The following is a 553,353-nucleotide window of genomic DNA, read 5'->3' as shown; positions in this document are numbered from 1 at the left end:
AAACAATTTAAGACTAAGTTAAAAGAGGCTGACCTGCCATTACACATGGAGTGTGTTTTTAATACAACATTTTCTTGGTGGATCTTTAAATACAAAAGCACACCTGAAAGAATTTCTTTATGATTTCACTTTCTGCTCCTTGATAAAAGTGTTTGAGACCAGCAGGTTCCAGGCTATGCTTATTGCCTACTTGGAAGAAAGACACAAAATGTTCCAATCAGTTTCTTTGGGATCAGCAGATACTAGATTGGGATTAGTGGTATGTGACCAAGTGTCCAGTGATCTAGGTTACAAACCAAATGTTTAAAACATTAAAACACATTTGAAGCATATGATTTCCCCCATAAAATCCTGGGAAGTGTAGTTTCTTAAGGGTGCTGGGGATTGTTGCTCTGTGTGGGGTAGGAATGGGGGGGGAGAATATTCGCTAAATCGAGTTTACTACCAGATTTTGACATAATCTGACAATCCACATTGTTTTTGACCAGCATTGATTTCTTGCAGTGGATTGCAAATGTCATCAGCACTTTTTTTAAAAAAATCTGCTCCAGATTTTACCTTATTCTCTTTGTAATCAGCTTTCCTCTAAGCTGATGCATTCATAAATTAACTCAGGGGAACAAGTGCCTACAGCATAAGCATTTTCATTAGTAATTACATTATTATTATTTTTGCTGGAAAAATAACCCGTGAATAGGCAATTGCACACACACACAGAAAAGGTGGATCAGTACTGAAAGCTGGACTGTCGGAATTCAAATGGATAGGAACCAGCTACTGGTTCCCATCCCTAGAGGGTGGGAAATCAAAATGGCAAGTCAACCCTGCCTAGTGCTGCTTCAAGCACTGGGCCAAAACTTTTTTTTTTAAAAGGGGGGCAGGTTAGGAATTAGCAGAGGGACCTGTCACAGTGCTGGAGCCCTGACATCTGCCCAAAGATGCCATGAATTAATGATGGCCTTGCAGAATTTGGTGGAATTTCTACAATTAGGGCTAGGTTCTTCAGTTTGCCTTGGTGGTATGGGAACCACAGTGGAAACAGATCTTCCCATGCTTTCAGGTAAGATGAGAAGTCCAAGCCTACTTGGGAAGAGACCATTCTGTAATTCCTCCACACATCTGCATGAATCCACTTTGTCAAGTATTAGTGCTGGAATGGTAGAAGCCACATCATGGGCTCATCCTGTATGGTCCTGGGTTCCTCACATTACCCTGATGGTGCAGGAAGGAATAGTACTCTCATGGTTCCCATGCTATAATATGAGTACTCAAATGACTCAAGGTGTTCAATGGGTTCTTGGGAGTGATGGCGTTTAGGGACAATGGCAACACATGGGTTCAGTATATAAATAAAAAAGATAAATCCCGTGATCTCTCCTACTTGAAGCATAGTGTACTGCAGTCAGAGATATGAAGCAAGTGGGGAAATGAAAGCAAACTATTTTCTTGTATAATGCTTTGCAACAATAAAAATACATTTACCCTCAAAATCTGCAATCCTTTCCTTTTAGTCATGTCTTGCTCATAAGTAAATGACAGCTTTCCATAATCTGCAGCTCTTTGTTGGTTAAATGTGCTTTGAATCAAAGAATCATGTTTTCTTCCAGTCCAAATCACTCTTGGGTTCCCAGCTGGAGAGCTTCCTTCCCCATTTCTCACATTTTAAAAATCTATTTCTCCTCCTTTGCATTTGTTTTATTTCCTGGAATTATTATTTCTCCCCTCCACACCCTTCAGCCTTGATTACAGACTGCTGCAGTTTGCTTCCTTCGAGTGCCCCGCACAGACGAAATAATTTAGTTTTGCTGCTTGCTCTGAGAAGCATAGTACATTAAATGTGAGACATGACCAGGCCGGTGCCAAATACAATCTCTTGCAGAGAGGAAACGCAGAAGCCTTTATGTGAAGAGTTATTTATTTATTGAATTGATTTAAATAGAGCATCCACTGTGGCAAACACAGTGTCCTGAAACAGCTTTATGAATGCATTCAGGTCTCTGAGAAGTAAGTAGGATTTCTCATCCCTTGTCAATTCTCATGTTTTTCAGTCAGAAACTTATTCTTATGAGTGACAGCCCAGCGAGATGGCTTAACTGCTTCTCCAGCTGGGAGATCTCAGTGATTTATAGCTAAGTAGCAAACTGCCTATCAATATGATGGATGGCATGTGGAAATATGGAAGACATATACATTGGGATAACTGTTGTGTAGAGTGCATTTGTGTCCACTGTGCATGTGTGCACACATGCAGCACCAGAAATGGAGCCCATAGCCCTTCAAATGTTGTTGGATTCCAGCTCTTTTCAGCTGCAGCCAGCATGACCAATGGTCTTGGGTGATGGGTGCTGTGGTCCAACAACATCTGGAGGGCCACAGGTTCCCCATCCTTGCAGGATCTTTGTTGGTGAGATCTGTTGGGTTTAAGCAAGCTTGCATGCCACCCCTTTGATAGGGAGATGTTTCCTCTAACTAATATTTGGGAAATATCTCTATCTACCTGTTTACCATGATGTAACTTCCTTAAAGGGTGGGGTTATTTACCTTCTTCTTTTTCCTCCTCCTTTGTCTGGTGATAATGTAGATTCCTGCATATCCACCATTAGGAGGTGAGGGCCTCCTGCAGGTACCATCTTATCAGGAGGTTCGTTTTGCACAATATAGGAAACGGACCTTTAGTGTGGCGGCACCAACCCTGTGGAATTCCCTCCCTTTGAATATTAGGCAGGCACCATCTCTGCTATCTTTTTGGCGCCTTTTGAAGACTTTCTTCTTTCAACAAGCCTTTTAGGTTGAGACCTATCCCAGTCTGCGTCTGTGTTAGAATTGCTTAATATGTTTTTTAATAATGTTTTTAACGTTGTTTTGTTTTAATGTATTTTAAGATCTGTCTTTATGATGTTTTAAAGTGTTTTTAGCACTTTGTTTGCCGTCCTGGGCTCCTGCTGGGAGGAAGGGCAGGATACAAATTAAATAATAAATAAATAAATAAATAAATAAATAAATAAATAAATAAATAAATAATTGAGCTTAACCTCTAGCAGAGGCAGCATGGCAGATGCTTTTCCAGGAGCATCATCACCAAATACTAAAATGGACTAAGACTCCGACTTTTCCATCTAAGTTAGAGCCTATGTTTTCCTGAACATATGAAAGGTCACGAGTAAATATTCTTTATACTTTTTATCTAAGAAGATTGTCTCCGTTATTTGTGTCTGAGGGAAAGGTGGGCTGGTTGATTCTCAAAATCTGCTGTTGTTACTAAATACTTCTGCTAAGAAATAGGACTACATAGTGTTCCTATTTCATTTTTAAACCAAACAAGATCTTCAGAAAAGGGAAACCAAAATGACCTAGGACATGGAGAAACTCCGCTATGAGGAAAGGTTGCAACATTTGGAGATCTTTAGTTTCAAGAAGAGGTTAGTGAGAGGGTACATGATAGAAGTGTATAAAATTATGCATGGAATGTTTATATGAACTGTGGTCCATAATAAATATGTTCGTCTTCAGGGTGCCACAAGGCTCTTTGTTGTCGTCGTTTTGCTGCAAATAACTAACAAGGCTACTCCTCTATGAAAATTGGAGGGAGAAATATCAATAATTTAAGATATGCACAAACACAGGACTACAGCTGAACATCAAGAAGACTAAAGCAATGACAACAGAAGATTTATGTAACTTTAAAGTTGACAACCAGGACATTGAACTTGTCAAGGATTATCAATACCTTGAGACAGTCATTAACCAAAATGGAGACAATAGTCAAGAAATCAAAAGAAGGCTAGGACTGGGGAGGGCAGCTATGAGAGAACTGGAAAAGGTCCTCAAATACAAAGATGTATCACTGAACACTAAAGTCAGGATCATTCGGACCATGGTATTCCCAATCTCTATGGATGGATGTGAAAGTTGGACAGTGAAAAAAGTGGATAAGAGAAAAATCAACTCATTTGAAATGTGGTGTTGGAGGAGAGCTTTGTACATACCATGGACTGTGAAAAAGATAAATAATTGGGTGTTAGAACAAATTAAACCAGAACTGTCACTAGAAGCTAAAATGATGAAACTAAGGTTATCATACTTTGGCCACATCATGAGAAGACCTGATTCACTAGAAAAGACAATAATGCTGGGAAAAACAGAAGGGAGTAGAAAAAGAGGGAGGCCAAGCAAGAGATGGATTGATTCCATAAAGGAAGCCACAGACCTGAACATACAAGATCTGAACAGGATCGTTTATAACAGATGTTACTGGAGATTACTGATTCATAGGGTTGCCATAAGTCGAAATTGACTTGAAGGCATATCACAACAAAGACAGATTTAGAACAGGTCAAAAACACAAACATTCAAGCAAACAAATTCCACTGAAATAGCCTTAACTTGGGAAATCTCCCTGATTGTTACTCAGTCTGAAGCCACACACACCTGACACTCTTGACAAAAATGAATAATATAAGGGGATCATGGCACAACATCTAATTGCACCCTTTGTAGCTATCCTGGACAATAGAGGTATGGGATAAGAACAACTCATATATAGGCCTTGTAATATATGTTGCACCGATCCATAGAGTACCATTTAAACAGAATGATATTCAGTGTGGAGAGTTAAGTTTCAACCAGGAGCCAATAGTAACGAGTTGAATTTTCAGAGGCCTCCCTTTTCAGAGGGTTATCTCATTCTATGAGAAATAAATGCGGAAGCAAAGGAAATATATTTCAATACAAATACATCTAGTTGGACTAGTCTATGATGCAGTCAGATCGGCTCATCTGTGTGCTGCTTCTCTAAGAGATGATATTAAGCCAACTGCAGAGGCTGATTACAGTAATACCTCAGTTAACAGTAGATGCATTCCTGGACATTACTTCTTTAAGAGAAACTTTGGTACTAGAGGTAGGAATAACATGGAAAGAACAGGGATAGGTTCCTACACCACAAAAAAGAAGAGCGGTTTGACATATTTCACCAAACTTATTATTCAAAACTAATAATATGCATGTCTGAAATGTCAGGTAAGCCTTCCGTACAGACCACTTCTTCTAAAATGCATCCAAGGATGCCTGCTTTGCCTTTTCTCTTTTCTCATGTAGCATCTTGCTATAGCAATCTAAAGCTTTGAGCACAGTTCTCCTCTCCGTACACATGAGCAGGCAGGCAAGGGGCAGCCACCACCACAACTCTGTGTATAGTCTCTCTCTCTCTGCCTTCTTCCCCTGCGCTTGAGCAGATGCATCTGAATAAACAGTGCTTCCAGGGCATCCAAATCACTGTTTTCTGTGGAGGTGCCTGCACCACATGGCAAGGAGCGCCATTCTTGCCATGCGTGAGAGAGCTGCCTGCAGCAGCCACCATCCCGTAGACAAGGAGCCACATTCTGACTATGTCAGGGTACACCCAAAAAAAACTTCGTTAAAAGGAGCTTTTTTTCCTGGAGGATATGTTAACTGAGGTATTACTGTACCTATTTGATAAGTAAAGTTGAGATTAATTAACTCATCAGGATAAAATAGGGACAGCTAAAGCACTTCTACCAGGTATGCTTCCAGTGGGCTTTGTGTTGTATTTGGGAGGAGCAGTTGAGGGAGGAGCTATAGGAAGCCATCATTTCCTAGGCCTCATTTTCAAATGGCAAGGCCCCATTTGAAATGAAATTGGAGACGGACCATAGCTCAGTGGTAGAGTAGATGGTTAGCAAGCAGAAGATCAAATGCCTGGTATCGCCAGTTTGAAAAAGTTGGATCTGGTAGCATGGTGGTGGGGAACTTGTGTTTCAGCCAGAGGGCTGCATTCCCTTCTGGGCAGCATTCTGAGGGCCACATACCAATGGTGGGCAGGGCCAGAGGCAAAAGTGGGTAGAGCAATGAATGTGAATGTCACCTTTGTACAGTAGGCTAGTTTCCACGCACACTCGCACACCGCTCTCCATCCAAGCAAGCAGAAAGCATGATCCGAGTGCAAGGATGCATTCCAGCCAAGCAAAATGCATTCCAGTCAAGGAAGGTGCATAGCAGGACCAGTAAGGGGTGTGGCTTGGGGAGAGGAGGAGTGGTTGGGAAGGGTGTATAGTCTGGGGAGAGCCACACGGACCAGACAGAGAGGTCTGGAGGGCCACCATTGGACCCTGAGCCTAACGTTCTCAATACATGAGAAAGCACATAATGGCAAAAACCTCTGTCTAAGAGCCTCTGCTGTCATCCAGAGTAGACAGTGCTGGGCTAGATGGGCTGTTAGTCTGAACAGGTATAAGGAAGCTTCCTGTGCTCTGCTTTGAAATATACTTCTGTGAGGGACCGGAAGTGGGAAGCTGTAGCAACAGCATGGGTGGCACATTATCACCTATCCTGCAGCCTCATAAAAGAGGACTGGTGGGAGAGGCAGAGTGTAATAGCAGCAGCACAAAACACAGAGGGGACAGGGTTGCTGGCAAATGCCATGACTGCAAAACAAAGGATAGGTATGGATCAAAGAGGAGAACCTCTGCCCCATGCGAACTGCTGGAGCAGAATACTGAATGTGAAGGGGAAAGAGAGAGAAAGGTTGCAGTTACAGACAAAACAGGGAGGGCGAGTGAGACAGGTAGGTGAGAGAAATAGGGAGGTGGGGGAGGAAGTCTGAGGTGACAGCCTCAGCAAATAGCAGGAGATACCAAAGGGAATTTAAAAGGGCTACAGATTGCAAAAGGGCCATTCCTCTCTGGGCAGTTGAGGACCCACCAGGACGAATCTGGAGTAAGAAACCATTCTGGGGCTCCAAGGACTCCCTAGGGAGCAGAGCTTGGAAAAGTTACTTTTTTGAACTACAACTCCCATCAGGCCAATCCAGTGGCCATGCTGGCTAGGGCTGATTGGAGCTGTAGTTTAAAAAAGTAACTTTTCCAAGCTCTGCTACGGAGTGTTACTGGGAACAACTTATTTCGTTATTAGGGCAGCTTACACTATTTTTAAAATTACCGTTTTGTGTAAACAACAATATCAACCAATCATCCAAAGAGACAGCATTGGCAGTTCAGTCCAAACCATTAAAATGTTACCTGTCGTATATAGCAAAAGGCTGCCAGGATAAAATGATCTCCAATAACTGGTGACAAACAGTGAAGAAGAGGGACATCAGCACTTTAAAGGGCAAGATGTTCTATAATGTTGGTGCAGCTACTGAGACGCTCCTGTCTCTTACACCACACAAACATGCTTCTATCATATATGAGAAACAGAAACGGGTAGTTTCTTCAGGTATTTGGTACGATGAACATGCAAGAGCTCAAAGTGTATAGAGGGCATGCACTACCCCTGCCTCAATGTTCTTGTGCATACGAGTTGTGCCCACTCTGTCCCTGACATTCCTTGATTAAGTAGGAAGGTCTAAAGGGGGTTCTAAGCAATTTTATGATAAGATCATTTAGCCAAACACACTTGGAAACCTTCTTCAGATATTTCTGCCCAACATGGAAAGCTTGGTAGTGCACCTGGCACGTTCAGGTTGAACACTAGAGTAGGGCTCTTCTGATTTTAGGAGGCAAGTGCGCCATTATGGAAAGAGTGGACCCTTAGATATCCTGGACCTGAGCCATTAACGATAAGGCTTTAAAGGTAATCACCAGCACTTTGAATTGTGCCTGGGAGCAAATGGTGCAGCTGTTGCAGGAGTGGTGTAACGCGATCTGATAGGCAAACGCCCACCAACATCCTTGCAGCTGCATTCTGTATGTGAGAGACATAAACAACAATTGTTAGCGGAAAGGTCCTTAATATGTATCTTTCAATAGCATGCAGTTAGTATAATGTGAATTTTTTATTCATGAACCTCTTAACTGCCAATCTACCATAGGTAGTCATGTTACCCACAGTCATATTAACTATACTCTGCCGTATTCTTATTTCACCATTTGCATTCTCATATGCAGCCCTTTTCAAGATGTGCTTGAAAAATCTTGGTAAGCGGGTCTAGGAACAAGAGGCTTTCTTATCTGTTCGACTCTGATTTTTTTAACATTTCTACAATCCCATCTCCAGACTGTCAATTAAAGATAGAAAGTTGAATTTTTTTAGGATTCAGTGGAGGGTCATATTGCTCATTCATGGTATATCCCAAGAGACTGTAATATATATACCTCATATACTCCTGTGCACTTTATAGACTCTTTCGAGAATTCATGTAAGCAAGTCTCTAGTCCTCAGAAAAATAGATTAGAAAAAAAGAGAGAAATAAAAGGATGGTCAGACAGAGGGCTTTTGATGTTCCATCATTTCAGTCATTTTTGCCTAATTTAGATGTGAATATATCAGTTTCACTATGACAACTATAAACGTATGCTAACAGGTCTGCCAGCTTGGTCAGGTAGATGTCAGTCTCAGAGACACTTCAACTGTCCCAGTTTACCAAGATCAGTCCTTATTTTCTGCCAGGCACCTACTCTTGGTAAATAATTTTGTTCTTATTTTGCCTTTGGGGAAGTTTTGTCACGGAAGGCTGTTGATGCAAAAAGGAGTAGAAATTGCATAACATTTTGGTAAGTCTGCATTTGATATTTTTTCACCCAGATGTCCAACTTGCCTTTCTTCCAAGGGGTGGGGGTGGAGGGACAGTAGTAAACTTAGGCAATTTTAGACTTGACTTAATAGTCCTATGTGGGTCCCTCTGAATGTAATGGTCTATGAGTAGGCTCTCTAGATTATGTGTATTACATAAAATGGACTTACTGGGGAGGGGGATTTTAGATGGTTCTTGTGTATTACTGCACTCACTTCAAAATGTGGTAAGCCAGCCCTACTGCATTTGGGGACCCTTCTTCTCATTCTGCTTAGTGAAGCCCTGAACTTCTACCCCAAAGTTCTACTCTGATGGCACCATTGGGGGAAACTGTATGTTGCTTCTGTTGATTGTCCTTTGTTTCGCCTCTGCCCTTAAAACATGCTATGCCGTTATTTCAGTTTTACAGGCAAGTTGCTGTAAGTGTGCAGCCTTGCTTAACAGCCTTGTGTTAAATGTCTTCAATTCGGCATCAGCAAATAGTCCAAAACATTCAGATACCGACTCTCAAATATCTCTCCCCAAAATGATCATTTTAAATTTGCAGATTCATATGTGGTTCGTCAATATACTGAAAGCTAATACTTATGATTAGTGCCAAACACCACATAGCCATCTACATGTTAAGTATCTTGACAGGGATTGTTAGCTGTGGCACTAAGCAACACATTGTCATTTCTGATGTAATAACGACAAGAGGGTCTTCATTTCTTACAAGCCCACAATCCCCTGGATCCAAACCACAAAGGCTTGGTAAATATTTTCAGTGGAATAATGGAGAGAAAGAATGTGAATGTTGAAGCAGAGGAGATAGGAAAGACCATACAGAACCACCTAACAGGCAGGTTTTGTTTTTTTCAATAATGTGACAATGAGGAAATTGCAGCAAACTGTTACAATGAAAGTGTTGCTGATTGCGAACAAACTCACTACCTTGTTCATGCAGAGAACGCTGATGGCTTTTTCAACAGACACAGAGTTCCAGGGATCAAATAATGAATCAGTATGAGTTATGCTTGTTGCCACCAGCTGTGTTTGATTCAAAAACACAGCTAATGAGAGACAGTGGCAAATCCACTCTAGTGAAAACTCTGGGAGTCTTGGCTGCCAATAGACTATACCACAGCAAGTAAACATAACTGCACCTTAGCAAACAAAACATCATTAAAAACATATTTTTAAAAAAATCTTTAAAAACATCTTAAAAAGCAATTCCAAAACAGATGCAGACTGGGATAAGGTCTCTACTTAAAAGGCTTGTTGAAAGAGGAAGGTCTTCAGTAGGCACCGAAAAGATAACAAAAGATGGTGCCTGTCTAATATTTAAGGGGAGGGAATTCCAAAGGGTAGGTGCCACTACTCTAAAGGTCAGGGTCCTATGTTGTGCAGAATAGACCTCCTGATAAGATGGTATCTGCAGGAGAACCTCACCTGCAGAGTGTAGCGATCAACTGGGTATATAAGGTATATAATACTTAATGGATCCTACTTCTCTTTAGCTCAGTCGGTTGTGGCAGCTGGAAATTCATTGGAATATTTTAGGGTGGAGCTAACCTTCATGGTCACCATCCTTTTTGGGCCACTGGCCAAACATGGAACTTTGAGAATGTGCCATAGGTGCCAGTCACAAAATGGCTGTGGTGGGATACATGGCTGCCATGAAGCATGGCATAATTAAAAATGGCAGCCACATTGAAAACAGCAGGAAAAGAGGCAGGGCCACAAAACAGTGCACAAAATGTTCTACCTCCACTGACAGAGGCACTGTGGCTCTGAATGCCAGTTGCTGGGAGTCACAAATGGGGCACATGCTGATGCATTCAGGTCCTGCTTGCAGGCTTCCATAGGCATCTGATTGGCCACTGTGAGAACAGGATGCTGGATTAGATGCACCTTTGGCCTGATCCAGCAGGGATCATCTTCCATTCTTATAAGTGGGTGTGTCTTCTGTTTCAATGCGGGTGGGGAAAGGTACCTACATCAGCCACTGCAGTGCTCACTCAGAGACAGAAGCTATTTATACTTTTCCCTTTTGAGAATGGAAGGGGGACAGTGACTGTACCAGCACAGCAGAGATCTTACATTCTTCTGCAGCAGCAAAACTATTCCTCTGCCCAATAAGGTATGGTCTGAAGGCATACAAGTTGAGTAGGTCAGGGTCTGGTCAGTGCCCAATCTATTTCCCCCCTCCAAATTTCTACTTCCCCAGATTTATTTCTGGACATGTCTCCTTCCCAAAACTTCTGCTCATATTCCCTCCAATTAATTTCCTCTCTCCTGCCTCCCTAAATATTTCCTTGACAAACAGAAAAAAATATACTCCTTGCTTGCCTCGCTTCTGTCCCCTCACCCAAGCACCTTTTGTATATCAGTACATATTGGCCCTCATCCATTTTCCCTTAAGATGTCGATTCCGCATGTTGTGCTTTCTATACACAGCCCTATTTCTTTGTACCAGATCTGTGCCTAATGCCTGTGTTGCATCATCCATCATCGTTTCTTCCAAGGCTACCAAGTCTGATGGGACAAGTACTGTATTGGAAAGGTACAGCCACTCAGGCTTAAGACAGAGCTAATGTGCATTTCAGTGGTCTGGGAAGAAGTCTATTATGCTACATAATATCTTAATGGAATTGATAGGAAGATTTTTTTAGATGAGCCATAAAAGCAGTACAGCTGTCTCCTTCAAAGAACTGGGTTTGATGGAGTTTAAGAAGTGAAGGAGGGATATCATATGAGAAAAAAACAAAACAAAAATCATCTTGAATAATTCAGGAAACTCAGCTCCTTGTAATGCATTTGCCCATTAAGGTTGCATACAAGCAAGACTTTCTTTTATGAGTTCCCTATCATGTCCTTATAAGCCCCACATTGATAGAGGAACTGTGTATCAATTTTGGATGGTTCGCAGGCAGGTGGTGCCTTTTCCCCATTCCATGTACAGAAACTGATCAGACTGGTAATGGAATCATACTTCAGCACTATCAAAGAAACAGAGTCTTCTGCCAAATCTGAGGGCAGCAGGCTAGTTTAGGTAGCACAGGGCAGGTTGCCTAGACAACTTCTCCCAATACATCACACACAGCACCATTAGGCAACACGGTACTGTTTTCTAACACCTCACTGTCACTTGCTCACTAGTCCATCAGGTGTCTGATCAAACAAATAGGACAATACAGCTGCAATGGCACCAGTGTGTATGGCATGTGAGCAGAGCAACTCGTGCCCATGTGCAAGGCTATTATCATAGAATCATAGAATAGTAGAGTTGGAAGGAGCCTATAAGGCTCAATGCAGGAATCCAAATACTAGACTGTATGGACTGAGAGGGCTGCCTCTCTGCATTGCCTAATGGCACTGAGGGTGATTCATTGGAAGACGCTGACTAGTTGGCACAGCCAGCCAGCAACAAGCGAGCACTGCAGCCACTAGGGCAGGGTGGATGGGAATGGCCAAGATGAGGGGCTCATGGGAGATGGCCAGGAGACTGCTGCTATCCCCCCACTTCCTATCCCCCCACTTCCTAGCATCCTTGGCTTGAGTGGCGACTTTGCTCTGCCTTATGGCAGGACTGGCCCTTCCCCACTCTGCTTCACAAACTTTAACAATCCTTGGGTTAGATGAGGAAAATTTCCAGCAGCACCCAGGACTATGTTTAGGCTTGCAAAATGCAAGATGTATTTATTATAAGATTTGTCAGTCTTCCGCAACCTGGTGCCATCCGGGGTGTTTTGGACTACAACTCCCATCAGCCCTAGCCAGCATCTGGAGGGCATCAAACTGAGGAAGACTGAGATACAGAAAAGTGTCACATGACTCACACTGTAACAGATTATTGTAGCAGTATTTTTGGAATTGCTATACTAATTCTGGAACTTCTGGAATTATCTGATCTGTTTTGTAACATTCCAACTGCTATTTGTTTCATTTTTAATATGTTGAAAAATCCATCTTATCTTACCTTTCGGATAAAAGGATGTCTCTTTCTCTTTCTTCCCCCCATTTTTTTTTACTAACATTGTTTATCACCCGAGTGGAAAATATGAACTATAAAAACAGTCCCAGACAAATTTCCCCTTATTTTGCATACTTTTCTGGAAATGGTACAGAAAAAGCTTTGATCTGAAATGACACTCAAATGGAATATTATAAAAGTTTGTTTAAACTGACAGTGTGAGCACTTTGTCACCGAGGCAAAACATAGGAAAAACATGATTACATTTTAAATAAAGACAGAGAAAAACATGACAAAGTTTAGCACAAAAACAGTTCTATTGTCCTGCGAGGTGGACCTCACATTGTTGATGAGTAAGGATGGGCAGATCTGTCCATTCCCATTTTTTCCAGTCTTAAATTGAGTTCTCCACTTTGGTTTGTGATTTATTTATTTTTTAGAAAGTCCTCATGAAAATTATCAGTGCACATTTTCCTTAATATACACATGTTTGTATGTGATTTTACCTAGTATACACATCTTTGCAAAGGTTTCGTAATATGCCTTTTTTGTATGTTGTTTTCACTAATAAATGCAATTTTTTCACTACACCCTAGTATAAGCATTTTTGTACACATTACTTGACTGGAGAAGTGCATTGCAAAATTTGGAGAAGTGCAAATGTCAAAGGTTGGCTGTGTTTCCGTCCACATATTGTTTAGGAAAGTGTAAATTAAGTAGATTAGTGTTTAAATGAAAACTAAACCAAATTTCTCCCCATTCCTACGATGAGATCGTAAAATAACATTGCATGAAATGAGCTTGGAAGGGGGAAGGACTTTGAGTACCGGGTTGTAATTCCTTTTAAAGTGATTTCATTTTTGCTGCCTGTGTGTGTATGCGTGCATTTTAAAGTGTGGTTGCCAACTGACCAGAAAAAAGACACAAATCTTCAGAGCAGTTCAGAATGGGCAAACAAACTTTTATATATCTTAGACGACGTTTCCCAGCACTCATTGCACCATGCCGCTGAGCCAAACATCAGATGGTGGGGGGGGGAATAAAGAGACATCTCTCTCTTCTTCTACCACTGCCAGAACAGCAACAGAGGGAAGGGAGAGGGAGGCTGGAGGAAATGGCTTGCTCCTCTTGCCTTGGATTAAAATCTAATCCAGAGAAGAAATTTTGGGGTCATAAAGCTTGCCTTTTATTTATGAGCACACCCAGATTTCTGAGCCAAGAAACATGGCAAGATCACAAGCGGCATCTAGTAAGAAGAATGCTCCATCAAACATAATGTGGCCTAATTCAGCTAGCAGTGAGTTTACAGCACTTCAGGCAGAGATCTTTCTCTTCCACATCCTATGATCAGAGTCTGCAGAATGGAAAAGACAGAGGCTGATTCTGGGAACTACACCCTGCAAAGCAGACTACTGTAACTGACCTGTGTGCATTCCTTGCTTGATACATTACTTATGTCTTATGTAAGAGGAAATAAAATGATAGTTGAATACACTGCAGAAAGTTCACCATCATCATGTAATGATGAGTTTGATCCTGTAAACTGAGACATGAAACAAAGTTCTTGCCAATTTGATTTTTACCCCTTTGTTACAAGAGCCTTTTCAGCTGCTTAATTATTTATAAATGTTCTTAGATTTTTAGATAAGTACCAGCAAAAAAAAAATGTTCATATGCTCTACTGTGAACACCACAATGACAAAAATGTAATTACATAAGCAAAGTAATCTCTAATGCAATTTTTGGTGATTTTTATTTTGTTTTGTTACACCAAGGATAAATTTTCTCAGCTGAACTTGTAATAATAATAATAATAATAATAATAATAATAATAATAATAATAATAATAATAATACAGTTGCTATGCAGATTTGTTCACTGTTTCATCTGATGCTGAAAAGATTCATTTTCCTGTGATATAGGAAGAGTAATAGGAAATATTATTAAATCATAGGATGAATACATCTTACGGTCTGTTAGACTTCGGGCAGAGCATCCCAGTGAGGGCAGGGAACAGAGAATCTTTGGCAAGAGAACTGTCACATCCAAATCGTTGCCAGTGTTGTGCTGGCAAGAGCAGAAAGAGAGGACCAGCTGGAGCGAAAAGAATCTCAAGGGTTGGTGTACATCTCCCTCCATCTCAGGAGTGTGTCTGGGAAATGAAAGGGCCTTATATCCAGCAGAAGCAAAGCCTCTCCCAATCCATCCTTGGCATGTCCTTTGAAAACTCCCATTTTGCCCACTCTGCAATCAGAGCACCAAGGGCAGAGAGGTGATGCCAAAAAAGAGGATTTGCTTTGTCAAGAAAAGGGGTGCCAATTTGCATAAAATATGCATATGGTAATTTATATGTATAGATACAATTGAGAAATAATTATAATGGGTAGTATTCAGTGCCACTCCTACTCAGAGTACACCCTCTGAAGTTAATAGACATAGCTAACTTAGGTTCATTAATTCCAGTGGGTCTACTCTGAGTACGAGAGCCAGTGCGGTGTAATGGTTAGACCTCGGAGACCGGGTTTTAATCCCCACACAGCCACGAAGCTCACTGGGTGACCTTGGGCCAGTCACTGCCTCTCAGCCTCAGAGGAAGGCAATGGTAAACCCCCTCTGAATACTGCTTACCATGAAAACCCTATTTGTAGGGTCACCATGAGTTGGGATCGACTTGAAGGCAGTCCATTTCCATTTTTTTCACTCTGAGTAGACCTTAGTTGAATACAACCCAGGAATTTAAACAGAAATACAATCTATCTTGCCATAGGGGGGAAGACACCAGGTGACTTATTTGTCTGCTCACTCTGCTGACCAGGTGCAGCTAAGTCTGGGTGGGCCATTTCAAGGCCCCTCCCCTCTCCCTTTTCATGTTTTTTTTAAACTCTTTAAACCAGACTTGGACTGAACAGTCTCAAAGAGAGGGCATCTTCCACCAGAGGGCTGTCCTCTGTAAAGTAGGATACCTCTTCACCCTAACATTAAGTGGAAATTGAATCATAGACTGAATCTGCTGTAATCAGAAAGGTTTAATCATCTCACTAGCAGCCCCTCAATTTGTGGAATTCCATTCCTGGGCTGTCTCTTTATCTGTCCTTAAGGAGGCTGTTAAAACAAATTTATTTAGACAGGCAATGCTGCTTTGAAATTTGCCTTGCCCTGTTGTTCTGTTGCTGGCTGTTTTGTCTTAGTTTTATGGGCTGGCTTCTGTTTCCACTGATTTCTTTGACAGATTTTAATAGTACACCACTTTGACTGCACGTGTGCAGAAAAACCATCTGTAAACCAGTGGCATCTGGGCTTGAAATAAACATTGCACTTAGAGAAAAGTCTGCCAACTCCCTTGTGATCTGTTCCAATACTGAGTCACAACTGCTGTTAAAAATATTATGTCGTGTTTGCAATACAGATTTCTCAGCTTAGTTTACCAATTTCTTGCATACACTAATGAACAGAATAAAAATGGCCATCTTTTAGTTTCCGGTGCTCTGTTGTTTAGAATAAGGGAACAACCTGAGATTTGAGGATGGAAACTGCAGAGCTCCATTGGTCACTAACAACTTATTTCACTTGGAGGTTCAAGGTTGTGTGTGCAATCCTACAAGAGATTAAGGCTGCAATTCAATGGTCCCTTGGAGGGCATCCCAGAGACCATAAATGTGATCTCTTCTTCCAGAGGCAAATAGGGAGATCTGTGGGTGGAATAGGAGATATGCCTAAGGAGTCATTCTTCTTGCCTCTGTGGAAACCAATATAGTTCTCCATCCATCCAGGTACTCTTGGAGGGGACAGATTTTCTAGATCCATTTCAATCAGGATTCAGGCCTGGGTTTGGTATAGAAACTGCTTTGGTCACCCTGTACGATGACCTGTGTCAGGAGGAAAGAGGCAAGGGGAGTGTGACTCTGTGGATCCCCCTTGATCTTTCAGTGGCTTTCGATACCATCAGCCATGGTATCCTTCTGGGGCGACTGTCTGAGTTGGATGTTGGGGGCACTACATTGCTGTGGTTCCATTCTTACTTGGATGGCTGCCTCCAGAAGATGGTTCTTGAGGAGTATTGCTCAGCTCTGTGGACTTTCCTGTATGGGGTCCCGCAGGGTTTGGTTCTGTCCCCCATGTTGTTTAACATCTACATGACACTGCTGGCTGGAGTCATATGGTTTTGGACTGTGGTCATCAGTATGCTGATAACACACAACTCTGTTTCTGCTTTTCATCTTTTGCAGGTGAGGCAGTGGATGTGTTGAATCAGTTCGTGGTCATGATATTGGACTGGATGAGGGCCAATAAACTAAAGCTTAATCCAGACAAGACTGAGATGTTGTTAGTGGGTGGTTCCTCTGACTGGTTGAATGATGTGTGACCTGTTCTAGATGGTGTCATACTCCTTCTGAAGGAGTGGGTTTGTAGTTTGAGAGTTCTTCTGGATCCAATGGTGTTGCTTGAGGCACAGGTGGCCTCAGTGGCATGGAGTGCCTTCCATCAGCTTAGGCTGGTGATCCAACTGCGATTCTGTCAGGGCAGAGATAGCCTCTTTACAGTAATCTGTGTTCTGGTAACCTCAAGGTTGGATTATTGCAATGTGATTTATGTGAGGCTGCCTTTGAAAATGATTCAGATGCTTCAATTAGTGCAGAATGCAGCTGCATAATTGTTGATGGGTTCAAGGCGAACAGAACATATAACACCAATCCTGTTCCAATCACACTGGCTGCCTGTATGCTTCTGAGCCAAATTGAAAGTACTGGATTTGACCTATAAAACTCTTTCTGGCTCTGGACCCCAATATAGTCTACCCAGACCCTTAGATCTTCTTCTGAGGCCCTTTTCCATGTCCTCCCTCTGAGGGAGGCTTGGAGGGTGGTGACAAGGGAGAGGGCTTTTTCAGTCTGTGGAATAGTGAGCTCCTCAATGAGGTCCACCTGGCACCTTCATTGACAACTTTTTGGTGTCAGGTAAAAGCATACATTTTTCCCTCAGGCATTTGATAGACTGGGATGATGTTGTCTGTAATTGGTATGCTGCTAAAGCTTCCTGTGGCTGCATGGAGCTGTTGTTTTATGGTTTTGTTTTTATAGTATATTTATCTTTGTTTTAATGTTGTTGTAAGTCACTATCAAGTATCAAGTGATATCAGGTATCAAGTGACTATAATAATAATAATAATAATAATAATAATAATAATAATAATACCTCTTCAGCTGTTATTTCTCCAAAGGGCAAAAAGAAGGCATTCTATGGGTGTGTTGAGGTAGATCAAGGGAGGTTCTGGATACACTAGAAGCAAAACCAGTTGTGGTTGGTGCCCATTGGGACTGGTAGGGTGGAAGGGAGAGAGGCCAGAAGGAGATGGAGCCAGCGCCAGTCCCAGGGAGAGCCAACTAATTCCCATCATCCCCAGCCAGCTTAGCCACTGATCAAGGGATTATGGGAGTTGTAGTCCTGGCATTTATTAAAAACATTCTTGTTTCTACTACTGGTTTTTTCACTGGCTTGGCACTTTGAGGGTCCCCCCTCTTTTTGCTACTGTTGTTTTTGGGTGCCTCCCCCCTCACTTCCTTGTGTCCCAAAGTTGAAGAACGCTGCTCTAAATTATACACCAAAAAACCCATGAAGATGGATTAAGGTTCTCACCTCAACTTCTACCCAGGATGAGCAGCCTCGGGCCCAGAAGCCGAATGAGGGCCCCCAGGCCTCTCTGTCTGGCTCTTCAGACTCCCTCCAGGTTACATCCCTGCTTTGTCCCTTAGTGCTTTTGCCTGGCTAGAATACACACTTGAACTCTGATAATGTTTCTTGCTTTCCTGGATGTAGGCTAAAGAGGGGGTATGTGAATATGTGTAGAAACAAGCTGACTGTGCAAAGGTAAAATTCGCATTTTCTGCTCTGCCCACTTTTGCCTCTGGCCACACCCACCACTGCCATGTGGCCCTGGAAAGAATAGGAAATGTGGTCCTTGAGCTGAAAAAGGTTCCCTGGCCCTGGTCTATCTACCAGTGGAGATTGGCAGCTCCGATGTTAGTGGGGCAGTAAATCCATTATTTTGGGAATAGGTTTCAGCACCTTGGACAATTCCTTGAAAGTTTGGACTAAAACCTGAAGCAGATTCACCACCTCAATGACATCAGAGCCACCAGTCTCCACTGCTATCCAGGCAAGTAATAAAGAGGACTATTCCTTATTGGGCCTGCTTACATATATATAATTTCCCATCCTAAGAATTAGTACTCTGAAAGTAAGTCCAGTTTGCTTCTTTAGAATCCTTAGTATATGACACTGCTCTGTGACATTTTCTTGACACCCAGTAATGCACTCATAATCAATACTATATTCAGTATTGCAAAGTGAAAGACATTAAACAGTGTGTTACAAAGAACTAATCAATACGTTACTTTGCTGTATGGCAGCCTTTGCCAACCTGGTGCCCTCCAGATGTTTGGGCTACTCTTCCCATCAGCATGTAAAGGCTTCCAGTTTCAGGAAAAGTCAACGATAAACTGCTGTATAGAAGCACCCACAGTTATCAGGTAATATGAACAGTAGTGTTCCAACCAAAAACATAACCCTTGATGGGTAACACAGCTGTGTTTCCCTTGTATCAAATTTTAGACTGTAATCTTCTTGGGGCAGGGATCTGGCATCTTCTGCTCTACAAAGCACTGGGCAGTCTGATGGCACTATAAAAATAATAGCACACACCAAGTAGGAAAATAGATACTGTACCTAATGAAGAGGATATAGCTTGAGGGGACTGAAGCTGTTACACAGTTGAAATTCTGCATCAGGTTTTGTTTTCTTTCTGCTTTTCAAAGATAGGCCAAATATGAATTTGAACTTAGGAGTTGTACTTGGTAAAAGCTCTTCTGAAGAAAGAGTATTTAATTTTCATATACAAATAGCTGTAATGTAAAGTGCACATCATATTTTTCCCTCAGAGGTGGGGAGCCAATGGAAGTCAAATTGGCTGTATGCAAATACTTATGAGCAAAACAGGTGGTGAACTACTATGCCCGTGAACTGAGACATTGCTGTGAGTTTGATGTGATTGATAGTGATGTGCTGAGCTTCTGCCACATATTTACTCATTATTTACAGTCCACCATGTTTGCAACAAGTCATAGGGAAATTACAGCATGTGCATTCTTTGTATTGCCTTGCTGATCTCTTCTCTATTCCCATATGTACTTGGCTTCGTCTTGATTACAAACATTTGCTGAAGTGTGTTTAGAACTTTCCATGGATAGATGGATGTAGTGCATTCCCGTAGTGCAGTGGCAGCCAAACTTTTTTGGCATTGGTGTCATAAGTCATAAAAAATTGATCAGGCCAAGAGCCCATCTGCTCCAGCTTCCTGTTCTGAGGTTGTGTTCAGACATGGGGTTTATTGCGTTAGCTCTACCGATTATAATGGTAGTTCTGTCCTGATTTCTAACATTCCTTTCACACTGCACTACCTCTTGCCTTATGGAACTGTGGCTTTTTGACCACTATATGACCATGTTGCGCTAAATATCATTCATACCAGTGGGCATGGTGTGACACAGAAATGAACTTTATTGGACATCCCCCACTTTTTCCACATATGCACACTTCCATCTCCCGTGATTTCCCCATGAAAATTTTGTCACTTTACTCCTACGATTTTTTGGATTAATGGGGTTGCAAACAGATTTAACAATGATATGTAGGAGCTCTTACGTTATGACATTTTGAGGTCTTAGTGAAGAGAGAGGTGACATCAATTTATTTTCCTTTTTTCCAGAAACCAGATCTCCTGGTCTGACTCTCTAACCACTATATCATACTCCTTGTCTTGGCACAGTTTCTTCAGTAGTCTAGCAAATGTGCAGGCAGAATTCAGTAACAGTACAGCACGGGAGAAGCAGGCAGGAGTATGGGCCTGTATGATGTTCTGTAGCCAGGACTGGTCCATAGCTGGGACCTTCTTTTCTTGCCCCATCTTCCTTCTGGAGTGGAAAGTGGCTGTATTCTTATTGGGGATCATGGGCAGATGTTTAAGAAGATATGTGCTCTTGTAATTGGTCATATGCGAACTTAGACATGAGGTTTACACTAGTACGACATCTTTCCAATCCTTGGATATTTCCACTCTGCTATAGCAGAAGGATGATGAAATTTCTGGTACAGACCCTCCTTTTATTTCTTTCCATGGAACACAAAAGAGAGAGTCTGAATTTCCATGAGTATTAAGAAGGTCATTGATCATTCCGTTTAACACTGAAAGCAGCAGACAGGAAGTAGAGAGTTCAGTTCAGACATAAAAACAGCTACGAAATGTGGCCTTTTTTTGCTCAGGTTTTAATCAGGGAGCTTATTAAAGATATTTCAGGTGGCCTGTGTAGAACCTTCAGGATTTGGAGTTTATTATTATTATTATTACAGAGATACTGGAAATCCAAGACTGAACAACATCAAAAAGCCTTTAAAAAAAAAAGCAACTAAAAGAAATGCACTGAGTCTTGACTGTTAAATCACAGATCATATGTCAAAAGAGAGCAAAGAGTTCCTTTCTTGTGATACTTTAGAACTTTGTGCAGGAAATTGATTGAGCAGCAGGGAATACAGAGTATAGAATGCCATAAAGTGTGATCAGAAGCACACCACATAACCAAAGTCATAGATAAAAAATTAGGTGTTTGGAGACTGAAGCCAGTTTTCAAAACCATCTGGGAGAATTTAATATTTGTGACTATGCCCAAAAAACAAGAACCTGATTTTTGGTTGTATGATATTCACCCTGGACAATTAAAGATTTTAACACCTGTCTAGCTTGCCTTAGCTGGAAAGAATGGCTGAAATTACTATATTTGAAAAAAAATCAAACAGTTGAGTTTAAAGAGTGTTGCTACTGATATGGCACTGTACAGCACTTAGAAAACTATAGGTGCTATATGGATGCATTATCTTCCTACAGCTGGTATAGCACAGTGGTTAGGTGCAGGGGCTGGCATGCGAAGCGATGGCAATGTGGTATTTTATATTTTGTTGACATTGGGATTAGTCCTGCATCATCACGTGGGGTTAATGTAGTGTCATCAGACTGATTTGTTAGCAGATCTATGCATTGTCAAATGATAAAACTGGCTCAGAATTTAATGGGTCAATTGCTGGAAAACCAGAGCCATGTAATATGACACTTTCGCAAGCTGCATCTACATAAGATAATTAGTCAACCAGTGGAAAAGTGCAGACTGTTTCAAAAAGTGAAACAGCTAGGGTGCCCAATGAAAGCTGCTATATTTCATGAATTTTCTGTTGCTGATTCAGTGAGACCAACTAGGCTGTACAAGCATCCTGGACTGGTGTGTCAAAAATAAAAATTCCTAAATTACAAAAGCCTTGTTCTGGTGCTTTACCAGAAGCACAATAAAGTACTTGAGAAAATGCATACATCATGATTACAAATGTATTTTTTTCTGTGTATTCTGATGTAGGTCAGACTCTCTTCTGCATATGCAAGAGCAGGAGTACTTTGCTCAAGATGCCAAGCTAGGCATGCAGTCATAATGACAAAACAGCAGAAAAGGGACACAGCGCCCAGGGTACATACTGCAGGCTAGGAGATATGAAGACTCTGCAGCTCCAAGAGGGATGCCATAGCAGTGTGAAACCCATCAGTTTCAGAAATAGGTAACCCCCAAAATGTCACCAACTACCCCAAGGTTAGAGAAACTGTGGTCCTCCTGATGACTAATGATCCAGCATGATGAAGTTGTAGTCCAGCAAGATCTGCAGGGACCACAGTTTCCCTACCCCTGAACTATACATGAAGAAGGCAGGAAGTCTAATCGGCTGGTTGTCCCACTGAGATGCACAATACATTTCTCTGGGGAACACTAAGGAAATCATTTTGCTATTACATTATTTCAGATGTGAAGAGGTCTCACTGAAATTGCTATTTTAGAATCCTTCTGTGTGATAGCATGCAAGAGAGAGATATGTCAAGTCTTTGCCAAGTTCCAGGCGCTCTATTTGATGCCACTGTGTAGTGGAGCCAACATCACAGAAAGAAGCTGCAAACACTTGTGTATTTAGCCAGGAGCGACAGAAAAGCCAGCCATTTAGCAAAATTGTAGATTTGTTTCCACCACACGATGCATCTTGCCAGCTTCCTTAGTGATGAATCCTGCAATTGGCCTCCAATTCACACCCCAAAACAATATGTTTTCATGAGATAATTGTGCTTCAGGATGAGTGAGTGTTGCACTCCTGAATTCCCATTTAACTAGAGTCTTCTTCAGGCACTGTGTATGTGGGTTAAGTAAACATGCAAGGGGCACGACCCCACCCCATCACATTTCCAATCGCTCCCCCCCATGAATTGGAGGGCAAACACATGATTAGGGAAGCTCTTACACTCATGGAATATCAGAGTTCTAAAATACAGAGAGAGTGCAGGAGGTTCCCCACTTCACAGTTTCACCATCCAGCTCATGGAGGGTGGCTGGAATGATAACAGGGAGCAGATTGGTGCACCTGTTCTCACTGTCCCCCTTAGGTGTTTATTTATTTACTCATTATTTATTCAATTTATATTCCGCCATTCCTCCCAGCTGCAGCCCAGGGTTTACTTAACTCTATTAAAGAGGGGTTAGGAGAATGATTATGGACAGTTTGCTTCCCTTTTCAGGTCTTTCAGTTCCTTTTGCATCTCCCCTCCCCTATCCATTAATGATGCGAAGGGGTGCAGCAATAAAATATTTCAACAAAGCCATATTGACTGATGTGATCATCACACTGTTATGTGATCCCTATGAGAAGTTTGAGGGCAGTTTGCAGGCCTGGTGCCAAAGGGGGGTCAAATTGGGCATTGGCTGAGGGCCCCTGGTGTCCAGAGGGGTCCCTGCTGCTGGGGCTGGGTGGATGAAGCTCTTGCTCCATGACCCACACTAGCATTGGGATGTGGAGTGTGTGCCCCATTACCCAATAATACATGGATGACAGAGTAGCAGCCAATCTTCCAGGCACCCCCCACCAGAGCAGGCTGGCCCCTCAACTTCCTGGAGTACCATGTCAGTGCAATAATCCATAATATGGCCGGGCCTATTTAAGCCCACAATGGTGGTGGTAGTGCCATCATTGCTGAGGGCCCTTGCAGTCTAGTGCCCAAGGGTCCACTACAGGCTGGTACCAGCCCTGGCAGTTTGCAGGAAGGGCTATAGCTCAGTGGTAGACCATCTGCTTTGCCAGCCGAAAGTCCCTGCCAACTCAAGGTAGGACTGGGGATACCCTCTGTCTGAAACCTTAGAGAGCCACTGCTGGTCACTGTAGACAATACTGAGCTAGACAGACCAATGATCTCACCCAGTATAAGATATCTTCTTATGTCCCTTGAGTCTGGCTCCCTTTGGAGAATTACAGTGTTTGGCAATATTTGGGTATTTGCGCACAGACTCATTCAATATAAAGAAATGTATTCAGTGTAAGACAGCCAGTGTGGTGTAGTGGTTAAGGTGTTGGACTATGACCTGGGAGACCAGAGTTTGAATCCCCACACAGCCATGAAGCTCACTGGGTGACCTTGGGCCAGTCACTGCCTCTCAGCCTCAGAGGAAGGCAGTGGTAAACCCCCTCTGAATACGGTTTACCACAAAAACCCTATTCATAGGGTTGCCGTAAGTCAGAATCAACTTAAAGGTAGTCCATTTCCATTTCCATTCAATGTAAACAAATGTAAAGTGATGCATGCCAGGACAAAACATTTTAATTTCACATATATGCTCATGGGGTCTGAAATGCTGGTGACTGACCAACAGGGCCGGCTCCAGGCATGCGGGGGCCCTTGGGCATCAGCTTGCCCTGGCCCCCTGGTGTGTGTGTGCGCGCATATGCACGTGTGCCCCCCCAATTCACCCCCACAGCCCCCTTACCTGTCTAGTCTTTACCATTGCCCTTAATGAAGATGGCGGCTGCGGTTTCCCTAAGGGGAATGAAGCCTCCACCGCCATCTTTGTTGATGGCACACATGTGTGCTATGCACGCACATCTCTGCCATCAACTAAGATGGCGGCAGCAGCTTCAGTACCTTAGGGAAGCTGCGACCGCCATCTTCATTAAGGGCAATGCTAAAAAGCTGGCTGACAGGTAAGTGGGGGGCGTGGGGGGGTGCGGACCACGGAAGGGGAGCGGAGGGCCTCTCAGGGGCTCCTGTAGCTCCGGGGCCCTTGGGCCAGTGCCCAACCTGGCAGCCCTTTAGAACTGGCCCTGCTGACCAGGAATGAAACCTTCGGGTCATAGTAGATCGCTCTAGTTGTTCACCCAGTGTGTGGCTGCTGTGAAAAAGGCAATTGCATGCTAGCGATCATTAGGAAAAGTATTGAAAAGCAAACTATGGATATAATGCCATTATGTAAATTTATGGTGTGGTTGCATTTGGAATACTGTGTATAGTTCTCATTGCCTCACCTCCAAAAGGATATTGTAGAGTCGGCCAAGGTTCAGAAAGGGGCAACCAAATTATCAAGGGGATGGAGCAACTCCACCATGAGAAGCATCTGGGGCTTTTTAGTTTGGAGAAAAGGCGAGTAAGAGGTGACATAATAGAAGTGTACAAAATTATGCATGGCAGGGAGAAAGTGGATAGAGAAGGTTTTCTCCCTCTCTCATAATAACACTAGAACTTGTGGACACCCAATGAAGCTGAATGTTGAAAGATTCGGGACAGACAAAAGAGAGTACTTCTTCACGATGGAATTCACTCCCATAGGAGGCAGTGATGGCCACCAACTTGGACAGCTTTAAAAGAGGATTAGGCAAATATATGGATGAAAATGCTACAAATGGCTGCTAGCCATGATGGCTATGCTTTTCCTCCGTGGTCGAAGGTAGTGTGCTCTGAATACCAGTTGCTGGAAACCAGGAGGAGAGAGTGCTCTTGTGCTCAGGTCCTGATTACAGGCTTCCCATGGGCTTCTGGTTGGCCACCGTGAGAATAGATGCTACACTAGAAGGGCCATTGGCCTGATCCAGCAGGCAGCTCTTATGTTCTTATGAGTCGAGACGGAGACAAACATTCATACAAGGAACAAATCCACTGCCCCATATCAGACACCTGCATTCGATCATCTCTATTTTGTCGTCTGTCTTCAGAAGCTTCTATAGCTCTCTTATCATACAGATTTAAAGGGCCACCATTAGCTGTGGCAGGAGACTGGGGGAGAGGTTTTGGCTGTGGCAATGTGGTCATCAACAGAAGAAAATATTGCCCTTCCCATGTTAATGGAATGGCCTCTCCAACCGGATTTGTAAGGTCAATATTCTCATTTAAGCACCGAGTTAGGGATGTGTTATTCACCAACCTTGAGCTGTTTTTTGTTTTCATTTTCTACAGCTGATTTGATTTTGTGCTTTGGCCCTTGCATTTCCCTGTGCGCGTGCTCTCTATCTCTCACTCTCTCTGTGTGTATTTCATTGGATTTTTATTGTCATGTTTTGTTTATGTACTCAGCTGCTTTCAAGACTCAGCAGTGGAAATGCAGAATTTAAATATTTCACACAAATAAATAAAGGTTCACTGTATATTTTTATTACAGATCTGTGTTTTTAAAAGGGAAGGCATGGCCAGAGATGGGAATTGATGGTGTCAATGGTTTTGGCAGAGCTTGGAAAAGTTATTTTTTTGAACTACAACTCCCATCAACCCAATCCAGTGGCCATGCTGGCTGGGGCTGATGGGAGCTGTAGTTTAAAAAAGTAATTTTTCCAAGCTCTGGTTATGGTAAAAAGAGGAGGGGCAGAGCAACAAGACCAATGGAGGGTGTTGCCCATTGAGGATGGTGGGGCAGAAATCAGGGAGGCCGACAGTAGGTGGAGCCAGAGCCAATGATACACGGAGCCAACTAATTCTAGCTTTGTCCCCATCCTCCTCTGCTGAGTTCTACAAAGGCAGCACTGAGACTAAGGAGGAGGAGGCCAGGGTCACCCCATGGACTAGTATGTAAGGAGGCTGGTAGGTGGGGCTGGCTGAGAACAGATTGAGCTTGGTGGGGTAGTGACCCAATTGCCCTAATAGACCAGCCTTCTCTGAAGACCCAAACCATCCATGCTGGGAAGAGGTTTTCTTCGTGCTACACCATGGGGTGTTGGACTGAAAATATGACGTTACCTCATTCGAACCCCCCTTCCCCCAAGAAGTAGGATACAAACTCAGGCTGATGAGCTCCAGGATCAAAGTGTACTACTACACAGACTACTCTATTATTTCATTCAAAAATAGAGGTGCAGTAATCAGCATGCTGCAGTGCTGCTTGGAATGGCAATGTGGTAAATGAACAGAAATAGAAGCAAAGTATTCAACGCACTCGTTAGATCAAGGGAGCACATGAATGCCAATTGCCACCAAATTGCCAGACATCTGAATCTGGTATACTTCACTGGAAAAAATGGATGTGAGTGGTCCTGTCAGAGACAAATGAACAATCTTCCCTATCTTCATCATTGGGAAATCACTAATGTGAGAAAGATTTTACAGGAACAAGCTGTCTTGAGCTCCTACAACATAAGCTCTATTGAAATGGACAAAACTTGCATGTGCTCCAACTGTCCCTGTTTACCAGGGGACAATTTCATTTTTTCTGGTATCTGTTCATGATAAATCACTACAAACAGGGCCGGCGCCAGAGGCTGGCCAGGTCGGGCCCTGGCTGAGGGCCCCTGCGTCCCAAGGGCCCCCCTGAAGGGCACCTCCTTAGGGTAGTGCTCCCTTCTGCAATCTGCAGCTGCATTGGCTCCCAACCCTGCGGTGGATCATGAGAGAGAGCTCCCAGGCACACCCCTACTACCGCGCAGCCCCACAATGCCCGCCTGCGTGCCCCACCTACCTCTCCCTCGACCTGAATGCTGGTTGCTCTGCAGGCGCAAGCTTGCCATCAACCAAGATGGTGGCTGAGGTTCCTCTAATGGGTTGATGCCTCTGCCTCCATCTTGGTTGATGGCAGGGATGTGCGCATGTAGCACGCATGCATGCCATCAAGCAAGATGTCAGCAGAGACATCAACTCCTTAGTTGCCTGCCATCTTAGTTCACGGCAGGCTTGAACCTGTGGTGCAACCAGCATTCACCAAAGGAAAGGTAGGTAGTTGGGGCATGCATGTGTGTACGTGTGTGTGCTGGGGCCTGGGGCAGGCTGGTGCCCAAGGGCCCCGGCATGCCTGGCACCGGCCCTGGCTACAAACTGCATATAACACTAATGTGTAGCTTGCAACTATATATGTGTTTCCCCTTGTTTTAATTACAGACACAGGGGGTAATTTTCATTGGGACTGCAACATACAGGGAGAAGATTTAACCCTTCCCTCTCATGCTATGCTTCTGATGGAAATTGTCCTTCCCTCCTTGCTGACATTAGCATTAGAATAGAAGCCTCCATTGGTGCCAATGGGAGCTTCTTTTTAAGCCACATGGTGGATTTATGTTGTGAAGGTGGCTGTGGAGGGGTTAAACCTCCCCTCCCCAGGCACTGCCATCCTGATGAAGATCATCCCCATGTCTGTAATTAAATAGAGGGAGAGAAACAGGTGTAGGTGATGTGGCACTGGAGTTCAGTAGTCAGCTCTCCCAGCTCTTTAAATCTTGTAAAAATAAATAAATTGTGTGTGTGTGTGTGTGTAAGTAATTTGGATCGGGACCATAGTCCTTAGGGGAGGAGTATAGCCTTCTTCCTATGCTTTCCCTCCCATACAAAATACTGCCCAAATTATTTACTGTGTTTAGATTTTGCTTTTCAGGGGAACCTCCTAAAATGGTTTATGACATTTAAGAACACTTACGGGTCCATGGAGTAATAGCAGTTGGAGGGGTGATGGACAATTTTCATAAGGAAAATGGCATAAGGGGACTTCCCTATGACAGCACTATGGTCTGAATCCAAATCTATCCCTTGGTTTTCATAACATCTCATCACGGCTGTCCAATGTGTTTTTTAATTTGGCCATGCATCAGTCAGCAGGGCTAGCACCAGACTGCAGCGGGCCCTCAAAGACAGTGACAGCGGCATGGCAGGACTACTGCCACTGTTGGGGGCTTTAATAGGCCTGCCTGGGTCAGTGCATTAGCACACTGTGCATGCACGCCTGCCATCATCCAAGATGGTGGTGGGCATGTGTTGATGCTCCCACCATCATGTTGGGTGATAGCAAGTATGCATGCGCAGCGCACTGACTTGGCAATGTGGCAACATGGGAAGTGGTGTGGTCAGCCTGTGCTGGCACTTGGGGGAATGCCTGGGACAGTGGCTCCCGCTCTGCAATCTGGACCAGCAGGGCGTGCACTTCATGACCCGACGCTAGCACAGATCGCAGAGAGGGAGCTACACCCACCCAGGCCCAGCCGCAAGAGCCCTCAGCCAGTGCCCAACCTGGCTGCCTGCTGGCGCTGGGCCCATCAGTCGGGGCTGGTATCAGTTAGGCATTGTTGGGCATTTCCCAAAGGTCTTACCCCTGCAGGAGGGGCATTGCTGATGCCCAAAGCCTCCTTGCTGTCATTCTCTGTTCAACCAGTGACATGAAGGAGGAGATAAAGCAATGTCTTGCATTCTCCCTCTGGGTAGTTCTATGGATTGGGCCTGAGGAAGAAGCTAATGAATGGGCAGTGGGGACATCAGTGAGGGGGAGGGGGTCCCACTGAGGCATCTTATCCTGCACCTGGAGCCAGCACAGGAATTGGTGATCCTTACGCTGTAATCTTATACTCACTTTGGCTTAGGTCCAATTGAACATAGGCTTAATTCTGAGTAGGCATGTTGTACAGGATTTCCACCGTTAGTGTGATAAGAGGATTGGTGCAAGTACATTATAATCCCTATTAGTATTTATGTATATGAAATGCTACAGGGTACACCAAATGATCCTTGTTCATATTCCTTTCATTCCAGCCAGGATTGTGTAGTAGAAATTCCAGCTGGATTGTGTCCATGGTCTTCAGGAGACCGCAAAGTAGATTATTTAAAAGTTCAGAATGTAAAGGGGGGAGAAATGCATACTCTCTCTCTCCATCTGTGTATTAGCCACATTTCAGTGTCTACAAGCACTCATTCATCAGCGAGCAAAATCTTTATTTAAAGTGACTATCCACATGGGAGAAATGAATTATTTATTTCCTTAGATAGCTTGACAACAAATTCTTCTTGACAAAATTGTTGAGATTTTTTTAGATAATGGAACCTATATTTCATAAGAATGAATAGCATCCTGGATTTATTCATTTCCTTTGAAAAAGCATATTATTATTGGATTTGAGAGACATTGTTTAAAAATATATTTTAAATACCAAGCAGGATAAGCATCCATGAAAAATGATAAGACCGTCTCTCATTTGTAACTCCACAACACCTCCAATTCAGCTCCCAGAGTCCTGGGGGAAGTGATGCAAAGGCTTAAATGGGTGGGAAACTTGTTGCCCTCCACATGCTGGACTACAACTACCATCAGTTGTTGTTTGTGTTGTATTTCATTTTTGTTGTGCTTTCTGTTGTTTGTTTGTACATGTTTTTGTGATTTTTTACTATGATATATTGTATTTTATCTTGTTCGTTCACCGCCCTGAGAGCTATTCTGCTAAGGGCGGTATATAAATTGAAATAATAATAAATAAATAAATAAATAAATAAATCAGCGTCAGCAAGCATGTTCAATTATCAGGAATGATGGTAGTTGTAGTCCAACAATATTTGGAGGGCCATGGGATACCCAGGTCTGGCTTAATATAGGATCAGTGCATCAAATCAACGCCCCATGCTACTGGCTATTACTTTTACAGGTAATAATAAACTATCCTTAACAAAATTAAGGACTAGCACACCTTCTTTCTTACAGCAACATTCCTAAACAGTAAACCCAAGAACATTATTTATTACTGAAATTTTATCACATCCTTCTCCCCAAGTGTATACAGTGCCTGCCTTTTATCCTCACAAGAACAGCAATTTCATGTTGGCAGTCCTGAAAACTTCCAGCCTTCCAGCCAACTCTCTATTGTCTCTGCGTGATGCCCCCATCAAAACCTGATCTTCGTTCCTGTGAGGAAACTGTGGGATGGACTGTTGCTGAACCAGGGAGAAAGGAGAAACTAGATGCTATAAACCAAATTAAAATACATAGCTGCTGCATACTTCTTTCTTTACATATGTTTTCTTCGGGATAGGCTTTAGTATGGAAAACAGTGACTCCTTCACCTCTAAGTGCTTCTCCAGAAGATCTTTTTATTGAACATTCATCCCGATTTGCTTGCACAAAGCTTAACTGGAGGTTAGTTTATAACTGGTCTTTATTGAGCATTTGTTCCGATTTGTTTGCAGGATGCTTCTACAATGATCATTCATCCTACATTCATCCTGATTTGCTTGTGGAGTGTTTATATGCTTTCCCATTAGCCATTCATTCATCCCACACTTTTCAATGCATTTCCCCATCACTTTCCAACCTGCAAAAAGTCTGATTCTTTCTAAAGTTGATTTGCCGCACCAAGGTGGCAGAGTGCTTTAATTCACTTTAATTGTGCAAACCTAAATTTTCAGTATACATTTGAAATAGCAGTTTGCAGGTATCCTTTTATGAGGGATGGGTGAATATGTCAATTTGAATTTCTCTGTTTCTGATTTTTATATTAAGTTCAATTCTTCACATTTTCACATCATTTTTGGAAAAAAGTTCTCATAAAAATTTATCAGCATTTCTGGCATTTCTCCTAACAGGCTTGTTTTTATGCCATTTTGCCTGATACACACATTTTTACAAAGCAGTTTTCCCCAATATAATGCATTTTTGTAAGTTATTTTTACTAATATATACATTCATAAAGCCATTGCACCCTAGCATATGCACCTTTGTACACATACCTGGCTGGAGAACTACATTGCAAAATTTGGAGAAATGCAAACGTTGAGGGATGATCGCATTTTGTTTTGCATACTGTTTTGGAAACAGCAAAATAGGCAAGTTCATCTTTAAATGCAAACTGAATTAAATTTCTCCCCCTTACCTTCCTTCACTCAGCCTAACCTACCTCAAGAGACCAATTACCTCAACTAAGTACCATAAGAGCATAACCCTGTGGGATCAGACCAAAGGCCTAATATCCAGTTTCCAATATCCAGTTTTTCACAATGGAGCATCAGATGGCTACGGGAAGCACACAAGCAGGGCATGAGGATGATAGCCATCCCCCAATGTTGTTCCCCAGTGACTAGGATTCGGAGTCATGCTCCTCTTGATCCTGGAGACAGTCTACGGTCACCATGACTAGTAGCAATTGGTAGTTTTATCCACCATAAATGTGCCTAATCTCCCTTTAAAACAATTAGTGGCCATCAACAGGATAGAACAGAATTCTAGTGCTGTGCCAAAATCTGTCCTTCAGTTTCTTCCATTTTTCTGCCTTATTTTCAGGGCACTTGAGAATTACTTTAGAATTTGTTTGGGGGAGGGAAGTCGATCTTACTTCTCATTGTGAGGTGGCCAGGATTAGTGTATGTGTTTTTCTTTCCAATAAATGTTTCTCCAGTGCTCTGTTCCCTCTCTGGCTGCTCAACCTTCCTCATCCCCCCCCCCAAAAAAAACAACAACCCACAAGAGGAATAATCCTTATGATGTCTTCCTTTGGGCATAATTGAAGCATGGGCACTCAGGGAGGCTGCAGACCACTGGTGAGATGATTTGTAGGATGAAAGAAAAGGTATTCACAAAACCCCTTGGCCACCTCAAAAATAAGGTGAGTATAATAAAAACCCTGCACCCCACCCATGAGAATTGCCCTGAAATTTTCTTTCCCCTTTTGATAATTTTCAAATGCAATTTCCTTTTCATTAACTGACGAATAGTAAACAAATACAGGAGATATGTTTGGCACACCACTAGCCACCACTACAGCATGTGGTAGCAAATTCCACAGTTTAACTATGTGCTGTTTGAAAAGCAGCATGCCTCTGGATCTCTTTGTATGGTTCCCGATCTCTAGGTATGGATGTGAAAGCTGGACAGTGAAAAAAGCGGATAAGAGAAAAATCAACTCTTTTGAAATGTGGTGTTGGAGGAGAGCTTTGCACATATCATGGACGGCGAAAAAGACCAATAATTGGGTGTTGGAACAAATTAAACCAGAACTATCACTAGAAGCTAAAATGATGAAACTGAGGTTATCATACTTTGGAGACATAATGAGAAGACATGATTCGACAATAATGCTGGGAAAAACAGAAGGGAGTAGAAAAAGAGGAAGGCCAAACAAGAGATGGATTGATTCCATAAAGGAAGCCCAGACCTTGGAAGTAATTTGTTACAAGTAATGAATGCTTGTAATTCATTACTTTTTTGAGGAATGAGTGGGTAAGTCCTTTACATTTTGATTGTAATAGAATTAGGAGTAATTTTATTACTTTTGTGGAGTAATTTTAATGTTTCCAGCATTACTTTTGGGCATTACTCGGGGGGGGTAAGCAGGGCAAGTCTTCTGCTCCTCTGATTTGTGGATGAAAATCATGTGCCTCAAACCGGGCTTCTGTGCAGAGTCGCTCTTCCCTTGTGCTCTGTGGGTGTTTAGGAGGAGACAAGGGAGGAGGTGGAAAGTGAGACAGGGTGGAGCGGAGAAAACAATTGTTTAAAAATGGATGGTGGTGGTAAAGAATGGAGTGGAGGGAAAAAGGAGCCAGAGGGCAAGAACATGGATAAAGGAGGAGAAGGAGGCAGCAGCAGAATGGAGATAAAGAACTGTGGAAGGGAAAGATGACAACGTGTGTGTGTGTATATGTGTGTGAATACTGTGTTTGCACTTGGCACACTTGTGTCTATTTTTAATGTTGTTTTAGGCTACTTAGATGTGCAGCAGCCAAGGCCAGCACCTTGTAGGCATTTTTTTGGATTACTGCAATGCGCTCTACGTAGGGCTACCTCTGAAGACAGTTTGGAAGCTACAGCTAGTGCAAAATGTGGCAGCCAGACTGCTAACAAGAACTAAGCGGTCTGAGCATATAACACCTGTTCTAGCCCGCTTGCACTGGCTGCCAATATGCTTCCGGGCTAGATTCAAAGTGTTGGTATTAACCTATAAAGCCTTATACGGTGCGGGACCACGATACCTGTTGGAACGCCTCTCCCGATATGAACCAGCCCGTACACTACGTTCTACTACAAAGGCCCTCCTCCGGGTTCCAACTCATAGAGAGGCCTGGAGGGTGGTGACAAGATCTAGGGCCTTCTCAGTGGTGGCCCCCGAACTATGGAACAGTCTCCCCGAGGAAGTGCGCTTGGCGCCGACACTGCTTTCTTTTCGGCGTCAAGTTAAAACCTTCCTTTTCTCTGAAGCATTTTAATTTAATGTTAATTTAATTTTAAAATTTTGCTGTAATTGATTTTAGACTGTCTTTATGTTTTATTGTATCATATTGTGATTTATTGTATTTTCTATGTTCACCGCCCAGAGAGCTATTGCTAGTCGGGCGGTATATAAGTTTAACAAATAATAATAAATAATAAAAATAAATAATAATAATTTTTGAAAAAGTAACTGAAATGTAATTGTAGTGATTACTTTTGAGAAAAGGCAATCAGTTACTTTCACAGCACTTGTAATTGTAATGGTAATTATTACTTTTTTGGGCCATGTATTTGTAACTGTAATTTATTACTTTTTAAAAGTAATCTTCCAAGCTTTGAGGAAGCCACAGACCTGAACTTACAAGATCTGAACAGGGTGGTTCATGACAGATGCTATTGGAGGTCGCTGATTCATAGAGTCACCATAAGTCGTAATTGACTTGAAGGCACATAACAACATGCCTCTGAATATCAGTTGCTGGGAATCACAAGTGGGGAGAGTGCTATTGCACTCGGGTCCTTCTTGCGAGTTCCCATAGGCATCTGGGTGACCGTTGTGAGAGCAAGATGCTGGACTAGATGTGTCATTAGCCTAAGCCAGCAAGCTCTTCTTATGTTCTCAAGATTTACTTTATCTTGTCTCTTCTGTATATTCTGCCATTTAGCTGCCCTCAGCTCCTTGGAGGAAGGCTGGTATAAAAATATGATTAAACTATATTTATTTAATTTATTCTAAAAGCATTTATATACCATCTTCTCATAAAATATCAGGGCTACTGTTTGTTTTTGAAACCAAAGCCCTGGTTCCATGTTTATTTACAGGTCACCTCTAAGTGGGAGAAGCAGCCTTGATTATCTAGCATTGGATTCTGCAGTTAAAGAGTAATACAGAATTGGTACTTTCTGATCATTTTTTAGGACTGTGAAAAACAATCCTTGCATGATTTATACCTCTGGAAATCTCACATATGGATATTGTAATGACAGCATTTTCCTGAGATGCTCTGCCCTTGGAAATGTATCTCCAGGTAGAATTTGATACATCCCTGATCAGGTGTATGCTATAGTCTATATCTATATCAATATTCAGTTATATTGCTTAAATATAATTTTAAACATGTGTTCACTCAATTGTTCAAAGACAATGAGAAAATCTGATTTGAAATGCTTCCAATAATATCAATAGCAAATAACTTCTCAACATTGGCCAGTCTGGTTCCACATTCTTTTTATTAAAATTGCTGTGTTTTTCAGTTCTGTAGATATGATGGAGGCACAGGCTGAGATATTAGATATTTTGTGATGCAAAAACTAGTTTTAAACATGCACAACGTATAAGAGATGATTGGGATGTGGCAGGAACATTTGGTAGCATGATACCCTAATAAAGACATGGGTGGAAATAGAATTAAGGCTAAGCTAAAATGGGGGGTGCCCACATTTTGCCCACTCTTTCAGACAGTGCACACTTTTTTGGTGATTTTGGAGCAGGCTCAAAAGGGGACAAAATGTTCATGACTGCAGTACTATCATTCTGCAAGTGCAAGATTTAAGATGTGGAGGCAAGAGGACAGGAAGAGGTGACGCCACAGAGCAGCGGGCAGGAAAGCATCTGAATCTGGTAATGGTTCAGGTGTCCCTGGCAGTGGCAATGGCATTCCATTTCCTTCCACCCATAACACTTCTTCAGACCTCTGCTGCACTTGCCCATGCCCATTCAGAGTGAGGGTAATGTGATGGAGGAAGCATTGCTCTCACTCCACTTTGACTTAATTTGCTTTCAGTGATGTTTTGCAACACCAAAACTGACTGGCTACATGTGTCATGACACCATTGTATTAACTTCATGTAGTAGCTAGAGTGTCAAACTAAAAGTAGGGAGACCCTGGAAGATAAAGGTAAAGGTGTCCCCGCACTTACAGTGCGAGTCGTTTCCGACTCTTAGGGTGACGTCTTACGATGTTTACTAGGCAGACCGTATATATGGGGTGGGTTTGCCAGTTTCTTCCCAGGCCTTTCTTTACCCCCCAGCATATGCCGGGTACTCATTTTACCGACCACGGATGGATGGAAGGCTGAGTGGACCTCGACCCCTTTTACCAGAGATTCGACTTCCTCCTTCCGTTGGAATCGAACTCCGGCCGTGAGCAGAGCTTCGGCTGCGTTACCGCCGCTTACCACAGGGAACCCCACAAGTACAGGAGGCTCTCTGCTTCAGAGGTTTGTACTCCAACTCATGGATGGCAGCATGTGTTTTTAAATTGCTTTTAAAAAATGTGTTTTTAAATTTGTATATTTGTTTTTAATGTTTTTAATTGTTGTAAACCGCCTAGAGAGCTTTGGCTATGGGGCGGTATACAAATGCAATAAATAAATAAACAAAGAAACAGGGGGCATCCATGTTCTTCCCACTTGTATATTGTTTTCACATGCAGGATAATTTCTGAAGAGAGCTACAGTAGCTGTGAACAACTATAGATCAAGCAAAAAAGATGTGCTAACATGGTGATGGAGGGCATGCCCATATTCATGCCATACATTTATTCCACTATTATTCCACTTTAAAGAGTCATGGCTGCCCCCAAAGAATCCTAGGAGGTGTAGTTTGTGAAGGGTGCTGAGAGGAGAGCCCTATTCTCTGCCCAGAGCGACAATTGTCACCGTGGTTTAACAATCAGTCCCTCTTCCCAAGGAATTCTGGGAATTATAGCTCTATGAGGGGTATAGATGTCCCTTAACAGTTCTCAGCATCCTTCACAAACTACACTTCCCAGGATTCTTTGGGGGAAGATCATGCTTAAAATGCTTGCCCTCTACCATTCAGTGCACCCCTAGCTAGAATAGCTTGGCGTGTCTGGATATGAAACAGAATATAAAATTTGGTAATAGTCAATGCATCCAAAACCCATTCAAAGTGAAAATGCAGAATGTTAAATTTCTATCCTGCCTTTCTTTCAAATGGTGTTTGTGGCAGCTAACATCAGTAATAATGCAAGTGCAATAAAATAACAAAATACAATAACACTGCAACAAAAAAAGACCCATAAGAATAAAGCAGGTAAAACTTCAACAAAATCAATAAAATAGCCAAGTACAACCAGTTACAGCATATTAAACACAACGCAGTGTGAAAATGCCAATGAAATAAAAAAGTTTCCCCTGATTAAATGCAGCCAATGACAAATTCTACCATAAAATAACATTCCTGGATGTGTTCCCTCCTATCCACAAGTGAAGGAAGAATGTATATTCTAAGAAACTGCTCCTCTTCTAATGCTCCCTGCTACACATTCTGTCAACATAGAGAAGAATCAACCCCACTGGCTCCTCACCCCTGCGCCACCTCTGCAATAAAAAAGTCCTCCAGATGACCTTCTTATTGAGCATTCATCCTGAGGTGCTTGCACAATGGTTACGCAGAGGTTGTATTATATCTGGTCTTTCCTGAGCATTCATTCTGATTTATTTGTGGGGTCGTTATATAATAAAGCGCATTCATCCTGATTCGCTTGGTGGTGGTGGGGTTATAAGTCTTCCTGTTAGTCACCCCACACTTTCGATGCATTTCCCTATCACTTTCCAAACTGAAATAAACCCATTCTTTTTTTAAAAGTGGCTTTGTTGCACTAGGGCAATTAATCACTTTAAGCCGCTTTAATTGCGCACACCAAACATTTCAGTATGCCCTGGAATCCCCTCATGCGAAATAATGACAGTCTGGAGGCACCCAAGAAAGCTCCTTCTATGTGCATACAACAGTACCTATGAATGGTCTGTACCAGCAATCAGGAACACACACACATGCTGTAGTCATGTATAGCGTCTTCAGAAGATAGGTCAGAGGACAGGCCCAGGTCAGGGGTGGAGAAAGGAGCCACGCTCCTGTAAGGATGAGAGATTGTTTGTTTCTCTCAGTTTCCCATTTTTTCTAGTCTTAATTTCAGCTCTCCGCATTTCCACATTAGCTTGCATTTCTTTTCTAAAAGTTCTCATCAGCACGTCAGTGAGAATTTCTCCTAATATACACATTCTTGCAAAGCAGTTTTCCCTTATAATGCCTTTTTGTACACTATTTTCAGATGCATGCATTTTATGCCCATTTTGCCTAGTATATGCCATTTTTGAATTTGTATTTCATGACATTTATATACTACACAATTGTAATAAAACCCCTATGCATTTGTATGTGTGAGCGTGTTTGTGTTTGTACACATGACATGGCTAGAAAACTGTATGGCAAAATTCAAAGAAGGGCGCATTTTGAAGGACGGTTGCGTTTCAGTTTGTATGTTGTTTCGGAAGTGCAATTCAGGTAGGTTTAACTTTAAAAGTGAACTGAATCCAGTTTCTCTTCCATCACTACAATTCCTACTCACCTCCAGGTGCGATTGGAAAAAAAAAATTAGAAGAAGACAAACTTTTCCTGCAGCCTTTATGTGCACCATCTGAGTATTTCATATGCAAATTTGAGATTAAGTCTAAAATGCATAGCATTATTATTCTTTTTTTAAGGCAGGTAACAGCCCTGGTGTGGAGCGAATAACAACTCTATCCATCATCCTGAGCAGAGTACATTCAACCTATTTATTTAGGATTATTGGGACAGTTAAAGGGCTTTGTGTGGGTCTTTATGACACCCTCCTTGTGCTGTGGTGAGGGCAGGCAGAGGAAGGAGTGAGGACTGTGGGAAAGAGAGAAGGCAACAAGAAAGCAGCAGAAGAGGAGGAGCCAAGGAGGAGGTAGTGGCACAAGGAGTTGGTGGCTGGTTTCCAGTGGCACATTGCAGCCCTGGCTGCAATCCTAGGCAGTGGTGCGCTCCCTTTTCTTGGGAGTAAGCACCACTAGACACAGAGGGACGTACTTCTGAATAAATATGCATAGACTTGTTCAGTTAGTTACTAGGACAACATTTATATGCTTGCATCTTTGGAATCAGTTCCATTTCGTGGCAGTTTCCCGAAGCATTCAGCCTTGAAAGCTAGCAGAAATATGTGAAGCTCGGCACAGCTGTAAAAGGGGGGAGGGGAAAGAGACTCTACAGAGAAAAGTGCCTATGTGTTTTTGTCATGTGTACATTTTTTAAATGAAAGTGGGCATTCTTATTAAGTTTATTTTAAGCTTTGTTGTTATTTGTTTTTCCATGGAGTGGAGGACAAAAAAAAATACAGTTCCTATATGTTAAAATTCTTGGTTTGTGGGAATATATCATGACTTGTATCAATGCAAGACTGGTCCAAAGGTGTCCTTCTCAACGACAACAACAATCCCACACAGTTTCTCCCAGTCAAGTAATCCCTTATACCCAGAACTTGGAAAAGTTACTTTTGAACTACAACTCCCATCAGCCCCAGCCAGCATGGCCACTGGATTGGGCTGATGTGAGTTGTAGTTCAAAAAAGTAACTTTTCCAGGCTCTGCTTATACCTGACACAGTCCACAGTCACCTAATGCACATTCTGCTTCAAACTACCGCCCCCGGAGATGCACAGGCCCAGTGCTTCCCATGGCACTCAGATTCTGGATGGTGATTGGGCAAGCTGGCTCAGAAATAACAAGCCATTGCCTTTCCCACATGTGCCTTGCATTCTGCCACCCCCCGTCTCCCACATTGTCCCAGTGAAGCATTTCTGGCAAGAATTATTATCAGTCATCTCATGTCTTAGCAAATTGGAGCAGGAAAGAAAATATGGCTAATCAAAGAGTTTGTCACATGAGCAGCTTGTGGGCTACTACTTGAATGCTAAATGGAGATGCACAGATGGCTGAGGAAGCCTAACAATGAAATGGACAAAGTAATTCAAGGCTGCGGAGAGACCTGGGAGCATTAGGAAAAGGCAGACAGCAGTGATCCAACTACAACAGAGCTGGACAACCTATTAGTAAATTATACCGGAAATGACAGTAATATTTTATGTATACTAAGGGCCTAATTCTGCAAGCTTCCACGCGGGGTGGAAGGAATCCTTTCTACTGCGGGTATATTAGAGAACATCAGCACTGCCATGTGAAAACATATCTGCTGGAATGTAGGGTTTAAACTTCTCACCTCCAAACGTAAGAGCTAGTTTACATGCATTTTATTTATTTATTTATTTATTTAAGCTATTTATTACTGATGTTTCTAAGCAGTGTACATAAAAATTAAAAGCATTTTTAATTTATTTTTTTAAATTTTATCAATAGATAAGACCAATTAATTCATAGTAATCATAAAAACAGAAAGTTTCCTTAAAATGCCCCTGAAATAGAAAGGTCTTTGTCAAGCACCTGAAGTTCAGCAGGGTGGGGGCCTGCGTAAATTCAGCTAGGAGGGAGTTGCACAGAATTGGGCCCACAGTGGCTCCTGTCCTGATGGATACAAGTTGTGCATTTCAGCCATAAAAGGCCACTAACAGAGACTCCCCTGAAGATCTCAGTGATCAGGCAAGGATATAAGAGATCAGGTAGTTCTTAGGGTATCCAAGACCCAAGTTGTTAAATGCCTTATAAATTAATACAAGAACCTTGAACTTGGCCCAATAACATATGCTCATCCAGTGCAAGCTTTTAAGCACCAGAGATATGTTGACCATTGAACCGCACTGTCACTGAGTTTGTTTTCCATCAAGTCTGAAAAACTGTAACTAGGGGCAGTTATGTCTTTGCCCAGTCTGGGAACGGACTGCCAAGGCCGTTGCTATGGTAGCCATCGTGATAAACTGGGAAAAGTTCTAGCAGCTATCTGTGTTAAGCTGTGTCTTCTGTGTATTGCCTCTGAACTGAGAGGTTCTCTTCTGTATTTACCTTTGAAGAGAGATGTACCAGAAGGGGGGTGACTGAAGAAACTCTACATGTATTTACTCTTAAGCCTTTGGCCATAATGTCTTAATAAAGACTCTTAACATGATCTAATGCTCTGAAGAAGTTTCTTGCTCAACTTAACTCCAACGTAATGTATGCTGTTTCATGCAACAACGCACACAAATCAACAGGGGTTATGGGCCCAGATCCACAGCGCATTACACGGGAGTAAGTTGCTGGTCTGAACGGCAGACGGAGTTCCAGAGGGCAGCTCGATTGATTGTACCAGACAGAGGTGAGCAACATGGCTGTAAACCTGTCTGGGGGAGGCTTGCCAATGAAAAGATTGATGGAAAGAATTATGGCAGCTGGAAGCCGAGGATGCGGGCTTTGCTGATAAAAGAGGATTTATGGGACACAATAGATGGACCCACTCCGGCGGTACTGACTGCGGCCTGGACGCGTAGAGATCAGAAGGCGCAGGCTTTTATACTTCTGGCTCTATCTGACTCTCAACTGCTACACGTGAGAGATGTTACAAATGCCAAACAGATGTGGGACGTGTTGGAGGCTCTTCATGTGCAACAGACTGCGGGATCTAGATTGTGTTTGGCACGGAAGCTTTATCAAATGCGCTTCATGGGTGAGTGCGAAATGTGTGAGCATCTCACGGAATTCAGACGCCTGTTTGCTGAGCTGACGGATCGAGGCATCGAACATTCTGAACTTCAGAAGACCTATCTGATCCTGGCTTCGCTCGATGGGACTTGGAATAATATGGTCATGGCTTTCGAAGCCATGCCTGACGGAGGTCTGAACGTTGCGTTTATTGAGGAAAAGCTGACCCAGGAATGGCAGCGGAGACAAGAGGCGAAAAGTGCTGAGGAAAAGCAAAGAGCCAAGCTGAAAGAAGAAAGCAGCAGCAGACAGGAAAACAAGCAAGAGCATCAAAGGCTGAAGGCTTGTTATGCCTGTGGGGCTCGTGGGCATCTCCAGAAAGACTGTGCAGTCAAGCAAAACTCCAGGGACGGAGGCTTGAAGCAGGGAAGTGTGAACTTTGTTTGTAAACAGAAGCCACAAACTTTAGCACCTGTTAACTGGATTGTCGACAGCGGGGCAAGCCATATATTAATTAAAGACAGAAGTTTGTTTTATGCTTCAGAAGAAGTGCAAGATTTTGTGCGACTTGCAGATGGATCACAGAAACGGATGGAAGCCCGAGGACTGGTGAGATTTAATAAACTTGGGATAATGTCAGAATGTTTGTTTGTTCCGGAATTGGCTCATAATATTTTATCAGTTCAAAAACTGGTGACTTCTGGGTATTGTGTAACATTTGATAGAGGAAAATGTTTTGTGCAGAGAAGAGGCAAAGTTGTCTGTCAGGGTTTTATGACACAAGGGCTGTTTAGAATGTCCATGGGTGTGAAGTGTGCTGATGCCTTGAGTTTAATGGGGCGGAAAGAGAATGATGGTCAGAGCTGTAAGAAGACAGCTGTTAAAAGCACACAGCCACAGTATTCATGTAATGCAGTCAGGCTGATGCCTGAAAGAGTGCATCGCAGCCGACTTTACAAGCCACAGGGTAAGAGACGTGGCAAACGTGCACCTAGAGCACAAGAGAATGCATATTTCAGAGCTTGGTGTCCAGAAACACAAGCGCAAACATTTAAACCAGATCTTGACGTAAATCTGAAAGGCACGAAGACAAAGAGTCTGGTTTTATCAGGAGCAAAGACAGGAGGTCTTGAATGTTTTGTGGATGCGGATCATGCAGGGGAGCTGAGCAGTTGTAAGTCAACCTCTGGCATAGTTGTGATGTGGCACGGGTCATGCATTGATTGGAGCAGCAAGAAACAAAATGTGGTGGCAACCTCAAGTGCAGAAGCAGAGTATGTGGCTCTATCACAGGCCTGTAATGAGCTACAATGGTTCGCAATGCTCATGCAGGAGATAGGCATTGATATGCAATTTCCGATTACTGTATATGAAGACAATCAGACCTGCATCAAGATAGCCACATCAGAAGCTCATACCAAAAGAACAAAACATATTAGTGTCAGATACTTTCACGTAAGGGATTGTGTGCAGCAGGGGTTCGTTAACCTGACATTTTGTGACACTAACAACATGGTGGCTGACATAATGACCAAGCCTTTGTGTGAGGAGAAATTTGGCAAACTGGTGACAAGGCTTGGAATGAGCCAAAGTTTGATTGAATAAAGTTCTAGCTAAATGTACAGTGATGTTCTGAAATGTACTGTAATGTACTGAGATGTAATTTGGAACTGTATTGCAAGATGTATTGGAGAAATGTATTGTTGTTATTGTTATAATGAGTTACAGACATGATGGGAAAAAAGGGGGGATCGTTGACCATTGAACCGCACTGTCACTGAGTTTGTTTTCCATCAAGTCTGAAAAACTGTAACTAGGGGGAGTTATGTCTTTGCCCAGTCTGGGAACGGACTGCCAAGGCCGTTGCTATGGTAGCCATCGCGATAAACTGGGAAAAGTTCTAGCAACTATCTGTGTTAAGCTGTGTCTTCTGTATATTGCCTCTGAACTGAGAGGTTCTCTTCTGTATTCACCTTTGAAGAGAGATGTACCAGAAGGGGGGTGACTGAAGAAACTCTACATGTATTTACTCTTAAGCCTTTGGCCATAATGTCTTAATAAAGACTCTTAACATGATCTAATGGTCTGAAGAAGTTTCTTGCTCAACTTAACTCCAACGTAATGTATGCTGTTTCACGCAACAACGCACACAAATCAACAAGATATGTGCTGGCAAAGAGCTGTCTCCATCTTGGTTCCCTTTGGGAGGAAGGGTGGGATATTATTAAAAACAACAGCAATGCCAACATGTCTAACCACAGAATTTTGCACCAGATGGAGCTTCCAGACCAGGCCCAAGGTACTCCCACATAGAGTGCATTGCAATAATCAAATGTTGAAGTTGGATAAATTACTGTGACCAGTTCTTTCTGATGTTCAGGCTTCGAGTTGTTTATGTAACCAAAACAGCACCATCCACACAGAATAACTAAGGAGATGTCTGTAGGTTTAGAAGGTAGGAGTTCTTAGTGACTGAAAGTGAGTAGCTTGCTCTGCTATTTTGTGAGTTTAATGTTGCATCCCTGCTGCTCTTATTGGTAACTGATGTATAAGTTTGTCCCTTCCAATTTTAAAGCTGATTTTTATGTGACTTGTCATTTATGTATTGTATCCTGCCATGAGATCTACTATTGTGAAAGGTTGGCTATAAATATCCCTAATAAATAAAATGCCAAGGTGAAAAAACTCATTAGGGATGAGAACCCCCCCCACACACACACACACAAATAGCCCACTGAGGACTTAGCATGCTCAGGGGCCACATAATGCTGAGTGATTGTTGTGGGGAAAAACAGAAAATTGGTGGGGAGGGAGAGAGGGGGAATGGAATGGAAACCAATGGAATGCTATGCAGGCAGAGAGCTCTTCATGCTGCAACATTCTCTTTAAGGCTCCACTCATATCGTTCAATTTCTTATCAGTTAATTAGTGAACAGCAGTTCATATCTGTATTGGATTCATTATATGTATGTCTTATTGTTATTTTATTTATTTATTTACTTATTATTTTATTTATATCCCATCCTTCCTCCTGGCAGGAGCCCAGGGTGGCAAACAAAAGCAATAAAACAGTTAAAACATCCTAAAAACAGGCTTTAAAATATATTAAAACAAAACATCTTTTAAAACATTTTTAAAAAGCTTTAAAATATTTTTTATAGAAGGTTTAAAACCATATGAAAAAGCAATTCCAATACAGACACACACTTGGAGAAGGTCTCAACTTAAAAGTCTTGTTGAAAGAGGAAGGTCTTCATTAGGCACTGAAAAGATAACAGAGATGGCATCTGTCTAATATTTAAAGGGAGGGAATTCCATAGGGTAGGTGCCACAACGCTAAAGGTCCGTTTCCTATGTTGTGCAGAATGGACCTCCTGATAAGATGGTATCCGCAGGAGGCCCTCACCTGCAGAGCAGTTATCAACTGGGTATATACGGGGTAAGACGGTCTTTCACGTATCGTGGTCCCAAGCTGTCTAGGGATTTGTACACCAAAACTAGAATTTTGAACTTGGCCCGGTAACAAATGGGCTGCCAGTGCAGTTCTTTCAGCAGCGGGGTGACATGTTGGCAATACCCTGCCCCAGTGAGCAGTCTCGCTGCCGCATTTTGCACCAGCTGCAGCTTCTAGACCAACCTCAAGGGCAGCCCCACATAGAGCACATTACAGTTATCCAGCTTGGAGGTTACCAGTGCGTGGACAACAGTGGTCAGGCTAGCTCAGTCCAGAAAACAGCCACAGCTGTCTTACCAGCTGAAGCTGGTAAAAGGCACTCCTACCCACGGAGGTCACCTGGGCCTCTAGCGACAAAGATGGATCCAGGAGTACCCCCAGACTACGGACCTGCTCTTTCAGAGGGAGTACAACCCCATCCAAAGCAGGCAACTGACCAATTATCTGAACTTGGGAACCACCAACCCACAGTGCTTCCGTCTTGCTAGGATTCAGGCTCAGTTTATCGGCCCTCATCCAGCCCACCACCGAATCCAGGCAGCGGTCCAGGGCTTGCATGGCCTCTCCATATTCAGATGATATAGAGAAATAGAGCTGGGTATCGTCAGTGTACTGCTGATTCCTCACCCCAAACATCCTGATGACCGCTCCCAAGGGCTTCATGTAGATTTTAAAGATGGTACCCTGCAGCCCCCCCACAGCACAACTGCCAGGGGGCTGAAAGACAATCACCCAATGCTATTCTCTGAAAACAACCTTGGAGATAGGATTGGAACCACTGTAAAATAATGCCTCCAATACCCATCTCACCAAGCTGGCCCAGAAGGATACCACAGTCAATGTTATCAAAAGCTGCTGAGAGATCAAGTAAGCGTAACAGGGTCGCACTCCCCTTGTCCTTCTGCCGATAAAGGTAATCCATCAGGGCAATGAAGACCGATTCAGTCCCATACCCAGGCCTGAACCCAGACTGGAATGGGTCAAGATAATCTGTTTTATCCAAGAGTACTTGCAATTGCTGTGCCACAATCCCCTCAATCACCATCCCTAAGAAGGGGGTATTTGTGACTGGTCGGTAGTTGTCACAAACAAATGGGACCAAGGTGGGCTTTTTCAGGAGTGGTCAGATCACCGTCTCTTTCGGGGTGGCTGAAACCACTCCCTCCCACAATTAGGCTGCATCATCACTCACCTTGTCTATGTCGTCAGGCCACATCAACTGAAACCGTTCCCAAGGAGTTGCAGCAGACATTGCACTGGACACCTCACCGAGGACTACAGTAAATGTGGATGGGACATTAAGGCTGCTATGGAGGCGAGCAACTTTACCCTCAAAATGCCTTGCAAACAATTCACAGTGAGCCTCCAAAGGGTCTAAAACTCGATTTCCTGGAGTTGATGTCAACAGACCCCTAACAATATGGAAAAGCTCCACTGCACGGCTACTTGAGGATGATGGTGGCAGAGAAGTGGGCTTTCTTTGCTGCCCTCACCACCACACAGTAGGCATGGTCACATCACTCGAAAATGCTTGGAAGTTGTTTAAAAACACTATATTAGAAGCTCAACTGGAGTGCATACCGCAGATCAGAAAAGGTACCGCCAGGGCCAAGAAGATGCCAGCATGGTTAACGAGCAAAGTCAAGGAAGCTCTTAGAGGCAAAAAGTCTTCCTTCAAAAAATGGAAGTCTTGTCCAAATGAAGAAAATAAAAAAGAACACAAACTCTGGCAAAAGAAATGCAAGAAGACAATAAGGGATGCTAAAAAAGAATTTGAGGAGCACATCGCTAAGAACATAAAAACCAACAACAAAAAATTCTATAAATACATTCAAAGCAGGAGACCATCTAGGGAGACAATTGGACCCTTGGATGATAAGGAAGTCAAAGGTGTACTAAAGAACGATAAGGAGATTGCAGAGAAGCTAAATGAATTCTTTGCATCTGTCTTCACAGTGGAAGATATAGGGCAGATCCCTGAACCTGAACTAACATTTGCAGGAAGGGATTCTGAGGAACTGAGACAAATAGTGGTAATGAGAGAGGAAGTTCTAAGCTTAATGGACAATATAAAAACTGACAAATCACCGGGCCCGGATGGCATCCACCCGAGAGTTCTCAAAGAACTCAAATGTGAAATTGCTGATCTGCTAACTAAAATATGTAACTTGTCCCTCGGGTCCTCCTCCGTGCCTGAGGACTGGAAAGAGGCAAATGTAACGCCAATCTTCAAAAAGGGATCCAGAGGGGATCCCGGAAATTACAGGCCAGTTAGCTTAACTTCTGTCCCTGGAAAACTGGTAGAAAGTATTATTAAAGCTAGATTAACTAAGCACATAGAAGAACAAGCCTTGCTGAAGCAGAGCCAGCATGGCTTCTGCAAGGGAAAGTCCTGTCTCAGTAACCTATTAGAATTCTTTGAGAGTGTCAACAAGCATATAGATAGAGGTGATCCAGTGGACATAGTGTACTTAGACTTTCAAAAAGTGTTTGACAAGGTACCTCACCAAAGGCTTCTGAGGAAGCTTAGCAGTCATGGAATAAGAGGAGAGGTCCTCTTGTGGATAAGAAATTGGTTAAGAAGCAGAAAGCAGAGAGTAGGAATAAACGGACAGTTCTCCCAATGGAGGGCTGTAGAAAATGGAGTCCCTCAAGGATCGGTATTGGGACCTGTACTTTTCAACTTGTTCATTAATGACCTAGAATTAGGAGTGAGCAGTGAAGTGGCCAAGTTTGCTGACGACACTAAATTGTTCAGGGTTGTTAAAACAAAAAGGGATTGCGAAGAGCTCCAAAAAGACCTCTCCAAACTGAGTGAATGGGCAGAAAAATGGCAAATGCAATTCAATATAAACAAGTGTAAAATTATGCATATTGGAGCAAAAAATCTTAATTTCACATATACACTCATGGGGTCTGAACTGGTGGTGACCGACCAGGAGAGAGACCTCGGGGTTGTAGTGGACAGCACGATGAAAATGTCGACCCAGTGTGCGGCAGCTGTGAAAAAGGCAAATTCCATGCTAGTGATAATTAGGAAAGGTATTGAAAATAAAACAGCCGATATCATAATGCCGTTGTATAAATCTATGGTGCGGCCGCATTTGGAATACTGTGTACAGTTCTGGTCGCCTCATCTCAAAAAGGATATTATAGAGTTGGAAAAGGTTCAGAAGAGGGCAACCAGAATGATCAAGGGGATGGAGCGACTCCCTTACGAGGAAAGGTTGCAGCATTTGGGGCTTTTTAGTTTAGAGAAAAGGCGGGTCAGAGGAGACATGATAGAAGTGTATAAAATTATGCATGGCATTGAGAAGGTGGATAGAGAAAAGTTCTTCTCCCTCTCTCATAATACTAGAACTCGTGGACATTCAAAGAAGCTGAATGTTGGAAGATTCAGGACAGACAAAAGGAAGTACTTCTTTACTCAGCGCATAGTTAAACTATGGAATTTGCTCCCACAAGATGCAGTAATGGCCACCAGCTTGGACGGCTTTAAAAGAAGATTAGACAAATTCATGGAGGACAGGGCTATCAATGGCTACTAGCCATGATGGCTGTGCTCTGCCACCCTAGTCAGGGGCAGCATGCTTCTGAAAACCAGTTGCCGGAAGCCTCAGGAGGGGAGAGTGTTCTTGCACTCGGGTCCTGCTTGCGGGCTTCCCCCAGGCACCTGGTTGGCCACTGTGAGAACAGGATGCTGGACTAGATGGGCCACTGGCCTGATCCAGCAGGCTCTTCTTATGTTCTTATGTTCTTATGTTCTTATGGTTTTGATGTTTTACTCATGCCCGATCAGCCTCACAGCACGTCTTTTGCCATTTCTACTCTAGCTGCCATCCAGCCTGTTCCATTGCCCTTAGCTCACTGGTGTACCAAGGTGCAAAGCTCGGGGGCAACTGTGTCAAGAGCCTGACGCGCCTTGTTGTTCCACAGCGTGACAAGGGCTTCAACAGGGTCACCTGCTCTATCTACTGGGAACTCCCCCAGGGCATTCAGGAATCCAGAGGATTCCATTAGTCTTCCAGGGCAGACCACTTTAATCTGCCAACCTCCCCTGCAGGAAAGGATCAGAGCCATAAGTCTAAACTTCACCAGGAAGTGGTCTGACCATGACAATGGGGTGACATGATCATCCCCCCCATCTCCTGACCACCCCTTCCTCATCTGGGGAAAAAAACAAGTCAAGGGTGTGCCCTGCCCTATGCATTAGGCCTGTGACAACTTGAGACAGCCCCATGGTTGTCATGGAGGCCATGAAGTCCCGAGCCAGAACACCAGAGGCAGCCTCAGCATGGACATTGAAATCACCCAGGACTATCGTTCTGGGCTCTTCCAATACCACAGCCAAGATGGCCTCCGCCAACTCAGTCAGAGAAGCTGCCAGGCAGCAAGGTGGACAGTACACCAGCAGCAACCCTAGTTTACTGTCTCCTTGACCTGACACCAGCTGCAGGCCCTCACAGCCAGCTCCAAGACAGAGTGGTTTCCTGCTGACAGAGATGGAAGTTCTCTAGACCACAGCAACTCCTCTCCCCTGTCCCTGCAGCCTGTGCTGGTGATGCACTGAATATCCAGGTGGGCAAAACTGGGTCAGATCAATCATGTCACCCCGCTGCTGAAAGAATTGCACTGGCTGCCCATTTGCTACTGGGCCAAGTTCAAGGTTCTAGTTTTGGTGTACAAAGCCCTAGACAGCTTGGGACCAGGATACCTGAAAGACCGTCTTATCCCTTATATACCCAGTTGATCACTGTGCTCTGCAGATGAGGGCCTCCTGCAGATACCATCTTATCAGGAGGTCCATTCTGCACAACATAGGAAACAGACCTTTAGTGTGGCGGCACCTACCCTCGCGTTTTCCCTCCCCTTAAATATTAGACAGGCACTATCTCTGTTATGTTTTCGCTGCCTAGTGAAGACCTTCCTCTTTCAATAAGCCTTTTAAGTTGAGACCTATCCCAGTCTGCATCTGTGTTGGAATTGCTTTTTAATATGTTCTTAAACTTACTTTTAAAAATGTTTTTAATCTTAGAAGATGTTTTGATAGCTTTTTTAAAGTAACGTTTTAGAAAATGTTTTGTTTTAATGTGTTTTAAAGTTTGTTTTTATGATGGTTTAATGTTTTTGGTGCTTTTGTTTGCCAACCTGGGCTCCTGCTGGGAGGAAGTGTGGGATTTAAATCAAATAATAGATAAATACATAAATAAATAATGCACACCCAATCGGCACTTTCATCCATGATCAAATCATAGATGAGTGTGGTCTTATTGTGTATTGATCTGGTATTAAACAGTGAGGAACCCATCCATGAGAGGAGTGGCAGCAAGGAACAAGGGGTAGATAGGCTTGTCATCGTCTTCTATGGTAATTCATCACCTCCCCATGGCTCCCTCTACCTGTGATCACTGAAATTGGGGTGCATCACCCATGTTCCTCCTTACTAAGACTCCTCCTGGACCCAACGAGAGCCCACCAACAAAACGTACCTGAACTAGTTATCCCAGTAGGCCTCTGAGAGAATTGGAAACAGTCAGACCCACTCAATATCTTTCACACAGGGCACATCTACTCCCCCCCCTCGTCTCACACCCGGGGAGGGCCAGCCTTCTGCCAGTTGCAGACTCTCACTCTAAAGGCATCTGGTGATTTTATCCTATCATTCAGTTCACTGCACAGGCTCTCACCCTGTGCAGGAACTACACATGAGCCATATGCCCTCCACACTACCAATCTCCTCTAGATTGGTTAAATTAAAAAAAAACCCTCTTTAAACTCTCTCTCTCTCTCTCTCTCTCTCTCTCTCTCTCTCTCTCTGTGTGTGTGTGTGTGTGTTCTAATTATATTTTAAATCTCCTCAGGATGCCTCATAGGAGGTGATGATTTCTCCCATCAAACACTTTACAATGTACAGTATGATACAAATGTCAGAATACATTACAGTACTCACTGAAACACAGCTTAAACAGGATTTCCTCATGGGCTGTCACATAGACGATGATGCAAAATTTATTTTCTGTTGTCCAGAGTTTAGGACCTGAAACAATGGGTTCAAGTGACAAGAAAGGGGATTTAGACTAAACATGAGAAGAACTTCCGTATGGTGCCAGCCATTTGATAGTGGAACAGAATGCCTTTGAGAGGGGATGAATATCCTTTCTTGTTTTGTTTAAAGCAGAATCTGGAAGGCTGCCTTTCGGGGATGTTGTAGCAGTGGATGTCTGGCATAGGGGAAGGGTTGGACTAGGTGGCCTTTGTGATACTTTTCAGGGATGCAGAGGAAAGCAGAGGTCCCTGCCACTACAGCTGAAATAACGTCCTATGCTAGGAAAATGAAGCAAGATCAATGCATTTTTTTAATCTCTTGCCCTTTGATTCTGCCACAACAGTTAAAGCTGGCACCATAGGATTGGGCTGCAATGAAAAGATGGATATTTCATTTTTAATGTGCTGCTCTATTGCAGCTTATTGCTTCTATTGTGTATCTGTAAGCAGTTTTCCAGAAGCATTCTATAAAATAGATTTAAAAATAATAAAAATTATGCTTCTACCAAACAGTTGGACTGGGACTTCTGAACAGCTGGTGAGTTTTACAAAAACTAAAAGAGACAGGGCCAAGGCTCCTTGATGATTTATTAGCCTAGCTGCTGTAGATTGGATGGGTGGTAGGCACCATGCTGGGTGTTTATTACACAGAAAGCATTTTTAGGAGTCACTGGGGAGTATGTTGGTTCTGTCTGTTAAAAATGAAAAAGCACATAAACCAAAATATAAAATATCAGAATAGTAGCAAACATTATGAAAATCATGGATTACCAAAAGTATAATAGTGTGTCCATTTAAAGTATTGTTTATTATGCAGTACCTTGGGGCAAAATCTTACGTTCCCTGGGAGGGTGGCCAAAGCTGGTTTGGATTTATGGGAGTTGTAGTCCAAAACAACTGGAGGCCACCATGTTGGGAAAGGCTTTGGTAGACCATTCAGATTGTTCCATATACATTAAGGAGTCGGTTACTGAATAATTACGATCTTTTGCCATGATTGCATATGTTTTGGCCTCCCCTGTATTGTAAAAATTAGCAAAAGTAACAATTTCTTTCAAATATCATTTTTCAATATTCAAAAACAGAAAAATAATGCAAAAGAAGGGAGATTTTTTTAAAAAAAACAGCAAGAAAAGTTAAACTATTAATGCTCTACCACAAGAACAAAATCATTTTGAAGTACAATACCTCAACATTATTACAGAAAATTACTGATCTTTATCACTAGATAATTTACAAATTTCCACTTGTATGCCTTTCTTAAGAAACAAACACCATAAACCAGGGACAGGGAACCTGTGACCCTCCAGAAATTGTTGGACTCCAGCTTCCATCAGCCCTGACTATTGGCCAGGCTGCCTGAGGCTGATGGGAGATGGAGTCCAACAACTTCTGAAGGAACAAAGGTTTTCCAACCCAGTCATTCACTTTTCCGATTGCCTTTTTTAGAAGAACAAAACTTAAACATTTCTGGCTTGAACATTCCAATTATTGGCATCAAAAGATCATAATGTAACATATTTGTCTGCCTCATTCATTGGGTGAAACAACTTTAATTTCTCTCAATATTCAGCATTTGAGCATTTGAGTGAAGTTGTTACATGCACAGCATACCTTTAAAGCACACAGCTTCCCCCAAACAATCCTGGGAACTGTAGTTTGTCAAGAGTGCTGGGAATTGTAGCACTGTGACGACAGCAGCAGCAGCAGCAGCAGCAGCAGCAGCAGCAGCAGCAGTAGTAGTAGTAGTAGTAGTAGTAGTAGTATTTAAATTTCTATCCCCCCCTTCCCCCCCTGAAGAAGTTCCCAAGATTCTTTGGGGAAAGCCATGACTGTTAAAGTGCTATAAATGTGTTTTGAATGTATAGTGTCGGTGTGGTCTAAGTGAGGAAATTCTTTGCACAGTGTGAGATGTGGATTTTTTTTAAAAAAAGATGCTGCTTTTAAAATTTAACAGAACACTCTTATACAAGTCTCCTCAAAACCAAGCATCACTGAATTCAAAGGATCTTGCTCCCAGCTGAGTGGGTACAGGGCTGCAGCCTAAATTGTACATGTTTGATTTACACCACTTCGGGCTCCCCCTCAGCACCACAGCTGGACCCTACTTGCCCAACTGGCTGTTTTCAGTCCTAGGCCCAGCAGCGGCTAGTGCAGTTGGCCAGAGTCGCCCTCCTGACACTGGTGTCACTGAAGCTTTCCCTGGGCAGGGCAGAAGCAGGACAGGGTGGCAGTGAAATCAGGGCTGTGCAGACACATTGGCCAGAGCTCTGGATTGGCTCTTTTGGTGTGTCCACATAGCCCTGATCTTGCTGCCACCCTGCCCTGTTCAGGTAAGCTGCAGAGATGCCATTGTCAGGAAGGTGGATCCACAGCTCTGCCCCACCATGTTGACTGCTACGCTAGGGCAGAAGAGACCTGATATCACAAATGGCCGATGACCAACAATAGGGGCTCTCCTTGTAGAGAGAGAGGAGCAGAAAGGAGATGGATGAAGAAGAAGTGAAGAGCCTTTTGCTGCTCTGCAGGACTGAAAAGGAAGAGACCTGTAGAGAATGAGGAGATGCTCCTCTCTCCCTCTGCCTATTAGGGGAAGGAAGCTGGAGGGGACTGAACAGGCACCAGTAAGGCTTCAGAGCTCCATGTATGATTATGACTATTTATTCATGTATATGCCATTACACAGACATTAAATTGTCCATAAAATTCTTAATAAAACAACACAACAATTAAAGCATCTTCAACAGGGGCATTTTCAAAAGCCAGCAGAATGCCAATACATGTGGAGCCTCTCACATTTTAACAGGAAGTGTGTTCCAGAACACCAGTGCCACAAATGAAAAAGCTACCTCCCCCCAATAACCTTCAGACCAAGGCAAGATCATTTGCTGATGTTAATGCCCTCACCGGGCAGTGATCTGAGCTTCCTCCTTCTGGAACATCACAGTGGGAACCAAACCAACATCTGAACTGTGTCCTCTGAGGCTCTCTGCATCCCAATGCAATGATGCCATAGCATTTTAAGAAAAGTACACCAACCGATTGGTAGCTGGTGTCCCACAGTGATGACCCCATAGCACCCCACAGTTCTGCCAAGAAAGCAGATTGAGCCAGAACTGCCCACACATGGGGAAGAATGATAAAAATGATTGGGGTGCCATTACATTATAGCTTACAGGAAATGCAGCACGATAATATTAAGCTATTAAATCTTCAGCAAAATTAATGTTTTGCCATCCTGGCAAATGCATTCTTGGCTTGCTCCTCTGCTAGCTGTCTTGCTTTACTGCTATGAATCACCTTGAAGAATACATTTCAGTACGCAATATGCCAAAGGACAATGAAAAACTGCAACTGGAAGTCGCAGGATGGAATGTTCAATCAGGCGCTAGTGGCCAGGAGTGGAAAGATGAATAAGTTACAGTTGGATAAATCTGGAAAGACCCATAAAAATATAATCTCCATAGAGAGCTTTTTGGAATAGTCTGGGCTGGAGGTGACAGTCCCTTGGATTCACATAATTTTTTCCTTTTTCATTTTCTTCACTTGCCTCTAAACCTTTGGCTTTTAAAACTGCTGTTTTAGCGTTACTTTGGTCAATGTCAGTGGTGGCTGGTGGATCCATGTCATTTGACAGTGGAATTGCTCCGGGTTTTAGTCTGAACTTTCAAGGAGATGTCCAAGCGGATTCCACTGCCATGAAGCTTCCGGTCCTACCTACATAACATACCTTTTCTTCTTTTAGGGGCTAATCTGGAATGCCAGGAAGTGAGACAGAGAAACTTAAGTGACTAGATGTACTTCTCTGCTGGCTGGGAGAGCTGCCATCTAAAAAAAAAGACTAACATTTCATCATTGTTTGATTAAAAAAAAAATCATTTGGCAGACCAGGTCTATGGGAGAATTTTCAGCAAAAGGACCACCAAATCCAAAGCCCTGCCAGACTCACACAGAATATGGAGGTGTGGCTTTTTACCACCCTCCCCCCATTTCATCCTTTTCTTTGCATTTTCCCTCCCAATGGCTCCAATAGGAGAAATTGGTATGTCAGTTCTCTGTCTAAGAAAGGAGGGAGCCTTGGATCTGACAGATCCAAAGCTTCCCCTGACATAGCCTGGAATGCTACTTTTTTTGTCCTCTACACCAGCCTTTCCCAATCAGTGTGCCTCCAGATGTTGTTGGACCACAACTCCCATCAGCCTCAGCCATTGGCAACGCTGGCTGAGGCTGATGGGAGTTGTGGTCCAACAACATCTGGAGGCACACTGGTTGGGAAAGGCTGCTCTACACCACTGGAGCACCAACATCAGTAGTAGGTATTTCCATCACCACTATAGGGAGGCATCAAAGGGTGTGACTGTCCCTCTGAGGACAGACCATAGGATTGCACCCCTGGTGATGATGATGATGGTGATGGTGATGATGATGGTGATGATGATGGTGATGATGAAGATGATGGTGATGATGATATATGCTGCTATACTCCCGCAGTATGTAATACTGATGATAAATAAATACATTACTGACTTTTTTCCTTTCACGAAAGCCGAGTCCTTTAATTTTTAATTAGCCTTATGTCCTGCTGGGGTGTTTGTGCAATTTCTTTAGAAAGGCAATTAAATGTAAAAATAATTAAAGTAAGCAACTGTCCTTGTTTTTTCTTTAAAGACCCACCTTCCCATGCAAAAAATATTCATTATATGGGTTATTAATTTTCCGAAGGAACACACCAGTGCCCTAACATGCGGTAAAGAAACAAATAAACAAATAATTCAAGACCTTGTTTCCCCTTTGCAAAGGTAACAGTTACATGATGCACTTCCTGCCTTTTTTGCCAAAGTAGAACATAGTATCACATAATATTTCTTGGTTTACGTTGTGAAGAGAAGGCATTTTTCAAGAGAGCTCCTCTCAAAATATATTTGCATATTATGAGCTAGGTAAATTTCATTTGTGAGCCAGACATGATTAAACATTGATGCAATTCCTGTTTTGAAGCAAGATCTGAAATCATACAGCCTCTGACAGATTTGGAGTTTAAGATGGCAAATCTTCTTGGAAGGTGATTTTTTTATAGCAACTTCTATTTCTTGCAGACGTCGTTTCGTGGCAGGTGACCCATGTGGCTGCATTCTTTTCATGCACATTCTCTACCAGTGAACCATTCTGGTCTATGGGGCGGGGGGGGATTGTACTAGGAAGAGATTTTCTATGGTCTGGTAGTCAAAGGGCTGACCCGATCTGTTTGGATGCCTGTCATGGCACATTATGTGATTCTGCAGTCTAATGCTTCCACCCTGCCCAACTCCGTATCATAAAAAAACAAGCAACCAACATTGTTGTGCAGATCAAGCTCTGAGAGGGAGAAAAGACATCTCTTTTTGAAGAGAAAGTTGGCATTTTGATGCATGGTTAGCCATTCTTTGCTTCTGTGAGATTTTAAGACTGAAATTGTATGTACTCTTAATTGGGAATTGAATTCCACTGAACACTTGGGACTTATTTCCAGGTAAATGTGCATGAGGCTGAGCAATTAGATTGAAAGCCTAAGGATCTATATATTGTACTGGTACCATTGAAGTGAAGCCTCTGTTGCTAACACCTTGACCAAGTGTGAGCATACCAAGGCATGAACAGTCCAGCTGCCCAGGGAGCACTGCTGTCAGAATGTTAGAACAGCATTGGTAGACAGCCATGGGACACAAGGAGCAACCTGCTTTTGTTTCTTTAAGACTTACATGAAATAAGAATTTTGACAGGCTATTTAATTTATTAAATTTATGGAACACTCCTCTTAAAGCACCTTGAGGTGATTTAACAAGAACATAAATAATAAAAACATATATTGAAAACAATTTCAAGTCCAATACAGATACAGACTGGGATAAACAGATATTTATGTATTAATTAAAACATTTGTATACTGCTATTCATTAAAAAAAATCAAAGTGTTTTACAACAATCACATATATAGAATAAAAACCATGTAAAAATTAAACATCTCCACTCACAAATCTTGTTGGAAAAGAAAGTCTGTCTGTCTTGGATACCAGTTGCTGGAAACTGAAGAAGCTAGATCAGGGTGGGGGAACCTGTGATGTTGCTGAAATAAAATTCCCATCATCTCTCACCATTGGTCATGTTGCCTGAGGCTGATGGGAGTTGCAGCCCACAGGTTTATCACCATCACCATCACTGGGCTTTTCGACCTTCCTGCCACTTGCACCTGGAAACGCCTCCCAGAATGCCTCTGTGACACCCATTCACTGATCACTGCAGAGAAAGCACACTTCCTCTATGGAGCCTTTGAAGTGCAAGCTCGGTAAAGCAGCAGGTGGATGTGTATGTTTCAAAGCCAGGTCTTCAGCAGCCAGTCTCTGGCACCTTCCCTCCTGTTCCACCTAGAGATCTGAAAGCCTGGAACAAAGCTGGAAAAATTCACATCTCTGGTTCCACCGGTCCTCTGGCGCTTCAGCAAATGAGGCAAGGTAAACCATGTAGGTCAAGTGTACCCTCTAGACTACAGTTCCAGCCTGGATACTGTCAGCTGATTGCACATGCCTGTTAGGACCCACCAGGCCGTATAAAACCCAAACATCTGAGCTCCTCAGCTTGAGCAATCCCTTATTGGGTGAAGTTGCCAAACATACTTCCCTCGTCCCCCCTCCGTTTGCCTGGAACTTGACTATCGGCCTCTATTAGACCATGTTTGCTGTCTCTTGCCCTTCGGGTCCTTGTCTGCCTGCTCTTGTAGCTGATCACCAGCCTGCCTTCACCCCATATCATCTACGTCCACCCCTTCCTGTGCCAGAACTGGATGCCAGCTGTGGGCTGTCTCTGAATTTGACTAACATTCACTTTCTCACTCCCAAGCCAAGGTCTGACAGCAGCAGCGGTTTCCCCAGTGAGGCGGAGCTGCAGTTCTAGCTTCTCGGCAGTGGCATTGCTGTTGCTCCTCGAGAGGGATGAGGTGATAGCAAGGTTGGGTTTCATGTTTTCCAGGGTACATCCATAGAACAGTTAACTGTGGATTCAGTGCTGGTCATGCATGCAGGTTTTAGTGGAGCATGTGTATAAAGAGTTAAAACGAATGAATGAACCCAGCGTCTGTGTCAAATTCAAGGCTTCAAATAACCATTTTGATGAATTATTTATGCATTTTAAAAATGTCTGCATCACCTTTCATTCTGACAGATTACAGGATGCACAATGATTTTTAAAATGCAATATATTAAAATATTGCATCACACATTCATCATAACACCACAGTAAAACTGAAAAGCAACAAAACCATGGATGATAACCAATGTTAGTCATACTCAAGAGTAGTAACTTAAGTCCACTGATTTCAATCAGTGTCCTCTGACTATGAATATCACCCCATAAAACTGTTACACAAGCAGAGGCAACAAAACTAATTTAAATGCTTGGACAAAGGAAAACATCTTGATCTGGTGCTGGAAAGATTTTAATACCAGCACCAGTCAAACTGCCTTAGGGAGGGTATTCCAAAGCTGGGACTCCAGTAGTGAAAAAGCCAATTCATAATCTTTGCTGTATTATGCTAGAATAAAACAAAGATTCTCCATATTGAATGATATTGCTGCCACTTTAGTCCAGACTGTGTTGGTCTGGCGGGTGGGTTGTGCTGATCTTCCTTATTTTACCTTTCCTCTGAATCAAAGAACAATCACTGGCAAGATAAACAGCTATCTTTCTCCAGCTGCCCTTGCTCATGACGCAAAGAAGTGATTAGCAACATTCAGTGGCACAAATTCAGACTAGTGTGTCCAAGCGAGGATCTTGATAGGAAGCTTTGTGTGAACCTGAAAGGCTGCCAGATAATAGGAAGATCAAACACTATGAAGCAAAGATGCCGTAAAGAGGAGTCTATAGTCACACTGACTGTGCACTGTTCTTCCTAGACACACAGAATGAATAGGTCAACCCCTCTAAATCCTGCGGTGAGACAGGTTTTTTTTTTTATATCCAGATATCTAAAACATAGACTTCCGTGATTGTTTGCCTACAGTAGAGCCTCAATGCAAGCCAAGACTGGATGGCTTTCGATTAATACTGTAGAGTTAAAAACTCCTAGGGCAGCCGTTCCTAACCTTTGGGGCCCTAGATGTTCCTGAACTACAACTTCCATCAGGCCCAGCCAGCATGGCCAATAGCTGGAATGATGGGAATTGTAGTCTATGGGAACCCAAAGGCTGGGAAAGGCTGTCCTTGCGCATATATATATGGACAGGCTTGGATGAATAATTGGTCTGATGAAGTATACCTCTTTCTTTCTTTTATTCTTATGCCAGAAGTATAAGGAATTGGGTTAGTAAGAAAAGCCCAGATGTTTCAAGCAAGCAAAACATGGCACAATACACAGGATCTCCTAGTCCAATAGGTATTGCAGCTGGGTAGGATTCACACTCGCCACCTGTTTTGGCTGCCTGACTTGCATTGCAAAAACAGAGAGTGGGGTGTTGCCAAGCATCTGGCAGGTGACAAAATATGGCTAGTTGGCTATGATTGCCGTGCTGGGTCGCAAGTTTTGCAGAGTCACATCCTTTGGCAATGTTAACTTCCGAAGCCTGTTGTGGTCTCATGTTCTCTTATGATCTTCTGTGTGCCCTCATGATCAGGACAAAAGTAGCCCTGCCAGAGGAACTGTATGTTTGCATTTTAAGAACATAAGAACATAAGAAGAGCCTGTTGGATCAGGCCAGTGGCCCATCTAGTCCAGCATCCTGTTCTCACAGTGGCCAACCAGGTGCCTGGGGGAAGCCCGCAAGCAGGACCCGAGTGCAAGAACACTCTCCCCTCCTGAGGCTTCCGGCAACTGGTTTTCAGAAGCATGCTGCCTCTGACTAGGGTGGCAGAGCACAGCCATCATGGCTAGTAGCCATTGATAGCCCTGTCCTCCATGAATTTGTCTAATCTTCTTTTAAAGCCATCCAAGCTGGTGGCCATTACTGCATCTTGTGGCCATTACTGCATCTTGTGGGAGCAAATTCCATAGTTTAACTATGTGCTGAGTAAAGAAGTACTTCTTTTTGTCTGTCCTGAATCTTCCAACAGATTATCTTTACCAGCCAATCAGCTGCCGCAAGGAGACCACTTCATAAGAACATAACAACACAAGAAGAGCCTGCTGGATCATGTCACTGGTCCATCTAGTCCAGCATCCTATTCTCACAGTGGCCAACCAGATGCTTATGGAAAGCCCATGCACAGGACCTGAGCACAACAGTACTCTCTCCTCCTGCAGCTTCTGGCAAGTGGTTTTCAGAAGCACCCTGCCTCTGACCATGGTGGCAGAGCACAGCCATCATAGCTAGTAGCCATTAAAGACATCCAAATTGGTGGCCATCACTGTATCTTGTGGGAGCGACTTTCACAGTTTAACTATGGCTGTGTGAAGAAGTACTTTCTTTTGTCTGTCCCAGATCTTCCAACATTCCGTTCCACTAGATGTCCACAAGTTCATCAGATGGCTTCCTGTAACTACATGGGAAGCCATTTCTTTGGAGCAACTCAGGGATCCACCAATTTTCTCCAATGCGTATGGAGATTTCCCCGCTTAAAGATCTGGTTCTTAGAGGTGGTGCCCATGTGTGTGTGTGTGCTTGTGTGCATGTACCCTTCCTGTTGTCCCGTCTCCCTGGCCAAGGAACAGCTGGGGTCTCCTCATCATGGCCCTGTGCTGTCTCTGAAAGGGAAGAGATAGGGCACTTGCACCAATTTTCAGGTTCAATATGAGGAATTCAATCCCATACTGGCAAATTCAGATTGCACACTTAAAACCGATTTGGCTCTCTTTTGCAACAAACCTGCCCCCTGCCCCCATCAGACTTTTTGCAACACAGAAAGTGGCAGGAAACACAGCAGAAAGTGAGGGGTAACAGTTGCTTGACATGAATGTCCTTCCCCACAAACAGATCAGAAAGAATGCTCAGTAAATGTCTGACATTGCCTAACCTCTCCACAAACTTTGTGCAAACAAATCAGGATGAGTATTCAGTAAACAGATCTGGACGCAGAGAGAGAGAAAGAGAGGGAGGGAGGAAGAGAGGGGGAATTAGGTCGTAGCTGCTGGGTGGCTTCTGCTATTTGTTTCCTTAGATGGGCATTCCTTGTGGCCCGGCTGAAGTTCTGTTCTTGGGGCTGTAAACCAGGAGCAGATGCTGAACTGCTAATTCAAGGGTCCTCCTGATGAAGGTAAATCATTTTCGCAGGTAAATTTATCTGGTGAGCAGGTAAATCAGCTTCCTCTTGCTTCTCCCAGCCTCTTATTATTTCAGTATATATCCTGCCTTTTCACTCACTGTTCTCAAGATGGCCATTAATCAGAATTAAAGCACAATAAGCAATAAAAACAAACAAACCATAAATTAATGGAAGAGCATAGAAAAGAAAAACAAATATAGAAATACAATTTAAAAAGCATTATGATATAGAATCATAGAATCATAGAATCATAGAGTTGGAAGGGGCCTTGTAGGCCATCGAGTCCAGCCCCCTGCTCACAGCAGGAAATCCACAGCTAGAGCATCTCCCGCAGATAGCTGTCCAGCCTCTGCTTGAAGACATCCAGTGAAGGGGATCCCACCACCTCCCTAGGCAGTCGATTCCATTGCCGAACTGCCCTTACTGTCAAGAAGTTCCTTCTCATGTCCAATCTGAATCTATGCTCCTGCAACTTAAAACTATTAGACCTAGTCCTACCCTCTGGGGCAGCAGTGAACAAATCTGTACCCTCCTCTATGTGACAGCCCTTCAGGTACTTAAAGAGTGTAATCATGTCGCCTCTCAGCCTTCTCTTCACCAGACTGAACATGCCAAGTTCCTTCAACCTTTCCTCATAAGACTTGTTCTCCATACCGGCTATCATCCTTGTCGCCCTCTTCTGAACCCGCTCTAACTTGTCTATATCTTTCTTAAAATGAGGCACCCAGAACTGAACGCAGTATTCCAGATGAGGCCTGACTAATGCAGAATATAGTGGGACTATTACTTCCCTCGACCTGGAAACTATAGCTCTGTTTATGCATCCCAAAACCGTGTTTGCCTTTTTTGCCGCAGCATCACACTGCTGGGTCATGTTCAACTTGCGATCCACTACAATTCCAAGGTCCTTCTCACACGCACTACTGCTAAGCTGGGTATTTCCCATCCTGTACCCGTGCATTTTGTTTTTGTGGCCTAAATGCAGAATGCTGCATTTGTCTTTGTTGAATGTCATTTTATTAATTTCAGCCCAATTTTCTAGTCTATCCAGGTCCCTTTGGATTTTATTCCTGTCTTCCATTGTGTTAGCTATCCCTCCCAGTTTCATATCATCCGCAAACTTCATAAGGCTTCCCTCCACCCCATCATCTAAGTCATTGATAAAAATGTTGAAGAGTATCAGCCCCAGGACAGAACCCTGTGGCACTCCACTCGAAACCTCCTTCCATTCCGAAGCAGAGCCACCGACGACCACTCTTTGAGTACGGTTTTCCAACCAGTTGTGAATCCACCTGACAGTATTTCCATGTAGTCCGCATTTGACGAGTTTGCTAATCAAAAGGTCGTGGGGGACTTTGTCAAACGCTTTGCTGAAATCTAGACAGATGACATCTACAGCATTTCCACCATCTACTAGGCTAGTGAACCGATCAAAAAAAGAGATGAAATTAGTTTGACAGGATTTTTTCTTGACAAACCCATGCTGGCTCCTACTAATCACAGCATTGTCATCTAGATAGTTGCCAATGGACTCTTTTATTATCCGTTCTAATATCTTTCCTGGTATTGAAGTCAGACTGACCGGTCTGTAATTCCCCAGATCTTCTTTTTTACCCTTTTTAAAGAGCGGGATGACGTTTGCCCGTCTCCAATCCTCCGGCACCTCTCCCGTTCTCCAGGATTTCTCAAAGATGATGGCAAGAGGTTCCGAGAGTACATCCGCAAGTTCCTTCAATACTTTGGGATGCAGTTCGTCAGGCCCTGGAGATTTGTACTTATTTACGTTAACTAGGTATTTCCTGACTATCTCCTTATCAATCTTGAACTGCAATCCCAACCCCTTACTGAGATTGCTACCGATGCAAGGTTGCACACTGTTCCCTTTTTGGGAGAAAACGGAGGCAAAATAGGTGTTGAGCAGTTCTGCCTTTTCCTTGTTATCTGTCAACATTTTGCCATCCTCATTGAGCAGCAGTCCCACCATTTCCTTGGTCTTTCTCTTACTTCGAACATATCTGAAAAACCCCTTTTTGTTGTTCCTCGCTCCCCTCGCCAGCCTCAGCTCATTCTGGGTTTTAGCTTTCCTTACGCTATTCTTGCAAGCCCGAGCCGCTCGTCGGTACTCTTCCTTGGTGATGCGTCCTTCCTTCCATTCTTTATACATGCTCTTTTTTACTTTTACCTCCTCCACCAGTCTTCCGTGTAGCCACATTGGCTTTTTCCGATGTCTTCCATTTTTCTTCCTCTTTGGAATTGTTTGCGATTGCGCTTTTTGTAATACGTTCTTCATGAACTCCCATGCTAAAAGTGATGTAGGCAGGGCTCATAGAATCATTGACTTGTAGAGCTGGAAATGACCTTGGAGGTCATCTAGACTAGTGCAACCCCCTGCTCAATGTAGGATCTGCAGTACATGATGAACCAATAGCTTCCCTCACAGCCGATGATCCAGACTGAGCTTAAATACTTCCAGTGAAGGAGAGCCCACCACCTCCTATGGCAAGACTGTTCCACTGTCCAACAGATCTTAAAAAATGTACTGCCTTCAAGTTGATCCCAACTTATGGCGACCCTATGAATAGGGTTTTCATGGTAAGTGGTATTCAGAGGTGGTTTAACATTGCCTCCCTCTGAGGCTGAGAGGCAGTGACTGGCCCAAGTCACCCAGTGAGCTTCATGGCTGTGTGGGGATTCAAACCCGGGTCTCCCAGGTCGTACTCCAACACCTTAACCACTGCACCACACTGGTTCTCTCCAACAGATCTTACTATTAGGAATTTTCTCCCAATGTTTAACTGAAATCTGCTTCCTTGCAGTCTCCACCCTTCTGCCTTTTGGAGCAACAGAGAACAAGCCTTCTCCATCTTTTGAGTGACAGCTAGTGGGGGAGACACTAGATCCAGCTTGCATTTAGTGGTGAATCTACTTAATCTGCTCTTTCTGAAACAATATACAAACTGAAGTACAGCCATCCTTCATGATTCATACTTCTCTAAATGTTGCAGTGCAGTTCTCCAGTCAAGTAATGTGCACCAAAATGCATATACTAGAGTAGTGGTTCTCAAACATTTTTCCCCCCATGGACTGCTTGAAAATTGCTGTGGGTCTGGGTGGACCACTTAACATATTTTCTGTAGCAATTGTGATGTGCAGTACTAGATGATGCATGTTTTTTAATTGTATTTTTATTGCTTCTATTTATTTATTTATTTATTTATTTATTATTTGATTTATATCCAGTCCTTCCTCCCAGCAGGAACCCAGGGCGGCAAACAAAAGCACTAAAAACATTTTAAAACATCATAAAAATAGACCTTAAACTACATTAAAACAAAACATCTTTAAAAACATTTTTAAAAAAGCTTTCAAGACATCTTATAAAAAAGGTTTAAAAATATCATTTTTATCTTCTATGATTGCTGTTATTATTTTATTATTTTGATTATTTCTGGCTACTAATTCTCTTCACTTTCTTCAAGTCGCTTCCTCCACCCATCACTTCCAGTATGTCCTACTCACCTTCCAGGTGGACTGCTGAGTTTGTAGAATGACAGAACAGCTGTTGCATCCACCATTCATATCTGCTGCTGCCGCCATTATTCACAGACATGCCCTGGACCACCAGAGTGAAGCTCATAGATCACTGGTGATCCACGGACCACAGTTTGGAAGCCTCTGTACTAGGATAAAGTGCAAAGAAGTGCATTTATTAGTGAAAATAACATACAAAATACATTGTATTAGGGAACATTGCTTTGCAACAATGTATCTGTTAAGCAAAATTGCAGACAAACATATATATTAGGAGAAAACTGCACTATAATGCTAATTAATTTTTCACTTTAAAAAATCACAAGACTGGAAAAATTAGAAATTGAGAGAAACCAAACCTGACAGATTTGCCCATCCCTAGTGACAGCCCTTCAGATATCTGTGATGGCTTATTCATACAAGAAGCCACCATAAGATGCTGTAGTGATGAGTGGTGTGAATCTGCCTCATGTGCTGGGAAGTTGTGGCCAACTGCAGGTTCTCTCTGCATGTGTATGAAACAGCAGAAGAGATATGACACTTGGGATGTGGGGATGATGTGCAAAGATGGTGAGGGTACTAGAGAAACCAAGCCCTGTGAGAAAAGGACTTCAATGTGTTGAGCTTGTAGAAAAGATGATTAAGAGGTGATATTATAGCCATCTTCATCACATAGATGATGAAGCAAATTCCGTTTCTGTTGAAAGTAGGACCCAAACCAATGCATTCAAATTATAAGATTTTGATTAAACATTAGGAAGAACTTTTTGATGGTATGCAATGTTCCACAGTGGAACAGATTGCCTCACAAGATGCTGAAGTCTCACTCTTTAGAGGTATTTAAAGAGAAGTTGGAATGTTGTAGCAAAAGATATCCTGCATCAGCAGGAGGTTGGACTAGATGACCTTTGAGATCCCTTCCAACTCTTCTGATTCTATGGGTGCTTCCAGATGGGTGTTTATTGTGGGAGCAGTGCTCCTCATGTATGCATTGTTGACACTGTCTCATTGGTATCAAAATGCCAGCCCGTATCCTGCCTCCCATTTCATCTGGATTTATCCTTCTGTGGAAAACCCAGTACGTTTTTAAAAAAACAAAAAACAAAAAAAAGTCCTTGGCACTTCCAGACTATTGCTATTTTGGGTGGGATTCAATCATATACCAGCAAATTCAGATTGCACAATTTATAGTTCATTGGGTCGACTTGCACCTCTTTATGCTGGCCTTTGACACCCAATATGTATATTTTTAGGACCCACCTTATTTTGTGATTTTTAGGTTGCTTCTAATTGTTTTTATTGCTGGATTTTTAACATTGTTGTAACCTGTCCTGTAACCTTTGGGTGAAGGGTGGTAATAAATGTCAGAAGCAACAACATTAGAGATTTTTTTTACATATTTGTTTAACTGTTATATTTGGTTGGTTTTGTTTGTGCTGTTATTATGTTATGTACATTGTTGAGATTTATTGTTTATTATTTAGTTATGTGTATTTAAAATGTGATGTATTGCTTTTCCTCTTAATTGTAATAAATATGAACTGTATTTTGTATACTGATTTTTATGTTGTAAACCGCCCAGACAGCTTCGGCTATGGGGCAGTATAAAAACTTAATTAAACAAAGAAACAACAACAACAATTGCACAACAAACCCACTTCCCAAAAGATCTGACTTTTTAGGCTATAAGGAAAGTGGCAGGAAGGCTCAGGCAATGGAAGACTTGCTTCCTTCCATGCAACGTCCTTTAATTCTCTGCAACCCCATCAGAGTGAAGGCGCATTAAACAGACAAGGACTTCCCTGCAAACAAATCAGGGCGATGCTCCATAAACTGGTCTCCGGGAAGCGCCCTTTGTTGCAATAACTCGATTGGCAATCTAAGGCTGTGAGCGCACTAGTCGCCTACAGCAAAACATTTCCATTGGCCACACCTGGGAGGGGAACGGGATTATTTGAACCCCCCGTCGGGAAAGCACTTGAGGCACGCATAATCCACAACCTCCGAAGCCGTCCTTCACAGCAAGCACGCAGGGACTCAGGAGTTCTTCACAAAGACGAGAAGGGGCAAGCAAGGCCAGCTTTTGAGCCCCAGGACCTTTCCTTGGGAGGCGGGGGAAGAAAACGCTGGCTCAGGGCAAGCTGTCTAGCAGCGCGCTCCTCCCCCTCCCCCCGTCCCCTCTCCCTCAAGGGCTCGGTCGGGTCGCTCAATGTCAAGCCAAGGGAAGCGGGCACAAAGCGCGGAGCGGCGCGCTGCGACGCGGCCGCCAGTAGAGGGCGCGCGAAGGGAGCCTCCCGCTTGTCTCTCCCTCCACCCCTCTCCCGTCGGTCACCGTGTCTGGCTTGCAATGTCTTGGCTGGGCTTGCAATGCCAGGAGCGGCAGAAGGGGATGAGGAGCCGCTGAAGGGCGGGCAGCAGCAGCAGTAGCCGCCTCCGCTGGACAGAGGGAGCCGGCTCGCCTGGCTGGCTGGCTCTCTCTCTCTCCCTCCCTCCCTCCTCCTCCTCCTCCTCCCCCCCGCTGGAGCGCTCTCCCGGACGCAGGGCAGCGGCATGGAGGGCAGCAAGCCCGGCTCCTCGCCCGGTAGCCGGGACGACGGCAGTCCCAGCGCCAACGCCTGCGTCCAGGCGAAGCCGGCGGCGGACAAGGCGCTGGGCAGCCCGGGCGCCGGCGGGAGCCTCAAGGACCATGGCAACTCGGTGTGTTTCAAAGTGGACGGCGGCGGCGAGGAGCCCATGGTGGGCTTTCACGACGCCGACGACTCCCGGCGGCAATACGGCTTCATGCAGCGGCAGCTCACCTCCATGCTGCAGCCCGGGGTCAACAAATTCTCCCTCCGCATGTTCGGTAGCCAGAAGGCGGTGGAGAAGGAGCAGGAAAGGGTTAAAACTGCAGGATTCTGGATCATCCATCCCTACAGCGACTTCAGGTGAGGGTCGTCCGATGGGCTGTGTTTTGGGAGAGGGCGGGGAGGAATGAAATGTTCCGGGGGTTATGGGTGCCTGTGTGTCTGCGTGGGCCAAAAAGACATGTGTCAGCTCTGCCCAAGCAAAGCCCTTGTTCTGCCGCTTGGGTGTTTGCCCACCAGCTATAAGGCGCTGGACACAGTCGTGATATCAACCCTAGAAGTGGGCAGCCTAAGTTGACCCTCCTGGGAAAATAAATGTTGCCTTTCCTCCTCTGTCTGGCTCTCCATCCAACTTGCATCAACAATGTGCTTAGGCTCAGAGTTGTGGACTCTGGCAAAATGCATTTCCCTGAGCTTTGTCTCACACCATATATTTCCTCCCCCCCCACACACACAAAGTCCTTATCTGCACTCAGGTAAAGAACATACAAAGTACTAGGATGGAGAGCACAGAAAAGGATGTTGTTGGTCACTGCCCAAAGTGCTCAACTTTAGCCTTCCTTTTCTACTCATTTCCACCTGTCTTTCCCTCCTGCGTACACAGAAGCCCAGATTATTTTATTTTATTGAAAATCTTGCCCTTTGCAGCATTATTCAATGTTCAGCGGGGTTTATTCCCAGGTATGCTGTGCATAGGACTGGAGTGTTAGACGGGTCCCTAGGTCTTTGGAGCTCAGGGTCCCACGGCCCTCTTCCTTGGCAGACAAGGAACTACCAGTAGCCTTACAGACATTGGGCTACAGCCGTCATCACCTCTGACTATTGGCTGCTCTGTCTGGGGCTGATGGGATCTGGAGTCCAACAACATCTGGAGGGCTGGAGGTTCCTCATCCCTGGACTATGTAGTGGAACATGAACGTGCTTCTCTTTCAGGCCCCACCTGCTGATATGGGTCTTTACCAATCTGCATTGCTTCAGTTCCCCATGAAACTCTTCATCTCTGAGGCACGGATCTCCCTCTTGAACACCATCATCAAGCCCCACAAAGGGCTAGGCTTTCTTACCACTGGCTGCACAGAACACAATGTGCCCACTCTCAAGTTTGTTTTCACTGAACCCAGATGGCAGATGCTACTTACTGCTCACCTCTCAGTCTTGCCCTTTGGAGGTGGAGGCTAGATTATTTCATGTTTAAAGAGAACTCTCACATCCTTTTTTCATGTGTAGGATATAAGGGAACCTTGCCCTCCAAGGATGCTAGAAATTTTATCGGGTGCTTGTTGGCATTCCAGTAAAATGAAGCATTGCACAGAAAAAGTAACAATGGCAGGCCGAGGATAAAGTCTGAAATATGATTCGATCCCTTCCCCCTCACCCCCAATTTAGGGAGTATTTCTTGGTTTATAATCTCTGCATCTGTGAAGAATAAGCTAGTGACTGTTCACTATCATGGAAGAACTGTATGGAAACTGGGATGTGGAGATGTTCAAACTCAGAAACTGCAAACATCTAAAAATATGTATCCCACTCTTATGCACATTCAAAGTCATGGCAAGTAATTGTTCCCCATCCAGCTGTTCTAGGAGGATAGTTTTAGTTTGCTTAAATAAAGCTTAGCTTTATTTTGAATTTTCTTTGTATGATGCTGAGTATGGAAACAATGCAACTGACCTTGACCAAAGCCCTGTGCATATGTTCTTTTCTAGGCATTGTTGGGGGTGGGAGAGAAGATTGTAATCTTCACAGTTGGCTCCGCCCCCTTGGCACACCTGGCATGTTGGGTGTGTTGTCTTCAAAGTGGTGTAATTGTGATTTTCCAAATAGGGCCTACATTTTTGGTTGCTACATGGATGTTCTGTCCTTGTGGGGGACTGTTTACTGTGCAGGGTCATCTGGCACAATCTTGATCTACCCCCCCTCTGCCTCTGCACATAGAGAATACCGTCTTCATGAGGCTTTAGGTTCTTTGATTAAAACTTTAGTTCCTTCATGCCTCCGTGCCTTAATGCTGCATGTCAGAAACAAGACAAAAGAAATTCAAAAAGGAAAACAGAAATGGGACTCTTGCCTTTGTTGTGCGTGTTGCTCTGAAACAGAAAGCCTTTATGTCTTGAGTCATGGTATATCATGGTATATCATGGGAAGTTTAAAAACATGTATATGCAAGACTGAGCCCCTTGGTTAAAGTGTGCACTGCTTGTTATCTTGGCTCAATCCGATATGCGTGTGAAAGCTTTTTTTTTGTCTGACAGTAAACTCACATTTTTAGCTCTTTCCAGATACTTTTGGAATGGCAATGCTATTAGCTTGATTAGAAAAAAATGAAACAGACACACAAAAAGGATTACATGCATTGAGGGCAACTGGGATTTTGCTTAATGATTTTTGGCAAACATAGGATTTGTCATTAATTTACTTGGTGCTTGAAAGTCATCTAGAGAGCAATGTCTCCTTGAGCTATACTGTTATGTGCCGGAGGGATGAAGGAGTGGAGAAATAGCATATGAGTGGAGAAATAGCATAACTGGTAGAATTTCTTCACTGTCCCTAACTGGGAGCTATCCAGGGTATTGAATAATAATGCGTCTGGAAATCCCAGCTTTAACCTTGGAATCTGTGACCTTGTCATTTCCATAGTGTACATCATGTCTGCTCCCATCTATACCATAGCAAATGTAGTTTTTCCTCTCATATGTGTGAAAGAGGACAGAGGATGTCAAAAGCGAAAAGCAGAATTAAGTATCAGTGACCTTTGGAGACATGCCATGAATAGTTGGCTTGGAACAGTTCATATTCATGAGATCTGTCAGGTAGACTAAAAAAAAAACTGTTGTGCCTTGCTTGAGGGTTGGGTAGATTGAAGAGAGGTGGGGGGAAAGTGCTGCCTAAATTTGGAAAAGACTAGTTTGATTAAAAGCTATACAGAATCAACATACTTTTAATTTAATAGAAAAATGCATCTCCAGAGACTGTTGGATCACTTTGTCCAAATGTGTATAACCATAGAGAAGATGCTAAGACATTTAACTTTTACATATCATTTACTAATTACAAGGTTTCAGATGTTTAGGTAATGGATTTCTATACAAATGTTGTACATTCTTAGAGCATCATGGCATTTCATATACTAAGGGTATTGTCTGTTTTGAAATCCATCCATTTAAAAGTCTTTGTAATAAATCTTGGGCTGATTATATATGACATCTCAATAAGACCAGGCATTTGATTGAAGAAATCCCTATGTATTTGAGGATATGTGATAGGGAAAGGTGGTTTCTAATAAACATCTTTACTGGGTGGTAGTAACTCAGTGGCTATCTCTGACTTTCACTGAGCAGTGCTGTCATAAATTATACTAGTCTATCTTCATCTGTAATAATCAGCAAATTTGAAAGGAAAGCTTGTTGAAGGGCTGTACATTGCAGAAATGGTATATAAACAGTGTATTTGCCTGTTTAAGAAATTAAGGGACTCCAGGCACCCTGGAGATGATGGACCATAGACAAATGGATGCAGAGTATGATTATTTCAGTGAGCTGCCCTATTACTGAGAGCCTACTGAAAATATGGAACAACTCTGTGAAGTGAGTGGCAGATTCCTGAGGCTGGTCTACAGTTTTCTTTTTAAACTTGGGTGCACTATTTTAAAAAAATCAAAATATATATACGTTGCTGTCAGTGGTGAATGGTGTGTGTGTGCACTCACACACCCAAAATTGCCATTTTTTACTGCAGTGTACATGCAGTCAATACCTGATCACTGCTGTCTTGTTTGCACATGTGTGTGATGGTTGCCGTTGTAATTAATGCTGAAATCTCTTGCTCGCCCTTCACCATAAGGTCCCAGGCAAGATTCTAACAATATAAAAATACAAGATTAGTATCAGTTTAAACAATTTGCAATCAGAAGAATAGGATGGGTTCTAATACACATTTATTTTAGCTGTCAAAGGCCGCATGGCACTACACGTGTATCTTATATCTGTGTCTTAAAATCTGGTACAAAGAGGAACTTGAGTATGAATCAGTTCTTCTCTTACGTATCTGCTCTGGGTCAGCAATAATGAACTATTCAGGAAAATGAATGAGAAGAGACACTTTCTCACTACCCACATTCTAACAAGCAAAATGATGGGCTTTACCTTTGTCCTGCTTATGCCTATTTTTTTTTAAATGAATCTGCAATTCTATCCGCACAGTGAAACAAGCTTGACATCATGCTTATCAATGAACCTTACATTGTCAGTTCAGAGCCTACCACTGGCAGGAACCTGAGTCCATCTTGCAGGGTCATCACTATAGAGCTTTTTCGAGAGCCACTTTTATATTTGTGATTGGTCTACAAATAGAACCTTTTGCTATGTAGTTCCATTGGCATTTCCTGTGTGCATGTGGTTCACGTATGCATGAAGCAATTCTGTTTTGATGGATAGTCTTATTCTTCATATTAGCAAAGTTACCTTCATGCTTAATTGACAGATTAAATTTTACACTTGCTGTATAATGTGAGTCAAGCTAAATACTATGCTTATGAACTAAATGGATTTTGATAGTAATGAAATGAGTTCTGCTCCTGATATATACTATGCTGAATAAAATCAGCCCCAGATCCATCTACTTTCCCTATCTGGCTTCTTCCTCTTTTTCCACCTGCCTGGTTTTGGTCTATCTGAAGTTCCATCTCTCTAACAAGTAACTGACAAGGCTAGAAGGCTTAAGGGATCTGGGTATAGGTTTAATAGGGAAATGCACAGTGTTGGGTCTGAGAGTTGAATGGTGAGAGAGCAAGGTTGTAGCTGGATATAAGAAACAATATACCTGTCTGTGAAGGATGGAAATGATCATGTGTTCCTTGAAGTGGCCTGCCAGTGCATTACAACTGGTCATGCGACTCCCTAACAACAAGGTTCCTACTCCTAATGGGCACTGGCATTAATCACACTCATGAGAAAGATCTGTTGCAAAGGTTAGAATATGACCTTCAGAAATCTTTGGACATTAACTGGGATTGCTGAAAGGGGGATGTGTGACTAATTCATGCATCCTTTGCCCGTGTTTCCAGGTAATGGTCTGAAGTTGTGCAGGTCTTCCATAAGCTAGATGTATATCTGCACTTGCACATTTTTTTATGGGAGAGATGCATGACTTGTGACTTCAGATGTTACCTGGAAGAAGTGGATATATCGCAGATTCTAACTTTTTCTTTCCTTCTGTGGCCACAGACTTCTCTGTTGCATTCAGTTTCATACAATGTTTGAAATAACTGTCTGTAATTTTTGAAAATTGATTAATACAATTTAATAAAACATTACAACTAATTTTGGTGTTAATACATAATTGTTCTACAAGGTATTTACCTTGAAAGCTCCATTAGTAGCTTTAAGTGAAACAATTAATTCCATTTTATTATGATCCTCTTAAATTGCAAATGCAATCCAACAAATTATGCCTGCAGAAATCTAAGCACATCTATGTGCCACAGATATCAGTGGAACATAACTATATAAGAAACACTGAGCCCCACTGAAACCAAAACAATGTAAGAAATCCCCAGTTTTCCTCTTTGAATTGCGCTTATAGGCATCTTGTGTTTCTACAAGCTGAGCAAACCTGGTGCCATCCAGATGTTGTTCGACTCAAATTCCTCATCATCCTGACCCTTCATGGCCAATGGTCAGGGATGATGGGAGTTGTGGTCCAAAATATCTAGAAAGCACCAGTTTGGGGGAAAGCTGCTCTAGGTTATCATCAAGGGTCAGTGAAACTTTGACTTTAGATAAATTAGAAGACAATCCATACAGGGAAACACTCTGTTCTCAAGGTGGCCAACTAGATGCTTATGGGAAGCTCATAGAATCATAGAATAGTAGAGTTGGAAGGGGCCTATAAGACCATCAAGTCCAACTCCTTGCTCAATGCAAGAATCCAGCTTAAAGCATACCCAGCAGGTGGCTGTCCAGGTGCCTCTTGAATGCCTCCAGTGTTGGAGAGCCCACCACCTCCCTAAGTAATTGGTTCCATTGTTGTGCTGCTCTAACAGTTAAGAAATGTTTTCTGAAGTTCAGCCAAAATCTGGCTTCCTTTAAGTTCAGCCCGTTATTCTGTGTCCTGCACTCTGGCCCTCCTCTGTGTGACAACCTTTCAAGTACTTGAAGAGTGTTACCATATCTCCCCTCAGTCTTCTCTTCTCAAGGCTAAACATGCCCTGTTCTTTCATGAAAGAACATGAAGAAGGAGATACATAATGTTCCTTTTGGAGGAAATTGTGATGGTGATCATTTTCTGGTAATTCAGTTCTTGTGTTATTTTACATTTACTTTGTAACTGAACAGGCTTCAGTGATAAGCATATTCTTCCTATATGTTTTCCATACTTGGAGATCCCCCTTGCACTCTCTGCTACCAAAACGATTGTGGGGGAAATTAAGAGGAATGGGACTCAGACAAAGTATTCCTTTGACACACTATGTCCAAGTTTGACTTCTTCTCCCCTCCCCAAACAAGTGCATGATGTGAGATGGAATGGAACACTCGTCTGATGATATTCACCCAATCTCTTTACCATGGTTAAGGGATCAGGGTGAGCCATGCACTCCTTCTCTCTCAGATGCAAATCTTGCAGTGCTTCATTCGTCAGCCTTAACTATGCTTAGTGTTTAACATGCGCTTCAGAGTGAATCCATGGTCAATGCTCTCCGGAGCTGGCCTCGTAATTAGGTTGAGGAAAGTCCACAAGCTCAGTGGTAGAGCATCTGCTTTGCTCAGTGGTAGAACATTTGCTAGGCTCCATTTGAGAGGAAGGGTGGAATATAAATTTAGTAAATAAATAAATAAAGTGCAGAAGGTTCCAGGTTCAACCCTATCTCCAGGCAGGGCCGGGAATGTCCCCTTTTTAAACCCTGGAGAGCTGTTGCCCGTCAGTGTCAACAATATTGAGCTTGATGGACCAGTGGTCTGACTCAGTATAAGGTAGCTTCCATTACTCTCCCAAGAGCCTGAATCAGCTCCCTGGATCTGGGCCCTAAGCAGCATACAGGATGCTGAGCTGGTGATCAGGCACTCAGGCCTACTACATTTCTTTCCATCAGCTCATCTCTTGCTGTACATGTTGCAGGCGATCCTACTCCTGAAACGGGGCGAGTGAAGGGGTTGGTGGAGTGGACATGCTACTTCTACCAGCCCAGTCCAAGAACCTGCTCAACTTAGGGCTGAGCTTCCCAACCCCAAAGCAAGCAGCTTGGTATTTGATTCATCTGCTGCAGGCTGTTTCTCTCAATGGAGTTGGCAAGTGAGGAAGAAGAGGGAGCCGCAAGCAGGATGAAGCAGTGGGAGAGAAGCGGAAAACTGTACCTGTCTGTGAGGTTGTTTGTGTGGGAGGCAGCAGGGTGCGTGTCTCTGCGTTATGTGTGGAAACTCAAGTGAGCGGGGGAGTGTAGGTAGGAGAGAGAGGCAGCGTTGTGAGAACGGAGTAGAGCAGAGACACAAATCTTCCTTCTGCTGCTCCTTCTTCCTGTTTCTTGCAGGGCTCATTTCTAACAGAGCAATCCAACTCAGGGGAAGCCAGCGTAAAGTTCTGGCACACTCATTTGCCTTTCAGGAGCCTCTGGGTTGGCTGAACGCCGGCTCAGCCAGGATATGCATGCAGGGAACAGAAAGTAAAAGCCTGCTCTCCCAAATATCCCTACTGGGGATGGTAAGTGGTGGTAACGCAGCCGAAGCTCTGCTCATGGCTGGAGTTCGATTCCAACGGAAGGAGGAAGTCGAATCCTCCGGTAAAAGGGGTCGAGGTCCACTCAGCCTTCCGTCCATGCATGGTTGGTAAAATGAGTACCCGGCATATACTGGGGGGTAAAGAAAGGCCGGGGAAGGAACTGGCAATCCCACCCCATATATACGGTCTGCCTAGTAAGCATCGCAAGACGTCACCCTAAGAGTCAGAAACGACTTGCACTATAAGTGCGGTGACACCTTTACCTTTTTTTTTATTGACTTCTATTGCAATTATTTTCTTAGACCAACCTTTTTCCCAGTGCAGAAGCGCTCCAAACACGAGTTGGATGCGGCCCTCAACTCAGCCTCTCCACAGACCCCCCCTGAGACACCCCTTTTTGGGGCCCTGTGCCAGCTTACATCAGCTGCACTTGTGCCAGTCTCAACCAAGCCGGCTGGGTCTTGGCTCAGCTGGGCTGGCCCGGCTGAGCCAGGCTGAGGGACTTACACTGGAGTAGCCTGGCTCAGCCGGGATCTGTCTGGCTCAGCTGTTGATCCACTTTATCCAACTCCCCAGAGCACAGTGTATATGCAAGCTGGATTGTGCCCTAAATTATTAATAGTTAATAGAAGACCCCCTCCTCAATATTAGGAGAAACAATAATTTACATAGCACAAGTTGACCATATGTTTAAGAGTGCATTTTACAGAAATGTTTTGGACTGTTTGACTACAGTAGTGCTTTTCTTTTCTAAGTGTCGACACAATAGAGGTATATTTTATAGGCGCTTTTAGTATAGAAATGAAATAATAATAGTAATATGTTGCCTAGTCCAAAATAACTAGAAAATGGTCACTTAAAATGATAAACATTTTGATGATATAAAGATTGTCTTCGTGTATTTCCTGTGTGTGTGTGTGTACACAATGCAACAGTATTGTAAATGATCATTGAATAATGTAATGGTCATTGCTGGATTTCTTTTTAAAAATATTTATTTTATTTAGACAGATTTATAACCCGCTTCATTGAAACCCCCCCCCCCGCAAAACCTCTAAGCAAATATATTTCGTATTTTTTCCTAATGGTATTGTAGTTCTCATGTTTTTATTTGCAGCAGCTTGGGTTTGCCTATGTCGTTGCACGGTTTCTCTGCTCCATCACTGTGTTCTGATGGAACAAAATTTTCCAGGTGCTATATAAGCTTGTACCATCAGAGACCAGTTTGTTTTCTTCTCCCTGGTGGTCTCTTCAAAGGAAATATCAAGGGTACCTTTAAAGCTTAACAGATAGGTCTGTGGCATATGTTTAGGTAGGTTTCAGATGCATAAAACAGATAGGTGTGTGCTTATGTGTATACATATACAATGGATACATCCTAAAGCAGAGAGAAGAAATTGATCTTTTAATTTATTTTCAAAGGAAGACCAAGAAGAATGTCTACATCTCCTGGGAATTAAGGTCTAATTAGCAAACCATTATGTAAGTAGCATGATAAAACTTTGGCTGAATGCATCCACTTCTTTCTTCACACTCCAGCTGTGACACTGATGCTGTGTGCAGCAGTTTTCTCTTGCACAAAGGTGCTCTTGTCCTTTGATCCTATGCAAGCCTTTTGGTTTCAGCTGAGTGACTAAACTGGTTTTCATTCTGTTGCCTTCAAAAAGTTGCAGAAATGTCCCTGGAAATGAACTGTTGTTGGGTTCCACTCACGTGTGTATTCATTTAGACAACTAGACCTTTATACTCTCAATGAAAGAGGTTGTTATAGCACAGTGGGGAGGAGAGCCTGGCTGAGAGTCCAGAGTCTGTGAGTTCAAATCCCTGCTCGTGTCTCCTGGGTGTCAAGGGCCAACTAAATATCACCCCCACAGTGAGTGGCTCAGGCGTTACATGTCCTGCCACCTGTGCAGCCGTTGGCAAGCTGCATAGTCCCAAGGACCCCAGTTGCCCCCCAGCTGGCAGTTGCGGACAAGGAAGGGGCTGGCTTGTGCAGCTGTGGCAAGCTGAGCAGGCCCTAGCCAGCTGGGGAGGACTAGCCTCAGAGGAAGGCAATGGTAAATCCCCTCTGAATACCGCTTACCATGAACACCCTATTCATAGGGTTGCCTTAAGTCAGGATTGACTTGAAGGCAGTCCACTCTCAATGAAATACTCAGCACAGACGTTTATATGCCTTAAACCAGGTGTGTGCCACATTCTCTTTTGGGTAGCCTCCTGGGAGACACATGCTAGTAGTGGGTGAGGCCAGAGGCAATGAATGTGTATTTTATCTTTGTACATAGGTAAGTTTCTATGGATATTTGCATGCACTGTCAACCCTCCATTCCAGCCAGGCATGTGCTCTTCCACTGAGCTGTGGTGCCTGTCTTATAATAATCAACCTTATAAGAATGAATAGATTTATGGCTTAATAAGAATTATGTTCAGGTTTAAACTCATGCATATTGATAAGTATTTTATCCTGGCATTATCACTTTATCATAATTTACCTAGGTTTGTTTTAACAATTTTAACAATGTGTTTAAATTGTTTTGTGGATTTTAGCTGTGTTTTAGCTACCATTTTATTTGTTCACTGCTTAGAGAGCTGTGTGTTTAAGTGGTTTGTACATCTTCTAAATAAATAAAATTTAGTAATTCCCTGTATCAAGATATTTTGTGAGGATGATTTGCCTCCCTCCTCCCATGATTCTCATTATTAATTGCTAAATCTTGCAGTCCTTGTGTACCACTGGTTGGGTGGTAGTTCCATGGCATCACTCTTCTTTAATCAAGGTCCAAAGAACCACTTTGCTAGTGCTCTGCCTACAAGAATATGTTAAGAGTTATGTTTTCAAACAATACCTTTGGACGTGTGTATGCTCTTGTGTGAACGTAAACTGGACTTTGGGTCTTGAAGTTTTAAAAGAGACTTTTTCATTCATGGCGGCAGGTTTCTAATAGGATAATAATGCTGGAAGGGTCTCGGAGGTCATGTAATCCACCCCCTGCTGATGCAGAAAAACTACTGCTACAGCATCCCTACCCAGACTCTGCTTAAAAACTTTAATGAAGGAAGGTCCACTGCCTTCCAAGGAAGCCTGTTCCACTGTCAACATACATGTTCATAGAGGCTCCACAGTTGCTTACTCAGAATGTTTGGGAAGCAATGTCTGTGTTGGTATACCTGCATTACTGTTACTTGCTGAAATAATCTTACATTCATAGTCTCCTACAGTAACTAGTGAGCATACAGAGCAATAATTGGAAAGAAAAACAAACAAACAAAAGCACTGTTACTCAGTTTAGAAGTGATGGGGATTATCTTCTGCTTCACAACAGCATGTACTGCAAAACTAATTTTAATTTAGAAAATCCCTCTTTGCTCATGTCCTTCTCTCTTTTTTTCTCAAGGAGAGAAGTGAGGTCTGACTTCAATTAACATTTCCAGATTATATTGATTGATGCTGCATTACTAAAAATGGCCATGGCGCAATGAATTAGTCTGAGACCTTCAGACAATTTACACCTGCAGAAGTCCCATTAATTTCCATGGGATATAGCAAGGATAATGATCTAAAGGGTTGCAACTTAAGTAGTGAATGTAGTAGTCAGTAATAAAGGTAGCTGTTCAGATCACAAAAGGAAGGGGATCTATACTGATGGATCTCCATCTGTCCCTGACTCTGTAAAATACATCACCATGAATGGCACTTATATTTTTGTGTACTTTAATCTAGACAACACAGGAGCAGCAGAAAGAAACTGCGTGCATGCTTTGCACCCGCTTCCAGACAGAAATGTGAACTGATGGATTTGGTCCTCCTATAACATGGCAGGTTTACTTGGCAAAGCAAGTATTGCAGATTTGGCTGCAGACCTGTCTTTCTGCGAGCAGATTGTGTTTGCTGGAATTGGGGGCACTGATCTGTATGTAGATCTAAGGAAGGACTGGGAATATTTGTGGTTCTCCACATGTGCATCTGGAATTGAATTATGCATGCTTTAGGGGACATTCATTTGCATGTTCCCCAAACCTCTTGCTCATTTTTTTTTCAGAATACTGGGCTTTCTACACTCAAATAAATCTACACAGTATAAATGACCTTGCCAGGAAAATACAGACAGTAGTGTTGTGGCAAATTCAGAAGTGCAGGGTCCCTTCATGGTAGTTATGCCACACCCTGCCATAGCCAAGCCCCCTTTTCCACTTTCCCTCATCTTCCTTTCTCTCTCTGTCATCTTGTGAGTCCACGCTCCATTACAGCAGACGTCCCTAGGAGCTAATCATCATGAAAGGGAAGGCTGCATGTTAGCCATTGAGAAGAGTCCTTGTCCTGTTGTGCTGAATGGAGCCAGCCACAGAGAAGACTCCCTTCCATAGCTAACACACTCCCTTTTCATGCTAATTGGTTCATACCTAGGGACCTGGCTAGGACTCTGCTCCCAAAAAAGTAAAGGGTCTACACCCTCCCATGACCCCAGATGACTACACCCCTGCATACGGATAGCAGTCAGTGTTCTTGCTGAGATTCACAGCAGGTTGTTTGAGGTTTCCAGCAAACTTCTTATCATGGAAGTTTGAAGAAAAATAACCCTAGATCAAAAACATGTCATCTCTACCACACCCTTCATCACCCACCCCCAAAATTACCCATGTCTAACATCAGACATGGATCTTTTGTTGTACGGAGTCTGCATTTGCTTCACACAAGTCTAATTTCCTAACCCCATGGACAGCCAAACCCAGGAAGACAGGGAGCATAAGTGTTAACAAGGATGGGGCTAGTCTCCTTAACGTGGAGGGGAGGGCTTCCTGGGAACTGGAGCAATTTCCCAGAGAGCAGCTCAGACTGGTGCATATCAGAGCTAGCTAAATAGTGCTCATGGGGGTATTTGTGAGAAATGACAGAGTTGTGTATATGTGGGGTAGGACAGAGAATGAAAACAGAAAGGACTGTAGTGTCTGTGTGTGCGTGCAAGACATGTCTGTTTCAGAGAGAGAGAGAGAGATTTTGAGGATAGCAGTATATAATGATGTGACATGAAACTCTCATTTGTGCAGTGGCGGATGGTAGCTCCATGTTGGGGCAGTGGAATCCGCTCCAAGTTTTAGTCCGAACTTTCAAGGAGCTGTCCAAGGAGCACCAAGGACAGCTCTTTGGTAGTTCACACTAAAAACCAGAGCAGATTTCACTGCCATACTGACATGGAGCCACTAGTTGCCACTGCTTTTGCAAAACCTCTTCATGTTGTGAAATTAGTAAGCCAGTCAATATGGCTTTTATATTCACTGGGCAGGCAAAAGTTGCATTTGAAAAGAAGCTGCTGGTTGCTTTAGTGTTGACATGTAGCAATGTAGGAAATTGTCTTATTCTTAGCCAGTTTATTTGTCCATCCTTGTGTGACAAGTTGCTGCCAAGGGAAGGGTTAGCAGCCACCATCATACATGCCCTCCTTGTATTTTTAAAAATCACTCTCCTGGTTTTCCCCGCTTTTCCAGCGATGCAGTCCCATATGCTATGCCCATTTCAGGGATGTATGCACAGCATCTCCAGTTAAAGGATCTCAGAAAGCAGGTGCTGGGGGAAACCTCTGCCTTAATCTATGGAAAGCTAGTCCTGGTGAAAGCAGACATTCCTGGGCAAGATGGGCCACTGGTCTGAGTCAATGTAAGGCAGCAGACAATATCTACTGGGATACAAGATTATTTGGGGTTTTTAAGAATCAGCACATAGTAAAACTATGGAATTTGTTCCCACAAGATATAGTGATAGCCCCCAACTTGGATGGCTTTAAAACAGGATTAAACATATTCCTGGCCTAATTAAATCACCAGTGGCTACTGGCCGCGATGGTTATATTCTCCCTCAGCTGTTGGAGACAGTGTGCTTCTGGATACCAGTTGCTGGAATCAAAAGTGGGAAACTGTTGTTGCATTCAGGCCCTGCTTGTGGGCTTCCTGTAGATATCTGCTCAAACAATTTAAGAACAGGATGCTGGACTAGATGGGCCTCTGGTCTGATCCAGCAGGGTTTTTCTTATGTTCTTTTGTTAATTGAATAGGCTATTGCTAGGAAATGTTCAGGACTGGAGGAGAGGAGCCATTTGAGGCTCCTTCAAAGTCATTTTATCATTTCTGCTTGTTTGCCTGAAGAGGGTGTGTGTGTGGCTTTATTTACTTATTTACCATAAATAATGGTATTTATATTGGCTGCCCAATGACAAAGTTCTCTGGATGGCTCACAGTGATAAAATACAATATTAGGAATATAATTAAAAGCAACCACAGCATATTTGTTTTTCTTTAAACATATTACAAAGAGATTTAGTACAGAATAAGAGGGGAAAGTATGTATCATTATGTGTGCTTTTATTATTGTTCTTTCTTTACTTCATCTTTTTCTTTTCTCTTTTGTTTGCATATTGTATGTTATATATTTGTATATTATATGAAAGAATAAAACTGAAGAAAAATAATCCACCATCTAATAATTGAAGAAGAAAAAATTGTAGCATAAAACTTTCCAGGAGAGAGAGAGAGAGACAGAGAGAGAAATTCACATCATAGCTAAAGCATTGGTTTAGATCAGGTATGAGGAACCTTTGGCCCTCCAGATGTTGCTGAATTACAACTCCCATCATCCCTGGTCATTGGCTATGCTTGCTGGGGTTGATGGGAATTGTAGTTCAGCAATGTCTGGAGGCCCAAATGTTCCCCACACCTAGTTTTGACTAAGGCATCTAAAAACAATCAACAGTAGGACAGGTTAAACAATTAAGACTCTTAAAATGCCCGGGCAACCAAATTTGTCTTGACCTGTGCCAAAATGATGATAATGTCGGTACCAGTCACACCCTCCTGAGTAGGAGGGCAAGTACAACAGAGAAAGCTTCCTGCTGTATCAGGACACAATCAATTGCCCTAGAACATGGTGAGGACATTTTTCCAACCTGAGGGCCAGATTCCCTTCTGGCCAACCTTCTGAAGGCCATATGTCATTGGGGGATAGTGCTAGAGGTAAAAGTGGGTGGAGCAATGGCTGTAAATTTTACCTTTGTAGAGTTATTTCTTTACACACTCGCACATCCCTCTCTATCCCCAATCCGGATAAGCAAGAGGTGCTATCAGAGTTTAAGGACACATTTTATTTATTTATTTAGTCACTCTCCTTCACAAAAGTGAATCCAAAGCAATTTATAATCCGGAAAAAGTTAAAATCAGTATAAACACTTAAACAAAATAAAAAGTTAAAAAACATATAAATGTAACAGCAGTTATATAAGAGGCTACAACATCAAGAGCCCTCCCAGAGCCCTCCAAAATTAGGAACCAAATGCCTGGGAGAAGATAAATGTTTTTGCCTGGTGCCTAAAAATAGATAATGATGGCACCAGGCATGCCTTCCTGAGGAGAGCGCTCCATAAGCTGGGGGCCACCAATGAGAAAGCCTGCTGTTGTGTCACCACCCTCCACATCTTGCTTGGAGGAGCACACAAAGAAAGGCCTCAGATGCCAAACACAGAGTCTGGGTTGGTACATTTGAGGAGAGGCAGTCCTTGAGGACTTGGGGTACAGAGCCATAAAAGGCTTTATATGTCAAAACCAGCAATTTGAATTGAGCCCGTAAATTAATTGGTAGCCAGTGTAGTTGTTCCAGAATTGGTGTTATGTGCTCAGACTGTCCTGTCCCAATCACAGTCTGGCTACTGAAGTCTGTAGCAGCTACAGTTTTTGAACTGTCTTCAAAAGCAGCCCCACTTAGAATGCATTACAGTAATTTGCTTTTCCAGCCAGGAGAAAAATACTCAGGGTATGAAACAGGGCGAGTAAGGGGTGTGGCCTGAGATTTCAAAGGACCAGAAAGAGAGGCCTGGAAGGCTACATTTGACCCTTGGGCCTGTGGTTCCCCCCCCCCGACTGTGGAATCTGGAGAAGAGCTGCTTTCAGTGGTATTAAGACACAGGCAGGTTGGCACAGAGACAGGTGCTCCTTCAGGTATTTTTGTCCTTCTGTTTAGGGCTTTAAATATAAACACCAGCACTTTGCAGTTATCTCAGGATCCAAGCCAAAGTTTTAGCAACAGTCACTTTTGATATTTCCCATGCTTTCACTTGTAATAAACTCTATGGATTGTTCTTCTCTAACCATCTTGTTTAAAGTTTTTGAGAGAAATGCTTAACCTACATTTTTGGGTGGCAGTGGAATTAAATATACAACAGACAACTTGTTAATTCTCTAAAAACTTTCAGCCACCTTTTTCTCTGGTTCTACTTTCCCCAGAGGCTGGATCTCAATTATGAAATGCAGAGTCTCTTCAGTGCTAATTCCTAGAGGGCTTGTTCTAGACATAGCAAAGTAAGTTAATGACAAAAAAAAGTCTTGATTGTCATTTGTGCCATCTGGGGTCACAGGGCAGGGGAGTTGTAGAGCACTTACTTTTACTTTTTTGAGAGCAGGGTTCCAGCCACGCCCCTATGCATGAGCCAATCAGTATGAAAGGGGAGAGTGTTAGCTACTAAGAAGAGTCTTTGTCCCTTCATGCTGATTGGAGCCAATCAGAGTAAAAGGAGGTGAGTCAGGCACTGAAAAGACTCTTCTCAGTAGCTAACACACAGACTCTCTTTTCATGCTGATTGGCTCCCAGGGATGTCTGTTACAGTGGAGTGTGGACTCTGGGAGAACATGGAGAGCAAGGAAGATGAGGGAAAGTGGAAAAGGGGGTGTGGCTGTGAGGGACATGGCAGGACTATCATGAAGGGACCCTGTACTTCTGAATTTGCCACTACACTACTGCCTCAGACACCCCTCCAACACATGCCACGTCGCCTGCCCATCCATCTTTTTTAATGTGTTGGGGGGGTTGCGTGTTCTGCAGGATTTTACTGGGTTTTTTGTCTGTTTCCCCCCCTTGTTTTGTAGGGTGTTGATATTTCTTTCTGTTTTTTGGGGGGGGGGTTACTTCTGTGAAATAGGCATTTTGTGATGCCCATACCAGTGTTTTTAGATTTCCAAATAAGCATCTTCCCCCCTCAAAAAAAAAAGTTCAAGCGACTCTGAACGAGAGATTACAATCAATAGTATTTTGTCCATGGAGTAGAGTAGGTCCGGACAAAACTGGATATGTGTGGCTGAAACATGTTTCAAAGTATGAATGTACATCATGATTCCATAGATACATTTTGCTCAAATGGTATGTGGAATAGACAGTGGCAACTGGTGGCTCTGATGTCAATGGGACAGTGAATCCACTCCAGGTTTTAGTCCAAACTTTCAAGGAGCTGAAGCACCTTGGACAACTCCTTGAAAGTTTGGGGTAAAACCCAGAGTGGATTCTCTGTCCCACTGACATTGGAGCCATCAGTCTCCACTAGGAATAGATTGTGCTGTTGTAGGTAACACTGGAGTTCCCTACTTGGCAAGTGGGACAAATAAATTTTGGCATGTTCTGACTTTAAACTGCAATCACATTCTGACAAGTCACCAGATTATTGTGCAGGGCTCCTTCAACATGTTTTGATTGAAACCCCCCTCCAAAAAAACCTTTCTGATGCTGCACAGGTTAAGTGATTCCAACCAGACCCCTGTCATGATCTACTGACTCCATCCTTCTCCCATGTAATTATTCAGTATCTGATTACTATATAGTTTTGCATTTCAGGTTCAATATTTCTGCAGGCATAAAAGCTTCACAGATAATATCTTAATTTTGGAGGTCTTCCCTTAATAAAAATGCTGTTATGACTAGGTATTTGAAACTCAATGCACACACTGTAGATTTAAGTACTCCTACTGAAGTGAAGCATAAGAATAGTGAGTTTCAGAGCAAGGGTAAAATTGTGTACTATCATCTACAAACACTGATGTTCTACAAACTTCCTTCTTATGGTGATGAAATGTGTCCTGTTTGTCATGCCACTGACATACTTGCTAGCTGCCAATCAGGGAATTTAAATTAGTTGGTTAGAATTCTAGAGACTGTTCTGTCTTAATAACCAAACTTGGAAAATTCCAGTTATGCATATCTCTCCATAATGCTGCATAATGTTTAGCACTTTGGCTGCTGTGATGTGATCATCTGAGTTGACATTTTTAATTTCCATCCCCTTATTTTAGTTGGGCTGTAATTTTAAAAGAACGTAATATACCTGAACAACTAGGACAGAGCAAATACACATGACCTGGTGAATGCTAGTGCAGTTCTTCCTTTGTTTATGGGTTACGAGGCTGCAAGAAGAAGAAGAAGAAGAGATCTGGTAAACAGGGATGGGCAAGAAATTCAATTTGGTTCACATTTGAAGCCAAATCTATCAAATTTGTACTTTCCAAAACAGTATGAGAACCAAAACACAGCCATCCTTTGAATTTCGCACTTATTGAAATTTTGCAGTGCAGTTCGCCACCCAATCAATTTTTACAAAAATGCATATGTTAGGGGAAAGTGGGCATAAAAATGGATATATGAGGGGAAATAACATACAAAAATGCATTATATTATGAGAAATTGCTTGCAAAAATGTGTACATTTGTCAACACTGCATACAAAAATGTGTCTATTATGAGAAATTTGCACTAAAATGATAATTTTCATGAGGATTTTTTTTTAAAAAAATCACAAATTGCTTCAAAAATGTGGAGAACTGAGTTTAAGATTGGAAAAATGAGAAACTGACAGATCTTTCCATCCCTACTAGTAAATCAAGGGAACAATTCTAATCCTCTAATGTTCTTGTCTGGGAGGATTGGTTAGGTTGAAACACACTGAGCCCACACCACCAACCTCCACAGGCAGTGATGCTTAGGGGGGAGGAGAGAGGCTCCCCTGTGGTGGAGGTCTGCCCTCTGCCCAAGTAGGTAGGAGGCAACTGCTGGTGATCCTGCTTGTGCCAGTAGCTGCTGGTGATCCTGCTTGTGCCAGTAGTTCCCAAAAAGGGAACAGGGGCAGCGCTGGCCAGGCCTAGGATATGCTGGATCTTATGATGGCCCATTGTCAGCTTAGGGACCTCATTTATTTATTTATTTATTAAATTTATATCCCACCCTTCCTCCCAGCAGGAGCCCAGGGCGGCAAGCATAAGCACTAACAACACTCTAAAACATCACAAAAACAGACTTTAAAATATATTACAACAAAACATCCTTAAAAACATATTAGAATAGAACAACTTTAAAAACATTCTACTTTGCCAGCCTGTTGCTGACACAGCAACCCAATCCCAAAACAACACCCCCAAGAAGCCTCGCTCCCACCATCCGCCCTGACCTCCTGCCCTCAGCTGGCAGGGCTTTGTATATAGGGTGGCTCCGTCACACCAGTTGTCTCTTGGGCAGGGTTAGGATTGTTCTGCCCATGGCTTTTACTCATGAGTTGGAGCTCCCAAGTTGAGAGTTCTTCACAAAGGGGAAAAATGGGATGGGGTACAGGTGAAAAGCCAATGGAGGGACCCTCTGCTAAAACCTTATTTAGCTTATTTAATGCAGTGTTTAATAATACAGCGTTGTTAAAGACTGCTGAGTTTGTTTCAGGCCTAATGGTCTGAAGGGGAAAAAAATTCTGTTGAAGTTCAGACCTTCCATGTCTGCTTTGCTTCAAAGCAACAATCCATTCTTCCATTTTGTTCTGGAGTTCTGCAAACCTGGCACTTGAGTGTGTTTGATATTTCTGGTTTAAAATCTGCCAAAGCCACTTTCAGGAGTGGAGATGCCCATCTTTTAATGAAACCTTTAAAGTGCTGGCCTCATTTTGATACAGAAGACAGGGAGCACAGGGGCAAAACATAAATAATCTATGTCTGTTAGACCATTCTGAGGTTCTAACGTGGCACGGCTACTGAAATAAATGTGATGTGTTTATATTCCTTTTTTTGTGATATTTAGATGTGTCAAATGCACGAACCCTGTCTAACATACAGTGGGAGCCATCTTTGGCCATGGTCCTGATTTTAAATTTTGTTTGTATAGTGCCAAGTGCCAAGCATACTGTTTGTGCTTTAAGTCAATGTAGATAACTTGCATTACTCAGAAAACCAGAAAGAGAAAAGAGGACACAAGAATATTGTACGTGGGGAAAGCCACTAAATATTGAGCACTTAACTTAAGTCAGAGATCAACAGGTACGGAAAATCTATGGATGTTACAAAGTAACTGAAACGTTTTTGAAAAATAGAGAATAAAGATTTGAAGCAACATCTTGATTTAGAAGCAATATTCCTTGCAAGTATAGTGTGAGCCTGCCGCTGTAACTACGCCCTCTGATAATGATTATCAGAAGTAAAGGGAGTGGAGAGAAGATAGATGGACAAGAATTTCAGGTTCTGTATGTGGAAAGCACTTAAATAATATCATTAAACCAGGGGTACCCAACATGGTGCCTTCCAGTTATTGTTGGACTTCAGTTCTCATCAACCCCAGCCAGCACAGCTGGTGGTAGTGGATGATGGGACTTGCAGTCCAACAACAGTTGGAGGGTACCAGAATGGTTACACTGTTTTAAGCTGTTAAGAGGGCAGAACAACTGCATTTTTTTGAAAGCCCAAGGCAGGGGTGGCGAATCTGTGGCCCTCCAGATGTTGTTGGACTACAACTCACATAATTCTTGATGTTGCCTGGGGAGCTGATGGGAGTTGGAGTCCAACAACATGTGGAGTGCTAGAGTTTCCTCTTGGCTTGATGGATTGCCATTTGCAAAAGCTGGAATGCAAGCTACCATTTCCCTTTAAACTTTCATTTTAATGTTAGTGTTATTAATAGGTTTATGTGTTGTTATCTGCAAAAAGGTCCTTATTAGAATATTAGTTCTCATTGTTTTTTCTTTGTGTGCCTTGACATAGTGTTTTGATTGGAACATTAATTTTTTTAAAAAATAATGTACTCTCTGCAAAAATAAACCATTTGAAATATAAATTTGATAAAAAGTACAGCAACTTTAAACTCCAAGATGTAAAGGGCAAAGTTTTAATTCTCAGGGATAAAGTTATTTATCAACAAATAAAGAGGAAGAGTAGTGTTGGATCCCCAGTGACCATGACCTAAGTTTCCTCGAGTGCTTATTTTAAGAGCAGCTTATCAGAAGCTGCTGCTACGGGCAACTTACTTGAAGGGAAACACTTTCCATTGCCACCTTTAACCTGTTCTTTGTGTGTTTGAAGCAAAGAAACAGCTGTGGCAGTGCTGGGCAAAGTCATTAAGGAACTGGGTATACTTTGAATTCTTCAGGGATCAGAGAGAATTTTTGTTCAACGAGTTTCAAAGAGCGCAGCTTGCAGAACAAAATGTATTTTCAAAATATAAGTTGTACTGGTGGGACAGGATAGTGCATTCCTAAGCCTGTTTTGGCTGAAGAGTGGTGATTTATTCATTTATTTATTTGCTATGAAATTTGATTGCATTGTTCGTTGCTGTGCCTTGCAGAGGCATACAAATTTCAAAATTAATATGATATTAAGTAGTTCACCTTGCATATTTAGAACAGATCACTGCTTTGGGATGCCTCATGGGAAGCAATTCATAAATGAAATAAGTAATAATAAATAAAAGCCTGTGTTAGCTCTACATGACAGATGCCATAATTCCGAAATTGATTCCTAACTGAGAGGCTGCACAGAAGGGCCAGACCAATCATAGCTCTGGTAATTATTTATTTATTATCTTTATTTATACCCCGCCCTTTTTCCAAGTGGAACTCAGGGCGGCTTACAACAAACACAAATACATATGATTAAAACATTCAAAATTCTACATTAAAATAAGATTAAACCATTAGCACGATTAAAACATTTAACATCCACTTAAAATAAATAAAAACACATTAAAAATAGTGCAATTAAGCAATAAACAATGCAGCAATCTGCATTGGGCGACTAATAAATTGAAGAAATAATAATAATAATAATAATAATAATAATAATAATAATAATAATAATAATAATAATAATAATAATAATAATAATAATAATGAACTGTCCTAACCAACTTTTATTCTAAAAGCTTGTTGGAATAAAAAAAGTCTTTGCCTGCTAACGGAAGGACAGAAAGAGGAGGCCATCCTTGCCTCCTTAGGAAGGGAATTTTAAAGCCTGGGGCAGCCACCGAAAAGTAATAGACTGATTTGAGGCAAGAAGAGTAGTTAAGTTCTGCCATGGCTGTATACCAAGGATGAGGAATCTTTTTCATCCGAAGGGCCACATTCCTTTCTAGGCAACCTTCTGGGGGCCACGTATCAGTGGCCAGAATCAAAAGTGGGTAGAGCAATGAGTGATAATTTGTACAGTAGGCTTGTTTCTATACACACTCGCATATCCCTCTCTGTCTTCTATCCATGACACGTTCTAGCAAGGCAAAGAAATTCAAGGAAGGTGCAAAGCAGATCTGGGGAGGAGTTTGGCCTGGGGAGAGTCCTCTGGGCCTGATAAAGAAATCAAGAGGGCAGCATTCAGCCCCTTGACCTTAGCTACCAAATATCAGCTGCCCTAGATTTGCATTGACCCTGCTGGCTCTAGGATGCATAGAAAGCCCCTCCATGTCCCTTTCCTGTGTTCACTGTTGGTCCTGTTCCCGTATTAATCTGCACTTTTTAAAGTAAAAAATCTGTCCAAATATTCACATTTAAATACATATTTAAATAAGTATGTTTAAAGTATATTTTCTATCAAAATTATGCATTTTAAATATACTTTGAGAGAGAATGCATTTTTAAATGCATCTTGTACATGAGCCGGGAACTGCTTCTTAATAAAAGGTAGTGTAACTACAGCTACAGTCCTAGTCCCACTTATTTGGGAATAAGCCCCAATGAATTAAACAGGACTCACTTCTGAGTAGACATTTTTAGGATTGCACTGTGAGTTCTGATTTGCACATTAGACTGGGAGGTACTGAGTAAGTCACCTCATATAAGAATTCGCCAGCACTGAGTTCCTCAGCCCTTAATGCCAACACAGTGATCATTTTGACAATTTATTTGTTGGAAGCGGGGAGTGGTCAGGAGTGCCTAAATGCTGTGGGAGTAGTTCTGCCTGTCTAGTGACAGAACATACTTGCAGACCGGAAAACTGCTGACATAATGGATGGGATCAGGTCGTGTTTCTTATTCTCAGCAAAATAGCTGTAACCCAGTTACACACACACATGCTTCTGAAAATCAGTTAACTGAGCTGAATTGTGACCAGCATGCTCAGTAAATGACAAATAGGTTGATTTGCTTTTATAGGTGAAATCATACCATCAGTTATAACTAACCCTAAATTATTTCTCACTGAAAAGGTTTAGGCTCATTTTTTAAAAGGTATATGTCTTTTTTAACAAACCAGATTGCAGAGAGTTATTTTATTTTGCTTCTGCTTTTTTGGTTTCTTGGCCTTAGTTTGGTTCAGCTTTCCTTGAGAGACAGTCATCAGTAAGAAACTTTGGACTTTAGCCTTCACTCTGATGTGGTCAAGTTCCTACTGGTACTGCATCCCTATGACTAAAATACCCCAGAAGGTAATGCATACTTGCCTAATGGAAGAGGCATCATCAGTGAACTACTAGGAGGGCACATTTGTGTCAAATTAGCACAATGAACCTGCCAAATCAAGCTGTGGTGCTCCTGACAGGGGAGGGGAAGGTAGCTGTGTTATCTGTTAGAGGTTTTTGGTAGATATATGTTGCAGCAGAGTGCAGAAATAACTGGTCTGTTAAGACTGGTAGCTGAAAGAATAAAGGAACGTAAGGTTCATTACGATGAAGAGGTAAAGTCATACATGCTGAAGCAGCCATGTGGCTGCACTCAGGAACCCATAATTAACTAACTGAGAACAAAGACAGGAAGAGAAGGGAAGAAGGGGAGGAGCAAAGCCTGCAAAAACAACAAACTCTTTAGAGGAAGAATCAGCAAAGGGAAGAATATATTGCCTTTCTATCATCCCCCCCCCCGTTCAGGTCACTTGTAACATGCTTGGGTACTTTAGTCCCAACATTCTCCTGGTGCTGGCAGTGGTGCTATGCTTGCCAGGACAGAGGTGGGGAGAGTTGTGAGCAGTGAGGCTATTGAGGCTTTGGGTTCGGAGTGACCAGTGCTACCAACCTGGAGGTTGTCTGAACTTGTTGCTGCTGCCCTGCTTTATCCTCATTCTGATTAAGTGCAGCGCTGTTGGGAAGACACCCCCCCTAGAAGCCTCTGTTGAATTCAAGAGAATTCTCTCCCATTTTTCTGCCAAAAAATGAACACTTAATTAAAAGGTCATGCTTAAAATGCACAGGGGAATATATTTTTCTGACATACCTCTTACATGTTAAAATTCCAGACGAATGCTTTCCCACTTTGCAATGAGATGGTAGAGAGCCCAGCTGGAAAATGGTTGTGCAGAAAGTGAACACGAGGTCCTCAGTGCAAAATTAGAAGGAAATTATATTTAATGCAGTCCTGTAAACCTTTGAGAGTGTGTGTTTGGGAGTGAGGTCAGTAGAGCATTCAGTTGATTGGTCAAATATTGACCACATATAATTTAGAATTGGTCAACCTGACATTGACAGCCATTATGATCTGCTGTAGTCCTTTAAAATGTTTAGCCAGTGTCCAATCCCCACTCAGCCACTACACTCAGCTGATCACAGGCACGATCTCTCAGCCTAATCTGACAGGGCTGCTTGGAGGAAAGGTGGGATATAAATGAAATGCACGAACAAGCCAACTGTAGGCTGGCTTTGGGGTTTCAGGATAAAAACCCAGTGAGAAGAACTTTTATAGAAACCTTCCCTAACATTGTTATGCATTACAAAAAAATGTTTTGCAATACAGTAAGACCTCAGTTAACAATCTTCCTGGAAAGAAGCTCCTTTTAACAAAGTCTTTTTTTGGGTGCAGGGGATGTAGGCTTTGATACAGTCAGAATGTGGCTACTTGTCTGTGGGATTGCGGCTGCTGCAGGCAGTTCTCTCACATGTGGCTGAAATGGTGTTCCTTGCCAGGTGGCGCAGGCACCTCTGCAGTAAGCAGTGCTTCAGGTGCACTGTACTAGAGGATGGCAGAGAGAGAGAGAGAGAGAGAGAGCAAGGACAGGGTGTTGGTGGCGGCTGCCCCTTGCCTGCCTGCTCATATGTACGGAGAAGAGAACTGTGCTCAAAGCTTTAGATTGCTGTAGCAAGATGCTACATGAGAAAAGAAAAAAGGCAAGGCAGGCATTCCTGGATGCATTTTGGAAGAAGCCTTCAAGTGGTCTGTATGCAAGACTTACCTGACCTGGATGTTTCATTGCAGACTAGGGTTGCCAGGCTCAGGGCCTGAGACTGATCCTGTATCTTTAGGGGAAGAGAAAGTCAGCCAAGTGCAGGTGTTCTTGCAACACTGTAATGGGAAAAAACACAAGGTGGAATTCTCCCTTCCCCCTGCATAACTTTTAAAGATACAGACGTTGCCAGGCCCGGCCTGGCCACCAAGAGGTCTTCTGTATCTTTAAAAGTTGTGCAGAGGGAAGGGAGAATTCCACCTTGTGGTTTTTCCCATTACAGCATTGCAAGAACACCTGCACTTGGCTGACTTTCTCTTCTCCTAAAGATACAGGATCAGTCTCAGGCCAGGAACCTGGCAATCCTATTGCAGATATGTGTATTGTTAGTTTTGAATAAAACATTTGCTGAAACATGTTGAACTGCTCTTCTTTTTTGTGGTGTAAGAACCTATCTCTGTTCTTTCCATGTTATTCCTACCTCTGGTACCAAAGTTTTCTGTTAAAGAAGCAATGTCCAGGAGCGCATGCACTTGATTATTACTGTATGTTAACAGTGGCAGCCAGGGCTCAATGTAAGAGACAGCAGACCATGCTGCTTCTGCTACTGCTTTTGTCCTCCACTGCTGCCTCTCTCCTCCTCTCCCTCCCCCCCCGCCACTGCTGCCACCCATCCACTTGCTGCCATCAGCAGCATGGGCTTTTCATGCCTCATTACAAAGGGTCCTTTGTCAGTGTGAGGCATCGTAGCCAGGGTAACCTGCAATGCAGTGCCTGCACCACTGTTTTGCTGCAATAGTGACAAGGAACTATTTAAAGTTACTTTTGTATCTTTAAAGTATTTAGTTGACTTTAAATAGTAATTTGCCACGATTGTGGCAAAGTGGCAGCAGGGCAGGCGCTCTCTGAGTGTCAAGTCAGCCCTTCGGCCACCTACCTTGTTAAAAAAATCTAATTTTGTGCAGTTGGGGGTGGAGCAAAATATCTATATGTTTAAAGAAGAAACTGGATGAAATGGACTTGTACATGAACACTAGCGAAAGGGAAACAAACTGGCCAAAGACTGATCCCTCTCTCCTTCGGTTTCCTGAGCGTTGGATCTGTTTGCAGGTTCTCTCCCTCAAATGCTTGAAAACATGGATCTTAAATATTTAGCTCTGAGCTGTAAAAATTATCAAGTTACAAACTGTGACTCTAATAAGATGTAACAATGGAGCATGTCGTACTTTTCACTTCTTAATAGTGTTTTATAAATTAGCAAATCAAATTCTAGTATCACTTTCCTTTTGCAAACACCCATATTTGCACGTGCACATATTGAGAAATGTTCATGCTTGATGAGATTTAACTTTGTTGGATTGTCTTCACTGTCTTCTCACAGAACTGAAGCACTGTGTTGTGCCCTTTTTCCTAAGCAAGTTATATAATTCACCAACAGGCAAAAAACCTTGTGTTTTAAGAACATACCTATAGCCAACAGATATTTCTATCAATCTTTAAAAAGCAGGGAAATTGGGCAGCTATGGTGAATGCACAAGAAGAACAGGAGACCTGACCTCCTCTCTGAGATACTTTGTTGTTATGTGCCTTCAAGTCAACTACGACTTACGGCAACCCTATGAATCAGCAACCTCCAACAGCATCTGTCATGAACCACCCCGTTCAGATCTTGTATATTCATGTCTGTGCCTTCCTTTATGGAATCAATCTTCTTTTGTTTGGCCTTCCTCTTTTTCGACTCCCTTCTGTTTTCCCCAGCATTATGGTCTTTTCTAGTGAATCATGTCTTCTCATGATGTGTCCAAAGTAGGATAATCTCAGTTTCATCATTTTTGCTTCTAGTGATAGTTCTGGTTTAATTTGTTCTACATCCAATTATTTGTCTTTTTCGCAGTCCATGCTATCCTCAAAGCTCTCCTCCAACACCACATTTCAAATGAATTGATTTTTCTCTTATCCGCTTTTTTCACTGTCCAACTTTCCCATCCGTACATAGAAATTGGGAAAACCATGCTCTGAATGATCATGACTATGGTGTTCAGTGATACGTCTTTGCATTTGGGGACCTTTTCTAGTTCTCTCATAGCTGCCCTCCCCAGTCCTAGCCTTCTTCTGATTTCTTGCCTATTGTCTCCATTTTGGTTAATGACTGTGCCAAGGTATTGACAAGTTCAATGTCCTCATTGTCAACTTTAAAGTTACATAAGTCTTCTGTTGTCATTTAGTCTTCTTGATGTTTAGCTGTAGTCCTGCTTTTGTGCTTTCCTCTTTAACTTTCATCAGCATTCATTTCAAATCATTACTGGTTTCTGATAAGAGTATGGTATCGTCCGCATATCTTAAATTATTGATATTTCTCCCTCCAGTTTTCACACCTCCTTTAACTTGGTCCCATCCAGCTTTCTGTATGATATGTTCAGCGCATAGATGAAACAGGTAGGGTGATAAAATACACCCCTGTCTCACACCCTTTCCAATGGGAACCAGTCAGTTTCTCCATATTGATATTCTCCAATGACATATTGTACTGCCCTACAAATTTATAAAAATGCAAACACAATTTGGGTTGGTTTTTCGCAGTCCAATCCACTTCCTGGGTAGCTTGGTGAATTTAGTAACATGTGCCTCTGAGCATATGGTGAGTAGTGGCAACACCTGCCATCTCCAAAGATGTTGGTGTTCTTACTTTGCTTTTTTCCTGTGTTACTACTGTTTCTGCAGAGAATCTAACCTAAACAATTATATTTCTCTCATTATTCATCCTAGAAATCTGTGTCACATTTATCTTCATTAATTTCAAAGCCTTTGTATAGGTCAATGTCATATGATGGTGAAGACAGCCTTTTGTGTTTCAAAGTGGAGGTTATGGACTATTTCTATTTTGGGTGCATGAGCAGTTGGATCTGAAACTGCAGTTTGATGTAAAATCAGACTGATTACAATATGTTGCTACTTAAGCAATGAATCTAGCTTTTTGAAAAAACAAACTTGGTCTGCCCAAGATGCATATTTTCAGCCTGCTATACTTAAACCACTCCACTTAAGGAAAGGTGGGCATGGTCAATTAAAAACATAGAACACACCTAGAAATTTGCTAGAATGTATTTTATCTTGTTCAAATTTATAGGGCAGTAAATATCTCAGAGAGGAGGTCAGGTCTCATAAGAACATAAGAAGAGCCTGCTGGATCAGGCCAGTGGCCCATCTAGTCCAGCATCCTGTTCTCACAGTGGCCAACCAGGTGCCTGGGGGAAGCCCGCAAGCAGGACCCGAGTGCAAGAACACTCTCCCCTCCTGAGGCTTCCGGCAACTGGTTTTCAGAAGCATGCTGCCTCTGACTAGGGTGGCAGAGCACAGCCATCATGGCTAGTAGCCATTGATAGCCCTGTCCTCCATGAATTTGTCTAATCTTCTTTTAAAGCCATCCAAGCTGGTGGCCATTACTGCATCTTGTGGGAGCAAATTCCATAGTTTAACTATGCGCTGAGTAAAGAAGTACTTCCTTTTGTCTGTCCTGAATCTTCCAACATTCAGCTTCTTTGAATGTCCACGAGTTCTAGTATTATGAGAGAGGGAGAAGAACTTTTCTGTATCCACTTTCTCAATGCCATGCATAATTTTATACACTTTTATCATGTCTCCTCTGACCCGCCTTTTCTCTAAACTAAAAAGCCCCAAATGCTGCAACCTTTCCTTGTAAGGGAGTCGCTCCATCCCCTTGATCATTCTGGTTGCCCTCTTCTGAACCTTTTCCAACTCTATAATATCCTTTTTGAGATGAGGCGACCAGAACTGTACACAGTATTCCAAATGCGGCCGCACCATAGATTTATACAACGGCATTATGATATCGGCTGTTTTATTTTCAATACCTTTCCTAATTATCGCTAGCATGGAATTTGCCTTTTTCACAGCTGCCGCACACTGGGTCGACATTTTCATCGTGCTGTCCACTACAACCCCGAGGTCTCTCTCCTGGTCGGTCACCGCCAGTTCAGACCCCATGAGCGTATATGTGAAATTAAGATTTTTTGCTCCAATATGCATAATTTTACACTTGTTTATATTGAATTGCATTTGCCATTTTTCCGCCCATTCACTCAGTTTGGAGAGGTCTTTTTGGAGCTCTTCGCAATCCCTTTTTGTTGTAACAACCCTGAACAATTTAGTGTCATCAGCAAACTTGGCCACTTCACTGCTCACTCCTAATTCTAGGTCATTAATGAACAAGTTGAAAAGTACAGGTCCCAATACCGATCCTTGAGGGACTCCACTTTCTACAGCTTACATAAGAACTTATGTTCTTATGTTCTTATGAATCACCCTGTTCAGATCCTGTAAGTTCAGGTCTGTGGCTTCCTTTATGGAATCAATCCATCTCTTGTTTGGCCTTCCTCTTTTTCTTTCCTTCTGTTTTTCCAAGCATTATTATCTTTCTGTTTTTCCAAGCATTAATAATTATGACCTGTTTCCCCTGTTCTGATTCCATTAAATTACTGTGATTTTTAGAAAGAAGAAAATTAACAGAAGCATTTGCATATCTGAGCTCTTAGTGTTTAGCTTTAGGGATAAATATTCTTAAATGGAAGCTTAAACACTTTGGCAATAATGGTATTTGTAAAACTAAAGCTTGCAAGGTTAAATTGATTAAACACTGAGTGCCATGGGAAGCAGATGGGAGGGGGGCCGGTGGACGAGGGGCCGGTGGAGGAGGGGCCGGCAGTAAGATCTGCAGCATCCACTTGCCTTTTGGGAGCCACTGGGCTGGCTGAATGCCGTCTCAGTCAGAAGGTGTGCACGGGGACTGGGAAGTTAAAGCCAGCTCCTACAGGGGAGTAATTGCTCCTCATTGACCACTGTTGTAATTATTTTCCTACGCCAGATTTTTGCCAGTGGGAATTTTGACTCAATCGGGACCTGCGGGAGCTCTCTGAAGGGGAGTTGGATATAGCAAAAGCTGTCTTCTCTCGGATTCACCTCTATCATGCCCCTGGAATGCTCCTTTTTTTGGCCCTTTCACTGGCTCTCCATCTGCCGGGCTGGGCTTCTCTGGTGGACCTTCAGCCGCACCAGGTGTGCCAGGTCTCCGCCGCATCCAACTCCCCCCAGCCCAGTGCAAATGCAAGTTGGATTGTGCCCTTAATCTGAACTTCAGTGAGTGCATTCAAGGAAAGAGTGGCAAAATCCAGGTGATATTGATTTGTCTTTATCTGTAGATAACCTTTAAATAGAAATATTTTCTGGTTTCAGTGTAACGATCCTAGTCTGATCAGTGATGATTTATTGACCTGGGAATGCATTGAGTACCCTTTTGCTCATCCCTTCTAGTGACATGCTTCTAGATAGCTATCATGACGTCTTAAACCACAGATGTCCAGACCAGGAAACAGTGGTTTTAAGGCTCTGTAGAAGCGAGAACAAAACCCCATAATCATATCTGGGTTTCATATTCTTGTTTGAGTGGAGCTTTTACACTTCCTGCTCTGGATGTCATGGGAAATGAGGACTGAAGAAACAAAGATAGTGTCCCTGAAGCGGAGTGTGAGAGGGGAAGAAAGGTAGATAAAAGGTGTGAATACTCATTCCTGGGCCAACAAGCCATGGTTCATCAGGCCGAGGGCACTGCTTCTGAACTGTGCTGGAGAGAACAACTGCAGTGGGTGTTTAACAGTTAAAAGAAGATTTACAGTGTAAAACAGCACCATATATTATGTTTTCATCAGACCTTAAGTTCATGACAGAGAGCCTGTCAGTCAACCTGTGAATTGGGTGTACTGTAATTTAATTTGTAGATAACATTGTATTTGTCACAAGTGATCTTGGGATGAGTCACAACAATTTAAAAATACAATACCAATAAAAATAAAAAGTAAAATTCAATTAAACCATACTCACTGGTTCATCTGTTTAAATATTAGGAATAACATAGCCATATACTCAGTAGGCTTTTTTGTGTATGTGTGTGACAGTGTTCACCTGTATGGAGTACTGGCATCCCATTTTTTTTTACAAAAAAAAGCACTGCTTATACTAACCAAATCAGAAGGCCTGGTGGAAGAGGAAGGTCCGTTGTTGTTGAAAGATAGACAAAGCAGGCGCAGCCAAAGCTCAGAGAGGAGAGTATTCCACAGAGTACTTGTGGATCCTCTCCCAAAGTAGCAACGTTCCATCCTTCGTGTATTTTTGTGTTCAGGACATGCATACCTGAAAGCTGGGGCAAATTGTACCAACTTCCACCTTGGAGACCAACACTTCTTGAATTCTCAACTTGTATTTTCCATTATGTTATTGGTACATGGTAGAGGAGCTTATCAATAGACTTCAGATCTGTTTAGCTGCTGGATGCCCTTGCCACTCACCACTTTTGTTGTTGTAACTTACGCCATCTACTATTTCCTTGTAAACTGAAAGTGATGAACATTGATCTGTGTACATGTGCATGCTGAAAACTTGTCTACTACCTAAAGGGAGGGTGGGGAAACCTTTCTGGCTCTGGGGGGCACAGCTACCCCACAGGTCAACTTTGACAGGTGGGTGGGGCAGTTGTACCTGTCAATTGCATGACATCACTATGACATCAGATGATTGACAGGTGGGTTGCCTTGTCCCCCTGCTAAAATCCCTTGCCTGCCTCATGACCTTCCTTTCAAGCTCTGCAATGAGAACCTGAAAGGGGTGGCATGGGGCAGGCTTGGAAAGCCTGCCCTGCCTGATCCGTTCAACCACCAAAAAGGATCAGCATGGGGCAGACTTTCCATAGCAAGCAGACCTGGGTTTTTTCTTCCTTGGAGCATGATGGAGTCCCTGCCAGGGCCAATGCCTGCATCCAGACATAGATTCTGTAGGGACTCAGGGCCGGTCAGGCATGAGGCGGTCCTTGGGCACCAACACCCCATGCACTCAGCATGGGCTTCAATAGTTCTGGCTGCCCTGCCTCCTGCATCATTACTTCAGCATACTAGCATGTTGCATGTGCACCCCTTTGTATATGCTGACTGGGCAATGTGGGAGGTGGGGCAGCTGAGCCTATTTAAGGCCAAACATTGGGGGGATGTTTTCTAGGAGGGTGGAAGTCCATGATCTACACTGGCATTGGGTGCACCGTGTGATTTGCCGCTGGGGTAATGGGTTACTGTATGCACACCCAGCACCCTGACATTGGCACATAGCAGGAGTTGCACCCTTCAAGGGGCCCTTCTGAGCCCCTGAGGCCCTCGAGCATGTGCCCTACCTGACCGCTCATTGGTGCTGAGACTGTAGGGACTGCATTGTCACACGGGGATGAAGAAACAGGCGCTAGGTTTGCAGCACCACTTGAAGCAGTCTCTCTTGCCCTTTAAAGAACACTCCAGCAATCCTTGAAGAGAGGTGAGATTGCTTCAAACAGCATTTGCTTGGATCACTTGCTTAGTTACCACACCTAGATCAAGCAGGACAGCTCCCTTCGCATCAGCCGATGTGGGTGGTGGGTGGGGAGGATCCTGCTTAGTGCTGAGTTTGGATGTGCAAAACAGCTCTCTGCAGGGCTTTAATTCCCACTCAGCTGGGGAGCAGGAGCAGGTGGGCTTCTGCTGGAGGAAGGGTGGGATATAAATCAAATAGTAAATAAATAAATAAATAAATAAATAAATCCTGCTTCCTTAGCTCATGAACAGGGATTAAATCCTGCTTTCTTAGCTGTGTGATCTTGTGCAGCCAAGGCAGGATTAAACCCTGGCCTCTTGCCCATCAGTTGTCATCATTAGTGATGTCAGCTGGTGGACAGGTGGTGTGGTTTGGAAAAATAGCCTTAGGGGCCAAATTGGACCCCTTGGGGTGCCATGATTGGCCTGGAGGGCAGAGGTTCCCCACCCCTGACCTAAAGGCAGTTCTCAGACTACAATTTGTACTTGAGTAGTGGTGTAGAGTACAAAGCACACATGTATTGTGTCATGCCTGGCTTTATTTTCTATGCATCAGAGCTTTTGTAAGAGGCATGGGAATGGGCCAGAAAATAAAAAAGTGACAGCTGAATTGTATGCCAAAGTCATTCAGGCTTTTAATGTGTTTTTGCCTGGCGCCTGTTGAGTATTTTCCCCCTAGATCAAATAGAAGGTAGATAGAAATTTGGTGACCTTTTCCTCAAGATGGTGTGTGTGTGTGTGTGTGTGAGAGAGAGAATGCTTTGCAGGGCAAAATGCGCCCAAAAAAATCTGCTCCCCCCCCCCATGTGGCTCCATTACAGGTAACAGGGCTGTATCTCCATACATTTGGACATAGACTGCATTTTGCTGCAGGGACTACAGGTAAGCTGCTGAAGTCAGAACCTAAAGAACATGCAACACACAAGGTTTGAGAGTGAAAAGTACTCCGTTTCAGAATGCTAAGTAAAACCATACACATTCAAATGTGAAATAATTTGATCAATACAGGACAGCATAATAACCACAAACCCCCAGAAATAACTTGAACATCAGTGCAGATGAACAATGTTGACATTTTACGAGTTCTTTCACATTATGTATGGTATTGCAATAATAGGTCTACATCCCTCTAAAATGTTCATTTTCAAAAGCAGAAAATTGCTTGGTGATGAGGCATCTCCTTTCCTATTATATATCCAATAGCAGTAGTCATGAAGTAGCAAGATTTGGCTTAGAGCTTGACAAAGCTTCTTCGCATGCAGATGCATGACCACCACAAGATGTGTGCAATCTTTCCATGTCTATTGGAGAGGGATTGTTGAATGCAGCTAAGGGGGAATACCCCCTCCCGCATTAACTTCAAAATGACAGCAGTGGATTGCATCCACTGTTTCTCAGCTAATGGCAAAGTTTTAATGTGGAGTGAGGGAGGTAGTTATTAGTTATTCTTCCTTTCCCTGCAGGTCCTTGCTCCCCCTGAATCTGCTCTGGAGGATCTTTTAATCCTCTGGAGAAGATTTAGGGAGTGGGGGGGGGCTGCAGGAATGAACGGTTTACTGAAAATGACATCCCTGTTCTACTGACTGGAGCCTTCCTGTCAGCTGAGCAACACAGCTGCATTTTTCTTCAAGAAAGCAAGGACACAAATTTTGTGAAACACTAACAGAGGAAAAAGTAGTATTAGCTAATGTTCTGATTAAATCACCTTGATTTTACAATAGGATGAAGTGGCTTGGACTTCTGAACATTTGTGAGATTGGTTTAGATCTAACTGATTGCTTTTGCAGCTGAGGGGCGAAATAAGACACAGACACAGCAGTTTGGGTTGAACAAAGGGCCACTTTATTAAACATAACCAAATTCAGATAAATGCATCTTCTGTCTCAGAGTTAACAAGTAACGTGAAATTGACACTTGGAATGCAAAGGGATCGCTGTTTCTTAAGATACAGTGATTTAGACATTTTCTAGCAAACTATTATCTCTGCACACCATTATTATCCAAATATGAAAGGCCCAAAAAGGCTCACCAGGCCCCACCAATAGACCACAATGTAATATAATAATCATATAATTAATTACCTCAAACCTCATATATGCCTGGGCCTAGCAAGACGTTGTACCTAATACATGCCTGGGCCTAGCAAGAAGTCATAAGCCTAAGCCAAGGGCTCTGCAATCCCACAATGCAGCCTCCCTGTAATAAATAAAATAGAATAAAGTACCTCAAATCCAATATAAGCCAGGATTAGGAACCAACCTGTGTATATACGATGGGGGAGGTAAGGTTGGACCACCCGCAGGGGTAGTCAATCCCCCCCATATCCCCACCCCTTAACAAGAACCCTGTTGGGGGGAGTGTTTAGAGGGAACTTAAACTAGAAGGGGGGGGTGCCAGGCCTGCATGCATGCCATCAGCCAAGATGGCGGCAGAGGCTTCAGCCCCTTAGGGAAACTCAGCCACCATCCTGGTTAAGGGCAGCGCTGTGCGTGCAACCACACAACAGCCGAGAAAGGTAGGGTGAAGCAAGGGAATGGCAGGAGCTCCGGAGCTCTCGCCGTGCGATCCGTGGCAGCGATTCTGCTGCAAATCCCGGAAGGGGAGTGGATTGGCCCCTCAGGGGCCCTCGGCCAGGGGCCCGCCTGGCCACCCTTTGGAGCCGGTCCTGTACTTAGAATTTCAAGTGCAAAGTTTCAGCTTTAATGAGGATGCAAATTATGGAATACTGATCTGAAAAACCTCCTGCTTGTTTTTTTTAAAAACTCTTCACTAATGTGAAGTGTTCTGTATTAATATAATGCCACGGGGTTATGCAACACTTCACACTGTAGTGAACTTAACAGCATTCATTACTGGATGTTTGTTAAGTTCTTGAGTGGTATTTAGATAGGCACTGACTTCACGTTACCTGTGACTGGTGTTGGCTGCTAATGATACACATCAATACAAGCGAGCTGCTGTTCCTGTGTTTGTGCATATATCTGTGTCTACAATTGTGACATGGTGCATTTTGCCTTCATGGGAGATCATCCTTTGAGTGAAAATGGGACTACAATTCATGAAAAGCAGGAATCTTGTCTCATTAGACTGAAGAGGTTTAAACAGGCTAAGGTTTTACTTCAGCCTCTAAACATTTTCACACATGTATTAAAATAATGTATGGGAAGTGTTTACATTATTTGAAAAGTGTCATGAGCAAGCTAAAATGATTGTACTCCAATATCATGAGAACAGTTTTTGGTGTAATAGAACAGATTGTGATTGACTGCTGACACAGTGGGTCTTGTCTGTGGATGGGGTAGTTTGTTATCAAAATCTTTAAAAAGCTAAACATTATCCTGGTTCCCTTAGAAATGCCTTCCATAACTTGCACAAACATTGTCTGCAGTTAAGAAGTACTTGTTGTCCATCCAAGTTGGTTTTTTTTAGTGAATGAACATTTGGATACCCTCACTGACTTTTTATCCTCCGTGGCGCAGAGTGGTAAGAGGCGGTAACGCAGTTGAAGCTCTGCTCACGGACGGAGTTCGATTCCAACGGAAGGAGGAAGTCGAATCTCTGGTAAAAGGGGTCGAGGTCCACTCAGCCTTGCATCCATCCGTGGTCAGTAAAATGAGTACCCGGCATATGCTGGGGGGTAAAGAAAGGCCAGGGAAGGAACTGGCAATCCCACCCCATATATATGGTCTGCCTTGTAAATGTTGCAAGACGTCACCCTAACAGTCGGAAACGACTCGCACTATAAGTGTGGGGACACCTCTACCTTTACTGACATTTTAATAGTTTTTGTATCAATGCAGTGGTTGTATGTATTCATTTTACTTTATTTTTACATTAATATATCACCTTTTCCTTCAAGGAGCTCAAAGTGGTGTACATGGTTCTCCCCCTCTATATCTTATCATTGTATTATTTACATCCAGTTAATGATTATTCCAGAGAGAATTCTCCTAATTTGATCTCTCTGATGCTTTCATTGCGCATTTTACTCTTTTAACTGATGATTTGTATTTATGACTTCTGTGCTTTATAGATTACAGCGAAGCCTTTGACTGTGTAGATCATGAAAAACTATGGAATGCTTTAAAAGAAATGGGGGCACCACAGCATCTGATTGTCCTCATGCGCAACCTATACTCTGGACAAGAGGCTACTGTAAGGACAGAATATGGAGAAACCAACTGGTTCCCCATCAGAAAGGGTGTGAGATAGGGTTGTATTTTATCACCCTATTTGTTTAATCTGTACGCAGAACATATCATATGGAAAGCGGGATTGGACCAAGATGAAGGAGGTGTGAAAACTGGAGGGAGAAACATCAATAATTTAAGATATGCAGACGATACCATACTCTTAGCAGAAACCAGTAATGATTTGAAACAAATGCTGATGAAAGTTGAAGAGGAAAGCACAGAAGCAGGACTACAGCTGAATGTCAAAAAGACTCAAGTAATGACAACAGAAGATTTATGTAACTTTACAGTTGACAATGAGGACATTGAACTTGTCTAGGATTATCAATACCGTGGCACAGTCATTAACCAAAATGGAGACAATAGGCAAGAAATCAGAAGAAGGCTAGGACTGGGTAGGGTACTGTGAGAGAACTAGAAAAGGTCCTCAAATGCAATGATGTATCACTGAACACCAAAGTCAGGATCATTCAGAGCATGGTTTTCCCAATTTCTATGTATGGATGGGAAAGTTGGACAGTGAAAAAAGCAGCTAAGAGAAAAATCACCTCATTTGAAATGTGGTGTTGGAGGAGAGCTTTGTGCATACCATGGGCTGCAAAAAAGACAAATAATTGGGTGTTAGAACAAATTAAACCAGAACTGTCACTAGAAGCTAAAATGATGAAACTGAGGTTATCCTACTTTGGACACATAATGAGAAGACATGATTCACTAGAAAAGACCATAATGCTGGGAAAAACAGAAGGGAGTCGAAAAAGAGGAAGGCCAAACAAGAGAGGATTGATTCCATAAAAGAAGCCACAGACCTGAACTTACAAGATCTGAACAGGGTGGTCCATGACAGATGCTCTTGGAGGTCACTGATTCATAGGGTTGCCATAAGTCTTAATTGACTTGAAGGCACATAACAACAACAACAACAATTGGTGCATGGAAGGGCACTTAGTCTGTCTACTAGGATGCTTCCCTGGACTGGATGAACCTCAACTGCTGTGGCAGTAGGGCTATTGGCTCCTTTATGCTTGGAGATGATAGTGTATTTGCAAATATAGTACAGGAATACCCTGCATTAACGTACCCAATGGGTCAAGAGCAAGTACATAAACCGAAAATGTACGAAAAAGTGAAGCACTACCTTTTTTCACTTATTGATGCATATACTGCACTGCAATTGTCACATACGGGCATAACTGATGTAAATAACGCATTTATACCTAAAATAAACACAGTAGGCCTTATTTTAAGAAAAAGTTTGTAGTTGGAAACTGATTGGGCAGTGGCGTCATGCCATTAAGTGTCCTTGCGAAGCGAGCGTACGTAAACGGGAATAGTGCTACTGTAAATATGTCCGTACTCGCGAGTGTCCGTAAAGTGAAGGTCTGTATAGCGGGGTATTCCTGTAAGTCAACATTGTGTACTCCAGGAAGTGTGGTAGATATGCTGTACTTCACCTGCATTCTACAGTATTCATGTTGACCACATCCCATTCTGAGGAAGGGCAGTAGCTCAGTGGTAGAGTTTATGCTTTGCTTGCAGAAGGGCCCCAAGTTCAATTCCTGCCCCAACATCTCTGGTAGAGTTGAAAAATACCCCTGCATGAAACTGGAGAGCAGATGCTGGTTATAGTAGACAATACTTAGCTGCATGGACCATTGGTCTGACTTGTATAAGGCAGCTTCCTATGTACTATGTAGACTTCCAGTGAGCATAAGTGCTCTATTTTCCAGGAGGACAAGATATATATTTCCTATGTGCTATGTGCTGGAAATCAAGAAACCATCTTTTCATTGAAGATACATAAAAATTGTGTTGGCCATATTTTATTTATTTATTAGATTTGTATCCCGCCCTTCCTCTCAGTAGGAGCCCAGGGCAGCAAACGAATGCACTAAAAGCACTCAAACATAATAAAAACAGACTTTAAAATGTATTACAACATGTATTGTCCATTTGTCATTAAGCGTATTCTGGTACATTTTGGCTTTGCATTTGGAAGGAATCTAGGAGTGAATTTCACTGGGCTGCCAAAGTGTTCATGATTAACAGCAGGCACCAGTTCATTTTTATGTAAACACGTTTATACGTTTTGACAGGAAGTCTGGGAAAAATCTACCAAATGCAACACATCCTTCCAAATATGCCATGGAATGATAAGCTAATACTTCAGTACAATGCTGAATTTATTCCATATGCTAATCAGTAATAGGAAAGATTGGCAGAATTTGAACATGTTTATATAACTCTGGATATACTTTATAGAAGGAATCCTCAGCCTTTCTCCTAAGAAGTCATCCTCATCAGACAGATCTTTCCTAATCATATAACCAAGAAGGTGTGTGCTTTGCAGCTGCGCTATACAAGGATAGAGTTTTACAATGGGCACAGAATTCAGCATTCTAATATTCTCAGACATGGATGTCAGGGATCCTTATTTGCTTTTTAATAACTTGGGTGTTCTTTTAAAGTTTCATTTCATTGATTTACACCCTACCTTTCAGTCTATACACCAGGTCAGAAAGGTCACTGCCGCCCAACATGCAACACATGTGTTGAAAACAATTATACAGAGCAACGTTAAAACATATTTAAACAATTAAAAGTCACTAAAAAGAACAGCGATAAAAAGAAGAGTGAAGGGCTACTAAATCAATAATAAAACAATGACAGTTCTAAAGCATTTGGGGGTGAATTTCTCTTAATAAACATATTTTGCATGCAGCTTTGATGAATGTACACATTTTTGCAAACGATTTCTCCTAATATAATTCATTTTGGTATCATTTTTATGTACACTTTCCCCTAATATATGCATTTTTGTAATAATTGGTTGGAGAATTGCATCACAAAATTTGGATGTGTGCATTTTGAAGGATGGCTGTGCTTTGATTCTCTTATTGTTTTGGAAAATTTGAATTTGAGGGATTCATCTTTAAATGTGAACTGAATCAAATTTGTCCCTCATCCTATTTGCAATGAAAGGGTGCTTTCACAGGTCAAAAACTAGCAAAGGCTTCATGGCAGAACCAGTGTCTTAATGAACTGGAAGTCTGCAGGCTATATTTGACTGCCATGATGGTCCCCTTAGTTCATACAACCCTGTGGCTTCATGTTCTAAAGAGTGGCTCCACATTTTACACAGCATTCATGGTTATGTGGGATACCATGGTAGGAGGCATTATGCTTCTGAATACCAGTTGCTAGAAAGTGCACAGGAGAGAGTGCTCTTGTGCTCAGGGCCTGCTTGTGGGCTTCCCATAGGCAGCTGGTTGGCCACTGTGAGAACAGAGTGCTGGACTAGATGGGCCATTTGGCTTTTCGTAAGTTACCTGGAGCAAATAAAGTATGAATGATATAGCTGCATCTTTAAATGCAGCCTCACTAGTTTCCAGTGAGTTTAAATCCACATCTATAGTAGCTAAGCTCTGCATATATGAGTCATGACTAACTTATACCACTGATTACAATGGAACTAAAGAATGACTAAGGCTACAGTCCAATGCATGTCTACTCAGAAGTGAGCTCCATGAGTTCAATGGGACTTACTCCCAGGTAAGTGTGTATTGGATTGCAAGTCTCAACCCAACACAGTTAATACCGCCCTGGGCTCCTGCTGGGAGGAAGGGCGGGAAATCAATCAATCAATCAATAATCTGACATAAATGGCAATGTTATATGCCAGCCTGGGTGCCCTCCAGATGTTTTAGACTAGAACTCCCACCAGTTCCATTGATAACCAATTATCAGAGAGTGTTGGAGTTATAGTCCCACAGCACCCAGAGGGCACCACATTGGGGAAGGCTGGACTATACTCTCAGTGTATTTGACCCAGTAAGGTGTTTTACAAGAAAGGTCTCCTGACTTTTTTGCACATGGAATGGCTTGAAGGTAAGGGTACTTTATGCAACCAACAGGAGTTTAATAGGCAGGTGGAGTGGTGCCACGGAGCTGCCCTCCTAACATCGTCATCACTGCCACTTACTGGGATGGTGATGGGGTGGGTAGGGCAGCAGTGAAGTCCCAGCAACTGCAGAAGTGCCGGACTGACTTTGCCAGTGTGCTGTGCAGCACTGATCTTACAGCCACTCTGCCCAGCCTCGAGCCATCCTGATGAGTGGCAGCGACACTAGTGTCTGGAGGGTGGCTCTACAGCACCCTTCTACCACGCCAGTTGCTCCTGTGTCTCATTGATTTCCGTGTGGGGATAAAGGATGGGTAAGTTACCCTCATTCCAGCCCAATGATTGCTTTTATCAGTGCATACATTATAAAAGAAGTACACTGGAAGTATTATTTTACCAAAAAGTCCTCTTACATGCTGTTTTCTAAGAAAGTATACTGATGGAGTTACCAGTATTATAATCAAATCTCTTGTAATTCTAAAAGACTTAAAATATATACTTAAAAATATTAGGAGAAAATAACTGTATAATTTGCATTGTTCAATAGTTGTGTTTTCTATTTTCTCTTAGGTTTTACTGGGACTTAATAATGCTTATAATGATGGTTGGAAATCTTGTCATTATACCTGTCGGGATCACGTTCTTCACAGAGCAGACAACAACGCCATGGATTATTTTCAATGTAGCGTCAGATACTGTGTTTCTCTTGGACTTGATCATGAACTTTAGAACTGGCACTGTTAATGAGGACAGCTCTGAGATTATCCTGGACCCCAAAGTCATCAAGATGAATTATTTAAAGAGCTGGTTTGTAGTTGACTTCATCTCATCAATACCAGTGGATTATATCTTTCTCATTGTAGAAAAAGGGATGGATTCAGAAGTCTATAAGACTGCTAGAGCACTCCGCATTGTAAGGTTCACAAAAATTCTCAGTCTGTTGCGTTTATTACGACTTTCAAGATTAATAAGATATATTCATCAGTGGGAAGAGGTAAGTTTCTCTTTTGAATGTTCATCAAACTGATGCATTTAAAATAAATTAAAACAAAATAATGGTGTTATACTGAGATGTTGCAGCCAACTAAAAATTCTTAATTGTGATTACTCTTAGGAAACAATAATGTTACTTGTTGGGTGCAAGTAGCATTTCTTCTTGTCAGCCATTGTTTATTTTGTACTACTTATGATAGTGTCTGAGCAACTTCATTAAAGACTAAATAAAACTTCAGCATAAATGTAATAAGGCTTGGGGGGGGGCATTTCCAGGAAGGCTCAAATGAACTGTCAACATTCCTCATCACAAGAGCTTAATTAGTTTGACTGACATTTCATTCACTTAATACTTCTACCAATGCTTCTACTATCTATAGTAGCTTATTTTTAAGAAAAGTCATCTCAAATATTCTCTTTGTCATATAATAGTTGCAATTTTCCCATGATCACTATGAACTGGTCTTCATTTTGTGTATGTGTGTGTTCAGGGCTGGCACCAGGCCTGACTAGGGCTTGTGGCATCGTAGCTCAGGCCCCCCTACAGGCAGCATGGGGCAGATAAGCCCACTGACCTCTCATGTCCCTGTGAATGACATGCACACTGTGCACACATGCCTGCCATCAACCAAGATGTAGGCATATCATTCACAGGGATGGGAGAGGTAGGTGGGGCATGTGTGCAGGTTTATTGAAGGCTGCACTGACTGTATTGGGGGGTGCCTGGGAGCTCCCTCTCCACGATCTCCCATAGGGTTGGAAGCAAAAGCTGCCATGGATCACAGAATGGGAGTGCTACCCTTCCACCCTAAGGAGGGACCCTTTAGGGACCCTTCTGGGCTGCAGGGGCCCTCGGCCATGGCCCAACCTGGCTGCCCTCTGGTGCTGGCGCTGTGTGTGTTGCAATAGAAGCTCTGAGTCTGTGGGGCTTCCTTGATCTCTTCAGTAAGAGAGGTGTAGAAGTGATTTGAGGTGAATCATATTCTTTTAACTTCAGCAAAAAGAATTGTGAATGGGTGTGGAGCACAGCAGTGAACAGTCGTCTCAATGTTCTCTTGATTGACCCTTGACGATACTTCACAGGAACAGGGACAGTTCATCAATATGTATCCATTGATGGAAGAAAAACAGAATTGAATAATTGTTGAGCCCCGGCTCTCCCTGCAGGGGCAGGAAGGGGAGGAGGCATGAGTTGCAGGCGCCTTAGCTGTCTGAGGGCGCGGAAGAACCAGCAATTATTGAGTCTGAGCAGGAACTTGGGAGGGGAAGTGAGCCTGAACTTGGGCCAATTCCCACTGATAGCGCGATCTCAGAAGCAGAGAGCATGCCGCCCCCAGTTATCGCAGAGGAGCCGTTGGGGGAAGTTCAGGAGACTCTGCCAACTCCTCCCCAGCCAAGCAGTTCTCAGGATGCCAACAGTGTGACGCAGCCTCCTGACCTCGAGCCTACTCTGGAGCAGGTGTCTTCCGATGAACCGTTGGAGACCCGCCCCCCATCACCTTGCACCCGCCGCCGTGAGAAGCAGACAGGGCAGAGACAGGACTTGCAAAGGAGTCAGAGATTACACTTGAAAACATTCCCTACTTAAGCTAGCAGCGCACGGGGGTGTATGTTGCTGAGTCAACTTTCTGCACACATTGTAGAGCATGTGTAGAGTGTAGCTAGGGATTCTACTGAGCCAGTATAGGTGTTTCTTATGAAGCACACTGCCTTTGATGTATCCATTACTTTAATAAAACGAGATTTAATTGCACCCGTGTCTCAGTCTCTTGGTTCCAGCTCTGGACGGGACAATAATGTATGTGGTCCCATGAAATGTAACTAAACTTTGACAAGCAACCAGTGGCGGCTGGTGGCTCCATGTCAGTGGGGCAGTCGAATCTGCTCTGGGTTTCCCTCTGAACATTCAAGGAGCTGTCCAGGGTGATGAGCTCCTTGAAAGTTCGGACTAAACCCCAGAGCAGATTCCACTGCCCCACTGACATGGAGCCACCAGGTGCCACTGCAAGCAACACTAGTGACAGTAAATAAGATTTAGTGAGGGTCTTAAATAAGTGATTCAGTCACTCATGCCAATTCACTAATTTAACTTAACCATACTGAAGCCCAGCAAGCAACTTGGTTCTTTTTGTTTCCTTCATAAGTCTCATAAATGCAGTTTAGAAAGCTCAATATCTGCTTATGGAACTTACTTTTTTCAGAATGGAAACTGGGAGAAAGGCTTGGTGTGGATATTGTATTTCTCCATTGTTGCTTGCATGCTGTCCCTGACCTTCTTTTCTTATTCATTGTATTGTTTTAATGTATTCTCTTTGTTTGGACATAACTTTGATCTTCTGAGAGAGAAAGGCAATTTGTAAGTTCTAAAATAAATGATTAAAGATTCGCCACTTCTAGGTTAGAAGAAGGCAATGGTAAACCACCTCTGAATACCGCTTACCATGAAAACCCTAATCATAGGGTCTCCTTAAGTCGGAATTGACTTGAAGGCAGTACACACGCACACACACTTTTAGGTTTCAGATACTGAGGAGGGAGCAAGTAATGCATATTTTTGGCCTATTCAGACATAAGGGATGATATCCAACTAATTCATACTCAGAGTAGACCCATTGAAAAAAATGATCTTAAGTTCACTGATTTCAGTGGATCTGCACTGAGTACAACTAACGATGGATATCACTCAGTGCTACAACTTTGCATGAGAGGTAATGCAAGCCATTTTTAATGAGATGTTTTCATTACATTTGCTTTGGTGAGGCAACTCATAGGAGAAGTTAACTTTGCTAAATATTTTCCACACACCACATACATATGTTTATTTCCTTCTCTCTCCACCCACCTTCATTTCATTTAATATCAAGCTGTTAACAGCAGTATCCAGAAATTCCAAAGTATTAACAAGAGCAGCCTTGAAGCTCTTCCCCTCACAGATGGGTCATTAGCAAGTGATATAGCTGTATCCGTTAGAATATTGAATACAAATCGGAACTGACATAGTATGTCAGCCTGTGTTAGCTATTCAATGAAGCAAGTGGTTTTCAAAAGGAATGAGAGCGAAAGGCCAATAAACTAAGATACGGTGGATAATTTGGCAGGACTTATAAGTGCTGATTTTACTAAATTTGCACAAGGCTACTCCTATTTACTAACATTCTGAAAAATCAAATGTGCTACACTACACAGTAAAAGATGTTGAATGAAGGGATACATAAATGGGTGCCACTTGATCTATTTGTTGAGAGACTAACATTCCTTCTCTTAAGCAAGAAACTGAAAAGTTTGATAAGATTTCTAGAAATCCTGCCAGTTTTAATGTGAGAAAAATCACTACTAGGTAACTTTCCTGATAATTTTTGTAAGGCAGATATTTTGTCTGTATATTCCCCTGTTTTCGTGAGAACCTTGTTTTGTTTTTGTTTTTAAATTGGATTTATACTTAGAGAAAAAATGCAAGTATCTGCTTCCTCTTCCCTGAAAAACTTAATGTGTGATATCCAAATGTGTCTGCATACTGGAAGAACAGACTTCTGCTGGAGCAACAAGACTTCTCTCTTCAGTAGCCTCTTGTGCCCCCTCAATCTGCTCTGGAGGTTTGTGGGACAGTCTAAGCAGATTTGAGAAGGGAACGGGCAGAGAAGAAGGGGAAGGTTTGGTCATGCAATGTCAGATATCACCCAACTATTGCATGAAATAGTACTGGATTTCAGGTGAGGACATTTTCAGAAGAAGCATTCACCATGCACCACTGAAAGGGAAACTTTAGCTCATAGTGACTTCGTATCACATTTTAAAATAATAAAAAAGACATATGGACATCATTCTCAATTCAAAGAGACAGTCAAATCTCCTTATTTAGAAGTAAGACTCAAATGATAATGTAACATAATTAGAAAATTATAAATCATTGTAAAATATATAATCATTATTTTTAATAATTACTGCAAATGTTCTGTATTTTAAACAAAAATGAAAATAAGAGATTTACATCTTGTCACCACCCCAAATTACATTTATTTATTATTAGATAGCTATCTATCCATCTTTATTTATCCATTTTTATTTTACTGTAAGGACAGAATATGGAGAAACCGATTGGTTCCCCATCGGAAAGGGTGTGAGACGGGTGTATTTTGTCGCCCTATTTATTTAATCTATATGCAGAAAATATCATACAGAAAGCAGGATTGGACCAAGATGAAGGAGGTGTGAAAACTGGAGGGAGAAATATCAAGAATTTAAGATATGCAGATGATACCATACTCTTAGCAGAAACCAGTAATGATTTAAAACGAATGCTGATGAAAGTTAAAGAGGAAAGCACAAAAGCAGGACTACAGCTGAACATCAAAAAGACTAAAGTAATGACAACACATGATTTATGTAACTTTAAAGTTGACACTGAGGACATTGAACTTGGCAAGCATTATCAATACCTTGGCACAGTCCTTAACCAAAATGGAGACAATAGTCAAGAAATACGAAGATGGCTAGGACTGGAGAGGGCAGCTATGACAGAACTAGAAAAGGTCCTCAAATGTAAAGATGCATCACTGAACACTGAAGTCAGGATTATTCAGACCATGGTATTTCCCATCTCTATGTATGGATGTGAAAGTTGGACAGTGAAAAAAGTGGATAAGAAAAGTCCACTCATTTGAAATGCGATGTTGGAGTAGAGGTTTGCGCATACCATGGCCTGCAAAAAAGACAAATAACTGGGTGTTAGAACAAATTAAACCAGAACTATCATTAGAAGCTAAAATGATGAAACTGAGGTTATCCTACTTTGGACACATCATGAGAAGACATGATTCACTAGAAAAGACCATAATGCTGGGAAAAACAGACGGGAGTCGAAAAAGAGGAAGGCCAAATAAGAGATGGATTGGTTCCATAAAGGAAGCCACAGACCTGAACTTACAAGATCTGAACAGGGTGATTCACGACAGATGCTCTTGGAGGTCACTGATTCATAGGGTCGCCACAAGTCGTGATCGACTTGAAGGCACATAACAACAATTTTCACAATCCAGTGTTTTTGAATCCAGTAGATGCTGCACGTGCACATTACTTTAAATTTGTACACACTTTACATGGTTTTTATTGTATATGATTGTTGTATACTGCTTTGATATTATTATAAATAAATAAACACAGTAATAATTTCTTTAAAATTATGTACCTAAAAGGATGCAATTGCACAATTCTGCTGAAGTTCTACTATTGTGGAATCTTTTTGTTTTGATGATCTGTGTTAGTTGTAGTGATTCTTTATCAGCAGCATAATTCCATCAGAACAGAATGTATATAATGCATAGTTCTAAATGTCTGTTTTACCATTATGGAACATACACTGTACATCATTCTTTGGCAATGTTTGGCTGATGAATGTGCTCAGAAACCCCCCCCCCCATTACTCCATCAGTAATCAGTAAAAATCCCATATGGATAAAGACTCTCGAGGTGCATGAGAAATCCTCATGTTCTTTTAATGCCTGATGATTTAAAATGGGAAGGGACACATTTCAAATGGAATCTAAAATATTTAGATGCTAAATTTCATAGGCTGACCTTTCACATTAGAAGCATATGATACTGCTGTATACCAAATCAATAATTGGTCCATCAAGTCTACTCTGACTGCGAGTGGCTTTCCAAAGTTTCAGACACAGATCTTTCCCATAGGTGCCGGGGGCTGAGCAATGGGCATGTGCCAAATAAGACTTGATTTTGGCGGATATTTTTGTTTTGTTGTGATGTCTGACTCTGCGGTGCTCTGCTCACCTAGCCCCAAGCCAACTGTCCTTTTTGATGCTGGGTGAAGATTATTTTATTTATCCAGTTTTTTAAAAAAACTTTGGAGTTTTTTTGTTTTAAATAGTTTTATGTGGCTCTTGGGTTTTAACTCTGCTGCTGTTTTTATCCTGTCGTGTATAGTAGCAGGTACTACCCCTTCTGTCTACCAGTTGAGAATGGTGGTCTTCAAAACTAAGGTCCCATTTGCATTATACATTTACAGCAGTATCATCCAACTTTAAACAATCATGGCTATCCCAAAAAAATCCTGGGAACTGTAGTTGGTTAAGGCAGCTGAGAGTTGCTAGGAGGCTCCTCTTGCCCTCTCAGAGCTATAATTCTCAGAGTTCCCTGGGAAAAGGGATTCATTGTTAAACCACTCTGGGAATGGGTGGCTCTGTGAAGGGAATAGGGGTCTCCTAGCACCTCTCAGCAGCCTTAACAAAGCCCTGTTCCCAGGATTCTTTGGGGGAAGCCATGTCTGTGTAAAGGGGGATGATACTACTTTAAAATGTATAGTGCAGATGGGGCCCAAGTTACCTGTGTATCCTCTTTTAAAACACACACACAAACCATTGATTATTGGCAAAATAGAGCACGTATGTTTGCAGACATGAAACATTTATTTCATGTGTTGTAAAAGTATAAGGGTGACAGTGGTATTGTCGTTATGTGCCTTCAAGTCGATTTTGACTTATGATGTCCCTATGTATCAGCGACCTCCAATAGCATCTGTTATAAACCACCCTGTTCAGATCTTGTAAGTTCAGGTCTGTGGCTTCCTTTATGGACTCAATCCATCTCTTGTTTGGTCTTCTTCTTTTTCTACTCCCTTCTGTTTTTCCTAGCATTATTGTCTTTTCTAGTGAATCTTGTCTTCTCATTATGTGTCCAAAGTTTCACCATTTTAGCTTCTAGTGACAGATCTGGTTTAATTTGTTCTAACACCCAATTATTTGTCTTTTTCGCAGTCCATGGTATGTGCAAAGCTTACTCCAACACTACATTTCAAATGAGGTGATTTTTCTCTTATCTGCTTTTTTATTATACAGCCATAAGAGTAGCTGTATACTATAGCCACCGTGGATTTTTCACATTCCGCAATGTTAAATTGAAAATACCCCCATGCCATTCTGATGCTTCCCATAAGTTCATTTCAAAACAAAACCTTACAAAATGTATAGTCTGGAACTCAGAAACGCTTGCTTAACAACCCTCTAAATTTTCATGGTGATACACAAAACAGTCAGAGAGAATAGAGAGATCAAAGTCTAAAAAGACTGAAAAAAACCTCAGAGCCCTTTTGGACTTTTTTCTCTGAGAGTTCTCATAATCTGTTGAAATTCATTAAAAATCAGCCATGTTCACAGAATACCTGTAATCCTATTAATGACCTTGCCCCATACTCTGACCTTCATCTTCTGCAGTTTAAAAGTTAAAAAAATGCCTGGCTGATTTTTAATTAATTTAAGAAATTTTGGCTGGAACCCAATTATAATGTCGGGCATGCTCAGTAAGAACCAACTGTCAGTGTTCTAAAAGACAGACTCACAACTGCTGGGCTTGCCTAATCAGGGGGCCACACCCACACCAGACTTTGATTTCACTTGAGACAGTCATGGCTTTCCCCAAAGAATCCTGGGAAGTGTAGTTTGTGAAGGGTGCTGAGAGGAGACTCCTGTTCCACTGAGAGAGCTCCAATGGCCAGACTGGTTTAACAGTCAGCCACTCTGATTGAAGGTCTGTGAGGGGAACAGGGCATTTCCTAGCAACTCTCAGCACCCTTCACTAACTACACTTCCCAGGATTCTTTGAGAGAAGCCATGACTGTCCAAAGTGAAATAAAGGCCTGGTGTGGATGTGGCCAGGGACAACTTTGGTTTAAATTTGGGTGGGAGGCTACATGTGCCTGCTGTAGAATAAAAAGGTGGGGGAAACGCTGAAAAGCAATAATACTGTTCACAATGTTTTCCGTTTGGAAAGGAAGGGCCTCCCCTTCTGCCAAGTGCCCACCCACCCAATCTACTCTCCTCCCCCTCCTCCTCACTTCCCTGCCCCTCCCCCAAGTCAGTGTTGGACTATGACCTGGGAGACCAGGGTTTGAATCCCCACACAGCCATGAAGCTCACTGAGTGACATTGGACCAGTCACTGCCTCTCAGAGGAAGGCAATGGTAAAACCACCTCTGAATACCATTTACCATGAAAACCCTAATCAAAAGTTCTCCATAAGTCCAGTCGACTTGAAGGCAGTCCATTTCCATTTTCAAACATGATTGCACAGAAATAAATCTCATTGAACTTAAAAAGTGTACAAAAGTGTACAAACTTAAAAAGTGTACAAACACATCCTCCCTTCTTCCTCCTATCCCCTGTCATGCCCCTTCCCTCCCCCTTCCTTTGCCCCTCCCTACCCATCCCCATCACCTTCCAATTCCCTCCTTCCCTCTCCTCCCCCTCCCCTTCCTCATCCCCATGGTCAGTTTTACCTATCTTAAGCATGATTGCACGGAAGTAAGTACCATTGAACTCTATAAGCATCCTCCCTCTGCCTTTCCTCCCCTCCCTCCTCCTCCTCCTCCCCTCCCCATACCCTGTGGTCAGTTTCACCTATCCTAAGCATGATTGCAGGGAAGTAAATCCCACTGAACTCAATATTTATTATTTTATTTATTTATTTATTGCACTTGTATACCGCCCCATAGCCGAAGGTCTCTGGGCGGTTTACAGCAACCAAAAACATTAAAACAAATATACAATTTAAAACACATATTTTAAAAACAATTTAAAACACAATTTAAAAATTTAAAACAATTTAAAACACATGCTAAAATGCCTGGGAGAAGAGGAAAGTCTTGACCTAGCACCGAAAAGATAACAGTGAATAAGCATGTGAATGATCCATCTATTCTCAGCAAACTTGAACAGGATCCCATTTCTTACCTCCTGGATTAAAAAGCAGGGAAATTCACTAATAGGCAAAAACCCTTGTGGTTTAAGAACGTACCTATAGCCAACAGATATTTCTATCAAACTTTAAAAAGCAGGGAAATTGGGAAGCTATAGTGAGTGTTGGCAATACCTGCTATCAGCCCAAAGAACAGAAAGAAGACATGTGCTGTGCTGATCTTGTTTTAGCAGCGAGGAAGATAGTTGATATAGTTCAGATGTTCACTTTGAATATGTCTGATTTCCTTTGCAATTTTAGTGGTTTCCTATAGGAGATCATTTTCTTTTGTTTCTATTTCTGTGAATATGTGAAGTACAGCAACACTTTGCAAAATTTACCCTAAAAAAACTCCAAACATAATTGTGGAATAATGGCACTGACTTCTGCAGAATAGTGTCCAGTGGACCTCAGGAGTGTCTCAATTTGCACAAGATAAAACAGTGGGAGGTGAAATATATTCTAGCAAAATTCTAGGTGTGCTCTATGTTCTTAATTGATCGTGAACACCTTGCCTTAAATAAAGTGGTTTAAACATAGCAGGCTGAAAACATGCATCCTCTTTTTTCCAACAACTAGAGTCATTGCTGAAGTAGCCACATATTGTAATCAGTCTGATTTTACATCAAAGTGCAGTTTCAGATTCAACGGTTAATGCACCCAAAATAGAAATAGAACATAATCTCTAATTTGAAACACAAAAGCCTGTCTTCACCATCATATGACATTGACCAATAAAAAGGCTTTGTAATTAATAAAAATAAATTTGACACAGATTTCTAGGATGAATAATGAGGGAATAAACTTTTCTAGTTTAGATTCTCTGTAGAAACATTAGTAACACAGGAAAGAAGCAAAGTAAGAAGAACACCAACAAACATACAAAAATATAATTCTCCATCTTTGGAGATGGCAGGTGTTGCCACCACTCACCATATGCTCAGAGGCACATGTTACCAAATTCTTCCAAGCTACACAGGAAGTGGATTGGACTGTGAAAGACCAACCCAAATTGTGTTTGCATTTTGACAAATTTGTAGGGCAGTCCAATATCTCAGAGAGGAAGTCAGGTCTCCTGCTCCCCTGGTGCATTCACTATAGCTGCCCAATTTCCCTGCTTTTTAAAGTTTGATAGAAATATCTGTGGGCTATAGGTACATTCTTAAACCGCAAGTTTTTTTGCCTGTTAGTGAATAAGTTATGTATATATTGCAGGTGCATTTGTATATTTGTTTTGGTATTGTTGTTTATAGGTTTTCTAACACAAACTCTGGCAAAAGAAATGCAAGAAGACAATAAGGGATGCTAAAAAAGAATTTGAGGAGCACATTGCTAAGAACATAACAACCAACAACAAAAAATTCTATAAATACATTCAAAGCAGGAGACCATCTAGGGAGACAATTGGACCCTTGGATGATAAGGGAGTCAAAGGTGTACTAAAGAACGATAAGGAGATTGCAGAGAAGCTAAATAAATTCTTTGCATCTGTCTTCACAGTAGAAGATATAGGGCAGATCCCTGAACCTGAACTAACATTTGCAGGAAGGGATTCTGAGGAACTGAGACAAATAGTGGTAACGAGAGAGGAAGTACTAAGCTTAATGGACAATATAAAAACTGACAAATCACCGGGCCCGGATGGCATCCACCCGAGAGTTCTCAAAGAACTCAAAGGTGAAATTGCTGATCTGCTAACTAAAATATGTAACTTGTCCCTCGGGTCCTCCTCCGTGCCTGAGGACTGGAAAGTGGCAAATGTAACGCCAATCTTCAAAAAGGGATCCAGAGGGGATCCCGGAAATTACAGGCCAGTTAGCTTAACTTCTGTCCCTGGAAAACTGGTAGAAAGTATTATTAAAGCTAGATTAACTAAGCACATAGAAGAACAAGCCTTGCTGAAGCAGAGCCAGCATGGTTTCTGCAAGGGAAAGTCCTGTCTCAGTAACCTACTAGAATTCTTTGAGAGTGTCAACAAGCATATAGATAGAGGTGATCCAGTGGACATAGTGTACTTAGACTTTCAAAAAGCGTTTGACAAGGTACCTCACCAAAGGCTTCTGAGGAAGCTTAGCAGTCATGGAATAAGAGGAGAGGTCCTCTTGTGGATAAGGAATTGGTTAAGAAGCAGAAAGCAGAGAGTAGGAATAAATGGACAGTTCTCCCAATGGAGGGCTGTAGAAAGTGGAGTCCCTCAAGGATCGGTATTGGGACCTGTACTTTTCAACTTGTTCATTAATGACCTAGAATTAGGAGTGAGCAGTGAAGTGGCCAAGTTTGCTGACGACACTAAATTGTTCAGGGTTGTTAAAACAAAAAGGGATTGTGAAGAGCTCCAAAAAGACCTCTCCAAACTGAGTGAATGGGCGGAAAAATGGCAAATGCAATTCAATATAAACAAGTGTAAAATTATGCATATTGGAGCAAAAAATCTGAATTTCACATATACGCTCATGGGGTCTGAACTGGCGGTGACCAAACAGGAGAGAGACCTCGGGGTTGTAGTGGACAGCACGATGAAAATGTCGACCCAGTGTGCGGCAGCTGTGAAAAAGGCAGATTCCATGCTAGCGATAATTAGGAAAGGTATTGAAAATAAAACAGCCGATATCATAATGCCGTTGTATAAATCTATGGTGCGGCCGCATTTGGAATACTGTGTACAGTTCTGGTCGCCTCATCTCAAAAAGGATATTATAGAGTTGGAAAAGGTTCAGAAGAGGGCAACCAGAATGATAAGGGGATGGAGCGACTCCCTTACGAGGAAAGGTTGCAGCATTTGGGGCTTTTTAGTTTAGAGAAAAGGCGGGTCAGAGGAGACATGATAGAAGTGTATAAAATTATGCATGGCATTGAGAAAGTGGATAGAGAAAAGTTCTTCTCCCTCTCTCATAATACTAGAACTCGTGGACATTCAAAGAAGCTGAATGTTGGAAGATTCAGGACAGACAAAAGGAAGTACTTCTTTACTCAGCGCATAGTTAAACTATGGAATTTGCTCCCACAAGATGCAGTAATGGCCACCAGCTTGGATGGCTTTAAAAGAAGATTAGACAAATTCATGGAGGACAGGGCTATCAATGGCTACTAGCCATGATGGCTGTGCTCTGCAACCCTAGTCAGAGGCAGCATGCTTCTGAAAACCAGTTGCCGGAAGCCTCAGGAGGGGAGAGTGTTCTTGCACTCGGGTCCTGCTTGCGGGCTTCCCCCAGGCACCTGGTTGGCCACTGTGAGAACAGGATGCTGGACTAGATGGGCCACTGGCCTGATCCAGCAGGCTCTTCTTATGCTCTTATATATGTGGATACATTAAAATATATTTAAAAAACTGAAAGAAATCTTTGTTTGTGAGCATCAGTTGTAATCTGTCCCCCTTTTAACACTTAAATTCACTTACATTGAGCATCTGATATTCATGGATGTCCTGATTTGTGTGTGCAGTATCTGTGTTTCTATAATGCCATTGAGGACATGGAGCGGTCAAGCAATTTGTATGAGATCTGACATTGAGTGTCATTCCCCCAGATTTCTGTCTAGACCTCCATCCTGACCCTCAGCAATTTCCTGTAATCTTAAAACCACAAATCTTTTCACAAGATCTTGACAATATCTTATTGCTGTTCTGTTCACAGAATAAATATGGTTTACCCAATATAAGTAACACTTCAAAAGACAAAATTGCACCGCAGTCACTAACCTCTCTGACAAGTTGTGGCCTGATGGAAACAAATATGAGAGCGTTGCTGTCCCCTGAAATATGCACTTGGTAGTCATAACAGCAGGCTGCATATTAAGGTCAGTATCATCAGACAGCACGAAGGACAAATAACAATGGAGCCTTAAGTGCTGGGCTTGACATAGATAAAAACACAAGCACTACATATCTGGACCAGGCCAGTGCTGATCTAATCCAAAGATAGCCAATGTGGTGCCCTTCAGATGTTGTACTCCAACTCCCTTCATACCTTACCATTAGCATTGCTGGCTGAGGCAGATTGGACTAGTCCAGTATTATTATTATTATTATTATTTATTATTATTTTATTACACTTTTAAACCGCCCTATAGCAACAGGCTGTCAGGGCAGTGTACAATATGATAAAACCACATTTAAAACCAGCGAATGTGGGTAAAACATGTAAATATAAAAACACATTAAAACAGATTAAGACAAAAATAGAACATACAACTAATTAACGATAACATTAAAATTAAACACAAAACCAAATCTAAAACTAAAACTAAAATGCCTGGGCAAAGAGGTAGGTGTTTACCTGGCGCCGAAAAGATATCAAAGAAGGCGCCAGGCGTATCTCGTCAGGGAGGGCATTCCATAGTTCGGGGGCCACCACCAAGAAGGCCCTAGATCTCGTTGTTGCTCTCCGGGCCTCCATGTGAGTTGGAACCCGGAGAAGGGCCTTCGATGTCGAGTGCAGCGAACGGGTAGGTTCGTAGTGGGAGAGGCACTCCATCAGGTATTGCGGTCCGGTGCCGTTAAGGGCTTTATAGGTAGGAACCAACACTTTGAATCTGGCCCGGAAACGTATTGGTAGCCAGTGCAGTGTGGCCAGGACAGGTGTTATATGATCAGATCTTTTAGTCCGAGTGAGGACTCTGGCCGCAGCATTCTGCACCAGCTGAAGTTTCCGAACCAACTTCAAAGGTAACCCTACGTAGAGTGCATTACAGTAATCCAGTCTAGAGGTTACCAGAGCATGGATAACTGAGGCAAGGTTCTCCCTGTCCAGATAGGGTCGTAGTTGGGCTACCAGCCGAAGCTGGTAGAATGCATTCCGTGCCACCGAGGCTACCTGAGCCTCCAGAGACAGGAGCGGATCTAATAAGATCCCCAAACTACGGACCTGCTCCTTTAGGGGGAGTGTAACCCCATCTAGAGTAGGTCGGACATCAACCATCTGGTCAGGGGACCCCCCCACCAACAGCATCTCAGTCTTGTCAGGATTAAGTCTCAGTTTATTAGCTCTCATCCAGACCATTATCGCGACCAGGCAGCGGTCTAGTACATCAACAGCCTCACCTGAAGAAGATGAAAAGGAGAAATAGAGCTGCGTATCATCAGCATATTGCTGAAAACGCACTCCAAAACTCCTAATGACCTCACCCAGCGGCTTCATATAGATATTAAAGAGCATGGGGGACAGAACTGAGCCCTGCGGGACCCCATATTGGAGTACCCAGGGCCTCGAGTAATGTTCCCCAAGCACCACCTTCTGAAGACGGTTCTCGAGGTAGGAGTGCAGCCACTGCCAAGCAGTGCCTCCAACTCCCAAATCCACAAGTCGCCCGAGAAGGATACCATGGTCGATGGTATCAAAAGCCGCTGAGAGATCAAGGAGAACCAACAGAGTTACACTCCCTCTGTCCCTCTCCCGACAGAGGTCATCATACAGGGCGACCAAGGCCGTTTCTGTACCAAACCCCGGCTGAAAGCCCGATTGAAATGGATCCAGATAATCAGTTTCATCCAAAAGAACCTGGAGCTGGCGAGCGACCACACGCTCTAGGACCTTGCCCAGAAAAGGAACATTAGCTACCGGTCTATAGTTGTCAAGATTATCAGGGTCCAAGGAGGGTTTTTTTAGGAGCGGTCTCACCACCGCCTGCTTTAGGCAGAGTGGGACCACTCCCTCTCGTAAAGAGGCATTAATCACCTCCTTGGCCCAGCCGGCAGTTCCATTTCTGCTAGCTTTTATTAGCCACGAGGGGCAAGGATCCAGAGCAAAAGTGGTCGCCCACACCTGTCCAAGCACTTTGTCCACATCCTCGAGCTGTACCAACTGAAACTCATCCAATAAAACAGGACAAGACTGTGCTCCGGACACCTCAATGGATTCAACTGCAGCAATATTGGAGTCAAGGTCCCGGCGGATGTTAATAATCTTGTATTGGAAATGTCTCGCAAACTCATTACAGCGGGCTATTGATAGTATCATTGTGTCCTGAGGACCAGAGTGTAAAAGTCCCCAGACAACTTTATAAAGTTCCGCTGGACGGTTAGAAGATGACTGAATGGAGGCAGCAAAGTACTGCTTCTTTGCTGCTCTCACTGCCTTCACATAGAGTTTGGTAGAGGCCTTCACAAGTACAAGACTACAGGCGTCGGGAGTTCGTCTCCATTTGCACTCAAGCCATCTCCTATCTTGCTTCATCACTCTTAACTCTGAGGTATACCAAGGAGCCAATTGAGTTCAGCAGCGGAGAGGGCGCACCGGGGCGATCGCGTCAACTGCCCGGGTCATTTCCGTATTCCACAGAGTGACCAGGGTTTCGACAGGAGCGTCAGTTTTATCAGCCGGAAAATTCCCCAGAGCCTTTTGAAAACCCAGTAACAGCTGAAGGACACCTCGTTGGCTTCTTCTGGTCTGCTTTGTCATTCTGGTTCCAGAAATGGGCAGAAGAGTGCCTCTGGAAATCCTGAATACAATGATGGTCTTGCTCTGCTCTTTGACACCAGAATCCTCTGCTGTTCAGAAATATATGAACATAGAGGTTACATTCCATTTTCATGGCAAGTAGCCATTGACAATTTTACTTTTTTACCACCACCAAGAACCTAAGCTAGTCATCACATCTGTGTCCTGTAGTTTTATATTCTATATGCTATTATGCCTAGGATGGAAATGTACTTTTAATTTTAATTTTTTTAAAAAATATTCCACAAAAATGTGTTAGCATTTTAGTGTGGATTTCTCCTAATAAGCACATTTTTAGCAAGCAATATTTCCTAATACAATGCATGTTTGCATGTTATTTTCACTCATATGCATTTAAATGAACATTTCCCCTTAATGGACACACTTTTTTCAACATTATATTGCAAAATTCAGAGAAGTGCGAATTTCAAAGGATAGCTCTGTTTTGGTAAGCACAAATTACGTAAGTTCATTATTTTTATGTTAACCAATCCAAATTTCCCCCACAACTCTAATTATATGAAGTACAGGGGATTCATTGCAGGCATATTGGCTTAATGATCCAAAGAGTTTATACCATTTTTTTAACTGAATAATTTCTTAATGCATAGCAGTTTTGAAGATGGAAGTGTTGACAAAAAAGTAATCTGGTTCTACTGAAGTTATAGAAGAGAGAGTCATGTTTCTTCTCCAAAAGGGTAGTAGCAACAATACCATATTCTAAGGACATTTTAAACCACTGTGCCCCCAGAGCTTCCATCAGTTGCCAAGGCCACACAGAAGAGGTGAGAGCTGCAGACTATTCAGTGGCCAGGGTGAAGAGATCTCTTGTTCTGTCATATAGGGGGCCACATTCACACCAGACATTTATTCCACTATTATTCCACTTTAAACAGTCATGGATTCCCCCAAACAATCCTGGGAAGTGTAGTTTATGAAGGGTGCTGAAAGCTGTTAGAATACTCCTGTTCCCCTCACAGGGCTACAATTCTCAGAGTTTTTGAGGAAGAGGAAATTACTGTTGAACCACTTTGGCAAACTGTAGTTCTGCGAGGAGAATGGGGTCTTGTAACAACTCTCAGCACCCTTCACAACTACACTTCCCAAGATTCTTTGGGGGAAGCCATAACTGTTTAAAGTGGGATAAAAGTGGAATAAACATCTGGTGTGAATGTGGCCATGTATAGTAAAAGCAGCTGGTACACTAGTACAGAGAAAGCCAAGGCAGAGATGGGGAGAATGCATCCTAGGCTATAATCAAGAGTTTAAATTAGCAGTGCTGTGAGGTATTGCTTAATGCACTGGTGTGTTTGTTTAAAAACAGAGCTGTATGTCCCCTGTGAATATACTGCTCTATCCAGCCATTCATGTATTGATCTGATAATTTGGCTTCCAAAGATTATAAGGAGTTCCTTAAGGGTCCAGTCCTTAACATCTCTTGCATGTGATTAAATTCATCAATCTTGCCAGTGCCTCACTTAGCACACTGGCTGGATGTTCTTGCCTCACTGATCCACTCCAGTTTTCAGTATTTGGATCACATCAGTGGAACATTTCCTTTCAGAGTTAATTCACATTAGGTAGAGGGCAGAAGAAGGAAAAGGCAAAATAAATGCATTTCTTGATGTATTTCATCAATACCATTTAAGGTTAAAATTCAGTAGAATCATGCCAAATGTACGTCACCTACTCTGTGTTCCCAAATATGCAGAAAGAGGAGAGAACTGTAAGGGGAATGAAAAAGCAAAGCAAGGACTTCCGGGAAGGGTGACTTAGCCTGTGCCTGCTTTTGAGACGGGCTCCTGCCTCAAAAGAAGCTTATTCAGATATATCAGTCAGTTTTTTCTTTTTTTTTTGACTGATTAAACTTCTCCCGGGTAGGGAGAAACGAAGAGATTAACCTCAAAGCCTATTTTTGTTGGGACGACCAGATCTCATTAATTTATGGGACGAGGTCCAGCCGACGAAGGTGGGACGGATTTTCAACAGCAAGCTCTATCTGTTAAAGCGAACGTTCATCTTATCTTCTAAGAGAGAACGCACTAACAGGCAAGCACCCTTCTTTCTATATTTTTCTTTTACTTGACTTAAATTGTTGCTGTTTAAAAGAGATTTGCCAGATTGATCAGTTTTTGACATCTCACTGGGGAGCCATAACTTCTCTCTGCTACGCACTAATTAATAGCTTATCTCTGTTTTTGTTGCAAAAAGCTGTCCTGGATTTGCATTCTAAAGATATACACAGAAGAGGGATTTCTATTCCAGATTTTTATTTTGAAAAATATTATACTGTTTTGAGACTACTCTCTTTTTGGTCTATTTTATTTTGACGAATCTGTTTCTTGACGATTGCCATTAATTGTTTCGATCCTGGGAACTGCATTTTGTTTACTTAACTATTGGAGAGATAAGGCTGTCTGCACTGTTTATACTGTGATGTCACCAAGTTTGGAGTATTAACCCAATTGTTGCTGAAATAAGAAGTGGTTTTCCTATATTTTTCTTTTAAAATGGCAATTAAGAAAGTGGCTGAAAATCTGGAAATAACTATGTTTCAGAAAATAATGGATGAGATTGAGATAACGAAAATTGAATTGAGTAAAATGAAGCAGGAGATTAAAGATATAAGGGTCCCTGTGAGAGAGGTGACCCTGGAAGGGGTCCCTGTGAGAGAGGAGACCCCGGAGATTGGAACAGGGGTCCCTGTGAGAGAGGAGACCCTGGAGACTGGAATAGGGGTCCCTGTGAGAGAGGAGATCCCGGAGATTGGAACCAACGTGGAACAGGAACAAGATTTGGAGTCTATGGACTTTAGAAATAAAATCTATTGTTTGGAACTCAATGTTATCTCTGAAGAAATGAATGAAGATTCTAGAGATAAAGTTATCAATGGCATGGATAATCTTCTGGACTGGAATGATGTGATGGAGCCCAATATAGAGAAAATCTATGGAATTAACTGCAGCCATGTGACAATGGAAAAACTTTTAAGAGATGACCCAGTGCATTTTGAAAAAAAGAACAGAGATATGATTTTACAGCAGTATTTCAGCAACCTATTCAGAATGGATGGCAAGAAAATATTTGGGATAGAGGTAATTCCCATCAGACTCTTACTATATGACTATGGCTTTGACAGCAAGATTATTATGGAATACTGATAATGGAAGATTGGATATTGAAATTACTGGACTTAACAAGACTACTGAAGATGGAAGATGGAAAATGGAACTAATAGAGATAATAGAACAATGGCTACTGAAATTATTGAACCTAACAGATTCTGATGTGATGGATTAATTGAAATGTTTATTTTGACTATGGTTATGACAATAAGATTATCATAATTAGTAATGAGATGGATTAATCGATATGCTTATCTGGAAAAAAAAATTGATAGATATATTTCTTAAAGAATTGAAACCTCTCTTTGACTTTTTGTGGAAAGAATAAAGTAATGTTTATGAGATTTGATGATTAAGTAAGATAACTACTGGAGGAAAGTGATTTTATAATATGACTTAAGAGACAGGATTGTTATATATTATAGACTTATAACTGATTTGATCTTTGACAAATGGGAAGTCAATATTTTACTCTTTATTTTTTATTTTTGTTTTTTTTTTTCTTTTTTTCTTTTTGTTTAACTATTTTTGATTTTGTTTTTTGTCTTTGAATGTTTTATGATTTTGTCTTGTATGTTTTATGAAAATCTGAATAAAAATTATTGAAAAAAAAAAAAAAAAAAAAGCAAAGCAAGATTTTTTTTTCACTGCTACTAATTTGAACTGGTGATACAGCTGATATGAGTTATGAATTGGCCAGGAGAGATGCGGAGGCTCAGCTTTAGCAAATGAGCTGTTGTGTCAATTAAAGTCTTGCCTGTGGGGGATAGGTATGGGCTTTGTTAACATTAGTGTGGATATCGGTTCAGTTTCATCTCCTGTGTGAATAACTCGAACTCTACTCCAGGACCACTAGTGACTCATGTACACGACTGACTTCTGTACATTACAGAAGAACACACTCAACTACTGAAAGCAGATACATGGAAAAGGCGGATAAATTTGACACCTCTGCATATATCTATGTATTTGTTATGATTTTTAAAAAATTGAATGATACATGTTTGATTATTCTGTAAAAAGGAATAAAATCAGTTTAAAACATTAGTGTGGCTGAAGAATGACAATGTGTTTAGAAGGAAGCCCCACTGTGTTAAATAGGACTTAGTCCCCAATAAGTGGGTGGGTTGTGTCCTACATTAAGTCCTACTCAGAGTTGGTCCATTTACATATGACTAATGTAGGTCCATTCATTTCAATGGGCCTGGTATGAGTATAATTTAGTTGGATGCACACCAGTATATATAGGATTATAGTATAGTATAGTATAGTATAGTATAGTATAGTATAGTATAGTATAGTATAGTATAGTATAGCATCTACAATGATTCCACTCTTTGCTTGAACTTCTTCTGGTGGGAATCTTGCCAAGTTTTTTGTTCATTTTTTTTTAGAAAACAGCTCAAAACATCTTTATTTAGTAAGCTTTGGACTACCCATAGACCTTGATTTTAATCTGGCTGTTTAAACTTTAAACTGTGTACACTTCAAATGTTGGAAGCTACCCTGGTTTTAAGAAGGGTGTGTTGAAATATTTCAAACAAATAAACAGTTGTTTCCCATTCACAAATGGAACTTCTGTTTTGAAACTTCATAGCACATCAGGTCAAGCCTTTTGTATTAAGGAAACCCTTGTGTCAATCTCTGAACAAAACAGGACAGCAAATAGTAATTATCTCCATATCGGTCACATTTATTCAAAACTAGTTACATTGCTATCAAAATAGCATCTTGAATTTCGCTCTCAGTATGACCTGCTGGCCAATATAGATTCCCTGTAGAAATTGCTATAAAACTTTTATTATATAACTGCATGATAGTATCAGATAATAGCTTGGGCTGGTGAATTGTTCAGTAGTTCTACTTACTTTCCCGCCTGTGCTTTCTTGCTTGGCTGTTTTGGGATGGGCAAAACCAACAAGAGTTGCTTGAAAAGTTCATAGATCAGAAGGAACTTTGGGTACTAACTCCATTAAATATAATGGGTGGTATTCAACTAAAATGTGCTAGAAGAAGGGTTAGAGCTATATAAGTGTAAGCTATGGTTCATTCTAATTACAGATATGCTTAGGTACTCTCCAGTCAGCAGTTTGTACAAAGCAAAATATGCCAGCAGACATTACTCTTGCAGTATCCTTCTGTCACCCAACCTTCGTCCCTTTCCTCCATTTGTCAGAAATATCTTGGAAAACAGAAAGCATTTTCTCTGTGCCTCAAGGCAAGGGTTGTGAAATGTTATTGCTAATGTAGAACATGCTGCTGAATTTGTTGCTCAGGGTCCTCTGATCCCCTTTCCAGAGCTGAAAATATAAAAACAAGATTGTTTTTTGGTGACCATGTCTTTCTTTACTAATTTAATAAAATATATGCTTTTATCACTTATTTTCATTTTGGCTTTGAGGGAATGTGACCCATAGCCATCTGAAATGCATTTGTGTATGTGCCTTTAATGTTTGTTGAAAGATACTGGATAGTTAGGTTCTGTAAAACTGGTGAAAATGATAAAACGAATGCCTATCATATTTTCACCATTTCATCTTTATCATGATGGAATGATAGTCTCTTACTCAAAAGTATGCTTGACAGCACTTGTCAAATGGTGGCTACTGTCACTTGTTGGAAATAGAACCGTGATTGCTGATTGGTTGGACTAATGTAAATCAGGTGAGGAAGGCTACATGTAAAACTGGATAGAACCCAGTGAGCTCCAAAACTGAATATTGTAGAACTTTTATGCATCCTTTTCCCTAATCTTAATTTTTGTACCAGAAGTGTCTCCCCACTCCTCCTACCCATCCCCGGGACAAAATGACATCATATGAGTTAAAAAACACATTTTGTAGGTTTGGCAGTAGAAATAGATCAAAATTAGAGTTGTATTCACACACACACACACTGATCCACACATCATTTGTTCAGATATACTTACTAGAGGATAACCTGTTCACTGTGAGGAGGGTGATGTGTACAAAGGGCTCATCTAGGTGACCTGTTTTTTTAGCATCCATCCTGATTTGTTTGCTTACATGGAGGTTAGACTATGTATTGTCTTTGTTGAGCATTTGTTCTGAGTTGTTTGTGGGATGGTTATATGACAATGAGCTTTCATCCTGGCTTGCTTGTGAGGTGTTCATATATCTTCTCATTAATCATTTCTTCATCCCACATTTTAAATGCCCTGTCACTTTCCCAACTGCAAAAAAAAATCATTTAAAAAAACAAACTGGATATGTTGCACTATGGCAACATAACACTTTAATCCACTTTAATTGTGCAAATCTAAAATTCTGATATGCATGTGAATCCCTCCCATAAAATAGAGACAGCCTTCAGACACCTGGTTCTCTGTCCAAGTTCATTCTCCCAAAGTGAGCCTTTTACAGGTTACTCTACATAATACAGCTGGCCTGGCCTGGCTCCAGTTGATCCCCTTGAGGGTCTGCCCATTAGTAGAGGAGGTGTGAATTCAACCAATTCTTATCAGAATTCACAAAGATCAAATTCCTTGAGCATTCCTACTTCAGACCAGATAAATTCAAACAAACATCTGGGTTCATCTCAATAATCTGTATTCATTCTGACTAGGGAGAAAATGTTTTCCACATTAACTGAAATTTGGCTGCAACTTCCTATATACCTATGTTAATTTAAAAAACATGCTAACTTGAAATGATCTATGTTTATATGTAGCACGGAAAATGGTGATGAGAAAGGAATAAAGGTAATTATACTATAGTAAGTTAATGACACTTAATTATATCCGCTACGCTTGTCAATGGCTAGAGACTCTAAACAATATGTTTTCCTGCAGGCACAGCAGCAGCATTTTATCAGGTTTGATTAAAAGTGGAAAAGAATAATGAAATGCAACAAAACCGGCAGCATGTTTTCCTTTCCTTTCTCAGCAACACATCTGCACACTGAATATTTAGAAGGCTCAGACCTCCCCTGTTTGTGCCAGATTGCCAATCAATAGCAACCTGTCCCCATCCATTTATATATTTGGAACATCTCACCTATGCCACTGAACTTAATAATAGAACATGAAGAAGACTCTCAGGTAAATCACTAGGTAGATTAGGATCACAATGATTACGCTTTCAGGAGTCACAGTATTCAGTTGAACCGAGAAAATTGCCATTGCCAGGCCATTAGTTTATCTAGTTTGGTATTGTCTGCAATGCCTGGCAGCAGCTCACCAAAATTTCATATGGAAGTCTTTTCTGGAACTATCTGGAGATGCCAAGGATTAAACTTGGGACTTTTTGCATGCAAATGAAGCATGTGCACTGACACCCTTTGCCAATGTCACAATGAACAATGTGCAACTTAATGTGCATGAGTCAAAATCTTTCCTTTATTATGACTTCCATTTTTAATCAAATCAGATTTTAATCCCAGAAACGATAAACTTGAGTTGTCTGAGGAAGCTGTGCGTTCTCAGTCTGTCTGCCATGGTAATGAGACAGACACTCCTGTAGAATCATCCACAAAATTCATGCCTTGAAAGTGTGTTTTTCACTTCCATTCCGGTAATTAAATTTTGAAATTCTATCTCAAGAGGTGATAATAAAAATATTTCTGAAAAATGGTTATAGGTGGACTGCTTTCCCCTTCCAATAGCAATTTGTTTTAAAATCTAGTAGATGAATTTTGTTAATTTTACCAAAAAGAGTTATTGATTTGTTTTTCCTGGTTAGCTGATTTTTGGGGATGTACACTTCCATGTTAATATTGTTTTAATTGACTTTGGTGTTACTTTTTGTGCACCTGGATTTTAACCTTTATTGTGATTTACTCTGTGAATCTCTCTGAGACCATTCTGCATACGAGGGAATGATATGGTTGTCATTTGATCAAGTTTGTTGTTTCTGCCAACAAAAAAAGCAGAGTTACAGTGGCATATGCTTTGAAGGCAAGAGTCTACTTCATCATGTGCATGAATTAGATAAACTGAAACCTTCCTTCCTAAGTAACTGTATGCCCTTTCTTGAACTGTCTCCAGCAACACATGGAGAAACAAAATGAAAAGGATCCATAATGGCAATCTTGCTCTCACTTCTTTGTTCTTTCCCTCTTCATTATGAGGGCAAAGTTCAACTTGTGGGAGCTACAAAACGTGAGCTGAGTTACGGCAAGCCAAAGGCAGTGTGACCTTACTAGTTTCTAAACCCCTGGAACTGCCATCAGATAATACAGTGAAAACATGGAGACCAGATATGCAAGTCACTTCAGCAATGTCTAAAACAATGCAGAAATCACAACTATGAGAGCAGCATGGTGTAGCAAAGGAGATGCATTCCAGATGTTGTAGGTCTCAGCTTCAGCCAGCATGGACCATGGTCAGGAATGGTGGGAGTTGGAATCCAACAACATCTGCATTTCCTTTGCTACTCTTGCTGTAGTTTTTTTTAAACGTTAGAACAGATCCGATCTCATGCTTTTTTGTTAAACTGTAGGGATTTTCTTTTGTTTCAAACTGTGTTACATCAGAACATTTTCATGTGACTGCAAAAGGGCAAAGACAGAGAGGAGGACTAGATTTAATGAGTTGAAGTTACAAGAAGGTACATCTCAGTTGAACTTTAGGAGAAGCGCTTGACAGTAAGAGCAGTTGGTTAATGGAACCAATTACCTAGAGCAGTGGTTCCCAACCTGGGAGCCAGCACCCCCAGGGGGGCAGCAAAGTAATCCAGAGGGCCGTGAACAGTAAAGAAATGAATTATTTATTATTATTTTTAAAAAGTCTTCACTCCCTCTACACTGTCTGCTTTCCACTGCCGCTGCAGATGACACCTCCCCCTTGCTCCAAACGAGAGGGGAGGCCTTTTGCTGAAGCGCCAGAGCGTCTTTCAGGAGCACTAAGGGCAGGCATCTCCCTATAAAATACATGGCAGATGCCAAAGGATGCTGAGGGTGGAGCTACCAGGAAGAAGAGGGGATTACTATCACTGATTCCCGTCTCCTTGCACTGCCGCTACTGGCGACACCCTTGCTTAGAATGAGAGGAGAGAGGGTTTTGTGAAGCAAAAAGAAGCAAGCCTGCAAAGAAAGGCTGCTTTCTCCCTGCCTTCCTGGCAGCCAGCCTGCCTCCCTGGGGGGAGGGGGTCACAAAAAAATTCAGTTTATAAAGGGGGTCCCATGCTCATAAAGGTTGGGAACCACTGACCTGGAGGGATGGTGGTCATGAGGCTGGGCAACCATTTTAGGGGAATGCTCCAGCCAGGATGGTTAAGGTTCTTACTTTATATAAGATTGTCCTCTATTTGAAGGACTGTCTGGTCCAAGACTGGTTTAAAGGTAAAAAACCATAAGAAGGGAGAGCAGGAGGGACCCTAAATGTTGCCCATTAACACTTGGCATCTCTAGACAGTAGACTCATATCTTTCCACTGTGGTGAGATGCATTTATATTTAAAGTACAATAATCAGTAGTATAGTGGCAAATTCAGAAGTGCAGGGTCCCATCACAATAGTCACAGGCATTCCCCCTCACAGCCTTGGCCCCTTCTAAGATTATAAAATAATCTGGCCAGACCTGAATACTGCTTTCTCCTTCTCTGTCACTGTCACAGATATTGCTTGAATTATTGAATTCAGTGTCTACATATTTATCTTCTGCTGCTACCAAATTGCTTGATGATGTAGATGGGATGCTATCAGGATTTACTGTTTCTTCTTCTGCAGTTACAGAATTCTCATTCTCCAGATCTTGGCTTTTTGAAGAAGGGATTAATAGGAGTTCCTTTAACTCTGATTGGCTCCAATCAGCAGGAAACGACAAGGAAGCAAGTTAGAAGATTCTCTCAGTGGATAACACACTCCCTTTTCATGCTGAATGGCTTGTAGGATGCTGGAGACATAGGGACCCTGCTGGGACCTGGCTCCCCCCAAAATAAGGGGTCTAAGACCTCCTGAGATCCTGAATGACTACAACCCTGAATTAATTTCAAAATTTACACTTTTTTCTGTTTCTCTTCTGTCTTCATCTATCTATCTGTCTGTCTACACACACACACATGCACACACACACACACACACACACACACAGAGAGAGAGAGAGAGAGAGAGAGAGAGAGAGAGAGAGAGAGAGAGAGCATATGAAATTTTAAAGTAAATCTTTGTTCTTTTTATTTTGATGATCCATTTTGTCTTTCTGACCATGTATAAGTGGCTACTCTCGTTGTACCTCTGGATTTCTTGAACTGAGCAGGGAGCTGGGCTTGATGGCTGACAAGCCCCCCTCCAGTTCTATGATTCTTTGTGCTTGAGAATACAAACACATATATCTTCCAGTCTTTGAACAAGAAGCCTTTCACGAAATGTGTATCTGTATAAGCTTCTAAATTTCCCTTCTTAAATAGATTTAAGTAGGTATAGAGTAGGCATAATTAATAACTGGTTTTTCCCCCTAAGTGCCTGCAACAATTAAAGAAACTCATTGGCCCATCTCAGATTTCTGTCTTTGTCTTGAATGGAGAAAACACCTGAAATATTCTGAGTAAGAACAGGTTTTCTGTCCATGCTAAATCTGGTGAGCATGGATTCTCTGAAATAGGCCATTTCAGGAACAGCTAAAAACATTGCAGTGCCTGGAACAATTATGATACTGTTAGAGCTTCCCACATTTCAGTCACTACTTATACTGTTTAATGGTGTTCTCATTTTGATAGCCAGATATTATCATTGGTCTTTACTCAAAATATAGCACACAGGGAGACTCTTCAAAATATTACATTAAAAGAGAAGTTGCTGCCAATCTTTTTTCAATTTGCCGATTCAGAGCCTCTTGGCATTGGTCATTCAGGCATCGGGCAGGAACTAAAACTTTAGATGTGGTTCTGAAACAGACGGAGGTGTTTATTATGATAGGCCAGTCTTCATTTCTTGCCTTCCCTTTCTTGTCCCTACTGCTATGTATGTGAGGAGAGTCTCCCCTACAAAGAGATAAAGATCTGGTGTGTGTATGTGCGTTGTAGAAAATGGAGGGAATCTATTGAGAGCAGATAACGAGAAGTAAATGTTAAGAAAAATTACCACTGCCCATGGCTTTGCCAAATCAATGTTGCCAAGTGTAAAAACCATTTCTATGAAAGCTCTGTGCTAGCTGAGTCATATCATTTGAATATCTAATAGCCATCTCCTCAAGAAGATATTTTAAGGAGTATTTGCAAATGGAAAAAGATCTCGGGTGATCAATGTAATAGAGAGATGGAAAATCTTTAAAGCAACAATGCTTCATAGCTCCTTTGTACATTTAGCCCCATTTTTCTTACGCTAATCACTTCAAGGTCTTTTCCGACTTTCCTTAGAATTGGAGGAGGTGATTATTTGATGTGCACCTGATGTGGCTTGGCTATGGGTTAGGAAAATGCATTTCTACTTGTAAGTGGCCATTCTATTAAAACTGGGAATGACCTTTTTGAACTCATTCATGTACATTTAACATTCATATTTAGAAGGCCATCGATTTTATTCTGTTGCTCAGAAAAAATAGCACAGGGAGCATAGCTTTAGCACTAATTAGGCTTATCCTTGCAATTCTGTTTGGTATTGTCTAATATTCCCAGTTTGTTTACTGTAGAATCCCAATACTCTACATGTCTCTCTCCATAGCTTTCATATTGCTATCACTACAAACAGCTGGTATTGACTAATTAAAGATATCAATCTTTAATTTACTGCATTTTAGGATAAATTTAGCAACTTAATAGAGAACTGAACAGAGATGAATATTAAATAAACGAGAAAAGAGCCTTAGTGATGAATTATTGACCCATTTTTAAAATGAAAGTTAGTTACAGATACATAGTTTAGATTTGTTTGAATATGCACATTGACTCATATTATCAGTGAAACCAAGATCAGTTTGCATGTTTAACTTTTTGATTTCTTACACCCATCCAGTAAAAAAAAAAAAGCGCACCAGTATGTATCCTCTACCTGATTTCTTTTCCTCCTCATACTTCTGGAACAAGGAAGCTTCCTTTATAATAAGTCAGGCCTACTGACAGTAGTTGACTTATACTTACAGGCAACAGTTCTCCAGTGCTTCAGACAAGAATAGTTCTCAGTCCTATCAAAGGATACCCGGAACTGAACCACCTTTTGCATGGAAAGCATGTGTTCACTGAACTATAGCTTTTTCTGATCTTGAGCCCCTGTGCCCAATGGTTGTTGTGGGTAGAGGAATTCCCTTCCTCACAAGGAACCCATATATTGGTTTCTTTCTCATCTGGCCAGCATCAGAGCTAGAATAGTGACCAACTGGAGTACATTAGCTATTGGTCCAGGCTTAACACATAGTGTAAAGCAGAGCTTGGAAGATTACTTTTAAAAAGTAATAAATTACAGTTACCGTTACATGGCCCAAAAAGTAGTAATTACCGTTACAATTACAATTGCTCTGAAAGTAACTGATTACTTTACTTTTCCTCCAAAGTAACCACTACAATTACATTTTAGTTACTTAAAAAATGCCTACAAGGTGCTGGCCTTGGCTGCTGCACATCTAAGTAGCCTAAAACAACATTAAAAATAAACAAACACATACAGAGGTAGTAGAATAATAATTTTTATTCATAAGATAGCAATGGCGGTCTCTCCGCTGGTAAGGGTGGTGGAGAGGGAGGCAGAGGCCACTGCTCAGATCTTTGCACGCCAAACCAAGTGCAACCCCCCCCATTCAGCCAGTCAGCATAATCTCTCTCACTTAACCACCTCGCAGACCCTGCCCTGCCACCAACTAAGGGACACTCACTCAAGCAAACATTTTCCCCTCAGATGCAAAAAAGTTAAAATACTGCAAATGCAGCACAGTAGCCAGACAGGGTGGTGGAGGCCACTTTGTGTGCCAAGTGCAAACACAGTATTCTCTCTCTCTCTCTCTCTCTCTCTCTCTCTCTCTCTCTCTCACACACACACACACACACACACACACACGTCATCTTTCACCTCCACAGTTCTTTATCTCCATTCTGCTGCTGCCTCCTTCTCCTCCTTTATCCATGTTCTTGACCTCCGGATCATTTTCCCCTCCCCTCCATTCTTCACCACCACTATCTGTTTTTTAAAATAATTGTTTTCTCCACTCCACCCCATCTCACTCTCTGCCTCCTCCCTCGTTGCCTCCTACCCATCCACAGAGCATGAGGAAAGAGCGACAGAAGCCCAGTTTGAGGCAGATGATTTTCATCCACAAATCAGAGGAGCAAAAGACTTCCCCTGCTCCCCCCCAAGTAATGCCCAAAAGTAATTCTGGAAACGTTACAATTACTCCACAAAAGTAGTAAAATTACTCCTAGTTCTATTACAATCAAAATGTAAAGGAATTACCCACTTGTTACTCAAAAAAGTAATGAATTACAAGTAATTCGTTACTTGTAACTAGTTACTTCCAAGCTCTGGTGTAAAGTAGGGCTTCTCAGAATCCCTAGCCCAGGGCCTGCTTGGAATAGCTGAAAATTGCTTAGTCCCACCAGTCACAAAATGGTGGCAGACGGAAGCAGAGTTTGGCATAAACAGTTGGCAGTTAATGACATCAATTTGTACTGATACCTTATCCTTCTTTGGAAATTGCTAATTTTTTTACCACAGAGTTGTTCCGGCCTTCCCCAACTATAACTGCCATTAGCCCCAGCCAGCATGGCCAATGGCCAGAAATGATTGGAACTGTAGTTCAGCAACATCTGGAGACCCAAAAGTTGGGAAAGGCTGCAGTGCAAGGAGTTCTATAGTCTAGCTTGCCTCAAGGTACAGACCGGAGGTATGGTGATAGCCTCCCCATTTTAGGCTGAATTTCATAGAATCATAGAATAGTAGAGTTGGAAGGGTCCTATAAGGCCATCAAGTCCAACCCCCTGCTCAATGCAAGAATCCAAATCAAAGCAAGAATTTGTTGGCCTGAATGCTCTACATAGAGAAGGCTTTTTCCTTTATATTTTTTCCGACCTCCACATGCCTCTCAAAGTAGTCCTACCCGTCACCTGTAAGTTTTCCCATACTCCTTTTGCACTCAACTTATACCTTATTTCCCCCAACCCCAATGCTAGTTTCTTTCATCCTTCCTTCCCTGTCCTTTGTATTCATTCCTTACTCTCTAATACCCTTCCCTTCTATTCCCAGTTTATTAATAATATTATATGACACAAGAATAAGGTTTTTTTAAATCACTTTCCAATTTCCTTCAATACCTCCTCTGGCCTTTTCCCCTCAGAGGAGACATTCCTTCCTCCCCCTGAACATATCTGTCTCCCAGCCACCTTTACTCAGTATGCAAGGGACTGCTGCTGTTGGCTTTGGTCCCGTCAAAAGGCTATGGCATGGCAAGGGAAGAGGGCAGACAGTGAGGAAGCACCAAGGCCCACCTGAAAGTGGCCCAAAGCCTGATGGTGGGCCTTGGCCCCACAATTTGAGAAACACCGGCATAAAGCCAAAAAAGTAGCATGGTTTTGAAGGCATCTTGGGGTTGAAGACTGGGATGTGAATGGCAGACAGGATGATGATATTAATCAGGAACGGGGATCTGAGAGAGAAGGATTTAGTAGGAAGAATAGTTAAGCTCCAGTTGCACATTCAAGCCAAAGGCAGAAAGTTTAGAAGGATGTTCTGGAAAGGCTGCCTAAGGATAAATACCCAAAGGACCTTGTTTTGTTGTTTTGTCTTCTGTTATATTATGGTTTCCTTTAAAGAAATATTGTAAAAGGATAAAAATAGAGAATGCTTTTAAAAAGGTTTTATGATTATCTGTTTGTTTTTCTTTGTTTAAATTGTTTTTTGTTTAAAGATTGAATTGCCTGGAGTTATTGATGTGTTCAGGATGTTATGACAAGACTTTTAAAATTCATCAATCACAACGTTAAAATAGCCTAGCCAGTAAGTCTCGCCTGCTCATCCATTCCTGCATTCAGTCATTTTGTGGTATGCTAATGGCCCTGGAGAGGGGGAAGAAAGTAGCAAGCAAGGTCTCTAGCAGCTTACAAATGCATTCCTGCTGGGTCACGTTGAGGTGCCTCTTGATCACCACAAGCAACCAGGTGAGTTGGCTGTTGATAAGTCTGATAAAGAAAATGGAATAACTTCCTTCCTGCAGTATTTTTACCAGGATGAGAATAGCTGTGAATCAATGAGAAGACATAACCAAAGCAACAAAGCATCTGAGTACCTCATCATCCTTGCACGTGGCTCTTCACGTAATAGTAATAATATATTTACATTTTTGCCACAGGAAACCAGCCACATAGATTTGAGAGGGTTGGTCAAAGTAATAAAGGGACAAGATGTTCTGCTCTAATGCTGCTTTGCTAACAAATAGCTTTGAAATGCACATAGCCCAAGTTCTATTGTGTCTTGTTGCTGTGGCATTTCTACACAAAATGTTGCAGAACGACAAGGATTAAAAGAGGAACAAAGTCACCAAGCAGACCCTGGCATTTGGGTAGACGGTGAAGCCAATGTTAAATAGGGAAGGATCAATTGTTTCTCTGCGTTATTTGCCCTTTGAGTTTCGTGGTGTTTGTGCCATGCAGATTGCTTGACATTTTCCTTCTCCTTATTGTACGATCAGCATGAACATTGTCAAGGGCCAGCTAAATCAGAAAGGCAAACCTAAATGGATGCAAAACCAAATATACTTTGGAAGAAATTGCTTTAGTGTGTGTGGGGTGGGTGGGTGAAAAGAATATCTTAGATTATAATTATTGTTCTATGACACAAAATCTATTGTCCTGACAGATTACTGCAGTCACTTAGGGTTTCTTTGAAGATCAATGACCACTTAAATCCTGGTTGCTCTGACTTTGTATTGAGATTTGAAGTGGTGATATATTTCCTATTTTCTTATTACATTTAGATCTTAAGCTATGCATTTTAAATACTGTTGCACGCCTCCCCCAATCTCCGAGAGGTGAGATTTCGGGGGTCCCTGCGCTCCTCCAGGGTTTGGTTTCCTTTGGGAAGAAGGTCAGCGGAGACTGCGGTGTCTTTATGAAATATGGTTTATTTATGTACACACATTCCAACCTGAGCTCAAGGATGGAGGGGTTCAAGGCATCCTCAGTCCAATATCCAGCTTTTCCATCTGGGTTGCAGGAGGCTCCCCAAATGCCATGGTGCAGAGAGCCAGTCCCTCTCTGCCTGCCTTCCAGTTCCCAGTAATTCTCTAGACACACTAAAACTACAAGCACAACTTCTGCTAGCTGCCAGGAGTGGGGGGGGGGAGGCTCTCCTGCAGAGTTTAAATGACAAAAGGGGTCTTCCTGGCCCATTCTCTGTTGCTGGGCAACTGATAGAGACCATTATCTTACCTGGCCACTCTATTTGATTAACAAAGGAGATTCATCTGGCTAGCAGAGCCAGCCCCCAGGGCATAGGATTCCAAATCAGAGGCTGGAAAGGGGACCCACAGGAATAATCCATTCCAACCCCTGCTCATAACAATACTTTTAAAACTGCTTTTGAGAATCTGATAGACTGGCCCTATTTTTAAAAAAGCATATAGAAATTATATAGCTGCCTGAGCATGTAGCTTCTGTGACAAGGTTGCAGAGCTTGACCCTGGAGACGAAAAGGTACGTCTTGATGGGCATGCGAGAAGAAAGCAGCACCAACGAAGACCTGCTGGTTGCCTGAAGCAGCCCAATAAATGTCGTCCCTTGCTGCTTCCTCCAGCCTCCTCTCCTGTGCTTGAGTTTTCGCTTCTGCAGAAATGGGGGCTACATGGGCAAGCCATTGCGGGAGGATCCCGCATGGGGTGACTGAAGCAACATTGCCATGGGGGTCCCACCACACTGTCAGTGTTACAGCTGGTATCAACCTATGTTTATTAGACAGTACTGAAATGTAAGTCCTTGATATGGTTATAGGGGGGGAAAGCAACATGTCTGTGCTTTGGGTCTGAGTCCTCCTCCGTCTTTTCCATGCTATATATACAAATCTTAGCCTTGGCGGAGGCTGGGGGTCCATTAGGTGAACAGGGCACTGCCCCACTAATGTTGACTGTATTTTTAATGGTTTTACTATACAGGTTTTTAAAAAATTGTTGTAAACCGCTTTGATTTTTTAAAAATGAAATAGCGATCTACAAATATATTTATAAATAAATAAATAAATGCACACACACACACACACACACACAGAGTGATTTTTTTCTGATGGCACTGACTGGTACTCAATACCAGACTCTCTCTCTCTTTTTTGCTGCCACTCTGCCACCCTCTGTGAAGGAAGTGGTTTTGCCCCCCACTTCACGTTCAAAAGGGAAGAAGTCTCACATGGTTTCCCCTGGCTGGGGCGGGAGGCAGAGCTCATGACACCATACCTTTGGCGTCTAATAGGAGGTGGGCAGCTCTCTCCCATAAAAGGAGACTCCTCACTCCTCCTTTGTCCTTTGCAGCATTGGCAGGAGCAATGAGTGCACATAATGCTGCTTGGTTTCTATCAGCTTTGTGGAGTGTCTGCTTTTGCTGCTTATTGTCTGGTGTAGTGTGGGCTAGTTGTAGCCTCCATCCATTTCTTTGAAGTTTTGGGGTAGGTGTTTGGTGGCTTTTAAACTGATAGCTGCCTCTCCCCTCCCCCTCCTCCAGCAACCACTTTCTTTTTCTGCTACTGCAATCTTTGCTTTGACCATTTCCCTGATAGAGATTGTCTCTTCACTTAGGAGCATTTTATTTTTCTTTCAGGCAGTATATTGTATCTGGGAGTAATTTTTTGTCTCCATTTTTACTCACTCTCTTTCTCCCCCCCCGGCTGTTATAATTACATTGGGGGCATTTTCATTTGGCAATTTAGCCTGCAGTTATAAGCTATTTTAGTTCAATTTGCTTTTACACTTGTTTAGCTTGCAATTAATTTTTATACCATATTGGGTTGCTCAATTTTCCTTTTGCCTCAGTCTCTTCTTGGTATACTCTATTGTTGGACAATTTTGCAAACAGGGAATGGAGCGATCCCATTGCTCCTTCACCCCCCTCCCCACCTGAGTCCAGCCCATCGAGAAGGCCTTCCTGATTGTCTGGGGCATGGGAAAGGAAGGAACAACAGGATCACTTTGTTCACTGTTCGCAGGCACAGAGAGAGATTTTTGCTGGGTCTGTTTATTGGTCATTATAATGGGTTTACTGTAATATTGTCTTTGCATTTGGCTATCACTTTTTGTAAGCTGCTTAGAGATTTTTTTTGTCAGCCAAAACAACAAAAAGAACAACAATGATGATGGTAGTAGCAACACTGAAAAAACCTGAATGTTCTAATTCTATAACTAGTCATACTGAAACTGGAATTCAGGAATAATGAAAGACAGGGCAGAGTGAACCCACAGAACAATAAACGAATGGAGTGAGGAAAGTGTGTACAGTTGTACTCTTGGGTGGTGGTGAGTAAATGTGAACTAACAAAGCTGTAGATACCTGCACATGAACAATGCTCTGTAGAACATTCAGAAACCTTTTAACATCAGAGGATTCCTAACATTTCTGTTAGGAAACAAGATCTCCTAGTTCAGAACTCAGATGGCCTGAAAGAAATTCACACCAGGAGAATTCCAGAAGCATCCATAGATGCAGATGAGGATATGCAGTCACATGCCCTGGATTGGGGTTCATTTTTATTTGTTTATTTACTTTCAGACTGGAATTTGTGATGCAAGTACTGAAAAATAAATAGATAAATAGTAAGGAAAGTTCCAAGGACAGAGTTGGAGTACTTAAAATGAGGGGGGAAACTGAGATTCCAAAATAAAACAATCTCACAAGTAGGACAGTTATACTGGATTGGATTTGGGGCTTTTACACTTCCCCCCCCCTTAAAATGCTGTGTTTCAAATCAACAAAAAGAAGCTCCAGTGCTTCGTGAAATGATGTACATTTGTAACAGTGAACGCTGTTCAGGTTCAGATGATAACTTGTAATGACTGTTGTCTAGAAAGAATTGGTGGAATTCAATTGGAGAGGACCATTGTTAGATATCATTTAAGATGTTTTATTGTCTAGATCTCTTTACCTGAAATGCCTGTTAAGTGATTAGATTTAGTTGAGTAGCCTTTTCATTCTGGCTTCCTCAATGGAATTATTTTCTTCATTTTAAAGTATTCCTGTTAAAATTTAGTTAGTGTCCTATTTTCAACTGTTTCTTTTTATAGGGGTAGTCCTTTCTGGAATTTTAAAAAAATATTATTATTGCTTAAGGGGAAAAAATCTCTCTCTTGTTCCTGTTTTGCCTTTTGAGAAGAGATTAGTGCTTGTGTGCACAGTGTCCCCCCCCCAGCAAAAATCCTTCCAGTTTTACCTCTCTCCAAGACTCTAGAAGTTGCCTCTAGTTTCAAGTTCACATGCTTGTAAATGCATGCACCTGAATGAATAATGCCAACTTCCTGTCACCCTTCCACCATCATCTCTCTGGACAGACAGGCTCCCTGCATCAAAAATGACTGCAGGACATGCTATTGTTCGTATTGTGTGCATGGGGAGGATGTGAAACTTGGGCAGTTGTCCTTGGCGAGAAAATAGGGTTGTTTCAAGTACTGTTTTTTGCATATTGATAGTGTAATAATAATTGTAAATATCACAAACTAAGGGCTTTTTTTAAAAAGACGATTGTTGTTGTTCTAGGAATTCAGGGCAACTAGGGCCCTTTGCCATTCTTGATGCAAATCTTAGAGGCTTTCTATTCACTGTAGATGGAGTACAGTCCTCCACCGAATGCATTCACATTCAAGGCATCTGTAGATGCAAGCACCTTAGTAGCTTTCCTGCTTGCGGACAGAAGTATGTGCGCTGACACAGCCTCAGTTCATACATTCCCCAGGAGATCACTCAATGTACATAAGTGGCGGCTGATGGCCTCATGTTAGTGGGGCAGTGGAATCCACTTTTCAGTGACTAACACACTCCCTCTTCATGCAGATTGGCTCATAGGATGCTGGAGACATAGGGACCCTGCTGGGACCCTGCTCCCAAAAAAGTAAGGGGTCTAAGACCCCTTGACACCCTTGACGACTACACCACTGGGCTGAACGCATGCATCTTGGGCAGGCCAAGTTTGTTTTTTCCAGCAGCTAGATTCATTGCTTAAGTAGCAGCATACTGTGATCAGTCTGATTTTGCATCAAACTGCAGTTTCAGATTCAACCATTAATGCACCCAAAACAGAAATAGAACATAACCTCCAGTTTGAAACACAAAATGCTGTCTTCACCATCATATGACATTAACCAATAGAAAGGCTTTGAAATTAATAAAAAAATTGACACAGATTTCTAGAATGATTAATGAGAGAAATATAATTTTCTAGGTTACCGTATATTCCGGCGTATAAGACGACTTTTTAACCCAGGAAAATCTTCTCAAAAGTTGGGGGTCGTCTTATACGCCCAGTCGTCTTATACGCCGGAATATACGGTAAAAGTAATTTGTAACCTAGTTTGCATAAACCTCCTAACACGACTTACTGTAGTTCCTCCCCCACCCTCGCTTTGCGCAGGAAGCAATTTACTGCAATCGCGATCCAGAAGTCGATTTGGAGCACCATTAAGACTGCAGCCCCTTAGGTTCATTCGTTCCTGTTGCTTTCGTCTTCCTCTCAGCGCGCTGGCGCGGCGTGGCAGGGTAGGGCAGGCCGAGCGTTCTGGGCTCCTGGTTTCTGAAGCGGCGGCGGCGCAGCAGCAAAAACTGGGTTGGTTTGTCCATGGCTGCGCAGCCTCTTCCCGCAGCAGCGCTCACCCGCCGGCCCATCCTGCTCGGCCAGGTGGAGGGCCCGCAGGATGCGGTGACCATGGCGGCTATCGTGCCCAAGGAAGTGGGGCTCATCAGCGTCGCGGAGGACAGGTGAGAAGGGGCTCTAATAAGCCGGCAGGAGCACCAGGACGTAGCTTCTGGCTAAGCAACGCAGTGCGCAACGGCCCCGGCACTGGCACTGGCACTGAGGGAGATTTTGTCCTGCCCCAGGAGGGCTTCCTGGCTCTGTGGCTCATCTGGTGCTGTTTTTCCTTAGCTCGTGGAGTCGCACAAGTTTGCGCTTCGCCTGACTCTGATCTGTTTTTTCTGGACTTGGTGGTAGACTGGAGCCTGATATAAGCCGTTGGCACCCGGGTTTCTTTTGCGGGGGTGCCTTGAGTGGCTAGGCTGCAGACCTGCAGGGGACTGGGGCAGCTCCGTCGCAGTCCAGCTACGAGGTGCAAGAGAGCATGGGGGAGGGGTGTTGCCCTGTTAAAGTCTTGCCCTGGAAGAGTCAGTACTGTATTTCCCTGAACATCCCGTTGTGGACCGGAGGAGGGGAGTTCTGTGGAGTATAAGGGCTGTCTGTATTTGGGGTGGGTGGTAACTCGGGGGCAGAGCAGCTGCTATCTATGCAGAAGAAACACTGCCATCCTGTTAATTTCACCTGCAGTAATTCTACGACTCATGTGTGTGTGTGTGTGTGTGTGTGTGTAATAAGCGGTTTCAATTATTTAAGGAGACCCAGTTGTTAGAAAAGAAGGAAAGGAAAGCTTGCCCTCCTTCTGGTCCTGAAGGGCTTTCAAGATTTGAGCAAGCTCTTCCTTTCTTGGGTATTTTGATATGGAAGCCTTGGAAAGTTGAAAAGCTTGTACCCGGCGTATGAGATGACTTTTTAACCCAGGAAAATCTTCTCAAAAGTTGGGGGTCGTCTTATACGCCCAGTCATCTTATACGCCGGAATATACGGTAGATTATCTGTAGAAACAGTAGTAATACAGGAAAGAAGCAAAGTAAGAAGAAGACCAACAAACATACAAAAAATGCAATTCTCCATTGTTGGAGATGGAGTCCAGATTGCAGGTGTTGCCACCACTCATCATATGCTCAAAGGCTGTTACTAAATTCTTCCAAGCTAGATAAGAAGTGGATTGGGCTGTGAAAGACCAACTGAAATTGTGTTTGCATTTTTACAAATTTGTAGAGCAGTACAATATCTCAGAGAGGAGGTCAGGTCTCTTGCTCCCCTGGTGCATTCACTATAGCTGCCCAATTTCCTTGCGTTTTAAAGTTTGATAGAAATATCTATTGGTTATAGCAGCCTTTCCCAACCAGTGTGCCTCCAGTTGTTGTTGGACCACAACTCCCATCAGCTTCAGGCAGCATTGCCAATGGTCAGGAAAGAAGGGAATTATGGTCCAACAGCATCTAGAGGCACACTGGTTGGAAAAGGCTGGGTTATAGGTACATTCTTAAACTTAAGGGTTTTTTTTTTTTGGCTTATTTTGAATTCAAAATGTTTAGCCTTCTTTACACTGGTCTCTGTGTTTCTAATCAATCAACTCTCTCTCTCTCTCTCTCTCTCTCTCTCTCTCTTTCTCTCTCTCTCTGTCTCGGTATGTGTGTGTGTGTGTGTGAATAGAATCCCAAGGATCCCAACTAATCAAAGAGATAAGTGATATTATTTTATTTAACAAATTTATACACTGTGCATTCAAAAACAAATGACTTACCTAAACAGTGAACAATTTAGGGCTACATAAAACAATGTAAAATTCAGACATATATAAAAACTGATAAATCAATCAAATATGTAATAGTACATGACTGGTAAGATATCAGCGAAAGCTTTCTTAAATAAAAAGGATTATAGCAAGTATCTAATACTTAATACAGATGAAGCTTGCCTGATCATAGGGAGGGAATTCTATAGCTTCAGTGTTGCCACTGTGAATGCCTTTCTCCTGACAGTCATGGACCAAACATCCTGTGGCACTATTATTGTAGTGGCCCTGAAAGGATCAGAGGGACTTACCTATTTTGTAATGAGGGCTAGTGTTTGGCTGTTAAAGTGGTGCATAACTATCCTTGATCTAGTAAAGATGGTCTTTCTTTCTTTCTTTCTTTCTTTCTTTCTTTCTTTCTTTCTTTCTTTCACACAGCAAAAGTGTTACATTACCAGATTTGAAAGCCACATAAGAAAATTGTTTTTTTGGCATTAAGCTGAACAAAAGGCATGCCTACGTTCCTCCCATAATGCTTGTTGTTTTAGCAAATGGATGGACATATTGCTACAGAGTTACATCATAACTCTCTCTGGTAATTGTAAGAATATTAAACTTGTGTTGAAGGCAGAATTTCTGATTTAATGATTTGGTATCAGAATGTAGTCGCATGAATTAGCTGACACAATCTCTGACTGCCAGTATTTCAAATGAAGATGTGAAAGGGAATGGCATGTAAATATTCCACAAACATAGTCTGGTTGAATCTGTATTGTGTATGTTGGCAAAGAGTAGACATAGCTATCATAGCTCATTAAACATTGAAACGAAGAGAAGCCCAGTTTGGATGATCATTTGAGGCTTCATAACCCCTCCCCCTCTTTTAAATGAAACTGGGAATGCGTATTGGGCAGAACACCTCTCCCTTTGTCTCCCCACTTTGTGTGCTGGCTTCAGTGTGAAGATCTTGGCTTGTATAACAAGGCATCTGGTTGTCCACTGTGAGAACAGGATCCTGGACTAGATTGGCCATTGGCCTGATCCAGCAGGCTTTTATGTACTTATGTATTAAGCCAGAATTCTTCGCTATGTTCAAACTAATTGTGGCTTATTTTCCTAATTTGTTAACCAACATTTTGACAAAGTACCACCGTTAGGATGTTATAGAAACTCTGGCCAGGATACTTGCACTTAAATACAAATCAGGATTTGGGCAGCAGGAGTGGAAGAAGGAGAGGAGGGGGGAGCAGTTGGCCCTGATGCTCATTCATAGTTTCATAAGCCATGGTTTATGAAGCTTCCACTGATTGGACCAGGCCTCTGTGTATTTTCTTCCCTAGTTTCTCCTTAGGGATGGGGAAATGATTTGATTCTGTTCGCATTTAATGGTGAACCTACCAAATTCACGTTTTCCAAAATAATTCATGAATCAAAACACAGCCATCTTTCGAAATCCACACATCTCAGAAGTTTGGAATGCAGTTCTCCAGCCAAGTAATGTGTACAAAAATGTAAATTGTGCATTAAAAAGTGCATATATTAGTGAAAATAGCATGCAAAATGCATTATATGAGGGGAAATTGCATCCAAAATGAATATACAGTAGCTTAGTGGCAGATTCCCTTCATGATAGTCATACCATGCCCCTTCACAGCCACAACCCATTTTCCACTTTCCCTCACCTCTTGCACTGCATGACATTTCCAAGTCCACACTCCATTACAACAGATGGCCCTAGGATGAATGGGGAGGCTGTGTGTTAGCTACTGAGAAGAATCTTCTCTGTAGCTGATTCACCTCCTCTCACTCTGATTGGCTGTGATCAGCACAGAAGGACAAGGACTCTTCTCAGTGGCCAGTGCACTCCCGTTTCATACTGACTGGCTCATACATAGGGATCTGGCTAGGACCCTGCTCCCCTCAAAGTAAGGGGTCTATGACCCCCTGCAACCCTGGACAACTACATCCCTGTGTGAGTATATTAGGAAAAAATTGCACTAAAATGCAACACTTTTTTTAAAAAAAATCATAAACAGATGCAGAAATGTTGAGAAATTACTTATGACTGGAAAAATTAGAAGCGGAGGGAACTGAGGATTGACAGATTTACCCATCCCTATTTCTCTTAAGGAGCATTTAACTGTTCTCCTTGCCAATGACTTTCCAGGAGGGCTATAACTTGTGTTAGTCACTTTTCTTCTCAGTAATGGCAGTGGGTGGCTGAAAGTGCATTTCATTTGGCTTGCTGATTACTTCCTTTTCGTTCCAAAAGAAATATTTTGTAATTAACTCACAAAATTGCAGGCAAGCTGGTATTCTGAGGTATTCTTGTAAATCTCTGTAATTGACTACAATGGCCATCTAAAATGATGGAATGAAAATATAACCAGTTGAGAGATTATGGTTGGCCGACACTGTGATATCAATCTAAATAGAATAAAATTGGTACAATTGATTCTGCATGTCTATGTGGTTTGGGGCTTGCGTTCCTCAAAACACAGCCCTCCTGTGTCCCATGGCAAGCCATTTTTTAAAAACTGAAGGAACTTTCACAAGACATTTTTATTTTGGTATGGACACTGAAACGGGGGTGGGAAGGAGGAAGCCCTAGTGGTCACATGAGTTCCAGGTTTTCGTTTAGCTCAGAAAATGCGTTCCTTTTTACTTGATAATGTGTGCATTTTAAATCCATTTGTATATGTTTTTCTGACTTCCTTTGCCTATAGCCACGAAGAACATCATAGCAAGACGCTTATAGGTAACAAGCAAACATAGATAAGGTAGTATGGCTCTGAATACAGTTGCTGGGGAACACAAGTGAGGAAAGAACTGTTTTGCTCAGGTTCTGCTTGCAGGCTTCCTTGGTTGGCCCCTGTGACAACAGGATGCTGGACTAGATGGCCTTTGGTCTGATCCTGTGTTGCTAAGTTACTGGGTAACAGCTGGATTTTATATTTTCAAAATGGAGGAACCAACCATTTGATCAACAATCCTGGGGGCACTTCTAGGTGTAAGTTGAAACCTGCATAACACGCTTGGTAGAGCCTAATCTAATTAAGGCTCCTCCCTCCTCCCACACTCTATTTTAAGACTGTGGATAAATGCAAACTCCATGACTTCGTCATCAAGCTACCTTTTTTCCTTCCCACCTGCTTTGTTTAATATGAAGAATTCTGGAGAATTCGAAAGCTTGCCCATTATTTTGTGATATTTTACTTGGTCTTAACAAAAGTATCACCTGACAATGTATTTTAGTTTTAATGTGCATTTACCATTGCAAGTTTGTTAAGGCAGTGTTTTAATTTTTTTAAAAAAAAATTATATTGAGCTTCATGGAGAAGTATGCAAATGCAGGCCTTCGGATTTCAATCGGAAACCGATTAAACACACATTTTTGAAAGTGCACAACCACTATTTTTACGGTGCGACTAAAGGGATTTGTTTAATCTGTTCTATTTTTAAAGCCATACTAACCATGTGACAACAGGATATTATGGTTAAGAGAACTAGATAAACACATTAGAGTAATTAACCTTTCTGGGAAGGGAGGGCTTTTGAAACTTAAACATACTGTATTAAAAGGTAGGCAATGTTGAATTATCAGCAGCTGCTGGATTAAGGCGAATTGTCTCATTATAATTTCTTATATTGGACCGATTTTGGCTATAGTTTACCAGCTAATGCGACCCTGTGGGACTTTGTAGAGCTGAGGTCTCTTACAACACAGTTTTTGAACTATACTGAGAAGTTTTGCTTTTCTGACCTACATAATTCCAAACTGCTCTTGCATCTGATGAAGTGGACTGTAGCCCATAAAAAGTTTTTTTGTCTTTAAAGTGCCACAATATTCTTTTTTGTTCTAATTAATGTTCACAAACCAGAATGTTGTGTGTGCCCACAGTTCATGAATACATTCACTCTTAAAGTTTAGACAATTAATGGATAAAACCACATTTTTGTCACCTCCTCTACTAATGTAATTAGAAATCACCTAAAATAGTGTTTTGTTTTGTTTTAAACTTAAATGTCAAACTTAAGTGTTGTTAACAATTCTTTTAAAAACTGGTTTCATCAGGTAAGTTAGTTCAAATATAGAATAATGTTATGTTCCTCCCCCTCAGAAAAACCCTAAGTGGTTTGTCTCCCCCCCGCCACTTTCTCTGTAACTGTTACAGTAATGTCAGTTAACAAATCCCCCAGGAAAGAAGCTCCTTTTAACAAAGTCTTTTTTGGGTGTGTGTGTGTGGGGGGGGCTCACTCTGACATTGTCAGAATGTGGCTCCTTGTCTACTGGATTGTGGCTGCTGGAGGCAGCTCTCTCAAGTGTGGCTGGAATGGTGCTCCTTCTCAGGTGGTGCAGTGGCCTCCCCAGTAATCAGGGCTTCAGGTACCCTGGAAGCACTGTTTATTGCACATGCGTATGCCCTTGCCTGCCTGCTCAAGTGTACGGAGACGAGAACTGTGCTCAAAGCTTTAGATTGCTATAGCACGATACTACATGATAGAAAATAGGCAAGGCAGGCATCCCTGGATGCATTTTGGAAGAAGCCTTCAAGTGGCCTGTATGCGAGGCTTACCTGACCCAGTTGTTTCATTTCAGACATGCATATTGTTAGTTTTGAATAAAGTGTTTGCTGAAATATGTTGAACTGCTCTTCTTTTTTGTGGTGTAGGAACCTATCCCTGTTCTTTCCATGTTATTCCTGCCTCTGGTACCAAAGTTTCTGTTAAAGAAGTCATGTCCAGGAATGCATGTACTTTGTTAACTGGGGTATTACTGTATTTTTCCTGTCTCTTTGTCCCACTGCTACCCACTGTACTCTGCACAAAAAAACCCTGTACTCATCAAGGTGAAAGGCCGTAGCTCAGTGGACGAAGATCTGTCTTGCATGCAGAAGGTCCCACATTCAATCTCTGGCATCTCCAGGTAGGGCTGGGGAAAGACTCTAGTCTGGGACCCTGAAGAGCTGCTTGCAGTCAGTGTAGACAATATCGAACTAGATGGACCAATAGTATGACTCAGTATAAAGCAGCTTCCTATGTTCCTATTTATTGTGTATGTTGGGTAAAGGGCTGCAGTGGGAAGGGGGAATTGGGGGGAATTTGGGTTGTTTGCATGAGTGCCATTTTGCGAATGCTGCATTGAATACAAGCCAGAATATTTTTTGACAGATAGAATCATCATTGCAGGGCAGTCTGGGGGAAAATCATGTCAGCTTTCAGTGGTGGCTGAATTTTTTTGATGACAGCTTGCCCAAAAGAGAGCTACATAGGAAGGGGAAATGCAGAGGATATCAGTGATGAAGTTTTCTCAACCTTGCTCATGCGCACTCAGGTGTCCATCACTCCCCCAATGCCGTCTTACTACTGTTGGCCCTGGACATCAGTTGCCAACCCCTAGTAGTCAATAGTAGGAAACTGTTTTTCTTCACACACAAGAGCATGGTAGCCGGAAAATAAAGGGGAGACATTTATTACTTAAGGGTCAAATCCAACAAGGCACATTTAAGGCACATTATTTGATTTATATCCTGCCCTAGGCTCCTGCTGGGAGGAAGGGCGGGATATAAATCAAATAATAAATAAATAAGGTATGATTTAATTTTATCAATTTTTCCAGTGGGACGAGAAAACTCCTGCACGGTATGTATTTTTATGGAATGGGTACCGGGAACAAATCCTTCCTTTGACTGTGGTATGAGGATGGTTCATAGAGCATTCTTGTGAGACATACTTAACCCTTTATGTCTCAGAGAAAATATGAATGCTGCTTTTTTTGTTGCTCTATTTTATGTCAAACAAGGTCATTTGCTTCCCAGTTGGGACCATATGGAATTTTTGTATTTTATACTTTGAACCTGTTAAAAGTTGTGGTCAGAGAATTTGCCCTCCGGTTTTTTATTTGTTCTGGGGAACTTACAAGTTGCCCTGGGTGATGGACTACCATAGAATCTCCTCAGTGGGGCTTTGGTCCTCATCATCCCAATTCCTCTTCTTAGCTGTACAAAAGCAACCGTGCCAACAATGTTTACATATTTGACCTATACTGCCTGAAGATAGGATGAGAGAATGGAGACATGCAGCCTGAACAAGGATGGACATAGTCATGTATTCATTTGAGTCAGTGCAAAGGGGGTGTCCAGATGACTACATGCTACTCTTGAATCAGTTCTCTTGTAGCCATATTGTTCCATGCTGTCCATGTGATTCCCCCCCCAAGGATAGGTTGTGGGCAATAAATGAATGCTTAGCTCTTTTGTTTTTGTTATTGTTGTTATGCCTACATGCTATGTTGTTATGACATACTGTTCAACATGTCTAGAACGTTGTGTTGTTGTTTTTACAAAACAAAACAAAATATCTTTAAAACATCTTAAAAAGCAATTCCAAGACAGACACAGACGGGAATAAGGTCTCTACTTAAAAGGCTTGGTGAAAGAGGAAGGTCTTCAGTAGGTCTTCTACTAAGGCAGAGAAGCCATGCCACACACTAGGCACAATCAAATATATTACCCCATTCTCCATGGGTGAAGGTGATTTCTTTCAGGTAGAAGGACAAATGACATACAGACACATGGCTGGTTGTGTGTCTTTGTACAAGAAGATACGGGGAAGAGAGACTAGCAGAGCTTTAGATGATCTCTGGCCTAATGCTTTTCAAGAGGTGACCATAGAGAGAGAACTGAGTAGTTTCACCCCACGATTCCATAGGAAAAAGAAGGGTCATGTGACATCAGACTGAGGAATTAGTGAGGAGGTGGATGACTTCATAAAGTTGATGCAAGGTTTGCTGGCTCAGCTGGGTAATTGGATGGAGCTGAGACCCAGCATTTGCTGGCATTGATACACTATATTTCACATTATTTAATAGGAGACCCTCCAACCTGTTAAAACAGGAACAACATTTAACAGCATGCTCCTTAGCGCAACAGTCCACGTGGGCCCTTGATTGGTCTGACATAAGCACGGGAGCATCCGATCACCAGCGCCCCACTGCCTGTATCGCTGTGCTCCCAAATCTGAGTGCATCCCATACAGCCCGGGATCCAGACCGAAACCTAACAAGGCTCGTCACAAAGGCTGACCACTCTGGTGTCAATAGGAAGTCCCCCAGATGTACCCCTAAGTTGGAAAAAGGACCCTAAGGCCTGGACTGGATACAGCCCATCAACAGGGAAGAGCCCCAGGTGAGAAAGGCTGTCAGTCTTCAACGTGCACAGCCAACTCTGCACCTTGCTGCCATAGTTTTGGTACATGCCAAAGTCTATCAGAGAGGTAATTTATTAAGTCATCATTCTTCTTATAAAAGCCAAACTTCCAGTTCTAGTCATCCTCATGATTACAGTTACATGCAAGGAGTTAGCCAGATCAGCTGCCCACAGATGTACACCAAGTACTACGGACCCCCCCCCAAAGGTCAGATCCCTGGAGATGCCAACCTCAGCCCAGGCCACTGGCCATTCTTCTGCTCACCAGCTATCCTGAAACATAACCCCCAAACCTAAAGCCCCAGAGGCATCAGAGTGAATTTGAAACTCAGCCTCCAATAATAAATCACTACACGAAAAAGAACCCCATTAAACTGATCAAAAAATTGGGACCCAACTAGCAAATTGTCCCTCCTATCCCTGATAATTCTAGCCCAGGTGCTATGACCCTCTACACAAAATCTTAATGCCCTCTAGCATCCCTCATGCTATCAACCCTGCATAACAACTCCCATAACTTGAATGCCGATAAACGGTCAGCCTGTGCTATTGAGCCAAGCTCAATACCCAAAAATGTAAGCACAGGCAAACGGCCCTCGATTTTTCCCTGGCCAAAAGCCCCTTAACTCCTCTGCTAGCTGCCCAAATGCCAGCAAAAGAAAATCAACAGGTAATGCACTACTGCATTAGAGCCAGCTCCCACTCAAGGAATGTACTAAAGTGTTCAAAAGCTGAACACCAAATAGAACATCCCATGGGCAGACCTCGATCCACATCAACCCGTAAATGAAAACCTCAACAGATCAAAGTCCCAAAGGTGAACTGGCAGGAGAGCAGACTCAATATCACACTCACCCATGAAAGTGCTTGGCTGAAACACCGAACCATAACAACTTTGCTGTCAAAGGAAGCATAATGTACCAAACACTGAAGCTCAGAAATAGCATCATTTACCAGCTGCCCCCTAGGGTAAGACGTGATGAATGAGGCAATATTGTCCAGGATCTGTTTTAGGAACAAAACCCCAAAGAGAATAGGAATACCCTCAAAGTGGGCAAAGGACAGTCACAAAATGGACCCAGAACCCTTCCTTCAGCCACTTTCTTATCTACTTTCCCCTGCCCACTAGCTCCTTTCCAAGTACTGACTTCCTTAACCACTGGAATTCTAAAACTAAAACAAAACCCTCACCCCAAATAGATTGCATCCGCCTGCCTAGGAATACTGATGGAGCAAAGGCAAAAGCTGCTGAATATTAATCGGGGTGGGACCACTTATCTGAAGGCTACCCCCCTCCCCGATCCGGCCCTTTTCCCCTTCAGAAAACCTTTAAACCCCCCAGCTCTAGAGCAACTGGTAAAGGGATGGGAGCCAGCGCAGATGGAACACTCATGTCTAAATTTACACAGGTTCCTGTTGCAAAAGCCCTTAGCACTGAACTCCCAACAGAGCAGCGGGGTTGAACCTGCTGACCCTTAGACCCAGGGGAGGTGCCACAGTGGAATACTTAACCAGTAAATGCCCGCTATCTGCGCTATCCCCTTACACAAGCCGAGCTGCAGTCATAAACTGCAACCACATCTCTGGGTCCTTCCTGTCCCACTGAACATCCGCTGCTGCCCTCATCCTAAAATATTCATCATAAGCCAGCCATGCCGACCCCATGCATTCCGTATGTGCCCTAAAAAGTATATCCAGGTACTTCACCAAAGCTGTCACCTTCATAGGCCTGGTGCTGGATGACTATCCCCATGTAAATTAAAAATGCGCCCAACCGATTACCCCAGGTCCTATCCACTTTCTTCCTTTTAAATTTCTTGTTGTCTCTTTCCTCCTGCTAATCATTTCCCTTCTGCTAAGGCTCTCTGTATAACAAGGAAAACACATCTACGTATTCCACCTTCCAAATACGCTCCTTTGTTGCCAACAGCAAATGAGCCCCCAGGGGAGCTGACGTCTCCCCAAATGGAACTGAGCCAGCCCAGACAGAAGCCAAAGGATCAGCAGGAAGCTGAGCCGCCCCTGCAGCAGGAGCACCCATAGAAGTCCAAACCTGCCTGCAAGCCCCACTCATGGGCTGCTGCTGGACCGGAGGAGACATACCCCTCCCATACCCAGCAGGCACAGCCCCTGCATAAGGAACAGAGCTTGGAAAAGTTATTTTTTTGAACTACAACTCCCATCAGCCCAATCCAGTGGTCATGCTGGCTGGGGCTGATGGGAGTTGTAGTTCAAAAAACTAACTTTTCCAAGCTCTGATAAGGAAGACAAGGCCACCTCTGAGCCGCTCCCCAAGGCATGGCCCAAGGTCCCATTCCAGGCCACCCAGGCATTCCCCACGCATTACCTGATGGAGTAGACTCACCAACACCTGGATGATCTGCAGCCGCCTCCACTGCAGGAACTCCCTGGAGCCACCAATTCTATCTCAGGCACCAAATATGCGAACTGACCTGAGGAGCCCTCCAGCACAGCTGATGGGTCTAAAACAGAATTTCAAACAGTGCCATATTGTTCTTTCTTATCCTGTTGCCCCCTAGCTGCCTTAGCCTTCTTCCCACCAGCCTCGAGAGGTTGCCTGTTCCACCACTCCAGCAACGCAATGCGGGCTAACTCTGAGGCCATACCAGGCCCCCCCATCCTCTGAGGAAGAGGACTCCTGGGGTGGAGGAGGTGGCCGCTGAGCTGGCTGCTTCACTGACTTCCCCTTTCCTTTTGAGCCACCTGCACCCTTGTTGGGAGGCATAGTGCAACAAACCAGGCCTACTCCTAATAAAATTTGGCAGATCTACCTAAAATGGCCACTGACTGAACAGTCTACTCCAAATTGGCCACCAGATGACCTACCAAAAATGGTCTCCAGAGCTTCTCAAGATGGCTGCCCACAGTTGACCTGCCCAAAATGGCCTCCCTCAAGATGGCCTCAAGAGCCTCCAAAGACGGCCACCTGCAGGTGACCTGCACAAAATGGCTGCCCTCAAGATGGCCTTCAGACCCTTCCAAGATGGCCAACCACAGCTGACCTACCCAAAATGGCTGTCCACAAGATGGCATCCAGACCCTCCCAAGATGGCTGCAGCCAATTCACACAGCCACAAGGCAGCCAAACGGCTGCCCTAGAATGGCTGCCACACCCATGCAACCACCCTGCAGGCCAGAACCAGGCAGCCAAGCACCCCTGTGACCGCCATCAAACCACATGGGCCCAAATAGCCTGACAATGATTCCTCTAGTGCCGCTGCTGCTGCTCCTTAATGCGCGAAGCCTGTGCTGGCTCTGCTGCTGCCGCCACCGCCTCACATGGCCTCCCCTGGCCAGGCCTTGCCTTCACTGCCACCGCGGCGCACTACCTTGCCTCTGCTGCTGCCCCCTCGCACCTCGGCCTCACATGCCGCCTCACCACCGCTGTGGCCTCATGTAGCCTTGCCTTCACTGCCGCCTCGCAGCCCCACACAGCCTCACTTCCATTGCTGCCGCTGCCGCCAGCAGCCTCTCACCCAGCCTCTCTCTGCCACCCCCACACTCCAATGGAACAGACCACAAATCCAGGCTTCCAGGCACAAAGCCGTGATCCACTCTGCTGTCGCACAAGGCCAGAAAGAGGCCAAGAGGAAACGGAGCAGGGGTTAAACACTGCGCAACACAGCATGCGTGGCCACACTGTCACTAAAGGGGAGGGGCTTTGAAGCCATGCCAGATCTTCCCAGACATGGCTGCAAAGGCCTGCCATAGCCATAGCCCTTGGGTCTGCCTATGGCAGGAATTGTGTAAACTGATTGGCTGTTCCACCTCAGTTTTTCAGAGAAGTGTATTTCTCAGCCCTACCTGGAGGGTTTAGCCCAGGATCTTCTGCATGCAAAGGCCTTCTGTATGTATCATGTGTTTATCTGGGAAATTCTGTATGCAAAGCATGTGTGCCGGTACCAAACTGTGGCCCTTTTCCATCTACAATTGAGATGGCCAGTTTGCATGATGTCACCATAGCAGGAGATGGCTTAATTAAAATGATATCTTTGGTTGCAGGTGCTTCAAAGGGCTTCACATCTACTAGCTCACTGTGTGCTCTCTTGCCCCTTAATGACTGTTGATACAGCACATGAAATTAAATATCTGCTGAGTACAAAGCAATTAAAATATTCCACTTTCCTGCCAATAACAACAATCATTCTCACATTAATAGTTTCCCCCCTCTGCATAACTAAGAGCAGAGATTACTTGCCCAATAGAACAATTTTAGCAAAGTGTGTTTATTGTATTACCTATATCCATGGTAGTCTCCTTTGCATGCTTGCTAACATTGGACAGCTTCCATGATTCATTTTAACCCCCAACAAAAGAGAGCATTAGCAATTTGATATGTATAACTGAGACTTTATCTTGAAGAACAAAAGCCTTGCAGCAATAATTTAACATTAGTGTTTTCAGAGCAGTCATCCAGAATGTCCTTCTTTGTATATGGCTGTGTCCTTACCATGACATTGTATTATGACTTTCAAAACTGTCCATTAGATGATATTTAAACACACACACACACACACACACACACACACACACACACACACACATAATGTGCTGGTAAAACTGGACAGTTGTGAAAAGCCTGCCATATGGTACTGTCTGAGATACTTCTATTTTCCAGGTGGTGGAATTGTTGATTGACAGTTGCCTTATATATATATATATACATCTGTCAAACTCTCTTCTCTGTGTTCTCCTTTCAGCATAAGTGCTGGCTAGGGTTGATGTGAGTTAGAATCCAAAACACCTGGAAGGCATCAGGTTGGGGAAGGCTGCTGTAGAGCAAGCTTGGACGTTTGGGTATTGTAGACAAAACTTTGATGTGTGTCTGTGTGCGACGCGTGCATACACAGGAAGTCTTATTTTCCAGTGAAGTCTCCTTCACTTGCTTCTTCTTCCATCTGCTTATCCCTACAGCTGCATTAGCAGCTGTTTTGTGCTTGGTCTACAGCAGCAATAGGAATCCTGTGGATCTCCAGATGTTGTTGGACTACAACTCCCATCATTCTTCACCATTGGCCATGCTGGCCGGGACTGGTGGAAGTTGGAGTCTCACAATACCTGGAGGGCCACAGGGTCTTATCCGTGGCCTAGAGGTTTTATTTCTGAATCCTTCCCCAAATCCCTGGAAGCACTTCATAGGTTATTTTCTAACAAGTATAGATGCCTGAGAATGCAATCAAACATTTATGTCAGTTATGAACATGCATGCACACGTGCGTGCACATAAACACACACACACACACGATCAGTGACCAGAAAAGGATCAGGCCATCTCTTCTGTGTATTTAATGGGAAACATCAATTTATACACGTATGTGCCTTTCACAACGAATGTACTCTGCAGGTAGCATTTCCTCTTCTTTTTGGCATGCTCTTTTGCTTTCCCCTCTTTTCTCCCCAAGCCCACTTTCATCAACTTATGCAAGTCTCAGGATTTGTAAACTAGTGTAGGGTGCTTATTGGCCATCTTTCAGTCTACTCCCATGCTAAGATAATCTTCCCAGTAACTGTGTAACACATAAGGCAAACATACTCTAATGCCACAAGGCTCTTCATTTCGTTAGGTCTTCAGATCTACTTTGAGGATTCTGTGACTGCAAACTGCTTCACACATGGTGCATAACGCAGGAGTTTGCATTGCACAGAGCATTGCATACCTCTAATAAACATACATTCAGAACAGAATATATATTGCTTTAAGATCACTCACATGGTGTTTGTGTTTCACTCTTAGCCAGTATGAGGCCCATTCTGCACAACGCTGAGAATGAGATGCTGGTAATCTAAGCTTTTAGAATTTTAAGTTACGTCATTTCAAACTGCAGATGAGGTGTCCATGTAGCTTGTTGGTGAATGCTCCTTCACTTAAAAAGCCGCATCGACTAGCACATCAGGGGGAAGACGGCTGAACCCTTTTCTGCCCAAGAGGTCCGAATTTAATTACAAGCAGACATCTTCCCTTGACTGGTCTCTGGGCAGACTGGGACAAATGGAGTCATGCAAACAAGCAAAATGACAACATATTTTCTAATTGTTGGCAAAAGATCTTGGAGGAACACTTCAGCAATGCAGTGGGGCTTTCATGAACAGATGACACCAGTGTAATGACATGTGTACCATCTGCCTCAAAAACTTGGCTCAGCTCAGAATGTACAATGGCAAGAGGAATTGTAGTATAGCTGGGTTTAGGATATTGAACTTTCCTCCTCTTTCTTCCATTTCTTTAATAAACGAGAGCTAATAGTATACAACAATGAGTTATGTGCTGGAAGTCTCTAGTTCAAATCCCAGTGCAGCCATTTGGATTCATTGGATGGCCATAGGCCAATCAGTAATTCTTGGGCACAGTCCCATTTTCTTGTAATATGGGGTTGATACAGGGTTACTGAAATAATTACAGGGATGATGTAAGCTAAGTGCTTCTAGTACTTAGGAAAAACACTGTAAAAAACAGGTGATAATGATGAACAATGACAGCTTAGCATTCCATGCTCCCTAGTTTTTCCAATAAATGCAGTGAGGTTGTTGGAACTACTTTCCATTATCAACATTTCCTTTTAAGAATGTTGATAGCAGAGTACATTCAATATTACCTGGTGGCTTTTTTTAAAAAAAACAACTGATTTTTCCTGTATCTTCATTGATACTCTTGAAGCTACTTTCCATTCCTTACATATTTAAATATTTTTACATTAAAGCTATCTTGCAACCTGTAACATACACTTTGTTACCAGGTGATTTTGTTATCAGACAATCAGGGATAGTTTCTTTTGTTGCAGACTTGCAGTTAGGGTTGCCAGGTCAGAAGCATCCCAAACCCTGAGATTTCAGGGGCGGGCCCTAGTGTTATAATGGGGGTGGGCCCTAGTGATGTCATTCAGCATGATACATTAAGCATCAACCACAGGTGCTTGGAGCATAAAGTTCAAACAAAAATTTCTCTGATTGGAAATTAAGATAGAAATCTTAGCTAAACGATGGAGTCTGGGTAGGGAACATTTTATCTAGCCTACTTCCTTATGGCAAGAAGGGTTTAAGTGCCCTCAGGCCAGGCCAGTCACCAGAAGACCATTGTAGGAAGAAAGGAGCCTAGTGTTGTGGAGATGTTAGATGAGAGCATTCGGGAGTAAAGATGGATGCCCCTGAAGGCTGCAATTCTAAACACACTTACTAAGGGACTTGAGCCCCACAGAACTCAACAAGACTTACTTCTTGGTAGATATTGTTAGGATTATGCTGTTGGTAAGGCTTGACTAGGGATCCTCTGCAACGATATCCGTATCAAAGCAGTTTTTATCTCCAGGATCCCAGGCAATAGTCTTTTCCAGAAAATGAATTTTGGACCTGCATGCAAAGCGCGTGCCCTACCACTGAGCTATAGCCCTTCCCTTGTGTAAAAAGTATCATTTAAAATTGTTCTTTTCAATTCCCTAATGAATGCAGAGCATACTAGGGCAGACCCACAATGCATTTAAAGCACATTCAACAGATATTTGAAACACATCCCACCACAGAATCATGGGAACTGTAGTTTGTTAAGAGTGGTGTGAGGGGGAAACTACACTTCCCAGGATTTTTTAGGGGCTGTCATGTGCTTTAGATGTGAGTTGGATATACTTTAAATGTATTATGTGGATCTACATTACTCAGAAGCAATCTGTATAGAGAAACTATTCTTTATGCTGCTGAAAGCTATATATTTACTGAATTTATGATGTGATATAAGCAGGAAAAGGAAACTGTTGGTTTAGCTATTGTTGCCTGCCCTGGAGGTCACCAAATCTTGTCAATCACAACCCTGACTTCACTTATTGGCTATAAACCTGATTAGAGCAGCCGGTACTAACAAAAATTGTAGGGGGCAGCTGACATTTTGGTTTATATCTTTTTGAACCAGACCACCTAGAATTTTTTTTTTAAAAAAAACTGAAAGCTAAGAGTCCAGAGATTAAGGTGACTTACCCAGGGACCCAGAGAGGACCCCCCAAAACCGGAGTCTCTGGGCAAAAACCAGAGAACTGGCAGCCGTACTTGCAATGTAGGCTTTGTCCAGATTAAAATCCCAAAGGGCAGAGACCTAAAAATAGCTAGCTGAGTTTACAGCAGACAAAATAGGTTCATAGAAGTACGTTCTTAGCTTAAAAGAACCAGTGGATGTTCTGATCCAACCTCTTTCCTAAAAATACATTTAGTTACAGCTAAAGTATTTGTTTCCCAATAGGTAGCTCAACCCACATACTAGAGGACTAGAGAATTGACTGGCTGGTGTAGGGGCAGGACTAATTTACAGGCCCCACCTTTGAAGTATGCACTTAATTACATCTCTAGAGGGCCCCTGCATGTACAGTATCTTGGGGGTGCCAGTCTTTCAGACATTATATTTATTTGTTTTATTTAAAGCATTTTAATCCCACTCTTCAGCCAAAAATGCTCCCAGAGGAGCTTATAGATCAATAAAAAACAAAACAAGACAGTCTGTACTCTCAGGTTTATGGTCTAAAAGACACATCACAGAAGAAAAAGAGGAGGGGATAGGAGAAGGGAAAAAGCAAATTCATATACCAGTTCTTAAAGTTACAGCCCTTAGAATGACCAGCTTGGATGGAAATAGTTAATATAGCTTGATAAAATGGCCAGGGCAACTTAAAACATTTTAAATTATAATTTATTTAAGGGGGGGAAAACAGTGTAAAGCCATTAACTAAGAAGATAAATAGGAAAAGCTGCTAAAATCTTGCATAATATTATTATCTGCCACATATAATAAATGGTTGTTCGTAACAACAGAATGAAATTTAACAGGGATAAGTGCAAAATTCTACACCTAGGAAAAGGAAACCAAATGCACAGTTATAAAATGGGGGATACTTGGCTCAGCAATAGTACATGCGAGAAGGATCTTGGGATTGTTGTTGATCACAAGCTGAATATGAGCCAACAGTGTGATGTGGCTGCAAAAACAACAAATGCTATTTTAGGCGGCGTTAACAGAAGTATAGTTTACAAATTGTGTGAAGTACAAGTTCTCCTCTATTTGGCACTGGTTAGGCCTCATCTTGAGTACTGCATCCAGTTCTGGACACCACACTTTAAGGAAGATGCAGACAAACTGGAATAGGTTCAGAGGAGGGCAACGAGGATGATCGGGACTGGAAACAAAGCCCTTTGAGGAGAGACTGAAAGAACTGGGCATGTTTAGCCTTGAGGAGAGAAGACTGACGGGAGATATGATAACACTCTTCAAGTGCTTGAAAGGTTGCCACACAGGGGAGGGCCAGGATCTCTTCTCAATTATCCTAGAGTGCAGGACATGGAATAATGGGCTCAAGCTGCAGGAAGCCAGATTTCAACTGAACATCAGGAAAAACTTCCTAACTGTTGGAGTGGTACAATTGAACCAATTACCTAGGGACGTGGTGGGCTCTCCAACACTGGAGTCATTCAGGAGGCCATCTGTCGGGTATGCTTTAAGTTGGATTCCTGCACTGAGCAGAGGGCTGGACTTGATGGCCTTATACGCCCATTCCAACTCTACTATTCTGTTATTCTAACTGATGAAAAACAATGAGGGAAGGGGCCAACTAAACTTCACGGGGCAAGGTGTTTCATAATCTGGATACAGGAAGAGAGAAGGCCCTGGGCTCATCCGAACAGAAGTTTAATGTGGATTTGAAGCTGCTTGTGTGTCTATTTGTTTTGTAACCTTCCCTCCCCCCTCCGCTAAATTCAGATTTTCCCAATCCATGTATAATCCAATAAGGGAAGAAAATCCAATATAAAATCCCTCAGTCAATCAGATGTAAAACTGTTAAGACACTAAAATGTAGCAGTTATCTAACTTTCAACATGAGCCTGATCCAGCACCAGTCACTAGTAGCAGTTTGTTTATATAATCCTGAGAGGACATGTTCAGCGTGGTCTAATCTTGGGCCATCAGAACCAATACATTTTTATTAATATTTGTTAGCATTTTAGCTCTGTATGACAAAATCTGCAACAGTTAACAGGAAAAATCATGTCTTTTACCAAATCACATCTCTTATTTGCTTAAATGTGCAGCTTTAAGCAGAGGGTGCTTCACATTTTTGTCCGATGCACATAAAAGCAAGCTGTGGAATTTAACAAATGCCAAAAAATTAACGTGTATAAAACTGATGCCTCCTTTGAGCTCGAGGCCCAGGCCAAAGGGCCCTCCTGCTCACAACCCATGACTGGCCCTCAATAGGAAGCCACTTCTCTGTCTCTTGGCAATAGCTTTTTCGCAACGACTCAACTTCCACTCACCTACGTTCTAGTTACTCCAATCCTCCTGGATGCTATGACTACCCTGTCTGGCAGGATGCACATGTATGATTCTGTGCTTTTGGGGCCAAAAGCACATGTTCCCCAGCTCAGTATTGGGCAGGGTGGTAGGGCGCAGCTGTCCACTTGACCTCCAGTCTGGCGCATTGCTGCTCCTTCCCAGGAGGTAGAGGGGGAGTGGTGAGGCAGTGGCAAGGTTGGCACAGTGAAAATGCAGTGGTGGGATCACCTTGCTGCCACCCCGCTGTTCCCCCTCTATCTTCTGCTAAGCAGCAGTGACATGACCGACCAGAGGTCACCTGAGTGTTCCCACCCCACCCCACCCCACTGTTTGCTACTGCCCCAACTTAAGGAATTGCCCATCTCTGCTTTGGAAGATCAGAAATTTCATGCTTTTATGCTCCTTATCACTGATCTAATTATCAAATAATAATAATAGCTGGTAGGATTGTAATTTCACAAGTATATCTATCACATAACACTGCCATCCAAGCCTTGCTAAGGCAAGTAGATATGCCCATTCGTGTAGCAAGTGGATGTTTGGTAAATAATTAAACAGTAATTAAAAAAGGGAATCTGGATATCTGATGCACTTAGCTTCCAGCCAGTAGGAGAGCAGAACTAGAACTACAACAACAACAACAAACAACAACAAGAATAATAATATAGGTCAGATTTGGCAGTAGGTAAAATGATTAAGAAATAATTTAGCAAAAGAAGTACAGCCATTAGAATGCAGCTGTTATGATTCTGATATATGCACAAGACCTACCTTTTGTAATTAGTAGATCAAATATCTGTGTAAAACAGAGATGTCTGAAAAAGCATAATATCTTTCATCTCTGTCTCTGTCTCTCATGCCACAAAAAACTTCAAGCCTGTCTATAATTACCTACGTCTGACAGATTTTCAGTATGTACTTAGGCTCATCAAGCAAAACTGTGTAAATAGTATCCTCTCTCTGTAAATTGATCACCAATAGATAAGGGCTGGTTGAAATATTAGCCTGAATTGTCCTGAATTATCCAAACATCATTTGCTAATTTGCATTTTTTGCAAACCAAAATGTAATTTGCTTCTTGTCCTGTCCTGCCTCCTGTCACTCTGAAAATGTTTTCAACTTTTGATTTCCTGGAAATTGCTCCTCTCTCCACCTCCTCCAATGCAGCCATAAGGAGGAGTTCAGAAGGTTTCACTTCTGCATTTGATCAATCACATGTCATCCAAACCGGATAAACTATGGTTTATTTCAAACTATGGGTTATGAAGCTGACTTGTTTAAACAAAACATAGTTATTATTAACCACAGTTTATAGTTTGGATGATCCACTCAGCTGTGATTTAGGGATGGGATCCATTGGCTGATGCAGGTTTGAAAGCGTTCTGTTGACCTAACAGGCTGGTATCAATTCAAGTTCATTCTTTTGACCACACAAGGTAACATTCTCTTTGGTGGTCAGGCTCCGTATAAAGCTGGCACCTTCTAGCATTAAAAGTTTGCAACTTCTGGCGTTAAAGGCTTCTCAGAAGTACAGAGTACATTTACTTGTTTATATTAAAAAAGTATTTATATACCGCCCTCTCACAACACATCAGGGTAGTGTACAGCAACATTAAAGAAAAAACAACCTTTGATGTACTCTAACACAACCAGACCATTAATACAAAATTCAAAGGTAAAGTGTAACTCAGTGTAGGCTCTCTCTCCCTTCCCCTGACTTCCCCCCTGAAATTTTAAAACACTTTTCGCTGGAGAGTGAAGTTGTGAACACACCATGGTATGTGCCTGTGTTTTACCACACCTTTTACCATATTGTGATTACAACTGCATAGGTGTGCTACACACCAGATCAAATCACTTTTAAGACTGGCTCTGGCTTTTGATTCACTAGCTGCTGATCTCTCATATATGAGATAGATACTTCCTTTGAATATATAAGAAGAGCTCTGCTGGATCAGAGAAAAAATCCATCTGGTCCACTGTCTGGTTTCCCACAGTGGCCATCCAAGTGCTCGCAGGAGGTCCACAAACAGAATATGAAAGCAGTAGCCCTCTCTCCCTAAGTTTCCCCTCAATGACTGATTTTCAGAGGAATACCACCATTGAACATGGTGGGGTCATTTTTTACTTTCATAGTTAATAGCTTTTCATCTATTCTCCACATTTAAGCCTCTTTGAAAGCCACCTACGCCAGTGGCCATCATTACATTTTCTGGCAGTTAATTTTACTATCGGCTAGACAGCTGCCTGAACTCTGAAGTGAAGAACTCTGAAGTGAAGAAAGCCAAGCCTACTTGTAAATGTTTTCAGGGCCAGGATATCTGAAAGGCCCCCTCCAACCATATGTGCCTGGCTGTAATTTGTTGCTTTCATCAAAGTAAGACTACAAGATGTGCTGATAATCACGGGGGACTGGAATGCAAAAGTAGGGAACAGAGAAGAACTAGGAATTGTGGGGAAATGGGTTTAGGAGATAGAAATGAAGCAGGAGAAAGACTTATTGAAATCTGTGAAGCCAATAATTTGTTTCTTGCAAACACATTTTTTGAGCAACCGAAAAGACGACTGTACATGTGGACAGCACCAAATGGTCAATATAGGAATCAAATTGATTATATAATTGGTAGCAGAAGATGGAGAAGTTCCATACTTTCTGCGAAAACAAGACCAGGAGCAGACTGCGGTACAGATCATGAACTCGTAATATAAAAAATCAGAGTAAAGCTAAAGAAGAACAAAGCAATCCTAATGCCAAAATACAATTTAAATAACATCCCAGAAGCATATAAAGACCAAATAAGGAACAGATTTGAGGCTTTAAACTTAGTTGATAGAGAACCAGAAGAACTATGGAGTGAAGTCAGAGACATCAGGGAAGAATGGAAAAAGGCAATGCCTCAAGTTAAAAAGAGAGAAAGGCCTCAATGGATGACTGAAGAAACTCTTAAAATGGTTAAAGAGAGAAGGAAAGGAGAAGGAGACAGAAACACAGTTAGAATCCTAAATGCAACAATACAGCGACTAGTACATAGGGACAAAGAGAACTATTACAATAGTTTTTGTATAGAAATAGAAAAGGAGAACAAAAAGGGTAGAACAAGAGCCCTATTCCAAAAGATTAGAGAAATGAAAGGGAAATTTAAACCAAGAGTTGGGATGTTGAATAATCAACAGGGGAACACACTGACTGACTGAGATGAAATAAAAGGAAGATGGAAGCAATACACTGAAGAACTCTATAAAAGAGATGCCAGGATGACAGATTCATTCATGGAGGAACTGTATGATGAAAAGCCAGAAATTTTAGAATGTGAGGTGAAAGCTGCTTGTAACATAACTTGGAAGAAACAAATCACTAGGAACAGATGGCATACTAATAGAGTTGCTACAAGCTACTGAGACTGAATCTGTCCAAATCTTGACAAAAATCTGTCAAGAAATATGGAAAACTAAACAATGGCTCACAGACTGGAAGTGTTCAATATACATCCCAATTCCAAAGAAAGGGGATCCCAGGGAATGCAGTAAATATCAAACTATTGCCTTAGTATTCCATGCAAGTAAAGTAATGCTCAAGATTCTACAACAAAGGCTCTTGCCATATATGGAATGAGAAATGCCAGACGTCCAAGCTGGATTTAGAAAGGGAAGAGGCACCATATCGCAAACATACGTTGGATAATGGAACGGACCAAGGAATTTCAGAAGGAAATCACCCTGTGCTGTATAGATTACAGCAAAGCCTTTGACTGTGTAGATCATGAAAAACTATGGAATGCTTTAAAAGAAATGGGAGCGCCACAGCATCTGATTGCCCTGATGTGCAACCTATACTCTGGACAAGAGGCTACTGTAAGGACAGAATATGGAGAAATTGATTGGTTCCCTATCGGAAGGGGTGTGAGACGGAGGTGTATTTTATCACCCTATTTATTTAATCTATATGCAGATCATATCATACGGAAAGCGGGATTGGACCAAGATGAAGGAGGTGTGAAAACTGGAGGGAGAAATATCACTAATTTAAGATATGCGGACAATACCATACTCTTAGCAGAAGCCAGTAATGATTTAAAATTAATGCTGATGAAAATTAAAGAGGAAAGTACAAAAGCAGGACTACAGCTGAATGTCAAGAAGACTAAGGTAATGACAACAGAAGAGTTATGTAACTTTAAAGTTGACAATGAGGACATTGAACTTATCTAGGATTATCACCACAGTCATTAACCAAAATGGGGACAATAGTCAAGAAATCAGAAGAAGGCTAGGACTGGGTAGGGCACCTATGAGAGAACTAGAGAAGGTCCTCAAATGCAAAGATGTGTCACTGAACACTAAAGTCAGGATCATTTAGACCATGGTATTCCCACTCTCTATATACGGATGTGAAAGTTAGACAGTGAAAAAAGCAGATAAGAGAAAAATCAACTCATTTGAAATGTGATGTTGGAGGAGAGCTTTGCGGATACCATGGCCTGCAAAAAAAAAAAAAAGAATAATTGGGTATTAGAACAAATTAACCCAGAACTATCACTGGAAGCTAAAATGATGAAGCTGAGGTTATCCTACTTTGGACACATAATGAGAAGACATGATTCACTAGAAAAGACCATAATGCTGGGAAAAACAAAAGGAAGTAGAAAAAGAGGAAGGCCAAACAAGAGATGGATTGATTCCATAAAGGAAGCCACAGACCTGAACTTACAAGCTCTGAACAGGGTGGTTCATGACAGATGCTCTTGGAGGTCGCTGATTCATAGGGTCACCGTAAGTCGTAATCGACTTGAAGGCACATAACAACAACAACAACAACAAAAGACTACAAAGAGAAGAAGTTGGTGAGTACCCAAAACAGGGCCTTTTCCAAAGCAGCACCAATATTAATGAATGCCCTCCGTAGGGAAGTCAGATTGGCCCCATCTTTACCTAGTTAGGCAGAATGTAATGGCTGTAATTGGGTTTTTTGCATGACTTTTTGTTTTTTTATTTACCACTTTCTGGTTTTGTTTTGTTCTGCTTTAATTGATGTTTGTATCCATATTGTTTTTATATTGGCCACATTCACATGTAATACTAAACCCTCCTGGGGAGGTTTCCTCCTCCCTAGTCCTTTTAGCTCAGCATCACACATCAGCTAACTCAAGGTTTGGCTTAGCATGTCATCTGAACCTGGGACCATGGTTAAATGCTCTCCTCCTTTACTATGAACTGTAACCAAGATTTGTTTGCTTTGGGAGCCAACATATTCACGTAGTACCAGTAAGCTATAGTTTGGCTTCCTGTGAGGTGCAAACCAGCCCATTTCTTAGTTTTATATTGTATATCACTTTGGGGTAAGAAAGGTGATTAAAAATACTTTTAATAAATAGCAGTAACAAATTATAATAATTATACCCATCTTTGCCTCAAGGAGCAGGGCACTGACCCAAACCTAATTCTGTGTGTGCACGCAGGTGGAGGGTTTCTTAAGCACGTTGGACAAGTAGGTTTGCTTGAAGACAAGTAGGTTTGCTTGAAGGTTTGGATCTGGATCCAGGGAGTGGTGGTTAAGGGTTATTCATGGCTTAGGTCAGGAAGCAGGACTCTGCTAGTCAGGGCTTGGATTCTTTTTCTTTCTTTTTGCTTGTAAATTTGCTGTGTCCCAGCTACATTGTTCAAATTGTTTTAAAAAACACAAAGAAACAAAAAAAGGTTGGGAGAATGAGCACAAGCCATTTCAGGACAATTCTTCATATATGCCCAGTTCAGAAGGAATAATAAACATTTGCCATTCACTTTCAAAAACTATAAGGGAGCCTGCAATAAGCATGCTGAACAATAGCTAGGAGGAGAAAAAAGGCACCATTAACGCATGCTGCAGTTTTGTCAATTAATCTGACACGGTGTGAGTATGCGCATGCATGTGACATTTGCACAATATGCTTACTCTTCCACTCTGTTTGCCTGATTGCTTCTCTAGGCAAGTATACTTTGACAAACCAGTTTCTTTTTGGATTGCAATTTTATTCCCGCATGGATTCTAACAACATCCTCAAAAATAGGTGCCTTTCACATGCAGCCATGTGTAATAATCCATGTGAGTAAAAGGATGCTCCGACCAGCAAAAAAAAAGGGGGGGGGATTACTTTCACAAGTCCCCCCTGCCACTCCTTGCACTCCTTGGAAATATGTTTCAGAGGGATGGGGGAGTGTGCAAGGCTGGAGGGGGTGAAGTGGCCAGTTATGTGTTGCCAAAAAAAGAGGATTTGTATCACCCCAAAAGAGGACAAAATACAAGACCAATTTGCATAACATTTGCATGAGGCAATTTATATGTACAGACACAAATTTAGAAATAATTACTTTTATAATTTAAAAAGAAATACAATACATCTCGCCACGACCTGCGTGCCTGCTCAGTCTGCTGACCAGGTGTTGCTGTTGATGGGCAACTTCAAGGCTCTTGCTTTCCCTGTTTTAGAATTCCTTATCTTTAAACCAGGATTGGACCATCCAGCGCTCAAATAGAGGACTGTTCCCTGACAAACCTTCAAAATAGAGGACTGTCCTCTATAAAGTAGGGCATTTGGCCGCTCCAGCAGAGGGGGAGGGAATCAGCAAAATTTGCCTTCTTCCTTTCACTGGCAGAATCCTCCAATGGATCTTGCTGCCATCCGTGAACAGATCCTTAAAGCCTAGTTATGGGCTGCGTACACACAATAAATGTAAGCACATGACTTATCCGAGAACAGTCGTTCGTTAAGGGTGCTGGGAATTGTAGCTCTGTGAGGAGTAAATGGCAGTACCCAAGATTCTCTGGGAGCAGGGCCGGTTCTAAAGGGCGTCCAGGTGGGGCACTGGCCGAGGGCCGCTGCACCCCCCTTCCACAATGCAGGAGAGGAGCTTCAGAGCTGCCCGCCATTCCCCCACTTCACCTACCTTTCTCTCTGCTGTTTTGTGCAGCTGCGCGTGCTGTGCATGCAGATTTGCCATCAATCAAGATGGCGGCCGAGGTTTCCCTAAGGGGCTGAAGCCTCTGCTGCCATCTTGGTTGATGGCAGCAATGCACACGTGTAGCACGCATGTGTGCCATCAACCAAGACGATAGCAGAGGCTTCAGCCCCTTAGGGAAACCTCAGCCGCCATCTTGATTGATGGCAAACCTGCGCGCGCAGTGCGCACAGCCAAAAAAACAGCACAGAGAAAGGTAAGTAGAGTGGGGAAATGGCAGGCAGCTTGGGATCTCCAATCCTGCCATGAATCACAGAAGGGGAGTGCCGGGGTCCGGGGCAGGCTAGTGCCGGCCCTGTCTGGGAGTTTCCTAGTGGGAGAAGTCATGATCCAAGACTTCCTCCAATGTGGACTTTGGTACACATTAAGATGGGCCAATCTCAGAAACTGAGAATTTGGACACTTGCTTGATGGAGTCAATCCTCTCCCCCTCTAAACCCCTTTCAGACTGAACCCAGATCTCCTGCTGCAGCCTAAACTCAATCTGAAAGTTTGGCTTGTGGAACATCCTAGAAACCTCCCCCACCCCCTCCTTTCTGAAGGTATGAGATTGGTGGGGTAGATTCTACAACCATTTGCTGGTAGACCTTGGTCCCGGGCAATGTCACACATCCTTGTGGTAGCATCAAGGCCAGAACTATGAGATATATAGGCAAAAGAACCTGGCTGAGGTGGCTTGGGAGACCCAGTGCCTGCAGGGGGAAGAGGACCATCACCACCCAGGGAGGAAGAGCCATCTGCCTGCTTGTGCTGCTGCAGCTGCTGCAGCTTGGATACCATCACCACCCTCTCCTTGGGCTTCTGCTCTGCAGGTGGGCACCTTGCAGGACCAGGCCCCAGGTACTCAGCCAGCTGTGGCTGATACTGTTCCACCTGTCCCTTCCTCGGAGGGGATACATAAGCCAGCTGACTGAGGTGGCTCCTGCTTTGTTTGCCTTTTTGTGGGTCTTGAATCATGTGCCTGGGAGAGAGGATTCAGAGCCAAGTGGGGAGACTTGAGAGGGCCCCAATTAGTGTAGTGACTGGTAGAGGGAAATATGGCGTTGTGAGGAGGACTTGCCAGGTAAGGGGAACGCGGCCCAGGCAGTTAACGGCTGTGCCTTGTTCCAATCCTCCCCACACCTGCAGGTTTGTTGATTGCCCTATCAGCCAGCTCTCAGGCCTCCGGATGCTGTTGCTAAACGCCAGATCGGTGCATAATAAGATCTCCCTCATTCACGATTTAATTGTGGATGAGGCAGCCGATCTGGCATGTATAACCAAGACCTGGGTGGGTGAGCAGGGAGGAGTCAGTCTCAGCTATGTCCACCAGCAGGGCCGGCCCCAGGCATGCCGGGGCCCTTGGGCACCAGCCTGCCCCGGACCCCGGCACTCCCCTTCTGTGATTCGCGGCAGGATTGGAGATCCCAAGCTGCCTGCCATTCCCCCACTCTACTTACCTTTCTCTGTGCTGTTTTTTTGGCTGTGTGCACTGCGCGCGCAGGTTTGCCATCAATTAAGATGGCGGCCAAGGTTTCCCTAAGGGGCTGAAGCCTCTGCTATCATCTTGGTTGATGGCACACGAGCGTGCTACACGCGTGCATTGCTGCCATCAACCAAGATGGCGGCAGAGGCTTCAGCCCCTTAGGGAAACATCGGCCGCCATCTTGATTGATGGCAAACCTGCGCGCACAGCACGCACAGCCACACAAAACAGCAGAGAAAAAGGTAGGTGAAGTGGGGGGGATGGCAGGCAGTTCTGAAGCTCCTTTCCTGCATTGTGGAAGGGGAGTGCAGTGGCCCTCGGCCAGTTCCCCACCTGGCCACCCTTTAGAACCAGCCCTGTCCACCAGGGTACCTGGTCCAGCATCAGGGTAGACCTGAGGGTCGGGGAGGGGGGTTGCTGTGGTCTATAGGAGCTCCATCTCCCTCTGCAAGCACCCTGTCCATGTGACTACTGGTCTGGAGTGTTTGCACCTTATGTTGGGTCAACAGGACAGACTGGGGATTCTGTTGGTGTACTGCCCACCCCGCTGCCCAACAGACTCCCTAGCTGAGCTGACAGAGGTGGTCTCGGGTGTACTGTTGAGATCCCTCAGACTGTTGGTTCTGGGGGATGTCAACATTCATGCCGAGGCCGCCTTATCCGGGGCAGCTCAGGATTTCATGGTCTCCATGACAACCATGGGACTGCCCCAATACGCCATTGGCCCAACACATGTAGCAGGGCATACTCTAGATCTGCTTTTTGCAACTGGACAAGGAGTTGGTGATCTGAATGTGAGGGGCCTTACATCAGTCCCTCTGTCATGGACAAATCACTGCTTGCTGAAGTTTAGACTCACAGCAGCTTTTCCCCTCTGCAAGGGTGGGGGACCTATTAAGCTGGTCCGCCCCCAGAGACTAATGGATGCAGATGGTTTCCAAAGGGCTCTGGGGAGTTTTCCAGCTGATAGGGCTGGCGCTCCTGTCGAAACCCTGGTTGAACTGTGGAATACAGAAATGACCCGGGTGGTTGACATGATTGCTCCTGAGCGCCCTCTCTTGTGTAGAGCTCGTATGGCTCCATGGTATACCCCAGAGCTGAGAGCGATGAAACAATATTGGAGATGGCTTGAGTGCAGATGGAGACGAACTCCTGGTGGATGCAATTATACACTGGTAAATGCCTATGGTAAGCTGTATTTAGGGGCAGTAAGGGCAGCAAAAAAACAATATTTTGCTGCCACCATCGAATCATCACTCTGCCGCCCAGCGGAGTTCTTCAGAATTGTCCGGGGGCTATTACACTCTGGCCCCAGGGACAAGGTAGATCCATCTGAGGCCCGCTGTAATGAATTTGCTAGGCACTTCCAGGATAAAATCTTTAGCATCCGCCAGGACTTAGACTCCAGTGTTATAGCAGATGAATCAAGCAAGGTATCCAGAGCACAGCCTTGTCCCGATTTCTTGGATGAGTTTCAGCTGGTGCAGCTTGAAGACATTGACAAGGTGCTTGGACAGGATTGTGCAACCACTTCTGTGCTGGATCCTTGCCCTTGGCTAATAAAAGCTAGAAGGGATGGAACAGCCGGCTGGGCCAGGGAGGTGATTAATGCCTCTCTGCGAGAGGGGGTGGTCCCTGGCTGCCTGAAAGAGGCGGTAGTGAGACCACTCCAGAAGAGACCCTCCCTGGACCCAGAAAATCTTAATAACTATAGGCCGGTAGCAAATGTTCCATTCCTGGGCAAGGTCCTTGAACAAGTGGTTGCAGGCCAGCTCCAGACACTCTTGGATGAGACCGATTTTCTGGATCCATTTCAGTCGGGTTTCAGGCCTGGTTTTGGCACAGAAACAGCCTTGGTTGCCCTGTATGATGACCTTTGTCGGGAGAGAGACAGGGGGAGTGTGACTCTGCTGATTGTCCTTGATCTCTCAGCAGCTTTTGATACCATCGACCATGGTATCCTTCTGGGGAGACTGGCTGAGTTGGGAGTGGGAGGTACTGCATTGCAGTGGTTCCGCTCCTACTTGGCAGGTCGCCTCCAGAAGGTGGTGCTTGGGGAACATTGCTCGGCACCCTGGACTCTCCAGTATGGGGTTCCGCAGTGGTCAGTTCTGTCCCCCATGCTGTTCAACATCTACATGAAACCATTGGGTGTGGTCATCCGGAGCTTTGGAGTGCGTTGCCATCAGTATGCTGATGACACGCAGCTCTATTTCTCCTTTTCATCTTCTTCAGGTGAGGCTGTCAATGTGTTGAACTGGTGCCTGGCTGCGACAATGGACTGGATGAGGGCTAATAAACTGAGGCTCAATCCAGACAAGACTGAGATGTTGCTAGTGGGTGGTTCTTCTGACCGGATGGTGGATGTCCCACCTGTCCTGGATGGGGTTGCGCTCCCCCTGAAAGAGCAGGTTCATAGCTTGGGGGTTCTCCTAGAATCATCTCTGTCACTTGAGGCTCAGCTAGCCTCTGTGGCACGGAGTGCCTTCTACCAACTTTGGTTGGTGGCCCAACTACGTCCCTATTTGGACAGGGATAACCTGGCTTCAGTTGTCCATGCTCTGGTAACCTCCAAATTAGATTACTGCAATGCACTCTATGTGGGGCTGCCTTTGAAGACAGTTCGGAAACTGCAGCTTGTGCAAAATGCAGTGGCCAGATTGGTAACAAGGGCCAGACGGTCTGAACATATAAAACTGATTCTGGCCCGCTTGCACTGGCTGCCTGTATGTTTCCGAGCTCAATTCAAGGTGCTGGTTTTGACCTATAAAGCCTTACACGGCTTGGGACCACAATACGTGATGGAACACCTCTCCCGATACAAACCCACCCGTACACTCCGTTCAAGATCCAAGGCCCTCCTCCGGGTGCCTACTCCAAGGGAAGCTCGGAGGATGGCAACAAGGGAGAGGGCCTTCTCAGTGGTGGGCCCCAAATTATGGAATGATGTTCGTGACGAGGTGTACCTGGCGCCAACACTGTTATCTTTTCGGCGCCAGGTCAAGACTTTCCTCTTCTCCCAGGCATTTTAGCATGTGTTTTATACTGTTTAAATTTTTAAATTGTGTTTTAAATTGTTTTTATGAGATCTGTTTTAAATTGTATTTGTTTTAATGTTTTTAGTTACTGTAAACCGCCCAGAGAGCTTCGGCTATGGAGCAGTATACAAGTATAATTAATTAATTAATTAATTAAATAAATAAATAAAATAGCAGCCCATGACAAGCATATGTAGCATAGATGTAATCTTCCATAGTATTTCATTTTATCCTGGTTTTTCTCTTGTGGAGTGTATCCAGGCCTTAACTTGACACTAAATGTTCATTTAAAAACATTTCTGTCCCTCTTTCTGTCCTATTTTTAGTGTAAACACACACTCAGGGCAGCTTACAGCATAGAACATCACACTTTAATGAAGCAATATAAAACAGTTATAACAGAGAGAAAGACCCAGAAGTTTAAAAAATAGACAAGCATTGTCTGCCTCATAAAATAAAAGCCCAATGGAATAAAAAGATCTTTAGTAACCAATGGGAGGGGGGAGCGAGGGAGGGAAGCACCCACACTTTATGCAGGAAGGTTTCTCATAATCTGGGTGCAGTCACTAAGAAGGCCCTCTTATGCCCTGCCCAGCCACACTTCCACTCTAGGTGGGTAAAACAAGCTGTTCCTTTCACCTATATAACTACAATGTACTATATCTCCAGGTAAAGGCCAGTACATTTGGGTTTTATCTCTAAAACAAGATGACTTGCATTAACAGAGCAATTCAAACCTTTTTTTAAAAAAAGGTGTAATTGTTTCCTATGCAACTGTAAATGCAAACTCTTTTGAGTAGATTTGAAGACTCTTTAGCATCTATAAATCCATGTACATCTCTCTCTCCTCCCCCCCCCTTCAATGTAATTTCTGTTTTGGACATGTAATAGCAGCATTATTCAATATATTATTTATTTATTTATTTATCATTTGATTTATATCCCACCCTTCCTCCAAGCAGGAGCACAGGTGGCCAGCTATCCCTTACTTGCGCATGTTGGAATTATCTCTTGTTTCTTCTAATATAGTCCTTCTTTGAGATTAAGTCATATGTCATGTACTATATACCTTATTTCAAATGCATATCACCGTTCCAGTAATTTTTCCTCCTATGCCTTGACAGTGCACATTAATCCCCCCCAGTAGCTGCACAGAGCATTGTTGACTAATATGAGAACTCAAGCTTATGTTAAGGAGAATGTAATTTGAGTGGGCAGAGTGCATAATAACCAGTCTTTGTGCATATTCACCAAGCCTCATCTTCCACGAAGAGGCAACTGTGCACATTTCCCGGCCAATATACATGCATTTTGGTGCCAGTTCAATTTTCGCTCTGTTGAACTTCCTTCTGGTACCACTTTGTAAGGGATCAATGGCCAATATTTGCGATAAATGCCATTTGGGTTTTTTCCCTGCAAAAATATCAGTGTTGATATCAATCTTTTTTAAAATATCATTTTCATGGATTTTTTTAAAAATATATATTTTCCACAAAATATTGATATTTTGAGGGAAATAGCAATATTATCAATATTTTGAGGGAAATATCAGTATTAATATCAATATTTTGAGGAAAATATCAATATTAATATTGATTTTTGAGGCAATTTTTTTAAAAAAAAATCTGCTTCAGCTGCAGAAAACCGCTAGAAAAAAACTTAATCTGTGAAGACAAAAACAGGGTGAATAAATAGGAAATCTGCTGTCAGATTTGAATGTTGTGAAATTTGAGCACATCCATAATATACATAATCTCCAACACGTCTTGGCAATGTGCACATATCAACTGAATTTTGAGCAATCTCTGGCCATTTTGCAAACTCTCCAACAGGCCATGGGGAATGTACATATCTTGACTGCATTTTGTACATTCTCCGGGCAATATGCACATTCTCTGGTCAGTATGCATGGTCTCCAAGAACCATGCTTCCACCACCACCCATTCAGAAGTGTGAAGTCTGCAACCCCATCCCTTAGGCTGCTTCTGGCCTGCACAGCCCACATACTCTCCCATATTCACAGAGCAGCGGGGGGAGGGGGCTCCACACAAATATTAACTTTTTTCCTGTAGTTCAGTCCTCTTTCCACCATTCCCATCTGTTCCTCAGGCAGCTGAGCAGCACAAGAGGTTGCAGGGAGATAAATGTTTTGAACCTTTCCTCCCCTTCCCATGATTCTGATGGAAATTTCCCCCATGCTGCTCCTAAGCTAAGAGAAAAGCTTAATAGCGGCATGTGGTCAATTATATTTACTATTTATTTTGGAAGTTGTTCGTTTGTTACGCATTTGGACACCTCTTAAGATATTGTAACCAAACTTTGTGCAATGGTTTCCTGAGATGAAGGAGCAGATTTTTGTCTATGTTTGGATACAGTTGCATGGCATTTTGAATCAGGATAGTGGACTGAACCTTTCAAAACCAAACTGATTTTAACCATTGATTTCAAAACTGTCCTGACCATTTGGTTTACTTCATCCAATGAAGTAGTTCTGCTAGTACAAACATTTTTGGCTACAGAATGGAACTTTCTTTCTTCTGCTCCCTCTATGTGCCCCCTAAATCTTTTGTGAGAGTTTCCCCAACCCCCTGTAGCAGATTTGGGGAGGGCATGGGGTGTGTGAAGGGAGAGGACAGGGAGGGGAAATTCTGTTGTGCAAGCAGAAATCCTTCCACTAGCAGAACTACTTTGTTGGATCCAGTCCTCAGAACTTCCAAGCAATGCTGTGTGAAAGGCTGCTTGTGTGTGTGTGTGTATGTGTGTGAGTGTGCATGTGTACGCATGGGAGAGAAAGAGATGATTTTGTTACGGCAGGCCACCAATCACAGGGACTGAGAACCAAAAGGTAGGATACAAATGTGTTAAATACATAAGTATTTCATTAACCCAAGTGCAATCCCCATATGTAGCCTTAATTACAGCTGCATCACAGCACTATATACAGTGCAGTCAAAACATAGGGGCCCCACTGGAAAACTGAGAATGAAGGTTGGTGTTTTGTATTTTAAAAAATAGTAGTCATTTGCTATCTGAAAAATACTTGAAGAATGAAAACTTGCATTGATTTTCTTTAAGCTACATGATAAATGGCTCAGGCATTTTCCTTTGACATGTATGACACATTTCCACTTAGTTTATGGGGGACAAAGTAATTCAAAAGGACGAAAAGGTTCTGTCCTGCTTTCAAGCAATTCCAATTGCAGGATAAAGTGTGAGATTTAGCAGTGCTATAAAACAGTTGGCCTCTGCTGACAAATCAATTCCCTGTTTTTTATACAGTGTTAGCAAAACTGCATACTGGTAAAGCTCTAATATTCTGGAATTTTAGACAGTGAAGTAAAGATAAAGATCCACCCAAGCTGTAGACAGAATGAAATTGTTGAAGATTAAAAGGAAGTTAGAACTTCAGAACTTTAATTTAGGTCACCGACTTCTGTTCTCTAAAGAAAAACCCTTAGAATTTACGTTTTTTTTAAAAAATGCTACATACATTAAAACCCTATTAAAGTTTAATGCTGTGAGCCAGTGTTAAAATGTCAAGCAAGTCAGAAAAAACACCATTTACCTCTCTTTCAAAATTGGATCAAACTGTGTGTAACTTTAGAAAACGCACAACAAGCCCTGTAGAGTATTGGCATGGAGAACTGCATGATAATAAGGGCAATTTATAGAACTTAGGAGGAATTGTATATTTTTAGATTAGGAAGAAACTTTGGAAGTCATCTAGTCCAACCACCTGCTCAATGAAGAATCTACAATGCTGGATTCAGCTTCACCATCCCCGACAGATAGCTATTCAGCCTCTGCTTAAATACCTCTAGAAAAGGGAGAGTCCACCACTTCCCAAGGCAGTCTGTCTGACTGTTGAACAATCCTCACTGTGGGAAGATTCTTCTAATTTTAGCTGAAACTTCTTTGCAGTCTCCACCCTTTGGTTTTAGTTTGGCCCTCTGGAGCAACAGAGAACAAGTCTGTTCTATCCCCTGTGTGACAGCTCAGGGTAGGGGACAAATTCAATTCAGTTTGCATTTAAAACTGAATTTATCAAATCCGCACTTTCTGAAACAATATGAGAAATGAAACAAAATTCAAAATTCACACTCATACGAATGATGCAGTTCTCCAACCAAATAATGTTTACAAAAATGCATATATTGGTGAAAATATGCATAAAATGAATATATTAGTGATAATAACATACAAAATGTATTATATTAGGAGAACTTCCTTGCAAAAATGTGTACATTACTCAAAACTGCATACCAAAATGTTTTATTGGAGAAATTTGGAAGACTTTTCATGAGGATTTTTTTTTTGGGGGGGGTGACGCAGAAATATGAGGAAGTGAATTTAAGATTGGAATGAGAACCTGAGAGAAATGAAATTGATGGATCTTTCCATCCCTAGTGACAACATTTGAGGACAGCTATCATCTTACTCCTTAATCTTCTCTTCCCCAGCTGAAGCATACCCATCTCTTTCAACCATTACTCATAGTGTTTGGTTTCTAGATCCCTCTGATAACCCACAAATACAATATTCACAACAGGGGAAAAGACTGTTGTACCTGAGATTCGTGGATGTCCTCAATATTGCAGGAAGAACATACAGATGCATTGTCTAGTGCAGGGATGTAGAACCTGTGGTCCTCCAAACTTTGTGGAACTCCAACTCCCATCAGCCTCAGTCACTATGGCCAGTGGATGGGAACTGTAGTTTAGCAACATTTGGAAGGCCACAGGTTCCTCATTCCTGGTTTAGAGGGAAGCAGGCTTCTTCCCTTTTTATCCTGTCCATTTTATATCGAAGAATTAAAAATAGTGAGAAAACTTGGCCATTCCTTGCTTGTAGTACACTGTTTTGATACTGGTAGAGTGCAGCGATATGAGCTGTTTTACAATATGTATTATTTATACAGCACTTGGTGTGTGTTTTTCTGTGTGTGTTGTATGGGGGGGGAGTGCTAAGCTCTTTTAATTAAGAAACTACTCTAGGTTTTGGTTCATTGTGCCCTATTTGTTGCGTTCCACACAGCCAGTAGCTGCATAGTTTGTTTTCCAAACAGAGTACCAAAATGGTAACAACAACTCTAAGGACTGCAGCATTAATAGGGGCAGGATGGAAAATCTCCAGCTATGGCACCCTCACCACATCTCACACCATTCCCCAAATTTTCCTGAGCTTTAGGAACAGCAAGGGGGCTGCAGCTGGAAGGAAGAGGCAGTCTACTCTCAGTTCAGTAGCATTTGGAGCGCTACGTCCTTGCCTTCACCAACCACAGCTGTGGTGGCTGGGGCTGGTGGAGGTTTTAGTCTAAAACATAAGGGCCACATCCGCACCAGACATTTATTCCATTTTAAATGGTTGTGGCTTCCCCCAGAGAACCCTGGGAAGTGTACTTCATGAAGGGTGCTGAGTGTTATTAGGTTACCATTATTCCCCTCATAGAGCTCCAATTCTCAGAATTCTCTGGGAAGAGGGGCTGACTGTTAAACCACTCTGGCCAGTGGAGCTCTGTCAGGGGAATAGGAGTCTCCTAATAACGCTCAACATCTTTCACAAACTACACTTCCCAACATTCTTTGGGGGGAAACCACAACCATTTAAAGTGGAATAAATGTCTGCTGGAGTTGGCAGAAGCTGCTATGGTGTTTCAATAAAAATGCCGACATTTTTAGATGAAACTGGAAGACATTCTCTGCAAAAAAAGTTGCATACGATTTACCTTGTTTTTGAACATAATCGTGAATATTAGAGAGCTTGAACAATAATTTTGTACAATCATTTTTGTTCCCTACGAAGAAAATGAATGCAGTTTTCCATCTGTTAATAGTCCCACCAGTGACTTTTACTTTGACAATATTAGCATAAAGGAGCACCTGGACACATTTAGGTTAAAGATGAAAACTGTTGTGTTTCTGCAGATTGCAGTCTAGAGAAGAGAAAACTCACATATTAAAAAGGAACTGAGCCACCACCGGACTTAATAGAATGCCAGGTTTAATAATTTGACTTTGCAGGCTGAAATGTGATACATTTCAGAAGAAAGCTATTTATAGAATTCAGCCCCACTGATGCAGAGCTGAGGGAATTTGGGACACATTTGCCTGGTGAGCGAGTTCTTTTGCATGAAAAGTTCCTCAGCATTTTGGGGTTTCAAACCAAACGTTAAAATCACAGTGTAAATGTCTAAGAACAAATAGTGAAATACAGAAGACGTATAATTTATACATTTATCTCCTTGTATGACAGGGCTGGGGAATCTCAGGCCATGGGGGACAAATGTGGCCCTCTAGTTTTCTCTCTCTGGCCCTTGGGACTCTCCCTAGACCACCACCTCCTTCCCTGGCCCTTCTCAACTGCTGTTGTTTGGCTGAAAGGTTGCTTGGCTGTGTCCTTGAAATGTGATAATGCCTCTTACTTACCTGGATGGAGGATTATGTTTGAGGGGGTGTTCTGGTACCCCCTTTTTAAATGGCTGTACACATGTGGCCTGCTATACAAAGGCAAGCATCTTGCCCTTTCACCCATTTTTGTCCCCATCCGCCACCGGCATGCCGCTCCTGGAAGGTTGCTCATAAGGTAATGTGGCCCACAAGCTGAAAAAGTTTCCACATCTCTGTTGTAAGGTCTGCCATTTCTGCAATCATGGAAAACAACTTTTGGAGATGACCTTTTTGTGTGCTGCTCCATTTTGTGTGTGTGTGGGATTAGGCCAATGGATGCTGCAAGGCAAAACGTTCAGCCTGAGCCTATCAGACAAATGCCAATTAGTTGACAAGTCCTTTCAGAACAAGCCTGAAGGTAGTCTTTGTTTCACTTCAAGGCTATAGTTGTTAATTCAGTGAATCCCTGTGCAGTGACTGAACTGCACAAGCATGAAGAATAATGGACAGCTGAATGAATTACTGCAGTGAGTTGTGCTTATGAGAGCATGAGTCTTTGCTTCTCCATATACAGTTATATACTGTAGCCTCAGTGGCTGAGTATTCTGTTATTGCTAACATATTTCAAAAACACATGTTTTTGTATTGACTCCCTCTCCCCCCCCCCATGTCAGTTCTCCTCCTGGCAGTGACAACATTAATTGAGTTCAGGAAATCTACGACCCACCAGAGGGTCTTCTTGCCATGGCACCCTAATTGTGGAACACACTCCCACCTGAAGTTTGGCAGACACCTACTCTATCTTTTAACACAAGATGACAACAGTTCTTTAATTTCAAGCCTTTAAACAGGCCTTCTGAATATGTTGTGCAGATGGATGCATCATAGATTGCCAGGCCTGGCCTCCAAGAGGTCTTCAGTATCTTTAAAAGCTGTGCAGGGGGACGGGAGAATTCCACCTTGTGGTTTTTCCCATTACACTGTTGCAAGAACACCTGCACTTGGCTGACTTTCTCTTCTCCTAAAGATACAGGATCAGTCTTAGGCCAGAAGCCTGGCAACCCTAATTACAACCCACAATTGCCTTGTACGTATTGTCTGTCTGTATGATTACCATGAGGATAATGAGTGTAGCTTTCAAGAGGCAGTCATGAGAGCTCTCCTTAGGACACCTCAGGAGCACATGCTCCTGAATCACTTTTGTTTCCGGGAGATGATAAAGCCACCTGCTCAAGTAAGTAATGTGAACACACATTGGTCTCTTGGCAATGCTATCTTCCTTCAGATCAAACTAATTGGTTAATGGCTGGAGGTACAGCTCATAAGGACTTAATGCCTTTGCTTCTGCCTTCACAGGAAAGGGGATTGCAAATTTGGTGCTGTGTGTAATGTTGCTAATTACCTTGTTGTCAGTTTTCAGCCCAGTAAAAAACTCTGCTGTCCCATTACAGGCACAACTGAAGAATCAGATGCAGCAACAGCATGGTTGGGCAAATGCCAAGGCCCATGGACTTTGGCGGTCCTGCTGGGGCTGACATGTATATTATATATCAATCATATATAATCTTGAAGGAGCCCACATTTTCATTACCAGCAGGGCCAGTCTGCAGCTACTGTGATCCGTACCCTTCAAATGACTCTAGGCTAGGCGTTTGCAAAAATAAGATGGCAGTGACTGCAGTGTTGCTCAGACCAGTGCTTCTTTCTCCCTTCAGTGTAGGCTCTTTGAAAAGGGGAAAAAAGGTCATACTGGCTTGGGGAAACTGGACAGACTACCAGGGAGGTGGACTGGGGTAATGGATGGATCACCATGGTTCTGGGGGCAGACACAGGGAGTACTGATGCTCCAGACCCACAGCCTACAGCAGTGCCAGACTCTGTGCTTTCACAAGAAAAAGAAAAGTAAGGCTCTAGCCCTCCTAGAAAAACAGTTATGAAGCAAAATGTGCAGGTACCTTCCTAAGCAATGTATGTGAGATGAACCACTCAGGTTGCTCCTACCTTTCAGTGCTTTGAGGCAATGCATGAAATCAGAGCTGTGACTTATGAGTGAGTTACTTAGACATCAGGTGATAGGAATCCCTGGAATCCTAAACAGCAGCTGTTTTGCACTTCCTTTTAGTTCATTTTCCTGCTTCTGTCTCATTTACTGTTCTTTGGAATGTTTGTAGCTTTACCTTCCTTCTTTCCTAGTACCATTGCACATTATGGTGGGTTAATCTAAGATCAAGTACTCCCAGAAGTTGTTTTCTGCAAATACTACTATGCAATAAGCATGGGTGAATGCTAAAGGCATTCCCCTTGCCCCAAATGGCAAATGCAAAATGAGAAAACCTTGCAAAGAGGCTTAGGCATGAAGATCAGGCACTCATTAAGAATTCATTGCATATTTAACTTGCAGTACAATGGTATACTTGTCTACTCAGAGGTAAGTCTCTTTGTGTTTAATGGGGCTTACAGTCAAGTAAGTGGGTACAAGATTCCAGCTGAGGCTTTGTTATATGGTTGGCATTGCTGGAAAACAAGGTTCTTGTGCCTTTAACAGCTGGTGTGGTAGGAAGAAATTCAACAGCTTAAGCTTTTTATATGGTGGAAATACAATTATGGGGAAAGTGTCACCTGTTCACATTCTGTGTATCAGAAACATCATTCCATGTGTGGCAACTTATTTATTTTTGGGACTTCTACTCTACCTGCAAACAAGGACACAAATTTGCATGCAAATTATATGCAAATCTGTGCCCTCTTTTGCAGCTGAGTCAGAGGCCCCAATTCACATATAGTGTACTGAGCTCCAAAAATCCTGTAGACACCCCTGTCGGGGGGTGGGGGGGAACAATGGATGATCAATCATCTGGTGGTTTGGGGGCCCCAGAGAGAGCATCTTGCCCAGATATGCCCCAGGCCTGGTGCTGGGCTTCTTCTTTCTCTTTGCTTTACTCCAAATGCCCAGTATGAATGTTATTTGAATAAGGCTTTCAGTTTTTGCTCTGGGTAATTATGTGAAGTGAGATACTTTGGTGATGGGTGTCATTGTTTTGACCTGTGGTTGTGTCAGAGAGAATTTTATTGGCAAGGGAAATGATCACTTCCATGCCTTAAAGTGTCAGACTATTGGACCATCTCTTATGTTCTCCTTATGCAAATTATGGACATTTATATTAAAATGCTATCACTTTGTATAAAAGGACAAAATTTCTGTCTTATGGTTTTAGAGATACACTTAACTAAATTAGGTTTTGCACATTATGTAATGTCATGATATTAATGCCATTTTAATATGGGGTTTCTGGTATTTACTCTTTATCTCTGCAATCTTAAATCCACTGCTGTGATGGAACAAACTTTTAATAGTTTAACAGGCAGCTGAAATTAGAGTTCCACACCAACCACCCATATTTTCAAGTGCAAAACCAAAAACGAGAAATAGTCTTATTTATTCCGCAATTGCAGCAAGATTTGGGTACACAGGACTCCTGGGGGCAGAGTATGGTGGCTGAAATTGATGGCCCTTAGTGCTCATGCATTAAAGTAAAAGTCAGCAGTATGGAAATTTGAAATATTTCTCTGCTGGAATGCATTGAACCAGCATCCTCGGAAGAGCATTCAACAGTGGCCCTATTTGGGTGTTCAGTCTTCTCACAGGTAAGCAAACATGTATGGAGAACTGGGATGCACTGTTCAGCACTGCCCTCCTCATCTCTACACAGTTTAAAGCCCCCCCCCATGAGTTTGAGGATGAAGGTCTGAAGTGGGGAGATTTGTCTACTCTTGAAGACTCCCTGCACATTTTAGAACCCTGCACAATCAGGTTCAGGTCTCCACTTGGTCATAAAGTCCCCAGGGGTGACCTTTGGCCATTCACCATCCTACCTCAAAGGGTTGATGTGAGGGTAAAAGGTTGGGGAAGAACCAAGTATGCCACCTTGAGCTCACTGGAGAAAATACGGGATACAGATTTAATAAATAAATAAGGTGGTATCACTTTGCATAAAATGTTGAGGTCAGCTGTGTAGATCGAGAGGAGTAGAGATAGACATAGTCTTTCTGTCTTTCTGTCTTTCTGTCTTTCTGTCTTTCTGTCTTTCTGTCTTTCTGTCTGTCTGTCTGTCTGTCTTTCTTTCTGTCTTTCTGTCTTTCTGTCTTTCTGTCTTTCTGTCTTTCTGTCTTTCTGTCTTTCTGTCTTTCTTTCTTTCTTTCTTTCTTTCTTTCTTTCTTTCTTTCTTTCTTTCTTTCTTTGTAGATGACCTCCAAAAGGTAAAGTGGGAATGAGAGGATTTACTAATTCCAAGCATTCCTTCACCTTGATCCTGGTTTAACACACAATGAACCTAGGAGTATTTCTTCGGTTTTCTAAGCTTTAACATAGTGTCAATGTCTCTACAGTTACAAGCTCACATCACTGGAAGGGTGTTGGGGAATAGAGGGTTGTGGCTCTCCTAAGAAAGTATGCCAGTGTAAACTGCCCCTGTTCTTCTGCTCCATCCCCACAGTTGCAAAGAGAGGCTGGCATCTATGCAGAATGAGGTGCACCTTAATGAGGTTTGTGCTGAATAATCCGTGAAATTAAGATTGTAGTGTTAGACATTTTCATAGACGACATATGCAGAAAATATCTTACTCTGTTCAGGCATAACCTGTTTCGTCCCAAAGAGATGGCAGTGGCATATCACTTTTTTCTTTTACAGTGAAGGAAAAGATTGGCATAAGTAGTTATGGCTCTTTAAATACAAATTAGTTACAAATGAAATAGCAGGGGCACCAGTTATATATCCTGAAATATCCTAGATACAGAAGGATATATTTGTTTTTTAACTAAAAATAGGTTTCTGCCTCCTCTGGGGAAAAATGTGACCAAGCTCAAGACTTTTGCAGGACGCTGTTTGACGTTACCGGATTAAATATTCATGAATGATTGTATGCCTGTTTTTTTCAACTATTGCATCAAAATACCTCCTATACCATTTATAGCAGTAGATTTGATTGAGTCCTATCTACCCCGTTCCTTTCAGTAAAAAAAGCCATTTGGTTTTGATAAGCAAAGCATTAAGGGGGATAATACCAATTATATATATGCAGTAATAATTTGTTGTTGAAATGCATTTGATGTCTCAGGAAAATTTAAGTTTATATGCCTAATTTCAATTTTAGAAAGTCAGCTCAACTGTAGTAAAACTTAAAAGGCAAAATAAAATGCTCAGAACAAATAGCACTGTAATTAGTAGTACAAAATGTTGCAGGGTATTATCCATCCTAAATGGTGTATTACTTTAAATTATCAAGAGAGTAATGAGCTTTTTGAGGGTTTTAAATTTTTTTAAAGGATATGATATAGCCATAACCATTTCATGTATGTCTATATTTACTGAACCTTTGAAAAGAGTACCTGGGAAATACTTTCTACTCAACTCACCAAATATTGACCAATGGTGAGTGAGGTGGCCCATTTTAAGTTTCAGTGAAGGTTTTATATTTTTATGTAAGCATTAGATTCAGTGATATTAAGTGTTCCCTTAACAGGAATGCTAAAATGACAGGCTCAGTGGAGCACATGCTGGTGTACTCTTAACCTGATTTTCTGCCCAGTTCAGATTGCTTTTGAATTTGTTAAAGCCATTAACTACAGGCTGCTTCATAGATTTTAGAGATGGGAATAGTTCACACACAAAATCCCAGTCCTTTGTGCACATGATCAGCATGGCAAGGGGCAAGCAATGGAGTAAGTATGACATTCCTAACAGTCATGTGAACTGACTCTAGTTTTGTCCAGCGTAAATGCAACTTCAGGTTACTGTGTAATCAGTAACTTTAGTAGTATATATATTACTATCACAGGTTTTTGCCTATTGTATTCTTTATGTGAAAGCAATAATTATTAAAGTACAAGAGAATCTTACTAATTTCTAAACAGTTTCATAAAACTGCAGGTGCCCTTTCACAGTACTTTGTGAATTGCAGCAAACTTGTTTAATATAAGGCTTAATCTCATAAAGCAAAAGTGAGTTTGCCCGTTTTGTCACTGCATGGCAAGTTAAAATGGAATTTGCTCTTGTGAAGACATCCAAAAACATTGGGATTGCCTAATGCAAAGGTTTCCAAACTGTGGTCCATAGACCACCAGTGGTCTCTGAGCTTCATTCAGGTTGTCTGAGGCACATGCACATTAAATGTTCACATTGGTTTTTAATTGTCTTAATTGCTTCTTTTAATTTTAATATTGTATTTTATTACAATTTGCATTCCCATAATACAATACAAGAAATAAAAGAGGCAATAAAAGTACACTTAAAAACCATACCGCATCTTGCACAGTGCATTATAATTGCTACAACAGGCAGAAAAATCATTCAGTGGTCCACCAAGACCATCAGCAATTTTCAAGTGGTCCAGGGGGAGGGAAAGTTTGGGGAACCGCTGGCCTAATGTGTTTTGGCCAAACAGTCATTTAAAGTCCTGAACCCTTCGAAAGAAGGGCTTAATGAATTCCATCTCTGCCCCCTTCTTTTTTTAAACAAACAAACTCTTGTGGTGAAAAACTCATCATATATATCAGCTCAGCTGTTAAGGCATAGGGAAGAGCTGCAATTCAGTGGTAGAGCACATAATCTGCATACAAGAAGTTCCAGGTTCAACCCTTGGCACTTCTAGTTAACAGGATCTCATTCTGGAGATCTCTGCAAGTCAGGGTAGGCAATACTGGGCTGGATGTATGAAGCTGTTCAAGCAGCTTCTTATATTTTCACACCATTTTTTTTTTTACTGTGGTACCGATCTGTAAGTACAATGACAAATATATGAAGCTCTAAGCTGGATCTTTATTAAATGTCCGGCTGAAGTTCTCTAAACATTCATTTTGGGGAAAAAAACTTTTTTTGTCCTAAACAAGTTGGGTTCTGTCTTTCATCAATCATTTCACATCTATTTTCTTTCTGCTTCCCATAAAAGGGTATCACCAACATGTCATCTCGCTGCTGAAAGAAATGCACTAGCTGCCCATTAGTTACCAGGCTAAGTTCAAGGTTCTGGTTTTGGTGTACAAAGCCCTATACAGCTTGAGACCAGGATACCTGAAATATCATCTTACCCCTTATATACTCAGTTGATCGCTATGCTCTGCAGGTGTGGGCCTCCTGTAGCTACCATCTTACCAGGATGTCCGTTCCGCACAACATAGTAAGCAGACCTTTAGTGTAGTGACACCTATCCTTTGGAATTCCCTCCTCTTAAATATTACACAGGCAACATCTCTGTTATCTTTTTGGAACCTACTGAAGGCCTTCTTTCAACAAACCTTTTAAGGAGAGCTTATGCCAATCTGTGGTGGAATTGCTTTTTAAGATGTTTTTAAAGCTTTTTTAAAAATGTTTTTAAAAATGTTTAATTTTAGTTTTTTTACAGATGTTTTGTTTTAATATGTTAAAGGTGTTTTGTTTTATGATTTTTTAAAGTCTGTTTTTATGATGTTTTTGTGTTTTTGTTTGCCACCCTGGGCTCCTACTGGGAGGAAGGGTGGGATATAAATTCATGCATTCATTCAATAAATAAATAAATAAAATTTGTATCTATACTAATATTATTCTGTAATGTTATTACAGTTGATCATAACATACAGCCAAATGAAATATATGCTATTGGATCCCAAATGTGCAAGGAAAATACCTGAGGTAGAAATGAATGTAATGTTTTAAAATCCCTGTTCTTTGTACTATTACAAAATAGGTAGCATATTGAGGATTGAATTATGTGCATATGGTTTTTGGTATTAGTTGTGTGACTAGCAGGTAGGTTTTGAATTACTTGGAATCTGTTAATAAGTTTTGCTGGTAGATCTGCTGAGAGAGCGTTAGCAACCGCCAAGTCAAGAGACAAGAAAGAAAGGCCCAAATTAGTTTTGAACCATTTCTAGGGACATGCAGCAGTACATTCCTCTGGTTAAGTTTCTCATTTGGTGAGAAGCAGACCAGTTATTCATTAATATGTTAGTCAAAGATGAATGTCCTGTTCCACCTTTGCTTCAAAAGGTCTATATCTGTATGCTAATACCAAGTCATGTCTTCCCATTCTCATGCTTATGTAGCCAAAGCTGCATCACTTGTACATTAGGGAAAGGTACAAACAGACCTATACTCTGTGCAACCTATACTCTGCACAAGAGGCTACTGTAAGGACAGAATATGGAGAAACCGATTGGTTCCCCATCGGGAAGGGTGTGAGACAAGGGTGTATTTTATCACCCTATTTATTTAATCTGTACGCAGAACATATCATACGGAAAGCAGGATTGCACCAAGATGAAGGAGGTGTGAAAATTGGAGAGAGAAATATCAATAATTTAAGATATGCAGATGATACCATACTATTAGCAGAAACCAGTAATGATTTGAAACGAATGCTGATGAAAGTTAAAGAGGAAAGCACAAAAGCAGGACTACAGCTGAACGTCAAAAAGACTAAAGTAATGACAATACAAGATTCATGCAACTTTACAGTTGACAATGAGGACACTGAACTTGTCAAGCATTATCAATTCCTTGGCACAGTCATTAACCAAAATGGAGACAATAGGCAAGAAATCAGAAGAAGGCTAGGACTGGGAAGGGCAGCTGTGAGAGAACTAGAAAAGGTCCTCAAGTGTAAAGATGTATCACTGAACACTAAAGTCAGGATCATTCAGACCATGGTATTCCCGATCTCTATATGGATCTGAAAGTTGGACAGTGAAAAAAGCAGATAAGAGAAAAATCAACACATTTGAAATGGGGTGTTGGAGGAGAGCTTTGGTGGATACCATGGACCATGAAATAGACAAATAATTGGGTGTTAGAACAAATTAAACCAGAATTATCACTAGAAGCTAAAATGATGAAACTGAGGTTATCCTACTTTGGACACATAATGAGAAGACATGATTCACTAGAAAAGACCATAATGCTGGGAAAAACAGAAGGAAGTAGAAAAAGAGGAAGGCCAAACAAGAGATGGATTGATTCCATAAAGGAAGCCACAGACCTGAACTCACAAGATCTGAACAGGGTGGTTCATGACAGATGCTCTTGGAGGTCACTGATTCATAGGGTCGCCATAAGTCATAGCCGACTTGGAGACACATAACAACAACACAAACAGACCTAAAGTAAACACGAGGTATACCTTAAGGCAGTGCCAGCTCCAGGTTTTGGAGGGCCCTTGGGCATGATGCTCTCAGCGGACCCATCCCCTCTTTGCCATGGTCACTGTTACCTGTTCACTTCCCTCAGGAGTAGGGAAGCTTGTTCAGAATGAGGGCCACATTGCAGCCTTCTGAGGGCTGCCTGGGTGGAGCTGAAGGCAAAAGTGTGCAAAGCAGTGGATGTAAATTGGACCTTTGTACAGTAGGCTAGTTTTAGAAACCCTCAGATACCTCTCTCTAGCCTCCATCCAGGCAAGCAAGAGGAATTGTCAAAGTTCAAGGGCACATTCCAACCAGCTCTCCCCGCCAAAAAGAAACAGTCATGGAGGATGAAAAGTAGGATCAGTGAGGGGAGTGTAGCCTAGGGGAGAGTCCCAAGGGCCAGATAGAGGGGCCTGGAGGCAGTAGTGTAGTGGCAAATTCAGAAGTGCAGGGTCCCTTCATGATAGTCACACCACACCCCCTCACAGCCACGCCCCCAGGATTCACCATCTCTTCTGCAATTACAGAATTATAAAACTGCTGTGTGCAGAGGCTTCCCCACACTCAATATCTGTCTCCGGGGGCAAAACGTTGCCAGGAATGTTTTCATTTTAAGAATGTTAAGAAATGAAGCCCATGGGGCTCATGACAATATTCCTCATTCAGCCACATCCTGCCCCCACTTCCCTCTTTCACAGATTGTCCTCATGAAATCACTTTTGGCATTGTATTAACCATTTATGCTATTCTGATAAATCCAATCTCTCTGCTATTCTTCCACAAGCAAAGTGGGCAATTATAAACACCAAACAGCAACTATCATCAAAAGTACATTGAACAATGCTGAATTATGAATGTTGGACCAAGATAAAGGTCATGATAAGATTACTTGGGGTTGAATCGAGTGACATCACAGAGAGTAGACCCACTGAAATCAAACCGTTGTCCATTTGGAAAAATTTATGAAGGAGCCCGTAGCTCAGTGGTAGAGTAGATACATTGCATGCAAAAGTCTAATCCCTGGCTACTTCAGGTAGGGCTTGGATGACCTCTGCCTGAAACCCTGGAGAGAAACTGCCCATCAGCGTAGCACACAATACTGAACTAGATGGACCCAACTAAGCCATACTCAGAGTAGACCCATTGAAATCAATGGGCATGACCAATTTAAATCCATGGATGTTAATGGGTCTACCCTGAGTATGACTTAGTTGGATTCAGCTCATTGGTCTGTTGGAATATAAGCCACAGCAGTTGGTGGGGCATCACTGCTTACCTGACCTCCCGCCTGTGCTGTGGCTGTGGTGTACTAGGAGGTGGAGGGGTGAGGCAGTGGTGAGATTGGTGCAGGGCAAACACAGCCACAGAGCCAGTCTGGCTCTCCTGCCAGTGTGTTTGCACTACGCCATCACCTCTCTCTGTGTTGTCCCAGTGTGCTACAGTGACGGGAAGTCAAGTAAACAGCATTGCCCTGCTCCGCCCACTGCTACTGAGTATAAGGCAATTGCCTACATTCCTCACTACTCAGCCCATTTAGTAAAGATTTCTCTTTCCCCCTCGCCATCAATTAATATAAAGCACATCTAACAGTTTTAGAAATTTAGTTTTCTTGTTTTTAAGGCCATTTGTTTTATGAAAACATTTTTGTAATGATTTGATCTTCGTGCCTTTGTTTAAAAGCTATTGGTGAAAATAGGTTATTAAAAGAACTTGCTGTAATTCTAGATCTAGCTGTTCATATTCAGAAGGGGATCAAATTATAGAGGTATGAAATCTAATATTTCTCCTTTCCACATAGTCAATTTTTTTCTATTATATAAAAGTAAGTATATGTTGCAGCTTACATACTATGTGCAGCTTTTTCAGAAGCTTCTATATCTGTGGGATCCTTCTGGGAGGAAGGGTGGGATATAAATTTAATAAATAATAAATCAGTAGACACAATTTTCTTAACAATAAATAAATAAAGATAAAAAATCATGTCAGGAGTAAAGCTTATTTCCTTTTAAAAAGAACGAACTTTTACAAAATATATGACAAACCCTTTATAATTAGGTTGCCCCTTAATGTACTTTTCTCAGGTTTATAATACCTTCGTCTTTCTTTGAGATGGGGCTACCAGAACTGTACTCATTCAAAATATGGCAGAAGCTAGGGATGGGGGAGAAATTTGATTCAGTTTGCATTTGAGTTCATCCAATTTATCCAATTTGCACTTTCCGAAACAATATGAGAACTGAAACACAGCCATCCTTTGAAATTCGCACTTATCCCAATTTTGTGATGCAGTTCTTATGAAAGTATGCATAAAAATGAATGATTGAGTAAAAATAGCAAACAAAATGCATTATGTTGGGAGAAATTGCGATTGTACATTAGGCAAAACCGCATACAAAATGTATTTGGTAGGAGAAATTCATACTAAAACGCTGAAGAATTTTCATGAGGATTTTTAAAATAAAAAATCACAATTTTTTGCAGAAATGTGTATGACCAAATTTAAGATTGGAAAAATGAGAACCTGAGAGAACCAGAATTGACAGATCCTTCTATCCTTAGCATCATCGATTAAGGACATTAAATACTGACCATTTTATTTTTAATCTCTTTCCTGATGTTCTGATATTTTATTGAATTGTCCACCATGATCCCAAGATTTCCTGATTGGTTACTGCCAATCAGAAGAACCTCAAAGCACAACTATTTTTACTATACAAAAACATCCTTTAAGATTCGTAATAATTTGTTATAAAAATTTGAATAAATATACATAGTACAAACAATAAATAGAAGGACAGATAATTCAAATGGTGTCTAGCTTACTCTATTTCATAGAAACTCATTTATTGATTCAAAAATTGTAAAAAAATGTTTAGATTTCCAAATACACATCTCTTCTGTCTTGAAATTTCCAAATACTTTACATATTGTGTATATTCCACTCATTGGTAATTTCTCTAAGGACTCAATCCAACTTGCATTTATGCTGGGCTGAGGGGAGTTAGATGCCATGGTTCTCCAGCTGAGCCAGCTGGGTCCTCCTGGCTCAGCTGGGCTACACTGGCATAGGTCCCTCAGCCCAGCTCAGCCAAGGCTCAGCTGGAGCTCAGCCAAGACTGGCGTAAGTGAGGCTAGCATATAAGTCCCCCAAAAAGAGCATGTCGGAGGGTTGTCAGGGGAGGGGCTGAGGTGAGGGGACTTTGGCTATATCCAGCTTGTGTTTGGAGCACTCCTGCAGACCCCAATTCAGGCAAAATTTAGGCTGGGAAAAAGATCGGTCTAAGAAAATTAATACAATAGAAAGCAATGGCTTACTCTCCAGTAAGGGTATTTGGAATAGCAGGCTTTTACTTCCTGGTCCCTGTGCACAGCTCCTGGATGAGCTGACCTTCAACCAACCCAGAGATTCCTGAATGGCAAATGGATGTGGCAGAACATTACACCAGCTTCTCTTGCTCCAGCACACTGCAGTATGATTTACGCCAACTTCCCCTGAGTTGGATTGCTCTGCCGACCTCTCTCCTGCTTTGAGTGTAGCTGTTAATTTAACTACAAAGCACTATTTTGACAATTATGGGGCCAAGGGTAAGAAGGTGGCCCTGGGCTCCTGCTGGGAGGAAGGGCTGGATATAAATCAAATAATAAATAAATAAAATAAAATAATAATAAATAAGGTGGCACCTGGATTAAGGCAAGGCAGCCCTTTCCCCAGCTCCTGCTCTACTTATAACTGCACCACTGCTTAAGGAGTCTTCCTCTATCCCCATTTTCCCCGTCATTAGTGTAGACCCCGTCTGTACTAAACATTTAAAGTAGTGTTATAGCACTGTCATGACTTCCTCTAAAGAATCCTGGGAATTGTAGTTTGTTAAAGGTGCTGTGAGTTCTTAGGAAATCCCTATTCCCCTCACAGAGGTACAGTTCCTAGAGTTCCCTGGAAAGAGGGATGGATTGTTAAGCCGCTCTGGGGCCTCAGTGAAAGTGATAGTGGCTAAGTAGACTCCTGCAGCTGTCTCAGTTCTCTGGACTGGGGCAGAGAACTGGAAAGCCTTTAGGTAATCTGTCTGCAAAGTTATTAAAAATCTTCAGTCGCTGAATGAGAAATAAAATATAGTTGCCTAAATGCTATAAAATATACAATTAAGTAAAGCAACCTTAGAAAAAACAACTACCCCAGAATTGTATAGTAAGAACAGGTTGTCCACTTATTTATTTATTTAGTTATTAAATTTCTATCCTGCCCTTCCTCCGAAAGGAGCCCAGGGTGCCAAACAGCCAACAGTAAAACAATACAATTTAAAATAAAATAAAACATTTAAAAAGCATTAAAAATAATAAGATCTAAGGGTAAAGTGACACCCTTGCAATTTACAATGGTATACTATTTTGTTTTATTTATATATTATTATAATATGAATAAAGCCAGTGTGGCGTAGTGGTTAGAGTGTTGGACTATGACCTGGGAGACCAGGTTTCAAATTCCTGCACAGCCATGAAGCTCACTGAGTGACCTCGGGCCAGTCACTGCCTCTCAGCCTCAGAAGACGGCAATGGTAAACTACCTCTGAATACCTATTCATAAGTCAGAATGGACTTGTAGGCAGTCCATTTCCATTTCATGACATGAATATGCAATGCTACTTAAAATAAAATTGCTGCTGTAAGACCTCCAAAATTTGGTGTCAAAGGGATGTGGTGGTTTGAAAGTTGGAAAATAGGAAGCTGCCATACCAAATCAAAGTATTTGTCCATCTAGATCTGGCTTCCCCAGCCACACATTTGAAGGCAGTTAGAAAAGTTTACAGGTAGTTCTCATTATCCTTCCAAATGTTGACTCATGTGGAACTCTCTATAACAGGGGGCAGTCCTCTGTTGCTCATCTGGCACTCAGCATATCATTTATTGTCATAGTGAGTAATGTTCAGGGTGATTTATAATGAACCATGTTTCTTAATATTCCTGCAGCCCTTGTACTAGATTGGGGAATGAGTCCCTGTAGACTTACTTAGATCCTGGCTTAACCTGATAAGATTTTGGAATGAGTTTTTGTTTTGCAACTCACATTTAAACCCTACCTGGAATGTATCCATTTTCAGGACATCTGGGTAATTAATTCTTGCAGCAGTGGTCACTAAAGGCTTTGACATTGTTCACTCCTGAGTGCAAAAAGCACACTGTGTAAGAGGAAAGGAGATCAACCCACATCCCTGAAGTTCTGCTACTAGTAGAACAATCTGGGCAGTGTATTTTCTGGCAGTTAGGAGAAGTAGCACCATCATTGCCTGCATTAGATTTGCATCCATTATTCCTTTCTCTTGAACATGGCCCTGCCTGATCTATGGAATGTAAGAATCTGCCTTATACCAAAACAGGCCCTTGGTCTATCTAGTTCAGCATTCTCTGGTCTAGCCTTCCTGAATCTGGTGTCCTTGTTCAGCCCCAGACATCATGGCCAATAGTAAGGGATGATTGGAGTTGTAGTCCAGCAACATCTGGGAGGCACCAAGTTGGGGAAGGCTGGTCTCCTCTGACTGGTAATGGCAGTTCAGGGTTTCTGATGGGAATCTTTCTCAGCCCTTCCTTGACATGCCATGGGTTGGACATGGGACCATTTGCATGCAATACATGTGCTTTTCCACTGAGCCGACCCAGGCCTCCCCAACCTAGTACCATCCAAGAAGCCCCAGGTCTGTTCCCCAGCATCCAAGTAGGGGTCATCTTACAGATCAGTAGCTGGAATTAAAGAACAGGAAGCAGAGACTAGGAATAAATTGATAGTTTTCCCAGTGCAGAAATGTAGAAAGTGGAGTCCTCCTCAGGATACATATTAGTATCTGTGCTTTTTTGCAAATGACCTGGAGTTAGGGGTAATCGGTGAGATAGCCAAGTCTGCAAATGACACCAGATTGTTCTGGTTGGTAAAAACGAAAAAGGGATTCAAGGAGTTCAAAAGCATATCTCCAGACTGGGTGAGTGGGCATTAAAATGGCAAATGCGATTTAAAATAAGCAAGAGTAAAGTGCTATACATTGGGACGAGAAATCCTGTCTTCACTTGTATCCTAATGGGGTCTGAACTGGAGGTGCCTGTCCAAGAGACCTTGGGGCTGTGTGGTGGACAGCTCAATGAAGGTACAAAACTAATGTTGTACTTCTCCCCTCATCTGTACTAGCCATGCTCAATTTTTATTATTATTACTCTTTATTTTACCCCGCCCTTTTTCCAAAACTGGAACTCAGGGCGGCTTACAAATAAAAACTGCACATAGGTAAAAAGCATACAAAAATATACAATTAAAATAGAATTAAACTATTTGTAACATTAAAACCATGAAACATACACTTAAGATACTAAGACAATTTAAAACATTAAGAATAGGACCATAGAACAATACAACAGACCTTATGAGGTCCTGTCTTAAACATCTTCTAGTCCAAAAGCCTGTCGGAATAAAAAAGTCTTTGCCTGCTGACGGAAGGATAGCAAGGAAGGAGCCATTCGTGCTTCCCTAGGAAGAGAGTTCCAGAACCTGGGGGCAGCCACCGAGAAGGCCCTATCTCGCATCCCCACCAATCGCGCTCACCTTATGGAAGGATCTGTCCATTTCAGTCCTCTCCGTTTCTCATGTTTCCAATCTTAAATTCTGTTCTCTGCATTTCTGCAGCAATTTGTGATTTTTTTATTTGTAAAAACTCCTTATGAAAATTCTGCAGCATTTTAGTGTGATTGAACACTTCCCCGTAATATATGCATTTTTGTAAACATTGTTTGGTTGGAGAACTACATCAGAAAATGCAGATAAGTGCAGATGTCAAAGGATGACTGTGTTTTGGTTCTCATGTTGTTTTGGAAAGTGAAAATTTCATGAATTAGGCTTCAAATGTGAACTTTTGGAGTTTGGGAAATCTTGGAGTGGAAGAAATGAGGCCAGCACAATAAAACAACATCATATTCATTAAATTTAAAGAAAATAACACATTCAAAAGGACACAAACCCCAGATTGCCTTCAGCTTTATATTTTTCCAGATACACGTCTGATTAAAATTAGCATGCACTTTATTAAATCTGTCTTGGTGTTTTCCCCTTTAGCATTTGTTTAGCTGAATTAGCAGTTTTGCATAAACAATGTAACCAGATTTAACAAGTGTTGCATACACCTACCCATTTTAGAAATGTACTGAAATTTAACCATATATATTAGGACTCAGCTGAACACAATCCTACCTCCAGGAATAACCAAAACTTGCACTCAGCAGCTGTTTACACGCTCTTTGTCTCAGACTCATCTTCCATTTCACATACAGCAAAGCGTTACAAACTATATCGGGCAATAGGGCCAGACTTGACTCTGCTGACATCAATGGGAGAACTCCATTTGTCTTCCAGAGATACTGAATCAGGCCAACAGTTTGCTGTTGATCTTTTCACCAGTGTCAACAATAGTAGCTAAGTTGACATGCTGCCGATCTGGAATACAAGCTGAATTGGCTGAAATGGCTGAAGAGGTTTCTTTGTAACCTTTATAGGTTCTAGTAAGTGCATGGGTGGCAACCTGCAGCATGTTCAATACAGTAAGTGGTACATTCCATGAGGGATTGTAGCACACCTTGAAGAAGAGTTGTGCCCTGCCTGTCTCTCTCATACTCTTATGTTGCTTCCTTTTTGCTCAGCTGAAGCAAAATCATCTGCCTAAAGGAGATGGGAAGTGCATAGACTCAGAGAATAGCAGAGTTGTAAGGGACCTATAAAGCCATCTAGTTCAACCCCCTGCTCAACGCAGGAATCCAAATTAAGGAATACCCGACAGGTGGCTGTCCAGATGCCTCCTGAATGCCTCCTGTTGGAGAGCTCTCCATTTCCCTAGCTAATTGGTTCCATTGTCATACTGCTCTAACAGGAAGTTTTTCCTGATGTTCAGTTGAAATCTGGCTTCCTGTACGTTGAGCCCGTTATTCCGTGTCCTGCACTTTGGGATGAATAAGAAGAAATCCTGACCCTCCTTTGTGTGACAAACTTTCGAGTACTTGAAGAGTGCTATCATATCTCCCCATATATATTTCCCCCATCATATAGTACACAAAAGACTAGCATAGCTGCACAGTGTGGATCTGGACTTCCTTTGTGAAACACTTACAACACTAGAAACGATGGCAAGCACCTCTTCTTGAGAAGAACAGTTCCGGTACAAGCTACTTCTCTTTATCCATTTAACTTCTCTCTATCTACATTCTCCACACCATGTATACTTTTTATATAACTCATATTATTATTTTCTTTACTAAACAAAGCACCCCAAGTAGTGTGACCCTCCTCACAGGGGAGTTGCTCCAGCCCCCTGATCAGTATTGCATGAGGGCAATAATGGGGATGAGCCTGTTGACATTGTGCCTTCTGTCATGCTACTGTCCCCACCGCCCTCCACTTGTTGGAAGGGCAACATTTGCAGTAGGCGTCTCTGGGTTCTAAATTGTATGGTGAACCTATATGACTAGAGAAGGCTTCCTGTTGCAGAAGTTACCCTTCCAAAGCAACAGGCAACATGATGAGGGGTTGGGGCCAAAGGACTTATCCCTGCACTCCACCTCATGCAGTCCTGACTGTGTTGGGGTGAGTGTCTGAATAAGGCTCATGTTAAGGTTTACAGTGAGACACTTGGAATACTGTGCATAGTTCTTATCTCCACACCTCAGAAAGGATTTTGTAGAGCTGAAAAAGGGCAATCAAAATCAACATGGAGCTGGGACAACTCCCGTATAAGGAAAGATTGAAGGAGGTTAGTTTAGAAAAAAAAAAGGTGGTAGAGATTTATATAATTATGCATACTTTGGAGAAACTGGACAGAGTGTTTTTTTCTGCATCTCTCATAATATATCCAAGGAAGCTGAATGTTGGAAGATTCAGGACAGACGAGAGAAAGTACTTCTTCTCACAGTGCATTGTTAAGCTATCATTTACATTTGCTATCAGAAGGTGTAGTGATGGCTACCAACTGGGATAGCTTTAAAATGGGGTTAGATTAATCATTAAGACTCAGCAGCTACTAGTGGTGAAGGCTGTACACTACTTCCAGAATGAGAGGCAGCATGAATCCAGTTATCCATGGGACAACAGTGGGGAAGGTCTATTACCCTCATGTGCTGCTTGTGGGCTTCCCATTGGCATCTGGTTGGCCACTGCAGGACACAGGATGTTGAACTAGGGAGGCCCTTAGGCTGCAATCCAACTGTGCCGCTGTGAGGCTCTGCATAGCTGTGGAGCAACCGGCACATCCACAGGCTGGCCACTCCTGGAGATGGAAGGTGGCGGTGGGGAGGCAGGTCAGACCTGATTCCTGTGCCAGCTTCAGGCACAGGAGTCAGGTCCAATGCTGGGTGGCGCTGACTGAGAGCAGCTTAGGATCCAGCCAATCCTGGGTTGGCTCAGCCCCACCCTCAGAATGCCTTGTTTGGCCAGGCTTGGCTGGCGGGGATACCACCAGCAGCAGGCAGGTCTGTGCCAGTGGAGTTTTGTGTCACTCCATTGGTGGCAGCCAGCAGGAGGCCAGCTGAGCCAGCAGAAGTGAGCAGAGGGATGTCTCCGCTCCATGCAAACCCCTCACAGCCCAGCATAAGAGAGGCTTGCATTGAACCAGTAGACTGATCAAGCAGGGCTGTACAGGGCCATGCAAGAGAGGCTGAGGTCTGAAGCTGCCTCCGCTCCAGACCTCAAATGGGGACAGCATGTGTGACCTTGCCCCCTCTCTGCACATTGAAAGACCTTCTGGAAAGGGCAAGTATAAGGCAGCTTTGTCCATTCCTCTGCAAAGTGGTGCTAGTATTAAAGTCTAATTAAAAAGCGCAGATAATGAAAGATTGTATCGAGTTAGCGATCTCTTGCACTCTCCTGTGGAAACTGTGTATCTTCAAAGAAAGCAAAACCAGATTTTGTATGACATTTTTTGGGAGCCGCAAGAATTTGATTTTGCGAAAACAATGGGTGATATCCAACATTACTCCTATTCAGAGTAGACCCATTGAAATTAGTGGACAAGTAAGTTAAGTACAATGTTTTCAGCGGGCCTACTATGACTTAGTCAGATACCACCCAGTAACCACTGTGTGCCATTAAGGATTGTGACAAATGTGAGGAGATATGCTTTTCAAATGAAGCTTCACGATCCGGTTGAGCTTTGCAGTGTTTAAAGAATGTTAGGCATGAAAAAGCACAACTCTGCTTCCTAATATATTCCTAGGAATAAAAAGGGATCATTAATCAAATGTGAATGAAACTCATGCACTGAACCTGTTTGACTTCAGCAGCCCGTCCCTTCTCATAACCACCAGCAGCAGCACTACTGAATCATTTCCAGCCTTTGCTGAGGTTGTATTCAGGCAGGAGATATAAAATGGACACAATATAATTAAGCTCTAAGAAAGCTCTAGACTGTGTAAGGAAAACAGTGTCAGGGGTTCAGCTTTAAAGCATCTCCCCCCCAAGATTTTACGTATTAAGAGCAAATGCATGGACATTTTACTTGTTCTAATTTGCATGACCTAATTGACAACTAAAGGCAACTAAAGGGAAAACAGGAGTAAATGGTAATAAATTATACCACAGACAGGCGTAGTTTTAAACTTAGTTTTAACAAATGGTTGCTATTTCTATTTAATTTAAAACTTTAATTAGCTCAATTAATTAAACATTACAGTATCTCAATGTAGCTTATAATGTGTGCATATTTAGTAGGAGGTGTTTTAATGCTGGGCAGGATTAAACTAAGTCATCCCACTAGCACAAGTATTTCCACTTGTGCAATGAGACTTACCCTCTCTCCTCCCCTTGTGCACCCCATACCCTCCCCAAATCTGCTCCAGAGGGTTGAGGAAACCTCTAGAACAAATTTGGAGGGGAAATCACAGGGGAGGAGAGGGGGAAATTCCATTGTGCCAATGGAAATCCTTGCGCTGATGGGATGCTTACTTAGCACCATATTGGATACAACCTTCTGTTTTAGGTAACCCCTTTTTTTAAAAAAAAAAAATCCTCCTCTGCAAAATGTGTAATGTATTTCTGAACTGAGCCATACAGGACTAATTTATAGCAACAATGTCATCACTGAAATGTGCTGATGGCTGTCAATTTCTCTCTCTCTCTCTCTCTCTCTCTCTCTCTCTCTCTCTCTCTTTGCTAGGTTAGGGCACTGATGACTGTACTATCTAAGGCAAATCAACAGTTAATTGATTTTTGAAAAGGTGTTCAGCACCTGCAGGGTCAAAGACTCAAACAGGATTTGGAGAGTGCCTCTGAAATGCCAGCCAGTTATATTTAAGTGCCTAAATATGGACTGTGGTGCAGGCATTTAGGTTTTTCGGTTATAACCGTTTTGGCCATGAATAGTCACCTTGATGGGGCTGTTTAATAAGAAAATATTTGGCACCCATCCCCTGTTCTTGTATTCAAAATGTCATTACATATCCTTGGCTCAGAAGTTATTTATTTGTGTTTGTTCCACCTATTTCAATTCTACCTGTTACCGTCTTCCTGTCTGCTGTCCAGGCTGATTTTAGTTATTTTGAGGCTTCTGATGGGGACAAGTGGATTTCCCCCCAGATTGTGACTGCTGTGTGGAATGTGGCTAGGCATGGGACCAAGAATTGTGCATAGGCTGAAGTGGGTTTAAAATGGCCAAAACTTTATTGGATGCAGTTCACAGTGTTCAACATGATATACGTAGTGTCAGGATCCAGACATTGGGCTAAATATGGAGTGATACCACCTCCATGGTCAGTGGAGACCACTGGCCTAAATGTCAGTGTGGCAGGGAATCAGCTCTAAGCTTTAGCCTGAAGTTTCAAGGAGCTGTCCAAGGTTCAGGTCCTTGAAGGTTTTGACTAAAACGCAGAGTGGATTCACTGCCTCTCTGACATCGGGGCCACCAGTCTCCACTGGTACTGAGGAGAATGTTGATGGGAATGTTAGGCTCACCAGCATGTAAATGGGTGCTGTGGACTGGTTCTGTGGCCAGATTTTGTGGCAGTTATGCCAACCCCTGAGCAGGGCTGGGACCTTGATGCAGCATCCCAGGATCCCTCACAAAGATCCCTCAAGGAGAAATGGGGATCCCACCCTTGCTTAACCCTGTTGTGGATCCATCCCAAGGCCCCCAGTGCCTGCAATGAGAAATTGTGAGGAAAACATGTGACAACGCAATTAAACTGCAACCACATTTATAGGAACATAAGAAGAGTCTTGCTGGATCAGGCCAGTGGCCCCTCTAGTCCAACATCCTGTTCACACAGTGGCCAACCAGATGCCCAGGAGAAGCTTGAAAGGAGGATATGAGCACAAGAGCAAAGTAAAAAGAAAAAGAAAAAGGTTGCCATGGCCAATATATGTAACTTTTATTTCTAGGTCCATCAACATTTGTGCTAGGCAAGGAGATCTAAAAGCAGAAACGGATAGGAGAAGTTGGTGACGGCAATGCCGAAGCCTTGGGTGAGGATTCTACTTAAGCCCCTAGGAGCAGACCAGAGGGAAAGTTTCCTTCTCAGGTCTGCTCCAAGGCCGCAACTCCAGCTGGGGATCCGAGGATGAGGTCTGGCCTACAGAATGGCTTGTGGACCCTATCAATGAGTCATTGGCTCCATGCAAGTGAGGATCCTCCTCACTCACTCACTCACTCACTCACTCACTCACTCACTCACTCACTCACTCACTCACTCACTCACTCACTCACTCACTCACTCACTCACTCACTCACTCACACACACACACACACACACACACACACACACACACACACAGGTAAGCAGGGACACAAGATTTGTTCCTCTTGTTCATGCTACCCTATATTCCATTTTAACTAGAAGCATTTTTAAGATTAATTCTGGAATTGCCCTCCAATTCTTCAGATCTTTAGCAGCTCTCCCTCCGAACACTCTGCATTACCAACGTGCAGGTGTTACAAAAAGAGTCAGGCCTGAATGGAGGCCAGACTGATAGGAACTCTATATTCCCTGAGATGCCAATAACTCATTGCAACACAGGTGTTCATTCATAAAAACATTGTAAGAAAAGCAATCTTGGAGTAATTTTGTGAATGTTTTCATTAAGTATCTTTTAGGGCAGTATTGGCCACTTGTGCTTCTGTGAAAAAAATCTTGATCCAACTGTTACGTACTATCGCACCATGACCGGAGGTTTTAGCGTTTTAGCAATTACATCTGTGTATTGGTAAGAGTGGCCACATGTCCTACTTTCCAGAGGACAATCCTCTCTTTGAAAAGTTGTCAGAAGGCAGTCTTCTATTTGAAGGCATTTTGAAGGGTTGACTGGTCCAAGTCCAGTGTTAAAGGTGAAGAACCACAGAGAGGGAGAGGAATGAAACTCATCAGCAGTTAGCACCAGGACAGAAGACTGAAGAAGCACACAGCTCATCCAGTCACAGTCTCAGTCTCCCCCACTGTAGTGAAATGCCCCCAGAAAGGGTGAGTGACTTACATATTTTGGAAGGTTTTTTTTAAAAAAGCCTCACAAGGGAGGGATAAAGGAAGAGCAATGCTCCCCCTCCCACCTTCCCTCCTGCAGGCACAAACTTTGGATTTGATGGTTCATCCACCATTACACTTCCTTCCACTACCCAGTACAATTGCTCTTTTAATCAGTTTTTTATCCAGTTTTTTTTCTCATCTGCAGAATTTGTAAGCTGTCCAATGAAGCTGTTGGGCTGAACAAGATAAAGGCTGTAATCAAGAAGAGGTGCATGGATTTCTAATTTTTCTGAGGGGTGTGGGTGGGGATATTCTCAAGCTGCATTTTCTGAGCACTGAACACTGCGGTTTTGACATACGTTTTAGGCAATAGCAATCATACAACTGATAAAGAACATTTGCATTTCGTTCATATACAATGTACTATTTCTAAACTGGTAAGAATAACATTATACTCGCTGTTATTCTCTGAGCAGTGAGATGTTCCTGGGGCTAGTGCTTAGACAGGTTTAGTTTGCTTTGGAAGGAGGTCACTCAACTTGTATGTTGTTTTGTAATAATTAAGTTTATTTACAAATATACTGATTGAGCATAGGTGGAGGCTAGTAATGTTGTGAGTCCAAACTCACATCTCTCTCTCTCTCTCTCTCTCTCTCTCTCACACACACACACACACACACACACACACACACACTCACTCACTCACTCACTCACTCACTCACTCACTCACTCTCTCTCTCTCTCTCTCTCTCTCTCTCTCACTCTCTCTTTCACTCTCTCACTTTCACTCTGTGTCTCTTAGTAGTTCTTCGACAATTTCCTACCTTCCTTGAGCCAACTTATCTCCCATGGAGGCCCATCACCAGAACCTTACAGGCTATCAACACTCCTTTGTCGAGTCCAAGACTGGCTAGCTATTGCCTCAGGGCAATCTATAATGTGATAGCCCTCCTCACAGAAGTCAGATAAGAAACCCTAACAATAATACCAAATTCACATGCACATAAATACACATAATATTTGTAAAATATTTTGGGATCATTAATGATACATCTGATCATGGTAGAATGTTTTGCTAATTTTATTAAACTAATATGTTACAGAATTTAGCTGATTCTTCTTCATTTGGCATCAATACAAGCAATCATGCCCTGGACATGTTCCAACCATTTTGAGGGGTTGAGAATTTTTATGTACTGACTCAGCACACTTTGACCACATGGTACCCATATGACTTTTGTGTTGAACCCTAATAAGAAATGGTGGAGTGTGGGTGGAAGGCATGGGGAAAAGATACATGGAGAAAAATGAAACTTCATTCTAAATGTTATTGTTTTAGATTATTGATATTTGGCATTGTGCTTATGCATAATCTGGGAGAGTTGGCAACTTCCATTCAACCACACTTTCATTAGAGCAAGGATGGGGAACCTCTGGCTTTCCAGATGTTGTTGGACATCCACTCCCATCAGCCCCACCCAGCATGGCCAAAGGTCAGGAATGATAAGGCTTGTAGTCTAACAACATCTGGAGAGCCACAGGTTCCCCATCACTCCTTTAGTGCAAAAAAATAAAAAACCTTTCCACACCAATTTGCCTACTGAAGAAACCTCAAGTATTGTAGAAAGTTCTGAATGATGGACACTGTTAAGGCCTCTTGGGCCTTACGATCAGCTCACGTGAACTGAGTACACAAGGTCAAGAACTAGCCCAATTCCCCCCTGTCTTTCTAGAAAGGTTGTACATAACTGCAGTGATCTTTATCATTGAGGACACCTAATCAGTTTCTAACGAAAACCGTCTTTCATCAGAACTCAGTTTAAAAACCACTGTCCTAGAGGATTTTATGTTTTCTATTTTGCTACTAGACCCCATTTCATCTGCAGAGATATCAGTGTGGCATACAAAGGCAAAGAAAACTGAAACAAACAAAATCAAGAGTCTTCACTTTGATTTGCTTTGATGAGAGAGAACTCATCAAGTTGTATGTTTCTGGTTTTCATTACTGTATAATTTGTAATTTTCTCCACAGATTTTCCACATGACATATGATCTTGCAAGTGCTGTGGTGAGAATCTTCAACCTGATTGGAATGATGCTGCTGCTTTGCCACTGGGATGGTTGCCTTCAGTTTTTGGTACCATTACTCCAGGATTTCCCACACGATTGCTGGGTGTCCCTAAATGGTATGGTTGTAAGTATTGTTCATTTTTCATTGTGTTTTTTGAATGTTCTTTTAAAAGCTATAATGAAGAAGGGCTATATTAAGAGCATGTTATTTTGAACAGTGTATAAATTTAGTTAGTAAACTAATCTCGAAGGTTGTCTTTTCGTTCAGAGTCAAAACATTGAAGGGACCATCAACAATGAAATGGGCAAGTGGGAGCTGCAGTAACATGTGCTGAGTCCCTTCCTGGGCACCAGAGTGAGAGATTTCCAAGTGTTTCCTTTGAGACAGGTGAAGAGCAGGGGAATCTGCCAGACTGGTCAGTCATCCCATAATTTCTCTTTTCGTCTTGATTTGGTTACTTTCCCCTACCTGTCACTCCAGTTCTGGCTCCCTCTTCCTCTCTTCCTGGTAACTCTGCCATTCCATTTCTTTTTCTTCCTCTTTTTCTTTACTGCTTGCTCTGATTACTATCTTTCCCACCCACAATGCAACTGGAACAACATCATGTCATGATGTAGTAACACTCTAACAATGCATTGTTGAAGAATATGGCTGCCCAGCTGGCTGCCATCTGCTGCTGTTCCTAGCCAGGAAAGTTATTGTGTAAAAAGAATGAATGGGTGAACATGTTTAGAACAGATACACCTATAATATGCGCCTTTAATAGTAAGTCCAAAATGTTTTAAACCAGGGCTGCTCTGCCCATCCCTAAGGCTCTCTCTGGGCCACAACTCTCACTGGCCTTGCTCCATGCCCTCCTTGAGTGCTTTTGCCTGGCCATAAAGCATCCTTGAACTGTGATACTGCCTCTTGGTTTTCTAGATGAAAAGGGATGTATGTGTGTGTGTGTGTGTGTGTAAATCTCAGCTTTTAGGGGTGAAATGTAGCCTACTGTACTGTAAGAGTCACATCTGTGGCTCTGTCCACTTCTGTGTCTGGCCCCGCTCATCACTGACACATGGCCCCTGTAAAGCTCGCTACGAGGGAATGTGGCCCTTAGGCTGAAAAAAATCCCTCCACCTCTCTGCTAAACATTCACCCACCTCTCATAAACACAAAGATTTCTCTGAAAGCTTTTATTTCCCCATTCTCTGCCAAAAGCTTAAAGGTGAAATATTTTGGCACACCTCTAGGAATCATCTGGAGGATCTGATGAAAAATGAGGTTCAGACCTGGATGCCTTCTGTATATTGTTTATAGTTGGCAGGAAATTGATAAAGAGAGATGGCATGGGTGCTGATTTGCAAGAGTCTGGCTGAGAATGACAGAATGCATAACTGGATGATAACCAAAGGCTTAAGGAAACAATGGGTAGTGGAAATACGCTACTGTAAAACTGACTCATAGCACAAAGCAAAAAGGAGGGAGAGAGTGAGCTGCAGAAGCAATCGGCCGGTTATATACATCGCCCAGGTAATTGGCTAATCATGTTCTTGCCCAAGGTAACTGATGACTTGCCCTAGGAACTGACAACTACTTCCCCCATGTGGTGAGCCATATAACCGTAGCCTCTCAGGGAAGAAACATCTGGATCTGGCTTGGTTCCACTCACCCAGACTAGCCAGCAAAGTTGACTGTAGCATCAGTGAAGTTAAATAAGGACTGGAGGAGGTGAAGGGAGCCAGGGAAAGAACTGATGGTTTCTGCTGTGAGTGGAAATATATTGTTTGGAGACCAGGTCCATCCATAGATGGACAGCTGGTCTACTCATTGAGGACCAATGGAAGGGTAGATGTGGAATACAAGTTTCTCAGAAGCCAGCTGTGTCTAGGCCTCATCACCACTCAGTCACCGGATCTACCAGAAGTGAAAGGTGTGTTAGCTATGTTTGTTTGTTTGCAATGTTTGCTCTCCCCCTCCCTAACCTAGAAAAATTGTTGCAGACACCCAAGTCAGACACCCATGTGTCTGCGTTATTTATTATTTGTTGTTTTTATGCAAGATAATTATGCAGATGTTACTCAGCTTTAGTGTAAAATTTGGCTGCCAAAAAAAAAAAAAAAGGAAATGCTGAGTGATCCACAGCTTTTCAAAATGTATCTGAAATGTTTTCCTTATGCACTTCTGACACTTTGACATTTCTGGGAGATGGCACTAAATAATGAAAGGCATGTCTGTAGTGGGTGATCCTTGAAGAATTCTTAGACTGGCTGTTCTCCAAGTAGAATGTTTAATAATCAGTTATGCTTATGTGCCCAGATTAAATGTAGGGTGATTCATGTTTTGGCACAGGCTGTCCTATTTTAAAATGTGTTCAGAGAAAGTCCAGCAGTTTCCAATAAGAAGCAATCTGTAAACGTTGTTTTCCATGGGTAGAGCAATGACCATCTTGAACCTGTTATCTTTTGTCTGCCAAGAGATGATCAGTGATGGATGAGAGGATCAGGAAAAGTGAAATCTCTATAACTCATCTGCCTCTGCGACATTTTACCAATGGACAAACATACCTTGCTAACCTAGCATGTGTGCTATGAAGCATGAACATTTACAACCTCTATAAATGCATCTCAAAAATGCTACTGTTTATGCCCTTCTTATTCCAAGCAATTATTATTTTATATGTCTGCAAAAAATGTTGCTTCCCCAAATATGCTAAACTATGAGTTTCTTTTTCAGTATGACATCCCCCACAATTATTTGACATCATGAAGTTTTGACAATTGAAGACAATGTAGATGATAGGCTGATTATCTCAGTTACTATTTGTATTGCTATGAAAGTCTTACATAGCAGAATGGGAGGCATGTCCTTAGGCCATTGTTCATTTTTAAGCAGATGCAAGAGTATATAAAGTTGCTAGAGAGGATGTCTGCAATCATTTCTTTGTAATAGTATAAGAAAAAAGAAGAAAATAGCATGGATCAAGCAGATCACCAGCTGTTTTTTTTCTCCCTGTCCTGTTGTTGTTTCAATGTGAGCCTCAAGGTAAAATAGTTTTTTAAAAAAATATTACCAAAAATGACAACTGAAGACAGTTTTAAAAACAATACAGAATAAACACCTTTGGCAAAGAGTCCTTTTCACCCAGCTGGGAAAGCTTGTTGAAACAAGCATGTCTTCAGTTCTTTCAGGAAAGTACAAATAGTAGGCACCTATTGTATCTCAACCAGAATGCTGTTCCACAGAACAAGCATAGCCATGCTGAACGCCCTGCTCCAAATTACTGTGGAGTGGGCTTCTGATATTTTAGGGACTTCAAGGAGAAACTCTACTGCAGAACACAGTGACCTACTAGGTTTATAAGAGGTAAAGTGGTGTCTCAAGTAACCTGGTATTAAGCTACATAGCTGCATATTACTAACTTATATGTTAGTATCAAAACCTTGAACTTGGCCGGACTTCCGGGAAGGGTGACTTAGCCTGTGCCTGCTTTTGAGACGGGCTCCTGCCTCAAAAGAAGCTTATTCAGATATATCAGTCAGTTTTTTCTTTTTTTTTTGACTGATTAAACTTCTCCCGGGTAGGGAGAAACGAAGAGATTAACCTCAAAGCCTATTTTTGTTGGGACGACCAGATCTCATTAATTTATGGGACGAGGTCCAGCCGACGAAGGTGGGACGGATTTTCAACAGCAAGCTCTATCTGTTAAAGCGAACGTTCATCTTATCTTCTAAGAGAGAACGCACTAACAGGCAAGCACCCTTCTTTCTATATTTTTCTTTTACTTGACTTAAATTGTTGCTGTTTAAAAGAGATTTGCCAGATTGATCGGTTTTTGACATCTCACTGGGGAGCCGTAACTTCTCTCTGCTACGCACTAATTAATAGCTTATCTCTGTTTTTGTTGCAAAAAGCTGTCCTGGATTTGCATTCTAAAGATACACACAGAAGAGGGATTTCTATTCCAGATTTTTATTTTGAAAAATATTATACTGTTTTGAGACTATTCTCTTTTTGGTCTATTTTACTTTGACGAATCTGTTTCTTGACGATTGCCATTAATTGTTTCGATCCTGGGAACTGCATTTTGTTTACTTAACTATTGGAGAGATAAGGCTGTCTGCTCTGTTTATACTGTGATGTCACCAAGTTTGGAGTATTAACCCAATTGTTGCTGAAATAAGAAGTGGTTTTCCTATATTTTTCTTTTAAAATGGCAATTAAGAAAGTGGCTGAGAATCTGGAAATAACTATGTTTCAGAAAATAATGGATGAGATTGAGATAACGAAAATTGAATTGAGTAAAATGAAGCAGGAGATTAAAGATATAAGGGTCCCTGTGAGAGAGGTGACCCTGGAAGGGGTCCCTGTGAGAGAGGAGACCCCGGAGATTGGAACAGGGGTCCCTGTGAGAGAGGAGACCCTGGAGACTGGAATAGGGGTCCCTGTGAGAGAGGAGATCCCGGAGATTGGAACAAACGTGGAACAGGAACAAGATTTGGAGTCTATGGACTTTAGAAATAAAATCTATTGTTTGGAACTCAATGTTATCTCTGAAGAAATTAATGAAGATTCTAGAGATAAAGTTATCAATGGCATGGATTATCTTCTGGACTGGAATGATGTGATGGAGCCCAATATAGAGAAAATCTATGGAATTAACTGCAGCCATGTGACAATGGAAAAACTTTTAAGAGATGACCCAGTGTATTTTGAAAAAAAGAACAGAGATATGATTTTACAGCAGTATTTCAGCAACCTATTCAGAATGGATGGCAAGAAAATATTTGGGATAGAGGTAATTCCCATCAGACTCTTACTATATGACTATGGCTTTGACAGCAAGATTATTATGGAATACTGATAATGGAAGATTGGATATTGAAATTACTGGACTTAACAAGACTACTGAAGATGGAAGATGGAAAATGGAACTAATAGAGATAATAGAACAATGGCTACTGAAATTACTGAACCTAACAGATTCTGATGTGATGGATTAATTGAAATGTTTATTTTGACTATGGTTATGACAATAAGATTATCATAATTAGTAATGAGATGGATTAATCGATATGCTTATCTGGAAAAAAAAAATTGATAGATATATTTCTTAAAGAATTGAAACCTCTCTTTGACTTTTTGTGGAAAGAATAAAGTAATGTTTATGAGATTTGATGATTAAGTAAGATAACTACTGGAGGAAAGTGATTTTATAATATGACTTAAGAGACAGGATTGCTATATATTATAGACTTATAACTGATTTGATCTTTGACAAATGGGAAGTCAATATTTTACTCTTTATTTTTTATTTTTGTTTTTTTTTCTTTTTTTCTTTTTGTTTAACTATTTTTGATTTTGTTTTTTGTCTTTGAATGTTTTATGATTTTGTCTTGTATGTTTTATGAAAATCTGAATAAAAATTATTGAAAAAAAAAAAAAAAACCTTGAACTTGGCCCAGTAGCATATTAGCATCCAATGCAGAGCCGGCAGACAAGGTATTCCATGCTGGCAGTAGTTACCCCTACAGGCAGCTTTGCCTCTGTGTTCTACAGTAGCTGCAATCTCCAGCCAACCTCAAGGGTAACCCCACATAGAGCACATTGCAGTAATCCAACCTTGAGGTTACCAACGCATGGACAACTGTGATCAAGCTAGTCTTTGGTACGAGTGTAAAATGTTTGCCACTTAACAAAGTTCCCCACTCTGCATATATTTGGGGGTATAATTCCAGTTTATCGACATTCCATCATGCTCACTGATGATTCCTGTGCAAGCACCTTGGGAGCACATAGGTTCATCATCAACCTTGTGGCTGGGAGACATTCAGTGGTTTTAAAATACCTCTTCCCACATATAGTGGTGTTGCAATTTGTGCAATCATGGGGGCTCAAAAGGAGTGATTAAGCAATCTCAGTGGATGTATGTACAGCCTGCTCAGATATGTCATTTCATGCAAACATTTTCCAGCTGTGAATGTGTCAGTTGGCATGCACATTACTGGGGCACTCGTACTCAGTGTATTGGCTGGTGTGAATGGATCTTCATACACTGCCTGCAGAATTATCACCCAAAATTCAAATTTCTAAACTGAATGTTCTGGCTGAAAATATTAACATTTTTCTGGAATTCTGGCCAGTCATTTTTTACAGTTTTGAAAGTGTATCCCAAATGCTATATATAGATTAGAGGAGAGGGACTTGTACGCTGCACACAGTAGAAGAGGTTCTGGTATTACTTGATCAGTCCCATTGGTACAGCCTGGAATTTAAAATGAAAGCTGTGTGAAAATGGCCTCTTGAAATTCTTCATCTTATTTGTGGGCAAAGAAATTGGAACATTTCACCGAATTTGCCAAGGGGCAGGAGAAATTATCCAACATTTTTTGAGGGCCGGGTAACAGCGGTAATAGTATATCTAATTACTTTGTTCCAAAGATTTTCATTGTTGTTGTTGCCACTACCTGGCCACCATTTTGTGTCCTCCATAATGTCCTGGACCTAACATTGTTCCAGGGCATTACGGGTGCATATGTGTGTGGGGGTTGTGGTGGAATTTTGTGTCACCCAAACAAAAATGGTGAAAAATGTTTGCATAAAACTATGTTTGAAAAGAAATTTTAAAAGGAAAATCTCAGAAATTTCTCTGAAGAGAACAAAAAGAATTTCTTGAAAAATTTTGGCTCACCACTCTGTTTCAAACAAACTTTAGAGCTGTGCCCCATTGGATTCTGGGTCAGAGCAAACTACTGTTTTTAAGATATATAATTGCATAATCAGCTTTCATGATGATGATCATTACAACAACTACTGGCACATAATAAAATGCACATTTTTGCATAGACCTTGGGGGTGGAAGATCTTGCGATGGTTTAATTGTATTGAGTTGTAACCCACATGGTGAAAAGCAGACCATAAATGACTATAAATCAATCAATCAAAACATAAGAAGCTGTATTATACCAAGTCAGACCATTTGGTCCATCTAGCTCAATATTGTCTACTCTGACTGGCTGTGTTTCTTCAGGGTTTCAGATGGGGGGGGATTTTCTGCCCTACTTAGTTACTGGGGATTGAACCTGGGACCTTCTGCTCGCAAAGCTGATAGCTCTGCCACGGGGCTACGAAAGCCCAGAAAGCATCCTGGTTTTCAGAAGAATTGAGGGCAATGAAGCTAATAGGATGGATATAGACAGAATTTAAGGGAAGCATATTCTGAGATGAATCCAACTGAATATAGGTAAGAGCACATCTGGCGGTGGTGGCAGCAAAGAAGACTTCCTTCTCAGCCACCATTGTATGAGCTATCTAGCCGAGTGGTTGGGATCTGCCCAAGTGGACAATAGAAAGATACCATCAGAGACCCAGAGACTAAAAACTGGTTATATGTTACTGGTTTATTCAAATTGCCCAAAGTCAGCATTGCTGTTTGCACCTATTCTAATTTTTTATTTGAAAGACAGGCCTGGCACCAGTGGGTGGCCAGATTGGACAATAGGTGAGGGCCCCTGCATCTGAGAGGGGCCCCTGCATCTGAGAGGGGACCCTGCTGCTGGGGCTGGGCAGGTGTTGCTCCCAGTTTGCAATCCGTGCTAGCATCGGGTCACAGAGTGTGCATCCCACAACCCAGTGCTGGTGTGGATCACAGAGCAGGAACCACTCTACCAGGCAACACCTCTATGCTGCCGGCATAGGCTTAAATAGGCCTGGCCACACCACTTCTCACATCACCATGTCAGTGTGCTTTGCACACATGCCTACCATCACCCAGGTGTGTGTGAATAGCATGCTAACATACTAACACAGCTGGGCCTATTTAAGCCCCCAGTGGTGACAGTGGAGTGGTGGTGATGGTGGAACTGGTGCCACTGGCCCACTGCAATCTGATGCTGGCCCTGCTGGAAGAAATGTTCTACTCTGAATAAGTTTTGTGTATGTATGTATATTCCTTCATCCGCATGTTTTCTTTTGTTGATTTTTCAGTTATGGAATATTGCTACAAATGCCCCACTGTGTGATGATGCCAGTGTCGCAAGAGCCAAGTAACTGTAGACATCCAGAAACATCTTCAATGATGACTGGCATGTTTGCTGACACCTCACAAGTGCAGCTTTCCTGACAAAATAGTGACATATCTTCAAAAATGTAATTACTCTAATAAAAAGTAGGTCACTGAGTTGCTGAATGGCATGTCTTGACAATCTCTGTGCAGCTGCTTTTGTGGCTTCCATTCCACATAGATTGGAAACTAAAAAGTGCAGATTTCCTGCTGAGCTGCTGAAGAAACCAAGTGCCGAACCAAAGGAACAAAAGCACTGCTAAACCAGCTAGTTTGAATGAAAGGGGCAGATTTTGTATTGTGCTCAATGACGAGAGGCAGAAAAGACAGCAAAAGCGGTCACAGTACAGCTACCTTTGGAACTCTGTGAGAACTCGGAGTATAACTTTAGATTGTTAACTCTCCTGACTTCCGGGAAGGGTGACTTAGCCTGTGCCTGCTTTTGAGACGGGCTCCTGCCTCAAAAGAAGCTTATTCAGATATATCAGTCAGTTTTTTCTTTTTTTTTGACTGATTAAACTTCTCCCGGGTAGGGAGAAACGAAGAGATTAACCTCAAAGCCTATTTTTGTTGGGACGACCAGATCTCATTAATTTATGGGACGAGGTCCAGCCGACGAAGGTGGGACGGATTTTCAACAGCAAGCTCTATCTGTTAAAGCGAACGTTCATCTTATCTTCTAAGAGAGAACGCACTAACAGGCAAGCACCCTTCTTTCTATATTTTTCTTTTACTTGACTTAAATTGTTGCTGTTTAAAAGAGATTTGCCAGATTGATCGGTTTTTGACATCTCACTGGGGAGCCATAACTTCTCTCTGCTACGCACTAATTAATAGCTTATCTCTGTTTTTGTTGCAAAAAGCTGTCCTGGATTTGCATTCTAAAGATATACACAGAAGAGGGATTTCTATTCCAGATTTTTATTTTGAAGAATATTATACTGTCTGAGACTACTCTCTTTTTGGTCTATTTTATTTTGACGAATCTGTTTCTTGACGACTGCCATTAATTGTTTCGATCCTGGGAACTGCATTTTGTTTACTTAATTATGGAGAGATAAGGCTGTCTGCTCTGTTTATACTGTGATGTCACCAAGTTTGGAGTATTAACCCAATTGTTGCTGAAATAAGAAGTGGTTTTCCTATATTTTTCTTTTAAAATGGCAATTAAGAAAGTGGCTGAGAATCTGGAAATAACTATGTTTCAGAAAATAATGGATGAGATTGAGATAACGAAACAAAACCTGCGACAGGGTTGTAAGGAGCTGAAAATTGAATTGAGTAAAATGACGCAGGAGATTAAAGATATAGGGGTCCCTGTGAGAGAGGTGACCCTGGAAGGGGTCCCTGTGAGAGAGGAGACCCCGGAGATTGGAACAAACATGGAACAGGAAAAAGATTTGGAGTCTATGGACTTTAGAAATAAAATCTATTGTTTGGAGACACAGGAGATTAAAGACTTAGGGGTCCTTGTGAGAGAGGAGACCCTGGAGACTGGAACAGGGGTCCCTGTGAGAGAGGAGACCCTGGAGACTGGAACAGGGGTCCCTGTGAGAGAGGAGACCCCGGAGATTGGAACAAACGTGGAACAGGAAAAAGATTTGGAGTCTATGGACTTTAGAAATAAAATCTATTGTTTGGAACTCAATGTTATCTCTGAAGAAATTAATGAAGATTCTAGAGATAAAGTTATCAATGGCATGGATAATCTTCTGGACTGGAATGATGTGATGGAGCCCAATATAGAGAAAATTTATGGAATTAACTGCAGCCATGTAACAATGGAAAAACTTTCAAGAGATGATCCAGTGTATTTTGAAAAAAAGAACAGAGATATGATTTTACAGCAGTATTTCAGCAACCTATTCAGAATGGATGGCAAGAAAATATTTGGGATAGAGGTAATTCCCATCAGACTCTTACTATATGACTATGGCTTTGACAGCAAGATTATTATGGAATACTGATAATGGAAGATTGGATACTGAAATTACTGGACTTAACAAGACTATTGAAGATGGAAAATGGAAAATGGAATTAATAGGGATAATAGAACAATGGCTACTGAAATTACTGAACCTAACAGATTCTGATGTGATGGATTAATTGAAATGTTTATTTTGACTATGGTTATGACAATAAGATTATCATAATTAGTAATGAGATGGATTAATTGATATGCTTATCTGGAAAAAAAAAATTGATAGATATATTTCTTAAAGAATTGAAACCTCTCTTTGACTTTTTGTGGAAAGAATAAAGTAATGTTTATGAGATTTGATGATTAAGTAAGATAACTATTGGAGGAAAGTGATTTTATAATATGACTTAAGAGACAGGATTGTTATATATTATAGACTTATAACTGATCTGATCTTTGACAAATGGGAAGTCAATATTTTACTCTTTATTTTTTATTTTTATTTTTATTTTTGTTTTTGTTTTTTTTTTTTTTTTTTTTGTTTAACTATTTTTGATTTTGTTTTTTGTCTTTGAATGTTTTATGATTTTGTCTTGTATGTTTTATGAAAATTTGAATAAAAATTATTGAAAAAAAAAAAAAAGATTGTTAACTCTCCTCAGACATACGTGGAAGGCAGCTCCAAGGAAGCAACTGTCACTTATTTCCAGATAATCATCTGGCTCATACATATCACTAAGCCAAACCATGGATTAGTACAGACAAGTAAACATCTGGGCTCCTGGAAATGAGATTGTGCTGCTTTGCTCCCCCTCTGGCCATTCTGCTGCTGTAGTGCACTTAGCTAATTCATGGTTTAGCTAAGCATGACATCTGGACCCAGGCTCCTAGTTTAGTTCTCTCCAGACAAACCATGAGCTGTAACCAAGGTTTATCCTATGATTTACCAGCTTTAGCTTAGCACTTCAAGTAGATGAGGCCAATGTTTGCAAGGCGGAAAAGTCTCCCACATGCAAGCATTTCTGTGTTTAGTGCTTTTGCTTAATATCCAGTTAACTCCTATCTTCAGTTCTTCTCTAGTCTGGAATACAAGAACACCACAATTTCACAGTTTAGCATTTTGAGGAGGAGAAAGAAATGATAAATTAAGCCAAGCATTTTAATTATAGACAACATATTTAGTTGTCCTGCTTGACCCAGTTGCTCCTTGAGCTATGTTGATTATTATGATAGACATTTACAATGGAAGATATTGTAAGTGTGCAGCAGGTATTTGGCATACTTTTGTAATGCTTTATGAAGAGTTGAGAGGCATGGGGTATAATTGTTCAGAAGGGTATACTGCCAGTGATTAATAAATGTATTAGACACACAAAACATATGTATATATAGCCCCAGAGCTACATATGGCATACCAGGTACTTATCACAGTCCCTGTAGTACTTGATGAGTTCTGCAGCTCTAAATGTGCAATCCTATGAATATTTACTCAGAAATATGTTCCATTTGGGGGCATTGTATAAGTAGGATTGCAGCCTCAGGCCCCTTGCAGTGTACAGTTCATGCTTTGTGTAAAATGTTGCACAATTTTGTTGTGGTGCACTCATGCATAGGATCATGTCAAGACTGATGTTTGCAATATTTTATTAATGTATACAAGCAAATTGTCAATGTAGAGAAGTGAGAACTAAAATTTGTGGCAAATGCAGCATCCACACTGCTCTGTACACATCTAGAAATTTAAAAATGGAAGCATGGAGAATTCAAAATGTACTTGCTCCATTGCAGAAGTAAGACCAGCTAATCAGAATCTCCAAAACGCAGGTAGAAAATTGAATTAGGAAATTTTTAGAAACAGCCCTATTTATCTCCTGCATTTTAAGAATGTAAAATGTTGAGTTAATCTTTCTGAAGTTTACCTGGTTATAGATCATGCACAGTGATTCAGGAGGTCAACTATGAATTTGAAATATATATAATGGGAATACTCTGTTTATAGGGTTTTGAGTAGGGATGTTGAATAATCAACAGGGGAACACGCTGACTGACCGAGATGAAATAAAAGGAAGATGGAAGCAATACACGGAAGAACTCTGTAAAAGAAATGCCAGGATGACAGATTCATTCACGGAGGAACCATATGATGAAGAACCAGACATTTTAGAATGTGAGGTAAAACTGCTCTTAAAATACTTGGAAGAAACCAATCACCAGGAACAGATGGCATACCAATAGAGTTGCTACTAGCTACTGAGACTGAATCTGTCCAAATGTCGACAAAAATCTGTCAAGAAATATGGAAAACTAAGCAATGGCCCACAGACTGGAAGCATTCAATATACATCCCAATTCCAAAGAAAGGGGATCCCAGGAAATGCAGTAATTATTGAATTATTGCCTTAATATCCCATGCAATTAAAGTAATGCTCAAGATTCTACAGCAAAGACTCTTACCATATATGGAGTGAGAAATGCCAGACATCCAAACTGGATTTAGAAAGGGAAGAGGCACCAGAGATCTATCGCAAACATACATTGGATAATGGAACGGACCAAGGAATTTCAGAAGAAAATCACCCTGTGCTTGATAGATTACAGCAAAGCCTTTGACTGTGTAGATCATGAAAAACTATGGAATGCTTTAAAAGAAATGGGGGTGCCACAGCATCTGATTGTCCTGATACGCAACCTATACTCTGCACAAGAGGCTACTGTAAGGACAGAATATGGAGAAACCTATTGGTTCCCAATCGGAAAGGGTGTGAGACAGGGGTGCATTTTATCACCCTATTTATTTAATCTATACGCAGAACATATCATACGGAAAGCGGGATTGGACCAAGATGAAGGAGGTGTGAAAACTGGAGGGAAAAATATCAATAATTTAAGATATGCAGATGATACCATACTACTAGCAGAAACCAGTAATGATTTAAAATGAATGCTGATGAAAGTTAAAGAGGAAAGCACAAAAGCAGGACTACCACTGAACATCAAAAAGACTAAAGTAATAACAACAGAAAACTTTAAAGTTGACAATGAGGACATTGAACTTGTCAAGGATTATCAATACCTTGGCACAGTCATTAACCAAAATGGAGACAATAGTCAAGAAATCAGAAGAAGGCTTGGACTGGGGAGGGCAGCTATGAGAGAACTAGAAAAGGCCCTCAAATGCAAAGATGTATAGCTGAACACTAAAGTCAGGATCATTCAGACCATGGTATCCCAATCTCTATATATGGATGTGAAAGTTGGACAGTGAAAAAAGTGGATAAGAGAAAAATCAACTCATTTGAAATGAGGTGTTAGAGGAGAGCTTTGCGGATACCATGGCCTGCAAAAAAAAAAGAATAATTAGGTGTTAGAACAAATTAACCCAGAACTATCACTGGAAGCTAAAATGATGAAACTGAGGTTATCCTACTTTGGACACATAATGAGAAGACATGATTCACTAGAAAAGACCATAATGCTGGGAAAAACAGAAGGAAGTAGAAAAAGAGGAAGGCCAAACAAGAGATGGATTGATTCCATAAAGGAAGCCACAGACCTGAACTTACAAGATCTGAACAAGGCGCTTCACAACAGATGCTCTTGGAGGTCGCTGATTCATAGGGTCACCATAAGTCATAATCGACTTGAAGGCACAGAACAACAATATATCTTCAATAAGCACAAAATGGTGCCCTTCATCATACCTTCGCTTCATCAATGGAAAAAAGGCACCTATATTGGCAACTATCATCCTTTCTCACCTTGCACCTTTCCTCTGTTCATAACTGATTGGAGGGTGGGTGTCCTGGCATCCAATAGATTGTGGGTATGTTAAGGGGCATGCTGAATATAGGAGAGACCGAGGCACTCCAAACAGCTGAACAGGAAGAGCAACAGTCTCTCATGCATTGTGGATTTTTGAGGGAATACCTTTTGCAGGTGCCACAGGAGGTACCAGTGGGCACACCACCATCCACTGGCACTGCATTGGTGACTCCTACTATACACTCTTACCTGAGAATAAATCCCTTGAGTAAGCGTGCATAGGATTGTTCTATAGCTGTTTTAATAGTACAATCTTCTACCAGTTTACACAAACATAAGAGCTATTGAATTTAGTGGGTTGCCTCCCAGGCAAATAAGTATTGCAGTCTAAGTCAATTATGAGAGAAGGCAAGCCCCTCTTGCATGCTTTTTTCTCTTTCTCTGAAAGAGAGAGGCACACCGATGGCTGTAAGGAAAATAAGCTGGCATTTTGTGTGCCGCCTTAGTTTTCTTTTTGTCATTGTAGTGATTGCTGAATAACTCAGTGAGGAGAAATGTATCATATGCATCTAAGTCTCCTTTTTTTCTTTTCTCTTTTTTGCAACAGCTGTGGCTAGTTATATGGCACATGGGACCAGGATGCAGGAATTAATTTGCAGCACAGTCTTCCTATACAGGTCTCCTTGAAATGAATGGAGTCTTTTTAGAAACAGCATCATGATGAATTGTTCTTCAGATTGTAGATCAGGGGTTGTAGGTAGAATGAAGGCTTAGTGATTCTTCCAAGACCAGCACCAGCAGAGTGCCATTTTAAATATAACGAAAACACAGTTCCTGAAATAAAAAAACCTAACATACTGGTCTCGTTCGCACATAGTGCTAAGGGAAATCATGGTGTAGCAAGACCAAGCAAGTGGACAGGTACACTTTGCAGCTGCTTTACTCCTCCCCAGTCCACCTGCTGTCCACCACCTAGAGTTAAGCCATGGTTTGTCTTAGCATTACATGCAAACCTAGGCTTGTGGTATGTCCCCCAGACAAACCATGAGTGGTAAACCAAGAATAAACCTTGGTTACAGTTTCTGATGTGTTGTGAGTGAGACAAACCATAACTCCAGTTTCCTATCTAATCCTAAGCCAAACATAACTTAAAGTTGTGTGGCAGCAAGAGGACTGTGGAAGGAGCAAAGTGGTTGTGATTTCCCTTCTGGGTTCCCCCCATGCTTGCTTGCTTGATCTGTGTGTGAATAATGTGTGAATTGATAATGTGTGATTCAGTGAATTATCACTCAGTAATGCGTGAATCAGGCCACTGAGTGCAACTGAGATCACACACACACAAGTACAACAGATGCTCTTGCTTTAGGAAGATCATGTTAATTATTCCTGAGATTTTATTATTTTTCTAACCTCTGGTAGGGCAACTTGTGGAAGAAGGCTTCTGTAGCATCATGTGATTCTCCAGTTTAGAGTTTGACTATATGCATACCATGCACATATGCACAATTTGTGATCTACAAAGGTGAACATAGCTTAATGACAAAACCTCCTAGCTTTGCTGCCTGAGTTCAGAAAACAAGAGAGTTGATGTGCAGTTGGAGGGCCATAATACACATTTGACTAGTGGGTTGCATTTGATATTTATTTATTTATTCATTAAATTTATATCCCGCCCTTCCTCCTAGAAGGAGCCCAAAACGGCAAACAAAACCATTAAAAACACTCTAAAACATCTTAAAAACAAAAGACTTTAAAACATCTCAAAACAAAACATCTTTAAAAACATCTTGGGGAAAAAAACTTTAAAAACATCTAAAAAAGTAATTCCAACAGAGATGTAGACTGGGATAAGGTCTCTACATAAAAGGCTGTTGAAAGGGGGAGATCTTCAGTAGGTGCTGAAAAGATAACAGAGATGGCACCTGTCTAATATTTAAGGGGAGGGAATTCCAAAGGGTCGGTGCCACCACACTAAAGGTCTGCTTCCTATGCTGTACTGACTGGACCTCTTGATAAGATGGTATCTACAGGAGGCCCTCACCTGTAGATCACAGTGATCGACTCCATATATAACGGGTATCTGAAAGATATATAACAGGTACATAACATGAATTCAGAATACTTGTTGGTCCCAGGCAGTGTAGGCTGGTGGCTCCATGTCAGTGGGGCAGTGGAATCTGCTCTGGGTGTCAGTTTGAACTGTCGAGGAGCTGTCCAAGGTGCCCTCTACCTTTTGACACTAGGCAAAGACCCTTTTATTTTCCTGAGATTTTTCGAAGCAAGTTTAATCATGCTGATTATTTATTTATTTTGCTGCCTTTTTAGTTTCCCAGCTTTTAGCTTGATATATTTATTTGCAATTTTTGTTTGTTTTATTTTTTTCCTCAAACTGCCCTGGGAAAATGATTAAAGATTGATATAAAATACTTAGAGTAAACTTGCCCTGCCTTGTTTTCCTTCCTTTTTTCTTTTTTGCTTCCTGTAAAATGACTGAATTAAGCAACAAAATTTACATCTTTGCGTTTTTAGACCTCCCTGTGGCGTTTCCTTTTAAGAAGATGAGCAGGTGGGTTCTACATTTGCTGCATGGAGTCATTTTGCAGATCATCCTGTAATCAGAACATTGCGCCTTAAAGCTTAGTTTTGAATAGATATGCTGCCACTCAGACTGGTATCTGAAATGATTGCTAAGCTTTTCTGCACAACCTAGTAGCATTATTATGATGCTATAAACACAGTGTGGGCTCCTTCTGGTTGGAAGGGTGGGATATAAATAAAATAAACAAACAAACAAACACGGGGCAGGGAACTTTTTTCAATCAGAGGGCCACATTTCCTTCGGGACAACCTTCCAAGGGTCACTTGCCAGGTGTGGGTGAGACCAGACCAAATGTGGGCAGAAGAACAATGTACACTTTGCTTCTGCGCAGTAGACTGGTTTCTACACACACTCACACATCATTCTCTATCCTCCATTCAGGAAAGCAAGAGGCTTTATTAGAGTTCAAGGAGAACACTGCAGCTAGGCAAAAACTCTCAGGGGCATGAAGCAGAGCTCATGAGAGGTGTGACCTGGGGAGAACCCTGGCTAGATAGAGGGGCCTTGGAGGGTTGCCTTTGGCCCCCAGGCCTGAGGTTTCCTGTACCTGTATTAATAGAGCAGCGGCCCTATGTGTAATAATTGTAGAGTTTTAAGGACTGGATCTGAGATGTATAAATGATGAAACCAATGAAGGAATTGGACCAAGCTGTCCTGTGCTCTATAATGAAGAGGGGGGAGGGGACTCTGTATCCCCTATGCACCCAGTTTAGGAGGGGAGGGAAATCCACTTGGAAACAGTGTGGGAATGGTGTACACGTCCCCACCACCCATGGAAGCCCACCCAAATCCACTATGCTGCTCACAGACAGAGGGAACCATTGAACTCAGTCAGCAAAGATACACACCCTGCATTCAAATTCACACAGAGTGATGCCAGAAAGTCCCCACGCCGTGAGTCCCAGTGGGACAGGCAGCAGGGATCCCACTACTGCCACTCTCCAGGCAACTCTGCAGCCAAGGGTTGAAGTTCCCTTTGATGTTCATAACTACTGTTTTAGAGCAGACACACAAAGGGAAGGAAAGAGAACACTCACAGCACAGCACTCTAGGTAGGAGGCCTGCACAGAGTACACACAGCCCTCCCCGAAACAGTGGTTCAAGACCCACCAAGGGAGGGAAAGACTCTTTTTGCAAAGCAGCCCAAAGTACTGGTCAGGTTTCATAAGAAGGAGAATGGCTACGAGTCTTGATATTTCAATTGTAAAGCAGGGATAAGATCACAGCACCCATAAAACACTAAAACTCGCTTGTTTCTATTCTGATCAATTTCACAAAAGCAATTTGAGAATTTGAAATTATCCCTGAGTTCCTTTGATCCACTGACTCAATATATTTACATTCAGCATCTTATTGCAGTGAATTCCTAGGGCACGGAGATGTAAAATTCCATAAAGACTATTTCTGTACAGGAGGTGCTCTGCACTCTGTGGTTTCCTCATTGTACACTTGACTACTCCTGAAAACATCAAACATCAGCTGAGGGATATTGTCCCTATCTTGTTTTTTGGTAAACAGCTTCTATTACCTTGGAGGTTCCATTTGCCCTTCTTGGAGAGTGAGCAGGCTGTGGAGTAGCCAGTCAGGTTTATATCACTTCACTCCTTCCACTGTCTGTCTCCAAGACTTGTTACTATATAAAACATGGGTATCATCTGTTTTTATTTTGTTAGCAGATCACCACTGTTACCAAGTCAAAACTTGGCTTGACTATCATCCTTCAGCAGTAGTCTGTTGTATAACATCCTGGTGACTATCGAAGCTCCGTCTTTAATATTTTAATTAATGAAAGAGGACAGGGAGGGAGAAACAAGCTTATTGTCTGACAAGGCATAGAGGAATTCCAAGAGAAGGATTTTGATTCCAGGAGACGAAGGATTTGTGCAGGGACTTTGTTTTCATAATTGATAGAGAGGAGTTCTAGGACTGTTAAGTGATGGAACTGGCATGGATCTCTTGAATTTAACTAACTTAACCACAGGAAAAGAGAATAATGTTGACTGTAAAAATATTATACAGAAAGGAAAGCTTAACCTAGGTTACAATCCTGTTTCCACTTACCTAGGAGTAACCCCATTGAACTCATGGGTCTTAATTATGAATAGAAATCTATAGGATTTCACTGTAGCTCACTGATTAGGTGTTAGAATGGATAATATACTTCCACATCACTTTAGACAGATGGGTCCTTTGAAGTCGTGTACAACCCTGGAATTTTATAAATGCACAATGTACCATGGTCACTAGAAAAATCTGAAAGTGACTCTTTTTTATATTAGGACTGAAACTCAGGGTGGCATTCATCACTACTAAAGTATTGCTTTCTTACCCCAAAAAGTCACATGCAAACATTCAGCACAGTCCTCATGTCAAAGTTATGACAGGATGATAAACTGAGACCATCACTCTAACTCAGAGCAAGCCAAGTCACACATAGGGCAGAATATTGAGGTGTGGGGTTTCCATTACCCATTCATATGTGTGTGAAGCAGGCCTGCTCAACACATGCAGCAGAATGAGGTGACAGCATGCCCAGGTGCCTGAACAGACTGCATCCCTTCAGACTGCAAGCCACATTTTAAAAAATAATAATCAGTGGAACTGGAAACTAACACAGTGGGCAAAGAGCTGGGCCAAAGCCTTTCTCCCTGATGTGTTAGCTTACTATCTACAGGGAGTCATGTTTCTTTTAGTAGTAACAGTAATCTCAATTCTACTCTTTCTACATTCCTTGAGGAGCTGGGGGGGGGTTGCATTTGCAGCAATGAACTTGTATCAGTGCTCGCAGAATGCAAGCTAAATTCACTATCGAAATGTTAAAAGTATACCACAGTTTCCTTCAGCCTGAAAAACTGTTTCCTTTAGTAACAGCAATCATTTTGTGCCATCACTAGGGAACAACTATATTATGTCACTGTCACTCTAATGTTAGGCTGATCTATCTCATATAGATGAAAAATGGAAATGGACTGCCATGAAGTCAATCCCGACGTATGGCGATCCTACGAATAGGATTTTCATGGTAAGTGGTATTCAGAGGTGGTTTACCATTGCCTTCCTCTGAGGCTGAGGCAGTGACTGGCCTAAGGTCACCCAGTGAGCTTCATGGCTGTGTGGGGATTTGAACCCTGGTCTCCCAGGTCATAGTCTAACACTCTAACCGCTCCTTAATTTGGAAATCTGCAATAGAAAAAGAATGAAGTGGTCAAGGTGGGGGAACTGGGTGAGCCCCATGCTCACTAATCAATGCGTATGTGTGAGAAAACCGAGGGGTACTTGCTATCTTATGCTTCATCCTTCACCTGACATTTGTTTTGTTATATGTCCTAGTTCCAGGTTAGAGCCATTTTTGTTATATTTACTTACTTATTTATCAGCATTACTTCTTGAGTATGTAATTGAGATGTAGTTAATATGTCTGGATTCCCAAAGCTCTAACGCCTTCCTTTGGTGAATAAATTTGAACTGGCAGCTACATAAGGATATTTTATAGCTTAACCTAAGTAAAAACATGGCATTCTGAAAGACTGGAACTACAGGTTTCTTTCCCCTCCCATTGCAACAGTTCCTCTTCTCTCTCTCTCTCTCTCTCTCTCTCTCTCTCTCTCCCCCTCTCCCTCTCTCTCTCTCTCTCACACACACGCACACACATGCCATTCTTCAGGGCATCCCTTAAAAGATTGCTTCATATATACTGCAAATCCTTCAGTGAAAACAGTATGAGGCTCCAACATAAGGAGTAGAAAAAACCCAGACCCCAAATTCAATTCTTTGTGCTCAAAATATCACTGGAAATAGCTAATAATTTCTTTTTTTTTCTTTTGCTGCAAAGCAGAAGCATCTCTTTGGGGCAATAATTCTGCCAACCCACACCACCAAGTACTGACAGCTGGAACTAGCCTGCCGTAACAAGAGAAAAAAAAGCCCCATTTAGGCAATAACCTTCAAGCTTCAAAATTTCTGAATCACTTTGTATCTGAATGTGGGGGTATGGATGAGTGATGATAAGCCTTGCCTAAGGGACAAAGCTGCTGTGTGGCAATTGAGCTGATTTGCTTGACAACGAGAGAATCTCCTAGGAATAACCTCATCAAACTCGTGTAAGCTGAAAACACCATTAAACAACAGATGGTTACCTGAGTTGTTGGTACCTTTTAGTTTGGAGGATGGTGAATTCACCATCCACCCTCAACTTAGAAAGAATACAGGTACTGCCATCTGTCCTGGCCAAAAAATGTATCAGAGCATGACGCTGAGGGTTAAACTTTAAGAACAGTTTAAGACGGTCTGTGTTAGAGGTCAGCAACCTTTTTGGGCCAGTGGGCACATATGGAATTTTGAGAAAGTGCCATGGATGTGAATTCCAAATGGATGCTATGGTGGTGCATGTGGGGGTGTCATATCACAAAATAGCTGCTGTGGGTGGGGGTCATAATGGTTGCCACATTTAAAAGAGCACCAAAAGGGATGGGGCCACAAAATGATGCAGTAAATCCCCCCTCCAACTCAGCCACTCCTTCAATGGGGGAAAAGGCAATTTCATCAGCCATGGCTATGTTCGCTTTGAGAGATGAGCACTTTACACCTCCTGTGTATCCATCTTTTCAAAACTTCCCCTCCTTTGAATCTGGATATGCAAATATTTAGATAGGTATTAATGTGCAAGTGGCCTTGGCTTATTTATGGTAAGGTCCTATTGTTCTGAACCAAAGAAAATGGGCTGGGTGCCCTTCAGATGTTGTTGGACTCCAGCTCCCATCAGCCCCTAGCCAATGTGGCCAATGGTCAGGAATTATGTCAGTTGTAGTCCAACAACCTCTGGAAGGCCAGAGCTTCTCCACCCCTGCAATAGAACAAGTCAGCCACATCTGACTGAGTCCCATTGCTTTCAGTGACTAAATTTCATTGAGTTCAACAGGGGCTTCACCTAGATTAGCAAATATAGTACTGCAGCCTAATTTAGTTATGATTATCTGTTGCTGGGTGGGGCCATTGTGTGGAAGAAAGTGTTTTTCTGACAAAGGAGAATAGAAAAGACCCTTAAACACAAAGATGCAGTGTATTTAAATACTGTTTGCTGTGGAGGACTTCTAAATTAAGGCCTAGATTTGGTAGATTAATTTCAAATGATCAGTGATCACTTCTATTTACAAATGTGAAGATTTCCTAACATCCTCAAGCTTTATTACATAACCAGTCCTTAGATAAACAGCTTTCATGTTTGTCACAATTACTGTCTTTAATAGTTTATTTCCCCCCTTAAATTAATGTTATTCTATTTATGTCAGTTAAAACGGATTACTACTAATCTGAAGCCAGCAATAAACTCAATGTCAAATGAGAAACTGAATGCCCCCTTTTCAAGGTAGTTTTTTTAAAAAAACAAAAAGATGCTGCATTTTTGTATGAGCCTTTGGGAGTCACAGTTCTAACACAACACAATGTTGTAATCCTGTTTTTGATAACAACATGGACACTAAAGATTTACAGCCCAATATGAAACAAGTTTCTTCTGACACTGCGGCCAAACTACATTTATCTTGGTCATCCATGTTTGAAGTATCTATCATTGCAGATCATATTTTTATGTAGTGATTTTCTAAGGCTATTTTGGGGGGGATTTTTTTTAAGAAAATCTGCATATAAAATATTGATATTAATATTGATATTTTTGTCAATATTTCCTTTAATTTATTGACATTTCCTTTTAAAATATTGATATTCCCTTAAAAATATAGATACTAACATCTTTTTTTTCCGAGAGGAAGAAAGGATCAGTAAAAGCAGCAGCTTGTGGACAAAGGACGAAATTGAATCGATGTCGGAATGCTTTTGAACTATCCCCAGCCAATGGATCTCATCCCTATCCCTCACACATGTACACACCCTTTCCCCCCCATACACATACTGTACACACAATCAGTGCATGGGATGGAGAGATGCTTTCAGAACCAATCACAACTCATGTGTTTCTAATGCCATTCAGATGTGTAGCAGGGAGGTGTGCAAGAGGATCTCAGCAATCCCATTATGTACTTCACCTGCTGCCTGGCAGATTAGTGCTTGGAACAGGGGAAAGCACACCAATCATGGGGCGAAGCCAAGGAGCGCTTTTGGTTCCAGAGCTGAAGGTTGCCTACAAGTGTTAATAAAGCAGCTATGTATAGCACAGTGGGGAGGAGAGCCTGGCTGGGAGTCCAGAGTCTTTAAGTTCAAATCCCCGCTCGTGTCTCCTGGGTGTCAAGGACCAGCTAAAGATCACCCCCACAGTGAGTGGCTCAGGAGTTATGTGCCCTGTCACCTGTGCAGCCGTGGGCAAGCTGCATAGTCTCAAGGAGCCCAGCTGGCAGTTGCAGATAAGGAAGGGGCTGGCTTGTGCAGCTGTGGCAAGCTGAGCAGGCCCTAGCCAGCTGGGGAGGACTAGCCTCAGAAGGAGGCAATGGTAAACCCCCTCTGAATACTGCTTACCATGAAATCCCTATTTGTAGGGTCGCCATAAGTTGGGATTGACTTGAAGGCAGTCCATTTCCATATTTCCATCCCCTCATTTATGGTTGCAGGTACAAATCGTACAGCTAGCTGGCCACCCAGAGAAGCTTGGAGCATGGCCAGAGAGGCCAAAGGGAGCTGTTGCTTCAGCAATGGACTGGATGGCTGAGCATGTATATCAGTGTTTCTCAACTGGTGTGCCTCCAGATGTTGGACCACAACTCCCATCAGCCTCAGCCAGCATTGCCAATAGTCAGGAAAGATGGGAATTGTGGTCCAACAACATCTGGAGGCACACCGGTTGAGAAACACTGATGTATACAGTGGCTGGAGGTTCCTCATTTCCTGCTTTTAGCCACTACTTTGATCTACTCAGATGCCTACACAACTTTCCCCCTCCTGAATAGTCTCCTCTGAAGGGTAGCTTCATGCAGCTAGGTGGACACTTTGCTGGTGGTCCTTAATCTACTGCCCGTCCCACCACCTCCTCTGCTGCTGTTGCCTTGAATATAATGGGTGGTGGTATGATATCTGTCTGGGAGTCCAGGTAAACTTGTGTGGAGACTTCTGGTCCTGAAGCTACATATACTTCATAGTATACCTCAGAGTCACTGATGGTGTTGGGGTTTGCTGGGGTGTGGTCCTCCAGTTCCTCCTTTGTGGAGACCTCAGGCATCAAGGATGATCTGGGGACTGGAAACAAAGCCCTATGAGGAGAGACTGAAAGAACTGGGCATGTTTAGCATGGAGAAGAGAAGACTGAGGGGAGATATGATAGCACTCTTCAAGTACATGAAAGGTTGTCACATAGAGGAGGGCTGGGATCTCTTCTTGATTGTCCCAGAGTGCAGGACATGGAATAATGGGCTCAAGTTGCAGGAAGCCAGATTTCAACTGGACATCAGGAAAAACTTCCTAACTGTTAGAGCCATACGGCAATGGAACCAATTACCTAGAGAGGTAGTGGGCTCTCCGACACTGGAAGCATTGAAGAGGCAGCTGGACAGCCATCTGTCTGGAATGCTTTGATTTGGATTCCTGCATTGAGCAGGGGGTTGGACTTGATGGCCTTATAGGCCCCTTCCAGCTCTACTATTCTATGATTCTAAGTCTGAGTGGAGCTGAACCATTTGGCCATGATGGCCCCCAGATGTGGATTGGGGACACGCTGAGGGGAGATGAGGGTCTAACCCTTTTTCTCATGCCAGAGCCCCAATCTCTGGGGCTGCAACAGAGAAAATCCTCTCCCCAAACCATGCCCCTGTTCCAAATTTGGAGGGTGGGTGGGCTGTAGCTGCTTTTACCATCTGAACTTTACAATGTACTTAAGAAAGCATCCTTTCAGGAGCATAGTGCAAACTTTCTAATAATTTGGAATTACTCCCTTAAAAAATTAGTAGGACCCTCCCCTGACTCAAATTCTGAGAAACTGTTCTAAATCTTTTTTATTATTATTATTTTATTAACCATGATTCTTTCTGGAGGAAGTGAGAGCTATACACACTTTGTACAACAACAGGAAACCTGTGACTCTGCATATGTTGTTGGATTACAACTCCCATCATCCCTGACCATTGGCCATATGGGCTGGAGTTGATGGGAGTTGGAGTCTAGCAACATCTGGAGGGCCATAGCTTCCCCATCCCTGCTGTACAGTCTCCACTATCCATCTTTGCAAGGCAAATGATTGAAACAGTCACCTAGTTAGTTGTAGAGAGGTCATCGTCATGGCTGAGGCTAACAGTAACCATGCAAGGGAACCCTGATAATGCAGGTTTCCTCTCAGATCAAATCATGTGGACGCCCTTCATCCAAACATCTGCGTATGCCATTTGGTACCTTGTGCCATTCAGCTTTATAGCTGCAACTACACCAGTTTGATCGCACATGAACTAGCCAAGAAAGAGAAAGATTCTCAGTGCCTGCTCTTCAGCATGGGAGCAACCACACCCAGACAAGTGAAAAATCCTGAGCCTGTGTAGCTTTCACAAGTAGTATAAGGTCTTTTATCTCTGTAAGCATGTTGAGGCTGAAGAGCCGGAAGGTCTCTTGGATTTTTAAAAATGTTTGATAATATTTTTCTAAATCTGCTTTCTGCTTTGGACCAAAAGTGAATGTGGATTGTGAATGGGTAGACCTTTTTTTAAAAAAAATCCTTGTAAATAAATATACTTGCCTTAGTATCTAAGCTTCAGTCCATAGATCCTTTATACATTATGGTGTAAATCTGTTCATGATCACCAGCTGAGTAAATAACTAGAGTGTCTGCTCCTATCCTCAGTTTCTGCATTCTGGGGCATGGGTGTCTCCCTGTTGCTGCACATAGACTCTGCATATAGTGCTAAATTGCTATTCTGTGCTATCAGCTTTTACAGCCAATTCCCTATTCAGAGGGGAAAGAAGGAAGTTCTGGAGTCAGTTCATGCCTTCCCTCATCAGTTATGTAATCAGCACTGTTAAAGGTTTGCAATATATTAGCTAATGCTCTCTAGATGTTTTTGAGTATATCCCCAGTCAGCATGTCCAATGGTCAGGGGTTATGGGAGTTGTAGTCCACAGTATCTGAGGGGAACCAGGTTGGGAAAGGCTGGTTAATGCCGGGGGATAGTTGTCTTTCTAGGAAGAAAAATAGCATTTTATAATAGCCTTGTTTGTTTGTTTTATTAATAATATTTTTGTACCGCTTAATATGCATTGAACCTGAAGTCTTATTTTCTTTTTCTTTTCTTTTAACCTATGAAGTTAAGAATACAACACTGGTAGGGAAATCCATCATGGAAAACAGTTTTGTATGTGATCATAGTGACATCTGACTGCCTCTAAGATCTTATTGTGATGATATAGTGATAATAACTATCCTCTTTACATTCCTGAATGATATATTACAAAGCTGTTCCTTCAAGATAAGTTATCTTCCTGCTAACATAGGCCCAGATTCCTTCACCCTCTATCCACTAGCTGATTCAAGCCCCTTGTCTCTTACTCTGTCTTACAGAATGATTCCTGGGGAAAGCAATACTCATATGCACTCTTCAAAGCCATGAGCCATATGCTTTGCATTGGTTACGGAGCCAGAGCCCCTGTCAGCATGTCGGATCTCTGGATAACCATGCTGAGTATGATTGTGGGGGCCACCTGTTACGCCATGTTTGTGGGTCACGCGACAGCCCTGATTCAGTCTTTGGATTCATCACGGCGTCAGTATCAAGAGAAGGTATTTGCTCTAAAATATGACTTCTATATTTCTAATGCTGCTGGTTATCAAGTTATGTTAAATCTGAAATAAGTTTTTACATATTCCATTTAGGCAAGTTGATGAAGATAGTGGGTCTTTGAGGTGGTGAATGTTCACATGAATGCTGAGGCACTCTAGCAGCAAATGAATACTAACTCTTGAAATGTCTTCATAATGTGGGGGAGCTAGGTTATGGTGAATGCTCATCACCTAAACACATGTTGACATCGCCACCTAAGCCAGCAACTTAAGTCTTCATCTGAATCCCCCTACAGTTTATGTATGATCTAAACCATTTGCACTTCCCAGGCATTTTACTACATAAATTCAACATTAAATATTTCCTGATCTGCTATAAGCATTCTAGCATAACTTCTATTATTATGGTTTTGAGTAACACCTAAATATTCTGGAGAGATTTTACCTTTACTTTCCTCAGTTTCCTTTTTATCAATCCCCTCAATTTTGTTTTTCTCCCCCTAAAGTCAAATGTGATTATGCTGGACTTTCTTGGGAATTGTCCAAATATGTTGAATTTGATGGCACCATGGTTTCTGTACAACAACCTTTACATCTCTCACCAGGTCCTAGACACCACTTAAGATCAAATCCAGGGTGACCTCCTTTCTGGTCAGTTCCATGACCAACCTTTCTAGGGCACAGTCATTTAAGGCATCTAGAAAACAAACAAACAAGCACCCCAAATTTTGATATGATCTCTAATCAGAACTTTTCAAATTCTTGAATTTCAAATTCTGGTAACCTGCAGAGATAGATTATGGGCCCTTTTAATGTCCAGCCACATAATCCATCTCTGCAGATAAGAGACAATTTATGTGATCTGCTACTAGAGCCTTTGGAGAGGTGCATCTTCAAACCACAGACGCACAGCAACACCAAACAGCAATCAGAGAAGTAGTTGCCGCAGCAACAAAAGCATTTGTGGTAGGGCAACTGTAGCAGCTTGTATCTTTGTCCTTAGATGGGATATAGGATCTATATAGGACCAAATCATATCACACCGTGCTCTATATCCACGTGTATAAGGTCATATATGCACCTTATACTTAAAGCACTGCTATACCACCTGAACAGTCATAGCTTCCCCCAAACAATCCTGGGAACTATAGTTTGTTAAATGTGCTGAAAGTTATTAGGGGACTCCTATTCCCCCATACAGCTACAATTCCCAGAGCTTCCTGAGAAGAAGGATTGATTGTTAAACAACACTGGCAATTCTCAGCACCCTTAACAAACTACAGTTTCCAAATAATAATAATAATAATAATAATTTAATATATGTGTCGCCTATCTGGCCAGTGGCCACTCTAGGCGACGTACAACTCAGTTACAATAAAATACATCATAATTTATTTATTTTTATTTTATTTTATTAAGCTTATATACCGCCCGACTAGCAACAGCTCTCTGGGCGGTGAACATTAAAAATACAATAAAAATAACACAATACAGTATATCACAATACAAAACTGTACAAAAAACTGTACAGTCTAAAATCAAAATATAATAATTTAGAATTAACAGGAATTAAAATGCCTCAGAGAAGAGAAAGGTTTTAACCTGGCGCCGAAAAGATGATAGTGTCGGCGCCAGGTGCACCTCCTCGGGGAGACCATTCCATAGTTTGGGGGCCACCACTGAGAAGGCCCTAGATCTTGTCACCACTCTCCGGGCTTCCCTATGAGTCGGCACCCGGAGGAGGGCCTTCGTAGTAGACCGTAGTGTACGGGCCGGTTCATATCGGGAGAGGCGTTCCGACAGATATCGTGGTCCCGCGCCGTATAAGGCTTTATAGGTAAGTACCAACACTTTGAATCTGGCCCGGAAGCATATTGGAAGCCAGTGCAAACGGGCTAGCACAGGTGTTATATGCTCAGACCGCTTAGTTCTTGTTAGCAGTCTGGCCGCCGCATTTTGCACTAGCTGTAGCTTCCGAATCGTCTTCAAAGGTAGCCCTACGTAAAGCGCATTGCAGTAGTCCAGACGCGAGGTTACCATAGCATGTACCACTGATGTGAGGTCCTCCTTACTCAGATACGGACGTAGCTGGGCTACCAACCGAAGTTGGTAGAACGCATTCCGGGCCACCGAGGCTACATTGTATAATAATACAATACAAATGATAAAAATTATAAAACAATGACAGTTCAGAGTAATAGGCAATTAGTCATAGAGATTAACCCTCCCCGGAAGTCCCGAAGGCCTGTCTGAAAAGCCAGGTCTTCAAGGCCTGGCGGAATACATTCAGGGAAGGGGCATGCCGGAGATCATACGGGAGGGAGTTCCAGAGAGTGGGGGCCGCCACTGAGAATGCCCTCTCTCTAGTCCCCACCAACCTAGCTGTTTTAGTTGGCGGGACTGAGAGAAGGCCCTGTGTGGCTGATCTTGTGGGGCGGCATAATTGGTGGCGTTGGAGGCGCTCCATCAGATAAGCTGGGCCGAGACCGTGTAGGGATTTAAAAGTTAATACCAACACCTTGAATTGGGCCCGGAAAACAAGTGGAAGCCAGTGCAGATCGAACAACACTGGAGTGATGTGCTCCCGGCGACGACAATTTGTAAGTAGTCAAGCCGCCGCATTTTGTATAAGTTGTAGTTTCCAGACCGTTTTCAAGGGTAGCCCCACGTAGAGCGCATTACAGTAATCCAAACGAGAGGTGACCAGGGCATGCACCACCAATGGGAGCTGATGAACAGGAAGGTAGGGTTGCAGTCTACGTATGAGGTGTAATTGATACCAAGCTGCCCGGCTCACTGCCGAGATCTGAGCCTCCATGGACAGCTTGGAATCCAGAACAACTCCAAGGCTGCGGACCTGGTCCTTTAGGGGCAGTTTCACCCCATCAAACATCAAGTCAATATCTCCCAACCTTCCCTTGTCCCCCACGAGTAGCACCTCGGTCTTATCGGGATTCAGTTTCAACCTGTTCCTTCCCATCCATCCACTCACGGATTCCAGGCACTTAGACATGGTCTCCACAGCCAACTCTGGTGAGGATTTAAACGAGAGAAAGAGCTGAGTGTCATCCGCATATTGGTGACACTGCAGCCCAAATCTCCTAATGATTGTCCCCAGCGGCTTCATATAGATATTAAATAGCATGGGAGAGAGGATAGAGCCCTGTGGCACACCACAATTGAGAGGCCAAGGGTCTGAAACCTCTTCCCCCAATGCTACTTGTTGATGCCTATCGGAGAGAAAGGAGTGGAACCACTGCAGTACAGTGCCTCCTATTCCCAACCCCTCCAGGCGATGTAAAAGGATACTGTGGTCAACAGTATCAAAAGCCGCTGAGAGATCGAGGAGGACAAGAAAGGTGAATTCTCCCCTATCTAATGCCCTCCTCATATCATCCACCAGAGCGACCAAGGCTGTTTCAGTTCCATGTCCAGTCCTGAAACCCGATTGGTATGGATCTAAATAATCCGTTTCATCCAAGTGTGCCGACAGCTGATTAGCCACCACTCGCTCAATGACCTTGCCCAAGAATGGTAAATTTGAAATTGGGCGAAAGTTGTTCAAAACTTGGGGATCCAAGGAGGGCTTCTTTAAGATGGGCTTTACAATTGCCTCCTTGAGGGCTAATGGCATTACACCCTCCTCCAGGGATGCATTAACCACCGCCTTAATCCCCTCGCCCAATTTCTCTTTGCAGCTAACAAGGAGCCACGACGGGCAAGGATCATTTAGACATGTGGTAGGCTTCACAGTCGAGAGCACCTTGTCCACATCCTCAGAAGGGAGAGGCCGAAACCGATCCCATTTGACTGGCTTGCAACTGGCCAACTCTGGTTCAGTTACTGTATCCACGGTGTACGGGATCAAGTTCCGCAAGTGTTTGATTTTGTCAGCAAAGTGCTTTGCTAATTTGTCACAGGAGGCTTTTGACTGTTCCAAGGGTTCCTGAGCAACTGGACCGACCAGGCTTCGGACCACTTGGAACAACCTCCTGGGACAGCACTCTGCGGACGCAATGGAGGCAGCAAAGAACCTCTTCTTTTCTGCCTTCACTGCCACTTGATAGGCAGCTATTGCTGCTCTAACCTGTGTCCGGACATCTTCGGAACGTGATTTCCGCCACCGGCGTTCTAGTCGTCTCACCTCCTGTCTCAGATTATGCAACCGTGGTGTATACCATGGTGCTAACTGAGTTCTGTTCAGGGGGAGAGGACGTTTCGGAGCCACCCGGTCCAATGCTCTAGTGATTCCCTCATTCCACTCTATCACCAGGGCATCGACCGGGTGGCCTTCAGCAGGTTCCAATTCCCCAAGCGCAGTCAGGAATCCTTCTGGATCCATCAGGCGCCTGGGGCGGACCATTCTAATAGGTCCTTTTCCCCTGCGGAGGGAGTATGGCATCGAGAAGTCTATATTTACCAGATAGTGATCTGACTATGACACAGGGGTGGAAGAAACCACCCCCAACTTCAGAGCACTTCCCTCCCCTCCCAGGACAAACATAAGGTCGAGAGCATGACCGGCTACATGGGTGGGCCCAATATTACTAAGGTGCAGTTCCCAGGAAGCCATGGTTTCCAGGAAATCCCGAGGGGCTCCAATGAGAGCGGTCTCGGCATGTACGTTGAAGTCACCCAGCACTAATAATTCTGGGGACAACGCCCGTACAGCCGAGACCACCTCCAGCACCTCAGCCAGGGAGTCTGCTGTGCAGCAGGGTGGGCGGTACACAAGCAGGATCCCCAAACTGCCCTTCGGGCCCAACCTCCAGTACATGCAGTCAACAAACTTAGTCCTATGAAGAGGAGGTCTGGCAAAAACTAAAGACTCCCGATAGATGACTGCCACTCCCCCTCCCCGCCTTCCTACCCTCGGCTGCTGTGCGTAACGGAAACCCGGCGGGCACATGGCCTCAAGAATGGGAGCTGAGGCCTCATCCAGCCAAGTCTCCGTAATACATGCCAGGTCTGCCTGCTCATCCAAGATAATATCATGGATGTGTGATTTTTTTTGTACTACAGACCTGGCATTACACAGCAGCAGTCGAAGGTCGGTAGGAATCCTGCATCCCCCAGTTATCATCTGGTTCTGGACAGACCCGGAACATGGGATGGGTATTAAGCATCTATCCCCTGTTCCCCTAATCTGGCCTGGTCTGCCAGCAGTACCATTCCAGCGTCTGCCGCCCACTTTTTCCATTATACTCTTTGCAATTCCATCAGCTGGACTGTGATTACTACTGTTTGTCTTTGTGTTGTATTGTCCATTACTTCATTTTATATTTAATTTTATAAAACTAAAGGAATGAAATCATGGAGATACAAAGCATGGGAGTAGAGAAAGAGGGGAAAATAATAGATAATGGTCTGGTTCATATTTAATGCTAAGCCATAGTTTATTTAACAAATCAGTTAACCACAAGATGTCCCACTGATGATCAAACAAACTCTGACTTATTTCTCCAAAGCTTGGTCTGTTTTCTGTCTGCTCTCACCTCATGCCTTTGTAGCTTGACAAGAGTCTGGGGTGAAGTTACCAAAGAAATCATGGTTAAGGAAGGGCTCTATATTTGCAAGTAACACCAGGCCATAATTAAAACAAACCAAAGTTCATAAGCCAAAAACAAACCATTGTTTCAGATCATTATTTTTTGGCAGTAAGCAAACCATAGTTAAACTGGTGAGTAGGATTTGGATGATCAACAAAACATGATTTAATAAATCATAGATTAATAACCCATGGCTTAAAGTTATGTGCAAACCAGGCTGCAGGAAATGTCATAAGGCAGGGAGAAAAATGTCATTGTGAGATTTTATTTGTATCCATTATCTAGTTTTATAGATTCCAGATACTTATTCTTTTCCACTAATCTTATGACACTTAAGTTATTGAACTGCATGTGCAGCTACCTCCTGAAACCATCTCTGTGATTTGATCCTCTATCCAGACTATAGTACTGTGTGATTAACAGATCATAGATGAATAGTCAAGAAAAGGGCATTTCCTTCCTTAAGAATATCACAGCGGATTAGAAGAAGCAGAACAGCTTCTTTGCAGCAAAAGATTATACCTGCAATTTATCTTGCTTCGGTGCTGATGGAAATTATTGTTAAACAGAGGGAATAAATATGGGCCATACATCAACTTTAAAGGATAAAGTGTATATTCACTAATAGGCAAATAACCTTGCGGTTGAAGAACGTACCTATAGCCCACAGATATTTCTATCAAACTTTAAAAACCAGGGAAATTGGGCAGCTATAGTGAATGTACCAGGGGAGCAGGAGACCTGACATCCTCTCTGAGATATTGTACTGCCCTACAAATTCGTCAAAATGCAAACACAATTTGGGTTGGTCTTTCATAGTCCAATCCATTTGCTGTGTAACTTGGAAGAATTTGGTAACATGCAGAGGGGAGGACTGGGATGGGAGCAGGCTGGATGGGGAGGGGCGGAGAAGGACAGGTTTGATCATTTGCATGTTTATTGAATTCAGTGGGATTTACTCCCGTGCAATCATGCTTAGGATAGGTAAAACTGACCGGGGGGAGGGGGAAGGCTGGAGTGGGCAAGGGAGGAGGAAGAAGGAAGAGGGGAGGAGAGGGGAAGGGAGAGTAGAGAGGAAGCAGGGGCAAAGCAGGTCTGATCATTTGCATGCTTATTGAGTTCAATGGGATTTACTCGTATGCAATCATATATTGTTTTGTTATTTATTGTATTTTTATGCTGTTTTATGTTCACTGCCCAGAGAGCTATTGCTAGTCGGGCGGTATATAAATTTAATAAACAAATAAATAAATAAATATTGGAGGGGGGCAAAGGAAGGGGGAGGGGAGGGCAGGTTTGATCATTTGCAAGCTTATAGAGTTCAGTGGTATTTACTTCCATGCATAGGGTTGCCATATTCCAGTTCCACAAATCCGGGCAGGTTAATTTGCATATTATGCAAATTATTTGCATATTATTTGCATATTATGCATATTATTTGCATATTAATATTTGGATTGTCCAGTTGTTTTGTTTTTGTGCCTAGGAATTACCACCAAAAACTGGGGAAAGATGTGAGAAATCTTTTTTTTTTAAGCAACATTTTCAGTCTTAAATGCCTAGACTCTAGTTTCCAACACTATGGAGTATTTATTGATTGATTAAGAGAATTTATATCCTGCCCTTCTGCTGTTAAAAACAGAGCTCAGCACAGCTTACAAATATAATAAAAACAATAAAAATACACAATCAATATAAAAACATAATAAAAACACAAAATAGCAACAAACATAAAGTAAGTCAGGGCAGCAGCACGGTTAACCATAACATATACAATATATTTCAGAGACGTGGTGAGTGGAGAAAAACAAGCCAAAACGTTGGAAAAGGAGTCTTTCACACCACATGCTCAAGTCTAAATACTGTTGCAGCAAGTTTTACAAGTTCCTCTAGTATTCCACTGGTGCAGGCACTCAGACATTCAAAGTATCTGTATGTTTCTTAGGTTTTATAAAAGCAGAGCTTTGCTTAACTCAAAATTTCTCAACCACATCTACACAGGTTCCACCTCCATACTCAAAATGAAACTGGGCCTGGAAGTGTGCAACAACCCCACACATACCTTGCTAATCAGATTACCAATGCCAGGATGTCTGTCTTATCGACTACTCTCCTGCTCCTCGGGCATCATGAAAGACCCAGTCCTGGGCTCAGAAAGAAAATAAATATCTGGTCCTCTTCAAAGTGTTGATAAGCCTCTTGTTTTAATTGAAATAATAATTATAAATTCTTGTTCTTATCACTAATGGGAGTTAATTATCTTGCATATGCTGCTGTTGCTTCTATGGCTGTAACGGACTGAGGTTAAAGATAAGTGAAATGCAAATAGGAAAAAAAAACACAGAAGGCAGTAACACTTTCCTAAATGTAATACCATACCAACCACAACAAGATTCCTATGAGTAAGGCAAAAAACTAAGCATCTCACAACCAGTCAGGATTCCTAAAAACCAAAAATATGATAAATGAAGAAATATGTATATAAGCATGACTATCAAATATATTTATTATTTACACAAACTGTAAAGATATTTATAGTGCAATCCTAAGTTTATTTATTCAGAAGCAAGTCCTAGCGTATTCAGTGGGGCTTACTCAAACAGGGACAGAACTGCAACCTCAAGTGATAAGCAACTTCATTCACACAACCCAAAATTCCGAATCATGCCACTTTACGCTGTTTTGCAACTGTTTATACTTGTTTTATGGTCATTGGATTTTAAATGGCTTTATTTCTTGTTGTGAGCTGAATTGGTTTCCAACCCTACCTCACAGGGGTGCTGGAAAGACTCCATACGCACACACAGCAGATGTATAAATACATACAGCCCATATAATAGTTTATTGTCAAACCAGTTGGTCATTGCAGAAAAATCAGTATTAGTTTTAAAAAAATCAGTATTACTTTCCTACAGAATAAAAACTGTAATACCTAAGTAAGCCCTGCCTACTTGCTTTAAAATTGGACTGGAGACAGAAAGAGTTAGAACACAAACATAATTCTTTTTTACATTCACTCCAAAGTCCCATTGATTTTCAGCACATTCATAACATGTCTACTCAAAGTAAGTCCTATTGAATTAAATGGGATTTACTTTGGGCATATGGGATTAGCATTGCTTTTACAAAAAGCAAGTATTGGGAAGGTTTTCAAAACACTGCCCAAGCTCTGACTCCTGCACACAAGAGGAAAAAAAACTGAAATGTATATACTTACCCAATTTATGAGATTTTCAGATAAACGGGGGTGGAGGGTGTGAAACCACCATTTTGTTTTCTAGACACTGCCTGAGGTCAATGAAACTGAAACACAATTCCTGATTGGCTGCAATGCTGAATGGGCGGGGTTAAAGCTACAAAGTGCTATAGTACAGTACTGTTTAAAGAAAGATTTAACAGTCGAGGGGGGTGGCTGACGTTTTTATGTATATCTCGAGAACCGGACCACCTAGAAACTTAATTTTTTTTTTAAATTAAAGCTGAGAATCCGGGCCACGTAAGGGACTAGCCGGGCGCTGGGTGGCATGCATAGAATCCGGGTAAAACACAGCTATCCGGGCAATATGGCAACCCTATCCATGCAATCATGCTTAAGATAGGTAAAACTGACCATGGGGAGGAGGAAGGGGAGGGGGAAAGGGGAAGGAGGGTATTGGAAGGGGATGGGGATGGGGAGGGAGGGGCAAAGGAAGGGGGAGGGAAGGGGTAAGAGGGAGGGGATAGAAGGGAGGATGGGTTTGATCATTTGCATACTTTTTGAGTTCAATGGGATTTATTTCTGTGCAGTCATGTTTGAAAATGGAAATGGACTGCCTTCAAGTCAATTCTGACTTATGTTGACCCTATGAATAGGGTTTTCATGGTAAACAGTATTTAGAGGTGGTTTTACCATTGCCTTCCTCTGAGGCTGAGAGGCAGTGACTGGCCCAAGGTCACCCAGTGAGCTTCATGGCTGTGTGGGGATTCGAACCCTGGTCTCCCAGGTTGTAGTCCAACACTGACCTGGGGGTGTGGCAGGGAGGGGAGGAGGAGGGGAGGAGATTGGGTGGGTCTACACTGGGCAGAAGGGAAGCCCCTTTCCTTTCCAAAAGGAAAACATTGTGAACAGTATCATTGTTTTTCAGCATTTCCCCCACATTGTTGTTCTACAGCAGGCACATGTAGCCTCCCACCCAAATTTAAACCAAAGCTGTCCCTGGCCACATCCACACCAGGCCTTTATTTCACTTTGGACAGTCATGGCTTCTTTCAAAGAATCCTAGGAAGTGTAGTTAGTGAAGGTGCTGAGAGTTGCTAGGAGACGCCCTGTTCCCCTCACAGACCTTCAATCAGAGTGGCTGACTGTTAAACCAGTCTGGCCACTGAAGCACTCTCACTGGAACAGGAGTCTCCTCACAACACCCTTCAAAAACTACACTTCCCAGGATTCCCTGAGGGAAGCCATGACTGTTTCACATGAAATCAAAGGCTGTGGGGGTGGGGGCCCCTGATTAGGCAAGCCCAGCAGCTGTGGGGCTTTTAGAACACTGACAGTTGGTTCTTACTGAGCATGCCCGACACTATCATTGGGTTCAAGCCAAAATTTCTTAAATTAATTAAAAATCAGCCAGGCATTTTTAAAACTTTTAAACTGCAGAAGATGAAGGTCAGAGTATGGGGCAAGGTCCGTATTAGGATTACAGGTACTCTGTGAACATGGCTGATTTTTAATGAATTTCAACAGATTATGAAAGGGCTCTGGGGTTTTTTCCTCTCTTTTTAGACTTTGAACTCTTGATTCTCTCTGTCTGTTTTATGTATCGCCATGAAAATTGAAAGTGTTGTTAAGCAAGCATTTCTGAGTTCAGGACTCTCAGATTTGTAAGGTTTTGTTTTGAAATGAGCTTATAGGAAGCATCAGAATGGCTTGGGGGTATTTTCAATTTAACATTGCGGAATGTGAAAAAACCACGCTGGCTATAGTATACAGCCGCTCTCGTGGCTGTATAAATACACTGCAGTGTAAACAGGGTGATGCTGGAGGTGGGGGTGGAGTAGAGGCAACATATATTGTCAGCTGAACAAGGCTGCATGAAATTCAGTGAGGAAATAAGCTGAAAACAGGAAGTTAATATAAAACAGAGGCTGAATTGATTTAATAGTAAATGGGGAGGCAAGAGTGCAGTAAGCATTTGATCAGCTATTGATGAAACTTGAACATCTGCATTGGGAGAGGAATACATTCATGGAGATGGTCTTTTGGATATCACATTTATCTGTGAAGTCAGAGGATTAATGAAGAATTGTCAGTGGGAGGTGGTGTTATTTGACTGGGACACCTTGGCACTCCAAGATAAATTTCTGGGAAAAGCGGAAATGTTAGAACTAAATCCAGCTTTGAGACTAGTTCCTCATGGTGACCATGTTCTAACCTGAGATGTATGACAGTGGGCTATAGATACTTTGGGTTGTATCCATTGAAATTACTGTATTTAAATTAGTCACCTATTAATTTCAATGGATCTATTCTGAGTACAACTCATATTGTACACAACACTTAGTGGTGAGAGACAGCACACATTCCATTATAATTCACTTCTTTCGGAGGTATGTCTTGGCATTCAGACTATTTCTCTAGCTTGGAGACCTAGCTCAAGTTAAACCCCGGTGGCATAGGATGGGATTGTAGGGAGAATTGCCTTTATGCCTGGTCCTAGTTTCCACCCAAGGCATGAGAGCAGATACACTTGTGAACAAGAGAAATATTGTTATTGAAGCAGAGTATGATACAGGTGCAGCAGTAGGCAAGAGCTAACTCAGAGTTCCTACAAACAGGGATGGAGTAGTTACCAAAGCTAGGAGCAAGTCTGGAGTCCAAGATCAGGACACAAAGTTCAAAACAGTATGAGAGCAGTGACATTGTCCCAAAAATCTTTCATGCCCACCCAGCAAGATATATAAACAAGGAGGGGCTCACACCCTACTCATGAGAATTAGCCTTGCGAGAATGTCTAACTTGCAAGGGTTCACTCCCTTCAGGGTGGGTTCATCTAAAGGCAGGATCTAGCCTGGGTGTTAACACCAGACCCACCTCCTCCTCCTCTTCTGAATCTTGTTCAGCCATCCCAGGCCATAGCTCTGAGTCCTCCCCAGGCTCCAAAGGCGATCCCTTCCCAAGAGGGAGGGAAGGAATCATAATCATAGAATCTTAGAGTTGGAAGGAGGCTATAAGGCCATTGAGTCCAGCCCCTTGCTCAATGCAAGAATCCAAATTAAAGCATAATTGCAAGGTGTGTGCAAAGCAAGGAACAGGTGGGACTCCTGTTCTTGCATGGCAGGGGCAGGCTTTCCCTAGATAGGCTTTACTCTGCCGTCTCAGCCTCCTCTCCTTGTTCCTCTCCATCTGCACCTGAATGTGCTGAGTGACTCAAGGCAATATCATGCTTGTGAGCCTCCTGAAAACACATGGTTGGCCACTGTGAAAAGCATGACGATGGACTAGATGGACATTCAGTCTGATCTTAAGTACATAAGAAGAGCCCTGCTGAATGAAGCCAGAGGTCTATCTAGTCCAACGTCTTGCTTTCCATATTGGTCATCCAGATGATGTGGGAAGTTTTTATCCCCGACAACCAGTGTGCAGAAGCATGGTGGCTCTTATTCTGGAGGTAACATATAGTCATCATGATTGGTAGCCACTGATAGTTTGATGGAGTGTCCAGCATAACTGCATAACTTCTGTACGCACAATTAAAAAAAAAAACCCAGAAAAAGCAGTTTCATAAGCAGATACTGAAGTGGAGGGATAAGGCATGGATGTTGGATTTTACATGCACATCATGGCTGGTTGCTTTCACCATGAAATGTTCAGCACTAGTTTCATGTTAGTTGGTCCCAGGCTGCAAAGAGTTGTGGTGTAACTGACAAGCTTTCGCCATATTCTCGCAGCAACCCCTTCATTCTATTCTCTAAGCTCAGAAATCGGCCGCTATTTTTCTGTACACCACAGTACATATTGGCCAGATTTTCATCACTGCTTATTCTTAAATCCCGATTATTCCATCAAATTTAAAAGAAAAAGGAAAGAGAAAGAAGAAGAGAGAAGAAAAGAATAATTTAGATGTACAACTGAGAAGGGAAAATGTTAGAGCTTTGAAAAGGACTTCATGCTCCTAGCTTTGTCGGTTTGCTTGAGAAGGTAACCACCTATGCAGGTCCTGCTTTCGCATGTGGCTTCACATCCAGATATGGATATGTGCACAGAATGTAGGTCCCATGTACGTGTAGCCCTTAATTGTACACTTTAAATGTAAATGTACTGCCTTCAAGTCGATTCTGACTTCTGGCGACCCTATGAATAGGGTTTTCATGAAGCTGAGAGGCAGTGACTGGCCCAAAGTCAATACATATTAAAGAAAAGGTAGCTGATATTGTGAAGGATGATTACATTTATCATCATAAGTCATAAGCTCTCTTTTTGCCTGTGGAACTTCCAATTAATCTGGAGCTGTTAGTGCTACCCAGTGGTACATTAGAATAGTTTAATTAGGTGAAGATTTTCATTATTTTGGATAAATTCTGAGGGGAAGAAGTATGCAGATATCATTCTAAAATTAATCAAATTATATTATCTCATTCTTTAAAGTAACTTTATTGGGTTGTAAAATATTTTTAGAAAACCAAGAAAGAAAGAATTTTTCTGGTGACAGCATATAGTTTAATTTTATCTGGAAAATGTTGCTGTTTATATGGAGCAATTTTTGATAGCTCCCCTGAACCAGCAATAATGGACAAAAATAACAATGATGATGGTGCTGCAGATAATAGGCAAGGATATGTGCCCAAAACTCCCTGAAAATCAGTTAGAGAAGGATATTGATCTATGAATCTTAATTATGCAAACAATCTGACCTTCGCCATGCCCCCTCCCTGGCAGGTTTCCGCCGAGAATTGAAAACCTGGCTGTTTAGGCGGGCCTACGGGACTCCTGGGTAATCTAGTTTTATTTTGTAAAGATGTGGGTGAGTTTGATTAATTAGAGGTTGATGTTGTAATTGTACTTATATGTTGTATCTAATTTTTTTTATATACGACGCCTAGAGTGGCCGTTAAGTCGGCCGGATAGGCGGCTTAGAAATAAATTTTTTTTATTATTATTATTATCTCTTATAGCACAACCATGCCATTACAAGATCTCCTATTGCCAGAAGTTCAAACTTCTCAGTGCAGTTTTGTGCCTACTGTTAATCAATTATTGTTTTTCCTTCCATCCATCTGTATTAGATTTTGTTTCAGGTAGCTTCCAAGCTGCTTAACAGATACAATTGCTATTAAATAATTGCACCCCAAACATAATCATGCACTTGATTATGTGATACAATAGAATTTCAGCTTAAGAGAGTAGAGTTACCTCTTCATCCAGTGTGGTTAAGGGATAGTGTTGTCTGATTTGGTAACAGTTATTAATGCCTTAGTTACATCACATGTAGACTGCTAAATGTACTTCACATAGGGCTTCCCTTGAAGAGTGTCAGGAAGGTTCAGTTGGTGCAATGCAGCAAATATATTGTAGACAATATTAGAATCGTATTACTCCAGTACTAAAAAATCTGCACTGGTTGTGAATGTTTTCTCGAGTCAATTCAAGATGTTAGTTTTAACCCTAAAGTCCTAAACAGCTTAGGGGCAGACTGCCAAAGAGATCACTTCACTTGTTATGAATCTGTCCAGTGATTAAGATCTGCAGAAGAGGCCCTTGGAGGACACCACTACCTGCAGAGACCCCCTTGACAGATACACATGACAGGCTTTCTCCTGTGTCACTCCCGGATTGTGGAATCTGCTCCGTCCAGACCACAATTGACCCCCATTTCCTCTGTTTTATAAAAAAAAGGTATCAAGACACATATTTAAATTTGGTGTTTAAAAACTTTTCGTAGTGTTGCAATCTGTAATGTTTTTATAGTTTGTAATGTTTTTATTATCTTGTTTTTATTTTTGATTTGGTAAAAGGTATCATATAATAAATGAAATAAATGAATGAATAATACTATAGTACAAATAATTTTTGATATAGCATCCATGATTTTTGTGTAGCAAATGTTGTAAGAAAATCACGGATCTTGGAATGCTAGTATTGGGTGATTAATTATTAGGGCTGTGCATTGTCCTCCCTACCCGCCCCATGGCTCTGATCCGGGGGGGGGGTCATCAGGCCAACTCACTCTGGATTGAGCTTGGGACCACCCCCCTGCCCTGCCTCAGATTCACTCCCAAATAAGTTCTGTGCCAGTGATGCTGAGCAAGCAACTTTCCTTTAGGAAACCACAGCATCCCCGTATCATGCAGTTTTCCACACATTTCCTCTGCAATATTGACACTAAGCCATGGGAGATGCTTGCTGTTAGGATGTGGTGGGCCAAATAATCTATACCCATTATTCAGTGCCTACTGAAGATCATTATTGCACATCGAGACAATGTACAGTCAGTCTGCAGAAGATGTCTTTTATTTGTGCATAGTTTAGTTGGGTTACTTTAGACTTTGTATATTTCTGGACTATTGGGCTCTATTGTTTTCATGCAAACACTAAATATTAAGTGATGGACAGATGTCATCATCTGTTTCACTTGCTCAGGTACTACTCTTTTTGTTTCACCCTGTGCACTTTGTGGGCCTGAAAATGGAATGCAGTCATTGAATGAGTATCATGCAAGCCTATAATGATTGCTCTCTTTTGCTTGCAAATAGGATAAATGACTGTGTCAAAGACCTCCCCCCCCCCCAATTCTGTCACCACATTTCTGCATGTTAAAAATAGGTTTCTTTTCCTGTAAACAGTGATTTGACCGGGAGGGGAAGTGGAGATATAAAATCATCGGTAAAATTATTAGCATTTCTTTGATAAAAGGCTCCTGGGATGCTTTTATAGTTTGATGCATTTTTCTTGTCTTGAAGCCCAGATAACTTCAAAATGAGCTAAGGAGAGTGCTGAGGTTATATTTTGGGCCTGCATCAATCATTTTTTTGTTTTGTTTTTGTATTTCATGCTGTAGAATGGATTTAGAGTTTGACAGATATTTTAACAAACTGATAGTGCTAATCACTTTGATGCCACCTGCTACCGAGAAATAATCCAACAGATGCATCTAGAATTCAATTAATATAGGCTTGATTGCATAATGCAAATGTTAGAACTGCTGAACAGCATCAACCAATAATCAGCAGCATCAACCAAGTTTGCCCTTGATGGGTGTTTTCAGGACCCTTTGATATCACATGGTGCTAACAGAGGTCTTCTGTCCCCTAACTCTGATTGTTCAGTAATTTTTTTTAAAAAAAATCAGCTTGAATTTTTGGAAATTCGATGGTCCATTAGTTTATAGAATGGACAAAATGCTGAAAGCTATTCATAATTTACCAAAGACAAAACAAGTAAAGGGCAATGCCTCAGGAAGGGCCGTAGGTCAGTGGCAGACCATCCGATTTGCATGCAAAAGTTTCAGGGTTCAATCTCTGGCATCTCTAGGTAGGGTTGGGAAAAATTGCCCACCTGAAACACTGGAGAGCCGCTGACAGTCAACACTGATAATACTGAGCTAGATGGACCAGTGGTCTGACTCAGTATAAGGCAGCTTCCTGTGTTCCTGTGCAGACAACCCAAGTGGCCAGTGGACTAGTGTAAAGCTGAACAAAGGAGCAATTGGCCATGCAAACATGCATACAGACTAGGAGGGAGCAATCTCTTCTTTTTGCCAACAGCACTCTCTACCTTCCCCTGATTTTTCAGGAACTTTTCATACAGCTCTAAACTGCCACAATTTTGCAGAGCTGCACTAAACTATATATATAACTTTTTATTGACTTCTCAAAAATACATCAAAGAAAGCATTACTTTCATAACCTTGCATAACTCCCCTCCCCTGCAGGACTGACATTAACAGAATTCTTTTCCTGATACACTACAGCAGGACTTTGAAAAAGCTCTTTGCGTTCAGGGTTTACCACAATCTTAAACGTATAGGAGTTGAGAGTAGGTCCAGGTAAGTATGTGTTTGGGGCCACAGCTCGTGGTCTAGTGACAAATAGCCCTTTAAAAAAAACACAACCCCATATAATCTCTGTGAAGTCCTAAACTTTGTTTTCTTCTGTAATGATTCCTATTGTAGTGATATCCAGTGTCAGTCATTCTCAGAGCAGACCCATTGAAATCACTGGACTTAAGTTACTTAAATCTTAAACAGATTTTATCTTACTCAGAGTGTGACTAACACTTGGTATCACTCTATGTGTTTATTTTTAATTACTGTGCTGCTAATTTCCGTTCATGATGTGTGAGTAAACACATTAGCCCACTATTCAACAGTCCATAACCACTCTTTAAAAATTAGAGGTGCAGGATTGCTTTTGCTGTTCCAGGGGCAACATTTGTGCATCATATGAACATCTTGAGGCTTCCCAATAGTGAGCAGAAAGTACTATCAGGACTATTTATGTTCACAGCTGCCATCATGTTGATCTCATTCCTGTGGTTATTTGCCAAATAACTTTTGCTACATAGCCAAGTGCTGCTCTTTTTGCTTCTGTCTTCTTTGACAGCTTGTGTGCAGAGTGACGTAAGGGCCAAACTACATCTTTTGTTAAATACATGGATGCCTGAATTTCATATGAGTTAAATGAGAGTCTGTTGTTGGCAGGAGGGTGTGTGTGTTATTCTTAAATAACATCCAGGGGCAAATTAGGATTGGGATCATAACAGGCTGGAGGGTGGAATTAATCCTTTCCTGATAGGCCACAGTCCTGACAAAAATTGCACCCTCCACCCCATTCCTGACGAAAATGTCTTTTTGTTGCAAGAGGGAAGCTTTTGGTGGCACTACACAGTTATGCAGGAAGCTGCCTCATGGAGGCCTCATGGATGGGCAAATATATCAATTTCGGTTTCCCATTTTTCCAGTCTTAAGTTCAGTTGTCTACATTTCCACATGAGTTTTCTGATTTTTTTTAAAAAGGTCCTCATGAAAATTCATCAGTATTTTTATGTAAATTTCTCCTAATGTACTGTATACATTTTTGGCCTAATATGCCCATTTTTGCAAAGCGGTATTCCAACTTTTGTATGTTATTTTCACTAGTTCATTTATATGCACATATTACCCTAGTATATGCATTTTTGTACACATTACTTAGCTGGTGAGCTGGATTGCAAAATTCAGAGGAATGGAACTTGTGAAAGATTCAGTTCGCATATTGTTTCAGAAAGTATGAATTAGGTAAGTTTGCCTTTAATTTTTCTTCCTGATCCCCACTCAAGCTTGAGGGCTACTGTGAAAACAATGCTAGAGTAGATGGCTCTTTGGTCTGATCCAGGGGTGGTGCCAGAGGGCGGCCAGGTTGGGCCTTGGTAGGGGCCCTGAAGGGGCCCTCCTTAGGGTGGGAGGGTAGTGCTCCCAACCCTGCCACAGATCATGGAGACAGAGCTCCCAGGCACCCCCCCAATACAGTCAATGTGGGCATCAGTAAACCCTCACACATGCCCCACCTACCTCTCCCGTCCCTGTGAATGACATGTGGATGCCTACCATCAACCAAGATGGTGGTTGAGGCTCTGATGCCCCTGCCGCTATGTTGGTTGATGGTAGGCATGCACACATAGTGCACATGTTCTTAACAGGGACATAAGAGTTAGGTGGGATGCATGGGTGGGCTTATTAGCCATGCGCTGCCTGTTTGGGGGGGGGTTTGGAATATGGCAGCATAGACCCAGGGCAGGCTGGTGCCCAAGGGACCAGTCATGCCTGGCGCTGGCCTTGGTCTGATCCAACAGGGCTCTCCTTGAGTTCTTATGCCTTATACGGCTTAGGTCCAGGCTATTTGTCAGACCGTATTTCCCTATATGAACCTGCCCGGGCCCTGAGATCTTCAGGAGAGACCCTTCTCATGATCCCAACACCTTCACAAGTGCGACTGGTGGGGACGCAAGATAGGGCCTTTTCGGTGGCTGCCCCTAGGCTCTGGAACTCCCTCCCTAGGGAGGCAAGAATGGCCTCCGCTGTGCAGTCTTTCCGCCGACAGCTAAAGACTTTTTTCTTCCGACAGGCCTTTGGAACTGAAGGTTTTAAGGGTAGTGACTGAAGAGGATGCTGTATGTTATTGTTTGACTTATATGCTCCTAAACTGGGTTGCAGTATTTTAAGAGTAATTTTAACATCTTAATAGTTTAATCCTGTTTTAATGCTGATTTTATATGTTTTATATTTTTATAGGTTCTTAATGATGTGTACTTGTTTTTATCTGGAAGCTGCCTTGAGTTCCAGTTTGGAAAAAGGGCGGGGTATAAATAAAGATAATAATAATAATAATAATACCAGGCCAGACTATTTGCCCTTCTAGCACACTGTTGTCAGCTCTGACTAGCAGCAGGTTTTCAGGTCCTGGATGCCACCTAAGCCTTTTAACTGGAGATGCCAGGGTACTGAACTTGAGACCGTCTGCATGCAAAGCATGTGCTCTACATACCACTGAAGTATGGTCCCCATCTGCACTAAATATTTAAAGCAGTATTATACCACTTTAAACAGGCATGGCTTCCCCCAAAGAATTCTAGGAATGGTGGTTTGTTAAGGCTGCTAAGAGTTGATAGGAGACCCCTATTCCCTCCACAGAGCTACAATTCCCAGAGTTCCCTGGGAAGTGTTTGATTGTTAAACTGCTCTGGGAATTGTAGCTGTGACTTGTTAAAGTGGTATAATACTGCTTTAAGTATTTAGTGCAGACGTGTCTGTGGTTTCTTTTCCTTTCCTGCCCTTTTTCTTATTTTAGCTTTTGAATAAAACATCAAAAACATCACCATTTGATTAGGTAGCAGAAGTTGTTTTGTGAATAGCTGCAGGAATACAATAAAGATGGAATAATTAAAGAATCATAGATTGGATACAGTCATTGGACTGTCACTGTAAAGCTGGAAGTCCCCAGTTTGCATTTTGTCTTTGCCATATTCTTTGAATAGTATTAAGCAAGCCACTCTTTCAGTTTCAGATCTCTCTCTGAAATAGGGACTTAATATGAGTCAGCTAGCTTACATGATTGTTGTAAGGACTGCAGCAACAGCGTATATAAGAAATTCTTTATAACTCTCCCAAATTGTGGTGTGCAAACACTATGTGTAAATATGATTGTTCCACTACCCATAATGGGAAAGCAAGGAGGGAGGCACCCCAAATGTACCGCAGATGAAAAGAGGGAAAAACCCCAGAGTGCCTGGCCAGCAAACAGCCAAAAATGAAAACAAAAGTAGTTTTATTGCTGCCCGATGTGTTTTGGGTGACACCCTTTACCAAGGGTAACCTGTAAAAGCATACATTTAAACAGCATTAAAATCAATTATCAAACATACTATAAATAATAATACGTTTATACATTAACCTGTCAAAAATGAACAATTCCGTAATATGATGAACACTGGCTACAGAATAAAGAAAAAGGGACAACTGGGATAGAACATAATACAAACTAAAACATCCCTTAAAAACTTTGCATGTGACTACATGACCCCAAAATGGAAGATTCTAACAGGATTTCTCTCCCAAAAATGAACCTGAACCAAGCAAAAAAGGACAGAGAACTGCAAAGGTAAAATATCTAAAACATTTAACACACTGTTATCTAATCAGAATCTCAAACTAAATGTGTTGAATGAGACTGGCTCTAGGGGAAGGAAAAATCAAGAACAAACCAACTAAAAATAATTGGTATTGGGAAGGAAAATAAATAAAAATATGAATATGAATTAACATACAGACAAAATTCTTGCAGAGCTGTCTCTGATACAAATGTACCAAAAGCAGTAAAAGGAATCAGCATACCAAGTGCAAGTACCTTTTTCCTTACTGATTTGAGCTTCTGTAGCCAGTGTTCAGCATATTACGGAATTGTTCATTTTTAATAGATTAATGTATAAACGTATTATTATTTATAGTGCATTTGATAGTTGATGTTAATGCTATTTATATGTATGCTTTTACAGATTGCCCCTGATAAAGGATTTTAGCTGTTTGCTGGCACTCTGAGGGTTTTCCCTTTTTTCGTCTGCAGTTCACTACACATAAGTAGACTCCAGGGGTTCTGGAATGACGGATGACACACAATCTTTTTTCATTTGCGTTGTCATGGGAATTTACCTGTAAACTGTCCTTTCAGCTTGCGTTATGGTTTTTCCATGGTATTCTACAGGAAAATGCACATTAAGCTCACTGCAAAGACAGCAGGTTTTTCACAGCTATATTAAACCAGTTCTGTAGGAAGGAACTTACGCTTGGAGCTTATTGAGCATTTTTCTCTTCATGCCTGTGCTTGAACTGCTACCTTCTACAGACAGATTGCTAATGAAATTAGCCTAAAGTTGCAATACTACAGATCTATGTATGCACATTCTATTCTAGCACCCATTGCACACTTTAAAAACCGTATTTCAGGCACAGAGCAAATTAGTTGTCAGCTGAGTTTACTCACTGTTGCAACTGTTAGCACACCATACATACTTCTGATCTTGAAGTCCAGAAACAGATGAAGGAATCAACATTGTACACACAACACACACACACATGTAGCTGCATATAAACATGCAGGGTTGGTGCTAAGAATACTGTGTATCATTTCAGTAACAGAGGAATTCAGAGAATCAGAGTTGGAAATGATCTTAAAGATCATCTAGTCCAACCCCCTTCTGATCAGCGTCCCTGATAGGTGGCCATGCAGCCTCTACTTTAAAACCTCTGATGAAGGAGAGACCACCCCCTTTTGAGGGATTGTAATGGAAGCTCTTGTCATCCTCTCTCCTGGCCATGAGGTCCCAGAGAGTGACACCCTGACAGCTGCTCCACTGCCTCTCTACCTGTTCTCAGGCAAAGGCCTCTGGCTCTTACCCACTTGCTTTGACATCCCAGCCACCTGGGATGTGGGTCAGTGAGCTTAAGCTCATAAAAGCAGATTAAAAAGATTTTAACCATTTCAATCAGATTCAAGGGGTAAGAATACTTAAAAAAATGAGTTGGGGTTCTATAGCAGCATACCCTGAGTGACAGAACATAAAACAGAAACTGCCATACCTAACCGATGTAACCCACTTCTTTGTGTTGTTATGTGCCTTCAAGTTGATTATGACTTATGGCGACCCTGTGAATCAGCGATCTGTTATATATCAGAGCAGGAGTTACATTTCTTTTTTTTAAAGTGAAGCTCCCCTCCCCCCAATTTTATGGTTAATTTTAACTGATATTATGCTGTATCTGCATTGTGCAAATGTAAGTACAAACTGCTTACAAATGATGGTGTTAAATAGTGTATAAATTAATAAAATAAATTCATAAGTTGAAAAGTGTTCAGACTCCCCCTTCCATGGGGTAGCCTCACCCTCACTGTCTACATGTAGGCCTCATGGGATAGGCCCATTGGCCACAGTTTACACATTCAGCTGTGTGAAAGGCTCTATGCACGTGCTGATGTACGCATGCAGAGTTGATCTACATGAGGGGGCACCATGCTCATAGAGCAGCCTTTCCCAACCAGTGTGCCTCCAGATGTTGTTGGACCACAATTCCCATCTTTCCTGACCATTGGCAAGGCTGGCTGAGGCTGATGGGAGTTGTGGTCCAGCAACATTTGGAGTCACACTGGTTGGGAAAGGCTGTCATAGAGCATCTTCATATGCCATCAGAGCATAGGGATAAAGTGGGGGCATGGCCACTGTGTGTGTTTGGGGGTAGGGCTAGCTCATGAGGTCAGAAAGTTGGGAGGGGAAAGTTTTGGACCAATGAGAGACCAAAAATGTCTCACCTGGGAAGGGTGTCGGTACAAAAATTCCAAGGGTGCTGAGACTGGACATAAGAACATAATTTGGATCAGGCCAATGGCCCATCTAGTCCAGCATCCTGTTCTCATAGTGGCCAACCAGTTGTCCATGGGAAGCCCAAAAGTAGGATCTGAGTGCAAGAACACTCTCCCCTCCTGTGGCTACTGGCAACTGATTTTCAGAAGCATACTAAATCTGACTATAGCGGCGGAGGAAAGCCATCATGGCTAGTAACCACTGATAGCCTTATCCTCCATGAATTTGTCTAATCCTCTTTTAAAGCCATCTAAGTTGGTGGTCATCACCACCTCTTGTGGGATCAAATTCCATAGTTTAACTATGCGCTGTGTGATGTTTGTAACAAGGGTGTTGGTTCAAGCAGGGCAAAATTTTGTGGGAAGCAATACAAAGTTATTAAGCATTTAGAACCAATTTTCAGCTTTTATTAAAAATAAATCATTTGGGGGCATATCTCTGTCACTGATCTTTAATGCAAAGTTCCCTGTAAATCAATGAGGCTGCCTGCCAAAAATGCGGTAGCCCAAGGTTGTATCCAGCTACTTTTTACTCAGAGTAGACCCATTGAAATTAATGGCACTAAGTTAGCCCTGTGCATTATTTTCAATAGGTTTGTTCTGAGTAAGTTTAACATTGGACGTAGCCCCCAATGTGTGAACTCTGTATAAAATTCTGTGACATAATGCCGAAGATCTGCATACTCATCTTCATGCTATAGCAGAGTTTTTTGCCTGAAACTCTCCAGCCAGAAAAGAAACAGAAGGATTGAGTACTCAGACATCCAGCACTGGCTAAGCCTATGGGACCTGGGGTTCAATGTATGGACCAGGGGTAGCTGAGGTGTCACTTTCCAGATGTTGCTGGACTAAAAATCCCATTGTCCCCAACCTGCATAGTCAATGATTAGGGATGATGGGAGTTGTAGTCCAATACGTTTGGAGGGTCCCAGGTTGAAGGTGTGTGGAATGAACTGATACCTGAGACAACCTTAATATTGAAAGCATAATATGGAGAAATAAAGTAGTACTTAGAGGCCTTCAGGTCTAATTCATAAGCATGTACATAATTTGATAACTATACTTCATGATTCACAGCTGCCGGTGTGGAACAACTGGACTGAAAATCATTTGTGGTAACATCGGTGAGGGTGTATTCGTATACTGTATGCAGATCATCACTTGTTGCAGCCATCAAGTGATAAACTTGTATGCGCTAACCAACCCTATGTTGATTCCTTTCTGTTGCTAGCCCTGCTGTTGTTTGACAGGCTGAGAGATTGATGGCAAATTTCCCCCACTGGGTGCATGCATGTGTACAGCAACCCTATGATCCATATCACTGGGATCGCTGAAGTGATAATTTGTTTTTGTACTTTCATATTCCAAAACATTACTCTTCTCCTCGATTGCTGTGCCAGCTCTTGCTGACTGCTGAGAGCAGATAGTTAATATTTCTGGTAGAAGCATTCCTTGGCTAAGACCCTTGGCCTGGGCTTGCTGTCCTGTGAAGCAGAATCAAAGCTTTCCGGTGTCATTGATGCTGTGTGAAAGAAACAAAACATAATATTGCACTATTAATATTCATGGCAGTTGTAGAAAAAAACACAGCAAAAGGAATCTGCTGAAAGCTTAGAGAGAGAAAGTACAGTGTCTAAAGAATGATTTTTCAACAGGGAAGCGTTTTGATGCTTTTATTTTTATGCACTGTACCTTTTATGAAAACATAGTGAAAAAGTGACAGTCTCTGCCTGTCGGGTCCAGGATGAGACTGAGGGACCAGACCAGTGGGTGAAAGCAATTCAGTTTTTATTAGAGTGACATCCACACAAACGCTGCGCCTTCTCATAAAGCGCCACTGACTTACAGATCCTGCGACATGGAAAGATAGTTGACAGAGCGAAGTGCACTTTCCCGCCCAACTCTTAAGTAGGACCCAAACGGGCGCGAAGCCTTTCACTCCGCCTCAATCCACCCTCTGGGGCCACCTGTCTCCCCCTCCCCCTTTCTTGTCTCTTCATTCGTCGTCAAGTACACGGTGAGGGGGGAAGCGCCGGCCCCTCCCCTTCTGAAGATCCCGACTCCAGTATGGGCGTAAAGGGAGGTCCTGGCGGAGGGGGAGGCGTGTGAACTTTCAAGGTTGGCTCTGAGACTCTGGCGCTCCCAGGATCTCCGTTGCTCGGCAACCCTATCTCTGGACATTCCTCTCCTTCTCCTTCGCTCAAGTCTGACAGGGGGCTCCCCTCCCCCTCGTCTTCTGACTCTAAATCCACGGGACCCCAGTTCCGCATCCCGACATCATCCCCTCTTCCAGGCTGAGCCCCCCCCCTCTACCTGGCTTGGGACGGTGGGGAAATAACTCATGAAACCGTTTCACTAACTCTGGAGCGTGCACATCAACTTCATTTTCCCAACTCCTATCTGCAGACCCGTACCCTTTCCAATGGATCAAATACTGCAATTTCTTGCGTCTTATTCGGGAGTCCAAGATGTCCTCAACTTCGTACTCCGTCTGCTCATTTACCCTGATCGGAGCCCCTGGAGGTTCCACTGGCCGCAACTCACTGGGGGGGCTGCTTTGGTGAGCAGAGATCGATGAAACACAGGGTGTACTTTGAATGAATCGGGTAACTTCAGCCGGTACGCCACCGGATTAATTTGAGTCTCTATTTCAAAAGGCCCCACCCTCTTATCTTGCAGTTTTCTGCATTTGCCTGGCAGGGGGAGGAAACGAGTGGACAACCATACCTGGTCTCCTGCTTGAAGGGGGGGTCTTCTCTCCGGTGTAAATCGGCAGCTCGCTTGTACTCCGTCTTGGCTTCGTCCAGTTGTTGTTTCAGGGTCTGTTGGATGGCTTGTAACTCCTGTAGAAATTCTTCAGCGGCGGGCACCAACACTCCCTCCGAACTGCTAGGAAAGGCTTTAGGATGAAATCCATAATTTGCGAAGAACGGGGTTTGCTGAGTGCTGGAGTGTAAGGCGTTGTTGTAGGCAAACTCTGCAAAATGTAAATACGAAGTCCAGTCAGTTTGTTGATAAGAAACGTAACAGCGTAAATATTTCTCCAAAACGGCATTCAAGCGTTCCGTCTGACCGTCTGTCTGGGGGTGATGGGCAGACGAGAGTTTTAACTCCGTCTGCAGCTGCTTCCAGAGCGCCCTCCAAAACTTAGCCGTAAACTGAGTCCCTCGGTCCGAGACCACACTGTTGGGCAATCCATGCAACCGGTAAACCTCCTTGATGAATAATTTGGCCGTTTCTTTCGCTTCTAAGGGCCCCGGGCAAGGGAGAAAATGTGCCACCTTGGTAAGTAGATCTACCACGACTAGAACGGCAGTCATCCCTTGTGACTTTGGTAGATCAGTTATAAAGTCCATGGAAAGGTCCTTCCAAGGCTCACTGGGGACCTTTAACGGTTGTAACAGCCCTGCCGGTTTTCCCGTTTGATGTTTAGCTTGCATACAAACCGAACAGGATTTCACATAGTCCTCAACGTCCCGGCGCATCTTCGGCCACCAAAAGTCTTTAGCTATATTCTGAATGGTTTTGTAAATCCCGAAGTGTCCTGCAGTGATAGAGTCATGGCACTGGCGTAGAATTTTGAGTCTTAAGTCTCCCTCTGGCACGGCCCTGGCCATTTTAAACCACAACAACCCATCTCGCCAGTAGAAATTCACCTCTGAGCCTGGATCCTGCCCCGCCTCGTGAATGTACAGCTGCATGACCGTCCCTTCCTGTTGCGCTCTTTTGAGCTCTTCCTCCCATGAAGGTTGGCATGATCCTAGTGTTAATTTCTCCGGCGGGATCACGTACTGTGGCTGGTCCTGGGGCTCACTCTCCTTAAATTGCGGCTGCCTGGACAAGGCGTCGGCTCTCTGATTCTTGGCTTGGGCGTGATACGTAATCCTGAAGTTGAACCGGGCGAAGAACTGGGACCATCTGATCTGCCTCTGGTTCAGCTTCCTGGCCGTTTGCAGACTTTCCAGGTTCTTGTGGTCGGAATGCACTTCAATTTGATGGGAGGCTCCCTCCAAATACTGCCTCCAGTTCTCAAAAGAGTCCTTAATGGCCAGTAACTCCTTCTCCCAGACTGTGTAGTTCTTCTCTGCAGGCTTTAACTTCCTAGAGAAGTATGCGCAGGGGTACAACTCCTTTCCCTCGGGATCTCCTTGTAGCAAAACCCCCCCGATGGCAAAGTCCGAGGCATCAGCTTCCACTATGAAGGGACGGTTTGGATCAGCGAAGCGCAAAATGGGTTCGGTAGCGAATTTCTCTTTTAACTCCTCAAAAGCCTTCGTAGTGTGCTCCGTCCATTGGAACTTTTTCTTTCCCCTTAAACAGTCGGTCAGGGGAGCCGTTAGTTTGGAAAACCCCGGGATGAATTTCCTGTAGAAGTTAGCAAACCCTAGAAACCGTTGCACATCCTTTTTCGTGACGGGTTGCCCCCAGTCCTTTATGCAACTCACTTTCCCTGGGTCCATCTCCACTCCTCCCGCTGAGATTCGATACCCCAGGAAGTCCAAAGACTCGAGGTCAAACCCACATTTCTCCCACTTAGCATACAGGTGGTTTTCTCTCAGTCTCTTTAACACGGTTCTTACGTGTCGGTCGTGATCCTCTTGATTCTCCGAAAACACCAGGATATCATCTAAGTAACAGATTACATACGTGTCCAGTAAGTCTCTAAATACATCGTTCATGAATTTTTGGAAAATTCCTGGACTTCCCGAAAGCCCAAACGGCATGACAAGGTATTCAAATTGACCGTAACACGTGAGGAACCCCGTTTTCCATTCATGTCCCTCCTTCATTCTGATTAGATTGTAGGCTCCCCGCAAGTCCAACTTCGTGAAAATCTTGGCTGAACGTAGCCGATCTAGCAACTCTGAGATTAAAGGCAGAGGATAGCTGTTAGGGGTGGTGATCTGATTCAGTGCGCGGTAATCATTACACGGCCTGAGCTCCCCCCCCTTCTTCACGAACAACAAAGGCGCCCCGGCCGGAGACTGTGATGGGCGAATGAATCCTCGCTTCAGGTTCTTTTCCAAAAACTCTTTCAGAGCCACCCTTTCAGTCTCTGTGAGCGAGTAAATCCTTCCCGACGGTATGCTGGCCCCTGGCACAAGATCGATCGTACAGTCATAAGGACGGTGGGGGGGTAAGGTTTCCGTTTCCTTTTCGTCAAACACATCTTTGAATTCCTCATACTTCGGAGGGAGCATCGCTGGCGTGCCCTCTTGTATGGCTCCCGCTAAGGTGTTCTTGATTCCTTCTGGTTGGCAGTTCTCCTGACAGTACTGAGATGTGAACCACACCACCGCCTCCTTCCAACTTATTTTAGGCTCGTGCATGGCGAGCCAGGGCATCCCCAGAATCACCTCAAAGCTTGAAAGATCTGACACGTACAGTGAGATGAGCTCTTCATGCCCGGGAATTTGAAGCTTCAATTCCTCCGTGGCTTGCGTTACCCCCCCTGACTTCAGGGGTCTCCCGTCAATGGTCTCCACGGAAAGGGGGGTGTCCAATGTCCAGCTAGAGATGCCATAACGCTTGGCCAGCTTTGCGTCGATGAAGTTGGTGGAGGCTCCACTGTCGATTAAGGCAGTAGAGTTGAACATCACTCCTCTGGCAGTTGTAATCCACACAGGTAGAACCAGCACTCCTTTGGAGGGAGGCTGGGTCATCGGGGGGCCTTTGTACAACGCTGCCCCCAGTCCACCGGCCTTCACGTGGACTGGGTGTTCTACTTTTCCGATGGCTCCGTCTTCCCCTTCTTTAGCCCACAATCTCGGGCCATATGACCCGGTTTGGAACAATAGAAACATAAGCGTTCTCGGCGTCATCTCTCTTTCTCTTCTTCCGAGAGCCTTGGTCTGGCCCCCCCCTTCCCTTCGGTCGCGCTACCCGTCGTTCCCGAAGTGGAGGGATTCTTGCTGCGAGGTGCCGAGGCGGAGTATCTAGGGGCCTCCTGTCTCTTCTCCAGGCGTCTCCCCTCCAGTCAGTGATCGATCTGCAGGCACAGCCGAATAAGTTCTGGCAGGTCGGTGGGGGGGGCGGTCCTGGCCAGTTCATCCAGGATCTCCGCGTTCAGTCCACTCCGGTACATGAACATCAGGGCTGCCTCCTTATAGCCAGTCTCTTGGGATAAAATTTTAAACGCATTAGTATACTCGGAAACAGTTCCTTTTTCTTGTTTCAGGGCGCCTAGCTGCCGCGCTACAGTTTCCGCTCTTTGCAGGTCTTGAAACATCTCGGTCATTTCTTGTATGAATCCTCTGTACCTTCCTAGGAGAGCATCCTTTCTCACCAGATACGGAGGCACCCACTTTGCAGCTTCTCCCTCCAGGAGGCTGATCACGAATGCCACTTTAGCCCCATCACCCGGAAATTCTGCATTCCTGACATCCAAGTATAGTTCACATTGAGCCACGAAGGTTGCCAACTGATCACTTTGTCCCACATACTTTGGGGGTAATCCAATGGGCACCTTTACCGCAGCGGCTGGAGGGGCGGTTCGCATCCGATCGATCGTGGCTTTCAAGGCCTGATTATCCGTTTTCAGCGCCTGGACTGCTGCCAGCAAGGATTGAACATCCGTCTGTAAATCAGCCACATTAGTCCTCAAGAGTCTCACTTCTTCCGTCTCAGAAGTGGGATTTGTTCCTCCCTCCACTCCCTTTGACATCTTGTCCTCGTCCCGTGGAGAGAGCGTTGAGAGCGATTTAGGTGGCTCTGTCAAGCTGTCGGGTCCAGGATGAGACTGAGGGACCAGACCAGTGGGTGAAAGCAATTCAGTTTTTATTAGAGTGACATCCACACAAACGCTGCGCCTTCTCATAAAGCGCCACTGACTTACAGATCCTGTGACATGGAAAGATAGTTGACAGAGCGAAGTGCACTTTCCTGCCCAACTCTTAAGTAGGACCCAAACGGGCGCGAAGCCTTTCACTCTGCCTCAATCCACCCTCCGGGGCCACCTGTCTCCCCCTCCCCTTTTCTTGTCTCTTCATTCGTCGTCGAGTACACGGTGAGGGGGGAAGCGCCGGCCCCTCCCCTTCTGAAGATCCCAACTCCAGTATGGGCGTAAGGGGAGGTCCTGGCGGAGGGGGAGGCGTGTGAACTTTCAAGGTTGGCTCTGAGACTCTGGCGCTCCCAGGATCTCCGTTGCTGGGCAACCCTATCTCTGGACATTCCTCTCCTTCTCCTTCGCTCAAGTCTGACAGGGGGCTCCCCTCCCCTCGTCTTCTGACTCTAAATCCACAGGACCCCAATTCCGCGTCCCGACACTGCCTAGATTTAGCAATTTATTTGTAGTTATGTGGAGCTCTATTGCTTCCATAGGCTACCCTATTCACTCCCATGGAGACAGTGGGTCGGTATCCAGAAGGGTAACTGTGTTACTCTGTTGCAGCAAAAACAACACCTTAAAGCTGAGGTGAGAAACCTGTTGTCCTACAGATGTTGCTGGAGTGCAACTCTCATAATCTCTGACCATTTGATCATACTGATGGGTGGACTTATGGAATCCAACCATGTCTGTAGGGCCTTAGGTACCCCAGCCTTGCCTTAAAGATTATCAGATTTATTTTGGGGAAGTGCTATAGCTCAGTGTCAGAGCATATGTTTTGCATGCAGAAGGTCCCTGGTTCAATTCCCAACATCTCTAGGTAGAGTCCTGTTGTAAACCCTGGAGAGCTACTGCCAGTCAGTGTAGACAGTACTGAACTAGATGGACCGATGGTCTGACTCAGTGGCCTAGTTCGCATGTCATACCCAGCCAAGCTAAGAACATACCTTGGTAACAGTTCATGGTTAGTCCGGAGAAAGCTTAATGGTAAGTCCGGGTTCAGATGACACTCTAAACCAGCCTTTCCCAACCAGTGTGCCTCCAGATGTTGTTGGGCCACAACTCCCATCAGCCTCTTCTGATGACAGCTCCCAATGACTTCATATAGATGTTAAATATAATGGGGAACAAGACAGGACCCTGCGGGACACCACAGGAAAGCTCCCATGGTGTCAAACAGAAGCCTCCCATAATTACTTTCTGGTAACATTCTTGAAGGTATGAGCAGAACCACTGAAGGGCTGAGCTGCTCCAGAAAGATATCATGGTCAAAAGCTGCTGAGAGATCAAGAAGAGTGAGCAGAGTTGCACTCTTCCCACCTCTTTCTTGACAAATGTTATCAACCACAGCAATAAATGTTGGCTTGGTTGGGTTTAAAGCCAGGCTGAAATGGATCCAGATATTCAGCCTCCTCCAAGCATGCCTGAAGTTAGACCACTACTACCTTCTTGAGCACCTTGCCCAAAAAAGGGATATTTGCCACTGAGTTATAGTTACTTCACTTCTGGGTCCAAGGAGATCTTAAGGCCTTATCTCTCACTGGCCCAACTCCATGCCTCTGTCCGCCCACCCCCATCCCTGGCATGGAGCCCATGAAAACCTGCCCATGAGGGGATGCGGTTCTCAGGTTGAAGAATGTCTCCTACCATTGTCTTAAATCATGGGTCAGCAAATACTGAGAGATGCAGTCCTTGAGCCCAAAGCTGATTAGGGTTTTGTACAGTGGTACCAATGCCTTGAATTGGGCCTAGTAGCATAGAGGCAACCAGTGCAGTGCTTCAAGAATCAATGTTATATGTTATGCAGTGAGTTAAGCCACCCATAAGGGGTAGTAAGGGAAGTTCTTAATCACAATTCTTAATCACAACTAAGCCAAACCTAGGTTTAACTTGGTGCAGGCTGTGAGCTCCTCTGTGGTTGCCTGCTTATTCTCATAGTCTTGCTAAGCCATAGTTTGGCTTACTGTGTTGTACAAACATGACTGAAAATGCATGATTAAAAATGGGGGGAGGGGAAGCCACCTTCTAATCAAGCCACATGGTTCTGTATGTGCCTTGGAATGCACAGTGACCACTAGACTGAGGTCTGTGGGTGCTGCATTAGTGTGTAAACCAGCCTTTCCCAACCAGTGTGCCTCCAGATGTTGTTGGGCCACAATTCTCTTCTTTCCTGACCATTGGCAATGCTGGCTGAAGCTGATAGGAGTTGTGGTCCAACAACATCTGGAGGCACACTGGTTGGGAAAGGCTGGTGTAAACTATGGGCATTATTGAGCCAGAGTTAAGGAATTTTTTAGTCTCATTAATTTCATCGGGAGAGTGAAGCAAATACTCAGTGCCATAACAAGGCAGGTGCAACAGGTGCACAGGCCCAGGGCCCAGGAAGAAGGGGGCCCTGAAATGAAACTGACAAGAAAAATTGTCAAATATAATAATATTTTCAAATTTTAAATTTCGCCGCTGTGCTCTGCTGTGCGGTTCAGATGTTGGTGAACCGAGTGCGTCGAGTGGGCCCAGGCAGCCCATTGCGTTATTTAGCGGTTTAGCGATTCCGGTTCCGGCGAAGGGTAAGCAGATATTTTTCCAGCTCCCTGAGCTCACTAAAACATAAGACTTCTAACTTCATTTACCTCTCGGTAAAAGCGATAGTCTGAAGGCCAAAGACTTGGCACGCATCCCAGAAACTCCAAACATTACTCCAAAGCCAAAGGACAGCTGCATTTAAGATAATAAGCCGTCTTCCCCAGGCAGAATGAACGAACGCCAGAGAGACAGAATATTAAGGACATCATAGTGATACTTCTACATATCAGTGTTTTAGAAATTCACGAAATAGAATTAACCGGGGGGATTAAACTACAGAGCGCACTATAATAGTGCATACAAGATCATCTATGCACCCTAGTGCTTCGTTCTGCTCCCCTCGATTCGAATCTAACAGCCGCCTCCATCTTAAGACTCACTCCGACGATTACATCATGATTCTCACTAGGAAAAAATGCCAGGAATTGGGCATTTCTCCAGGGGCAGGGAAACTCCCTCCCAGAAAATCTCAAGCCAAGATTACCCATTTTTTTTCACCAAATGCCAATACCTCTCATCTCTTGATCTCCCCATCAAGCAATTTAAATGACTACTCCCAGTCGATAAATCCCCACGACTGGTCTTAGGACTATCATTTACCAATTAACCCACTAAAGGAGGAAACGTACACCAAAAGCCTTGCTGAAGAACTGCAGGATGCAGGGTTTAACAATGACTTAACTCTGAGGGATGATGAGATCCCCTCTGAAATAGTAACTGTTGACGCCATTGACGAACCCCAGGAATACAAAACCTCCCTATCAGAGACTCAGCCCACACACAAATCTTTAATTCAACAGAATGTCACAGGACTGAATCTGCCGTCGTTAGGCTGGGCTATGGCTGTTACAGACGAACTGAGACTGATGAAAACTTACATTACTGAAACAAATAATCTACTAACAACTCTAATCAAGCTTTTGAGGCAGCCTCAGACAGTGGATGTAAATCCCCCTGACTCTATTCCACATGCTTCAGCCACCCGAGAAGGCTCACTACGGAAACCTGAACTGAAAGCTAACAATGTCAAGGCAATGCAATTGGATACCCGAAAAGTCAAAAAAACAAAGAAACCAAGGAATATAAAAAATTACAAATCTGCTGCCGCAAGGAAAATGAATGTTAAACCCCTATTCAAGCTACTAGATGCTCCAATAAAAAAACAGCAAGCTCCCGTGCAAAATAACGAAATAAAAACGCCTCCAAGTGCCAGTCCTCAGCATCCGAACAAACCAAGCCTCTTGAACAGAGAACCCGAATCTCTAGTTGAATCCTGTATAGAAACACCAAATAATAAACCCAGCGTCTCAGATGCCGACAAATCCTCGGGCTTACGCCATTTTCAGCCAAGACACTGTAACGCTTCAAATTGGAACCTTCAACTGTTAAGAGATAAATTAGCAGTAACCTTTTTATTCACGACATCGAGATACAGGCCCATCACTTCGTTAAGGCAATATTTTGAATCCAGCCTCAGATCTTATCTCCCCAGCATTTCAAACAGAATCTGCGTCAAACACATGACTCATTTTTATTCACACGCCTCTGAAAGGCGCGTTATATTCACCTTCCAATCAACTGGCGTCGCAGACCGGATATATAAAATCAGAGAGGACCTCTATTCCCATGGCATCCGGATCCAATGATACTTTGTAAATAAGACCTCACCACCCTCGCTTTTTAGCCACTCTCTCCAAATAAAAAATGAGAGATCTCGATCTCAAACTCTCCCTAGTAGGCAGGAAAACCATGAACACTTCAGCCCTTTTAGCGTTTCGTCTCAACGCCGACCTCAGTTTAATTGGCAAGAGGATCCCGCTCCTGAAGAGCTCCTACTCATGGAATCCTACGACCGCCTTCCAAATCAGAGCAGGAAGGAATTATCCAAAGATTGACTCACCTAATTCAAAATTTAACCAGCAGAAACCCTGAAATGAAAAGAGGTGATTTACCTCAAGGTCCTTCTCTAGATGCAGATAACCTTACTAAATCTCCCTATAGAATAGCAATGAACCAACCTTGCTCACAATTTTCGCTAACAAGCAACAATAATAAGCCCCCAAACAATATAAAAGGATGGGGGCCACCCAGATCTTATCACTATGACCCGATTCCGGGTGTAGCTAATCCAGCAACAAGCTCCGCTTGGCTTGAGATGCGCCTATTGCACTCAGATGAACTGGGCTCTCCAACTGGTACTCGGGAGACCAAACCTAACTCCCCCCTTAAAACCACACGAGCCCCTAGAGTAATTTCTAACGTAAGTACACTCACTCCGGAAATAAACATTATCACCCCATATCCGTGACCACAGCCAAATGTAAAAATAAAAACAAACAGTTCACTTCCCGATTCTAACTGCTGAATGGCCTCTAATCCAACACATGTTTTGCCAAAGGACTCTCCTTCCCCTTTTTCTATAATATCATGGAACATAGCTGGCTGGAAAAACAAGACGCCAGACTTAGAGCTAATGCAGTTTTTACAAACATTTGATATTATCTATTTACAGGAAACATGGCTAACATCAGGGGAGAATATTGAACTTAAAGGCTATAAATCATGGTCGAAACCCGCCACTAAAATAGTACATAAAGGTCGAGGAAGAGGCGGCTTGGCCTTTTTGGTTGCCTCGAACCTCACTGCCCATATTATAGACCTTAAAGTAGAGACCCCCGATTCCGCTTTAACATTAGGCTTGAAGATACCCGGTTTCCCGCCTTTCATCTGTATAAATATATACATTCCACCAATAAACTCAACTTCATGTGAACCCCCCTGGCCATTACTGGAATCATTACTAGAAGTTCTCCAAAGTAAATTCCCATCCTATGAACTACTCCTAGGTGGTGATTTCAACGCTAGGATGGGACCATTCCACCCCCATAGCGATGCTATTTCTTATAAACCACTGACGGATGCCCAATCTTCGACCAGACCCGCCAGTGATCATTCAACTAATAAGCATGGTTTAGCCCTTCTCCAAACAATCCAAAAAATTGCACTGACCTGCCTGAACGGCTCCCCCTTGGACCTCTCCAAAGGGCCCTTTACTTATCTATCAGCGTCGGGGGCCAGCTCAGTAGACTATTTTCTAACCACCTTTTCCCTAATTAAAAGAATTAAAGAATTTAAAATCCTTGCGAGGCCAGAAAGCAATCACCTCCCTCTAAGGTTAATCCTCATACCCTCCATTGCCAACAGTACTTTTACCCTAGGGGTTTCAAAGAAAAATCTTCCACGCACCTTTAGACGTCTCAAATGGTCAACCAAGATAGGAACAAGAGCCCACTGCTTAATAACATCTAACCCATTTCTCCTTCTACGTCAACTAATTATAACAAAACCCCAGAATAATCTAAGGGAGTATGAATCTTTAATAGACCAGCTCAGCCCATGGATCACAGCCTTAACGGTGGCTTGGGTTCCAGCCCAATCCAGATCCTGGTTCGACAAAGAATGCAGACTCTTGAAGAAACAACTCACTAAGCAAATCAAAATATTTCGTTCTAATAATCACCCTGCTACTCTTCAAAACCTAATTGTACAAAGAAGATCCTATAAAACATTACTTAAAAACAAAAAACACTCCTATTACCAGGCAAACTGGAGGACCTTAGATAACGCAGCTCGAAAGGGAAATGAGGCAGTCTTCTGGCGATGTCTACAGGGGAAACTAGACCCAGAAAACAATACCCCGATGCCCCCTATAATTCAGGGGGCCTGGATAGCTCACTTCAGTTCAATCGTTGGCAGTTTCCATCCTACCAAAGCCGTAGACATCCCTGAAATATTGACTGACCTTCCGCTCTGGCCACCAGTTACCATAGAGGAAATTACAATGCTAATGTCCACCTTGAAAGCAGGGAAGGCCCCAGGGGAGGACATGCTACCACCTGATCTCTTCCTCCAAGATTCATCTTGGTGGGCCCCATTGTTTGCAGCTCTTTTCACTTACATAAATAAAACTGGCAATATTCCCCAGGGCTGGCTCACCAGTATCGTAGTCCCTATCTATAAAAAGGGCGACCATACGAAACCAGCCAATTACCGGCCAATCAGCCTCCTAGATGTCTCATCCAAACTCTATGGCCATCTGCTATTAAATAAATTAAACGAGTGGGAACAATCTAACCTAATAATACACGAAGAGCAGGCAGGCTTCAGAGCCAACAGATGTACCATCGACTAGGCCTTTATTCTAAACCATCTAATAAAAAAAACAAGATCCAAAGTGTGGCCATCTCTCTATATTGCATTTGTTGACTTTACTGCGGCCTTTGACGCAGTCGATAGAGGGCTACTCTGGCAGAAATTGGCACAAACAAACATTGACCTAAGGCTCCTCTGGTTGATTAGAGCCCTCCATCAATCTAATACGATCCAGGTTCGCTTGGACCAAAATGGCTCTCTATCACCTAAAATTCCTGTTCACAGAGGGGTGAAGCAGGGTTGTACACTTGCTCCCTTCTTGTTTAACTTTTTCATTAATGACTTGGTAACAGCACTATCATCGCCCACCTTCTTCCCCCCCTCCATAGGGACCAAAAAGATTTCAACCCTTCTTTACGCCGACGATGCGGCTCTTTGCTCCCTAACCAAAATCGGCCTTAAAAGAATGCTCTTAAAACTAGAGGAATATTGCCAATCCCAGAACCTAGCGATAAATCAATCTAAATCTAAAATCATGATATGCGGCAAATTTATGAATACTAAAAACAACTGGTCTTTAAACGGGGTCCCCATTGAACAAGTTTCAGACTTTAAATATCTTGGAATTCACCTGTCTAATAGGCTCTCTTGGGCTCCACAGCTAAAAGCAGCGACTTTAGCGGGTACCCAGATTTTGGGCCTAGCTAAAAGATTTTTTTTCACCCATGGTGGCCAACTTATTCTCCCCATGCTCAAAATTCTCAAAACTAAAATACTCCCGAAGATCCTATATGGATCAGAGCTGTGGGGAACATCTGCTAGAACCACCTTAGAGCCAATTCAAAATCAATTCATGAAACAAGTGCTAGGCCTTCCATCGGGGACTCCGACTCCCCACCTTAGAGCGGAGCTAGGCCTCCCCTCAATCGCAGCACGTATCGATCTAGCCCACATTCGCTACTGGCTTAGAATCCTCAAAATGGATGACTCTGCCTTGGTCAAACAGTGCTGGTACGAACAATTGCGATCTGGTGGTTGGGCATCAGATTGCAGCACAATACTCTTCAAATATGCACTTTCCCAAGATAAACTGCTGGAATTAAACAAAGTTGCCCTCCGCAAATGGTTTTTTGACTGTGATGCTCACCAGGACCGGGCATCCATAATGTCAGCTCCCTTCTCGCCCTGGTATCCCCATTTCAAACTCAACCACTCTCTGACAAACTACATGAGCACGCTCGATAGAGCCAATATTAGAAGGGCTTTTACTGCCCTCCGTTTTCAGGCCATGCCAACAGCTTACTTAGAAGGTCGTTATAGTGGCATACCTGTGGCTCAGCGCCTTTGTATATATGGCTGTAAGGCCATAGACGATTTAGCTCACTGTTTACTTTATTGCCCACTCTATGAAAATCCTAGATGGAAGTTCTTATCGCCTTTTTTTAGAGGTTTTAGTACCCTGTCCAGATAAGGAATTGGTCAGTATGCTTTTATGCGATAATTTTAACCCAGTGACTATTGCAGTAGCCAATTTTGCTCTGGCCGCTCAAAAACTAAGAGAATTTTTCGTCATAAATTCTCCAAGCTCAATATAGCCACTTATTATTTTACAAAATGTAATAAATTTTTAACGGAAAGCACGTATGTATTTCTACCTGTATCTGTATTTGTGCATAAGACCTATGGTTCAAAGTCACAATAAAAATTATACTAAAAGATTGGTCATTGCAACGATCAGTCCCTGGACGCCCTCGACGCCCTTTGCTCACCAACATCGCAGGGCTGATTGATGAGTCATGCGTGTGATGGGAGCGAATGTTTATGTTTATGTCATGGTTTATGCCGCTTTTTACCCAACGACCACAGCTGAAAATATTGTTGACGCTGTTTGTTAACTAGTCTAACTTCGACTTGTGATTCGATAATGAACGAATTACTTTTCGTGTTTATGTGTTGTTGTGAAAACAGGTAGGTAAGCTTTATTAAATAATAAAAATCTCAAAAATACGTTCGTATATTTTAAGGTTAAGGTGGCAAATCATCTATTTGAATTTAACGATACATGTGAATGATCTTGTATATTTCTTGTGTACACAAAAATTATTTATAAACAATTGTTATATCGTATTTGTTTTATTATTTCCCCCCCCCCGAAAAAAAATTAAGGGGCCCAAAAATAAAACCTTGCACAGGGCACATGAAAAGCTAGTTACGGCACTGCAAATACTTAATGTTGTCTGGATCACACCCCAGGTTAATCTTGAGAGACTTGCATGCAAGGTTGTAAAAGAATGGGACTGTGCCCGCTGATGTTTCGGTGGCAAAATTTGGGCAAATGTAAAGCACCCCAAAACCCTAAAGTCTTTCTACCAGTTGGGGATTTGATCCCAGAACTTTACCATAGACAATTGCACCACATGACAATGTCAATGGGAAGCAATCTGTTATTTGACTACTGCTGCACAATATTTTATAATTAACATGAAATGCAAGGAGAAAATACAAGGAAGGTGAGAAAGTGAAAGGCAAATGAGTTTGTTGTGTCAGCTTAGTTATGACAAATTACTCCAGACAGTTTCCCTTATGTAAAAACCCTACAGTAAGGAGAGTGTCTCATTAATAAGTAAGAGAAAGTGACAAGATGAGTTATAGTAGAGCAATCCATACCTAATATGGTACACGCATGTGATTATATAGAATGTATAAAATATCCCCGGGGGAGAAAAAATTGCTGTAAAGACATACACAATCTTAAACCAACTCTTTGACGCATGTATAAATAAAATTTATGACTGAAAAATATATCTGCATATATAAAGACTCACTCATTGCCAAGAATATCTTCCATTAATGCAGGAGCCTTCGGTAGGCTTAGAATCAAGTCACTGTAAGATAGTGACTAATTTCCAGAGAGGTTTCTTCCAACATAGGAGGTGAAGGGGGTGGGTTATAGCTGTATAGAAAGAAAAACAAGTAAAGTGTGTGAAAACATAAAGTTGTAGCAATCAGTGGCAAAAATCTAGCTAGCACCATTTGCACAAAATGACTTCTTTTGCTAGTAGTCTGTTTGCATTAGCAGTATGACATTGGAGCAACTTAACTCACACAAGACTACCCTTATTTTCCATGAACCGGAAAATTGCAGCTCTCAATTTTCCAGTTCACAGGAGAAGACCTGAGATCTATTTTGAGTTAGTCACCATAGTGTTTACACTGTAGCTACAGGTAGGCAATCCTTTGTTAAGAATGAGCTGGAAGCAGAATATCTTAAATCACTCACTATATAAGTCTGGCAGTGACCCGATGGTGGTCTGCAAGGCTAGAGGACAGAGTTTCAAAATGCAGGAAGCTGCCTTATACTGGATCAGACCGTTGGTCCACCTAGCTCAGTACTCTGTATGCAAACTGGCAGTTTTCAGGTTTTCAGACGGGTTGTTCCCAGCCCTACCTGACTTTTCAGGGATTGAACCTGGGACCTTCTTTATGGAAAGCAGATGCTCTGCTACTGAGCTATAGCCCTTCTCCAAAGGTTGAGTTTGTCAAACTTTGTCACAGTGATTCTCCATAACACAAAAATAAAAGCAGTTGGACATTGCAAAGCATAGTGGTGTGTCACTCCTTGGTCAAGTCATGTCCTCTTGGAAATACACAACTTCAGCATAAAGTCAAGACTTCCTGGGACATACCACTTCAGAATACAGGTGTAGGATTGTTTTCTTTAGTGGTACCCAAGCAGTAGTATCTCCCTAGCTTGGCATTATACTTACAAGTAAAAGCAGCGAATGAGTGAGGAGTGGGCTGTACTAAGCACTCCTCCCTGCACCATTCACATGTACAGCATGATCATCTGGAGGGAGGGAACTTTTACTTGTAGAGCTGTACGTGTGAAAACATCCATACACCCTGGAACTCTGATCATTCAGGACCCCCTATGCAGATTCCTGTGAAGGGCTACTTAGCATGTACAATGTTGGGGGTGGGGCTACTTATCATGACCACACTTCATGTGCTGCTTTCACTTGTATCATATTCCCAACATAGAGCTACAATCACCAGAATTATCTGGGAAGAGGGCCTGTCTGTTAAACCACTCTGGTCACTGGAGCTCTGTCAGGGAAATAGGAGTCTCCTAACACCTCTCAGCACCCTTCACAAACTACACTTCCCAGGATTCTTTGGGGGAAGCCATGGCTGTTTAAAGTGGAATCAATGTCTGGTGTGGTTGTGGCCTCAGCCTCTTACTCCATTCTGTCATGGTTCTGTTTAATTTTTTTTTTAATTAAAAAGATTTATAAACCTCTTAATCAAAAAGTTCTCTAAGCAATGTACATAATAAAGTTATAAATAAAAGAGCTAAAATCCACAAAATGATTAAAATTATACATAAAATAATAATTAAAACACAATTAAATCAATAAAACGTTTTAAACTAATATAGTGTAACTAAATTATATGTCTGGTTAGGCTTGCTGAAGTTAAAAAAATCAGTAGATATCTAAAGCAATATAGTGCCTAATGTCAGAAAGGAGGTGCTGCTACAGTAAAAGATTGAGCCCTCCTAATGTAACAGGATGTGATGTATTCGGGGGGGGGATGCAGTTGGCTGCTGCTCCTGCCCTCCTGCCAAGGCAAGAAAAGGGAGGTGTTTTCAGGGTCTAGGGGGCAAGGGCAACTTGTATGTGGAAAGGTGGCAGAGACACTTTTGGGAGCAGTGAATCTTCCAAGCCACTCAGATTGACTTGGGACATTTCTTGAGTGAATCTGAAGATTTGTCCATCTCTAAATGAAACTTCAGAATCCATAATGGAATCCAGCAGAAGCAGATTCTGTAAGTATCGCTAATTCAAAATGCAGCTGCTATTTGTTCTGAGGAATAGGTGACATGAACATACAGCTATCTTGAAGTAGCTCTGTTGGTTACAAGATTATTTTTTGACCCACTTTTGACCTTTAAAGTTCTAAACCATGTGAATCACAGCTATCTCAGGGAGCAATATTCCCATTAAGTTATCTCTTCTCCCCAGTCTCTGTGATCAGTCATTAAAGCCTTCTTCAGTAACATCATTTTCAGACATTTTACTGTTATCAGTTAGAAGCAGGACTTTTTCTGTGGTGGCCCCTGAATTGTGGATTTCTCTCTCCTGTGACATCAGAATGGCAGTTTTTCATTTCAGTGACAGATGAAACTGACTATTATTGAAAGCTCAGGCTTTGGCTCTTGGAGTGACTGCCCCTGCTGTGACTTTGCTCTTGTTTTTATCATGTAGATCTTAGTTTTTAGTTTTGATTCTTAGATATCGTTAATGTTGATATTTATGTGGCTGTATACTACAGACAGCATGGATGTTTTGCACTCCAAAATTGAAAATATCCTCCCATGCCATTCTGCTGCTTCCCATAAGCTCATTTCAAAATAAAACCTTACAAAACTTATAGCCCTGAAGTCAGAAATGCTTGCTTAACAACCCTCTAAGTTTTCATGGTGATACACAAAACACAGAGAGAATTGAGAGTTCAAAGTATAAAACAAGAGGAAAAAAATCCAGACCTCTGTTGGACTATCTTCTGTTAATGGTCTCATAATTTGTTGAAATTAATTAAAAATCAGCCATGTTCACAGAGTATCTGTAATGCTATTACTGACCTTGCCCCATACTCTGACCTTCATCTTCTGCAGTTTAAAAGTTTAAAAAAAATGCCTGGCTGATTTTTAATTAATTTAAGAAATTTAACATTGAAGTCAATGATAAGCATGGGCATGCTCAGTGAGAACCAACTGTCAGTGTTCTAAAAGCCACACTCACAGCTGCTTAGCTTGGCTAATTAGGTGTAGCTTTTGAAGGGTGCTGAGAGTTTCCATTTGAACTATATCAACTGTTTTAATATTGTTGCTTCCTCCCTGCTAAAACAAGATCAGCGCAGCATGTGCCTTGTTTCTGTTATTTGGGCTGATTGCAGATGTTGCCACCACCCACCATATGCTCAGAGGCGCATGTTACCAAATTCTTCCAAGCTGCACAGGAAGTGGATTGGACTGTGAAAGACCAACCCAAATTGTGTTTGCATTTTTACAAATTTGTAGGGCAGACATCAGTAAATTTCTCTGCTTTTTAATCTGGGAGGTAAGAAATGGGATCTTGTGCTGAGAATAGATTGATCATTTACATGCTTATTTAGTTCAATGGGATATAGTTCATATAGTCACTTTAGATATGTATGATTTACTCTGCAATTTTAGTGAAGCATTTTGTTTTACTTCTCTTTCTGTGAATATGGTAGAGCAACACTGCATAATTTACAGTAAAAAAAACCCTCAAAAAACAATTGTGGAATAATGGCACTGACTATTCTGAAGAATAGTCTCCAGTGAACATGAGGATTGTCTCAGTTTGCACAAGATAAACAGTGGAAGGTGAAATATATTCTAGCAATTTTTTAGGTGTGTTCTATGATTTCAATTGACCATGTCCACCTTTCCTTAAATGGGTTAGGTTTAAGCATAGCAGGCTGAAAACATTCATCTTGGGCAGGTCAAGTTTATTTTTCCAACAGCTAGATTCATTGCTTAAGTAGCGACATATTGTAATCAGTTTGATTTTACATCAAACTGCAGTTTCAGATTCAACTGTTAATGCACCCAAAAAAGAAATACAACATAACCTCCAATTTGAAACACAAAACACTGTCTTCACCATTATATGACATTGACCAATAAGAAGGCTTTGAAATTAAGAAAAAATAAATTTCACACAGATTTCTAGCGTGAATAATGAGAGAAATATACTTTTCTAGGTTAGATTCTCTGTAGAAACATTAGTAACACAGGAAAGAAGCAAAGCAAGAAGAACACCAACAAACACACGATGGGAAATTTTGTAGTTTGTTGGCCTGGGGGTCCTTGAGTAAAATGAAAGAAACACAGGTTTGCAGCAAAAAGGTAGGCCTTTATTGGATGACAAGCATATGCTTGATCAGTTTCCCTCTTAGTGAGTGGAGAACTGCTCCATGGCACTGGTTGCCTGGAGTTTTTATACATTTCAGGGCAAAGACTTTAGCATCTACCAATCAGGCGTTAATATATCAGAATGACATAGGCATTATAGTATTACACAGGCATTTCCACAGGTATTACATAGACACTGTAATTTCTGCATCATGTTCTGGTGAATTTGGCAGTGTTCAGTACTTCACATAAAAGTACATTTTTGCCATGAGCTGAGTACTCCAGCTAATAAGCAAAGCAATTAAGCTGCGCATTTTAGTGATTGCAATTCTTTCTACGTCTTAGAGATACAAGTTGTTCCAAACAAACCAGCACGGTCAGGGAAGACAGAAAAGACAAGAAGAAAAAGGCTTCTGGTTGGCTACTAAACTTATTAAATGTTAAACTAAACTATTAAAATGTTATAAACCTTTACAGCTTTATAAAATAATATATTTTGCTTATTGTTTGTATATAATTTCTCCATCACATACAAAAAATGTAATTCTCCATCTTTGGAGATGTAGTCCTGATTGTAGGTGTTGCCACCACTCACCATATGCTCAGAGGCACATGTTACCAAATTCTTCCAAGCTACACAGGAAGTGGATTGGATTGTGAAAGAGCAATTGTGTTTGCATTTTTACAAATTTGTAGGGCAGAACAATATATCAGAGAGGAGGTCAGGTCTCCTGCTCCCCTGGTGCATTCACTAGAGCTGCCCAATTTCCCTGTTTTTTAAAGTTTAATAAAAATATCTGTTGGCTATAGGTACGTTCTTAAACCTCATGGTTTTTTTTGCCTATTAGTGAATATTATTAGAGGAGAGTTCATCCATCCTAGATAGCCATCATATGAAATGAGATTATTAATTATATAGCTCAGAGTCATACTTCCACACCTGGAAATATGAACCTCAACAACTCGTAACACCACAAATGTGACATGACCATTGAGATCTCTTTCTTATTTGGGTTACATTTTCATTTGAACTGGAGAAAAATATTCTCCCATATGCCCCTATAATGTAAGTAGCCTTGAGAAATATACCCTTGCCAGAGATTCAGTAATTGTCAGTGTGATGGGATAGAGCCACACTCCCAACACCAGCATTGCTGCAGATTATCAGAACTGTGTCTGTGTAGCCCCAGCCATACTGCTGTGCTGTCTTGCCCCAGCCTTGACAAGGTAAGCTCCATTCATGTCAGTATTGGGAGAACGACTTCTCAGCTCCAACCTACCACACTGGTTTCTACTGCAGGGATTACTGGCGGGCTTGTTGCAGTACATTTTTAAGACTAACCACAGTTTGTCCAGCTTTGGACATACCACTAGACTGTAGTTAGTTAGAAATAGAAGTGAAAGCTTCTAATCTCTTTGTGGATGTGCCAGAAAAGGAGAGGAGAGGGGGGAGCTGACAAGCCCAAGGGTCCTTTACATAATGCTAAACCATTGTTTAGTGATACAGCTGAATGCATCCTGAGGCCTTTCATGTGACCACATCTCTATGGTGGAAAAAATGACTTTGTGTGTGAATTATTTGAGAGTTCTTTTGACCTGGATGCAAGCAGAATGAGCCTTTCCTTTGCAAATTTTGAAGCTTTTTTTGTTCTCAAGTTTCTACATGACACAAATCTAATCTGCTGCTCATGTAAATCAATTACATTAAGCAGCATGTCATCATGTTGTTACATCTTACTTGGCCCATTTTCTGCAGGAAGGCTGTGTACTTAGAGCTGTCAAGCTAATAATTGTAGCTATTTGTTGAAGGTGGCTGGATGGCCTCACCACCTTTTTAACAACAGAGAGAAATGCAATTATTACTTTTAAGTCTGCAAGCAATCTTCTACCTGCCATGTCTACCTTCTCATGCCCCCACCCCAGACTCCACATTAACTATCCTCCAAGATGTTTTATAATGTCATTTAACTTACTCTCTGTAATAAAAAAATTTCATCTCAATAATTGGTATACACAACGTCTTACTATTGTTCCTTTCTCTTACAGTGATTGAGAAAGTAATTAAGTTTAAGTGACTTTTTCTGAAGAAGATTCATGTTCTTGGTTGGTTCCCATGGAGTCAGCTTTTTACTTTATTTTTTAAAATAGTGATACTTCCATAGAACATAGAAGCTATAACTTAATTTACTTCAATGTAATAAAAATACACAGGAATTAATGCTGAAATTCCATGGAAGCACGGGGATAAAATAAATGTACTGCCTTCAAGTCGATCCCGACTTATGGCAACCCTATGAATAGGGTTTTCATGAGGCCAAGAGGCAGTGACTGGCCCAAGGTCACCCAGTGAGTTTCATGGCTGTGTGGGGATTGTTATAGGGTCTATTCTGATACACACACACACACATGCATACACTAATGAAGCTATATTGGCCTTAAGAATCTTCTGAATATGTGCTTAACTGGATTATCTCAATGAAGATTTGGTTGATTAACAAAATGGAGCCACAGCTTAATTAATAATGATATATTCAAACCTATTCAAGTGGGAATCCTTGCAAATTATGTGTAAGCAATACATAAAATATGTAGGACCAACTCAGTACTGGACCTGGCTGTACAGATCTCCTCAGTCCCAAACTGGGAACAAATTAACTGTCTTAACAATGTACCACATTTTGTTTTAACTAAACAGCATAAGATCTTGATCCTTGCTGCCACGTAGCAAATGAGGGCTTGTGAACATACTGGGTTTCAAACACTACCCAGTACATTTACATAGAGCACTATGTTGCTAGATAGCCCATGGCCAGTGCTAATGATAGCTTGGCCAGCCACAGCCTCACACTTTGGTATATCCATGTTGGTCATCAAATCTCAACAATCTTCCAAGAAAGGATATCGAACCCCAAATCAAGTAAATCAGCTATTTGCAGTGCATTCCTGTACGAGCCAACTCAGAACAAAATTCCACTCAGTCCACTGGGACTACTCCTGAGTATAGGATATAGGACATTATTCAAGGGGCTGTACAGATATTTCTGGGTTGGTCTTTGCTTGTTCCCAAAGGTTAGGGCCTAAACAATTACCCACTGGGCACTTTATCAATATCTGTCAATATCTCCTGAGAGGGTCTCGTATCCCCTGCAATCTGTATCACACATCTGATTACACCAGCTGTATACCAGGACATTAGCACAGCAACAGCAGCACCTGGCGTCATGCCTGATGCTAATACTGCCTGACATGACCTACATTCAATGCAGGAGGTTATTTTCATTTTTATTCTCCACATAGGTGGACAACAGATACAAGGGTCAGTATTTACCTTTTAAACAAAACAACAGTGATATCAACTGGGCATTAAATATTTGATCTGTTATCCAGTAGAAATCAATGTACTGGGCCCTCACTGGAAGCTGTGGTAGAGCTCCATCTGCTCTCTTATTTGCCCAATGAACAAAATGTTGGTTCTACATTCTGTTAGTGCAGGGCTTGTTAAAGCACCAGTTAACCCATGATATGCAGCTCCTTATCCAGAGCATATAAATCCAATAATATATTTCATTTTTACTTTGTATATTCCAAGAACTGGAGAAGAGTGGAGGCTGACCTTAAAAGAGTGCTCTGCAAAAACTGCTAGGCTGAAATCCTAATCTGGAAAATACTTTCCTAAATACTACTATTAATTTGCATTGGCACTGCATAATGAAAGCACCATAACCATTAAAGCACCATAATCATGAACTAAGGAAGAGACTAGGAACTACAGCCATTATCCATAAATATATTCCAGTCATATTGACAAGATGGTTGCTGGACTTATCAATGTGCAGCCTCTTTGTTATTGATTTATCTTTGTAGGCTAGTGATCCTTTAAGGTAGAGATGGCAACCTGTGGCCCTCCAAATGTTGTTAGATCTTAACTCCCTTCAGCCCCAGACAGCATAGCTAATAGTCAAGGATGGAGGGAGTTGGAGTCCCGCAACTTCTGGAAGGCCAAAGCTTAGCCACCCTGGTTTAAGGGATTGTGTTTTCCCATTGGACATTAGCATTCTCCAGTGACCTATGAGCCTAGTCTCCAGCAGATTTGGGGGATAGCCCATTGCTTTTTTAAAGTGTCGCAAGGGTTTTTGGACAAATGATGTTATAAAGCAGAAGTGCTTCTCTTGGTGATGCCTAGCAAGCATGAAGAGCAGCTTGCCTTCCAAGCTTTTGGAAAAGCCACAGATCGAGGCCTACTTCCAAAGGGGTACACACAGGACTCTTCCTTGGTTCCTAGCTGAATGAACAAAGTAATGATTATCAAGTGGTTGTATTAGGAGCTGTAGGTGTTGGCAAGAGTTCTTGGTTCTTTGTTTTGTAAGGAAGACCTTCAGAGAAACATAATTCCCTACTGTGGAAGACAAGCACCACCAGGTGATCAGCTATGACAAGAACATCTGCACCCTTCAGATCACAGATACTACTAGGAGTCACCAGCTTCATGCTATTCAAAGACTGTCCATCTCCAACTGTTAATGTTGGTGTAATCCTAAGAACATAAGAGCCCTGTTGGATCAGGCCAATGCCCCATCTTGTCCAGCATCCTGTTCTCACAGTGGCCAACCAGATGCCTATGGGAAGCCTGTTACCAGGAGTTAGTCAATAGGAAACCTTCAGCCCATCTATAAACAGATGTGTCAAATCAAAGGAGACATCCAGAAGTCCCTATTAGTTTGGCAGTAAATAAGATAAACATGAACATGAGAAACAGCATGTTCTCATAGTGGTTAGAGTGTTAGACTAGGACCTGGGAGACCCAGGTTCTACTCCCCACTTGACCATGAAGCTCACTTAGGCAAGTAATTGTCTCTCAGTGTAGCCTACCTTGCAGGGCTGTTGTGGGGATAATATGGGGAGGGGAGAACCATGTGTACCATCTTGAGCTCCTTAAAAGAAAGGTGGCATATAAATTTATGAACTAAATGTTAGTACACCACAACTGTAGAGCAAGTAGAATTAACTGGAGTCAGATGAAACTTTTCCAAGTAAGAGAGAAGTGTGCCTTCCAAGTATGTAAACAAAATCCCCAGCAGTCAAGTACCTCAGACAAAATTATGTCGTCATTCCAGGACTGGATACTAGTATGTTATCTACGCAGTCTCTGGTGGATTTGAGGAAGGAGGTAGCTGAGGGTGAAGCTAGGATGTGTTGTGAGGAAATGACTGGCACTGGAAGGTGTTTTTTTTTTTTAAGAACAAAATCCTATCAGATGAATCATAACAATGGTTAATACCACTGTGTCTGCATCACTGGGCAGATTAAAAGAAGTAATGCATGTTATTTACACTGTTTTATTGCTTCACAGTTTTAAAGAGAGCTTGGGCACCTGGGTGGTCACAAATACATGTATGTGTACATAGATTAGAGAAAGAGAGAATGAAATGGTTCCAGGATTCAAGCTAACATTTAATGGAATTCCAAGGATTGTTTAGTCCTCATTACCATATTTTGTTCAAGATTATGTCTTGTACGTGGTGAATGGTGTCCACATTTATGAATAGTTTCTTGGTTTTCCTGGTAGTTTACACAAAGATCTTGAACAGCTTAAACTGGTGCCATTTAACTTGAAACAGTCTCAGATCAACCATTTTTCATATTTTGGATGTTCAAAAGATTTTTAGATCAGCCAACAAAATAATAAATGAACCTACAAATGTCCTTTGAAACCTGGTTGATGCAAATAGAAGCACATAACCATCCAGTGTGGAAAGTTAGTTGGTATGTTCTGTTTTGTTTCCTTTATTATTTATCTTTTATCTAAGAATTGTGGCTAAAAGCACAGTGCAGTTAAATAAATAAGCCACAGAGAAGGTTTTGAACAGGTGAGAGAAAATCACCGATCAATGCACAGAGGACTGGATACCTGACTCACGCAAAGAATAAGGAGAGGAAATGGATCAAAGCTAGGATTGGAACTTGTTAGTGTATTAATTCAAATCTCTTAGGTCAATAATCTGCCAAGAGGCAGGAATGTGGATAGCAGCACAAGAGGCATGGCTTAAGCAGAAGCAATTAATTGGAGTGTCATGTACTATAATGCTACCAGCGCAACTGAAAAGATAAGATGTACAAGGCACTCAGTTGCCTTGTAAAGGTCAAATCCTGGGGAACCAAGCAGAAAAAGAAAAGTTAGAAATACTAATTCTGTGGTCAAGGCTGGAATGTCATGATGATTAGACCAGGTGGCACCTTCACCAACAGTTACAGGTTTTTCTTAGTGCTGTTGCACTTCTTCATGCTCTGATGCAGTGGTTCACTTGCTCTGTAGGCTAACTGAATTTTCTTCTATATACTGTGCCTTGTATCCAAAGTAGCACTAAGTTACTTGTTCCATTAGCACAAAGATTTATGCTTGTGCAATGGAACTTCCCTTCCCCTCCTCCACCTTTGTCTCCTTGTTCTGGGCAGCGGTGGCTGTTGCCGTTCAAGACTGGTGGGGCAGAATGCAGGGAGCCGAAGCAGTTGGTGGAGCAGAGCAAACAAATGCTGGTTTTGTCCTCCTCCTCCTCCACCTCCTCCTCCACCTCCTCCTCCTCCCTGATGAGTTGTATAAGGGCAACACTGAGAGTAAGGTAGAGAAAGCTAACAGATAGTGCCACTGCCCACCCATCCTGGAGTGCTTGTAAGTAAAAAGGCAGGCAGGTGGGGGCTGGCTGAGGGCTGATTAAAGTTGGTAGGGCAGCACCTATCCTACCTGTGACTCTCAGTTTCAGACTCAGATGCTCTGGATGCCCTTTCCTTTAGAGCTTTATTTTATCACTTAAAAGGACTTTGAGACACAGATAACACAACAGATTATGCAGGTCGCAGCAGCTTGCAAAGACCCGTGCATGCACGCCTACACAAGCTCAGACGTTGTTGCAACAAGACCCTCTTATATAGGCTTTGAGTTGGTAGCCTTCTTGCACGGGAACTTTCACACTTCTATGGGGGGGGAATGGGGGTTCCATCTGTTCATGCCTGCATAGCTTGCGCCACATCCTTGCCTATGGAAGGCTGCCACCTCACCCTCTGGCCTCTCTTCCAAGCGCTCTGGCTGTAGCTAGCTCTTACCTCTGTTGAAAGGAGGGACGGCCAGTGGCTGGCTAGGAAGGGATGGGGAACCTCCCCCTCCAATAGCTCTGGATGCAACTGGCCCTCATCCTTCCCAAGGGGAGGAGCGGGCAGAGGCTGACTTGACAGGAATGGGGAGGAGGGTCGAGGGCTTGTCTCATTAACCCCTTCTGCAATAGTCTGCTGCTCTGAACGTGTGTTATCTGAGAACTCTCCTCATCCAGCCCCACAGCCCCATCTTGGTGACCCCTGGAGCTATGCCCTGGATCTCATTCCTCCTCAGCAGAAGCCACTAGCCAAGGGCTCACCACGGTGCTCATGACAGTGCTCCACTTTCCCAAATGGACCAGCCTCCGCTGGTTCTGGGGTTTCCCCCATCTTCTGGAGCACATTTGGGGAGGGCATAGGGTGAGCATAGGAGAAGGAGAGGTGGGAATGTTCCACTGTGCACATGTAAATGCACTCATGCAATGAGTGCATTGGATACTGCCCTATGTGTTTAAAGCATTCAAATATGTTGACCTATCAATTAAATGACTATTGACTTGAGCAAGTATAACCAAAGTAGGAACTTGGGGCTGGCTTTTTACTTAATGTTTTGTACTTGGGTATAGATGAAAAAAGCGCATAAGAGAAAAATCAACTTATTTGAAATGTGGTGTTGGAGAAGAGCTTTGTGGATACCATGGACCACGAAAAAGACAAATAATTGGGTGTTAGAACAAATTAAACCAGAATTATCATTAGAAGCTAAAATGATGAAACTGAGATTATCATACATTGGACACATAATGAGAAGACATTATTCACTACAAAAGACAATAATGCTGGGGAAAACAGAAGGGAGTAGAAAAAGAGGAAGGCCAAACAAGAGATGGATTGATTCCATAAAGAAAGCCACAGACCTGAACTCACAAGATCTGAACCGGGTGGTTTATAACAGATGCTATTGGAAGTAGCTGATTCATAGGGTTGCCATAAGTCATAATTGACTTGAAGGCACATAAACAACAAAACCCAGTTGTAAAATACATGTGTACACCAACACTAGCACTTACACAGAAGTAAGAAGCCAGTGTGGTGTAGTGGTTAAGGTGTTTCAAGGTGGTCTAGTTCGCAAGATATACACCAAAACATCAGCTCCCCACACACACAACTTCAGTTAAATGAGCTCATAGCTGGCTGCTCTAATCCCACCGAAGTGATAAGGAACTTCATTCACCCAGCCCGAAATTCATAATCATGCCACTTTAAGCTGTTTTGCAACTGTTTATACTTGTTTTATGGTTATTGTATTTTAAAGGGATTTATTTCTTATTGTGAACTGCTTGGTTTCCAGTCTGCAACCCTACCTCACGAGGTTGTTGGAAAGACTCCATATATACACTCACACTGGAGATGTAACAATATGTACACCCCATATAATAGTTTATTGTCAAAATCAGTTAGTCATTGCAGAACATTTTTTTAAAATCAGTATTAGTTTCCTACATAATAAAAGCAGTGATACCTATGTAAACCCTGCCTAATTGATTTAAAAAATAGGATTGGAGGAGGAAAGATTTACAACACAAACACAATTCTTTGCTATGTTCACTCAAAAGTCCCATCAATTTACAGCACAATCCTAACCATGTCTACTCAAAAGTAAGTCCTATTGAATTCAATGGGGTTTACTCTGGATATGTGGGATTAGCATTTCAGCTTTACTCTCAGAAAAGCAAGTACTGGATTAAAGCTTCATATTAGGAAGGTTTTCAAAACAGTGCCCTCTTCAACAGCACAGGAAAATTTAAACTTGTTTGACTCCTGCACACAAGAGAGAAAAAGACAGAAAGCTATATACTTACTCAATTGATGAGATTTTCAGAAAAGCAGGAAAAAACAAGTATTCTGACTTGCAAAGGGCTCTAGTTTCTGCCTTGTCAATCACAACCCTTCACTTATTGGCTACAAACCTGAAAGGGCGGGATTAGAGCAGCCAGCTACGAGCTCATTTAACTGAAGTTGCAGCAGGGGCTGATGTTTTGGTGTATATTTCGTGAACCACATTACTTAGAAACGTAATTAAAAAAAATGAAAGCGGAGAGTCTGGAGAATAAGGTGACTCACCCGGAGACACAGAGCGCACCCCACAAATCCAGAGTCTCAGGGCAAAAACTGGACAACTGGCAACCCTATCTGCAAAGTGCTGGCACTTTGTAGCAAATATATAGAGGGTCATTGGCTCAGTACAGGGGGGCATTGTTTCCCACCAGGCTATATAACAAAATGGTTTTAATAACACAATGTGATGACAGAAGTCCTTTCTGAATTATTCACTCACAACCTTGGTTACAACATCCTCAAATACAGAAAAACAACTTCAGCTATTATCCTTTCTTTCCCTATGCTAATAGCCATAACTTCGCTTTCTTCTTTATGATGTTAGCAATTCTCTCATTATGGGTTATCCCCATTATTTTTTAAAAAGCCTATTGCATTGATTTTTTTTTTACATTTCCCCCCTTCTAGTACAAACAAGTGGAACAGTACATGTCGTTTCATAAACTGCCTGCCGATATGCGTCAGAAGATCCATGATTATTATGAACATCGTTACCAGGGAAAGATCTTTGATGAAGAGAGCATTCTCAATGAGCTCAACGACCCACTTAGGGAGGTAAGAAGGTCAACAACATTGCATGATGATCTAGGAGAGAGTTTTCTTCCACTTTGTGAGCTTAAGAACAGTTCTGGCTTATGTCATCTCTCATTTGAGGTGGGCTTTAATGAGTCTCTGAAGTTTGTCTGAACTTGGCTTGGGTCAGGAGAACTTTGCCAGTTTGTCTCTAATTAGACCTACCAGACAAATAAAATCTTACTGCAGCTACATAGGGTTTACCTAGATGGTGTTTTTCTGTTCTGCTTTTAAATAACCCGTTTATGAAATTGCTTCGTTTATTGATTTTGTAATGTATCACTAAAATCACCCTCTTTAGTAGAAGATTGGAAGACAGTCAATGTAACACCATTTTCAAAAACAGAACCTAGAGTAATTCACTAAATTGCAGTCTTGTCAGCCCATTTTTCCCTCTAGGTATTCTGGAAAGCAATATTAAGGCCAGATTTCTTAAAAACATAGGGCTGGTTCACACACCACTTTATAAGCATTAAAGGTGAATGCACAGTGTGCTGGTGCACAAGTAGAAAATCACAGGTGCTTCACTCTTTCCCCCCTGAGAGCCAGTGTGGTGTAGTGGTTAAGGTGTTGGACTACAACCTGGGAGACCAGGGTTCAAATCCCCACATAGCCATGAAGCTCATTGGGTGACCTTGGGCCAGTCACTGCCTCTCAGCCTCAGAGGAAGGCAATGGTAAACCACCTCTGAATACCGCTTACCATGAAAACCCTATTTGTAGGGTCGCCATAAGTCAGAATCAACTTGAAGGCAGTCCATTTCCATTTTCATTCTTTCCCCACTCCTTCTGTATTGCACTACCGGGAGCTAAGCCATGGTTTGCTTTAGCATTATGTCCAAACCTGGGTTCATAGTTTGTCTTCTCTCCAAACAAACCACAAGCTGTAACCAAGGTTTGTTTATGGCTTACCAGTTGTGGTTTATTTGGGAGGAGACAAACCACAAGCTCAGGTTTGGACCACAAGCTCGGTCATGGTAGTGCTGCACCAGCATGCTATGCGTTCACATTTAAACCTCAGTTAAGCTTAACTATGGTTTAAAGTGTTGTGCTAATGAGGCCACAGAATGTCAAGAATGGCAGTGCTGAAGAAGAGTCAACATAGCTTCTATTAAGGAAAGAAGAGTTGGCCAATAGACTCTGACATCATGAAATACTGAGAATCAAGTGGAACTAGGTTATCTTAACTCATCTAGCAAGTAATGCATTTTGCAGCTGGGACAAGCTCAATGTTTGTGCATCTTAGCCAACCAATGATGACTGTGTACATTCTTTCCTTGTTTATAAGCATGAATTTGCTATTAGCATTATCAAAATATCATGCTTATTCATTATAAGCTCTAATACAGAATGGCAAATGCTAAATCTTCCATGCCTGATCATGGTTAATGCCACATTTTTTTAACCTTTCCAGACTAAGTTTTCAGTTTACTGCATAGCAAATTTTATTTCTCCTGCACATCAGGAGCAATAATTCATTTTTTAGAGTTACACCTAGAAAAAAAAATACCAGTGAGGTAACACTCATTCTAAAGAAAACTAAAACAAAAAATGAAAATGAAGTGCTTCACCCAAGAGGTGGGCATCTTGAAATATGAACTGAAATGATTATGTAGCACAAAGCATTGCTGTTCCTGTTGCAACTGTATTGTGATTTCAGTTGTTCAAAATTTTTGTACTTGATAAAATCATTTCAAATATAGGACTACACCCAACACCACATTCAGATTGAGGAGTACAGCTTGATGGCAATGCATAGTTATCATTGATGGGAGATTTTATTTTAATTTTATTGAAGAAAAGCCAGCTGTAGGAGCACATGAAGAACAGGGACAACGTTGGTCAAGTTACTTAAGAACAGAGTCACATTCTAGAAAATGATCTTGGATTGAGTCCAGAAAACACTGTTCTGAAATCTAATTCTTACAAACAGCAGATGAGGGGAAAACCTGTGACCACTTCAGATTGTAGGGTCATGTTGTAGGAAATGTAATTGCTCCCATTTGTCATTATTTAAGAAGAGTCTGCTGCTCTTCATAAAACAGAATGTTGTGATTTGCAGAACTGCAAAGGTAAGCATGAAAAAATGTTGATCCTGGATCCAGACTTCAGTTTGTTTATTTTTCCAAACCATTAACTGGAAAAATAAAGTTTCAGTCATACAGTTTCACTGATTCATCATCAGTGAATCTCTGCTAGCCTAGGAACTTCTGGTTATTCTACATGCTTATTCTACACAGTTTTAATTTGATACTGCAGGATTGCTCAAATGACCCTTAACCAATGATTTTTTCCTCCAGATTTATGTAGTTCATCAGTTTAGCACAATGTACATGTATACCCAAATTATTATTATTTTACTTGGCAGCTGTTGAGAAACATGCTGATTTCTTTATTTGAACAGAGGTGCCTAAAAACATATTTGCATTCTACCATGTGCTTTATAGCGATTAGTGTGACAGGCAGTGTTTGGACCCTCTTGGCATTGCTAAGTGATCGGGGGGCAGGGAGAAATCAGCCATTCATTTCAAAAAGATTTCATAGTAAGTTATGGTGATTTATTTCATTAAAATCATAATGAGAAGACATTTGCTGTGGACCAAAACACAGCCATCGTTCAAAATTTGCCACTTTGCAATAATGTGTATATTTGGAAAAATGTGCAGTATTTCATTATTTATTTAGTGACTTTTTTCAGAAAGGTGAACTCAAAGTGATTTACAAAAGTAAAGATTAAAAACCAGATTAAAAACACCAATAGGGTTTTTAAAGTGCACCAATAATATCTATCAGATCGAATTCAACCCCATTCCTCTAAATGATAAGCAGAAAATTAAAATCCAAAGGCCTGGGTGAATGTTTTAAAAACAGATAGTGATGGTGCCAGGCATGCCTCCCTGGGGAGAGCATTCCAAAAGTGAGGAGCCACCACTTAAAAGGTCTGTTCTTGGGTTAACACCCTCTGCACCTCCCTTGGAGGGGCACACAGAGAAAGGCCTTAGATGATTGATACAGGGTGTGAGTTAGTTCTTGGATGAGACCGATTATCTGGATCCATTTCAGTCGGGTTTCAGGCCTGGTTTTGGCACGGAAACAGCCTTGGTCACCCTGTATGATGACCTTTGTCAGGAGAGAGACAGGGGGAGTGTGACTCTGTTGATTCTCCTTGATCTCTCAGCGGCTTTTGATACCATCGATCATGGTATCCTTCTGGGGAGACTAGCTGAGTTGGGAGTGGGAGGTACTGCATTGCGGTGGTTCCACTCCTACTTGGCAGGTCGTCTCCAGAAGGTGATGCTTGGGGAACATTGCTCGGCACCCTGGACTCTCCAGTATGGGGTTCCGCAGGGGTCAGTTCTGTCCCCCATGCTGTTCAACATCTACATGAAACCGTTGGGTGCGGTCATCCAGAGCTTTGGAGTGCATTGCCATCAGTATGCTGATGACACGCAGCTCTATTTCTCCTTTTCATCTTCTTCAGGTGAGGCTGTCAATGTGCTGAACCGGTGCCTGGCTGTGACAATGGACTGGATGAGAGCTAATAAACTGAGGCTCAATCCAGACAAGACTGAGATGCTGTTAGTGGGTGGTTCTTCTGACCTGATGGTGGATGTCCAACCTGTTCTGGATGGGGTTGCACTCCCCCTGAAGGAGCAGGTTCGTAGCTTGGGGGTTCTCCTAGAATCATCTCTGTCACTTGAGGCTCAGGTAGCTTCGGTGGCACGGAGTGCCTTCTACCAACTTCGGTTGGTGGCCCAACTATGTCCCTATCTGGACAGGGATAACCTGGCTTCAGTCGTCCATGCTCTGGTAACCTCCAAATTAGATTACTGCAGTGCACTCTACGTGGGGCTGCCTTTGAAGACAGTTCGGAAACTGCAGCTTGCACAAACTGCAGCGGCCAGATTGGTAACAGGGACCAGACGGTCCGAACATATAAAACTGATTCTGGCCCACTTGCATTGGCTGCCTGTATGTTTCCGAGCTCGATTCAAGGTGCTGGTTTTGACCTATAAAGCCTTACATGGCTTGGGACCACAATACGTGATGGAACACCTCTCCCAATATGAACCCACCCATACACTCCGTTCAAGATCCAAGGCCCTCCTCTGGGTGCCTACTCCAAGGGAAGCTGGGAGGGTGGCAACAAGGGAGAGGGCCTTCTCAGTGCTGGCCCCCAAATTATGGAATGATTGTAGTGACGAGGTGCGTCTGGCACCAACACTGTTATCTTTTCGGCGCCAGGTCAAGACTTTCCTCTTCTCCCAGGCATGTGTTTTTTAAATTGTTTTTATATTGTTTTGAATTTTAAAATTGTGTTTTAAATTGTTTTTAAAATATGTTTTTAAATTGTGTATTTGTTTTAATGTTTTTGATTGCTGTAAACCGCCCAGAGAGCTTCAGCTATGGGGTGGTATACAAGTGCAATAAATAAATAAATGCGGGGAGAGACACTAAAATGCTGATGGGTTTTTAAAAAAATAAAATAACAAACGAATGTGAAGAACTGAGAGACTGGGAAAAAGAGAAACGGAGAGAAACAAAAATGGACAGATTTGCCAGCCCTACCCACAGTGGCTTTTGCCAAAGCCTGGAACTATAAATGGCAGTGGAGGAAGCAACATATTGATTTGGCTCCAGAGACCATCACTTAGAGAGGGCAGAAAAGGGCAGGCCCCCTCCCCAATCCTCCATGCTTCAGATCGCATGTGATTGTTACCCAGGAAAGCCATTCTCTCTAGTAATTGATATAATGGCTACTGTTATAAACAGTTGAATGGCCCTAGGTGCTTAGGCATGCATGTCAAAAACTCAGAAGTCTTTGCTTCATTTTTTAAAAAAAGCGTCTGCCCTGTGCTGATGATACAGCTAAAATTGCTACGAACTGGGTTTCTTTAGAGCAAATGGTATTTTCCAGTGTAATCTTACTGAATCTTGCCCCTATTAAAGCCTATTTTATAACATCAGAAGTGCTTGTTTGACATAAAAGCAACTCATAGGAACGTGTTGCTATGAACGTGGTACAAGTGTCTCACTAAATTTAAATATTCCAGTGCCATCCCATTGAGAATGTTTAAGAGGGGGTTAAATTGTGTCTTCTATTTCAAAGTGAAGAAAGCTGCATAATTTGTTGGAGAAAAACAAAAGGATGTCCCAAACACCCAGATTATTCTTTGAGCCCAGAAACCACTGGCTTGGTCATGCTGACAAGTTGGAAGCGGCTGAATTACTTGTGGGTGGCTCAGTATCAAGTGTGAAGCCAAATATTGCCTGAAAATACAATCTCAAAACTGAAGCTACATAAGTGTTTCCAGGAGATTCCTAATGATGATGACAGGATTAGCGGACAAATCAAATCAAATAAACTCTGCATATATTTGCATTGGTAGATTTTTATTTCTTGGTGTGTGTTTTTTAAAAAACATAGGAGCCACATAAGTGTAGTGTAGTGGTTAAGGTGTTGGACTAGGGTTCAAATCCCCACACAGCTATGAAGCTCACTGGGTGACCTTGGGCCAGTCACTGCCTCTCAGCCTCAAGAAAAGGCAATGGTAAACTCCCTCTGAATACAGCTTACCATGAAAATCCTATTCATAGGGTCGCCCATAAGTCAGAATCGACTTGAAGGCAGTCAGTTTCATTTTTTCATGTATATATATCTTGCCGCTCCTTAAACAGTCCAGAGTGGCTAACAATAAAAAGGTACAATGACATATAAAATAAACAATAATAAAAAGAACAAACCACATTACTGAATGATAAGATTTCCTGATTTATGAATGTTAGGATAAAAATGTCCAGAATCTAGGAGCTTTCTCCAGCAATGTGCTTTATTGTTAAACCTTCTGGAGAATTGAGTTCCACTGCCTGACCTTGCTCACAGAGGTTTCTTGAGCACCATTACTTGCTTCTTGCAGATAATAACAAGTAATGCAGTGGGATGGCATTGGTTGGGGAAGTATTCTTTGCAGTTCCCTAAACCACCTCCAAGTTCCTGCAAAAAAAAAAAAAATCTTGGCACTTCAGATATGATGAAGGATTTTTGTCCCGAACTATTACCCAGGCTGTAATTGGTTCCATTAGCTTGTTTCATGAGGGTGAAGAAGAAACCTCAAAGGTGTGTGTGGAATCATGTGGGTGCCACTGTTCCTGCAAACAGTAAAATAGCTATTGCATAGTAGATAATGCCCCAGCACAAAAAATTAAATTATTGGCAAAGTTATTCCCATGATTACAAATGTGGGGAAAGATGTAATAGGTTTTTTATCACGTACATTTGAACCTTCTTTTTAACTGATTATTTTAACAGTTTATAAATAGAACAAATATAAAGGTCTCTATGTAAGTTATGTCTTTAAGGTAATAATCCCCCCCATTCCTGCCCTTAAACAGCACCAAACAATTTCAGTTGTAAAAACATCTGCTACTACAACTGCTACTATTACTAAACAGATTGCTAACTTACAGCAGCTCTTCAAATCTGAATCTGCCTTTCCAAAGGAAAATTTTTGTTAGAATATGATGAATGCATTTAGGACGAAATCTACACATACTTTGTCAAAAATAACTTGGTCTACAGCACATGTAAAGTATAGGATTTGGTTTTGGAGAACTGGTTTGTTTGTTTTGTTTTGTTTGTTTATTACCACATTTCTATGCTGCTCTTCATAACAAAATCCCACAGGGGTTCACAAAAAATATAAATCATATGAAATACAGAAAACTAAAACCAACAGATCAGATTTATTAAAACCAATAGCAACAGGAAAAATCAAACTGTTCTTAATGGCTTTGGTTTAACTCCAGTAGGCGGAACCTGTAGCCATCCAGATATTGTTGAACTATGGCACCCAACATACAGACCACTGGCTATGCTATGCTGACTGGAGCTTCAGCAGTAGCTGGAAGGCCACAATTTCTCCACCCTTAGATGCCAATCAAGGGCATTTTAAGTTAACATGATACAAAACCCAGGACTCCTACTTATGAAATCTGTTGCCACAAGATGCTATGAAGGCTACTGCTGTAGATGGTTTTAGAGGCAGATTACATTAATTAATGGAGGAATAGGTCTATTTGGAGGGATACATAAGCCGGCTGGCTGAGGTGGCCTGGGAGACCCAGTGCCTGCAGGAAGAAGGAGAACATCACCACCCAGGGAAGGAGAGCCTGCTGTTGCTGCTGCTGTTGGAACACCACCTCCACCACCCTTCCCAGTGGGACTGCTGCCTGGCAGACGTGCCTCCTGCAGGACCAGGTCCCAGGTACCCAGCCAGCTGTGACTAATTTCCATCACCTGTCCCTCTTTGGAGGGATACATAAGCTGGCTGGCTGAGGTGGCCTGGGTTTTTGTCTTTTGTTTTTGTTTTGCTGCTTTTCCCCCCCCTTTTTTCTTTTGGGTGCCATTGGTTTTAGCTATGGGTGGGTTCGGGTTCGTTTTATGTTGTAGTTCTTGGGTTTTTATGTAGTTTGTATGTTGTATTTTACTTTATCTTGTACGCCGCCTAGAGTGGCCGCTTGTGCGGCCAGATAGGCGGCCTAGAAATAAAATTTATTTATTATTTATTATTATTAATGACTGTGTTGGCTGTGATGATAACTAAGCAGAATCTCAGTGCAAAGGCAGCACACTTTTCAATGCAAATTCCTCAGAGATAGCAATCAGATACAGAGGATTGTTACACACATGCCCTGTTTCTGCCCTTCCCAAAACCATCTGGTTAGCCACTGTGAAAAACAGAGATTTGGACTAGATATACCTTTGGTGTCATCCAGTGGGTTTTTATTTTCTAAGCAGTATTTTAATTCCCTGCATTTGTAAAAAAAAATGAAAACAATATCTCGATCAAAATGTTATTGAATCAGAAAATGACATTTCCACATCAGTTTTCAATTAAAAAAGCCCTCATGAAAAGTCATCAGAATTTCAGTGCCAATTTATCCTAATACATACATATTTGTATGCAATGTTGCCTAATATATACATTTATTCAAACAATTTCCTCTAAAATAATGCATTTTTATATGTTATTTTCAATAATATATGCATTTTGGTGGACAATTTTCACCAGCATATGCATTTGTGTACACATTACTTGGCTGGAAAACTACACTGCAAAATTTGGAGAAGGGCAAATTTCAAAGGATGGCTGTATCAGTTCTTATACTGTTTTTGAAAGAGTAAATTAGGTAGGTTTGCCTTTAAATGTGAACTAAATCCTATTTCTCCCCTATCCTTAGAAGTGACATACTAGAACCTGAAATGTGTTCTTTTCACATCACTGCAACAAAGCTTTAATATGCAGCATAGTAGGACAGGCGTATCCGTTGCATGTGCATTGCATGCCATTTCATGCTCCATTGAAGCTATGCAGATCAGATCAGATCAGTCCTAGAAAATTATAACGTCGTTGCTGTTTCAAGGTGGGATACAGCTGCAGTTGTACAATGCAAGTTGTAACAGAGTTACGGAGCTATAGCAGCACAGCAAACACAACTTGTGAGAAAGAGGTTAATGCCCTTTCTGAGCCATTATTTAAAGTTCAGAGCTGGTCTATATTTAGATCGTAGTGTGAGAAGATGGCTGAAAATAGATGCAGATCACGTCTCCTTGTAGAATGTAGAACATTGGGACACTTCATTTTCAGAGAACATAATTGGTATTTGGGATATAACCTCGGTGCACTTAACCTTTTGTGCATTGTGAAAAAGAGATTTATAAAACCCGCACATCTTACGTGAGTATTCCTAAGAACACACAGCACAACAATGAAGGCTTTTGTTCAGATGCAGTTTTCTTGGCCCATTTGGGGTGCAACTAAAGTCAAGCTATCCCCAAGCTCTCTTCATGTTGCTATTGTTTTGGCAAAGGAACTTTCAGCTCTCTAGCACCACCCTCTACAGCAGCAGCAGATATTATGCCCTGCAAAAACAGAGAAGGAAAAATGTACAACCCCTAGCAATGTTGTCTACAATGCCTTATGGTACTTTCTTCATACTTAGAAGGAGTCCTTTCTCAATGGCAATGTCACTTATTTATGGATTGGATGCCAATTGCACCCAGCAAGAGCAAGTCCTCCAGTTGCTTATATATTTTATTTGTATATTTACACCAGAACGTGTAGGCTGCCCTTCATTGTATGATCCCAGGACCAATTACGATACAATAAAGAGTAAACAAGACCACAGTAAAACCAATTCAGCACAACTTATAAAACCAGATTTAAAAAAAACAGCATCATTAAAAACACCCAGTAAGCTACAACCTGGGCTCCTAATTTGCAGAAGCAGCAACATTCCTGTTACTCCCCTGAAAAAAAGCCTAGGTAAACAGAAGAGTTCCCACCTGGTGTTGAAATGGCAAAAGTGTTTCCATCAGCCATGCGTCTAGGACAGGGGTGGGGAAGTATTTCCAGCCCAAGGGCCACATTTTCTTTAGGCAACCTTCCAGGAGCCGCATGCCGATGATGGGCAGGGCCAAAGACAAAAGGCCAGAGGGTGGAACAAGAAATGTGATTTATTTAATTTTTTACCCTTTTATAGTAGTCTAGTTAACACACCAACAACACACATACACACCATCTCCATCCAGGAAAGTAAGAGGCATTATCAGATTTCAAGGACACATTTCAGCCAGGCAAAACACTAACTGAAGGTGCAAAGCGGGGCCAGTGAAGGGTGTGGCTACGCAGGAAGTGTGGCCTGGAGAGATTCCTGGGGGCCAGAGAGAAAAAGCTAAAGGGCTATATTTGGCTATATTTGGCCCCTGGGCTTACATGGGAAGAGCATTCTATAGGTGGGGTGCCACCATACATTTGATGAAGGCTGACCAAGAAGCTTGTACAGGACTAAGAGTTTATCACCCTATTTATACAGGCCAGTTGGTGTAAGGAAGCTTTCTTATCTGCCCTCCTTGCCATTCCCTCCTTTGGTCAGAACTGGACTGTAGCAAACAGAATCCTTGCCAGGCATTTCCAGGTTGCCTGTTCAAGACCCACTGTGAGCTAATATTGCTTCCGTGCACACATTTTAACAGTGTAGTGACTGGAGGAAATTATACCAGGATAGACTTCTACTGTGCATAACTGAGCACAAGATTGCAGCCCAGATCATTCTGTAAAACTCTACTCAAACACAGCATTTATCTGCCCAGCTCTGAAGTGTTACATCTACTGTATCTTGAGACTTCCAACATTTTAACATTGACCCTTTGGGCAGTATAAGTTCACAAGATTTGCCATCAATCTGCCTTGGCTGAGACCACGTGTGTTTTTTTTTAACCTTCCTTCCACAGTAGAATGATGGCATTTTGTCATTCTCATGGAGATACGTCATCTTAGTCACTGGCTTGAAGCTATAAGTGGGAAAGTCAAAAACTGTATCTTCAAAATAATATTTATTGTATAAACAATATTAGAATATGCCCAACGCGTTTCAGCCCAATCAGGGCTTTCATCAGGGGATATTGATTAGTTCTGGAAAAATTTTCTTATATTAAAGCAAATTAACTGCAAACACTTATGAGAACCAACATAGATATTTGTTGGTTCTCATAAGTGTTTGCAGTTAATTTGCTTTAATATAAGAAAAATTTTCCAGAACTAATCAATATCCCCTGATGAAAGCCCTGATTGGGCTGAAACGCGTTGGGCATATTCTAATATTGTTTATACAATAAATATTATTTTGAAGATACAGTTTTTGACTTTCCCATTTTTTGGCATTCTGGGCTCCTCCCTTTTCTTTTTCATACATGTTTTTGAATGCCCATCACTTTGTTTTCTTTTTTTTTTGAAGCTATAAGGCCTCAAGTACTGCTCTGAGAGACTGCTCATATGCTATAAAATCAACTTCAGTGGATTTACAGAAGCGGTGAATAAGATACAGGGTTGTTTTAAAATAATTCAAGCACTTCTTGACTAAGACAGGGGAGTCTTTATTTCCTATAGAAATAATCTACAGTTCATAATTAATTTATAAGAGAGGTGAGATAATCATAACTGAAATGCTATTCACCATGAAACACATGTCAGGCTATAATAGGCCTGTGAATTAGCCAGTCTTGGTTTTGCGTCATTTGAATGCTCTTGTTAAGATCCCTTGCCACATGACCTTTTTTCTGCCTGAGGGCCACATTGCCTTGTAAGCAACCTTCCAGGGCCACATGGAGGACAGAGGCACAAGTGAGCAGAACAGTGGATGGCTACAGTAGCCTATATTGCATCTATGCAGGTTTCTACCCTCCACCCAGAGCCAGCACTAGTGAGCCCAACCCTGCCACACCAGCACTTCTCCTTTTACTGCCACTGCTGCCTCCTTCTTTCACCTCAGGACTGGCTCAGCCGCTTCCCCTTCTGTGCATGCCTGGCAGGGGCTGCTTCTGTTCTTGGCGATGTTTGCTGGCCTGCAGGAGTTGCTGGAGGACGGTGGGCCGTGGGGAGACTTTCGCATGTGCACCTCAGGAGATGAAAGAGCCACCGTTGCTGCTGCCACCGCCACCGCTCCTCCCTAGCACAGTGCAACTCGAGTGAGTGGCTTGAGGTGAAGGGGGTGGTCACTTATGGTGCGCTAGGCAGTGGCAGCAGCCTGTCTTCCTTCTCCTGGCATATGCGGGTTTCTCCCTCCTTCCCTCTGCTCCTTTCTTGTCTCGGGGGGCCTGCCGCCACCAGCAACTCCTCCCTCCAGCGCAGCAAGCACAGTAGGAACAGTGGCAGCAGCCCCCACCAAGGAGGGGCATGCAGGGCAGGGGGCCTTAAAGGGGTCTGTATGCCCAAGGACCCCAAGAAACCTGGAACCGGCCTTGCAGCTCCACCCAAGTCTCTCAATCCGCCATCCTCCCAAGCAAGAGGCATTGCAGCCAGGTGAAAGCTTTTACAGATATTCAGCAGGCTGGTGAGGGGTGGAGCATAGGGAAAGATCCAGGGAATGCCTGGAAATACTATCAGAACAGTGTAATACCAAAGGTTACTAGTATAGTCCCTTGAAGGCATTGGAATAAAGAATGTAAAGTGCAGCGTGAGTGATTAACTGTGATGTAGAGAAGCTCTTGACAAAAAAAAATGCCTAAGATGTCCTTCTAGTTCAGAGTCCCTGGACATTCTGTACATTTTCCTGTATGAGCCTCTTCCTCTTTGTCAAGACAGGTTCTTTAAAAAAAACAACCTGCTTCCATTCTGACAGATCTTCCTTGGTTATCAAAATTTCTGCGACATTCTCTTGTGCTTTTTCATTCTAGGAAAGAAAATGGTAATATTCCATGTTCCTGCAACTTATCTTTTGTTCTCCTCTTCTCTCTGCTCTTAAACTTGATAGAATTTAGCTTGGGAATAAAGTCTGAAGCGAGCATTCTGTAAGGAGTAGCTTTTATCAAACAGCATTTATCAAAGGAGGGCTCTCTCCTCATAGCTGGACACATAGAGAGTGCAGAGTGCAAGGAGTGTAGTGAACAGAAGAGAAGCCATGCTGGATCAGGACAAAGGCCCATCTCATCCAGCATTCTGTTCTAGCAGTGGTCAGCCAAATGCCTAAGAGAAGCCCACAAGCATTTGGTATTCTACCATTTCTGGCTAGCTGGGCAGATTATGTATCATATAGGGAACTAGGGTTGCCAGGTTAATGGCCTGAGACTGATCTAGGAGAAGAGAAAGTCAGCCATGTGCAGGTGTTCTTACCACTCTGTAATGGGAAAAACCACAAGGTGGAATTCTCCCTTCCCTCTGCACAACTTTTAAAGATATAGAAGACCTCTTGGTTGCCAGGCCTGGCCCAATTTCTCTGCTTTTTAAAGTTTAATAGAAATATCTGTTAGCTATAGGTATGTTCTTAAACTGCAAAGGGTTTTTTTTCCCTATTAGTGATTTTTTTATATTGATTTGTTTTATATTGTTTCTGTTATTATGTGAATGTTGTGTTCTAATTTTTGTAGGCTGCTCTGTAATGCAAAAGCACTAGAAGGGCAAGGTATAAATCTTTAAATGGGCTCCTCTAGACTACCTGTTTATTGAGCATTTATCCTGATTTACTTGTACAATTATATCCAGTCTTTATTGAGCATTTGTTCTGATTTGTTTGCAGGATGTTTATATGCCAATGAACACCCATCCTGGTTTGCTTACACGGTGTTTATACATCTTCCTGTAAATCATTTATTCATTTCACACCTTTCAAAGCATTTCCCCTCCACTTTCCTAACTGCAAAAAGTCCATTTCTTTTTTAAGAAATTTGTTGCACTGGGGTGACAGAGTTCATTAATCTACTTTAATTACTTAAATTTCCTGGTGCGTACTTGAATCCTGCAAAATATCGACAGTCTGGAGGTGCCCAAGGACGAAAGGAGCAAAGGAACAATGAGCCTCACCTCAGTTGAAATTATTGGAAATCCAGGCGTTCAGCAATTCCTGTGACTTCTGTGCTATTAACAGAAATTTGGCATATACCTTACAGCATGTCTCTGCAGCTGTTTCTTTAAAAATGAAATCTGAGAGTCTCAGGAAACTGGCACTCAGTGCCACATTCTGTGGTTTGCAGAATAATGACAATCACATTATCTTTGACTTTACCAAAACAGCAAGGTGCTGAAAGAGGCATTATTTGGAACAATTTTTCCTCCTCATTTTCCACATGGGATATCCGCAAGATGAGCGGTATATCTTGTCTCTTGTTACCTCTTCAGCTCCATTGACTTTGGGCTTAGACAATTTACTACTGTGCCTCTTTTCCCTTTCATACTGCTGTTCCTTTTTAGCCCCATTCTGTAGGCAAAAGGACTAAATTGACTGAAGTCCCAATGCACCCACTTAAACAGCATGTGGGTTCCAGCCATCATCATAATTTAATCACTCCCCAGACTACTTCTGTCCACATGGTGGTAATTGCTAAGGTAATATTTGCTGCTTGTTTGTGAGTTTTGAAAAGAGAGCTTGCAGCGGTGACAAAATCTTGTTGGTCTTCCTGTCTGTTTCTGGGCAACTTGCTTTAGATCAGTAATTATTTTTATCAAAAAAGGAATATGTTTTCATTTATAATGTCATTGCCTTGAAATAGGTGTATGCGCACGCACATACAGTCCATTAGACAATTCTGTGCAAGTTCCAGTCAATGGAGCATGTACAAAAGCACATCTTTGCTCTTACACAGCTGTCATTCCTTCTGTTGTGTGTGCACAGAAGAAGGTCCTGACAGATTGTTATCATGGTGTTTTTACTGAGACTTCTTCCCCACCAGTTGTGTGTGTGTGTGTTTGTATGTGTGTGCAGTCTTACAGTATTAAAAGGCTCAGTTAGATTGCCTCTTGGTCTTGCCACTTGAGTCTGTGCCTTCTCACTTTTGCATTTAATTTCCTTCCACCTGAATACACCTATTGACCCCAATTATTTTTCTTGCATTTTAGGAGATTGTCAACTTCAACTGCCGGAAGCTTGTCGCCACAATGCCTCTCTTTGCAAATGCTGATCCAAATTTTGTAACGGCCATGCTGAGCAAACTGCGGTTTGAGGTGTTCCAGCCTGGAGATTACATTATCCGAGAAGGAGCTGTAGGAAAAAAGATGTATTTCATTCAACATGGGGTTGCCGGTGTTATCACTAAAGCAAGTAAAGAGATGAAATTGACAGATGGCTCCTACTTTGGAGGTGAGTGCAAGGGAAATGCATACTATGATATATATGGAGAGAGTGGATGCAGATTAAGCTAAGCATGTTAGGATTCAGGAAGGTTATGAAGACATGTTTTCTTTTTCTCCCAAGAGGACTATGGCAACAGAATACAGTAACTCATCCAAACACTTTCTGTAGCAGATTGCCAAGCAGGACAGTCTGAGTCCTGATCTGCCACCCTGGGCTGGTTCACACAGAGACTTTGTGTGGGTTTGGTGCTACTCACAGCCCGTTTTAATTTGCATGGTTCACATGCCGTGACTGGCAATCAGCAGTGGGTTAGATTTTAGTGTTATTGTTGGAATTTTAAGGCTCTAATGTGAACTATATGTTTTTATGTTGTGCGTCGCCTAGAGTGGCTGGACAACCAGCCAGATGGGCGACTAATAAATTTAATAAAATAAATAAATAAATCACAGTTTTCCCCTTTAAATCCAAAGTGAAAACATGCTGTTTTAATCCGAAAAGGGAAGGTAAAAATGTCTCCAGTTCTGTACTCTAGGGGCTTGTAGATGCTTTAATGCGATGCTTCCCCTCTCCATGCCCACTCCCTCCTCCTCCCTTTGTTCATGTCATTTCCTGATTGACTGCTAGCTCCCATTCTGCAAGCCTGCATGGTCATTAGGAAGCTGCATGTTTGATCTTTTCTCTTCGGTGTGAATGAAAAGCACCGTGATTGCAGCTGGCTTTGAGTTGCCTACTGTGGACTGTGCAAAGAGAAAATGAAGGTAAAAGCAGCGTTTTTACTACAATGTTTTGCTCCCATGTGGATAAGCCCCCTGATTAGGGATGGTGTGAATTGTAGTCCAAAGCATCTGAAGGGCACCAGGTTGGGGAAGGCTGCTATACATGTGCATGTAAATAAGGGATAAATATTCATTTGAGATGAATATTTAAATCTTGCAGCCTCCCACAGCTGTTCACACATAAGGACTCCTCATCTAAATGCCTGTGCTTTATGAGCAGATATCTGGGTGGGTTAGCATGCTCATGTGATGCTGCGGGCAGAGCTCAGTGCACGGTCCCACTCTCTGGTCATCACATGGACCCCCGTTGTGCATGCAGTGCATTAAGGGGTGGGGACTATTTTATCAGAAAGTTTATTTCCCAATTCATATGTCAAATTAGCATAGTACAGCAAGTACAATAAGCATTGCTTAGCTTAGTCAACTTTGACTGTGTTTATGAATGGCCCAATTTGTTCTTACTTTGTATACATTTGGGCTCTGCGTTGTCAGACTTTCTGCTCCTGGATAGAAATTGTGGCCTTTTTTAGACCCTCTGTTTACAAATTTCACTGTATCTCTTTATGTATGTGTTTATTTATACAGTAGCATCTATGTACATGGCACTTTGACAGGTCAATACTCCAAGGGGATTACAATCTAAAAACAGACACAAAGGAAGCAAAAGAGAAAAAAGAGGGCTATAGAGACAGGCATAAACAGAATATGTGGTTATTTCAGTTAGTTAGACCAAAGACATTAGAATATACCATATATGTAGACACAGAATGTTTGTTGGGATATCTATTAATTTGACAGCTGAGGATCATGTACCTGATGAAGTACATTTTTGTCCATGGAAACTTATGCCAGGGCATTTTATTTGCCTGAGAAGTCTTTCTTGGGGGGGGGGGTGATAAAGAGTAATTTTCATTTAGTGCCCAAGTTGAAATGCCCAAGGTATGTATCCCCTTGCATTGAATAAATGAAAGACACGTAACTATAGCAATGCTGGTTTAGAATTCAGCAGAACAGCAATCTTATCAGCAGGTCAGCAATCAGTCCTATTTTTTTCTTTTCACAAGTATGGAGTGCTTTCAGATAAATACTGCAATTGTTCCATTTTGTTTCCTGCTGTGTGTCATTTTGCAGCTGAATACCCTCATGGCTTCTTCAGCCCACACTAGATGTGATATGCAGTCACATGTATCTTTCACCTGACTTTTCTCTTGTTTTAACCAAAGCAGCCTTGTGTGTGTGTGTGTGTTGGGGGGGGTGAGTTTAAGCAGGGGATAGGAGTTGCTAATATTTTCCACATAGCGGTTTTTCTGTTCAAAATCTCTCTCTTCAGTAGCTGAATAGTTTTTTAGCAGGGAAATTTTTTTGCAAGACTCATAAGCAACACCTCTTCCTCTATTCCTTCACTTGTAGCAATAGCCCTGTTTATACATTACATACTCCTAATGACTGTACTGTATAGATAGTGTGCAAGTACATGTGTCTTTCAGATATCCTGGTCCCAAAGGTTTTAGGGCTTTGAACACAGGAAGGAATATAGGAACCTGCCTTACACCACCATTGGTACATCTAGCTGAGTGTTGTCTACACAGACAGCAGCTCTCTGTAATTTCAGGCAGAGGACATTCCTAGCCCTACCGGGAGATGATGATGATAATTCATTCGGTTTGTATCCCAGGGATGCTGGGGATTGAATCTGGGACCTTTTGCATATAAAGCAGATGCTCTACTATTGAGCTACCTACAACCCATCCTCATTCCCAAACATGGTACCTGTACCTTGGACTGGACTTGTAAGTAGATGGAAAACCAGTGCAGCTGTTATAATATTGGTGCTATAAATTCAAAAGATGGGGTTACAGCATTCAGTACTAAGTAAAGCGTTCAAGAGCAGCTCCATGTAATGTGTGCTGGACTCAGAGTAAAGTGAACTTGAGGAGACCAGGATGCATGTAAGTGTGGCAAGTTCATCCTACTCCAGAAAAAAAAACAACCCTGTCCTTGGCACATGAGATTAAGTTTGGCAAAGACACTGTCGGCCCCTTATCTGCACAAGAGCAAGGCTGGGTCAAAGAACCCTATCAGACAGCACAGCTGTGCCTTCAGGAGGAATGCAACCCCATCCAGAACATGCTGAACATCACCATTCTGATAGGCCTTTCGTCTTACTATCAAAACTTCCACTTTATATAAGATACTTGCTGGATACTTCAAAATACAGGTGCATGCCTGGATACACATCTGCATCCTACCTTCATTTATATTTTCAATCTAGCAAAAATGTCTGGTTTCTGTACACATAGCTCCACTGCAGGATCAAGTCCCAGAGCATTGCAGAGTTCCACAGGGTTTCCTTATCCATACAGAAATGTCTACAAACATACAGGAATGCAAATGGTACAGGAAGAATTAGCTTGCTGTGTCTTTTAATCCATTAATGTAACCCGCCCTCATTCACAGTGACTTACGTTCCACGGATATCTCCTCTTCTCTAATCTTGGATCATGCTGCAAAAGGAGCAAGCTTCTTGTACTGTATACTTGCATTAGTCTTTAAGGAAGCACACAGGAGGTCAGGCCTTTACTATATGGCATATGCTTATTGAAGGCAAGCCTTCTCTTATCCAGATTTACTAATTGATTTTCATCCAATCTTTCCAAAGTACGATGTACATCTGTAGAAGGACTCCCTAATTGCAGCTGATTACACTAGAAGTGTGGAATGTATTGAATTTCCTAACAGTGGCTAATTGTTGGGTAGCTTCAAGTGGGGGTTAATTTTTCACAATATTTACTGAGTTACACCCAATTGCAGGGAACCATATGCTGGCAAAACTATCAGGTGAAATTTTAGACACGAAAGACGATTAGTTACGGTATTAAAGTTTTTCTAGAATCCCATGAACTACTGCAGAACTGCAGTAAAGACTTCAGTTTGGAAATTGTTTCATTGAAAGCAACAACCTTAATTTATGTAGGAAAATAGAAAATGCATTTCTAAATAGACTCAGACCTCACTGAGCCCCCAATGTCATTGGGATCACAATGGGATCTTACTTCCTCAGTGAAATGCCTCCCTCCCTCCAAACATATGCAAGCAGGGCAGTGAAAATGATATTTACCAGTGTACCTGGAGCTTGGATTACAATCTTAGCAGCATGCCACACACTCAAACAGGGGTGGGGATCCTCTGGCCTGGGGTTCAAATGTGGCCCTCCGGCTCCCTAACCAGCCCGTGGCAATTTCCCATAGTACTTATCACCCTGTTCTGCACCCTCCTCGAGTGTTTCTGCCTTGCTGGAATGTGCCCTTGAAATATGACAATGACTCTTGTTTGTCTGGATCAGCCTTTCCCAACTAGTGGGCCACCAGATGTTGTTGGACCACAATTCCCATCTTTCCTGACCATTAGCAATGCTGGCTGAGGCTGATGGGAGCTGTGGTCCAGCAACACCTGGTGGCCCACTAGTTGGGCAAGGCTGGTCTGGATGGAGAGATGTGGGTGTGTAGAAAACTCTGGCTGTTGCTTGGCAGGAATGCAGCCTACTGTACAAAGTAAGAGTCACATTGATCTACATTTGCCTCTGGCCTCACCCTCCACTGGCATGCAGCCCTTGGAAGGTTGCCTGTGAGGGATTGTGACACTCTCAGGCTGAACAGGTTCCCTGTCCCTGCACTAGAGGGAGAAGGCAGGAGAGAGAATCCCCACCTAAGCAGCAAAATAAGTATATGGGTAGAAGAGGGGATTCAGAGGCACGCATATTGATAGCAGGGACTTCTCTATCTCAATTAAAATCTGAGCCAGAGAAGAATTTTTAGAGCCATAATGCTCATCTCATAGTTAAGGCAAGTATTTCAAGCCACCAAAATTCTTATTTCCAAGCTAGGAAAAATGAAACTCTACAACATCACCGGTTATCTCAGCAGCCGTCCTGGACACAGACATTATTCACTGTTCAACTACATGATTTGCAATGCAACCCTTCTTAATGATCTGTGATCTACTGAAGGATCCCTGCTCACAGTTTTTTTTACAGAGCAGGTAAACATTTCATAGTAACTTCCATTAAGTATGTATGTGTATGTAGATACACACATAAATAGGTAAGTAAGGAGGTTAAGAATTAAGAGCAGAAGTCTGGTGCTTGAAGTATCCTTTTTGTCATCTGCACCTTCAGGCTTGATAGACATCATTATGGTTTTCCATTAAAAAAAATTCTCTGTACATTGCAACTTGATGCATGGGTGGATCCCTGAAAAGGTTGTGTGGTAAATTTAAAACAACGTGGCATGTAATTTTCCTTCCCTCTCCTTACAGCTAATTTAAGAGGCATGCTGACTATGGCATTAGCTTGCATGTTGTGCTGCTCCCCCTCCACACACACAACTGCTCTCAGTACAGCTGGCTTATGCCAGTGTTTAAGAAGAACTTGTTCCCGGTCAGTTCCTACCCTTATATTTTCTATTGGTGGGTGAATGGATACTTTGGCTCATTAAACTTTCATCTGTACTTAATAAAGTTTTATAATTTGTTTTAGTTCCTGCTGCTGGTTCAATTTCTAAAGACAGTTACGTGTGACTGGGTGTGCTTAAATTAACATCAGAGCAGTGAGTTGGGTTTGGTTTTTTTTTTAAAAAGGGCCAAAATACTATAGTTGCAGGTACTTCGTTTGCACACACAATGCACACACAAGCTGTGTGTGTGTTCACACGTCCTTCAAATCTCACCTTAACTTTATCAACAGTGCAGTCTGTTCAAAAGTGATTCCCATTGAGTTCAGGGGCTTATATCAAGATGAGTATACAGACTTTCTTGGGAGTGAACCTCATTGAACTCCTAGAGTGAACAGGCATTGGATTATGCTATAAATGATCTTATGTTTGTCACTATTCACTCACCGTTAGCCCTACATTATGAAAGTAATTTGGAAATAATTTATGTGAAATGCTTTAAATGCTTGATACCTATGTAAGAGGTATTACTACTGCTGTTGTAACTATAGGATCAGCACAGTATTGGTGAGAAATGAATATAATGTGTTTAAAATGCTGAGATAATTGCAGAGATAAATGTATTAGTATTTTAAGCACTCTGAAGCGCAATACAAATGTTAAATATTTACTCACTAATAGGCAAAAAACCTTGCGGTTTAAGAATGTACCTATAGCCCACACATATTTCTATCAAACTTTAAAAAGCAGGGAAATTGGGCAGCTATAGTGAATGCACCAGGGGAGCAGGAGACCTGACCTTCTCTCTGAGATATTGTACTGCCCCACAAATTTGTCAAAATGCAAACACCACTTCATTTAAGGCAAGGTGGACACAATCAATTAAAAACATAGAGGACACCTAGAATTCTGCTAGAATATATTTTCCCTCCCACTGTTTTATCTTGTGGACTCTGTGTCTGAAACCCTGGAGGGTCTCTGTCAGTCAGTGTTGACCAGACTGAGCTATGTTCCTGCATACCTACACATTGCAACTTCATTTTCCCCTTCGTGAAAACAGGGAAACTACCCAGGAAGCTGCAGCTAACCATAGCTTCTTGTTAGTTCCAAACCAGAAGTCTATAATTAATGGCTTCCAATCTTGCCAGGATATGAAGCCATGGGTTATGGTTGGCTTACTATCCTGGCTTGTTTGGAAGCCATTAACTATAGCTTCCTGATTCAGAGGTAATGGGAAAGTATAGTTAACTGGCCTGTTTTTCCACACACATGAAGGGAGGAGCAAAATGCCTGTGTGGAGGTGATTCATTCATATCTCAGCTTCTTGAGCCAAGGTTTAATCATCCAAATGTGAATACTATGCTGCCAAATAAATACCAGCTGCTGAGGAGCATCAACAAGGGTTGTAGATGGCCAGTCTGTAGACTTTCCAGAGGCATCTGTCTGACCACTGTTGGAAATTGGATTCTGGACCAGATGTACCATTGGTCTGATCCATCCGGGCTTTTAATTTTCCCTTTCTGACACTGGTAGGTTCAAATCTTAAGATTTCTGAACAAACAGAGCTAAGAGCTGCAACAGACGCAGGAGTCTGAAGTGGTATTTCTCTCTAACAGAGAAGGATGTACATATTAGGGAAGTGATTTATTGAATCCTTCAGCCATTTACTTAGTGTGGGGCGAATTCTGTTTGCTTGGAGTTGTTAAAAAGTCTTTAATCCATAATGAAATGGAGGGACATAATGATCAATGATATTTTAGTATGTTTTACTTGATTTGCCCCATTCTCTTAATTATTATTTTAATTTGTTCTTTGTTTCTTTTTTTCTTTGTGCATATATGCAAAAAGTCTAGTTGGCTGTTGTGCAAGAAACTCATTTCAACATCAGTGAAATTTAATAATTTCCTAGATTCCACCCATCCACCCAAAGAACTCATGTCTTATCCCACAGCCCATGAGAAGCGAGACTTGGCTTTTCAATAGATAGACCTACCTGAGTCTCTCCTTCCCTAGCTTGATGAAAGCTACCATATGGCCTAGATAAACGGCTTGCCCATTTAGACAGCAACATAATATGCCTGGTACATGATGAAACACCCACTCCCTGCTGAGAAATTAAAGCTGGTCAGCTTTCCTCAGCTGGAAGGATACAATTCATTACAGCTTATAATTTGAATTCTGTAATTTGAGGCCTGGATTTGCTTGGATGGAGCAGGACTATAAATACATACGTTCACCTACAAAAAATGTATAGCAGTCTGGCCTATCCATGTAGAACTTCAGTTAAAATATACTTTTTTTCATTATTTATATCCTCCCTTTCATCCAAAGCAGTCTGTGTGGTACTGCACAAGAAACTATATTTGTAAAACAAAATAAAAAGTCTCTTTGAGGTATGATCTGTGACAGATAGATTTTAGGGCTCAAGTGTTCCTTAAATATCATTATCAAGTGTGCTATCCTGTGCTTTCCTGTTACTTAAGAGTTCTTGCCCACAAATAATATTTCTTGTCCACAAATAACGATTAATGGAAAATCAAGGCAAGCTAGAGATGTCACTTGGGTGGGAATTAGTTTGAACTTTGACATTGGGAAAAGATTAATTTTTAATTTGGATATAATAATAATAATAATAAATTTTATTTCTAGGCTGCCTATCTGGCCACACAAGCGGCCACTCTAGGCGGCGTACAAGATAAAGTATGAAAGGGATATAAGCTGGAGTTTGAGGGCTTACCGGTAAGAAACTGCCTTGGATGGCTGTGGTATGGGGGTTAGAAGTGTGTCTTATCGCTTTAGAAATCTGGCACCAGGCACAAGTATTACTGGGAAATGTAGTCATCGTAAATAGCCTTTGGAGGTTATCAAAGGTGACTTCATGATGGCTTTGTTGACCACTTTTGAAATATTTGGTCAAATATTGATGAAAATTATACTGGGAACTGCAATTTTAAGTGGCAAATTACCTGACAGTTATTGGATTGGCTTTCTGCTGTCAGCTAAGCATTACAGTGAGTCGTTCTTCTATTTCAGTCTGAAAGAGTTGTAGCAGTTGGGGGGGGAGGGGGCCTCACTTCTGGTCCAGAAATCCCCACTGACTTTCCTCCTCACCATTTCATGGAGTGGCTTAAATGTGTCTCAGAGTGACACCAGTCTTAAAGCAATTTGCTGTACTGACTGATAAGACCACTAGGATAAAGACTGATGACAGTTTGATAAGCTGTCCTTTATGCAAAGCTTTAAATTCAATACTTCCATACACCCTAATTTACTTTTAGTTCTTCCTTTGTGCTTGTGACACAACTGAAGTCTGGATTGTGTTGTGTCTGGTACACTGCATGGGTACGTAGAGAGCAGTATGTAGAGAACGGTTGGGGTGGCAGCGTAGAAGAGCCGTGGAGGACATCGGCCCGGTGGCGGTGGGAGCGCCGCGGAGGGCAGCCAGGCTCTGGGTGCGGCCCAGCAACCGAAGGAAGATTGTCATCTTTATTATTGCCACCACTGCCAAGACTAGGACTACTTGTGTTGATTTTGGGCTGATTTTGACTGTGGGGATGTATGGATGTGTGGATGTGTGGTTGTGTGGTTGTGGGGGAATTGTAATGATTTTTAATTTTAATTTAAATTTAATTTAGCAGTATCAGAGTGTTAGAGGCGGGTCTCCGGCTCATTATTGTTTTAGGGTGGGTGGCCTGTCTGATTGGCGAACAGGGACAGGGGCATGTGCAAGTCAGGGGGGGATGTGACAGGGAGGGTGAGGGGCCAAACTATAGAAAGAGTGGGCGGCAGACGCTGGAATGGTACTGTTGGCAGACCATGCCAGATGAGGGGAACACGGGATAGATGTGTAATACCCATCCCATGTTCTGGGTCTGTTCAGAACCAGACGACAACTGGGGGATGCAGGATTCCTACCGACCTTAAATTGTTGTTGTGTAATGCCAGGTCTGTAGTACAAAAACCATCGCATATCCATGATATAATCTTGGATGGGCAAGCAGACCTGGCATGTATTATGGAGACCTGGCTGGATGAGGCCTCAGCTCCCATTCTTGAGGCCATGTGTCCGCTGGGTTTCCGTTATGCACAACAACCGAGGGTGGGAAGGCGGGGAGGGGGTGTGGCAGTCATCTATCGGGAGTCTCTAGTTTTTACCAGACCTCCTCTTCATAGGACTAAGTTTGTTGACTGCATGTACTGGAGGTTGGGCCCGAAGGGCAGTTTGGGGATCCTGCTTGTGTACCGCCCACCCCGCTGCACAGCAGACTCCCTGGCTGAGGTGCTAGAGATGGTCTCGGCTGTACGTGCGTTGTCCCCAGAGCTGTTAATTCTCGGGGACTTCAATGTACATGCTGAGGCCACTCTCGTAGGAGCCACTTGGGATTTCCTGGAAACCATGGCTTCCTGGGAACTGCACCTTAGTAATATTGGGCCCACCCATGTAGCCGGTCATGCTCTCGACCTTATATTTGTCCTGGGAGGGGAGGGAAGTGTTCTGAAGTTGGGGGTGGCTTCTTCCACCCCTGTGTCATGGTCAGACCACTATCTGGTAAATATAGACTTCTCGATACCACACACCCTCCGTAGGGGAAAAGGACCTATTAGAATGGTCCGCCCCAGACGCCTAATGGATCCAGAAGGATTCCTGACTGCGCTTGGGGAATTGGAACCTGCTGAAGGCCGCACGGTCGATACCCTGGTGATGGAGTGGAATGAGGGGATCACCAGGGCTCTGGACTGCGTGGCGCCGAAATGTCCTCTCCCCCTGAACAGAACTCAGTTAGCACCTTGGTATACTCCACGGTTGCAAAATCTGAGACAGGAGGTGAGACGACTAGAACGCCGGTGGCGGAAATCCCGTTCCGAAGATGTCCGGACACAGGTTAGAGCAGCAGTAACTGCCTACCAAGTGGCAATAAAGGCAGAAAAGAAGAGGTTCTTTGCTGCCTCTATTGCATCCGCAGAGTGCTGTCCCAGAAGGTTGTTCCAAGTGGTCCGAAGCCTGGTCGGTCCAGTTGCTCAGGAACCCTTGGAACAGTCTAAGGCCTCCTGTGACAAATTAGCAAAGCACTTTGCCGACAAAATCGAACATTTACGGAGCTCAATTCCGTACGCCGTGGACACAGTAAATGAAACAGAGTTGGCCAGTTGCAATTCGGTCAAATGGGATCGGTTTTGACCTCTTCCTTCTGAGGATGTGGACAAGGTGCTCTCGACTGTGAAGCCTACCACCTGTCTAACTGATCCTTGCCCATCGTGGCTCCTTGTGAGCTGCAAAGAGAAATTGGGCGAGGGGATTAAGGCGGTGGTCAATGCATCCTTGGAGGAGGGTGTAATGCCATTAGCACTCAAGGAGGCAATTGTAAAGCCCATCTTAAAGAAGTCCTCCTTGGATCCCCAAGTTTTGAATAACTTTTGCCCAATTTCGAATCTACCATTCCTGGGCAAGATCATTGAGCGAGTGGTGGCTAATCAGTTGTCGACACACTTGGATGAAACGGATTATTTGGATCCATACCAATCGGGTTTCAGGACTGGACATGGAACTGAAACAGCCTTGGTCGCTCTGGTTGATGATATGAGGAGGGCATTAGATAGGGGAGAATTCACCTTTCTTGTCCTCCTCGATCTCTCAGCGGCTTTTGATACTGTCGACCACAGTATCCTTTTACATCGCCTGGAGGAATCGGGAATAGGAGGCACTGTGGTTCCATCCCTTTCTTTCCGACAGGCATCAACAGGTAGCATTGGGGGAGGAGGTTTCAGACCCTTGGCCTCAATTGTGGTGTGCCACAGGGCTCTATCCTCTCTCCCATGCTATTTAATATCTATATGAAGCCGCTGGGGACAATCATCAGGAGATTTGGGCTGCAGTGTCACCAATATGCGGATGACACTCAGCTCTATCTCTCGTTTAAATCTTCACCAGAGTCTGCTGTGGAGACCATGTCTAAGTGCCTGGAATCCGTGAGTGGATGGATGGGAAGGAACAGGCTGAAGTTGAATCCTGATAAGACTGAGGTGCTACTCGTGGGAGACAAGGGAAGGTTGGGAGATGTTGACCTGGTGTTCGATGGGGTGAAATTGCCCCTGAAGGACCAGGTCCGCAGCCTTGGGGTTGTTCTTGATTCCAAGCTGTCCATGGAGGCTCAGATTTTGGCAGTGAGCCGGGCAGCTTGGTATCAATTGCACCTCATTCGTAGACTGCAGCCCTACCTTCCTGCTCATCAGCTCCCACTGGTGGTACATGCCCTGGTCACCTCTCGGTTGGATTACTGTAATGCGCTCTACGTGGGGTTACCCTTGAAAACGGTCCGGAAATTACAACTTATACAGAATGCTGCGGCTCGACTGCTTACAAACTGTCGCCGCCGGGAACACATCACCCCAGTGTTGTTCGACCTACACTGGCTTCCAGTTATTTTCCGGGCCCAATTCAAGGTGTTGGTATTAACCTTTAAATCCCTATACGGTCTCGGCCCAGTTTATCTGATGGAGCGCCTCCAGCGCCACCAACCATGCCGCCCAACAAGATCAGCCACACAGGACCTTCTCTCAATCCCGCCAACTAAAACAGCTAGGTTGGCGGGGACAAGAGAGAGGGCATTTTCAGTGGCGGCCCCCAGTCTCTGGAACTCCCTCCCGTATGACCTTCGACATGTCCCTTCCCTGAATGTATTCCGCCAAGCTTTGAAGACCTGGCTCTTCAGACAGGCCTGTGGGACTTACGGGGAGGGTTAAATTTTTACGACGAATAGCCTACTACTCTGTCCTGGAACTGTTTTATTGTTTTATTGTTATATTGTATTTTATGATGTATTTTATTATGATGTAATGTATTGTTGTTAAATTGTACGTCGCCTAGAGTGGCCATTGGCCAGATAGGCGACCCACAAATTAAATTATTATTATTATTATTATTATTATTATTATTATTATTATTATTATTATTATTATTATTTTCTATGAGCTCAACCCCTGCATCGTGCATTGGTTCCACTCTTCATTCAATGGTTCCAGCTCCCAGAAGCATGGGCTCTTGGAAATGGGTCCCAAGTTGCAAGTTGGAATTCCAAGTGGGTCCCAGCTCTGGACGCACTGAAGACAACTGTCCTAAAATTAAATAGTTGCACTGACATACATACTTGCAATATGTATATATTGCAAGACTCCTGCTGGGAGGAAGGGTGGGAAATAAACAAACAAATAAAATGTATGTAAGATTTCCTGCCAGACAGATTACACAGCTGTTGTTTGTATTCCCGTATCCTAAGATTTAAGTTTCAAGCTCTCATTTAAGTTCTAAGCAATATGGAGTTAATATATACTGTAACTTCAGTGTACATAGCACTTTTCAGAGTAACATAAGCATAAAGACAGGTGTGGTCCAAGACACATATGTCTGTACTTCAGAGAATTTGCACTCATGATCTGTAGAAGACTCGGTAGACATGTAGGCCCTCTTGCTGAAAGCTTAATGAGTGAACATGTTAATTCTATATTCCAAATGCCATGTCTGCATTTTAACTGAATTTGCTTTGGAGATGTGTGGTGCCATCTGTTTTAGGGGGAGCACAAATCATGACTTTCCCACATAATTAAACCTCTAATTGTTGTTATGGGCCTGCGGGGGGGAAAACCTGAAGTTTTTAGCGTTGTCTTGCTGCCTTCGATTGCCCTCTCTCATTAGGATAGTGATTAGGTACCCTTTTTGAAAAATGTTCATGGATGCAGTTGTTCAAAAAGATTGCCAAAGTGAATGATGTCAGTGCATAATTTTAATTGGAGCCAAACTAAAATTTTGTGCCTTTCCTTTTGGGGGTCAAATGTTGCATGTTCAGCAAAGGAGAACTGTTTCATGGAATAGCTAAATATACGAATACTAATCACGGCAGCGCAAGTTCAGATTTTATTTTTTTAAAGAAAAAAAGCTCCAACAAACTGCATTCCTGAAGTAGTCCACAGAACACAACGGAGTCTTTGAGCCAGGAAGCTGTGCAATACCTGAGTTTTGTCTAACCAAAGTCACAAAGGTCTCTCCCACACAACTGAGATAAAAGTTAAACTAAAATGCATTTATATACTCTGAATCTTTCTCCCCCTCCCATGTTTGCTGTGAGGCAGATTGGCTGGAGAATAGCATTTGCCCATAGGTTGGCCATGAATCTGCCAGTCCTCTGTCTGAAGGAATCTTCTATATCAGGGGTTTCCCAAATGGTGGTCTGCGAGCTTCATTCAGGGCGTCTGCAGCATGTCCATATTAAATATTCATATTGATTTTAAACTGCATTTCTGATGCTTTTTATTTCTTATATTGTATTTAATTGTTTTATTGTATTTTATTGTATTACAATACAATATAGAAATAAAAGAACCAATAAAATATGATTAAAATCATACAGCATCTAGCACAGTGCATTATAATTGCTACAACAGGCAGAAAAAAACGTTTAAGTGGTTCGCCAAGATGCTCAAAAATTTTCAAGTGGTCTGTGAGGGGAAAGATTTGGGAACTATGGCTCTATAGAAAGAATCCCAAGAAGGGTGAACAGGGGCCACTGCGTGGAGGTGCATTTCTATTTAACTTACAGCCATTATTTCATATACAGTATATGACAGGAGACCTCTGCCTCAGCTTTAGCTTAGTCTAGTTGGGAAGCTTCTCTTAGGGCAGTTGTGAGGAATATTTGGCCCTCCAGATGTTGCTGGGCTACAACCCTCATCACCCTTGCCCATTGGCCATGCTTCCTGGGGTGATGGGAGTTGTAGTTCAGCAACATCTGGAGGGCCAAAGCTTCCTCACAACTGCCTCAGGGATTCCCTTGTTCCCAAGCCTCAAGAGTTTCTCTGGGCTGTGCCTTTTGGACTGGTTCAGTAACACACAGTTCCCTGGAACCGTAAATATTGCCTTGGGGACTTCTGCCTGCTTCCTTTTAGTGTCTAGAACTTGGATGAAAAATAGACTGAATGTCAGCTTGACAACTGAAAGTGCACCCACACACATACACAAAATGGAGGTGCTTTCCTACAATACCAAAATAAATAAATAACTGTTTTGAATGGGCTTGAATTTGAATGACATGTGCATAGTTAGTCTTTTAATTGGACCAAGAAAAAAAAAAGGGACGGGACAAAGTAGTAGAACATATAGTTACATAATACATATATGCGGGTTCAGAAAGCTCAAGGTAACCTAGTGATCAGGGCCAGCACCAGGCATGACTGGGCCCTTGGGCACCAGCCTGCCCTGTGCCTACAGCACCATAGACCACCCTCCATACAGCCAGGAGAAGCCCCGCCGCCATCTTGGCTGATGGCAGGCATGTGCGTGTAGTGAGTATGTCATTCACAGGGATGTGAGAGGTAGATGGGGCATGCGTGCAGGCTTATTGAAGCCCACACTAACTTCATTGGGTGGGTGCTTGGGAGCTCCCTCTCCACAATCTGCAGCAGGGTTGGGAGCCAGTGCTGCCATGGATCACGGAATGTGAGCCCTACCCTCCCATCCTAAGGAGGAGCCCTTCAGGGGCCCCTCTGGGTCTCAGGGGCCCTTGGTCAGGGCCCTACCTGGCCTCCCTCTGGTGCGAATCTTGCTAGTGATTAGACTTTACAGTTGCCTCTCTGGATGAACTGCCTAGTCTGTTCTAGTCATTCTCCTGGATGGTCCTATCCAAAACCATGCATGAACACAGGATTTGTGTTTAATCCTACAGGAACTACAAAAGAGCAGCTGAAGTAGCAAATATAACACAAGTTTCACAAACGAGTCCCAGTCAAGTATGAATAACCCAGTCAAGCGAATTGCAGATCTCAGTGTCACACAATAAGCATTTGTTGGATAAAAGTCAGATGTGCTTCGGTATGGCACTGAGAATTCAAATACAATTCTCTTTAAAAGTCCCCCCCCAAGGAAAAAAGAAATTGTGAATGGATGATATTTGCAGAATGCAGAGATTAGATAGAGGTAACAGAAGCATGTAAATGTGAGGGGGGAAATATCTTATATACCTCCTGAGAACTCCTTTATTGGGGGAATTCTGCTAGCTTGTTAAAAACACAATGTAAAATTGTCCTAGTTGAGATAATGATTAGCAGACAAAACTGAAATGAAAACAGCTCAGAGAATATATATGATGAAATAAAAACAATGGGTTGTGTTCAGCTAAGCCCTGCTCAGAATAGACCCACTGAAATTAATAAACCTAAATTAGTCTTGTCTGTCAACTTCAACGGGTCTTCTCTGAATAGGACTAGCAGTGAATACCACCTAATATTTAAATGTTATGCAGCATGTTTAAAAAATTAAGTGCTCTAAATAGATTTTAAACAACAGACTCTGCTAACCAGGCTCTTTTTTTAATGGCATTAAAACAGAGGTTCAGTAGGTTCTTGAATTAATGGTCTCTTTATATGATAAATCAAAATGTGGTAGGTCAGCCTTGCTGCATCTGTGGGGCCCTCCTTCTCATTCTGCTGTGGGGAGCCCTGGCCTAATGCCCCAAAGTCATGCCTTGACCACTGAATATGAAGAGAGAATATGGCAGAAATTAACATTAGACTAGGAATGGGGGACCTTCAGCTGTCCAGATGTTCTTGGACTCCAGCTCACATCAGTCAACATAGCCACTAGTCAGGAATGCTGGGAGTTGTAGTTCATCAAAATCTGGAGGGCCATAGCTTCCCATCCCTGCATTAGACTAAAATGCAACATAATAGATCCTCTAAAATGTAACATAGGGTTGTATTCAACTATTCCCTACTCAGAGTAGACCCACTGAAATTAATGCTTTTATGTTAGCCATGTCGATTAACTTCAATGGGTTTACTCTGAGGAGGACTAGCATTGAATACCACCTTCATTTTATATTTCTCATTAGTCTACACTGATTGTATAGAAAGAAGTAACACTTGGCAGTAGCTACCTCAGTGTTAAAGCTGTTTTTGTCCTCTGCCTCCTTTCTTTCTAGGGGACAAGTTCCACTGATGAATTCTATAGTGAGAGGCATGTAGATTCACACCTTTTTTTTTTAGACAAAAAACACATCATGCCTTTTGCTAAGCTGTTAAGTAAGATTGATGATGGCTTCTCCTCATTTGAATCTCTTCTGCAAAACCTCTGAATTTTCCACTAGATTTAAGCTGATCAGATTCTGCCTCTGGATAGTCTAAAAGTCAATCCTGCTATACTGGGTAGCCGTTCCACCAGGGATGATGCTGTGTTTACATAGTCATGGTCCTGTGCTCATACAGCAACAGAATCAACAGCAGCACAGTAGCTTCAGAAACAGTAATGTGGCAATACTAACCAGGGCCACCATCAGGAGTTAGCATTGGTGGGCACATGCCAGGACCAACACCCCAGCAAGGGGTCCACTGTCAACCCTGGCCCTTCTTTCTTTCCTTCTTGCTGTTACTGCCTCTTCACTTGGCCCTGGTAAACAGTGAGAGGAGAAGCTCACCTTGTTCTCTCTGACTATGTGGATTGGTCCCAAAAGGAAGAGGGCAACCAAATGAGCAGAAGTGATAGGAATGAGGAGGTGACTCCTTTCATGGGGGGGGGCACTGATGGTATCTTGGCCAAAGTCACCCCAAAATCTGGAGCGGGCACTGATACCCACAGACACTCCCATAGAATCTCTGGAATCTTTTCAACCACTCACCAATCACAGCCACAGATGATACCCCCAGATTAGCCAATCCCAGAAGACACCTGCCAGCCAGTGGTGATAGCCAAATGTCCTCCTGACACCAAGCAACCCAATACACTTGCCTCTCTCTTGCACACACACACACACACACACACACAATGCACAACCAAGCACCACAAAGAGGACAGAGTGCTCCCCCTGCCTCCATGGAACTTTGGGTAGGAAGCCTGCAGAGAGGGCTCAGAGGCTTCCCAGTAGAAGGATTTGGAACCACATGAGAACAATGCCTCCATGCACAGGATTTTCCAAAACTAAAATAAATTTCATCCTAAACATTTGTGTTGCTTTCTCCAGGCCGGGCATCAGCTGGCAGCCAAGTTGGGCACTGGCTGAGGACCTCTGCAGCTGAAGGGTCCCTGCAGCTGGGCGGGTATAGCTCCTGCTCTGCAGTCCACGCCAGCAATGGTTCATGGAGCATATGCCCCGTGACCTGATGCTGGCGCAGATTGCGGAGCGGGAGCCACCTTTCCACGCAACATATCCCACCGCCACTGGCGCCGGCTGGCTGTGCCACTTCCTGCATTGCCATGTCAGCGTGCTGTGCTCACATGCTTGCCATCACCCAAGATAGCAGCAGAGGCATCAACACACCCCTGCCACCATCTTGGGTGATGGCAGGTGTGTGCACACAGGACACTAATGCACTGACACGGCCAGGCCTATTTAAGCCCCCGGTGATGGTGGTAGAGGGCCCACTGCAATCTGGTGCTGGTCCTGGCTACCTCTGTGAAGAGAGCCAGTGTTTAGCAGTGGAAAGTGATATGTGGAAAGTGATGTGAGCTAAACAAGTAAGGATGGAAGTTACAGCAAGAAGCTCACTGCAAGCACCATGCGGAATTTAGTGGGGGCAGATGTCTAGCATTTTCTGTTGACCCTATCGACCAGTGCTATAACACCACCTCTTTTGGAGGTATAATATGCTGTTGTCAGGAGCAAGACCAACCCCGAGTGATCACAGGATTCTGACTAATGTCCCCAATTTTGGCCAATATATAGTATCCCCAGTTCTGGCCAGTTTTTCACCTTGCTTGATAGAGTTCTCCCAACATGATATCAGTGTACTGTTTTTCTTGCCAGCATAGTGTGGAGCAATCATATCCCACTAGCAGGCACAGCTCAAGGATAAGAGTGCTCTGTTAGCCACATAGATTTTTTTTAGCTAGCACAAAATTACCTGCCATTTATCTTATTTTAGAGATCAAACTTCTAAGAGGTTTCTTTGGAAAGTGCAAGGGTTTCTATGCGACTTTCAGCCATTTCCTTCCCCTCTGGCAAAGTTATTGTTAACACTGAATAGTATTGTTCTCCTGGGATTAAGTTGCCAGCAAGAAATGGCACAAGGCTCATGAGTCAATGGTAGTTTGGGGCATTGTTACAGCGATTTCCAAAGTGATAGTTAATAGTCACCACAAATTAATTTAGTATGATCTTCATATTAACAATTTACAAAACAACCTATCCTCTTTCACACTGTTGATGAAGCTGCTTGCAAGTGAGCATACTAATAATTTGTTCTAAACTGGGTTTACTCCTGTCACAATCTCTACCAAAGTAGCATTCAAACTTGGGAGTGTGATGTCAATTCTGAGAATGTCCGTTGAATGCGGGTGCCACTTCTAGCTAATAAGGCAGTCACTAGCAATTGGGAATGTCTCTGTATCACTAACTGAATCCTCATTTTAATCCACAATAACGATGTTAATCGCATCTGGGCTAGACATGTAAAATTTTTGAAGCCTTTGAAAAAACCCTTTTTCCCCCTCTTTTTTTTTGTAGAAAAAAAAACAGAATTTTTCAGAAAAATTGAAAAAATGCAATATTAGCACTTTTTACAGATTAAAAGTTACTTTGCTACTTCAGGAACATCAAATGTAATTATGTACAAGTTGCTTTGGCATAAAATTATCACATTTGGTATATTAAAAGTACAGTATATTCAAACAATTATTACAAATTGAATTTACTTTTTAAAATTTTTACTTTTGGGGGGAACAAATGGATCTACAAGATCCTGAACTGTAAGGAACTCCTGAACTGTAAGGAACCGCTTTCATTTTGCCAGTTTATGAGGAGCAGGCAAAAAACAATTTACAAAACAAAAGAAACCATCAACATTAATAACAAAGAAAATTATTTATGTCTCCGCTAGTCCTCCACAGTGTCAAGCAGACATAAAGCATCCATTCCCATAAAAAGAACTGAGAAAAGGGGGGGGAACCAAGATTCAATGAAACATTTTAGTCATCATGCTAAAATAAAACATTCCATAATCCATTTTTTCAATTTTTTCAATTTTTCAGAAAAAAAAAGGCTTTGGAAAAAATGGAAAAAACCCTGTTTTCCCCCCCAAAAAATCTGGATTTTTTCTGGGCCTTCACATTTCTAATCTGGACCAAGTTTTTCATATACTGGGGTACATTTCTACATTTTCTCTTCCCAGAACTATGGGGCCTGCGACAAGGAGCACATAGGTCCCATCTCCAACACACTGTTCACTTGCATGGAACAAAAGACAGTTAAGGAAAGGAGTACATGTGACATATAGAGGAGTGCACTGGCAAAAGACATGTTTACCTAGAGCAGCAAAATAGGCTGTGTAGACTTCATATGGGATCTGAACCTTTGGAGAGAGGTTGCTAAGAAAAAAGCTTGAAGTCTTCCATTGTAGTGCAGGTCTATTTCATATGATGCTAAATATCCTAAATTCCATGCAAGTATCTTATTTTATCAAAGTGTTACACGGTGCTGTTTCTGTGTTCTATGTTTCTATGTTCTAAGGCAGGGATAGGGATCCTGTGGCCCTCCAGATGTTGCTGGACTACAACTCCTGTCATCCCTGAGCATTGGGCTATGCTGGCTGGTGCTGGTAAGAACTGGAGTCCACCCAACACCACCCAGAGGGACACAGGTTCCCAGCCCTGCTCTAGGGTAAAAAAATCAAATGATTGTATATTAAAATGAGAGGAAATAAGCCTAACTGACTAAAGAGATGCACAGTGCCCTCAAAACTGCAGGAAATATTGAAGCTGGGTTTGAATTGTTACTTTATGTCCCCCCAGCTCACTCTTCAACTACCATATTTAACCATTTCCTCTGTTTTCCTAACTGTGCTTTGTTTTTCCCTTCACCCCAGAGATCTGCCTTCTGACCAAGGGCCGCCGCACAGCCAGCGTGAGAGCTGACACGTATTGCCGGCTGTATTCTCTCTCTGTGGACAACTTCAATGAGGTTCTGGAGGAGTACCCCATGATGAGAAGAGCATTTGAAACAGTAGCCATTGACAGGCTGGATCGGATAGGTACGTGTTCCCCCTCCCCTCTTTTTGTTTCATACAACAGCAGTCACAAAACGGTTTCTCTTTTGGGTCAAGAAAATGAAAACATTTTGCTCAGCAGTAGTGGTCTCTTTAAAGGTGGAGCGAACAAATAACTACCATAAATAAATAGAATGATGAGGGCCAGCCTGAGGCATTTTGCCGTCCGAGGACAAGGACAAGGTGGGTCCCCCAAACACTTACATCTGTGGGCATCAGGTTAGTTTAGTGGGCAAAAGGCAGGCTGTTTGAGACACAACAGTCATCTTAATGCCTCACCACCATTCCCCAACCCCCCAACATCTGCTGTCTGAGGCACTCGCCTCACACTGCACAACAACAGGGCCAGCCCCAATAATGATAACCTAAGTATCCTTTGAAAAATACTAGGCCGAATGATATATGTACTGTATGTATATATGTGTGGGGAGGGGGGAAGGAAGCAAAACCACACATTTTAATTAATTAATTAATTAATTTGTATACCACTTCATACTTGAAAAGAAGCCTCTAAGCAGTTTACAGTGTTGAAAAAAATAAATCAAACCAAATTACACATTTAAAACACAGAACGTTTTAAAAAAACCACGTTAAACATTAACATCTTAACATTAACAATAAATGTCATAAAAACCAAATTACACGTTTAAGACAATACAAAACTTTTTTCAAAAAAATCTTCAACATTAACACAACCTAAAATAACATAATAAATCATAATCACTATTAACAGATTAAAACACAAATATACCAGGAAGACAAGACAACCCCACCCACCGAACACATGAGTGTGTGTGTACAGGTAGCAGCATCACTCCTACTTTTGCTACTACCACCCCAACTTACACTCTCATCAAAATTTATGCATACTAAAAGTCTCTTCCCAAAAGAGCTGCTTGGCTGCCACACCCTAAAACAGACCTTCTGAAGCTCTAGGCTAGGATTGAGGGAGGAATCTGCCAAACTCAGATTCTAAAGAACAACTGGTTCAGTTTGGGTGGATCATGACCCAAATCAGATCATGGGTCCCCTTCAGAATCCACATTCCTGTGGGTTCCTTTACAAGGCAGTCTGAGGTCTGCAGCATGGCCTCTATTCCTCAGAAAGATATTTCTTTCCTTTAAACTTTTAAAAACAGGTCATCTAGCCGTCCACAGTCTGAAGCGGCCAGCAGGGGAGGGGGGCCTCCTTGCTGCTGCACTCTTTGAATGCAATACAGCAAGGCCCCTCTGGGAACGATGGGAACTGATGATGTTCCATTGCTTTCAGAAGGAATGATAAGGAAGTTTCCATGAGTACACTTCATGTAAACTTGGGGGATGGATTATCTGTTGAAAATAAATAAATATATTTTAGAGAAATAGGGGCAGCACCGCAGAGCACCCCTTAAAAATCCATACGGAAATGGGATGGACTTAGTTCTGTCCCCATGAAGAACTGGAATGGACCAGACTGGGCAGCAATCTGGCTGCTGCATTTGCAGCTTCCAAGTGTTCTTCCCCACTTGCAGCACATTGCAGTAGCCCAATCTGGAGGTTGCTAGAGCTGGGTCACTGTTGCCAAGTCATTTCTCTCCAGGAAGAGCCACAGCTGGCAAACAAGCCATAGCTGAAAATAGGTGCTCCTAGCCCCTGAAGCCACCCCAACCTCAAATTGCAATGTTGGATACAGGAGCACCCCAAAATTATGAACCTACCCTTTCTAGGGCAGTGAAACCTTATCCAGAAGAGGCTGCCCTTCCACTTCCCACTTTCGAGGACTCAATAAACAATGCCTTCATCTAGCCTGGATTCAATTTCCATTTATTGGCTGCCATCCAGTCCATTACCACTGCCAGGCACTGGTCCAGAACAGCCTCTCCTGATTCAGATGGAATAGACAGAGCTGGGTGTCATCACCATACTGATGACATCTCGCTCCAGATTGTCTGATGACATTCCCCAGCAGCTTCATATAGATGTTAAACAACACGAGTGACAAGATGGAGCCTGTGGGACCCCACAGGTCAATCCCCATAGTGCTCAACAGTGGCTCCCAGTTACTATTGCTGGACACGGCTTCATAGGTAGGAGTGAAACCCCTACAATGCAGTGCTGTATGTTTTAACTATTATGAGAGTTCAGTTATTATTATGCTGTATTTTTACCATTGATTTTTTTATTCCTTTATTCTTTCTATATACCACTTTGATTACCTTTAATAGTAAGGTGGTTTACAATTTTTAAAAAATTAACATCAAAGACCAGCAACCCAAATCAAATATTAAAACTTTTAAAAATGTAGCCTGCTGTCCCACTCCATTCCGTTAAATGGCAGCGTTGATTTATGAATAAGAGATGTGTTGCTATAAATGAGAAAGTGTAAGTAAAGTTTAAGTAATCCAAGGCTCTCACTTATCCCTTGAGAATCTGAATTTGGCTGTGAAGCTTATTATTGTTTATTAATAATGTATTGAGGCTATCAGCAGCATTCTTAGGAGAGGTCAATATTACATAGATTGTTGAATGACAGCTTCCATCACCTCTGGCCATTGGCCATACTTGCAGGGACTGATGGGAGTTGTAGTTCAGCAATATCTCGAGGGCCAAAAGTTTCCCAGCCCTAGTCTGTGAATACATTATGGCTACTGTATCAAGGCTATTTTAAATTAGTCCCACATGGTAGACTTGTGCAGTGCATCACCTACACAGATTGGTCAGTAATATTCTTCACACTACCAGAGACCCCTTTTTGGCTGAAACCAGTGGCACAGAAACAAAAACTCAGTCCAAATGGTGAGCTCGAAATTCCCCATTTCGCTATCCCCAAATTATCCAGGTAATTGCCCAGCTTCACAGGCATATACCTTCCCACGCACCTGTAGCTCCTTGGTAATGCAGTTGCAAAAGCCAGGCTGCTGCAAAAGCAAATGGTAGATTATGTCAGCTCTGCACTGAGACAGCAGTGCCAGTGGGGGCTGGAAATTCCTGGGTAGTTATCAGGGCGGGAAAGTCCGTAGCTGGCAGTCTGGTCGTAAATCTGCCAGGCTAACGAGGATGAAGCATGATAAGGGCAAGGCCCTTCCTAAGCTTACGTACCAAGCCAGAAGTCCAGAAGCGAGGTCAGTAGAGGTCCAGGTTCAATTGCCAAGGGGTCAGTCCGAGATCAGGTTCAGGGAATCTGGAAACACATGAAGGCGCACCTGACGTTGTAGTCAGCAACAAGCTGAAGCCAAGGTTTGTCTTTTAAGGAGCAGGTTTGTCAGCAGGTGTGAGCCCTCAGCGTTTTGGCCTTAAGTGGACAGGCCTGCCCCTCTTCTGCCTGACCTTCTGCTGTCTATGTTCTGCAGGTGAGGGGGGAGTATCCTGTTCACTGTCTGTGTCTGGCTGAAGGGCTTCAGCTGTGTCTGGGGTGCTCTGCAGCTGAGGGGGAGAAGGAGCTGGTTTCTCAGGAGTTTCCTCCGTTTCTCCTTCTGGGTCTGCTGCTTCTGGGTCTGCTGCTGTTACTCCTGAGTCATCCTCGTCTGATGAGTCCTCTGACGGGGCCATGACACATTATTCCAAAGAGAGCCAGTGTGGTGTAGTGGTTAGAGTGTTGGACTATGACCTGGGACGCCAGGGTTTGAATCCTCACACAGCCATCAAGCTGACTGGGTGACCTTGGGCCAGTCACTGCCTCTCCACCTCAGAGGAAGGCAATGGTAAACCCCCTCTGAATACCACTTACCATGAAAACCCTATTCATAGGGTCGCCATAAGTCGAAATTGACTTGAAGGCAGTCCATTGCCATTGCAGATTATTCCAAGAGGTTGCTACAAATGCAAATGCATACAAATATATGAAATATGAAATTTTGCTCTGCTGTTAGGATTGAAGCTGTAAGGGGAAATACTTCTTACAAGAAACGTTCAAGTTATTTTTGAAGCCAGCAGAATTACTTTGGGGACAGTGGATAATAGTTATCCTGTGTTCCGCAGCACCCAAACGAGGTACTCAGTTTATATGCAGCAACTCTTGTTATTCAACCAGGTAGTACATAATATCCGCTCAGTTCATATTAGTTCATAGACATTTGGAAAGATTACTCCTTTCAATTTGGCGGTCACTGCGTCACCAGTGTTTAATAATTACTTCCACAAAACACGTTAATTGGGGGCACATATATATAACTTATGTAACACATTGAGCATTTCAGAAATCAGGACAGCACAACAAGGAGAGAGACATACTCTTTTAATACTTGAAACCTAGTTGCTTCATTTCCCTTCCGTTCTACTGTTGGGAAAGTGCTGCCTTACAATCCATTATTGGTTTGTAAAGGATATTTATTTATTTATTTACTTACTTATTTATATCCCACCCTTCCTCCCAGTAGGAGCCCAGGGCGGCAACGTTATTTGCACATGAAGAGTCAAGCAAGTCCATGCAATAATAAAAGCAAAATACTGAAGTAGTAGTAGGCACTGGACTTAGTAACTAGGAAAATGGTGATGATGATGATGGGCAGAGTGCTTGTGGCCCTGTGCAGAAGCCAATCCATAGGAACTGACAAAAGAGCAAAAGACCCCAGTGCAAGCAGATGCTGACATTTCATAGATTCCAGGGTCCCGTGAAAACAGTTTTACTTCAAGCAAGCATTTCTGGAACGTGAATTTTTATCTGGTCTCTTTGAATACTCTGCTGTTTTTATTAAAGAGATATATTATTTCATATTTTATTTTATTGTAAATTGCTTAGAGATTCATGATTATAGGTGATTCATAAATAATTAAATAAACCTCTCCTTTCCCTTTGGGAAACAGGTTATGCCTGTGCACATGTGTGTGTGCACACATGTACCAAGAGCAAGACAGGTCAGTGACAGGGACAGAAGCAGTCATTATAGTAGTGTCCCATGTTCATTAAAGAGGGAGAGTAATGACTATTAGTCATGAACGCCTGTGTTAGGAGCCAGTGTGCCACTGAATCATAGTTGTGTGGGAGCAAAAGCAGGAGGTATCTATTGCCTTCTTGCCATGTTTGTGGTTTCCCAGAGACATGCAGTTGACCACTATGGGAAGCAGGAACCTAGACTAGATAGAGCTTTGGCCTGATCAAGCGGGACTCCTCTTACGTTCTTATAAGGGTTTCCCCATAGATATGAATGATGGTAACTATTTATTTTATATGGTAAAAAGTATGACGATGTATTAGAGGATGCAAGCTAGGTGAGGGCTAAACATGCTCAATAACACTGATGATCCCTGTTATTCTAGCTGAGTGGTTCCTCAGACCACCAGTGGTCCATGAGCTTCATTGATGTGGTCCACGACATCTCTGTGAAGAACACTTAAAATCTGAATTCTATTCAATTCCATGGAATTCAAATTGTAATACAGTAACGTACAATGTAAGAAAGAAAAGAAGCAATAAAAATACAATTAAAAATCATATACCATCTATCACACATTACAATTGTTTCAACTGGCAGAAAAAAAATATTTAAGAGGTCCACTTAGATCCTCAGCAATTTTCAAGTGGTCTGTGGGAAAAGAAGTTTGGGAACCACTGCTCTAGCCAAAGAGAATTTTGTCTATTCCACTTTTGGATAGCCTCATCTGTCTATCTAATCATACTCCAGTTATATTTCTTGGTCAAACTAGAGTATAACTTAACCTAGGGAATACAGACAGAATGTGGCTGATGTTGGCCTTTGATTATTTTATTACCTGGTCTTATTCCCTTGATGATCTACCATGTTGGCAAAGAGTTACTAACCTGCATGCTATGTTATGTCCATTTTTCCCTCAAAGGAAAGAAGAATTCACTTCTACTGCAGAAATTCCAAAAAGATCTCAACACCGGTGTCTTCAACAACCAGGAAAGTGAAATTTTGAAACAGATAGTGAAACACGATCGAGAGATGGTGCAGATGGTTGGGCCGGTGAATTTGCAGCAAATGCCAGCACTGAATTCAAGTGCTTTGACCACTGCTTCATCAACGCAGATGAGGACACAGTCCCCACCTGTGTACTCTGTGACCAGCCTCTCCCACGGAAGCCTGAACTCTCCAACGCCGAGCACACAGACGCCACAGCAAGGTGCCGTTTTCTCCCCCTGTTCCTACCCTTCTGCAGTCTGTAGTCCAGCAGTACAAAGCCCTCTAGCTGGCCGAACTTTTCAGTATGCAACACCTACAGCTTCTCAATTGTCACTGCTGCAGCAGCAGCAACTGCAGCAACAGCCACCACCACAGCCAAAACAAATGCCTAGCGGGTCACAGAAGAGCGATGTCCATAAGAGTACACAAGCGCTTCACAATGCGAGTCTGACAAGAGAGGTGAGACCTCTCTCTGCTTCACAGCCTTCTTTGCCCCACGAGGTTTCCACTATGATTTCTAGACCCCATCCAACAGTGGGAGAATCTTTAGCCTCCATTCCACAGCCAGTCTCCAGTTTCCAAATCACAGGCATCCAGGCTGGAAGCAAAGGCACTGTCCCCCAAAGAGTTGCCCTCTTCCGCCAGATGTCTTCAGGAGCAATTCCACCAACGCGAGGGGCCACGCCATCAGCAGCCACACTGCAAAGGGATTCTTCCACAGTCTTAAGCACGGAACTAGAGGGAGATAAACCGCGGTTTGCTTCAAACTTATGATTCAGGCAGACTACGAACAGGGATGCTGACATAAACTGAGATCACTCCCAGGAAACTGTTTTAATCTAATTTGTGATAGATCACAGCTGTCTGCAACGAAAAGGAACACTTTGGACAAATTGAGCCTTTGAAATTGAATGTACAGAGAGAGAGAGAGGGAAGGAGAGAGAAAGAGAGAGAAATCCAAATGGCCTCCCATGTCTTCCTTTCTTACAAATTGTCAAAATGAGTCTAAAAACATTGGTTGTATTGTTATTTATTTTTAACTCAGTTAAAAATATGAAGAGATTTCCTGTTCTTATTCTACAGTATTATCAATTCCAGGAACTAAGCCACACACAAAAAATAATTACAATAATAATAATAATAACAATTATAATCATACATAGAACACAAATTAACTTGGAACGAGCACCTCTTGAACAATAGTTTTTAACTTTTCTTAAAGATAATTGAGACACATTTCCCATTTTAGAGGTCCAGATTACTTTTTGGTGCTTTTACATTCAGGTTTAGATGAAGGATCCATGGAATTTCTTGCTGTCTACAAAAGAAGGTTTAGCAGTACTGCTTGTTCTGGATGAAATCTAACCTCAGAATCATTCTCCTCTTTCAGAAAGCTGAATGGACTTCTGTCTTCGTATTGGGGGGAAAAATGAGTGGAGACTCATTCATCTTACTGTAAATAACTTTTTAGACCCACATAACGACAACAAAAATAGCTCCTGTGTGCTGTACCATCGCAAATATTTGTTCAGAAGTTTAGTTTCAGCTCTTCATGCCAAAATACAACATTTTGAAATTTTACAAACTATAAAATGCAACACAACTGTAATGCAATGGCTTGAGACCTCCAATGCTACTTTTACATGCAGCGTTTTTATGCAAAATGGTATGCTTGTTCCTGCTCAGTGTACTTCACCAATACCATCACCTTTTTCTTTTTTGCCCTAGGCAGTATCTGAAAATATTCCATGCATGCTTGGGTTTTTATTATTTTAGTTTTTTGGCAGAAAAGAAACCAAAAGATGAACAATAAAACACCCTGTACCCCAATACCTTCAGTCAGCAGTTTTAGGGGAAAGCCCAAATGTTTTTCCCTAAAACTTGGGAAATGATCCATGTGAATGGGTAGTTACTGCATTTCATTTCCTATAATGCTGACTTTGAATCTGTAAAAATGGTTTGTTTTGAATTGTTTGAATGAATGAATTTGTATCACTGCTTTATTTGGGCTTTCAGTGTGTTCTCTGTCCTCACTGTAGTTTTGTAGTTGACTGTAGAGATATCTTACAAAAAAAAAAAACCAAGAAATTAAATATCATATAGCATCCTGTTTGAGAATGCACAACTTGCTCAGTGTATACTATAATAATTTGGACAGTATATTCTACTACGGCATGTATTGTCAATTGTAGAAACGAGGTTAATTTTTTTCTTCTAATGTCTGCACAAAAGGGAGGAAGAACTTAATAGAAGGCAGGGTTAAAGTATACGGTTTTGACAATCCTTTTTCTTTCATTTGCTTCAGTTTTCATGACTGCAGGTACTTCCCAGAGGAAGGGTTCTTTGTGTGACAGGTGTGCTGATCTTGGCCCCAGTCATACATTGCTTACCATGCTACATTAGGGGTTTGTTGCTAGTGTGGAACATAACAGTACACTTTTCTCTCTTAATCAGGTGCATGGAAATTGCAGACATTATTGCAACTGCAGCTCAGCAGGGCTGCAGCTCAGTGGTAGAGCATCTGATGTGTACGCAAAAGGTCCCAGGTTCAATCTTTGTATCTCCTAATAGCAGTGGGAGTGTCCCACATCTGAAACAGAGACTGGAGAGCAGTCAGTGTAGGTCAGTGGTTCCCAAACTTCCCCCACCCCAAAAAAACTACTTGAAAATTGCTGAGGGTCTTTGTGGTAATGTACTGTGCTAGATGTGGTATGATTTTTAATTGGTTTTTACTGCTTATATATAGTAATTTATTGTACTACAATTTGAATAAGAATTCTAATACAATAAAATACAATGTAAGAAATAAAAGAAGCAATAAAAATACAATTAAATCAATACCAATTTTTAACGCAACATATGTGCCATCTTCCATCTTCAGCTACAAATCCATAGACACACTGCAGACCACCTGAATGAAACTCGTGGACCTTGGTGGTTCACAGATTGCAGCTTGGGAACGCTGGTCCAGACAATACTGAGCGAGATGGAGCAACTGTCTGATTCATTATAAGGAAGCTCTATGTTCCTACTGGTAACAGCTATCCTAGGAAGATGACATATAAACCAAGCTTTAGTGTATTGTCTCCCCTCCCCACAAGCCATACTAGAGCTGTTCTGATCCTTTCTAATCCAGATGGCAGACTGGAGGCTACAAGGTTTAGTGTATATAAGAGCCTGATAGAGCAACTGTTGCAGGTAAATCCCTTGATCTTCTCCCTTGAGGCACTATTTCCTTACTTCTGATATAATTCTACAATTAAAAAAACAGATATGGAGGAGCATATACAAGACCTGTGTCCCCTTCCCCACAAAGGGAGTCCCTTAGTAATTTGTTAGTGCCTGGGGAGGGCTACAGTTAAACCAACCATGTTGTAACTGAGCTATGATGTAAACAACATTGTCCATTCCTTCAACCAAAAATGGGTAACCCTTGGTAAGAGAATGTGCTCGTTAACACTGACATCGCTGAGCAGTGGAAGAACAAAGTGGCATCACAGAACTGTGTTACGTTGTGGTACTTCTGAATTCACTTGAAAGTTAAACTTGTCCTAATTGCAATGAGAAACAATCCACCAGGAATGCTTTCTGTGCTAGATGCAGCCATTTCAGTGGGATTCATTCTGAAGTCAACCCCATGGATTAAGTTTAAAGTTGGTAATCTTTGAAGTGTACAAGAGTCACGCTGCCTGTTATGCCTTTTCTCTGATACTATTTTAAATGTCTACATGAAATAACCATGCTTAAAGGTTTTAGCAAGTCCCAGTTCCCAACTGAAATAAAGTTATCAATGTAATTTATTCCGTGAATATGATGCTGATGGTTAAATGGGAGTGGTCATGAATCACATATAAAAAATGTAACATTTGAAGCATTGTGGGTAAACTGCAAGACCATATATTTTTTGGTACAATAGAACCCTGACTTTATTTTAATATCGATAATAAATTTTATCCAATTTATGATTATCATATTCTGGTCCTTAAAACTGTTCAAGGTTTACATTTGATAGGAGTATAATGGAGCTGGTAGTGAACTATTTTTATACATATGTTTATTTTATTTTAAGTACTATGAAGAAACATTAACATACATGGTCTTTCAGTGACACCATAAAAATATTTTTAACAACTTTGTAATAGAGTGGGCAAAATCTAAGGTTTGTAAGTTAATTAAAAATGGTACAGGGTATAAAATGATATACATATATGTATGTATGAATGTGTGTGTGTGTATATATATATATATATATATATATATATATAAAAATATATATATATATAGGTTATGAAACAAATGACTCTCATTTCTGTATTATAAAGAATATCCATTGCTATTTTGAGAATCAACCTATTTTTCTCTGTATATAAATAAGCCCTTAAATATGGAACCTTGCATCTCTATAGGATGAAATGTATTTATGATGAGGTTGGATCATGTTGCTGCTGAAAAGACAATACATCAAACTGATTCTTATAATGACTGTGCGATCAGGGATGAGTTAGACTTTTTTCTTTTGTCTTTGCTCAAAGCCATAAATATATAAATAAATATAAAGATTATTGATAAATTGAACAAAAATATAAAACAATAAAAATATGAATATTTTATTCTGTGTTGTTTCCATGCGAGCCTGTTATTTCGATGAGAACCTAAATGTTTTCTTACTTTGTAGAATGAATGTGTAGCAGATTTTATAAAACACATTCTGGATTATAGAATTCTTATGATACAATAGATTTAGAGGTAAATTGGATGCCTAGACTTCTCCCCATCTGTCACCTCAAATGGAAGAACATGCTATTTGAAGGTGAAATATAATTGGTTCATTTCTGGAAAGCCATGTTAGAAATACAATGATGGCTGAAAAGCCTGGGCTAATTTGTATACTTTAGTTGTGTGCATATTTTTTTAAAACATGTATTTCATCTCTATGAACTTAGATGATTAAAAACAACAAAGGGTCTTGTCACATGTGAAATCTAAGAAATATCTTGTGGCATAAACGTGTGTAGACTAGAGCTTATTGCTGCAACAGACCAGAGCTTGGAAAAGTTACTTTTTTGAACTACAACTCCCATCAGCCCCAGCCGTGCTGGCTGGGGCTGATGGGAGTTGTAGTTCAAAAAAGTAACTTTTCCAAGCTCTGCAACAGACTAATATGGCTACCACGCAGAAAGTTGGAAGGGTAAATATTACCCATTCTAAAACAGTTACTTTCTCTCCCAGTCCAACTTGGGGATACTGGGGATTGAACCTAAGACCTTCTGCATGCATATATATATGGAGGTTCGGTGGATGTTGCAATTCATAATATGTGGAGAATTCCGAGCCTCCATTCTGTCCAGAGAAAACCTCCTCCATCATACTGAGGTGTCAAAGAGCAGAGAGCAACGGATTCTATTTGTGGTAGATTTCCATCCAGCATCTCCTAACTATCACCGAGCAATCAAGGAGAGCTGGCAAACTCTGAACATCTTACCAGAGCCATCAGCAGGCCTCCTGTTATAGCATTTCGCCAACCTCCTAATTTGCACAGACTGTTGGTGAGAGCTGTGCTTAAGCCACCTATCACCAATCCAGGGTCTCATCCTTGTCACTCCAAATGCTGTATCACCTGTGTGTACCTCAGGGAGACAGCCACTTTTACAAGCACTAGGACAGGCAGGACATATTACATCAAACAGAACATCACCTGCAGGTCCTGCAATATAGTTTACATCATCGAGTGCAAAAGACCAGGATGTCATATCCAATACGTAGGAAAGACCACAACTGACCTACGCACGCGCTTCAGGAACCTCAAGTCGGCAATTTTGACAAAAAAAGTGGAGCAACCAGTTGCAAAGCATTTTAACATCAAGGGTCACAGCCTGTTGGACTTTTCCATTACAGCGATAGAGATGCCAGCAGATCCAGCAGCATTGACCAAAAGGGAGAACTTTTGGATTTACTCTCTGGACACATTGGCACCACATGGCCTGAACCTGGAGGACAGTACCACCACTACTTAGTTTCTGCAAATGAAGCCCCTCTGAGCATTCCATCCTCAAAGCTCTATAACTGCCACCTTGGTAACAGCATTTATATGTTGGCAGCTGATGAAGGCGGAAGCTGAAACGTTTTGTTAATATAATAAAAACCTCTGGTTAATCACAATTACGTTTATATATATATATATTAGGTGATTAACGGAATCCTTATAGGGATCCAGAGCAAGCTTGAGTGAAGTTCTGTTTGTTGCTTTCTAAACTGTCTTATATCTATCTATGTCCACACTTTCATAAGAATAAATCAAGGCAGTATACAAAAAAAACCAGCAAAAAACAACCACTAAAACATAAGTAAATTATAAATAAATACAGAATCATTAAAATGAGAAAGTTCAAACTGCAAAGGCCTGTCTAACAATATACATCAATAGATGTCAAAAGACGTCTGAAAGAAGAGAGAGATGGTTGCTGATGAACCTCTACTGGTAGGGAGTTCCACAGGGCAGGGCCTGTCATATTAAAGGCTTGGTCCCTGGTGAAGGTAAACTAAACCTCAGGGGCCTAGGGAACCAACAAAAGTGGCCCATCAGCAGATCTCAGTGAGTGAGTGGAGCATAAGGAATCAGTCAGTCCTTAAACAGTCCCAGGATGTTTAAGGCATTGGGAATGAGCACAAGTACCTTGAACCTGGCCTGGTAGCGAATCAGCAACCAATGCAGCTTTCTTAGCAGTAGAATGACATGTTCTGTTCCTGTGAGCAGTCTGGTCTCTAGATTCTGCACTAGCTGAAGCTTCTGGCCCAGATACAAGGGCAGCCCCAAGTAAAGCTACGTTACAGTAATCAAACCCTGGGGTTGCCAATGCATGCACTGCTATCATCAGGCTACCATGAACGAGGAATGGTCACAGCTGGCATACCAGCCAGAGCTGGTAAAAAGCACTCCTGGCCACAGAGGTCACTTGGGCCTCTAGTGACGAGCTGGATCAAGGGAATATCTCCAGACTGCACACCTGCTTCTTCAGAAGGAATGCAACCTTGTCCAGAACAGGCACTCAACCTGTCTCCCAGACACAGGACCCCACCCCCCAAAGGCCTCCATCTTTCATGATGCAAGCTCACTTCATTGACCCTCATCCAGGCCACCACTGTATCCAGCCACCGGTCCAGGGTTTGCACAGCCTCTCCTGACTCTGATGTAATGCAGAAATAAGAGTTGGGAATCATCAGCATACGGATGACACCTTGCTCCAAAAACCCCTAATGACCACTCCCAGCAGCTTCATATAGATGTTGAATAGCACTGAGGACAGAATAGTGCCCCATGGCACTCCATAGTGTAGACACCAGGAGGATAAAGAGCACTCTCCCAGTGTTGCTCTCTGGATATGACCTGCAGATAGGAATGGAGTCACTGCAACACAGTGCCACCGATACCCATCCCACAGAATCAGTCCAGAAGAATACCATGCTCAGTGGTACGGAAAGCCGCTGAGAGATCAAGCAGAAGCAGCAGGATTGCACTTTCCTTGTCCTCTAACCCAGGCTTGAACTTAGATTGGCATGAATCCAATCAGTCTCATCCAGGAATGTCTGCAGTTGTTCCACCACAACCCTCTCTATAACCTTCCCCAGAAAGAAAGAACAATAGTTGTTACAATCCATTGGGTCCACAGCTGGCTTTTTCAGTAGTGGCTACACCACCACCTTTTTTAAGGCGCCACCGCCTCATGCAAGGAAGTATTCACCACTATCTGGGCCCACTCAATCAACCACCTCGGCTTGATTTCACTAGCCATGATGGGCAGGGATTGAGAGGGCATGTAGTTGGATGCATCCCTGCAAGCACCCTGTTCTCATCATCCCAGTTTGTGGGAAATTGATCCCATAAAGTTGTAGAAGATGTAGCATTAGACACCTCAGCTAGAACTGTAACCATAACAGTAGCGTCTAAATCACTGCAGAGCTGAGTGACTTTATCCTCAAAATCATGAGCCACATAGTAATAGCAGGCCTCCATTGCCTCCAGATTTCAGATGACCCAGAAAACATTTGCTGGACTTCTTTGTTACCCTTACTGCTACATGGTAGGTGCATGTAGAGTTATGCGCTCTAACCAGTGCTCAGTCAGCCTTGGAGCAAGATTTATTTATTTATTTATTTATTTCGTTTCATTTTTAAACCGCCCATAGCGAATAGCTCTCTGGGCGGTGTACAAAAAGATTAAAATACAAAATATCATAATAAAATCAACCAAACATAATAAACACAAACAAGGAACAACAAAAATATAAAAGTTAAACACATTAAAATGCCTGGGAGCATAGCCAGGTCTTAACCTGGCGCCGAAAAGATAGAAGCGTAGGCGCCAGGCGTATTTCTTCGGGGAGGCTATTCCACAATTCGGGGGCCATTACAGAAAAGGCCCTAGATCGAGTAACTGTCCTCCGGGCTTCCTGATGAGTTGGTACCCGGAGGAGGGCCTTAGTTGCTGAGCAAAGTGACCGGGTAGGTTCATAGTGGGAGAGGCGTTCCACAAGATATTGCAGTCCCGCGCCATGTAAGGCTTTATAGGTCATAACCAGCACCTTGAATCTGGCTCGGAAACAGATAGGTAGCCAGTGCAAATGGGCCAGAACAGGTGTTATATGTGCTGACCGGCTGGTCCTCGTCAGCAGTCTGGCTGCTGCATTTTGCACTAGCTGAAGTTTCTGAACTGTCTTCAAGGGCAGCCCTACGTAGAGCGCATTACAGTAATCCAGCCTAGAAGTTACCAGAGCATGAACAACTGAGGCGAGGTCATCCCTGTCAAGATAGGGGCGTAGCTGGGCTACCAACCGAAGATGGTAGAACGCATTCCTTGCCACCGAGGCCACTTGCACCTCAAGAGACAGGGAAGGATCGAAAAGCACCCCCAGACTACGAACCTGTTCCTTCAAGGGGAGTGTAACCCCATCTAGAACAGGGTAAACATCCACCATCTGTACAGGGAAGGCACTCACCAACAGTGTCTCAGACTTGTCTGGATTGAGTCTCAGTTTATTAGCTCTCATCCAGTCCATTATCGCGGTCAGGCAATGGTTCAGCACATCCACAGACTCACCTGTAGAGGATGAAAAGGAGAAATAGAGCTGCGTGTCATCAGCGTACTGGTGGCAACGCACTCCAAAACTCCTGATGACGGCACCCAGAGGCTGCATGTAGATGTTAAAAAGCATGGGGGAGAAAACCGACCCCTGAGGGACTCCACAATGGAGAGTCCAAGGTGTCGAGCAATGTTCCCCAAGTACTACCTTCTGGCGACGATCCGCCAAGTAGGAGCGGAACCACTGCCAAGCAGTGCCTCCAACTCCCAACTCCGCGAGTCTCCCCAGAAGGATACCATGGTCGATGGTATCAAACACCGCTGAGAGATCAAGGAGAATCAACAGAGTCACACTCCCTCTGTCCCTCTCCTGACAAAGGTCATCATACAGGGCGACCAAGGCTGTTTCAGTGCCAAAACCAGGCCTAAAACCGGATTGAAACGGATCCAGATAATCGGTCTCATCCAAGAGCGCCTGGAGCTGACCGGCAACCACTCGCTCCAGAACCTTGCCCCAAAAGGGGACATTCGCCACCGGTCTATAGTTGTTCAAGTTATCTGGGTCTAAGGAAGGTTTCTTTAAAAGAGGTCTTACTACTGCCTCCTTGAGGCTACTAGGGACAACTCCCTCACTCAAGGAGGCATTTATCACTTCCTTAGCCCAGACGGTGGTACCAGTCCTACTAGCCTTCACTAGCCAAGATGGACAAGGATCTAGTGCAGACGTGGTCGCCCGCACCATTCCAAGCACCTTGTCCACTTCCTCAAGCTGCACCAACTGAAACTCATCCAATAACGAAGGACAAGACCGTGTTCTGGACACTTCAGTGGATTCGTCTGTCATAACATCAGAGTCTAGGTCCCTACAGATGCATGCGGTTTTATTTTGGAAGTGCCCTGCAATGTCGTTACAGTGAGCTTCAGATGTTTCAATGGTATCTTGAGGACCTGAATGTAAAAGTCCTCTTACAACCCTAAAAAGCTCTGCTGGGCGGCAAAGAGATGTCCTAATAGAAGCAGCGAAGTAAGACTTCTTTGCCGCCCTTACCGCTTTTATATACAACTTAGTGGAGGCACTTACCAAAGCATAATTGCATCCGTCTGGAGTTCGTCTCCATCTGCACTCCAGCCTCCTTCTCTCTTGCTTCATCGCTCTCAGCTCCAGCGTATACCACGGAGCTGTATGAGCTCTGCAACGAAGAGGGCGCGCGGGAGCGATCGTGTCAATAGCCCGGGTCATCTCCGTATTCCACAGTTCGACCAAGGCCTCGACAGGAGCGCCAGTACTATCAGCCGGAAAAACTCCCAGAGCCAATAGGATCCATGAGTCTCCGAGAGCGGACCAACTTAATAGGTCCTCCACCCTTGCAGAGGGAAAGAGTCGTCGTAAGCCTAAAACTCAACAGGCGATGATCTGTCCATGACAATGGGGTAGATGAAAAACACCCCACCTCCAGATCACCATCTCCATGACCAGTGGCGAAAATCAAATCAAGAGTGTGACCCGACACATGCGTTGGGCCAGTAACAAATTGAGACAGCCCCATGGTTGTCATGGAGGCCATGAAGTCCTGAGCCGCCCCAGATGAGATAGCCTCGGCATGAACGTTGAAGTCCCCCAACATCACAAGTTTGGGGGACCTCAACAACACCTCCGAGACCACCTCTGTCAGCTCAGCTAGGGAAGCTGTTGGGCAGCAAGGTGGATGGTACACCAACAGGATTCCCAGTCTGTCTCCTTGGCCCAGCACAAGGTGGAGGCACTCTAGACCAGTCGCCGTCTGGACAGGATGCCTGGAGAGTGAGAAAGTACTCCTATAGACAACAGCGACCCCGCCTCCCCGGCCCTCAGATCTACCATAGTGCTGCACCGAATACCCAGGTGGGCAAAGCTGAGAGAGGGCAACTCCCCCCTGCTCACCCACCCAGGTCTCGGTTATACATGCCAGGTCAGCACCCTCATCCATAATTAAATCGTGGACAAGAGAAGTTTTATTATGTACCGACCTGGCATTCAAAAGCAGCACCTGGAGATCTAAGGGCAGGCTGATAGAACAACCAGCAGTTCTGTGGCCATGAGGAGAACCGGAACAAGGCACAGACACAACTTGTCTGGGGCGAGTTCCCCTTACCTGGCACGTTCTCCTCCTAACGCCATACCTCCCATTACCCGTCACTACGCTAATTGGGGCCCCCGAAAGCCCCCCCGTTAAGTTAAAAGTATGGTCTCCCAGGCACATTTTTAAAAACACTTAAGCACAAATGATATATTCACACAACGGCAAACAAAAATACACATAAATACATACAAACACATCCACACAATCTCATTCATACACGCAACAACAAAACGAACAAACAATTAAAAACACCCACACAACAGCAAAAAGCAGCCAATCTTCTCCGGTGCCTTGTCTCCACCACGGTCATTTCCGAGCTGGCTCTCACGGCGCTCTCACCGCCACTCACTGCCGGCTCTCCAGGGCCTCTCGACCTAGACGCCACCTCTCTGCGGTTCTCACGTCGCCCCCAAGCCGCTCCTTCTACTCCTTCTCGGCACCTCCTCACCACCGCCAAGCCAGATCTCCTCGGCATCCTCCCACCACCACCAGGACTGTTGTCGGGGCTGTCTGTGGCGCTCTCACCGCCACTCACCGCCAGTGACCCGCCATCCTGCCGTCTGACGCCCACAGCTCCGCTCTCATCCAGGCAGCAATGTCCCAAGATTGCCAGGACAACGCCGTCCCGGCAGCGGCCCCCGCAGAGTTTCAGCTCCAAGCCAGAGAGCGCCGGCGGCCTGCACCAAACTGCACCACTATCAGGGCTGGCTCCTATGGCGCTCTCACCGCCACCAGGACTGCTGTCGGGACTGGCTCCTGTGGCGCTCTCACCGCCACTCACCGCCCGCGACCCGCCATCCTGCCGTCCGACGCCCACAGCTCCGCTCTCATTCAGGTAGCAACGCCTCGCCAGCGGCCTGCACCAAACTCGAGTCCGGGCGGCCGCTCTCCGCTCCTCGGCCGCTCTCCGTAACGTGCTCCTGAGCCCCTCCGCCACGGCACCACCCGGAGCAAGGTAGGAGGGTAACCGACTCAGTTTAGCAAAGGGGGTGACGACTGTTCTACTCCGTCCATTCATGCCCTCAGATGGCAAATAGGTGGTAAATAGGTGGTAAATATTAGAGGTAAAAAGGTGGTCACTGCAGAGCTCCGAAAAAGACGTCCGCCTACGCCGCCATCTTCACCTTTTTTTTCTATCCCACAGGCACTCCAGCCATCTTCCAGCCTGTTTCATCGCACACAGCTCTGTAGAATACAGCATTGCAGGCTCCTCAGCCAGAGAAGGCAATCAGGAGTGATTGTGTCAATAGCCCTCCTCATCTCACCATTCGGCAATAGATGAGAGCCTTGACAGGATCACCTGCTGTTGCCACTGGGAAGTCCCCCAGAGCATTCAGGAATCCCTCAGGTTCCATAATGGTGTGCACAGCCTGGTAATGTAAAATAATAATAATAATAATAATAATAATAATAATAATAATAATAATAATAATAATAATAATAATAATAATAATTGATGATGATGTAATCCTTAGTTTTTACTTTCTTGGGATCTTTGGGAAAACTGATCTTTCAGTATGAAGAATGTTAGAAAGGTTGAGAACCAAGCAAACTCACTCAGGAGTAATGATTCATAAGATCTATTATGATGATACATGTTGTAAATGAGAGCATTAGTCTTTCCTAATAAGCATTTTCCATAATACTAATTTGCTTTGCGAATTGGCTTCTGACCCCAAAAGTGCTGTTGCATTCTGTAAGCCTGATCCTCCTTGTGTGCTGGTGCAGAGTGACTCTATTTTTGTGTGGAATGTGTGAGATGATGGGTTCAATTGAAAGGTTATGCAAACGCCTTTCCCATCTCCTCTTCCCACCTGCAACCGCTGATGCTCCTGAAAAGCCTCTTTGGGCGGTCAGGGCATCCCCTCTGAATATCATGGGACACAGCACAAGAGGACTGCAGTGAGAGAGGGGATCTGCCCCCAATGGGGAGGATACCCTTTGCATGAGTTTCTGCTAAATTTGGGGCAATTTTCACCTCCCACCACAATCTCCTGTGACTAGGGATGGGAGAATCTGTCAGTTTTGATATCTCTCCAGGTCTCATTTTCCTAATCTTAAATTCAGTTCTCTGCATTTCCAAATTAGTTTGTGATTTTTTTAGTCCTCATGAAAATTAATTGGCTAATTTCTCCTAATATACACATCTTTGTATACAATGTTGCCTAACGTACACATTTTTGCAAAGAAAACACAATAATGCATTTTAATGTTTTCACTTGTATGCATTTTTATTTTACCCTTAGAATCGACTTGAAGGCAGTACAGTTACATTTATATGCATTTTTGTACACATTATTTGCTGGAGAACTTCATTGCAAAATTCAGAGAAGTGTGCATTTTGAAAGATGACAGTATTTTGGTTTGTGCAAATTAAGGAGATTCACCTTTAAATGCACATTGAATCCAATTTCTCCCTCACCCCTACCTGTGACACTCCATGATGTTTAGGACAGTCCTCTGAGTTACTGGAGATGTTTTTGTGGGGGTTGGGGGAATGGGAAGGTGCCCATTCAACCTTTGGATCCAACCTACTGTGTCCAAAGGACCTTAGATCAGTAGCATGGTACATTGACTCCAAGCTCCTTGGCCTACTGTAAAATCATCAAGAAGACTTGCAATAGGAGGTGCGCTTGGCGCCAACACTACCATCTTTTCGGCGCCAAGTTAAAACCTTCCTCTTCTCTGAGGCATTTTAATGTGAGTTAATTTAAATTGTTGTAATCTGATTTTATATTGTACAGTTTTTATATATTTCGTTTTATTAGATTGTGTGATTCTATTGTGTTTTTTGATGTTCACCGCCCAGAGAGCTACTGCTAGTCAGGCGGTATATAAATTTAATTAATAAATAATAAATATAAATACAGTTCTTGCATACCCAGCAAGTTGCCCTTGTTGTAGAGTAGGAGTGAAGAATATGTGGACCTCTAGAAGTTGTTGTACTCTATCTTCTAGCAACCCCAGTCAGCATGGCCAATGGTCAGGGATGATGGGAGCTGTAGTCCAGCAACATCTGGAGGGACACATGTTCCCTATGCCTAGTGCAGATCCCTTGGAGGAGTGTTTCTGAATGCTGCCCTATGCAAACAACAGTTTACATGCAGAATCATGGGGGGGGGTTGCCCATGGGTTACCTGCAGAAACAAACCAATCCATGTACAAAGAAGACATATAGCCTTTTCTCAGCCGTTCCTCAGTAGCTGTGAGCAGTGTATCACACCCAGTACCTTCCATGTGATGTGATTACACTAATACTAAGCCTGAGCCAAACATTCTTAATCAAAATTTGATAGTTCAAAATAGTGGCTTGGGGGAGTTCAAAGGTGTCACAGAAGTATCCCTTTGCTCACCTTTTTCATCCTTCCTTTGCCACCTGTTTGCTGTCATAGCAGTAATGGTAACTTCCAAGATTCCCAGGCAAGAGCAGAAAGAATTGACTTTCCTCTGGTTTAGCTTCAGACATGGCCATGTAGCCAAATCTCCTTGACTACATAACATAAAATCATGCATCCTTTCTTCATCCTAGAGTCTTGTGTGTAAAAACTAAAAGAAAAATTGTGCTCACTAACAGAGCCAAGAGTACGATCACTGCTGCCATTAAGTTCACCGCATACTTGGTCCCTGTCCATCACACACACACACCGCTCTCCAGCTGTCTGTGAACAAGGTGGTGAAGCTGGGGAGGGAGCATATTGGCTTAGTACTATTTCAAAAATTCATTACAGCAACATGCCATTTTGACTGAAAAAAAAAGTGTCATTCATTTTAAGCATTTGACTTCGAATATAAAATCCTTTTAGTTTTAATGGACTCCAAAAGAATGAACCATTTATTCTTAATCACTTTCTCCAATCTGATCATGGTTTTGTATGTTTCATCTTCGGCCCTCACTCTGATTGTGTTTTGAGTTTTGCTCGATATGAACAGCTCAAATTGTCATCTTTCCACATTCCAATTGTATTCTATCAAAGTTCTTAAAATTAATCAGTTGTTTAATAGATGTGCAACGTTTTTGCTGACCCCCCTGTAGCCAAAGTCATCAATTCACAAGAATCAGGGACTTCAGATACATTTTGTGAGATCCCCATACTGAAGCTATCCTCTGGACCAGGGCAAATGGTCTTGAATATTACATTAACAGTAACATTCTGTATTTATTATTTATTTATTTAAAATATTTCTATCCTGCCCTTCTACCCTATAATAGGGCATTCAGGGCGGCTTACAATAAAATGGGAACACATACATAATAAAATTGTACACAATAAAGATCACAAAAAAGCTACAATTCTGTATCTTCTTTGGAATATGTATATACTTGATAGTTGAGAGGAATGAAGTGTATTGGATTTTATGGTTGCTCATAACATTTATTAATGATTATATAATTAATGATTAATTTGGAAGAATTTCTGTAACTTAGATTATGCCCTAAAATTCTAAAAATGTAAACTAAACTCTTTCCGCAAGCGCTGAGCAACCATGTTACAAATGTTTTAGAAATTGCTTTTCTGGTGAATGATTCAGTGAATCACTTGAAATTCAGTGCAGAAGAGAATTCTCTGCAGATGGAAGAGTTATTTCATGCACCAATCCCTTTCTATTATTATTTTTTTAATCCTTTTAAGGCAAAATATTGTTAGATGGAAGTTTCTTTCTCTGGATCTTAAACATTCAGTGGTTTTGCCCAATAGAAGGATAAGCAATATTAGTTTCAGGATTCATACATGTTGTCGGTAGCAGTAACTGCCACAAATGAAAGAGAATATCCAAAGATGGTAATCCAAGATTAGATGGTATATCCAAAAAAAGACACCACAAAATCTACAAAACTAATTTCATTGGTGGATTTCTGATTATTATTTTTTAAGATCCCCCGCTGAGACTACACCTGGAATCAATAAATTGCCTGCTATAGCACAATAAATAAAAAGAGTTATGGCATTACAAAATTTTAGCCTTATTTCAAAGCCTGTATTTTTGCTGATGCACAAATTGAGCTCTTGCATGCTCAGGGCCAAACCAGATAATACATTAACATGCAGTAGGCTCTTGTCCGCCAATGGCTATTCTTCCATTGCCTCCTTAAATAGTGGCGCCATCTGCACTATACATTTAAAACACCTCTTTAAATGCCTTTGACACCTGAGAAGTATATTTTTAGGACCCACCCTATTTTCTGTGATGTTGCTTTTAACTGTTTTTAATTATGTGTATATTAAAAGGCATGATTGTATTTGCATATCTTTAATTTTCTGTAATGTGCTTTTTGGGGCAAATAACAGAAAAATAGCATTGGTGAAAGGTTTAAGCCCTTCTCTGAATTGGGTGGGTGGGGTTCCTGCAGATTATATATTCAAAGAATTCTAACTTATCTTACTGTATTATATTTTTGTAAGCTTTTTGAAATCATGCTACCTGTGCGTGCTCCTGTGTTGACGTGTGCCTGCACCGAAGTGTTTATGGGTAGTGTGAAGCTTACAGGCAAGGTGGGCAAGGCGAGGCAAATCATGGTGGTGATGGCAGCAGCAGAGGCAAGAGGAGGGAGGGGGCAGCAGTGGCAGGGCTGAACGAGTGAGTGGGTGAGTAGTGGCGGCAGCAGTAGCAAAAGGCAGTAAGGAAAGTGGAGACAGGGCTGTGATGAATGCTGGGGTAAGTTTAGGGAGCTGCCTGGGAGTGTGTGGAGCTATGGCAATCAGTGGGGGGAAAGCATTGGCAACCCATGAGGGGCAGGGACACTGTTGGTGACCCATGGGGGCAGGGGAAAGTATTGGAGACCCATGAGGGGTGGGGATGTTGGCAGTCCATGGGGTGTGGGGGGAGCTTCGGTGACCCATGGGGGGAAGGGGATGCTTTGGTGACCTGTGGGAAGAAAGGAGAGAGCTTCAGTGACCCATGGGGGGAAAGGGGGGCTTTGGCAAAAGTAGGCGGGGTTGGCAAGCAAAGCGATCAAGGGCAGAGTATTCTATACTCGGATATGATCACATGTGTAATTATCTAATTTGACTCCCAATGTCAGGGTCACAATAAATGATGAATTCCAGAAAGACAGAATTCCCAGAGTTCCCTGGGAAGAGGGATTGTCTGTTAAACCACTCTGAGAATTGTAGCCCTGTGAAGGGAATAGGGGTCTCCTAAAAACACCCAGCACCCTTAACAAACTACAGCTCTGAGGATTCTTTGGCGGAAGCCATTACTGTTTAAAGTGGCATGATACTGCTTTAAAGGTCTAGTTCAGAGGTGTGGTAACGTTTCCTTGGGTTCCAGTTGGGCACGCCCCATCAAATCGTATAGCAGTTGCACAGCAGTGGTGTGGCAGGTTGTTCTCATAATATCTGTGCACTCTGAAATGATTCACACAGGCAACAGTGCCACATTTCCTCATCCTCAGACTTTTATATGTGCAGTGTGTGAAACTGAGAGTACATGCCTATATGGAGGAACAGGGTTGCTGTGATTTCTGTTGCTTCAGTGGCCTTTTATGCAGCCAAAAGATTGGGGAAATTAGTACATGTTGTTCTGGTTCACATAAGATGATTTTCCGCATGGGATTTGGTCACCAAGAGGACAGCCCCATGGAGGGAATTTGGCTGAGGTCTTGCACAGATGACCCTGTTACCAGCTCCACACACAGCCAACTTAAAAGGCAACAGTTAGTTTGTAATTTTGTTAAACAGATTTTCAGTTTCAACAGACATCTGGACCAAATATACACAAGGAGGTGAACAATACTAACATAAAAATACAGTAACATGGTACTATAATAAAACTTTAACATTAAAACCCAACAAACCCAACAATACTACCTAATATAATTCAGCCAGTATAAAAAGTATTTCCAGAATCTTGGCAATAAAACAGTGCCATGAACAATAAAACAAATTAATTAAAAGCCATTCAAAACAGGAGAGATTTTAAAAAGCTTTTCAAATACTCAATTAAAGGAGACAACCACACATCCCTCAGGAGGGAGTTGCCAAAGGGCACAGTATTGTCCCCTCAGTTGCAGTATTTAAACACAGGGTTTTTAGGGGATTCTGATTCAGCTGGGGTATTGGTGGGTATTGTAAATATTTTATTTATTTATTTATTACATTTATATACCACCCCATAGCCAAAGCTCTCTGGGTGGTTTACAGCAATTAAAAACATTAAAAGCAAATATACAAATTTAAAAACACATTTTTTAAAAAAACAATGTAAAAACAGAATTTAAATTTTTTAAAAACAATTAAAAACACATGCTAAAATGTCTGGGAGAACAGAAAAGATAACAGGTTTGGTGTCAGGTGCACCTCGTCAGAGAGATAATTCCATAGTTTGGGCGCCACCACTGAGAAGGCCCTCTCCCTTGTCGCCATCCTCCGGGCTTCCCTTGGAGTAGGCACCCGGAGGAGGGCCTTGGTTGTTGAGCGTAGTGTACAGGTGGGTTCATGTCAGGAGAGGTGTTCCATTAGGTATTGTGGTCCCAAGCCGTGTAAGGCTTTATAGGTTAAAACCAGCACCTTGAATCGAGCTCGGAAACATACAGGCCATAAGTCATAATCGACTTGCAGGCACATAACACACACACACAAAATATAAAACATTTTTTAAAATGTAATGAATTTTATGTCTACTTGACTAGCACAGAACAAGATATCATCCTGGCCTTTTTACTATATAAAACTCTCATTTTATATGCCCTTCATATATGGTTAAAAAAACACAACCCTCTGGATCTCTTAATTAGGCTACATTTTGATTTGACTGGTTCATCCGTGATTATTTTCCAAGCGCTGTCTCCAGTAATGCTGTTCAACACGGGCTAACCCTCTCAGCGATGTCTTTTTGGTAGGTCTTTAAGATTGCTATGTGGGATAGGGTTGTCAGTTTGCAGAGGCCACAAAAAATGTGTTATTTTAGCAATACTGATTGTTTACTGGGCGAAGAGATTATCTCACCTATGGAGAACCTTTGGCCCTCCAGATGTTACTGAACTACAACTCCCATCAGCCCCTGCAAGCATGGCCAATGGTAAGGGATAATAGGAGTTGCAGCTCAGTAACATCTGGTTCCCCACACCTGTACTACCTATATCAGTGCTGCATTGAAATCTATCCTCCAATTTCTTGAAAGTTTTCCTCTTCTGCGGAAAAGGCTTCCATTTTTCCGCATCACTCACAAGGTACTTGATAATTTCTTTAGCAATTTGGTGAGTTTGCATATTGAGCTTACCTTATCATTGTGAGGTAGCCAAAGGTGGTGTTTGTGTGTATTTCCAGTGAACATTTCTCCTGCAGTCTATAGCCTACCTGGCTGTCTGCTCTGGAAAAAGAGTCCCATGGAAGGAGTCATCTCACAGTGTCTTCCCCAAAGATTTAACTGAAACACGGACATCTGGGAAGACTGCAGAGTGCTGCCTGCTGGTGAGATAATTTGTAGAATGAAAGAAAGGACCGCCTTCAGACACCTCAAGTTAGGCAAGCATGGCCAAAGCCCTGTATCCCACCCATGAGAATTTCACCAAAATGAGTTTTCCCCTTTCATAATCTTGGAATGCAATTTCTTTTCTCATTAATTGATGGGAAATGGTGGGGAAAGAAACAAGACAATTTTTTGACACAGTACTAATTTGGATGTTGCTGCATCTTGTTCTCCCTGCCTCAAGTCAAATAGTGGGTCCTTGTTGTTGTTGTGTGCCTTCAAGTCGATTACAACTTATGGCGACCCTATGAATCTGCGACCTCCAAGAGCATCTGTCATGAACCACCCTGTTCAGATCTTGTAAGTTCAGGTCTGTGGCTTCCTTTATGGAATCAATCCATCCCTTGTTTGGCCTTCCTCTTTTTCTACTTACTGCTGTTTTCCCCAGCATTATTGTCTTTTCTAGTGAATCAGGTCTTCTCATGATGTGTCCAAAGTATGATAATCTCAGTTTCATCATTTTAGCCAGGTGATGAAAAATTGAATAGTTTTTAACTGACCTGTTAAAAACGAACCATGGGGCAAGCCCTTCCCAACCATCCCGTCATTAATAACAACTCTGTGGGATGATTTCTTTCATTATTCCCATTTGCAATTGTGAGCGCAGTAATATGGCACACTTGAAGTTTTCAGTGAAAATGTAAGAGATACCCATTGCTGCTATGGGGGCTACTATGGGGAGGTGAATTTGTTCAGTAAGGCAATAATTTCCTAATATTAATTTCACTTTGATAAGGGGAAGGGTGAGAGCTCAGTGGCAGAGCATCTGTCTTGCATACAGAAAGTCCCTGGGAATGTCCCCTGTCTGAAACCCTGGAGAAGCCTCTACCAATCAGTGTAGACTATGCTAGCTAGAAAGGCCAATGGTTTGACTCAGTATAACACAGCTTTTTATGTTCCCCAGATATCCTATGAATCCCCTGCTTTTCAAGCATACATGGCCTTTATTGTTGCTCTGTGGTGATGTATTCTTCTTCCCCAGATTGCCCTCTGCTAAACAGAAATATTTACACAAGAAATATTTAAGATCCAGAAAAATACAGAGTGCTGCCGTGATTGGCTAGGAATGTATAGCTATGGATTTGTATCAAGCAGTTAAGTCGAGACTTTTAAAATAAATTGGGTTCGCCTATATATGTAAAGAAGAGCCTAGATTATCAAGCGTTGTAAATGAAGCAAGTTAATTACTTGTATTCTATATTTTATTGCTTCTTGAACTGCTTCTTGGGTTCTGTGTGGATGTCTGCATAGGGCAAACTGATCATGGATCATGACCAGAGGCTCAAAGTGCATGGAAGTGCTCGTGCAAAGGCTTTCCTTATCAGCTATCCAGGAGACGTGGCCAATGGGGGAGCAGCCACAGTGCCTTAACAGTCTATCCCACTTCCCAGGGTATCTAAGAACTGTAGCTCTGTGAGGGAAACGGGTTTCCTAACAGCTCCCTGTAAATATGACAGTTCCCAGGATTCTTTGGGGGAAAGCAGGACTGTTTATGGTGGCATGATACTGCTTTAAATGTATAGTGCAGATGGGGTCATAGACTCACTGCCCCTTCCTTGTCCATGTGCTTTCCCCATGGACAGTGGTGGCTGGTCCCTATTAGGACTGTTAGGGTGGAAGGAAGTGAGACCTCTCTCCTGAGTTTATTATTTATTTATTTATTTATTTGATTCAATTTTTATACCGCCCATAGCAAGGCTCTCAGGGCGGTGTACATCATATAAAAACACTTCACATATAATTTAGAACAACCTAATCATCAAAATGACAATTTAAACATACGTTAAAACAAAAACTAAAATGTTAAAAACAGAATAAAAATATTAAGATATTAAAATGCCTGGGCAAAGAGGAAGATTTTCACCTGGCGCCGAAAAGATAATAATGTAGGCGCCAGGCGTACCTCATCAGGAAGGGAATTCCACAGTTTGGGGGCCACAACCGAGAAGGCCCTCTTTCTTGTAATCGCCTTCCGGGCGTCTCTCTGAGTAGGCACCCGGAGGTGGGCCTTTGATGTAGAGCGCAGTGTATGGGTAGGTTCATATCGGGAGAGACGTTCCATCAGGTATTGCGGGCCCATGCCGTGTAAGTCTTTATAGGTCAAAGCCAGCACCCTGAATCGGGCCCGGAAACATATAGGCAGCCAGTGCAAATGGGCCAGAATCGGTGTTATATGTTCCGACCGCTTGGTCCCAGTTATTAATCTGGCTGCTGTATTCTGCTCTAGCTGCAGTTTCCGAACCGTCTTCAGGGGCAGCCCCACGTAGAGTGCATTGCAGTAGTCCAGTTTCGAGTTCTACATGGGGCAACACTGAGACTGAAAAAGAGGGAGTTGGCAGACAGTGCCATCCAGGGACTGGTTGTAAGATGGCAGGCAGGTGAGGTCCGGCTGAGGGCAGACCGAGGGATGGGGGGCAGTGCCTCATTCACCCTAATGGACCAGCCTCCATGCACATGGAGAATGCCTGTGTAGGGATATGGAATGGGGAAGAGCCAGGATTGCCAGGTCTCTGGTCTTTGCCCAGAGATTCTGGATTTTTTGGGTCCTCTCTGGGTCTCCAGGTGAGTGACCTCAATCTCCAGACTCTCAGCTTTCATTAAAAAAAGAATTAAGTTTCTGGCTGGTCTGGTTCACGAGATATACACCAGAACGTCAGCCGCCACCCACCCACCAATTCTGTTAAATGAGCTTGTAGCTGGCTGCTGTAACCCCACCCTTTCAGGTTTGTACCCAATAAGTGATGTTAGGCTTGTGATTTGTTGACCTTCAGGCAGTAGCTAGACCCCATTGCAAGACCAGAAAATTGTTGTTTTTCCCCCTGCTTACCTGAAAATCTCATAAATTGAGTTATATAGTGTTCAGTCTTTTTCTCTCTTGTGTACAGGAGTCAAACAAGTTTAAATTTTCTTGGGCGCTGTTTTGAAAACCTTCCCAATATGAAGCTTTAATCCAATACTCACTTTTCTGGGCATAATGCTGCAATGCTAATCCCAAATACCCAGAGTAAACCCCATTGAATTCAATAGGACTTACTTTTGAGTAGACATGGTTAGGATTGTGCTGTAAATTAATGGGACTTTGAGTGAACATAGCAAAGAATTGTGTTTGTGTTGTAAATCTTTCTCTCCCCCTCCAACCTATTTTTTAAAGGAATTAGGCAGGGCTTACTTAGGTATAACATCTTTCATTATGTAGGAAACTAATACTGATTTCATTTTTAAAAAAGGTTCTGCAATGACCAGCTAGTTTTTACAATAAACTATTATATGGGGTTTATGTATTTTTACATCTCCAGTGTGTATGTGTATATAGAGTCTTTCCAACAACCCTGTGAGGTAGGATCGTTAACTGGAAACCAAGGCAGCTCACAATAAGAAATAAATCCCTTTAAAATCCAATAACCATAAAAATAAACCATTGCAAAACAGCTTAAAGTGGCATGATTCTGAATCTTGGGTTGGATGAATTAAGTTTCTTATCACTTGAGGTTGCAGTTCTGTGCACGCTTCCCTGTTTAAGCCCCATTGAATGCATTGGGACTTGCTTCTGAGGAAACAAACAAAGGATTGCACTATAAATATCTTTACAGGCTGACAGTCATGCTTATACAGTATAACTATTTCTTCATACTATGTCCCAATAAGTATCTGATTTCACACTATGGTTTTACAGTATTATTTCCTCTCTGTTTTAAATGTACCCTTCTTCCTTGGGATGGTCATGGATCCTCTCTGTTGTTTTCACCGTGTGGGGCAGATAGGCTGAGAGATTATACGTAGCCCAAGGCTCTATGGGAGGGGTGAGTATCATTGAGTTTGTTTCACAGAACCTTTGAGCACCAGCCATCACATGGTGTCATCACATTCTCTCTCTCTCCCAAACTGCCACCAGGACTGACTTATCCATTAGGCACAGTAGGCACAGTGCCTAGGGCCCACAATACTTTTAGGGGCCCACGAAAATGTTTTAATTTCTTTTAAAATCAGAAGGAAAAAAATGAACTTTTAGGGTCAAAGAAAATCTGTTAATTTTTTTCTCACCTCAGAAAAAAATGAAATTTTTAGGGCCCACCAAAATCTATTAAATTTTGCCTAAAACAGAAAAAAAATGTTGAAGTATTTAAAGTTATATCAAAAATAATTTTTAATATTGATATTATCATGGAGGAAGGGGCCCACAAAGGCAAAAGTGCCTAGGGCCCACGAAACTCATAATGCAGCCCTGACTGCCACCTGACTTCATCTTTGAAGAGGATGCTGAATTCCTGCCTGATCCATCAGCCTTACATAACTTGGCCTTGTGGAATCCTTCAAGCCCTGAATGCCTCCTGCTTGTTGTAAAAGAACTTGTGCAACAGTATCAACCAGTTCCCGTGTAGCAGACCACGTGAGAGCTCTTGCCTCATGTTTGAATATCAAACATTACTTGAAGAACCTCAGCGCAGGGAGAACTTGCAAATTTATGCTGGCAAAAATAACAACTGGACTGGTGAATTTTCAGCTCATTTCCTTTTGAAATTGCTAGCGGACTTCAGCAACATCTCCACTTACCTTCTCAAGCATGCAAATGAAGACCCTGGAGAAGATGTTGCTCTTCTTTCAGTCAATTTTGAGGATACAGAAGGTATTCAAGTTTTCCCCAAATTGAATTTGTCTCCACAAATCAAACTCGCTCTTGGAGGATCTTCTGCCCTTCACATCCCTGCTTTTCCAGGTGGAGGCTGCCTCATTCATTATGTCCCCCAAGTATGTCAACTATTAACCAGCAAGGTTCAGTATGTTATACAGGGTTATCATAACAGAAGAGAGTATATCGACACATCACTTTGGAACTGGTGTGGTAGAATACGACATTGAGGGTTTCACAAAACTCACCTTGTTACTGATGTGGAAAGATTTTTGCTTCCTGGTTCACAGTTATTTGCCCTGGGCACAGATGTTTAGCCACTTGAAGATAAAAGTACTCAAAAGGGCAGATACCAATTAAAACAGCAGTTTAAAGTTTTTGGCTATTTTTATTCTATGATTACGTATTTTTGATGTGGCCCTCGCACTTTCAAAATCCCACCCACATCCTGAAAAAGGAGAGAGGTGTTTGTTGCAGATTAGCAACATCTCTCTTTCTGTGTGTGTGTGTGTGTGTGTATGTATGTATATATATATATATTTAACTGTCAGCTGTACCCTTTTCTGTAAAGGGAGGAAAAAGGAATTAAGCACTACTTCTATATAAAAAATAGATGATGTACTTGTACATTGTTTTTGTATTTTATGTACCCTACTCCTAATTTTCCCCTCCCTTGTTTCTAAGGTTGTTGATGTTATATTTGTACTATGTTTTACAGTTGAATCTAATACTTTCTATTTCATTATATATTTCTTCTTCTTATAATTACTTTAATTTTTTATGGTATAGATATTATAATTATTGGTATAGTTTGTTATTTTCTGTGCTGTAAACCACCCTGTGTGATGTAGTGGTTAAGGTGTTGGACTATGACCTGGGAGACCAGGATTCGAATCACCACACAGCCATCAAGTTCACTGGGTGACCTTGGGCCAGTCACTGCCTCTCAGCCTCAGAGGAAGGCAATGGTAAACCCCCTCTGAATACCACTTACCATGAAAACCCTATTCATAGGGTTGCCATAAGTCAGAATCGACTTGAAGGCAGTCCCACTGTAAAACCACCCTGTGATGAAGGGTGGCACATAAATTTAATAAATAAATAAATAAATAAAATGGTCACCCAGTAAACTTTATAGCTCATTTCCATTTTAAAAAATTAATTAAAACAATTTACATGCAGGTAAAGTTTATTAAGTAGATCCACACAATACATTTAAAGCACATTCATTAGTGAATTGAAAAGAACAATTTTAAAAGATACTTTTTTAAAGAGGGGAAGGGCTGTAGCTCAGTGGTAAGGCATATGCTATGCATGCAAAGATCCAAAATTCAATTTCTGGAAAAGACTATTGCCTGGAATCCTGGAGAGCAAATGCTAGTCTATGTCATCAGTACTGAGCTAGATGGTACTAAATGGCCTGAGCCGGTACAGGGCAGATTCCTTTGTGCCTAAAAGTGGAAAGAGACCCAAGGGCCACAGTGACTCTGAAATTTTTTTATGTATTTTATTTACAACATTTATATACCACTTTATTGTAAAAAAATCTCAAAGCAGTTTACAGAAGGAATTAGAACAATAACATTATTGGCAAAAACAGTGAAAGACAGGTATTTCAAAACATTCAAAATAATAAAACCAACAATGAGTTAAAAAGAGATAAAAACACTATAGTTTCTACATGTCTGGGTAGGCTTGCCTAAAAAAAATGTTTTAGTAGGTACAGAAAACAGTACAACAAAGGCATCTGCCTAATCTCAATAGACAGGGAGTTCCAAAGCATAGGTGCTGCCATGCTAAAGGACTGATTTCTTACAGGAGCACAGCAAGTACTATGTGGCACCCATAACATGGAAAGCACACTTTGAACTTGGCCTGGTAGCAAATCAGCAACCAGTGCAGATTTTAGAGCAGAGGTTTTATGTGCTGATAGGGTCTCACTCATGTCAGCAATTGTGCCACAGCATTCTGCATTAACTGCACCCCCCAGGTCAGGTTGTGCTGCATAGGGATTTCTGTGACCTTGGCTGACTGGCTGCCAGGTGTTTTGGTTTTTGGTTAGGAATCCTGACTAGGATGCTGAGAGTTCTGCCTTACTCATAGGAATCTTATTGTGGTTGGTATGGTATTGCATTTAGGAAATCATCACGGTCTTTTGTTTTTCTATTTGCATTTCATTTACCTTTAACCTCACTCCCTTACATCCGTAGAAGCAACATCAGTGGTTCCATGCACTCAGCTTAACCCCTTTAAACCCACTGATGATGCACCTTGTTGTTGGCATGATGGGTTGTTTCTTGCCCAATAGTGGTAAAATGGAATTCACATATTGGGAAGTGTGGCTGCAATTGGTGTTGTTCGCTGCATGTGAAGGTAGACCAAACCATGTGTGTTTTCTCTCTGTCAATTATTATTCACTGGAATTGGGTTAGCTGTCATAGTGAGTTTATAGCAGCCCACAGGGTAGACAGAAAAGAGTAGAGAATCTTCTTACTCTTATTCATGTCTCATACCTCTTTCTGAAGTGAAGGGTCAAATCTGTAAAGAGGCTTGAAGCAGCCATGTTAAAAGTTAGAGTTAGGGCATTCTAGGCAGGGGGTTGCCAAATCTGCTTGGATGTGGATATCATTGCAGAGGATCCCTAGTCAAGCCTTACCAACAGCACAATCCAAACTATATCTACTCAGAAATAAGTCCTGTTGAGTTCTATGGGGCTTAGTCCCTTAGTAAGTGTGTTTAGAATTGCAGCCTTCAGGGGCATCCATCTTTACTCCTGCATGCTCCCATCTAACATCTCCACAACACTACCCTCCTTTTTTCCTGCAATGGCCTTCTGGTGACTGGCCTAGCCTGAGGGCACTTAAACCCTTCTTGCCATAAGGAAGTAGGATAGATTAAATGTTCCCTACCCAGGCTCCATCTTTTAGCTAAGATTTCTATCTTAATTTCCAATCAGAGAAATTTTTGTTTGAACTTTATGCTCCAAGCACCTGTGGTTGATGCTTAATGTATCATGCTTAATGACATCACTAGGGCCCGCCCCTGAAATCTAAGGGTTTGGGATGGTTCTGGCATGGCAACCCTAAGAGCCACCCATTCCTATGAACTAAGTATTAACTTAGTACACATGGAATATGAAGTGGTAGAGGTAAAGGAGAGATCTAACTTTGCTCAAAGAGCATAAATGCTGTAATGCTCCAGAGTTGCCAATGAGCACTTTACATTACATTACAGGTAAGCAAAAAAGACTGCCAATCCCTTTCATAATAAATAAAAAAACAAGTAGTTGCAGTGATGAAAAACACATATTTGTCTAAGTCCACTGATAAATATAAATAAAATCACCCATAGTAATTTTAATTGCTTATGGCACTGATTCCCAAACCTTTGAACAAATGACAATGGTAGTCATGTTAGCTAATATGAGAACATCCCAAATCCATGATTATGGATCTACCTTTCTTAGTCTAACCTAAATATTACAAGTAGTGTGCAGGTTTTTGAGTTCTACAGAACTTTTCATCAGACTAAATGGCAAACAAAAAAATGGGGGAATAGATTGATTTTGGAGCCATGAATGGAGTCTATTTTCTGACTTGGGTCTTATTTCCTGTTTGGTTTTGTAGATTTTGAACATGTAAAAGTGTAAGCTCTCTGCATGGAAGTCAATGGAGCATGAGGCTCCTGAATGCACATGAGCACTTAAAATATGGGCTGGGGTTCTTGGATGTGTCATCTGCTGTCGTTTTATATAGTTTATTATATTTTGCTGTTGTTTTTTAAAAACTGGTTATACTATACAGCATTCTGAGCTACTCAGGGAAGGGAAGAGTCAGATCATGAATGATTGTAAAATAAATAAATAAATGTGAAGCACTAAGCTTCTTTTCTATCATTTTTTTTCTAGTGAAGCTTTTCCAACATATTTTATACCTCCAACAGTAAGAAACGAAAGGTGACATTTGGCCACTGTGGGGTCTATTGAATGCAGATACTCGGAGCTGTCCATGTCTCATGCTTACCCATCTTGACAGACCAGTGTTTTTCTTTTTAAAAAGATGTAATCACTTAATGCCCAGAGTGTATTGTACAATAGTTAATAACTCCCATCGAACGCCTGCGTGTGCCTGCCTTTGACGTTATAAGGCCACTCAGCAGTATAAACTGCAACACTGCAAATCTATTTTAGTACATAAAATAAGACACATTTGGGACTCTGTAACCCGAATGATCTATGTATTTTATATGCTGTGAGCCTCTCAATCAGCCACATTTGCAAAGCTAGAAACAGAAATAGCCTGTGATCTCTGGGGATCAAAATACTCCCAAAATAGTCAGGTAAGTAGGGATATCTTTTAGGTGTGTGTGTGTGCTCGTGTGCGCGTGCATGCTCACTGAGCACTTATTCATGTGCTTATCATGCTAGTTAGGTGAATTCATTAAGCTGTTGCCAGCATATCTGGAAATCTCGTCTTTTGTAATTAAACTGAGGGTGAAACATAGCAGACCACTATTTTTAAAATGTACTTTCTTATGAAATTCATAAATTAGTCCATTCCCTTTAAATCTCATTGAGGGTTTTTTTCTGGGTGTGGGTGGGTACAGAACGACCTGACAGTAGTCAGATGTGATATATCAGTGACTGACAAAATGCAGCTGTTAGGCAACCTGCCATTAAAAATAAGCCCTTCTTTCTAAAGGATGTGCAGTGTTTGGGTGGATTATTTTTTTTAAAAAAAGTGTTCAGGGCTACTTGGCCTGAGCCAATCATAAGCCTGTCTGACCAGTCCTATCTCTATTGCTGCCTGAAAGTGTGAGAGGCTGACCTCACTTGCTATCCTATTGAGAATAACAAAACCTTAATATCTCAGCCACTGTGCTACAATTTGCACAACTGTTTGAAAAGCCACATTCTCAGAAGTGGAAGTGCACTGTGCAACACAGTAAAACCATCACAGGTTTCACTTTTAATATATTTTTGTTTTGTTTTGTAGCACTTCCTATCTTTTGGTAAGCATTCTTTATTTTTTAATAGCCATTATTTTTATCTTGAAAAATAATACAGAAAATATATACATAAAAAAAAATCTCCTGGAACCTGTGCTACTATGATTTCTCATCAGACATACCAGCTCAGCTTTTAATACTTTTGACAAATGTGACATTTATTCTGGAAAGGAAAGTTGAAAAATGAAAGGGACCTAACACTGGCCAACACTTTCATTTTCAAAACGTTTAGTGAGAAGTCAAACTTACTGAGTGATTCATCTAATTTCCTGTTTCCTCTGTCCCATTCCTAAACTGAGTTCCAGTTTTGGAAAAATGGCGGGGTATAAATAAAGATAATAATGATAATAAACTGCCCTTTGTCAGTACTGTTGACTGAAGCTGATTTCTAAACTTCCTGCGGTTTGACAAACATATGCCAAGATTAGAAATGTACCTTACAGGCAGTAGATATCTAAATCGGGAGGGGGAGGGACCAACATTTTGTGTAGGAGTATGACATGTTGAAATGGTGGAAAATTAAACATAATATTGTACACCAACATTCTAAAGCAGGAGCTGGCAATGTTTTTCAACCTAAGGGTCACATTCCCTCATGGCCAACCTTTGGGGGGTGGTCACATGCCTGTGGTGGGTGGGTCAGTGGATGCGACTCTTATCTTTTGTACAGCAAACTCCAGCCCAACCATGCAGAAGGATTTCTTCATGTACCTCTGTCCATCTAGGCAAGCAAGAGACATTATTGTAGTTCAAGGGTGCTTTCCACCCAGGCAAAACAAACAAACAAACATGGAAGAGGGTATGGGACAGAGTCAGTGTGGGGTGTGGCCTGGGCAAGCAGCATGACTTGTGCAATAGAGAGGTCTGGAGAGCCAAATTTCCCCCTGGGCCTGAGGTTCCCTACCCCTGTCCTTGTCAGGCCCAGGATGAGACTCAGGAACCAGACCAGAGGTTGTAAGTAATTCGTGTTTTATTAGGGTAATGTCCAAGCAAAGACTGCGTCTTCTCATGAAGCAATACAGGGATACAGGTCCTGCGGCATTGGGAGAAAGTTGACAGAGCAAGGGGCTGCTTCCTGCCTGTTCTTTAAGAAGGGGCCAAACGGGCGCGCAACCTTTCGCTCCTCCTTAACTGCTCCTCAGGTACTGCCCGCCTTCCCCCCCTTCTCTCCTGTCTTTTCAGCTGTCTGCGTGTGCGCGGTGAGGGGGGAAGCATCGGCCCCTCCTCTTCTGAAGTTTCCGATTCCAGTATGGGGGATAGGGGAGGGGCTGATGGTAAACTGCCTGGTAAACTGTCTCGCCGCTTTTCTGCTGTGGGCAGCTCTCCCTCTTGCTCTGAGCTTCGGACAAGGGGAGGCGTGAGAATGTCCAGGGAGGATTCTGAAACTTCAAAGCTCTCAGGCTCCCCATTGCTAGGCGACCCTATCACTGGCATTTCCTCTGTTTCGTCTTCACTCCAAAGGGGAGAAGTTCCTCCCCCTCCCCTCTGCCATCCGTCTGAATCCTCTTCTGTCAACTCCCCGGGACCCCAGCTCTGCCTCTCGACAGTCCTAAAGGCAAATACATATTTTGATTTAGGAAAGCAGGACAGTACAGGAAATTAGTAGAGTTCAGTGGGCGGTATTTAACTAAATAATATTGCTAGTGCAAGTATTAGCATTAGTTCAACTGGACTTCCCCTCTCCTCATGCTGTACATCCCCTAAATCTGTTCTGTGGTTTCCCTCCAGAGCAGATTTAGGGATGGCATGGGGGGGCATGTAGTAGGAGGAGAGGGGAAAATCCCATTGTACTAGTGCTCATTCTTGCCCTAGTGTTATTATTTAGTTGAATACCAGCCAATGCCTTCCCCTGTACAGACTTGCCTGGTGACACACTCCTGTCATCTACTGAGACCCTTCTGGTTGTGTCACAGCCTATGGAAGGTCATGTTAGGGTCTTTCCTGTTGTTGTGCCCACTCTTTGAAATATTCCCCCTCCAAAAATAAAGCATATGCCCACAGTGATGCAGTTTCTGAAAAAGCAAGCTGAAAAAAAATCTTGTTTATGGAGGTCTTTATTGGCTACTGATGCCAGCTATTTGTCATAACTTTAAAAATTAAATTTTGTGTTGGCTGTTAATGCTGCTGGATATGTTGTACTGTTGTTGTTTTGAATTATTTTGATGTTATTGTAAACTGCCTGTTGAGATGTTTCCATAATAGGTGGTATATTTAAAAAAAAATCAAGAAAAGAAAGAAAATTCAGAATCCAGAAAATTCAGGATACCACATGTACGCCTATGACACAGCAGTTTCTTCTACAGGAAAGGCAGCTAAAATAGATACTAAAGATAAGCAAATATTTGCCTATAGCTTCATCTTACTAGGTTACTGAAAATACAAACTGAATTTATGGGCCTAAATGTAAATTGGAGAATATGAAGCGTAGTTCAGAGTTTGCATAATATTATTTGGAAAATCCATGTTCTCTGCCACCCCAAACAGATAATTCATAAGAACATAAGAACATAAGAAGAGCCTGCTGGATCAGGCCAGTGGCCCATCTAGTCCACCATCCTGTTCTCACAGTGGCCAACCAGGTGCCTGGGGGAAGCCCGCAAGCAGGACCCGAGTGCAAGAACACTCTCCCCTCCTGAGGCTTCCGGCAACTGGTTTTCAGAAGCATGCTGCCTCTGACTAGGGTGGCACAGCACAGCCATCACGGCTAGTAGCCATTGATAGCCCTGTCCTCCATGAATTTGTCTAATCTTCTTTTAAAGCCGTCCAAGCTGGTGGCCATTACTGCATCTTGTGGAAGCAAATTCCATAGTTTAACTATGCGCTGAGTAAAGAAGTACTTCCTTTTGTCTGTCCTGAATCTTCCAACATTCAGCTTCTTTGAATGTCCACGAGTTCTAGTATTATGAGAGAGGGAGAAGAACTTTTCTCTATCCACTTTCTCAATGCCATGCATAATTTTATACACTTCTATCATGTCTCCTCTGACCCGCCTTTTCTCTAAACTAAAAAGCCCCAAATGCTGCAACCTTTCCTCGTAAGGGAGTCGCTCCATCCCCTTGATCATTCTGGTTGCCCTCTTCTGAACCTTTTCCAACTCTATAATATCCTTTTTGAGATGAGGCGACCAGAACTGTACACAGTATTCCAAATGCGGCTGCACCATAGATTTATACAACGGCATTATGATATCGGCTGTTTTATTTTCAATACCTTTCCTAATTATCGCTAGCATGGAATTTGCCTTTTTCACAGCTGCCGCACACTGGGTCGACATTTTCATCGTGCTGTCCACTACAACCCCGAGGTCTCTCTCCTGGTCGGTCACCGCTAGTTCAGACCCCATGAGCGTATATGTGAAGTTAAGATTTTTTGCTCCAATATGCATAATTTTACACTTGTTTATATTGAATTGCATTTGCCATTTTTCCGCCCATTCACTCAGTTTGGAGAGATCTTTTTGGAGCTCTTCGCAATCCCTTTTTGTTTTAACAACCCTGAACAATTTAGTGTCGTCAGCAAACTTGGCCACTTCACTGCTCACTCCTAATTCTAGGTCATTAATGAACAAGTTGAAAAGTACAGGTCCCAATACCGATCCTTGAGGGACTCCACTTTCTACAGCCCTCCATTGGGAGAACTGTCCATTTATTCCTACTCTCTGCTTTCTGCTTCTTAACCAATTCCTTATCCACAAGAGGACCTCTCCTCTTATTCCATGACTGCTAAGCTTCCTCAGAAGTCTTTGGTGAGGTACCTTGTCAAACGCTTTTTGAAAGTCTAAGTACACTATGTCCACTGGATCACCTCTATCTATATGCTTGTTGACACTCTCAAAGAATTCTAATAGGTTACTGAGACAGGACTTTCCCTTGCAGAAGCCATGCTGGCTCTGCTTCAGCAAGACTTGTTCTTCTATGTGCTTAGTTAATCTAGCTTTAATAATACTTTCTACCAGTTTTCCAGGGACAGAAGTTAAGCTAACTGGCCTGTAATTTCCAGGATCCCCTCTGGATCCCTTTTTGAAGATTGGCGTTACATTTGCCACTTTCCAGTCCTCAGGCACGGAGGAGGACCCGAGGGACAAGTTACATATTTTAGTTAGCAGATCAGCAATTTCACATTTGAGTTCTTTGAGAACTCTCGGGTGGATGCCATCCGGGCCTGGTGATTTGTCAGTTTTTATATTGTCGATTAAGCCTAGAACTTCCTCTCTCGTTACCACTATTTGTCTCAGTTCCTCAGAATCCCGTCCTGCAAATGTTAGTTCAGGTTCAGGGATCTGCCCTATATCTTCCACTGTGAAGACAGATGCAAAGAATTCATTTAGCTTCTCTGCAATCTCCTTATCATTCTTTGGTACACCTTTGACTCCCTTATCATCCAAGGGTCCAATCGCCTCCCTAGATGGTCTTCTGCTTTGAATGTATTTATAGAATTTTTTGTTGTTGGTTTTTATGTTCTTAGCGATGTGTTCCTCAAATTCTTTTTTAGCATCCCTTATTGTCTTCTTGCATTTCTTTTGCCAGAGTTTGTGTTCTTTTTTATTTTCTTCATTCGGACAAGACTTCCATTTTCTGAAGGAAGCCTTTTTGCCTCTAAGAGCTTCCTTGACTTTGCTCGTTAACCATGCTGGCATCTTCTTGGCCCTGGCGGTACCTTTTCTGATCTGCGGTATGCACTCCAGTTGAGCTTCTAATATAGTGTTTTTAAACAACTTCCAAGCATTTTCGAGTGATGTGACCCTCTGGACTTTGTTTTTCAGCTGTCTTTTTACCAATCCCCTCATTTTTGTGAAGTTTCCTCTTTTGAAGTCAAATGTGACCGTGTTGGATTTTCTTGGCAATTGGCCAGTTACATGTATGTTTAATTTTATAGCACTGTGGTCACTGCTCCCAATCGGTTCAACAACACTTACATCTCGCACCAGGTCCCGGTCCCCACTGAGGATTAAGTCCAGGGTTGCCGTCCCTCTGGTCGGTTCCATGACCAACTGGTCTAGGGAATAGTCATTTTTTTTTTTTCAATAATTTTTATTCAGATTTTCATAAAACATACAAGACAAAATCATAAAACATTCAAAGACAAAAAACAAAATCAAAAATAGTTAAACAAAAAGAAAAAAAGAAAAAAAAAACAAAAATAAAAAATAAAGAGTAAAATATTGACTTCCCATTTGTCAAAGATCAAATCAGTTATAAGTCTATAATATATAACAATCCTGTCTCTTAAGTCATATTATAAAATCACTTTCCTCCAGTAGTTATCTTACTTAATCATCAAATCTCATAAACATTACTTTATTCTTTCCACAAAAAGTCAAAGAGAGGTTTCAATTCTTTAAGAAATATATCTATCAATTTTTTTTTCCAGATAAGCATATCGATTAATCCATCTCATTACTAATTATGATAATCTTATTGTCATAACCATAGTCAAAATAAACATTTCAATTAATCCATCACATCAGAATCTGTTAGGTTCAATAATTTCAGTAGCCATTGTTCTATTATCTCTATTAGTTCCATTTTCCATCTTCCATCTTCAGTAGTCTTGTTAAGTCCAGTAATTTCAATATCCAATCTTCCATTATCAGTATTCCATAATAATCTTGCTGTCAAAGCCATAGTCATATAGTAAGAGTCTGATGGGGATTACCTCTATCCCAAATATTTTCTTGCCATCCATTCTGAATAGGTTGCTGAAATACTGCTGTAAAATCATATCTCTGTTCTTTTTTTCAAAATACACTGGGTCATCTCTTAAAAGTTTTTCCATTGTCACATGGCTGCAGATAATTCCATAGATTTTCTCTATATTGGGCTCCATCACATCATTCCAGTCCAGAAGATTATCCATGCCATTGATAACTTTATCTCTAGAATCTTCATTCATTTCTTCAGAGATAACATTGAGTTCCAAACAATAGATTTTATTTCTAAAGTCCATAGACTCCAAATCTTGTTCCTGTTCCACGTTGGTTCCAATCTCCGGGATCTCCTCTCTCACAGGGACCCCTATTCCAGTCTCCAGGGTCGCCTCTCTCACAGGGACCCCTGTTCCAATCTCCGGGGTCTCCTCTCTCACAGGGACCCCTTCCAGGGTCACCTCTCTCACAGGGACCCTTATATCTTTAATCTCCTGCTTCATTTTACTCAATTCAATTTTCATTATCTCAATCTCATCCATTATTTTCTGAAACATAGTTATTTCCAGATTTTCAGCCACTTTCTTAATTGCCATTTTAAAAGAAAAATATAGGAAAACCACTTCTTATTTCAGCAACAATTGGGTTAATACTCCAAACTTGGTGACATCACAGTATAAACAGAGCAGACAGCCTTATCTCTCCAATAGTTAAGTAAACAAAATGCAGTTCCCAGGATCGAAACAATTAATGGCAATCGTCAAGAAACAGATTCGTCAAAATAAAATAGACCAAAAAGAGAGTAGTCTCAAAACAGTATAATATTTTTCAAAATAAAAATCTGGAATAGAAATCCCTCTTCTGTGTATATCTTTAGAATGCAAATCCAGGACAGCTTTTTGCAACAAAAACAGAGATAAGCTATTAATTAGTGCGTAGCAGAGAGAAGTTATGGCTCCCCAGTGAGATGTCAAAAACTGATCAATCTGGCAAATCTCTTTTAAACAGCAACAATTTAAGTCAAGTAAAAGAAAAATATAGAAAGAAGGGTGCTTGCCTGTTAGTGCGTTCTCTCTTAGAAGATAAGGTGAACGTTCGCTTTAACAGATAGAGCTTGCTGTTGAAAATCCGTCCCACCTTCGTCGGCTGGACCTCGTCCCATAAATTAATGAGATCTGGTCGTCCCAACAAAAATAGGCTTTGAGGTTAATCTCTTCGTTTCTCCCTACCCGGGAGAAGTTTAATCAGTCAAAAAAAAAAGAAAAAACTGACTGATATATCTGAATAAGCTTCTTTTGAGGCAGGAGCCCGTCTCAAAAGCAGGCACAGGCTAAGTCACCCTTCCCGGAAGTCCGGGAATAGTCATTTAGAATATCTAGAAACTTTGCTTCTTTGTCATGACTGGAACACATATGCAGCCAGTCTATGTCCGGGTAGTTGAAGTCACCCATTACTACCACATTTCCTAGTTTGGATGCTTCCTCAATTTCATATCTCATCTCAAGGTCTCCCTGAGCATTTTGATCAGGGGGACGATAGATCGTTCCCAGTATTAAGTCCCTCCTGGGGCATGGTATCACCACCCACAACGATTCTGTGGAGGAGTCTGCCTCTTTTGGGGTTTTGAGCTTGCTGGATTCAATGCCTTCTTTCACGTATAGAGCGACTCCGCCACCAATACGTCCTTCCCTGTCCTTCCGATATAGTTTATATCCAGGGATAACCGTATCCCACCGGTTTTCTCCATTCCACCAGGTCTCCGTTATGCTCACTATATCAATGCTCTCCTCTAAGACCAAGCACTCCAGTTCTCCCATCTTGGTTCGCAGGCTCCTAGCATTAGCGTACAGGCACTTGTAAGCAGTGTCTCTCTTCAAGTGTCTTTGGCACTTGTGGTTTGGCCTGTGGTAATTTTGCTCTTCTGAATTTATATCCTGTGCCCCTGCTCTCACAATGCCTACTTCTAGGCCTACCCCTTTTAAAATTCCATCATTTCTTTGGTTTTTATCCCAGGGGGGAGGTTTATTCTGAACCGGACCTTTCTCAGCTCCTGTCGGGTTTCCCCCCTCAGTCAGTTTAAAAGCTGCTCTGCCACCTTTTTAATTTTAAGTGCCAGCAGTCTGGTTCCATTCTGGTTCAAGTGGAGCCCGTCCCTTTTGTACAGGCCCGGCTTGTCCCAAAATGTTCCCCAGTGCCTAACAAATCTAAACCCTTCCACCCGACACCATCGTCTCATCCACGCATTCAGACTGCAAAGCTGGGCCTGTCTGGCTGGTCCTGCGCGTGGAATCGGTAGCATTTCAGAGAAAGCCACCTTGGAGGTCCTGGCTTTCAGCATCCTACCTAGCAACCTAAATTTTGCTTCCAGGACCTCACGGCTGCATTTCCCCATGTCGTTGGTGCCAACGTGCACCACGACCACTGACTCCTCCCCAGCACTGTCTACCAAACTATCTAAACGACGGGCGATATCCGCAACCTTCGCACCAGGCAGGCAAAACACCTTGCGGTCTACACGCCCATCACACACCCCACTGTCTATGTTCCTAATGATGGAATCACCCACTACAAGGATCCCTCCACCCCCTGGAGATATATCCTTGGCACGAGAGGATAGCTGCTCATCCCCCAAGGAATGGGTCCCTTCTAAGGGATCATTTCCCTCTTCCTCAGCTGGATGCTCTCCTTCCCCGAGACCATCGTTCTCCATGATAGCAGGAGAGCTATCATCGCTGGAGTGGGACACAGCTATAACGTCCCTGAAGGCCTCCTCCACACACCTCTCTGCCTCTCTCAGCTTTTCCAGGTCTGCCACCTTGGCCTCAAGGAAATGAAGTCGTTCCCGGAGAGCCAGGAGCTCATTGCACCGAGAGCACACCCACGACTACTGTCCAACAGGCAGATAGTCGTACATGCTGCAGGCTGTGCAAAACACTGGAAAGCCCCCACACGCCTGCTGGCTTCTTACCTGCATAGTTTTGTTTGAGGTTTATTATGTCAATAGGTTGGAGACTGTGGTTTAGTTGAGGTCAGGGAACAGAAGGGTAGAGTGGGGGGCCCTGGCCTCCTCGCCCTGCTGCCGAACTCGCTCTGCTGCTTAACTCGCCTTGACGCTTTGTCAGCTAGGGCTTAACTCTTTAGTATTATCTCAGGCTTCCTTCCTTTGAAGGCAGGAAGGCAGGCTTCCTTCCTGAGCGAGGGGCGGGGCTGTTTAAGCTTTTGGCTGCTTTTAATCTCAGCAAGGGGCTGCAACTTCCAGGCAAGTCTTTTGTGTTTGTTGTTTTCCCACCTAGAACAGCCTGACCTTTCTTTAACCTAGGGAAACAGAAACCTAGGGAATAAATTCATTTATTTTAATGATTTATTTACATCATTTATATTTCACTCAGTAACAAAAAACCTATCCATGTCCACTTCAGCCTTTATCCAACAAGGATGCTTAATGGAGGGAATGGGTGGATAGGTGGAAAGTTTATCTCCCACAGCAGACACTGTTGCACATAAAGGTTACATCCTCTAAATATGTGGAGGTGGTGGGCTCTGCAACACTGGAGGCATTCAAGGGGCAGCTTTACAGCCACCTGTGGGGTGTGCTTTAATCTTGATTCCTGCACTGAGCGAAAGGTTGGACTCAATGGCCTCATAAGCCCCTTCCATCTCTGTGATTCTATGAAGCAAGGCAATCCATTCACAAAGGCTGGCTGCAGATGTGAATCTTGTCTGCTGGATCAGGGAGATTCTGCTTTTGCTGTAAGATGTTTTGCCTTGCGTGCTTGTTATTGTTTTATGAAATGTTATACTTTGAAACAGAAATGAACACAGTAGCCCCAATCCTTTCTATGTACAGTAACTAGTTTTCTCAAGGGAGTTATCCTTGGGATACAGTGTCCAAAAGAATGTTGCATGCAAGCCCATTCCTACTCCAATTCGGTAACCAAGGCTGTGAACAGGGATGGGCAAATCTGTCCATTTCAGTTTCTCTCAGTTTCTCATTTTTTCACTCTTGAATTCAGTTCTCCACATTTCTGTATCAGTTTGTGATTTGTTTGTTTAAAAGTCGTCATGAAAATTCATCAGCGAATTTCTCCCAATATACACATGTTGGTAAGCAATTTTACTTAACACACACACGCACATTTTTGCAAATAAATTCCCCCTAATATAAAGCATTTATTCATGCTATTTTCACTAATATTTGCATTTTTATGCATACTTTTTCTTGTTCTATGCATTTTTGTACACTTTGGCTGGAGAACTGCATTGTGAAATTTGGAGATGTGTGAGTTTCACAGGATCTGTGTTTAGGTTTGTGTATTATTTTGGAAAGTGCAGATGAGGTAAGTTTGCCTTTAAATGTGAACTGAATCAAATTTCTCCCCCATTCCTAGCTATGATTGAAGTGTTTCTTGCTAGATCATGCCCATAAGCTGATTATCACACTACGTGCAGCCAGATCTGACAGCACGGGTGATTTGATGTTGAAAAGCTGATTCTGCTCCCTCCATGTGCCCTCAAAGGTTATTTGAACTGTCAAAGTTGATGCCAATTATCTGTTCAGCAGAGATCCTTAAATAAAGACCACAGGTATCTTCAGGTAAGACGGCAAGGTTAATATCAAAGCTTGAGATTTCCCTGAAAATTTTCAAGACTTTGAAAAATTATTATGTGAACCATAAAGTAACATTATATAATAAATAAATAAATAAATTCTATCAAATAATCCTATTGCTTCTCTCTAAAAATAAACTCTGAAAATTGTAGCTCCATGGGGGAAAGAGGGGTCTCCTAATTACTCTCAGTACCCTTAACAAACTATAGTCCCAGGATCATTTGGGGGCAGCCATGACTGTTAAAATGGTATAAAAGTACTTTAAATGTATGGTACAGGTGTGGCCCTTGTTTTGTGCAGGGTGTCAGCTTTCTCACAGAACCAGTAACATTTGACATGGATAAATGTGTCTCTTTCTTTTTGAGGACAGATATTCTCATAATATCTATGCAGCATAGCTACAGCTTCCTTATAACTGGCTGCCAAGGCACACTAATAATACTTGAAATGGAGAGTCAGTTGGAACTGGCAGATGATGTGGTCACTTCTCCGTAGGGGCTTACAGCACTGCCATAGAAAGAAATCGCACCATCTGCCCATCATGTGGTTCATCTTTCAAATGTTATTTCTGCAGTGATTGAACTGACCATGTCTCACAACAAAGACATTCTTTATTTCTTTATTTCTGTCATGCCTTCCTTCTGTGATGGAACCCTTCCATAGGGTTTTTCCATTGCAGGCAATCTTCAAGTTAGGCTGGAAGGCTAACTTATATAATTCCCATTCCAGACCTAGACTTGCTTAGTTTCAGCAAGGTTACTGTAATGCATCCATTCATCCATTCAATCATTCATTTATCATCCCTCACCCCAAAGAGACTCAAAGCCATCATCATCATCGAAAAATAGAACACTCAGTCAAAAAAATAACAAAAATGATAAAAATAACAACAGAATCCAAGGTTAGAATAAAAGAAAGTCTTCCCAAGAAGAAGAATGAAGGAAAACTCCCAACAACCCTCCATCCCACACATTAAGAGACTAAAAACCCAGTCAGACATCTAGAAGTAAGTAAGAGGAATTAAAGGATGATCTAATACACTGTGGTTGTAGCTGAACTATTGTTAGTTTGGTTTAAATATGTTTCTGTCTCTACATCTCTCCTCCGCCCCACCACTACCTCCACCCCACCAGCAGCAACAAGTGAGGGAGGTGAAGGGAGAAGGCATGTTCACCGTACTTCCTGAGTACACTTATATGTACAGCAAGGCTGTTCTGTTTCCCCAGCCCTTGCTATACCCACCAGCCTTCCAGGCAAGCCTCACACACACACACACCGTGCCACCTTGCCCTAAGGCTACAGCTATGGATTCCCTGATTACAGTCACTCAGAGGTACTTTTTGCTGCCATCATATATACTTTTTACCTCACACCTGTTTATGGTCTGCCCCTTCATAGCTGGGCAAGAACTAGGGGCGTTTATAAAGAACAAACAAGTTTATTTAACAGATATTACTTCAGCAAGAATGCTTTGGTTTCAAGTACTCAAGCATGTGGTTTCTAGATACGTTCCTAGCTTATATAATTCCAATAGTCCTTACTTTATTATCAATATTAGTATAAACCTGCCTGTGTAACCTTGTACAGCCCACTCACACCACACACCCTCCAGCCCTCTCTATCCAAGTCAATTCCCTATCTCTATCTCTCTCAAGTCTGTACCCTATCTAACTGTACACTGTCCAACCCTTCAAATATAAACCAATCATCCCATATTCACCCAGCAAATCACGTGCAGCATACACCAACATTCCATACTCTCACCCCCCCAACATTCACCACTTACCATACTTAACCTATTAAGCCTGACGCACCATATTGACATAAACCCACAATAATTATTTACACAGCAACATGGAACATCACTGTTTCTTACACTAGGTGAAGGGTGGGTTGTAGGTATCTGAAAGAAACAAATGAACCGCTCCTGACTCTTTTCTAAAAATTAGAATGCATCATCATGTGCCTTCAGACCATATCCCAGTATGTATGAGTATGTGTGTGTGTCCACACACACATATACAGATAGATAGACAGTAAAAAAAATGTGTGGCATATTGGCCATGTTAGATTATCATTCTTTTTCAACATATAATTCACCATAAAGAGCCTACCTACCCCACATCCTTTGCCCCAGGATCAAATACAACATATAAACAATACAACTAATTTGTTGCAAACCTAGAAGATCCTGGACTCAAGAGCACAATCACAAGTTAAACCACTCAGGGAATTGTAGCTCTCTGAGGAGAATAGGAGACTCCTCACAACTCTCATCCCCCCCTTAACAAACTACACTTACCTGGATTCTTTGGGAGAGGTCGTGATTGTTTAAAGTGGAATAATAGCAGAATAAATGTGTGGTGTGAATGTGGCCATCTTGGTTGTTTGTGTTGCTGCTGTCTTTTTGTATCATTCACGGGTCAACGGCTGAGCATTCGGCTCAATGTTCTTCTTATTGATCTTAGAAAACTCTTGCAATTAGCCAGAATGATTATGAAGGAAAATTTAATGCACTGTTAACATTAGCATTTATGCCCACTGGGAAAAAGGCAGATTTAAGATCTGCAGACATCAAGGACAGATAAAGGACACTCTGTATGACTCTTTAAATGTATTCATGAACTTGTATCTAAGGAATACAATATTTACTGTGTGACCATGAACAGACCTGTGTGTCCAGCAAGAACAGATCCAGTTATGAGCCCTCCAGATTGTTTTTAGTCACTTACCTTTCTCTTGAATGCTGCTTCCTCAAGGGCATCATCTAAGATTTCAGTGGCAGGGATTATAATAAGAGGGGGCAAAATTCAGGAAATGTTTGATTTTTGAAATCATCACATTTCCAACAAGGAGTGAGTTGGATGTAAACATATCCAGTGAGAAGAAAATGACTTCCAATTGTGTCCAGAGCAAGGAGTTGATGTATCCCACCACATCATATCACACTTCATACACACTGCTCCAAGGAGCCTTTGCGAGGGCTGGTGATTATATGGGATGCAGACTGGAGGGAAATCAGTGTCAGCCCAAGAGTAAGTGGAGTCCCCTTTCATTCACACATGAAAATCTCTGGATCCATCACCAACGTTGTTAATGACATTTTGTAACTATCATGAGGATGATCCAGTGTTAGGTCTGGGATCATCATCATTATCAAAACAGATTACAATCAAGAGAACTATAAGAACATAAGAAGAGCCACAGGCCCATCTAGTCTAACATTCTCTTCCAACAGTGGCATATAGGAAGCCAGCCAGGAGGACCTGAATTCAACAGCATTCTCCCCACTTGTAATTCCCAGCAACTGGTATTCAGTGACTTACTGCCTCTAACAGTGGAGATGGAACATAGGCATCATGGTTAGTAGCCATTGATAGCCTCATCCTCCATGATAGAGTACAGGGTGGGTTCTAAAACATATATCCCAGGTGTCAGAGGCCAGGATAAGAGGTGGACCAATGTCACTGCAGGACAGCCCACTGTCACTGTCTTGACCTTTCTAGTCCATCCACTCTTCTTTGTTGCTGTCATCACCCATTCAGCTGCATATTCCCTAAGCACATACGATGGAGTCCTTCCTCCACATCTTATGCAGTAGGTGGTTGTGCAGATTTCAGCCAGAGAGTAAACGCAACTGAGCAGGCATCAGTAAAGGAGGAAGGAGGCCCACAGAGGAGGGGCCCACTGGGGACATGTTGTCCAAGGACTCACTAAAACCTGGAGCTGGCACGGAATAGTTTTTTAAAAAATCCTCATGAAAATTCTTTAGCACTTCAGTGCAAATTTCTCCTAATGAACACATTTTTGTCTGCAGTTTTGACTTACGTACGTATTTTTGCAAACAATTTCTCCTACATTTGGTATGTTATTTTCACTAATATAGTTATTTTTACACACATTTGTAAATCTGGTTTGGTTGAAGAACTCGCTGCATTTCAGGTCTCATATTGTTTCAGAAAGTGTGAATTCAATAAATTAAGCTTTAAATGAAAACTGAATCTATTTTCTCACCCCATTCCCCCCCCTTTCTCTCTGTGCTTTGCCCCAAGGAGTAAGTTTTATCTTCCTCAGAGTGACAATCTCCTGCCCCAAGACCAGAGCTTGGAAAAGTTACTTTTTTTGAACTACAACTCCCATCAGCCCCAGCCAGCATGGCCACTGGATTGGGCTGATGGGAGTTGTAGTTCAAAAAAGTAACTTTTCTAAGCTCTGCCCAGGACTTATTCTCCATCACAGTATTGGTTGCAGATGATCATTGTATGATTCCTGTGTTTTGGCATGGCCAGCTATCAACCATTCCCCTGGCACTATTATTTCCATTCCATTTTGTCTCACAATCCCATTTTGTGCTCCTGCCACCCCTAGTAGATAGTCCTAATCTCAGTCACACATCAAAACTCCTCCCGCCCCCTTTGCACTTTGGTCTGGTTCCTCTCGGCTATCCATCACTTTGTCTCTTAAATGCTCCCAAATGTCTTGTGAAATTAATTCCATTCTTCACCCACCGTCTTCACACGGTTTACACACGGTTTCCCTAAATGTCCGTATATATATGTTACCACATTAATTGATATGATGATGCAATAATCAATCGTTTCATGTTTACAGCATTAACTGCTAGGGCACACATTTTTGACATATTTTCTTTAGGAACATAGGACTTAGTATAAGTCAGACCACTGGTCCTTTAGCTCAGTATGGTCTACACTGACTGGCAGCAGCTCTCTAGGCATTCAGGCCGGGAGTATCTTCCTGCCTTACTTGGAGGTGCTGGGGATTGAATCTGGGACTTTCTGCATTCAAGGCAGATGTTCTACCACTGAACTACAGCCCTTTCTTAATATTCTTGTATAAGCACTGGGGATATATAGATAGATATATTTAAAAAACAGCACTTTTTGGCTAAAATTCTCTTTGGAACTATTTCATCTCACAATGGCGATAAAACATTTAAAAGGCAATTTTAAGCAATCTACATCTACTTTGTTCAACACACTTATTATAGTTATTGTTCCTCAGATACCTAGCCAGGTCTCGAGAGCAGAAAGATAAAGACGAATTTACACATTAAAATGTTGGCAGGAAGCCATCGTGAATTGATTTGAGAGTTGTGTTTTTTTCTTAAACAGAGACCATATCGTTTCAAAGTTTCAGCAGGTAGGTGTGATTAAAGGGGGTATTATTAGTGAGTATTATCAGAGGGTGGGGGTAATAGTATTACAGGTAGATGCCTCTTCACTTTGCTGTTTGCTAGAGAGTAGGTTTAATGTAATGGGTGCAATTAATAGGGGGTGCTCCCCAAGGCTGCACCCCAAAATAAGCACCACTGGGATGGGGGTAAAAGGCAGGGCCATTATCTAAAGGGCACTGTAGTAGGCCTGGATGATCTCCTTTGGAAAAAGCTACTGTTGGTAGAGCAAACACCTATTTCCTGCAGGGAACTCTTGGGGCAAAAGTGGGCAGTGGCTCTTTGCCCTGCACCAGCAGTTTTCCTGAGTTCAGCCCTTTAAAGCACGGATGAGTCCAGGAAGTCTTCTCCACGCTGGATTATAATCAATGCCTATAGTCTTTTTCTGTCTCCTACCTGCCAGTGTGCCACCTCAACAGCCACTGCCGGGTGATATACGTGTGTCACTGTTATTTTTTACTTCATTTTTTTCAGCCAAGTGACATTTAAGAGTTGGAAAACTTTGGCTGGAGTAAACAACTGGAAGAACTTGCAGACTGAAGAGTGGAAGCCAGTCATCTTTCAAATGCTGGGTACAATGTGTACTATGCAAGTCACTTTAAAAGGCATACCAGACCCTCACCACGGTCATGGTATTGGACTTCCTTTCTAAATTCCTTTAGAATGACTTTGCAGTTTATTAACTATTTAAGTGAGCCAAATTGTATTAAGCCAAAGCCCTGTTTTGGGGTACTGCTCGCATGTAAAAGCTGTACGTGAGAAAGTCAAGTGAACGTAAGAACATAAGAAAAGCCTGCTAGGCCAGGCCACTGGCCCATCTAGTCCAGCATTGGGTTCTCACAGTGGCCAAATGTCCATGGAAAGCCCGCAAGCAGGACCTGAGTGCAAAGAGCATCCTCCCCTCCTACGGTTTCCAGCACCTGGTATTCAGAAGCATATTGCCTCCAACTATGAAGGAAGAGCATCGCCATCATGACTAGTAGCCATTGATAGCCTTATCCTCCATGATTTTGTCTAATTCTCTTTTAAAGCCAAGTTGGTGGCCATTACTACCTCTTGTGGGAGTGAATTCCTATGCCTTTGTGAAGATGTACTTTCTTTTGTCTGTCCTGAATCTTCAAACATTCAGCTTCTTTGGATATCTTTGAGTTCTAGTGTCATGAGAGAGGGAGAAAAACTTTTCCTTATCCACTTTCTCCATGTCATACATAATTTTATACATTTCTGTCATGTCACCTCTGACTCTCCTTTTCTCTAAACTAAAAAGCCCCAAATGCTGCAACCTTTCCTCCATCCCCTTGATAATTTTGGTTGCCCTTTTCTGAACCTTTTCTAACTCTACAATATCTTTTTGAGGTGAGGCAACCAGAACTGTACACAGTATTCCAAAAGTAGCCGCTCCATTGATTTGCACAATGGAATTATGATATCAGCAGTTTTATTTTCAGTATCTTTCCTAATGATCCCTAGCATGGAATTTGCCTTTGCTACAGCTGCCGCACACGGGGTCGACAGCTTCATTGAGCTATCCACTATGATCCCAAAGTCTCATTCCTGGTCAGTCACCACCAGTTCAGACCCCATGAGCGTATATGTGAAGTTAATATTTTTTCCTCCAATATGTGTAACTTTACACTTGTTTACATTGAATTGCATTTGCCATTTTACCACCCATTCACTCAGACTTCCTTTTGGAGCTCTCTGCAGTCCGTTTTTATTTTAACAACTCTGAACAATTTAGTATCATCAGCAAATTTACCCATCTTACTGTTCACCCCTAACATTTATGAACAAGATAAAAAGCAGAGGTCCCAATTCTAATCCTTGGGAGAGTCCACTTTCTATATCACTTCACTGGGAGAACTGTTCCTAGCCAGTTCCTGATCCACAGGAGGACCTCTCCTCTTATTCCATGACTACTAAGCTTACTCTGGAGTCTTGGTAGGTCCCTTGTCAGGTGGGGGTGAGTGTGTTAAGCTCCATCTTTTGTGTCACTATGTCCCTCACTCAACGTGAGTTGGAAGATGAAATTTGAAGCAAGGAACCCCCTCGGCTGTTGGAGGGCTGGAGGGCAAAGAGCCACAGACAAATTCATGGAGGTTAAGACTATCAATGGCCATGATGACTATGTTCTGCCTTCACTGTCAGAGGCAGTATGCTTCTAAAGACCAGTTGCTGGGAAGGTGGGGAGAGGGCAATTGCACTCAGGCCCTTTTTGGGGGGCTTTTTATAGCCGTCTGGTTGGCCACTGCAAGAACAGAATGCTGATGAGTTTTGGCAAGAACCTGCAGGGCTCTTGTTAAGTTCTTAGGTTTTACTTATGGAATCTCACCACATGATTTAGAACCCCAGTTTTATATGAGTAGAGAAGACTCCCCACTTCAGGCTTTCCTCTCCAACTCATGGAGACTGAAGGACATAACTGTGTGTGTGTGTGTGTGTGTGTGTGTGTGTGTGTGTGTGTGTGTGTGTGACTTAGCACACACTTGCTCCTGGCAGGGTTTTCTTTGTGCTTTACTCAGCAGCTACAGCTATCTACCATGCCAAAGTCTGGCAATGACCATGCACGGTGGTGAAGTGGTAAATGTGTGGCTACCTTATGTGCGAAGACACATGCTATAATCATACTAAACATACAACAGGCCTGGATCCAAGTTTAGGAACGGCCTCAGCAGAGTAAATACTAGTAGGCTCCTTCTATTTTCAGTGGTTTCCTTAGTGGAAGGAGTAGCCACAGCATTCTAATCTATGGGGATTTTGGGAGACATTCCCAAAATGCAGCTGATGCAGGAACATAGGAAGCTGCCGTACACTGAGTCAGACCATTGGTCCATCTAGCTTAGTATTGTTTACACTGACTGGCAGCTGTTCACCCGGATTTCAGGCAGGGATCTCTCCCAGCCCCACCTGGAGATATTGGGGACTGAACCTGGAACTTCCTGCATGCAGTGCAGATGCCCTGGTACTGAGCCACATTCCTTCCCCAAGGGTCCCATGTAGTGTTGCTCCAAAGTATTATTATAATGCGGCTGCCCAGTGAGGCCCTGTACTGATGCCAAGTTTGCTTGCACAGTAAGCTGCAAGGGCAACTAGGGAACTCTTTACACTCCCATGGAGAAGTATTGCAGAGTGGCTTGCAATTGCTGAGAAAATAACATACAAGGCATGAGAAGCATAGGCAAGGCAAGCCTGATGCCTGCCTCTTCTTCCTCCCTGATGCACTGCGCCATAATCCCATATTGCTCAGGGCCATCCAATCTGACCTGTAGTGATCCATGCCTGCCTCAGTCCAATTTAGCCAACGCCCCAGCTCTTCCAAATAGGCCTGATTTGATTTGGGACCCGGGTCTTGGCCAAATCCAGTGCACGGCCCTAGTAGTAATATGGTTATAAATAAACTTTGAAAAGAAAAGAAATCAGGTTGCTCTCAGGTCTCAGGTGATCTAGTGTTGCCTTTCCCTTGTTTATAAATATTAGTGGTCTGGTAAAATCTATTTTCCAATTTCTCAAATGTTTTCTTCTTTTGTGAAAGGGGCAGGGGTGTAGTCATCTGGGGTCTTGGGGGGGAGTCTTAGGCCTCTTACGTTTTTGGAAACAGGTACACAGCAGGATCCCTATGTCTCTAGCATCCTATGGGTCAATCAGCATGAAAGGGGAGTGTGTTAGCCACTGAGAAGAGTTTTCTAATCAGAGTGAAAGGAGGTGAGTCAGCCACTGAGAAGACTCTTCTCAGTAGCTAACACTTTCCCCTTTCATTGTTATTGGTTCCTAGGGATGCCTATTGTTGTGGGAGAAGGCATTAAGGATTTCATTCTCAACCCAGCAGCAAAAAAGAAGATATGAGTGTGAGGGTGTGGCTATGACTATCATGAAGGGAACCTGCACTTCCAAATTTGCCACTACACTACTGGAAAGAGGCTCCTATAAGTCTGCCTCATGCTTGGAGCACTTGAGTATTCCTTTAGAATTTTGCTGGGTGCAGGTAGGGGTGGGAGAGAAATTAAATTCAGTTTGCATTTCAAGCCAAATCAATCCAATTTGCACTTTCTGAAAGAATATGAGAACCAAAACACAGCCATCATTCAAAATTCGTACTTATCCAAATTTTGTGATGCCGTCTCCAACCAACCAACATTTACAAAAATGCATATATTTGGTAGAATGCATAAAAATGAATATATTAGTAAAAATGATGTACAAAAATGCATTATATGAAGAAAAATTGCTTGCAACGATGTGCACATTAGTCAAAACTGCATACAAAAATGTGATTATTAATAGAAATTCACAAAAATGCTGACAAATTTTCATTTTTTAAAACACACACACATACACACACAAATTGCTCAGAAATGTGGAGACCTGAATTTAAGATTGGAAAAATGAGGAACTGAGGAACTGAAACTGAGAGATGCTTCTTTCCCTAGGGGCAAGGTTTAGAGCTTACCGTTCGAGCTTACCTGAGGTGGCCAAGGGTGATGTGTGGGTCTCCAGCATACTTCCTGGCTGTCAGTGCTTCCTGATATGAAAACCTCCTAGTGAAGGAGTTATCACATGATGTCTTTCTCTAGGCTTGAAGCACAGGCACCCAGGAAAGACTGCAGAGTGCAGACCACTGGTGAGATGATGCAAACGCCCTTCAGACACCTCAAAAGTAAGGTAAGCACAACAAACCCCTGCACCCCACATAAGAAAATTTCACTGAAATTTTCTCTCCTCTCTGATAATTTGTAGAATGCATTTTTCTCATCAATTGATGGAGAACAGTAGTGAGTGAAACCACAGAAGAAATTTTCAACACAGTATTTATGTATATATTACACATTCTTATTGTAAATTGGAATCCGTTATTTCACTAATTCTAAACAGAGTGCTTCTAATAACAATGCTAATGAGAATCAATCGGTGTAATATTTTTTAAACTGTTATTGTTAGTGAGGACATAATACCAAGCTGATTTTAATTATGATAATAGTCTGAAAACTGACATTTGTTATTCCAGTTGCTACTTTTGAATCATGTTAATTACTAGAAATGTTTTAAGATGCTGCTGGAATCGCTCTCATTTCAGACACTTGATTTGGTTTAACAGCATATGGTATGCTTGTAAGTGTAAAGAAAATGATCTTAAGAATGTAGTTGGGGGGATAAAACCCAGCCAACTCTCTTTTGAATGGTACTTAGAGAACTGATTCACACTTGATGTCTCCATCAGTGGTTTCATCAACCCTGATGATCCACAGCTCACCATGTGACCTGCCTTCATTGAAATGTGTGGTCTTTAAGGGATATTAAAATTCTGTCATAGAATCATAGGCTTTTAGAGTTGAAAGAGACCTTGAAGGTCATCTAGTCCAATCCCCTTCTCAATGCAGGATATGCAATGCACAATACAGCTACAGCATCCTTGATATATGGTTGTCCATTCAACTATCAAACATCTCTTACTATTTTTCTTCTAATGCTCAGCTGAAAATGTCATTCTTTGCAGTTTCTACCATTTGGTTCTGGCCTTGCCCCAGAAGAAAGCAACATGACGCTGCCATGATGTCTGTGATGACTGTTTTTACACATGCAGGGCAGAGCCAGTGTGACATAGTGATGTGAATATCAGACCAGGGTTGAATAGACTCAGGTTCAAATTGCTATTTCACCATAAAACGTATGGGGTTACTGTAGGCCAGCTATTATCTTTCAGCTTAGCCTACCCCATAGGGTTGTTGTGGCTGTGCATGGGAAGAATCTTGAATGCTGCTGTCTGAATTCTTGGAATAAGAGGATTGAAACTTAGCCGCCAGTTATGTGGCACACATGCACCTTCATCATTTGAGAACTCAAACTATCTCTAGGTTTTATGTCTTCTTTGGAATAGTGGTGGCTGGAGGCTCCATGTCAGTGGGGTAGTGGGATTTGCTCTGGGTTCAGCACCTTGGACAGCTCCAAAACTCGGACTAAAAGCCGGAGTGGAGCATGAAGCCACCAGCCACCACTGCTTTGGAATACAAGACTGATGCCAACAGAAAGGAGCAGGGATTGAACCCTGCCTGTTATTCCCTTTTTTAAAATTTTATTTTATAGACTTATTTTTGGAATATATTTTCTCACTTTTTTATTCAACAATAGTACCCTGAAAATCAGCCAAACATCAAAAATACATTAAGGCTGCACGAGGGGAACTTTTTCGGCCAGAGGGTCACTCACATCCACACATACAACATACAAATACTTATACTGTATATATGCATACATACATGTACATATGCATGCATGCATGCATGCACACACACACACCACACACACACATACTGAGTACAGCACACACACACACATTCATATTTTCGCTCCCCCACCCTCCTCACAGCGATTAGGACTAAAAAAATGTAGCTCTGCACCAAGAGCCTTGTTTTCCAATTTGCTACAGATGTAATTTCCCTTCCCTTAGCATTTAAGGTAAATTATCTCCTTGAGTGATAGCTTTTAATCCAACATGGTTTGGAGGCAAGGGACATTTGGTCCTTCTGACAAAATATGTGTGTTTTCTTCACTTTGAACAACAGCAGAAGCAAGAAGAAGAGCAAGATGACATGCAAATTTGCCAGAGTAGAAACCTCATTACTGCAGGAGCAGATAATCACATTAGGGAAATTTCATGCATGAGAATTAATTATATGGAAACCTTTAGGGCCATTATTATTCTAAGCAAAGATGTTGGAGGAACAGAGTGATGAAACTGAAAGTAGCAGGAGACTTTTGCCTTCTCGTTATAAAAGTTTAAAATGTGTGCAAAGAATTGAGCACTAATGCGTTCAGTGTATGAAATGACTGCTCTCTGTTGACCCCTAGCTCTGCTCCCTGAAGGAGACATGAATTGACTAAAAACCAATGCATTCAACAGGTTTTTGAAAGATGGATTCTTAATTTATACTAGAGATATGGTCACTAGTCAATGACTCAAATCAGGATTTTTCTCAGTACCAAACAGCTTTGCATGGTATAAAAATATAACCCCTGTCTCTACATATGTAGAGTAACAAATGATGTGAGCACTTCATAAGGAGGCCAATATGAGTGGCTGCCCCAACTGCACAATCTTTCTGTCTCTCCTCTTTTTGGGTGGTGAAAGAATTCAACAGCAAGGATGGGGAACCTGTGGCCCTCCGGATGTTGAACTCTAACGCCCATCAGCCCCAATCACTAGGGTCAAGGATGGTAGGAACTGCAGTCCAGCAACATCTGGAGGGTTAGGTGTTCCTCACCCCTGCTTAAAAGAAAAGCACTGTAAGAATGTTCAGCATCATGCGTAAGAAGTGAGATAAAGGTCCTGGGCTTTAATCTCAGTGGACAAATACTGAAGAGCAGGCAGATCCAGTATGTGTTGCTGTTCAACAAAACATTGGTTCTACCTTAGGGTCAAGAGATGGAAACACTGTAGAAAGACTGCTTATTGAAGAGATATTGTTGTTGTTATGTGCCTTCAAGTCAATTACGACTTATGGTGACCCAATGAATCAGCGACCTCCAATAGCATCTGTCGTGAACCACCCTGTTCAGATCTTGTAAGTTCAGGTCTGTGGCTTCCTTGATGGAATCAATCCATTGCATGTTTGGCCTTCCTCTTTTTCTACTCCCTCATGTTTCCCCCAGCATTATTGTCTTTTCTAGTGAATCATGTCTTCTCATTATGTGTCCAAAGTATGATAACCTCAGTTTCATCATTTTAGCTGCTAGTGATAGTTCTGGTTTAATTTGTTCTAACATCCAATTGTCTTTTTTGCAGTCCATGGTATGCACAAAGCTCTCCTCCAACACCCCATTTCAAATGAGTTGATTTTTCTCTTATCCACTTTTTTCACTGTCCAACTTTCACATCCATACGCAGAGATCGGAAATACCATGGTCTGAATGATCCTGACTTTAGTGTTCAGTGATACATCTTTGTATTTGAGGACCTTTTCTAGTTCTCTCTTAGCTGCCCTACCCAGTCCTAGCCTTCTTCTGATTTCTTGACTATTGTCTCCATTTTGGTTAATGACTGTGCCAAGGTATTGATAATCCTTGACAAGTTCCATGTCCTCATTGTCAACTTTAAAGTTACATAAATCTTCTGTTGTCATTACTTTAGTCTTCTTGACATTCAGCTGTAGTCCTGCTTTTCTGCTTTCCTCTTTAACTTTCATCAGCATTCGTTTCAAATCATTATTGGTTTCTGCTTGTAGTATGGTATCGTCTGCATATCTTAAATTATTGATATTTCTCCTTCCAGTTTTCACACCTCCACCTTGGTCCAATCCCACTTTCTGTATGATATGTCCTGTGTATAGATCAAACAAGTAGGGTGATAAAATATACCCCCGTCTCACACCCTTTCCGATGGGGAACCAATCAGTTTCTCCATATTCTGTCCTTATAGTAGCCCCTTGTCCAGAGTATAGGTTGCGCATCAGGACAATCAGATGCTGTGGCACCCCCATTTCTTTTAAAGCATTCCAGAGTTTTTCATGATCTACACAATCAAAGGTTTTGCTGTAATCTATAAAGCACAGGGTGATTTCCTTCTGAAATTCCTTTGTCCGTTCCATTATCCAACATATGTTTACGATATGATCTCTGATGCCTCTTTCCTTTCTAAATCCAGCTTGGACATCTGGCATTTCTCACTCCATATATGGTAAGAGCCTTTGTTGTAGAATCTTGAGCATTATTTTACTTGCATGGGATATTAAGGCAATAGCAATCATAAGAATGAAAGAAGAGCTGTACTGGAGCAGACCAAAGCCCTATGTGGTCCAGCATCACATTTCCCGCCATGGTCAACTGGATAGCTCCAGGAATCCAACAAGAAGGAAATGAGGATAATAGCCCTCTCCTACTGTCACAGAGTCAAGGAAGGCAGAGTCCACTACAAGTACTCTGTCTCAATTTTGCTTGCAAACAACTCTGCCATACATTCTGGCATTCAGGTTGCAGTGGCCTATCTATCAGTAACGTTTAGACCAGGTTTCCCCAACCTGGTGCCCTCTAGGTGTTTTGGACTACAGCTCCCATAAGCCCCAGCACGTATGGTGAATGGTCAGGAATGATGGGAGCTGTAGTCCACAACATCTGGAAGACACCAGCCTGGGAAGGATGTTTTAGACATCACATAATGGGTCTTGCCACAGACATAGGATAGCAAACAGAGGGAACATTTGATCTGATACTGGGAAAAACCCAGAATTGTATGAGAACCACCTTTGTTTTCTGGCATTGATCAGCATTCAAAAGAAAAGCAAAACAATAAGAACTTTTTTTAAAATAATATTTGTATACCGCTTCATATACAAAATCCCTAAGCAGTTTACATAAAATACCATAACGTCATAAAAAAGAATATACATACAACATTATACACAGAAATATATCAGTAAAAACAGAGAATCCATCAATAAAACATTGTTAAATATCAAATAATAAACCAGCAGTGTGATTAATCTTAGGAGCCTATGTAACTGCATAGCAATAATGTGCAAGGCTGATGGGAACTTCATGCAGAGAGAGCTTTACACTGCAGGGGCCAATCAAATGACACAGTTGTTTGATGTAGTAGTGAATGAGATATTCCCTGTGCCACTGCCACTTGAAAAGGTTGGCACATAGATGGTCTCCATGCTGGCGGCTTCACTGAACCCAATGAAGGATGATCATCATTGGGACCTGGTTCAGGCATTGGTCAATTTTCCAGGCGCAAGTCGCCGGCTTTGTGAACCACCACTGACAGGTTCGTGTTGTCGGCTCCCAATGCCATCGCCACCCACTTCTCTGTCCATTGAGGTGACAAGCCTTACAACACTGTGACTGCCACTTCGCCTCACGGAGCTGGTTGGGAACTGTGCACAGCTTGCCAGCCCACTTATTGTATGAGTGTTCTGAAAGTGAGAGGAATTATCTGCCGGCTGCTGCGTAGACTCAGCAACACCCACAGGAAGAATGCATGAAAAGATTGCAAAAGCAGAAATTCCATGCATTTATTTTTAAACCATTTTGGGGGCACTTCACTTATTTTAAACCCATTTCTAGGCCAACTGCACAAATATAATTGCTAGAGTGCCGTGCGTATACTTCAAAATTTGGCCATGCTTCTTGTCCAATAGCAACATTTAGTTAACCTTAGAAGGCCCACTTTCACACTGGAAATAATACTTATCACTTAGTAAAACAAATGACTCTTCTTCCCATTGCTAATAAGAACTAAGCCAAAGGATCCGGGGGGACTATACATGACCACAGAACATTTCCCAAGAGCTACGCAACCCCCTGGTCTCACTTTCCTATTACAACGTGAAACTGTTTGCTGCAAATCCCAATGAACAAGGTCAACCCATATTCTGACCCAGAAAGTGCTCTTTGCAGTTTGGCCATCTGCCCAGACACAGCATACTAATCACACTTTGGCTTTCATACTCAGGAAATAATGGAGCAAGCTAATATATTAGCTCCTATTTGACTGACACCTGCTGCCTCCACATGGGCCAAATTCTTGATCCATTTTGTTTTATGTAAGTTTAAAGGGAATAGCAAGTATATCAGCAGGCCACAAAGATACTTTATTGATCTTATTATACAGCCATGAGAGTGGCTGTATACTTCAGCCAGCATGGATTTTTTGCATCTTGCAATGTTAAATTGAAAATAACATTCATGCCATTCTGCTGCTTCCCATAAGCTCATTTCAAAACCTCACAAAACTTATAGTCCTGAACTCAGAAACACTTGTGTAAGAACCCTCTAAGTTTTATTTATTTATTTTATTTATATCCTGCCATTTCTCCCAGCAGAAGTCCAGGGTGGCAAACAAAAGCACCAAAAACACTTTAAAACTTCATAAAAACAAACACAGATGCAGACTGGGAAAGGTTTTCATAGCGATACACAAAACAGTCAGACAGAATTGAGAGTTCAAAGTGTAAAACAAGAGAAAAAACCCAGACCCTACTGGACTTTTTTCTGTCAGTGGTCTGACAATTTGCTGAAATCAATTAAAAATCAGCCATGTTCACAGAGAACCTGTAATCCTATTACTCACCTTGCCCCATACTCTGACCTTCATTTTCTGCAGTTTAAAGGTTTTAAAAATGCATGATTGGTTTTTAATTAAAGAAATTCAAGATTGAAGTCTATTATAATGTTGGGCATGCTCACTAAGAACCCTCAGTGTTCTGGACTTCCGGGAAGGGTGACTTAGCCTGTGCCTGCTTTTGAGACGGGCTCCTGCCTCAAAAGAAGCTTATTCAGATATATCAGTCAGTTTTTTCTTTTTTTTTTGACTGATTAAACTTCTCCCGGGTAGGGAGAAACGAAGAGATTAACCTCAAAGCCTATTTTTGTTGGGACGACCAGATCTCATTAATTTATGGGACGAGGTCCAGCCGACGAAGGTGGGACGGATTTTTAACAGCAAGCTCTATCTGATAAAGCGAACGTTCACCTTATCTTCTAAGAGAGAACGCACTAACAGGCAAGCACCCTTCTTTCTATATTTTTCTTTTACTTGACTTAAATTGTTGCTGTTTAAAAGAGATTTGCCAGATTGATCAGTTTTTGACATCTCACTGGGGAGCCATAACTTCTCTCTGCTACGCACTAATTAATAGCTTATCTCTGTTTTTGTTGCAAAAAGCTGTCCTGGATTTGCATTCTAAAGATATACACAGAAGAGGGATTTCTATTCCAGATTTTTATTTTGAAAAATATTATACTGTTTTGAGACTACTCTCTTTTTGGTCTATTTTATTTTGACGAATCTGTTTCTTGACGATTGCCATTAATTGTTTCGATCCTGGGAACTGCATTTTGTTTACTTAACTATTGGAGAGATAAGGCTGTCTGCTCTGTTTATACTGTGATGTCACCAAGTTTGGAGTATTAACCCAATTGTTGCTGAAATAAGAAGTGGTTTTCCTATATTTTTCTTTTAAAATGGCAATTAAGAAAGTGGCTGAAAATCTGGAAATAACTATGTTTCAGAAAATAATGGATGAGATTGAGATAATGAAAATTGAATTGAGTAAAATGAAGCAGGAGATTAAAGATATAAGGGTCCCTGTGAGAGAGGTGACCCTGGAAGGGGTCCCTGTGAGAGAGGAGACCCCGGAGATTGGAACAGGGGTCCCTGTGAGAGAGGTGACCCTGGAGACTGGAATAGGGGTCCCTGTGAGAGAGGAGATCCCGGAGATTGGAACCAACGTGGAACAGGAACAAGATTTGGAGTCTATGGACTTTAGAAATAAAATCTATTGTTTGGAACTCAATGTTATCTCTGAAGAAATGAATGAAGATTCTAGAGATAAAGTTATCAATGGCATGGATAATCTTCTGGACTGGAATGATGTGATGGAGCCCAATATAGAGAAAATCTATGGAATTAACTGCAGCCATGTGACAATGGAAAAACTTTTAAGAGATGACCCAGTGTATTTTGAAAAAAAGAACAGAGATATGATTTTACAGCAGTATTTCAGCAACCTATTCAGAATGGATGGCAAGAAAATATTTGGGATAGAGGTAATCCCCATCAGACTCTTACTATATGACTATGGCTTTGACAGCAAGATTATTATGGAATACTGATAATGGAAGATTGGATATTGAAATTACTGGACTTAACAAGACTACTGAAGATGGAAGATGGAAAATGGAACTAATAGAGATAATAGAATAATGGCTACTGAAATTATTGAACCTAACAGATTCTGATGTGATGGATTAATTGAAATGTTTATTTTGACTATGGTTATGACAATAAGATTATCATAATTAGTAATGAGATGGATTAATCGATATGCTTATCTGGAAAAAAAAATTGATAGATATATTTCTTAAAGAATTGAAACCTCTCTTTGACTTTTTGTGGAAAGAATAAAGTAATGTTTATGAGATTTGATGATTAAGTAAGATAACTACTGGAGGAAAGTGATTTTATAATATGACTTAAGAGACAGGATTGTTATATATTATAGACTTATAACTGATTTGATCTTTGACAAATGGGAAGTCAATATTTTACTCTTTATTTTTTATTTTTGTTTTTTTTTTCTTTTTTTCTTTTTGTTTAACTATTTTTGATTTTGTTTTTTGTCTTTGAATGTTTTATGATTTTGTCTTGTATGTTTTATGAAAATCTGAATAAAAATTATTGAAAAAAAAAAAAAAGAACCCTCAGTGTTCTAAAAGCCAGACTTACCGCTGTTTGGCTTGGCTAATCAGGTGGCTATATCCACACCAGACATTTATTTCAATTTAGACAGCCATAGCTTCCTCCAAAGAATCCTGGGAAGTGTATTTTGTGAAGGGTGCTGAGAGTAGTCAGGAGACTCCTATTTCCCTGACAGAGCTCTAATGGCCAGAGTGGTTGAACACTCAGCCCCTCTTCTGACGACTGTAGCTCTGCGAGGGGAATAGGGCATCTCCTAACAACTCTCAGCACCCTTCACTTACTACACTTCCCAGGATTCTTTGGGGTAAGCCATGACTGTCTAAAGTGAAATAAAGGTCTGGTGTGGATGTGGCCAGTGACGGCTTGGTTTAAATTGGGGTGGAAGGCCACATGTGCCTGCTGTAGAATGAGAAGGAAGGAAACCCTGAAAAAGAATGATACTGTTTACAATGTTTTCCTTTTGGAAAGGAAAGGGGCTTTCTCTCTGCCCAGTGCCTGCCCACCCAATTTCCTCCCTCTCCCTCCCTCTCCCCTTTACCTTCCTCCATACCCTTCCCCTTCCTCCCCTTCTCTTCCCCTTCCCGCTACCCCTCCCTGCCCCTCCCCTAGGTCCATTTCACCTATCCTAAGCATAATTGTACAGGGGTAAATCCCACTGAACTTAAAAAGCATGCAAATGATAAAACCTGCCCTCCCCTCCTTCTCCCTCCTATCCCCTCCCTTTTGCCCCTTTCCTGCCCATTCCTTTGCCCCTCCCACCCCCTCTCCATCCGCTTCCAATCCCCTCCCCCTCCTTCCCTCCCCTGTCCCCTCCAATGTGTTTTACATTTACAAAGCAAGTATTCATATCAGAATCTATTAACATGTAAGACATAACGAAGTTCCAGAGCAAGGTCTAGTCCAGAATTTTTTGCAAGAATCCCAATAACCAACAGGCACACTGTTAGCCACCAGAAATTGCCTAATGGTCCTCCAGAAGATCAGAAGTCTACATTCTATCCAACCAGGTGTGGGGAACCTTTGGCCCATCCAGAAATTGCTGAACTGCTACTCCCTCCATCCCTGGCCATTGGCCATGCTTGCTGGGACTGATGGGAGTTGTAATCCAGCAACATCTGGAGAGCCAAAGATTCTCCACACCTGTTCTATAATAAACATTTAGTACCTCTTTCCCAGCAGCAGCACCAACATGAGCTAGAAAGCCACATCTTAATCTTGAGTAGATGGCTCAGCGATTCTGACAGTAATCTTTTTCCGAAGCAGTCCGTAATGGAAAAAGAAAAGATGTATCCATAAAGATAAAGAAATTGTGAGAATTGTCTTATTTCCTGCAGGTACCTTGGCAATGTGGGTTCTTCTAATGTGGTAATGCCAGTTCTTTGAAGCATCCTATTTCAGGGACATAAACACGTTTAAGAGATCGAATCTTTCTTTAATCTTCTTATTAGATTTTGCAAGCATGGGATGTGGTAACGAAAACAATGTGACCTTGCAATCCTTTCTATTTCTAAATGCAGTAGTTACATTTTCAGGAAACTGTCAACTTTCTTATCTAACTTCTCTTTAATTGGATGTGCTGTTACTTAGCTATGGGCTGTGTTTTTCTCCTGATGATCAACTGTTCATCTCTAATATCAAACTGAAACTTTTGAAAGTATAGCAATTTCAATAATAATTCCCAAGCAGAACCCAACAACTGATTAGTATATAGCTGATGAGTATTGGCAGTGCTGACAGCATTTCATTATTGAGTATTGTAATGCTAAGCATCTTTACTTATGTCCAATGTGTTCAGTGGGACTTATTAACTAGTAAGTGTGTTTAGGATTGCAGCCTAAGTCTGTGAAACTTACTTTAAAATAATTCACATTGAAATAAATGCGACTTCAGTGTAGATAAAGCTAGGAATTAGGATGTAAAACAGTTTCCTAGTGGCAGCTAATCTAAGTTCAGGTATCTCCAGTGGCTCATTGTTAAGGTTGTTAGGCACAATTCAGCCAAAATTAATCCCTTTAAAGTCCCATTAATTTCAATGTGAGAGATTTAAGCACATGTTTAAATGGAAATCAACATGCCATAAGAGCGCTTAGCTTTGGCTAGATTGCTACCATTTTGCTCCTGCTCTTGGTTTCTGATATATAAAGCAATTAAGAATGAAAAAGTATTGTCTTACAGAAAAGGTTTTAGGGTAATAAAAGCCATCTTTGGGACTTGAAGAATGAATACACTTTCTCTCCACAATATCTTGAGGCATGGCTAACGTTTGATGCTAAAAGATTCATGCAGCTTGTCCCCATTCCTTCTGGTGACCATTTAGATCACTCAGAGGTACAAATAAACATGATTCCAATAGCAATTGTAGTTCCCAGTGACTTTAAGTGATCATGAGAAGTTTTCCCCCAGCGGCACATACAGAGGGACAATAGTAGAGACGTCATTACTCATGCAAATGCAGGATGTCTTCAAAGAGTTGCTTATCTTTAATTTACATTCATGTATAATGCACATTTTAAGTAGCTTAGAAATAACTTGCCAGTGGATAGAATTTTCTGTGAAAATACAAGCTGTTTTGTTTGTATTCGAAGCATCTAGTGACAACTGAGGAACTGAATCTTTTTGAATGCTGATATGAATCCAGCTGATTTGCACTTCCCAGAATAAAGTGCGGAAGACAACATAGTTATCCTTTGGATTTTGCACTTTTCCAAATTTGGTGATACAGGTCTCGGCTATAAAAAATAATCAGAATATTGAAATGTATATTTTGAGGGGAAAATACAGTATCAACCATCTTGGACTCTACAGCCTGTTGGTGGTGTTATTGCTGCGTGCTGCCCAGTTGGCATTGACTGTTAACAGGCCTTCTGGGTGGTGGTTCCCCATTCACGGAATTCCCCCCAAGTGAGGTGTGCCTGTTTCCATCATGATTAACATTCATGAGGAATTTTAAAACATTTCTGTTCACCCAGGCATTTGAAAGCTGAAGGATACTGTTCCTGGCAACCTTGACCTTATTAGCTGTGAGAGTATGTGACTGGTTTTAAAATATTTTTAGATGTTCTTAAAGTTTGTAAAAGTTTAAAAATATTGTTTTGTTTTGCTTTGTTTTTAATTTCATTTTGTTCTGCTACTTTGTTATTTGCCACCCTGGCCTCCTTCGGGAGGAAGGGCGGAATAGAAATTTAATAAATAATAATTAATAATCTAGAAATACATGTTTTGTGTGAAAACATGTTCAAAATACATGTTTAAAGATATAGCTAAATTCTGAATTTTCATGCAGATCTTTTTTTTAAAAAAAAGACTAAAGTGGAAATGTAATGGAATGGAATTATGAATAAAAACATGCAAAAGTGATAATGGAATACAAACAGACTGATCATACAAGCATCTATAAGAACTAGATGCCCTTGTCCACAATCAGTGACTTAACAGCTGGAATGGTATCATAGGATGGCATTCAAAGCAGTTAGAGGGATATAAATTTTGTTAACTAAATAAAACTAAAAGAGGTCTGAGGGCCTGTTTATTATACCCTCACCAAAAGGGTATCACTTTATGATTGAGTAATGGAGTGTTGCATGTTTAAGTGCTTTTCCCTCAAGTAACCCCGTATACATATATTGATAACTAGCAAAGGGAAATATTAGACTGAAGCTTTCTCAATTGTTTTCTATCAGACCCCCCTCCACTGGGAAGAGTTCACTCTTACAACCACTCAACTGCACTCTGAATTGGTACAGTTCAGGCAGAGCGGTAAAGGCTATTTTGTTCACTTAATTATTTGGCATATGTGGTTGTTTCTAACATAACACCATCCCATCAGTCCTGTAGCCAGCCTTTCATGTTAGGTGGGGCATTTGGGAGGAGACGTGCATAGTTTCAGCCAATCCACGCACATCCACTCACTTGTGGAGAATGTGAGGGCCAGGCTAGAGGAAGGGAAAGGCTGTGATCTTCCCTCTTACTCCTCTCTATGCAAAGAGTGTGTTAAATTATGTAAAAGTCAAGTTAACAGAAAATTTAGCATGAACAAAAATATGACTGGTATTTTTTTGTTTCATATGAAAAAAGGGTGTTAGGGGTACACTGAACAAGGGAATACCAAAAGGTGTTAACAGCTCTTTGGGGGCCCTCCCTTCTAGTATTGTGCCTGACCTTTAGAATTTCCTTCCTGTTAGACAATCAAGAGAATTCTTTTTAACCAGCTGCTACATAGAGGACTAACTAAGCAATTGGAAGCTAATTGTGGAAAGTAATTGGATTTTTTTTTAAATTTACTGGTTGCTGGGTTGATTTTTCTGCCCAGAAAGTTTGAAAAGGCCTCATGCTGAGTTACACTCATTGGGAAAATCAGAAATTAGGCCTGAGTTACAGCCTAGGTGACCAGCCAGCCAGATAAATGTAGTGTGCACAGCACTGTTTCTATTCCTGTAGGGCTGTTTCTAGTCACTATGATTATAAGTATAGTGAGTGATTTAAAAGAGTAAAGGGTAATTTAGGATAGATTTTTTTAGATTACTTTATCTCTTTAGCAATAAGCACCTAATACTGCTCTACTTATCATAATAAATGAAGAAAAAACAAACTTTTATTTCTTATTGCAGGCAAACAAACATGCTTCTTTATTGCTGGTTGGGTATAGAATACAACTGAAACTGAAATTAAAAAGCAGAGCAAAGGAAAGTCCAAGAGGTGGAGTCTAACTCCAACTCATAATACAAAAAGTTCTAATATTTAACTCTTCAAGGGTCATGTTACTATACACTCTGTTTTTTTCAGGATCACTTACATAACTAAAGAATCCTGGGAAGTGTAGTTGTATAGACTGCTAAGAGTGTGTAATTCATGTGTAACATGGATCATGTGCTACCAATTTATTCCACTTTCCCACTTTCAAAATGTATTTTAATGGTTGCAAACCACCTGACATGAGCCCTGTGGAAAGGGCATTGAGTGATGAGGATGATGAGAAGGAGACAGACTTGGCCTGGGGGCAAGGCTTTGGTGATGTGCATTCAGACAGGGTTGAGCTTGAATGCTCCCATGTTGTTGACAGTGACAACTCTACCCCTGTAGATCCAATTACCACTGATGAGGAGCTGCCTGATCAGGAAGTTGTCTCTCCATCTTCCCCTCACCGCCTGCCATGTAGCCCTCCTCCTGAGGAGGAAGATCTTGCTGAAGTGGTCCAGACGCCCTCACCTCGAATACGTAGGCTGTGGCACCAGCAGGCTCAGAGGGTTCTCACTGTCCCTGTGACACTTTTCTAATGCAAGAAGGGAGCCCACCCATCCTTTCTTAAGGTTAGTAAGGAGGCATGTATAATTCCTACAACGCCTTCATGCAGTGTATTTGTGCCTAGCTATTCCTAGTAAAGATGCTGAATCCTGTGTAACCTGTAAGGTGATTCATGAAGTTCTCTGAACTGAAATTTTCCATTAAACTGATTAAAGAAAAGCACACCTTCATGTCTGTGTCTGACTTTGACCGGTTCAGGCAGGACATCATCCGCTGCATGTTCCATTTAAAAGAAAGGTTGGATTAAAAAAAAGGCATAAATTAACAAGCAATTTATTTATTTTTTTCAAAGAACAAAACTTCCTAGTTCCAAATTGCATTAACTCTTCATGATGATGAGATATAAAGATTTGATTGGAAACATCACATGGTTTTAATCACCATTTGGTTTCATTGCCCATGCTCAAAATGGAATACTCTTAGGACTGTCCATCCTCTCTTGAGTTGCATCATCCATCTCCCAGAAGCCTTGATATAGCTACCCAGCAACCTCCTGGTGTTGTACAAACTATGGTAGGCTATTTTTAGTTGGTGATGCTTTCATTATTAACTTACGTAGATTTCACTACATGCCAAATACCCAGAGTAAGATGGCTGGCATTCTTTAAAAGGACACTGTGTCTTTTTAATGTGGGACGTGGTTACATTTTTTTCCCCTTTAAGATATTCTTATGTCACTTCACTTGCCAAGAGAATTCCTAGCAAGAAATGTTTCTGGTTTGCATGCCTGACACTCTATGACATTTCAGGGAAACAGGATGTGAAATATGTAGTTAGTGAAGAAACTGTTTTCAAACAGGAGAAAAATATGACCTAGAATGGTACCATTAGATCTTGCTCAATTTCTCCCTCACACTTTTACTAAAATCTCTTTGTTCAGGAAAACAAACTGGAACGGAACTGGAAAACTGGAATGGAAAATTTGCTCTGACTTGTACATTTTTGATTGTTTATTTGTTTGAAGGGCAGTAGCTATGTTTTTAGTTTCAAAGGAGATTGCCATGAAGAAACAGATAACATAGACTGGGGGTGCTCATGGATCCATCTCCATGACCTGAGACCAGAGCTTGGAAAAGTTACTTTTTTGAACTACAACTCCCATCAGCCCAATCCAGTGGCCATGCTGGCTGGGGCTGATGGGGAGTTGTAGTTCAAAAAAGTAACTTTTCCAAGCTCTGCCTGAGACACTGGTGGCTTTGGTGCCCTTTTACCAGTTTTAGTTAGTAAGACAGCTGCAGCCTTTCCTGGACCAATATAGATTGATCACTGTTGTCCTGGCATTGATAATCTCAAGACTAGATTACTGCCATCCACTATGTGGGGCTTCTCTTGGGCTTAGTCCCAAAACTACAGGTACAGCACATAAGTTTCTAATTGCGGCATCCTATTGATACCATATAATACCTCACCTGTCAAGGTGACATGTGCTATCAAGATGTTTTGGTATCTATTTCACGGGAACAACATCTAAAATTGGGATACTGCCTTATAAAAGGGATGGTCATAATGATCAAGTTTTAGCACCAAAAGGATGGTCATGTTTTAACACCTGCTGGTCTCAATGGAAGGGGATTGATTAATTAATTAATTAATATGCCGCTTAATGCCAAAAAGGCTTCTATGCAGTTTATAGGCATTTTACACTGGTGGAGGCGAGTCTGATGAGTCCTGGAGTCAGTATCTTAAGTTGATGTCTGTGACACTTTATACAGCAATATGCACAGTGCAGTCTTACATATCTACTCAGAAGTAAGCCAAACTTAATACAATGGGACTTACAGGTATGTGTGTAATGTATAAGACTTCAGTCTCACGGTGCACTCCTACATGTTTACTCAAGAGTAAGTCCCATTAAGTTCATTGAGGCTTACTCAGGGAAGTAGGATTGCAGCCTCAGTGACACTTGCATCTTGTCTGGCACCAGACAATTCATTACATCACATATATGGTATCTTATTGACTGTACCAAACCATAAAAGGCTTTATAGCAAAGATGGGGAACCTGCGGCCCTCAAGATGTTGCTGGACTGCAGCTCCCATCATCCCTGACCATTGGCCATGCTGATGGGAGTTGGAAGGCCACAGGTTCCCCACCCATGATTTACAGAATTCATTGCTGAAAAGAGAAGAATTACCCCCTTTAAAAGAGCAGTTTTCAGGATGAAAATCAAACATTGTGAAAACTAATCCATCTCCTAATCCACCCTGGTAAAATCCGAGAACAATTCTGTGACATCCTTGCAATGTGCTGTACTGAACATTTGGATCTCTGAGGTGATCAGTTTTCCAATATCTGCAGTTAGATTTAAAGGTGGCTTTCTTTTCCTTTATTTTTATAGCTTGGACTTTCTTTTTTATCATTTAGGTTCCCTAATAGCGTGACATATCCTTTCATGATAAAGGATGCATGTTATGAATATTTCACAAGCGCAGCTGCAAAAAGATAGAGAGCTTTTCGATATGATGGTTTAAGCAATCCACCTGCGGAAAGCATATCTGTGGCTTATACAAAGCGTGGAGCCTGTTTGTATGATAATTGCTCTGCAGCTCTGGAATGAATAGGACAATCATTTTGAGCTATTGAGGGATGCACTACAGACTAATTACTTGGGATCTGCTCAGTAATAATATTTTTTTAAAAACTCAGTTTTGTTTCTGGTCTTTCACAGGAAAATTGGATACTTATTACTACTGATATACAAGCCAGTTTATTTATATGTTTTTGTTTCTAACTTTTAGATCAGAATATGACAAAAAGTGTCACACCTCCTTGTCATGATAGGGCTGATGAAAAACCATTGTGAAATACACTGATTTAATATCCAAAAGAATTACCATGCTAGCCTGAATTGTCCTCTTTATTTATCCACTTCATGCTATTGGAGGAGTGGGATTTTGTTCACAAAAACTCATGCCATGATATATTTTGATTCTTTAACAGGATTATTTGCTGTTTGGGGATTTCAGGACATTTTGTGGCACAGCTGCAAATGGGACTGAAGGAACTGCAATCCTAATACATCATCTTTACAAAGTGGTAGACCAAGTTGCTCTCATTAAATTATATTACTATATTTTACTGCTAATCACATTTGGAAACTCTGTCACAGTTTTATCATAACCCTGTCATTTCTAAGAAAATTGATTGCAATCATATATCTAATCCAATTAAAATTACTTTCATTTCCCTACATATTTTCTTTGATGATGATGATGATGATGATGATGATTACTATCTTCCATGTAGATGCCCCAGGTATACAAGGTAGTATACGATAGCTATAGCTATATATATACCTATATAGATACATATTTGACATATTTTACGTACAGTGAAATTCTGTTCTCAGGTCTCCTTCTGGGTTCCACAGCTCTACTTCTTACTGTTCCTGTCCTTGATTACTCCTCCCCCCCCCAAAAAATGAACACTTTACAGAGTGGGACACCCTGCAAATTAATCACCACCTTGGCCGTAACAGTTTATTTATTACATCTATTATTTGCATTGTCTTTCTTCTATGGAATTCTAGGTGACACCTTCCCGTCCAGGCTCAGACTTATGTAGCTTTAGCAAAATGCTGCATTGTATGTCTTCAGGTGATTTCCCAGCTGTGTTGACTGATAGCTCTCTGCTGACAACCATTTCAGGGAAATCTTCACAGCCATCATTGTGATTGAACTATTATGAACATAATTATCTTATGGCAGGGAGGGGAGACATGTGGCTCTTCCTTGTTGTTGGGCTCCAACACTCTTCAACTGCAGCCAGCAGGGCCAATATCATGGAAAAGGTTGTTGCTCAGTGGTAGAGCATTGGCTTTGCATGCTGAAGGTCCCAGGTTCAATCCCAGGCATCCCCAGGGAGAGCTGGAAGAATCTCTATCTGAAATCCTGAAGAGCTACTGCCAGTTGGTATAGACAATACTGCGCTAGTGGACCAATATTGTGGCTCAGTATAAGGCAGCTTCCTATATTCCTAATGTCAGGGATGATGGGAGCTGTAGTCAAACAACATCTGGAGGATAGGCTCCTATCCCTGTCTTAAAGGATTACTTTTTTGGTATATATCTAAAAACTAACAAGTGTAAAACAAATTTATCCTGTGGAATAGAGTCTGGGTTAGCTACATTTCAGTCAAGGACTCATTCTGATTCTGCAAATATGTCTACAATCCCTAGTACTCTGGAGTCAATGAGACCGACTTACTTCGAATTAAGCATGGACATGAGGAGACTGCATCTTTGTTACCTTGGATTCATATAAACAAGTAAAATCACCATATTACAGCACAGCTCTCTGCATACTATCCTCATTGAAAACTGCAATTAGTTGTTAGCAAAATGATTAGTCATGCTACTAGGAAAATTGAATATATAATCAGACTTGCACATGCAAGTTATAAAGTCTCTTGGATTTGTGTCATTTAACAGGAAAGCTGAACCAAATCATGCCTTTAATGCTTATTTTTGGATCTGCCTTCCTATACCATTTGGGGTGGGAACATTCTGATCTTAAGCTCTGATCTCCACTGACCCTTATTAGTTACCGCCTTTGTAGCTGACTGCACTGACATTGCTTTGCCTTACAGTACCTCATGGGCAGGAGCTCTGCTGAAGAACCATCCCTGACCTTTGTCTACCTAGTTCCCTCAGCTCTCATATCATTAGGAATAAATTGGTCAAACATATGACCCAGTGTGGTAAGATACTTGAGTGTGCACTGATCAATAACATTAGCTCAACCTTTTGTTTGGAAAGGAAGATAGCATACTCGTGGTTTCTAAATCTCAAAGGATGCGTCCAAGGATATGACTCATATTTGGGTCAAAAGCAGTCCTGAGCTGATTTGTGGGTTATTTTAGGTGGTGGGCAGGAAGAGATTCATGAAAACATTTTCCAGAATCAAAATAGGGTCCCACTTTTCCCTATAAGATCCCTCTGTTTCAGGGATCATTGTACAAAAGCTGAGAGATTTGGGGGGCATTGGGAAAGGGGTTGGTTCTTAAGCTGTGTAGACTCTAACCCTCTTGCAGAGGATAAATTTACGTTTTTCTCAGTCCAGAATCATTCATGCTCATCCTCAACTTGCTACTTTCAATCTAGATAAATTCGACATCATACAGTCTACAAGGGTGGGTGTGGTTACTTGATACACATTTGAAACCCCTCCCCTTGATTAGGTTATCTGCCTATTCCTCTGTGCACGTGTCCCCCCTGAAGGAGGAAATTGTGATTTTGACCTTGGTGTACGCCCACCCACATCATTGGGCAGGTGTGTATATATATATATCTTTTGCTGAGACTACCTACATCTTTTTAAATCTGTTTTCAATTGAACACACTGGGAGGCAACGCAGAATCAATCTGCAATGACCTTTTATTTTTGGAATGAAATCAATTTCTCAAGAAGTGCTTTCAGGGGCAAAAAATATGCAGTAGATTCTAGATTGTTTGTGAACTATGTAGAAAAAACAATTACTCAGTCTCCATGGATTCTAGAATGAGATGTGATGTGTATGAAGGCTTAGATTGATCTCTGAAGAAATCAGTACAGGAAGCATTGCCAATGGTGGCTAGTGGCTCCATGTCAGTGTCCACTCTGAGTTTTAGTCTGGACATTCAAGGACCTGTCCAAGGTTCTTTGGACTAAAACCCAAGAGTGGATTCCACTGTCCCACTGACATGGAGCCACCAGCCACAACTGAGCATTGATCTCACTCTAATTAAGTTAATTTGCCCTAAGTGATCTTAGTAGTTTATTTATTTATTTATTATATTTATATACCACCCCATAGCCGAAGCTCTCTGGGCAGTTTACAGCAATTAAAAACAATAAAAACAAATATACAAATTTTAAAACACAAAAAACAATTTAAAAACACAATTAATTTTTTTTAAAAAAAATTAAAAACACATACTAAAATGCCTGGGAGAAGAGGAAAGTCTTGACCTGGCGCCAAAAAGATAACAGTATTGTTAGCTAAATGTGGCTGGTTAGTGGCTGCATAGCTATGTGACATCACCTCTGGTATGTGATCTCTGATTGACTGGGATTGGTTGGAATATAGAAACAGTGAGAAAGAAAGAAACAGCTCTAGCAACAGTGGGAATAGCAGATGCAAACTGCTGTGAACAGACATGAAAAAAAGAGTTTCATGCTCTGTGAATTCCTGAAGCATCCCTAGGGGAAGGTGAGCAGCATGCATGACATTTGGAGCAGCTCCATGTCTGCACAAAAAACATCAGGGCTTTTATTTCTCACTCCTTAAAATAGTTTGTGCAAAATTATTGTTTGTTTAAACATAAATTTTTTTAAAGCATTTATATACAGGAAAACATAGCTGTAGGACTATTTTATCATGCCCCACTTCTTAAAGGAAGCCCATATAAATTGCGGATTCTACTAGAATGTCAGCAGTAGAAAGGGGGGAAACGATGTGTATGATTTAACTGTCTAGGCAAATTTTGTTCATGATAGATCTCCTGTTAAAAGATTCATCCTGTGAAATGCATGCCTTCCCCATCTCTGTTTGGCATAGCCACCATCCTGAACTGTTCTTGCAGTGACGACAAAGATTCAGGATTATAGCCAAAGAAGATTTTTACTCAGAGTAAATCCTCTGAAATTAAGGAACCTCAGTTAGTTACATTCCTTAATTTTGATGGGTCTGCTTGGAGTATGACTAATGTGGGATATAACTCATAATTCTTCCAGCAAGGTCTTTTAACCCTCATTGCATAAGCAGCTTGCTGGGTGGGGCAGAGCTCCTACACTACCTTCCTGGCAGGTGCATCACTGCATCCAGGAGGCTGGGGGGGGTGTCTAAGGAGGTTGGTGCAGTGCAAACACCAGCGGAAATGTCTCAGTACATTTCTCCAGCCAAAGAATATCTACAAAAACACATATATTGGGGTAAAGCATGCATAATAATGCATATAGTGGTGACAATAATGTACAAAAATGCATCATATTAGGCAAAAGTGCTTTGCGGAAATCTGTACATTAAGCCAAATCGCATGCAAAAATGTGTATAGTAGGCAAAATTCACATGAAAAATTTTCATGAGGATTTTTTTTTTAAAAAAAAGAATCGCAAACTGATGTAGAAATGTGGAGAACTGAAGAATGGAAAAATGAGAAACCAAAAGAAGCTAAAATGGATGTATTCACCTGTCCCTGGGGGAGGGGGAGAGGGAAAGGCAGACACAAAAAGTAGATAGATAAAAGGGCACTTTCTTAGGAATGTGGGATCTTGCTCTCTCGAAATCAGAGCACCAGCTGAATTGCACTACTAAGTTCTGCAGTCCTACAGGAAACAGAACCACTACACAGTGGTAGAGGAAATGTATTATATGTAGAAGGTCCCAAGTTCAATGACTTCTTCACTTAAGACAATCAGGAAACAGGCAGATAGTTTTGCTATGTCCCTATGCTAATTTATATGCAGACATGCACATACAGGCCAACTTTCAGAGGGAAATCCACCTTGTGTGCAACATTTTTGGTTTGCTTGCTTTAAAAAAGGTTGGGAAGCTGCAGGAGATCCAAGACCTTGTGCAGCTCTATCAGGAGGCAGGAGATAATTATTTAAATTTATTTATTATTATAACACCCTTTGTGTTCCTTGCTGGTCCCATCAAGACTTCATGGGCAATAAACTAGAGATGTCAATGAATGAATAAATCCATTTTCACAGCAATTGATCTTGGGGCTTGGTTTGACAACACCTAGGTAGGACAACACCTAGTGAGAGAGCCAGTGTGGTGTAGTGGTTAAGGTGTTGGGTTCAATTCCCCGCATAGCCATGAAGCTCACTGGGTGACCTTGGGCCAGTCACTGCCTCTCAGCCTCATGAAAACCCTATTCATAGGGTCGCCATAAATCAGGATCGACTTGAAGGCAGTACATTTACATTTTATTTAGGAATACAAGAAGCTGCCTTATATTGAGTCAGTCCATTGAGCCATTTAGCTCAGTTATTGACTGCAATGACAGGGAGTGAGTCTCCAGGGTTTCAGGCAGGGATCTCTCGCAGTCCTGCCTGAAGATGCCAAGGAATGAATGTGGGACCTTTTCCACACAAAGCAGATGCTCTGACACTGAACTATGGTCCTGTTATATCTTGAGTCCTCCTAGTGTACAAGGGCATTCTTTCAAGCTCAAACAATCTGCTTACCAATGCATTTCTAAAGGCATAATATTTGGTCCTTGTATATTGTAATGGAAACACATGTAATGACATAATTTTATTTAATTCATATTGCTCTCAAACTCATTGTACACAAGGAAACAGTGGTGATTAGAGTTAATAGGATTAGCTCTCCCTGATGCCTGGCTCATTTAGTAATTATTCAAACACTACCATAAATAGTATTTTAATTGTATGGCTTCATATTGCATCTAGAACTTGGGCAAGATTTAATCCATGGTGTGTTATTTAGCTTTTCTTTTAATAATGGGCTCCTGCTGGGACGAAGGGGGGGGATATAAATAAATAAATAAATTTCCCTTCCACTTTCTTACCTCAGAAATTAGTACACTCTTGTCACGGGAATGTCCCTCTCTTCAATGTCAGGTGAGTGAATAAGGAAGTACCTTGCAAAGCCCATGAATTTATAGCATGTAACCAATGGGAAGAGAACTTGCTTCAAGTTTGAGAGAGCCCTTGGCAAAGTGCTATCACATATCTGGTAGTATGGCACCAGTGGGAGGCAGTGTTCCAGGGCATCTGGATCTGGGAGCCATTTTTTAAATATCCCACAATGGAATCTTCCAAACCTCCACAGGAGTCCGCCATTTTAATTTCCCCACAATGTCCCAGACTGACATTTTGTTCAGGGCACTGTCAGAAATTAAAGCGACATCTTTCACACCTTGCATTTCTTCTGCTATTATTTAACTTTAAACAGCCATGGCTTCCCCCAAAGAATTCTGGGAGGGGTAGTTTGTGAAGCGTGCTGAGGGATCCTCACAGAGCTATAATTGTCTGCAGGTTTTAACAATCAGTCCCTCCTCCCAGAGAACCCTGGGAATTGTAGCTCTATGAGGGAAATAGGGGTCTCCTAACAACTTTCAGCACCCTTCACAAATGACAGTTCCAAGGATTCTTTGGGGGAAGCCATTGCTTTTTAAGGTGGAATAAGATTGGAATAAATGTATGGTGTGAATGTGGCCCCAGATGCCCAGCACAGATGAAATAACTGGGAGGGGGGATTATTTAGAGAGGCCCAAGGCAGGAGTTAGCGATAGGCTAGGGTTGCCATATTCCAGTCCCACAGCTCTGGGCAGGCTTATTTGCATATTATGCAAATAGTTTGCAAATTATACAAATTAAGCATATTAATGTTTGCATTGTTCAGTTGTTTTGTTTTTGTGCCTTGTAATTACCACCAAAAAGTGGGGGAGAATGTGAGGAATCTTTTTTTAAAAAAGAAAAAAACTTACATTTTCAGTCTTAAATGGCTAGTCTAGTTTCCAACACTATTGACTATTTATTAATTAAGAGGATTTATATCCTGCCCTTCCAGTTTTAAAAACAGAGCTCAGGGCAGCTTACAAACATAATAAAAACAATAAAAATACACAATCAGTGTAAAAACTTAATCAAAACATTATGGATTCATACCCCTTTATTCCATCCTAAGGCAGGCAGACCCTCCCATTGCCTTCACTACTTAAGACACATACCCTGAGATACAGAGGCAATTGAGATGAAGGCAGCTTCTCCTTGCTGACTCAACCAGAAAGTCTATGGATAAGGAGTGGAGCTGCATGCGTTGATCAAGTGAGCATGTGCAGTTTTCTAAACTGCTAGATTCTGCATATGCAGCAGGCAGGCAGATGAAAATTCTTTATTTTCCCAGGACAGCTGTGGTGTCCCTCATTGGCTAAAAACAATGGAAGGTGGGAATCGGCTGATTTCTCACAAAATGGGCAGAAACCTGCCTCCACATTTTGCCTTGTGCCTCTGGATCCACAAGGGCTACATACTTTTTTAAAGAAAAATTAAATCTGGAAATCTGGACCTCCTAATGGGCTAAGTGGGCACAGGTAGCATGGCTAGAATCCAGGTAAAACCCGGTTAACCAGGCAATATGGCAACCCTATGATAGGCCCTGCTAGGGTCCTGGTAGCTCTTGAAGACATTGTGTGCTGATGCTGAACCTGGAGGAGACTTCCTTGGTTTCACTGTTAAGGCCATGCATGGCCTTCCGTGGAATAACCCAGAAAGAGGAAAGGATTGCAGGTGTGATGCTGTAGCAGAATAAGGGTGAACATGTTACATAACCCTACTGCTATGTGGTGTAGTGGCTAGAATGCTGGATTTTGAAAAGGGAGAGCCAAGTTTGATGGTCTGTTTACCCTTGAGACTTATTGGGCATCCTGGAGTCAACCTTCAATCCTAAATCCCCCCCTCCCGAGCCCTAAATCACCCTCTTGGAGCTGGCACAGGGATTGGGCCTGAATTGGGACCAATGACATCCTGTGATGCCAGCAGGACTGGATTGGGATACAATGGATCCCAGACTGGCTCAGCCCCTGTCCCCAGAATGTCCCATTTTGGGGCTTTCCCCTGGGTGTCACCATCACATTCAGCAGATGGAAAGGGGAGCTCGAGGCCAGCAGGATGACACTGGTGTCACTCTGGAGGCAGCACTCAGTAGGAGGTTGATGCACCCCCCCAGCAAATATATACACATACCTTTTATACCAAAGCACTACTCACAGTAGCACACAATGATTAAAATCACAATATAAAATATAAAACAATGCATTCAATTACATTACAATGGAAATTCTAGAATTTGTATGATTTAGGCTTAAATCACAGTTATGGACAAAACAACATTGCCTACAACAATTTTTCTTCATTAACGACCCCCCTCATTCACAAGCATAGCATATAATTTGTATTAAAACACACACACACACACACACACACACAGAGCGAGAGAGAGAGAGAGACCTTTTAAAAAGAAAAACAAACAAAAGCATGTCCTTGTTTCCAACACTCTGTTGTAATTGATGTTTTTGACTTGGGTGGAAGCCATAATTTGAAATGCCTTGTCACTTGAATAATGGAAGGAATATTGCCAGCAAACTCTGATGGGCAATGAACAAATTGGCAGGCTTTGTAAAATTCTGTCATCTGTGCTGGGTTTCTCTCATTATATATTGTCCAAAAGTCACATAAGATCATGCTTATTCTGACATTTTGCTGCTTGCTTTGCTCCAAAAGAAAAAAATACACACCCTAAAACCCATTGTTCTTGAGCCAAAGCCCCACAGGCGTTCCAGTTTCCATATGGGAGAGCATACATGGAACTATCCCTGCCATTGTAGTGAATGGGAAATTGCTGATTAGTCTAGTACAACAACAAACTAATACAACCAACTGCCTGTTTGTCTAGCACAGGCATGGGGGATCTCAAGCCTTGGGCTAAATGCAACACGCCAGGCCTATCTGGGCTTGGGAACTCTCTCGAGCCCATTTCCCCCATCCCAGACCACACCTCAATGGCTCTGATCCACCCCCTCCTTGTGTTTTTGCATGGCTGGAATGTGTCCTCAAACTGTAAGAATGCTTCTTGCTTGTCTGGATGGAGACTGGAGATATATATGTGTAGACAGTGGTGTCACTAGGGGGGTGCGGGGAGTGCAGACTGCACCAGGTGACACCATCAGAGGGGGGTGACTTTCAGCTTTAATTTTTTTAAAAAAAATTAAGTTTCTAGGTGGTCCGGTTCTTGAGATATACATAAAAACGTCAGCCGCCCCCCAGTGGCGTGACTAGGAGGGTGCGGGGGGTGCAGACCACACCAGGTGACACCATCAGAGGGGGGTGATTCTCAGCTTTAATTAAAAAAAATTAAGTTTCTAGGTGGTCCGGTTCTTGAGATATACATAAAAATGTCAGCCGCCCCGTTAAATCTTTTTTAAACTACTGTATAGCACTTCATAGCTTTAACCCCGCCCATTCAGGATTGCAGTCAATCAGTGAAGTGTTTGTTTGACCTGTGGCAGTGTCTTGTAAACCTCATTGCAAGGCCAGAAAATGGTTTCCCCCCCCCCCGTTTATGTGAAAATCTCATAAATTGGGTAAGTATATATATTTCAGTTTCTTCCCCTCTTGTGTGTAGGAGTCAGATCCTGGGCAGTGTTTTCAAAACCTTCCCAATACTTGCTTTTGTGAGGGTAAAAGCATTGCTAATCCCATATCTCCAGAGTAAATCCCATTGAATTCAATAGGATTTACTTTTGAGTAGACATGGTTATGAACGTGCTGAAAATCAATGAGACTTTGGAGTGAATGTAAAAAAGAATTGTGTTTGTGTTCTAACTCTTTCTGTCCCCTTCTCCAGTCCTATTTTAAAGCAAGTAGGCAGGGCTTACTTAGGTATTACAGGTTTTATTCTGTAGGAAATGAATACTGATTTTTTAAAAACTAATACTGATTTTTCTGCAATGACCAACTGGTTTGACAATAAACTATTATATGAGCTGTATGTATTTATACATCTGCAGTGTGTGTGTGTAGTCTTTCCAACGACCCTGTGAGGTAGGGTTGGAAACCAAGGCAGCTCACAACAAGAAATAAAGCCATTTAAAATCCAATAACCATAAAGCAAGAATAAACAGTTGGAAAACAGTCTAAAGAGGCATGATTCTGAATTTTGGGTTGGGTGAATGAAGTTTATTTATTTATTATTTGATTTATATCCCGCCCTTCCTCCCAGTAGGAGCCCAGGGCAGCAAACAAAAGCACTAAAAGCACTATAAAACATCATAAAAACAGACTTTAAAATATATTAAAACATCTTTGAAAATAGTTTTTAAAAGCTTTAAAAAACATTTTTTTAAAAAACAAAGAAAAGGCTTAAAAACATATTAAAAAGCAATTCCAGCACAGACTCAGACTTGGATAAGGTCTCAACTTAAAAGAACAAGTTGAAAGAACAAGTTCGTTATCACTTGAGGCTGTAGTTCTCTGCACACTTCCCAGTTTGAGTAAGCCCCATTGAATACATTGGGACTTGCTTCTGAGTAAACAAACATCGGATTGCACTATAAATATATTTAAAGATTGTGTAATTCATAAACATATTTGATAGTCATGTTTATATAAATATTTCTTCATACTGTGTCCCAATAAGTATTTGATTTCACACTATGGTTGTAGATGATTTTTTCCTCTACATTTTAAGTGTGCCCTTCTTCCTGGGCGTGGTCATGGTTCTCCATTGTTTTCATCCTGAGGGGAGGATAGGCTGAGAGATGGTGAGTAGCACATTTTCACCTCCCCCCCTTTTTTATTTGTATTTATTTTATATTTCTCCAATATCTTCCCCTGGCTGTTTTTATGTATTTTAAATATTTTTAGATTAAATAAATAGGAAATCATAATTGTGAACCTCCCTAAAAGCAATTTACCTATACTTATGTTTTGGCAAAGTGATGGTGTGAAGGCATGCCGGTAGAACAAGAGACCATGTTTGAGGCATGTTATAAGGTGTTTGAGGACTTTGTCACACATTACCTTTTGAGACCTGTAGATTCATGTTGGAAAGAACACGTGCATGTATTGAATGGTGGCTTGGGTGCTGTTTTTTTCAGTCTACGCTGCATGTGTAGCAAAGGTAATACATCATCTGACAGCTAGCTTTATAACGTGAGAATGAAAAACATTTGGATCACCATTCACTTGTTTACTTTTCTCACTATTGAGACCACTTCATATATTTCTTTTTCATACACAGAAATTTAATCTTTGTATAGGAAAAAGTATTTTGTAAAATATGAAGGACAGTGGCTGCCCAGTCAGTATAACCACTGTACAAGATCTACTCAGCCACTGTAATTACCTTTTTGTTTTGAGTGCCCTTTTGTCTGGGTCTTGGTTCAGGTGTGTATCCAACTTTGATGTGCTTATGGAAGGGGTGTGCAAGTAGTGCCCCCCCCCCCAAGTGTGGAGGCTTGGACAAACATTGTGTTATGGAAAACCAATGTCTGTGTGAAAGTACATATTTGGGAATGCCATCAGTGTAATCCTAAACACACTTAATAAATAATGTCGAACTTGCATGTCACAAAATATATTACAGTCATGTCCATAAGCACCAGGAGGGTAGTTGTCCAGGGGATCTTAGTCCCTCTGCTTTTTTGGGAGCAGGGTCCCTATGTCTCCAAGCATCCTATAGTCAGCATGAAAAGGGAGTGTGTTAGTCACTGAGAAGAGTCTTCTAATAGGCTTCCTTGCCTTTTCTGCAGATTGGAGCCAATCAGAGTGAAATGAGGTGAGTTAGCCACTGAGAAGACTCTTCTCAGTGGCTAACGCTCTCCACTTTCATGCTGATTGGCTTCTAGAGATGTTTGTTGTTGTTAGAGAATGCATTAACAAAGATCTCATTCTTAATCCAGGAGCAAAAAAGGGTGTACGTGGCTGTAACTATCATGAAGGGACCCTGCAGCTCTGAATTTTCTACTAAACAACTGATAAATACCTATGTAACTTTGTGTCTGGAGACTTATTATTAAGAATCACTTTCCATAATTGTAAGGAGGTGTGTCCACACGCATGCATCCCAGGCACTTAAATGAGGGGAGAGAGCAGCATAGGGACATAAGCAGGTGTCTTATTCCAGGGGTTCCCAAACCTTTCTTCTACATAGACCACTTGAAAATTGCTGAGGGTCTGAAAGTATCTGAAAATTTACTATGGGCATATGCAAGATAATTAACTCCCATTAGTAATAAGAGCAAGAATTTGAGCTGTGCGTATGATATTGTAATTTAAAGGTGTAATTTTAATTTTGCTAGTTGTTTATGTCACTACTATTGGCATTACATTCAGTGATATATGGGAATTACGATTTACGAGTAACATTAGTACAAAAAACATTACTAAGGATTCTGTATGGTCTGATACGGGAGGAGGTCCATGGGGGTGACACCATGAGTTACTGCACCGGGTGACACCAACCCTAGTGACGCCACTGTGTGTAGATAGAAATCTCTGGGGTTTGCATAGTTTGAATGTAGCCTACTGTACAAGGGTAAGTGTGACAACTGTGGTTCTGCCCACTCTTGTTTCCAGCTCTGCCCGTCAACAGCATGTGGTCCCAAGAAGGTTCTCGGGCAGGGAATGTTGCTCCCCAGGCTGAAGACAATGCCTCTCCTCTGGACTGGCAGGATGGACTGGGACAAAGAAAGCCTGAAAAATACCAGGTTCTTTCTCTTGCTTCCTGAAATTGTGGTGTTGGGGGAGAACAAAAAGGAGAAAGGAGCTTCTTCCTCCCATTTGTTCCCTACCATCACCATCACGGCTGCTGCCACTGCTGCAGGAAGTGGGTTTCCCAGAAGAAACCTAGGAACTGTACTTTGACACAGAGTTATAATCCTCAGCGCCATTAACAAACTACAGTCTTGGGAGGAAGCCATGACCATATTCACACCATTTGTTCCACTATTATTCCCCTTTGAACAGTCATGACTTCCCCCAACTAATCCTGGGAAGTGTAGTTTGTGAAGAGTGCTGGGAGTTGTTAAGAGACCCTTATTCCCCTCATAGACCTGCAATTCCCAGAGTTCTCTGGGAAGAGAAATTGACTGTTAAACCCTTCACAAATTGTAGCTCTGTGAGGCGAGTAGAGTCTCCTAACAATTCTCAGCACCCTTCACAAACTACTCTTCCCAGGATTTGTGGGGAGCCATGACTGATTAAAGTGGGATAATAGTGGATTAAAGGTACGGTGTGAATGTGCTCCATGACTGTTATAGTGGTATAAGATTGCAACTTTGCCATCTCAGCACTCCCCCAAACTATTTTTTTCCTGGACTTGCCATGCAATCAGACATGGCTACCTGATGACATCACTGAAGGAAATGCTTGGCCAGTGCATTGCTCCCCTCCCCTTAATTGTTGCAAGGAGGAGGATTATCCCAGTTGCTGAGACTACCATGCTGCACTGCTTTGCAGTCTAAATGTGTGGTTAAGGTGCTGGGAGACCAGGGTTTGAATCCCCGCACAGCCATGAAGCTCACTGGGTGACCCTGGGCCAGTCATTGCTTCCCAGCCTCAGAGGAAGGCAACGGTAAACCTCATCTGAATACCGCTTAACATGAAAACCCTATTCATAGGGTTGCCATAAGTTGGAATCGACTTGAAGGCAGTCCATTTCCATTTCAAACATGTCTACTTAGAATTAAGTTTCTTTTACTTTTTATTTGTATATTTTAAAAACTTATATCTCACTCTTGTCAAAAGACCCTGGTGCTGGTACAACAAAACACACTATAAAATAATGTCACACAGTTATCAAAAAGCATCACCCATCTGTGCATCCTAAGATATAAATGTCTGTTACTTTTATTAGTTTAAAAATGTACTGATTTAATGATAATTATTTTATGTATCTTTGTTTTTTAATAGTTTTGTAGATTTTAGCTGTGTTTTATCCACAATTTTATTAAATATACCACTTTGACAGCTCTTTGATGGGGAATGTTTTGGCCCTGCAGATGTTGCTGAACTACATCTCCCATCTTGCCTAACCTTTGACCATGCTTGCTGGGGCTGATGGGAGTTGTAGTTCAGCAGCATCTGCAGGGCCAAAAGTTTCCCAGTTCTGGATAAAAGGTTTATAAATATAAACAAATATTACTGTATAAACACCAGATCATAAGTTCAATGAAACCCAGGGTGATATGTACAGGATTGCAGCATAAATTAGATTGGCAAGATAAAGGAACATCCTTTCTGAGACAATTGGGTAGGGCTGACTTCCCTAGCAAATTGTTGTTGTTGTTACTATGTCATCATTTGACCATGGTAGTATCAGGAGGATGTAAATTCAGAACATCTATTCCTCTTGCTGCGTACCTTTAAATATGTAAATTCCTACATGGACATATAGATGTCTGCATTGAGATGTAAATATTTTTCCTTCAAAAAACATTCTCACAGATAACTCCAGTTGTGCTTTTGCATTCCACTGCTTTTGAAACAAAAGGAACAAAGGCCTCTTTCTGAAGTTGTCATATCAATTCACTAGTTTTAAAAATAATTAGCTGCCACGTATTTCTCTTTGGAACTCATCATTGCTCTATTATGTCTTGCTTTTTGTCATTTCTGAATGAGCCTGTCAGTGAGAATTAGCTGCTGTAGTTCCATTCCATTGCTTCATATGCATGGAATTTCTCCAACTTAATAGATTTGTGTGAAATGAACCTCACTTGATTAAATAATTCCTGGAATGGAAGATTCCATTTTAGTTTGGGGGTGGGTGGAAGAGCTTCTTCAGATGAATGGAATCATTAAAATAGCTATTTTCCCTGCAATATATATATATTGTTAAAAATGTACCCTGGAATAAACTTAATTGGAATTTGAAGGTCTCCTATTCAGACTTTTAAGATCACTATAATATTTTCTTTCCTTTCTCTGTCCAAATTGGCCCCATTTCTCTTTAAACTCATAAGGAGCCCATTTGTTCAACAGATACAGCCTTGGGGAGACATGCAAACGTTGGAAGCAGTGTCATTTATAATACTGTGTAGTTTCATTATCCATCCTATTTTTCAGAAGATTACACTTGAACTACAAAAATTCCCTTCAGGCTGAAATGTGGTAATGTTGTAGACTGCTTTTCAGAATTATTAGACTGAAATGTACTTTCGGTTCCACCTGTGATAGGTATGCCCTTCACTTTACACAAATCTGTTTATTGGATTTGACACTTGTATTCTTCCAAGGAGCTTGGGGCTGGGTAAAGAGATGATGGAGGTGTGAAAACTGGAGGGAGAAATATCAATAATTTAAGATATGCAGACAATACCATACTACTAGCAGAAACCAGTAATGATTTGAAACGAATGCTGATGAAAGTTAAAGAGGAAAGCACAAAAGCAGGACTACAGCTGAATCTCAAGGAGACTAAAGTAATGACAACAGAAGATTTATGTAACTTCAAAGTTGACAATGAGGACATTGCACTTGTCAAGGATTATCAATACCTTGGCACAGTCATTAACCAAAATGGAGACAATAGTCAAGAAATCAAAAGAAGGCTAGGACGGGTGAGGGCAGCTATGAGAGAACTAGAAAAGGTCCTCAAATGCAAAGATATATCACTGAACACTAAAGTCAGGATCAGTCAGACCATGGTATTCCTGATCTCTATGTATGGATCTGAAACTTGGACAGTGAAGAAAGCGGAAAAGAGAAAAATAAACTCATTTGAAATGTGATGTTGGAGGAGAGCTTTGAACATGCCATGGACTGAGAAAAAGACAAATAATTGGGTGTTAGAACAAATTAAACCAGAACTATCACTAGAAGCTAAAATGATGAAACTGAGGTTATACTTTGGACACATAATGAGAAGACATGATTCACAAGAAAAGACAATAATGCTGGGAAAAACAGCAGGGAGTAGAAAAAGAGGAAGACCAAACAAGAGATGGATTGATTCCATAAAGGAAACCACAGACCTGAACTTACAAGATCTGAACAGGGTGGTTCATGACAGATGCTCTTGGAGGTCGCTGATTCATAGGGTCGACATAAGTCGTAATCGACTTGAAGGCACATAACAACAACAACAACAACAAAGAGAGACCTATTTTGTACTAAAAACAACTAGGGGGGCTAGTCATGCATTGCCTAAAGAAACATTTGCATCTTTAAAAGAGAAAATGCATCAATTTGTATAAAATCTGCATATTCTAGTATATATGTATAAGAGCAAATTTAGAAGTAATTACTACAATTTAAATAGAAATACCATACATCTTGCCATAGTGGGAAAGACACCATGTGACTTGTGTGCCTGCTCAGTTTGCTGACCAGGTGTGGCCATTTCAAAGCTCTTGTTCTCCCTTTTTATGGTTCCTCATGTTTAAACCTGACTTGGACTAGACAGCTCTCAAACAGATGACGCCTTCAAACAGAGGACTGTTCTCTGTAAAGTAGGACACATGGCTTCCCTAAAAACACCCTTGCAAGTTAGATTAAAACTGAAATATGAACATAATGTAAGAACAGCCTGCTTGATCAGGCCAATGGCCCATCTAGTCCAGCATCCTGTTTTCACAGTGGCCAACCAGTTGCCCACTGAGTGCAAAGAGCATTCTCCCCTCCTGTGGTTTCCAGCAACTGCTATATGGAAACATACTGCCTCCGCTTATGGAGGCAGAGCATAGCCATGATGGCTAGTAGCCACTGATAGCCTTTTCCTCCATGAATTTTTCTCTTTTAAATCCATCAAAGTTGGTGGCCATCATTGCCTCTTTAGCTATGTGCTGTGTGAAAAAGTATAGTACTTTCTTTTGTCTGTCCTGAATGATTCCAGAAGGTAGATTAAAACTGAAATATGCTTGCTTGCCCAGAGTCACTCACCCAGGGAGCTTGATAACAGATCAACTTCACTCATTCTGTCTGCACCACTGCTCAGAAACATCTTATGAGCAAGCGCATAAGAGTTAGCCACTAATAAGAATCAGCTCAGGGTCCTTTCATACGTTGGCTCAGTGTTGAGGGGAAGAGTAGAAAAGATGTGATGGATCAGACAAAGAGTCCATGATTCTAGTCTAGCTTCCTGTTTTCCACTGTGCCCAGTCAATGCCCTTGAGCAACTGGGATTCAGAGGTGTAAGTGGGATGTGTGACAAATGGGAAGGGGTGTAGTTCAAGGGCAGGGCATCTGCTCTGGATCACAGGAAGCTGTCATATACCAAGTCAGGCCCTTGGCCCATCTAGCTCAGTGTTTTGTACACTAATTGGCATGGTTTCAGACAATAGTCTCTGTCAGCCCTATCTGGAGATGCCAGGGATTGAACGTGGGAGCTTTTGCTTGCAAAGCAGTTGCTCTACCACTTCGTCACGGACCTTCCCCTTTGCCCACTCCAAGGGCTTATCTTTGGAAACAAGCAACATGATGTGGAACAAGGGAATTCCTCAAGTACCCCTTCTACTTCTGCAAACATCAGATATCCCCTGAGCCTGCTGATAACCATCCTTCTCTGTGCATGGCACTGTTTTGGCTAACATAAGGGCCAGTATTCAGAGACACGAGATTGCTATTAGTATCTGGACCTTGTGAGAGACAAACTTTTAGAAATAAATATGTGTTCATTAGTCAGTTGGGAGGCTCAAATTGGACATTGAGGTCCAATAAACCCTCTTTATGATACATCTTTTATATACTTTCCATGGAGGGCCATACTTATCTCCCAAGCCCTGAATCTCCAGCACATACAATGCCAACCATTTTCTCAAAGTGCGTATTTTTCAGTAATTCACTTGCGAGTTACAAAGCAGCCAGCCAGGGTTCCTTTGTATTGCAGGATAGTTATGACAGTCTCCAATCTCTCTGTCTCTCTCTCTCCCTCCCTCCATGTTCTTGAACCAGGGTGAAACAGAAGTCACTTCTGTCAATGTTGACAGGCATATTTTCGCCCAGATAAGCTTGATGTTTGATACTGTGAATACAAGCCCTGCTGCTGTTGCTGGAATCACTGCAGGATGACTTGGAAAACCTGCTGTTGCAGAAACGCCTGGGGTGCCTTCTCGTGCTCCTTACATACGGCAGCTACATTATGTGAAATGGAACCCTATGCCTGGTCTTTCACCTTTAGAGAATGAAAACTGAGATGGTGCATCAAGTGAATCACATATGGGAAATTGGAAGCCCACATACTCAACGTTCTAGTGGAACGCCATCACTGCTCTTGCTCTTTATAAGTGACACCTTAGTAAGAATGTGCTGAGGGTAGCTCTTAATTTAGATGGATGTAGATGGAGACTAGAGGATGAAAGATGTGTACTTCAAGAGTACACATTTGTTTCGCAAAACCTTTCGTGCAATCCAGTCATCTCTATTTACCAGAGACATCTTGATTTTCTACTGTTGTCTGGTAAATCACTGTCCATATGTTCTTCTTTGCATTTGCATTTTGGGAAGATTTGGGGAATGCCTTTGATGTTTTTGTTAGTGTGAGTCAGTGATGTAGTGATAACTTTGGAAGTGTAAGAACCCATCATGACAACCCCCACAGTCTGTAAGGAAAGTTAAAACATTCAGGTAGCTGTGTTGATCCATCATATGCACCCACACACCAAGCAGCAGCAGGATAGAGCATAATACCCAATTTATTAGGATAGCATGACTGCAATCCTATGCAGAGTTTTTAGGGAGTAAGCTCTTTTGAACTCAGTACCTCTCTGTCTGCCTGTCTGTCTGTCCATCCCAGGAGCTGTGCCCCTCCTCACTCCACCCACCAGCCCCTACCACTCCTGGAATGATAACTCCCCAGAACTTCCTCTTCCCACCTCATGTAACTACTAAGCTCTCTTTTAACCTTCCCAACCCTATTCCTGAAGCCACTTCTCTCTTCTACTATGCATCCTCACTTTGCACCTCTGTTTTCAATTTCATCCCCATGTCTATGCCTCCCCTCCCCCTCTTTTTCTGCAACCCCCTTGCACACAGTCCACCAGCATGATAACCTCCTGCACCTTCCTCCTTCTACAAACGGCAACTACTAAGCACCTTTGGCCCACTTATGAAGCCACCATTATTCTTGTCCCTTTTGTGTCCCTGTTTTCACCTTCACCCCCATTCCCATACCTCCTACTCCCTCCTTTTTTGCAACCCGCCTTTGCCTCCCATTTTCACCTTCTCCTTCCTTTTCTCACCTTTCCCTTGCACACAGACCACCTCCATTTCCATGCCTCCTCCCCCTCCTATTCTGCAGCCTCCTTTGCACATGCGCCCCATTTTAAACAACAGGATAGGAATGAGTAAAGCAGGGATGAAGGAACATGAAAGGGAGGGGCAAAATGGTGGTTTTAAACAATGACAGAGGTTTGAGTAAAGCAGAGATGGAGGAACATGAGAGTGGGAAAGTGATGGTTTTAAACAATAGGAGAGGTTTGAATCCAAAAGAAGGGAGATGGGAAAGGCTCTGTTGTTATGGGAACTCTGGGGGAAAGTGACCATACTATACTTGAGTTCTTGATTTTAAAGGAAGCAAAAGCTGAGAGTAGCCATAATTGTACCCTGGACTTCAGGAAAGCTGATTCTAATAGACTCAGAACAATGGTAGGTATGATTCCATGGCAAACAACTCTAATGAGAAAAGGAGTCCAAGATGAGTGGGAGTTTCTAAAAAAGGAAATTCTAAAGGCAGAGTGACAAACAATTGCATCAAGGAAAAGGGGGTAAAACAGCAGAAGAAGCCAATGTGGCTTCAGAAAAAGCTTAGAGATGACCTCTAAACAAAAAAGGACACATACAGGAAGAAAGGAACCAGGCCACAAAGGAAGAGTACAGACAGGAAACACAAAATTGCAGGGATGGCGTCAGGAAATCTAAAGCTGAGAATGAGCTAAGGTTAGCAAGTGATGTCAAAAGCAAGAAATAAGCTTTCTTCTGGTACATCCATAGTAAAAGACAGAGAAAAGAAATGGCGGTATAGCTACTCAATGAAGATGGCAAAATGATAACAGATGACAAAAAAAAGGCAGAAGTGCTCACTTCCTACTTCGGCTCAGTCTTCTCCCAAAAGACCCTCCTAGGAAACGTGAAATCGAAGGGGCAGGATTGCAGCTTGAAACTGATAGACAAATGGTCATGGAATACCTAATCACTTTGAATGAGTTCAAATCTGCAGGGCCTAATGAACTGCACCCTAGAGTATTGAAGAAACTGGCCGGAGAATTCTTGTACTACTGTCTATTATCTTTGCAAACTAGTGGAGAATGGGTGAAGTGCTGAATGACTGGAGGAGAGCTAATGTTGTCCATATCTTCAAAAAGGTCAAAAGGGAGAAACCTGGGAACTGCAAACCAGTCAGCCTGTAATCGATCTCTGGGAAAATTCTGGAGCAGATTATAAAGTGCTCAGTCTATAAGCACCTTGCAAACAATACCGTAATTACTAGAAATGAATTTAGATTTGTCAAGAGCAAATCCTGCCAGACTAATCTTGTCTCATTTTTTAATTGGGTAACTCCCTTGGTAGACTGTGGGAATGCTGTTGACATAATATATCTCAACTTCACCAAAGTTTTTGACAAAGTGCCCCTAATATTCTGAATAGCAAGCAAGCTAAATGTGGGCTTGATGGAACAACTATCAGGTGGATCCACAGTTGGCTACAGAATCGTACTCAAAGAGTGCTTCTCAATGGTTCCTTCTTGAACTGGGGGAGATAAGCAGGTACCAGAGGGCCTAGTCCTGGGCCCAATGCTCTTCAACATTTTTATTAATTACTTGGATGAGGAGGTATAGAGAATGCTATAAAATTTGCAGATGATACAAAATTGGGAGGGATAGCTAATACCCATAGTTAAAAACAAAATTCAAAGTGATCTTGATGGGCTAGAGCACTGGGCTGAAAACAACAGAATGAAATTTAACAGGGATAAGTGCAAACGTCTAGATCTAGGAAAAAGAAATCAAATGGAGGATGCTTGGCTCAGTAATACTACATGTGAGAAGGATATTGGGATTGTTGTTGGTCACAAGCTGAATATGAGCAAACAGTGCAATGTGGCTACAAAAAAGCCAAATGCTATTTTAGGTTGCATTAACAGAAGTATCTTTTCCAAATTGTGTACGTATTAGTTCCCCTCTACTCTGGAATAGTTAAGCCTCCTCTTGAGTGCTGTGTCCAGTTCTGGATACTGCACTTTAAGAAGGATGCACACAAACTGGAATGGGTTCAGAGGAGGGCAACAAGAATGATCAGGGGACTGGAAACAAAGCCCTATGAGGAGAGACTGAAAGAACTGGGCATGTTTAGCCTTGAGAACACTGAGGGGAGATGTGATAGCCCTCTTCGAGTACTTGAAAGGTTGTCACATAGAGGAGGTTGTAACATAGAGGAGGGCCAGGATCTCTTCTCGATCGTCCCAGAATGCAGTACATGGAATAATGGGCTCAAGTTGCAGGAAGCCTGATTTCAGCTGAACATCAGGAAAAACTTCCTAACTGTTAGAGCAATACAACAATGGAAGCAATTACTTAGGGAGGTGGTGGGCTCCCCAACACTGGAGGCATTCAAGAGGCAGCTTGACAGCCACCTGCTGTTGTGTATGCTTTAAGTTGGATTCCTGCATTGATCAGGGGGTTAAACTCGATGGCCTTATAGGCCCCTTACAACTCTACAATTCTATGATTCTATGACAAAAATTATTTGCCAGTGGAACAGACAGCTTTGGAAGATGGTAGACTGCCCTTCAAGAGAGGTTCTTAAGCAGAGGCTGGATGGGGACCACCTGTCAGAGATGCTGTAGTGACAGATATGGTTGGAATAGGTCACCTGCTCATTGAGGTTCCTTCCAAGTCTGTGATTCTATGAGTCTAAGCAGAATGTAGTGTCTGCAATATACACACCCATCCACACAGTCAGGACGCAATCTGCCACATTTTTACATGAAGCTGCAGAATCCAAACTGTCGTCAAAGGCAGCTCCATATAAAAACTCTCCCTCATTTATTCTATTTCTCTTATTTTTTTGGGCTCACATGGTGACAAACACCTACATACCAGACTGAGTCAAAAGCTTGGAAAGCTTTTTACCCAGAATAGAGGAAAAACAGGGCATGTTTTTACTCTCTCTTTTTGGCATGACAGGGGTCCTTTGAAGCATTTTTCTTTCTCTTTCCTGTCATTCTTGGTGACAGACAGAATTTTTTTTGCATTAATTCAGAAACAAAAGGAGTCTTTCCCATTCTCTCCCTCTCTTCTCTCTCTCCCCAGAGTAGAAACAGACATTTTGTTGAATATGTTTCCTACTTTTTTAAAACAAGAAATCATTTGAAAAGGAACAATATTCTGTGCATAAGAAACAGCAAAAAGCAGAAGCTGTCAAACCCTCTTTGAGCATTCAAGGTATTTCATGAGCATCATGTGAAGCAGGAGTAGAGCAGCACTTGCTCTCCGCCCCCATCATGCTGTCCACCTTCTGAGAGCATGTCTGCAGTCAGTGGTGACTGATGCCCATGGAAACTGGTAGGCTGGAAGGCAGGGAAGCCAACAGTAGGTGGATCCAGAGCCAAAAACAGATGGAGCCAACTAATTCTACTTTTGTCCCCATCCCACTCCCTGTTGACTTCTACATGGGCAACACTGAGACTAAGGAAGAGGAAGCAGGTGGACAGTCCCCCCACCACTGGTTGTAAGTAAGGAGGCAGGCAGGTGGGCTTGAAGGAATCAAGACTATGGTTGGTGAGGCAGTGGTCCATTTGACCTAGTGGCTCAGCCTCCCTTTTCTGCACTAGGACTGCCTCAGGGTCCATTTTAGACAACTTCCCAAAGTTGCTAGCCAAATCTTGAACTTTAAGCCACAGAAGAAATGTTCACTGCTGTTCCTAGCTTCCATGCTGCTCTGCTCCCCAGTATGGCCTTTGCTCTTTCAGCCTTGATCCATTTGTTCTCTTAAATAATAATTTGCTTCTACTGATTTCAAAGCTTAGGTAGAGACTGAGAAAACTATGCACAATGTTATTTTATATTATTTAACCCCTGAGAGTAACAAATATCTTAACTGAATATAGTCCTTGTCGGGAGAAGGAAAAGAGGCATTTGAAGGAAATGAAAGTGTATCAACTGAATAAAGGGGACATAAGACAATTCCATATATTTATTCTCAGATTTCAACCTGTATCCAACTCTTTGTTGTGTGTAACAATAGATATGATTGTACAGACTCATAATCTGCCCATCTTCTATTTCTTTCTATAATAATAATAATAATAATAATAATTTAATTTGTGGGTCGCCTATCTGGCCAATGGCCACTCTAGGCGATGTACAATTTAACAACAATACATTACATCATAATAAAATACATCATAAAATACAATATAACAATAAAACAATAAAACAGTTCCAGTACAGAGTAGTAGGCTATTCGTCGTAAAAATTTAACCCTCCCCATAAGTCCCAAAGGCCTGTCTGAAGAGCCAGGTCTTCAAAGCTTGGCGGAATACATTCAGGGAAGGGGCATGTCGAACGTCATACGGGAGGGAGTTCCAGAGAGTGGGGGCCGCCACTGAAAATGCCCTCTCTCTTGTCCCCGCCAACCTAGCTGTTTTAGTTGGCGGGATTGAGAGAAGGTCCTGTGTGGCTGATCTTCTTGGGCGGCATGGTTGGTGGCGCTGGAGGTGCTCCATCAGATAAACTGGGCCGAGACCGTATAGGGATTTAAAGGTTAATACCAACACCTTGAATTGGGCCCGGAAAATAACTGGAAGCCAGTGTAGGTCGAACAACACTGGGGTGATGTGTTCCCGGCGGCGACAGTTTGTAAGTAGTCGAGACGCAGCATTTTGTATAAGTTGTAATTTCTGGACCGTTTTCAAGGGTAACCCCACGTAGAGCGCATTACAGTAATCCAACCGAGAGGTGACCAGGGCATGTACCACCAGTGGGAGCTGATGAGCAGGAAGGTAGGGCTGCAGTCTATGAATGAGGTGTAATTGATACCAAGCTGCCCGGCTCACTGCCGAAATCTGAGCCTCCATGGACAGCTTGGAATCAAAAACAACCCCAAGGCTGCGGACCTGGTCCTTCAGGGGCAATTTCACCCCGTCGAACACCAGGTCAACATCTCCCAGCCTTCCCTTGTCTCCCACGAGTAGCACCTCAGTCTTATCAGGATTCAACTTCAGCCTGTTCCTTCCCATCCATCCACTCACGGATTCCAGGCACTTGGACATGGTCTCCACAGCAGAGTCTGGTGAAGATTTAAATGAGAGATAGAGCTGAGTGTCATCCGCATATTGGTGACACTGCAGCCCAAATCTCCTGATTGTCCCCAGCGGCTTCATATAGATATTAAATAGCATGGGAGAGAGGATAGAGCCCTGTGGCACACCACAATTGAGAGGCCAAGGGTCTGAAACCTCCTCTCCCAATGCTACCTGTTGATGCCTGTCGGAAAGAAAGGAATGGAACCACCGTAGTACAGTGCCTTCTATTCCCAATTCCTCCAGGCGATGTAAAAGGATACTGTGGTCGACAGTATCAAAAGCCGCTGAGAGATCGAGGAGGACAAGAAAGGTGAATTCTCCCCTATCTAATGCCCTCTTCATATCATCAACCAGAGCGACCAATGCTGTTTCAGTTCCATGTCCAGTCCTGAAACCCGATTGGTATGGATCCAAATAATCCGTTTCATCCAAGTGTGTCGACAACTGATTAGCCACCACTCGCTCAATGATCTTGCCCAGGAATGGTAGATTCGAAATTGGGCGAAAGTTATTCAAAACTTGGGGATCCAAGGAGGACTTCTTTAAGATGGGCTTTACAATTGCCTCCTTGAGTGCTAATGGCATTACACCCTCCTCCAAGGATGCATTGACCACCACCTTAATCCCCTCGCCCAATTTCTCTTTGCAGCTCACAAGGAGCCACGATGGGCAAGGATCAGTTAGACAGGTGGTAGGCTTCACAGTCGAGAGCACCTTGTCCACATCCTCAGAAGGAAGAGGTCGAAACCGATCCCATTTGACCGGATTGCAACTGGCCAACTCTGTTTCATTTACTGTGTCCACGGCGTACGGAATTGAGCTCCGTAAATGTTCGATTTTGTCGGCAAAGTGCTTTGCTAATTTGTCACAGAAGGCCTTAGACTGTTCCAAGGGTTCCGGAGCAACTGGACCGACCAGACTTCGGACCACTTGGAACAACCTCCTGGGACAGCACTCTGCCGACGCAATAGAGGCAGCAAAGAACCTCTTCTTTTCTGCCTTTATTGCCACTTGGTAGGCAGTTACTGCTGCTCTAACCTGTGTCTGGACATCTTCGGAACGGGATTTCCACCACCGACGTTCTAGTCGTCTCACCTCCTGTCTCAGATTTCGCAACCGTGGAGTATACCAAGGTGCTAACTGAGTTCTGTTCAGGGGGAGAGGACGTTTCGGCGCCACGCAGTCCAGAGCCCTGGTGATCCCCTCATTCCACTCCATCACTAGGGTATCGACCGTGCGGCCTTCAGCAGGTTCCAATTCCCCAAGCGCAGTCAGGAATCCTTCTGGATCCATTAGGCATCTGGGGCAGACCATTCTAATAGGTCCTTTTCCCCTATGGAGGGTGTGTGGTATCGAGAAGTCTATATTTACCAGATAGTGGTCTGACCATGACACAGGGGTGGAAGAAGCCACCCCCAACTTCAGAACACTTCCCTCCCCTCCCAGGACAAATATAAGGTTGAGAGCATGACCGGCTACATGGGTGGGCCCAATATTACTAAGGTGCAGTTCCCAGGAAGCCATGGTTTCCAGGAAATCCCGAAGGGCTCCTACGAGAGTGGCCTCAGCATGTACATTGAAGTCCCCGAGAATTAACAGCTCTGGGGACAATGCACATACAGCCGAGACCATCTCTAGCACCTCGGCCAGGGAGTCTGCTGTGCAGCGGGGTGGGCGGTACACAAGCAGGATCCCCAAACTGCCCTTCGGGCCCAACCTCCAGTACATGCAGTCAACAAACTTAGTCCTATGAAGAGGAGGTCTAGTAAAAACTAGAGACTCCCGATAGATGACTGCCACACCCCCTCCCCGCCTTCCCACCCTCGGTTGTTGTGCATAACGGAAACCCGGCAGACACATGGCCTCAAGAATGGGAGCTGAGGCCTCATCCAGCCAGGTCTCCGTAATATTATAAAATCAGACATGTTACTATCTGAAACTGAGTGAATATAGGGCTTGTAGCTTGAATTAAGCAATGCAACCTGGAATAGTCCCTACAACTGTCATTTAACAGGGTTGGGGAATCTATGGCACTGTTAGTCTACAATTCCCATCACTCCTGACCATCGGCCATGCTGTCCGGGGCTGATGCGAGCTGGAGTCCAGAAAATCTGGGGGATCACAGGCTCTTTATCCCTGATCTAGAACCATAAATTTCAACCTTGTCCATTCATGCATTTTCCCATCTATATCAGTGAGGAGAGAAATCTGAGCTGCAGTTTTCAGGATTTGTAGGCATAGGCAGGAACACACACCAAAAAAACACTTTTCCACCAGTGTGGTATGATAAAACCATGGGATTGCATTTGTAAAACCATAAAGTCCAGTACCCAACTCAAGGCATGACACATCAAGTGTTCAAAGAGCAATCCACACTGTGCCATAACTAAAAAGTAGAATACATGTTCACAGTGCTTATAGAGGGAGATTAGATGACTCAAAAAAAGCCACAAGCTGTTGGACACAGGTGAGAACCATTATTGCCTCAGGAAGGTCCATTGGTCCATGGGAAAATCAATGGGGACTATAGCCATTTGGTAGGCAAGACACAGAACTGATGGTGAGCAGAGGCATAGCCAAAAGTGGGTGAAGTTTATACAATAGTGTACACTTCTAATGAGCCCTCTTCAGGAATTCTAAATTTCTTTCCCACCTCTCTCTGGCAGGTCTCAAGATATGCAAATCTTCTATTAAGAGTAGGACAGACAGACCAGACCTGAAACTGGTCGATGGGATGGAATAGTCATATATCAACTAAAGAATGTGCAAGGCAAGCCAGCCCAAATTAGCACTTAAGCTTCAGGAGGGGACTGCAGAAGGAACTTTGAGGAAATAAGCCTGGTGGGGTACATAGCTGACCTAAGCAAATTATTTAGAGATCTTTCAGGCTCCTCACTTCTAAGGTGACCTGCCAGCTGTTGGGGAGGGGGTAAAAGTAAAGGTGTCCCCGCACTTATAGTGCGAGTCGTTTCCGACTCTTTAGGGTGACATCTTGCGACGTTTACTAGGCAGACCGTATATATGGGGTGGGATTGCCAGTTCCTTCCCTGGCCTTTCTTTACTCCCCAGCATATGCTGGGTACTCATTTTACCCACCATGGATGGATGGAAGGCTGAGTGGACCTCGACCCCTTTTACCGGAGATTCGCCTTCCTCCTTCTGTTGGAATCGAACTCCGGACGTGAGCAGAGCTTCGGCTGCGTTACTGCCGCTTACCACTCTGTGCCACGGAGAGGGGGAGTGACCTACAAATGTTTTCATTGTCAAGGCAGAGGAAACATATGTTTGATCTTTATCAGAATACCGTCAACAAACAGCTGCAAGGTATTTTTTTTTAAATCTTCCTTCTCTCTTGTTGATCTGGCCTAAGGATGAGATCTGCATTTCAGTGCTGGTTCAATTTTCATTCCATCGAACTTGCTTCTGGTACCACTTTGTAAGGGCTCAGTGTTCACTATTTGCAATAAATACCTATTTGGGTTTTTTTCCCTGCAAAAATATCATTTTTTCCATAGATTAAAAAAAATATTTTCCTATGTTAATATCAAAATTTTGAGGAAAATATTGATACTAATATTGATATTTTTGAGGTGATTTTTTTTAAAAAAAATCTGCTTCAGCCACAGAAAACTGCTAGAAAAAACCCAATCCGTGAAGACAAAAAAAGCACAATCTGATATCAAACTTCCTTAATAGCACATCCCTAATCTGGCCCATCAAGGAGTCTCTTTACCCTCCCTCAAATGTTGGGGAACCTGTTTATCATCGTGATTTCTATGTAATAACCTCAAGCCTTTGCAGGCCCAGCCCAACATTTTGCTCTCTGAGGCAGAACAGCAAATAGTGTAACCATCCCCCTCCCAAAGCTTGGTACCCAACTTTGGTCAAGTTATTCTAGTACCTGAGGCAGAAAATTATTATTATTATTATTTATTGCATTTATATCCCACCTTTTCTCCAAGGAGCTCAAGGTGGCATACATGATTCTCCTCCTCCTCATTTAATGCCCACAACAACCCTGGAAAGTAGGTTAGGCTGAGAGACAGTGAGTAGCCAAAGGTCACCCAGTGAGCTTCATAGCTGAGTGGAGAGTTAAACCCTGGACTCCCAGGTCCTAGTCCAACACTCTAACCACTACACCACACTGGCTCTTCTGCAAATGTCACATTCATTGTGATACTTGCACCACTTGTGCTTTAGCCATCGTCTAGTCTGTTTCATGCCCCAGAGTTGTTCTGAAAACCAGAGAACCATTCCAGCTCCATAGCACCAGTGAGAAACCCTGCCAATGAGCTCCTACTGGGAGAAAGGGTGCAATATTATTATTATTGTTGTTGTTGTTGTTGTTGTTGTTGTTAATAATAATAATAATAATAATAATAATAATAATAATAAATGGTCCTTTCCAACTTACTGTTCCACAGTAAGACACGTGTCTCTGCACCCACGCCAGCCGTGCCAGCCAGAAAATTCCACATACCATTCAGGAATCCCTCAAATCAACTTGAATCACCAACACACATACCAGCTGATCCAGCATTTGATTTGCTGATTTCTGTGGTTATTGTATGTAGTTTTATATGCTGACACGCCTTGTGATGAATGGTGGGATATCAGTTTCACAAATAAATTAGTTCTGAAACCAAGATCAAGAACTATGGACAAAGAAAACATGGTACAGTTGCTAATCCATAGAACTCAATGGGATTTACTTCTGAGTATACATTTATAGGCTCAGGCTCTTGTCTTGAATGAATGTGCATCAGGGAAAGACAGCCAGGCTCCACACATTCAGTGAGCATCATGCAGATGTTCATTGAATGTATGGAGACTGGTGCCTTTCCCTTATCTCTATGTTTGCCGGGCTCAGTCCATGTGATTGCCACTCATCGGTTTCCCAATTGCATGAGCTGAACCATGTACAGGTGTACGTACAGGAACTCTGCTCAGTGACTACATAGAGAGGGAGCAGCAGAGCCCGCTACTTTCCCACTATGCATGCTCATTCAGTGTGAGAGCTACACTCCTGGATGGGACTTTGCCCTCACCTGAAATGCAAATAATGCCCCCTTGCTTCAGATGTAATATATTAATAGTGTAGTCCTGTACACAACTACTCAGTTACAAACCTGAGTATGTGTGTACAGGATTCCAGCCTATATGTGTGTGCCCATCACTGTTTCTAATAGGGTAGCTACTTGCACATTGCTAAAACATCAGATGAATCAGATAAAAAGAGGACACAGAATTTTCATATGCTAATTTAAATGCTAATTTAATAATAATAATAATAATAATAATAATAATAATAATAATAATAATAAAAATAAAAGTCTCTTTCCTTATAAAGCAATCCAAAGTGACTTCCAACAATAAGATTAAAACCAATTACAACAAATCTATTAAAACAACAAACACAACACAATCTAAAAACAGATCAGTACAAATAATGACAGGTCTTGAAATACTTGCTGCATTAAAAGAGGACATTGATACCTAAAGCCCTTCAAATTAAGGGCCATAAGCCTCGGTAATTTAAGCGTATGGATGCAAATTTGGACATTATGGTGGTATCCAACTAAACAGTTCCACTGGTACAAAAAAATTTACCTATGCATTGGAATTCTCCACCCTCTCCTCTCCCTGGGCTCTCTCTAAATCTGTTTGAGAGGTTTCCCCAACCTTCTGGAGCAGATTTACAGGGGACATGGGGGCACTCAGGGAGAGGAGAGGACAGGGGAGTTCTGTTGCACAGCTAAAACTCTTTATGCTAGCAGAACTGTTTAGCTGGACACCATCAAATAACTGTAGCTTTAATAAAAATACATCTCACCAGAGTGGAGGAGACTGTGACCAGGTGAGACGTGTGCCTGCTCAGTCTGCAGTCCAGGTGCAACTTCAAGGTCCCTCCTGCTCTCCCTTCTTGTGATACTTTGCCTTTAAACTGGACTTGGGCTGGACAACCCTTCAAACAGAGGAACCCTTCAAACAGATGACTGCTCTCTGTGCAGCAGAGCACATGGCCACCCTAGTTTCTAATACCGAATTCTAAGGAGAATGATTGTTTGGGATGTGAGTTTACATAAACCTAATCTTCCTACATGATCAACATGCAATTCTGCTCAGAACATTACTGAAGTGCCAGAAATCTTGGCCAACGTGTTAAGTAGGGCTACATTTTTCAAGATTACAAACAAAAGGGCATTCTTGTAGGCATCACATATCTCAACAGAATCATGATACCAGTGTTAGTACACAGACATTATTTCAAACAAAATGGCCCGGAGTCCTCATTAACATCAGCAGAGCTTGCTTAGGAGTAAATTGTGCATTTGATGTTGGGGCCAATTTCAAGTAAAGGCTTTCCTGGGGGAGTGGGGTGATGAATGCAATTACCCTGCATATCCCTTGTGGGGAGCTCAGGGGCAAAGCACATGCTTTGCATGCATAAATATCCAAAGTTTAATCCCTTAACTGGCTAGGAAAACCTTTACTCACTTAGTTTCTATATGCAAGCAAACATTGAAAGTGGGGGGGGGAACCAGGTGTCAAAATAATAACAATAACAATAACAATAACAATAACAATAATAATAATAATAATAAAAAGGGGTGTTCACACATTCAACAATTGTGAAATCTGTGTGTATACCAAAATAGTTGAGCCGTACACTCATACAATTGTTCACACATTACATCAAACACAGGTATAAACTGTCTGTAACCATATACAAGTATTTGTTTGAGAGAGTGCACACTTGTTGATTTGTACAGCTCAGCTATTGTGTACACAGGCACCCAGACTGTACATCTGTTGAATGTTATGTGTAAATAACTGTACAAGTGCACAGCTCAACTGTATGTGTATACAGGTACACAGATTGTACACTCGTTGAATGTAACATGTGAACACCCCTCTCTTTAATGTTCTGTGTTCTTAGGTACACAATCGCTGTGTTGCACAAATCAACAAGTGTACCCACTTTCACCCTAATATTTGCATAAGCTCCTGTAGATACAGCTTGGATCTGTGCTCCATGTAATGTGTGAACAAGCCTAAACTTATGCCTCCACAAATTTGAAACTAGGGATGGGGAAAAGAAAGAAAGGAAGTTCTTGGGACAAACTGTGAATTATCAACCGGGAATGAACTGATATGTAAAAATGTCTGAACTTCATAATGGTGTCAAAGGAATGTTGTGCTGATGTCACAGCAGCCCAGCCTAGCGTATTAGATGTGTGACTACACCATAAGATTTAAGAATGGTTTGTTGATGAGATTCCTTCTGTCTCTATACTGTTGCACAAATACAATTGGCTGGCTTTGTAACTAAATGGGGCAGACGTACTGGATCATTTTACTGTTATTATAAAATGGGGAATGCCTTGGGTATAGCTGTGCCCATATTAGTATTTTCACCAAACAAACTCACAGGAGAAATAAAAACAGGATTATTCTTCTTCTCATCTTAATTGAGAGGCTGGCACTCAGCTAGGATGATGATGATAATAATCCTGTTTTTATTTCTCCTGTGAGCACAGAGATCCATATTGAAAAATCCTATCAGTGGGGCTACCATGCTTACTCTGCTTCCAAGGCCAGTCACATTTTGATTTTTAGGATATCAGTGCTCTTCCCACAGAATGTCATAATACATTGGGCTTTAATTTTATCAAGCTCTTTCCTTTACTGAGAGAGGGAACAGCACATCATTGGGGAAGCCAATAAGTTTTTCTTCTCTGAAGCCGATGAAATGTGCAGTAGGACTTCTCTTGCTTATTTGACTATGCTAAAACTAGGAATGGGAAGAAAAGAAATTTAGTTCACATTTAAAGGTGGATCCACATTTTCTGAAACAATTCTCACCATCTCCAGACCCAGGGGCTCTGGCGAGGGTGGGCCTTTGCAGCCATGCTGGGGAAGATGTGGCATGGCTTCAAAGCCCCTTCCCTCGGTGTGTTGTGGCCATGCACGCCTGTCACGTAGGGGGTGGAGCAGGGTGGCTACTTAAGACCTGCTCCGTCTCCCCTTGGCCTCTTTTAGCCTTGCATGACACCCGCTCACTTCAGGACAGTACAAGTTTCACTGGTCGCCTCAGGGCCGGGTAGGAATTTTAGCTTGCCAGCCTTCTTTTGCTGGCAAGTTTTTTGCCTTCTCTGTACTGCTGTTCTAATTTGGCTGATTTGCTTAATTTGATTTGCCTTAATTTGATTTGGCTGATTTGTTGCCTGGCCTCATAGTTTAATCTGTAAATAAGTTGTTTCTGTCACGTTTGGCGGATATGTGCGGAATTTCACAAGGTAGGGTTTAGTGACCACCCTTAGGAGCCTTTTAAGGTGATCGGTGGGTTCTGAGGCCTGCCTTCCAGGTTGTGCAGCTGATTGGCAGGATAAGGCTCACCCTTGGGGCTAACCTGCAACACGCACTCAGAGTTGTGCAGCCCTGAGGGGGGGTGGAGCAGAAAGGCCTCCCTAACCACCCTGCGGGGATGGGGCCTGGAAGAGGGGATTGGGCTTGGACCACCCCCTTTTCCCATGGCAGGGTGTCCTCACCCGACTGGAGATGAGTTAGGTTCCACACTTGTCTCTGCAGATCATTTTATTATGCTATCAAGCATGCAATTGGCTTTATTCTAATAAACGTGGCCCTTGATTTACCCACACCTCATCTTGTCTTGCCTCTTCATCTCCCAGCTATGAGCTGCAATGTGCAAAGTGAAACAAAGCCATCCTTTGAAAATCACACTTCTCTGAATTTTGCAATGCAGTTCTCCAGCTAAGTCAGCGGTTCTCAAACTTTTTTGGTTGGCGGTGCTCTGTAAAACATATAAAAAATTTCTGGTGCACTTTGTGTACAAAATTAAAAATATATCAATATATTTTAAACTATGAATAAAAATAAACTATAGAAAACTACTTACCCTATACAAATGGGTTTCTCCTCATTTTTCTCATTTTTAAAATATACTTTCATAATATTTGAGGCACACCTAGCCACCTCTTAGGGCGCACCTGTGTGCACCACTTGATAATCACTGAGCTAAGCAATGTGTCCCAAAATGCAAACTCTAGGGTAAAGTGTGCATATAAATGCGTGTATATATAATGAAAACAGCATACAAAAATGCATGTATAATAAAGAAAACTACACTGTAAAAATGTGTATATTAAGTAAGATTACATATAAAATAATGTGTGTGTTAGGAGAAATGCACACTAAAATGCTGATAAATTTTCTTTTTTTAAAAAAAGCAATCTGATGTGGAAAGGTGGGGAACTGAGTTTAAGATTGGAAAAATGAGAAGCTGAAATTGACATGTCTGCCTGTCTCTAGCTCAAATGCACCAGCCACAATCATGCCACACATGAAGGGGCTAGAATAGCCCTACCCTCTAATGCTGATGTGCACACTGGGCACACCCCATTGGTAACATGTGAACAGTGACTGTCTGAAAGGGGCCTCCACACCTAATCTTCCCCTCTTACCTTTCTTATTTTGGCAGCCCTCTTAGTTAGTCTTTTTAAAAGGCTGTGGGATATGATTTGGGAATTAGATAGGATTAGACTAAAACTAGAGGGAGTCTGCGCGTGGAACCTGTGGACTTCATTAACACACACCCCTTCTTCTATCATCCTTGAGTACTCCACACAACACAGCCCAAACCATTCTCAGTGGAAGGATTATGTAGAAGATGTATGTCAAAACACAATTCAGTTGAGGATAGAGCGGCAGTGAACTGGTAGCAGTGTCCACAACTGTGTGGTGACTGTGTGGATAGTGTCATTATATGGTTTAGTCACAAAGGTGGCACTAAGCTAAGCTGTATGTGGGTGAGATCAGGAGTTTCCTATATTTGTTCTGTTCTGGTTGGAGGACAATAAAGTTCTTGCCTTGGTTCCTGACTAGTGTGTTTTCTAAGCCTTCCATGAAAATAACTTTTCAACCTACTGAATTCACTGAAAACTCGTTGGCTGTATCTGTTGGTAAGTGAAGTTACACATTTACCTTTGGGAGGAAGGGTGGGGTATAATAAATAAATAAATACTAATAATAATCAAATGTGTATCCTGCCCATCTTCCCAGAAGTAGCCAAGGGTAACAAACAAAAAACACTAAAAACATATTTAAATTAGTCATAAATAAATAAAAATATGATTGCATCTGCAGTGAGAGGTAGAACAGATGGCATGGGTGTGATTCATAACATGCACATTGGCCCACTAATAACAGTAACTGGAATATAATCAATCAAAGATAATAGGTGGGGGTTTTTTTGCTTGCACGATTGCTTGATCTCCTGCTTGTTTATCACTTGACAGTCAGATTTCTGTTGATGTCACACTGGTCTATCAAGAACAGGAAACTGGAAAACATGTTGATTGAGATTGTGTGTTTTGCCACTGAAATGGCATTAAGTTAATACTTTTCTGGTTTTCTTTTTTTTTATAAGAATGTCACTATGAAGGTAACAAAATAGAAACTGGATAGTGGGGTAAATGCATGTTGTTGTTTTTTAAAAAGCAGTGTGATTAATTTTGGTAGATTATATACTTATGAGTCTATCTAATTTTATTCTTCTGTAACACTGTGTGGATTTTAGGCACTTGAGAAATAATCATCTTCAGCATCTTTAACACAAAGCTAAAGTTCTGCCCAAATAGGGTACTCAAAACACAACAAGGATGAATAGATGCTACCAATATATGTAGAATATTTGCTTCCGCCATGGATTTTGAAGGGGTGAAAGGCAGAAAAAATGTGGTGGAGGACAACTTGGATCTCATGCACCTCTAGGAAAAGGCTTTAGTTCAGTGGTAGAGCTTAAATGCAAAAGGTCCCAGGTTCAATCCCTGGCAGATGCAGGTAGGACCGGGAAAGATTCCTTGTCTGAAATCCTGGACAGCAGCTGGCAGTCATTGTGGACAATAATGAGCTAGATGGACCATTGGGGCATTAACAAGGAGAGGGTGCTGAGACAAAGTCTGTAACCGGAGGCTTGCTTACTCAACACTAGTCAGGGAAATAGTTCTTACAAAGCATAGTTAGGTGAATGAGTAGAAAACCTTTTTATATAACTGTAACTTTAATAAAAAGAGAAAACCTTTCTGAACCATGTGCGCCTGTATTCCTCAGCTCCGGATGGGACAAACAGGTCTAAGATCTCATCCCGTCACTATGCAACCCCTCTCCCTTTAGCATGTGACATATATATATATACAGTATATATATTAGATGTACAGACACAGGGGAGTGTGTAGGAAGTGCTGCTGTTATCCGTGCCTACACCAGAATACAGGTAACATTTTTGTCAGGCAAAAAAGCACACCTAAAGGGCGGGAATGCACTGCATGCTGGGATGCCTGTCATGTAAGTGGCTGCAGCTAGTGAAAAACTTCTTCAATTTTCTGGGTTCCCAAGCTTGCAAAGGAATTATTTCTGGTATCATTTAAGAACTAGCTTGTACAGCTGCTTTCAGACATGGGGCTGATTGAGTTAGTTTAACAGATTTAAAAGGTAGCACTTCTGTCCCAATTTCTAAAACCCCAACACGACCTGGGAGAGAACACTGATGTTGGGTTTTATAAAACACTTAGCTCATCTAAGCAGTTAAGGGACACCTCTGAGTGAAACAAACAACTTCAGATTGAATGCAGTCTCCAAGAACTGTGCCATGTTGCATTGGAGTGATAATGGAGGAGATAAATCAATACTTCTAATATTTCTTGTCAACACGGCTCTGATTCTACAACCAACTAGTGGGGGTAAGATGTCTACCCTGTCACTTCTTCTCTGCACTCAGTGACAAGCAGTGAATTCTATAGTAGAAGTGTGCCCATAGTTCTGGTCAGGATCAAGATTAATAACATTTTAAGGAGACAACGTTAAGCAAGACCAGGTGACCACAATTCACAAGTCTTCAATCAAACCTGTCATCAATCCAGTCATGAAGAACTGAGTTAATATTAAAGTTCAAAATCCCATTGCTGGCAATCACCCTACAGGATCAAGAAACTCTTAATAGGAAAGAAAACACTAAAAAACACACTGTAGGGTCTAGTGGTACACAGGGGTTAGGGTGTGTGTCATTTTTTCCTTATCCACAGGAATATCTCTGAAGATGGATTCTGCTGAGCTATTATCTAAGACTGGTAGCGCCTGTTCAGCAATACTGAACATGGTCCAGCAGTCCACCCCATAACTCACGAAAGTTTTTTTTTTAAAAAAATAGTAAGAACATTTGTTGTGATTGTTTTTTCCCCATTTATTTTTCATAGAGCAATGTTATCAATGCAGGACAGCAAAAGGAGTTGTGCTTTTGGTATGCATACTTGGTAATAAGTAGGGTTAAGCAACGTTTCGAGACCAATTCAGTGATCAGTCTTGGGACCCAATCTAACCTGAATCAAACTGGGCCTGAACCAACTCAGCTCTGATCCGAGTCCTGAACCAAATCAGGGGCCTTGCATAGTCCTAATGTTTAAACCCCAATTAAACATACATTTGGCAATGAAGGGGGGATATGCAGGTAAAGACTCTCACCTGCATCATCTCCTTTTCTCCCTTTCCTTTTCACCACCTCCTTTTGACAGCCCCAGATCACTCCAGGTGTACCTGACTCGGGGCCGCCTTGACCTGCTCTGGACAAATCCTGGATCAGCCCAGATCAGCCCAATTCCGTTCAGGATCCAGAATTTCTCCAGGCCTGATGGACAGCCCTAGTAATAAGTCCATTTACATGTTTTACAACAGCTAGATACTCAGTATATAGAATCAGTGATCATCCCAAAAATAAAGGTGCTGCCATGAAGAGTGACATCACTGATGGTCTGAAATGCAGGGCAGCATCTCTCATGCACCCTCCCTGAATGGTAGTGTGATGGATTGTGGAAGTTTGGATGAAATTCCTGATCAGATATTCACTGCTCTTCTGTCTCACTTCCCCATCTGTGAAGTGAAATTGGCTGGACTGTAGTAGTCTAGTGTGACCCAGGAACCAGAAGTCATGGGACAAGCCAGTAGCCAGAACTAAACACCAAGTTCGGATCAGAGAATAAACCAAGAGGCAGGGTCAGGAACAGGGGTCATCAACCTTTTGGGGCCTGTGGGCACATCTGAAATTTTGAGGAAGCCACAAAATGCAGCATAACACATCATGATTGCTGTAAGCTGTGGCATAACATAAAGTGGCTGCCACATCTAAAAGAGCAGCAAAAGAGATAAGAACACAAAATAGTGCAGGCATGCCCCCCTCATTAGATTCCACTGTATCAATGGGAAAAGGTGCCTACTTCAGTATTACTGTAGCTCTATGTTTAAGAGTGCATGCTCAATGTAAGAGAGGCTGAGCCCGTGAAAACATGAACTGAGCAGGAGTCTCTTGTGCACTTTGGATTTTTGAGGGGATAGTTACTGAGACTTTCATGGGCACCATAGGAGGTACTGGCAGGGACGCTGGAGGTTGCAGGTGCAACGTTGGTGACCCCTGGTTAGGGATAGGGAAGAAATTTGATTCAGTTTTCATTTAAAGCCAAAACTACCAAATGTGCACTTTCCTAAAAAAGAATATGAGAACTGAAACACAGCCGTCCTTCTAAATGTGCACTTCTCAGAATTTTGTGATGTAGTTCTCCAACCAGCTAAAGTTTACAAAAAATGCATATATTAGGGGAAAGTGTGCGTAAAAGAGAGTATATATGTGTTAGGTCCAAACCCAACACTCAAGCTGTCACTGTCTACTCAGCTCACATACACCCGGGAAGGTGCAGAGTTGAGAGCAAGAACCTATTGCCAGAGGCCAGGAAATAACACACAATATTACCTTTGCAAAGGGGTCCCAAGACCTGCCAGCAAGTTGCCTTTCAGAAGTGGGAACCCCGTTTATTGATACACACAAGATTTATATAGTTTCCCCAATGGTTACAAAATGGGGAGCAGACGTCATAAAGAATAGAAAACATTGCTAGACATAGTAACATTTTAGATATGGAAAAAGGGGTGCTTAGGATAACAAAAGCCAGGAACATCTTGCCTTCTTTCAGACATAGGCTTGCATAGTTTATACGACCTTGAGATAAGCACTCGGGGTCAGAGGAACAAAGAATAGATAGGAGCAGGGGAGGTTCGGTTACAAGTGGAATAATTAAACTAAGAATGCACTCAGGTTACATCTTCTACATTTGTAAGAGTATGCGTGTCAAGGTCTACAACCATGTAAATGAAGTATAGGCATTCTTTTGTGATACAGTTGGTAACATCATATAAGACATTGAGTATAGATATTCACAAGGAAATGGGAGGGGAGCACATTTCCAGTTCAATCAGGCTTTTATTCACTTAGCCACTGGAATGTTTGGGGTCAGGTCATCGGGAAATAAACCGATATCTACTTTATATCAAGTCAGTAATATTTCCATATGTGAAAAAATACCAAAACAGAATTGTATTAGGAGAGATTGCTTGCAATTTCTTTATTAGGAACAAATTGCATTAAAATGCTGAAGAATTTTCATGAGGATTTTTTAAAACACACACACACAGCTGCAGAAATGTGGAGAACTGAATTTAAGATTGGAAAATGAGAAACTCACAGAACCAAAATTGATAGATCCTTCTGTCCCTACCTCTGTTAAGGAGCAAGCCAGAAGTCACTACTGAAGAACAACCGAGGATAGAGAAATGCACCAAAGCTCAGAAATACCTTGTTGCTCAAGCAGGGCTCACCTGGATGTGGAAGCCTTGTTATACTCCTTCTTGTCCTGGTGGATCCAGTGGATAGGTTGGATAGTAGAGTCAGTCCAGGGCCTGAGGGCACATTACTGTGAAGCTGCCACATGGAACAGCTGTCCACACAGATCCCAACAGATCCTGACAATAGGCTAGGTGAGATGCAATGGTTTGCCTAAGGGCACTCCCATTCTAAACATATGCACATTTTGACATATGACTATTTGGAGCAGAATGTGGATAGAGATGTACATTAAGGTGCACATTTGAATACCACTCCCATTGACAGCAATGCAATGCAAATCAACTGCATCTATATTCAGACACTTCTCCCTGTATGAGCCCATACATCAGTTGGACCAGCAGGCTCTGTTTGAAGTTCCATCACCATGAAGCAGATAACACCAGAGTGTTTATGGTGATTGCTCCTGTGCTTTGGAAATTTCTGCCTGAAGTTGCAAGAAAGTCCACAGGGTTCCAGAAAGGATAAATAACCTTTCCTTTTCAGCAGGCATTTGGATGATTGGTTTGTTTTGTGGCTCTTTTATGTTTTTAAACAGTTTGTTTGTTTTATTTGCCACTGCCATTTTACTCATTTGCTGTTCACAACTCCAAATGTATGGAAGAGAGTTCTACAAATATTTTTAATATAAGCTTAAATTTAAAAAATAAAATAAAATGACACCTCTAGGCACTATATTATTTCTAGTGAGATGGGCATTAGGATGCATATTTATTTATTTATTTATTTATTAAATTTATATCCCGCCTTATGGCCAAAAGGCCCTCAAGGCGGCTTACAAAAACACGAATATAACACATCATAAAGCATAAATACAATAATGCAATTCTCAAAATTAAATAACAAATAACATTATTAAAAGAAAAGAAAAAACATTTAAATGTGTCACAATAAGAGAACCAAACACTTTATAAAAAGGCCTAGATAAAAATCTTCAATTTCCCAGCAAATAAGTAGCATTTTTATTTTTAACATATAAATATACACAGTATATAAGTAGCCAAACAATAATAATAAACAACAAACTAATGAGAACATCTCAATAAATATACAATTAAACAATCCCCACACACTTCACAACAGTGTTTAACAAAAATATGCTATAGTCCAAATAACAGCAAAAATGAATCTCCAAAATTAAATCTTGACTCCCAAAACAACTAAAAAACAACTAACCCCAGTAGTCTATAGACATCCCGAGCAGCAGGTTCATGCACACATACACACACACGGTCTCTGGCCCCTTCAGCAGTTGCTGCTTTTGTAGCTGGAGAGAGACAGGGCCCCACCCTTCCAGACCAGGTGGAAATCAGCCAGAAATGCAGGGAGCAGGTCTTGCAGAAACTCACACAGGTAGATGGTGTGACAGGTAGATATCTGAATACACATTCCCATCTACATTCTGTCTCAGCTGTGCAAAACACTGGATCAGGCAAGGGAGCCTCAGCAATGGAGTCCAATACTGGAAGATGCAGGAGAGCCAAAAGAAAGTACTTCTTCATACAATAGTGTTCCTGTTTCCAGGGGTGGGTTTGCCACCACCCTAATTATATAGGAGACTCGGGAAGGTTCTCAAAGTCCTGAGGTTGTGCCACGTGGGATCGCTTCACCAATCAGGTAGGGGTTTGAGCAGCGGATATAAGGCTGTTCCTTCCCCCTAGCGCTTGCCTTTTTGCCTTGCGGCACCCTCCCTCCCTCCCTCGTCAGTATGGGCTCTGCTAGTCGCCACAATGGGGCTGAGTAGGAATTTTGAGGGGGGATCCTGATTTCAGAATCCCTTTGGTTTTGCCTACTCCATACTGCTTGGGTTTAATTCAATTGGCTTGTCAGGTTGGGTTGTGGTGTGTCTGCTTTGGCTGGCATGGAATTCGGGCAGGTGAGGTATACTGGGGTTAAATTGAGGCGGTTAAGGCATTCTGGTAAAGGGCACTCCCTAGGGAACCATCAGGGCTTAATGTCTGGTGGGGAGTGTCCTCGTGGGACCAGCTTGCGCATCATGGTGAACGCCTGTATGGCGGGGCCAGGATGCGGAGGTTGGAACCACACACCTGACTCCAATAGCAAGGAGGGAGGATTTCTCCCACATCCTTGACTGTGGAGTTACAGTCTGAGGATAATTATTTGCCTTTAGAATGGGAGGGAGTATTCCCTCTCAGGTTTAGCCTCACCTGCCCAAAGTATTTTAGATTTGAATAATTGGCTGAATTGAATTTGATTTAGTCTGTTATATTTAATAAATATAACATTATTCCACTCTTGTGTCACGAGTCTTCTTTGGTGTGGTGGCAAAGCATAATTAAACTACGGAATTCACTCCCACAAGAGATAGTGATGGCCACCAACCTGGAAGGCTTTAAAAGAGGATTAGACAAATTCATGGAGGATAATGCTATCAGTGGCTATGCTCTGCCTCCATAGTCAGAGGCAGTATGCTTCTGAATACCAGTTACTGGAAACTGTGGATGAGAGAGTGCTGTTGTGGTTAGGCCCTGCTTGTGGGCTTCCCAAGGGCATCTCGTTGGCCACTGTGGAACAGGATGCTGGACTAGGTGAACCACTGGCCTGATCCAGCAGGCTCTTCTTATGTTCTTTGTCCTTGATAATAGTACTGCACCTTTTCTAACACGGGTCCTGAAAAGATCACTGGGAAAGTATGTATCAGGAACTGCTAGATCTGTCATTGGCTCCCCCATGTGGTGAAACATTGAACTATAAGTGCCAGCTCTACAGTGTTGGGACTGACTCCACTCAACCTGGCAGACCATTACATCCTTCTGGACAGGAAGTGGCATAAAAGAGATTCCTGTTCCAGTTGAGATGTCCTTAATAGACATGGCCTTCCTGAGCTCTCTTGTATTCCCATATTCTTGTTTTCTTTTTGGTTCTGACACTTTGGTTCACTCTTCAATATTGCTACCTGGTTTGTCCTTAAGTCCTGCCTTACGCTACGGTCCTGACTAGGGGCTGGTCCACAGCACCTGGCCAGGGGCAGCTGCTCTCTCCATGTCAGTGGGGCAGTAGAATTTGTTCCGGGCTTTAGTCTGAACTTTCAAAGAGCTGCCCAAGGTGCTGAAATATGTCTAAAACCCAGGGCAGATTCCACTGCCCCACTCACATGGAGATATCAGTGGCCACTGCTGCTGGCTCACTTCAGGTTGCTGCTCAGTGCCCAAGCCTTGACAGCATGTTTCATGAGGGGGGCAAAAATGTTGCCGATACTTGCGTCCAGTTTTGGCTCAGCATGGAGGTACAGGAATGAGTTGTATTTATAATGTGAAAAATAAAACCAAGAAGAAACAAGAGCTTTAGAGGCCTGTCCTTGACCTCCTTTTACCTCACTGGCCTCTTTCAGACTTTTGAATGATTAAGAAGTTCATGATCTCATGCCGAGTGTCTCTTTGGTTTTACTGGAGTGTTTCAAGTTAATATACTTAAGGAACTCCAGTAAAACTTTAGAGAGAGGGAGAGAGCACAGTACTCACTAATGAAGACAGATGGTTAGCCAAGGGAAACCATTTGGCTCCCATCCAGCCATCTATATCTCTTTCACTTCTTTCAGTAGAGACATTCAGGAACTGTTCCCGTCTTTTGCTTAACCCTAGAATGCCCTCCACCTTGTGATGGGAATAGCTCATAAATGAAAAATGAAAAATGCTCTGCAATCACAATGATGCTTGTCAATAATGTCAGCATAATCAATACTAATGGAATTTTACTTCATTAACTGAGATAAACAGCAAAGTCACTGCATGTAATTTCATTGGAGGAAAATGGCTTCGCAGTAATAAATCTTCCTTTTGGTTCTTTAAATAGAATCTTACAGATTTTTTTTTTAAAAAATTTCCTCCTATTTTATTACTTTGTGTGCTATATTTTATTTATTTATTTATTTATATTTCCATTTATAGACCACTTACTATCTAAAAGATCTTACTATCTGAAAGATTGGTATATCAATGTGGGATATAGTCATTTAGCCCCTGGGAACAAATACTGTTAGAATTACCACAACCTTTTTTTCATCTAGGGCAGGGGTAGCCATCCTGGTGCTCTCCAGATGTTTTGGACTACAAACTCCCATCACCCCTGGCCGTTGGTCATGCTCTCTAGAGCTCATGGAAGTTGTGGTCCAAAACATCTGTAGGGAATCATGTTGGCGAGCACTGATCTAGGGTATATCTCTTCTTCACTATAAACATGTTTACGTTTTGGACCACTTGAACTATCATGGCATCCCATAAAGTATCCCAGGAACTGTAGTTTGGTAAGTGTGCTGCAAATTCTCTGCTAGAGACAAAAATAAACGATGTTAAACATACCTTACGATTGCTGTGTATAGACCTTACATTTAAAGCACATGGCTTCCCCCAAAGAATAGTGGGAACTGTGTCTCATATTTACTTTGGCTGGCATCTAGCATCAGATGACCAACATGTTCCAAGACATAATCTACAGAATGTGCTGGATTTTTCTTTCTGTCTTTCAGAACTCAGGAAAACCCTTTGGTGGAACCATGTTCTTATCACACTCCATGAATCCTTAGAAATCTTGGGTGTGATGATACTTGGATGATTGCCTAGCTGAAGGCTGCAGACAACCACTTGTTTTATCAATTTCCAGGATGTTTTATCAGGATTCCAGAATGTTGTTCACATCTGTTGACATTGACAGGTTATATAACTTTTAACCACCCCCTTGGATAATACAGTAGTAAAAACGTGGGACTTCATAAGCCAAGTTATACACAGGTGGCATGAACAACTCTGTTTTAACAAAAAGACTATGGTAACAGAACAGAAGTTTGTTCTTGCCAAATTTTGCAAAGATGGCTTGTCAGTTTGGGTTTGTTTTGTTTAGAATAGAATATCACCTCCTATTTGTGACCTTCAGATGTGCAAAGTGGATTTTAGTGACAAATGAATCAGGCAGCAGTCTATTATCCAGTAGATGCGAAGGTTATAAAAGGACATTCAGAATTACTAGATGTTTAAAAAAACAGTTCTGGTAAGAAGAAAGCAGTCGATGAAACTCTGGAAAACAGCAATAGCGTAAAAAAAAAAGAATCAGTTCAGTAATATGCATAGCTGGTTTAAAGTGAACTGCAACTAATCATCATGAAATCCATAATTGGTTTCCCTTCTGTCTGACAAATGTCCCTGTGAATATGATCATGTTAGGGAAGGTTTTCATTCATTTCAAAGGATGGTGCTGGGTAATCTTTTATGCTAGAAATTGCATCACCAGTAGCATCATTTGAGGATTTCAATAATTCTTTTAACTGAGTGGAGATAGCTGTTTTGCTTGGTAATGCCTAATTCTGATAAAAACGTTGCAAAACAGGAATTATTTCAAAAGAAATTCAGACCTATATTCACAGTTTTGTTCTATGTGAACGGCATATAGCAGGGGTGGGGAGCCTCTCTGTCTGGCCCTTGGGACTCTCCCTATGCCATACCTCCTCCCCAGGCCATGCCCCGCACCAGCTCCATTTTGCACACTCCTTGAGTGTTTTTGCCTGGCTAGAATGTGTTCTTGAACTCTGATAACACCCCTTGCTTGCCTGGATGGAGGACAAAGACGTGTGTGTACGTGTAGAAAATAGCCCACTATGCAACGGTAAAATTAACATTCCACCCACTTTGGCTTCTGGCTGCACCCACCACTGGCATGTCCCCCCCCAAGGTTTGTCAGGAGGGAATGTGACCTTCAGGCTGAAAAAGGTTCCATGCCCCTGTCATACAGTTTCAAAAGCTGGGAACTATATGTTTGACGAAGGTACTCTCATATATATATCCTTACCTGGATAGGTAATTGCATATGCATGCCTTTCCAGTTCAATTGATTAGCCAGGGCTGCATGCAGGACTGGTTTCAGGCTTGAGGCTCAGGACAGAATCCCCTCTTGAGCATGCTGAGTTAGTGGATCCTGACTTGCAGTGGAACAGTACGGAGATAGCAGTGCAATGATCAGTGGTGGGTGGGTGGTGCAAGCCATTTTAATTTCCCTCCCACAATGCCCCTTGCATAGCATCAGCACAGGGCATGGTGGGAAACACTACTCTTAAATTCAGCAATTGTGGAAGAGAAATTAAAATGGCAGCTCCAGGCCATCTGAAGTTGGGTGGGGGAGCAGGACAAATGTCAGCACAATAGTGGGCCTTGTCATGGATCTGGAGCTTGGCAGCTGCTCAAGGAATTGTGTGCTAATACATGCATGGAATCTGCACACATGTAATCCAGTGAACAAAACTGGGATGCAGCCAAGCAGCCTGCTGGATCAGGATGGCCCATCTAGTCCAGCAACCTGTTCTCACAGTGGCCAACCAGATGCCTATGGGAAGCCCAAGAGAAAGACCTGAGTACAACAGCACTCTTCTCACTTGTGATTCCCCACAACTGACATTCAGAGGCTTTTTGGGAGAGGAAGCAGAAGAGCTTGGATTTAGTCCCCCCTCCCCAGTCTCCCTTCTCCGTTGAACAGCGGGTCTATTGTGCATATTCTGCTTTGGTATGTTGCTTGTGGCATTGTTAGGAGATAGCGCAGGCAGCCGGAGACCCAGTCCCAAATCTTTTGTGCTGGGCCTTGGATTTTCTGTCCCTTCCCCTTTTAAAAATGTAATTGTTTTGTTGCTTTGCTTACAGGATGACTGGGTGTGCTACAAACCACAGTGCCAGTGACATTCTAGCCCCCTACCATCTTAATTTGCCCAGAGGCCCTTGTTTTAGAATTAAGATGCACATCAGCAGCAGTTCTTGCCAACTGATTGCTAGTGGGGTGCAGGGCCCAATCCACATACAGTATACTAGACTTCACAAGTCTTGTTGGCACTCCAAAGTAAGACCTGACAATCACGATTTGTGTTTTCCACTCTGAAAGTCAACCTAAATTTGTATCTCTGCATATAAATTAGGATGTGCAAATTTGGGCAATGGGCCTGTGTGCCCTGAGTCCTTGAAGTCTTTAGCAACATCATGGATGTTGCCAAAGTTTGCAAATACTTTGTTTGAAATACAGATTCAGCTCATAAAGTTCAAATTCATTATGAATCTAGTGTAATTTCTCCATGGAGTTCTTCTGCGGCCACCAGCTAAGAATGCAAATTTGATTCTTCATGTTATGGTCAACATTCAAGCTGACCATGCTATTTTATAGATTAGAATATGTGCAAAACAAATTATTTAATGTTAGCCCCTTACCCTTAAGTCTCATTGATTGTGGTAAAGGAAGCAACTAGACCGTCCAGCTAAAGTAGTGGTACACTCTGGAAACAAGAAACAAGGACCATTGTTGCTTTCTGGCCCTGCTTTTACATTCCCCGTAGGATCACTGTTCTTGACTGCTGATAAAAACAACATGGTGGACTAGATGTTCTGATTCAGTAAGTATTGACTTCAGTGGAAAAAAGTGGGCACATGGAAGAGGCCCTTTGGAAACAAACAGGAAGTGTAAAAGTCTAAGTAATGTTGGACAATAATGTCAGGTCTATTATTCCATAATAATAGGCTCAAGTTACAGAAAGCCAGATTTCGGCTGAACATCTTCTTAACTGTTAGAGCAGTACAGCAATGGCACCAATTACCTAGGCAAGTGGTGAGCTCTCCAACACTCGAGGCATTCAAGAGGCAGCTGGATATCCACCTGTCGGGTATGCTTTAACTTTGATTCCTGCATTGAGCAGGGAGCTGGACTCGATGGCCTAATAGACTCCTTCCAACTCTACTGTTCTATGATTCTATGCCCTAATTCCTGGTGATGCTGGCTGGGTCTAATGGCAGCTAGTCCAACAACATCTGGGGGGCCACAAGCTCCTTACCCCTGTGCTATACCCAGATGACAACAATGATGATCTCTATTCAATGCACTGTTTTAAATAAAGTCATGTTTTAAATTTGGGGTCTGGGCATGGTTTCCCTAGGTAGTCTGAGAAATAAATAAATGCTGCTTTGTCTTAGCTGGATACACACACATCACAAAATGCAAGGCTTCCAAACAGAATCCTCTTTGTGATTGTGCCATGGAGCTGTTAAATAGCTGAAGGAGTCTGTCCTTTCTGTTCTCTAAATGACCTGGCAGTGTTGGGAAATGGCAATGAAAAGTTTAGGAAGATAAATGTCTCTTCCACACAATAACCACATGTACGTGAACTGGGTGTGTGGATAATGCTTTCTCACTATTTGTTTGTATCCTGCCTTTCTGTTAAAAAGAAACAGCCAAGGTGGCAGTGTTTTAATCAACTTCATTAAAACATTAAAGACAAATCAATGTTAAAAAATGAAATAATACAAAAGATAACGCCGAAAGGAGAGCCAATAAAAAATTCAGAAGCAAATAAGCCATGGAGGACTTAAAAATTATTGCAAGATAGGCAGGGGAAATGCCTGTTGTGTGAGAAAAGTCTTCACATGTTGGCAGAAGTCTGTCAGAGAAAGGGCAAAATTAAGTGGTCTAGGAAGGGATTTCCAGTGCCAAGGGTGTAGCAACTTAGAAGGTCCTATCCTCAGACCTTTCTCTTTGTGAGCTCCAACTTCCAAGATCAGAATGCTATCCATAAAGTATGTTGTGCCCATGGCTCTTACTGGAAGGAAGGAAGGGATATAATCAATAATCAATAATAAACAAATAAAAGTATGTCACATTTTTATGCCCATTTTAACCACATCAGACTGAGAAGAATCTTGAATCCTGAACCAAAGTGAGGTGTCTCAGAGAGATATTGGGCTTGGCAAAGGTCAAACAGGATCTGTACAAGTTAGCATGCATTGAAGTGGGAACTGCTCCAGCACTTCATGGCACCTTGGTGATCTAGATATTTTTTAAAAAATGCTTTTGACAAGCGTCTGCTAACAGCAAAAAGTTTCTTACTCAAGGCATCTCTCTCATGTCTGCAGCGTTCAGACCAATTGCCTACACTAGGGGAGAGTAAGTAATTCCACCACAAACTGTAAGGGTTGTCCTTGTGGTAATACCACTTCACCTACCCTTCTGAAATTTGGGCTCATGCCCTCAGAAGGGGAAAACTGCATGCAAATTTCATCCAAATCTGCCCCAATTTAAGATGCTCAGCCCCATAGCCCCTAGACATATTTGTCCATAATTTGGCAGACTCTAGACACTCTAGAAGGGCAACTGTGCCTGCAAATTTCATCCACTTTGCACATTTCATTTTATTCCAAAAGGAAAAGAAATTATAACTTTTTAAAAAAATTCCTAATAGTGAAGAGGGGGAAGCTGATTTGAATGGACCCTGTGCCAGATTGTATAACCTATGAAGTACCATGTACTGAAGCAGGCTGTTTTCTGAAGTGCTGAGTTGGAGTCCAAACTGAATTGCTTCCCTCCTCTATTCTGCTAATGGAAGCGGTACCATCAGCTGAGTGTCGCACATGGATACAACCTATAGAGTCTACATTGAAAATACAGCTGCAAGAGATACTTCAATTTCAAAGCAGTGCCAGAGCCAAGAGTTGGCATAACTGGACACCTGCCAGAGTCCACAGCCCAGCAGGAGGCCTCTGGCCCTCTTCCTCACTGTTGCTGCATGTCCACTGGCAAGGAATGATAACACGAGGAGAAGGAGCGACAGCCTTCTGGGTAGTGGTGAAGAAGGAAGGAAGTGGATGAGCAGCGATGATAGTGGCAACAGCGGGGGCACTCAAAGGACATCAAAATCTGGAGCTAACAGTACTTCAAAGGGGGAGATTTTGTGTTATGCAGAGCAATTCAGGCTTCTAGAGTTTTTTTCCCCATTAAAATGCATCACATTGTGATACTCTGACATTACCGAAAGCTTCTTCCTTTTCAAATTAAAAGGAAGGTCACAGGTGAGGTTAACATACTAACATTTATGCATCTACATTTGTTCAAAGAGAAATGCAACAATACCCCCCCTCAAGAGCCAGGAGACCAAGGCTCAAGATTCATTCATGTAATTAAACAGGGGAAACTTGGAAGCTGATGAGGCTTAAAGGAATTTAGTGTTTTTATAATACATGCCTTTCATTAATTAAAAGGTCTCACGCAGAAGGTCTGCTGCTGCCCATGCTAAGCTGGAAAGAAATGTCTTGATATGAGATGTATGTATGGAGGATGCTGAATGGGGCAAGTATTAAGTGGAATACCAGAGAACATTTTTAGTGGTCAAATTGCCAGTTGCCTATTACGCGCAGGGTTGCACTCCCTCTGAAGGAACTGGTATGTAGCGTGGAGGTATTCCTTGATACATCTTGTCATTGTGTCTGGGAATGCCTTTTACAGAGGCCCAACTAGCTTCAACTAGAAATGGGGCATTTTGTGTCACTGGTCCCATGCTGCAGAATTCATGCTGTGGAATATGCCTCCAGCAGGCATTCAGTAGGCATCCTCAAAGCCAACTTTCAGATGTCTCCTGAATACTTTTTTTATGTTGACAGGCCTATTCAGTTGTTTAAACTTGTTAAGGATGAGCCAGTCATTTTAGTGATCATATTGTATTGTTTTGTAATATAAATTCTCTGGTATACTGCAATGATATTTTATGTGCTGTGTTATATACAATTATTTATATAAGATATTTTATCATTATTATATCCCAGTGCCAGCCTGCATTACCACTTGCTTAGCAAGTATTTTATCATCTGTCTATGCCAGTTTGGAGGAAAAGGCTAAATAATACAGATGCTATGGCACATCTGCATATTCTGACTCAAATCCTCATCATGCACTGAAGACTCCAAGGTAAGAGAACGGGACTGAGAGTGAGGATCACAGAAAGCATTTCCCACTTCCATTTTGACATTAATAAACATAAATACTGAGAGTAGGAATTTCAAGGGAAGACAAAAGAGTTTCAATTAGTGATGGGCAAACTTCTCAGTGTTTGTTGTTGTTGTTGCTTTTTTTCAAGTTGCCTTTCAGCTTACTTTTTTTTAAAAAACCCTTGGGTTTTCCCCTATAGTATTATACAGCTATGAGAGTAGCTGTATACTATACACAGCATGGATTTTTCACATTCCATAATGTTAAATTGAAAATACTCTCCATGCCATTCTGCTGCTTCCCATAAGCGCATGTCAGAACAAAATTGTACAAAACTTATAGTCCTGAATTCAGAAATACTAGTTTAACAACCCTCTAAGTTTTCATGGTGATGCACAAAACCAGGGCCAGAGCCAGGCATGCTGGGGCCCTTGGGCTCCAGCCTGCCCTGGGCCCTGGCACCTGCACACATGCATGCCCCACCTACCTACCTACCTACCAAGCAGGGTGGGATGGCAGGAAAGTGAGCGAGAGGGCCAGAGGGCAGGATGGCAGGTGATCGGGTGGGGGGGGAGCAGCTGGGTGAGTGAGAGAGCGGGTGAGTGAGAGAGTGGGAGAGCAGGCAGGAGTAGGGAGAGTGAGTGAGCGAGCGAGCAGGCGGGGGCAGGACGAGCAAGCGAGTGGGTGGGGGGAGGGTGAGCAAGCATGTGGGTGGGGGAGGGTGAGCGAGCAGGGGGAAGGGCGAGCAAGCAGGCAGGGGGAGGGGGAGCAAGTAGGCAGGGGAGGTTGAGTGATTGAGTGGGCAGGGGGAGGGCAAGCGGGCAGGGTGAGGGGGAGCAAGTAGGCAGGGGAGGTTGAGTGATTGAGTGGGCAGGGGGAGGGCAAGCGAGCTGGCACTGGTGGGGACAGTGTGAGTGAGTGCGCAGGCAGGGGGAGGGCAAGTGAGTGGGTGTGCAGGCAGCTCCCTCCCTGCGATCCATGGCAGTGACCCTGCTGCGGATCACAGAAGGGGAGTGCTACTCCTCTAATGAGGGGCCCTTCAGGGGGCCCTGTGGATCATGGGGCCCTCAGCCAGGGCCCCACCTTGGCACCCTTTGGTGCCAGCCCTGCACAAAATACTCAGAGAGAATTGAAAGTTCAAAGTGTAAAACAAGAGAAAAAAATCCAGACCCTTGTTGGATATTTTTCTGTCAGTGGTCTCATAATTTGTTGAAATTAATTAAAAATCAGTCATGTTCACAGAGAACCTGTAATCCTATTAATGACCTTGCCCATACTCTAACATTCATCTTCTGCAGTTTAAAAGTTTTTAAAATGTGGTTTAAGAATGCCCGTGATGGAGAATTTTTCTCCATTGGGATCTTTTGCTGGGGGTCCTTAAAAAAACAATTCTAAGGACAGGCTTGAAGCAAAAAGGTAGGCCTTTATTCTTTACAAGCATATGCAGGGTCAGCCTCTCAGAAACATCCAGAAGAGACTGCACTGAGGCACTGTGTGCAAGCTCTTTTATAGAGTACAGTTACAGGATGTGACAGTGATTCACCAATCTCATGAGTCCTTGCCCAAATAACATCACAGTTCCTCCTCTCTACAATCATTCCAAACCAATCAGAAAGCATTAGGTAACTCCATGCTGATTCCAAAATTCTGTCCATCTCATTAATGTCACCATTGTTCTGCTGTCCACCTTGACTGATGAATTTTCAGGCCAGTACCATTGTGAAGGTGCCTTCAAGCATACCAAGTTCATTTCATATGCCATTGTTCCTGATCAGTCAGGCTGACCCAGGTACACCTGGAGATATTTGGACAAGTTCCTTGAGTTAAGTTTGCCTCATCTTAGGGTATTTGGGAATGTATGATCACCCCAATTCCATTCCTTTGCCATAGGGGTTCTTATGTCCTTATACTTTTCTCAGAAATCCCATTTCCTTATTTATAAAATACATAGCTCAAGAGGGGATTATATTTAAATACACTGAGCTTCATTTTAAAACCACACAGACTCAGGAAAAGACTGGGTGACTCTGTCTAACTAGTATCTTTCAGAGATATAGAGGAGGCAGGCCATCCCAGAGTACCTTTTTCTTAATGAAAACACACTTATAAAGTTGTAAATATAATATAACACATTGGGTTATTTTAAAATCATTATTAAATCTCACTATTTCTCTTCATTAAACATTATTATTATTATTATTAGTCGCCCATCTGGCTGGTTGATCAGCCACTCTGGGCGACGTACAAGATAAAATACAATGAACATTAAAAAACTAAAATTTAAGAACCCAACAGTAAAACTTAACCCATTCCAAAGGGCTGCCGGAAAAGCCAAGTCTTTAAAGTCCGGCTGAAGCTCATCATAGAAGGGGCATGGCGGAGATCATTTGGGAGAGAATTCCATAGGGTGGGGGCCACTATTGAAAAGGCCCTCCCTCTGGTCCTCACCAGCCTAGCTGTTTTAACCGGTGGGATCGAGAGAAGGTCTTCTGAGGCTGATCTTGTTGAGCGGCATCCCTGCCGATGCTGGAGGCGCTCCTTCAGATAGACTGGTCCAAAACCGTATAGGGATTTAAAGGTTAAAACCAACACCTTGAATTGGGCTCGGTAAGCAACCGGTAACCAGTGCAACTCCTTTAACACTGGAGTGATATGATCCTGCCGGTGGCTGCCTTTGATCAGACGAGCCGCTGCATTCTGTACCAGTTGCAACTTCCGGACCATTTTCAAGGGTAACCCCACGTAGAGCACATTACAGTAGTCTAGGCGAGAGCTGACCAGGGCATGTACTACTGGTGGGAGCAGATGGTTGGGAAGGTAGGGGCGCAGCCTCCGTATCAGATGGAGTTGATACAGTGCCGCCCGGCTCACAGCCGAAACCTGAGCCTCCATGGACAGCTGGGAATCAAGGATGACCCCCAGGCTGCGGACCTGGTCTTTTAGGGGCAAACAAACCCCATTAAGCACCAGGTCTATATCCCCCAACCTTCCCTTGTCTCCCACAAACAGTACCTCAGTTTTGTCAGGATTCAGTTTCAGCTTATTCCTCCCCATCCAGCCACTCACCGACTCCAGGCACATGGACAGGGTTTCTACAGCCAACCTCGGTGAAGATTTAAATGAGAGATAGAGCTGTGTGTCATCCGCATACTGATGACACTGCAGCCCAAATCTCCTGATGATAGCCCCCAGCGGCTTAATATAGATGTTAAACAACATCAGAGAGAGGATGGAACCTGTGGCACCCCGCAAGTGAGAGGCCAAGGGTCTGAAACCTCCTCCTCCAATGCTACTCTTTGGTACCTACCGGAGAGGAAGGAGTGGAACCACTGCAATACAGTGCCTCCCACGCCTAACCTCTCCAGGAGGTCCAAGAGGATACCGTGGTCAACGGTATCAAAAGCCGCTGAGAGATCGAGGAGGACAAGGAAGGTGCCTTCGCCCCTATCCCATGCCCTTCTCATATCATCTACCAAGGCGACCAATGCTGTTTCAGTCCCATGTCCAGGCCTGAAACCCGATTGAAATGGATCCAGATAATCTGCTTCCTCCAAGTGCGCTTGCAACTGCTTTGCCACCACCCGCTCAATTGCCTTGCCTAAGAATGGCAAGTTTGAAACATTTAATACTTATTACAGACTTTTCCTCTAGACGACATTATTGCTTTACTCAAGAATCAAATATTAGCGATTTCTACTTATTACGTCAATTACAACTTGTCTCACAGATTAAACGCTCCTTGATTCCAAACAATAGGGTAATCAATATCTGTCAGTCATGCATCGGCCGAGTCTTGGCAAAGAAGCAGAAGGTCCCTGTGACCACTGCCGTTGCAACAGGTTTTGCTTACAGATCTGATTGAGGCCTATGGGAATTTAGGGTGCTCTGCGAGCCTGAGTCTCAGGTCTTAATAGGCCTACAAGCCTATGCTTAACTCCTTATGATTATAAAACATATACCTTCTTAATAGCTATGATCATATATATATGGATATATAAAATTCCACATTACCTGGCTGATTTTTAATTAATTTAAGAAATTTAACATTGAAGTCAATGAAAAGCATGATCATGCTCAGTAAAAACCAGCTGTCAGTGTTCTAAAAGCCAAACTCACAGCTGTATGGCTTGGCTAATCAGGAGGCCACACCCACACCAGACATTTATTCCACTTTAAACAGTCATGGCTTCCCCCAAAGAAACCTAGGAAGTGTAGTTTGTGAAGGGTGCTGAGAGTTAATAGGAGACTTCTATTCCCCTGACAGAGCTCCAGTGGCCAGAGTGGTTTAACAGTCTTCTGAAGATTATAGCTCTGTGAGAAGAGTAGGGCGTGTCCTAGAAACTCTCAGCATCCTTCAGAAACTACACTGCCCAGGATTCTTTGGGGAAAGCCATAACTGTCTAAAGTGCAATAAAGGTCTGGTGTGGACATGGCCAGTGTCAGCTTTGGTTTAAATTTGGGTGGGAGACATGTGCCTGCTGTAGAATAAAAAGGTGGGGAAAACCCTGAAAAAACAATGATACAGTTCACAATGTTTTCCTTTTGGAACAGTTTCAGATTGAACTGTTAATGCACCCAAAATAGAAACAGAACATAACCTCCAATTTGAAACACAAAAGGCTGTCTTCACCATCATATGACATTGACCAATAAAAAGGCTTCAAAATTATTAAAAATAAATTTGACATAGATTTCTAGGATGAATAATGAGAGAAATATAATTTTTATGGGTTAGATTCTCAGTAGAAACAGTGGTGATACAGGAAAGAAGCAAAGCAAGAAAAACACCAACAAACATCCAAAAAATGTAATTCTTCATCTTTGGAGATGTAATCCTGATTGTAGGCATTGTCACCACTCACCATATGCTCAGAGGCACACGTTACCAAATTCTGCCAAGCTACACAGGAAGTGGATTGGACTGTGAAAGACCAACCCAAATTGTGTTTGCATTTTGACAAATTTGTAGGGCAAATATCTCAGAGAGAAGGTCAAGTCTCCTGCTCCCCTGGTGCATTCACTATAGCGGCACAATCTCCCTGCTTTTTAAAGCTTGATATAAATATATGTTGGCTATAGGTATGTTCTTAAACCGAAAGGTGTTTTTTTGCCTGTTAGTGAATTATTAATGAAAGCTTGAAAACACCAAATGGTTGAAGCATGTCTTCCTCCCCTCACCAGTTCCCCTCTCTTCCCAGGCTCCTCACCCAAGCCCCTTTATCTTTGAGAAGGGGAAAGGAGAAACTCAAAACTGGATGAGTAGACTCGCCACAGACAGAAAAGATCTTCCCTGCATCCCCTTAACTGCCATGGAGCATGGGTTTTATAGTTTTCTTTGCACACCAGATTGGTTAGGGGAGATAAGGAAAGCCCTAAAGCCCATGATCCTTAGCAGCTGCCAAGGTCCAATCTCCCTCTCCCCCATCAGGGTCTGCTGCTGTTATGTACCCTCAGCTTCTCTTAGAATGCTTTTCTGGAACTCTGATCAGCATCAGATTGATGGGTCTCTGAGCTGCCATTTTAATTTCCTGAATGTCCTCAGTGTAGTGTCAGTCCAAGACACTGTGTGCAACACACATGGTTGCTCAACGACCAAGCCATTCAGTGCTGACTGAAGTGCTGCTGGTGCTGCTTGCTATTGCCCCTGCTGCCTGATAAGCTCACCTGAGATACTGCTGCAGAAGGAGGGGGGCCACCAGAGTGAACTCTGCTGAGAGGCCCCTCAGAACCGGAATTGGCCTGCAAACGTTTACTCATGTGTTTAACTCTCAATAGTATACCCCTTTGCCATGTTGTTGTTGTTATGCGCCTTCAAGTAGATCACGACTTATGGCGACCCTATGAATCAGTGACCTCCAAGAGCATCTGTCGTGAACCACCCTGTTCAGATCTTGTAAGTTCAGGTCTGTGGCTTCCTTGATGGAATCAATCCATCTCTTGTTTTTCTACTCCCTTCTGTTTTTCCCAGCATTATTGTCTTTTCTAGTGAATCATGTCTTCTCATGATGTGTCCAAAGTATGTAACCTCAGTTTCATCATTTTAGCTTCTAGTGATAGTTCTGGTTTAATTTGTTCTAACACCCAATTATTATTTTTTTCGCAGGCCATGGTATGCACAAAGCTCTCCTCCAACACCACATTTCAAATGAGTTGATTTTTCTCTTACCCACTTTTTTCACTGTCCAACTTTCAGACCCATACATAGAGATCGGGAATACCATGGTCTGAATGATCCTGACTTTAGTGTTCAGTGATACATCTTTGCATTTGAGGACCTTTTCTAGTTCTCCCATGGCTGCCCTCCCCAGTCCTAGTCTTCTTTTGATTTCTTGACTATTGTCTCCATTTTGGTTGACTGTGCTAAGGTATTGATAGTCCTTAACAAGTTCAATGTCCTCGTTGTCAACTTTAAAGTTACATAAATCTTCTGTTGTCATTACTTTAGTCTTGTTGATGTTCAGCTGTAGCCCTGCTTTTCTGCTTTCCTCTTTAACTTTTATCAGCATTCGTTTCAAATCATTACGGTTTCTACTAGTAGTATGGTATCATCTGCATATCTTAAATTATTGATATTCCTCCCTCCAATTTTCACACCTCCTTCATCTTGGTCCAATCCCACTTTCCATATGATATGTTTTGCATATAGACAAACAAATAGGGTGATAAAATACACCCCCGTCTCACACCTTTCCGATGGGAAAACAATCAGTTTCTCCATATTCTGTCCTTGCAGTAGCCTCTTGTCCAGAGTATAGGTTGCTCATCAGGACAATCAGATGCTGCGGCACCCCCATTTCTTTTAAAGCATTCCAGAGTTTTTCATGATCTACACAATCAAAACCTTTGCTGTAATCTATAAAGCACAGGGCAGAGCTTGGAAAAGTTACTTTTTTGAACTACAACTCCCATCAGCCCAATCCAGTGGCCACGCTGGCTGGGGCTGATGGGAGTTGTCGTTCAAAAAAGTAACTTTTCCAAGCTCTGGCACAGGGTGATTTCCTTCTGAAATTCCTTGGTCCGTTCCATTATCCAACGTATGTTTGTGATATGGTGCCTCTTCCCTTTCTAAATCCAGCTTGGACATCTGGCATTTCTCACTCCATATATGGTAAGAGCCTTTGTTGTAGAATCTTGAGCATTACTTACTTGCATGGGATATTAAGGCAATAGTTCGATAATTACTGCATTCCCTGGGATCCCCTTTCTTTGGAATTGGGATGTATATGGAACGCTTCCAGTCTGTGGGCCATTGTTTAGTTTCCCATATTTGTTGACAAATATCTAGAGCTAGCCCTTTTCATCTTCAAACAATGGCAGGAGAGGCTGAGGTGTTATTATAGACATATATATCCATATATCTTTCTGCTTCCTCTTACTGTGTGAAAAGGAGCATTATCAACTTTCTTTTTAAGTTTGAATTTCTGGTTGTTTATTATGATGCCCAAATATTTCACTGTCTTCCCTCCCCTTTTGAGAGGGGAGGGGATGGAATCCAAAGATCATTAATACTTTGGGCTTTTCATTCCTGAATGACACATTGGTTTCCTTCTGAATTAAGTTTTATTATAAAGGGGTCAGTTTCTTTCATCCAAATCCTGTTTATCAATTCTAGCAGTGATCTGACGGGCCCTGGTCAATGTGGTGAGGTGATAAAACCCAGCACTGAAATATATAATTTTCTTATTACTTTTATAAGGGAACAAGGCAGGAAATGTTCCCAATGAGGATCTTAGTGGTTTTGTTCCTCTGTCATTGCAACCTGTCCTAACAGTATGATTCACTGACCACTTACTTCTGTCTAGTCTTAGCAGCCGTTTTCACAAGTGATGCTTGAAAGATTTGAACAATTCCCTTATTTGTGATCCAAATATTGAATCACCATGAAGCTGTCTTATGCTGAATGAGACCATAGCCCATCTTGATCACTATTGTCTACTCTGACTGGCAGAAACTCGTATGTAGCTTGGTTTCTGTGACCCTTTCATTTAGGGATAGGAAACCTGTGGCCCTCCAGATGGGTTCTTTCAAAAGGCCTTTGGCTGACTAATTTTCTCTGCTGGCTCAGCTTTATATTTGATATTTGTTTTGGAATTGTTCCCATTTACTTTAATGTTAAGATTTTAATTGTGCAATGGTGTTTAATTTGGAGATTGTTGTTTTATGTTGTTCTATATATTGGTCACCTTGAGTTTCCTTGGAAAAATAGCCAAGTTAGAAACTGGAAAAGTAAAATCAAATCTTTTCACATTACAACTGTGATCAAGCTGGTGTCCCATCCAGAGCCGGAACCACGAGGCTGAGACACGGGTGCAATTAAATCTCATGTTATTAAAGTAATGGATACATCAAAGGCATTGCGCTTCATAGAAAAACCTGCACTAACTCACTAAAAGTCCCTAAATACACTCTAGACATGCTCTGTGGCGAATAAAGGAAGTTGACTCAGCAGCTCCCCACTATGAGCTGCAAGCTTAAGTAGGGAACGTTTTTGAGCATAATCTCTGACTCCTCTGCAAGTCCTGTCTCTGCCCTGTTTGTTTCTCGGGGTGGCGGGAGCAAGGTGACGGGGGGCGTGTTTCCAACAGCTCATCGGAGGACACCTGCTCCTGAGTAGCAGGCTCGAGGTCAGGAGGCTGCGTCACGCTGGTGGCACCCTGGGAACTGCTTGGCAAGGGAGGAGTTGGCAAGTTCTCCGGAGCTTCCCCCAACAGGTCCTCTGCAACAACTGGGGGCGGTGTGATCTCCTCTTTGAAGATTGTGCCATCTGTGGGAATTGGCTTGAGTTCAGGTTCGCTCCCCCCCCCTCAAGGTCCTGCTCAGGCTCAACAACTCCTGGGTCTTCCACGCCTTCTGGCAGCTGAGGCGCCTGAAACTCATGCCTCCCCCCTCCCTGCCCTTCCAGGGAGACCTGAGGCTCAACAGCTGGGACCTTCTGCATGCAAAGCATGCACTCTATTATTAAGCTATGTGCAGAACATCAATTTGACTTGTAAGAAACACTTCTGCTGTTTCAGTTGGACTGCCTTCTGAGCAATAGCAATACATAGGAATGCACTGTTAGTCTCACCTGTGAAAAATGACTTTGACTGAGCTAAGAGCAACGTAAGTGATCAATGGATTACCCTTTAGTATTTCTCCCTCTCCCTTTAAGATTTATATTTGCCAAAGAGCTTGTCTATAGTGAACATGGATGGATAATTTGTTTGGAAAATTTTTCATGTAGACAAAGTTTGGGGAACTGGATCTAACTGGCATGCTGGATCTTGATGTCCCCCCCCACCATTAGCTATTTTGATAGGTCAATGGGGCCATCCACCTGTCAGTCACCTGATATCACCATGGGAAAAGGAAGCATTTCCTTTGCAGACCATCTTAAGTTCAATCTGGTCTACAAAAAAGACAATGTTCCTAAGCCTGTACGGTTTGAAATCTGACAGTGCAAGCAAAGGAAGTGTTTCCTTTTCACAGATCTGCTTTGCTCATGAGCTTTGATTGGGAGCTCACAATTGGAGCTGATCCCAGTGAGTTTGCATTCAACACTGAATTTAAACATGCAGACCCTACTTGTGGCAAGGATCAACTCTAGTCTGGAGCTGATCCCATCAGGGCTTACGTTTGGTGCCAAATTTAAAAGGCACCAAAAGCAAGCCTCACTTGTAGAGGAACAAACAGGAGCACACTTTAAGGCTCCTGCTTGTTCCTTTGCAGCCATGACTTTATCTGCCCCAAAACTGATGTCCTATGACATCAGGTGTAGGATGGTGGGATGGTTGGGTGGGCATTGCTGAAGGAAAACAGCTAAACTAGGACCCCTCCAGTGCCTAAATTGGCCTGTGGGACAGAGGTTCCCTATGCCTGATTTAGCCTGCAACTGATCAGACTTTTTATGTGAGATGTCATTGTAAATATGTGATTATAAATATGAAATGAATCTTTATTGCTCAAAGCCACAGGCTACCACAATTCTTCACATGTAAAAGGAAAATAAAAAATACATAATAAAATGCAAGTCATATTTCAACAAACACAGTTCAACAGCATACAGTAAAGGGACAACAGTGCTACATTTCAAATAAAATTTCCTCTCCCGAGCGAAAGATACACTGACCCACCACATGACTTCGTGGATAAGTATTACAGCCATAATGTTGCCCAAGGGTTTTTTTTTGGTATCTAGCTCTTAATTTCCCCACAGCTAGAGAATATTTTGCCACCTGGGTAGTTATAAATGTATTATTCCCTGCTAGCACAATACATACCTCGTCCAGGAACGATTTATATATTATAAATATATAAGTATTTTAGGCTGACAAATTATCAGTAGAATTAATTAAATTTCCTAATGGTTTTAACCCAGAAATTATAGGCCAGTTAGCTTTACTTCTGTCCCTGGAAAACTGGGAGAAAGTATTATTAAAGCTAGATTAACTAAGCACATAGAAGAACAAGCCTTGCTGAAGCAGAGCCAGCATGGCTTCTGCAAGGGAAAGTCCTGTCTCAGTAACCTATTAGAATTCTTTGAGAGTATCAACAAGCATATAGATAGAGGTGATCCAGTGGACATAGTGTACTTAGACTTTCAAAAAGCTTTTGACAAGGTACCTCACCAAAGACTTCTGAGGAAGCTTAGTGGCCATGGAATAAGAGGAGAGGTCCTCTTGTGGATAAGGAATTGGTTATGAAGCAGAAAGCAGAGAGTAGGAATAAACGGACAGTTCTCCCAATGGAGGGCTGTAGAAAGTGGAGTCCCTCAAGGATCGGTATTGGGACCTGTACTTTTCAACTTGTTCATTAATGACCTAGAATTAGGAGTGAGCAGTGAAGTGGCCACGTTTGCTGACGACACTAAATTGTTCAGGGTTGTTAAAACAAAAAGGGATTGCGAAGAGCTCCAAAAGGACCTCTCCAAACTGAGTGAATGGGCAGAAAAATGGCAAATGCAATTCAATATAAACAAGTGTAAAATTATGCATATTGGAGCAAAAAATCTGAATTTCACATATACACTCATGGGGTCTGAACTGGCGGTGACCGACCAGGAGAGAGACCTCGGGGTTGTAGTGGACAGCACGATGAAAATGTCGACCCAGTGTGCGGCAGCTGTGAAAAAGGCAAATTCCATGCTAGGGATAATTAGGAAAGGTATTGAAAATAAAACAGCCAATATCATAATGCCGTTGTATAAATCTATGGTGTGGCCACATTTGGAATACTGTGTACAGTTCTGGTCGCCTCATCTCAAAAAGGGTATTATAGAGTTGGAAAAGGTTCAGAAGAGGGCAACCAGAATGATCAAGGGGATGGAGCGACTCCCTTACGAGGAAAGGTTGCAGCATTTGGGGCTTTTTAGTTTAGAGAAAAGGCGGGTCAGAGGAGACATGATAGAAGTGTATAAAATTATGCATGGCATTGAGAAAGTGGATAGAGAAAAGTTCTTCTCCCCTCTCTCAGCCCACCAAATAAAAACAACCCTCCCTTTATGCAAAAAAGTGAGAACCTTAACCCAGAGCTTGGAAGATTACTTTTAAAAAGTAATAAATTACAGTTACAATTACTTGGCCCAAAAAAGTAGTAATTACCGTTACAATTACAATTACTCTGAAAGTAACTGATTACTTTACTTTTTCTCAAAAGTAATCACTACAATTACATTTCAGTTACTTTTTAAAAAAAACTCCTACAAGGTGCTGGCCTTGGCTGCTGCACATCTAAGAAGCCTAAAACAATATTAAAAATAAACACACACACACAGGGGGTAGTAGAATAAAAAAATTTATCTGTAAGATTAACATAACGGCATAACAGAATCTCACATCCCCCCAAGCAATGAAGATACCCCAACTCTTGAAATCAAATTTTACACTTGAAATGCTTTTATAATATGTTTCTGTTATGTCTCAAAAGAACAAGATGCTCAAAGAGCATGTCAGACAAGCAATGTCTTTTTACAGTCATTACGTTGCCACCAGTACTGAACAGGCGTTCTACTGCGGCGCTTGAAGGCATGCCTGTGTTGTGCTGCAAAAAACACCGCAGCACACGTGGAAAGCCATGGAGTGATGACACTTCCCTGCTGGGAGACCTCAGGTACCTCACCAGTTCCTCCTCAGCAGTGTCCACTGCTGACTTCTTGCCCTGGGGCAGAAAGTTAAAGAAGTCATCTTCTAAGTCATCTCCTTCCTGGTCTTTATCTGAAGACTGATCACTGTCCTCATTAAGTACACCCATCTTTATTTCAGCTTTCAACAAGGCTTCCATTGTGTATGTAAGAAAGAGAGAGGATATGTTAACACATATATGTTAGGAAACCATCATCTGCTCTTCATTTCCTGATGCTTGTCATGTCCCCTGGTTCAGGGTCCAGCCTGAGCCTGTGGATGATGACATGGAAGGTAGGAAGGTGACCAAGTCACCACACTCATGGGGCAGCACAGCAGACCCTTAAGGATTACCTGCAGCAACCCAAGGTTGTGATGAGGAGCCCCAGGAAGAAAAGGACCAGCCCCTGCCTACCACCTTAAGCCCTCTGATGCCTCCCTTGAGACAACATTTCCCTTGGAGTAATCCACCCAAAAGGCTTCCCTAATGTTCTTACTTGTTGGTATGGGTGGCGGCCTGACACGATTCCAGCCAATCTAGTTTGAAGCGAGGGTGTAGGCAGGCTGCCAGAAGAAGCCTCTTGTCCTCCCAGATAGCTGCAAACCGCTTTCTTAGGGCTTCGCGCACACTTCTCAGCAGCTGAAAACAGTATGTGTACCTCTCAGGTTTGTTTTCCAGTCCTTCTAACTTGCGGTCCAGATTGCAGAGCGTTGGTAGCAAATACCCCATGAACATGCCGTTCTCCCGTTGCAGGATATCTAGGGACTGAGCTAGTGGCTCCATAATCTCTGTGTATTCCTGTACCACTTCAGTCTCAGCAGCTGTGATCCTGGACAAGGAGCAGCGGTCCATTATGGCATGCATTTTTAGTGGCACAGTTGACAGGAGCTCATGTAGTTGCTTCAACACATCAAAGATGGAATTCCACCTGGTCTTATTCGGTACCTTCAGATACACACCACATTGCACATGGATATACTCAGCAATCTGTGCTGACTGGTTCTGCTTGGACCACAACTTGCTGCACTTTCCCATCAAGGAACGAAACTGTTTCTTGAAAGGACCAAGAAGACTACTTTTGGAGGAGTCAGAAAGCATGGCCTCTATGTCTTGTGTTGCCACAAGGTTGAGGGTGTGGCTAGCACATCTCTGGTGTGGTGGTAAAACAAAATTCTTTCCTGAGTCTGCAGCTTCTTCCTCTGCCTCAGGTCCTGTGTCCAGGATCTCACAGATAGGCACAAACTCCACCTCAGCCTCCTCCTCCTCCTGGTTATCGCCATCATCATCACTGGTGCCTGCAGCTTCCACTGGTTCTTTGGCCATGAAAACTCTGAACGCTTTCACAGAGTTGGAGCCATTGTCTGTAGTAGTGCACATAACTTTGTTGTGGATCCTGTACTGCACATGTACATCATGCAGTGCTTTTGAAAGGACATCGTATGTATGGCGCCCCTTCAGACGCTTACAAGCCAAGGCCCCGACCTCACGTTTCAGGGTAGTTGGGTTGATCCAGTGGGCTGTTACCCCAAAGTAACTCTTCTTGCCATTGGTCCAACAATCTGCAGTGGTTGCTATATATGCCACAGCACCCATTCGGTTTGCAAGAGTTTCTCTCATGTGGCATGCTCTCTTCTCAATTCTGTCTCTCAGAGTCTTGGCACATATGATGGTGAGATCTTTGGGGAGTCCAATGCGAACCAGATTAATGAATGATGGTTTGTCCACAGTCTGAAGTGGTAATGTCTCATCTACAATGAAATCAATGATTCTCCTGTCGAGATTGCTCTGGGTGACAGGCTCCCTGCCAGATCCCCACCTCTCAAGGGTTGTCTGCTGCTGCTTCAGCGTTTTGGGAGGAGGGGTGTCATGCATTGGTTCAGGAAGGCCACGTCTCCTTGCCTTTATTGCTTCTTCAATTGCTCTCAGCTTCTCAGGGTGTGCCCTCTGAGGAAGAAGAACAAAGCATGAATCCAAGAAAAAATGGAAGAGGAACTTCACAATTTAAACATCAATAGACAATGGACACTCTTTGAGGACCAGCATGACAAAGGCTTACCTCAAAATGTTTCTTCACATTGGATGAGGAGGAAACAGCTGATCTCAGATTTTTAATCCTTGGAAGGCAGTAATTGCATCGTACAACAACATTTTTCCCACTCTGGCTCACAAATGTACAAGCTTTCTCAAAGCCAAACCATGGTACTTGCTGTTCTGCAGATGCGGCTGTGGGCAACTGGCACTGCTTCATGCCCTCCTCCTCCTCATGCACAGGGCCTCCTTTCTGAACCTCACTTTCTAGTTTTGCCTCCTCAGGATCAACAAGCTGTGACGCAAGTGGCCGCACTAACTGACTGCTGCTCTCAGCAGCAAAACCTGCAACAGGCGTCTCTGTAATAAACAAGAGATAATGCTGCAAGATGCCCCAGTCAGAGTGGAAGTAAGCAGGTCGATAGCACAATTAAAAGAGATCCTATTTGCATCATTTTTGCTCACTGAATAACCCTGCCTGGGCCAGTTTAACCTACTATCTCACAGGGTTGTTGTGAGAACAAAATGAGACTAGGGTTCAAATCCCCACATAGCCATGAAGCTCACTGAGTGACCTTGGGCCAGTCACTGCCTCTCAGCCTCATGAAAACCCTATTCATAGGGTCACCATAAGTTGGAATCAACTTGAAGGCGGTACATATATTTTTTATTTTGAATATGATGATTATGATAATAAATATGCAGCATTTCAAATTAATTCTGTATGAGAAGCATTCCATGCCAAGCTTGGAAACCAAGGATGAGGTATAAAATGTAGACAAAAATACTTTTGACAAAATGCCGTTTATCTTTTATCTTTTATATATATGAGCCTGGGTAGGGAACATTTAATCTAGCCTACTTGCTTTCAGCAAGAAGGGTTAAGTGCCTTCAGGCTAGGGCAGTCACCAGAAGGCCACAGCAGAGACAAAGGAGCCTAGTGTTGTGGAGATGTTAGATGGGAGCTTTGGGGAGTAAAGATGGAGGCCCCTGAAGGCTGCAATTCTAAACACACTTACTAAGGGATTAAGCCCCATAGAACTCAACAGGACTGACTTCTAAGTAGATATAGTTTGGACTGTGCTGTTGGTAAACCTTGACTAGGGTTCTTCTGCAAAGACATCCATATCCATGCAGGGTTGGCAACCCCCTGCCTGGAATACCCTGCCCTTATCTTTTAATGTGGCTGCTCCAAATGTTTTTACAGATTTGACTCTTTACTTCAGAAAGAGGTCTGAAAAATGAGTAAGAGTAAGAAGTATCTTTTAAAATTGTTCTTTTCAATTCACTCTTGAATGAACATCATACCTAGGGCAGATCCACACCATTCCTTTAAAGCACATTCAACACCCATTTGAAGCACATGAATCCCACCACAGAATCATGGGAACTGCAGTTTGTTAAGAGTGGTGAGAACTATAACTGTGAGGGGGAAATGACACTTCCCAGAATTCTTTAGGGGAAGTCATGCGCTTTAAATGCGAGTTGGATGTGCTTTACACATATTGTGTGAATCCGCTTAATAAATTTTGCCTGCATGTAAATTGTTTTAATTAATTTTTCAAAATGGAAATAAGCTATAAAGTGTAGTGGGTGACCACGGGCTACTCACCATTTCTCAGCCTATCTGCCCCTCAGGATGAAAACAATGGAGAACCATGACTACCCCAAGGCATACTTAAAATGTAAAGGAAGTATTGTACAACCATAGTATGCAATTGGATACTTATAGGGACACAGAATGACAAAACTGGGTGGAAGCAATGAGTGGGGTACCACAGGGCTCGGTCCTGGGCCCAGTGCTCTTCAACATTTTTATTAACTACTTGGATGAGGAGGTACAGAGCACGCTTATCAAATTTGCACATGATACAAAATTGGGGGGCATAGCTAATACCGTGGAAGACAGAAAGAAAATTCAAAGGGACCTTGATAGGCTGGAGCATTGGGCTGAAAACAACAGAATGAAATTCAACAGGGATAAATGCAAAGTTTTACACTTAGGAAAAAGAAACCAAATGCACAGTTATAAGATGGGGGATACTTGGCTCAGCAGTACGGCATGCAAGAAGGATCTTGGAAGTTGTTGATCACAAGCTGAATATGAGCCAACAGTGTGATGTGGCTGCAAAAAAGGCAAATGCTATATCAGGCTGCATTAACAGAAGTATAGTTTCCAAATCATGTGAAGTATTAGTTCCCCTCTATTCAGCACTGGTTAGGCCTCATCTTGAGTGCTGTGTCCAGTTCTGGTCTCTGCACTTCAAGAAGAATGCAGACAAGCTGGAACAGGTTCAAAAGAGGGCAACAACGATGATCAGGGGACTGGAAACAACGCCCTATGAGGAGAGACTGAAGGAACTGGGCATATTTAACCTGGAGAAGAGAAGACTGAGGGGAGATATGATAGCACTCTTCAAGTACTTGAAAGGTTGCCACACAGAGGAGGGCCGGGATCTCTTCTCGATGATCCCAGAGTGCAGGACACAGAATAATGGGCTCAAGTTGCAAGAAGCCAGATTTCGACTGGACATCAGGAAAAGCTTCCTAACTGTTAGAGCCATACAACAATGGAACTAATTACTAGAGAGGTAGTGGGATCTCCGACACTGGAGGCATTCAAGAGGCAGCTGGACAGCCATCTGTCAGGAATGCTTTGATTTGGATTCCTGCATTGAGCAGGGGGTTGGACTTGATGACCTTATAGGCCCCTTCCAACTCTACTATTCTATGATTCTATGAAAATATTTATATAAGCATGACTATCAAATATGTTTATTTATATAACCTGTAAAGATATTTATAGTGCAATCCTATGTTTGTTTACTCAGAAGCAAGTCCCAATGTATTCAATGGGGCTTACTCAACCAGGGAAAACTGCAGCCTCAAGTGATAAGGAACTTGTTCTTTTAACAAGTCCTTTAAGTTGAGAGCTTATCCCAGTCTGCGTCTGTGTTGAGATTGCTTTTTAATATGTTTTTAAACTTTTTCTTAAAAAAAATGTTTTTAAAGCTTTTAAAAATGTTTTTAAAGATGTTTTGTTTTAATATATTTTAAAGTCTGTTTTTATGATTTTTAAAGTGTTTTTAGTGCTTTTGTTTGCTGCCCTGGGCTCCTACTGGGAGGAAGGGTGGGATATAAACCAAATAATAAAAATAAATAAATAAATAAACTTCATTCATTTTTTTAAAAAATGAGTATTAGTTTCCTACATAATAAAAACTGTGATAAACCCTGCCTAATTTCTTTAAAAATAGGGTTGGAGGGAGAGAGATTTACAACACAAATGCAAGTCTGCACTATGTTTACTCACAAGTCCCATTAATTTACAGCACAATCCTAACCATGTCTACTCAAAAGCAAGTCCTAATGGAGTTCAATGGGGTTTACTCCAGGTACATGCTTTACTCCCAGAAATGGCTTTACTCCCAGAAAAGCAGATATTGGATTAAATACTTTCATATTTCATAGCCCAGGGTCTGACTCTTGGGCAGAAGAGGAAAAAAAACATTAAGCCATATTACTTATGCAAACTGCAAAAAACTCAAACCCACCATATTCTGACGTTCAGCCTAGGCATGCCTGGATCAACAAGTCACAACTCTGGCGTCATTGGCTACAATCATGAAAGGGCGGAGTTACAGCCAGAGCTTTGAAAAGTTACTTTTTAAAACTACAACTCCCATCAGCCCCAGCCAGCATGGCCACTGGATTGGGCTGATGGGAGTTGTAGCTAGAGCATGGATCTGTTTAAAAAAAAGTTGTGTGGGGGGGTTACGTTTTGGTGTATATCTCGGGAATTAGACCACCTAGAAACTTACTTTTTTTTAAAATTGAAGCTGAGAGTCCAGAGAGTAAGGGGTGGTAGCCAGAGAGCCAGAGACTACCCCCAAAACCAGAGACTCCAGCCAAAAACACACACACCGGGGCACACACACACACACACACACACACACACACAAATCATCGTCACTCACCTCCACAGCTCTTCGCCATTCGGCTGCTGCCTTCTCCGTTGTCCTTCAACTGGCTTTTTCCTCCGGCGTCCATTTTGTCCTCTCAAACACTAGCAGCAGGCCCTGCCTATTCACCTCTTCCCTTGTGCCTCCTAACACAGATCACGAGGGAAGAGAGAGTCTGTGCAGAGGTCCAATCAGTGTGAGGCACATGTCTTGTGTTAACCAATCACAGCCAGGAGCTGACTTCCCCTTGTTCCCGCCCCCAAGTAACATCCAACCTAACGTGGAAACGTTAAAGTTGCAGCTGAAAAGTAGGAAAATTACTAGTCGTTCCTTTACTTGCCAAATGTAATGGAATTACCCACTCGTTATTTAAAATTGTAACTAATTACAAGTAACTCGTTAAAAATAACGAGTTACTTCCAAGCTCTGCCTTAACTTCCTGTTCTCATTCCCAGCATAAGTATTGCCAGGACTATACCTTGGGCAATACGCTTCCATTTTTTCTACTAAATTTTCTCTGGGGGGATTTTTTATATACATAAATTAAATATAATTAAATTGCTCTTCTAGACACCACTTATATTTCATAAATAATAAACTTTATTAATTATCATATTTGGACCATATTCCTCCCCTTCTCCCCAACACTCATCTGTTTCTGCTTGTCACTGATCTCAAGGATCGGGATGTTGAAGTCATGGGTTCCTGCTGATTGTCCTTCTGCCTCTTTTTCTTTGTTCATTTCGGAATTGTTTTCCATTTTGTATTTTCGATCTCACCAATATCCTCTTCGTCTCCCTCAGGCATTTGTTCTTGATTAAGGTTCCTTTGGGGTAAATCCACATCTAGTAATACCAATAGTTCTGCTGCTTCCTTCACAGTTGCAGCTGTGTATGGCAGGGCTCCCCTCCGTACTATTAATTTAAAGGGGAATCCCCATCAATATCTGATACCGGCTTCTTGTAGTTTTGTTGTAAAAGGTTTGAATTCCTTTCTCTTGTGTAATGTTTCTGGAGCTAAATCCTGCAATATCATTATAGAATGATTCTCACATGTAACTGATTGTGATTCTCAGAGTCATCTCCATATTTCTTCCTCCTTTCAATACGTAGAAAAACACATCACAAAGTCTCTTGGAGGAGCACCTTCCTTTAGCTGAGGGCCAATTGCTTTTATGTGCACAGTCTATATTTTCATCTATTAGCTCTAATTCTGGAATCAAGGAATTAAACCAATTTATTAAAAACACAGTTGCTTTTTCCCTTCAATATGTTCATGAAAGCCATGAGCATGTAAATTCTGGTGACTCTGTTTTCCAAATATGTGAGTTTTTTCCTAATTTCTCAGTTTTCTTTTTGTAACTGTTTTAATTTTTTCTCTTCTCTAATGCCCGTATCCATTGGTGCAGAAGCAGTTCCCGCCACATCTTCCAACAGGGTACTTATTGTTGTTAGTTTCTTCTCCATCGGAGACGTCTACTCTTTAAATGTTTCAGCCAACATAACTTTCATCTCTGTTAATTGCATTGCAAAGCCCTCTTTCAAATTCAAATTAATTTCACCTTTTGTTGATTCTTCACTTGTTTCTCCAAGTGTTAGATTAATACCTGCCATTGCAATTATAGCCTGCAGCTTTTCAGCTGGAGGTCTCCCACCGGGAGAGTCTTTTTTCTTTGGTTTAAAAAAGGTTGAAATCTCTCCCGGTCTAGCTTTCCAGGATGGGACAGACATCGCCCAACAATGTTCAAATAGTCTTAACAGCTTGTAGCCAATTTTCCTTTTACCAGGGTGGAATGCATCTGGTGTCATTCACAGAGCTCTCGTTTCAAGTGGCCATTCTCTCTAGGTCTTGGCCACGCCCCCCTAGTATATGATTTTTTAAAATATGATTTCTTTTTGGAGACCTGTGTGATGATCCTGTATTAGTGTAAATATGGTAAGTGCTGTTTGTATAGGAGATACATGGTAAGTGGAATGAAAGAGGAGGGGGGAGTGAATGGGCAGTAGAATGCTGGATGATTGGCTGAGTGTTTTGAATGGCTGAAAGTATAAAAGGAAGAATGACAGTTAAATCTGTGTGGACGTTGGTGGACTTGAGAGGGTTGTTTTTGTGGGTTTTGAGAGGAGATTGTGTGGAGAGTTGGTGGATGTGAGGAGAGGGTGGAGTTCGGATTAATACTAAGACCAGTACCTCAGGAATAGATGAAACCATATGCTTAAGTGCCTTTATAAAGAAATCTGGTTATCTTTGTTATTTAATAAATATATTTGGTTTACCAAAGGCCTGATCCTTGGCTGGGGTTTCACAGACCAGAAGGGAGGGTAAGGTAATGACCAAGGCTGAAGGGAAACAAATGGTGGCAGCGGTGAAGGGGAGAATATAACACCACAAGTATTCAGAGCAATTATCTGCATTGATACAAAGGGAGTGGGACAGCTTAAGCACTCAGTCACAGAGATAACCTGATAGAGAGACTCAGGCAGAGTCTCTGGGAATACTGGTTATAGGACGTGACTGGTGGTGCTGCCTAGCAGGGGGATCTGTTGAGATCTGTGCTAGAGCGGGGAGAGAAACCATAAAAAAGGACAGTCCGGACTGGTGGAGTCCCTGGTGGTGCCTAGTGACAGGCAGTAACCACAAGCAGGTAGGAACCTGACAGGGAGAGCCAGGGAAGGGCGTCACATGTGGTGGCAGTAGCGGTGGGATACGAACAAAGGAGACTACGTCACAGGTGTTGGCTGTAGCAGTGGTACAAATACTAGAGAATCCCTAACAGTGGTGTGGCAAACAGAAATAACAAAACAAGATTACTTGTGAGAGTGACTGGCAAAGAGTGTGTGGCAAAGAGTGAGTGAACTCAAACACCATGGCTGAATATATAAAAATGAAAAGAGAGGAGCTGGTGGAGAAGTGCATAACATTCAATTTACCTCACGAGGGTAAAGGGGTAGATGAATTGAGGGTAGCACTTATAGGATTTGCAACTGCCCAGCAAAAACAACCTGTCAGGGAAGAGACCCCAGAAGGATACTCAAGCAATCCCGCTTACCGTATATTCCGGCGTATAAGACAACTGGGCGTATAAGACGACCCCCAACTTTTCCAGTTAAAATATAGAGTTTGGGATATACTCGCTGTATAAACTATATAAGTCTTATATAAGGTAGTTTACTATGCCCCTAAATCCAGGGATTATCACGTGGCCCAGAACATCGCCCCACTGAGGAGGGGAGATTTCGATTGATCTTCTCAGCGCCCCCCTCCCCAAGTCTTTTCCCTCCAGATTCTGGCTGGAAACCCCACTTGGGACTTCCCCGTCCCCTTCTCTCCAACCCGCCTCACCTCTCTCTCTCTCTTTCTGTCCCTTCACCCAAGTGGACAAGCGTGGCTGGGGGCTCACCAGGTCCTCCTGGGCGCGGAGGAGAAAGGCCAGCTTCCCCGCGCGGATGGGGCGGGCTGGACAGAGGCGGAGGTGAAACTTTGCCTCCTATTTCAGGCTGCTCCGGGTTGAAGGAGGAACCTCGCGGTAAGATGGCTTTGCTCCCTCCACGCATCAGCCTCCAAGGATCGTGCAGAAGGCAAGACGGCGAGGAGATCATGCGCTGGAGGACCCAGATGCTCCTTCCCAGATTTCCTGCCTCTCTAGGAATCAATCCCTATAATTTAACCCTTAGAAAGCAAGGCAGGAATCCAAGGCGGCCGCGCTTGCTGTTTTAAAAGGTTGTTGTTATTCCTGGGGAACTCCCTTGGGGGGGGGGATTCTTCCTGACCCGGTTCGCTAATTTTTCCTGTTTTTCATCTAACGGCCATCAGAGAGACCGCGGCTGCGGTTCTCTCTATTCCCAGCGGGAGCTTGCGGCTGCAGCTCCCGCCGTTACCCCCCGTTTGCCCAAGTTCTCCCCGGGAGCCTTTTGTGGCTTCTCCCTCCTGTATCTGGCCGTTTCAAGTCAATTCGTCTCAGGCTCTGCCGAGGCTTCCCTCCTCATGGCAGTAACGCCGGTGCGAGTCAATTTCATCTCAGGCTCTGCCGAGGCTTCCCTCCTCAGGGCAGTAACTTCTTGAGCCTCACTGCGTTGCCTTCCTCGCCGCGACGGTCTCTCTGGACGGCGGCTGCGACTGCTTCCACTCCCGCTGCAGCTTTTTTTTTTACTTAATTTTCCCGCTCTTTTTCAGCACCCGGCGTATAAGACGACCCCCGACTTTGGAGAAGATTTTCCGGGGTTAAAAAGTCATCTTATACGCCGGAATATACGGTATATAGAGTATTTGAGAGAGAAGTTAAGATGGGAGCATGAGTTGGAAACTGAGAGATTGAAGAGGGAGGCTGAGGAAAAAGATAAACAGCGAGAGTTAGAAACTGAGAAGTTGAGGATGGAAGGTGCAGAGAAGGAAAAGCAGCGGGAGTTGGAAATTGAGAGATTGAGGAGAGAGGCGGATGAGAAAGAAAAGCAGAGGGAGTTGGAATTTGAGAGAATGAGAGTGGATGCTGAATTACAGGTAGAAAAGTTAAAATTTGAAAGAGAGAAGTTTCATTCTGATGAAACAAGAAAGGACAGAAATGAAACAAAGATAAAGGTTACACCAAAAGACTTTGCAGTGTTTGAGCCTGGACAAGATCCTCAAATTTATCTCACAACCTTTGAAAAGGCAGCTCAGTTGTGGGGGCTACCTGAAGATAAATACATGCAGTATTTATCAAACCTGATCAAAGGGGAATTGGCAGAGGTATACCAATATTTCCCCTCAGACAGGCCCGTCACCTATGCTGAGTTTAAAGAGGCAGTCTACAAAAGATTCAGACTGGGACCTGACTATTTTAGAAAGTTATTCTGAAACTGTCAGATCCAAGCAGGGAGGTCTTTTGTTGAATTGGGAGCAAAGCTGATGGATATATTTGGAAAGTGGATGAGTAGTGCCAAAGCTCAGTCAGTGGAAGAGGTGAAAAGCCTCATGATACTGGATCAATTATACCATCAGTTACCACCAGAAATAAGGCTCCTGGTCAAAGACCGTTCCCCTACATCGGTGCAGGAGGCCGCAGAGATGGCAGATCACTTTGCCTCCAATAGAACTGGCTGGGTGGGGAAAACATCAAGAGATTTTAAACCCAGACCATATAGTGGCAGCAGAAAGGATGTGGTACCACAGCGAGTGAGTCCTCCAGTAAAATCTGAAGGGCACAGGACACCCCAGAGTGGATCTGTGTACCCTAAAACAGAGGAGAAATTATGCTATAAATGTGGTAGACCGGGGCACCTACATTTTCAATGTGAGGTTGCCAACCCCATTAGTAATCCTGCTTAGGCAAGGGCAGTAAAAATAGAACCAAAAGATCTAACCACGAAAAAGGTTCAGTTCTGCCAGATAAACTGGACAGAAGTAACAGACCTTGATTCAAGTCTGAGAGAGGAAGTGAGTGTACAAGGGGCAAATTATTGGGCATTGCTTGATACTGGGGCCGCTCAGACGTTAGTGAGGCCAGATTTAATAAAATCTGAGGAAATATTACCTCAGGAAACGGTGACTATTCAAGGAGTGAGGGGTAGACCAGAAAGCTTGCCTATGGCCCTAGTGAAAATGGAGTGGAGAGGCCGAGAGGGCAAATATAAAGTAGGTATTAATGCCCAACAACAAGAACCAGTGATACTGGGAAGAGATGTTATGGGGGCACAAGGGAAAATATATGTGGCGACCAGACAGCAACTTGGCAGAGAAACAGAAGCCATGTTAATGTTGACCATTGAACCGCACTGTCACTGAGTCTGTTTTCCATCAAGTCTGAAAAACTGTAACTAGGGGGAGTTATGTCTTTGCCCAGTCTGGGAACGGACTGCCAAGGCCGTTGCTATGGTAACCATCTGATAGACTGGGAAAAGTTCTAGCAGCTATCTGTGTTAAGCTGAGTCTTCTGAATATTGCCTCTGAACTGTGAGGCTGGTCTTCTGAATATTGCCTCTGAACTGTGAGGCTGGTCTTCTGTGTATTGCCTCTGAACTGAGAGGTTGTCTTCTGTGATTACCTTTGAAGAGAGATGTACCAGAAGGGGGGTGACTGAAACTCTACATGTATTTACTCTTAAGCCTTTGGCCATAATGTCTTAATAAAGACTCTTAACATGCTCTAATGCTCTGAAGAAGTTTCTTGCTCAACTTAACTCCAACGTAATGTATGCTGTTTCACGCAACAATGCACACACGTCAACAGGGGTTATGGGCCCAGATCCACAGCGCATTACACGGGAGTAAGTTGCTGGTCTGAACGGCAGACGGAGTTCCAGAGGGCAGCTTGATTGATTGTACCAGACGGAGGTGAGCAACATGGCTGTAAACCTGTCTGGGGGAGGCTTGCCAATGGAAAGATTGACGGAAAAGAATTTTGCCAGCTGGAAGCCGAGGATGTGGGCTTTGCTGATAACAGAGGATTTATGGGACATTATAGATGGACCACCCTTGGCGGTATTGACCGTGGCCTGGAAGCGCAAAGATCAGAGGGTGCAGGCGTTTATAATCTTGGCTCTATCGGATTCTCAACTGATGTGTGTGAGAGATGAGCCATCGGCTAAACAGATGTGGGACGCGTTGCAGGATTTGTCCCAGGAATGGCAGCGGAGGCAGAAGGCGCAGAGAGCTGAGCTGATGGAAGCTGTCAGAAGCAAGGAGGAGAAAAGTGCCAAACCGGAGGAGGCAGCCGAAAGCAAACAGGATTACAAGCGGCAGCTGTTAAAGGCTTGTTTTGCCTGTGGGGCTCGTGGGCATCTCCAGAAAGACTGTGCAGTCAAGCGAAACTCCAGGGACAGAGGCTTGAAGCAGGGAAGTGTGAACTTTGTTTGTAAACAGAAGTCTCAAGATTTAGGACCTGTGAACTGGATTGTCGACAGCAGTGCAAGCCATATATTAATCAAAGACAGAAGTTTGTTTTATGCTTCAGAAGAAGTGCAAGATTTTGTGCAACTTGCTGATGGATCACAGAAACGGGTGGAAGCCCGAGGACTGGTGAGATTTAATAAACTTGGGATAATGTCAGAATGTTTGTTTGTTCCGGAATTGGCTCATAATATTTTATCAGTTCAAAAACTGGTGACTTCTGGGTATTGTGTAACATTTGATAGAGGAAAATGTTTTCTGCAGAGAAGAGGCAAAGTTGTCTGTCAGGGTTTTATGACACAAGGGCTGTTTAGAATGTCCATGGGTGTGAAGTGTGCTGATGCCTTGAGTTTAATGGGGCGGAAAGAGAATGACGGTCAGAGCTGTAAGAAGACAGCTGTTAAAAGCACACAGCCACAGTATTCATGTAATGCAGTCAGGCTGATGCCTGAAAAAGTGCATCGCAGCCGAGTTTACAAGCCACAGGGTAAGAGACGTGGCAAATGTGCACCTAGAGCACAAGAGAATGCATATTTCAGAGCTTGGTGTCCAGAAACACAAGCGCAAACATTTAAACCAGATCTTGATGTAAATCTGAAAGGCACAAAGATAAAGAGTCTGGTTTTGTCAGGAGCAAAGACAGGAGGTCTTGAATGTTTTGTGGATGCAGATCATGCAGGGGAACTGAGCAGTCGTAAGTCAACCTCTGGCATAGTTGTGATGTGGCACAGGTCATGCATTGACTGGAGAAGCAAGAAACAAAATGTGGTGGCAACCTCAAGTGCAGAAGCAGAGTATGTGGCTCTATCACAGGCCTGTAATGAGCTACAATGGTTCGCAATGCTCATGCAGGAGATAGGCATTGATATGCAATTTCCAATTACTGTATATGAAGACAATCAGACCTGCATTAAGATAGCCACATCAGAAGCTCATACCAAAAGAACAAAACATATTAGTGTCAGATACTTTCACGTAAGGGATTGTGTGCAGCAGGGGTTCGTTAACCTGACATTTTGTGACACTAACAACATGGTGGCTGACATAATGACCAAGCCTTTGTGTGAGGAGAAATTTGGCAAACTGGTGACAAGGCTTGGAATGAGCCAACATTTGATTGAATAAAGTTCTAGCTAAATGTACAGAGATGTTTTGAACTGTACTGAAATGTAAGCTGTATTGCAAGATGTATTGGAGAAATGTATTGTTGTTATTGTTGTAATGAGTTACAGACATGATGGGAAAAGGGGGGAATTGTTGACCATTGAACCGCACTGTCACTGAGTCTGTTTTCCATCAAGTCTGAAAAACTGTAACTAGGGGGAGTTATGTCTTTGCCCAGTCTGGGAACGGACTGCCAAGGCCGTTGCTATGGTAACCATCTGATAGACTGGGAAAAGTTCTAGCAGCTATCTGTGTTAAGCTGAGTCTTCTGAATATTGCCTCTGAACTGTGAGGCTGGTCTTCTGAATATTGCCTCTGAACTGTGAGGCTGGTCTTCTGTGTATTGCCTCTGAACTGAGAGGTTCTCTTCTGTGATTACCTTTGAAGAGAGATGTACCAGAAGGGGGGTGACTGAAACTCTACATGTATTTACTCTTAAGCCTTTGGCCATAATGTCTTAATAAAGACTCTTAACATGCTCTAATGCTCTGAAGAAGTTTCTTGCTCAACTTAACTCCAACGTAATGTATGCTGTTTCATGCAACAACGCACACACGTCAACAGTTAAAAGGGGCGGAAGGAAACAGGGTGGAATCTGTTTGCGAGCCTCAGGTCACCATAGCAACCCTTGGCAGGCCTGCTGAAGGAGACAAACTGTATCAAATGGTCTCTGGGGAAGAGACAGAGCATTTCAGAGAAGAACTTAATAAGGATACCAGTTTGAAGCAAATAAAGGAGCAAGCCCTGACCCAACAGATTCCTTTCACTGACAAACTGAGGAATCAAGTTGTGTGTGAGAATGGGATTTTATATAGACTGTGGATGCCTGCTGAGAGAAAGGATGAATGTGAACCAGTGAAGCAATTGATAGTACCTAGCAAATACAGAACCAGATTGCTAGAGGTAGCCCACGATGTCCCATGTGCAGGACATCTGGGAATAAAAAACACCAAGAGGAGATTGGCTGCACACTATTATTGGCCAAACATCTCCAAAGATGTAAAACAACATTGTCTATCTTGTGGTATATGCCAAAAGGTGGGAAAAAGTGGAGTAAAGACTAAGGCACCCTTAAAGCCCCTTCCTATAATTGGACAACCCTTTTATAGAGTGGGAATAGATTTGGTGGGCCCTTTTTCCAAACCCACAAGGCATGGCAAGAAATATCTATTGGTGGTGGTGGATTTTGCCACCAGGTACCCAGACGCAGAAGCACTAAGATCTGTAGAAGCCCCTGTAGTGGCAGAGGCTTTATTAAAAATCTTTATGAGGCTGGGTTTCCCTCATGAAGTGCTGACGGATCAAGGCAGTGTATTCATGGGAGAAGTGATGCAATGTATGTGGAAATGTTGTGGTCTAAAACATCTAAAGACCACTACTTACCATCCCGCCACTAATGGGCTAACTGAGAGATTCAATGGGGTTTTGAAGGGCATGATAAGAAGCTATGTTCAAGATCACCCACAAGACTGGGATGAACGTTTGGGATGCTTCTTATTTGCGTATCGAGAAGTCCCTCAAGAGTCAACAGGCTTCTCACCCTTTGAACTGATGTTCACTAGAAAAGTGAGGGGACCTTTGGAACTGTTAAAAAATTCATGGGAAGGAACCCTGGGAGAGTACAAAACATCTGTAGTAGATTTTGTATTGGAATTCCGCAATAAATTAACATCAATGATGGAAGTAGTGAAAGAGAATTTGGGTCAAGCACAGGAGAAGCAAAGTTGCTGGTATGACAGAACAGCCAGGGGGCGTGTGTATGATGTGGGAGATATGGTTGTGGCATTCATACCCAGGAAACATGACAAATTGCAGGCTAGCTGGGAAGGACCATATACCATAAGAGAAAGGCTTGACACAGTGATGTATGTAATCACCACAGTATTAGAGGCATTAAGAAAAGCAGGCCTCACAATAAAAGCTAAGAAATGCCAGTTTGGGCTAAAGGAAGTAATCTATTTAGGACATAAGGTGGGGAGTGGGAAAATCACCCCCTTATGGAGCAAGGTGGAGGCAATACAAGCGTGGGCTATCCCCTTAACCAAAAAGCAAGTTAGGGCATTTCTAGGTGTGGCTGGTTTTTATAGGAAGTTTGTGAAAAAAATTGGGGAAATCGCAACCCCCTTGCATGAATTGACAAAGAAAAAGTGTTCTGAGCATGTGGTATGGACGGATGAATGTCAGAAGGCTTTTGATCTACTGAAGCAAGCCTTGTGCCAAGGACCCATATTAATAGCACCAGACTATGAGCAACCATTCATCATGGCTACAGATGCGTCAGACCTCACGCTGGGAGTCGTCTTGCTGCAGGAGAGAGAAGGCACCAGACATCCAGTGGCGTACCTGAGTCGCAAGCTGACGCCAAGGGAGAAAAACTATTCGTCGGTCCAAAAGGAGTGCCTAGCGGTCGTGTGGGGACTGAATAAGTTGCGCCCATACGTGTGGGGATGAAGATTCATGGTAACAACGGATCATCGGGCCTTGTTATGCTTACAGACTATGAAAAACCATAATACTATGCTGCAGAGGTGGTCCTGGGCCCTACAAGACTATCAAGTGGACTTCCAGTTCATCAAAGGCAAGGACAATGTATTGGCCGATGGACTGTCAAGGCAGGTGGCTGGGACTGCAGTGACGTGACCAGACGGAGGAACAAAGAAAGACATTTTCCCCAGAGAGACTTATTTTATTTGTTAACGCGGCGTATGAATCCTGGAACAGGAATAATACTCTGCCGTTATTTTAAGGAGGGGGAAATGTGATGATCCTGTATTAGTGTAAATATGGTAAGTGCTGTTTGTATAGGAGATACATGGTAAGTGGAATGAAAGAGGAGGGGGGAGTGAATGGGCAGTAGAATGCTGGATGATTGGCTGAGTGTTTAAAATGGCTGAGAGTATAAATGGAAGGATGACAGTTAAATCTGGGTGGACGCTGATCGTGAGTGGGTTGTTTTGGTGGGTTTTTGAGAGGAGATTGGGTGGAGAGTTGGTGGATGTGAGGAGAGTTGGTGGATGTGAGGAGAGTGTGGAGTTCGGATTAATACTAAGACCAGTATCTCAGGAATAGATGAAACCATATGCTTAAGTGCCTTTATAAAGAAATCTTGTTATCTTTGTTATTTAATAAATATATTTGGTTTACCAAAGGCCTGATCCTTGGCTGGGGTTTCACAGACCAGAAGGGAGGGTAAGGTAATGACCAAGGCTGAAGGGAAACAAATGGTGGCAGCGGTGAAGGGGAGAATATAACACCACAAGTATTCAGAGCAAACCAGAATTATCTGCATTGATACAAAGGGAGTGGGACAGCTTAAGCACTCAGTCACAGAGGTAACCTGATAGAGAGACTCAGGCAGAGTCTCTGGGAATACTGGTTATAGGACGTGACTGGTGGTGCTGCCTAGCAGGGGGATCTGTTGAGATCTGTGCTAGAGCGGGGAGAGAAACCATAAAAAAGGACAGTCCAGACTGGTGGAGTCCCTGGTGGTGCCTAGTGACAGGCAGTAACCACAAGCAGGTAGGAACCTGACAGGGAGAGCCAGGGAAGGGCGTCACAACCTGCGTAGCAAAATTCAGAGAAAAGTCAGAAGTGTGAATGTCAAAGGATAGCTGTATTTCAGCTTATGTATTGTTTCAGGAAATGCAAATTAGGGAGGTTCACTTTAAAATGCAAATGGAATCAAATATCATCCCCATCCGCAAGTACAAGACATTTTCAAATGCCATAAAAATTCAAGCAGTAGCATATAATAAAACTTCAATTAAAAGCATTTAAAAAGCTTTCTTAAAAACCTGATGGAGCCAGCTATATATCATTTGAAGGTAGGGTTGCCAGGTTCCTGGCCTGAGACTGATCCTGTATCTTTAGGAGAAGAGAAAGTCAGCCAAGTGTAGGTGTTCTTGCAACTCTGTAATGGGAAAAACCACAAGGTGGAATTCTCCCTTCCCTCTGCACAACTTTTAAAGATACAGAACAGCAATACTCCTGAGATCCTATTAATGAACAGGATATGGGGGAGGGGTTGGGGAACAATGCAAGAAATCAGTTAAACTTTAGACCCCCAGCCAACTGAGTGGGAACTTCTCAATGAGATGCAGCTCTAATATTATATTTTCTAAATATAACACAGTAAAAAATAAGACAGATAAGAAGTTGAAAATAAAGTTGTCATTAGAAAAAGTGTATTTTGGAAGGCGAATTTCATATCCAGCAGCATTCAGAGGACAATGATTCTGAAAATTGTTGCTTCATGATCCTTGAAGGAGATTTGCTTGTGATGCACAGTTCAGCCAATGGAATTCCATTGATTTGACAGTGTGGATCCTTTAAAAGGCACCAGCACCTACAGAAGATACGGAGGAGATGGGGGGTTGAAGAATCCATTTTCAAATAATGTCTTTTGATTTCAGTGTGATCACTTTAGATGTCCCACAGAGGGTAGCTGCATTGTCAGTTAACGAGCCAGTTTGTTTTAGATTTCAAGTGAGTTTGAGAGAAACACTCAAAAAGAGAAAAGAATAAAGATGGTTCTATATTCTTACAACTGTCTGTCACCCAAACTCTGCCTAAAGTTTGCTTCTCCTTTTTTGTGCTGTTTCAGAGCAGAGAAGCTCGTCCTGCAATGCATATCACAGCAGATTCTGAAAGAAACCTTTGTGGCAAATTCTGATTGATAAGAAGGTTTTGGATTGAGCTTTCAGGAGCAGCTTGAGCTTGGTCTGGTGCAGACTTAATACTGCCTGATTAACGATCCATGATGCTAAGGGGGTGTGCTCCAAAAAAGGGGGGGCTGTTTCAGTAGCAGATGGCATGGTGGGGCTGCAGCCTACTGGGATGGAGAAGGGGAGGGGTGACATGGTGGCGCGCCACCAGCAGGAGCACCAGATTGCCTGTGCTGGTACATTTGCACTACACCGACTTTGCTGCTGCCTTGCTCCTCCCCCTCTCCATCCCAGTAGGCAGCAGTGACACAACCAGATGAAAGTCAGGTAAGCTGCACAGCCCCACTGTGCCATCTGCTGCTGGAGTGTATATCTTTTAAGATCTGTAGCTGCTTCTCTGCATCCCATCAGTGGCAGAGGTGCAACTGGCTTGGATGCGGGAGCAGATCTTGCCTGTAGCCATGCCTAAATGTTGGAATTCCCTGCCCTGAGAATTCTGTTTGGCTCCCTGCCTTGATGAGTTTTTAGCAGAATGGCCCTTTGTTTTAGGGAATTACTTTCAAATTTAGCTTCTGTGCTTGTTGTTGTAACTCTTGCTGTTTTGAGTGCTTCATCTGTTTCTTTATGCTGGTCTGCTCTCTCTTTTTCTCTCTCTCTTAGTGCAGAAATGGGGAACCTGAGGCCCTCTAGATTAGGGTGGCCAGTTGTGAATTGCAAAAAAAGGGGTGGTTGCAAACCCCCCCGGTACAAAAAAAAGACCACAGAGGATACCAGTTTGCATAAAATTTCATTACGGTAATTTATATGTGTAGATGTGAATTTGAAATAATTACTGTAATTTAAATAGAAATACCATGCCTCTCACCACAGTAAGGAAAACATCAGGGGTTGTATTCAGTGCTGTGTGCACAGAGCTTTACTCACACAATGGAACTTTGTTGTCCTTGCCTCTCTTTGTATGCCCCAAAAATCTGCTTCAGAGGGTCTCCCGTCATGGCTAGCAGTTTCCTGCACCTGTACCTCCCATCAGTCCTGAGATGAACTGGGAAGATCTTCACAACATGCAAATGCAGCAAAGAGCATAAGAATGTAAGAAATGCCCTGCTGGATCAGACCAAAGGCGTATCTAGTCCAGCATCCTGGTATCAGAGTGACCAACCAGATACCTATGGGAAGCCCACAAACAAGTTGTTTTACATTGTTTTTAATGGTGTATTTTCAAGTGCTCCGACCTGCCCTGGGACCTCAGGCTGAAGAGTGGGTAGCACATTAAAACAGCAACAAGATGAGTGCAACAATACTTTCCATACTTCTGATTCCCAGCAAGTGGAATTCAGAGCCATGCTTTCTTACCTTGAATAACTAAGGAACCTGAACTGACTTACTTTGTGTAAACCAGTGGAATAACTAGGAGACCAATGAATACTTACCTGAGGCAACAGATCCTGACTAAGTAGCGTCCTGCTATGCTCTCCTACCAGGAAAGTGAGAAGCTCAATGCAGGCCATGCCACAACACCTTACCAATCACAATGAAACTTTTTGATGACACTCTTTCTCCCCCACCCCTAATCATGAGACCCACCAACACATTCTTGGTCCTCGCCCAGTGCAGGAAAGAGGCCACAGTTCTAGCACTGGTCTTCATACCTCAAGAAGTAAGGATGGATGGGTGGCTGCAGACCCTGGCAGAGATCACAATGAAGTCCTTCCACTTTGCCAAAATGACTTCTCAAATTCATTCCACAGTGAAGAGCAGTCCTAATGCTTCACGGATTCATATTTCCAGAGTGTGGCTGGAACCTGTGAAGGAGAATTGTTTCTGACTCTTCACAGTTCTTGCCGAGCAACTGCATGCCTGTCCAGCTGTTGGGAAACTTGCATGTACATCCCCAAGGGAAGATTTTGAGTCTTGCTGTGTTAACCCTACAGGCAATGTTCTTGAAACTGCATGTATCATTTTGGTGTTGGTATCTCTACAATGCAACCTTCCCCAATCTGGTGCCTTCGGAAGTTTTGGACTCCAACAATTCTCATCATCCCTGACTACTGGCCATGATGGAATTTGTAGTCCAAAACAACTGGAAGGAATTTGTAGTTACAAAACATCTCCAGATTGGGAAAGGCTGCTCTATAAGAGCAAGCTCCTTCACACATTACACGTTTACATCATGTTTACATCTTAGCTTGCACCTAAGATTAAGAACATTAGAAGAGCCCTGCTAGATCAGAACAAAGGCCCATGTAGTCCAGCTTCCTGTTCCCATAAAGCCCAGCCACAAGCATATGGGAAGCCCTCAAACAGAATATGAGTGCCATAGCACTCCCCTCACTCATTTTCCCCAGCAACTGGTATTCGGAAACACTGATACTGAAGGTCCCACACAGCTGTCATTATTAGTAGCCATTGATTTCATTTAATAGAATTGGAATGTGAACTCCAAGCATTAGCATTAAAAGGTCTATGTACCACTGTCAGTGAAGGCCAGTCCATTAGGGCAAATGAGGCACTACCTCACCAATCTCAGCCTACCTGCTTTCTTACTTAACAACCAGCCCAGGGGGTGACCCTGGCTGTCTGTTTCCTCCTTCTTAGTCTGTTTTTTCACTGTAGAACTCAGCAGGGAGGAGGAGGATGGCAAAAGTAGAATTGGCTGGCACTGCCTGTCATTGGTTTTGGCTCCGCCTACTGTTGGCCTCCTCACTTTCCAGCCTACTAGTCCCAATGGTCACTAGCCACCACTGGCTACTGTGTGACATTTCCTTCCAGATACATCTATAGTTAGATAAATATTGCATACAAATAAAAATGTGAAGTGTGAATGCAACAAACATATGTCTTGTACGGGTACATATGTCAGGAATCTACAGTTGGCTTGATTTTCCTATTGAATTCACCCAGTATCAAACCTGGGGTTGCCTCAGCAAATTTCACAAATATGTAAAATAGCCCTGGCCTCTGTGCCTCTGGTAGCGGCTTATCTCACACTTTTAAAAAACCCAGTGAACTAGAGAGATGTGAAAAAGCTTGTAAGAGGAGGTGGTGTTAAGATATCTTATTATCACCTCAATGAAAATGAAAAGATTGTTTATCATTTATGTTTGGGTGAATAATGTTGACTACTCACTCCTCTGAAAAGAAAGAAATTGCAGCTTTTAATCCCACTGCTCTGACAGACAACTGGAGTTCCAGCATGATGGATCTCAAGTCTTGCTACAAGAATCAGCCAAGAATGTTTTCAAGTATAAATAAATGCAAGCACTTTAGTTTACATCTCTCTTGTATAGACTTCCTAGTGAAGGAGAGAGGGACCATGGGGGACCAAAGCATAGTAGAACATGTGGTGTTTTTTTCAGGGGAATGCCCCAGGTCCAATCCTTGGCATCTGTAAAGGCTCATGTAGCAGGTGATGGAAAAGTCATTTGCCTAAGACACTGGAGAATCACTGGGTTTTATCCAACATAGTTTATTTATTTACTTATTTATTGCATTTGTATACCGCCCCATTGCCGAAGCTCTCTGGGCGGTTTACAACACAGAGTTTATTCTAAATTGAACCTAAGTTAATCATGTCCATTTATTTCAATGGGTAGATATAACTAGTTATAGGTTAAGGTAGATGATGGTGAGCTAGATACAGCAAAGAGCTTGATCTAAGACTGATTTCCCATCAGAGGTTGTAAAGGGCAGGGACTCTGGGGCAGAAGTCCAGGGTCCCATTCAGCAAAATGAGCAGGGGCACCCAATGAAACAGAGCTGACTCATCACAGCCTTACCTTACCCAGAGGAAGGTCCCATAAGACTCTTCAGTCCGGAATCGAAAATTACATAACTGATCCATTCCTTCCTAGGCTCCTAAAATGTGTTGTTTGACAGCAGAGGTGGCTAACCTCTGGCTCTCGAAGATGTTGTTGGACCCCAGCTCCCATCAGCCCCAGCCAACATTGCCAATGGTTAGGGATGATGGCAACTTTAGTCCAGCAACATCTGGAGGGCCACAGGTTCTGCAACCCTGTTTTATAGCCTGACTGTATTTATTTTATTTATTATTTTATTTATATCCCGCCCTTCCTCCCAGCAGGAGCTCAGGGCAGCAAACAAAAGCACTAAAAACACTTTAAAACATCATAAAAACATACATTAAAATACATAAAACAAATTTAAAAACATTTTTAAAAAAGCTTTGAAGACTTTTAAAAAAGATTAATATATATATATATAAAGTTTTAAAAGCATATTAAAAAGCAATTCCAACACAGAAGCAGACTGGGATAAAGGTCTCTACTTAAAAGGCTTGTTGAAAGAGGAAGGTCTTCAGTAGGCACCGAAAAGATAACAAAAGATGGTGCCTGTCTAATATTTAAGGGTAGGGAGTTCCACAGGGTAGGTGCCGCCACACTAAAGGTCTGTTTCCTATGTTGTACAGAACGGACCTCCTGATAAGATGGTATCTGCAGGAGGCCCTCACCTGCAGAGCACAGTGATCGACTAGGTATATAAGGGACAAGACGGTCTTTCAGGTATCCTGGTCCCAAGCTGTATAGGGCTTTGTACACCAAAACTAGAATTTTGAACTTGGCCAGGCAGCAAATGGGCAACCATTTATTTATTTGAGCAAATAAAATTGATGGCTGCACTCATAAATTGAACTTCCTGATCTAATCATTTTAATTGTTTTAAATTGTTTTAATTAGCTGACTTCTTTTTTATATATATTTTATTTATGGATGTTTTTAATGCTTTGATAGAATTGTTTTATTGTGTATCTTAATTATGTATTTTATAATTATATTTATGGATTTTATAATTAATTTTACACTTGTAAACTGCTTAGAAGCCATTCTGATATGAAGGTGGTAGCTAAATTAAATAAATGACTATGGAGACTCTAGTATACTGCAATTCCAGACCTATCTTATTGCAAAAGCTTGGAACAAGTTAGATTTAAATATTATGGCTCAATCCAACTTTAGCTAGTTGGAGCAACTAGTGGTCCCAGATGGAGTTGCACATCCCTGTCAAAAGATCTGGTCTAGCTAGTTCAACGGAGCCTAAATGAGTATTGTGATATAAAGATTTTTAGAAATATTTAAGTCATCCCTAGTGCTACTTACTATTTATGGAGCATTGTCAAGTCTAATGCAAGAAAAGATGGCGGCGCAGGAGGATGCTGTGATTAGAGCTGTGATGAGAGCTCTGCCGCTTATCTTATTTTAACATCTTTCCCACCTTTTACTTGGACCTAATTGGCTGCTCACCCTCTCCTACCCTTTTGCAAACTACCGGCGGGGTATTGGCAATAAGAACGCTGTGGAGTCTTGAAGCCGGGAAACGAGTGCGGCCTACTTACCTCCCTACTGCGGCGGTGGCCGCCGGGACCGACGTTGGCGAGGAGGATGTGGGGGAAGAGCATTCATGTTGCGGTGTTAGCGGTGCGGAGTGGGGCATCTTCCTTCTTCTCGGCCCATGGTGTCGGCCTTTGCTCCTTGAGCATACTCCTTTGGCCCGCAGCGGCGGTGGTCTGGTGCGGCGTGTCCTTTCGACCGCGGTGTCAGCGGTATGCGATATCGGCGGCAGGGTGTGACGCGCCCATTCGGGCTGAGGCATCGGTGGCATGGCGTGGCGCGCCCTTTTGGCCGCAGCACCGGCGGCATGGCGACATGCCCTTTTTGGCCCATGGTGCCGGCGGTGTGGCATGGCCTGACACGCCCTCTTTGGCCCACGGTGTCGGCGATGCGGTGTGGCGCCTTTCTTCGGCTTGCGGCAGTAGGCGGCCTGTTTCGACCAGTGGTGCCGGCGGTGTGGCGCGTCGCGTCTTCCTGTGACTCACGATGCTGGTGGCGTGGTGCAGCGCGCCCTTCTCGGCCAGTGACACCAAGTGACAGCAGCGGTGTGGTGTGGTGTGGTGCGCCCTTCTCGGCCAGTGACATCAAGTGACAGTGGCGGCATGATACGGCGCGCCCTCTTCGGCCAGTGACATCAAGTGTGGGACTGTGTTGATATGCTTGGTTTTGAATGAATGTTGGTATGTATATGTGATTGTGTTTGATGTGAGAGAGTATACGTGTTTGTATATAAGTTTTATTATGTGCCTGGGAAAGAGGCTTTTTCACCAATCGGGGGGACTTAAGGGGGCCCCAATTAGTGTAGTGACGGGCAGAGGGAGGTATGGCGTTTTGCAAAGGACGTGGCAGGTAAGGGAACGCGGCCCAGACATGTAGTGGCTGTGCCTTGTTCCGGTCTTTCTCACACCCGCAGGGTTGTTGGTTGTCCTCTCAGCCAACTCTCGGATCTCCAGTTGCTGCTTTTAAACGCCAGATCGGTACATAATAAAACCTCCCTCGTCCATGATTTGATTGTGGATGAGATGGCCGAACTGGCATGTATAACCGAGACCTGGGTGGGTGAGCAGGGAGGAGTTAGTCTTTCCCAGCTCTGCCCACCGGGGTACTTGGTTCAGCATCATGGTAGATCTGAGGGTCGGGGAGGTGGGGTCGCTGTGGTCTGTAAGAGTTCCACCTCACTCATCAAGCACCATGTCCATGTAGTTACTGGCCTGGAGTGTTTGCACCTTGTGTTGGGTCAGAGGGACAGACTGGGAATCTTGTTGGTGTACCTTGCTGCCCAACGGCTTCCCTAACTGAGCTGACAGAAGTGGTCTCCGAGGTATTGCTGAGATCCCCCAGACTACTGGTACTGGGGGATATCAACATCCATGCCGAGGCTACTTTATCCGGGGTGGCTCAGGACTTCATGGCATCCATGACAACCATGGGGCTGTCCCAATATGTTAGTGGCCCAACACATGTATCGGGGCATACTCTAGATCTTATTTTTGCTACTGGACATGGAGATGATGATCTGGATGTGGGGAGTTTTACATCTCTCCCTTTGTCATGGACAGATCACCGCTTGCTGAAGTTTAGACTCACAGTGTCTTTTCCCCTCTGCAAGGGTGGGGGACCTACTAAATTGGTCCGCCCCCGGAGACTAATGAATTCTGAAGGTTTTCAAAGGGCTCTGGGGGATTTTCCGGCTGATAAGACTGGCGCTCCTGTCGAAGCCCTGGTCGAACTGTGGAATGTGGAGATGACCCGGGCTGTTGAAACGATCGCTCCTGTGTGCCCTCTCCTGTGTAGAGCTCATACAGCTCCATGGTACACTCCAGAGCTGAGAGCGATGAAACAAGATAGGAGGCGGCTAGAGCGGAGGTGGAGGCGAACTCCCGACGGATGCAATTATGCACTGGTAAGTGCCTCTACTAAGCTGTACTTAGGAGCGGTGAGGGCAGCAAAAAACCAACATTTTGCTGCCACTATTAAGTCATCTTTTTGCCGCCCAACGGAGCTTTTTAGAGTTGTCCGAGGGTTACTTCACTCTGGCCCTCAGGACATGGTAGGGTCATCGGTGGCCCGTTGTAATGAGTTTGCTGGACACTTCCAGAATAAGATCTTATGCATCCGCCGGGACTTAGACTCTCAGTTTATAGCAGTTGATCCTAACGAGATGTCCGGAGCACAGTCTTGTCATGTTTTATTGGATGAGTTTCAGTTGGTTCAGCTCGAGGACGTGGACAAGGTGCTTGGACAAGTACGTGCAACCACTTCGGTACTAGATCCTTGCCCCTCTTGGCTAATAAAAACTAGCAGGGATGGAACAGCTGGCTGGGCCAGGGAAGTGATAAACGCCTCTTTACGAGAGGGAGTGGTCCCTGGCTGTCTGAAAGAGGCGGCAGTGAGACCACTTCTGAAAAAACCTTCCTTGGACCCAGAAAATTTCAACAGCTATAGACCAGTAGCGAATGTTCCATTCCTGGGCAAGATCTTGGAACGAGTGGTTGCTGGCCAGCTCCAGGCGCTATTGGATGAAACCGATTATCTAGATCCATTTCAATCGGGTTTTAGGCCTGGTTTTGGCACTGAGACAGCCTTGGTCGCCCTGTATGATGACCTATGTCGGGAGAGGGACGGAGGGAGTGTAACTCTGTTGATTCTCCTTGATCTCTCAGCGGCTTTTGATACCATCGACCATGGTATCCTTCTGGAGAGGCTCGCGGAGCTGGGAGTTGGAGGTACTGCTTGGCAGTGGTTCCGCTCCTACTTAGCGGGTCGTCTCCAGAAGGTAGTGCTTGGGGAACATTGCTCAACATCATGGGTTCTCCAATGTGGAGTCCCGCAGGGGTCAGTTCTGTCTCCCATGCTTTTCAACATCTACATGAAGCCGTTGGGTGCGGTCATCAGGAGATTTGGAGTGCGTTGTCATCAGTATGCTGATGACATGCAGCTCTACTTCTCCTTTTCATCCTCTTCAGGTGAGGCTGTCAATGTGCTGAACCGGTGCCTGGCCTCGATAATGGACTGGATGAGAGCTAACAAACTGAAGCTCAATCCAGACAAGACTGAGATGCTGTTGGTGGGTGGTTTCTCTGATCAGATGGTAGATATACACCCTGTCCTGGACGGGGTTACACTCCCCCTAAAGGAACAGGTTCGTAGTCTGGGAGTTGTTTTAGATCCTTCCCTGTCACTTGAGGCTCATGTAGCCTCGGTGGCACGGAATGCGTTCTACCAACTTCGGTTGGTAGCCCAGCTATGTCCCTATCTGAGCAAGGAGGACCTCACATCAGTTGTACATGCTCTGGTAACCTCACGATTGGATTACTGCAATGTGCTCTACGTAGGGCTGCCTTTGAAGACAGTTCGGAAGCTACAGCTCGTGCAAAACGCGGCGGCCAGATTGATAACGAGGACCAAGCGGTCTGAACATATAACGCCTGTTCTGGCTTGCTTGCACTGGCTACCAATACGCTTCTGGGCCAGATTCAAAGTGTTGGTTTTAACCTATAAAGCCTTATACGGCGCGGGACCACAATACCTGCTGGAATGCCTCTCCCGATATGAACCTGCCCGTACACTGCGTTCTACATCGGAGGCCCTCCTCCAAGTTCCAACTTATAGAGAAAGTCAGAGGGCGGTAACAAGAACTAGGGCCTTCTCAGTGGTGGCCCCCGAACTGTGGAATAGTCTCCCCGATGAGGTGCGCTTGGTGCCGACATTGTCATCTTTTCGGCGGCAAGTTAAAACCTTCCTCTTTTCTAAGGCATTTTAATCTAATTTAATTTAGTTTTAAAATTTGCTGTAACTGATTTTAGATTTTTCATTCTGTTATATATGTTCTTGTTGTATTATATTATGGGATCTTATTGTATATATCTGTATTTGTTGTTGTACACCGCCCAGAGAGCAATGCTAGTGGGGCGGTATAAAAATTTAACAAATAAATAAGTAAATAAGTAATCTTGTTATTTCTGATATTTAATAAATACTATTTTAGTTTACCGAAGGCCTGATCCTTGGCTGGGGTTTTCACAGACCAGAAGGGAGGGCAAGGTAATTACCAAGGCTGAAGGGAAACAGTAACGAATGGTGGCAGCGGTGAAGAGAAGAATAATAACATTACAAGTATCCAGCGCAACCCAGAGTTATATGAGTTATCTATATAGATACAAAGGGATTGGGAACAGCATAAGCACGGAGTCACAAAAGTAACCAGATAGATAGAGGCTCAGGCAAAGTCTCTGGGAACATTGGTTATAGGACGTGACTGGTGGTGCTGCCTAGCAGAGGGATCTAGTGAGATCTGTGCTAGAGCGGAGAGAGAAACCATAAAAAAGGACAGTCCGGACTGGTGGAGTCCCTGGTGGTGCCTAGTGAAAGGTAGTAGCCACAAGCAGGTAGGAACCTGACAGGGAGAGCCAGGGAAGGACGTCACAATGCCGCTCAACAAGATCAGCCTCAAAAGGCCTTCCCTCTATCCCACCAGTTAAAACAGCTAGACTGGTGAGAACTAGGGAGAGGGCTTTTTCAATTGTGGCCCCCACTTTGTGGAATTCCCTCCCAAATGATCTCCGCCATGCCCCCTCTATGATGAGCTTCCGCCAGGCCTTGAAGACCTGGCTCTTCAGGCAGGCCTTTGGGGTGGGTTAGGTTTTATTATTATTGTTGAGATTTTTAATGTTTTAATGTATTTGTATGTTTTTATTTTGTACGTCGCCCAGAGTGGCTGGACAGCCAGCCAGATGGGCGACTAATAAATTTAATATAATAATAATAATAATAATAATAATAATAATAATAATAATAAATAAACACTTCACATACATCAAATCAGTAATCTTTATTAGCATTCTCTAAGGTAGGACAATAGCATTATTCCCTTAATTAGAGTAAAGCTGCAGCTGAGAGACAGCTACATATCTACCTTGAGAATTAGATGTGATCTGCACTGGGAATTTCCTATCTCATATAACTCCCACAGTTAGATGTTATACTGGTGCCATCATCTCTATGGGACAAATGTTCCCAAATCAGATGCACCCCAGTTCTGGTTAACTTTTCTCCACAAGCTAGCATTGAAACCATTTTGATGTTAAGCACTAGTTGTCTAGTTCCATGGCAGTTTGGTAGAGTCTCCCCACTCCTTTTAATTTATAATAAAAGAAATATATATTTATTTCCATACAGTTATATCTCATCCTTCTTCCCAATAGGAGAAGGGAGAGAGAGAGAGACAGGGCCAGAGGCAGGCATATCTGGGCCCTTGGACCCCAGTCCCATGGTGCCATAGTGCAACCCCCCCAATACAGATGGTGCGGGGCTAATAAGCCCGCCCATACATCCCACCTACCTCTCCCATCCCTGTGAATAATGTGTGCGCTAAACACGCATGCCTACCATCAACCAAGATGGGGGGGCATTAGCCCCTTAGGGAAGACTCTACCACCATCTTGGTTGATGGCAGGCATGTGAGTGCTGTGGGTGCATGCCTACCATCACAAGATGGTGGCGGGGATGACAGCCCCTTAGGGAAGCCTCCACCACCTTTTGGTTGATGGCAGGAATGTGCGCACAGCATGCATGACATTCACAGGTGTAATATTTGCAAGATTTGAAATGAACCACAAATGCTGGTTAGAAGGAACAAACTTTACTTCACAGTGTGTTGCTGCATAACCAAAAACTCTACTTTCGTTTTCCTACTCACATTACATCTCCCTTTTTTATTTTTAAGAAAAAGATAGAAACTACTGTCTATATCGAATTGGTTTTCTGATCACTCTGCCTCTTGATGTAGTAACAGGTAACTCAGAGTCCAAAATCTTCTCTGGTATATCACTGGCACTTTGTGCTACAACTGTTCCACTTTTGTTGTCTTGAGACTCTGATAGGGCTACCTCTGATGGAGGTGCAGTTGCAGTCTCAGTAGTCTCATCCATTTTTGGTTCACAACTTGGAGTGCTTTGAAGATCTCTTCTGTTCCTTCGGTAGAAAGCTAAATCATCAGTATGAACCGAATATGATCTTGGAGTCATGTTTTGTCCAGTCACTCTTGCTGGTTTCCACACTCCATTTTGCCAAACATTAACAGAATCACCAACCTGCAAAGGTGGTAAAGACTTTGAACCTTTGTCAAAGTAAAGCTTCTGTTTTTCTTGTCTTCTCTTCAGATGTGTCTGTATGTCACCTTTTACCTGCTGAGGTAGTAACAACGGTGCTGAGGTAGGCAACCTGGTTCTTAAATGTCTCCCCATTAAAAGTTGCGCAGGTGAGGCTGTATCTACTGTAGGCATATTTCTGTAATCCAATAAACTAAGATAAGGATCTGTGTTATTCAGACTAGATTTCTTAAGAATCCTCTTTACTGTTTGGATCGCTCTTTCTGCCATTCCATTTGATTGAGGAAATAGTGGACTGGATGTTGTGCGAACAAAGTCCCAATCTTTGGCAAACATTTTAAAGTCTCTAGAGCAAAACTGAGGGCCATTATCACTGACAACCTCTTCAGGTATACCATGTCTTGCAAATATAGATTTGCAGTGTAAAATTACTGATCTACTTGTAGTGTCTTCAAGCAAACATATTTCCACATATTTTGAATAATAATCAACCAAAAGTAGATAGTCCTTTCTTTGAAATTCAAACAAGTCCATTCCTAGCTTCTGCCAAGGTCTTCTTGGAATTTCATGAGGTAACATTGGTTCTTTTTGGTTTTTATTTCTGAAGGTGTGACATGTGGTACATGACAGTACCAATTCTTCAATTTGGGCACACATACCTGGCCAATATACAGCTTCTCGTGCCCAGTTTTTACATAATTCAACACCCAGATGACTCTCATGTATAATATTCAATATCTCTTTACTCAAATCTTGTGGTACTACGATTCTATCACTTTTAAAAATGAGTCCATCATGAACACTTAATTCCTCTCTGTAATTCCAATAAACACGTATACACTCTGGAACTTCTACTCTTCTATCTGGCCACCCCTGCAAAATTGCATTTTTCAGGATTTGCAAAATGCTATCATTTTCAGTAGCCACCTGAAATTCTTTCAGTTTTGATTTGGAGATTGGTAAATAAGATAACATGAGGTTAACAGCAACCTCAGCTTCTTCAGAACTTATTCCTTCATCCTGTTCAAGATATGCCCTGGACAGGGTATCAGCAATGATTAATTCTTTGCCTGGTCTATAGTGCACTTGTAATTGATATTTCTGCAGTGTTAACTGCCATCTTTGGATTCTTGGAGGTGCATTATGCAAAGGTTTTCTGAAAATTGCCTCCAATGGTTTGTGGTCCATTTCCACAGTCACTTTTTTGCCATAGAGAAATTGATGGAATCTTGTGCATCCAAACACTATTGCCAACATTTCCTTTTCTATTTGAGCATAGTTCTGTTGGGCCGCAGTCATTGCTTTAGAAGCATATGCAACAGGTGCACTTCTTTTCAACAGTACAGCACCTAAGCCTGTAGAACTAGCGTCCACTGACAGAGTTACAGGTTCTTTCACATTATAATATTTCAAAACAGGAGTTTTTGTTAATAGTTCTTTCAACTGTGTGAATGCTGTTTCATGAACTGACATCCAGCAAAATTCAACATTTTGGGCCAACAGCTGTCTTAAGGGGTTGTTACTGTTGACAAATTTGGGATAAACTTTGCTAGGTAAGTCACCATTCCTAGAAATCTATGAAGATCAGCTTTGTTACCTGGACTGGGCATTTCAGTGATGGCCTCTATTTTAGATGAATCAGGTTTTAGTCCTTCTTTGTTTAAGATGTGTCCTAGATATTTTATTTCAGTCATGGCATATTTGCATTTCACTTTGTTCAATTTCAGATTACTCTCTTGGCACCTGTCCAGAACTCTCTTCAGTCTCTCATTATGTTCCTGTTTGGACTTCCCCCACATTAGGATATCATCTATGTAGCATGTGACCCCATCAATGCCCTCAAATGTCTGTTGGATCAACCTCTGATAGACCTCAGGAGCTGAAGAGATACCAAATGGCATTCTTGTAAATCGGTACCTGCCAAAAGGTGTATTAAATGTACATAGCTTGGAACTGTTGTCATCTAGCTGAATTTGCCAGAATCCACTACTGGGATCAAGAACAGTAAACAATTCTGCTTCTGCTAGCTTACTGGTAATTTCTTCTACAGTAGGCAATTGAAAATGTTCTCTTAAAATTGCTGTGTTCATATCTCTTGGATCTAAACATATTCTTATCTGGTCCCAGCCAGGCTTGTCTACAACCACAATTAAATTCACCCACTCTGTAGGTTCTTTTACCTTAACTATGACTTTTAATTGCTCCATACAAGTCAGTTCCTTTTGGACTTTATCCCTTAGTGCCACGGGAACCTTCCGAGGTGCATGAATTACAGGTGGAACCTGTGGGTTGATTTTGATGGCGTATTTCTCTGGTAAGCAATCTAAGCCTTCAAATACATCTTTGTATTCAACTGCAACATCCCACTGATCTACTGGAGCTCTTTTCATTAAATTAACTCTTTGCACCAAATTTAAATTAGTCACAGCCCGGAGACCGAGTACAGCTTGTGCATCAAAGTCTACTATGTGAAATTCCAACTCAGCTCTTTGATCTTTATATTTGCAATCCAGGTTACATTTATCAGACACATGTAGTCTTTCTCCAGAGTAGGTTATTAATCTGGCATTTGAATGCTGAAGTGGTTCAGCTTGCAAGGCTTTGTATGTTTTTAAAGACATTGCATTAGCCTGTGCTCCTGTGTCAATCTTAAAGGTCACATACTTGTGATCATTTATGAGAAGATACACACACCATTCATCTTCCAGAGCTGTAGAATGTGCCAATGAAGAAATCATGAGCATTTTTAGCTGTATCTGCTACTGAGAACATTTGTCTGCCTTGAAGTTTTCTATCTCTAGTTTTACACATTTTAGCAAAATGATTAAGTTTGCCACATCTTCTGCATTCCTTCCCATATGCAGGACAAGCATTTATGTCATGATGACTGATACCACACTTGTAGCAGGCCTTTGCTGCTACTACAGGCCTCTGTGGCATTTCCTTTTCTTGGGGGCTGGTAGTAGTGCCAGGGCTCCATTTGCTCTGAGGCTGGCTTACTTTTGGCTTTTCAAAGGTACGTTTGCCCTGTAAGGCATCCATTTGTTTTTCTGTTGCCCCAAAATCTTTCATCTGTTTTGCAGTCACTTCTTCTGCCCTGCATATATTCACTGCACACTCAAAGATTAAATCACTCTCTCTCAGTAACTTGGCTCTCAATCTGTCTTTCTGAATGCCACACACTATGCGATCCTTAATAAGAGAATCACACAGCTCCCCAAATTCACAGGTCTGAGCCAAAAGCTTCAAATCAGTCACATATTGGTCTATACTTTCTCCTTCACTCTGTATTCTAGTAAAGAACCTGTGCCTTACATAAGTAACATTTCTTCTGGGCACACAATATGCTTCAAATTTATTCATCAAAACTTGAATTTTATTTTTATCTGCATCATCATCAAACTGGAAACTATTAAATACCTCTCTTGCTTCTTCACCTGCCACATGCAGAAATAATGCTGACTGGAGTCTCTCATCTTTCTTATCTGCTCCACTTGCAATGTAGTACAATTCAAACCCTTGCTTCCATCTTCTCCAGTTCTCTGCTGCATTTCCTTCAAGCACCAACGTTCCTGGAGGCTTTAGCTGGTCCATTTTTCACTGCCTTATGTTTTTAGGTAGTCTTCTGACACCATGTAATATTTGCAAGATTTGAAATGAACCACAAATGCTGGTTAGAAGGAACAAACTTTACTTCACAGTGTGTTGCTGCATAACCAAAATCTCTACTTTCATTTTCCTACTCACATTACAACAGGGACTGGAGAAGTAGGTGGAACATACAGGTGGGTTTATTGAATCCAATCCCGCGCTGCCTAGGAGCTCCCTCTCTACAATTTGTGCCAGCATTGGGAGCAGATGTCGTTGTGCGTGCGGTGTGTCCCAGACTATGCCCACGTTGCCTGGTTGTACCCAAGCATTGAATGCCAAGCCGAAAGATAGCCACACAGACACAGACTGTTAAAGTTAAGAGTCTTTTACTGGATGAGTAAACAGACATGAAATGCTTTCCTCGCTTCTCCTAACAAAACTACTTCCCCCACACTCAAGCAGTTTCGCTTTCAAGGTTTTAAGCCTGTCCAGCACTGTACAGCTGCAATCTTCGACCTTGGACAGCCTGTACAGTTTTAACCCGTTATTAGACTTTTCCAGTCCTCTGTCTTTGTGGAAAAACACCAGACATGTGCTCTGAGCAGCCTACAGTTCCCACCTTTTCCACAAAGACATTCAAGATACATTTGTCATGATTGTGTTTAAGACATCAAGTTCCACTGTACCTTTGCCCATCACCTCCCTTTTCGTGCCATCCGCCAGCACAACAACTTCTGCCACGGGAAGTGAAGTTTTGAACAAGTTTAAGTCCTTCACTAGGCTGTGTGTAGCTCCAGAATCGACAACCCATAAAACATTGTCTCTGTTCTCACAGTTATTCTGTTTACAAGTTCCAGCACTCACCATCTGCATACTTGACGGCTTCCAGCCTCTGCCTTTCCGCTTCATTTCACAGTCCCTTTGCAGATGTGATTTTGAGCCACAAACATAACAAGCTTTAAGTCCAAATGACTTTGCTTCAGTGTCTTTGAAGTTTGTCTTCCTGGTTTCTCTTTTCTCTGCTTTCTCCCGTCCAGCTTCCTTTCTTCTCTCCCACTCTTGAAGAAGTTTTCCCGAGACATACTCCGTTGTCAAACCCACATCATTCATGGCCTCTAACGAACTGACTAATGGGTCCCACGACGCATCCAATGATGACAATATTATATAGACTTTATGTAGCTGTGTATGCTCCACATTCCATTCCTGCAGCTCAGCAAACAGTCTCTCAAATTCCAATAAATGCTCAGACATTGACGTGTTCTCAGCCAGCTTCATCTGGTAAAGTTTTTGCGCCAGATAAATCTTGCTACTTGCTGTCTGTCTAACATGGATCTCATTCAAAGCAGTCCACATAATTTTAGCTGTTAGCTTTTCCTTCACATATAACAACTGAGAGTCACTTAAAGCCAATACAATAAACGCTCTTGCCTTTTTATCCATGCGTATCCACGCTGGCTGTGGAGCACCCGGTGGGTCGGCTTCGATTACTTGCCATAAATCTTCTTTTGTTAGGAAAGCCTGCATTCTTAGCCTCCAACTGGAATAATTATGTTCAGTGAGCCTTTCCAGAGGCATCCTGGCTGAAAGTGAAACTGCCATCTCCGCAGCCTTCTCCGATTATGCTCAAGCACTCTGCCACTTCACTGCTTCTCCCAAGCTTCTGGCTTGCTTGCGTCTCCATCCATTCTGCTTTGCCCCTGCTCCGGGCTACTGGCTGGCTATCTCCTGGGCTATTATGTAGCTGTCGTTGTTCGTGCAGTGCGTCCCAGACTATGCCCACGTTGCCTGGTTGTACCCAAGCGTTGAATGCCAAGCCGAAAGATAGCCACACAGACACAGACTGTTAAAGTTAAGAGTCTTTTACTGGATGAGTAAACAGACATGAAATGCTTTCCTCGCTTCTCCTAACAAAACTACTTCCCCCACACTCAAGCGGTTTCGCTTTCAAGGTTTTAAGCCTGTCCAGCACTGTACAGCTGCAATCTTCGACCTTGGACAGCCTGTGCAGTTTTAACCCGTTATTAGACTTTTCCAGTCCTCTGTCTTTGTGGAAAAACACCAGACATGTGCTCTGAGCAGCCTACAGCAGATGCTGCCATGGATGACAGAATAGGAGCGCTACACTCCCACCCTAAGGAGGGGCCCTTTGGGGCCCTTGGCCTGGGTCCAACTTGGCCACCCTTTGGAGCCAGCCCTGGAGAAAGATGATAGTTAGAAATGTGGTGCAACTAGAGCTTATTTTATACACTGTTGGTGGAACTGCCCTGAAGCTAAAAGATACTGGCAAGAAATAATATCTATAGATATTTTGAAATATCTAGTTCAGAAAGACTGCAAAATATTGCTGCTTACATTTGGGAAACACAGTTCTCAAAGAGAGGAAACATTTATTATTTCATATGATAGTATGCTTGCCTTCAGGCCAAAGGGATGACCTTTTAAAATGCTGAAGTTTTCCACAAGGCGTTGGAGCAAGTTGTCTACTGTGCCTTATCTGTGGCTGTGCTCCTGACCTGCTTTGCTGCCTTGTTCCATGAGATCCAGCATCAGACCAGAACACAACAGAGAGATCTTTCTGTGTATTACATAGGTTATATGACAATGAGCATTCATCCTGATTTGCTTGCCTGATGCGTATACATCGTCCCATTAATCATTCATTTGTACCACATTTTTCACTGCATTTACCCATTACTTTCTTAACTGCAAAGTCTGTTTATTTTTAAAGCAGATTTGTTGTGCAAGGGCGACGGAGCATTTTAATCCACTTTAATTGCACAAACCTAAATTTCCTGTTATAAAGGGTAACAGAGCATTTTAATCTACTTTAATAGCACAAAACTAAATTTCCTGGTATGCGCTTGAATCCCTCTGCAAAATACCAGCAGTCTGGAAATGCCCTATGCCCCAGTACAGCACAATAAGTGTTTCCTCAGCCATTGTCCACATCAGATAATTTCAAAAAGTTTTTTCTGTGTGCCAGCAAAGACCATAGAGAGTGAAGTGACACCAGCTGACTTCTCTTCTGCAGCTAGGGCTATTCAGTTCCTTTCCATTTAGCTGGGAATGGTTTTACCCTGAAAGCACATAGAATCACTCCAGTTATTTATTTTTCAACTTAGTTTTCATGTTGGTTGAACATTCCCTCTAAGCTGCATCGAGTGGGGAGCAGTTTATTTGATTTAATATGCCTAGCTTGGGGTGTGTGTGTTGTATTCCGCTATACTGACTTTTACTAATTTAACTTTGCTTTGGCCCCCAACAACTAAACCAGGAAGTTGTTACTGTAAAGTGGAACTTCCCAAACTTTTTTCCTATACTCCTACTCTGAAGGGAAGTTCCCACCCAGGGACCCTTTCTTCAGCACATGAACAAAGGGATTCAGATGTAACCACATTAAATGTCTAAGAAAGCAAAATATTTAAGAGTGGGTTTGAATGTAAGGTGGATCCTACTTTACAGAAGACTGTTTTCTGTTTGAGGATAGTCCTGTATTGATGGCATCCTCTATTTGTAGGGCTGTCCAGTTGAAGTCTAGTTTAAAGAGAAAGAACCCTGAGAGAAGGAGGGTCATTGAAGTTGCCCATCAACAGTTAACACCAAGAAACAGACAACAGACTGAACAGGCACACATAGGAACACTGTAAGCTGCCTGATACTGAGTCAGACTATTGGTCCATCTAGCTGTGTACTGTCTACACTGACTGGCAGTGGTTCACCAGGATTCAGCCCTAGCTGGAGATGTTGGGGATTGAACCTGGTTCCTTCTGCATGCAAAGCAGATGCTCCATCACTGAGCTACAGCCCTTCCCCACAGAGGTCCCCTAGTTACAGCCTTCTCCACTAGATGTATTAAATTGCTATTTAAATTATCATATTTATAAATGTGCATGTGTACATATACATTATCGTATTCAGATTTTATGTGGACTCTGTCTCCTCTTTTTGGGAGATGCATAACTGGCCATCCTATCTGAATGGGATGGAGAAGCGGGGAGAAGAGGAAATGTATGTATGGTGCTTCCTGTCTCCACACATCTTCACATTCTTAGGACCAAACTAGACATGATGTCTGTAAGCATAGCAGCCCATAGCAGCTTATTTCTGTGTTTCATATAGTGGACTAGGAGGTTAGCTAGAGTAGAGTAGCATGCTGGGAGAATCATCCTCAGTTTTACTTCTCTTACTTTACTCTTCTTATTGACATGAGTTTAAAAGTCCAAAGCACCTATGTGGTTGCAATGAGGCAAGAATGGATAAGAACTGAACATACAAAGGGTGACTAGGTGGAGACCCTTAACCAAAACCACTATCTGCCCTTAAGCAGTTTACATCTTCCTACCATATACAAAGGTCCTCAGAAGTTAGGGTATAGGACACACTGGAATGATCAAATCTTAAAGCCCATATTGAAGGGGATCTGTAATCTCTTGAATCTTTTTGCTCGTTCAGAAAACCCCAAACGTACTCCCATTTACTCCCTTTCACATTACCATACCCCTCCTGTTTTCATACACACCTATAAAATCCAAAATCCTAGAAAAAGACCAGATTTTGGGCCCTCATACACCATGCTCCACACCTTCCTCTCTGCTGAAGCCTTCCCACTCAATGAACATCTCAGCAGGATGTTGGACCAAGAAACTTTATTTTATTTTGCCTTGCTTTGCTCGTACACTGAAAGCAACTGCAAGGGCAAGTCTGAGTCTTAACACCAAAAAGGCTTAGAATCCCTAGTCCTATCTCCTGGGTCTGACTTCAACAGACACACAAACAGCTGTGTGATGGCTCTAGCCAGAGCTAGAATAGGTAAATGTTATAATCTATCACTATCTTCTTGAGAGCCACATAATGAAGTGTTATGCTTCACTGCTTTTATTTCACTTTATAAGATAGGTGCTCTTATTTCTTTAGACTAAGGAGTAAGAATATTAAAATTAAATGCACTTCAAAAACAATGCAGTGATTACCAGAAGCCAACATGGATTTATCAAGAACAAATCCTGCTAGACTAATCTTATCTCATTGTTTGATCGGGTAACCTCCCTGGTAGACTGTGGGAAAGCTGTGGACATAATAGATCTCGACTTCAGGAAAGCTTTTGACAAAGTGCCCCATGATATTCTGATTAGCAAGTTAGCTAAATGTGGGCTGGCTGGAACAATTATCAGGTAGATCCACAGTTGGCTACAGAATCATACTCAAAGTGTGCTTATCAATGGTTCCTTCTCAAAGTGGGGAGAGGTAACGAGTGGGGTACTGCAGAGCTCAGTCTTGGGTCCAGTGCTATTCAACAGTTTTATTAATGACTTGGATGAGGAGGTGCAGGGAATGCTTATCAAATTTGCAGGTGATACAAAATTGGAAGGGATAGCATACCTTGGAAGACATAAAGAAAATTCAAAAGGATCTTGCTAGGTTGGAGCATTGGGCTGAAAAAAACCCAGAATGAAATATAACAAGGATGAGTGCAAAGTTCTACACCTAGGAAAAAGAAACCAAATGCACAGTGATAAGATGGAGAATAGTTGGCTCAGCAATGCTACATGCGAGAAGGATCTTGGGATTGTTGTTGATCACAAGCTGGATATGAGCCGACAGTGTGATGTGGCTGCAAAAAAAACAAATTCTATTTTAGGCTGCATTAACAGAAGTACAATTTCCAAATTGGGTGAAGTATTGGTTTCCTATTTGGCACTGGTTAGGCCTCATTTTGAGTACTGCATCCAGTTCTGGACATTGCACTGTAAGAAGGGTGCAGACAAACTGGAATGGGTTCTGAGGAGGGCAACAAGGGGACTGGAAACAAAGCCCTATGAGGAGAAACTAAAAGAACGGGGCATGTTTAGCGTTTAGAAGAGAAGACTGAGGGGAGATATGATAGCACTCTTCAAGTACATGAAAGGTTGTCACATAGAGGAGGGCCAGGATCTCTTCTCGATCGTCCCAGAGTGCAGGACACAGAATAATGGGCTCAAGTTGCAGGAAGCCAGATTTCGACTGGACATCAGGAAAAACTTCTTAACTATTAGAGTCATACGGCAATGGAATCAATTACCTAGAGAGGTAGTGGGCTCTCCAGCACTGGAGGCATTGAAGAGGCAGCTGGACAGCCATCTGTCGGGAATGATTTGATTTGGATTCCTGCATTGAGCAGGGGTTGGACTTGATGGCCTTATAGGCCCCTTCCAATTCTACTCTTCTATGATTCTATGATAAGTACTTGAAAGGTTGCCACAGAGGAGGGCCAGGATCTCTTCTCGATCATCCCAGAGTGCAGGACATGGAATAATGGCCTCAAGTTACAGGAAGCCAGATTTCAACTGAACATCAGGAAAAACTTCCTAACTGTTAGAGTGGTCTGACAATAGAACCAATTACCTAGAGAGGTGGTGGGCTCTCCAGTACTGGAGGCTTTCATGAGGCAGCTGGACAGCCACCTGTTGGATATGCTTTAATTTGGATTCCTGCAGTGAACAAGTGGTTGGACTCGATGGCCTTATAGGCCCCTTCCAACTCTATGATGCTATGATTCTGCTCCATTTTAATAAAAAACTTCCCTTTGAAATGGTGTCTTGTTGTGTATGTGAATTTCTGGGATTAGAACGATCTAGGCACATTTTCAGGTCAACATGTGATTGACTCATGCAAAAGTTCCACCTCTTACTGTTTTTAGGGTCATGTGTGAATATGCATGTTTGTAGAGACACATGTAATACATTGTTCACACGTTTAGCCCTAAGCTGCAGTATTTTTTTTTAAAGAAACCTGAATAGCCAATGTGGGTTTGGGTCAAGCCAGATCTGGACCGCTGCATGAGGGAGGGAGGCCTTAACATACCTGTACTACATCACAATCCTGATCAAAATTATCCCCCATGCCTGCTATTCACAATAAGAGGAAAGCTTCCACTGGTGCCAATGGGAGCTTTTTTCCCATTGCAAACAGAAAATGTACAAGAGGAGGGAACTTTCACATCTCTCTCCTTTTGCTGAGATACACGAGCGCCTACTGCAGGGGCAGCTTATGCATTGCACTGCAGAGTAAGGTATAAAAGTTCAATTTGGATCTGACAAAAGGCTTGTTTATTCATTACACTGGTGCAAGCTGCCTCTACACAGGTACAAGTGTTTGTGAGAAAGAATATACACTTATAGAGCTCAGCTATTGTGTCCACAACCACACAGACTGTACATTCATTGAATGTTACTTGTGAATACTTACAAGTGTACAGCACACCTATTTTTGTACAGCAGTACTCAGATTATATGCTTGTTGAACGTAAAGGAAGAGGCAGTGCAAGCTGCTTGTGTTTCCTGTCTGCCACATGCAAGGGTCTTCATCACGACCAAAGCCACTCAAAGAGCATTTGACAGATTAGGGTCAACTCATCTATGAGTTGCTATTTCACTGGCTGGCTCATCATTACTAATATAGGAGAGAAGGTGGAATAGAAGCATTTGTAATGTGAATAAGCTTTCTGTAGTTAGCATTACAAGCTGATGGAAGCAGCAGCTTCTTAAAGCAGGGCTGAGAAACCTGTGGCTCTCCAGATGTTGTTGGACTACCAACTCCCATCAGGCCCAGCCAGCATGGCCAATAGTCAGGGACATTGGGGGTTGCAGTCCTGCAGCATCTGGAGGGCCATAAGTTCCCTCCTTTGTCTTAAAGCTTTGTGTGAAAACTCTTAGTTTTCTACTGTTTTTGAAGTGCACATAACTTTTCTGTCTATGCCTCTTTCTGTTCCTCTCCTAGGACCTATCTTCTCCTGTCTCACGGGTCATGATAGCTAGATCTTAATGGGAATCCCAACACCCAGAAAGGTTGGGATTTAGAGAGAGAGAGAAATGTGGGTCACTTGGTTCTTGTACTTTTCCTCAACTGTAGCCCAATTCTTGCTGTAGTCGTTGGCACATTATTGCAACTGCAACCTCAGTTATCAGGGGCATACAATCTGTTTTCATTAGGCTTCATCACCCTTTGCAATTTGATTATTTCCTCAGGGCTTCTGCAAACCTCATTTGCTTTATAGCAGACTTTTACCAGCTGTTTTGTTTCCTGCTATATGTGGCACACTGCTTCCTTGATGCTTATTTAAGTGGCAAAATGGAACATGCAGTCAGCTGAGTTTCAAGGTTTTAAATAAGGGACTATTGTTCTCATCAGTTTTTTTTAATTGAACTTTGCAATTCTTATGGAAATCAGCTCATCAGTATTATAGTAAATTTGAAATTAAAGAGAAGAGTGGCAGCTGTCATAAAGACATTGTTTAACGGTCTGCTGGGGCAACAGAGTTCACACTTCATTTCTGGGTCTATTGCATGGTTGTGAATACAGGAAGAAGGCAGCATCTCACGCATGCAAGCAGACATCTGCAGACACTGCATGTGGCTGTACATCCATATCTGCATGATAATGCTTCTCTGAACTGGCTGAATGTGTCTTTTGATACACATGGGATATGCCGTTATTATATGTGAACAGTTGTTCCGCCCTGTGGTAGGACTGGGACTTGGCAGTTATGATTTCCTTATGAACAGGAAGAGCATTTGTATTCTGTCAGTGGCAGTTTAAGTTTTTTGGGGGGAGGGGCTTAGCCAAAATGTTTTCTGTTCCCCTCCCTTCCTATATGCATCCACCTAAACTCCTCTGTTGCTACTGCTCTGGCCCCCTGAAGGCATTCTCTTCAGACACAATTCTATAAGGAGCGAGTGGGCACATGCTCATTTGTTTCACTATCATGTCCCCTACTGGCTGTCTTAAATTTAGTTCTCCACATTTCTGCAGCAATTTGATTTTTTAAACAAACATCCTCATGAAAATTCTTCAGCATTTTAGTGCAAACTTTTCCTAATAAAGACATTTTGCATGGGCTTTTGATTAATGTACACATTTTTAATATGCATTTTTGTGTTATTTTCATGAATATATTCATTTTTATGCACACTTTTACCTAATGTAGGTATTTTTTTAACATTGGTTGGAGAACTGCATTGCAAAATTCAGATAATTTTGAAGGATGGCTGTGTTTCAGTTCTCATATTGTTTCAGAAAGTGTGACTTCGCATTTAAAGGCAACTCTATTAATGCAAACTGAATCAAATTTCTCCACTGTCGATGCATATGAAAGCTCCCAGTGCAATTTAGAACCTTGCACAATTCAGCTCCTAAGCTGTGGGGAGGGGATGCATACATACATTAGACTCCCCACTTCAAGCCTTCCTGAACAGTGAGCGCATGGTAGGAGATGTGGCTCGGAAGGATATGACAGCAGAAGCAGAGCCAGTGAGCATGGGCCCCTTTGCCTTTCATGCAATTACAGCTGGTGGGAGAATGACTAAAAGGGATGTCCACCTGGACCACATCTGCACCATCTTCCAGAGGGTAAGAACAAGACCTGGAGATATTACTATGTCTCCTCCTTCCTCCTCGCATTACCCACTCACTCAGAGAGGGCAGGTAAATAGGCAGAAACAGCAGGAAGGAGGAGAAGCAGGACCAGGAAGCTTTGAGGAATGGTAGCATGGGGCATAGGCTTTGGCAGATGCCCAAGAATGCTGTCCCCTGGCACCAGCCCTGTTTTCTGTAGTCATAGTCACAGAGTAGTAACACACAGCAGAATAAGAAAAGACGTACCAGACAATCCAAATGATCATGGAAATTAATGGAGGATTTCTCATTGTTTCCATTTCATTGTTGCACATGAGCTTTGGATCCAGCCTTAAAAGGAGTGAATGCTTGTATTTAGTCCTTTGGATCCAACCCTAGTGAATATGTGTAGAAATGTTGTCTCTGATGTATACACAGTGCTCCCTCCATGTATGCAAAAACATTCCCCAATAGCTGGCAACCCTATGTGTGTGGCAACTTGCAAAGGAATGCATTTACACAGCTGCCTGCTCCATTTAAGTGAATGGGAGAGCCCACTCCCAGGAGAGCTCCGGTTGTGTGTTCTCAAATTCTCTACAGCTGACTTCACAACTACCAGCAGTGTTAGCATCCACTGCTCATGCTGACTTTGACCTGCTGGTGTCAAGTGCAGAGCATGGGCATATGCAAAGGGCATGTGAAACTTGCACGGTCCTATTTCAAAGAAAATACACAACCAGGGAGAAATCCTTATGGACCCAGGGACCCAGAGAGAAGAGCCCTCCTAGAGGAGGAAGGTAGTGACTCTATCTCTTCCTGCTAGGTCAGAGGGTGATTTTTACCATCCTGGACCAGGTGTAAAAAATAAGACTTTGTATATAGAAATATTATATGGATCTAACTATAATGTAGAACAATCTGGATTATATTCAGCTTCACATCCGTCCGTCCATCTGTCCATAGAGCTGGAAGGGTTTTAACGTCCATCCATTCCCAGTGGGACAGAAGAAATCATTTCCTAATGAAGGCTAGTCTCAGTCATGTTATTTGATCCCATTGTTACGACATGTGCTCTTGGGAACCTGAGTGTGTGAATTTGCCACCCTCATGTCCCATGAAACACACCTTCTTGAGAGGAGGGGATTTTTTGCTAGGGATAAAAACAAGCGCTTTGCCCTGAAATGTGCTTAAATGGTGTATATATTTAACCCAAGAAATGCAGGTCCAAACCAAAATAAAGCAAAGCTTGATTTTTATTGAGAGAAAGAGTAGGAAAGCATTACAGAATTACTTGGGTGCATGGCAGCATTAATCATTAATATCCTAACCCATTCATAACTTTAAACTAAAGAAATCAAAGGACTCTATTACTATAAGAGGTGAAAGGTAAGAGAGAGATTACCTATCCTATGCCCTGAGTGGGCGGCTGAATACAGCTGAAGTTATGTGGAAGAGCTCTGATCCAAAACCAGGAAGGAATCTCTTGGTCTCAAGGTTTTGCACCGAGACCCAGAGTCTCCCCGGTTCTGTCCCTGCAGTTCTTGATGCGTTCCTTGAGAGCGTCGTACACGTGTGTCAGAGCTCTGGAGTTCCTCAGCCCCCCTTTTTCTCTTTTTTCCTCTCTTCCCCTTTTTTCTACCTTCAAGCCTCGGTTTTAAAATACTTTTTTTTCCCTCTCTCCCCCTCCTGCCAAGGATGGTATGAAAGTCTGGTGATGTTGTGTATGTGTGTGTGTATCTCTAACTGACCCTGAAAACTAAGCTCCTAACAAACAAACAATGGGATTCACTGTGGGTGAGGGAAATTTGCCAAAGGAACAAGATAACAATTATGCAGAACATTTATGCTGTAGCTTTAGTTTGTATCTTAATTTCTGCCCTTGTTACTCTTCGCACAAAACCTCATGGGAAAGCATCACCAGCCATACCATTAGGTGTGGGGTGTGGGGTGGGAATTGTAGTTTAGCATGGCCCTGCCTCGTAACAATCTCCCCCCGTTGGAAAGCATCTGTATATACTTATTCAGATGTCTTTTCACACCTTAGACTTCTTAGTCTTGCCCCTGGCTCTAATGCTTACTTCCCTCTGGTATATGTGTGCCATTTGGGATCGGATCCATATTACAAGGGCCATTAAGACGAAGACCAGAATTATTTGAAATATCAAAATCACCACAATGGGGTGCATTATAAGGGTTAAACCTCCTTTGGCGCCTTCTCCCCAGCCAAAGAGAGAATCCCACCATCTGTGTTCCCCTATCTTTTTAATCTTAGCTGTGATATTAGTGATTGCATGACGATCATGTGTTATCTGGAGTGTAGCTTGCTCTCCCATTTGTTTAACTGCTTCTAATTGTTTCTGTAACATAGGATGAGAAAGTAACTTCTGGAGATCGGCTAGGCCGTAATCTAATGCAATGGGTTTGAGGTGTTGAAACAAATCTGGATTAACTAATATTCTCTGGATGGTCCATACAGGGACTTTAAATGAAAAATCACATCCTACTATTTCCTCAATACCACAAAAGCATCTGTTGATATATCTTAGCATAGGTTGTATATAATATTTATCAATAACAACATAATCACAAAATGTTCTAAGGCACACGCACCCATGTCCAGAATATACAATAGTTGAACTTGATTCATTTCTTAGCATGAAAGAGCAATAAGATATATTAATCATTTTGAGAGAAAAGCAATCTTGATGGGATTCCAAACTATCATCTTCACAAACAAATCCTAGATTCTTATGGTGTTGACATCCTTTCACATTAATTGTTACCCATCTTGCATGCTTAATTATAGCCCACTGGTGCACTTCCTGGGCATAAAGAACTAAATCTTGATCTACAGTGATTCCCAATGGAATAACAGGATAAACAGTAATAATTTCAGATGCTTCTACCATTACAATAAACAATCTTAATGCATGATTTTGCCTATCATATGTGGCATTGACAAGGCTCGACCAATCTTCCGATTTTCTTTCCCCCTTGGACACCTGATGTCGAATTAAGGACCTAATTTCCCTGGGTATGAACCCACTATCTGTCATGTGAATAAGTTCCAAAGCCACTGTATGGGCCCAATTCTGCATTTGGGTGCATGTAATGGCCAAGGAAATATTCTGTTGTAAGGACTGCATGGTGTTTACCATGTCATGATTATCTTTTTCCATTCCCTGTTCCCACATTGGGAGTAAGCTTGCTATAATTTTAGGAGTTTCGGTAGCCTTATCCAGCGCCCTGTTGATAGGTTCTGTCATTTTACTTATTTCTTCAGTGGTATAATGCAATTTGTTGGCTAATATTTCAATATTGGTAGCATCTAGAAACGCAGCTCCAGTTCCCAGCCACCCTGACAAATCCCACTTATTTCTCTTCCCATTCTCTCCATCCCATAATTTAATCCAATTATCCCATCCCCTATTGCTCATCTCTAAATAGGATGCACAGACAGGGAATTCCTTTGCAATATTTAATTTCTCAAGTGAGACTACCACTTCCTTAAGTGCAGTCCCTGGTTTTATCAATAATTGCTGGGGGTGGTTCAATTTAATCACATGAGATCCAACAAGAGGGTTTCTCAAATGGCTTAATTCATTTACCTTTTCAATAAGAGGATTCAATATTATGATTTTCTTAAATGACAAACCTACTTCCAACCTATAAGACCCTGGTGTGCTATATTTCTCAATAATAGAAACATAACCTATTGACTTAAAAGGAATATGATATTGTCCATAATGGCAGTACTTTTCCTAGATTGGCATTATCCAGTCTGGAGGACCAACAGTATGTATTTTGGTCACATCCATAAGGCCATTGAACCTCTTCCAATGCGCTATAGTTCTGGGATATTCTTGCCCTTTTGATGAAATCAGGACAAGAGCCAGTTCATCAGTGGTCCTTCTTTTCTTGGCACTTGCCATAAAAATTTGGAAGTGTAAAGGTGATCCCTCCCCCCAAGTGACCATAGAAATCCATAAAATGTTGCAACATTCTTCATGTATCATGTCGCTGCCTTGGGACATTTCACCAAATCGTGGGGTGCAAGAAATCTTGGTGTCAACAGAAGAATCATGGCAAAAATGAACTTGCTGCTTCTGGGGACCTTTGGTGCATTTAATTAATCGTGACTCCTCACAAGCTGCACTCTGTGAGACAGGTAGCTGATGGAGGATATCTTTTTCCAACTGTTCTTTCCTGGAAGCATTACTTAGTAACCCTGGAAATTGACAGGCCATCTCCACCTCTGGGTCCTGATAACAGATCCAAGCATTTGTGGTGATGGGCTCGATGCCAGTATTCTCCAGGACACCTGCTTTCCACTCTGCACGTGCTCCTAAGATTCCACATATCATCAACAGGATAGTGGGCATGTTCTGGTGCTTTAAGAAAATAACACAGAAATTATTCTTTTCCCTCCCCCGCCCATAAGTCAATCCATTAATTTGCCCCATACGTTCCTTACCTACCACAAATAGTCACTGACTCTTGAACCTGTTCGCTGTTTTTCTATGTATCTCAAAACCTGCCTACATCCTGTATGCCTCAATCTTAAAACTACCCTTGTTCCTTCATATTCTTCCTTCTTTAATCATTTGCTTGGACCAGCAGAGCAAATTTCTTAAAAAAAACCTGAACAATTGCAACCCTGGGAAAGAAAACAAAACAAAACATGCATATTGCACCATTTAAACTGTGCCCATTGAAGAATACCATATTACTGTACATCTTGGGCAATGAAGTCCTGAATTTGGGATGCATGCACACAACTAGGACTGGAGGGAGAAAGCACATCAGGTGGTTTGTCCTTCCACTGCTTGGCTACAAGAACTTGTACCTTCAGTGAGGCCCAAAGAAAATATTTAGTCCTGCAGGCATCTTTGTTAGTGTCTTTGTAAGTCTTATCCTCATGTCTTTGTCTGTCCACTGTCTGAATGCACTTTCCCTGTTTCTTACCATGGTCCATCCAATGTCTGTAACCACTGGACTTTATTGGCTTACCCGCATCTTCCCATTTCTTAGACTTGGATTTGCTTACAGGATCCTTTACTCCTTTTGTGTCCAAATCTTTTTTGTGTAATGCATTTGAATCTGAGATTCCTTTCCCTAATTTTGTGCTTAATTCTGATACATGTGGGATCTTCCTCTTTTGGATTTCTCTTGCTGCAGATGCAAAACAAAGCACAGTCAGTAGCACCAGCATATAACATGCCAAATACAATTGTGCTTCCATTTGTACCATGTCAGGGAGTTTCACCAGTGAACACCCTGTTTGCAGATCAATTGCTCTGGGTTCCTTGTTACTCAACTTATCAAGGACTGCATGCGATAACACACTCACTTTAAAACAAGAGACAGCAAAGAAAAGGAAATTACACTCATTCCAGACACATTCAAAACTTGGCTACCTGTTTCCCTGGATTGCAGGACTGTTCACATGTTAATTTGTTCCTGCAACCCTTGCTGCCCGCTTGATTCTCCACCAGTCTGTTACGACATGTGCTCTTGGGAACCTGAGTGTGTGAATTTGCCACCCTCATGTCCCATGAAACACACCTCCTTGAGAGGAGGGGATCTTTTGCTAGGGATAAAAACAAGCGCTTTGCCCTGAAATGTGCTTAAATGGTGTATATATTTAACCCAAGAAATGCAGGTCCAAACCAAAATAAAGCAAAGCTTGATTTTTATTAAGAGAAAGTGTAGGAAAGCATTACAGAATTACTTGGGTGCATGGCAGCATTAATCATTAATATCCTAACCCATTCATAACTTTAAACTAAAGAAATCAAAGGACTCTATTACTATAAGAGGTGAAAGGTAAGAGAGAGATTACCTATCCTATGCCCTGAGTGGGCGGCTGAATACAGCTGAAGTTATGTGGAAGAGCTCTGATCCAAAACCAGGAAGGAATCTCTTGGTCTCAAGGTTTTGCACCGAGACCCAGAGTCTCCCCGGTTCTGTCCCTGCAGTCCTTGATGCGTTCCTTGAGAGTGTCGTACACGTGTGTCGGAGCTCTGGAGTTCCTCAGCCCCCCTTTTTGTCTTTTTTCCTCTCTTCCCCTTTTTTCTACCTTCAAGCCTCGGTTTTAAAATACTTTTTTTCCCCTCTCTCCCCCTCCTGCCAAGGAGGGTATGAAAGTCTGGTGATGTTGTGTATGTGTGTGTGTATCTCTAACTGACCCTGAAAACTAAGCTCCTAACAAACAAACAATGGGATTCACTGTGGGTGAGGGAAATTTGCCAAAGGAACAAGATAACAATTATGCAGAACATTTATGCTGTAGCTTTAGTTTGTATCTTAATTTCTGCCCTTGTTACTCTTCGCACAAAACCTCGTGGGAAAGCATCACCAGCCATACCATTAGGTGTGGGGTGGGAATTGTAGTTTAGCAGGCTCCGTGGCCCTGCCTCGTAACACCATGATTGTATCAATATCAAACAATCTAATCTGGACAGTTATATATTTCATTTGCTTGTGTCTTTTACTAATTTTGTCCCGTCATTACCATTGAGTTCATTACCTGTCATTGTTTGGGGCAAGTTTTAATGTAAACCATTGCAATCAAATGAATGCAGTGGGTCTGAACACTGATCTAAACAGTTGTTTCAAATTTAGTCTAGCTTCATATCTGAAACTTGAAAGCCCCTACCTGAGACTTCTTTCCAAAACTCACTCTTAATATGTGTTCAATGCATTATTTAAATGGAGCCTTCTTTGTAGCATTAATAAGCTGTTGTTTCATAGCTGCCTTCCATAATGGTGGTGTTCCTGGGAAGAAAATAATCTATGCCTCCCACTAGTAGCCACATATGCTTATTGACATTTGAGTGCATTTTTGCCATGCCTTCATTGATGGAGGTAAGTCTGAATTCCACACATCCTTTTGTACGTCATAGATATATAATAATATTTAGTTCTTGTCTACTGGATTTTTGTGAAAGAAATGCATTTGTGTACTTCCTTCAGCTTATGTCAGGGAATACTGAAAAGTATATAGCATTTATGGTGAACATTTCAAATGTCCAAACCATATTTATTATCCTTGCAACATCCAAGTAAGGTTTTCTTTTAATCCCCATGTTCCAAAACATGGCTGATCCTATGAGTCTCACAGAACAATAGCATTTGTAAGGCCACCTAATGAGTTCATGGCATGTATGTACAGATGAGGAAGGTATTCACTTTTGTTGGCATTTTGAGAAACTACCTGATTTGCGCTTCTCGAACCAATGCACAAACTGAAATACAACTATCCTTTGAAATTTACATTTCTCTGAATTGTGCAATTCTCCAACCAAACAATGTGTACAAAAATACATGTTAGGGGAAAGTGTGCATATAAATGCATATATTAGTCTTCATTGTTAACATGTAATGGAAAATAACAAACACTGAATGCTGCAATAATTTGCACATGCAGAGCATTCTGAAGAAGTCAACGATTTTTTTTTAAAAAAAATAGGAAAATGGTGGGTTGCTAATACATCTTTCCCACTATGCAACCAGGTCTGGTCACTGAGAATGCCTACATCTGGGGAGAAATCTGGAAATTTGGAAAAGGCTACTTTAATAAACATCCTTTATCCTGGCACTTGATCTAGAACCTTGTATTCCTATATTGCTCAGTAATCTTCCAGTGTTTCAGCTGTGAGTTCACAAAGGACTCAGGGGCATGCTACAGCATGGTAAGAATCCACAATCCATGGTCAAGCAATACTTTTAAGACCAACCTAAATGTCACAAAACAGTGAGCAACCTTTTTGAGTTCTCTAGAACTGTTCATCAGGCTGGTTGTTAAACAAAGGGTAGGGGGAAGGGAGAAGAAAAGCAGGTTTGGCATTGATGCCATGTAGTCTGCATTATTTAGTAACAAGATGGAAATTGATTAGGATCTACTGGTAGATTAGGATCTACAGGCATCTAGCTGGCCACTTTGAGAACAGGATGCTGGACTAGATGGGCCATTGGCCTGATCCACCAGGGTCTTCTTATGTTATGTACTAGGTGCTACACAGGTTTCAAATTGTTACCATGACTGCCCCTAGGACTGCTGGGACACATAAATATATCATGGTTGATCCCCCATTAATTATCATTGGTCTACAGGCTCTTCCCTGTCAAGATGAACTTAATCTGAACTGAGCATGCTGTATTTTTGCATTGTTATAGGTCTCAGAGTCATTGCTTAGGGCCAGAGTCGTGACAGTTTTTACTGACTGGTGCTATGATATGACTAGCTCAGCATGCATGGGTACAATGCTTACATGGAGGAACCAAGTCACTAATAAAATCAACTTATTGTACAAAACTGAATATTGGATCCAGACTTGCCCTTCCATTCACAGAAAAGCTCTTTCTGTTCACAGAAGAGGCTGAAATCCAACAGAGGCTCTTGCTGGAAAAAGATATTATTCACCAAGTCTGCCTACCCTCTGCAGCCCCCAATAACACCTCCTGTGCTGTTCTGGAGGCTCCTCTAGTTCCCTGGAGCACCTTTTCAGGGGGCTTCAGGGGGAGGAGGAAGAGGCAAACATTGCCTTCCCCACTCTTTTTCAGCAGGACTATTCCATGAGTGGAGTTCAAACATGGGACCTCTAGCCATGATGGCTCTGTTATCTCTAGTATCAGAGACAATAAACCTCTGACTAACATTTGCTGGGATCATGAGTCGGAGAGGAAGGGCCATAGCTTAATAGTAGTTCATCTGCTTTTCATGTAGAAGGTCCCAAGGTCAATCCTCCACATCTCCACAAATGTCCCATCTGAAACCTTAGAGTTGCTGTTGGTCAGGGTAGACAATACTGAGATACACAGACCAATGGTCTAACTTGATATAAGGCAGCTTCCTATACTCCTTTGACTCTCCATACATATGCTCTTATGAGAATGCTGTTGCTCTGATGTCCTGCTTCTGGACTTCCCAGAGGCATCTGGGTGGCCACCGTTGAACAGAAAGCTGGACTAGATAGGCCTTCAGTCTGATCAAGCAGAGCTTTTCTTGCATTCTTATGAACATATTCTTGTACAAATGTAATCAAAGAGAAGAAACTCATGAAGGCTCTTTTGGAAACAGTGGTGCAACCCATGTTGCAATTCTCTTGCACCAGGCCCACTGAAATGATGGGTAACTTCTAAGTGGATTGTTTACCCAGATTTAAAACATTCTAAGGCAAGATAACAAAGTGCCATTATTTATTTACTTAGTTATTTATTTGATTTATATCCTGCCCTTCCTCCCAGCAGGAACCCAGGGCGGCAAACAAAAGCACTAAAAACACTTTAAAACATAATAAAAACAGACATTAAAATACATTAGAACAAAACAACTTTAAAAACATTTTTTTAAAAAGCTTTGAAAGCTTCTTTTTTTTAAAAAAAGAAAGGTTAAAAAACATTGTTTTTTTTTAAAAAAAAAGGTTTAAAAGCATATTAAAAAGCAATTCCAACACAGAAGCAGACTGGGATAAGGTCTCAACTTAAAAGGCTTATTGAAAGAGGAAGGTCTTCAATAGGCACCCAAAAGATAACGGAGTTGGCGCCTGTCTAATATTTAAGGGTAGGGAGTTCTACAGGGTAAGTGCTACCACACTAAAGGTCCATTTCCTATGTTGTGCAGAATGGACCTACGGATAAGATGGTATCTACAGGAGGCCCCCTTATATAAGGGATAAGATGGTCTTTCAGGTATCCTGGTCCCAAGCTGTATAGGGCTCTGTACACCAAAACTACCATTACCATTCCTCTTTCAGGTTTTGAAAGTCAATATTCTTAAGTGCTTCCCTTGTGCAGGCAGATGTATAATTATAGGTATCCCTTTGAGTTTGTATTTTCCTCCTTAAACTGATGTCACATGCACCACTCTTCAGTGTCAGTGCTAGACATTGCCACCTATACTAGCTTCTAGGATAAGAGCAGCTTCCAGACTGAAATTTCTCTATTATTATCTACCACAATGTCAGCAATCACTCATCTTTACATATAATTCAAGAGCACCAATCTCACCAGAAATGAAGATATGCTTAGAGTTGCATAGAGGTAGCTGGCCTAAAAAAAAAAAAAAAAAAAAGGACAGCTCAGCAACATTATGTTCCTGAAATCATTTGGCAAGGAAATAGATCTGTGAGACTGTGTATTATATGGCACTTTCTGTCCCCAGGTCATTTATGTAGTGTGTAATGTGACACCCTGAGGACAAGATAAGCATCTTAACTTCCTCCTTATATGTGTGATGGATAACTTCCAGGTGGACTGTTGACCCAGATTTGCAGATCTAGGTTTGCATATCCTATATATCAGGAGAAAAATAAACATCCAGGTGACTGCTTTCAAACTGTATTAATTTACATCCTCCCACCTCCACCCTGCCATCATTATATCTCCCAGAAAAAGTAACAGGATACTGCAGCTAGATCTGATGTTAGTGGCTAACAGGCTAAGCTGGGAGACGGGAATTGCCAGTGTCAAAACATGCTGCTGCCATTGCTTCACCTTTTGCAAACGACTCACTCTTTTCCCCAGCCCTGGTTCCATCTGTAAGATAGGACAAATAATATAGACACAACTTGCATGGTTGTTGTAAGGATTTCTGAGAGAATGCATGCGAATCTGGACATCTAGAACCAGTGGGTGTGTGCATGTGCTGGTGCCCTTGGGCTAGATTTGCTGAATTGTAATGTCAATAAGTTACTGCCATTCTTTGCTGTAGTAGACTCCACTACCAAAGCTCCTTGAATTACTTGTGCTGACACAGAAAATTATATGGTTTAGAGTTCCACCCATACCAGTCTGCCCAATCACAGAGGTCATCGCTGGAGACTTTCCTTTCTAACTCTGTGATTTCTGAGATAAAAGTGGGTGGCAATTGGAGAGAGGGCCTTCTCAGTTGTGGCATCCTGACATTGTAGTGCATTACCCAGGGAAGTTTGCTTGCCCCTAATCTGATGCAATTTAATTGCCAGGCAAATACCTTTTTAGTTGCCCAGGCCTTTGAAGCCACTGTGGAGTTGTGTCCTCCCTCCACTGTCAGAGACAGGCAGTATGCCTTTGAATACCAATTGCTGGGAATCGCAAGTGGCGAGCGTGCTGTTGCACATGGGTCCTGCCTGTAGGCTTCCCATAGGTAGTTGGTTGACCACTGAGAACACAGGATGCTGTATTAGATGAGCCTTTGGGCTAGTCCAACAGGGCTTTTTTTAATGTTAATATCTGCTATGTTTTATTTCCTGAGTTTTATCTGCTTTTAAAAACTATATCTGATTGTAATGTTCTTATTGAGCATAGGAAACTACCTTCTACTGAGTCAGACCATTGGTCCATCTAGCTTAGCATTGTTTACACTGGCTGTGGCAGGACCGGCGTCAGGTATAACTGGGCCCTTGTGCACCAGCATGCTACGGGCGTGCAGCTCCTGCCTGTTCCACCTACCTCTCTCCTGTCTTCTGCTGCTGCACACACTGCATGCTCAGGGCTGCCATCAACCAGGATGGCAGCAGAGGCTTCTCTAAGGGGCTGATGCCCCCACTGCCATCTTGGTTGATGGCACACATGCGTGGTATGCTACATGCATTCACATGCCTGCCGTGGATCATGGAAGGGGAACGCTACTCTCCTACCCTAATGAGGAGCCCTTCAGGGGCCCTTGGCCAAGGCCCAACCTGGCCGCCCTTTAGCACCTGCCCTGCTGATTGACAGTGGCTTTCCAGAATTTCAGGCAGGGTTGCCTCCCAGCCCTACCTGGAGATGCTGGGGACTGAACTGGATACTTTCTGCATGCAAGTCAGACGCTCTACCACTGAGCTATGGCCCTTCCCCGCAGTTTATTCTTGAGCTCCCCTGAGGACATTTACATGTCAAAGCAATAAGGCAAAATTTAAACAAACAAATAGATTTTTTTAAAAAAAGAAAGCATAAAACAGTACACAGCCTTTCTTTTCCTGAGCCAGTATCCCTGTGAGCCTTTGCTGAGTACTATATAGAATAACTGCTGCAGTTTTAATATGTTCAGAAACCATCAGCTAAGGCAAAATTCTGCTCAGTTTGGCTGTAGCCACCTCCCAAGGGGAGGGAGGAAAGGAGCATTTGACCAACCCTGCCGCTTTGGCTGCAGGCACCTGGTCACTGCTGGGAACAGGCACCTACAACCAATGCAGAATTAAATCCTGCCTTCCTGCCCATCAGCTGACATCACAAGTCATCTCAGCTGATTGACAAGTGGGCAGTTTAGGACAGTGGCTCCCAAGCTTCCCGCCCCCCATGGACTACTTGAAAATTGCTGCCTATTGTAGCAATTGTAATGTGCTGTGCTAGATGCAGGGTGTAGTCATCTAGGGTCTCAGGGGGTCTTAGACCCCTTACTTCTTTGGAAGCAGGGTCCAAGCAGGGCCCCTATGTTTCCAACATCTTATGAGCCAACTGGCATCAAAGAGAAGTGTGTTAACCACTGGGAAGTGTCTTCTAACATGCTTCCTTACCCTTTCCTGCTGATTGGAGCCACTCAGTGTGAAAGAAGGTGAGTCAGCCACTAAGAACACTGTCCTCTTTCATGCTTATTGGCTCCTAGAGATGTCTGTTGTTGAGGGAGAAGGCACGTATTCTACACCCCTCAAAAAGGGGTGAGGGGCGTGGCTGTGACTAACATGAAGGGACCTGCACTTGATTTTGCCACTGCACAACTGGCTAGATGCTATATGATTTTCAATTGTGATTCACTGTACTACAATTTGCATTCCATGGAATTCAGATTGTAATATAATAAAATACAACAGAAGAAATAAAAGAAGCCATAAAAATACCGTTAAAAATAAATATTAATACTTAATGCAGAATAAAGCCCGTGGACCACTGGTGGTCCAAGAGCCACAGTCTGGGAACCCGATTTAGGAAAAATGGCCTTGAGAGCCAAACTAGACCTCCTGGGGGAGGGCAAGACTGTGCTGCAGACAGGAGTTTCCCAACCTCTGACCTAAATAGTGTCCCTTTTCCTGGCCAGGACATATTCATGGACATTGTACAAAAATTCCAGGAACTTGTGGTTATCAGGAAAAGGGAGCAAGCATATGTTCCTCTTCCTGGGATCTCTCCCTGGGAAAGGACCACAGCCCAATGGTAGAGAATATGTTTTGATTTGCATGCAGGGATAGAAGATCCATTTGTCTGGTTCACATTTTAATGCAAACCTTGCTAATTCATGCTTCCGGAGCCAATGTGCAAACCGAAAGGCTGCTATCCGTCAAAAATCACACTTTTCTGCATTTTGTGATATCATTCTCCAACCAAACCATACGTACAAAAGGAGTATGTGCTGGAGAAAAGTGTGTATGAAAATGTTTATATTAGTAAAAAAAATAATGTATAACAATTAGGGGAAATTGCTTGCCAAATTACATATCTCAGGCCAAATCGTGTATAAAGAATGCATATATTATGGAATATATGTTAGTTTTATGTTGTTAGCCTCACTGTGCTACTGACTGGAGGAAGGGGAGGATATAAGAAACAAAAAGAATGAATAAAATATACTTTAAAATCTATGAATTTTCATGCATACTTTTTAAAAAAAAAATCACACGCTAATGTGGAATTGAACTTAACACTGGAAAACTGAGAGAAACTAAACAAAATAGATGTGTCCATCCTTACTTGCATACAGAAGGTTCCAGATTCAATTTCTGTCATCTCCCATTAAAACGATCAGGTAGAAGGTGATGGGAAAGGTTTCTGCGTGTGACTCTGGGAAGCTGCTGCCAATCAGAGTAAACAATACTAGGCCAGATAGGCAAAAACATCTACACAGCTTTCTATGTTCCTTCCTAAGTTCTTCCTTGCATCGAGCATTTCCAACCATGTGGATATAGCTAGGAACTGGCTGCTTGAAATGGTTACCTAAACAGACACATCCAAACTTTTGTACTTGATTCTGTCATATTGGCTTCTCACATGTTTCTTTCATGCTTGTTTTTATCATCTTGGCTTCCCAAAAGCAGGATAGGAATGTTATACTAAGGTCATGGTGTGATGTGAGAACTTTGTCATATTTTAAGTGCCAAACAGTGTTGCCTTCTTATTAGTCAACTATTCGTTTTATAAGTCACTTTTTTAACATGCCTGTGTTCCTAATGAGCTTTTCCAGAGGACAGATCACTGATATTATTTCAGGATGTCAGCCTGGTTGACATTAATGTGACACATAGTTTTCTCCAGAGATCTCACACTGTAGGACAAGAGAATGCAGGCTGACTTCACATGCCAGAATCCCCTAATTGAGGGCTCGTCACATGCTAGTTTATTTTTTTAACCCAATTAATTCCCCCCCCCGGCAAACACATTTTTGTTCTATCTGTGTCAGAGATGGGGATCCTTTTTCAGCTTAAGGGCTGCTTTCCCTTGTCAGCAACCTTCCAGGGGCCACATGCCAGTGATGGCTAGGGTAAGAGGAAAAAGTAGGCGATGGATGTGACTGGAGACTTCTATAGTTGGTGACATTCCAGCCATGCAGTGTCAGAGATTTACACACACACAACACATTTCTCCATCTGAGCAAGCAAGAGTCATTACTGCAGTTCCAGGACACATTCCAGCCATGCAAAACTCTCAAATGAGGGGGTGGGTGTGACTTGGTGTGAGGGGGTGTGGCCTGGAGAGGCGGTGTAGCCTGGGAGAAGTCTGAGAGCTGGATAAAGAGGCTTGAAGACCATATCTGGCCCTTGGGCCTGATCTAGATGCTTATGAACATATAATAATAGAATCAATAAACACTGTGGTGATCTTTATAGGCACTTCCTTGGAGATAACAATAGAGGGCCCTCATATCCCCATTTTAACATTGGCATTATGTTGTATCCCACTTTTTCAAAACGAGGATGCTTACATAGCGGTGGATTGATGCATCTTGTATCCCACTCTGCGACTGTCTGTGGCAATAAACAGCAGGTAACCAATATTGTAAACAAACAAACAAATAAATCTCTCTGTTTCTGATCACTTTCACTGGTGTAGTTGCTGGTTTTGGGGAGTTTGCTGTTTAATAATTATATCATTATTTTTATTTATTTGCCTTCAAACTTTCTTGGCTTCTTAGAAGAAATTGAATTAGTAGATTTACTGTAGAAGGCTTATCTGAAGCCTTCTCCTTGCAGTTAGAATGCCATCACTCAACATGGGAAATCAATAGAATCACTGAACATTGCAGAATGGCTTCAAAACATGGGATACAGTATAACAAAAGCAACCTCTTACTCAAGAGGTCAATATAACCCTCAAAACGAAAAAAAAAAAACCATTAAGAGAAATGGTTCCTGTTCATTAATTTTTAGAATGAGAAATACCAGGATAATATTTATTTATTTATTCATTTATTTTATTATTTGATTTATATCCCGCCCTTCCTCCCAGCTGGAGCCCATATCTAATCATATGTCTTAATTTATATGTTATAAATAGATCACAAAACTAGCTACGATGATGATCTATTATGCCACGACCTTGCACTATGTGTAATCTAATTTTTCATGTTTGTAAATAGCTGTATTTATGTATTTAATTTTTTAAAACAATATTTTTAATAAAAATATGTATGCTATTTTTTGGCTGACAAGGGACCTAAAACAGCATATAATATATAAAATTACAATAAAATTAAACATAATCTAAACACTGTTAGCAGCATAAAAATTTCATCTGAGAGCTTTACCACAGCCATTTTGTTCTGGATTGTTCTGGTATATAGTGATTGTGTGTGTGTGTGTGTTAGATCCATTAATTAAACATTTTAATAATAGAGTTCAAATGATGCTCATTCATTAATCTATGTCACTCAGTGGTGGCTGGAGGCTCCATATCAGTGGGGAGTAGAATCCACTCCAGGTATTAGTCTGAACTTTCAAGGAGCTTTTCAGTTCGGACTAAAACCCAGATTAGATTCCACTACCCCACTTATATGGAGCCGCCGACCACCACTGGTGTCACTCTTTATATGCATGCAAGTGTCCATTAAATTTGAGCTTAATTTACTGTATATTTAATTTTCTCACCAAAATGAAGAGCATCATGTAGCATATTTTGTGAGGCCTTTCATTTTTTCCCCTTATTTATATATTCAAAAGCTAAAACTCAAAAATAGTATTTCAATGAATGCTTTAATATGGGGAACATCCCACAACATTCGGAGAAGTGTAAAACCAGTGAATAGCCAATCTGCACATTAATCTGAGAGGTGCAGATCAGGTCATCTCCCAAAGATTGAAGTTCTTAAGCCTCCCTAGAGCATAATGACCATTGCCTCCTCTCCCTCTGGCTATGGTGAGAAAACCTTACTAATAATCTGTACATAAATTACACATTGCACCCTGGCCCCACATTAATACCAAATTAGGCCAGTTACTTGACTTGAAGTGTCTGCCCTGTACAGTTAACCCCCTGCATAGTAATGCTCCTAATAGGTAATTTAAATTCCTAAATGCCATTTTCTCTAACTTTTACAGTCTTTGAAACTAATGATCTTCAGAATTATACTTTAATTAGAGCCAGGGGATTTTAGAGCCCCATTTTTTCCAGTTTTCCATCTTTATTTACATTCCCCAAACTCTGTCCAGTGACGGATCATACAACAAGATTGACACCAGAGAGACAGCTCTGGAATAAATCATCTGAAAATGACAGTCCAATAAATACCCATTCCAAATGCCACAGAGGTTGGCCAACATTTGCAGGAGATGGCATATGTTAACTGCTAGTTTATTTTCATGACTGTATATTTGAGTTCGAGAGCCAGTGTGGTGTAGTGGTTAGAGTGTTGGACTATGACCTGGGAGACCAGGATTCAAATCCCCACACAGCCATGAAGATCACTGGGTGACCTTGGGCCAGTCACTGCCTCTCAGCTTCAGAGGGAGGCAATGGCAAACCTCCTCTGAATACCCCTTACTATGAAAACCCTATTCATAGGGACGCCAAAATCGGAATCGACTTCAAGGCAGTCCATTTCCATTTTCATATTAGAGTTCACATACAAACAAAAGAATGTTAAAGCACTTAATGAACTTTTATGCCATAGTAATATACATAAAGATGGCATCTTAATTAGCATCAATATGTGAGAATATTCTTATTGTGATTATTTTTCATGATTTTGGAAACCTATCGACATGTGAATTCAGAATCTCACATATATACAGTACTTGCTTTCCCCACGTAACAAGTGTGATCTGATTGTGGTTATATATTCTATGGACCACATGTTGGGAAACCTTGGTCAAAAGAAACATTTAAAACCAGCAGTTCTCATACTGTGAATTTTGACTTCCAGAGGGTCTCCAAGACATCACACTGAACAGTAATACAGGGAAATGCTGATGAGCAACCAGCTTTCTTTTTAAGTTCCCATAACATGTTGAAGAGGCAAGCCCTCTTTCAAAGTCATTTTTAAAATGTAAACTGGGAACCAGTGTGCTCCAAGGGTCGTTTTCAAGGGTGGTTTTCAAGGGGAGTTTAGACCTGAAATGTGTTAAGCTCTAATAAACAGCTTCTATTTAACAACAAAATATTTATACTGCATTGTGATTGACCTTGGCATTCTTGAGGAACTGGTTTCCTCTTTCGGTTTTCGTAGGGCTCATCTATACTTCCATTTAACTTGCAATATAAGTCCCTTGTGTCTCCATTAATTCTCCCTCTTCCACATGACATTGGCCTCCAGACATTGCCTTTCCACACTTTGCCCTCCCTTAATCTGCATTTTCTCATACCATATACTGCGAAAAGGAAAGAAAATGCGATCTAAGGAAGGACTCGTGGTTGCTTTGCCTCGAACAATCCTTTGAATATTAGGCAGGCACCATCTCTGCTATCTTTTCAGTGCCTTTTGAAGACTTTCCTCTTTCAACAAGCCTTTTAGGTTGAGACCTATCCCAGCCTAATTCTAATTCCCAGTTAGAATTGCTTAATATGTTTTTTAATAATGTTTTTAACCCTTTTAAAAAGTTTTTTTTAATGTTTTTAACGCTGTTTTGTTTTAATGTATTTTAAGATCTGTTTTTATGATGTTTTAAAGTGTTTTTAGAGCTTTGTTTGCCGACCTGGGCTGCTGCAGGGAGGAAGGGTGGGATACAAATTAAATAATTAATTAATAAATAAATGTGGGTGGTTCTAACTCCACCTCCTTCCATTCCTCTCTTTTCTGACCTGAGCCAATCAGCAACACTCCCTGTGCTGGGAGGAGGGGTGTGTGTGTTTGTAATCCAAAAAGGGCACACCAACAAGTATGGATGAGGAAATAGTTTGACTGGAGAACAAGAAAGTGCAAAGCAATCAGGTTTGGACTAGCAACAGACAATTCCAATAAGGAAAATGTGGGTTTTTAGTATGGTCTGGATGAACACTTAGTAATTCAGAAGGACCTTCCTCAACATCCAAAAAGTGTGGCTAGAGAAGGGGGAGGCATGCAGAAGTGTGTATGGATGGACTGGGGAACCTAAGGCTGAAGGCTGAATGGAACTCTCCAGGCTTCTCTATCCAGCCTTTGGGATGCTCCCTGGGCCACACCCCTCCTCCGGCCACACACCTCCTTGGTCCTGCTCTGCACTTTCCTCTTTGCTGGTTGGAATGCATCCTTGAAGTGCTACAGTGCTTTTTGCTTGCCTTGATGGAACATGGAGAGATACATGTGCATAGAACCCTCTGAGGTTTGCATGGAATGAAGCCATTCCTCTGCCTATGTTTGCTGCTAGCCACAGCCACCATGGACATATAGCCTCCGGAAGGTTGCCCATGAGGTAATGTGGCCCTCCAGCTGAAAATGGTTTCCCACTCCTGGTTTATGAATTAACGGCTGTGCCAGGCTCAACTTCATTGTGGCTGCAGGAGGAGAAAGTAACTTCCCGCCTGGGGCTACATTCACACCATACATTTTCCCACTGTTATTCCACTCTAAATAGTCATGGCTTCCCCCCAAAGATTCATGGGTAGTGTAGTTTGCTAAGGGTGCTGAGAGGTGTTAGGAGACCCCTAGTAACCTCATAGAGCTACAGTTCTCAGAGCTCTGTGAGAAGAGGGACTGACTGTTCAACTACTCTGAGGATTGCAGCTCTGTGAGGGGAATTGGGGTCTCTTAACAGTTCTTAGCACTCTTCACAGAGTACACTTCCCAGGATTCTTTGAGGAAAGCCATGACTGTTTAAAATGGAATAAGAGCAGGTTAAATGTATGGTGTGAATGTGGCCTTTGTCAAATGTGTCTGCATAGTTTAATCTGCTCCAGATCTCCTTTGCTGTTTAATATGAATCAAGTGATGGCCCTAGTTAACTGCATGCTAAGTGTTAAATGTTTGGAGCCTTTCTCTGTGGTTGTATACTGTGCTACATTCTCAATCTGTCAGTGATTAACTATGGAGTGTTTGAAGAGTTTGCTGAATTTAAATACCACCCAGAATGCAGTGAAGCAAAGATACCAATTTCAGTTATCACTGTAGCTAAAGGTTCTTTAAAAATATTGAAATGGAGATCCTCCAAATGTGATCCAGAAAAGATGTATTGGAATTCCAGAGGGTAGATGAAAGATTAGCTTTACAAAAGGAGTTTATTAAGTAATCAAATAACTAATGAGGGCACTTTCTAAAATTACAGAGTTTAATTGGAAAGGTAGCAGTAGATCGAATATAGCATAATATAATTAGCAGAGAGGCCATAAAGAACATGCCAAATGACTCTCATTAATCTTTAGTCTAAAAATTGATATTTTAGAAATTATGTTAACATTTAGGATTATTAATTGTGGAATAGTGCAGCATGTTTTCAGATCAAAAAACTAAAACAGTTTGCTATGTGGATGTACTGTAATCAGCCTGCAAACTCTTATCCAAATAACATATATTTTATTTATTTGTTTGTTTAATTTATATCCCATCCTTCCTCCTAGAAGGAGCCCAGGGCAGCATAGAAGAAATGCCAAAACACAAAAAACATATCTGACAACATATTTAAAAAATCTTTAAAACAAAACATCTCAAAAACAACAACTTAAAAGCAATTCTAATATAGATGCTGACTGGGATAAAGTATCTACTTAAAAGGCTTGTTAAAAGAGGAAAGTCTTCAGTAGGCACCGAAAAGATAACAGAGATGGCGCCTGTCTAATATTTAAGGGAAAGGAATTCCAAAGTGTCAGTGCCACAACAGTAAAGGTCTGCTCCCTTCATCATGTGGAGTGGATCTCGTGATGAGATGGTATCTGCAGGAGGCTCTCACCAGCAGAGTGCAGGGATCGACTGGGTATATAAGATTGAGATGATCTTTCAGGTATCCTGGCCCCAGGCTATACAGAACTTTATATGATATTCAGCATTGTGCAAGTGGACAACAAGCTCATTCAATGAAGCTTCTTCTTTCTACTCTGCCCTGAAGCTCCCAGTACTCAGAGCTTGGAAGTAACTCGTTATTTTTAACGAGTTACTTGTAATTCGTTACAATTTTAAATAACGAGTGGGTAATTTCATTACATTTGGCAAGTAACGGAACGACTAGTAATTTCCCTACTTTTCAGCTGCGACTTTAACGTTTCCACGTTAGGTTGGACGTTACTTGGGGGCGGAAACAAGGGGAAGTCAGCTCCTGGCTGTGATTGGTGAACACAAGACATGTGCCTCACACTGATTGGACCTCTGCGCAGACTCTCTCTTCCCTCGTGGAGGTGAATAGGCAGGGCCTGCTGGCGTCTGAGAGGAAAAAATGGACGCTGGAGGAAAAAGCCAGGGCAAGGACAACAGAGGAGAAGGCAGCAGCAGAATGGCGAAGAGCTGTGGAGGTGAGTGACAATGATTTGTGTGTGTGTGTGTGTGTGTGCCTCACCTTACCTCGCTGCTGCCTCCGCGGCACCTTCTGCCCCCCCATGGCCTACTTCTCTTCCTTCCCCCCCTTTTTGAACTCTCCCCCTTGTTCCCATGCATACCTGTGTGCTGTATTTATCCAGACAGAGCACTCCTGCCTTTTAAAATGCCGGCTAGCTTTTTATTGTATATTTATTTGAACTCCATCTTTCTTTTTATTTGTATTTTTGTCCTGTTTAATCACAAGACTGAATTGTATGTGGGACAAAAACTGTCTCAGTAATAATAATAATAAAAATAAAAAATCATTAGGCGTATAATAAATGGCTTAAGGCTGATTTTTTTGTTCTTGGCAGAGATGAGGTGAGAAGTAGGGTCCTCGCAGCTCCTCCTCTCAGTCCCCCAGCTCTCAAACTCATGTTCTGTGAGAAAGAGAGAGATTCCCAGTCCCAGAGAGAGACAACTCCTGTAAACCCCATTCTCTCCAACAGCATCCCCAGGCGGGGTACCTGTGAAGATCACCTCTTGTTGAAAAAAATCCATTTATTGCAGCTGAATATCTGGGCAATGTAAAATTAAAATGTTTAACTGATTAATCCTCTCCCTTTCAATAAATTGATCAATTACATTTCAATTGATTTGCTTATCACCAAGACTTCAAATCTATGAGAATTTCCAGAATATAATAATTAAAAGGAGTGCAAGACAATGAAGAATTCAATACAGAAGCTCTAGGGCACACAGTTAAAAAAAAATCAAGGCTGATCTTTGTTATTGTTTCATGCATTCCCCAGTACAGTAACACACAAAATTACTCTAAAAACAATAAACAAGTGTCTCATATTAAAACTCATTCTTACCAATAAAAATAGGCCCCACTGATTAATCAACTCTCCTTTTAGTTAATTAATCTGCTGAAAATTAAAGCTTGTAGCCCTAGAGTTTTTTTTTTAAATCATTTGACCAGGAAGACAAGTACCGTTCAGTTTGCATACAGTGAATTTCAGAGTTGAGATTAATCTGTTCTCATCACAGCCCAGGCTTGTGTATTTATGTGCAAGCCCTTTCTTGATGACATTGCCATGTGGTGACCAAAGCAAGGAGGAGAGAAGTCTCAGGCTGTGTGGTGCAGTCACTGCAACACAATTGCTGCCTAGAAAATAATGTGCAGGTGCAAAAAGCAGAAGCTCAAGTAAGCTTCAATAAGATGAACAGTGCCAAAGCTGCACAGGCTCCAATAGGCAATGTTGAGGGGTTTCATCATTACTGCTTTTTAGGAAGTGAAGGTCAACCACTGTCAGTGCCGCCCTGGGCTCCTACTGCGAGGAAGGGGGGGATATATATAAATATAAATAAATATATATATATATACAGAAAGAAAGAAAGGAGAGATGTAAAGGGGAGTATTTCTTTAGATGTTACCCTACTTTCCATTTTTGCTTTCTATTTGCTTCTAGCCCTGTTCTGTCACTCTCCAGTACACATGAAGAAGGGGCAGTGAGGGCAACTCCCAAACCTGGGTGTTGCGCCTCCAAGTTAGTTACTTAGAACTAGGTATGCCTTTCCTATCTATGATGTATTTCTATAAATGAAATAGCTTTTCTTATTTTACTAAGTCTTAAGTCTCAGTGATCTCAGTGCAGGGTAAAAGCCTGCCACAAATGCACACATTGGCACACACAAGCATCATAGACTGTTGACAATCTCTGCTAATATCTATACAAATGTACATAACATGCATCACCTGAACTCACATGATCTAGAGTTACCTTAGATCTTGCAAGATTTGCGTATCGCTTAAACAGATAGAGCTTGTTCGGAAGTCCGTCCGGCATTGTTGGCTGGACCTTGTCTCATAAATTAATGAAATCCAGTCCTCCCAACAAAAACAGGCTTTTAAGGTTGATCTCTACGTTTCTCCCTGCCCGGGAGAAATTTCATCAGTCAAAAAAAAAAAATGTTCTGACTGATTTATATCTGAATAAGCTTCTTTTGAGGCGGGAGCCCGTCCCAAAAGCAGGCACAAGCGAAGTCACCCTTCCCGGAAGTCCCAGTCACCCTTCCCGGAAGTCCCGGAAGAGAGAACGGACTAACAGGCAAGCACCCTTCTTTCTATTATTTTTTTTACTTGGTTTAAATTGTTGCAGCAAAAGGAGATTTGTCAGATTGATCGGTTTTGGACAACTTCTAGGTGAGCTATAACTCTTCTCTGTTATTCACGAAATTAACAGCTTATCTCTGTTTCTGTCGCAAAAAGCTGTCCTGGAAGTGCATTCTAAAGATATAAACAGAAGAGGGATTTCTATTCCTGATTTCTATTCCAAGGAATATTATATTGTCTGGGACTATTCTCTTTTTGGTCTATTTTATTTTGACGAATCTGCTTCTTCACGACGCCACTAACTGTTTTGATGCTGGGAACTAAATTTGTTTTGCATTCTTGAACATAGAGAGATAAGGCAGGTTGCTCTGTTTATACTGTGATGTCATCAAGCCTGGAATATTAACCCAATTGAAATTATTGGACCTAACAGATTTTGATGAGATGGATTAATCAATATGTTTATTTGGACTATGGTTATGACAATAAGATTATTATTATTATTAACGAGATGGATTAATCGACATGTTTATTTGGAGAAAAATTGATAGATATATTTCTTAAAGAATTGAAACCTCTCTTTGACTTTTTGTGGAAAGAATAAAGTAATGTTTATGAGATTTGATGATTAATTAAGATAACTACTGGAGGAAAGTGATTTTATAATATAATTTAAGAGACAGGATTGTTATATATTGTAGACCTATAACTGATCTGCGACAAATGGGAAGTCAACATTTTATTTTTTTGTTTAATCATTTTTGTTTTGTTTTGTTTTTTGTCTTTGAATGTTTTATGATTTTGTTTTGTTTGTTTTATGAAAATTTAAATAAAAATTATTGTAAAAAAAAAAAAAGCCAAACCATGGTACTTGCTGTTCTGCAGATGTGGCTGTGGGCAACTGGCACTGCTTCATTCCCTCCTCCTCCTCATGCACAGGGCCTCCTTTCTGAACCTCACTTTCTAGTTTTGCCTCCTCAGGATCAACAAGCTGTGACTCAAGTGGCTGCACTAACTGACTGCTGCTCTCAGCAGCAAAACCTGCAACAGGCATCTCTGTAATAAACAAGAGATAATGCTCCTATATGGGTGAACTTCAGCTGTGATGTGCCCCCATCTCTTCCCCATGCTGCAAGATGCCCCAGTCAGAGTGGGAGTAAGCAAGTCGATAGCACAATTAAAAGAGATCCTATTTGCTCACTGAATAACCCTGCCTGGGCCAGTCTAACCTACTATCTCACAGGGTTGTTGTGAGAAAAAAATGAGACTAGGGTTCAAATCCCAACATAGCCATGAAGCTCACTGAGTGACCTTGGGCCAGTCACTGCCTCTCAGCCTCATGAAAACCCTATTCATAGGGTCACCATAAGTTGGAATCAACTTGAAGGCGCTACATATATTTTTTATTTTGAATATGATGATTATGATAATAAATATGCAGCATTTCAAATTAATTCTGTATGAGAAGCATTCCATGCCAAGCTTGGAAAACCAAGGATGAGGTATAAAATGTAGACAAAAATAATTTTGACAAAATGCCATTTATCTTTTATATCTATATCTATAATTAGCAATACAGCTGAATGATGTATGTAAAGTATTTTTTCTTTCCCTTTTCTTTTTTATTAATATTTTGGTACTACTGCTAAAGTTCTGATGAAAGAATAAAGCATTCATTAGCCAAATTCAAATGATTAGAACACATCACATAAATTCCACTGAAGTTGGAGTTTTTGTCATAGAAAATGAAAAAAACATATAACCTATGATAGCCCAATAGACAATCAGAACTAATATAAAACCCTATTGCTTCTCATTTGCAAATCTTGCAAGATCTTTTTTTTTTACAATAATTTTTATTCAAATTTTCATAAAACATACAAAACAAAATCATAAAACATTCAAAGACAAAAAACAAAACAAAACAAAAATGATTAAACAAAAAAAATAAAATGTTGACTTCCCATTTGTCACATATCAAATCAGTTATAGGTCTACAATATATAACAATCCTGTCTCTTAAATCATATTATAAAATCACTTTCCTCCAGTAGTTATCTTAATTGATCATCAAATCTCATAAACATTACTTTATTCTTTCCACAAAAAGTCAAAGAGAGGTTTCAATTCTTTAAGAAATATATCTATCAATTTTTCTCCAAATAAACATGTCAATTAATCCATCTCGTTAATAATTATAATAATCTTATTGTCATAACCATAGTCCAAATAAACATTTCGATTAATCCATCTCATCAGAATCTGTTAGGTCCAATAATTTCAATAGCCATTATTCCATTATCCCTATTAGTTCCATCTTCCATCTTCAATAGTCCTGTTAAGTCCAGTAATTTCAGTGTCCAATCTTCCATTATCAGTATTCCATAATAATCTTGCTGTCATAGCCATAGTCATATAATAAGAGTCTGATGGGAATTTCCTCTATCCCAAATATTTTCTTGCCATCCATTCTGAATAAGTTGCTGAAATATTGTTGTAAAGTCATATCTCTGTTCTTCTTTTTTACAAAATGCACTGGCTCATCTCTTAAGAGTTTTTCCATTGTCACATGGCTGCAGTTAATTCCATAGATTTTCTCTATATCAAGCTCCATCACGTTATTCCAGTCCAGAAAATTATCCAAGCCATTGATAACTTTATCTCTAATATCTTCATTAATTTCTTCAGAGATAACGTTAAATTCCAAACAGTAGATTTTATTTCTAAAATCCATAAACTCCAGATCTTTTTCCAATTCCACATTTGTTCCAATCTCCAGGGCTTGTATCTTCCCTTTATTTTTTCTTTTCTCATCTCTGATCTCATTCTCCTCTCTCACAGGATCCCCTATTTCTTTAAGCTCCTGCGTCATTTTGCTCAGTTCAATTTTCAGCTCCTTACTACCCTGTCACAGGGTTTGTTTCGTTATCTCAATCTCATCCATTATTTTCTGAAACATAGTTACTTCCAGATTCTCAGCCACTTTCTTGATTGCCATTTTTAAAACCACGAAAACAAAGCAAAACAAAAATAAAGAAGAACCACTTCTTATTTCAGCAACAATTGGGTTAATATTCCAGGCTTGATGACATCACAGTATAAACAGAGCAACCTGCCTTATCTCTCTATGTTCAAGAATACAAAACAAATTTAGTTCCCAGCGTCAAAACAGTTAGTGGCGTCGTGAAGAAGCAGATTCGTCAAAATAAAATAGACCAAAAAGAGAATAGTCCCAGACAATATAATGTTCCAAAGTTCATATTTTTTATTTTTTTCTCCTCGGAATAGAAATCCCTCTTCTGTTTATATCTTTAGAATGCACTTCCAGGACAGCTTTTTGCAATAGAAACAGAGATAAGCTGTTAATTTCATGAATAACAGAGAAGAGTTATAGCTCACCCAGAAGTTCTTTAAAGCTGATTCATTTGACAAATCTCTTTTTGCTGCAACAATTTAAACCAAGTAAAAAAAAGAATAGAAAGAAGGGTGCTTGCCTGTTAGTCCATTTTCTCTTTGAAGAAAAGATAAACGTGTCGCATTAATCAGATAGAGCTTGTTCGGAAGTCCGTCCGGCATTGCTGGCTGGACCTTTTCTCATAAATTAATGAAATCCAGTCCTCCCAACAAAGACAGGCTTTTGAGGTTGATCTCTACGTTTCTCCCTGCCCGGGAGAAATTTCATCAGTCAAAAAAAAAATGTTCTGACTGATTTATATCTGAATAAGCTTCTTCTGAGGCGGGAGCCCGTCTCAAAAGCAGGCACAAGCAAAGTCACCCTTCCCGGAAGTGCCATGGTTTGGCTTTGAGAAAGCTTGTACATTTGTGAGCCAGAGTGGGAAAAACGTTGTACGATGCAATTACTGCCTTCCAAGGATCAAAAATCTGAGATCAGCTGTTTCCTCCTCATCCAATGTGAAGAAACATTTTGAGGTAAGCCTTTGTCATGCTGGTCCTCAAAGAGTGTCCATTGTCTATTGATGTTTAAATTGTGAAGTTCCTCTTCCATTTTTTCTTGGATTCATGCTTTGTTCTTCTTCCTCAGAGGGCACACCCTGAGAAGCTGAGAGCAATTGAAGAAGCAATAAAGGCAAGGAGACATGGCCTTCCTGAACCAATGCATGACACCCCTCCTCCCAAAATGCTGAAGCAGCAGCAGACAACCCTTGAGAGGTGGGGATCTGGCAGGGAGCCTGTCACCCAGAGCAATCTTGACAGGAGAATCATTGATTTCATTGTAGAGGAGACATTACCACTTCAGACTGTGGACAAACCATCATTCATTAATCTGGTTCGCATTGGACTCCCCAAAGATCTCACCATCATATGTGCCAAGACTCTGAGAGACAGAATTGAGAAGAGAGCATGCCACATGAGAGAAACTCTTGCAAACCGAATGGGTGCTGTGGCATATATAGCAACCACTGCAGATTGTTGGACCAATGGCAAGAAGAGTTACTTTGGGGTAACAGCCCACTGGATCAACCCAACTACCCTGAAACGTGAGGTCGGGGCCTTGGCTTGTAAGCGTCTGAAGGGGCGCCATACATACGATGTCCTTTCAAAAGCACTGCATGATGTACATGTGCAGTACAGGATCCAAAACAAAGTTATGTGCACTACTACAGACAATGGCTCCAACTCTGTGAAAGCGTTCAGAGTTTTCATGGCCAAAGAACCAGTGGAAGCTGCAGGCACCAGTGATGATGATGGTGATAACCAGGAGGAGGAGGAGGCTGAGGTGGAGTTTGTGCCTATCTGTGAGATCCTGGACACAGGACCTGAGGCAGAGGAAGAAGCTGCAGACTCAGGAGAGGATTTTGTTTTACCACCACACCAGAGATGTGCTAGCCACACCCTCAACCTTGTGGCAACACAAGACATAGAGGCCATGCTTTCTGACTCCTCCAAAAGTAGTCTTCTTGGTCCTTTCAAGAAACAGTTTCGTTCCTTGATGGGAAAGTGCAGCAAGTTGTGGTCCAAGCAGAACCAGTCAGCACAGATTGCTGAGTATATCCATGCGCAATGTGGTGTGTATCTGAAGGTACCGAATAAGACCAGGTGGAATTCCATCTTTGATGTGTTGAAGCAACTACATGAGCTCCTGTCAACTGTGCCACTAAAAATGCATGCCATAATGGACCGCTGCTCCTTGTCCAGGATCACAGCTGCTGAGATTGAAGTGGTACAGGAATACACAGAGATTATGGAGCCACTAGCCCAGTCCCTAGATATCCTGCAACGGGAGAACGGCATGTTCATGGGGTATTTGCTACCAACGCTCTGCAATCTGGACCGCCAGTTAGAAGGACTGGAAAACAAACCTGAGAGGTACACATACTGTTTTCAGCTGCTGAGAGGTGTGCGCGAAGCCCTAAGAAAGCGGTTTGCAGCTATCTGGGAGGACAAGAGGCTTCTTCTGGCAGCCTGCCTACACCCTCGCTTCAAACTAGATTGGCTGGAATCGTGTCAGGCCACCACCCATACCAACAAGTAAGAACATTAGGGAAGCCCTTTGGGTGGATTACTCCAAGGGAAATGTTGTCTCAAGGGAGGCATCAGAGGGCTTAAGGTGGTAGGCAGGGGCTGGTCCTTTTCTTCCTGGGGCTCCTCATCACAACCTTGGGTTGCTGCAGGTAATCCTTAAGGGTCTGCTGTGCTGCCCCATGAGTATGGTGACTTGGTCACCTTTCTACCTTCCATGTCATCATCCACAGGCTCAGGCTGGACCCTGAACCAGGGGCAGAGCTTGGAAAAGTTACTTTTTTGAACTACAACTCCCATCAGCCCTAGGCAACATAGCCACTGGATTAGGCTGATGGGAGCTATAGTTCAAAAAAGTAACTTTTCCAAGCTCTGACCAGGGGACATGACAAGCATCAGGAAATGAAGAGCAGATGATGGTTTCCTAACATATATGTGTTAACATATCCTCTCTCTTTCTTAGATACACAATGGAAGCCTTGTTGAAAGCTGAAATAAAGATGGGTGTACTTAATGAGGACAGTGATCAGTCTTCAGATAAAGACCAGGAAGGAGATGACTTAGAAGATGACTTCTTTAACTTTCTGCCCCAGGGCAAGAAGTCAGCAGTGGACACTGCTGAGGAGGAACTGGTGAGGTACCTGAGGTCTCCCAGCAGGGAAGTGTCATCACTCCATGGCTTTCCACGTGTGCTGCGGTGTTTTTTGCAGCACAACACAGGCATGCCTTCAAGCGCCGCAGTAGAACGCCTGTTCAGTACTGGTAGCAACGTAATGACTGTAAAAAGACATTCCTTGTCTGACATGCTCTTTGAGCATCTTGTTCTTTTGAGACATAACAGAAACATATTATAAAGGCATTTCAAGTGTAAAATTTGATTTCAAGAGTTGGGGTATCATCATTGCTTGGGGGGATGTGAGATTCTGTTATGCCGTTATGTTAATCTTCAAGTGTTGGGGTATCTTCATTGCTTGGGGGGATGTGAGATTCTGTTATGCCATTATGTTAATCTTACAGATAATTTTTTTTATTCTACTACCCCCTGTGTGTGTGTGTTTATTTTTAATATTGTTTTAGGCTTCTTAGATGTGCAGCAGCCAAGGCCAGCACCTTGTAGGAGTTTTTTTTTTAAAGTAACTGAAATGTAATTGTAGTGATTACTTTTGAGAAAAAGTAAAGTAATCAGTTACTTTCAGAGTAACGGTAATTACTACTTTTTTGGGCCAAGTAATTGTAACTGTAATTTATTACTTTTTAAAAGTAATCTTCCAAGCTCTGCACACCACTGAGAAGAGTCTTCTAACATGTTTCCTTGTCTTTTCCTGCTTATTGAAGCCAATCAGAGTGAAAGGAGATGAGGCAGCCACTGAGAAGACTTTTCTCAGTAGCTAACACTCTCCTGTCGTGCTTATTGGCTCCTAGGGATGTCTGTTGTTGTGGGAGAAAGCACTAACTAGAATCTCATTGTCAACCCACCAGCAAAAAATAAAATAAAATAAAAAATAGAGGGAGGGGGTATGGTTGTGACTAAAATGAAGGGACCCTGCACTTCTGAATTTGCCACTGCACTCCTGGCTACAATAAGGGAAACAGGGCATTACAACAAATCATACCAGATGCATGACACCAATCCCAATTAAACACTCTACCCTGAACCCCAGAAATTCAGAGAGTGCATGTAAGTACAAGTATTATTAAACTTCATACATCAAAACATAGTTAAAGATATAACCTTTGTGTTCAGTTTCAGGAGAGGATCAGACCTTGTCCCAAAGTTGAGGAAAGGCAAGTGAAATATCTGGCATATGTCTGTGCATCTTGATGTAGTTCATAAAAAAGTTTAGCTGGAGTGTGTCTTTGCTCTGTGTTAGTGCCTTTTGCTTGCCTGAATGGAGAGATATGGAGGGGCAGGGATGTAGAAGCCTCTGACATTTGCATGCCTGAAATGTAGCAAAATACAGCTACTCCGCCCACTTTTGCATCTGATCCCATCTACCACTGGCATGTGGCCCAAGAAAGGTCGCCTATTAACGAATGTGGCGCCCTTGTGCTGAAAACAGGTTCCCGAGCCCTGGTCTGTGGGAAGCATGGGCTACCTATGGCTAAGTCGAAGGTCTTATCTCCACATTTTCTCTGGTCAGACCAGAGGCAGGGACCAGTGGTGGCTAGTGCTCCTTGAGACTGGTAGGTTGGAAGGCAGGGGGACCAACAGTAGGTGGAGCCAGAGCCAATGACAGAAAGAGCCAACTCATTCTAGTTTTGTTCCTTGCTGAATTCTGCAGGGGCAACACTGAGACTACGGGGGAGGAAGCTGGCAGGCAGGGCCACCCCCCCCTCCCAGACTGGTTGTGAGTAAGAAGGTGTGCAGGTGAGGGCAGAGCATTACATTTGCTGTAATGGAGCAGCCTCCACTGCCAGGGACGCTCATGTTCAAATTCCCGCTCAGCCATGAAGCTTGCTAAAATGACCTTGGATCTGTTTCTTCAAAGGGCACTAAAGTTGCAGTCCTGTACACACTTGTCTGGGAGTAAGTCCCACTGAATTCAAGGGGCTTACTTCTGAATAGACATTTATAGGATTGTATTGTCCACATGTTGTCTGATATATGTTGCTTACTTGAGTGCAAGGTTTTCACAAGCCATGAATGATAGTCAATTAGGAGCTTAATAAACCTTTTTTAAAAAACAATTGTCTGACTGGGACTGGAAAATTGAGGATGGAAAAAGGCTTTGTCAAGTACTTAGCAGGCTGCAGCGCATGTCTTGCTGGCTACATTTGATTTGCAGGGTCACCAAGTATGCAGGCATGGACTACACACAGAAAACCTGTGAATATGTATGGTTTTTACTTAAGTGTTTTGTGTGTGTGGTGACAAGCATCTGCATTACTAATAAATTCAGTTCTTTTGAATTCTGTTATAAACCAGAGATTGACCACAGAACAGGCAACATCCAAAATGCTTTCCTCTTAGTGTAAAATTATGTGTGTTTCTTGGTATGTGCAGCAAGGCTTCCTAGTTTCATTCCAGCTAGCCACAAATGTGATTTATAAGAAATCCAATTTACTGAAATATTTCTATGGAAATAGTGATAAATGCTCTTTTTCTAGTATCTTATCTAACAAACAGTATAAAAGTACATTCTCCCGTTAGATCTTCAAGTCTCAAGAAAAGGTTTTACAAGTTACTTTTTGATGTTTGGACTGCCTAAGAATATGAATGTTTTCTGGCAGAGATGGACGTCACGTTCGCCATTTACAAATTACAGTAATAATCGGGGAAATGTTATTTAGGACAACAAGTCTGATCCATGATATCTTTTTTCTTCTGTACAGCACAAAGAATTTTAAAATGGGTGGAGAATGAACAAAATAAGAAATAAAAGCCAAATAACAGTGGAAGGCTGTTCAGGTCAACACAGCTAAGGGCTTCTCCAGATGACCTGTTTATTGAGCATTCATCCTGATCTGCTTACACAAAGCTTAATCAAGGGTTATTCTATTGCCACATCCACACCCTACATTTATTCCACCATCATTCCACTTTGAACAGACATGGCTTCCCCCAAAGAATCCTGAGAAGTGTGGTTTGTGAAGGGTGCTGAAAATTGTTAGGAGACCAATATTGCCCTCATAGAGCTACAATTACCAAAGTTCTCTGGGAAGAGGGACTGACTGTTAAGCCACTGGGGAAACTGTAGTTCTGTGAGAATAGGAGTCTCCTAACAACGCTCAGCACCCTTCACAAGCTTCACAGGATTGTTTGGGGGAAACCGTGACTGCTTAAAGTGAAACAATAGTGGAATAAACATACGGGTGTGAATGTGGCATGTGTCCAGTTTTTATTGAGCATTCATCCTGATTTGTTTGCTGGGCAGTTATACAACAATGAACATTCATCCTGCAAATCTGAAGCCAGGCTTTCAATTTATCTGTCCCTTTTCTGTGTAACAGCATTCCTGTCGAGATGCAACACATACTGACTACCTGCACTTTATGAAAACAATTGAAGATGTTTGTGCTCCAACAAGTTTTTCCAGCTGGATGAATAAGTTTCTGCCATGGGCGTCCAGTCTGTTCATTTTTCAATTCCATTTGCTGTTATTTTCTGTGTTGTTTTTACTGTTTTTTGAAGCTATTTTTATTGTATTTTGTACATCATCTTGAGATGTATGTGTGGAAGGTGATAAAATAAACAAAATTTATCCTCATTTGCTTGTGGGATGTTTACTCATCTTCCAATTAACTATCAACCATTCCTTCTACACTTTTCAATACATTTTCCTATCATTTTCCAAACTGCAAAAAGTCAGTGTTTCTTTTTTTTTTTAAGTGGATTTTTTTGTACTAGGGCAACAAATCATTTTAATCCACTTTAACTGGGCGAACCGAAAGTTTGCACTTTATGTGCTTGAATCCCTCCTGCAAAACACTGACAGTTTGGAGACACTCTAAAATTGTATTAACTTGATAGGAAACAGCTTGGCCAGGCTACTGGAGAGAAAGATTCGGTCCTGAGGAAGACATTTTAATGTGCTTCTTTTCTATCCCATATTTATCTGCAGCCATCACCATTCATACTTAGAACCCACTTCTATTTTCTTAGTAGGGATGTTGGAGAATTCCAATGAAAACAGAAGCAGAAATTGCTGTTGCTCACTTATTTGTGTCATGTCCAGAATGGGAATTGATCCATCAAATAAGATTCAAATTTGCTGCTGCCATTCTGTCATCAAACAATAAGTAATAGGTTATGCCCGCCTCCCATCTGCATTGTGTTTCCTTTGCAATAAAATGAATGGGGTGGAATAACATAATGACAATAAAACTGACATAATTTACATAGTTCTCTGTTGTGGCCCCTAAGTTGTGGAACTGCCTCCGCCACCAAGGTGTGTCTGGCAACCTCTCTGCACAACTTTAGGCAAATGCTGAAGAAGCACCTCTTTACCCTGGCCTTTGACACCTGAGACGCATATTTTCAGGATGCACCCTATTTTGAGATTCTGGTTGATTTTAATTGTTTTTAACACTGTATTTTAAGGTTGTTGTAAAGTACCCTGAGACCTCTGGGTGAAGGGCAGGCAACATATGCTAATAATAATAATAATAATAATAATAATAATAATTTGGAGGAAAAGGAATTGCAGCAGAATGGAAATGGTGCTGCATGCAAGGAATACAGGGTGAACAGCAAAACAATCTTACATGCCTACTACTTAGCCCCAATTAACAGAGTAGGAAAACCCAGTAATCATGTATGTATGAGAAAGTAGTCAGTATATTTATGTAGTTCACAGATATAGAACAGAGAGCATTTGCAAATGGAGGCTGCTTCTAGATGGAAGTTTATTGTGGGACCAAGACTGCACATGCATACAACTTTTTCGCAGCATTCATACGACGTCATTGTCGTCAAAATGCCACACTGTATTCCTCCCCCACTGCTTTAATCTGAATTTACCCTTAGGATGGAAAATCCAATAAATTTTAGAAAATGAGAAATTGAAAGAACCAAAAATTGACAAATCTGTCCATCCCTATAACCAATGCGCATAGTGGTTGCATTGCCTAACATCCATGTTTTGGGACAGTGCGTGGAGGAACTCTACATACATATTAATGTATGTGCTTAGAACTCAATGTGAGGGGAGACCCTAATTGGCTGGGAAGAAAGAAATGAGGGATATTTCTCTCCTACTCCCACTCCTTACAGCGGCCTCAGGCAGAAGATGCTGGGAGAGGTGGCAACATTTTGGAGGACAGAGCTATGTGTGCTTTGCAGCCTGTCCTGTGCTAAGATGGCTTCTTACCTTCAGGTACAATGGAGAAAAGTGTCCCATTGCCAACGTTGAAGTAAGATTCAACTGCCAGCCTCACCAGCTTCTGTACGTGTAATTGGGATGGGGTGCCATATTGTCCTTCGCCTGAGCCAGCAAAATGTCTTGGGATTGGCCTGGGTGATCCAGTAACCAACAGTTACAGTTTCTGTAGAAACCTTATGACACAGTCCAAACCCCAGTTGGGAAGTAGCAGGACTTAATGGAGCAACAGGGCTGGAGTGGAAAAGCAAGGGCAGGTACAGACCTAGGGGCAGGCAAACGGCAGTGATTGTATCTAGATTGGTCCTGATGCTCAGCCCCTTCCCAGAACAGCCCATTTCTGGCTTTCTGTGGGTGGCCGCCAGTGAGGATCCCACTGGCAGCACTTCCACCTACCCACCTGCATGTTCGGCAGGAAGCAGGAGGATTTTCATGCCAGTGGAGAGACACAGGCTACACCAATCCAAATCCCCTCCAGCCAGTGCAAAGGGGGGTTGGATTGCTGCCTTAGTCTGTTGAGTAAATATGCTTTCCCTTAAAATAATAGTTCACCAGTAGTAAAAAAAACAAAAAACTGCCGTGGAAGGTTCCAGAATTTCTTCCCTCAAAGGGTTTCAGGGGAATTATTAGGAATCATTTTAGGATTAGAATATCACATCTTGGAACCAGGCAAGGACTGGATTAGATAATCCATTGGGCCCTGCCAGCTCTATGATTATACTTCTGCGATTCCTTAGGAGAAAAAATATAACACAAGACAGTAAGTATATAACTGTACAGTAAATCTTTCAAAATAGCTTTTGCAGTGCTCGGCCAAATATAAAGCTCAGCTTTATGACACATTTCTCCACCTCTTATTTATGAACTCCAACACCGTTATTTGCTTACTTCAAACACTTATATTCTCTGTTGGGGAAAATAAAGTAGGCCTTCACAGATAATCAGACGAGCAACGTATATGCAGGTAAAAGTTCACATTTTCATCAAACCATTTGGGATAGCCTCCATTCAGAGCTTGGAAGATTAGTTTTTAAAAGTAATCAATTACAGTTATAGTTACATGGCCCAAAAAAGTAGTAGTTACCGTTACAATTACAATTGCTCTGAAAGTAACTGATTACTTTACTTTTACTCAAAAGCGATCACTACAATTACATTTTAGTTACTTCTTTAAAAAATTGCCTATAAGGTGCTGGCCTTGGCTGCTGCTCATCTGTAGCCTAAAACAACATTAAAAACAAGAACACACACACACAGGGTAGTAGAATATTTTTTTTTATCTGTAAGATTAACAGAATCTCACATCCTCCCACCCCACCTCCAGCAATGGTGATACCCCAACACACATATAATTCACTTGAAATCAAATTTTACACTTGAAATGCTGCTTTTACAATACATTTCTGTTATGTTTCAAAAGAACAGGATGCTCAAAGAGCACGTCAGACAAAATCTGCTCTGGGCCGGGACAAATCATACACCCCAGGAAAGAGGAGGGTGTCCTCTACGAGATGCCAGTACATCCTGCCTGGCCCACAACGTTTGCTGGGTGCAGGGCAGGGATAAGGGCATCTATGCACAACCAAAACTGACAAAAAGATGCAGGAAAAAATAAGAAACTGAGGGTGCCCACCCCACAATCTGCTCTGGGCCAGGACAAATCATACACCCAAGGAAAGGGGAAGATATTTATTTATTATTTATTAACTTTATTTATACCCCGCCGTTTTTCCAAATTGGAACTCACGGTGGCTTCCAGATAAAAAACAGATACAATTAAAAACCTACCAAAGTTAAAAGCATATAATACATACATAAATAAATATAGACAGATATAATTAAAAATGAACTAATTTAAAATAGCATTAAACTGTTTCTGATAATTAAAAACTATACTCATAAAATCAGAATAATTAAAAAATAAACAAGCAAGAACAATATAACCTCCTTTTGGGCCCATCCTTAGCTGCCTTCGGAATCAAAGCCTTGCTGAAATAAGAAAGTTTTTACCTGTCAACGAAAGGACTGCAGGGAAGAGGCCATTCTTATCTCCATAGGGAGATTCCAAATTCCAAAGCCTAGGGGCAGCCACCGAGAAGGCCCTATCTTGTATCCTCACTAGTTGTACTTGTGCGGATGAAGGTATTGAAAGAAGGGCCTCTCCTGAGGATCTCAGGGCCCGGGCAGGCACATAGAGGGCGATATGGTCTGACAAATAGCCTGGACTCAAGCCGTGTAGGGCTTTATAGGTCAGCACTAGCACTTTGAATTGTGTCCGGAAACAAACTGGCAGCCAGTGGAGCTTTTATAACAGGGGAGTTGTATGGTCCCTGTAATCAGCCCCAGTTAACATTCTGGCTGCAGCACGTTGTACCAGCTGAAGTTTCCGAGCAGTCTTCAGAGGCAGCCCCACGTAGAGCGCGTTACAGTAATCTAAATGGGATGTGACTAAGGCATGTGTCACCGTTGCGCAGTTGGCGCAGTTGGCGCACTAATCTCAAATGTGCAAAAGCCCTTCTGGCCACTGCAAAAACCTGGGAATCTAAATTTAAAGCTGAGTCCAGGAGGACACCCAAACTGCGAACCTGTGTCTTCAGGGGGAGTATAACCCCATCCAGCACAGGCTGTATCCCTATTCCCTGATCTGCCTTACGACTGACCAGGAGCACCTCTGTCTTGTCTGGATTAAGCCTCAATTTGTTCACCCTCATCCAATCCACCACTGACTTCAGACACTGGTTTAAAACCAAGACAGCTTCCTTGGAAGAAGGTGGACAGGAGAAATAGAGTTCTACAAGATGCCAAAGCTTCCCACCTAGCCCTGAGTTTCTGTTCGATTCAGGGCGTGTATAAGAGCATCTATGCACAACCAAAGGAGACAAAAAGAAAATAAAAGAATAAATATCTGGGGGTGTTCACCTCAAAATCTTCTCTGGGCCACGATAAATCAGACACCCCAGAAAATGATAGGGTGTCGTCTATGCTATGCCAGTGCTTACGGCCAGTGCTTATGATCTATGTGGATTTTTTTTTCAATTGTCTTGGTCTTCCCTGTTACTTTGTTATAGCTCAATTATTATTATTTTTAAAAGCCATTGATGTTGGTGACAGAAGGACTTGCGGCAGGGTCAACAAACAATGATTTCTTGAAGAAGATGTAATTTCATAGATGACGCTCTAAAGTACGCATGGATGGCATCTCGTAGAACACACTCTCCCAGATGCATGGAAGTATGATATGTGGTGCCCCAAATCATCTTTTAGGATGGGCACTCCCGTTTCTGATTTTCCTTCCTCTACATATTCACTATTTTTCTAATACATATATGCCCTTGTCTGTAGCATACATACAAAAGAAGCTCTGAACTGGGTGGGAACCCTCTCCTGCATGCACGGATGTATGACTTCTAGTGCCCAAAGCATGTTTCGGGGTGGGAACCCGCAGTTCCTTATATACGTTCTACATTGCTTGTTGTGCAGATGCACATATCTGTTTTGTGTGTCCACAAGAAAATCCATTCCAGGCAGGATGCAGTGGCATCTCGTTGAGGACACTCTTCCCTTTGCTCAGGTGAATGATGTTTCATGGCCCACAGCAGATTTTGGAGTGCTCACCCCAAATTACATATTTTTCTCTACTTACTCTTCATTATTTTAGTTCTGCACAGATGACCTTATGAGTGCCTTGCACCCAGCAGAAACTATAGGCCAGGTGGGAAGTACTGGCATCTTGTAGAGGCCACCCTCCCCCTTCCTGGGATGTATGAATTGTCCTGGCAGCAGGGGTGTAGTTGTCCAGTAAATTGCCCCTTACTTTTTTGGGAGCAGCATCCCTATGTCTCCAGCATCATATGAGCTGATCGGCATGAAAGGGGAGTGTGTTAGCCACTGAGAAGAGTCTTCTAATATGCTTCCTTGTCCTTTGCTGCTGATTGGAGCCAATCAGAGTGAAAGGAGGTGAGTCACCCAATGAGAAGACTCTTTTCAGTAGCTAATACTGTCCCCTTTCATACTGATAATCTCCTAGGGACATCAGTTGTTATGGGAGAAGGCATTAACAAGGGCCTCATTCTCAACCCAGGAGCAAAATAAGGGGAGGGGGGGTCTGGCTGTTGCTGATACTATCATGAAGGGACCTTGCACTTCTGAATTTGCCGCTACACTACTGCCTGGCACAGTGCAGATTTTTGGGTGGGCACCCCCAGTTTCTTATTGTTTTCTGCATATTTTTGTCGCTTTGGGTTGTACATATATGCCCTTATCCCTGCCCTGCACCAAGCAAAAGTTCTGGTCCAGGCAGGACACACTGGCATCTTGTAGAGGACACCCTCCCCTTCCCTGGGGTATATGAGTTGTCCTGGCCCAGAACAGACTATGGGGTGGGCACACCCAGTTACTTATTTTTTATGATTTTATGACATCATTATGCATTTATGAGCATTTCAGAAGCCTGATAATTTTGATTGAATAAATTTCTTGTTATTCCTGATGGGGAGACTCCCCAGATCACTGCGATATATGATATGGGGTACTCCAACATATATTTTGGGGTTTAGAGACATGTTAACTTTGGCTTGGAGTTACTGTAGCTGTGAACTTGGAACTGGGAACTAGGAACCAACTTCAGCATCATTATGTTATCTGAGACTGATGGGAGTTGAATTCCAACAACATCTGGAGGGCACTACGTTGAAGACCCAACTCTCTTCCCACCTACCCATCCGTTTCAAACACATCCAGAAAAGTATGTCTCTTAAATTCTATGCCTATGTTCCTTTCAGAGGTAAAAATTAATCTGCAATCCTATATACTTATCCATTTAACCCAATGAGGCTTAATTTGGAGCAGACATATAGGACTGGACTCTACCAGAATACATTTCAGGGACTATACTTTATTAATGCTGTACCAACTACAACTACCAACTGCTGCTTATGTACATATATTGTCTCAGCTGAAGCTACCTCACAGGGTTGTTGCAAAGATAAACGGGGGGAGGGAATGGCAATGGTCATGGCATTCACAAATCAAAAATAAATCTGGGAAGGGGGGCACACACAAGTAATAAGATGTCTGACAGATAGAACGTTAACAGGTGAAGCTTTCCCCATAATTGTATTTCCATACAAAAAAGGCTTACTCCATTTAATTTCTACCTGCCCCACAGCTGTCCATAAGAGCCTGGTCTCCTGCAATGCCACCCCTAAACCATGCAAAGAACTCAAGTTAAAAAATAAACAACACAGAATTTGGGCAATTTTTTTAAAAAAAAGAACATCTGTAACAAATACGACATTCTCAGGCAAAAAGAAGTTATGAGACAGTAGACATAAAAACCCACACACAAAGCATTGACAAAGAGCAACAAAAATACTCTGAGCATGAGCATTTTCACATTTTAAATTTTTATTCATTGTTTTCGCTTATTTATTGCCTTGGGCCAGTCCCTAACTCTCAGCCTAACCTACCTCACAGGGCTGTTGTGAAGATAGAAGGCAGAATTAAAATGGGGGGGAAAGGAAACTAAGGCTGCAATCCAATACATGTCTACTCAGAAGTAAGCTTTATTGGGTTCAATGGGACTTACTCCCAGGTAAGTGTGTACTCAATACACACTTGCCTGAGAGTAAGTCCCATCAGACTCAGTGGGACTTACTTCTGAGTAGACAGGTACTGGATTGCAGGTTAGTCCTTGTATTACATGCATCAAATTTTACTTGCCTTAACCAGATTGATGCACCTTTGTGCTATAAAGGGTCATATTTTTCTCCCCCCCCCACAGATTGGTACAGCTTCATTCAGTCCTCATGTTGCCTAATTAATGCAATCCTATACCCAATTTGATTTACCTGGGAGTAAGCTGCATTAAACATAGACTTACCTCTGAGTAGACTGGTATACATTGTACTGTAAGTCAGCTATACAGTCATTTTTAACAAGTGCCTGTTTGGAACTCTTTGCATTTGCCATGGGGAGAAGGATTTACACAAAAGAGCTTCCATGGAATATCTTCCTGACAAGACGAAGATGCATTCTGCTTGTTAGGAAAAGGAAGGACAGGAAACAAAGCAGCATAAGAACATAAGAACATAAGAACATAAGAAGAGCCTGCTGGATCAGGCCAGTGGCCCATCTAGTCCAGCATCCTGTTCTCACAGTGGCCAACCAGGTGCCTGGCGGAAGCCCGCAAGCAGGACCCGAGTGCAAGAACACTCTCCCCTCCTGAGGCTTCCAGCAACTGGTTTTCAGAAGCATGCTGCCTCTGACTAGGGTGGCAGAGCACAGCCATCAACATCACAGCTAGTAGCCATTGATAGCCCTGTCCTCCATGAATTTGTCTAATCTTCTTTTAAAGCCGTCCAAGCTGGTGGCCATTACTGCATCTTGTGGGAGCAAATTCCATAGTTTAACTATGCGCTGAGTAAAGAAGTACTTCCTTTTGTCTGTCCTGAATCTTCCAACATTCAGCTTCTTTGAATGTCCACGAGTTCTAGTATTATGAGAGAGGGAGAAGAACTTTTCTCTATCCACTTTCTCAATGCCATGCATAATTTTATACACTTCTATCATGTCTCCTCTGACCCGCCTTTTCTCTAAACTAAAAAGCCCCAAATGCTGCAACCTTTCCTCGTAAGGGAGTCGCTCCATCCCCTTGATCATTCTGGTTGCCCTCTTCTGAACCTTTTCCAACTCTATAATATCCTTTTTGAGATGAGGCGACCAGAACTGTACACGGTATTCCAAATGCGGCCGCACCATATATACAACGGCATTATGATATCGGCTGTTTTATTTTCAATCCCTTTCCTAATTATCGCTAGCGTGGAATTTGCCTTTTTCACAGCTGCCGCACACTGGGTCGACATTTTCATCGTGCTGTCCACTACAACCCCGAGGTCTCTCTCCTGGTCGGTCACCGCCAGTTCAGACCCCATGAGCATATATGTGAAATTAAGATTTTTTGCTCCAATATGCATAATTTTACACTTGTTTATATTGAATTGCATTTGCCATTTTTCTGCCCATTCACTCAGTTTGGAGAGGTCTTTTTGGAGCTCTTCGCAATCCCTTTTTGTTTTAACAACCCTGAACAATTTAGTGTCGTCAGCAAACTTGGCCACTTCACTGCTCACTCCTAATTCTAGGTCATTAATGAACAAGTTGAAAAGTACAGGTCCCAATACCGATCCTTGAGGAACTCCACTTTCTACAGCCCTCCATTGGGAGAACTGTCCGTTTATTCCTACTCTCTGCTTTCTGCTTCTTAACCAATTTCTTATCCACAAGAGGACCTCTCCTCTTATTCCATGACTGCTAAGCTTCCTCAGAAGGCTTTGGTGAGGTACCTTGTCAAACGCTTTTTGAAAGTCTAAGTACACTATGTCCACTGGATCACCTCTATCTATATGCTTGTTGACACTCTCAAAGAATTCTAATAGGTTACTGAGACAGGACTTTCCCTTGCAGAAGCCATGCTGGCTCTGCTTCAGCAAGGCTTGTTCTTCTATGTGCTTAGTTAATCTAGCAGCTCTTTAGGACCCTGCTGCAACTTCTGCCTGCCACCCTGAAGCCCTGCTTTTGGCTCTGCTCCCTTCCCTGGTAAGAGAGGGAGCTTTGCGCGCCACACACACACAAGCTTTGCGTGCCAAACACACACACATTGTTGTCTCACCTCTGCAACCAGTTCTTCGTGCCCATTTTATTGACGCCTCCTTCCTTGCTCTCCAGCTCTTTTCTCCCCCACTCCATTTTTAAACAATTGTTTTCTCCATCCCATTTCACTGTCGCACAGAAGCCCAATTGGAAGCACATGGTTTTTATCCACAAATCAGAGGAGCCAAAGACTTCCCCTGCTCCACCCCCACCCCCCGTAACGTGTCTGCAAACGTTAAAGTTACAGCTCAAAAGTAATGAAGTTACTCCTTGTTCTATTACCAGCAAAATGTAACAAAGTTACCCATTCGTTACTCAAAAAAGTAGTGAATTACAAGCAACTCGTTATTTTTAACGAGTTACTTCCAAGCTCTGCTGGTTTCTCTGCTATGCACACAATGAAGAGCAAGAAGAGGTCGCGGCTTCAAACACTGGAGAAGGACTTGAGGGTATGCTTGTCAACCATCCGCCCTCGGACAAGGGACATCATGAAAAATCACCAAGCACAGATTTCCCACTGATTTATTTTTAAAAAAATAACACGATTAAATTTTTATTTATTTATTATCTTTATTTATACCCCACCCTTTTTCCAAAACTGGAACTCAGGGCAGCTTACAACTAAAAATGAATACATATAAATTGAACATATACAAATCTACATTTAAAATAGAATTAAACTTAGAACATTAAAACTGTTAAACATCCCCTAAAAATATCTAAAACCAATTTAAATATGATGTAATCAACACTAAAGTTATTGAACTTTAAACACAATCTTAAAAAACTGATGGTGTGCCTTGACAATTTTAGCGCCTGGTCAGTGTGCTGTGAGATCAAAAAGGTTGAAAATCACTGCTCAAAGCATTTATAAGGTTTGTCCCATGTGGATTCTGTTATGTGAGGCAAGGCTGCTACTCTGACTGAAGCTCTTTCCACACTCCAAGCATTTATAAGGTTTGTCCCCTGTGTGAGTTCTGTGATGCAAGGCAAGGCTGCTACTCTCACTGAAGCTCTTTCCACACTCCAAGCATTTATAAGGTTTGTCTCCTGTGTGAGTTCTGTGATGCGAGGCAAGGCTGCTACTCCGACTGAAGCTCTTTCTACACTCCAAGCATTTATAAGGTTTGTCCCCTGTGTAAGTTCTGTGATGCGAATTAAGGCTGCTACTCAAACTGAAGCTCTTTCTACACTCCAAGCATTTATAAGGTTTGTCCCCCGTGTGAGTCCTGTGATGCGAATTAAGGTTGCTACTCAAACTGAAGCTCTTTCCACACTCCAGGCATTTATAAGGTTTGTCCCCCCGTGTGAGTCCTGTGATGCAAATTAAGGTGGCTATTCTGACTGAAGCTCTTTCCACACTCCAAGCATTTATAAGGTTTGTCTCCTGTGTGAGTTCTGTGATGTGAGGCAAGGCTGCTACTCCGACTGAAGCTCTTTCCACACTCCAAGCATTTATAAGGTTTGTCCCCTGTGTGAGTTCTGTGATGCGAATTAAGGCTGCTACTCAAACTGAAGCTCTTTCCACACTCCAAGCATTTATAAGGTTTGTCCCCCGTGTGAGTCCTGTGATGCGAATTAAGGTTGCTACTCAAACTGAAGCTCTTTCCACACTCCAGGCATTTATAAGGTTTGTCCCCTGTGTGAGTTCTGTGATGTGAGGCAAGGCTGCTACTCTCACTGAAGCTCTTTCCACACTCCAGGCATTTATAAGGTTTGTCCCCTCTGTGAGTTCTGTGATGCGAAGTAAGGTGGCTATAATGACTGAAGCTCTTTCCACACTCCAAGCATTTATAAGGTTTGTCTCCTGTGTGAGTTCTGTGATGCGAGGCAAGGCTGCTACTCTGACTGAAGCTCTTTCCACACTCCAAGCATTTATAAGGTTTGTCCCCTGTGTGAGTTCTGTGATGCGAATTAAGGCTGCTACTCAAACTGAAGCTCTTTCCACACTCCAAGCATTTATAAGGTTTGTCCCCTGTGTGAGTTCTGTGATGCGAAGTAAGGTGGCTATTCTGACTGAAGCTCTTTCCACACTCCAAGCATTTATAAGCTTTGTCTCCTGTGTGAGTTCTGTGATGCGAGGCAAGGCTGCTACTCTGACTGAAGCTCTTTCCACACTCCAACCATTTATAAGGTTTGTCCCCTGTGTGAGTTCTGTGATGCGAATTAAGGCTGCTACTCAAACTGAAGCTCTTTCCACACTCCAAACATTTATAAGGTTTGTTTCCTGTGTGTGTTCTGTGATGTGAGGCAAGGCTGCTACTCTGACTGAAGCTCTTTCCACACTCCAAGCATTTATAAGGTTTGTTTCCTGTGTGTGTTCTGTGATGCGAATTAAGGCTGCTACTCTGACTGAAGCTCTTTCCACACTCCAAGCATTTATAAGGTTTGTCCCCTGTGTGAGTTCTGTGATGCGAATTAAGGCTGCTACTCAAACTGAAGCTCTTTCCACACTCTAAGCATTTATATGGTTTCCCTCCTGTATTCACTCTTTGATGTGAAGTAAGATCGTGTCTCCTCATTTCTGTTCCTGCATCTGCTCCTCAGCTTTCCTTTTCTGGTTCTCCCTCAGTCTTGACCCGTCTCCTGATGGAATGAAAAAGAAAGGTGATGAAATCCTGTGAATATATTATGATTTGTACTTTGAAAACATATTTCTGGGACCCCTGTTGATATCAGAGTTTAACTGTCAAAGCTCAACTCCTACACAGCTGTTTCAGCAGTAGCTGCTAGGTAATAGGCTGTGAAAAGGGATGGCGAGACACGTGACAAAAATTTGCTCTCTTGTTCCTCCGTTTAAGGTGGGCAGCCCAGTGCTTATGCACAGCTGGAATTTACAAACCTAGGATGGATCCTGTCTGATAGGAAAATGGCCCTTTCCTCTGCCCAGAGGGCATCTCACATCCCCTCCCTCCCTCCCTCCCTCCCTCCCTCCTCCCTCCCTCCCTCTCATAATGTTAGTCCCCTGTTACATGCACTAAGTGAGTTGAGCTTTAATTCATGCAAGGGAGGCCACTGCCCCTCAAACCGATGTGGGAGGAAATATCTTTAAAAGTTGGGCTGTGACAACCAGCCTTTGTTCCCCATCCACCATAAGGAAAAGGCCTGCAGTTGATGGCCAAACAGCTTTACCCCTGAGAGGACCAATAATCTGGAGGTTAGTAGTCACTTAGGATCAGGTAGATACTAGAGCTAAAGAGCGTCTTTTGTTTCAAGATTCTGCTTTGAGCAATTTGCTCCTTTCCCTTTCTCTGTTGTTTTTAACGATCATTTTATAATTGGAAATCTGGTCTCTGTGGGTCTGGTGGACAAACTCTCAGGATATTCAGACACCCCATGTGCCTTGGACACGCAGGGATTCCCCACTACCGAGTAAAAGGATTCTGAGGTGCTAAAGAAAAGCTGACTCTCCGGACTGTTGCCAGCGATAGAGGGAGAGTGCTGGCTTTGGGCCTTACAGTAAGTTAAAGGCGGCTCTGGCTCTGTGCTCTCCCTAGGATCCCAGAATGCTGAGTACTAAATCGGGGGCCCCAGAATCTTCCTGCCAGGGAAAAAGGGGTGTAGGAAATGGTGGCAGCTTTACTGGATAATTTGAAATGCATAGTGGGTCAGAGTTGCGAAGCAGGTGTGCCAGGAAGGGAATAAGAAGACTGTCCTGAACCTCACCTTCTGTCAGAACAATCATCTTTAATATTTGTAGATGGGGCCTGGATCATGGACATTCATTTGATTGGTCTGGGATACAATAGGCTCTGATTGGCTGGTTGCTCCAGAAAGCGAAGGATGAGCAGTTAAATGGGAAAGGCAATTGGAAAAGGCAGTTGATGAGGCAGTTGTGAGGTAGAAGCCAGAGAAAGCTGACCCGAAAGTAGAGAGCACAAGCCTGAACATTAAGCTATTTGTCCCCAATGTGCTAACAATATTTGGCTGATGAAGATCGGAAGAAGGAAGCCGTGGCTGTGTGAGGCTGAGAGGCTCACCAGAGGAAGGTTACACAGGTGGGTTTTTCAGACCAACTCAAGCGTCCATGTCACCAGAAGTTCAACTAGAGGAGATCTGGAGTTTGTTCCCAGATTGTTCCCAGGAGCTGGACCAGGTTGTGGGTGAATTTGGCTGGGTTGGTGTTTTAGGGAATTTGTCCCTGTGGGAAAAGCCACTTAGAAGCAGGAGTCAGCAACAGTATCTCCTGAGTCTTTCGAAACTGTCCTCAAGCACCTTTAAGACCCCAATGAAAATATCAGTATTCCCTTATGAACAAAAATCCCTTTGCTTCAACCTTTTTCCAGGGTGTCCATCTCATGCTTTAACCCTCTTCTATGAAGCTACTAGGAGGTTTTAAAGACATTCTATGGGAATGGTGGCAGTGGAAAAGGGTCATACTGAGAACTCTTGAGTTATTGTGGTAGGGAGTTCCATAGACCCTAAACATAAAAATTAAAGAAACACAAATACCTTAATTAGGGTTATACAAAGTGAGGCTGAGGAAACTATTAATTGATAGGTAGTGAGACCCAATTCTCTACAAGCAACAAGGAAGAAAAGAAACATTTGAGCAGCAAATAAAACTGAATTTGTTACTACAAGGAATTCCAGTACTTTAAAATGATACTGACAATTTGTTTTGTTTTAAAACACCTTCAAATGAGGGAGAGGAGAGACACACCCGAGCGAGAGAGATATCAATGAGACCTGCTTTAGTTATGGAAGTTGCAATTCTGGTTAGATAGAAAGGTTGTTAGCAGTCATTTGCAAACTGTGTGCCACAGGGAAATTAATTAATAACCTGATTGCGAGTTTTATTTTAGTTTTAAACATTTAAGCTGCCTTTTAAGGTAAAGCACCCTCCCAAGTTGTCTCACATAAACATAAAAGGTATTAAACATTGTTTCAATAAAATACCATAATTTCAAACAGTACTTAAGCAAATTTGAAAAATCCCAATTAAGAAGTCCCTATAATTAACCAAGCTATTACTAACACAGTTCAAAGCAGCAGAAGACAATCATCAATAATCCAGCACCTCAAATAAGAGCAATTTGAAACAACTGGATCTTCACTGCCTGTTCAAAAACTGGAACAAAGCCAGCCACATACATGGCTTGGGAAGGATACCCAAGTATTCCAGGAGTGAAGGGCCTGCACGGAAAAGGCCACGTCTCTAGTACCTGCCAATCTTATTATCATGTACAATTGCATTTACATCCCGCCCTTCCTCCCAGAAGGGGTCTACAATGGGAGGGCTATCGCACCGTATCCATAGCAAACGTCAGCTTGGGGAAAGCTAAGCTACGGACATGGACCCCAGAACAGGGGGGCTCAAGCCCCCTCCTAGGACTAAGCTTGGGTGGGCTGAGCCCCCCCCAATGATCAGACAAAATTGATAGTGATTCTTAAGTTTTAGCAAAAAAGGTTTCCCGCACTGCCACTACAAGCAGGTCTCCAGAGCATGAGCATCCCTCCTGTAATCTATGGAGACCACGCCAGGAATACTAACAGATTACTGTGTTAATTTTGCGCTGTCTTCTTCAAGGCCTTTGCCTGGCAGCCATCTTAGCAGCAGTTCCAGACAGCAAACTGGAGCATGCTCAGTCTCCCTTTGCTATAGCAACACATCTGCTCTTTGGCCACTAGGTGGCAACACACTTACACTTAGGATACTACACCTTCCCCCACTGGCCCAGAGATCTCTGCTGGGGCATTTGCATTTCTTCCCTCCAGATATCTGTCCCGTTATTTGGGGTGTATTTTGTCCATAAAAGGGGCTCACACACCTTAGAAAGGAACGCTTTCTTTTTCAAAGTGCTTCCCTTGAACTAACAGAGGGATTGCTTCTTGGAGCTGGGAGAACTCAGGGGGGCTTTGCAGCAGCCATTTTTAACCTGTCTATTGGAGCCCTACTGAAGATTAAGAACAAAGGCCTGCAACACGGTGACTCAAGATTAGGGTTGCCATATTCCAATTCCACAAATCCGGGCAGGCTGATTTGCTATTATGCAAATTATAAATTAGTTGTGTAATTTGCATATTATGCAAATCATGGTCCAATTAGGCAAATTAATCATATTAAAAGTTGCACTGTCCAGTTTTGTTTTGTGCCTAGCAATTACCACCAAAAACTGGGAGAGGATTTGAAGATTTAAAAAAATCCTTCATTTTCAACCTTAAATGCCTATTATGGAATATTTATTTATTAAGAGGATTTATATCCTGCCTTTCCACTGTTAAAAACAGAGTTCAGGGCAGCTTACAAACACAGTAAAAACAATAAAAATGCACAATCAATGTAAAAACAATAAAAACACAACAAACATAAAACAAGTCAATGCAGCACTATAAAAATCATACAAGTTTTAACGCAGATAGAAATCAAGATTTCAATATTATCAGTTCTGTCAATCATCTTATCTAAAGGGAGCATATCTGAGCATGTAAGAAGCGTCTTTAGTACACCGATTCTCACATATCCGATCAGAGAGAGGGGAAATGGATCCTTCTATGATAAAGAGAGCTATTGCTAGTCGGGCGGTATATAAATTTAATAAATAATAATAATAAAAGGCTGGAACATGATGGAGACCTGGGTGCTGGCACCTCTTTTTTAAAAAAGAAAATAAAAATGCAGTGAATTCTAGAGACCGGGCAAGCTGTGGCAGCATTAGACAGGGTAGCTGTTCCATTCCTATTAGTCTTAAGGGGGGGGGGAAGGTTACACCCCCACTGCATTGAATATATGCACAGAGAGAATATATGCCTCTTTGTGTATGTATATAAATACATGTGTGTAACACAGTTTTGAAAGCAACAAACAGAACTTCACTCAAGCTTGCTCTGGATCCCTAGAAGGATTCTGTTAATCACCTAAAATATATATATGGACGTAATTGTGATTAACCAAACAGAGGTTTTTATTATACTAACAAAACGTTTCAGCTTCCGCCTTCATCAGCTGCCAACATACATATGCTGTTACCAAGGTGGCAGTTATAGAGCGTTGAGGATGGAATGCTCAGAGGGGCTTTGTTTGCAGAAGCTAAGTAGTGGTGGTACTGTCCTCCAGGTTCAGGCCATGTGGTGCCAATGTGTCCAGAGAGTAAATCCAAACGTTCTCCCTTTTGGTCAATGCTGCTGGATCTGCTGGCATCTCTATCGCTGTAATGGAAAAGTCCAACAGGCTGTGACCCTCGATGTTAAAATGCTTTGCAACTGGTTGCTCCAGTTTTTTGGTCAAAATTGCCGACTTGTGGTTCCTGAAGCCCGTGCGTAAGTTAGTCGTGGTCTTTCCTACGTATTGGATATGATGTCCTGGTCTTTTGCACTCGATGATGTAAACTATATTGCAGGACCTGCAGGTGATGTTCTGTTTGATGTAATATGTCCTGCCTGTCCTAGTGCTTGTAAAAGTGGCTGTCTCCCTGAGGTACACACAGGTGATACAGCGTTTGGAGTGACAAGGATGAGACCCTGGATTGGTGATAGGTGGCTTAAGCACAGCTCTCACCAATAGGGTTGCCATATTCCAGTTCCACAAATCCGGGCAGGCTAATCTGCATATTATGCATATTATTTGCATATTATGCATATTATTTGCATATTAATATTTGGATTGTCTAGTTGTTTTGTTTTTGTGCCTAGGAATTACCACCAAAAACTGGGGAAAGATGTGAGAAATCTTTTTTTAAAAAGCAACATTTTCAGCCTTAAATGCCTAGACTCTAGTTTCCAACACTAGGGAGTATTGATTGATTGATTAAGAGGATTTATATCCTGCCCTTCTGCTGTTAAAAACAGAGCTCAGCACAGCTTACAAATATAATAAAAACAATAAAAATACACAATCAATATAAAAACATAATAAAAACACAAAATAGCAACAAACATAAAGTAAGTCAGGGCAGCAGTATGGTTAACCATATACGATATATTTCAAAGATGTGGTGGGTGGAGAAAAACAAGAAGCCAAAATGTTAGGAAAAGGAGTCTTTCACACCACATGCTCAGTTCTAAATACTGTTGCAGCAAGTTTTACAAGTTCCTCCAGTATTCCACTGGTGCAGGCACTCAGACATTCAAAGTATCTGTATGTTTCTTAGGTTTTATAAAAGCAGAGCTTTGCTTAACTCAAAATTTCTTCTCCCTTTGATCAACCACATCTACACAGTTTCCACCTCCATACTCAAAATGAAACTGGGCCTGGAAGTGTACAACAACCCCACACATACCTTGCTAATTGGATTACCAATGCCAGGATGTCTGTTTTATCGACTACTCTCCTGCTCCCCCCCCCCACCGGGCATCATGAAAGACCCAGTCCTGGGCTCAGAAAGAAAATAAATATCTGGTCCTCTTCAAAGTATTGATAAGCCTCTTGTTTTAATTGAAATAATAATTATAAATTCTTGTTCTTATCACTAATGGGAGTTAATTATCTTGCATACGCTGCTGTTGCTTCTATGGCTGTAACGGAGTGAGGTTAAAGATAAGTGAAATGCAAATAGGAAAACAACAACACAAAAGGCAGTATCGCTTTCCTAAATGTAATACCATACCAACCACAACAAGATTCCTATGAGTAAGGCAGAAAACTCAGCATCCCACAACCAGTCAGGATTCATAACCAAAAACCCACACTAAAAAAATCCTAGCAGTCAGCCAAGGTCACAGAAATCCCCATGCAGCACAACCTGACCTGGGGACTGCAGTTAATGCAGAATGCTGCAGCACAATTGCTGACATGAGTGAGATCCTATCAGCACATAATACCTCTGCTCTGAAATCAGCATTGGTTGCTGATTTGCTACCAGGCCAAGTTCAAGCTGTGCTTTCCATGTTATGGGTGCCACATAGTACTTGTTCTGCTCTTGTAAGAAATCAGTCCTGTTAAGTGGCAGCACCTACACTTTGGAACTCCTTGCCTATTGACATTAGGCAGATGCCTCTTTTCAGCACCTGCTAAAATCAGTTTTCTTGAGGCAAGCCTCTCCAGGCATGTGGAAGCTATTGTGTTTTTAAATCTGTTTTTAACTCATTGTTCATTTTATTATTTTGAATGTTTTTAAGTATCTGTCCTCAACGCTTTTGCCAATAATTTTATTGTTTTAATTCTTTCTGTAAACCAAATTGACATTTTTTACAATAAAGCGATATATAAATGTTGTAAATAAAAATAATGTTGGAGTCACTGTGGCCCTTGAGTCTCTTCCCACTTTTAGGAACCAAGGAAGGTCGTTCCTATTAAGGGGCGTTTTTGCCTACACCCAAAATGCTGAGAAGGCTCGGGAATGATCTAGAAAAATTTCAAGTGTGCCACGTGAGATCAAGGGACCAATTAAGTCTGGGTTTGAGCGGAGTATTTAAAGCCGCTCCTTCCCTCAGCATTTGCCTTTTTTGCCTCGCTGCATCTGTGTGTGTAGCATTTGCAAGGGGCTCTGCCTGCATCTCGTGGTGGTCGTTTCCATTTCTTACTGGCTGGTTTGTTAGTCGCTGCTGTTTCCTTCTGTTTTGTGCTTAATTTATTTATTTAACTCGGCTTGGATTCCCGCCGATTTGCTGGGCTGCGGGCGTCCGCCCATGTCCCTAGCGGCTTTCTGCCGCTTCACGGCTTTTTGGCTCCCTTCTTGTGTTTTCGTTTGTTTGCCCTTGCTGCGTGCTCCCGTCCTGTGCTTTTATTCCTTTAATTGAGTTTGGCTTGAATTTCCCACCAATCAGCTGGGCTGCGGGCTTCTGCCCATGCACAGGCGGCTTTTCGCCGCTTCACAGCTGATCGTTCTCCACGCAGCCCGCCTTTCTGTGCTCAATTTAATTAACTTGGGGTAGTTTCCTTTGTGATTCAATGCTTGGGAATGTTTAGTTGGGGCTGTTAATTTTTGGTCTTTAAGGAATTGTTCTGTTTGTTTAACCCCCCCCATTTTTTTTTTAAATTTTGTTCCCATTTGGTTGTGTTGCATTTTATCTCCTCGTACATTACTGTTCCTAATTCTGTTAGTGTTTGAAATTAATTTCTAGCTTACTTGTATTTATTGTTGTTTTATAGTTCATTTGTTTGTTGTGTTCATTGTTGAGCTTTGTTTATAGGTTTTGGTTTTTATTTTGTTCTTTAATAATTATATTAAATAGTTTATATATATTAATATTTCTATATCTTGGGAAATATATTAATTGTTAAATTTATTTTATTATAGTGGATATATTATTCCTTTTATCCTTACCACCCTTCATAATTATTTCTGACCCCCCCTTAAAATAAATAAATAAATAAACAAATAAATAAATAGGAAAAATAAATCCAGTTGCTGAGTTGATCGCTGTTTTCTTATGGTTTTGGTTACTTGTTAAGTGTTAATTGTTGTTCCTGCTGTTATATTTCTGGTACTGGCAAGAAACATGCCGCCTAGGAAGGTGCAACAGAAGAAAGGCGTTCGCGTACTGAAGCAGGCTTCTAAGGGCCCCTCAGCTCAGCATCGCCAGTCGTCTGATGAAGAGGAGGATATGAGCACCATTCGTGCTTTGGTGGCCCGTGTGGATGCACTGGAAAGGGAGCGTTTGCAGACTTGTGACGCAGGGGCGGGGCCCAGTACTGCCCCTACAGGTAAGAAGTCTGACTGCCTCGCAGAGAAGTGCACTAAGTCAAAAATTCTTGCTTCTTTGGTTTCTAGGATTGGCGTTCTTGAAGCTGCTGCACCGGCGCAGGAGCCTGCGGTTCTCCCATCCCCAGTGGCTTCGTCTGTGGTTCCGCTTGCGTCCTCCTTTCCCGTGTTTTCATGTCCCGCTGTAGATGGGTTGTTGCAGGGACAGGCTCAGTCTCCACAGTCCAGTGTCTTGCCTGGGTCGTCCGAGCCCTCTGCTTTGGTGGCTTCACCGCTTGTTGCTTCTCCGGCTGCTTATGCAGGTGAGACACTCGCACCACGTATTCCTGTTACACAGAATAACGTTGCAGGTGTTAGTCCTTTAGATTCCTCTTCGGTTGGTTCTCAGCAGCCGAGTGGCTCCCCACCAGTGGTGTTTATGGGGGGAGTTTTAGTTCCGCACCAACCACAGCTCCCTTGGCCTGCTGCGGCTGTGACCACTTGGCAGCCATCAGTGGCTGCCTTGGGTCTTCCTACTGCTTCCTTGCCTCTCCCTCAGGGTGTTTATCCTCAGGGTGATACTTCTCTTCCTTTGGGTGACCATTTATTGGTCACAACGAAGGAAAGAATCTGGCGGGGAGAGTACATTGATTTATTTACTCTTCTTTTTCGTGAGAACGAGGTTAAAACTAAAGAGGGTCAGGAAGGCAAGGAACGTGAGGTGGTCACAAAAAAGAGAGTTAATCGTGTATGGCCTAACTGGCTGAATGCTTACACGATTTATATGGGAGTTATGACGCAGGCTTATCCATCGAGGGCCCTATCTATGATAAAATACCAGGATATCATTCATCGGGCCTTTCGAGAATTTTCGGGTACCGCGTGGTTGCGGTACGATGAAAATTTCAGGCAGAGGGCGGCATTGGATCCCACCCTCCGTTGGGACGTGGAGCATGCCGGTTTGTTGCTTCGCTCCATGACTGCGGCCAGGCCTACTTCTAGTGATAGGGCAGATAGTGGACACTATCTGGTCAGGGCGGACAGTGGGTTCAATCCCAGCAGGTCTGTTGGACGTTTAACAGCAGTGGCCAATGCCTCAGGCGTCCATGTAGGTTTCGACACGCCTGCGGACTGTGTGGTGGCAACCACCCCAGTTCTTCCTGTCAGCATGCCCGGCAGGCTCGCCAGGGTACAGGGGAACACCAGCAGCATAAACGTGGGTCTGGCAACAGCGGCGGTACGTCGCAAGGCCAGTAGCCCTGTTAAATTAATTCCCCTGGCTCACTTGTTGGCAGGTTACCCCAATAGGTCTGCTGCTAGTTTTTTGCTGGCGGGTTTTACTAAAGGTTTCCGTATACCCTTTCAGGGCCCCAGGGTTGCTATTTCGTCAAAGAATCAGCCCTGTCTCATGTATATGGCCCCTATAGTGTTGGCCAAAATCAGGAAGGAGATAAGTGCTGACCGGATTTCAGGTCCCTTTACTTCTCCTCCTTTGGAGAACTTGAGAATTTCTCCTTTGGGTATTATTCCTAAGAAACAGCCAGGCGAATATCGCCTCATACACAATTTGTCATTCCCCAAAGGTGCTTCTGTTAATGATGGCATTTCCCCAAGTCATGCATCAGTTAGGTATACATCCTTTGATGAGGCTGTGCGAGTAGTTCGCAGAGCTGGTAAAGGTGCTTTATTAGCAAAATGCGATAGAAAATCTGTGTTTCGTCTCCTACCAGTGCATCCCGATGATGTGGACTTATTGGATTTCAAATTTCAAGGCCAGTTTTACATTGATAGGGCCATGCCAATGGGTTGTTCCGTGTCTTGTGCTGCTTTTGAAGCATTTAGCACATTTTTAGAATGGGCGCTGAGAAGGAGGACTTGTTCTTCTCTGTCAGTTCATTATCTTGATGATTTTTTGTTTGTTGGGCCGGCAGGGTCTTCCCATTGCCTATATTTGATGCACTCTTTTGAGGCCTTAACGGCTGAATTGGGTGTCCCCTTAGCTCCAGAAAAGACTGAGGGCCCTTCTTCTTCACTTACCTTTTTGGGTATCAAATTAGATACGATTGCCCAGTCGTCCTGTTTGCCACAGGACAAATTGCTTGCTTTGCGGCAGCGTCTCCGAACTGTACTTGTATTAAAAAAGATTACATTAGCTCAATTACAGGAACTTGTGGGACACTTAGTGTTTGCCTCTAAAGTCATTTCCCCAGGGCGTGCATTTCTCAGGCGTCTCTGTGACGCCATGAAAGGTGTGCGCTCTCGATACTATTTCATTCGTGTTTCTGCCGGGATGAGGGCTGATTTATGTATGTGGTTTACGTTTTTGGAGGACTTTAATGGTCTTTCCTTTTGGCGCGATGAATTGCTTTTGGAAGCTGAATTACAGGTACATTCTGATGCTGCCGGGGGTATAGGCTTTGGTGTTATATTCCGGTCACAGTGGTGCGCTGATAGGTGGCCTAATACATGGCAGGCCTCTGGGACCACTGGAGATATGACCTTTTTGGAATTTTTCCCGATAGTTGTGGCGGTCCATATTTGGCCGCAGGCATTTAAAAACCGTACAGTACGCTTTTGGTGCGATAATCTGTCTACTGTGTGTGTTATTAATGCCCAGACTTCCAAATCTCCGCGAGTTATGCGACTAGTGCGCACATTTGTATTGCAATGTTTGCGTTTTAATATCCTTTTCGTTGCTCGGCATGTTCCAGGTTTACAAAACAGCGTTGCTGATGCTCTTTCCCAATTACAGATGGCGCGCTTTCGGGAGCTTGCACCTGGAGCGGCTCTGGACCCTGTCCCGGTCCCGCCTTTCTTATGGAACCTTGGCGTTTAGAAGTTGGGGCCGCTATTGCATCTGCTCTTGCTCCCAGTACTCAGAAAGCGTATCAGCGTGCCTGTGCGAAGTTCCAGGCTTTCCGAATCAGTGCTGCTTTATCTATGGCGTGGCCTATCCCCGTGGATCAATTATTACAGTATATGACGCACTTGAAAGGGCAAGGCTCTTCTGTTCCTACTATCGCTGGGCACCTCTCTGCGCTGGCCTTTATCTCTAAGGCACGGGGACTGCCGGATCATTCTGTAGATTTTAGGGTCAGAAAGGTCCTTGAGGGTTGGTCGCGTTCCGTTCCCAGGCCCGCTGACCGGAGGAGGCCAATCACACCCGATGTCCTCCTCCAGATCCTGGCATTGTTTCATTCTTTATGCTCATCCCTGTATGAGGCGCACCTTTTCGCCGCAGTAAGTCTGACGATGTTCTATGGTACCTTTCGCCCTAGTGAAGTGTTAGTCCTCTCTAAGCGCGATGTGTCTTACAGGGCCTTATGCTCTGGCGATTGCACGTTAGGTGCTGATATGGTTAGGTTTTCCCTGCAAGTCTCTAAGACTGATCAGAAGGGCCGTGGCAGTCTTGTGTCTTTACGCAGCTGCCAGGTTTTGGAATTATGCCCTGTAGCTGCCATGCGTCAATTCTTGCTTCTAAGGCCAGCGGGCCTGCGTTATCTTTTTATACATGCGGATGGTTCTGCCCTGACTCAGTTCCAATTTTGGGCCGTTGTTGGCCACTGGTCGCGATGCTGGAGTCTATGGGCTGCATTCATTTCGGATTGGAGCGGCCACGGCCGCTGCCCTCATGGGCATGAGCGTTGGCGATATCCAGGCAATTGGCAGGTGGTGTTCCTCAGCCTTCCAGTCTTATGTCCGGTATTAATGTTGTATTTAATTTTGTTTTTCTTTAGGTATTTTGAATCTTCCAGTCCCGGTGCAGATCGTTCTGTGTGGCCATTCCATCTTGTTTTGGGCGCATCGGAGGGCCTCTTCGTCGTTTTCTGGGACGCAGCTGCAGCTTTCTGCATCAGCGACAGTTAGCTGGGAGGCGTGGAGGGGCATGTTATGGGATGTGTTGTTGTCATTGGTGTGCCGCACCATGGCATCAGCGGCACAGCCGCATATTTTGTTAATTCATTTGGGGGAGAATGACCTTGTGCAGCGCCCTGGTATGGACTTGCTGCTTAAGGTCAGGCGTGATCTCATGTGGCTTAGGCGTTCTTATCCTAATCTAATTTTGGTGTGGTCTGATATGCTCGTGAGACGAGTATGGAGGGGTGCACTTCACCCAAACAAAATTGATAGGTCGCGCAAATGGGTGAATAGGAAGGTCAGGGATTTGATTTTATCCCTTGGGGGGGGTGCATATCCCATGATAGGATAAGGTTTTATTCCCCTCAATTGTTTAGGGACGATGGTGTCCACTTGTCTGAGTGGGGATGTGATTTG

General features: G+C 42.3%; 1 protein-coding gene and 1 pseudogene across 2 annotated transcripts; both read left to right on the top strand.

Annotated features, from left to right (window-relative positions):
- The first annotated feature begins 66,854 nt into the window (after positions 1-66,854).
- On the top strand, positions 66,855-375,371 carry HCN1 (hyperpolarization activated cyclic nucleotide gated potassium channel 1). 2 transcript variants are annotated; one of them, XM_061617563.1, is made up of 8 exons: positions 66,855-67,396; positions 108,279-108,702; positions 206,504-206,665; positions 232,350-232,568; positions 285,097-285,243; positions 299,651-299,891; positions 319,951-320,115; positions 375,284-375,371. In XM_061617563.1, the coding sequence occupies exons 1-8, from the start codon at positions 67,020-67,022 to the stop codon at positions 375,337-375,339; spliced, it is 1,791 nt and encodes a 596-aa protein (XP_061473547.1). In that variant the 5' UTR covers positions 66,855-67,019; the 3' UTR covers positions 375,340-375,371. The 2 variants fall into 2 exon arrangements, with proteins under 2 accessions (XP_061473547.1, XP_061473536.1); XM_061617552.1 differs by lacking the exon at positions 375,284-375,371 and adding an exon at positions 325,902-330,153.
- Positions 349,864-350,621, top strand: LOC133375555 (BRISC and BRCA1-A complex member 2-like; annotated as a pseudogene).
- Positions 375,372-553,353: the final 177,982 nt, after the last annotated feature.

Source organism: Rhineura floridana, chromosome 1 (assembly GCF_030035675.1).
Source record: "Rhineura floridana isolate rRhiFlo1 chromosome 1, rRhiFlo1.hap2, whole genome shotgun sequence".
NCBI classification, from domain to species: Eukaryota; Metazoa; Chordata; class Lepidosauria; order Squamata; family Rhineuridae; genus Rhineura; species Rhineura floridana.
This window is presented reverse-complemented; position numbering and strand designations above follow the sequence as displayed.

Coding starts and splice junctions, on each gene's coding strand:
- HCN1 (XM_061617552.1), top strand. CDS start 67,020: ATGGAGGGCAGCAAGCCCGGCTCCTCGCCCGGTAGCCGGGACGACGGC. Junction 67,397..108,278: donor CATCCCTACAGCGACTTCAG/GTGAGGGTCGTC, acceptor ATTTTCTCTTAG/GTTTTACTGGGACTTAATAA. Junction 320,116..325,901: donor TGACAGGCTGGATCGGATAG/GTACGTGTTCCC, acceptor TTTCCCTCAAAG/GAAAGAAGAATTCACTTCTA.